This window comes from Rhinoraja longicauda, chromosome 1 (genome assembly GCF_053455715.1).
Source record: "Rhinoraja longicauda isolate Sanriku21f chromosome 1, sRhiLon1.1, whole genome shotgun sequence".
NCBI classification, from domain to species: domain Eukaryota; kingdom Metazoa; phylum Chordata; class Chondrichthyes; order Rajiformes; family Arhynchobatidae; genus Rhinoraja; species Rhinoraja longicauda.
Window position 1 is genome coordinate 80,102,373 of NC_135953.1, and position 488,365 is coordinate 80,590,737.

Here is a 488,365-nt window from a genome sequence, read left to right on the forward strand (position 1 = left end):
ACAAAATGGCCGGCGATACAGCGTCAAAGCTCCCTCAAGACGTGCATACAGTTCGTCAGACTCATCCGCAACGCCAGAAACCATTTGATCGACCCAGAGCAAATCCGGAGAAGAAGGGACAGTTTCAGAAGAGCCGTCCCCCTGTGGGGGGAGAATCGAAACCCTGCTACTGGTGCGGCTCGACTGCTCATCATCACCGTGAGTGCCCGTATATCAACTCCGTTTGTTATGCCTATTACCGAAAAGGTCATCTCCAGGCAGTGTGTCAATGCATAAGAAAGCTGAGAAAGGGCAAGAAAGCGCAAAACACAGTCGACCAAAGAGACCATTTCTATTGAAGTGCTCGGTGTGTCCACGATCACCGACAAGCCGAGGATTTCCCTGTGGGTCTCGAACGTTGATCTACAGTTCCAGGTGGACACTGGTGCGGCTGTGTCACTAGTGGGTCAGGACATCTGGGAGAGGATCGGGTCGCCGAAACTGAAAGTAGACAACATCCGCCTTTTCGGATAAGGACGACTGGCCATTCCCATGAAAGACAAATGCACTGTTGCCGTTTCCTGTAATGGTATGACACAGATGTTGCCGCTGATCATCGTTGGCAAAGAAGGTACATCCCTGTGCGCCATCGACTGGATCCGTGCTTTCAAGCTTGACAATGCAATACAATACAATATATCTTTATTGTCATTGTACAGAGGTACAACGAGATTGGGAATGCGCCTCCCATATGATGCAATAATTTAATTAGCTAGTCAGTATTAATTTAAACAACCCAATGAAACAAATTGTAACAGTTTTAAAACAGAATAAAGTGCAAGTAGATCTGTGCCGATCACTGTGCGATGTGACCATCCGGCTCAGCAGGACCGGTTCATAGCAACTATGGCCCTGGGGATGAAGCTGTTCCTGAGTCTGGAGGTGCGGGCGTAGAAGGCCTTGTATTGTCTGCCCGATGGAAGGAGTTCGAACAGACTGTTGCAGGGGTGTGAAGAGTCTTTGTGGATGCTGGTGGCTTTTCTGAGGCATCGTGTGTTGTAGATGCCCTCCAAGGCTGGTAGCTGTGTTCCGATGGTCCTCTGAGCTCTATGGATTACCCGCTGAAGTGCTTTCCTCTCTGCCTCTGTGCAGCTGAGGTACCACACAGTGATGCCATGTGTTAGGATGCTCTCCATGGTGCAGCGGTAGAATGTCATCAGCAGCTGTTGGGGTAGACCAGAATTCTTCAATGTTCTTAGGTAGAACAGTCGTTGCTGTGCCTTCTTGACCAGCGCAGCAGTGTTATTGGACCATGTTAGGTCCTCCGAAATGTGAGTGCCCAGAAACTTGAAGCTGGACACTCTCTCCACACTGTCCCCGTTGATAAAGATCGGGGCGTATTCCCCGTTATGTGACCTACGGAAGTTGATGATCAGCTCCTTGGTCTTGGTGGTATTTAGGGACAGGTTGTTATCGGAGCACCAGTCCGCCAGGTTCTGCACCTCCGCTCTGTATTTTGTTTTGTTCACCGTTGGTGATCAGCCCGATCACTGTTGTGTCGTCTGCAAACTTGACAATAGGTTGGTGTCGAATGCAGGAACACAGTCGTGTGTGAAGAGGGAGTAGAGCATGGGGCTCAGAACACAGCCCTATGGTGTGCCGGTACTCAGGGTGATAGTGGAGGACAGGTGCGGGCCCATTCTCACTGCCTGCAGTCGCTCCAGCAGGAAGTCTAGGATCCAGTCGCATAATGACGAGCTGAGGCCTAGCTGGTGGAGTTTGGTGATGAGCTTTTTTTTTTTTTTTTAATTCAAACATATTTATTCAAATATTAAAATAATATATACAATACAATAAAACCAAAACAGAACCCACCACCAGAATATTATACAAACAAATATACCTATTGAAACTATTATACAATTATATTACAATCCCCATCCAGGATACATCCAATCCCCCGCGGTGCCCAGCGGTCCCGGAAATCCTCCAGGGTGCCCGTGGACAGCACGTAGTCCCTCTCCAACACCACCCTGGCACGGACGTAACCCCGGAAAAGGGGCAGGCAGCTGGCTCGGGCAGAGCCCTCTTCCGCCTGGTGCCGTGAGTCGCGGATGGCCAGCTTGGCCTGGCCCAGGAGCAACCCAACAAGGACATCTTCGGCCCTACCCTCTCCCCTACGCACAGGGTGTCCAAAGATGAGGATGGTGGGTGAAAAATGCAGCCAAAAAGCAAGGAGCAGCCCCTTTAGATATTGGAACAGGGGCTGCAACCTCACACACTGCATGTACACGTGGTACACAGACTCTTCCAACCCGCAAAAGTGGCAGGCGGCTGGCGAGTCTGTGAACCGCGCGAGGAACAGGTTGCAGGGGACTCCTCGGTGCAATACCTTCCACCCCAGGTCCCCGATGGAGAGGGGCAGAATTCCTGTGTAGAGGGACCCCCACCGCGGGGTCACCTCGCGACCGGAAGACAACACCGACCGCCACTTAGTGTCCGGACGGTGGACCAGGGCGAGGAAGTGCAGGGTGTGGAGGAGGAGCCCGTACAGGACACGCCTCCCTGCGTCTCGGAGGGAGATGAAGGGTGTCGAGGAAATGCGACTCATGTTGTGTGGGACCGGCTCCCGGGAAGGATTATGGCGCCTCGGTCCGACGAGTACTTCCGGCTGAGCGGGGGTTTGCTCAGCCGCAGGTGCTCCACACATTTGAGCCTCTCCGACACCCAGCAGGGCAGGACAAGGGCTGGCTGCTCTCACGCCTGGGCCGCCGCCCTTTGGTGATGAGCTTGGTGGGGGTGACCGTGTTGAAGGCAGAGCTATAGTCAATGAATAGCATCCTCACGTACGTGCCCTGTCTCTCCAGGTGAGTCAGGACAGTGTGAAGAGCCAGAGAGATGGCGTCCTCTGTGGATCTATTTGCCCTGTATGCAAATTGATGTGGGTCCAGTGAGTCAGGGATGCTGGATTTGATGTGTGAGAGGACCAGCCTTTCAAAGCACTTCATGACTATCGGAGTTAGGGCAATCGGACGGTAGTCGCCTTGATCTACGAAGGATCAACTATGTCATTGTCATCTACCACGGACTGCAACATGATCAGCAAGTGCAAGAACAACCTGCCGAAGGTTCTTGACCTGTTTCTGGCCGTTTTCACATCTGTACGTGGGCACTGCGCAAAGATGAAGGCACGGTTCATACTCAAAGACGATGCCGTCTGTAAGTTCTTCAAACCAAGACCAGTCCCTTTCAGTCGGATGGATGCTGTCGACAAGGAACTCTGCCGTCTTGAAGAAATGGGAATTATCACCCATGTGGACCATTCAGAATGGGCCACACCAATAGTTCTCATTCAGAAACCTTGCAGCAAGGTGCGCATCTGTGGCGACTACAAAGTGACTGTAAACCCTCAATTGCACATTGATCAACACCGCATACCAAGAGTGGACGAGCTGTTCATCAAGCTGCAAGGAGGACAGTACTTCACGAAAGGCAGGAGTTTTTACAATCCATTGAATTCACTAAAACAGTCGATAGCATGTACCAACGCCTTTAATATGTTGTTGTGACTGACACTCAACCCATTTGAATCTATTAATTTACAACATAGAACATGGAAAAGTACAGCACAGGAAGGTTTATGTTTAGGTTTATAATTCTTGTTGCGTACTAAGGTGCACTGGGAAGTTTCTTGTTGCATCCTATTCAAGTAGATCAGATGAACAGATACAATAAGTTTAAACTCAAGTACAATAGATAAAGAGGAAGAAACAGAATGCAGAATATAGTTCTCAGCATTGTAACGCATTGTAGCACATCAGTTCCTTAGCCAAAATCCAATTTCCTCAATGAGGTAGAGGTGAGTCGAACAGTACACCAGCTTGTAGAGGACCATTCAGAAGCCTGATCATAGAAGAAAAGAGGCTATTCCTGAGTCTGGTGGTGCGCACTTTCAAAATTCTTTACCTTCTGCCAGATGGTGCAGAGAGAAGGAATGACCAGGATGAGACAAGTCTTTGATTATGTTGGCTGTTTTTCCGAGACAGCATGAAGTGTAGATGGGAGTCAATGGTGGGAAGTGAGGTCTATGTGATGGATGGGGCTACATCTACATCTCTCTGCAATTTCTTGTTGTCTGGGGCAGAGCTATTCCCAAACCAAACTGTAATGCAACACGACAGTATGCAAGCTGTGATGCATCTGTAGAGGTTTGCAAGAGTCACTGGAGACATGCCGAATTTCCTCAGTCCCCTCAAGTTAGGAAGAGGGGATGTTCAACGAGATCTGGATGTCCTAGTGCTTCAGTCACTGAAAGGAAGCATGCAGGTACAGCAGGCAGTGAAGAAAGCAAATGGAATGTTGGCCTTCATAACAAGAGTTGAGTATAGGAGGAAAGAGGTTGTACCGGGCTACAGTTGTACCGGGCCCTGGTGAGACCGCACCTGGAGTACTGTGTGCAGTTTTGGTCTCCAAATTTGAGGAAGGATATTCTTGCTATTGAGGGCGTGCAGCGTAGGTTCACTAGGTTAATTCCCGGAATGGCGGGACTGTCGTATGTTGAAAGGCTGGAGCAATTAGGCTTGTATACACTGGAATTTAGAAGGATGAGGGGGGATCTTATTGAAACATATAAGATAATTAGGGGATTGGACACATTAGAGGCAGGAAACATGTTCCCAATGTTGGGGGAGTCCAGAACAAGGGGCCACAGTTTAAGAATAAGGGGTAGGCCATTTAGAACGGAGATGAGGAAGAACTTTTTCAGTCAGAGAGTGGTGAAGGTGTGGAATTCTCTGCCTCAGAAGGCAGTGGAGGCCAGTTCGTTGGATGCTTTCAAGAGAGAGCTGGATAGAGCTCTTATGGATAGCGGAGTGAGGGGGTATGGGGAGAAGGCAGGAACGGGGTACTGATTGAGAGTGATCAGCCATGATCGCATTGAATGGCGGTGCCGGCACGAAGGGCTGAATGGCCTACTCCTGCACCTATTGTCTATTGTCTATTGTCTATTGTCTAATTCCCGTGCTTCCTCAGTTCCTCAGGATAGTCTCTTCAGCCCGCAATGTGTGTGCCGAACATGATGAAAAGATAAACTGGTCTTATCTGCCTACATGTGGTCCATGTCCCTCCGTTCCCTGTATATCCATGTGCATATTTAAAAGCCCCCTAGATGCCACTTTGTCATCTGCCTCCACCACCACCCTTGACAGCACGTTCTGGGTATCTACCACCCTCTGTGTAAAATACTTGCCCCGCACATCTCCTTTAAACATTGTCCCTCGCACCTTAAAGTTATGCCCTCTAATCATTGACATTTCCGCCCTGGGAAAAAGATGTTCTGACTGTCTACTCTATCTATGCCTCTCATCATTTGATATACTTTGATCAGGCCTCCCCACAACCTCTGGCATTCCAGAGAAAACAATCCATGTCTATCTAACCTCTCCTTATAGCTAATACTTGTAATACCCTCTAATTTCTAATGTATCAGTAGTGAATGTTAGACTCCTGCTGAGCTCATCAATAAGGGAACAATTACCATGTTACCATATTCCCTCAAAATTCTAATCATGTGAGACCTTGTGGCATTTCCCCAAGTTCTCCCATTATTGTCATGCAGATTTCTATTGGTTGGTAAGATATACTAATTTTTCACAAGATTCTTGACAATGTTGCACTTGTTAAAAATTGTACCTATGACGTAGGTCAGCGGGAACTGCAACAGTATTCCCAAAAAATGTTGCAAGTTTTCAAGTTGGCCTTGTGTGTTCGCTGTTTCAACAGCTTTGAAAGGAAAGCGAAAATAAAATAATTCCACCAAAGTCACTGGTAACTAATGTGTACTTGAAGGCAGTCCCAGAGATCCATCATCATGCTATCGTTAATGTTATTAGTCAGTCTGAATGAGATTGGTGCATTGACCACAAATTTATTTTTCACGTTTTTCTCGGGTATCAGATCTGATCTGAAAGATGATCTACATCCTAAAGTCACAATACATATCCACAAACTGCTCGGATCCACCCATTGCCTGGACTTGGACCAATCTACCTTCCCCATGCTGTGGGTTGTTTTAACAGTGTTTGTGAATATTGGGATCGAATATTCAGAAACCAGAGTTCACATCTATTTGGCGCACTGAATGGGTACTTGCGAAGCACTACTGCCTAATTGGAAGCTGACCTGTCCCTACACCGAAAATAATCTAACACTGGAAAAAATTGTCTTGAGAAAATCACTGGTTGCTGCATAAAACAGGACCTATGTGGTTCCAATAGCAATTTTGTTAAGTTTAGAGATACAGCGCGGAAACAGAAGGTTCGGCCCATCGAGTCCACGCTGACCAGCGATCCCCGTACACTAACACTATCCTACATACTAGGGACAATTTACAATTTTTACCAAAGCCAAATTAACCTACAAACCTGTATGTCTTTGGAATGTGGGAGGAATCTAGAGCACCCAGGGAAAACCCACATGGTCACGGGGAGAACGTACATACTTCGTACAGACAGCACCCATAGTCAGGATCAAACTCCCGTCTCTGGAGCTGTAAGGCAGCAACTCTACCAATTGCACATCAAACATAGCCTTAGCATAAAAGGACACAAAGTGCTGGAGTAACTCAGCAGGGCAGGTAGCATCTCTGGAGAACATGGATAGGTGATGTTTTGGGTTGGGACCCTTCTTCAGACAGGTTATTTGTCTATCAAAAAGTAAAGAGGATATTAGTGAACTCAAGAGAGTCAGCCATCGCAACACTAATTTTGTGTGCCTGAGTTCTCTTTTCTCAGAAGCCTTTAGACCATCCATATGAATTACTTTGAACCAGCAAAGGTATTGGAACATTCAGGGGTGTTTTGTCAGCTACATTGCAAATGTGTAATTCAATGCAACTTTTTGTCAGACTCAAAATATCAAAGTAAACAATATTAATGTAGCTATTGAAAATGTGCTGAATCACCTGCTGTTATCCTTGATCTTAAGAGTATAAAAACTTGATGTACTTTAAGTTTGGGAGATTCTATCAAAAGAATCTCCAGGAGAACATCTGTTTCTCTTGATAAATAATTACTTTTATATCAATCGACTTCAGTGGCTTAGTTCACAAAGTAACAACAGATGTTATGGAAAAATCTCTAGCCTTTCTAAAAAGTGCCAGGGAACTTTAACATGAGAGGTATTTCAATCAAAATGCAACGTATCTGGCACTGCAGGACACTTCAGACAGGTTATACTAAATACTAAAATTCTAAATACTCAATTAGTCAATACTAAAACTCCATTCTGAGGTACACACCTGATTCAAGAAACCACTATCATCTTGGCACCAAAGAAAGGCAAGATCTCATGCCTTAATGATTACCATCCAGTAGCCTTGACATCTACCATCATGAAGTGCTTTGATAGGCTGGTTATAGAACACATTAAATCTAGTCTATCAAGCAACCTTGACCCACTGCAATTCGCCTACCACCACAACAGGTCCACGGATGATGCCTTCTCCCTACACTCATCCCTACACTTCCATTATCCAGATGGAACATCTGGATAAGAGAGACATCTACGTCAGACTTCTATTCATAGACTGCAGCTCTGCTTTTCATACCATTATCCCATCAAGGTTCATAACCAAACACATGGAACTTGAAATCAGTGCTCATCTCCGCCTCAAATTCAGGAAGCACAGTGGTACACATACCCCGGTAGACATTGACAGTGCCGAAATAGAGATGGTTGAATGCTTCAAGTTCTACATAGAAACGTAGAAACATAGAAAATAGGTGCAGGAGGAGGCCATTCGGCCCTTCGAGCCAGCACCGCCATTCATTGTGATCATGGCTGATCGTCCCCAATCAATAACCTATGCCTGCCGTCTCCCCACTAGCCCCTAGAGCTCTATCTAACTCTCTCTTAAATCCATCCAGTCCACAAATTGTTCTGGACTAGCCATATCCCAGCAATGGCTAATAAAGCACACTAACTACTTCTACAGATTCTAAGAAGGGTCTCAACCCAAAACATCACCCATTCCTTCTATCCAGAGCTGCCTCTCCCACTGAGTTACTCCAGCTTTTTGTGTCTATCTTCGGTGTAAACCAGCATCTGCAGTTCCTTCCTACATAAGAACACGTTACAAACGTATGGGGGAGTGTGTGAGTACGTCCTCCTGTTGTCCGGTATCATTCTCTGGGGGGATTCGCTGCCCAAGATATGGATTGGCAATTTGGGAGACTAGCAATATTAACCATGAATTCAGAACTATGATGAATTAAATTTACTCCCCTGTAAGCTTCACCAAGTGTTAAGTGATCTTTAAAGAACTGATGAAAACTCTTTATATAAAGAGCCCAGAGAATCTAAAGGTTTTGCATCAGTGGGCCAAGGAAGAAGACCATGGCAGCTCCTGTTGCCACTAACGGATGCCTTCTTGACACTTACAGTGGCATTAAGCCAAAAGATAAGACCAAACTGGCTCCGTTCTCTGGATGACCCGGATGAGACATAGAGATGTCATACCAATCATTTCACACTAATTTGGTGCATGGTACATTTCTTGCACCTCATATTAATTCTAACGTAAGTAATAGGATTTTCCAAAAATGTTATTTATAAAGAATGAATTCCTGTTGAATAAGCCTATCTCATTGACTCCTGTAATTGCTTGATAGGTGTTTAGGTTTCCTGAAAACTGCGTTATAGAATTAAAGTAGAAAGATGAGTAAAGAAGTCATCACTTATTTTTGTGCGATAGTTAGTTGTAAGAATAATAACCTTGCTAACTACAATTAGGATCAATCTTGATGTCTGATGCATCAGAACATCAGCATATAGAACAGTAGTGAACAAAAACACTTACCATATTAAAGGTCAAGCAATGGAAATTTTGATTTAAACTGTCTGCTGCTATTGTTTGACAGGATAGACAACATGTCCAATCTGAGATATGGAATTATTAAATAAATACTTTAATACACCACAACTTCCACGTACAATTATATACCCATAATAATTGCCCAGAATATTAATGTAATAATATTCCCTCTATTGATTAATATATTAAAATTAATTCTATCTTAAATCAAAGATGGCATAGTAATGAAAAGTGTCTACATCAATTAATACAGGATAGGATGTTATTTTTGAAGAACTGTTAAGCAATTCAACTCAAACATTTCATGAAACCAATCTGGCAAAAGTCAGTGATGTTATAAAGCAAATTGTAGATTTTATTCTACATTATAGATGATATAGAATATGGGAAATACAAAACATTATTTGTAATGATTAAAATCAATTGCTATGGTTGTTTGTAATAAACGCAGGAGAAAAAAAAAAGTACTAGAACATGCCTAAATTAAACTCTGTCAATTACAAGAAATTTAGTTTTTTGTTTCGAGATGGAGTGTGGAAACAGGCCTTTTGGCCCACCGAGTCCATGTCAGACAACTATCACCCATACACTAGTTCTATGTTAGCCCAATTTTGTATCCTACACACAATTTACAGATGCCAATTAACCTACAAACCTGCATGTGTTTGGAATGTGGGAGGAAACCAGAGCACTAAAACTCACACGGTCATAGAGAGAACATACAAACTCCATTCAGTCAGCACCTGAGGTCAGGATCAAACCCTCTCTCTGCCGCTGTAAGGCAGCAATTCTACCGCTGCACCACTGTGCCATCAATTCTTAAAATCCTCACAAAATAAACAAAAATTTTACTCAGCTGTGGTCGACAATATCAAGCAAGCCAAATATTCAAGAGGAAATTTGAAGATAAATATCAGAATAGGTGGAACATTCTAATTCTTCTCACATTCCTTTAACAATTTTTCACAACTGAGAAAACATTGACTTCCAATTCCACAGTCTCTTCAATCCTCAGTAAATATCCCCACCCAGCAATAAAACAAGCAATGCCTTGAAAAGAGTCTGAAGAAGGGTCTCGACCCGAAACGTCACCCATTCCTTCTCTCCAGAGATGCTGCCTGCCCCGCTGAGTTACTCCAGTATTTTGTGTCTACCTTGAAAAGCCTTCTTGCAGAATAATAATAATCCAAAATAACTGGTACATTGCAGTTGAAAACTGGTTAAACCCAGAGTGGAATGTTTTGAATGTTTACAAGTGACTCTTGGCTATTGGGACATTGTAAACCTTTGGTCTCCTCTGGTTCTGTTTGCTCTTGAACTCTTTTCAAGCAATAAACTCCCCCAAATGTTGTCAACCGTAATGCAAAAGGCAAAGTTCATCTCCAATGGGATTTTCAACCTCAGTGATGACAGTTCTTATTTAATGAAAAAACACAGAACTGCAGATGCTGAATTACAAAAAAGACACAAAGTGTTGAAGTAACTCAGCGGGTCAGGCAGCATCTCTGGAGGACATGGATAGGTGACCATTTCAGGTCGGGACTTTTCTTCCAACAGAACATCACTTTCTCCACAGAGCATCACCTCAGATACCAGTACAACAAATTTGAACAGGCTAGGTTAGTGGTCATTGGGTCATGGAGCACAGAAGCAGGCCCTTCAACCCACCAAGTCTGTGCAGACTATCAAATACCCATTTACGCTAATCTAATGTAAATTATACTAATGAAGGCCACACCAGATTAGGATGCAGTTATCCTTTCTAAACACCAATAATGAACCCGCTGGATTGTTAGGGTAATCTGTTGATTTAATCTTATGCTCAGATTATATTTTTCTTAATTACAGTGTAGGTTCAGCGAAAAAATCAAAAGTAATGGTTAGTCCATTTCTGACCATTTGCCTAACCCAGAAAACATTGTTTATGATCCAAAGCCCACAAGCTTTAGCGTTAGGTTTAGAGACACATTATGGAAACAGGCCCTTCAGCCCATCAAGTCCACGCTGACCATTGAACACCCACACACTATTATTATCTTATTCCACTTTCTCATCCACTCCCTGTACACTGGTGGTAATTTACATATGACAATTACCCTACAAACCTGCACGTTTTTGGGATGTGAGAGGAAACCAAAGCTCCCGGAGAAAACCCACATGGTCACAGGGATAATATGAAAACTCCACACAGACACTACCTGGGTCTCTGGTGCTGTGAGATAGCAGGTCTACTAAAAGCACCAATGATTTTTTTTTTTCCGTAGTCAGCAAAGGGCGGCACAGTGGCTCAGTGGTAGAGCTGCTGTCTCACAGTGCCAGAGACCCGGGTTCGATCATGACTACGGGTACTGTCTGTGCGGAGTTTGTACATTCTCCCTGTGACCGCATGGGTTTTCTCCGGATGTTCCGGTCTCACAAAAAAGATTTCAAGCTCTGCTGACCCATAAACCACATAAAGTGGTTCATAAGTGGTTCATAAACCACTCAACATGACCAAACCAGGGTGGAGGCAAGTTAAAGTTCTCACCAGTTTGGTCATAATGCTGACATTGTTGGTTAATCCTTTTGTATTCTTTGCTTCAGACACTTTCTTTCTAAGTGCACCCTCCCCCCACCCATGCGGGTTTATTTTATCCGTGCCCACCCCACACACCCAACCTCACCACTTGGTGACTACATGCAACAGCTGATGGCTCTGAGCTAGGCTGATATTTGGCAGTCAAACATACAAAGCTACCTCAAGTGCAAAATTCATGTCCTCTACACTAATGAAGCCTTGTTATAGGCTTCCATAATAATCTCCAAAAGATTGGTCCATGCTTTCAAGTGGGTTTCCACCCGGAGTTACAATTTACCCATTCATTTCAGCTAGGCTTCTTAATATCACAGATCTGGGGGGGGGGGGAGGGGGAAGCAGTTAAATATTTGCATAATGAACAAAGACACAGTAGGACATTTGTACTAAAAATTCTAATGACATTTTCTGTAAACAATAATTTCTAAATACAAACAAAAAACTCTATGCATGCAAGCAGTCCCTTCCTCCATATTGAAAATAGATTCTAAAATGTAGCTTGTTTCCAATATACTCTCAGTATCCAATTGTGTAGTCATACGTGCTTTTTTTAACAAGTTTATGATTTGCATCATTAATGTTTTTTAGAAAACATAATAATTTCATTATTATTTTAGAAACGCCTCACACAGAGGGTGGTGGGTTTATGGAATGAGCTGCCAGAGGATATAGTTGAGGAAGGTACTATAAAATTTAAAAGGCATTTCAACAGGTACATGGATAACAAAGTACCACCAAAACCTGCAAAATGCAGGAAGGTGGGACTACTGTAAATGGGGCATCTTGGATGGCAGGGCATGTTGAGGCAATGGGCCTGATTCTGTGCTGTATGACTATGACTTTACAACCTCACTTTTTAGAATGTATAATTGGGGCAGCACAGTGTCACAGTGGTGGGGTTGCTGCTTTACAGCGCCAGAGACCTGGGTTCAATCCTAATTAAGGGTGCTGTCCGTATGGAATTGGTACATTCTCCCTGTGACTGGTGCTCTGGTTTTCTCCGGGTGCTCTGGTTGCCTTCCATTTTTCAAAGATGTGCAGGTTTGTAGGTTCATTGGCTTCTGTCCCTAGTGTGTCAGATAGAACCTGTGTATGGATGATCGCCGGTCGGCATGGACTCAATGGGCCAAAGGGCCTGTTACATGCTGTATCTCTAAACTAAACTAAAACTTTAAAATTACCCTGTTTAAAAGGCATTTGAACAGGTTCATGGATAGGAAAGGTTAGTTTAGTTTAATTTATTGTCACGTGTACCGAGATACGGTGAAAAGCTTTTGTTACGTGCTAACCAGTCAGCAGAAAGGTTTTGATAGAGATGGGCGAAACACAGGTTTATGACAGTGGCTTAGAAAGACAATTTGGTCAATGTGGATGAGTTGGCCTGAGTGGTCTGTTTCCATGGTATATTATCTCTATCACTCAATGGGAAAATTAGTCCAATCAAAGAAGTACAGAAATAATAATTCAGAAATCCGGCTGGTACGTATTGTAAATTAGGAAAGTTATTCTGGTGTTGGTAATTGCATAATAATAATTTGAAAAAATTAAACTTAACTAAGGGCACGATGGCATGGCGATAGAGTTGCTGCCTGACAGCGCCACAGACCCGGGTTAGATCTTACCTATGGGTGCTGTCTGTACAGAGTTTGTACATTCTCCCCGTGACCAGGTTTGTACATTCTCCCCGTAGCAGTCATCCAGGTTATCCAGGTTTTCTCCGGGATCTCCGGTTTCCTCCCACACTCCAAAGACGTACAAGTTTGTAGGCTAATTGGCTTGGTAAAATTGTGAATCATCCCTAGTGTGTGTTGGACAGTGTTAGTTTGCAGGGATCACTGGTCGGCTCGGGCTTGGTGGGCCGAGGGGCCTGTTTCCACGCTGTATTTCTATACTAAACTAAACTAAAAGTTGGGTAGGTTGGAATTTGCAATATTTTGTCATTTATGTCAAACAATATTATTGCCCTTACTTCTTTATTGCCTTTACTTTTTTAAATTTTATTTGCAAGCTCTTCTAAAGAACGGTTCAGCAATTGCTCTTTTCTGATATAGCAGCAATTTTTCTAATGATAGTTTTGTAGATCTTTGTTCCTTTGTGAATTAGTTACAATTAGTTGTTGCTTCCTTTGAGGCAATCAAAATGCAACAGAGAAATGATGACAGGAAAATGTTGCAGGAAGTGTTACTGATTTCTGGATGTTGAGATAAATATCTGGCAACTATATTTAGATTGGTTATCTGATGGATACAGATAAATCCAGCAGCAGAATTCTAATGCAGATGAAGCTATTTGGTTTTCATGTGTGACTGAATCAGAAAAGTTAGTAGTTTTGTTTAATTTAGAGATATAGCATGGAATCAGGCCCTTTGGACCGAGTCCACGTCGATCATCGTTTGCATTCGTAATAAGGTGGATGAATTGAAATGTGCAGTTAGTAGTTAAGGGATATGATATAGTTGGAATTACGGAGACCTGGCTCCAGGGTGACCAAGGCTTGGAGCTAAACAGGCAGGGGTATTCGATATTCAGAAAGGATAGACAGAAAGGAAGAGGAGGTGGGGTGGCATTGCTAGTTAAAAAGGAGATTAAGGCAAAGGAGAGACATTAGCTTGGATGCTGTAGAATCGGTATGGGGAGAACTGCAAAATAATCAAGGGCAGAAAACGGTTGTTGGAGTCGTATGCAGACCACCAAGCAACAGTATTGAGGTTGGGGATCGCATCAAGCGGGAAATTAGGTATGCGTGTAGCAAAGCTACAGCATTTATCATGGGTGACTTTAAACTACATATAGATTAAGCCAACCAAATTGTTAGCAGCGCTGTGGACGAGGATTTCCTGGAATGTAACCCCACTTTTTAAGAAAGGAGGGAGAGAGAAAACAGGGAATTTTTGACCAGTTAGCCTTACATCAGTATTGGGGAAGATGCTTGAGTCGATTGTTAAAGATGTTATAGCAGCGCATTTGGAAAGCAGTGACAGGATCGGTCCAAGTCAGCATGGATTTATGAAGGGGAAATCATGTTTGACTAATCTTCTGGAATTTTTTGAGGATGTAACAAGTAGAATGGATAAGGGAGAGCCAGTGGATGTGGTGTATCTGGACTTTCAAAAAGCCTTTGACAAGGTCCCACACAAGAGATTAGTGTGCAAAATTAGAGCACAAGCTATTGGGGGTTGGGTATTGGCATGGATAGAGAACTGGTTGGCAGACAGGAAGCAAAGAGTAGGAATTAACGGGTACTTTTCAGAATTGCAGGCAGTGACGAGAGGGGTGCTGCAAGGGTCGGTGCTGGAATCCCAGTTATTTACAATATATTTTAACGATTTACCATAGATGAGGGAATTAAATGTGACATCTCCAAGTTTGTGGATGACACAAAGCTGAGTGGCAGTGTGAGCTGCGATGAGGATGCTATGAGGTTGCAGGGCGACTTGGATAGGTTGGGTGAGTGGGCAGATGCAAGGCAGATGCAGTATAATGTGGATAAATGTGAGGTCATCCACTTTGGTGGCAAGAACAGGAAGGCAGTTTATTATCTGAATGGTGTTAGATTAGGAAAAGGGGAGGTGCAACGAGACCTGGGTATGCTTGTACATCAGTCACTGAAAGTAAGCATGCAGGTACAGCAGGTAGTGAAGAAAGCTAATCAGATGTTGGCCTTCATTGCGAGAGGATTTGAGTTCAGGAACAAGGAGGTCCTACTGCAGTTGTACAGGGCCCTGGTGAGACCATATCTGGAGTATTGTGTGCAATTTTGGTCTCCTAATTCGAGGAAGGAAATTATTGCTATTGAGGGAGTGCAGCGTAGACTCACAAGGTTAATTCCCGGGATGGCGGGATTGACATATGATGAAAGAATGGGTCGACTGGGTTTGTATTCACTGGAATTTAGAAGGATGAGAAGGGATCTTATAGAAACATATAAAATTCTTAAGGGATTGCTCAGGCTAGATGCAGGTCAAATGTTTCCAATGTTGGGGGAGTCCAGAACCAGGGGTCACAGTTTAAGAATAAGGGGTAGGCCATTTCGGACTGACAGTAGGAGAAACTTCTTCACCCAGAGATTTGTGAATCTGTGGAATTCTCTGCCACAGAAGGCAGTGGAGGCCAATTCACTGGATGTTTGCAAGAGAGAGTTCGATTTAGCTCTTAGCTGGATGATCAGCCATGATCATATGGAATGGATCATGCTTGAAGGGCGAAATGGCCTACTCCTGCACCTATTTTTCTATGTTTCTATTTTTCTATGATCACCCATACACTAGCTCAATGTTATCACACTTTCACATCCTACACACGAGGGGCAAATTACGGAAGCCAATCAATCCACAAACTTGCATGACTTAGGAATGTGGGAGGAAACGAGAGCACCCGGAGAAAACCCATGCAGTCACAGGGAGAACATGCAAACTCCACAGAGATAACAACCGTACACAGGATTGAATACAGGTCTTTGGCACTCTGAGGCAGCAGCTCCACTGCTGTACCACTGTGCCGCCACTTGTTGAATAACAAAAACCTCTATTAGAGCTGATTCTATTTTAGAAAATAAATATTTTAGGAAATAAATAAAAAGTTGCTTTATAGATGCCCTCCTCCCATTCATCTTTTATCCACACAGGTTCAATAAAAAGCTGCAGCCCACAGTAATATGACACCACACCTGGTACTCTCAGTCTGACCTCAAGCTGATTTCCTCTGTTAGCTCCAGAACGATGGGAGCTGGCGAACAAAACACCTTGTTGAGAGTTTCAACTCACTCAATACAGACACACACACTGGTGCAACTTTAAAGGAGTGCTGCACTGTCAGAGGTATCAACTTTCAGCTAAGAGGCACAGAACCTGGATTAGGGGCAATCCAGGACTTCCAACACGTGGACTGGACTTTGCACATTCGAATGTTTGTGCTTTCTGTTTTATTTGTTTTGGGGTTTTTTTGTGCCAACTGTACATTTGTGGTTGTGCAAAATAATTTCACTGTGCTGTGCATACGTGACAGTAAAGATCCATTGAACTCTGAGTCCTTTCTGCCTGCTCACTTGTAAGTGAACCACCCTGTGAGTGGCTCTTTCTGTAAGAGAACAAAATGGATTCCCTGATATGCCAATTAACATGTATCCCTCAGTAAAGCCTGCTTGTGATAGTAATTACAGTTCCAAAATATTTAATTGGCTGTAGTAAATGGGAATATCTATATTTCTTCTTAACCACTCCAAGCAATTTGTTTTGTCTCCTTCTGAGATTTCTTTCAAACCCCTAGGTATGGCAGCCTCTAGGAATTAAGTATAGACCTGCATTTATACAGAGTTTTCATCAGTTTGAGTTGTCGCATCATCTTTTACAGATAATTAAGTATTTATTTGAAGGAGAGCCATTGTTGTAATTAGGAAATACTCCAGGCAATTTGGAAGATCGAACAGTACAGCACAAGAAGAGACCCATTGGCCCAGAATGTCTGTGCTAAACGTGATTTCAAGATAAACTAATCTCATCTGCCTGCATATGATCCATATTCCTCAATTCTCTGCATATCCATGTGCCTATTTGTCATCTGACTATCATGTGGCTATCTATTTATATGCATACTCATCTCCCACTCACAGAATTGAGTCATAGAGTCATACAGCACTGAACCAGGCCTTTCGGTCCAACTTGCCCATGCCCACCAAGATGCCCCTTCCACACTAGTTCCACATGGCCACATTTGGACTAGATCCCTATAAACTTTTCCTATCCATGTACTTGTCAATGTTTTCCAAATGTTGTTATAGTAACTGCCTCAACTACCTCCTCTGGCAGCTCATTCCATATACCCACCACCATCTGTGTGAACAAGTTGCCCCTCAGGTTCATCAAAGAGTCATAAAGTTATGCAGTGTGGAAACAGGCCCCTCGGCCCAGCTTGCCCACACCAACCAACATGTAAAATCTACTCCTGCTGGCATTTGTCCCAAATCTCTCTCAACCTTTCCTATCCATGTACATGTCTAAATATTTCTTAAACGTTGTTATAGTATCTGCCTCAACTTCCTCCTCCAGCAGCTCGTTCCATATTCCCATCACCCTCTGCATGGAAAAGTTACCCCTTAGATTCCTATTAAATCTTTCCCTACTCACTTTAGACCTATGTCTTCTGGTTCTCGATTACCCTACTCTGGGCAAGAGACTCCGTGCACTTACCCGATATATTCCTCTCATGATTTTGTATACCTCTATAAGATCATCCCTCATTCTCCTGTGCTCCAAGGAATAGAGTCCCAGCCCACGCAACCTGTACCTATAGCCCAGACCCTCAAGACCTGGCAACATCCTTGTAAATCTTTTCTGCACTCTGTCCAGTTTGACAACATCATCCCTATAACATGGTGCCCAAAACTGAATACAATACTCTAAATGTGTTCCTATTAAATCTTTCCCCTCTCACCTTAAACCTATGTCCCCTGGTTTTTGATTCCACTACATTGGTGCATTCACCCAATCTATTTGATAAGGCCAGATATTCTATTTTTGTATTATTACATGGGAGAAAGTATTATGTATGTTCCCACAATAACTTTACTTTGGAATTCTCCTATGAAATATTTTGTATCAACCTGAGATATTCATTAAGCAGTTTTACGATTCCTTCCAAAGTCTAGAACTGCTGACCATAAAGCACAACTTCAGTGCAGCATAACCTTAGTATTATTGGTTATTAGTATTGTGACTCATGTGACAACTTTGACAAAGGTGCTCAAGTCCCTGCCTTTGGTCTTGAAACCACATTTTATTAACACAATTAAGCGTGTTGCCAACTAAATCAGAACTGACACATTGGAAACAATGGGTGACATATGATGGAGAGCTGTTTGTTATATTTGTTTCCAAAAGGAACTGTAAAATATAAACATTTATATCATTCAAGGCAATCGGCTATGAGATTTACTTCTAATTCATGACTTGTGAATAAAGAACATGCCAGAGTAGGGGAATCAAGAACCAGGGGACATGGGTTTAAGGTGAGAAGGGAAGGATTTAATTGCAACACGAGGGGCAACTTTTTCACAGAGGGTTGTGGGTACATGGAACAATCTGCTAGAGGAGGTAGATGGGGCAGCTACGATAACAACATTTAAAAGACATTTGGACAATTACTTGGATAGCAGGTTGGCAGGATGGCAGAAGGCAAAGAATGGCAATAAAGTGGGCATTTTTCTGCTTGGCTGCCAGTGACGAGTGGAGTTCTGCAGGGGTCGGTGCTGGGGCCGCTACTTTTCACGTTGTATATTAATGATTTGGATGAGGGGATTGATGGCTTTGTAGCCAAGTTTGCAGATGAAACAAAGATAGATGGAGGGGCAAGTCGTGTAGAGAAAGCAGGGACTCTTCAAAGGATTTGGACAGGTTGGGAGCATGGGCAGAGAAGTGGCAGATGAAATATAGAGTAGCAAAGTGTGGAGTCATGCAAAGGTAGACACAAAATGCTGGAGTAATTCAGCGGGTCAGGCAGCATCTCTGGAGAGAAGGAATGGGTGACGCTTCAGGTCAAGACCCTTCTTCAGCATTTTGGTAGTAGGAATATAGGTGTAGATTATTTTCTAAAAGGGGAAATAATCCAGAAATCAGAGGTGCAAAGGGACTTGGGAGTGCTGGTGCGGGATTCCCAAAAAGGTAATTTGCAGGTCATAAGGAAAGCAAACGCAATGCTAACATTTAGTTCAAGAGGACTAGAATACAAAAACAGGGATGTAATGCTGAGGCTCTAGTATCATTTGGAGTATTTTGTGCAATTTTGGGCCCCATATCTGAGGAAGGATGGAGACACAAAATGCTGGAGTAACGGCAGGTCAGGCAGCATCTCGGGAAAGAAGGAATGGGTAACATTTCGGGTCGAGACCCTTCTTCGGACTGAACTGCTCAATGCCGCTCCTCTGAGGAAGGGTGTGCTGGCTCTGGAGAGGGTCCAGAGGGGGTGTATGAGAATGATCCCAGGAATGAGTGGGTTAACATATGATGAGCATTTGACGGCACTGGGCCTCTACTCGCTGTAGTTTAGAAGGATGAGGGTGGACCTCATAGAAACTTGCTAAATAGTGAAAGGCCTAGATAGAGTGGATGTGGAGAGGATGTTTCCACTAGTGGGAGAGTCTAGCACCAGAGGTCCTAGCCTCAGAATTAAAGGACATTTCTTTAGGAAGGAAATGAGGAAGCATTTCTTTAGTCAGAGGGTGGTGAATCAGTGGAATTCTTTACCACAGAAGACTGTGGCGGCCAAGTCAATGGATATTTTTAAGGCAGAGATAGATAGATTCTTGATTAGTACGAGTGTCAGGGGTTATGGGGAGGAGGCAGGAGAATGGGGTTGGGAGGGAGAGATAGATCAGTCATGATTGAATGACAGAGTTGACTTGATGGGCCAAATGGCCTAATTCTGCTCCTATCGCTTATGAACTTACGAACGTGCATGGGTAGGAAAGGTTTAGAGGGATGTGGGCCAAACACGAGCAGATGGGACGAGTTTCGATGGGGAATCTTGTTTGACCTGGCCAAATTGGGCCGAAGGGCCTGTTTCTGTGCTATGTGACTATGACTATCTCGATTGTGCATCTCCCAGGAACTATGTGGTTCACCTCAAAGTCCTGAACAATTCCACGGGATCCACAAGTTATGAACTTTGAGTCCATTGGCACCCATCTAAATTTCAAACCTTCCGACAGAAAACAGAAGCAAGCTAGTTGAAATATGTCATATTAAAATATTGTTAAGAACACAAACAAGAGTTGGCATCTTTCACTGATAATGTCCATTTCTATTTCAAACTGACAAAGAAATTAAGTGAGATACAATCTGAAAATTGTTATTATTACCATTTTTGATAAACAATGTCAGCATGACTGGGAAATGTATTTTATATTCATGATAAATTGTAAACTAAAGGTAAGATAGGATTGTTTTTTTTATCCCCAACGACCCAACCATCAACTTCCAACTTTGCATTGAATTGAATTGAATTGGAAGATTGAATGAAAATTTGCTGCATGAAAACTGGTCTTTCAGCCCACCGTTCAAGCCAACCATCAGCCATCGAGCATTCACTATTGCTATATGACCCCATTTTCTCATCCACTCCCTACTAGAGTCAATTTACAGAGGCCAATTAACCTACAAGCACATACATTTTTGGGACATGGGACGAAACCAGAGCACCCAGAGAAAGCCCTTGTGGTGACAGGGAGAACATGCAAACTCCACACAGACAACATCCAATCCGGACAGCACTACATTATCTCCAACGACGTAGTTATATTTCTGAAGAATTTGCAGCCTTCTCCTTTAAAACCGTAGAGGATGATTTCATCTGGATACAAAATTATAAAATGATGAAAAGTGTACTTGTTTTATTTCACAGATTTTATCATGCCTGTCCTGTCAATAGGAAAGCCCAATGTTACACTGAGATACTCAGATTATCAGTTGAATGAGTGAACAAAGGGTTTTATTCACAAACATCCTCCAAATCCACAAACCTTGCTCAAGGTCCTTTCTGGTTCATGGGATTAACAGTGTCTTGGTTGTATGGATTCAGAACTGGTTTACTGATAGAAAACAGAGGGTTGTGGTGGAATATATAGGCTACAAGATTATAACCAGTGGAGCTTCGCAGGGATCTGTACAGGGGCCTCTATTGTTTGTGACATGTGTAAATGATTTGGACATGAATGTAAATGGAAGATAGATACAAAAGTGCTGGAGTAACTCAGCGGGCCAGGTAACATCTATGGAGAAAAAAGGATGGGTGGTGTTTTGGGTCAGGACTCTTCAGACCTTCGTCAGGTTGGGTAGTTTAGTTTTGTTTATTATTGTCACGTACTGTGGTACAATGAAAAGCTTTTGTGCACAAGCAATCGAGTAAAAAAAGACTTCTCATGAATACAATTAAGCCATCTGCAGAGCACAGATAAAGGGTAAAGGGTACAACATTTAGTACAAAGATGTAACTTTGAAGTCCGATGATTGAATATATTTCAAAGGTCTCCAATGAAGAAGATGGAAGGTCGGGACTGCACTTTAGCTGATGAAAGGATTGTGATAACAGCTGGGGAAAAAACTGTCCCTGAATTTGGAGGTGAGCATTTTCAAATGTCAGTGCCTCCTGCCTGATGGGAGAAGAGGGAGTGACCGGGATGAGAATGGTCCTTGATCATGCTGATGGACTCGCCGAGGCATTGTGTGATATAAATGGTGTCAATGGAAGGGAGGCTGGTTTGTGTGATGGTCTGGGCTATGTCAACATCCCTCTGCAATTTCTTGCAGTCTTGGATAGAGCTGTTCCCAAACCAGGCAGTGATGCATACCGATAAAAAGTTTTTTGTGGAGCATCTTGGAGAGGGTTGCTGGGGACATGCTGAACTTCGTAAGCCTAAGGAAATAGAGGCGTTGGTGTGCTTTGGAGGCCATAGCTTTGATGTGGCTGGTCCAGGACAAATTGGGGGTGATATTTATTCCCAGGCACTTCAAGCTTTAGACCATCTCTACTTTGCCACCATCAATGTAGATTGGGATCACTCACTATCTCCTTTATCTTGCTGACATTGAAGGAAAGGTTGATATCTCGGCACCAAGTTGCAAGGTTCTCAATCTCTGTTCTGTGCTCCATCTCATCATTATTCAATAACCAACCCACTATGGTGGTGTCAATAGACAATTGACAATAGACAATAGGTGCAGGAGGAGGCCATTCGGCCCTTCGAGCCAGCACCGCCATTCAATGTGATCATGGCTGATCATTCTCAATCAGTACCCCGTTCCTGCCTTCTCCTCATACCCCCTGACTCCGCTATCCTTAAGAGCTCTATTTAGCTCTCTCTTGAATGCATTCAAAGAATTGGCCTCCACTGCCTTCTGAGGCAGAGAATTCCACAGATTCACAACTCTCTGCCTGAAAAAGGTTTTCCTCATCTCAGTTTTCAATGGCCTACCCCTTATTCTTAAACTGTGGCCCCTTGTTCTGGACTCCCCCAACATTGGGAACATGTTTCCTGCCTCTAACGTATCCAACCCCTTAATAATCTTATAAGTTTCGATAAGATCCCCTCTCATCCTTCTAAATTCCAATGTATACAAGCCTAGTCGCTCCAGTCTTTCAACATATGACAGTCCCGCCATTCCGGAAATTAACCTAGTAAACCTACGCTGCACCTATGTGTCATCTGCAAACTTGTGAATTGAGTTGGTTTGGTATTTGGCTGCACATTCGTGAGTGTATGAGTTGTATAGTAGGGGGCTGAGAACGCATCCTTGTCGAGGCTTTGGAAAGGGTGCAGAGGAGATATACTAGAATGATGCCTGGATTAGAGTGTATTATCTGCAGGGAGAGCTTGGAGAAACTTGGATATGCTTTCTCTGGAATGTCAAAGATTGTGGGAAGACCTGATAAAAGTATATAAAATTATGAGAGGTATAGATGGGGTAAACTGTCTGAGTCTATTTCTCAGAATGGAAATATCAAATACTAGAGGGCATAGTTTAAGGTGAGGAGGGAAATGTTTAAAGAAAATGTGTGAGGTAACGTATTTACACAGAGGATGGTGAGTTCATGGAACGCGCTGCTGGGGGTGGTGATGGAAGCAAATAATATGGTGGCATTTGGATAAGCACATGGATATCCAAGGGAATGGAGGGATATGGATCATGTGCAGGCAGATAAGGGTTGGTCTTGGCATCATGTCAGCACTGACATTGTGGACCAAAGAGCCTGTTCCTGTGTGGTACTGTTCTATGTTTGATACCTGGATGAGGCCTACTGCTTTCCTCACTGGGAAGTGTTAATATACCTCATAGCCTCATATGTCTGCATGAGGAGATAAATGCAGTCCATTATTTAGTCTTATTCCCCTTGTGTGGACACTTGTGTTAACATTCTCTCGCTATTAATGAAGCGACTATTGCATCTAACATAACGTCAACATCATAATTCACATCTGTCGATATTCAAGTCTACCATAATTCAAACCTCCCAATATTCACCCAGGTCAAATCATCAAAAACATGACATAAAATACAGCAACTGAAAAATGTACATTTTGGGAGATTGCATTTTCATTCTGTGCTCTTGTTTCTAGATCCACTGTGCAGGAAACAATTTGTTGGATGTGCGGAATGAAAAGCATTTAAATGTGATCATGGAGTTTAAAAAGAATAGCAAATCCAATCCAAATAAATCAAGCCTACTTGTCTGTGCTATACTGAGCCAGGTCATGGGAAGCATTCTATGTGTCCAGTTGGAGTTCCTTCTATGGGTAACAGCCAGCATTATATGGACGATCTTGACTGATGAACTATCCTGGAGTCGAAACTCTCTCCGTTCTCTATCTGATCTTGCTCTGCGCTTGTCGGCTAAACTTTTCCAGCCAGCTGCACAGCGATCCCAGCTGGAGGCTGAAGGGTCTCGACCCGAAACGTCACCCATTCCTTCTCTCCTGAGATGCTGCCTGACCTGCTGAGTTACTCCAGCATTTTGCGAATAAATACCTTCGATTTGTACCAGCATCTGCAATTATTTTCTTATACCAGCTGGAGGCTTGCTCCACTTTAAAGGAATGTCCTCAATAGATTGAACAGACATCAACATGATATTAATTGTGGTCCACAAGAGGAAGGCAAGTGCCCCAGGTGGTTCATCCAGACGGCAGACTACTACAACATGATAGACACAACATGCGGAAGTACCTCAACAGGTCAGGCAGCATCTATCATATCATCATATCATCATATATCATATATCTACAGCCGGAAACAGGCCTTTTCGGCCCTCCAAGTCCGTGTATGGAGAAAAAGGCTGGGTGACGGTTCGGGACAGGACACTCCTTCTCAGGCTCCAGACCCACAAAGTCAGTCTGAAGAAGGGTCCTGAACCAAAAAGATCGCCCATCCTTTTTATCCAGAGATGCTGCCTGACCCGTTGAGTTACTCCAGCACTTTGGGTCCATCTTCGGTATAAACCAGCATCTGCTGTTCCTTTCTACACAATATTACCATTACCAGACTCCTAAGGACCACACAAATATAAATTTGTCTAAATGTAATAAAAAGGAACTGCAGATGCTGTGTAAAATGTTACCTATCCGACCCTAAATGTTACTATTCATAAATGTAAGCCTATTTGCTGAGCTCCTCTGTAGCGGGATTGGACACACAAGTAAAATGGTGCTTATAGGTTACTCCAAAAGAGCTCTAAAAGTTAATACCATGAGAATCAAAAACAGCTTCTTCTCCGCTGTTATTAGACTCTTGAACTCCAATATAATATCCTATTATGCCCATTGCACATATTTTAACTGCACTTTCTCTGTAGATGTAACACTATATTCTGAACTCTTCGTTCTTTCTCTTTTCTCACTGCTAGTGGCATTCATGTGTGGTTTAATTATATTCATGTACGATATGATCTGCCTGGATAGCATGCAAAACAAAGACTTTCACTATACCTCATTACACGTGGCAATAATATACAATAAAAAGGTGATCAGTGCCCTGAATACCAATTTAAATATCATATTACAAGAAGGACACCTGTCAATCAGGCATAAGCCAATGGAAGATAGGATCGGTCACATCTTTGCCTTTGAAAGGCAGTACAAATTGAAAGGACAGTGAAATTTGCTACTGGTCATTCTGAAGCCTTTTCAGAGAATAGGACTGGTAGTCCTGCTGAAAACCATGGGAACAGTATGACTCAGAATGCTAAGATAGTAAACTGGAGCATTATTTATGTGGAAAAGTGTTATGCAGTTTGTTTTATTATTGGATGGAAATTATTTTGTTGCTTACATTATGGAGTGAATATGTGCCCATGGTTTTTGTCTAGTTGAAGAGGGTTTTTTGTTCCCGAAAGTTGATGGATGCTGAACCAATTGAAATATTAATGTCTGAGTTTAATGGATTTGAATTAGGTTATGAGGCTTCTGGGGATTTGGATAAAAGGCAGTAAATAAAGCTGCAAACTTGTTTCAACATAATTTACTGTAATGGTGCAACAATTTAAAGGGGATGTTCCCATATCCTGTTTATATCTTGCTTTTATTGCTTCGGTTTTCATGTTTCTTTATGTCCTGAATTTGGTTGACTTCCGACTTTGAGTTCCTTCCTTCCTATGCACCTTTACATAGCTGAACCAAGGAGTAGATGAGAGATGCAAGGAACTGCATATGCTGGATTTGTGAGCATAACACAAAGTACTGGAGGAACTCAGTGGGCCAGATTGCATTTGTGTAGGGAATAGATTGGGGACGTTTCGGGTTGGGACCCTTCTTCAAATATGAAATATTGCCTATCCATTCCCTCCACACTTGCTGCCTGGCCTGCTGAGTTACTCCAGGAATGTGTTTTGCAAATGAGTAGATAACTTATTTGGTCAGGCAGCATCTCTGGAGAAAAGAAATAGGTGACAATTCGGGTTGTAACCCTTCTTTTCGGACCCGAATCATCACCTATTCCCTTTCTCCAGAGATGCTGCCTGACCCACTGAGTTGTTCCAGCATTTTGTTTCTATCCTCAGTATAAACAGCATCTGCAGTTCCTTCCTACACACTAGTTGACTTATTTCCTGGCCTCGACATGCTGGATGTAATAAGTAACATAATATGCCAGAAGCTGTGTAGTCATGTAATGATGTAATGGCAATGTTGTTAGGCCAGTACTCTAAAGATATCGATAAAATAAAGAACGCAAGTTCAAATCCCATCACAGCAGTCAGAGAATCTGAACGCAATATGGAAATAAATTTTGAATGTAAAAGTTTTGCTGGTGCTAAAGGAAGTCATTGGATTGCAAAAATACAAATTGGAATTCACGTGCCCATTTGCACGGGCTAAGATGCCAACCATGCAGTCACCTTGTGCTTGCAGTCCTGCACTAAACCCAGTGAGCAAGTTACATATCCACATCGAACAGAAAAAGACTAAGCAGTCAATATTTAGCACCCTTATCACTGATGTTCAAACCATGAGAATAATAGATCTGGGTAGATTTGATACCAACATTTCCCCTTCCCTCCTCCTGGAGCTTTTCTTTGAATCATTCGCCCCTCAAGAAATGCCCATACGTCCGCAAATTCACTGGGGAAAGAACCATGGTAACAATCCACCGATTACAATCTATCTTAAATTTTCATGCTCTTAAATTTCAGTTTCAGAGTGTAAATGTAAAGGGGAGATTCTGTTATTTACTGTATGTTGAAAATGCTTGAGTGGACTGTGTGGTACTGCAAATCCAAAAGGATGATTTATTTGACCTTGTTTCCTTGACTACCAGCATTCTGCATCACCTCAAAATCCTCTTTGCATAATTAGTATGAAATTCAAAAAAAACATATATTTCATCTTTTGAAAGAAAACAAAAGGTCAAAAATACCACGACTCTGTGAAACGATGCCCATTACAATAATGGAGGATTCGCATTTTGCTTAATATTATAAAAATAATAGATGTTGCCTTGTTTTAGAGTAATGAGAATGTTTTTAAGACATGGGATACATTGTAGTGTGCAGACATCTGATCTAGATGAAGCAAGATGGGCGTTGTAAAGTTTGGATTATGTAAATGATGCATCTTTAGTCACAGCTGTAATTTGCAGAATGACCCCTATATATGTCAGTCACTCATTAGTTTTCTAAAATAACAAAGAGCATGAAATGCACTGTCAGATGACATTTTCCAGTGTTTTAAATGCCTGCTGTGACATAATTATTCTGACATTTAAGGATCTTTTTAACATCATGAATTAAATATTCTGACATCCCACAGAGTGCAAAAAAGGGAACAGTCAAACTGAATTCAAGTCATTAGTGATCTACAGCTTTCCTGACCTACTGAACTTACTTTCTAAACCACTAGATTTGTAACTTGACATGCGAAAGTACCTATTAGCTGTAAAAACATTTGTTTTACAATGACAGTGGCAGAGATAGATTTTATGATTAAATACGTTTGGATGTTGGGAATAACAATACAATGTTAAAGGTAATGCTTTTTGGCTCCAAGTAAATGAAATACTACAATTCTACGGAAAGAAATATATTTCTGCAAGTACTTTCTGTGACAATGTATTTCTTTTAAATAACAAAATGTTTCCATATGTGATTGTGCAAACAGATTTTGATTATGGTAGGGCCAGAAGAACTCTTACAGCCCATCGTGCTATTCTGACATCCCACAGCGTGCATAAAAGAGAGCAGTCAAACTGAATTCAAGGGTCCCGACTTGAAACGTTACCTATCCATGTTCTCCAGGGATGCTGCCTAACCTACTGAGTTACCCAAGTATATTTTTGTCTTTCCATGCTAGTTACAATCTTTGTGTGGTAACTGCTTTACTTAAAAAAATAAATGCTTTCATTCTCTGATCATAAGACTCAGCTCGTGAAGGGTACTCCTGAAAAGTCTGTTTTAAAGAAAGGCAACATCAAGAGAACAGATATCAACTTCATTTTTATAACAAACAAAAAAGATTACATTGCCATTCTAGTACATTGATAATGAAAGAGCAAATTGTTAAGAAGTGACAATCTCTGCATTGCACACGGATACAAAAAATTGCCAGGTTTGTTGACATGAGTATTAGTGCACATGAAACACACATCTAGTAAACTTAGAATGATCATGGACAATTTAATCAATTCCTCTGTGGTAGTACTACATCATGCAGTGGAAAATTTAAGAAAATAGAAATACAATTGTACCTGAGAACTTGCATTAAAATGGTGCAATAATGGGATCCTACAACAGTTTCTTCTACTGACTCTGGCACAAAATTTTAATTGGGACTTGTCGTTCAAGACTTCATACACCGGTGATACATGAACTGATCTCCCCCACAGATATACATGGGAACAATGTGTGATTTGTGGGCAGCTTATCCACCAGAGCAACTAAATCTGAGTCGACCTCTTAAAGTTGCTGCAATAAAAACTCAAATTATTTTTTTCATTTATTATTGATAAAAACATGTACAGGAAATACAAAACAGTAAATGACTTTCATTACATACATTGTGCAGTTGAGTCAATAAAACTGTAGTCATCAAGTAATCACCAATGTCACTCAAATGGCCTCTTTGGACTATACACCCTCAAGTAATCGTGGGGTGTTACACAGGGCCTTGCCCTTCAATGCCCAGTGCCTGTAGGATTGTAGCCTGCAGTCCTTCCCCACAAAGCATCTGCATTGGCTGCACCAGGTTTCAGTGCATTCTTGCAGCCTAGTGTGCCGGGAGGCTGCCTTCCCTTACAGACATTCTTGCTCAGAATCTCACTCCCAAGAGCTACTCTCAAGATGGCTGCAATGTGCATGAGACAATTATCTACCTCTTTGTACTGGAAGACCAACAGGTTTCAGGCACGCAAAAGTGCATATTTCACTGGGTTGCTGCTCCTCCAGTAGCATTTGATGTTTATCTCAATCTGCATTCATGGAAACAGCCCTTACATCAGAGTGACCTCTGCAAAGCAACTGCTGGGTGTGAATCTCAGCAAAGACCTTTGGATCCTTTCCAAGACCTTCTTTGCAACAGCACATTCCATAAAAAGGATACTGAGAGAGAAATAACGGGAGCTTGTCAGATGTTCTTGCAATAACCATGGAAGGATAAATCTATATACAGGTCGAAAAACAAATAGGTGGGTAAGGGCCCTCAAGTTCATAATGAGTGGTCAGGAGTGATCCTTAGAACAGCATACTGTTGATCCAATCAAAGAATAGGCTAAACTGGACCTAGTATTAGAAATATAATTCATTATTGATTGAGTGAAAGCAGTCCCAGAAGGCAACCACCATAATATTCAGTTTGTGGGAGAGAAAAAGATTCCAAGCCAAATATCACCTGGGATGATATTAGATGCCCTTTTCCCAAGACTCATGAGTGTTTTATTGTCATACCAGACCAAGTGGACCCGTTGGGCCCAAACCTCTCCTGCATTGGTGCAGCACCTTCTCCTCCCCCCCTCTCCCTCCCCTCTCACCCCCCTTCTCCCTCCCCCTCTCCCCCTCCCCTCTCCCCTCTCCCCTCCCTCCTCCCCCTCCCTTCTCCCTCTCCCTCCACCCCACCCCCCTCCCTTCCCCTCCTTCCTCCCCTCTCCCTCTCTCTCCACCCCCTCTCCCTCCCCCTCCCTCCCTTCTCTCCTCCCCTCCCCCAATAATAATTGGTTTTGCACTATTATGGTAACCTCATATTATTATCAATTTATTGTATATTTATGTGCATTTTATTGCATTAGTGATCTGTAAAACTGCTGCAGGTGAATTTAATTGCTCCATGCTGATATACATGACAATTAAACACTCTTGGCTCATGACCATCAACGATCAACCAAAAGAATTAGAGATGGTATCAAACTTGAAGAGAAAGCATATGGATGTACAATAATGGGTGATAAACTAGAAGATTGAGCAGAATAATTTTTAAAAGCAAACAATAGCAATGGATTAATTAGGGAAAAAAATGTGAGATAAAGCAACCTAGAAATGCAAAAAACGATTTTTGTGAAAATTTTAAAAGCAAAGTTGTGTGTGAGTCTTACAGAAAATGTGTCTTGAGAATTAATAATGGAATTAAAGATGGTGGCAGTTGAATCAAACAGGTGTTTTGCATCAGTCTTCACCAAAGAGGAAATGAAGAACATCCCAGAAATAGCTGGAAATCAGGAAACGTGGGGGAGTGGTTCTGAGTAAATAGTTGAATTTGTGGGCTAACCTGTCCCTGGGTCATACTGGACTTCATTCTCGAATCTTAAAAGAGGTAGCAAGTGACAAAGATGATGCATTGGTTTTAATTTTCCAAATTTCCCTGGAGCAGATTACATTCAGGTGGAAAATAGCAAAACTCTTTTATTCCAAAAGGGAGTCAAAAAAGCAGGACACTTCAGGTCAGTTAGCTTAACATCTGTCATTGGTAAATTGTTATAAAGTACTTTTAAAATATATTGAAGTAGGGCTCTTAGGAAAATTCAAAATAATCAGGTGGAGTCAACATGGCTTTATGAAAGGGAAATTACATTTCATTAGTAAGACAAAGAGTTAGTTTCAAGCTGAAAACTTCCCATCATATGTAATGACTTGAGTAAAAGCTCTGATGGTATAGTGACTGAATTTGCTGGAAGTAAATAATGAAGGAGACATAATGAGACTATTGTAGTGGCCTCTGTATATCTATATTCAGTTAGAGAGGGCATTGGGTCAGGTTTGATGAGGCAATTTTGTCAGCATGGTCTAGTTGTGCCAAAGTGCCTGTTTCCTTGCTCTGTAACTCTATGACGCTATGGCATTGGTGAGACGACATCTGGAGTATTGTGAACTGTGTTTAATTCATGTCTTTATTTACACAATGTTTTAAATATGGAAGAATGTTAGTTCATTAAAACCAGTTCAGAGAAGATCTACTAGATGATTAGCTAGAAGGATTTTTCTTCTTAGGAAAGGTTAGACAGGCTAGACGTATATCTGCTGGATCTTAGAACAATGAGAGAGGACTTGATCGAGAGAGATCAGATCATGAGGGGGCCTGACAAGGAGAATGTAGAAAGATGTATTCTCTTGTTGGAGAACCGAGAACTAGAAGACACTGTTTAAAGATAAACAGGTGACCATTTATTTGACATTTACACCCTGAAAAAATGACTGACTATCTATCCTTTCTATACATCTCATAATATAATATACTTCTCTCAGGTTGGCCCTGCAGCCTCTGATGCTCCAGAGAAAACCATCCAAGTTTGTCCAACCTTTCCTTTTAGTATATATAGTCCAATCCAGGCAATATCCTGGTGAACCTCTTCTCCACCCTCTACAAAGCATTCACATTCTTCCTATAGCATGACAATAAGAACTGCACATAATCATTTAAATGTTTAGTTTAGTTTAGCAAATGTGACATAACCAATGTTTTATACAGCTGTAGCATAACTTGCCGACTATTATTCCTAATGCTCTGCCAATATCTGCATTTATTTTTACCTTGGTACATTGAAAATCACTATTTGTTCTATTTTGCTGCAGATTTTGGTATTTCTAACCTTGGATATATGAGTAAAAATGGTCAAATGTTTGTAATGATTAAAAGGAATTATATTTTGTAGGTGGAATGCTCAATCTATTCTTACTAACATTAAGTAAAGTCTATTAGTAGTACATTTAACAATATTAAATATTCAAACTAAGAAATATAAAATTAGTGGGTAATCATGTATTTTTATTATAATAATAAGCTCCTTTCAAGAAATTTTAGGTATATAATTTCACGTGCACCTCTTCTAATCTCATCTATTGCATCCATTGTTCCTGATGTGTCCTCCTTCAATTGGCGAACCCAGGCGTAGGCTCGGCAACCATTACGCTGAATACTTGCACTTGGTCGCCAAGACTTCTATATCTCTCGCTGCTATCATTTTAACTCTCCTTCCCATTCCCATTCTGACCTTACTGCCATGGGCCTCCACTTTGCCGGAATGAGGCCACACACAAACTGGGGGAACAGCACCTCATATTCTGCTTGGGTAGCTAACAACCTTAAATAGGAACATTGATTCCTCCAGTTTTAAATAACTAACCTACAAACAACCCCTCCCATTCTATCAGCAAAAAGATATAAAAATGAAAAGGGCGGCACGGTGGCACAGCAGTAGAGTTCCCGCCTTACAGTGTCAGAGACCTGGGTTCGATCCCGCTTATGAGGCCAATGTAGGATCTGCAGATTCTACTACAGATGGGACAGAAGGTGCTCAAGGACAAGGAAGTGATATGGGAGTTGATGTTTTCCTTCTGCTGTTCCAGATGGGCTTCTATGAAGGTTCTATCAAGGTTCTCAGTGTCTCTACAGATATCCCTTTTCCACATTGAGCAGTCACAAAACAGAAGGGCAGCACAGTGGCACAGCAGTAGAGTTGCTGCCTTAGAGCGCTAGAGACTCGGGTTCGATCTTGACTATGGGTGCTGTCTGTACAGAGTTTGTAATTTCTCCCTGTGACCCTGTAGGTTTTCATCTGGTGCTCCAGTTTCCTCCCACACTCCAAAGATGTAGAAGTTTGTTGGTTAATTGGCTTCTGTACATTGTAAATTGTCCCTAGTGTGTAGGATAGTGCTAGTGTTTGGGGTGATTGCTGGTCAGCGTGGACTTTGTGGGCCGAGGGGCACTGTATCTCTAAAGTCTAAAGTATAATCTAAAGTTTCCAACAAACACTGAAGTTGCATTTTTTCTTAGAGGCTTTAGAATTGTCCTTGAAGTGTTCTTACTGCCTCCCAGTAATCTCTCAGTGTGACAGTGTGGACGAGTGTGCCTGTTTTGGAACATATTAGGTGATGTGGCCTGGCCATTGGAGCCAGCTGGGTGTGGTTAGAATCCGGGTGGGAGTGCCGATTTTGGGTTGTTTATACTGCTGGCAGATGTGTTGAAATTTGTGCAAACATCTTTGGTGGTACTTCTCCACAGCTTTGAGGTGAAGAAACATTTAGGTGGGAGGTAATCACCACTGCCATTAGACCAACAAATAAGACAACACAGGACCTAAATTACTAGTGATTAAGAACTTCTTCCTTATCCATCAGAAGAGACTTCAGACTCTCCTGCAAATGCAATAGGTTTTTGTTAGCAACTGCCGACTGACTAACAATGAACGAAAAAAAGAAACATTCATAACTGTAGACATCAGATCCAGATTTTGCAGGGCCTAAAAACAAGTATGCAGGGCCTAAAAAACAATTAAATACAAAGCAAGGCCTTGGGTATCACAGCAACCTCCAAGAGCAGCAACAGGAGCAGCAGAGGACATTGCCGTGTTTTTTTTAATATCAGCTGGGAGAGTGTTTCAGTTTTACAATTAAGACATTGATGCAGTATAAACAAGTATTTTAGCCATTCTAAAAAATGTTGACTTTAGACAAATATTCATTTCAAAAATCCAATTGATATGTAATAAATGTAAAATAATTACAACTTCTAAAATGGTGACCAATATGTAGATATGTTAATTACATTGTGAATGAATAAGCTTTCATCAAAGTCCTGTAGAATGTAATTTGCATTATTTGAGAAGATAATTCCGTCCCTGTAATGGAAATGGACAATGATTCTCAGCCCATTTTAATATATAGACTCGAAGAAGCAGCATTAAAAAAGTCTTTGTGCTTAATTTTTTTTTGTGGTAACTTCAAATTATCAGATTTCATTAAGAAAAGATATGAGATTTTGTTTAAGAACCATGGGACATAGAACATAATGTTGAAAGCGTGTCATTTTACACCAGAGAAAACTGTTGTAAAAAAAAAATAAGCTTTCTTATTCATCTGTAAAATCAAAACAATATTCCTAAATGGATAACACAGAAATTGTTTGCTGCTTGCATCAAAACAATATTCATTTTCAATAGAAATTCAGCATAATATATTTTCTAAGAAATACAAGTATCAGTCATATGCAATTGCTTACAAAATGCATGATTGCACCTTGTATGATAAAAACCATTAACGCATTGTCTCCTGTTCAGTTTTATAAACACTGTTGTGAGTGTCATACAAAATAGTATCTTTAAATAACTAACAATTAATATGTCAAAAACATTTGAAAATTGTAATTCACTGTCAGTTTTTTCTTACATTGATATTTTGATACATATCAAGACCGACATGCGTGAAGTACTATTGCTTCCATAAAGGTTATATCAATTTACTTCTGCCTCGTTGAGCTACCTTTGAAAAAATAAATTATACTACACCTAGCAATGATAGTGGCAAAAGCTGAAATTGTTTGCCATTAAATAACTGGCTTACGATAAAATAAAAATAGATAATGGTCCACTGCCTTTGATCATTGATGTAATACTCACATTTCAGGTTGCTTGCTATGTCTGTGTGCTGACAACAACAAAAAAATGCACGTTTAAAGATTTAAAAGGTATTGATCAATGATATTCGGTTTAACCTGAGAAACATGTAAAACTGGTGGAACAGTTCCTTGATATTGATTGAAAGTGACAGGTTTCCTCAGAGCATCACTGCAGCATGAAAATACAAAAAAGCATTACAAATAAGAATGCCGTTTATTATAATTTCACTAGTCGTATCATTTTTATGTTAGAATATTGAAAATATATTGTGTATTGCCTTCTGGTGCAGTGCATTGAAAGCATAAAATAAAACAGGAAGCAAGTTCTACATTACATGTTGCAAATATTAAAAAATCAATTAATCCTCAGAAGGCTGTTGTAATGTATCAGTTCAGATGGTAAGCTAAGAATTTTACTGAGATTTTAGTTTGGTAGCTGTGTTGTCTTAATAAACATTTTAGACTTGTTGACTGTCAAAAGCATGGATAAATGTTCTGACATTAAGAAACCCAATTAATTCATATCCATATCCGAGGGTTTGCATGGATTTCAACTTTGGCTTTCATACTGCTTCAGCATCCTACTCTTGGCTTTGTCATCTCTCCTCAATAACAGAAATGATTTGATGCAGATTAAGCTCATGCCATACTACGTAGCTGTCATTCAGGTCATGCGTCAGAACCAGTAGAAATGCATAATGTTCCCAAATCGTTCACAAGCCATACCAAGGCCAAGCATTAAGTGAAGTATGGTAAAGTGAGAAGCTGTTCAGTGATGGGCTTGAACCTTCACCCACCTGTTGCTCAATATCTGAGGAGAAGGCAGTGAAAGCAACATAGTGGATTTAAAAATAACACAAACTGTTGGAGTAACAGCGCATCAGGCAGCATCGCTGAAGAACATAGATAGGTGACATTTCGGGTTGGGACCCTTCTTCAGACTGATTGTGGGAGGAGGGGGGAAGAAAGCTGGAAGGGAGAAAGGGCAGGATGGAGCAGGCAGGTAATAGGTTGATACAGCTAAGAGGGGATTTGATAGGCAGATGGTTGGACAAAGGCCAGAGATGAAAAAATAGGTATGAGACAAAAAGTAGAAGAGGTAGCATGGTTGGAATAGGGGGAAGGACAGCAGTACCCTGTGGTGTCAGTATTGAGGTTCCCTGTTGGAGGGGGAAACAGTAGGACCCAGGAGAGCCAGTCCACATAACGCAGTTGGAGCCGGCAGCTTGGAGGCACCCAGATTGAAATTGGGTCTGGTACCCAGTTAAAATAATGGCTCCGATCTGCCAGATTGGCGGAGTCAGGTAAGGGTTGGCGTGGTGTCGGTCTGTACCACCCTGTGCATGGTCAGGGAGGTTGTGAAGTTCGGAGTCGCTGGGCTGGGGCTGGGACCAGCAGGGGATGTGGTGAACATCAATGTGGCCTCTCGGGCGGCCATGGCATTGTAGGTCTCGGCCTCATGGTGGTCAGGAGGGCGGCGCAATCCTGAGGAAAAGCCACTGGCCTGCAGGCGTTCTGGAGCATGGCTGAGTCGAGGAGAGCCAGGGGAGGCACTGGGCTGCAGGCGTTCTGGAGCATGGCTGAGTCGAGGAGAGCCAGGGGAGGCACTGGGCTGGAGGCGGGGAAGTTTATGATTCTTATTGGAGGTCAGATAAATGAGGAAGCAGATCAATGGACAAAAGTCAAGAGTGGTTAAATGTCATATGCAATCATAGTTCTTCCTTGCTGACAGGCACATTAAAATAAACAAAATAATAGTCAATAAACAATAATGCAATAAATTATCAGTGATACCCAGTAATCAGAGTATAAAAATGGAAAACCGAAATACCTGGTGCAACCTATACAAAGTCCATAATAGTTTGGTGCTGAGATAGGATTATGCAGTGTGGTTCAAAGAGCCTGGTGGTTAATGTGAAGAATCTGTTCTTGGAGAGTAATGGCTCTCAGGTTTCTGTCCCTGGTTCTCAATGGTAGCAGTGAAATGAAATTGTTACCAGAGTGATGTGGGTCTTTGATGAAATTGGCTGCCTTCTTGATGTAGCAATTCCTGCAGATTCTTTCAATGGTGGGGATGTCAATACCTGTGATGGGCCAGGAAATGTTTACAACTTTCTGCAGCCTCCTTCATTCCTAGGCAGTTGAAGTTTCCAAACCAGCATGTACACTTGCTCACACTTCCAAGCACAAATGATAACATAAACTGTATTGCAGCAAGGCAGGAAGTCACTGCTGAAGCTCTACAAGATTAATTAATTAATGCACTGTGTGTCCATAGTGTTGTGAGGAAAATACTAGTAATGTAGCCACAAATTTTATGGTAAATTGTACTTCTCACCATGCCACCTCAGGGATTACTGTCTTTGATAAAATTGAACCCACACTTGTCAGTCGCCTGACAAGCAATTGTTATCCTCTTTGAGAGTACAATAAGTGGGATCCCTTTGGGACCAAGTTATCTACAATGCAGAAATGATTCAAACTTCTGTGGCAGGCTTGATAATCAAATATCAGAACCAAATAGATTAACATGACTCCAGAGAGATGTGATCATCAACTTTATTCTTTGATTATATCTGGGGATGTGGACACGTATGTGGAGGCTGGAACGCACTCCCGTCAATTCCAAATCATCTACAAGCACGAGAATGTGTAGCTTTAATTGAACAAACTGTTGTAAGAATGTCCATGCTCCATACTGTTAAACTGGTCAAATAAAGCAATGTTTTTACGTGTAGCATAGATTGCCCAAAATTTCTGCTTTTCCCGACCTTGGGTTGAAATTCTTGTGGTAGATACAGTATGCAGGTGTCTTAAAGGAAGGAAATGGTCCATTCTTAATAGCTAAAAAGATCTTCAATACGCTTTAAATTGATTCTCAATATGTGTAGGGAGGAACTCAGTAAATGAGAAAAATATTATTTTACATGAAAGTGCTTCCTAAGAACATCATAGCCAATGATGTATTTTTGACAGGTAGTCGCCATCATAATTTAGGTAACCTTGCAGCCCATTTCCACACAGCGGGCTACCATGAAGAGCATCCAATAATGTGCTAAAGAGTCAGCATACATGTATGCTCAACCTCTGCATGGAGCTCTAACCCACAAACATCTGACTCAGCAGAGAGCGTGCTACTTTTGGGGCAAGCTTGACAAGTGAGAGAATAATTTCTAGCTTCTCAGCTAGATTTTAAAGATAGAATACCTATGTCTGAATAAGTTCTTCAGATATTTTATCAAAGTTTAGCATGGTGAGGGTGTTTAATATTCTGCAGTTTGGTTCAGAATATAATATATTGGCCTGATAGTCAATTGTTCACCAAATAGATGCAAAATCAGCACCTTTCTATCACTTTTCTGCAAGTTGTTACCACTCATACACGTCTAGAGTAAATCATAAACTTGTCTTCAAGATTTCACAGCAAAGATCTATAATGGTTGGGGCTGCCTGGTCATGAGTACCATCTCCCTTTGGAGAATCCTTCCCGTTCCATCCTCTTTCTGACTTCAGCAGCCAAAATAAATTGTAAATCTGAATGCAAAGCAATGCAGAACAGTAAAAATATGCTAAAACATGAATATGTTGAAAAGTATTGCAGTTACTTAATTTTTGATGATGGCACATGCTTAATGTAATGAGTAAGATTTGTGTGACATTACCATCACCAAAGTAATTAGTCATATAGTTTAATCTATTCATTTGCAATTATTACAGGTTATGATGAAAATATACATACACATGGTTACATTCTGATATTTATCTGTAATATGTAAAGTGGTGTATTTGAATACGTGAAGTATAAAAAATAAAGTGGATGAGCTTGAGGCTCAGTTAGACATTGGCAAGTATGATGTTGTGGGAATTACAGAGACATGGCTACAAGAGGACCAGGGCTGGGAACTGAATATTCAGGGGTATACGACCTATCGAAAAGACAGACAGGTGGGCAGAGGGGGTGGGGTCGCTCTGTTGGTAAGGAATGATATTCAGTCCCTTGCAAGGGGTGACATAGAATCAGGAGATGTAGAATCAGTATGGATAGAAATGAGGAATTGTAAGGGTAAAAAGACCCTAATGGGAGTTATCTACAGGCCCCCAAACAGTAGCCCCAACATAGGGTGCAAGTTGAATCAAGAGCTAAAATTGGCATGTCGCAAATGTAATGCTACGGTGGTTATGGGAGATTTCAACATGCAGGTAGACTGGGAAAATCAGGTTGGTAATGGACCCCAGGAAAGGGAGTTTGTGTAGTGCCTCCAAGATGGATTCTCAGAACAGCTTGTACTGGAAGCCTACCAGGGAGAAGGCAATTCTGGATTTAGTGTTGTGTAATGAACCTGATTTGATAAGGGAACTCAAGGTAAAAGAGCCATTAGGAGGCAGTGATCATAATACGATGTTTTAATCTACAAATTGAGAGGGAGAAGGGAAAATCGGAAGTATCAGTATTACAGTATAGCAAAGGGGATTACAGAGGCATGAGGCAGGAGCTGGCCAGATTTGACTGGAAGGAGACCCGAGCAGGGAAGGCGGTGGAACAGCAATGGCAGGTATTCCTGGGAATAATGCAGAATGTGCAGGGTCAATTCATCCCAAAGAGGAGGAATGATTTTAAGGGGAGTAAGAGGCACCCGTGGCTGACAAGGGAAGTCAAGGACAGCATAAAAATAAAAGAGAAGAAGTATAACATAGCAAAGAAGAGCGGGAAGTCAGACGATTGGGACTCTTTTAAAGAGCAACAGAAGATAACGAAAAAGCAATAAGAGTAGAAAAGATGAGGAACGAAGGTAAACTAGCCAATAATATAAAGGAGGATAGTAAAAGCTTCTTTAGGTAAGTGAAGCGGAAAAAAATAGTTAAGGCAAATGTGGGTCCCTTGAAGACAGAAGCAGGGGAATTTATTACAGGGAACAAGGAAATGACAGATGAGTTGAACTGGTACTTTGGATCTGTCTTCACTAAGGAAGACACAAACAATCTCCCAGGTGTTCTAGTGGCCAGAGATCCTAGGGTGAGGGAGGAACTGAAGGAAATTCACATTAGGCAGGAAATGGTGTTGGGTAGACTGATGGGACTGAAGGCTGATAAATCCCCAGGGCCTGATGGTCTGCATCCCAGGGTACTTAAGGAGATGGCTCTAGAAATTGTGGACGCATTGGTGATCATTTTCCAATGTTCTATAGATTTAGGATCAGTTCCTGTGGATTGGAGGGTAGCTAATGTTATCCCACTTTTTAAGAAAGGAGGGAGAGAGAAAACAGGAAATTATAGACCAGTTAGTCTGATATCGGTGGTGGGAAAGATGCTGGAGTCAATTATAAAAGACAAAATTGCATTGCATTTCGATAGCAGTAACATGATCATTCCGAGTCAGCTTACGAAGGGGAAATCATGCTTGACTAATCTTCTGGAATTTTTTGAGGATGTAACTAAGAAAATGGACAGGGGAGAGCCGGTGGATGTAGTGTACCTTGACTTTCAGAAAGCCTTCGACAAGGTCCCACATAGGAGATTAGTGGGCACAATTAGAGCACATGGTATTGGGGGTAGGGTACTGACATGGATAGAAAATTGGTTAGCAGACAGAAAGCAAAGTGTGGGGATAAATGGGTCCCTTTCAGAATGGGATACAGTGACTAGTGGGGTACCACAAGGCTCGGTTCTGGGACCACAGCTATTTACAATATACATTAATGACTTGGATGAAGGGATTAAAAGTAACATTAGCAAATTTGCAGATGACACAAAGCTGGGTGTCAGTGTGAACTGTGAGGAAGATGCTATGAGGTTGCAGGGTGACTTGGACAGGTTGTGTGAGTGGGCGGATGCATGGCAGATGCAGTTTAATGTGGATAAATGTGAGGTTATCCACTTTGGTGGTAAGAACAGGAAGGCAGATTATTATCTGGATGGTGTCAAGTTAGGAAAAGGGGAAGTACAATGAGATCTGGGTGTCCTAGTGCATCAGTCACTGAATGGAAGCATGCAGGTACAGCAGGCAGTGAAGAAAGCCAATGGAATGATGGCCTTCATAACAAGGGGAGTTGAGTATAGGAGCAAAGAGGTCCTTCTGCTGTTGTACAGGACCCTAATGAGACCACACCTGGAGTATTGTGTGCAGTTTTGGTCTCCAAACTTGAGGAAGGACATTCTTTCTATTGAGGGAGTGCAGCGTAGGTTCACGAGGTTAATTCCCAGAATGGCGGGACTGTCGTATGTTGAAAGACTGGAGCGACTGGGCTTGTATACTCTGGAATTTAGAAAGATGAGAGGGGATCTTATTAAAACATATAAGATCATTAAGGGATTGGACTCGCCTCAGAAGGCAGTGGAGGCCAATTCTCTGGATGCATTCAAGAGAGAGTTAGATGGAGCTCTTGATGATAACGGAGTCAGGGGGTATAGGGAGAAGGCAGGATCGGGGTACTGATTGTGCATGATCAGCCATAGTCACGGTGAATGGCGGTGCTGGCTCAAAGGGCCGGATGGCGCCTATTGTCTATTGTCTATTGTCTATGTAGGAAGGATGCTGGTTTAAACAGAAGATAGACACAAAAAGCTGGAACAGCATCTCATATTTCGCTTGGGCAGCTTTCAGCCCAGTGGTATGATGTTTCTAACTTTACAGATATTGATTTCTCTAACTTCAAGTAACCCCGGCATTCCCTCTCTCTCTATCCCACCCCACCCAAGTCACACCGGCATCTCGTTTTCACCCAACAAACAGCTAATAATGGCCTGTTTCCTTTATCCTCATTACTTTTTTGCATATCTTTCATTCATTGTTCTTTTTCTCTCTACATCATCGTCTATATCTCTTGTTTCCCTTTTCCGTAACTAATCTGAAGATGGGTCTCAACCCGAAACGTTACCCATTCCTTCTTTCCAGTGATGCTGCCTGACTCACTGAGTTACTCCAGCATTTTGTGTCTATCTGTAACATGTTCTCTATTAACTTTTGTTTATTTTCTCATGTCTATTTCCTTTAATTCTTGTGACTGTTTTTGACATGCAGATAAAGTTTTTTTTTAAACTACAATTTGTCTAATTAAAATAGTAGATGAGATTGATTTCTTGATGGAGTCCAGAGTGTATCGAAGGAGAAGGCTTGATTGGCTAAATAATGTACTTTATTACCTGTGTTTAAATAGTCTTGAGATATTATTGATACAATAGAATAGAGTAACCCTCTTGAAACTGAATGCCACTTGTAAAGGGATGTGAACAGAGCACTGCAGAACAGGTCAATAAACATTTATACATTTTACAGCACACCACGACCCATGGCCCAAGGTGTCTTGTGTGCAGAAAAGGCCATATACTCTTAAAAGTCTTTGCATGCTTCACCATTGCCACATGGCTGGAGCAACCCCTGCGGTTGCAGGGGAAAGTACCTGGGGAGTTTTATCTCTGTTTGCTTTGTTGCTACATTTTTCTTGATCTCCATCTCTTTTGACACCGCATTTTCACACCTTACCCTTCCTTATCTCTGTGTCTCGCTCTCCCCTGACTCTCAGTCTGAAGAAGGGTCTCAACCCAAAACGTCACCCATTCCTTCTATCCGGAGATAGTGCCTGTCCCGCTGAGTTACTCCAGCTTTTTGTGTCTATCTTTGGTGTAAACCAGCATCTGCAGTTCCTTTTTACACATGGTACAGAGTAGGTTTGTTTCATTTGGAATAATTAACTGAATGGGAGAAAAAAAACATCCTTAATTGCTTAAGCTAACTACCAACCAGAGTATCAATTATCATTTGTACTCCTGCACAATCTCCTGCACATTAACATCCATTGAAGTCATCAGAACATAACATGGAGGCTGTGTGTAACCAGGCTAACAAAGGTAATTAAAGATAAAATTCTCCCCAACCCTTGCGTGTGCTATTTCCACATCTATCAGTATTACATGTGCACATTTACTAACTATCACATTTCCAAATTATGTTTTAAAACATTTAAATTGTATTGAATAATATGTGCAGATTTAGGACGCCCAAACGTGTAATGATTTGGTAAATTGCTGAAGTTACTTTAATTCACACTAACCAGGGTGAACATGACAGATAATCGTCTATCTGATTTCTGCAGCAATAAAATTCCACTCAAACTGTTCCTTCTTTAAAAATAAACTATTCTAATACAAAAGAACATGCAAAACTCTAAGTGAATCTCTTTTCATTTACTATCCAAGGTGAATTCGCCCCCACTAGTGAAAATGATTGAAATTCTTCACTGCGGCACTTCATGAAGATTTTAACTGCTTCTAAAATCACATGGGATGAAAGAAAAATATAATCCTTGAGGACAAATTTTCCCTCTGAAAATGTGTCTCTTTTCAGTAAACATTATAAAGTAATTCAAAATATTTCCTTCTTCACAATAAATGTTTCCCATGTTGCTACCAGCAAAGGATAACTTGAACGCTTGGAGGTATTGACCATAATATGATCAGTTTTAATCTGCAATTTGAGAGGGAGAAGGTTAAACCAGGAATGTCAGTGTTGCAGTTGAACAAAAGGGACTATGAAGGCATGAGAGTGGAGCTGGCCAAGATCGAATGGAAAAGGATCCTAGCAGGAATGACAGTGGAACAGCAATGGCAGGAATTTCTGGGCATAATCCAGAAGATGCAGGATCATTTCATTCCAAGGAGGAATAAAGATTCTAATGGGAGTAAGGCAACAACGGCCGACAAGGGAAGTTAGAGATGGAATAAAACGAAAAGAAAAGATGTATAAGATAGCAAAGAGTAGCGGGAAGCCAGAGGATTGGGCAACTTTCAAAGGACAACAGAAGATAGCAAAAAGGGCAATATGGGTTGAAAAGATGAGGTATGAAGCGAAGCTGGCCAAGAATATAAAGAAGGACAGTAAAAGCTTCTTCAGGTATGTTAAGAAAAAAAGATTAGTGAAAACAAATGTGTGTCCCTTGAAGGCAGAAGCAGGTGAAATTATTATGGGTAACAAGGAAATGGCGGAAGAGTTGAACAGGTACTTCGGATCTGTCTTCACTAAGGAAGACACAAACAATCTCCCAGATGTACTAGCAGACAGAGGTTCAAGGGAGACAGAGGAACTGAAAGAAATTTGCATTAGGCGAGAAATAGTATTGGGTAGACTATGGGACTGAAGGCTGATAAATCCCCAGGGCCTGATGGTCTGCATCCCTGGGTATTCAAGGAGGTGGCTCAAGAAATCGTGGACACATTGGGGATCATTTTCCAATGTTCAATAGATTCATGATCTGTTCCTGTGGATTGGAGGGTAGCTAATGTTATCCCACCTTTCAAGAAAGGAACGAGAGAGAGAAAACGGGGAATTATAGACCAGTTAGCCTGACATCAGTGATGGGGAAGAGGCTGGAGTCAATTATTAAAGAGGTAATAACAGCGCATTTGGATAGCAGTAAAAGGATTGGTCCAAGTTAGCATGGATTATGAAGGGGAAATCATGCTTGACTAATCTTCTGGAAAATGTTGAGGATATGGCAAGTAAAATGGATGAAGGAGAGCCAGTGGATGTAGGGTATCTGGACTTTCAGAAAGCCTTTGATAAGGTCCCACATGGGAGGTTGGTGAGCAAATTTAGAGCACATGGTATTGGGATTGGGTATTGACATGGATAGAGAATTGGTTGGCAGGCAGGAAGCAAAGGGTAGGAATAAACGGGTCCTTTTCAGAATGGCAGGCATTGACGAGTGGAGTGCTGCAAGGCTCAGTGCTGGGGCCGCAACTATTGACAATATATATTAATGATTTGGATAATGGAATTAGAAGTACCACTAGCAAGTTTACAGATCACACAAAGCTGGGTGGCAGTGTGAACTGCAAAGAGGATGTTAGGAGGTTGCAGGGTGACTTGGACAGGTTGAGTGAGTGGGCAGATCTATGGCAGATGCAGTATAATGTAGACAAATGTGAGGTTATCCACTTTGGCGGCAATAACAAGGAAGCAGATTATTATCTCAATGGTGTCACATTAGATAAAGGGGAAGTGCAACGAGACCTTGGTGTCCTTGTACACCAGTCACTGAAAGTAAGCGTCAAGGAAATACATTTTTAAAAGTTCCCCCAAACCCCACCCCCCACATAATACAAAGCTAAAGGTACACTAAAAAACATACATTTAACAACATACAAAAAACAACAAAGAAGGAAAAGGAAAAGACAGACTGTTGGCGAGGCTGCCACAGTTTTAATGGTACAGAGTGGATAGTACCCAAAGTGATTGGTCGACAATGGTAATAGAGTGAGGCTAGAGTTGCTGTGGTGATATGTTGTTTTTGTGGCAGTCTGGTTGATAAATTAATGAGGCCAGATAAAAAAATATATAAAAATACAGAACATATAAACACTGTGAATTGTAGATCAGAGCTTTTGCAGACAATAAACCAATTTGAAAATGTTGAAAATGCCCATCAGATCAAGCAGAGTAGATGGCAACAGAAAAGCTGAGTTAATATTGAAGACAGATAACTTTACACAGAACTTTATTGACTGCACATAATATCAGAACCAATTGCAATCCTGTTTTAACTGATAAATTTACTACAGTTTTGAATTTTGTACCCAATGACATAACAAAAGCATTCGATATTTAATTTGAATCTTAAATTGGTCCAAAAATGCTTTCAGGGAATAAAAATCCATCTTGTATTGCCTTTGATTCTTTGCTGCAGATACTTGGCATTTAATCTTCAAGCTTTCTAAAAGTGACATCAATTGTTTTTCAAGCAACCAAAATTCTATTTTTTTCTGCCCAAAGCTGTTATTTGCTTTTTACAAAATAACTAACTGGATTATTTATTCATATTGCCAGCTAAATATGAATTGTTAATCCACAAAATTAATATAGTGCAAAGATGCCTTAATATAAGAACAGGAAAGATGAAAGTGGAACTGCACTAGAAACTGCACTGCTCTGTTATTCAATGCATTATAGTTGACCCTATACTTCAAGAACAAAGTCCCATTTGTTGCCTGACCTGACAATGTGTATCTTATAAAATCCAGAAAATAGTGGCCAGAAATTGTACCGCGCCAGCACAGATGTACAGTATGATTGATGAAGTGATGTAATTTGATTGCTGCAAAATTTAGTGGTTTTTAAGTGCTGCATGTTTTCCTTTGCCCAACATAGAACTTGCAAAGGTCAGTAAGAGGCTCAGGACTAAGGCCAGGTTCAGTGAGTCAAGAAGGTTTATGGTCAGTGTCTGATCAGGTGCTAAGGATTATCAGAGATTGGGTCAGCAATCAAGTTCAGTAGAAGGTAGGGGGCCGGGGGGGGGGTCATAATCAGGAAAGCAACCACGCACATCAATCAGAATCAATGCTGGGGTGTGTTGGGAGAGGAGTTATAGCATAATGCCAGGTGTTACAGTGCAGACTGGGGCTTCCACTGGTGTTCTTGAGTGATTAGATGGTTGAGTTTCGTGAAGGATAAAAGGATTGGAGGCTTTGGTAGGTTAAAAGGCTGGGAACCCAAGTAACTGGAAGACATTTGAATGAATTTTCCTGGCACTAAAGTCCAAAAGACACGTGCTTCACATGAAGAATTGCATGGTTAACTTTCCAAAGTGACACAAAACAACCCAAAATAGTTGTTATCATATTTCACTCTCTCTAAAGTGCATCTTCAATCACTAAAATATTAGTACTACAAGGTCTAATTTACAAGTCATTATCCCTTCTTAAATTAAATGAATAATTTGGAGTTAATTATTTTTCTTCAACTTTAAATTCTGAATTTACAATTATAATCAATTAAAAAAGCTAATTAATTCTTAGAGTCATGGATCATGGATCCAAGTCTTGACTCTTCTGTCTGAACTTCAGGAGGTGGTAATTGGAAGACCATAAAGTATATGACCAAAATATTTGGTCATACAATGTTCTATTTTCCAGGATTATGTAATCAAAAATCAATTTTTCCCACAATGAAATATAATAATGACCGATCATGCCACTCCAGAATGCAACCAGACATTTCTCATTTTCTGCTATTCAAGAGTCAAGAATGTTTTATTGTAATATGTCATAGAAACAGAAAATAGGTGCAGGAGTAGGCCATTCGGCCCTTCGAGCCAGCACTGCCATTCAATATGATCATGGCTGATCATCCAAAATCAGTGCCCCATTCCTGCTTTCTCCCCATACACCTTGATTCCTTTAGCCCTAAGAGCTATATCTAATTATCTCTTGAAAACATCCAGTGAATTGGCCCCTACTGACTTCTGCGGCAGAAAATTCCACAGATTCACAACTCTCTGGGTGGAAAAGTTTTTCCGCATCTCAGTCCTAAATGGCCTACCCCTTATTCTGACACAATGACCCCTGGTTCTGGACTCCCCCAATATCGTGAACATTTTTCCTGCATCTAGCCTGTCCACTCCCTGAAGAATTTTATACGTTTCTATATGATCCCCTCTCATCCTTCTAAATTCCAGTGAATATAAGCCCAGTCGATCCATTCTTTCATCATATGTCAGTCCTGCCATCCCGGGAATTAATTTGGTGAACCTACGCTGCACTCCCTCAATAGCAAGAATATCCTTCCTCAAATTAGGAGACCAAAATTGCACACAATACTCCAGGTGTGGTCTCACCAGGGCCCTGTACAACTGCAATAGGACCTCCTTGCTTCTATACTCAAATCCTCTTGCTATGAAGGCCAACATGCCATTTAATTTCTTCACTGACTGCCTGCTGTACCTGCATGCTTACTTTCAATGATTGATGTACAAGGGCACCCAAGTCTCGTTGCACCTCCCCTTTTTCTAATCTGACACCATTCAGATAATAATCTGCCTTCTTGTTCTTGCCACCAAAGTGGATAACCTCACATTTATCCACATTGTACTGCATCTGCCCACTCACCCAACATATCTAAGTTACCCTGCAACCTTATAGCATCCTCCTCACAGCTCACCCTGCCACTCAGCTTTGTGTCATCCACAAACTTGAAGATGTTACATTTAATTCCTTTGTCTAAATTGTTAATGTCCCGAAACAGAACAATTAAATTCTTATTTGTAGCAGCACAACCGATATATAAATGTGGTACACACATGAGACCACACTGTGCAATGCTCCTTTTGGAGTATTTGGGGATATATTAAGCCAAGTTATCCTGGAACAGTTTGTTGTGTGGTGCTCCTCGGACAAGTAGTTTTAACAACACCGGAGCTTGCAAACCAACAATATGAACATTGAATTCTCCAATTTCATGTGACTGCTAACAAACCTCCCCCCTCCATTCCCCTCTCCCCTGTGCCCCACCTTGACTAGAATCTATTTCTCCCTTCGCCCTTCACCCATATTCCTTTCTCTGGCTTCACAATTGGCAACTCTTCAAGCCTTTTGTTTCACACCTTCTGTTTTAGTCCCTGGCCTTCATTCCAACCATCTACCTATCAACCGCACCCCCCCCCCCCCCCCCACCTTACTTTTGTTAACCTATTGTCTACCACATTTCGTCCTCTCTCCCAGCTTTTTACCCATCCCCCTCTGCAAGCAGTCTGAAGAAGAGGCCCAACCCAAAACATCACCTATCCATGGCCTCCAAAGGTGCTGCCTGAACTGCTGAGATACTTCAGCACTTGTGTTCTTTTTTGTGATAACACCGTGTTAGATTGGCACCTTACAAAAGTAAGTCCCTTTCATTCCTTTGATAATTTTAAGCTCTCACAACTCCAGTCTCACTCCTGATCCACTGACGTATTGGGGTCCCAAGAAATTATGACCCTCATTCTCTCTTCCCTACCTCCTCCATCCATCAATTCATGATCTTATCCGTCAACTATCTAGCCTTAGACATCCTTGGCTTCTACTTGTTTAATCTTAACAAAAATTATTCTTTTTTTTCAATTAAACACAATCTGAAAGTCCAAGTAAGCCACTTCAAAAGATATTTTCACAATTTATAAATATTAGGATGCATTTACTTGCATCTTCCCAGAAGAACACTGGTATCAATGAAGAACATCAGAAGGAAATTAATGCACATATTAGTGTGCCTCGACGTAAAGTAGCTGATGATCGTAACTGTAAATTGGATACAGCATAGATAAATTACAGTGCTTCTCTTTGCTGTCTTGGCACTCTGCTTTAAATTAATATTTTTGGTGCATTATTTCCAATTATGGTATTTCTAAGATCTACTTGTTCTTTCTACCATAACTGGACTATAATGCTGATCTACTGCACTCCAGTCATATTCTAGTTATTTCTGCATTAGTTGGAATGTACCTAATCTTCATGGAAGTATGTTGAGTACTTAGTAATCATGTTGGCACATTAAAAAAGGGCAGAGAATAAATGTAATTTAGTGTAAATTAAATCCTTTTCACGAATCAATGGTACAGAACATAATAATTGAACAGGAAACGCTGTGAATTGTATTCTTCCTAGAGTCAATCGGATGGAAGTTCCCCCTCACCTTCCATTGAAGACAGCAATAAATTAAGGGTCAAAGTTGGGTGTAAGGCCTAGCACTTCGGTCTCATCCAGAACTAAATTTATGTACTCCTGCCCCCCATTGGGACTGCTGATGGGAGTCCCTTCCCAACCTATCATATTTAAAAGCTGATGAAGAACTGTGCTCAGGTTCCTAATGCATTTTCCTTCCATTCACCCCTTTTAACATTGCTCCCCTGGGAACAACTGGAATCAGATAGCAGTCATCCTGTAATAGTGATAAAAATGACTCCAATTTCTGCAACAGGGGAAGTGGATTTTAACAGGCCAAACTCACATTATCTAGCCGTCAAATACAGGACACTTTACCTCTAATTAGTCTGGCAGAATTTAAACACAGGCGTGAAAGGACTGCAGTGAAACTCCTGTACTACCTGAGGAACACACTTACCAAAAAGAGAATCTTAGCTTTCTACATATTAAATATAAAAGAACTGCAAAAACATTTAAATTAGCAAATGCCATCATTGATATTGTTGTAGGAAAATATGTCTTTGTGTCAAATCCTTCCCTTTTTTACCAGAAGTGGTTGAAGCAGAAGGCATAAAATCTGTGTTAGGAAAGTTACTGGAGAACATTCTGACGGATGTGATATATATGAATTTGGATGGACAGGGTTTGATTAGGGAAAGTCAGCATGGTTTTTGTATATGGGAGATTATGTCTCAAAATTTTGATTGAGTGTTTTGAAGAAGTAATCGAGAAGGTTGACAAGGGCAGAGCCATAGACATAGTTTATGTGGACTTCAGCAATTTTTTTCAAATGTTCTGCATGGTAAACTTTTCTGGAAAGTTTGATTACAGGGGTCCAGGGGGAGCTAGTCCACTGGTTACAGAATTGTCTTCATGCTCGGAAGTAGAAGGTGGTGCTGCATGGTTGATTCTTAGACTAGACACTTCTGACATGTGATGTACCTCAAGGATCAGTTCTGGGCCCATTGCTATATGTCAAATATATATGAATGATTTGGAAGAGAATGTACAAGGCATTATTAGTAAATTTGCAGATGTCACTAAAGTAGGTGGTATCACTGACAGTGTAGACAGTTATCAAGAATCACAGCGGTATCTTAATCAATTAGGCAAATGGGCCAAGGAAAGGCTAATGGTTTGATTCGGATGAGTGTCAGATGTTGCAATTTGCACGGTGGTGCAGCGGTAGAGTTGCTGCCTTACAGCGAATGCAGCGCCGGAGACTCAGGTTCAATCCTGACTGCGGGCGCCATCTGTACGGAGTTTGTACATTCTCCCCGTGGCCTGCATGGGTTTTCTCCGAGATCTTTGGTTTCCTCCCACACTCCAAAGACGTACAGGTACATGGGTTAATTGGCTTGGTAAATGTATAAATTGTCCGTAGTGGGTATAGGATAGTGTTAATGTGTGGGGATCGCTGGGCGGCACAGACCCGGTGGGCCGAAGGGCCTGTTTCTGCACTGTATTTCTAAATCTAAAAAAAAAAATTGGGACATCAAAACAGGCCAGGACCACAGTGAATGGTGAAGCCTTGGGGTGTGTTGTAGAGCAGAGAAATCTTGGAGTACAAATACATAGTTTTTCTGAAAGTGGCGTTGCAGGTTGATAGGGTGATGAAGAAGGCTTTAGCATGTTAGCCTTCATCAATGAGGGAACTGACTATAAAAGTTGGGACATTATGTTACAGTTATGCAAGACCTTGGTGAGGCCACACTTGGAGTATTGTATTCAGTTTTGGACAACCAGTTTTAGGAAAGATGCCATTAAGCTGGAAAGAGTGAAGAAAAGATTTATGAAGATGTTGCCAGAACTCGAAGGAAAGGTTTGGCAGGCTAGGGCTTTATTCCTTTGAGCGCAGGAGGCGGAGAGGTGACCTTATGGTGAGGCATGTGAAATCATGAGGGGAACAGATACGATAAAAATACAGAGTCATTTTCCCAGGGTAGTGGAATCAAAACTAAAGGGCAAAGGTGAGAGAGGAAAGACTCAATAAGAATCTTAGGGGCATTTTTTTTTTTACACAGAGGGTGATGTGTATACAAAACAAGCCGCCAAAGGAAGTAGTTGAGGCGGGTACAATAACAACATTTGAAAGACATTTGGGCACGTATATGGATACAAAAGGTTCAGAGAGTCATAGGCGAAACACGGGTAAATAGGAACAACTTAGATGGGGTTCCTTGGTCAGCATGGACGAGTTGGTCTGAAGGGCCTACTTCTGTGCTGTATGACTCAATAATTCATGATACCATAACCTTTTAAAATACAGTAAATAGATTTATGCCTTTATTAAAAGAAATTCAGGATAACACACAAGTCATCTCCACAACATTTATGCCCTGATTTTACTTGTGAATGATTAGAATCACACTGATGTAATGATATAATACTAAGTACCAGTTATTGTTAATTTACGGATCACATGGGTGGAGTTTGATGTAGTGAGTGGGGCCATAATAACAGCAGGGTTGATTTTAAAAGTGCTTTAACAGTTTCATGTGTTGTATTTTATTCAGTGGTTTATCATTCCTTTCATAATCTACATCTGATGTGAAGAATCTCAAATTTTGAAAATGTCTGAACAGCAAATATAACTAAGTACCACCATATTTCTTATTCCATCAATAAATTATTTATCTAAGTCTCCCACAATAATGTTCATGGGTATTTGCACATTATTTAAAATAACAACATCACCTAGTTAGTGGCAATGCAAAATATAAAAGTCATTAAAATGAACTATGGTTTGTGTTGGGGATTTTAATTAAATTTAGGTAAAACAGGTTCATCTATTACAGTAATAGTCAGGACATTCTGTTTCCTTACTATAATTCCAGCAAATGAAAAGAGAAAATTACTTTGGAGCCTTTCTTCTAGCTACCAGCAATCCCCATAACTTCCTTTTGAAAATAATGAAAACACAAAATGTGTTTCCCCAAAATAATCAAAGCTAGATATTTAGATGAATAGCTCTTAGTTTTTCAATGCTATTGCCTCTGAACCATCCCACCGCAATTAGAGAGGAGTCCTGAATTACTATCTACCTCATTGGTGACCCTCGGACTATCTTTGTGTAGGAAAATAACTGCAGATGCTGGTACAAATCGAAGGTATCACAACTTCTGGAGTAACTCAGCGGGTCAGGCAGCATCTCAGGAGAGAAGGAATGGGTGACTTTTCGGGTCGTCACCCATTCCCTCTCTCCTGAGATGCTGCCTGACCCACTGAGTTACTCTAGCATTTTGTGATAACTCGGACTATCTTTGATCAGACCTTACAGCCTTTATCTTGCACTAAATGGCATTTCTTTATCATGTATCTGTACACTATGAATGGCTCAAATGTAATTGCACATTGTCTTTCTGCTGACTGGTTAGCATGCAACAAAAGCTTTTTCACTGTACCTTGGTACAAGTGACAAAAACAAATGGAACGAAACTGAACTGAAAAAAAAGATCACTTCCATTGAAAATGGAAAATAAAAATCAGACTATTTCTCAGTCAAATTGAAACACTTAGGAAATTCAACTGGGAAATTCCTGTCAGGAATCATCTTTGTACAATTTTCATGTTAAACACCTATCAAATGACACAATTCCCACATTAGACTGGGATAATACACCAAACAGGTAATTCCCATTACTTACCCACTCTGCTTTGCAAACTCATTGCATATTAACCTTCCTCTCACCACCACTACCATAATGGCACATCCTACTTCCACCACCTCCAAAAACCCCCATCCCATCCTTTTATGTATTTCCAAATTCTTTAATCGGCCCCATCTCCATACAGCCTTCCTGGTTGACCATACAGCCTTACTGGTTCCCCAATCTTCCCAATTTCAATTATTCCATGACATCTCAATGCTCCAACACCCTGAACTGCTAAACCGCCTATTCAAGGCCCCACCAACGCCACTATGATCAGCCATCTAGTCAGCAGTTAGCATCACCACCATCACCAATCTCAGTTGTGGGCATTAACTGGACCTGAGTCCAACCATCCAACCTGCATGTCTTTCCCCAGGTCCCACTCAGGTACTCAGCCTCGAGCCACGCTTTGTCCTGAGCAGCTACATCTGTACTCAGCACCAGGAATGATGCAACTTTATCCTGAGACACAAGGATACATTATCCTGAGACATGAATACAAATAAAACACTGGGAAAATACTCTGACTTTCCACCCCATCTACGCCTCTCATCATTTTACACACTTCAGGTTACCTACACTTCAGAGAAAACGATCTTAGTTTGTCTAACCTTTCCTTATAGCTAATATTGTCCAATGCAGGAAACATCCTGGTGAATCTTTTCTGAACCCTCTCCAAACCATCCGCATATGTAATGTGTTGTGATGACAAGATCAGCAGAAAAATGTGACATAACTGCAGTTTTATACAGATGCAACATCACTTCCTGAGTTTTATATTCAATGTTCCTAACCGATGAAAGCAAGCATAGAAGGAAAGTTTCGGAATGCTTTTGCTTTGCAAAAATTGGACTGCTTTGCATACTTACCACATACACCTTCCTTGAAATTTCCTCTCCTTCCACCTCCCTAGGAGATGTCTTCTTCAATTAGATTTCTGTTTTTCTTGACATACTTTGACTGATTGACATGAATGCACACTTCAGAATGTGAAATCTACTGATCATCAACGTATAGTACGAAATATGAGTTTTAGGTGATTTTTTTCCCCGGTCAATACAATACTACAGATTGACCATACAGTTGTAAATTGTAAAAAAAAACCTTTATTGTCACTACACAAAGTACAGCGAAATTAAAGCAGTCCAGATGATGCAATCACACACAGCAGATAGTACAAAGGATAAACCTTTATCCATAACAAGCTAAACCTAATCTATTGAATTAAACAAACTGACCTCTAATACAATATAGACAAAACAATTACAATACGGTCGAGGCAGTGTACAGTGCAATCAAGACAGCAAGTTATTGCACAGCAATGAGAGCTAACATATTGCAAGTGCCATTTAAAAAAATAAATAAATAAAAGAAATAATGTAATTAAATATAAGGTGCGGTCGGTTGTAACATGTAATAAGTTTAGCAAATGTTAACAATATAAGTGCAGTAGAATGTAAACTTGTATTAAATTGAGGCTTATGTTTTCTGACAAATAACTGACAGTGTTCCGATCAGTTCCGTTCCTTCCCTTCAGTTTTATGTGAGTGTCTGGCAGTGTTCAGCTCACGTATGACACTGGGGTAGAAACTGTTCTTGAGTCTATTAGTCCGTGATGTAATGGACCTGAACCGTCTACCAGAGGGCAGCAGTTGGAGCAGCTGATGACCAGGGTGGGAAGGATCCCTCAGGATGTTGGCTGCTCTGCTGAGGCAGCAGAGGGAGTAAAGTTCCTCTAGAGAGGGCAGTGGGCAACCAATGATTTTCTTTGCAGAGTTGATGACCCTCTGAAGGGCTTTCTTGTTTGCCTCTGAGCTGCTGGTGTACCACATAGAAATACAGTACGTCAGCACACTCTCGATGGTGCAACGGTAGAAAGTCACTAGCAGCTGCTCTTGCAGGTTGTTCTTCCTGAGGATCCTCAGAAAGTAGAGCCGCTGCTGTGCCTTTTTGACTGCCGCTATGGTGTTTGTGGTCCAGGAGAGATCCTCAGCAATATGCGTGCCCAGGAATTTGAAGGCAGGGACCCTTTCCACACAAACCCCGCTGATATGCAGTGGTGTGTAGCCCGTATTGTGTCTTCGGAAGTCTATTATGAGTTCTTTTGTCTTGGAAGGATTCAGAGCCAGATTGTTTTCCGCACACCATCCTATCAGTTTTTGGACTTCATCTCTGTAGGCTGTCTCGTCATCTCCTGAGACGAGTCCAACCACAGTCGTGTCATCCGCAAACTTGATGATGGCGTTGGTAGGATGAGTGGGGGTGCAGTCATGGGTGTAAAGGGCGTAGAGAAGAGGGCTCAACACGCATCCTTGTGCGCAGCCGGTGCTGATTGTGAGAGTGGAGGATGTGTGAGGGCCTAATCTGACCATCTGGGGCCGATTGGTCAGGAAGTCCTTAATCCAGTTACAGATAGATTGGGAGAGTCCTAAATCAGTTAGTTTAGAAACCAGTCTGTCCGTGATGACCGTGTTAAATGCTGAACTATAATCTATGAAGAGCATCCTCACGTAACTGCCCTGCCGCTCAAGATGGGTCAGTGCGGTGTGTAGGGCAGTAGTAATGGCGTCCTCTGTAGACCTGTTTGATCTGTAAGCGAATTGGTGTGGGTCGATAGTGGCTGAGAGGCTGGCTTTGATGTGCTGCTGGACCAGCTTCTCAAAGCACTTCATAATGACTGGGGTTAGTGCAACAGGACGGTAGTCGTTGAGATCACGGATGACTGGTTTCTTTGGCAGTGGGATTATTGTTGCGGATTTCAGGCAGGATGGGATGATGGCTTTGGACAGGGACAGGTTGAAGATCTTCGTGAAGACCACTGAGAGCTGGTCTGCACATTCTTTCAACACCCTTCCCGTCACTCCAGTGAAAGTTAAATAGTACGAAATCATTATATAAAAAATAAAACAATATAATCACACATGATATTCTCTGACCGAAAACAAAAAAGGTGTAGGCAGAAGCCAAAGCTTATTGTGCCTACCCTTAATACTTAACAAAGCATTACCCTAACTAGCCAAAATAGCAGTGAATGAATCTCAGCATCTGCTCAAATTTGAATCAGGTGTCCGTGCTCCTTAACAATCAATATTTTTGTAGTCTTTATTGCTAACATTGTGTCAGATATAAGAACAAACTGCAAATTAAAATGGTGAATAAGCTGTACAGTATAAATTAATGTATGTTATTCAAACAAGTTGATATTCTAATATTAAACTTTAATTCTGATATTAAACTTTTGTTAAAATTGACAGTCAAGTCCTTTAACAGCGTAGTATATTGCTAATCTCATTAATTTTACCATGTTTCGTTGAATTGATTAAAGTATGAATTTAAGCCGACATTTATTTTACACTAGTTCAGCTTAGTTTAATTTAGAGTTACAGCGTGAAAACAGACCCTTTGACCCACCGAATCTTCCATCGATCACCCGTACATTAGTTCTATCCAACACACTAGGGTCAATTAATTACAGAAGCCGATTAATCTACAAACTTGCATATCTTTGGAATGTGGGAGGAAACCTGAGCACCCAGAGAAAACCCACACAATCAAAGGAAGAGTGTACAAATGCCACACAGACAGCACCCGTAGTTGGGATCGAACACCTTCTGTGGAGCTTTAAGGCAGCACCTACAACACTGTGCCAATATGCTGCCTTAAAACAGCATATGCGGTTCCTTGTGTTTCCATCTGTACATCTTTGTGTTACACATCTTTAAATTTTTTTCTTTCAAGCATTCAATTTTCTTTTTGTTCATTTGCAGAACATTAGCCATTGGCAAATGCAGTATTATTGCCCTTTCCTATTTGTCTCAAGTAGTCAATTCTTGGGCATCAAAAGACGTGAAATTAATGCATATTGTTCCAAGAAGCACCTGTCATTCATTGATCACTACTTGAACAACCAGATTTTAATAAACCTTTTCTGGGTTGAGATATACTCAGTTATTCACCATTCCATTCAATGTTCAACAGCATGCCACGAAAAATGTGCAACATTGTCTCATCTATACAGTGGTTTTCACCGATACCCACCATTCAATTCCCCGGTTCTTGAGGTGTATTAACTCCTCCATCCCCATTCATAAACCCTGAACCCCAGTAGGCCCAAATTCTCACTCCCAACTCCCTCATTAACTCACTGATTTCCACTCTACCACCCTGCATGTAATTGATCTCATGTCAGCGAGCACAACTCCAATCCTGCCAGACACCAGTAAGACCACTTTGGCAGTCAACCCCTACTATTACCCTCTCATACCCAGTCTTGTCACTGCATCACTGCCCCTCATCCTTTGCTAAGCTCCCATTATTTCCCCACTGTACAAACCAAATAACAATCTGGCCTTTGCCTTGCCTCGAGGTCCCCTTGCCTTGCCTCCATTCACCATGTTCAACATTCAACACCAAGCCATGGAAAATATGCATCATTGTCTCATCAACTACAGTGGCTTTCAGCAGTAAGGTTACAACTGAAATGGTTGTTGTAATGCTGGCCGAAGAGCCATAATATCCCGAGGAAAGCCAATATGTTTACAATCAATTAACTTTAATCATTCATTTCAAAAGTTCATTTCTGTGTGCTGATGAATGCCAAAGGTACATCTTCCTGCCATTTTGCAATTTCATTGACACCAAACAATAATGGGGTTAGCATCAGGCAATGGCTCACAATTTGGCCATAAGCATTAGGATCACAATCAGCAGATATTAATTTTAGGTTGTATTTGCAAATTGTTAACTGCTCTGATTTTTAAGATATCCTTGTACACAAATAGAACAGTTGATTATGCTTCTGCCGTTGAGGGTACGAGTGCAGATTAGGACTAGTTAAGAGATTTCATTCTCTAGAATTCTGTGACTTGACAAGGCCCCAGAAAAAGTTTGGATAAGCGAGAGTAAATGTTATAGCTTATGGTGTTTACCAACACAATGGCGGCATGGTAGCGCAGCGGTAGAGTTGCTGCTTTACAGCGAATGCAGCGCCGGAGACTCAGGTTCGATCCTGACTACGGGTGCTGCACTGTAAGGAGTTTGTACATTCTCCCCGTGACCTGCGTGGGTTTTCTCCGAGATCTTCGGTTTCCTCCCACACTCCAAAGACGTACAGGTATGTAGGGTAAAATGTAAAAATTGTCCCTAGTGGGTGTAGGATAGTGTTAATGTACGGGAATCACTGGGCGGCACGGACTTGGAGGGCCGAAAAGGCCTGTTTCCGGCTGTATATATATGATATGATATGATATGATAATATTGTGCAAAGAAATGCAAAAAAAAGAAATCCAAGCCTTGTTTATCAGTTTACCGATAATGAATGTTTATATCCTTGGTTTAAATAAGCATTAGGTTTGGGTTGACATTTCTGAAAGCATTACTTGCTGTGCTGAACTGGCCTGTGTTGGTGACATCTGCGCTCTCACATAGTTACCATAGGAAGTAAAGTGACTGTAGTTTAAATAAAGCTACTGATGGGTTCTAATTTTCTCACGTGGGGGTATTTCTTTCCTGCATGTATTGATTTTAAGCAACAAAGTTGTCATTAATAAATAAGGAGCCAACCTGCTAGAGAACAATAAAAACTATTTTGTCTTTTTATATCTCAACTAGTCAGAAATAGTCAGAATTCTCTGCTCCACTGTGGCCAGGCGTAATAAGGACACAATTCAGCGATCAACTATGTCACATGTTGACTTTAACTACGATCAATGAGCGCTTCCAGTTAGTGTTGTCACTGGAGCAGAAAGTTCTTTAATTTCACAACAAAGAGAAACTATCTTTAATATTTTCTTGGTGGACTCAAGTATTATTGTAGTAGTAGTAGTAGTAGTAGTAGTAGTAGTAGTATAAGTATTATATACCTCAATAGGTATGTGTCTTATTGCAGACTTCCTGCATCGAGTTCTGCAGATGGTCACTTCAGCTAAATAATGAACATATCTGAAATATTAGTGCACTTCATTTCATTACTTGTTTACTGCCTTGCTAGGAATTAAATATATTTAAATAGCTTTATTCTTCAGCAATCAACAAGTTAAGAATAATTTTCCAATTTTTTCTTGCATATGTTCAGAGATTTAACATATTTTGAACTGATGCAGTGTAATTAGGAGAGCCTTTCCTCCACTTACTTAGAAAGTTTGTATCAGTTCTTTTCAGAGAAGGACAATATGGGGAAACTAGTGATGACGACGCCGGAGGCATAAAAGATAGACATGTTACAGAGTCATAGAGTCATAGAGTGATAAAGCGTGGAAACAGGCCCTTCGGCCCAACTTGTGCACACCGACCAACATGTCCCAGCAACTCTACAACTCCTTCCCCTCCTCTTGTGTCGTAGGGTAAACTGAGACTGACTCCCCTCCCCCTCTCCCCCCTCCCCAATCTTTGCACATCCCCAATCCTTTCCACTCATCACTTTAATTTCATGCTTCATGTATTTTGTGTTTTTATGACTGTTGGCAGATCAATTTCCCTCCTGCAATAAATAAAGTTCCATTGTATTGTATCATATCGTATCGTACACTAAACCCACCTCAACTACCTCCTCTGGCAACTTGTTCCATGCACCCACCACCTTATGTGTGGTGTCCATTCACCTAACAAGCTGTCGGAGGTCTAGACGTTCCACTTCCTGCACTTGTATCATCTCTCTTATACTTGAGTCAGCACCAGCACTCTAATTTTGACACATAATGAGGGTCACTGCTTTCAGAGGCTCACCCACCCTCACTTGACCAGTAATACCTGATGGTATCGAGCAATCGTGACACGTGTGGTAACCAACTGTTATTGTGCTTCTCCATACATGCCACTGGAGGGCAGATCCACACCATTCCCATTCCCACTCTGAGCAGTGAGGAGGTTGAATGTTTCTTTCTCATGGTAATTTGTAAACAATTACCAAATGGTGGAAGCTGAACATGACACCTAGATTAATCTCATTCATTAACGCCTTCTTCTGTTGAGTGTATTGAATATATTGTGAACTAACTGCCCAGATTGTTTGTGCATTATAATGTCTTCAGTTAAGGAATGGGCCCAACAAGGTAACAAGGTACCTAAGTTTAACTAAAGTAAGATATGCAATATGTAAGATCCAAGTCTTGCAACTGTTTATCTCTCCTCAACTCTTCTTTGTGCCAGTGCAGCGTTGTATTTGCCTGTATTTGTGCAGCTGCTTGCTTCAGGTGGGGATGGCAATGCTGGTTGTTATGGTACCCAGTGCTGTTCAGGAGGAAACTGTTGGTTCCCTTAGCTCTATGGTGAGAGTGAATAGGGTAGTTTTATGTATATCAATTGGATATTACATTGGTGTCACAATCAGTAAGGGCAGATACAACACAAATATATTTTGAAAACCACAAAGTATATTGACTATCTACCAAGCTTCTATCTATCATGCACAATTATTAAGATTTCTCTATTAATTTCATAACTATAAGTTGCTTTTAGCTGAAAAGAAACTCCTGATTGAACCCACTAATTGTTAAATAGAATGGCATTTTATTTTGAACTAGTCTATGAAAGTAAATACAGTTTAGATTAACACCTGGTAAATCATTAATTTCACTGTTTGCATTCTAAGTGGGTTTTTTTACATTTTAAAACATATTCATTTTACTGAGTTGGATCTGCTTTTCATTTTTTATATCTATACTTATAATTATAATTTACAATCAAATGTTTTCCTAATAATTATGCTGCTTTATTTCTTTGCTGGTTGTGTAACTTCTACCGCACATCTTAATTTCTCACATAAGTAATTCTGAGTGAATACAATGTGACATATTGATGAGCTCCTTGACTGCTTTACCAATCAGAGAGAAGTAGCCCTGTTTCCCATTAAATAATCAGAGAAAACACACATTGGCACAATCTCTAGAGTGGAGTATTCCCAAATATGATTGTGAAATTAGTATACACTAATTGTGAAATTAGTGTACACTTCAAATTGTGTCAACAAACTGAATAAGGCCAGATGAGTGGAAGAATGGCACTTTGATTGATTGAAAGATACAGCATGGAAGCTGGCCATGCGGCCCATCGAATCCAGACCTGTTCAAACTAGTTCCATCTTATCCCACTTTCGCATCCACTCCCACTAGTGGCAATTTACAGAAGCCAATTAACCTACATGCCCATCTTTGGGATGTTGGGGGAAACTCACGCTGTCACGGGGAGAACGTGCAACCTCCGCACAGACAGCACACGAGGTCAGGATTGAACCCAGGTCTCTGGCACTGTGAGGCAGCATCTCTGTTAGCTGCTCCATAATGCTGCCCGGAGGGAATGGTCTGAGAGCCATCATAGACAAATGGACTGAATTATCTCCTTTTACATTATGGAAAATATAAGAATAATGTATTATTAAATGAATATTCAAATTGATTCTATGTTGTTCCCACAAATGAAAATGAATTGCACGTCGCAATCAAATAATGTTTCATTCACCATTTTAACTGACAGACAAAAAAACACACACAAAAAAAGCTTCATTCATTTAGAAAAAAATAATGAAAAGAAACAAACCGCTGGAAACCAGGAAACCAATGGCTAAAATATCACCAATAAAGTTGTCATTCTATGTCAATATCTTTAACCACAGAAAATCGCATTGTTCAAATTGAAAAATTCTATTATGTCACATACTTTAAAAAATAATAATACACTGACATCTCGACTTAAAGGTGTCACATTTTTTTCGCTATTAGCAGCATATAAACTGTTTATTTTATGTTTTCTCTTCCACTAGACCGTTTCGCACACTGGTTATGTCTTTTAATATATGTTCTCTTCGGTATAAACCAGCATCTGCAGTTCCTTTCTGTACACCAAATAGAGACGGTTTAGAAAAGGTTGGCAATTCAGGAACAGAAGTTTTGTGATGATTTGCTGAACTTGAACACGACTGGATGTAGATCTCAGACACGGGGAAGATGGTTGGAAAGATTGTTTGCGGGTTTAAGTTTCCTTACTTAACTTTGGGGTTTTAACCAGTCCTCAACGTGTTGACAAGATTGCAGGAATATCCTCAATGTGAAGTTTAAGGGTCTGTCACTGTTTTCACATTGCTATCCACTGTGTTAAGGAGCTTAATCAAATTATGACTGCTGAGGGCGGCCATGTACTTATTGCATGCCCCAGATACAGTCACTCACTCACTCAATTGGTTCCGGTTTCTCTGTGCGTGGAGTCCGGCACTTGGCTCTCTGCCAGATAGGTCCATACATTGTTATTTACCCCTTGGTCCTAATGCACACATGCTTCATACAGGTGCTCCTTCCTCCCACTTCCTCCCACCTCAGTCTGTCACCAGCTGGACTCAAGCTGATGGGTTGCCCGATCTTTTGAACCAAGCTCCTCGATTCGTCCATCTAACAGTTTTCCCCATCCCTCTGCCTTCGTCTTTGCCAATTTGCGGGAGTAAAGCGAATTCCCTTGCATGCAATGCCCGTACAGTAGAAATTGCTCCAGGGAGACCCTGTACAAAGCACGCACTCACCCCACAAGTATCAATGTGGGGAGCTGTTTGAGATACCAAATACCGTTAGGCTTTATGAAGCAAACTGAAAAGACTCTTCGCAATCACGTATTTTCATCCGTGTTTTCATCACTCTCCCACGCTTTGGGAGGGAGAAACCTCCATCAAATATCGCAAAAACTGCTTGGATGAATGTTTTTAGAATGACTTATAAACTGAAGTTAAAAAAAAATATTTTAAGATTTCAGATCAAATCATATAGACACAATGAACCACAGATGCTAGTTCACAAAAAAGACAAAAAGTGCTGGAGTAACCTACTGGACAGACTGGTGAGTGTGTGTGTGTGGTGGGGGGGGGGTGTAGCGGAAAGGGAGAAATAGGTATGTTTCCAGTTGGTCACAGGGAAGAGAGGGGGGGGAGTGGAAAAAAGAGAGCTACTTGTAGGTTACTTATCTAAAATTCACCCAAGCTAAACAGCGTCTTACACTCCGTCCTATTGAATGCACACCCTTTTCTTCATTTTCTCTTCCACCCCACGTTCCCCTTTTGCCTATATTCCTTCTTCGGCCTTCACATTTCATGCCTCTTCTATCCATATCTCCTTATCTCACACTCATGGTCTTTTCATCGCTGGCCTTTGTCCAACTATCTGCCAATCAACCTTTCCCCCTTCGTCGTCTGAATCACTTGCCAGAATTTGTTCTGCCCCACCTCTCTTGCAGCTCCCCCTCCCCCCAATCAGTCTGAAGAAGAATCCCCCTTCCAAACCAACGCATATCTAAGTTCTCCAGAGATGCTGCCTTACCCGCTGTGTTACTCCAATAATTTTTTTAATAGCCATGGCACTGTGGATGGCTCAATTGTAATCATGTATTGTCTTTCCGCTTACTGGTTAGCATGCAACAAAAGCGTTTCACTGAACCTCGGTACACGTGACAATAAACTAATAAACTAAAATGTTGGTTTGTAATTACAATCAACCAATCAAATAAATTACCCCAAAGCCAACTTGCCAGTGTCAGGCTCTGCAAATAGTTTAGGCCTGGAGAACAAATATTCTCTTAGGTTCAGCTTTAGATTTATTTTTGTGATGTGTACTGAGTGAAAAACTTTGTTTTGCATGCTATCCAATCAAATCAAATCAGATAATTCTGTTCATAACGACAAGCAAGTCAAATTCAAGTGCCATAGGTAGAGCAAAGGGAAAGATACAGCTCATTAAAGTTTTTTAGAATCTCACAATATATTTTAAATGTGAGTCAAAATGTAAGTTTGTAATTGAATGGAAAAATCCTCTAAAATTGTAATATTTTGTATTCTTGGCATATCATATGACATTTAGGATATCTTCATGAGAAGATTCAGATCATAAAAAAATAATTGCAAGTAATGTCAATTTGTAATATTATCTGAAAAGATGTTAACACAGTGGATTATTTTACAAAGTATTCTGCAAAGTTTTGTACACACAATTGTTCTTTATCAGGGAGGTTCATGGGAAAATACAATGTATTGAAATATGTTTCATATCTTTAGGAAAGCAATCCATAACTTGATCAGGCATAATTGACAAAGGAAAGATATGAAAGATGACATGAAGGTTAATGGTATTGAGGATAGTGAGACGATTGTCTAAATCTACAGTAGGATATGCCTCAGACAGAAAGCTGGACAAGCATTGGCAAATGGAATTTAATCCCAAAAAGTCCAAGTTGATGCATTTGCGAACAAAGATGTGCTGGAGCGTGCTGAGGAAATTAATCAGGATATAGCCTGGATTGGAAGATTTAATTAAGGGGAGAGATTGGATAGGCTATGTTTGTTTTCCTTGCAGCAAAGGAGGTGAAGGGTGACCTAACTGAGGGATATAAAATTATGAGAGGAACAGATATAGTATATAGTCAGAATCATTTACCCTTGATAGGGGTATCAAAAACAAGACAACATAGGTTTAAGGTGGGAGTAAGGAGTTTTAAAGGGGATTTGAAGGGATTTTTATTTCAGAGCAATTGACATATGGAGCTTGCTACCAGAGGAGATGGTGATGTCAGATATAATCACAACATTTAAAATTTCCTTAGACAGGCACTTAAAATAGGCAAGATATGGAAGGATATGAACCTAATGTGGGCAAATGTGATTTCAGTAATTGAGCAAAAGGGTCAGTATGGATGTGGAGGGTGGGGGAGGCAAAGGGCCCATTTCTGTGTTATACAACTATACTACTAGAAAAGGACAATTTCTTCACTATAGTAATATATATATATATATATATAAATCAGAATGAAGAAGGGTCTCGACCTGAAACGTCACTCATTCCTTCTCTCCTGAGATGCTGCCTGACCTGCTGAGTTACTCCAGCATTTTGTACCAGCATCTGCAGTTATTTTCTTACCCTATATATATATATATATATATACTTGGCTTCTAATGAACAAGGTTACCAATTAAAGTCTTACAGAAATTATTATGTAACTTTTGCCTTTGGAGTGATTTAAAGATCAGAATAGTATATATATACTATTCTGATCTTTAAATCACTCCAAAGGCAAAAGTTACATAATAATTTCTGTAAGACTTTAATTGGTAACCTTGTTCATTAGAAGCCAAGTGTAAGTTCTGACTTTCATAATTTGAAAGCTTGGAAAATACAAGTAAACCTGCTAATAATATGAAGACAATCGCTGATACATAGCAATCATATTCATGTAAGGATCGCTCAAATATTTAAATAATCAATTCTGATTTTATATAGGTGAAATATAGGTTTTATAGATTATATAGATTTTATATAGGGAACAATAATAGTGAAGGGGAATTAATTGTTAATTAATTCCATACAAATCTAATACAGTGATGAGGATTCAAAAGTGTCAGGGAGCAGAAGCAAACTCAAAAATGCAAAAATATTTTTTATACACTATAGTTGATGTTGCTTGCTATTGCTCATGAACAAAATTGTCACTCTTAAGTTACTACCTCAGTAATTATCTCATCTCATGCTTTTAAATATCTACCACATCCCCCTTTTTTTCAATTTGTCTTCACTCCCAAACTCTCTTTGTTAGTGTTTGTGTCGGTCTGTGCATCTTGATCATCCATTCTGGCAGCTCCAAATAAAGTGCTGGGGAACACTGGACACTGTGGGATATTGGATTAGTTTCCTCAATATAAAGTTCCCCCATACTTAAGTAATACTGATTGTAATTGAGAAATGGAACAGTAACCTATTGACCCAAACATGACTGAGTACATTGTAAAGTGTGCACAGCTGAGGTCAATTCAGCACCTGTGGGGAAACTGGGTCTGGGCTGAACACTGCAGTCAATATTGGTTTTATTACACCACCAGACAAAATCAATTTTATAAAAATGGAATCAGTCACCTTTCTTCCCTGTAGAACAAAATATTATATTTTCAGATATCAGTTAGTAATAGTTAAAACTATCTTCTCACATAGGATTATTTTAAATCAAATCATGATTGTTTCTTCATGTCAAAGAACTAATAAAATCATAAAGGATAAACAATTGTTAAAAAACGATAAATGCGTATGAAACCGCATCTGCAATTTTAAATTTGGGAATACTTATTATTAGTTTTCTTTCTTTTTCAACTGTTTCTTTCCAGCTGCATTCATGAGGGCAAAAAAAGTTAATTTAAAATTCTGTTTTCTCAACATGCATAAATGAAAAAAACTCATCACAGCCTTGATCTAAACACGAAACAGGATTTCACGGGTAAAGATATGACTAACAGTCCTCGATTTCAAGGCAGCATTTAACTTGGTTTGGTGTCAAGTAGCCATTGTAACATGAATTTTTAGGGTCATCGCGGCAATATTTGGAGCTACCCCTCTGACAAAGGAATGCATTGGCGGTTGTTAGAGGAAGTCAGGACACTATCCTGGGCCCAATGGTTGTCAGCTGCTTCATCAATGACATTCAGAAGTGGGTAATGTTTGCTGAAGATTGCTCAGTGTTCAACTTTGGGCCACCTAGTCCACGCTGAATATCGATCACATTGTGCTATTCCACTTTCGCATCCACTCCCTACACACTAGGGGAATTTTACAAGGGACCAATTAAAACTAAACTTGTTTTGCAATTCCTCAGAAAATAAAGTATCTTTGGCTGAATGTAGCAAGTATTAGACAGCGTTTAGGTATTAGCTGTTCGGCAGGTAATAACGATCACGTCTCAAAAGTGCTAGGAAAACCATTTTATCTTTAGCGCAACGATCAATGAGTCCCAGTCATCAATATCATTTTAATTTCAACTGTTAATCATGGTTGAATTGCGAAAATGGATAAATAATTTTATAATATCAACAAGAAGCACGGTTGCGGTAAAGATTAATGTGTACTATTTCCACTGTCTGCGTGAAACCCATATTTGTGCAAACTAAACGGGAAATATGAAAGGTTCTAAACATAAATAAAAACGGAATAAATTGAAATTACGCGGCAGGGTCACTAGGATTATTTCGCCACTCTTGGGATGCGCTTTCGTCTGCAAACATATGTATGTGGAGCCATACATCCATTGTCAGTTGGTTAACTGCAGGCTGGCGATACCGACTAATGCGAGGGAAAATCATCCAATTATGTGAATGCAGGAGAATCCGCTTTCTTTTTTTATCGGGATTATAATAGTCTTGGTCTTTTGTTACACTTGCAGCCATTGACAACTGGGAATGTATTCACATCTACTACGTCATTCTAATATGTGTTTGCTTTGTTTTCACTCCGCTTTTCTACCCTTAACAAGTCAATAAAACGAAATTGCAGAAGTAATTTTTAATCATAACGCGGAAATATAACATTTTTCTTTGCTTTCAGTAAAACATGATATGTGGTTTCAGTCAGATGCTGATTGCAACTCTGTTAGCATGGGTTAATCCATTGCCTTTCATTCAGGGAAACAAATTATTTCATAATGCTCAGATTATGATCTCTAATAATCACGACACACAGCTTTCCAGAAAAAAGCAAACTAAATGAGAATCACTATCACGCAGAATTATTTAGTGATTTATTGCTGTAAGACCTTGCGATACCCACAAGTGACTTGTTTCTAGTACTGTATTTGCTCATTCTTAAAATTGGGGTATGCTTTTTATAACGTTATTTACCGACATTCGCAAATACAGCTGGTGAGAAAATCCTCGTGTTCAAGTTACGTGCTCTTGCCATCAAAATAAAATTGCAATGAGCCCACCCGTTGCAGCTTTTCTTCTGAAATATTTATCACTTACTTAGCCTTAACGTAAATTGATCAAACAACCGTGTCAAGAGAGGGAGAAAAAAAAGGTTAGAACCACATTGTTCTCTGCAACAAAAAAAGTGCTATGGTAGGTGTGCATTGCTTTTTTTAATAATGTAAACTACAACGATAAAGTCAAATATAGATTAAAACGATCAGGTCAAAGCTGATGGACACAAAATGTTGGGAGTAACTCGGCCAGTCTGAAGAAGGGTCTCGACCCGAAACGTCACCCGTTCCTACTCTCCAGAGGTGCTGCCTGCTCCGCGGAGTTACTCCAGCATGTTGATGTCTATCTTAGGTCAAAGCTACTAACTCTTTTGTCCACCCTACCCAGCCAGTGCCATGCCTGTCCCTGGGACAGCGGGCTGCAGTTGCAGCGGCGGCCACTGACACGCGCCAATCACGGCAACGTCAGACGCAGGGCGGAGAGACGCCAAACGCAGGGCGAGCCGCGGCGCGGTGACGCCGGACGCAGGGCGGGTCGGGGCCGGCCGGCCACAGCGCGGCGCGGTGACGCCAAACGCAGGGCGGGTCAGGGCCGGCCGCGGCGCGTTGACGCCAGACGCAGGGCGGGCCGGGCCGGCCGGGCCAGGGCGGAATGGCGAGTCAGTGCGGCAGCCCCAGGTGCACGGCGGAGAGGAGAGGATTTCGGCGGGAACTCGATTCCTGGCGCTATAAACTCATACACTGTGTAGGTAAGGCTGACCTCTCAGCCCCGGCGTTTGCCCGGTCGCTGGGCGACTCCGCTGGAGCGGCGGTCGGTCGGCGATGGCAGGCGGGGCGGCGAGTGTGAGGAGCGGCTGCTGGCGGAGCGGCCCTGAAGTGAAGTTGCTCCTCCGGAGGTACCTGGCTCCATTTTCTTTTGTTTGACTTGCGAGAGCCCTCGCCATTACTGTCGGCTGTCCGTCCGAAACACTCTGAGGAGTTCGGACTCCATGGACGGGCGGGGTAGTGGTGGCGGGCTGAGCGGGACGGGGACGGGGAGAGAGGGAGACGGCTACTGCTGGTGCCGCCTGGCGCTGCTGCTGATGGGGATGCGGGATGTTGTTCTCCGTTCCCACCGCTCTCCCCGGTGCGGGTCGAGGTCACGGGGCGGGCGGCAGCCGCCGGAGTTTGTGCCGAGTGACGGTTGGCGGCCGGAGCTGCGGGGGGCGGGAGGGAGTTTGCGGCGCCGGCCTTTGTGGGGGGACGAACGGACGGCGCCGGTCGGCGGCTCGACTGGGACGTTGGATCGGGAGTGAGGGCGGGTCGGGGGTCGGGTCCAGGAGGGGAGCGGCGGAGGGACGGGCTGGGCTGCGGTCGGGTTTGTGGGGAGGGTCGGGGCTAGCCTGTGGTCGGGGTTGGGTTTGTGGGGAGGGTCGGGGCTAGCCTGTGGTCGGGGTCGGGTTTGTGGGAAGCGGCGGCCCCAGACCCAACGGCCGAACCGACAAAAACAGTCACATGATGGCGCGGAGGTTTGAATTAGCCCCCCCCCCCCCTCCCCGGGCAGTGACCGAGCCCTGGCTTCCGCCTCCCTCGGCGGCAGCAGCCCAGCGTTCGCTGCAACGCTCCCGCACCCCTCTTCCCACCCGTCAACCTGCAGCTCTCCACAGCGCCTCAACTTGAAGATTCTGCAAACTTTCTCGCAAAGTTTTCTTGTTTTTTTTAATTCCACTTCATGAGATTTCCCCATCTGCGCGAAACGTGATGTCGTCCTGTTTCTACTCCCGTGTGTGTTTTGTTTGTATCCGGCGGTGGGTTGTGCTGGGTCCACACACCCAAGCTCCGCTGTCGTTTTTACCCCGCACGCCATTTCTATGCGCGCTTTGTCTTAGCTCTTAACTAAGTCTTGGCTCTCGACATTCACCGGATCATAAGGGTAGTTTGACTCACGCACAAAGCTCTCACAATTTGCACAACCCTTGCGCTCTAGTAGCATTCACTATTTCACCGAGGTTTTATTTCACTAGAAGATTTCTTTAAAACGTTGTCGTTTTCAGTGTTGTGGTTTTTCAATTTATGTAGACTAGCTTTTGGTTCCATCATGAAGGCTGGTGGACGAGCGCTGTCTGTGTCTTGAGTAGATTTACTGCTTTTTATGACGGCCTTTTTAAAAAACGTTATTGTGAAGAGAACGTCAAATCCTGATGTACGCAGGAAAGCACCACCGCATTTCTCAGTGGAGCTAAAGCAAAATCCAGTCGCACCTGTTGGTTTCTTGAAAGAGAAACGTTTAATGTAAGCAATGTTTCGATTCTTGAGGAAATCCAGAATCGGGTTGCTGATTTTCAGTGCAGGGTTACCCATTTAGGATGGGATCAGGGTTTTTTTTAAATTGATGTTATAACCGTAGATTACCCCGTACGTGATTGGGATGTGTTAGTTTGTCATATGTACTGGATATGAACCGGAACAATTAGTCTTTCATGCTTACAGGCACATGAGATACAGCAAGAAAAACAACAAAAAATCACGCAGCAAATTATCAGTCACACTGTAAACTGGTCCATGAGGATGCAAAACCAAAACATATAGAACTGGGTCTGCAGTGGCTTGATGTTGCTGTTCAGGGTGTTTGAAGAGCCTGATGTTAATTGGGAGAAGCTATTCTTGAACCTGAAGGTGAAGGTTCTTGGGCTCCTATACTTTCTTCCAGATGGTAGCAATAAAATTTGGATGAATTCTGATTAGGGGAATTGAGGATAATGGGGAACAGACAGAAGTGGCAGAGCCAAGAATGTCTCATTTGTAATCTTATTGGATTGGAGTTTAGGACATGAGTAGCTGTGTATAGACAAAATGCTGGAGTAACTCAGCAAGTCTGGCCACTACATGAGACAGTAGCTACGTGATTCACACTTGCTCTATTTTGTATAATGTTAAAATTTAAATTCTCGTAGATCTTAAACATTAACCCATTCTCTTTTTTTAAAGCTAGGGTGTTTGAGCAACTAGCAGGAGTATTATTTTTCTTTAGCATTTAATGCAGTACCTTGTGTTGTCATTGGGTATCTGAAATTCTTCAAGATTGGTATAACACAGTTTTGGAAATTAGTCTTTAACCAGATCACGTCTATAGTATTGTTAACATTTAACCCATCAACCCATGTTAAATTTCAGAAGGACACTTGCAGGATGTTGTTTGATTTTAAAGATACCAAGTTTGTTATTTTTTTCGGTGTGATTGCACAGTGTTCATTGCTGTGATGTATCCTATTTGTGCCCTTGTAATTTCATTGTTACCACACGTGCTTTATTGATTTAGAAAGTTGTGTATTACAGATATTTGAGGGCGAACATCTTGGATGATATTCAAGAACACTTCTGGGGTGGATTTTTTTAATCAAGCATGCTGTCTGTCTTTTATTAAACTGAAAGCCAATCTATCTGGAAGTAAAATTTTGCAAATGTTGGTAACTTGAGAGGAAAGAGAATACTGAGAATAGTTGGTCATTCTGTGGGTAGAAATACATAGTTAATTTTTCAGATCCTTGATCTTTGTGTGGGACTTTGGAGAGGGGGTAGGTGGGGGGGGGGGGGGGGGAGATTGGCAATTCTGTTCTATCAGGCATTTATTATAGTGTTTGAAGAAGTGTGTTCCCCTCTAAGCCAGACAGCATCAATCTGGTTTAATTTCAGAAGTTGACTACTTGAATATTGAATCCAGCAGCTATCTATGTGCAAAAAATCATAGGTTACTGTGCGACAACTTGGTGTCATGGCAGGTATTGTATCCAAGCATGACGATTTGGTGAAAGCTTAAAATGTTTATAGTAAATGAGCGAGTAGATTGCCAACTACATCGTGCTGCTTTCCTGGATTGGGCAGAAAATTATTTGTCAGTCTCTTTGAATATATTTCACCATTCTCGGAAACTGCTAGCACCCGAGACTAAAATTTGTTGAGAGTACTATTGTCTTCACTGCCTCTTAATCGCTCACTACCATAATCCCCTGTTTATTGTTGGTCCATCTTGCTCTAATTAGGGATTTGTCTGTCCATATGTTGAATCTTCCTCATATTATGGACATCATCAGTTTCTCTATTCCTGTCAACTTAGTATTCCTTTGAATATTAAAGTTGTAATTCTAATGTGTCTTCAACATAGCAAAATATTCAATTTGTTGCATTATCATGTATATTTTGGCACCAAAGGAACATTTAAAAGTTAACCAAGGCATGACTGAAGAATGGAGCAGTGCAATTAATTTTATAATTATGGAATACTTGTGAACAGTATTGTGTACAGTTTTGGTCTCCTAATTTGTAATTTAGGCAGTGCAGCGTAGGTTCACGAGATTGATCCCTGGGATGGTGGGACTTGGCTTGTATTCACTGGAATTTAGAAGGATGAGAGGGGATCTTATAGAAACACGTAAAATTATGCATCATGCAGATTTCTGGGAATGCTGACTCTTCTTCAGACTGAGACTACCTGAACCTTTACTTTTCCTTTTCTTCAGAGATACTACCTGACCTGAGTTACTCCAGCGTTTTGTGTCTATCTTTTGGGAAAGCTGGAGTTCTGCAGGACTCTCCTGTTATTCTGAACCAACTAGAGGGCAGGCCATCCTAGACTTGGTATAGTGTGATGAGAAAGGATAAATTGGCAGTCTTGTTGTGAAAACCCCTTTGGCAACAGTGATCATACATTGTGGAATTCTGCATTAAGATGGAGAGTGACACGGTTAATTCAGAGACGAGGGTCCTGAACTTAAAGAAAGATGGTATGAGACGGGAATTAGCTAGGGTAGACTGGCAAATGATACGTAAAGGGTTGATGGTGGAGATCCAATGGCAAAGATTTAAAGATCGCATGAATGAACTACAATTATTTGTCCCTGCCTGGTGTAAAAATAAAATGGGGAATGCGGCTCAACTGCGGCTAACGAGGGAAATTAGGGATAGTGTTAAATCCAAGGAAGAGGCATATAAATTGGCCAGAGGAAGCAGCAAACTAGGAGAAATTCAGCAGTGGGCAAAAGGGTTAAATAAGAGAGGGGAATAGAGCATGAAAGAAAGCTTGTGGGAAATATAAAAACTGACTCTAAAAGCTTCTTTAGATATGATAAGGAAAAGATCAGTGAAGACAAATGTAGGTCCCTTGCAGTCAGAAACAGGTGAATTAATAATGGGAAACAAGGTAGTGGCAGACCAGTTAAACAAGTACTTTGGTTCTGTCTTCCTGAGTGAAGACAGAACCAATCTCCCAGAAATACATGGGGACCAAGGATCTACTGAAGGGAATCCACATTAGTCAGGAAATTGTGTTAGGTAAACTGTTGGGACTGAAGGCAGATAAAGCCCCCAGGCCTGATGATCTGCATCCCAGAGTACTCAAGGAGGTGGCCCTAGAAATTGTGGATGCATTGGTGATGCATCTATGTTTCTATTTGTTATGTTGAACTGCAGATGCTGGTTTATACCGAAGATAGACACAAAGTGCTGGAGTAACTCAGCTGGTCAGCATCTCTGGAGAAAAAAGGTGGGTGACATTTCAGAGTGGAATCCTTCTTCAGGCTGCTTCTATATTGGACTGACTGCTACCAAAATCAAGGGACATGGGGAGAAAGCAGGAACAGGGTACTGATTTTGGATGATCAGCCATGATCATATTGAATGGCGGTGCTGGCTCGTAGGGCCAAATGGCCTACTCCTGCACCTATTTTCTATGTTTCTATGATCATTTTCCAATGTTCTATAGACTCTGGATCCGTTTCTGTGGACTAGAAGGTAGCTAACATAACCCCACATTTTAAGAAAGGCAGAGAGATAACAGGGAATTATAGACAAGTTAGCCTGACATCGGTAGTGGGGAAGATACTTGAGTTGATTATTAAAGATGTAACAGCAGCGCATTTGGAAAGCAGCGATGGGATCGGTCAAATTTAGCATGGATTTATGAAGGTGAAGTCATGCTTGACTAATGGAATTCTGGAATTTTTTGAGGATGTAATAAGTAGAATGGATAAGGGAGAGCCAGTGGATGTGGTGTGTCTGGACTTTCAAAAAGCCATTGACAAGGTCCCACATAAGAGATTAGTTTGCAAAATTAGAGCACATTGTATTGGGGGTAGGGTATTGACATGGATAGCTAACTGGTTGGCAGACAGGAAGCAAAGAGTAGGGATTAATGGGTCTTTTTCAGAATGACAGGCAGTGATTAGTGGGGTGTTGCAAGGCTCAGTGCTGGGACCCCAGTTATTTACACTATATATTAACGATTTAGAAGAGGAAATTAAATGTGACATCTCCAAGTTTGCGGATGACACAAAGCTGGGTGTTAGTGTGATCTGCGTGCTTAATGCTGTGAGGCTGCAGGGTGACTTGGGTGAGTGGGCAGATGCAGTATACTGTGGGAAAATGTGAGGTTATTCACTTTGGTGGCAAGACGAAGAAGGCAGTTTATCATCTGAACATCTTGTACATCAGTCACTGAAAGTAAGCGTGCAGGTACAGCAGGCAGTGAAGAAAGCTAATGGCATGTTAGCCTTCATTTGAGTTTAGGAGCAAGGCGGTCCTACTACATTCGTACAGGGCCCTGTTGAGACCACACCTGGAGTATTGTGTGCATTTTTGGTCTCCTAATTTTAGGAAGGACATTTTTGCTATTGAGGGAGTGCAGCGTAGGATCACCAGGTTAATTCCCAGGATGGCAGGACTGACATATGATGAAAGAATGGGTCGACTGGGCTTGTATTCATTGGAATTTTGAAGGAGGAATGGGGATTTTGTTTTGTGTCTTAGTTTTAATGTAAAATCATAAACAGTGGGGCCTCAGGGATTTCCATTCAATATTTGACTTCATATTGATATCACTCCAACTGGTAAAGTAAGCATGCAGGTACAGCAGGCAGTGAGGTATGGTAATGGCATGTTGGCCTTATTGCGAGAGGATTTGAGTTTAGGAGCAAGGAGGTCCTACTGCAGTTGTACAGGGCCCTGGAGAGACTTCACCTGGAGTATTGTGTGCAATTTTGGTCTCCTAATTTGAGGAAGGACATTCTTGCTATTGAGGAATTGCTGCGTAGGTTCACCAGGTTAATTCCCGGGATGATGGGAATGAAATATGATGAAAGAATGGATCGACTGGGCTTGTATTCACTGGCATTTAGAAGGATGAGAGGGGATCTTGTGGAAACATTAAATTCTTAAAGGATTGGACAGGCTAGATGCAGGCTGGTTCCCGATGCTGGGGGAGACAAGAACCAGGGGTCACAGTTTAAGAATAAGGGGTAGGCCATTTAGGACTGAGATGAGGAAAAACCTTTTTACCCAGAGAGTTGTGAATCTGTGGAATTCTCTGCATCAGAAGGCAGTGGAGGCCAATTCATTGGATGTTTTCAAGAGAGTGAGATTTTGCTCTTGCGGCTAAAGGAATCAAGGGATATGGGGAAAAAAGCAGGAACAGGCTACTGATTTTGGATGATCAGCCATGATCATATTGAATGACTGTGCTGGCTCGAAGGGCTGAATGGCCTACTCCTGTACCTATTTTCTGTGTTTCTATTTGTTGGTTTACATATTGAGCGAAGCACGAAGCCTTGCACTAAAGCGAAGCATAGTTGTGTGTCAAAACCACCAATCTGATATTGGGTGTAAAACCAGTCAGTTTTTAAAAGGGATTACTTTAAAATGTATTATATTTTGTAAACTATTCCTACGTGTACATATAGAATGCTGAAAACAATCAGTTGCAGGACCTGTAATGAGTATTGTTCTAGTTTAACTGTTTCCAGAACTACGGACTAGGGTGGAAAATGTCATTTAATTAATTAACAGTTTTTTTAGCATTGAGTGAAAAAAGAATGATGACATGGCAATTAAAACATTCAAGATGGGGAATTGATGTTGATGGAAGCTTAAAATGCTTTATGGAAAGATAAAAGGTGTTTTGTTGGAGTAATATGACACCGAGGTTATTTCGGCAATTTAAGTTGAAATATTTCTCTAGATTTGATTCAGTCTAATTTCAGCCCCATGCTTATGATAAGTTTTCACTTGAACTGCACTCTGTTACAAATAGCCTTGAAACAAAGCACCCCAAGGCTTTGTTCATAATACAAGCAGCCAGCCTAAATGTGTACATCACTGGCTTCATTAGTAAGCATGTAGAGGAATGCATGTAGAGTGTGTTTCTCAGCCAGAAACCACAGTTAACTATGCGGTCCACTCCCAGGTCTAGTTCAGGTCTGTAGTGACCCCAAGCGGTATAAGAAATCTATTATATGACCTTCGCAAAGCCATGAATGATGCTAAGGTGGAATTTTGGGCCAAACTCGAATTCTGAGGCAGCAGCAGACATTTGCTGATTGCAGCAAGGCTTGCATGCTAGAATAGGCTACAGAGTGAAGTTGGGCAATTTCCTGACTACAATGTGTATGTCTGATGAGATCAATGTATTCTACACTAGCTTTCAATTGAAGGATGTCGCCCAGCCTCAGGTGTGGTCCAACAGTCACAGCAGCAGGTGTAGATTAGCCTGCCTGAGAGTGAATCTGTGGAAAGCAACTGGCCCAAAAGGAGTCACCGGCTGCACCCTTAGGACTTGCATGGACCAGCTGGCAAGAATATTTGCAGACACCTTTAACCTCTCACTTTTCTGTTCTGAGGTTCCATCTGCTTTAAGACCATTATCCCAGTGTTGATTAAAAGCAAGGTAGAGTGACTTAAAAACTACTTACTGTCCAATGATTCTGACATCCACCCTCAAAGTGCTGGTACACATTAACTTCAGCCTTGCATCCACTGCAGACACCCTGGCCCTACACTCACTTCTGGAACACCAAGATAGAAAGGACACCTTCAACACCAAAATCCCATACAAACTCATCTCCATTCTTCTGGACTTTGGAATTAGCAACTAGATCCTCTGCTTTCTGACCTGTAGTCCGCAATCAGTGTGGGTAGTGCAGTGGTTAAGCTGCTGCCTTGCAGTGCCAGAGACCCATGTTTGACCCTGACTACCGCTGCTATTTGTAAGGAGTTTGTCTGCTCTTGCGTATGGCGTGCACAGCCTAAAGTTGTAGGTCAAGGGTAGACATCCAGGCCAGGGCAGCATCAGTTGCCGGATGGATAGCCTTGATGACACCAGGGAAAAGCCTCAGTGAGCAGTCATTCACGATGTGTGGGATGGTCTGGTCTGGATATCCGCAGTCGCAAGCAGGGCTGTCTCATCCGCCACTTGTGCAGGTGATGGGCTGTTCTTGCATGGAGGGTGCGGATCCTGTTCAGGGTTAGCCATTGCTTGCAATGGTCAAATCCCGGTGGTTTCACTGTGGGGTCTGTGATCTCTCCGTTGTTGGTGTTGGCATCTTTCCAGGCTAGGCGCCACTCAGTCTTGGGGTCAAACTCTTCCAGGGATTTGGCTGAAGACCAGAAGGGTTTGCGGGACTTCAGGCGCATGTTGGGAAGATTGTTCGTCAGCCATGGATGGGAAGGTCAGGGTTAGCCTCGATCGTGCACCAATCTTTCAACATCTTCTCTCTTCTGCATATGCTGGGAGGGGTTCTCCCTGTGATTGCATGTGTTTTCTCCAGATGCTCCGGTTTCCTCCTACATTCCAAACACATGCAGCATTGTAGGTTAATTGGCTTCTGTAAATTGCACAGTGTGTAGGATAGAATTAGTGTATAGATGGTTGATAGTTGGCGTACTTGGTGGGTGGCACTGTATTGCTACACTGTATTTCTAGAATACATCGTCCTCAGTAATTCTCAAATCTGGTGCCCTGTAAATTTGCATCCTTGGTCCTCTGCACTCACGACTGTGTGGCCAAATTCTGCTCTAACTCCATCTAGTTTGTGTGCAGTTCTCCCAGAACTCTTAACGCCGCAAAGCTGAAAACTAATTCTGGCAGCCAGAATATCTTTATGGGAGGAATCACCCAGAGGAAATCCACGCAGTCGTGGGGAGAGTATGCAAAGTCCATCCAAATGGCTCTGGGTATCAGGACTGAATGCAGGTTCTTGGAATTGGCATTTTGTTCAGAGTAGTATCTCGTCACTCCCTACTCCAGGTTGTTCTAGAAATAGGATAGAACAATTGTGGCGTGATCTAAATGGCTGATTTCATTTAACTGTGGTACCTAAAGAGCTTGGATTGAGTAGATGGGATGGGAAGGAGTGTGGGCCAGACGATGTCCCCGGGAGTATAGAGCAGAGGTAGTGTAGTGTACTGCAGCGGCCAATATCAGGCGGGTGGACGATGATTCTCCTGGAGTTTTCTCGGGGTAAATCTGGTTGCATTTTAAGGTGGTGCACAGAGTGGCTGTGCAATTGCAAATACAATGACCCCAGAAAAGGCTGAGCCATAGCAATCAATGATCTTCACCCCAAGTGAAAGTGAACACCCAGCACCTGGAAGCTGGAGAGTAGTGTGGGCATAGCCGCAGTGAGACGTATAAATGAGTGAACCAGGAAGGAGGTCTGAGAAGCAGTAGTAGGGAGCTGAGAAGAATGAGCATCAAGGGAATGGGTAGACTGTGAGAGGGTTAGAAAAGCAACAAAGGGAGAGAATGGCGTTTGGAGAAGGAAATGAGAGGAGGGAGTTGAGGAAAACCGTTCAGGATTTTCTGTGTTCATGGTGAGTGTATGCATTTGTGTGCACTCAGCACATGTAGGTGCAATGTCTATGCGACAGAGTTTAGTCTCTAATTGTCTTTGACCTCTTTACCTTTGAGTCAAGACCTTGTGTGGTAGCTAATGTGTGATGCATATACCCTGTCACCTTGAGTTAGGTTCCATTACTCAGTGGAAGCACGTCATCCTCTAACCTAGGGACTGTCCAGGGTGAAGATTATTTTGGCAATTGGTATACATTTGTTGGTACAGTTTGTTTCAAAACAGTCTATTTGTGCAGGATATATTTTTAAATGGGGCAAAAATAGATTAATAGCTTTGCTTGATCAATTGCTATATTGATGTTTAAAACTTTGCACTCCGTGAATCGTATTAACGTAGAGCAGAAAACTTGATGTATACAGAAGTCACTTAAATAATGGATTGGGACACATTCTTGTTGCTGCCATAGTCTGTAGAAATCAATTTTTATTCTTGTTCTAAAAATCACTATTCTGGCTAGGTGAGCACCTGTCGCCTGTCTGTTTACAATTGTCCTTAATGGTGATAGTTCTTCAACTGGTGTTCTTATGAATCCAGTTCTCATGCAGTTTGGTTGAAGATGCCTTGTTTTGGCTTTGCAGTGATGGAAGCAAATATTTTTCAGTCAACTTAGAAGTTGCAATGTTCTTGTTTACCTAATGTTTCTTTTTGACTTGTGCTGTGTGTTTTGGTTAGGGGATCATTGAAGCTTGTTTGTTCCAGTGTATTTTATAGATATGCAGCGTAGCCACATTATGTTTGTGGATGAGGCAGGTAATGTTAAATATGTCTGGAGTTTGTGCACCAATTGGGATGTCTTGGCTTGTATTTTGACTGGCTTATTGAATGTGTCTATTTAGACAAGTCTATCGCATAACTTTTTTGATGGCTCGGAAGTGTCACTTGCACAGAATAACCAACCTCTGGACACTTTTTGTAGCCATCGATATTTACTGCTGCTTCTCGAGTTTCTAGTTAATGGAGATCCTCTCTCCTCTGCCAGGATCTTTTGGGGTATTTGATTGTTATGTAACATGAATGCTATGAGATGATGCTTCAACTTATTGAACAAATAAACTGCAAGCAGTATGCAGTGGGAGCCCTGGTTTGTGTTGAATGGTACACAAATGGGAACGGCTGTGGTTGATAGTCCCAGTTATCCAATCCCCAAAATACTGCTGCAACGTTCTTGGGGCTTATGTTGTAGCACTAATCGCCTTCACCTCCTTTGTCAGCAATGAGCTTCCTTCTATCAAGAGATTAGAAGTGAGTTGATTTGCTGACAATTACACTATGTTCAATTTCACTTATTAAACATTAGTTTATGAAATGCATGCAGCAAGGCCTAGACAAGGTTCAAACATGGGCTGTCAAGTGGCAAATAGCATTTGTATCTTGCAAGTTTCAGGAAATGACAATTTCCAACAAGATAGAGCGTAAACAATATTTAGTGGCATTGCCATCTCTGATCCATTGCCCAAGCACGCAGACTTTAGCTGTGGGATTTGCCTATGGCCTTGCCATCATATCTGCAAAGCACAAGTGATGTGCAGAATATAATGCTGTTCTCTTATCTGGATGAATACAGCTTCAATAATAGAGAAGCGATGACTTGCAGGTGAATTCATTCACAAAATGCTGGAGTAACTCAGAAGGTCAGGCAGCATCTCGGGAGAGAAGGAATGGGTGACGTTTCGGGTCGAGACCCTTCAGACTTGCAGGTGAAAGCAGGCTGCTTAACTGGGTCCTCATCCATCATCTTTAGTGTTTATTTCTTTCACTCTCTGTAAGAATGCCCCATCTACAAAGTGAACTGTAATTTATCTCCTGGGCCACTCTGTCAGCACCTCGTACTCATGGTCTCTATGACCTGGAGTACTAGTACACATAGGCATTATTATACAGGGATCCTTTCTGGTTGCATGCCAGTCTGTATCAATTTCCTTGTCCCAGCCTGTATCATTCTCCTTGCTGTTGGGAAGTTTAAATCCTGGAAGTCCCTCTTCGACTTGCAGGGTTACCAGCCAGTCAGTCAGATGGTTTGTCCCCACCCTTGCCAATTGTGCGAACACCCTGTATTGTGTTTGCAGGTACAAGTGGTTTGCATCCGGATAGTGAAATTGAATAACCAATTATTTTGTATCACAGTGCAAGTGATGAAGAACGTGTGCTCACAGTGGTTGGGACTGACCCAGAAGAGTTGGAATTAAGTTCATTTCTGTAATTGAAATTGATATATTCTTAGAATGCACCCAGAACTGTTTCTTAGAGATCTGTGTTGCTACTCGAGCAAAGTATGCTGTGAAATAATATGGCACTGCTTTTCATCATGATATGCCAATTTGCAATGCAGCAAGGTTTTTTTTTGGTAAAGGATACATTGAAATGTCTTAGTGATTTTCATAACTCTGCTCAGTTTAAGAGTGTTTAAAACTGGTGTTGCAACCATTCATTATGATGTGTTCCTGGCAGATTTAATGTTTAAAACAAAATTTAATAAATCAAAGACTGAGCAAAATGCATTAAGTGAAATTCTCAGAAATTTCCGCCACCTCCAAGATCCCACCACTACCCACATTTTCCCATCTCCACCCCTTTCTGCCTTCCGCAGAGACCGTTCCCTCTGCAACTGCCTGGTTAACTCGTCATTCCCACCCAAACCACCCCCTCCCCAGGTACCTTCCCCTGCAACTGCAGAAGATGCAACACCCGTCGCTATACCTCCTCCCTCTACTCTGTCCAGGAACCCTGCAATCCTTCATAGTTTGGCAGAGGTTCACTGGCACCTCCTCCAACCTCGTCTACCGTTCAAGATGTGGACTTTTAAACATCGATGAGACCAAACGCAGTCTGGGCGATCATTTCGCAGACACCTTTGCTCAGCCCGCTTGAACCTACCTGATCTCCCGGTTGCTGGACACTTTAATTCTCCTTCCCATTCCTACACAGACCTTTCTGTCCTGCGTTTCCTCCATTGTCAGAGTGAGGCTAAACGCAAATTGGTGTGATATATACATGTGCTTTTTATGGTATTTGGCAAAACCATAAAAGCAATAAATCATAAAATATAACATCATGGATGACAAAAGTGCTATTTCAGATGATTTAAAAAATATTTTGGTTAATCTCACTCACTCATTCATGGCCTTTGCTGGTTTTCTTGTACATTGAAAGAATGTTTAAAAACTTCCTTCCATCATAGGCCTTCATTTATGCTTATCTTGCCTTCATAACTGGTGTTGCTTAGTGGATAAGGGAGAATACTGATGAATTGTGAAACAATGGTCTGGACTGTAACTGTCCATTTTTTGATATTGATAGGTTTTGCCATTGATTTGCATGATAAGATTTTTGGTTCTTTCTCACACCCCCCCCAACTCTTCAAGCAAAATGTTTATAGCAATGCTGCTGTTCAGTGCCTTATACTGTTTTCTGTTTTGTTTTAACATTCTTGTGACTACGTGGGTTTCCTCTGGTTGCTCTGGTTTTCTCCCACATCCCAAAGATGAGTGGCTTGGTAATGCTGAGGAACTATAAGGTGCTGGTCAGAACACATTTTGAGTATTGTGAGCAATTTTGGGGCCCCATAATCTGAGGAAGGATCTGAAGAGGGTCCAGAGGGAGTTTACAAAAATGATCCCAGGAATGAGCGGGTTAACATATGAGCGTTTGACAGCACTGAGCCTTGACTTGATGGAGTGTAAAAGGACTAGGGAGGACCTCATTGAAACTTACAATGGTTAAAGGTCTGGACAGAGTGGATTTGTGAGGATGTTTCCACTAGTGGGAGAGTCTAGGGCCAGTGGTCATAGCCTCAGAATTAAAGGACATTCCTTTAGGAATTAGATTATAAGGAATTTATAGTCGGAGGGTGGTGAATCTGTGGAATTCATTGCCACAGAAGGATGTGGAGGCCGTCAATGGATATTTTTATGGCAGAGATAGATAGATTCTTGATTAGTTCCAGTGTCGGGGGTTGTGGGGAGAAGGCAGTAGAATGGGGTTGAGAGGGGAAAGATAGATCAGCCACGATTGGCGGCGTAGACTTAATGGGCCGAATAGCCTAATTCTGATCATTTTGTCTTTTGGCAATATCCAGATGGCTTTGAGACTCAATTCTTATTGTAAAACTACCACTTTTCTCCAGTGATGGCAATTAAATTAAGTTGTGCAGTAATTTCATTCTATTCTTTCAAACTCTTTAATTTTGGAAGCAATGCATGAAAGAGTAACTCGGTGAAAAAGACAATGAAATTAATTACCCCATTGACAATTGATGCTTATTTGAAGTGAAGAATAATACTTGCATTTCAGGTTCAATCAAAATCCCAATTTTGCTGCATATCCTGAATTACAAATATGTAGGAGGAAGTATGTTTTGTCAGTAGTTTGTAACTATTCCATTTCAATCTTTTGGTCAGGTAAATTAAAACATGAATTGCATATGTTGCACCTGTACAAATTTGTCATCGGGAGAAACTACTTTGAGGAAAGACGTATGGCTCCAGTTCTTTACAGATTCTTAAGTATTTGTCTAAAACATTCACATGAAATGCTAATGCAGTGAAGTTGTTTACTTTATCTAGCCAAATAGATCTAGAAAATAATTTGGTTAAAGAATTGGGAGGTTTGAATTGCATTTGTAGCAGTGTACAGTTTATGGCACTTTTCTTACTTGATGAGTGGAAATGGAATGGAACTGTTTGCAAATTAATATGATCTGTAGACTTTGCACACTTACTTAAATACCAGCATCTGTAATTTGAGTCAAGAGTGTTTAACTTGTCATATGTACAGACAACAGAACTATGAAATTTTGACTTCCAGCAGTGTGACAGGCCTGTAAATGCAACGAACATAGATAATACAATAAACCACAAAAAAAAATCAACAAATTAACAACCTCAATACTAGTGCAAAATCCTGAAGTCCTGAATGTAATGAAGTTCACAGTCCATAGAAGTTCACAGTTGGGGTTAGTGTTGTGCAGTGTTTGGGCTCCCTCCTATCCGCTGCTTCATCATTGGCCATTATTTGTCCAATGAAGGTGGTATCACTGTGTCATTAGTAAAGACTGCATTGGCACGGTCTGGCTACACAGTTATGAGTATAGAGTGGGGGACTGAGCGCACAGCCTTGAGATGCTCCTGTGCTAATGGTTATCAAGGACAAAATGTTTTTGCCATTTTGTATTGATTGTGGTCTACTGATGTGGAAGTAAGGGATCCAGTTGCATAGTGGTGAGCAGAGACCCAATTCTCTGAGTTTGATAAGTTTTCTGGGGGTGATGGTGTTGAATGCTGAGCTGTAATCGATGAGCAACAGACTGATCATTCTTGTTGGTCAAGTAGTCTAATGCAGAGTGGAGAGCCAGCAAGATCAAATAACCAATTGATCTATTGTGGCAATAGGCAAACTGTAGTGATTCCAGGTTCTTAAGGTAGGAGTTCATATGCATCACAACCAACTTCTCAAAACACTTAACTGCCATGAACATTAGTGCCATCAGTCGGTAGTCATTGAGACATGTCACCTTGCAACTCTTGGGCACTGGTATTATTGATGCGCTTTTAAAATAGGTGCGAACCTTGGACTGTAGTAATGAGAGGTTAAAGATGTCTGCACTAACACCATCCAGTTGGTCCACATAGATTTTAAGAATGCTGCTATGGACACCATCAGGGCAGGATACTTTGTGGATTTGTCCTCGTGAAGGACCTTTTGATGTCAGCCTCGCTGACTGAGATTACAATGCCATCAGGGGGTGATAGGGGCCTGAGAACGCATACTAGTGTTCCCCCTTTTTGAATCAATCTTAGAACACATTGAGCTCATCTGGGAATGATGCCTATTAATTGTTTGAGCTTCCACTGCTTTTGTGAATGCCCAAGATCTCTCCTTCTGTAGATTGTGGGCATCCTGATTAATCCATGGCTTCTGATTAGGGAATATTCAGATGGTTTTGGTGGGGGCATGCACCTCCACTTCCTTATAAAGCTTGTTACAATGGTGGCATATTCATTCAGCTCTGTTGCTGGAAACTTAAACATCACCCAGTTTACCAATGCCAAGCAGTCGTGGTTTTATTCCTCTAACTCCCCAACCAACTCTATGCAGTCTTCTGTTGGGAGTGCATTATTCAGTCAAAGCCAATACATGGTCAGAAGGAACACAGCTAGGTGGTCAGATTTCTCAAAGTGAGGGCAAGAGTGTTGAAGGCGAGTGAGTACTGGTGATAGTTGGGACAACTTCAAACTGACCCTGTTTGTAAAAAAAAAAAGGAAAATACAGAACAAAGTAAATTGATCATCAAAATACTTATTTTAAGATAGTGGAAGAGAATATCTAATATTTGAATTTTTAGAAGAGGCCTACAATTGAATACCACTAACATATTGAATTAATTAAAATAGTAAAGAGAAATATTCAGGCATTTGAATCTTCTGAGTTTCCACGGATTTCCGCATTTTTAAAATCCATTTTCCGTGCTTTTTGCATGATTTCTGCGTTTTTCACGTTGCCAAAACCAGGTTTACCAACGGAGAAATCGGATCGGAAAAAAAAAAGAAACGATGTATAGACTTGTAATGAACACTAGGGTTCCGCTAGAGGTTCCACGAGAAATTCCCCGGCGCCCTGGAAGTCTCCCCGGAAATGTGGCACCTAGGCTGGGCAAGGTAGCCAATCTCGACTTCATTGGGACTTCCACAGCCGATCGGTGGGTTGAATTTGCAACCTGCGGCCGGGACTTTGGAACTCCAGCCCAGCTGGAGCCTGCAAATCTATCCCCATAGCCGGCTTCCTTGGCTGGCTCGATAAATCAGCAAAGCTCTGGAACTAAGAATGCCAGAAAATCAGTGATGGAACTGTAATGTGTACATATTAAATTTAAGTGCAAGATTATATAACTAAATTAATTAAGACTGGGTTAAAATATAAAACACAGCAGAAAAGCCAAATTACCACCCTTTTGGGCTGATTATCAATTAATGTGCGAATTAAATGTAATTATTGTACTGACATATTCACATTATTTTGTAATGTCCGTTTTTACTTTGAAATGCACTAAAAGAGGCTTGAAACTGGTAATTTTGTGCGTAAATTTCCCTTTTTTTTAACCCCCGCTATACGCCTCGTGCGAGCGCGCGACTCTTCCTCTTTTTTTACCTTACTCGCATGCCTGAATATTGCAAGAAATTTTGAGCTGAAATTGTTTTTTTCCACCTATTTGGCAATTAATTTAATGGGATCAATCACCAGTTGTACACCTCACGATTTCCTTCACATTGATGTGAAACTTGAACGGTTGAGCCTGAATGAAGGCATTAAATATACTAACATCTATTTTGTGTCCTTTGACTTGAATGTGGATTTCATCCTTGAAAATAATGGCATGGTGGTAGGGCTGTGATTTGTTTCCTATTTTCTTTTATGATTAGTTATGTACGTGGTTTTAAAACTAAACTGCTTGTCATTCTTTCTAGATGGCAGCATGGGTTGCAAAATCCTTTCCACAAAGTTTCTCGATGCTTTTTGTGGGTGGGTGGGAAGCGGTGGCTCATTTATTTATTGTGTGTTTGATAATGATCAAATTAAGGCTTTCAACAAGTGTAAGGTTGTCATTGTGAAAATCTAAATGGGGATTATTTTTAAAAGTTGAATTTTGAAAAGAACGAAGACCTCTGAAGAAAAAGATTAGAAGCAGGGTAATGGTCTGCCACCTGCTGGTGATTATTAGCAAAATATTGTGTGAATAACAGCAGGATAAACTGACATACTCAGTTGACACGTGGAGTGTTGACATAATTGAAATATTTAGGTGGGGTGCAGAGGATTCAATGGATGTGCATTTGGTGAAAAATGATAGGTTTGGGTCTCTATCCAGCTTTAGACTCCAGGGTACTACTGTTAGTCGGCAGAGGTATGTCACTATACTATTCACATGAATGTGTGGTCACAGTTCTCTTGCGCCAGCTGCAATTTTGAAGAGCTATGATGCTGCAAATACTGTTTGGTGTGTTTTTTGGGTGAATTTGGGGATTCACAGTTAAAGCTGATGCAAATTGCAGTGGTCAATGTAGATGGACTGAAGAGAATTTGCTCGTGTGTCTGAATTGGAGGTATGGAGAGGAGAAATGTTTATCTGAGAAACTGGTGTGAATGCCCCCTTTAAATGCTCTTCTGTTTTCTCTGCATCATTTGGATTTTTTTAGCTAAAAAAAGCAATTGCCACTAGCAAAAGTCCATTGTTCCCAAAATAGTTACTATTCAGCCGTGGGTAACTGACAGGTTCTGTATTTGGCATGATAAATATAATCATATAATCCAATCCCTTAAGAAATTTGTATGTTTCGATAAGATTCCCTCTCATCTGTCTAAATTCCAGTGAATACAAGCCAGTCGACCCATTCTTTCATCATGTGGCAGTCCCGCCATCCCAGGAATTAACCAGGTGCACCTACGCTGCACTCCCTCAATAGCAAGAATGTCCTTCCTCAAATTAGTAGACCGAATCTGCACACAATGCTCTAGGTGCGGTCTCACCAGGCCCTGTGCAACTGCAGTTGGACCTCCTTGCTCCTATACTCCAATCCTCTCTCTATGAAGACCAACACCCCATTTGCTTTCTTCATTGCCTGCTGTATCTGCATGCTTACTTACAGTGACTGAACATCTCAGTAGACTACTGAAAACAAAAGCAAATCAAATATATTATACTAGATTTGTTGATTTATCAAACAAATTTTAAAAGAATTTGTCGGAAACTGATCGTCACTTATATAATGTAGCTAGGCCATTCTTTATTTTTGTATTCTATGTTTTCCACTGCAACTAGCTTTTAATTTGAGTTCAAATTATTTGCAAGACAATACATGTAACAAATCCAGCAATTTGTCCACTGGAGCAAAAACTGCAGGGCAGCACTAGAGCTGCTGCCTTGCAGCGCCAGAGACCTGGGTTCGATCTTGACTTGTCTGTACGGAGCTTGCATGTTCTCCTCGTGATCTGCATGGGTTTTCTTCAGGATCTCCGGTTTCCTCCCACACTCAAGACGTACAGGTTTGTAGGTTAATTGGCTTGATATAATTGTAAATTGTCCCTACTTTGTGTAGGATAGTGTAAGTGTGCGGGGATCACTGGTCGGCATGGACTCGGTGGGCCGATGGGCCTGTTTCTGCACTGTCCCTCTGAACTAAACTAAACTGCAGGTGTGATAAATCGGGGGAGGGAGGGAATCCTGAAAATAGGGAGGCTCAGCAGAACACCCATCGAAATGAACAAGGACTCTTCATCTGTGCTGAAAATATGGAAGACAAATATAAGCTGTGGAGAGCTGGATGTAACGGGATATCTGATAGGGTGTAGATCAAGGTTGCCCAAAGTTAACATTTGCTATAAAAATTTGCAGACCTTTTTGTGAGCCCCAAATAGGAAATTAAACAATGCAGCACAGGAACTGACTCTGGTCCATTGTGCTGGTGCCAAGCATGATACCAGGTTAATCTCTGCCTGCATGTGACCCATTCCCGACATTACCATGTGCCTATCAAAACATTTCTTAAACACCATTATCATTTCTGCATCTATCACCACTCCTGCCAGGCACTTGGGTCACAAATCTCTTTGAAACATTGTCCCTCTCACAATATTTCCACTTTGGGAAGACTGCGCTATCTTTTCCTCCATAGTCTAATGTACTCCTATGAGCTCTCCCCTCAACTTCCTAATGCACCACAGAAAACAATCCAAGTTTGAAGAAGGGCCTCGACCCGAAACGTCACCATTCCTTCTCGCCAGAGATGCTGCCTGTCCCGCTGAGTTACTCCAGCATTTTGTGTCTACCCAAGTTTGACCAACCTCTCCTTGTACTTGGGCAGCATTCTGGTAAACTGTTTCTTCATTCTCCACAACCTTCCTTTAATGGAGTGCAGACTGCACACAATACTCAATGCGACCTAACCAAAGTTGCAGCATGACTTCCTGACTCTTGTACTCAATGCCTTGACTGATGAAGACAAGCGTGCCATCTGCCTCTTTTACCACTCTACCTACTTGTGTTGTCAGCTTCAGGGAGTTATGGAGTTGGACTTCAAGGTCCCTCTACATATCAATATGCTCTACACTTTACCCGTGCATTCATACTACCAAAGTGCAACACCTCACAGATTGCACAGATTCAAAACGTTGCTCAGATTAAACTCCGTCTGCCATTTTCCTCCCATATCTGTAACTGATCTAAATCCTGTTGTATCCTTTGATAGCCTTCCTCACTGTTTGTAACTCCAATAAGTTTGGTGTCTTCAAACTTGCTCACCAATCTATCTACATTATGTACAAGTTGCTAATACATATCGGAAACAACGTCCTAGTACAGATCCTCGCATGACACCACTGGTCCTGAGTTCCAGGTAGAACGCCATTCTTTCACCCCAACCACCTGTAGGTTAAGCCAGTTCTGAACTACCAAGACGTCCTGAATCCCATGCATCTTAATCTTCTGGATCAGCCTACCATGAAGGACTTTCCCAAATACTATACCAATATTCATCATATCATATAGATAGATAGATAGATAGATAGATAGATAGATAGCTTTATTTGTCATCCAATATTGGACGAAATTCGGTCACCCACAGTCCAACAATAAAAGCATTAAATATGCATTCAAATTACACAACCCCAAAACCCCCAAAACACAGTCCAACAATAAAAGCATTAAATAGGCATTAAAATTACCCAACCCCAAAAACACACAAAAAAAGAAACATCCATCAAAGAAACATCCATCACAGTGAGTCTCCTCCAGTCCTCTCTCTCCTCACTGTGATGGAAGGCCACAATGTCTTTCCCTTCTCCTGCTGTCCTCGCCCGCAGTCAGGTTGTTGTGGTTGCAGGCCGCACCGGACGGTCCACAGCGGGCCAAGCCCAAGGCGCGTCGCGTCGCAGCCGCTCCCGCAGCCTCCGAAGACGGCCGGCTCCGCCGATGATAAGTCCGATCCGGGGCGGGCGAACACGCTGCTGCCGCTGTTGCTGTTGCTGCACGTCGGGGCGGTCGTGGCTCCCGACATTGAAGCCCCCGCCCAGCAGAGAAATATCCCGCGGCATATCTTAGGCCGCGCCGGACGGTGAAATGTCCGCGACCCAAGCCCCGCGATCCGGGGCGGGCGAACCCGCTGCCGCTGCCGGAGCTCCCGATGTCGGCATCCACGCGGCCCGAGCCTAAGGCGAGTCGCAGCCGCTCCCGCAGCCTCCGAAGACGGCCGGCTCCGGTGGTGGTCAGTCCGATCCGCGGGCTCTGCGAACCAGAGCCCTGGAGGCCGCCAGCTCCAGGAGTTGGGCCGATGGTAGGCCGCAGCAGGAACGGAGACACGGCCCAGAAAACAAAGGTCGGGTCTCCGTTCGGAAGGGACACATATTTACAATGTTACAGTTTCCCCCTCCCCCCCACATACACACAAAGTAAACAAACACAAAAACACCACATCACAACTACAATTAAGACAAACAAAACCAACAAAAACACAAGACAAATGGACCGCAGGTGTAGCCGCAGCTGCTAGGGCAGCGCCGCCATTTTGCAGTCATATATATACAGCCGGAAACAGGCCTTTTCGGCCCTCCAAGTCCGTGCCGCCCAGCGATCCCCGTACATTAACACTATCCTACACCCACTAGGGACAATTTTTACATTTACCCAGCCCAACCCTCATCAATCACTATCACCTCTTCAAACCTCAATCAAATTAGTAAGATGTGACAGCATGATTGAGTTGCTGCTTCACCTACGACTGCTTTGTTTCACATTAATTCTCTGTCCAACTTCCTCTTTCATCTGTCTTTAGCCTCCATGTTAGCTAACAATGTCCAGTGTAAGGTTGAGTGAGGTACAACACCTCATCTTCCATTTGAGTAGTTGAAACCCTCAAAATCTTGATATTGAAGTTAATAGTTCCATTTAGCCACTTTATTTGTCCAGAAATATGGGTGTTTTGTTTCAAATTGATACATTTTTTCTCTTTTGTTTCGAATTACAGTTTAAAAAAAATATTGGTAACCTTTAAAAATCTGCAACTTGCTCTGCACCCTATTGCAGATATTATCACTTCTCCACTTCTTTGCCTTTCTGCCACTTGACATGTTTGGTTCCTTACTTTCCTGTTTGGAATGGTCCTTGACTCAGTGTCAACTCCTTCACACCAAATTGATGCTTTAGAAACAAAGATTGATCCTGAACCTGTGACTCCCACAACTGAGCACAATATGCATAAATAGTTGCAGAAATGGATGAAATTACTTGGATAATGGAGAGCCTAAAAGAGTTTTCTGTATTAACAGTTTTAGTACTTTTTTTGTTTGAATGCTTGACATCTGAACTAATGTATTGATATTTTATTTACAGGGTTCGAAAGCATCTTAGAAGGGCTTTATGGACCAAGGTTACTCAGAGACCTCAGTTTATTTGATGGTAAAATGTTTTTTGTTTTCTGAATATTAATATTGAGTATTGTGAAAATTGTGATTAATCTGTGTTCAGTTTTTCTTGGAATGGATTTTATTAACTATATATTCCAATTGAATTAAAATCTCTACAATGTTTTAAGCATGTGCAATTAAGTTGTTCTTGAATATTTTCTTGAATTTGTGCAATACCTCTGACTAGACTACTTCAATAAACACTTATCTAATTAGGCATATCACTAGTGAGGCCCACTGGAAATTGGAGGAACAGCACCTCATATTTCACTTGGGCAGCTTGCAGCCCAGCGGTATGAAGCAACCGCAGGAGATGCAACACTTGTCCCTTTACCTCCCCCCTCAACTCTATCCAAGGACCCAAACAGTCTTTCCAGGTGAGACAGGTTCACCTGCGCCTTCTCCAACCTCATCTATTGCATCCGCTGCTCTAGATGTCAACTTCTTTACATCGGCAAAACCAAACGCAGGCTCGGCGATCGTTTCGCTCAACACCTTTGCTCAGTCCGCCTTAACCAACCTGATCTCCCGGTGGCTGAGCACTTCAACTCCCACTCCCAGTCTGACCTTTCTGTCATGGGCCTCCTCCAGTGCCATAGTGAGGCCCACCGGAAATTGGAGGAACAGCACCTCATATTTCGCTTGGGCAGCTTACAGCCCAGCGGTATGAACATTGTCTTCTCCAACTTTAGATAGTTCCTCTGTCCCTCTCTTCCCCTCCCCATTCCCAGTTCTCCCTCTATCTTCCTGTCTCCACCTATATCCTTCCTTTGTCCCGCCCCCCGACATCAGCCTGAAGAAGGGTCTCGACCCGAAACGTCACCCATTCCTTCTCTCCCGAGATGCTGCCTGACCTGCTGAGTTACACCAGCATTTTGTGAATAAATACCTTCGATTTGTAGCAGCATCTGCAGTTATTTTCTTTCACTAATAATTGATGTCATTTTGAAAAATCCCTGTTATTACTTAACTATCCTTAAATGTTCAATGCTGAAATCTGTAATTTTCTTATTCCTTTAGTGTCCTGCAATTTACATTACTAAAGTATTTCACACCATTAAAAACAGCCTCGCCTTGTGTATAATTACTTCCTTACATCGTTATTTAACATTTTCCGCCCATATGTTTCTGTACCTTATTAATGGGAGCATTTATACATGGAATAAAACATTTCCCCAAATTACTTTTACATTTCTGCAAAAAACGTGCATTGTTCTTTTTCCATGGTTCAAACAAAGCCCATCTTTTGAGACCCGAGTCGTATAAAGCTCTGAGTAATGCCTGTCTTAAAGTTTTAAATGTTCGGCAAATAAAAATTTCTTGATGCAATATTCAGTCATCTTAACCCCAAAACAGCCAAGGTTTGTCTTGCCTCTGCACAACTGAGAACCTTGTTGAAACCCTATGGTTTGGTTATCAGATTTGAAGGGAGGGAAGAAACATGAGAAATATTGACGGCCCTTGAATAAGCCATGGATATCAGTAATCAACTTTAATGTTGCCATCGGCCTTTGAGAACATGGGGAAACAATGCGACCTTGTGCAAGTTCCAAAACAATTTTAATCCAAGTTGATTAATAATGTTTTCTCACTGTCACAGCAATAATAAACAATTTGCAGAAAAAAAGCTTATGTGGTGCTGTTAGGGTTCATGGCAAAAATTGTATTTTTGAGTTCATGGTTTATAGAACTGTGATCCTTAAGGTCTTACAGTGCAATGTCTTACATTTTTTCATAATGCATTAGTAATCAATGTGATGCTGTTGAAGCAAATATGACATGGGTGCAGTAAAATTAGGTTGGTTTATTGCCACTTTTGATCCCCTGCATGTTCTGGGCATACAAAACAACATGATTGCTCTTGAACAGAATATTAGTTCAGTATCTCGCATAGTTACACAGTATGGAAATGGGTCATTTGGTCCATATCCCTCTGAACCTCTTTTATCCATGTGCCTGTCCGAAAGTCTTCCATCTGCCTCAACCATTTCTGGCAGTTCTCGTTCCACGTATGCACCACCCTTTGTGGTAGGGGGGAGGGAGAAGACTTGCCCCTTAAGTTTGAGTTTAGATCTTGGCTCTCCCCCAAAAGCCTATGCTCTCCAGTTTTAGATTTACCTACCCCTGGAAAAAGACTGTCTCCACCTTAACATCATACCACTCATGATGTTACAACACCGCTAAGGCTGCCCTTTGGCATCCTTCAATCCAGGAAAAACAGACCTGACCCATCCAGACTCTCCTTGGCTGGTCCTTGAAGGTGACCAGTTTCTTCTATAACTGACAAGTTCTTTCTGGGGCTTATAATTTCGATTAGATCTCTTGAAATGACCATGGGTCACTATGGGTAGAACAGAGATTAATTTTCTATTGCTTTCCTTAAAGCTGAGTCGGCTGTAGTTAAAATGAATAATCTCCTGAAAGTCTCTGCAGATTGGATTTGTTCTCGTGCATAATGCAGTCCTAATGTTTTGAGCAGTCACTGAGTTTAGATTGCCAACATTGCTGTGAGCGTGGTAGCCCCTGCTATTATTACTGGGCAGTAATACTACCATTACCAGTATGTACCCAGTCCTGATATTTATTCTATTCCCTTTCCATGGTGCTGAGCTGGAAATCGTTTTTTAAAACCCTTAACCTGGTTTTCACTGATTGGATGCTACCACTAGACCAAGTATTCCATTCAAATTTAGCTTTATGAATTCTTGAAGAAATTTTGAATTCTTGAAGAAAATTTGGAATAAAAGATGCTGTAAGCAGGCATTCATTCATCAATAGATGTTAAAATAGACCAAGTTAAAGTAGACCATTTGGGGTGATGAAGTTTAAAATCATTATTCTTTTTTTGTGTTTTTTACTTGAACCCAGCTTATGGCGACGTTAATACAGGTGATCCATGCATTACAGCAATTTGGGTAAATTTACCATGGACAAATGTAAATTTGTCTTTACAGAATTCTCAACATGACACAAAACTCTGAGATTCAGAATGAAAATTCGCTCGTGCAGTTTGAATGGTGTGCTGGAGTTGTTGCCTTGCAGCCCCAGAGATCCGGGCTCCATCCTGACTATGGGTGCTATCTGTACAGAGTTAGTATATTCTCCCTATGACTGCGGGTTTTTTCTGAGTGCTCTAGTTTCCTCTACATTTCAACGATGCAGGTTTGTAGGTTAATTTGGCTTTTGTAAAAATTGTCCCTAGTGTGTAGGATTGGTCGGCGTGGACTCAGCTGGCCAAAGGGCCTGTTTCCACACTATCTCTAAACTAAACTTTTTAATTTTCGGCTCTCAATTCTTGGTGCATGCTCACATAATGTGGTTTCTGCGTAACGAAAAGTCATGACACAGTTTGTTTTCAAGGAATATAATTTTCAGCCAAGCTCCCGGTGTGGGAGTCATGTGTAATCACATTTGTAACATCTGTAATAACAAATGAGACTGCAAGGATGTGCTCTACATCTTTCAATCATCGACTATTTGCATGTATAGAACAAATGAAATTTGCTTTGTGATATGGAGAATGGTAAATCAGCCACATCGAGAGCTATTGTAGTTAATCTGAAAGTTTGGGTTAGAGTTTAGAGAAGAAACTAAGAGGAGAGGAAAGCCCCTTTGAATTAAGAAATCCATAGCTGGCATGGGGAATATGATTAGAAGAGTCATTGCTGTTGTATATCTCAGACTCGTAACATTGAAAACTAATGGAAAAATGTGTTTGTGGGTGTTTTGTTGATCCATGTGAGGCCTTTCGTCATCACACCATTATGATTTATGCTCATTTATGAATCTGGTGGGGGGGAGGGGGCGGGAGGGGAGTGATAGCATAACATCTTTGAGATGCATAAGTTTCTAGCTTACTACTCTGATGTAATTGAATAGACACGGGTCATGGGTGATGGACAAGTATGATGATTTTAAAATCTGTCTTTAATCTAGTTTCTAGTAGGTGTTGCAAGGCCTGATGAAATTTGTATAAATCAGTCTTGGGTCAAATTGATAAGGCAAAAGTGATGGATAGACTGAGGACTCAATTCAGAACTAAATAGGATATGTAGAATGCAGTTAATCTCGTTTACCATTTGACTGGGACAGCAATGGTATTATTGGGGATTTAGTATTTTATGAATGTCACATTCAAGGCTTGAGAGTACATGATCCAGTCTTGCACAACAGAAATTGACATTAACGGAGAAAATTTCTGTTTTCAAATAGTTAATTCCTTCCACTGGATTGGTGTCTGCTTTTCATAATTTATTTTAAATTGCTTTTCAAGTTTTGCATGTAAACCAAGAACAAATTAATGATAGGCATGACTAAATTATGATATCAAGCTCTTGTACTTTAGATATGTAGAACCTTTCATAGGCACGTTGATAATTGCTTCCATGCTTCTCTCTGAAGTGATCATAAAAGACCAGAAACAATAGATTCCATTTTTGAATTAAAGAGTGCGCTGCTACCAATTTACATTTTGGTTCTCCCTTGTACTTCCATTTCCTGAGACAGGTTTTGAGGTCTATTTTGGAGGAATGCAGAGATGTCAGGTTGGGAGGAGTTTGTGATGGTGAGCAAGGATGAAGCCTTCTTGGAACTTAATGAATGTACTTAAATTTAAAAACATTCACTTGCTGTTTTAAGTGTTGCATGACCATGAGCAAGAGATTGAATAGGATTGTATTTGAAAAGCTAAATTCCAATGATTGGAAGTTTTGAATGGCAAAGATGAGGTGGAACTGGTAATAGCAGCTGTTTATAATACCTGGTGTTCGTACTGTGGATATTAATGTATTAAGTATTAAAAAAAACAGGATGGGGGTGGGTGGGCTAGGCTAGAAATTCACAAAGAATGCTCGTGGTGTGAGTACGAGAAGTGTAACCATCTGTGATTCTTTGGTTTTAGTTGGATGCTATTTATTTAATTGTACTTGGATCGACAGTAGGGCAGAAAAGGCTGTCAATGGGTGTAAACCAGTTGAGAAGTATTTTATGAAAGGTCATGTAGGATGTTAATTTGTGACTTTACAAGGGGCAACTTCAATACTGTACTGGGCTAGCAATTGTATGTAGAAAAGTAGACTATTAATTTTCAAGGGCTTGGAGATGGAGGATCTGGGGATGGTAATAGCAGAAGGGTCTGTCAATGGATTTTGTTGCCGTTTTGTGAAGGCAAGTGGGGAAATGTCTACCTGTTAGTATTAGTTAACAGAAGTTGGATAGTCAGCTGGATTAAATTAATGTTCGAGTCACTGGCTGAAAATGTCCATGGAGCCATTCTGCTGTAATTTGCAAAAGTGTTGCCATTCTAATGAAGGTACGCCAGTGGAACTTGAGCAACACATTCATAGTTGCATTATACATTTCTAAAATTATTTTGAAAGTGTTTTTGAAAAGAGGTGTATGCTGCAGAATCTTTTTTTCTCAACACCCTTTGTCATCATTGCCATTGGGTTGAGGCACCCAGAGGGCAATTGAAACTCAGTTTTTGGTTTTGTTGAGAACTGCAATGAAATTTGGATATTAATCATGAAAGATATGAGGATGGGGTAGGAAAATGATCAGCCATAATCAATTTAATGAGAGAACATGCTTGAGGGGCAAAGTGGCCTATTAGTGCTCATATTTATTAGGTTCTTATTAATCCTCAACTCAAATCTGAGATCCATGCATCTATCCACAGTATTTGCACATTTTATAAACACTTCAATTCTTATTTTCTAATTGTTCATGTTTAAGGAACTCCTGTCCATACAAGAAGTTGAGTGGTCAGCCGTTTGGTTTGTGTAGGGTTCAATGAGTGTTTAAGCCATTGACTGCAACTAAGAATATTGAAGCTTGGAAGCCATAGCAATGTAATGAATCTATAGCAAACAAGTTTTGCTGTATACCTGAAATGTTTTAATTGTTGCCAGCGACTTCCCATTCGTTTGAGTTTGTCTATTAATATAAATGGTTAGCAAAATATGGATTGATCTTAAGTGTCTCTTATCCCCAGCCTTCTCTACTACCATAGATTAAAGATACTTTATAGAAGATAACTTAATATGTTTCTAATAGAATCCTCCAATTATTGCAACAGAATATTCAGATTCTCTGAATAATTTCTGATTTAATCTTTTCATTTTCATAATTAACCAAACATTAGCACGTCGCTTGAGGATTAGTAAGGTACTCAGTAACTCCAGTTGCTTGTACAATGACGAATCGTTCACCATGTCGTGGTGAAGAGGCTTGCGTGCCCCATGATCCCGAGAGCGATGCTTCTGGTAGGGCTACCTACGGTCAGGCAAACGCCTCCGCTGTCATGCAGCTGGAACAGTCCATTGCTGGGGTGGTAGGGGTCCCCCATGATCTTGCTTGCTCTCGATCTACACCTCCTGATGTATAGGTCCGGCAAGGGGGCGAGTGTAGCTCCCATGGTGCGTTCTGCCGAACGCACTACTCTCTGCAGGGCCTTCCTGTCCTGGCCAGAGCTGTTCCCAAACCAGACTGTGATGTTGCAGGACAGGATGCTCTCTACAGCCCAAGAGTAGCAGCTTTGAAGGTTCCTCAGAGACACTGAATTTCCTCGGCTGTCTGAGGTGGTAAAGGCGAGGAAGGAGTTGGCAAGGTCAATGCCAATGGAACAGTCCTCACCAAATCAAAAGTCAAAAAAAGTCGAAAGTCAACTTTATTGTCAATTTTCAGTTAGTTTACACAGACAGAAGATCGAAATACCGTTTCCCACAATCCCGAGGAATAAAGTGCATTAAATTAAGTTAAAATTAAAAAGGCACAGCAAACAACAGTCAGTATATACAGTTTAATAAAATATAGTCACTTCAATGAAAAAAAGATGAAGATGAATATATTACAATCAAAAATAATGAACAGTAGAACAAAGCCTGTCCATAGCAGCATTAAAAAAAAAGTGTCTGGTGCTGGATGTGCGTGTGTGTGGGGTGTTAAAGTCCAGGTCCAATGGGGGCAGGGGAGAGAGGAGGGAGGGAGGGGAGAGAGTTCAGCATCCTGACAGCCTGGTGGAAAAAAACTTCTTTAGTCGGGTGGTGCTCGACCTCAGGCTGCGAAACCTTCTCCCTGAAGGCAGGAGGGTGAAGAGGCTGTTGGAGGGGTGGGAGGGGTCACCCACAATGCTCAGTGCTTTGCGGGTGGTGTAAAGGACCAGGAGTGTTGGGAGTGAGGCGCCAGTGATCCTCTCAGCAGTGTTCACTATGCGCTGCAGGGTCTTGCAGCTGGAGGCTGTGCCGCTTCCGAACCACACAGTGATGCAGCTGCTGAGGATGCTCTCGATGGCGCATCGGTAAAAAGTGTACATGATGGGTGTGGGGGCTCCCGCTCTCTTCAGTTTGCGGAGGAAGTAGAGGCGCTGCTGGGCTTTCTTGGCGATGGACGTGGTGTTGTTGCTCCAGGAGAGATCCTCAGTGATGAATGTCTGAAATGTGCTGAACACAACCTGGTGATTACAAACACCTTATTGCGTCGTGAAAAACAGGCACAAAGTCTCCTGGCAGCATCCACGTTCTAAACACTGGCACCTCATCGACTACATCACCCTACGATCCCGTGACCAACAAGATGTACTGAAAATAAGAGCCGTTACTGGTGCAGACGAGTGCTGGACAGATCGTCTCATCTCGTCCACCATGAGAATGAAGATTCGGCCCAACTGTCCCAACAAATCCCGCCATCTGTCGACGAACACTGGAATCTATTGAAGAACGCTATCATCGCCTCCTGCAAGGAAACAATTGGGTTCAAGTAAAAAAACATCAGGATTGGTTCGATGGTAATGACAAACAACTCCAACAACTCATCGATGAAAAGAGAAAAACTTTCATCACCTTACAAAATGACCAACAGTTGGCTACCAAAAGGAGGTACTATCAGGAATGCAAGGCTGCAGTCCAGAAGAGCACCCAAAACCTGAAAAAACAATGGTAGAGGGAAAAAGCTCAGGAAATCCAACAATTAGCAGATGCCAATGACACTCGAGTCTTTTTCAATGCAACTAATGCAATTTTTGACCCATCCACTCAGTCAAGCCCCTCTCAAAAGCAAAGATGGGTCCACCACCTTTCATCTAGAATGCTGACATCAATTCTAGATGGAGCACTTTGAAGATCCTCTAAATCAAACCTCCTCATTTGACAGGAATGTGATCAACAACATTCCAAAGCAGTCCGCTGACAACTCCCTAAGCAGAATACCAACTCAAGCCTTTAGCCGAGAAGATCCTTCCGGAGACACGAGCCGGTTTTAGACCATCACATGGAACTGCCGACATGATCTTCACAATGCGTCAACTTCAAGAAAAATGTCGTGAACAACTTCAACCTTTGTACATGGCATTCATCGACCTCACTAAGGCCTTTGACTCGGTATCAAGGGAACTCTTATGGGACGTCCTATCCACCTATGGATGTCCTGAAAAGTACATTTGAATCCTGAGACTCCTCCACGATGACATGCTTGCCACAGTCATGGTCCGCAACAGCTACTGTGAGCCGTTTCAAGTCAAATCAGGAGTGAAACGAGGATGCGTGATTGCCCCAACACTATTCACCATCTTCATTGCGTCAACCATCCACATTTTCAAGGATGATCTACCCCCAGGAATTGAAATTGTCTACAGAACATATGGCAGACTTTTTAATCTTGCCCATCTCAAGTCCAAGACTAAGACACCTACGAGCTCCCTCATCGAGTTCCAATACGCAGACGACAACTGTGTTGCAGCTCTCTAAGAAAATCATCTGCAACAGATCCTGACTGCCCTCAATAGTACATACACGGAACCTGGACTTACCATCAACTCCAAGAAGACTCGGGTTATCTACCAATCGTCACTAACTGAGACAAATTGGAAAGAACCGTCAATTCAACTTGGTGAAACAACCCTGGAAAACGTGGAATAAGAAAATAACTGCAGATGCTGGTACAAATCGAAGGTATTTATTCACAAAATGCTGGAGTAACTCAGCAGGTCAGGCAGCATCTCAGGAGAGAAGGAATGGGTGACATTTTGGGTCGAGACCCTTCTTCAGACTGAAGACTGAAGAAGGGCCTCGACCCGAAACATCACCCATTCCTTCTCTCCCGAGATGCTGCCTGACCTGCTGAGTTACTCCAGCATTTTGTGAATAAATACCTGGAAAATGTGGATCACTTTCTGTACCTTGGAAGTCACCTCTCCATTGTCGACCTTGATGACGAGATCCAACATCATCTTAAGTGTGCTGGAACAGCTTTTGGACGTCTTCGAGCGAGAGTCTTTCACAATCGTGACATTTTATCCTGTATGCTCCTGTATGCATCAGAAACGTGGACAACATACCGACGCCATCCGAAAACACTTGAAAAGTTCCATCAACGATGTCTTCGAAGCAACTTAAATCAACTGGGAAGACAGAAGAGCCAACGTCAGCGTGCTGAATGAAGCAAAAACATCAAGCATCGTAGCCTTCTTCATCAAGAACCAACTAAGATGGAGCGATCATGTTGTTCGGATGGAAGACGAGCCTATACCAAAGCAACTCTTCTCCTCCCAGCTTAAAGAAGGCAAACGTAAAAGAGGCGGACAAAAGAAGAAATTCAAAGACACCTTAAAAGCCAGCATGAAGAAATGTGAAATCAACAGCAACAATTAGGAAATCATTGCCAAGGACAGGAAACTCTGGCGAACCATCATCCAAAAAGAAACAGTGACCTTTGAAGCCAACAGATGCGCAGAATTAGAAGAAAAGAGAAGTAAATGGAAAGAGAGGAAGCAACAACCAAAGCCTGATCTGACATCTGGAATTACCTGCCGTGAATGCCAAAGAACTTTCAAAGCCAGGATTGGACTCGTAAACCACCTGAGAGTTCATAAAAACAACAAAACGTAGACCATCATCCTCACCCTTGAGGGATAGTCACAACGACAATGACTGAAACGGATTGCATTAAATCGATTAGTAGCTTGTCCTGATATCATGTGCAGAATACATCTTGCCTGAGTGATTTGTCTTGCCCTTGTTATCAATAATTGTAAAATCAAGTTTGAATGGTGAAAGTTTTGTTACTCTAGGGGATCAAACTAAAGCAATCATATTATATACACTATTATGCCTTTTAACTATAAAATATCTCTATATGGTATTATAGATCACTAGAACCTTTTAAGGCTTAAGAGATGTCTTGGATATGTAAAGGAAGTTCCAATAGTTTTACAGTTATTCAAGATGATTTCTGGCATTAATCTCCTGAATAGTCTCTCCGTTATCTCCAAACTTGTAATTTTGTGGTTTGTAATTTGTTGCAATTGCTTTGACTGTTTTTCTTAGAAAGCTCTCATTTAGTGACTGAATGGTTTATTCCTATGGTATGATTTAATAAACAAGATGACTTTACTTCATACTGCTTCTCTGAAGTTGAAGGTGGACACAAAATGCTGGAGTAACTCAGCGGGACAGGCAGCATCTCTGGAAGAAGGAATGGGTGACGTTTCGGGTCGACACCCTTCCTCAGACTGGTTCAGACTCTGAAGTTGATGTTTTTCATGTGTATCTGGCATTTGAAGAAGCTATTGGGCAAAAGGTTCCTGGAAACTCTTGCCATAATTCAGCCAAAAGTTAATTTGTACCTCCTTGGTAATCCTGACTCTCTTGAATGTAACATTGTTCAGTTGGCTATAAGCACATCGATTTGTAAAAACGCCACTGGTCGTCTCTTATAGGATTGCCAACAATCCTATGTATGCAACATCCTGTATCTGAAAGAAAAGGGGTTTTTTTCTGACCCATATGACAATGTAGAACACCAGTTTTCCTGTGAAAAATCTGCAGAGGTTGTGGGGGTGGGATCGGGGAAACCTCATTACTGTTGTAGTTCATTAAAATGAGCTGCTTATAGTTTACCTGGATGACTTATTGGATTGGTGTGGATGTTGCAGTTGAAGGGTTCAGGTGAGGAAGCCAGTCACCGTAAAACTGTGAAACTTAGATATAGCTCTTAGGGATATGGGGAGAAAGCAAGAATGGGGTACTGATTTTGGATGATCAGCCGTGGTCATATTGAATGGCGGTGCTGGCTCGAATGGCCTACTCGTGCACCTATTTTCTATGTATCTAGTGGGCAAGAGGCAAGACCTTTGAGGGTAAAATATTTTGGATTTCAGTGTAGCCCAACTTGGTATCAGTCACTTGCTTCTCCAGCATCAAGGGTTCTCTTAATGAGTTCTTGCTGGCATAGTGGACTGTAAAATTTTCAGAGCTGCTGTCTTTATTCTGGCTTCCCACTCAAATTTATCTCAATGTGAATGGTGGACCTTGGGGGTGGTCAAAACCTGTTTCAAGGAATTTGATAGTGCCAAAGAATTACTGTACGTTACATTTCTTCACCCTGTGGAAAAGGCTCCGCCTAGGCTTCCTAGAATAGGCCTTTGTACTGCTTGTTGGGAGCCTGCAGGTTATATGCCAAAACTCCATGTCAACCTAACCAGTGAACAATCGGTCATGCCATTGTCAACTAGTCAAATGAGACTGCAAAGGAAGTCTTCGGCATTTAGGCTATCAATCCCTGTGGGGTTGTGTGCATAGTAGTCAAAAGTTGATACTGTGGAAACACAATTGAATATTTGTCAAAGGAAATTGCTTGTAACTTTATTTAATCCATTAAAAATGCAGCAGTTAACCTTTTTGTCTGGGCTATTAAATTGGGTGCCAGACCATAATTTAACCATTAAGTGGATTGTTACAAAAGGCAGCTATAATTTAAAATCATAGTAGTGACAGGATAATTTGTGCTATGCTGAAAGTTTCCAATGATAGTTCTTCACTCACTGGATGTGTCTGTTCAAAAAGATAATTTGGGTTAAGTAATTCTGTTCTTTGTGATGTGTGTATGCCACTTCTAAGCCTTATGCTCTTTACCATGTTGAGTATGATTTGTTGACCGGCATCTGACAACGTAGGGGAACTCTTGGTAACATCTTTGGCTGTTAATGAGTATAGTGGTTGGGGATGGACCACTTGTGATTAAGACAGATCTAGGGACAGGCATTTGGAGCATCGGCCATGTGTCCCCTTTAGCACTGCATGTTCCCATACCCACTGCATACCTGGTAAGATCATGGTTATGACAATGACCATTAGAACATGGTTTATTTTTATTTCTACGTATAGTGTGGTGCACATGTACAGAAAAGAATATACAAGTATTCTAATCCTTATTAGTCAAGAATGTTTTATTGTCATATGTCCAGATAGAACAATGGAATTCTAAACTGCAGCCATTGAATCAACTAGGTCATTAGTTTTCTGTCTAATCTCAATATTTTGTATCAATCCAAAACGTATTGCATGATGAGTAAAGAAAGCTGATGGCACTTTATCTTGCTGTTGTGATGAAAGGCAGTTCTCATAGAAAAGGAGTATTAGCATGCTCTAGTGCAACATCTGACCCACAGTTCCCAAACATTGCAAATAAACCCTTGCATTTACTTGGATAATTTTGCTGATTTCTGGAACTGTGTGTTAGTTATGAGACATTATGTGGTACCCAAATTGGATTTTGGTGACCAGTGTCTCCAACAACATTGTAACTCTTTGTTCATTTGTTTAAGATTTGTTTAATTTTAGATCTAATATTAGCATAATTGCAGATACAACATTTACTGCAGGACTGTTATCATATCTAAATTTTGATTAAATGGCCTTTGTGTAGTTGGAACAATGAATTTGATTTGTGCTGTATAATACATTAAAATATATATTTATTTTAATTGAAGACTGTGAACCCGAAGAAGTGACCGACTGGTCTATGAATGAGAATTGTTCATTTTGTTGCATAAGGAGGGAGAAAGTAAAGGTAAGTGGAACCCTGTATGATAAATTAAATTTGCCTTGTGAACTATAGTTTTTTTCAAAGATGAATACAAAAGTAATCTAGATAAAACAACATCTACATTCAATTATAATTTAGGGGATATGTTGATTCTGGGAACGACTTGTTTCTCAGTTACCACTGCATAATTTGGGTGAAAATCTGAGTAAACTGAGAAGAAAGGTGAAAAACAAAATGGATGGACATAAATGTGCAAATACAATGACATTAGGAAAAAAATAGGTCAGTCTCACAGTGTGGAAACAGCCGCCACAACCCAACGCCGACCAACATTCCCCATCTGCGCGAGTCCCTGTCTGCATTTAGTCCATATCCTTCTACGGGTATCCTAACAATGTACCTCTCCAAATGTATTTTAAATGGTGTGATTGTACCTGCCTCAACTTCCTTTTCTGGCCACTCATTCAATTTACCTGCCTCCCTTGTGTAAAACAAGAAGTTGTACCTATATTATTTACCATCTGTCTATCTATATAGCTTTCAAAGGGGGTGGTCCAATAACAATTTACAAAGGTAATCAGTAGATAAAGGCAGAAGACATGGCTGGATTTCTTAAATTAGTTGTTTTTAAACCAATGAGAGTGCTGTCCAAATCTTACTGATAAAGAGGGTAGCAAAGCAAATGAATAGGGTGTAAATTGAGATGACAGTGCAGCATTTTCCAAAGTAAGTACATCATCACTCAGGATCCATCCTAACATTGTAGGAAGCTAGGATAAAGAAACAATATTTGGAAATGATAATAAAGGTGCACACACGTAGTTGCTAATATTGCAGTGCATCAGTGAAGGAATGTTACATTATCGGAAGTTTTAATCTTAAATCCGTACAGGTGTTAGTCTGTCATTTTATGCTCACAATAACCATTTACTTAGCCAATATTGCACCAACAAATGTCAAATGTTGATCAAGACTTGCTGTTTTCTAAATAGATGCTGCAATAGCTTGCCTAAATTAGTGCTACATTATTTGAGCTTCAACTAAAAAACGTTACCTGGAATCCAGCTGTTCAAGGTGGCTAGTCACCAGCACCACCACTGATAATAGTGGATAATAAATGTTTGCAATTTGTCCAGAAAATGAATGTTGTTTTTTTCACCTGTTGCTCCTGTAATGCTGCTGAACATTTTTGGGTGAGATTGAAAGCAGGGTTCTTGTACTTTAGCTATGCTCTTGCATAAAGCCTGCTGTTATGACATTTTTTTGTTGGGGGAGGGGAGGAATTGCCATGGTGGAATGGAATGAATTAAGGAGGGAACGTATAAGTAAGAGTAATTGTGATTACTCTGTGCTTACAGCACATGGCATTTGCTGGTGCCTGATCTGTTCACCACCACATTACCATCTTGCTATTTCCAATCTGAATTTGTACGATCATTTTCTCTGGAAATATTGTACATGAAAGAAAGAAATACCAACTGCTCAATTAGTAATTTTGCTGCATGGATGACAAGGCCTGAGAGCAATATTTGTCAGGTACTTTCCAGTGGCTCAATGATAAATTCTACACATCGCTCTCTTTCATGCAACCGTAATACTTGGAGACCTTTTCATCCTTTATTGTGATTATTTCAGAATGCCATTAACCCAATTTAAAAGTGCAAAATTTGAATTGTTAGCCTACTTTTTTGAGAATCATTGTCTTTGGAGAACATGCTCTCAAGCCTTCACACTGGAGTAAGCAACACAAAATTCAGCCAACATTTGCGAATGCTCTGTGCTTAATGATTTTTAATACATTTGTGTCTGATCTTAATGTGACCTCTAATTTGCATTCCCATTGACCTATATTAATCATTCACTCTTAATTTCCAACCTTGTTTACCTGCTTAGAGTCATACAGCGTGGAAATGGGCCCACACTGGCCAACATATTCCAACTACACTAGTAGATTTCTCACCGGCCTGCGTTCGGCCCATATCCCTGCAAAACTGTTCTATACATGTACAAGCTATGAAAGAATGATGTGGATGCTAGTAATCTGAAGTGTAATGTTAATTTCAGATTTCCAGCATCTACATTTTGTGGCACTAGTAAATTTCAAGTCTGGTTTCTGAAGAAAATTGCCCTGCTTTTACTGGGCAAAACTTGCACTGTATACTATTTACAAAATAAATGATTTTGCTTGCTGTGTATTAGACTTTCTTGTCCTATAAGCTCTGCTATGAGTTATAGATTATCATCAATACATCAGCTGACTTATCAATACATTAGCTGACATAACTGCTCTACCAATTTGTTTTCCACTCCCTCTACCTTTTTTCTGTCCATCTGAAAACCTGTTGTATGTCTCCAGCCACTTCAATTTAAAGGTTTGCAAACTCTACAAATGCTGACTGTTCTGAGGATCTACAGCACGTTGTTTTTATTTCCAATTTCTGCTTGTTATTTAAGAGCTTGAATGTTAACTGTTTCCTCCTCCACAGATGCTTCCTGACCAGCTTAGTTTTACCTACATTTCCTGTTTTTTAGTCCAAACAACAGAATTTTTTGGAAAAAATGTCTGGCATTTTCTTGCTTCAGTGTGGCTGCCTGTATAGAACATTGTCAACTTCAGAGGAAACAAAACAATGGTTTCTGCTTTTATTCACAGACACTTGAATTCCATAAATACCAACTATTGAGTTCACCTACATATTATTGTTAATTATACTTGCTCTGCAGAGACTGATAACAGATTCCGTGTTTAGACTTATGCCACTTGGATTGGCTCTATCAATAGAATTAGACACTTCCCAGAATTTCTGACAAGATTTAAAAAATAGTATTTAGTAAAACAACAAGTTTGAAGGTAAAATGGACCTAAACTGTAAGTTTATAAAGGTTCAATTGGCCTAACAATTAAGATTTTTATATTAGGGAAAAGGCATTGTGCCAGGATATTTTACTGTTGAAAATTAGTTTGGAGACTCCAGGAAATATTTGTATGTGATCGGGTGATACAATTTCTATTCATAAGCCCAATCAGGTAGGCAGTTTGAAATCTCTTCACGCATAACTGAAAAATTCCTACTCTGACTGCAGAAATGTTTTGGAATTTCCAATACAAGGCAACTTTTTGTTGTCTAGGTTAAATAAACCAAGGGAATAATTCACTGGTTTGCTCCACTTCCACTTCAACAAAATTTTTAGCTTGTATTTAGCTTGGGAAATTCTTTCCTTAAACATTCATTGATAGCCCTTGTATCAAAGTAAAATTTTCAGAGATTTCATTGCACCTACTTTTTAAATAACTCATCCAAGGCAACCCAGATGCTTAACCATGCGAGTTCCATTTAAGAACAGTCCAGGTGTGGGTAGAAGAGTGGTGCAGCTGGTAGAAGAAATGCTGCCTCGGTGTGCCAGATACCTAGTTTCAATCTTGACCTTGGGTGCTGTCTATGTAGTTTTTTGAAGTCCGATGGAAGATGTAAAGGTTACAAAATAAATCTCTGCTGCTCCAAGCTCGGAAACTTTAGTTCTCCAGAAAACTGGGGTTACAAATAAAACGGGTTTATTCAAAAAGCAATAAATCGCAACATTATAAACCAGCATGACCAAGCACCTGGATAGAGATAAAAAATAAAACAATAACAAGAATGGGGCACGCAGTCTCTTGAGCCTACCCTAGGGTTCGGAAAGAGGTGGCTTTAGAGATTGTGGAGGTATTGATAGTGATATTTCACGAGGCACTAGTCAGGAGTCGTTCCAGATGATTGGAAAATTGCACAAGAAGGGAGCAGAGCCGAATAGTGGGAGCTATAGGCCGGTTAGTTTGACTTCGGTGGTTGGCAAGGATTTGGAGTCCATTAAAAAGGATGAGGTTACGGAGTGCTTAGAGGTTCGCGATAAAATAGGCTGAAGTCAGCGTGCCTTTGTGAAGGAGAGGTCTTGCCTGCCAAATTTGCTGGAATTCTTTGAAGTAAATAGCTGGACAGACAAAGGAGAGGCAGTAAATGTTGTTTGCCTAGAGTTTCAGAAGGCCTTTAAGGTGCCACGTGGGAGGCTGCTAAGGAAGATGAGAGCCCATGGTATCAAAGGGCAGATACTAGCATGGATATCAGGATGGCTAGGTGGCAGAAAGTAAAGTGTGGCAATAAAGGGGGCTTTTTCTGGTTAGCTGCCAGTGACGAGCACTAGGGAGTCTGTGCTGGAGCCGCAACTTTTCACGTTGTATATTAATGATTTGCATGAGGGATTGAAGGCTTTGTGGCCAAGTTTGTGGATGATACGAAAATAGGTGGAGGGGGAGGGTGTGTAGAGAAAGCGGGGACTGCAGAAGGACTTGGACAGGTTGGGAGAGTGGGCAGAGAAGTGGCAGATGGAATATAGTGTAGCAAAATGTGGAATCATGCATTTTGGTTGTAGGAATAAAGGAGTAGATTATTTTCTAAATGGGGAGAGAATCCAGAAATCAGAAGTGCAAAGGGATTTGGGAGTGCTGGTGCACAATTCCCAAGAAGTTAATCTGCAAGTCGAATCTGTAGTAAAGAAAGCAAACTCAATGCTCGCAATTATTGCCAGAGGGCTTGTATACAAAAACAGAGATGTAATGCTGAGGCTCTATATGACGTTGGTCAGGCCCCATTTGGAATATTGTGAGCAGTTTTGGGCACCATATCTGAGGAAGGATGTGCTGGCTCTGGAGAGGGTCCAGACAAGGTTGAGATGATCCCAGGAATGAGTAGGTTAACATATAATGAGTGTTTGACGGTGCTGGGCCTATACTCGCTGGAATTTAGAAGAATGAGGGGGGGACCTCATTGAAACGTACAGAATAGTGAAAGGCTTGGATAGAGTGGGTGTGGAGTGGATGTTTCCACTAGTGGGAAGAGTCTAGGACTAGAGGTCATAGCCTCTAGAAGAGGTTTACAAGAATGATCTCGGGAATGAGTAGGTTAACATATGATGCGTGTTTGACGGCACTGTGCCTGCGTTTAAAAGAATGAGGGGCGACCTAATTGAAACATACTAGGATTTGTGGTCATAGCCTCAGAATTAAAGGAAGTTCTTTTAGGAAGGAGATGAGGAGGAATTTCTTTTGTCAGAGGGGTTTTGAATCTGGAATTCGTTGCCACAGAAGGCTGTGGAGGCCAAGTCAGTGGATATATTTAAGGCAGTGGTAGATAGATTCTTGATTAGTACAGGTGTCTAGAGGTTATGGGGAGAAGGCTGGAGAATGGGGTTAGGACGGAGAGATAGATCAGCCATGATTGAATGGCGGAGTGGACTTGATGGGCCAAATGGTCTAATTCTGCTGCTATCACTTATGATCATTCATTAAACTTGTGAACTTGTAAAAAGTTAATGCTGTGATAAAATTTTAGTTATGTGATTCATAAGTGTAAATTCAGTCTGTATAATGGACGAGTTAGGTTCATTTATTATAAACTATAAAGAAACTAGTGATTAAATATAGCATGTTTTCAATGTGAAATCAAATCTTTTTCATTGTTGTTTCACTTATTTTTAAGAAATTTCTGAGCATAATTCATTACTGTTTCTAGGAGCATATCTCATCTGTGAATGCACCTCCAACACTGACATCTACTGAGGAAACTCTATCTCAGGGGCAGTCCCACACTGAACAGCTTGAATGCCAAGCAGACAAATTTCTTAATGCTATCTTTCATAAAAAAGGTATAATATTTATGCTTTGATTATTAAGACTACTTGAATCTTCAGCTTTGTTGACTGGAAATTATTCTAATTTGCAATGTTTGAACTCTGTTCAGTTTTTATTGCAGTTTTTAATCTATGTATATACAAACAACTATGTAACATGAGAAGGATGCACGAGAAACATCCACCTTTAACATTGAGTCTTGTACTATTCAAGGAATAAATCGGCAAATCACTGAGTCGACGGTTTGCATATTCCATATGGTGCTTTACATTCCCAGTCAAGTTTAATTTTTTTTATTAAAGATACACGGACACCATCTACTGGTTGTTTGCAAAATGACTTCACTTTCATTGATTGTTATTTTTAATGGCTTAATAGGCCTTAAAATTCCTGGATTGGCATAAGGCAAGTGAGGCCAAAATTTAACAAGTCTCCACACTAATCTTACAGACGGCAACTTGTGCTACAATTTCCAGAGAATCTTATTAGCATATGCCGGAACACATAAGCTGGTATAAACAAGAAGTTCAGAAGAGGCGTAAGTTATTACAGACTCTGGGACAAAAGAAGCAATATTTTAAAAAATAGACTAACAACCAATCGCATGCCGATTATGGTGAGTGGACAGTAATTTTTCACCATCCAATCTTTCCTTGATATAAATTACTGTTAAAGTTGTTTCCTGTGCCCCAAATTTGTTTTTTGTTTTCCAGGGGTGTGCAGTGAGAAGAGATCAGTAGCTGCTGCTAGTTGGCAGGTGTGCTGCAGGCTACCTTTGGCAGAAATCAAGCTGTAGAAAGATGAGTTGCTTGATGACAAGGATGCAGCCTCCTTATAGTTAGCCAGTGTGTCTGAAGCAGGTATCACTGGCTCTATGTAGAAATTCTTGGGACCTCACAAAAACTGTGCTATAAGAATTTCAACAATTTCATCAAGGTGATCAGGTAAGACATTCACCCTGCTCTCCCTTTCAGAGATCAAAGTTGAACCTAAATTATTTTTGAGCAATATCCACAACATAGTACCTGCAAAACATGTAATGGTTCTTTTAAAAAGGCAGATTTCATTGTCTCTGCGCCTACTACCTTCCCTGGCAGGGTGTTCCAGTCACTTGTTGGAACACTGAAGCTGGACACAAAAAGCTGGCATAACTCAGCAGGTCCGGCAGCATCTCTGGAGAAATGGAATAGGTAACATTTCAGTTCGAGAACCTTCTTCAAACTGTCAGTCTGAAGAAGGGACTCAACGTGAAATATCACCTATTCCTTTTCTTCAGAGATGCTGCCTGACCCGCTGAGTTACTTCAGCTTTTTGTCTATCTTTGGTGTAAACCAGCATCTGCTGTTCTTTCATACACTTACTCGAACACTGTTTGAAAATAAACGTGCTGCACAGATCTCCTTTCCCAATCCCTCTCACGTCTTTACACCTATGCCATCATGTATTTGACCTCCAGCCGGGGGGAGGAACTTTCTAACCATCTGTGCTCCCTCTTAATTTTGTATATGTCAATTAGACAATAGACAATAGGTGCAGGATGGGGCCATTCGGCCCTTCGAGCCAGCACCGCCATTCAATGTGATCATGGCTGATCATTCTCAATCAGTACCCCGTTCCTGCCTTCTCCCCATACCCCCTGACTCCACTATCCTTAAGAGCTCTATCTAGCTCTCTCTTGAATGCATTCAGAGAATTGGCCTCCACTGCCTTCTGAGGCCGAGAATTCCACACATTCACAACTCTCTGACTGAAAAAGTTTTTCCTCATCTAAATGGCCTACCCCTTATTCTTAAACTGTGACCCCTTGTTCTGGACTCCCCCAACATTGGGAACATGTTTCCTGCCTCTAACGTGTCCAAACCCTTAATAATCTTATACGTGTTTGATAAGATCGCCTCTCATCCTTCTAAATTCCAGGTGGGGAAATTAGGTTTCCCCACAGTATCGCTCTAGAGCAAGCAATCCAAATTTGTCCAACCTTTTGTAGCTAATCCACTCCAATCCAGGCACCATCCTTCTGCACTCTTCATAACCAGCTCTGATTATCAGAACTGTGCACAATACTGCATGTGGCCTAACCTGCAATGTGACTACCAGATATTTATACCCAGTGCCCCAACTAATGAAAATAAGCATGTCATGCTGCCTCCTTTACAGAGATACAGCGTAGAAACTGGCCTGCCGACCAGCGATCCCCGCACACTAACCCAGTCCTACATACACACGCGGGACAATTTCCATTTTACCAAAGCCAGTTAACCTACAAGTCTGTCTTTGGAGTGCGGGAGGAAACCAGAGAAAACCCACGCAGGTCACGAAGAGAAAGTACAAACACCGTAAAGACAAGCACTTGGTCAGAATCGAGCCAGGGTCTCTGGCGCTGTGAGGCAGCAACTCTATCGCTGTGTCACTATGTCATCCCCAATGACTTGCCCCCCAAGATCCCTCTGCATATCATTGCTCTCAAGGATTCTCCCGTTACTGTACACTTTCCTCTTGCATTTGATGTCCCAATATGCATCACCTCGTACAATCAGATTAAATTCCATCAACCATTTCTCTGCCCAAATTTCCACCTGATTGAAATCCTCCTCTTTTTGACAACCTTCCTCACTATTCACATGTCTACCAAACTTTGTGTTGTCTACAAACTTACCTAGGATGACGGGTGTGTCAGCAGCACTAATTGTTTAGCTGAATTTTATTTTGTCATGCCTTAAAATGTAGCAGTAGTTAACCTTGTTGTCAAAGAACCCACTCTAGCCCTATTCTTACCCATGCTTTTATCCTTGCAGGCCCAGAAAAGCTAAAGCATTCTGTCAAAGAAGGGAAGGATTACAAGAAATTCAGGAGGAATGTGAGCATCTCCAAGCAAAATGGTGAAAAGGGCTCTAGCTTCTCAACCCTACACATCACCATTTGGGTTCTGATATGGCAGGAAAGAGAATGCAACCCCTTGCTTGTAGGAGTGCTGTTTTTATGCCTTGTCCTGGCATGGAGCAGCTGTAATAGCGAGGTCCAGTAAGCATCCTGGGTGGCTAGAATGTGGTCAGATTACATTCTGGGATGAATATTGCCACTGTTCCTCTGGCAAAGGCTTAAAAGCCAAGCAATAATGAAGAATGTTGCTCAGATTTAACATGTTTGCATTTGGAAAGGCAAATACCCCAGGAGCATGCCAAGTAAATGCACAATTTGGGCTGCATCACTGATCATTTTGAGCTATTTGTAATGTGGTCATATGGCATGACTGTAACTTCCAAAAATTTGAGTCGCGGTCAATGAATTCATTGACCATAGCCGTAAAGGAGTTTGTGACAGGTTAGAGGATATGGAAAATTGTGACATTGGTGGCTCAGCTAACAACTGCAGCTGCACATCTTGTGTTGATGGGCAGCAACAGCACTTAAAGTTTCCGACACTTCTCATTCCAACCCAGAACTGGCATAAAGCAGTTTTCTCCAGAGGTGCAGTTGGCACCATCTCCATTCCAGATGCCAGGTGCTATACATTGAATGGCAGTTCATCCAGTCAGACGCCATATTCTTGATTTAAAAAATTTGTAGACAAGCTATTCTACCAATGTAAAAAATGAAATTTTTGCACCAAACAGAAGACCAGGATTAGTGAATGTGTAATTGCTAAGCATCTCTGCTGTGATTTGTAGTATGATGTAGCACAACAGTGTGACCAGTTTATGGTTAACTGTTAGTTGCTGATTGCCTTTACATATTATAAGTTACAAGAAAATGTTATTCATCTCTGTTGAATTTCTGCAGCCAAATGTTTACACTTAAAGATTGAATAAACATTTTATTGTTGTAGAAAAGTACCTTTTAAAGATGCAATACTTTTACAATTTGATATATTTAACCAACAGAGCTCTCCTTGCTGCCATTTTGGCACAGTCACAGCTTTAAGGTTCACATTGAAATGATCTGTGTATAATATATTTTTGCTGAGCTATTATGGGAGGATCTGAACTTGTCACTATTTTCAGTTTGTTCACTTTTTGAAGTTCAAAGCTTGTTTTTTTTGTGTACTGTTGAATAAACGTTGATTTGGCTTTTGCATTGCCTCATCTTGTCTTTGTGGCTAACTTCATAGAGGAAACGGTCCATATAAATGGTTATGTTGCTGATGGGAGTTCTGAAATGTGGCAATTAGTTGCTGAATTCCATGGATATGGGCCATACATGTTGAGATCTTATAATTCCTTGGGTTTCTGCATGCCTGAGCTAAGTTATTATGCAAGGCCAAATTATTCAGAGCCCAGCACACAGATATCATTCATGGCATATACTTCTGGCCAGCTGACTGCTTGGGAAACTTGGTTCTGGTTCCTACCACAGTCTAGCAGCTCCCTGCTAATCTGAAATAGGACCCCCAAGTGTTTGGAGACATTAAAACTAACCAAACAATCTAATGGTCATATCCATTGAAAATATTTGAATACTCTGGAGTCTTGGGTTTACATACATAAATTTGCACATGACCATATTTTTTTACTTTTGTGTTGTAGACTACATATGTTTCAACATTACCTTGCATCCTCTAGGTACAGTGCACTAATACTTGGGACACTAATCTTTCGTAGGTGTTTCATTAGTTCCTATTGCTCATCTTTGTATATTTCAAAATCTTGCTACTGTTTTATATTTAAATAACTCGAGAGGAATGTCATTGGTACAGTTGTTGATGCTCTAGACAGCAGTAAACCAGTTAAATGCAATGGAACAGTTAACTTAGAAGGGAACTAAAATGGAAAAGAAGGCGTAGCCAAGATAAAGGATGGGATAAAGGCAGCAGAGGAGCAGTTTGAGCATGCAAAATTGACCTCTAGAATCGGTTTTGGTGGCACCAAGGAGGATACAAAATACTAAAGGTAATACAGGGCCTACTACAAAGCAGAAAATTAGAGATGTGGGTAATGAGAGCAAGATGACAATAATGGGGAAGTTTAATTTTTTACCAAATCTATGTAAGCTAGTCTGCAGGAGAAATTAATCGATTTTTTGTAAAGATTATATTGTATATTAATTTGTTGGTTTAAATGGAGTATTGTACAATGAAGAATAATTTATAATCTTATTGTTTTTGGGCAAAATGATAAAATCTTGTATTGAATTGAAAACTCTTTAGTTCAATTCAAGACCAGAGGCATGCATCCAAACTAAAACTATTTTCTGATGGAGACTGCAAATGCTTGAATCCTGAGCAGAAAAGAAGCTAGAGGAACTCAGCTGGTCAAATATACTGAGGCAAAGGGATGGTCGACAATTTGGATCAAGCCAAATGTCAACCATCCCTTTTTGCCCTGTCAGATGCTCTATGACCTGCCACATTCCTCCAGCAGCTCATGTTTTTTTTGTCTGTGTTTGTTATTGTAGATTAGGAAACTACAATTTAAAAGTGTAACATAATAGATCAATACATAGTTTGCATCATATTCATTGCTTTTTAGGTTATAAAAATCCAACAGGAAGAGTGGTCCATCCTTGAATAAAAAGGAAAGTTATGGATTGTTAATAGATCAAAGGGAAAGTCTCATGTTGCCAATTAGAGCAATAAGTTGGAGGAATGGACACATTTCAGAATTCAGCAATTCTGAACCAAGGCATTGGAAGACTGGTAAAATGGAAAAGTTATTAAAAAAAAATTAGAAGCAATTAGAGGAATAAAGAAATAAAAGTTAAAGAAACATTTTGCCTGCCTTCGCAAAAGGTGCAAAATACTTTCCAGATATGTGTTCAAGCGGATGTGAAGCTGAAAGAAATTGGCATTAATAGGGGTGTGGTTTAAAGCTTTGAGACAAAAGATAATAAATCTCCCAGGCCAGAACTTGCAAGGCCTTGAAACAGGTGGTAGATGTATTGGTTGAGGTCCATAAATTTAATAGCATTTCCCCCTGATTGGAATAGATGAATTTCATCCTGCTAGTTAGAGAGCGAGGAAAAAAATGAGAACTTTATTTCTCAATGTAGTTGAGAAGTCAAGTAGAGTATGTCATGTGCACCTAGAAAAATGAAGTACAAGTACAATAAAATTCTTGTTAACAGCATGAATCCAAACATGCAAGAGTTTTACCAGAGAGAGTTAGATTTAGCTCTTTGGGCTAAAGGAATCAAGGGATATGGGGAAAAAGCTGGAAAGGGGTACTGATTTTGGATGATCATCCATGATCGTATTGAATGGTGATGCAGGTCGAATGGCCTACTCCTGCACCTATTTTCTATGTTCAAATTAAATAAAAATTACCCAATTCTGAAAAAAAACTACAAAAAACAAAACAGTGCAGCACATTGTTTTCCAAAAACAAGACCATTGTGGTACATCAATATAAACATTGGCAGGAAGTGGACACAGTGCAAGAAAAAGATTGGATTTGGTTATAGTTCTGAAAGGTGAATTATTTTGGATCTTTTATTTTGAGGTACCTAAGGGGGGCCCAATTAATTTGGTATCTATGACTTTTAAAAGGTCTTGTTAAAGAACTATACAAGGTCACTAAACAAAATTGGAACACAAAGGATTGGAGATGATATCTTGGTGAATATGAATTGGTTAACAGACTAAACAGCAAGATAGAATGCTATTTTCTGCTTTGGAGCATGTGACTGAGGGATGGCATCAAGATCTGTGCTGATAATGTCACTGATCTGTATGAGGTTTGGTGATGGTGCAAAGCTAGGTGGCATTGTTGAGAGTGAAACAATGCTTCTGGAGGATAACAAAAGGATAAATGGGACATGAGAGCAGATTGAATATGATATGAAAATAGTTTGGTAGAAAAATGGAAAGATACAATGATTATCAAATGGAGCTATATTAAAATGTAATGATATTAATGAACATGTGCGTTCTTGCAAATGAATAACAACAAACTTAATGTGCAAGGTAGAGAGAAATAAAAAGACAAACAGGCAGTTGGTCTTTACCATTTGAGTTTGAGGGTAAAAATTGGGACATTGTTCAGGAATTATGCAGGGCTCTGGTGAGATCACATTTGGACAATTGTGCACAGGTGGGGTCTTCCTACTTAAGAATGCATGCACATGAGAGAGGGGTACAATGATGGTTCACCAAAATGACACCGAGGATGGGGGATTGTGAGGAGATTAAACTAAATTGAACCTTTATTTCCCCCTATTTAAAAGAATGAAAATTGAGCTTACTGAAACATACACAACTCTTATTGGTCTTAATAAGGTAAATACCATAATGGTTTACCTTGGATGGGTATCTAGTACCAGGGGTCATAGACTGAAATTGAGGGATCAGCTGATTAAGGACCAAGTGTAAATCAAGTGAAAAGCATCAGATGGCAAATTTAAATAGCTATTTTATGCCAATCTGTTGTCCTAAGTTTCCAGAAATGTTTTGTCATTGTGTTTATTGTATTTATGAATATAATTGTATAATTTGATATTGTATACTTTTAATTGAAAATAAATATTTGTTAAACTTCTATTTTTATGTGTTTTTTTAGACCTTCCTCAGAACTGTGATCGCAACATTCCTTTAGTTGCTCAGGAAATAATGAAAAGAATGATTCGTCAGTTTGCAATTGAATATATATCCCGAAGTAATCGTGTTCATGAAACTCAAACTGGATCAGCCGATGAATCTGTTTCTGTCCCAGACGATCCTCCCGCCAACCAAACCCAGAACTCCTTTCACCAGGAGCAGGAGGGACCGTTAGACCTCACTGTGCATAAAAATCAACAAAAATGTTTCGAACAAGGTAATTACATTAATTGGGGGGCAGATGTTTTTTTTAAATTTGTGTGTGAGAGAACTTGCACAAGTGTTTCAGATGCTCAATATGGAAATCGTTTAATAGAAAGTTGCCTTTAAGTTACTGTCTTGCCATTTGCAGTTTGATCTCAAAGCTCAGTCATAATTGATGTAATGGAAGTCACTGTCTCAATCTTGTTCTGAGTAAATGCACAGTCAAATTCTAGACGTTATATTGACCGTTTGCTCATATATTGACCGTTTGACCTGGATGTAGTTTTGGAAAGTGGTCAAGTAACAAAGTCTTTAATAACAAAATCCTGTCACTTCTGGTCCCTCATTCTTAGCTCAAACAAGCCCTTTGGCCCACCAATTTCATACCAACTTCAAGCAATATCTATACTAAGCAAATTTGCCAACACATGGTCCGCAGCCTTCTCGGCCATAGTGATTCAAGTCCTCACTTAGGTGAGCATTGGTTTGCTATTGGGGTTAAAATGTGGCAAGTGAAATGAGATTTACCATGTCTTGTTTAAAACTAGAGTGCATTTGAAAATAGAGGCATGATAAAAATATGAATAATTTTATTTCTCAAACTTATTTTGCACTTTAAATATAAAGGAAAATGTTTTTTCATGTCGTAGGACAGTGATGGCGGAGTCCATGAATGCATGAGGTATACAAAAACTACAAGGGACATAGGTTAGACAAAAGGAGCCTGTGAGTTTTTGGGTCAGGGATAAGTGGGAATCTGAAGACATGTTTTACCCAGATAGTGGTTGGGATCTGGAATGCACCAAATGACTATGTGGGCCGAAAGTTCTGTTTCTATGCTCTGTGACTTGGTATAAGTTAAGAACAAAAGCTCAGAAACAACATTTTTTTAAAAATTATAATTTCCCTGTTAAATTATCTTGACCACAAAATGGTCAACACATACATCATAAAGGAGATAGAAAGATTTAGAGAGTTGAAATAGATAAAAGGGGTAAAAGTAGTGGTACGTATTTGCAGGCAGTGGGGACTTTGTGCAGGAAAGTTGCAGGAACGTAACTGAAGTTGTACATCACAGATATAATCTAAAGTAGGAAACAGTGAGCTATTTGATTCAATTAAACCTGCTAAGATTATTGGTTAAAGGGGGCATTGTCATTATTGGTCAAATGTCAGTGGTTTACATGAATAAATCCAGAGAATGAAGTTTGAATATCACCATGGCAGGTGTGGAATTTGAATAATTATATCTGGAATTAAGAAGGTATTATTATTAACGACCCTAAAACTGTTCGATTGTTATACAAACCTATTAGTTTCAGTTATATCCTACAGGAAAATAACTATGTACTTTCTGTGGTCACTGTGCATCTCCAGATCCATTTTTAAAATGTCCTTAGGCAGTTTGGGTGGATGAATAATAAGTTCTAAGTGCTGGTGGCATGTATAAGTTTTCAAAGAAACCCATGGCAGTGGATCAACAGGGATCAAGAGTCAAGGTTGTAGACATTTTGAGGTATGGGGATAAGGACTTAGTGTGGTGCAGCGGTAGGGTAGCTGCCTTGCAGTGCCAGAGACCCGAGTTTGATCTTGACTATGGGTGCTGTCTGTATAGGATTTGTAGGTTCTCCCTATGACCATATGGGTTTTCTCCGGGTGCCCCAGTTTCCTCCCACACTCCAAAGATGTACAGATTTGTAGGTTAATTGGCTTCTGTAAAAAAAATTGTAAATTATCCCTAGTGTGTAGGGTAGTCCTAGTGGATGGGGTGATTGCTTGTTGGCACGGATTCGGTGGACCAATGGGCCTGTTTCCACATTGTATCTCTAAAGTAAAGACTCCAGCACCTTGATTGTGGGGATAATCACAGGGCAGATAGCGTTACGGATTAGATTGTGCTCAATTAGAAATATCTTGTCAGGCAGGTTGTAGGTGTAGTGCTGGAGGAGTCATTATTTTCAAATTAAAATTAAGCTATTAAAATTAAGCTATTATTCATCAGCTTGAAGATTTTTACTGTCTGTGTGCATGAAGGACTAAGATTGAAATGAAAATACAGAATCTTGCAGTGGTAATCTCTAGATTGTTCTCGTACACTTTTCTGTTCTTGTGAAGGACAAGGCCAATAGTAGATGCATGGGAATGGCCAATCTAAAGGTACCCCTCCAAGTCACAAATCCTTCTCACTTGAGAATATATTGCTGCTCTTTCATCATCACAAAGTCTAAACAATATAAACTATTTACATGATGCTTACCCAGGACCTTTACACCCATTCTTAAGATTTAGTAAATTGGACAAAGTTTGGAGACACACTTAGCACTTGAAGCAAAAAGTTATGAACCTGCTTCCATAGATGGAAGCCTAAGTCAGGCCTGATTTAGGTGTGTTGTTAGTGTATGAGCCATTCTGTTTCGGTTAACCTTAAACCTTTGCCGAGGATGCCAGTGATGAGGTTTAATTGGTGCTTATTTGTATGTGGATCAATGTAATAAATTGTGCAATAGTAAGGTTTGGACAAGTCCTTCTTAAAAGTTGAAGATCCGTCTTGATGGGTCCCATCTGTTGAGCCCAGAGTATGAGAATCATTTTTCCAGGATTAATAGAAAGTTCCATGCAGTGATTTGGTATAGTTGGAAGATGTGTTTATGGGGAGAGCTTATGAGGAGAGTGGAGTTGATTAGTTTGCATAGTTTTCATAGCTTCAAGTGTGTTTTGGAAATAATCAGAAATATTGGAGAGCAGTGTCTAGAGATGACACATTCTTGATGACAGTCAAGAACAACAGGATTTGCCACGTGAGTGATTTATTGTAATGATTCTTTTTCCTGCCAAGCGTTGAAGCCTCTTACAAAATAATGCAACCAGGCCCTCAGATGTAGGATGATGAGTCCTGGGGCCTCTGGTGCACGTCTCACTCTAAGCTGTAAAACTTAATACATTGTGATGTAATACATTGTAATGTAATACATTTAGCAAGTACAGTGTTCTAGTTGGACATTCCTTGTCTTGAAAAAAGGGATATACAGTGGATTAATCAGGCATCTCCATACCCTTGAATATGTAAAGGGAATCCCATTATTCGTTTGGTGTTCTCCATTAAATACTTTTTACAATATAGCAGTTGTGTAGAAGTCCTGGTGATATAGTAGCTGTTAAGAAAGATAGCAACACTGCCGTGCACAAGTAGTAATGATTTAGAAATTCTGTATATTCATCTGTATATCATTTACCTTTCCGAGATAGGAAACTGGTTTTCATAGAACTTCCATACAATTTTTCTTCAAAACGGATTGAAACTTCTTAATGCTATTTTAATGTCAGGCATTTCACATTTTCACCAATATCATGAATGATTTGAGGTATTATGGTTGAAGTGTAATGAATAACCCATATTAAGTAATCTGTTACTATGGAATAAGACATAGCAAAAGATTTTCCTGGATGTGATGGAGGAGAATATTTTCAGTCGGATGGATGATTCCTTTCTTGATCTGCACTTACACCATCCTTACTCTCTACATATTATTTAGTAATGTTGAATTTGAAATTCACTCTGCTTTAAAAAGTGTTCAGTTTAAAAAAATGGCCGTAATCAGAAAAGGAACCTCCTTTTGCCATCCAGAGATGCTGCCTAACCTGCTGAGTTACTGCAGATTCTGCAGTTCCTTGTCCCCCCCCCCCCCTCCCCCCCCCACCTTTCTATCAGGTAAAAAGTGAAACCCAAAGTTCAGTTTCTTCCATTTCATTTAGGGAGGCTGTTCCTGTTTAAGATCCTCAGCTTTTAAGTGATGTTTTGTGTCCTCATCTTCATTTTAATACACATTCTATTTTATTTATCATTCAATTTTTTTTAAACTATTTAAAAATATTTCATGAAATTGACAGTTGGAAGCCATAAAGATTATGGCTTTTCAGTATTTTACTGGAATTTCATCAGAAGATCTGAGTTGACAGGTTTTGGAATTTAGTGGAAAGCAAAATGTAAATATTAGTGAAGGTTAAACACCTTAGTAGGCTTTTACTAAAGAAAAATTGAACCAACTTTCTGTTAGCAGATGGAGTTCTTGATCTGTCAACAAAGAAGAATAGTTTAGATTCCACACTTTCAACTGGATCTTGTCCGACATCAACCACTACCAAATTATCAGGGTAAGTATTATTGAAGAAATAGATTCAAAGGATTTACATTTAAACCATGAAAACACTACCTGTTTTTTTCTGGGTTTTTCTCTGGCTTAAACATCATTTTGCACCATTCACACAATACAATGTTTCTTCATCCTGCAGTTTTCAGAGTATTACCATTGGGATTTGTTTTTACAGCTGTTGTATTAAAGGAAAATTAGTCATTTTCACAGATTCTTAAAACCAATTGTTTAAAATATATTTACTTGGATAAATAACCTATGTGGTCAATTATTTACATGACTCAGTGGTTCTGGATTGTATTTGCATATTTAATTTGTTTCTGAAATAGGATTTTATATATTGAGAGTGAAAAAGCTCAATTTATGGAGGTGTGTACATTTTCTATTACTTTGAGTTTCATAATTGCATAAAACCTCTGGGGGTGTTGGAGTTCAGTGGTTGAAAGTATCTTCCTAATGAAAAAGTTTTGACTTGGTGTGTGATCAGTACCATGTTTGGTAGTCTTTATCCAGGCATCTCTGATTGTCTGCATGATTTAGAAAGTGTTTGGGACATTTATGATTTCAGCATTTGCAAAGCAATTGTTTGTTGTACTGAAAATCTTCATATTTATGAAAGCATTTACGGGAATACTTGTCATTAAGAAATTTAAAAAAGATTTGTCAAAAACTTCAAACCAGATTGGCAAGTCAACAAAATTATGACTGAAGTTAACAGTTTACACATCTATTTTTCATGCCTATGGATTTGATTATAAAAGAAACAATAAGTCTCAATGAAAACCACGTGCCTCCTCTCCCTGTGTAACACTATGTTTAGAGGTTTAATATTATTTGCCAAGGCTTCTTGGCCTTTTAATAGCTGCAGCATTACATCCTCTGAATAATATACAATGGTTAATATTTATAACATCTAGAACTGTAAAACCTTCGTTCAGGAATGATGGCAAGACAGTATGTGATGTAGTTTTCGGTGTAGAATTAGAGCAAAAATATATGACAATACTAATTAAATATCATGTTATTTAGGTAGAAACCATCCCTCCTGCTCATTTTCCCCAGTTGTGACATTCCCAACCGAGCAGTAAAAACTGAGCTGTAGTTTGCTTATTAGCATATCAACCGAGTTTTGCTGGTGAAATCATCTGATTATTTCATTCATTATTACAAAATGAAATTTCCAGTGACATGATAGATTGGTTTGAGTTAGTTTTCATTTTGTTTAAAAGCATATTTTGTCTTTAGATTGTTTGCTGATATATTTCTAACTGACAAGTAAACATAAATGCTATTATGTTTCATCTTCCTTTGTTGCGTAGATGCTTATGTTTTGACCCAGGGACAAATATATTGCCAGTGGATTTGATTGCCATGAACATTAAAACACAATTTCTAACTGTTTACTGACCCCAATTGTATTACATGTTTGAGAATTTTTTGAAAGAAACTTGTATGTTAGATCATTTGCACAGTTTGTACTCCACTATGTTGGTGGTTTCTTGTGTGCATAAGGAATGCACAAAAATATTATTTATGGTTCTTCCACATTTACAAAATTATTTGTGGACATTTTACTAATGCAGCATCTGAAAACTTTTAAAGTGCCAGAAGTGTCAAATTTCAGTGCTAATATGTTTAGCCAGTTTCTTGTTTCCATTTCTGATGTTTTAAAATAATATTATTATAGATTTATTTCTTGTGAGGTATATTGAAATAAAAGGTACCAATACATATATCCCATATATCTTGTTTTCCTTTCAGACTCTCTTGACTTGAATTTTATTTGATCATTAAACACTTTAGCTTTGTTTCTTTCTTCGTTCTTAAATATTCTGTCCCAGGCACCCATATATTACAATTCACATTACTGACATAGGTTGAGACTATATCAAAATCAATACAATAATAGAATTTGCCTAAACTCAAATATGGGTGTAATCGTTGTGCTCATGATCACTGCCGGTCATAGAATGGTGTAGCAAATTGAGAGATACAGTGCCCTCCATAATGTTTGGGACAAAGACCCATCATTTATTTATTTGCCTCTACTCCACAATTTGAGATTTGTAATAGAAATAAATCACGTGGTTAAAGTGCACATTGTCAGATTTTATTAGGTGAGCTTACTAATTGCACTGGTGAGCTTACTAATCGCAAAGGGTCTGGCAGACCAAGAGAAGACCTCCACCGCTGATGACAGAAGAATTATTTTGAAAATAAAGAAAAATCCCCAAGAACCTGTCCGACAGATCAGAAACACTCTTCAGGAGTCAGGTGTGGATTTGTCAATGACCACTATCCGCAGAAGACTTCATGAACAGAAATACAGAGGCTACACTGCAAGTTACAAACCACTGGTTAGCCGTAAAAATAGACGGTCAGGTTTCAGTTTGCCAGGAAGTACTTAAAAGAGCAACCATAGTTCTGGAAAAAGGTCTTGTTGACAGATGAAATGAAGATTATCTTATATCAGAGTGATGGCAAGAGCAAAGTATGGAGGAGAGAAGGAACTGACCAAGATCCAAAGCATACCACCTCATCTGTGAAACACAGTGGTGGGGGTGTTATGGCCTAGGCATGTATGGCTGCTGAAGGTACTGGGTCACTTATCTTCATTGATGATACAACTGCTGATGGCAGTAGCATAATGAATTCTGAGGTGTATAGGCACATCCTATCTGCTCAAGTTGAAACAAATGCTTCAAAACACATTGGCCGGCGGTGCATTCTGCAGCAAGACAATGATCCCAAACATACTGTTAAAGCAACAAAGGAGTTTTACAGAGCTAAAAAATGGTTAATTCTTGAGTGGCCAAGTCAATTTACCCGATCTGAACCCAAATGAGCATGTCTTTTGTATGCTGGAGAGAAAACTGAAGGGGACTAGCCCTCAAAACAAGCATAAGCTAAAGATGGCTGCCATACAGGCCTGGCAGAGCATCACCAGAGAAGACACCCAGCAACTGGTGATGTCCGTGAATCGCAGACTTCAAGTATGCAAAGGGTATGCAACAAAATACTAAACATGACTTTCATTTACATGACATTGCTGTGTCCTAAACATGGGGCCCTGAAATGGGGGGGACTATGTATAAACACTACTGTAATTTCTACATGGTAAAACCAAAGTGTCCTAAAATGGCCTTTATTAAAATCTGACAATGCACACTTTAACCACATGTGATTATTTTCTATTACAAATCTCAAATTGTGGAGTACAGAGGCAAATAAATAAATGACAGGTCTTTGTCCCAAACATTATGGAGGGCACTGTCGATTCAGCTGTTCTCACAAAAATCATTTAAATTTGACAAGGCATATAATGCTCCCATATTTTAGAAATTATAAAAGTTGGTGAGTTAAGGTGTGAACTGGAACGATTTATTCACCTTCAAGGATTTGTATATTTGCATCAAATGCACCACTCTTCAGAGTCAATTGAGAAGGCATTTATTTCACGTAAGGGTGCTTCATGAGAGTTTCAAAGGAAAAATCTGAGATCTGAACGGGAGCATTTCACCAGCAACTTTGTAATTTTCTATTATTGAAAAGCAAGTTATCTTGTTGTCTCCAGAATCACTGATTGTTTTGTCTTTTAGACTTCCTGCCCCTATTTTCTTTGTCTCCTTGTTCTCACTCGCCTGATCTGTGGTTAAACACACCTACCTACCAGCCATGCTTCACTCTGCCTGATTATTGTTCCTTTACCAGTCCCTCCACTTTCACCATCTTTTTCTTTACCCCAATCCTTACTACATTTTCATTTTAATTGATATGGGGATCACAATTGGACTTTAGGGCTCTGTGTAATTGTATAATGGTAATTTTTAAATCTTAATCTCAGCTCGAGTGAAAATGCTACAGCTTCTCTAGGCACAATTTTGGGTAAGATACTATTTTTAAAAAACTGTTTCAATTTGATGCTGTGCGACTCTTGCTTGTTAATCTGAGGAGCAAGTTTGATTTTTGGGCATGTTTTATTGATCGTTAGGAATTTCAAAGATTGTAAAGAATTTCAGATGAGGCATCAAATAAAAGCTCATTTGCATTTTGGGGAAGGGAGAAACTCTGGCACAAGAAAAAGAGGATTAGAATTACTCGGCATCATTCAATCCTCAACCGGGATTCTCAAAAGAAAATAGTCATGTGTCATGGATATAGACCTTTGCTGTGTGAAATGTTTCTACCATGCCTACCTAGATAGCCAATAGGCTGAATTGTGCAGATGCCTGTCGTTGGGCATTGTATTAAAATAAATCCAAAACTTGCATGGACTACTAAGTCCAAGATTTATCGAATGATAGATGCTTCTACAACCCATACTCCATTTCTTTGCTGGACTCCATCATTAAGTCCAATGGTATAGAATATCTAGCTAAGCATTTTTAGCATTACATTTGGGAATCAGCTTCCTTGACCCCGTAGCAGTTAGGCCTTGCACAAGATCAGAGATGCCATTCATTTCACTGGAGAAGTCTCGGCTTAGAAAGCGGAAAGATCATTTAAAAATTATTTTACTTGTATTTAACATTTATTGATTAGTTTTTGTCATTATTTTCTATTTATTTAAATTTTTCATTATTTCCAGCAATCAATAGCCTTTAGTTGGTCTATCAGAGGCACTTAATTATTTTTTAATAAAGACCTGAGATGTTTCAAATGATGACACAGCTTTAGCCAGCTTTCTGGAGCAGGACCTCAGTACAATGCCAATGATGACCTATTTGTTGCTGACGTTGCACTATGCCAATGTGGAACATTAACAAGGTTGACCCCTGCATCTGGGGAAAGTAAAAGGAGGTAGGTGGGAACAGTAGGAGCATAAAAGTAACTCACCATCAAACACATTTTGTTTGTTTAAGAACAAAAATGATATTCAAACCGTTCATGTAATGGCCCTTACAGCCCCAATATTGATGTATCGATGTCTAGACCCATTCAAAAAGCTGAAATAATCGATTCTCATATTCCTGTAGTTTTAGTGTACTTATGTTTGATCTAGAATTATATTTCCTTAGATATAAACACCATCACTATGTATTCCTGATAACAGCATTTTAAAAGAAAATAGTTGCTTTTAGGAAAGACAGTAACTGGAATGCTTTGAAAAGTAAACCCACACTACATTCTGAGCTTGAATTTAAATCTGAGCTGTTGTCTTGTCAATAATGGAAAATAACCTATATTCATTCATACTATCGGTTTGGTAAAAGTCATATTGAGAATTATTGCATACTTTCTCAATGGTACTTTACATGGATTTTATTTCTGTGTGTACAGGACACTTGCCATGGACTGAGGGGTACTTTGCACCCTTGTCTTCTACTCTGGCCATTAGTTTATATTGCATTCATAATGTTGTGCTTGGTTACATCCCTTTCTCATTTTGTCTCTGGTAATTAAAAATTGAATTTTCGAGTCTTTGCCTTCATTCATTATGTTTGCCTTTAGCCAAGAAAAATTAGATAGGTTTGCTTACTCTGGAGCAGATATTTAAATAATTTACTGTTTACTGCCTTTAGTTTTGATAATTTTATAACAGATTTACACAAAGGGCGGTTGATCAGAATACTTTTGCTTATTCATTTTAGATCCATTTTTGGGTTTAAAATATAAATTAAATGGAGCGGACAAGAACAATGAGGCTCTGCCCCCAGGTTGCCAGCTGTCAAATCTGCTATTCATAGAAAATGTTAATGTTTTTGATGTTCACAAACTTTCACCCTTACCCAGGATTCTGCAAAAGTTAAGCAAATGGTATATTTTTCTAATTATTTAAAAGAAAACTGAGAATAAAGTTACAATCAAATGCATATAAACACCCTTGATTTCAAAGGACTCTCTCCATTATCGCACAATATTGCCATAATGCCGATTTAACAGGTACAAACTCGGGTAAAGAAATTGAAAATCCATGGAAGGTCATGCTGCCTTGTTCTCTCCCGAGATCTCAGCATAAGATTTGCCCCTGTATTTCATATCTGTTTCATAAATCATTGACAAACCTGCTTAACATTGTGGTTCCTTTAATTTAAAAAGTGAATGTGTTTTGAGGAGAATAAAACAAAGGCATTAACATCTCTGAATTATTTTTAAATCCAACTTCAAGATATAGGACTAATTACGACTTGCTGTATTAACTACAAGTATTCTATATGAAATGAACGGTGGCAAGTGATGCATGTCAGCAGCAGCACAGGGTTGCATGCAGGTCATCATTATAGGGCAAATATTTAAATTCCAAGTTCTTATGAGGAAGTTGAATTCTGAAAGGATTGGGCAAAAATGTGATGCTTGTCTTTGTTTCCCTTCACAAATTCTGTCCTGTTGGGAACTAGATTAATGATTTTTCCCCCTTTATTTTAACTGTTAATTTTACTTGGGACGTTTTAAAGGCATGGGCAAGATATATAATTTAATTAACCAACAAGGTTTCTGAGGTGGCAATTACTAAGACATAGTAGTGCAACATTTCGGGCAATATTTATGGAGAGTTAATGCTGGGACTGATGTCAAAATTGGAAGATCTGGGACAGCTCTTAAGCAAATAGAGCCATGGAAACTAGTTGAATTGGGGGCGAGGGAGGGGGGGGGGGTTATGAGTTGTTGCATTAATAGTTAAAGGAGACATTTTGTTGTACAGTGGAGAATAGTCAAAGGAATGGGAACATGGACGGGCGGCACGGTAGCGCAGCGGTAGAGTTGCTGCTTTACAGCGAATGCAGCGCCGGAGACTCAGGTTCGATCCTGACTACGGGTGCTGTACTGTAAGGAGTTTGTACGTTCTCCCCGTGACCTGCGTGGGTTTACTCCGAGATCTTCGGTTTCCTCCCACACTCCAAAGACGTACAGGTATGTAGGTTAATTGGCTGGGTAAATGTAAAAAATTGTCCCTAGTGGGTGTAGGATAGTGTTAATGTACGGGGATCACTGGGCGGCACGGACTTGGAGGGCCGAAAAGGCCTGTTTCCGGCTGTATATATATGATATGATATGATATGATGGAAAAAATAGCAGAGCAGAGTCACTGTAAACCATGGATATTGAGGAGGAATGGTGAGTAGGCTTTATGTGTGGACCCACCTACATACTGCATATCAAAATGGGCCCCGTTCCAGGCACTTGCCCTTCAGTGGCTGGTGCAATTATCTTCCTCAACCAGCAGCTACCGCTGGGAGATGCCAGCATGATTAGATCGGAAACTATTAAACTCACTGTTAAGCCAGTATGCTCTAGAAAGAGCTCCTGTTTCCTGAACTTCACTGAAACAGTACACATGAAGATAATGACAGAGAGATTAGAGTGGGAGAATCAAAGTGGAGGATAACTAGAGGTGCATAGTAACACAGTGAACGCATTAGTAACATTCAGCAAAGAGATCACTTAATCTACATTTGCAATGCTAGGCAGACTATCTTAAGCAGTGAATAATAGTAAATTAGTGAAAGATGTACATGTCGCTATATTTGTTAGACAACTTAAATTAACTGGCTAGTTACTATGTCTAGTTACAATAATTGTAATGTACTCCAGTTTTTGCACACTAATGTAACTAATTTATATTGACACTTCTGGCACCTAAGGTATTTCTAAGCAACCTCTGAGAATGTTGTACTTCTAGGACAATTGTATTAATACTTAAACACTTGTAAAGACTTTCTTTAAAAAAAACAAAATGATTAATGTTGTTTTACTGCAATGGCATATGGCCAGAACCAAAATTGGCTTTGTTATCTGTTAACTTGGATGTGTTTAAAATTATTAGTTCTAAAATGTCACATTTGGATTGTCACTGTGAATTGTTATTGTGCAGTGTTAATGTGGCTTGTGCTTTATGTTTTGTGCAATACTTTGGAAAAAAGTTCTTAGCATGTTGTGATTGCAATATCCTGCCTGGAAACAAGAGGGTTGACTCTTTTATTACTTGTTTAGCGGTAACGTCACATTTCTACTAACACATTGCTTTAGGACTTAATTGAAAAGGACATTAATTGAAGCTTTAAAACTGTGAAAGTTGTATTTTTGTTTTGCAAGCAACTATCACAAGATAACAACTTCAAGAAACATTAACACAAATATTGAACTGTAACACAAAGCTCTTGCTGAGACTGCTTTAGAAGTGCAATCAAACATTTGCACTGCCCACCAGAACTGTAACCTTTTGCAACTTTGAGCAATATCAGCCAGAACTCAAAGCCTTAAACAGTGAGAGAAGCAGTGATGTTACCCAAGCAAGCCTGTAATAAAGGAGTGGACCCTACCCTTCCATAGCTGTGTGCCAGTCTCATGCGTCAGCTTACCATCGTTTCATTCCATCCACCCTAGGAGACTACAGAAAAACACTGAAGAGCACGTGAAACGAAGTGCTGAATTTGCAGATGGTTTGCTTTCAAAGGCCTTGAAAGACATTCAGTCAGGGGCATTGGACATGAACAAAGCAGCCATACTTTATGGAATACCTCACCAGACTTTACTTTTTCATTTGGAAGCCTTATCAGGAGGAGCAGCACCATTGAAAAGTAAAACAAGAGACACCAGAGAAGGTTGTTTCTCGAAAACCTTTGGGGAACCTAATGCTCTTCTACAAAAAGTTGCATTGTGGGCTAGAGCTCAGGCAGAACGTAGTCCTGATCAGTGCAGCACATACCGAAAACTCTCACATCTAGAAACCTCAGAGTTGAAATTCCCCACTGCTTCCAGTTACCTCCATCAGTTAACCCTGCAAAGAATGGTTACGCAGCTAAAAGAAAAAGATGACAACCTTCGTAATGAAAGTGTTAGTAGCTCTCTTGTTCAGTTAAAAATCCCTCAGGTACGAGCAAATGCTGTGCCCAAATCCCAGTCTGACAGCTGTGGCCTCCTCGATGTTATGTACCAGGTATCAAAAACCTCCTCGCTGCTGGAAGGATCAGCTCTTCAAAAACTCAAAACGATCCTGCCCAAGCAGAGTAAAATTGAATGTTCTTTACCTTTGACTCATTCTAGTGTTGATTCCTACCTACTGCATGGAGACCTTTCTCCGCTATGTCTTAATGTAAAAAATGGCACAATTGATGTGCCATCTGAAAACGATAGCCAGGATCATATTAGCCTAAAAGACAGTAAACAACCAAGAAAAAAGCGTGGCCGCTATCGGCAATATGATCATGACATTTTGGAAGAAGCTATTACCATGGTAATGAGTGGAAAAATGAGTGTCTCTAAAGCACAAGGGATTTATGGTGTACCTCACAGCACTTTAGAATACAAAGTAAAAGAACGATCTGGGACATTGAAGATACCACCGAAGAAGAAGCTCAGATTAGCAGACACTGGGTTGTTCAGTATGACAAATTCAGGGACAAGCAGCTCCAAAAGTAGCAACAAGTCTACATAAATCCTTAAGGGATGTAACTCAGATGGACTTCACCATACAGTAAATGCTATTTAACTAGTATTGTAAAACCACCCTTTGGCCTTCAGGCAAAGCATAGTTTCAAGCAGGGATCTGACTGCACTTCAAAAGGAATATACTTGGGTGCAGTCATATTTGCTAGTTCTCATCTTAATGCTCTTGTAGAATAATACTAATTGATTGTGTTTAGAAATGTTGTAGTAAGAAAATTGCCACATAAGTGTTTTCAGTAATTCGGTTGAAAAATGCAAATAGCAGTCAAACACGGCATTATTTTATAGGATTGGCTCATTGAGCCCAAGTCAGGAATAGAAATGAACTGACTAGTCTTACTACCTAAAATGGGTAAGGAAATTCAAGTGTTCAGTACAAAATCAACCTGCCAATTGAAAGGCACAGTAAATTCATAAACCTAAAGATAAATGTAAACATGTTTTAATCAATGAAGATGAAGGAGCACATTGTGTGCCATGTTTAACTCCAGGCTATTGTGTACAAGTTACGCAATTCCAATTATTTCAAATTGTGTAGTAATACAGACATTTATTTCACTAATTTTAAAGTGCGGTGTTTTGAGAGTGCCAACAGTGCATAGGCTGATTAAAACATATTATAATTTTTAAGAGCTGTAAAGTTCTGTACTAGGTAATCGGCCCTGCTGGCAAGATATTTATTTATTTATTTCAATTGTGAGGATATGGTTTCCTCCTTTTGCCACGTGATTTCCCCAGTCCACTTAACTATGTGCTACTTTGCAGGCAACAATCCGCTCTCAAGTTTCGTGCCTTCCACTGGCTGACTTCACCACAATCATGAGAAGACTTCTTCCTTACCCCACTCCCCACTCTCTATCCGTTCCCTATCAGTCTTGCATGGAAACACAGTGGATGAAATTGGCATTTTGGTAAAATGGGAAATTAGAGTTTCTATATCCATGCTTTAAGCCTTGATGCTTCAGTGCCCAATATTAGCAAATAATGTTTAAAATTTCCATTTTTAGACAGCTTTTGGAAACCCACGATAATTAATTACAAGAGGAAACAGTTTTTAAAATCACATGTCTCAAATAAGGGAAGTAATTCTTAAATGAATTCTCCAATTTTATGGGATTTATAAAAATGAAAATTTGAAATATTAATAATTTTGTTAAGACGGTTTAGCTATAGGTGCGAACATAATGACTAACAGATTGATAGCACTGTACAGAGCATGATGCATAAGATGCACTGAAGAGAATAGTATGTTTTATTGCTCTTGTTAGTCAGTATTTAATGAAAAAACGTAGGAATAGTATGTGATAACAAGGTTGCATTTTTCACACTCCTATGGCAAAATTTTGCTAACTGTAAACTTACCTGCTGCTAAGTTAAGTGTGTCCTTGTCAGAGACTTTGAAAATGCTTCAAGTTTTACAAATATAATCCAACCATTTCAGTTCTGTGTCCACACATCATTTTCAGTACAAAATCAACAACTTTTTCTAGCTTTGCAAAGCAAATCAATTCATTCAACTTTTGTTTATCATATACATTATGATTTAAAGTACCAAATTCAACTGTTACATGTGATTTAACAGAAACGTTTTTGAATGCCGGGTGTCTATGATTAGATATGAAAAGCTTTGAACAGTTTTAAGTTTTGAACAGTTTTAATGATCGAGTTTTCTAATTTTGTGACTTAGAATAGGGTTTTTTTTTAAAAAAGCTTTTGTGTGGATTTGGGTTTAAGGTCTTGCCTTTGTAGTTCATACTGAAGCTTTTGGAACAGTTAATTTAGCCATTCAGAATTTTAACAATTAGATGATGTTACCTTTCCTCATTAAAATCTCGTGAATAGTATGAAAGATTGGGCTAACTTTGCTTTGGTCGTATGAACATCTCAGCATTCAGCTAACTTGCCATAAAAACAAAAGTGACATTGTTCAGTTTAGTAATTTTTAGAATTTGGTCCCAATTTAAGTGCAGGTATTACAGTATCCCTTTATGTTATGGCTCCGGCTTTGTACTAGGGATGTCACGATGTTATGTTGCCTTGTAACATGGATAGTTATTCTCTTATTCCTTTAAATCATTTCATGCTATTTTACATTGTATGTCTCTTGGTAAGTCCAACCCAAAATGTCATTTTTTCATTTCTGTCTGCAAATGCTGCCTGATCCGCTGACTCCCTCTAGCGTTTTTTCCCTTCATTTGTCTATTTGTAACTTGAATTAAATAACTGGAAATGTCTCTCATTTGTGGTCAAACATTTCAATGGCATTTCAAATTTTAGTTTGAAAGCAAAAAAATTAAAATAACCATGAAACTAAAGAGTTTTAGGTTAAAAAGATTACCGGCATTGTTAATTGAAATAAGTTATCGAAATTGAATAAAACAAATGTCGTGGTTTTACATTTTTCTTAACTTTATGAGAGCTTAGCCTTTTGTAATGTGTAAAACACAGGTTTTTGATTATCTTTAGTGGTAGGAAAATAGATTTTTTAAACACTACATGTTTGACTACTGTGCCACTATCTGTTTTTAATTAAATTTCCCCATAATGTTAATATCGTGACAACCAACTTTAGTACTTAAGAATGTTTCTGAAAAAAATTTTGTATTGCAAAACAGTGCCTCTGTTTTTAGAACTACTGCTCAGTAATGTTCAAAACCATTTTCTGGTAGATAATGGGGAAATTTTATATTGTATATTATGTTTATTAAAACAAATTTTTAGTTTACAGTAAATACAGATTTATCACCTGTTTATTTTCAAATTGCAGTGCAGTATTTCCATTATCACAGTAATATAGCTAAACTCTGTGGCTGCCTTGATTTTAAAAATTGGTTAATGTAAAACTGATTTTAGATGATTAGTTATATTTATGCATAAATCAATTGCACTATATTCATGAATTATTTATTACAATATTTTCTAATGAAAACAATGTTATCTGGACAATGTGTCTTGTGGTGTTATACATTTACTGTGATTCTGTTTTCTTATGATGTGTTTAATAATCCTCAATCTGTACAGATTTCAGCTGTTTTAATTGTGTTTATAGGTTGTAATTTGTAGTAAAGCACTTTGATGCTTTTGCACATAAAATTGAAAACGAGTAAAATGTGGTTGTTGTCTTTTTTATGTACAGTAAATTGTGAAGTTTGGTCCTCCATGTTCTTAATTTTGCATCCAAGTATGCAGAAGAGAAATTAAGTGTTGAAACTATTTAACATGACTAATACAAAAGTTTCCTTTTTCTTCTGTTGTCCAGTTGCACTAACCAAAGTACTTCGATAACAATAGAATTTCATTGCACCGTGAACTTTGTTGACAGAATGCATGCAAAAGCCCAAGTATTTCATTAATTTTTGAAACATTATAATTTTACAAGGGTTATAGAGACATTCATGTAAGAACACCTACAAAAGTTTTTTTTTTTTTTAACCCATCACGTCTGTGTTTATAGTTAAAATTGAACTAATTGATTTGCTGTTGTGGATAGTTAGGGAGCGGAGGCAGTTCACACTGGTCCAAATAATGCCCATCCTTTAACTATTCTGTGATCTTAAAATGAATAATGGTAGGAGGTATTGAATCAGTGTCATGGTTTTATTTTGAAGTGTAAATCCCAGAAATGGTCCACTATTCATTTCTGTGAATGTCCATAATTTCTTCTCATGTAAATATTATTTCACTGAGAAGTCAAATATTTATATTTTACAATTAATTTCATGTTTGTATTGGAAACTGTTAATTCGTTTCAAATTGGATTGTGAAAAAGCATGTACATATATAGAGATGCTAATCTACAGCCTTGATTATTAAACTAAATACTGAGAAGGTAGAAGAAGAATGTATAAACCGACATATTGTTAAATGTGGATTATATTTATATTAGGGGCAGGAACAGACTTTTCCACCTATTGAATCTGATCTACTATTTAATTATGTCATGACTAACAAGTAACTTGATTTCTCTTTATTCCATAATCCTCAGATATCCATATCTAGCAGAATCTGCCCAACTCGCTTAAAACTTGCATTGTCTCTACATCTGCATTTCCTCTATGCGAGAACATGCTTTCTTACATTGTGCCTGTCTCTAAGTGTATGTGCCCTTGTTCTGAATTTCCCATCTGAAGAACATGGTTTGTCCATATCTTCTTACCTGAAGAAAAGTTCAACTAATTCAAGGTTATCTCTCTATCTTCAAAATTTAAGGGTTTATAAAGACTTCGTTAATCCTTAAATCGTTTTGAATTTTCAATGTAAGTCTTGTTGGTAGAATTGTGAATGTTGCTGACAGAAGAGATTAATAGCTTTGCAGAAGTTCAAAGCACCTATGAATTTAAGAGTGTGGTCTGTCTGGGCAGTAGTAGTGACATGCATTTATAGTATAACTTGACAGGAGGCATTTATTCCATTTTGTCCATGTAGGCCAATAATGGAGCTGCTTGCATTACTCCTATTTCCAATTTCTTTTTTATAACCTTTATGTGCACAAATGCTTTTTGCATGTGATGAATGTTTCTTCCACCATCATCCCTTCAGCAGTGAATTCTAGATCTACAGTATTTCACACTCCAGCTGTTCTCGGAGTAATGCAAATATGCAAATTCTTTCCAATCCTACCAATTAATTTAATGGTACACACCGTAATAACAAGGGAAGTAAGTCATTTTCACACTCTTACGTATTTCATAATTACAGGCATGTGAATTTTCCAACTTCCCACGGATTTCCAGTTTTTTAAAACCCATCGCGCTTTTTGCATGATTTCCGCTTTTCTCACTTTGCCAAATAAACGGAGAAATTGAATCGGAAAAAAGAAAAGAAACGATGTATAGACTTGTAATGAACACTAGGGCTCCGCTAGAGGTCGCTGGGGGTTCCGTGTGAAATTCCCCGTGCCCTGGAAGTCTCCCCGAAAATGTGGCACCTAGGGTGGGCAAGGCAGCCAATCTCTACCTCATCGGGACTTCCACGGCCGATCAGTGGGTTCAATTTGCAACCAGCTCTGGAACTCCAGCCCAACTGGAGCCAGCACATCTATTCCCATAGCCGACTTCCTTGGCCAGCTGGATAAACCAGCAAAGCTCGAAGCAAGAGTGCCAGGAAATCAGTGGTGGAACTGTAATGAGTAAATATTAAATTTAAGTGCAAGATTATATAACTAAATTAATTAAGACAGGGTTAAGATATAAAACAGCAGAAAAGCCAATTATCACTTTTTTGGGCTGATTATCAATTAATGTGCGAATTTACTTCAAAATGTTATTAGTATACAGTGACATTCACATTATTTTGTAATGTTCGTTTTTACTTTAAAATGCATTAAAAAAGGTTTGAAACGGGTACTTTTGTGTGTAAATTTCCCCCAAAAAATCTGATTTTTTGACCCCCGCTGTACGCCTTGCGCAAGCGCTCGGCTCTTTTACTCTTTTTGTTACCTCACTCACATGCCTGTAATTACATATCACTTAAATCTTCTGTCAGTTTCCTTTGATCCAAAAAAAGTCCACTCTGGCCCTGGCTGCATCCTTGTAACTTTTCGCTAACCCACTAATGTGATCACATTCTTCCAAATTGATGACAAGAACTCCACTCATGCTGTATGTAGCCTAATTCTAATTCTCCTTAGACACGAGAGTGGTATCAGAGGATTACAAAGATTGAAATCCCATTGTAAAAAAAAATTTGAACTTAGCAATTAATAGTCAATCCGAATAATATTCATTGTTGTGAAGTTAAAACCGGCAGGCCTGATTATCAATTAGAATGTGCTTTATGGTGAATGTATTGTGATTCATATGTATACGGAATTTCAGAAAATTGACACCTATAGCATTTAAGGGGCAACTATTGCACAGATAACAGCTGAAGGGCATAAAGTAGATTAGATAAGCAGGGACAGTATTGGGACCATTGCTCTGTCTGCTGCATTTGGCTTTGGTCCACATCATTTTAAAGTTTGCAGGTGTTCTGAAACCTGTAAAAGTACTAAACTATAAATGTGATTTTAACAGATCTGGTGAATATAGCAGGAATTATGAAATTTAATGCAGAGAAGTGTGAAGTGGTTCATTTTGATAAAAAGAATAAGGGTCATTATGAAGTAAGTGGAACTATTTTAAAGAGGCTGCAGGAGCTGTGGTTCTCTGAAGATGGGACCATTAAAAAAATATACAGGATCTTGATTTTATGAATAGAGGAAAGGAGAATAAAAAGGAAGCATAGTTAAATTCATATATGCCCTGGTTAGAATATTATGTCAACCTCAGGGTATTACACTTCAAGAAGGATGTTATGGACATAGAAGTGTAGAGTAGATTTGCAATGATTGCATCGAGCATGAGGAACTAAGGTTACATGGAAGATTCATGTAAGCTGAGTTTTTTTCTCCTTACAGTGAGAAGTTTTAGAGGGTATTTGAGTGGTCAAAATCACCAGAAGATTCATGTTTAAGGTAATTGACAAACAAATCAGATGCTACATGAGGAAAAATTATTTACTGGACAATCTGTCATCTGCAATGCCTTATCTAAAAGAATGCTGTAAATAAATACAGTAATAAAATCAGATAAATACTTGAAAGGGACACATTTTAATGTCATGGAGAAAGAACAGGGACATGGGACTAATTGGATAGTTCATTCAAGATCCAGCACAGATACAATAGCTCAAATGGTATCCTATGTCATGTCATTCCATGATTCTGTTTTCTAGTTACTCAATAAGACCCTGTAAGTGTGTGTCAGACCTATTTTCTTTTGCATGTGCTTATCTGTATTTTTGTTATTCCAGATATTTTTTGAGAATAGCTAGAATCTTCCTTTTTTCTTAAATGTAACTGGACTATAGAATTTCCGGTGCAAAATGAAAAAAAATGTACTTCCTAACAGTACCTCGTCTCCTGATCAAGAAAACATAATTTAGTCTGAGATTGGGTGGCAAAACAAAATTGTCATTCACCTTTGTTCCTGATATTCTTCTCTTTTCCCCTGTTCTTGCTCCTTTCCCTTCCTTATTCCACCACTACCCTTTCCCCACCCCTGCATTGTTTCATTGCTTTCAGCAGCGGGGTGGCAAGGGAATTGCTGAGAAGATGCATCCCTGATTAGGAGACAGACACTTTGCGGTAAGAACTGAAGACAGCTTTGCTTTCAGATACATCTTTATATTTTCTCAAGTTGGAGTAGCATGCATGCTGAAGGATAAATTGTAAATTGTCTTGGAATATATTCATGCAGAGGCATAATCACTCTTGTGATCACTTTATTTCATTAGGTTGGCCTGAATATTCAGATTAAAATATCCTCAGTTTCAATTTTTTTGTGATGGCATAAATTTTAATGATTTAATAACGAAGAAAATAATGAAATAAAAATTTGGGACTATCAAATCGAACATCAAAAAAATAAAAGTATACATCAGCCATTCAGCTCCTTGTACCTGCTCTGCTATTCAATCAGATCAAGGCTGGCCTTTTCCTCTGCACAATTTTTCTTCACTTATCCTTTACCCTTTGATTCCCTTAATATCTAAAATTGTATTAATCTCTGTCTGTATACACTCAGTCATTGAACCTCCCCTGCCCTCTTTAGTAGACAATTCTAAAGATTCACTAATTTCAGGGTGAAGGAGCCTTTTTTCGATTCTGTCATGAATGGTAACCCTGACCTATTGATAGATCAGCCACGGGTCAACGAGTTTTGGTATTGAAAAACCAGCTTTGTGTTTAAAATGTATATTGAATTTAATTTAATTGAATTGAATAAATTTTATTAGCCAAGTATGTATACATACGAGGAATTTGCCTTGGTGCTTTGCTCGCAAGTAACAACACAACATACAGTAAACAATTAAGATACATCTTTATATTTTCGCAAGTTGGAGTAGCATGCATGCTGAAGGATAAATTGTAAATTGTCTTGGAATATATTCATGCAGAGGCATAATCACTCATGCAGTGGAAACTGAAAATAATTTGCTGCTTAATAGGACTGAAATGAACAAAGGGGTGGGAAGTAAGTAGAAAATGAACTGACAAATGCAGTGACAAATGGATAGAAGGTAAGAACTAAAAAGCAAACTAATGGAAAATGAAAGAGGTGAGAGAAATGTAAATAATGGGAAATGGGCCTGTTTCCGCACTGTCTCTAAACTAAACCAAACTAAATGAAACTAAACCTTGCGAATAAAATATGGTTCTCTGGAACATATTTTTAGATGAGATATGGTTAAAGAAGGAAATCACCAGGCCTCTGGGGTACTTGTGAATCTAGTTCTTGATACATGAAAGCAGGAAGAAGTTATTTTCATTAATAGGGAATAGGTGAAGATGCTCATAATTGAGTTAATGTTCAAACAACATGATGCATTATATAGAATGTTCAAAGTGATTAGAATTGATCTGTAATCTTAACTGGATCCAAAGTAGTAAGGTGAAATTTAATGAACTTATTTGGATGTTGGTTAACATAAGTTCTTGGCAAAAGGGTTTCCTCCATATTTACATCTGCCTCAAATGCCCAACATATAACACAGCTGCAGTACACCCAAATCACCTTGATCCTTTACATCAGTTCAATTATTTGAATGAACCTCTGTTCATAAGAAATGCAGTATCCCCCTTTCTCAAAATTGAGTGTCCTCTAAAAATGTATTTTTGTTGCATGTCCTACTAAAATTGAAAAATTAAACTGATTCATCTGATAACAATGATTAAATGAGTGGAAACCTCAACTTTTTAATATGTTTTGGAATTTGTAAACTTGGCGTAATCCCTCGGCAGCAACTAAGAAGTGATTCAGAAATATACTACGGCATTTTGGGTATTTCCTTGGGTGCTAGTTGCTTGTACTGATTAACGCACATTTTAAGTTCAAGGCTATTCTAATGACTTACGGTGTGATGGCATCATCAAATTAAGTGCAGGATAATGTTGCGCTTTTGTCAAGATTCCCACTTGAAATCGGCACATACTTATCAGTTATTTTCAGGTTACACTTAATAAAATTAGCTATGTTCCATCTATCCTTCCAGTATTAGAACATTTATATATTACCCATCAAAACTATTTCCTCACAGACAATCCTGACTTTTGTATGGAGCTTACACCATTCTCCCTGTGACCGTGTAAGTTTCCTTGAGGTGCCTTGATTTTTCCCACATCCGAAGGATATGGTTTGTTTTTGGAATGATTGGAAATAGTTATTTGACGACTGGATATTGTCCCGTGTATAGGTGAATGGTAGTATCTGGGGAGAGCTGATGAAAATGTGGGGAGGAGAACAAGGTAGGATTTATGTATGATTGCCACTCTTGAACAAATTCTTAATTGAAAATACCAATTGTGTTAACAATCACATCCCTTCGGCATGAATTTGTAAAGTTGATGTGATGAATTAAGTCAAATGGTAGCAACTAAAGAAAAATATAGTGAATTGTAGTTGCTAAAATGTAGGATATGTCCAGCATTACTGGCATTATGAGTGCAGGAAGGTAATAAAGTTATAATTTTAAGATGAAATATCAGCTTTGCCTTCCAATTGCAATGCAAATAAATTGAGTTCAATGCGCTTTGATTTTAATTAATAAAGAAAAACAGAACAATTTTTAATCATTGCTTACAGCTTGTTGTTTTACGTGAATCGACGCACACCTTGTGCATAAAAGACAATGTGTTGGAGTAAATCAGTGGGTCGGGTAACATCTCTGGAGAACATGGATAGGCAGTTTTTCAGATTGGGATCCGTTTTCAGTCTCTGAAGCGTTGAGTTACTCCTATACTTTGTATCTTTTGGTGAACCAGCACCCCTGCAGTTCCTTGTGTCAACACCTTGTGCATACTGGTTATCAGAAGGAACAATTAATCAATCTAATCTGATGCACTTTATAGGCTGTTGAGTTACAACTCCTACGATAAAATGCTATGAGCTAAACTGTAAATGTTCAATTGAGTTTTGGTGAGGTCAAGAGCAATCGGAAAAGTTTCATCTTCACCTTGAAGTCGACCTTGAACTAATTAATTTTGGATGTCTTACAGCAATTTCAACATCTCAAACCGTGAAAGTGCATAAAATCAGCCATGTTCTTTCATCTAAATCCATAAATCCACTAATCAGGTTGAAAAAAATGTTTTAATTATATGTTTTCACATTTGTTCTACTGGTAAAATAAGCTAACTTAATCATTGTTTTCAAATGTACCACACCAATGAATCATGAGAGGCTATTTTTGTTATGTGACGCCTGAGGCGAGCTGTTATGATAGTGGGTAGTATGATACCGATATTAACACAATAAAAAAGGAAATCACAGGTAATGTAAGGTTTTAGAAGTGTTATGTTCAGTTTAGTTTATTGTCAGGTGTACCAAGGTACAGTGAAAAGCTTTTGCGTGCTAACCAGTCAGCAGAAAGACAATACATGATTACAGTCGACCCATTTACAGTGTATAGATAGATGGTAAGGGAATAACATTTAGTGCAAGGTAAAGCCAGCAAAGTTCAATTAAGGATAGTCCGAGGGTCATCAAAGAGGTAGATCATAGTTCAGCGCTGCGCTCTGGTTGTGGTAGGATGATTCAGTTGCCGGATAACAGCTGGGGGAAAAACAGTCCCCGAATCTGGTGGTGTGCGTTTTCACACTTTTATACCTATTGCCTGATGGGAAAATTGCTGATTAACTTGCATCTGTATATCTTAGAAACAAGGAACTGCAGATGCTAATTTGCACAAAAGGACTCAGTGGGTTAGTTAGCATCTTTGAGAACATGGATAGGTGATGATTCGGGTCAGGACCTTTCTTCAGACTGATTGTAGGGGGGGGAAAGAGAGCTGGGAGAGAGGAGAGGATCTCTCTCCCAGTTTTCTTCTCCTCCACCCCTCCCTACAATCAGTGCTAAGAAAGGGCCCCTGACCCAAAACGTCACCTATCCATGTTCTCAAAGATGCTGTCTGACCCGCTGTTATTCCAGCACTTTGTGCCTTATCTATATATACTAGTTCAATGGATTTAGATTTTCATTCCACCATGAAATGGTTACTGTACAACACAATATAATATACATGTTGATTTTACTAATTGATTAATAAATTTAGTGAATTGCAGAGGTGTACTGTTCATGTTTTAGTGTGTGGGTCAGGTGTACTTAAATAAGTCCCACATCAATTCTAAATTCTGGACAGACGAGTGATTCTGCTGCATTTTTCTAGGATGCCATTGAAGTAGGATACAATAGAATACAATACAATATACAATACAATATATCTCTATTGTCATTGTACAGGGGTACAACGAGATTGGGAATGTGCCTCCCATACGATGCAATAAATTAATTAGCTAGTCAGTATTAATTTAAACAACCCAATGAAACAAATTGGAACAGTTTTAAAACAGAATAAAGTGCAAGTAGATCTGTGCCGGTTCACTGTGCGATGTGACCATCCGGCACAGCAGGACCGGTTCATAGCAGCTGTGGCCCTGGGGATGAAGCTGTTCCTCTGTCTGGAGGTGCGGGTATAGAAGGCCTTGTATCGTCTGCCCGATGGTAGAAGCTCGAACAGACTGTTGCAGTTGTGTGAAGAGTCTTTGTGGATGCTGGTGGCTTTTCTGAGGCATCGTGTGTTGTAGATGCCCTCCAAGGCTGGTAGCTGTGTTCCGATGGTCCTCTGAGCTCTATGGACTACCCGCTGAAGAGCTTTCCTCTCTGCCTCCGTGCAGCTGAGATACCACACAGGGATGCCATGTGTTAGGATGCTCTCTATGGTGCAGCGGTAGAATGTTGTCAGCAGCTGTTGGGGTAGACCAGATTTTTTCAGTCTTCTTAGGTAGAACAGTTGTTGCTGTGCCTTCTTGACCAGCGCAGCAGTGTTATTGGACCATGTGAGGCCCTCCGAAATGTGAGTGCCCAGAAACTTGAAGCTGGACACTCTCTCCACACTGACCCCGTTGATAAAGATCGGGGCGTATTCCCCGTTGTGTGACCTACGGAAGTTGATGATCAGCTCCTTGGTCTTGGTGGTATTTAGGGACAGGTTGTTATCAGTGCACCAGTCCGCCAGGTTCTGCACCTCCGCTCTGTATTTTGTTTCATCACTGTTGGTGATCAGCCCGATCCCCGTTGTGTCGTCTGCAAACTTGACAATGGTGTTGGTGTCGAATGCAGGAACACAGTCGTGTGTGAAGAGGGAGTAGAGCATGGGGCTCAGAACACAGCCCTGTGGTGTGCCCGTACTCAGGGTGATAGTGGAGGACAGGTGCAGGCCCATTCTCACTGCCTACGGTCGCTCCAGCAGGAAGTCCAGGATTCAGTCGCATAACGACGAGCTGAGGCCTAGCTGGTGGAGTTTGGTGATGAGCTTGGAGGGGATGACCATGTTGAAGGCAGGGCTATAGTCAATGAATAGCATCCTCACTTGCGTGCCCTGTCTCTCCAGGTGAGTCAGGACAGTGTGAAGAGCCAGAGAGATGGCGTCCTCTGTGGATCTATTTGCCCTGTATGCAAATTGATGTGGGTCCAGTGAGTCAGGGATGCTGGATTTGATGTGTGAGAGGACCAGCCTTTCAAAGCACTTCATGACTATAGGAGTTAGGGCAACAGGACGGTAGTCGTTCAGGTTTTTTCGGCACTGGCTCTATGGTAGCCGACGTCAGGTACTTGGGGACCTTAGCTAGAGATAATGACAGGTTAAAGATCCTGGTGAATACCTCAGCCAACTGTTCAGCACAGTCCCTAAGTACCCTTCCTTGAATGATGTGTATGTGGTGAGATAAACATAATTAAAAAATGCCACGCCACACTTCTAATCGTATATCAGTTGTTAATACAGTTAAAAATGTTTACAGGGACTAAATTAGTATATTTGCTCTTCTGACATTCACTGTAGAAATATATCTTAATACAGAAGAAGTTTGGTGGCATTGATTATGTCTGTCTCAATGCCGTCTGGTTGTGAAAAATTATGGAAGTATCTGACTTTATCAAAGGACTTTGACATTGTATAGTATAAAAATAAGTATTCTGTGTACATTTTCCTAAGAATTGTGTCATAAAAAATGCATGCCATTAACCAGTCTAGCTTTTATAACACTGAAGATGTAAACTAATTTTTTTTTTTAAATCAAGATAATGTTAAATAGCTTTTAAATGCCTTTTTTTCGGTAAATTTTACGGCAAAAATATTTCCCCTAGGTTTTTTTGTGAAGGTTCATACCTATTAGTCTAATCCCTGTATTCAGAAAATATCTACACACAAGATATAATGAAGAACACCAAGGAGTATGAATTTGTAATTGAAGTGATTTATTTTTAGATTTTCCAGCCATGCGTTACAGCAAATTCAAGAAGTATTTTTGATTTCATTATCTTATTCGCAGGCATCTACACTACCACAGCTTCAACTTAGTAACAAGCCTTGCCATAGCTCCACTCTAGATCAACTTGTCTCTATTTTTGGCCAAGTTCTTGGAAGATTAGGTTAGTGAATTGTTGCAATCCTTTGGCACAGACAGTTGTTCTAACCTATTTTTCAATGAACTACCACCAATAGATTTTATTCAATTCAGAATTCAGCACAAATATTCCTCTGTTTGCATGTAGGTGCATTAAGTAATGACATTTTATACAGTAATAGACAGACAGTGGGTGATATAAGAAAGATTTTTTTAGCAAATTAAACTGTTATACACTTGGAATTAGGTGGTGCAACATTGTAGATTCTGCTTTGAAAATGTTTAAAGGGTCAAGATCGATGAAATTTCAATTACTATCCTTTTCTGAGGAAGGACACTAATTGAAACTTAATTTTATTTATAATGGCTTTATTATTCATCACTGCTCATGAGTTCATAATACATTAGTATACAATCCCCATGTGAAACAAAATTATAGAATATAATATAAGTGACAGGATGGGAAGGCAATACTAGTTTAAGTGTCAGAGGTTTTGAGGAGAAGGGCTTTAGGAGGGAGAGATAAATCAGCCAAGATTGAACGATGGAGTAGACTTGATGGGCCGAAGGGCCTAATTCTGCTCCTATCACTTATGATCTTATGAAGTGTTGAGGTACATTTTCAGTATCTCATTCATTTTATTTTACACGTTACACCAAAACGAGTTCGCTTTTGATGCTGAGTAGTTATTTTAAAACGTATTCAGTTGCCCAGCAAATGAAACTGATCATCTTAAAAGCATAATTTAAAAATAAGGTATCTTAAAACTAATATGTTAACCATTAGAGCAATATTGCTTCTGGGGATAAAAAATAAATAAAATATTAACTGTTTGAAACAATTACCACCTATCCTGAATGTAAAATTTAATTGTTACTAGTCCCAGACATTGTTATATAACTGTTTAGTATGGGCGGTTTTCACACAATAAGTGTTTCTCATCACATTCAGATACTGCTTTCCAATGTCTGCATAAAGAACATTTCTAAGGCTGGATATTTAATTTTGTTTATTTAAAATGAAGTCAAAGAAGAAAATTGAGATCTGTTTTGATTAATAAATGAATAAAAGTTCAATTTGTAAATCCATTTTTCATATATGTCATTTTTACAATAATCTCAATTAAATTGAAAAACAGCTTGGTTAAGAGTCCCTCATAGTGTAATCAACTTGAGTGGAAATAATTTAATTAAGTAGATTTATTTTGTTCAGTGTAAACTAATGATGATAACTTAATTTCACATATAGTAATTGTGCTTGATGCTAATATGCCAGAAATCACATCGGGCTACTGTTTATTCCTCCAAAGCAGACTATTTAAATGTACAAAAGATATATGACCATTCAACATAGAATGAAAATCTTGAAGATAATGTTTATAGATCTTTCTAAATAACTCAGCCTAACAACATTGACATCTTCTGATGTTTATTTTCAGTTTCATTTTCTTCTCTTCTATTTACCTGCGCATGACAAAGTTCTTGCATCTAATTATAAATAGAAATTGTCATTAAAAAAGAAATATAGCCTTTATTTTGGTTTTATCATTTTTGCAATGTTTGCATGTGAAGGTCTAAATATGCTGGCATAATATTCTATGTCAAAAAATATCCAGCTTTATAAATAAATATCTACTTCAAGGAAATGTCGAACAGTTGAATCTTCAAACACCAATTTTAGGGTGATACATATAAACAATAAAGTATTAGCAATTAACTTACTCTTTTATTGCTTTTTAGAAAAATATGTAATGCTGTTTTATTTATATTCATCATTTTATTTTTACAGTAATTGCCTGAAGGCTGATGCGGGAAGAATATTCGACTCTACCACCAAAACTGGTTGTATAAGCTACAAAGTAACAACATTGAATGAAATTTTGTCTACTTTATGCCATGTTCATCAGAAACTTCTTACATCAATGCTGAAGTGTTTAATGCACGAAAAAGATGCTTTCAATGTACAACGCCAAGAACAAACACAGTCGCAGCATCAAAATTCCCCAATTAATTTCAGTGAAAATAAACACAATGATTGTAATAGATTCCATTGGTGTGAAAATTGCTCCGTGCGAACTGTAAGATCAGTTCCATGGGTTCCTCACCAGAGTTGTCTGAAAGATATACATTGTTCATCATGCAAAAATGGCAGACTTGAGTGCTTTACAATAATAAGTAATGGAGTTTGTAAAGAGTGTAATAAGATCAATCTATACCAAGTTTGCAGATCTTATAAACATTTTACTGGAGGCATTTGTGGCAGAGGAGCTACTGTGCAAGCTTGCAGTGAATTTTCAGTCGAAGAGATTTCCAAGACAACAGCAGCAGAATCTCCTATCCTGACAAATGGCATCAAAGATTACAGTCGACCACGAAGTCCTTCCCCTCCACCTTTATCACCAGTAGGAACTGACGGTTTTGAAGTTGATGGAATGAACAAAGCCATTTCCACCTTAGATGCCAATAATATTGAACTTATCATCACTCAGCCTCCCTCTCTATCACCAGAAAAGGAAGAATGCTGTAGCCCAGGGGCCTCAAACCAAACTCACACAAGACCAAAGTCTTCAAATAAACTTCAACCAACACTGTATGAATTTGAAGTAGTTAGTAATGAAAATAGTAGGTCATCAGATTCTGAGAATGATTTGGGAAAAGGTGAACACTCTGCTTCATTTCAGGAGGTAATGGAGCGGATAAATGAAAAATTAAAATCAATCGAAACATCAGTTGAAGGCCAGGTTTTGCCAAACCTTTCCAATAATGATTCTTGTCAAGAAAATAATGACAGTCTTAAATTGAGAGAAATCACATCAACCTTATCACACAAAGCAAAAGTCAGTGATTGTAGCCTTATGGAATTACTTAAGCAACATGAGAAAAATTGGGAAAACCGAATCATTCAAACACGTTTTCGGAAGCGGCAGGAGACCTTAATTGCCCTGCACAATTCTCCAGATTCACTGTCATTTCGACGTCAGACGGTACAAATAAAAAGGGAACTTGCAAATTTTGATCAGCTATTTTTAAATACAGAATCAACTTTTGAAAAATTTGGAAGGAAGTTGGCAAAGAGCAGTAATAAAGATAAAAGTTCACCGGAGAAGGAACCTACACTTATGGAGCATTACATTCAAGAAACTTCACAGGAAAAAGAATCTTTACGATTCAGTAAAGATTTGAAGAAAGTTGAAAACATTGTTTTGCATCCTACTAGCTTGCCTGACCAGTGTGAAGATGAATTAAGTGATTTAACTCCACCTTTACAATTTGTTGTTCATGAAACCCAAGATGTGACCGAGTGTGCTAATTTCAAAATAAGTTCAAACTCAGATCTGTTATACGTTCCTGGGCTGGATGAAATGAGAATGGAGATTCCAAGTGTGAATACCAAAATGCCTGATTATGACGCTAATGAATTTCCTTTGTGTTTACAAGATTCTGACACAATGGATTATAGATCTAACATTGGAAGGGCCAAACGAAAAATTCTGCCTCCAGAAAGATACTCTATATATATTACTGAACCTAGGAAAATGTTTTATGCTGCCTGTTTTCCAGAAAATTTCCAACGAAAACCTATTAAGGCAAAAAAAATTGCACCGGCTTGTGAGAGTAATGCTTGTGAAATGCCTGACCATGACAATCCCGTGGGGTTAAAACTCCATAGTGAAGAAAAGGAGAATGTAATTGTGTATGAAGTTGCTGACGGTTTAGAGCCAACCACATCTGCTCCGTGTGAGCACCTGAATGGCATAAATAGTAACAGTGAAAGCACTGATGACTTATTAAGCATTGAAGAACATGCAAGACGGCATAATTCACCTGACATAATCGTTCATGTGTCACAAAAAACAAATGAACTTGTGGATCAATACAATAACAGAAACAAAATGACACCTACAGAGTTAAATGCTGACTCGTTGCAAGGTGCTTGTTCCATGGAACATAATGACTCTGATATTTGTAACAATGAAAACTCAAAACTTGTTGCCAAATGGGAAACATTGGAGAATGCAGTAAATAACTACTTTTCTAGTGGCCCTGATTCTGGTACCATACTTGATTCCAGTTCATTCTTGGCAAGTGGCTGTCTGGGTGTAAATCCTCAGCTGCAGCAAAGGTGTCTACATCATGCAATTTGTGATTGCTTGGTTCATGAAAATACTGATTCCATAAATCAGGCAGACACGAGTAAACATTGTTCTGTTTATTACAACAGTCCCATAAAGCTTATGTTCCTGTCTGAGATAAGCAGTGATAAAGGAATTAAATATACACTGACGTCTGTGACCTCTTCTAAGCTTGACACAAATAATCCTATTTCACAAGTTCATCCTGAAGAAATTTACCTTAAAGAACAGGAGGTAAGCAATTCAACTGGTTTTGAAAATGACAATGTAATAGAGTATTTCCAAAATCCATCTGCTTGTGAAAGTGATAAAACAATGGAATATTTCCAAAATCCACCTGCTTTTGAAAATGTTAATACAACAGAACATTTTGAAAATCTGTCTGCTTCTAACAATGGTAATGCAACAGAATGTATGGACAGTTGTTCAGGAAGTTCTGCTAAAATCTGTGAGGATGGAAATTGCAATGTAGATACATCCAAGTGTAATAGTTCTCTGTGTTATGCAGATAGTGAAACTAATCAGATGGTAGAAATAACTTTGGCTTCAGAAGAAGTGACTGAATCCATTCTAAAAAGAAAACCTGGTCGACCTAAAAAATTAGGCCCACCAGTAGAAAAGCAAGTTAAGAGGCCCAAGGGCAGACCACCCAAGCCTAAAGTGGAATTACCAGAACCTGTTGAGAATAAGCCTGATGGTGCACATACGATGAAACTCAATCCTCCTGCCGCAGATAGTAACCGTAATATTAAAATTACTGTTGTCTATGGAAGATCAAGAAGAGTCAAAAGATTTGTATCTGAGAATGATAAAGCTTTAACTAATAATCACCTCAGAAATGTTAATGAAAGTAACTTAAAGCAAAATTGTGATAAGCAAATAATGCAGAGTAATGGAATTGTGCAGAATTCCACTGCAGAGAAATTTGAAGGCAAAGCTGATATTTCTGCATCATCAGTGATGGAATGTGAATACAGATACGATTTAGTGAGGCCCATAAAGGATAAACCTGTTTCATTTCATACCACTGGCAATGCCGGTTGTCCAAATAGCAAGCCTCCACCAGTTAAAACATGCAATGGTGGGCAGCGAAAACCCGGACGTCCTGCTAAAGTGAAGATTTCAGGCATATCTGTTACTGTCAATGCAGTATCACCACGAGAAAGAAAAGTCTGTATTAATAGAATATTGCCTCCATTAGAACAGGAGTCCCCACCTTCATACAAACAAACTGAAGATACATCTATCAAATACGGAAACTTAAATAAAGAGATGTCTTTGAGCATTCAAAATAATTGTGACGTCAAATCAAAGGTAAACCCGGTTGAAAATAAAGTAAAACGTATGCTGCTCCTCGGGCATTCGGGTAGTATTAAAAAAAAATCTCTGTACTTCTTACATTCCTTTGCAAAATCGTCTTCATTTTCTCAAAGCTGTGCCCTAGTACGTAAATATCGAAAACTGCTGTTAAATAAAGCAGGAAATGAACTTGCTAAAAGCAGGAAGCTGGGTCCGAAAATGGCAGCTGAAAATATCGCCTCAAACGTTACATTGGAAAGTAAAGAGGAGAAAACCAAGAATGAACAAAGTGAATTTGACTCTGGTTTCGAAATGTCAGCAGATCCAGTTTTTATGTCTGGCTCTCCACTCAGATGGTGGCACACCTCCACTTCAAAACAAACTTTGCAGGAGGAAATTGATCTGCGATTTGAACAAATCAACAGTGGTTGGTGTCCTGTTGATGCCACAGAATGGACGATTTCTTCTGACAAAAGAAAATATCCAACTCATTTTAAAGGAGTCACTAAATCAGCGATGATTGCAGATAACAAGAATCAGGTTCAAATTTCGCCTATACAAATGTTGTTTCAGGGGCATTGCAACATGGATAAAATCCGTGCCTGGTTCATGCAAACAACAGAAACTCATTCATTGGCCATTGTGAGAAAAGAAAATGCCCGTGATCCTATTGAGGTTCTGAATGCTAAAGGAATTACTGCATCAGGAAATCAAGCTGATTCTGCCTCCAGCCCTCAGGCAGAACATTTGAAAAAGCACCTTAAAAAATTTGCACTAGAATCCCCTGTAAAGCCAAGAGGGCATTTCCATCTGTCAAACAGGAGGTCAAAGTTTAAAGTTTATAAACCTAAACGACTATTGGTAGAACATAACAAAGGGGTTTGCCGTAAATCACACCATCGGAAATTGTTGCACCACCACAGAATTCAGTATAAGCAATGGAAATCTGTTTGGAAGCATTTGAATGAAACTCCACAGTGCCAACAAGACGTGGAAAACATTGTAGAAAGCAAAAATTGTCCAAAAAATGATTTTGAAATAAATAACTTTTCATCTGCAAAAGAATCCCCGTTAGTGACCAATGGAAAGGAAAATGAAAACCAAGATAAAATGATAGCACTAAATAACATGAGTGCTGGTTTATCTGGTTGTGCGCATGAACTGAATTTAAATTCATTGAACAACTCAGAATGTAAAAGAATTGAAAGTATAACAAAAGATTCAGAAGAAGACGAATCTGTTGTGGGCGGGCAACAAGAAAATATTGTCAGAAATATGAACTGGAAACGGGCAAACTTTAAAGAATGCAGGGTATTTTTAAGGAAGATGAACTCCCTCGATCAGAGCCATTTAAGAAATTGTGGTGCATGGAAACTATCGAAAAATAGCTCAACCAATAATAAAGGCACATGTAACCTGCAGAGGTGCAGTGAAGAAAATACTGATCCTTGTACTGAAATAAATATCCCTGCTGTTAATTGTTTTGAAACACAAAGCTTAAATCTTGCATGCCATGATTCATGTGAACCAAAAGTAAAGAGAAAGTACACAGAAAGGACACATAGTGAGAATGGGCTAAGTTGTTCACCATCTAAAAAAGTGAAGTATTTTGCAAGCAATCAGTCAATGATTTGCCACGTTTGCAGCAATTGCCTTCCTTCATTGGACACTCACAGTAACCCTGTAAATGAAAAGAATTCACAAAAGGAAAATGCCGAAATAGTGAAAGCCAATGCAGGAAACGTAAAAAGACAAACCGATATCAACACAGATTCAACATCACTGAAGAGGATGAGACAATCATCAGTTGAACAAAGGTTATCGTGTAATCAATTACAGTTCCAAATAGGTAAGATTGAATTATTGAAGAAGTTTTATTACAATAGGAAACTGGATTCCTCTGCCTTTCTCTCATACTTTTATTCATTGTGAAGACTGTTTTATTACTTTGGAGTTCTATTACGTTACTTAAATAAATGCTAGTTTAAAAAAAAACTGAATTTAAAAATACGAGTGGTTATCACTTTACTATTGTATTGCATCATCATAGTGTTCTATCCTGTAATGGCAAATGAGGCCAATTAAAAACTGGGTTGTCTTGTTACCACACTGCTCATGGAAAGTGTCCGTGCAAAATGTGCAAATAAATTTAAATTGTTTATGGAGATGAGGAGTGCTACTGTATAGTACAGGGAACATTCATTTCCATCCTACAATCCAGGTGGACACAGCTTTACAGTCTCACCACATACTTGCATGGCTCCCTCTTTGGTCTCATGATTTGTGCACAAGTTGTTTACTAAGATTTGCTTTGACAGCATTGACAGTAATACAGCAATAAGTGTCACAAAATGGTTTATTAAACTATAGCTGCACAGATGGTGGGTGATTTGAATACAAAGCCAGGTTGGATGCCTAATGTATTGTGCCTGTGTGGCATTCTGTGGATAGGAGGGGCATGGTCAGACAAAGTATAAATTACAGGTGGAAAAAGTTAAACCTTTGAAGAGTTTTGTAGTGTTTATAAGCTGTTCTGCAGCCTAGGTTGCTTGTACACAATTTCATGCTATGTTAATGCTGCACTGAATATTTGTAAGAATAATTCACAAATAGAGATTTTACTAACAGTTTTTGCTTTGTTGTGATTTTTATTGAGGTCTGTTTAAAGTTAAATATGATTCATACGATTCATTCTCTCTTAGTCATGTGTGTTTTGCCTTATTGGGAAAAAAACATCTAGTGTTCCCTTTCCTGAATGGATGTTTAATTGGAACATTTCATAGACAATGAGAAAAGAGCAAGAGAGTGGTTGCAACTAAAATCTTGAACTCAACGAAATACATAGTCTTTTGTGGGGTAAAATTTCATACTCACCTCCATTAACAAAATAAAATGTAATTTATCCATTATGACTATAAATCTTCATCTCACTCTGCCCTCTCTCTACACCCTCCACCCAAGAACACCACAACCAATAATAAATGAGGTACAGCTCTCCCTTACTTTATTGAAATTATATCTTTGTAGAACTCAGCCTAGAGCAAGACGGGCCATGTTAAGAGAGACAGGTTAGAGTTCCGCAGGGCTGGAATCAACATTCACTTAAAAGATGAGCAGGTGCTGAAGCTAACTTGTCAAAGCTAACTTAAACGGACAAAAACATGGACGCACACATCCCCAGATGACTGGGAGAAGCAAATTGTATTAACCATTTGTTTAGATGCGATAGAACAGATAGAAGGGAATTGTAATGCACCACTCCTTGGGATTTTGAAATTGTGCCAATTAGAGAAACTTGGCTTAAAAGGAAAGGGAAATATAGACTTCAGAGTTGAAATGTCAAAGATCAGAGGGCATAGCTTTGAGATCAGAGGGAGAAAGTTTAAAAGAGATGTGCGGGTAATTTTTTTACATAGAGAATGATGCGCTGCACTGTTTGTTGGTTGATGCAGACATGATGGTGACGTTGAAGAAGCATTTGAATAGGAATGCATAGAACAAAGTGAAAGAAAGAAACATAACGATGAATATTATGTTTATGATTTAGTAGCAAATCAAGCTGCACAGAAAAAGTACAGGGAAAATATTTTGAAGATATGTGTAAAGCAGGGAATAAGCAAAATTAGATGGTATGTATAAAGTTCTCAAATAATGAATAAAAAATCAATGGATAAGCATAGTGATGGTACCAAGCGAGGGATTTTCTTGAACAATTTAATATACACAGTACATAATATAGGAATAGAGATGATTCTACATCCCTGTGACAGTAGAAGTCTAATATACAGAGGGGCACTAAATGTACTAATGGCTATGATTGAGCTCAGTTTCCAAAATCCTTTGAGAAGAAATACAAAATAAGGTACTCACTATTATAACGAGGACGCAGCTCAGGATGAAACTTCACAATATCATTTTTGTGCTCAAAAACTTCTTAGATCAAGAATAGCTAGATCAAGAATAAGAATGCATCTGCCTTCACAATAGAAAAATTACACAATGATGAAATAAATGTTGAGAATATACCAATATCTTGCAATTGATTTTTAACAAAGATATATGTGAAGATATTACATTTGGTGAACTAGTTATATGTTACTGAGAGTGTAAGATTTTAGGGTAGGAGAACAATGGGTTCCAGTAGTACCAATAAACACATCATTAAAAGTAACTGGTTGATAAGGCAGGACACTAATCGAGCACTGTTTGTTTCAAAAATTGAATTGAAAAGTAACAAAATTATGCTAAACATCTGAAACTTGGCTGGGCAAATGTAAAAATTGTCCCTAGTGGGTGTAGGATAGTGTTAATGTGTTCGGGGATCGCTGGGCGGCGCGGACTTGGTGGGCCGAAAAGGCCTGTTTCCGCGCTGTATATATATGATATGATATGATATGTACAATTCTGGTTGCCATTTTATCAAAAAATAATATAAAGGCACTGCAGATTATGGCAGAAAGGTTTTTTTTAAGAAAATCTCATAATTGTTGCTCTTATCTGGACAGGAATAGGCTAGGACTCTCTCAGAAAGCCGACACCAAAGTATAACAGCAGCGATCGTGAAAATTATGAAAGGTTTTAATTGTGTTTTTACTTATAGGACTAGAGAACATCTAAGTAAGATGGTCATCAGCATATCAAGTAGTAAATTTAGAAGAACCTTCACCCAGTGAATATTGAGTATGTGGAACTTGCTGCCAAAGGAGTTGTTGAGACAAATATTGTGAAAGGAGTTTGGGGAAAGCTAGTTATATGAAGGTAAATGGAAATGCTGATAACAAGTTGAGGAAGAACATACTGCTAGTACTGGCCAACCTCTTCCATATTCAACATGAAGAAGATATTGTCAATATCACCATTTCAGAGAAGCTGGCAGATTTTAAAATCTTACGAAAGACACAAAATAGTAATGGCTTATATTTCACACTGTAAGGAAGTACAGTGTGATATTCCATCGAGGTTGATGTTGAGGTCCCCATTCTTTCTGATAATAACATGTTATTATCAGAAACAGATTCCAGACTGATGAAATGGGCAGACACATGACATATAAAAATTCAGCATAGAATGTGAAATGATTCATTGTGATAGAGAGGCAGTAAAAAAAAAATGATAACATGTTAACAGGATGAATAGTGCCTCCTGAAGGTGTATGCACAAAAGGCTTTGAAGGATTCAGCACACGTTGAAAAAGATGTTTAAAAAGGCTACCAGGGTTCTTATCTTGAAAAACAAAGGCATTATGTTAAATCCTTATACAACTCGGGTTATAAACTAGCTGGAAAACAGTGCCTGACTCTTGAATGATGTTGAGCTAAGATGAACTAGGATGGTAATGTGGTTAAAGCTTTAGTAACATAGAAATACAAAAGAAAACTGAGATACAAGGATACAAGGAACTAGTTGCTGGTTTACAAAAAATGAGACAAGGTGCTGGAGTAACTCGGTAGAACAGGCAGCATGTCTGGAAAAGATCAATAGAGCGATGCTTTGATTAGGGTTTGGATAAGCACAACAAATAAATATACAATAATCAATAGCGCAATGGGCGGCACGGTAGCGCAGCGGTAGAGTTGCTGCTTTACAGCGAATGCAGCGCCGGAGACTCAGGTTCGATCCTGACTACGGGTGCTGCACTGTAAGGAGTTTGTACGTTCTCCCCGTGACCTGCGTGGGTTTTCTCCGAGATCTTCGGTTTCCTCCCACACTCCAAAGACGTACAGGTATGTAGGTTAATTGGCTGGGTAAATGTAAAAATTGTCCCTAGTGGGTGTAGGATAGTGTTAATGTGCGGGGATCGCTGGGCGGCACGGACTTGGAGGGCCGAAAAGGCCTGTTTCCGGCTGTATATATATATGATATATATATATATATGAATAGCACAATAAATTAATAATCAGCAGTATAAGGTGACCATACCATAATAGTGCAAAACTAAAGTACATAGTGCAACCAAAAAGTCAATTGTAGATCATTTCTGAGGTAGGGTTGTGCCTTGCATCCAAAAGCCTGATAGGTGCTGAGAAGAAGCTGTTCTTGAACCTGGAGGTCATGGTTCCTGTATGTTCTTCCCATTTGTAGCAACGAGAAGGGAGCGAGGCCAGGAAAGTGTAGGTCTCTGATGATATTAGCTTCCTTTTTCAGGTATCCCCTCCTGTAGATCCCTAGGATGATGGGGCGGTCAGTACCTGTGATGGACCTGGCAATGTCTACCACTATTAATAGTCATCATTATTCTTGGACTTTTGAGTTACCGATGCAACCAGTCAATATTCTCTACTGGACATGGAAACAATATCACAAACAATTAACAGAAAACAAGCATTTTGTAACCATTTTTGCAGGAAACCAGTAAATTAGGAAAAGTTGATTCGGGTGATGTGGTTATTGCCAACCGATGTACTTTTTCAAAAGACATTTGATAACGCACTACACAAAACTAAGGCTGTGGAATTAAACTTACCACAAAGAATGAGAGCAATAAATAAGTTTTGTGTTCTTGTTCTATGTCTGTATAAACTTGAGAATCTTCGAGGTATAACAGAAATCTTTATTACATTAACTCAATGCTGGCAGCAAGACAACTAAAATGGCTGCAACCACACGATCTGAGTGCACACTCATACACTGTGTACAGCCAAGATATCTATGTACAAAACATCCCCCTTTGTCCTGTGCAGCGCCACCTTCTGCACGGGAGGAGCAAGGGGTCCTCCCACCCCACACGGTCCACCAAACATCACATTCCCCCTTTCTAGTTTGAACGAGTCGTCTTGGGGGAATACCATGATTGCAATGTGTCGATTGACGAGGGACCACAGGCAGATCGGCGGGGAGTTCGTCTGGTGGAACTTCGTCAAGCCAGCGGAGAGGCAAATCTGGCACTCCAGTGTCCACACGATTCGGCACCGGGGTGTCCGACTGCTTGGTTCTGGTCAGGCTCTGCGCAGTCTTCGCTGGAGGAATGCGGCTTCTTAACTGGTCATCATGCCATTAACTTGGCACTGTCCTTCTTGTCCTTGGACGGTGTACATTTTGGTTCCAATGTGAGCCATGATCCTGCCAGCGCACCATTTGTTTCGCTTGGTCGTATAATTGCGGTAATATACGTAGTCGCCAATGTCAAATTTGGACTTGTTCGACTTCGTTGGCTGAGTGCGCGCCGTGTAAGAGTTACGGGTCGGGTTCAAAACTGATGGGGAGAGCGCACTTGACGTCCGAGCATCATCTCCGCTGGAGTTCGACTGGTAGTGCAGTTTGGAACAGTTCGATACTGCTGGAAGAAATCGCGCAATGCCAATTGTTTTGATTTCTTTTCAATTCCTACAGCACGTTTCATGGCTTGCTTGAAAACGCCGACGAGCCAGTCTGCCTCACCATTTGAGGGTGGATGAAAAGGTGCTGATGTCAGATGCACGATTGAGTGATGTTTGCACCAGTCACTGAACATTTGCGAGGCAAATTGGGGTCCATTGTTGCTTACGATTGTTAAGGACAATCCCCAAATGGCGAACAAATCGTCGAGCGCAGAAGTGGTTGTTTCGGTGGTTGGATCTTTATTCATTTGTATAACGTGGCCATTTCGAATGGGCGTCCATGATGACCAGCCACATTCCTCCAGGAACGATCCGGCAAAATCTATGTGGATTCGCTGCCACGGTTGGTCGGGGACGGGCCATGCGGAAGTCTTTTCCGGCGGATTTGGCGTTGTTTCGGCACATGGTGTGCAGTCCTTGCAGTGGTCGGCTATATCGGCCTCGATATTCGGCCACCACACATGCATGCGGGCGAGAGCCTTCATTCGCACAATTCCAATGTGTGTCTTGTGCAACATTTTCAGAATTGGCGATCGCAGTTCCGTCCGAATGATCACTCGACAGTCACGGAGCAGAATGTCATCCTTTGAGGAGATTTCCATTTGCGCATTCTGGAATTAGCAGAATTCCTTGTCCAGCTTGGGACTGTTCGGCCACCCCTAAGTGACAAAATGTCGTACCTTCGACAAAATGGGGTATGTGCTCGTATAGTTGGCGACCGTCCTTGCGGAGACTTGGAAATCGGCGATGACCCGCGTGTTGAGCAAGTTCACATCCGTCTCAATTTCCATAATTGTCTCCTCTTTATCGAACGTCAGGTCGGGTCCAATTGGTAGACGAGACAGTGCATCGGCATTGGCATGCTCGGCAGACTGTCGGTAAATGATGCCGTAATCATATCCCATCATGATCAGGGCCCAACGTCGTAGACGCTGCAACGTCATGATAGGCAAACTTTTCTCCGGGCTGAAAATAGTCAGCAGTGGCTTGTGGTCGGTGATGAACAGGAAATATCACCCACTCAAATATTGGTGGAACCTCTGGACACTAAACACGATCACCAGTGCTTCTTTTTCCACTTGGCTGTAGTTTTTCTCGGTCGTAAGTATTTTGGATGCAAACTCGATTGGTTCTTCCTTGCCGTTCAGCGCCGTTTGTGAGATTACAGCTCCAAGACCATACGGCGATGCATCGGCGGCAAGCGAGATCGGCTTTGATGGGTCATAGTGGACCAAATGCGTCTTCTGGGCGAGCATCTCCTTCAACCTGGTGAATGCATGGTCACACTCTTTGGACCAGTGCCATTCGACGTCCTGTTTTCGCAAGTTGTTCAAAGGTGTGCACAAAGTCGAAAGTGCCGGTATGAATTTGCCATAGTAGTTCACCTTGCCAATGAAGCTTTCAAGCTGCTTCACATTTTCGAGCGTTGGCAAATTCACAATGGCGTCCACCTTTTCTTCCGATGGCTTCAGACCACATGCCGAGATCACATGTCCGAGATATGAGACCTGTTTTCGGAAGAATGCGCACTTGTCCATGCGCAGCTTCATGCCGTAGTTGTTCAGTGCCGTGAGGACCTGTTTTAGGTTCTGCAGTTGTTCTTTTTCTGTCCGGCTGGGTAGGCGGCTACATACGGAATCCCGACAACCAGATTGTCGACCAGTTTCTGGAAGAGTGCCGGTGCTGGTCCAAATGACAATCGGTTGCATCTGAACAGTCCCTTGTGCGTGGTGATGACGAGCAGGTTTTTTATCTTGTCGTCCAGTTCCACTTGGAGATATGTGTCGGACATGTCCAATTTCGAAAAGTACTGTCGTCCTCACAGCTTGACAAACAGCTCGTCCACTCTTAGCATGCGCCGTTGATCAATGTGCAATTGAGGGTTTACAGTCACTTTGTAGTCGCCACAGATGAGCACCTTGCCGCAAGGTTTCTGAACGACAACTATGGGTGTGGCCCATTCTGAATGGTCCACATGGGTGATATTTCCCATTTCTTCAAGACGGCAGAGTTCCTTGTCGACGGCGTCCATCCGACTGAACGGAATTGGTCTTGGTTTGAAGAACTTAGGGAAGGCATCGTCTTTGAGTATGAGCCGTGCCTTCATCTTTGTGCAATGCACGAGTCCAGGTGCGAAAATGGCCGGAAACTGGTCAAGAACCTTTGCAGGTTGTTCTTGCACTTGCTGACCATGTTGCACTCCGTGGAAGATGACAATGCCATAGTTGATCCATCGTAGATTAAGACGTTCATGTCAAGCTTGAAAGCACGGATCCAGTCGATGGCGCACAGGGATGTGCCTTCTTTGCCAACGACGATCAGCAGCAACATCTGTGTCATACCATTACAGGAAACGGCGACAGTGCATTTGCCTTTCATGGGAATGGCCGGTCTTCCTTATCCGAAAAGGCGGATGTTGTCCGGTTTCAGTTTCGGCAATCCGATCCTCTCCCAGATGTCCTGGTCCACTAGTGGCACAGCCGCACCAGTGTCCACCTGGAACTGTAGATCAACGTTCGAGACCCACAGGGAAATCCTCGGCTTGTCGGTGATCGTGGACACACCGAGCACTTCAATAGAAATGGTCTCCGCGATTTGATCGAATGTGTTTTGCGCTTTCTTGCCCTTTCTCAGCTTTCCTATGCATTGACACACTGCCTGGAGATGACCTTTCCGGTGATAGGCATAACAAACGGAGTTGATATACGGGCACTCACGTTGATGATGAGCAGTCGAGCCGCACCAGTAGCAGGGTTTCGATTCTCCCCCCACAGGGGGACGGCTCTTCTGAAACTGTCCCTTCTTCTCCGGATTTACTCTGGGTCGATCAAATGGTTTCTGGCGTTGCGGATGAGTCTGACGAACTGTATGCACGTCTTGAGGCAGCTTTGATGCCGTATTGCCGGCCATTTTGTGCAGTTCTTTACTTAGCAGCTCAGCCATCTTAGCACACTGCAGCACATTCTTCAATGAGGCGGCCGATTCCTTGAGAATTGCCTGCTGGATAAATGCGTGCCTGCAGCCCATGACTAGTCTATCTCGCAACGCATTGTCTTGGCACTTTTCGCAGCATTGAGCTTTAAAATCACATGCCTTTGCCTTGGTGCGAAGCTGGGCAAGAAATTTGGTGATAGATCGCCCTTCCTGTTGCACCATGCAGCTGCAAAGCTGTTGTGATTTCAGCATATGAAATTTCAGTTACTTCTTCTGTAAGTAAATTTTGAAGTAATGCAAAAGTTTCTGGAGACATTGATGAACACAAGACAGCCTTCTTCCTCAGGTCAGTCGTAATTACCATACTTTCAAAATAAAACCGCGCATTAAATACGACGACCACCTTTCTCGCTCAGGATCGAAACGATCGAATTGCCGAGACATGTTTAAAAAAAATCGAAAAATAGGCTCGTATCTGGGTCTTTGGATACAATCCGAAGTCTCCCACTCCTGACACCACTTTCGTGTTCTTTGTCTATGTCTGTATAAAACTTGAGAATCTTCAAGGTACAACAGAAATCTTTATTACATTAACTCAATGCTGGCAGCAAGACAACTAAAATGACTGCAACCACACAATCTGACTGCACACTCCACACTGTGTACAGCCAAGATAACTATGTACAAAGCATCTCCCTTTGTCCTGTGCAACGCCACCTGCTGCACGGGAGGAGCAACGTGTCCTTCCACCCCACACGGTCCACCAAGCATCACAATAAGAAAATGGTATAGAACTTAAGAGTATACAGAAACAGGAAGTTGGGTGCATTTAAAGTGATAGAGGATATTTATAGTGGTTCCTAAAGTATTTGAAACAAAATAAAGAAAATTACTGAAAATGTGTAAAACTCTGGATGAACAGTTATTGGAGTATTCCATCTAATTCTGGTAACATCATTTAAGAAAGAATATGATGGTCCTGGATAAGATGTAGAAACAAATTACGAGAATGGCTCCAGGGCATAAGTAAACTGGATAAGCTGGGTTTTTGGAACAAAGAAGGTGAAGATATTTTATAAATGTATGTAAGATCATGACTGGTTTACATTAGATAAATGTGAGGAGCTGTTCCCCTGGCCAGATGATTCCAGAATCAGATGAAATAGATTTGAAAACTTGGTACAAATAAATATAAGCAGGATGCGAGGAAACACTTTATTTAAAGAGAGTAGTTATATTCACTGCCTTTGAAAACATTATTCATTGATGTCTTTAAAGAGAAACCAGAAAGGCTAATGAGAATAATTTATAGGAATTGGGGAAAGAATGAGAATGGAGTCTGATGAAATGGCTGCACAATAATTTACGATAGACAGTGGATCTTGTGCACCAAAACAATTCCATGGTATCACAAAATGCTGGAGTAGCTCAGCAGGTCAGGCAGCATCTAGGAGAGAAGGAATGGGTGACTTTTTGGGTCGAGACCCTTCTTCAGACCACCTCATATTTCGCTTGGGCAGCTTACAGCCCAGCGGTATGAACATTGACTTCTCTAACTTTAGTTCCTCTTTCCCACTCTTCCCCTTCCCAGTTCTCCCACTGCCTTCCTGTCTCCATCTATATCCTTTCTTTGTCCCGCCCCCCCCCCGACATCAGTCTGTAGAAGGGTCTCGACCCAAAATGTCACCCATTCCTTCTCTCCTAGATGCTGCCTGACCTGCTGAGTTACTCCAGCATTTTGTGATACCTTTGATTGGTGGAGCGGGAACAGGTGGCCGCTGGCTGGGTGAGGTCACGTGGGGCGCAGGATGGTATCGTCTAAACTCCTACTCCACAAAACAATTCCATGCTTCCGTTCTACAGATGGTCAACCGAGAAAACTTCATTGTTTGGGTCTCTTGATCATGTTAAGTAAAATTGAGCATTTTCCAGAAAAAAAGAGTTGCTAGAGTGCACAGTAATATAATGAAGAAAAAGATATTGGTTTTCCCTTTGTTTCTTGGACCTATATTAAACAATAAGTTTCTTTTGAAGAAGAAAATCAGTGAATAGATAAAGCCCCTTTCCTTGAATAGAAATGCCATTGAATGATACTGGAAAGTTTATACATATATTTTGGCATGTTTTAATTTGTTAAATTTTTACATATAGGCAACTCAACTTGATGCGGAATTGTACCTTAAATCGATGGCTGGAATTACACATCATTGCTACCAAGACTTGGCACATCTTACTATAAATTGGAATTTTAAGAAGAAGTTATCTTATCTCATTCAGAATCTATTTAATTAGTGCCTTAAGATTCAGCCTACTGATTCAGGTTGAATGTATTTAGCAGTATCTTTTTGTGTTTGCTGCTTTGTAGCCAAAACCTGAAGCTGTCTGAACAATGTTGTAAATATCAGAGTTGCACTAATTCTTTTTATACAAAAAAATCTCATGCTTGTTGCCTTGCAAGAATCCTTTAGAGAATCTACATACGTATTAATGTTCCTTTAGATTACTACTAGTCCTCATACATGTATATAATAACAATAGCATCTGCTGATTAATGAATAATTGTTTTAAGCTTTTATGTGCAAAGTTTGTTTTTTTATCAAATCATATATAGTTGTAAATTATAATTCATTAGAAGTTTGTATTACTTATTTGGAAAGGGAAATGAAGGAAAATGATTTATCTTCATTATCCATATTTTTGGAAAGCAAGGCACTTCAATTATTGTACTCAATTTACATTACACTTTACTCATTTTCTGTGTATAATGTGTTGTAAATATTTTTATAAATTTGTATCAATGTTGTTTGATAAGTTTTCAAAGTTTTAAATAGTTCAAATTGTCCTTTGATGAAAACAGTACTTTTTGCAGGAGTAAAACTACCTCAAACGAGTGAGCATTGGTATATTCTAAAAAATTTCTTTATTGGGGAGTGGGGTTCATAGATATATATGTCGACACTGGTATCTGCTTCATTGAATTGCAAGTCTCAACAACAATGAATTGGTTGCAGGCCTGAAAAAAATTGCCATTGTAATACAAGGCCCAGGTACACAATCTTTTGTCAGTGCTCTTTCTCAGTCACATTCAACTCAGGGATAATAATACTTGTGCTTTGTTTCCAGATTATTTTGGTAGAAGTTCCCTGTGGTAAAATGTTACTATAACCTGTAGAACACAATATACTTGCAGGATCTTTTCTTTGAATATTTACAGCTCTTGCCCAATAAGCTGTAACATTTTTTGTCCTAATTTGTTCTATCGTATTGTTGACTCTCCCTCAACTTGAATGAGCTTTTTTTTAGCTTATAAAATAAAAAAATGTCTTTCATCATTTCCTTAGTGAATACTATTCTTTATAATTTCCTACATTCCTCAGTGAAATTAAATTGACAGCTTTTCATTTTTCTCTCTGGGCTCCATTACATCGTCTTTTTCTTAGCTTATATCTATTTAAATTGTTCCAAATATGCGTTATGTATTTGTTTTTGAAACCATATATTCATGATTAAACACGCAAAGGACCAACCCCTAAAAAAACAGCTGGTTAATATTATCTGCTTAAATCCATCATTATTTAGGTCCTTGTAGGTTTCCTCCTGCCTCAGTGTAAAGTCATCCTAGTACATTAAAGGAATATAAATATATATATTTCTATTACTCAGAAATTTATATGTAGTTTCTACTTTTTAACTGCCCTACTGAAGCCGTCACTTTTTATTGTCTTGCTGTCAGTGACTTTTTTGCTATCTCTGGGAGCACAACACCTGCTGTCTTTAATTGTAACAGTGGCCTTTTTATCTCTCTTTAACTAACCACCCAATCCTAAATGAAAGCAAGTGGAGCGCACTAAATTGCGATAGATTATTGATAGGAAAGCTGGAGTTATCTGTGTTGGTCTTTCTAAAGTCTAAGAATCTCAATAAAATCAGTGACCCAAAATTGTACACAATTCTCTGGATATAATCTCAATGGCATTTCCCGCTGTTATATATAGCCTTATCTTTGTACTCCACTCTTTTGTAAAAGAGGTCAAAATCACATTTGCTTTCCTAACTGCTTGCTGGAAAGATTGTCTTGGAAGGGATCATAAATCTGCCCTAGAAATCGAACACACCATCTACCACCTAATTCTGAATGTATGATTATTGTATCTAAGTTTACTGTTCCACTACACTTTTTCTTGCACTGGTGTGTATTACCTTACACAACATTTGTAAATGCTGTTTGCCTAACATTTAATTGCTTGATCCAGTAAATATCTTTGAACAAAATAACTTTCTGCAAAATATCTTGGTTTAGAACATCATGCATTTCACTTCACTTTCTGTACACTAATTGAGCACTTAATTGATTCTGAGCAGTGAAAAACTCAACAAGGGGAGCGCAACTGCTCTCCATTGCCCAGTTAAATATCCATCAATAACAAATCACTGTTCCTTTCTATTTAATATTTCATTAACTTAAACATCCACATGCCATCAGTTTTGTCTTTCATGTTTGTAGTCTTCTTTTGTATCCATCATCTATGTTTCAAATGTTACATTACTGTCATCGTTCAGTAAGTTGCTTCTAAGGGATCTCAACAAATACTTCTTGCCTTCACCAATTATCCCTGTTCGACCCTTGTTGTTGTAGAGTTCATGTTCTTCTTGTTGCTTTCCCAAGAGCCTGTTCTCCATATCTGTCTTTATCTTGAGTGATGAAGGCCACTTACAATGAAAGGAAGATGCTGGAGGCAGCAAAGCTGAATTATTTCCTAGTGGACACTAAGATCACTGGAGAATAATTGTGTCATCTATTGAGCCCTCTCTACATTGCCTCCAAGGCAAGCCTACCTCTCCTTAAATATGGAGACCAAAACTGTATGTTGTACCACAAGTGTAATTTGTTCTGTACAGCTGTTGCAAGATGCCCCTCTGTTCTCCACTCTCTTGCAAAATAGGTCAGCATTAATTTGCATTCTTAATTGCTTGCTGACAGAATATTAGAAAGAATCTGCAAGATATTTAGTTTCATATGAAGGTGTCAATTAGCTGCATGGGTGGGCTGCTCATTATCAATAACATAAATTCCAATCTGAGAGTAACTCAATTCCACACACCCACTATTTAATAACTGTTCACCTTCTTGCTTATTAATATGAAAAAGATTTTTCAAATACTATTTCCCATCACACATTGAGGAAGAGAGTACCAAAGACTCTCATCACAGAGAGGAAAAAGAAAATTGCTACATCTCTGCCTTAAATGGATGATACCTAATTTTTAAAAGTGACCTCTAATTCTAGATTCTCCACAAAAGAAACATTTTCTCCATATCACTCTACCAAGAGATCTCAAGATCTATGTTTCAATTAAATCACCTCTTACTCTTCTCATCTCCAGCAGATATAAATCTGGCCCGTCCAACCTTTCCTCATAGGACACTCTGCCCATTCTATGATCTAGTAAACTGCAGAATTGCATCCAACTGATTAATATTGTTCCTTAAACAAGGAAACCAATACCTTTATAACAGAAATATCACCTTCATACCATTGCATTAAATGCTCTTGGTGATAAAATTACATTACAGCAGTTAGTGCCTCAGAGACCCGAGCTGCATCCTGACCTTAGTTGCTATCTCTCCTGAGCATTCGTATTCTTCGAACAACCACCTAGATTTTTGTTGGGTCCGCCATCCCCCTCCCATGTCCCAGGTGTGTATGCAGGGTTATTATCTAATGTAAATTATCCCCAGTATGGATAAGTGACAAAAGAATCAAAGGAAAGTTGATGAGCACATAAGAGAAAGAGAGGGTAGAGGGAAATAAAGAGGGGAATGGGATGGCTCTGGTGGCAAATAGGGGCAGGAGTAGGTCATTTGGTTGTTTGTCTCTGCTCTGATAGTCAATATAATCATGGCAGATCATCTATTTCAATACTGTATTCGTGCCCTGACCTCTTGCTCTATGCACCCCAGCCAGGAAAATCTAGATAAATATAAAACGGTAAAGCAAAAAGAACAGGCCCTTCGACCCACAATGTCCATGCTGAACATGTTGCCAAGACCAACTTTTATCTGCCTGTACATAATCCATATCCCTTCATTCCCTGCATAGCCAAGTGCCTATCTAAATGCCTCTAATTGCAAATTGGTCACACCAAGGCTCTGTAAAATGGTAGCAAGGCATCCAGACACCTTTATTTAAAACTGCTTGTGATGAGGGCTAACACACCATTCTTACTGTCTGCTGGACCTGCACCAATGTACAAGTCTATTCAAGTCTCTCTGTACATCAACAGTTCCAATCTATCCATGTCAATATATTATCTGCAAAGTGAGCTATTTTCCACAGAAATTATCAAATGTCTTCTGGAAACCATTTCCAGTACTTTTTACATAATGTTACCGTTTTCTTGTAAAAGGGACTATTCCACATCTAACCATATTATTCTGCATCTTGCATATTTCTGTCCAATTTTCAAACTTGATATGCCTTGCTTATAACATTTTTATAATAGTTTCTAACATTGAAACATTTAGTTTGACAGATGTTAAATTAACTGCTAGTAGTTTGCAAACGTTACATTTGTTATCTAATAAAATGGAACTTTCCCTGAATCTAGGGAATTTTTGGAAAATTTAAATGAACACATCACCTATCTCGAGAGCCACTTCTTTTAAGATCCTAGAATGAAATCTATCAGAACTGGACAACCTACAGTTGCAACAATTTGCTCACTCCCTGCTGCCTTGGTAATTATCCTGATTATCCTCAGTACAACCTTCCCTTCAATTCCAGCAATTTGTGATATGCAACTCGTATCTTCTCCTTCATCTTTCTCTCCTTGTTTCCCACTATTTCTGGATTCACTTTCAATTGGGCTAATGTGCAGTTTGTTAACTTATTATTTTTTAATATCTTATCTTATAAGCAAATAAAACTTGTTTGATCATCTGATCTATCCGCGCCCCCTCCCCTTTAGTCAGTTAAACAATTTTTCTTTAAATTTGACATTATAAGGTGGGTCCTCCCCTTAGAATTTTCTTTCCTTTTGGAATATATCCTGCGTGATTCTGAAATAACTTAAATGTCTGAAATTGCATCTCAATTGATGGTCCGCTTAACCTAATTTATCTGTTCATTTGACATTTCTGTTTTCATGCCCTCGTAGTTGTCTAATTAGATTTTAAATACCCATCTTACTCATACTTCTCCCCTTCAATCTGAATACATATATAATTATTAGTAATTATAATTGGGCACCTTTCTACCTCGTTGCACAACACGAGGTCCACTGCTGCTTGCTGTCCTCTGGTGGGTTGCAGAATGTGCGATTCAAAGAAACTTTGTCAAACCTACTCAGGGCTATTTTAGCCTGTCTGATTTTTCCAGAGTACACAGGAACTAAAATCCTCTGATAATCCCTGCATCTTCCTGATGAGCTCCTTTATTTCTTATTCTACACTCCATCCTACCACATGATTACCTCTGGAGGACTAACCCATACCTCTTATTCCACCAGATGACTTTCCTTTATTATTTTTTTTACCTCCCCTCAAACCGCTACAAAATACATTCTAATCTGGTGAATTTAGGTAATTCCTCGCTGTTGTTCCAGGACTATCTTTAATTAACAGTTTTTAGTGCACGTTGTATTCTACACAAAATTCCAGCACATATAATTCCTTGTATGTATAATTCTTATGTATTTCTATCATGCCAGACTTTTAGCCACACATTCATTTGTCTAATCTTATGCCCCCCCATGCCAAATTACATGTGGCTCGGTAACTACCTAGCTCCATATATTGACTTTGCGGAGCTCTTTGTTTATTCCCCCCCCCCCTCCCCCCGTGCCAACTGAACATCATCTCCCTCCATAGTAAGTTCCTCTCCTGCTCTGAGCAGATGTCATAAACCCTGATACCAGGTAGATAACATAACCTTTCTGTATTTTTTGTCTACAGGGAAGGAGTCAATTCTCAATATACTACTCCCTTCTACCTCTACTTTCTTGGAGACACACGAGATTGCAGGTGCTGGAATTTTGAGCAAAAACAATATGCGAGAGGAACTTAGCAGGTCAGGTAGCATCTGTGGAGGGACATGGACAGGTGATGTTTGGAGCCTGAACCCTGCTTCAAGACTGAAGCTCCTGCAATCCTGCCCTGCTCACATACACACTTGCTAATCTCTCATCACTGACAAAATCAACAGATTCTCTAAGGTCTTTACTGTCCCCCATCTTGTTGTGTCTGAGTGTCTAGCTTGACCTCTTGATCATTGACTCAGCTGATATTCCATAAGTAATAGCCACTTAACTGAAATTGTATTTGCCCTGGATCACACCAGTGTTCAGGAGCTCCCGCATTGCCCGACACATCACCTATCCTGCCAGCTTCAATGGGGATTAATTTGCCACTGAATTATACCAAAGCTATTTTTATTTCCTATATATATTTTCATGTTCTGTACTATTTCTAACCTTAAGCATAGAATACACCTGAACCCCTCAACAGATACCAAAAAGTTAGTTTATTTTCGAAGCATTCTGTTGACAGCTGCACTTACCTTCAACTCACCAAGCCCATGTTCTCATGCTGTCTTTAAAGTCACAGTGTCTGCTCCAGTGCTGTTTTTAAACAAGGTTCTTCCTGCATTGTTCCAAATTTTGAGGACAGATTGTTAAAGCAGGACTGTTCTTGGCAGAGAAAAAAATAAGTTTTCAAGGTGACAATTTTTGATGGTGTATTTACAGAGGGAAAACCAATCCAGCTATGAACATTTTTAATAACCAGAGGTGATGAATTTTAGAACCGCTATCAAAAGATACGAATGGTTTGTTTTACTGTCGTCACAATCTAAGACAACCGCTTGAAATGGTGACGGAAGCTAATTCCACACTTAAATTTAGGAAGATATTGGCCAGTGTATGAGGGGAAGTTGTTACAAAGTACTCTGGAACAATTCTAAGACCTTTGCATCTTTTCTGAAGCTCAATGCCCAGGATTCTGCAGTTTTCCACCTGTGGCCTAACTAGTGAGATATCAGGGGCTGGTTTGGCCTCTTTGCCACTATTTATAAATCCAACTACTCCTGTACCAAGCACAACTGCACTTTCAAGGAGTAGAACCGAAATTCCAGAGTTGCTGCCTGACTCACTGACGCACTTTGCGTCTTTTTTGCACTTTCAAAAAGCCAGCAAAGGGCACAACTGATTAGTGCTGACAAACTCTGCGGAGATACATTCCTATATTTCCATTTTATTGTATCTATGACTCCACACACACTAACCTTTCTCATAAGTTAATTGTGTTGTGCCTTATTGAAAGTTATTTTGAAAATCCAGTTGACAACATCAGATGATGAATATGCAGCCTTCAATCTTAGTTTATATACTGCATTTCTGTTGATGATTAAATTCATTGCAGAGCTGTTGAAACTACAACACATCATGGTGCCCCATCCCTCCCCTCAGCCTATGTCGCCATTCACTTCTATCGTGAATCAGCTATCGTTTCCACATCAGTGTTAGTCATTCATTTTCCCATTAATAGCAGCTCAGGCCACCTTGTAAAATGTGCACTTCAGGCATCCAAAATCCCGTCACGAATGCAAACCAGTAACCTCTCAGTTACTTGATGAATGCTATCATGTATGGCATCCTTTTTCTTGAGAGGGCTATCATCATGGATTTTTTTTTCTTCCAGGACTTACCATGAATACAGAGCAGACATCAAAAATGGAAGAGCTTGAATCTTTTCTTGCAGCTCTTTTATATAGCACTGCCTTACAGCAATATGCTGAAAATATAGGCCCTATGAAACAAAATTGTAAATACAAGGGTGAGTTTTGTTATTCATCCATGTCCATTTTGTCATTTAGACAATATTGGTGGCTGCCTTTCAACGTTGAAGCCTTCAGTAGGAAAATGTATTGGCTGTCTAAGAGTGCTGTTGAGTCTGATTATGGACAGAGTCCCAACACCTTTACCATGTTCTTGACACGAGAAGAAAAAGGAATGGCAATCCATGAGCTACTTAAGCTGATCTATCTCCAGGCAGCTGGTGCTGCAGCATCTGCATAGGGGGTTCTCTAATTAAGACCTTGTGCACCTTTGTCTTGCCTTTCAGTGTGAACATTTTGGAAAACTGTCGAAAATGATTGTGTCAGGATCACTGTGAGAAAGGCATCGAGTAGGGATCAAAACACACCCAGCTCCACCCATTTTATGGAAATCTCAGTGTTATATTTGTTGGTATTGAAAGCTCATTTGGTCCCATCAACACTTGCCCCATGAAATATACAGATGATGAAATAAATACAGAAAGAACACGCAAATGGTTTACTAGGTAGAGCATGATTCTGATCGACAGATTCTTGATTAGTTATGAGGAGAATGGGGTTGAGCGGGAAGGATAGTTCAGCCATGATTGAATGGTGGTGTAGGCTCGATGGGCAGAATAGCCTACTTCTGCTCCCATGGCTAATGAACATAATTTGGAGGTGTACTCCTGCAATACAACCATTTCCCTGACTTGTTGGGCCTGCAATGAATACGTTTGAAATGGTACTTCCATTGCTTTGCTTGGAAAGGCTTTTGATTCCTTTGGAGGTAGGAAAGCACAAGACAAGGATGAACTTTCAGCTAAATTTATCAAGTGTAAAAAATAGCCACCACCTTTGTGGGAGAGGTAGCTCTGTCCTTTTGCATCTGTGCAATACAACATCAGCACATTTTAAAAGTAATGGTGATTGGACCATCTCACTACTTTGTGCCATTGAGAAGATCTTTGCCTGAATCATCCTAAAGACTAGCAATCAGCTGACAGAGGCACAAATGGGTTTTTGATAAGGGAGATCCATGGTAGACATGATCCCCTCCCTATATCAACTCCAAGAGCAATGAAGGGAGCAGCAAACACATCTTGTTGATCTCACTAAAGCATTTGTACCATGAACACTATGGGTCAGTAACCAAGTTTTAGCTATTACCCCAGAATGTTTTGTACAATGTGATGAGTTCTGCATTATTCTGACCCTGTGGGAGAAAACTACCTTCAGCTGAGGTGCCGGTGGCCACAATTGTACAGCAAAAGATGAGGCTTTTCATATTTTTAATATTCTTGAAATAACTTCATTTAGATTCCTTAGCCTTTCACAATGCATAGTGAGTTTTCAAATCATATTTTTGTTGTATTTTTTTCCGTAGATGCGCCTCTATAATCAAATAAAGATCCTGCCATGGATGACATCAACTTGACATCGTTTTTCTTTTGCCTCGGGACGTTTACAAATAGACCTCCCCATCCTTCTTGTAATGGGGCGACCAGAACTGCATGCAATATTCCACATGTAGCCATATTTTGTTGCAATTTCTTTCCAACATATTAAATGTTTCAATTCTCTCCATTTCTCTGTTAACCTCAAAATGCTCTTGTACATCTTTCATGAATGCAATTTCTCTTTTGTCCATTGTACCCAACTGATAGCTTGCTTTATTTAGGTTTTCAGAGGAATACATTTCTCAGATTCTAATGCTGGCCACTTTATAAAATGTACTCTTTTCTATTATCTTAATTTTTCATCATTTTGAACTTTACAGTATGTGATCACTAAAGAATAAGTGCTATGAATGCAGGACAAAAATCCAAGGGACTTCAGAAAAGTACAATCAGATAAATATCATCCTGGGACAAAGAAAGGCAATTGATTAAGGCTCAAACCTTAGGAAAAAGGATGAGTTTGAAGGAGGATTAGAGAAAATCCAAGGTTAGGAAAGATATCAAGAGATTTGTTCTCGTGCAACCGAAGGCGTGGCTATTCACGGAGGGTGATATGAAAGGGGTCGGATACAGTGTTTTATCAGGGATTTAGGTTTATGAGGTCGCAAGGAAAACGAATGTGAATAAGCACACTCTGCCTTTATTACTTTGGCGACAATCAGCTGTTCTAAATTTTTTAAGCTGCAGAAAACTTCCCAACAATTGTCAATTTAACTGCCATATAAATCCTGCGGTCAAATTGGAATTGCACTAAATGTTTCTTCTTACTTCAGTCCAAATAGTTACATTTGTTTAAAAACTAGTATTCTTAATACTCTAAATTATTGAAGTTTGCTTTATATAGATTACTCTAGTAACTAATACAAAGATAAACATTGTAGATGCTTTATTATTGAAACTAAAATTAAAAATGTAGAAAAATACTCAGATTAGGAAGCATCCGTGAAGAACGAGTTTTGTGGTCAGCAAGAAACCAACATCATTCGCTATTGACTTTAATAAAATATAACCTGACCCTTAGTGATTCAATGAAAATAAATAAGGACGATCCTCCATGGCAAAGCCTTGTGTTCCGTAGGGGTTTGACAGTGTTACCATGCCGCATGCAGCAGCTAAAACTAGTTCCACTCTTAGGAAGGAATTGACACCAGAGCCACACTCCCTACATCTAAAATTGTCAAACTCTAAACTCTTTAGTTTATTATTGTCATGTGAACCGAGGTACAGTGAAAAGCTTTTGTTTGCATGCTATCCAGTCAAAGAAAAGACTACATGAATACAACCAAGCTGCCTGTAGTGCAGATACCTGCACGAGATAACCACTTACGAGGTGTTTGCGCAGTAATCAACCAGAAAAAAGATAAAGGGATACAACATTTAGTGCAAAATATAACATTGAAAGTGCAGGATAACTTGTAAAAGTTTAAAATATTCAGGACTTTAAAAAATATCTTCATTGAGTTACCCAGAAACAAAAATTCTAAAGAACCGTAAACACTTCTAAGACATCTAACATGGCAGAAAAGACCAAAAAGGATTATTTGGAAGATTTAAATGAATGCTTTTAAACTAATAATCAATCTGAGTCTTTTAAAATCAACATTTACCCAAGAATCTCAGAGCCACTCCCTTTAAAATTAGTGGAAGAATGTCCCTTGCACTGGGACAGAATATTCTGCATAGGTCAGATTGCCCGTGTTGAGCATGCAGCCAACTTGCTGTTCCGTCACTGCACTCCACATCAGGAACTGGAGCCCAGCCTATTGGCTTACCACAAATTACCGAGATACCTTTGGATGGTGGCATTCATCAAAATCCCAAAGTTACTATTAGTTCCACAGGGTAATGATGATAAATATTGACACTTTCACTCTGCAAAATATGGGTCAGTTTCTCATCATAGTTCATCTTGGAATGTGAAAATTAAATGGTCAATTAACTTCTAATTGGCTTGAGGTTAAAACATCCATTTGAACAGGTTGCTTTAGTAATGAGTTTGTAAAGGAACAAAGCACATGGTGACAGAAGGGGAACTGAAGTGAAGTGATCCTTTAGTTCACTTGTGTTTGCAAGGGGTATGTTATTTAGATTAAAGTTTCTTAAAGAAACCTTTCTATGGAATCTTTGTCCTGTGTTTTATTCTACATTGATACATTCTGGGTCACTTGGGTACATTTTTAAACTGTGAAAGATTCTGAGGAAAATTTGCTGTCTGTCTCAGTACTACTTTCAGTATGTTTTTTACCAAAAATAATTATAAAATCAACTATTTCAGGAACATGTATGTGTGTGCACTGCAAAATATTTTCTTATATTTTAGTGTACATCATTTTAATGTCATTTTCAAAGATCTTTGACTATGTAATACTTGATAAAATAAAACATCTGAAATTTGTGTTTGTTTTTTCTAAATAACTTGTATTCAAATTCATATGATTGCATGGAAGCTATTCTCAAACAGGATGTTTCCACGTTACAGGTACCTCTGCTACAGTGCAATAGTTGCATTCCCAAGAAATCTTTCTTGTAGAAAATTGTATTATAAAAGCCATCGTGTCAATGGGGGAAAATGGCTAGAGAGTTTAGCACTCACTATAACAGTTTCTTTCCCCCGCAGGATTTTCAAAATGTCTGTAATAGCTGTAAGTTTACTTTGGGTGCAGCAAGATAAAAATACTAAAAGTTGTATATTACATTGTTTAATAGAGTATCATTGCTCAAGTGTCAATAGAAGTGACTGCTTGTCAATTTCTAGTCACCAGCATTGAAATTGACATTATTTTTAAGAGACAATGGTGCCTGATTACTGTGGAGAGGTTATCTGGCAACATGTTTTTCCCCTAGACTGTTTCTCCCCCCCCCCCCCCCCCCAACTTTTCTGCTTGACAATTTCCAAAGTAACTCCTAAGTGGTTCTCAAGCTCCCAATTAAAATCACATTATAACCAATTCAGCCTGCATAATACAACTGCCCTAATTCATCAATCATCTTATGTCCAATTCACATTATGGAAACTGCATTATAGCAGAACTAGCTGACCTGTCATAATTAACGATGTTAAGGTTTTCTTCAGTACTTATCATGGCTCATGAAACCAGGCTTATTGTTCAGAGCAATCCTAGATGACTGACGTTTCAGATCAGGACCCGTTTTCCCAATTCAGTTGCAGAAAAAGTTAATACAACAAATCACTCCTTAATGCAGTTTTACTGCTGATTAAGGCGATGGTTTAGTTCAAAGCTATAGAATACCATTTGATCAACAGTAATAGCCCAGGACAATAAAACCTAAACCTACCTGTTTTGAAAACATGTCACTGAAGACATTTAGTTTTAAATAAAAAGATTAACTACAAACAATGTAATGCTTCAATTTTGAAAGCAACGTTTAATTTGCAGTAACATTGAAGCGACTTCAGCTACAGGCAATAAAATGTTACCACATAACAGCGGGGAAAAGAAACTCAGTCAAGGCCATTTTTCACTGAAATAATAATTAAATCATATTAATATTTTCTGCTGGTAATATACTAATAATTTTATACTACTTGTACAGCATAATATTGGTTTATATGCGAGTGGCATGAAATGAGAGTCAGATCACACTAGGCCAGAGATGCTGGCCTTCTCAAATAATTCTTAGATATTTCATTAGCCATTTAATTTTTAAAACAGTTGAAATGCTAGGTCTCTTTTTTGAATCAATTAATAATTTTGCCATTATTTGTAACATAGATTAATAACGCACCTACATTAAATAAGAGCCTGGTAGAAAGATATTTATCTGGAAAAAAAACATTTTAAAACATCTGACGCTAGATCTATTACTCATATCATCACAACCTTTAGCTCAAGATATCAGGGAGCATCTTCAATAAAATATTAGTAGAGGTATGACATGGTATTTCAAAATGCTAAATATAGCAGCATTTCAATTTAACGTTATTGAATAAATGCACCATCTGATTTATTTGGCTATTAAAAAAAATCACAACATAATAGATTGAGATATTGCCATGAGACTAATCATTTTCTTTGTTCAGTAAGTGAGAAAGGTTCATTTTTGTTTTTTCTAGTGCTGCAGTCTTTGCTCTTCTTGAAGGTCTTGTGGATACTGAAGGGGCCGGAGTTGCAAAATCGTGGCTGTCACTAAAATAAAATTATACCATTAACAGTCAAATCAACTTTGAAAGACAATAAACTCAATAGCTTCAGCAAAACATTATAAAGTTCAAGAAGGGAGATTGTGCACAAAACCCACGATTTTCAGATTTCCTTTATCTAAAAGCATAGCCCAGCAAGTGTTCACAAAATTCTCAGAGAACTCAAGTTGAAAAACTGTTCTGGCCTCAGTTATGTGATGTTTTCTCACCTATTCATCCCATCATGTAAATAAAACAATAAATTACAATGCATCTCAGAAATAAATTGTAATTGCCCAAAATGTTCTACTTCCTGAGAAGATTACGGAGATTCGGTATGTTAGAGAGGATTCTCTTGAACTTCTACAGGTATACAGTAGAGATGACTGGTTACATCATGGCCTGGTTCAGCAACTTGAATGCGCAGGAACGAAAAAGACTGCAAAAAGGTGTGAACACTGCCCAGTCCATCACCGGCTCTGACCTCCCCACCATCAAAGGGATTTATCAGAGTCACTGCCTCAAAAAGGCAGCCAGCATAATCGGTGACCCACACAATCCTGGCCATACACTCATTTCACCCCTGCCATCGGGAAGAAGGTACAGGAGCCTGAAAACTATAACATCCAGGTTCAGGAACAGCTTCTTCCCTGCAACCATCAGGCTATTAAACACTACAACCTCAAATAAGCTCTGAACTACAATAGACTATTATCATTACTGTACTACTATTGTTAGTTTTTTTGTGTGTGTGATATATATCTATACATGTGTGTACTTGCGAGTGTATATATACACACAACTTTTTTTTTCTCTTATGTTTACATATTCTGTTCTGCAGCAAGTAAGTATTTCATTGTTCTATATGGGACATATGACAATAAAACACTCTTGACTTAATATATTGGTATAATTCCCAGTATTTTCCTGCACTCCAACGAATAAAGTCCCAGCCTACTCAACCTTTCCCTACAGCTCAGACCCTCGAGTCCTGGCAACATCCTCGTAAATCTTCTCTGTACCTTTCCAGTTTGACAACATCTTTCCTGTAACATAGTGCCCAGAATTGAACACAAAACTCTAAATGTGGCCTCACCAACATCTTATATAACTGCAACATGACTTCCCAACTTCTGTACAATACTCTAACTGATGTAGGTTGATGTGCCAAAAGCCTTTTTGACCACCCTATCTACCTGCGGCTCCACCTTCAATGAACTATGCCCCTGCATCCCTAGATCCCTTTGCTCCACAACAATCCCCCGAGATTGTTCCTATTCACCGTGGAGGTCATGCCCATGTTAAATTTCCCAAAATGCAACACCTCACATATCTCTGCATTAAATTCCATCAACCATTCCTCAGTTCACCTGGCCAACCAATCAAGATCCTCCTGCTAATTTTTCACAACCATCTGCAGACTTACATTTGCCATGTACGTTCTCATCCAAATATTGATATAGATGACAAATATTAATGGAGTAACTCAGCGGGACAAGCAGCATCTCTGGAGAGAAGGAATGGGTGACGTTTCAGGTCGAGACACTTCTTCAGACCGAAGAAGGGTCTCGACCCAAAACGTCACCCGTTCCGTCTCTCCAGAGATGCTGCTTGTCCCACTGAGTTACTCCAGCATTTTGTGTCTATCTTCAATTTAAACCAGCATCTGCCGTTCTTTCCTACACGAACATTAATGGGCTCAGCACCGAACCCTAAGGCACACCATTATTCAAAGGCCTCTATCTGATAAGCAACCTTCCCCATCACCCTATGAATCCTTCCATGAAGCAAATGTTCTATCCATTCAGCTATCTCTCCTTGGATCCCATGTGATCTAACCTTCCAGAGCAGCCTACCATGTGCTAGAGCAAGGAATTAGGAAAGTCCTGCATTAATTATTCTCCATCATTTTCTATTTAAAATATGTCTGTTAATTCACATCAATGCAGTTGTCCATCCAGCTCAAGGGATCTCTCACTTTGCAGTATCACACTGACACATTACATATTCCATGCAACGTTTACATATTATTAACACAGATATTGCTACTTCTCATCTGGTACTGTGCAACTTTATTTATTTCCACACACTCTCTGCCACCCAGACACAAGGGAATAATACTTAGATATCAAATTCACAAATCCAAAATGATCCAGTGTATATAGTTAATTATTTCCAAAGTGATGATAATTCACAACCTGACCTAACCATGTCCTCAAACAAAAGTGCTGGCAGGCCAACTCTTCCAGCTTTTAATTTTTGAGTTTTTCAAAAATAAATGTAACATATTTTCCACAAAAAATACAAGGTTAATTTTAATACACAGCATTTTGTAAAATCCTTGTGATTTACAGGGAGGTTGTTTTTTAAAATTATAATTTTCGCTTCCAAAGAGCTTTGTACAATGTATAATATTTAAATGTAAAATGGCAATACAAATACTCTACATTTCGAAGAGATTTGGAAAGGTGTACAGATTCGAAAGATTTAGAAGGATCCGAGTCAAACACAGGAAAATGGGACTAGATTAGATAGGAAATTTGATCAGCATAGACAAGGTGGCCTATTTCCATGCTGTAGGACTGACTTGTTTGATTACCCTTATAAAAGATTTTTTTTAAACTGGAGGCAACTCTTATCCAAACAGTGGGTTATGCACAGTAGAGAATCTGGTCTCAATTAAAGTTTTGGATGGCACAGGGAAAGGGAGAGCATGGCGGCATCATTATTTAAAATCTATTTGTGCTTCATATTAGTATAAAAATATTGGCCAAAGTAACAAAAAATGTTTCAGAAATTGCAAAGTATGGCAACTATCTGGTAAATAGAAAATTAATTAAATCAGAGGAAAATTTGTATTTTACCAAAACTAGTCAAGTTAGCTTTGAAATTACAACGGGCATGTGATAAATAATAAATTTCATAATTTTGGCATTATCTCCAAATATTTGAATGCAATTGAATGAATATGCCATTTCAGGAAGGCTTCCAATAGGTTCAGTTCATTTAATTAATACACTACGTTTTATCAGCTAATAACATGAGTGTTTGCAACATATCCCCTGAAGTGCAACTTAATTTGTAATAACTTGCTTCATTAAATTTCAGCTCATAATCACTGCATTTATGGAAACTTTAAATCTCATCCAACCAATGATTATCCATTGATAATGTACTTGCCTTTCAGAGGAATCTGGCACTCTCTTAGTCCTTCTGCTTCCGGTTGTAGACTTGGCAGTTGACAAACCTTTACGTTGTTCTAAAACAAAGCATAAACATCTCAGTTCAGGTGGTTGGTTACAAGATATCCTCTAGTTAAAATCCACACCACATCAACTGTGTGGAAAGTCTAATTTGGGTAAAAATTAGTTTTTAATCATTGAAAATCTAAACAAATTTTGCTGGAAACAATCTAAAAAATCAAACACAATTTATGTTTGGGGACAGTTCAGTTCACAATCAATGACCTCCCATCAGTAGAAAGTAATTTCATATTTTCCTTTTCTCCTTCAGATTTTCCACTTGCACATATGTATTTATTAACATGCACAGTGAGATATCATTTTATAACCCTATAATGGGTGTGGATAAGAAAGAAATATTATCTTTTTTATCAATTTTCTTCATCTCTTTTCCATCTTTACCATTTCCTGTTTCAGCATTTTGATCTGAAACTTCTTCACTCTTCATTACTTTGGATTTATCTTTGTTTGTAAAAAAAGAAAAGGATCAAACCGTCCGTTCAATCCTTTCACTATGTAAAGTAAAAGTTCACAAAACAGCAGCCAATCTTGCACATACTTTCAACTGTAATGATTTACTGGAAGTAGAGATAGTGGATTAGTGTTCCCAATTCTGCATGAAATATATCACTGCATACTTCTCAAAATGTAGAACATTGCTTTCAGAATTTAGACATTAGGCAGAAATATAGGAATTGGGCAATTAAAATGGTCAAACAAAATTCCACATATCAATCTCTTCCTTCATATGAAAATGACAATGCATGTCCCAGTACCATTTACAAATACTGAGTCATACAGGATTGTTTCTTGAAACCCAAGATAGCCTCTTCCTGCTTGGAACCCTGTGCCCAGCTATACCTCCTGCATGGTTAAGCAGAAGTTTCAGAGGTTACTGAGCTCAATGCAAAAGGTCCAGATAACTTGCCATTTGCCTCAACCCCTGCATACTCAATGCACAACTTGGGCCCTGTTAAAAATGTTCCCACGTAAAAAAAACCAACGTACAACAAAAAAGAAAAGAATTATATTAACTTGTCAATCAATGATTATTAATTTTTTTTAAATGTTAGTTGCAAGATAAATTGGATAGTACTGGAGCCAGATGCGGTTTTCTGTAGGTAAGTAAGAAAATTGATGAAGGCGAGTGGTAGACATTTTTTACACTGGCTTTATTAAGGCTTTCGACAAGGTCCTGCACGGTGGCTTAGTCCAGAAGGTTAAGGCGCATGGGATCAGAGACATTTTGGCAAACTGGATCCATAGTGGCTTGGTGATGCGATAGTAGTTTTAGATACAATAGTGGCATTTAAGATGCTTTTAGAGAGACACATTGAAGTGCGGGTATTGGAGGGATATCGGTCATGTACAGGCAGATAAGATCAGTTTAACTTGGCATTATGTTTGGCACATTCCTGTGCCGTACTGTTCTATGATAGGAGGCAGAGGGTAATTTGGATGTGCATTTTTTTCTGACTGGAAATCTGTAACAACTGGTGTACCACAAGGAGCGGTGCTGGGACATTTGTTGTTTGTAATACATAAGTGACTTGAATTAGAATGTAAGTGGTATGATTAGTACGTTTGCAAATGACACATGTATTGATGGGAGTTTTAAATAGCACAGGAGGTAGAACAGCTGGAAAGTTGGGCGGAACAATGGCAGATGGACTTTAATCCAGACAAATGTGAGGTAATGCACTTCTGGAGAAAAATTCTGTTTGGTTAAATAGGCTGGGAAACTTTGGGGTGCAAATCCATAGTTCCATGCAAGTGGCAACACAGGTTGATAGTGCAGTGAAAAGGGCATTTGATATGCTTATCTTTGTAGGCTAAGACATTTCTATTAATAGTTGGGATGTTATATTGCAGCTGTACCAAACACTGTTAAGATTGCACTTGAGAGCAAGGGTGTGGTAGCAATAGAGTATAGAAGAGATTCACCAGGACGTTGCCAGGAATAGAGAGCAGTTGTAATAAAGAGAAATTAGATAAGTTTTGGTTTATTATTGTCACATGTACCGATGTAGAGTGCTAAGTTTATTTTGCATGCTACCCAATCAGATCAGACTATACTATACATACAATCAGGTCAAACTTAAGTACAGGAAGTAGAGCAAAGGGGACGATATAGAGTGGTGCACATAGTTCTCAGCATTGTAATGCATCAGTTCCATAGACAATCCCCAATGTTTGCAATGGGGTAGAGTTGAATCAGATAGTACCCTAACTTTTGGAAGGACTATTCACAAGCCTGATAACAGCGGGGGGAAAAGCTGTTCCTGAGTTTGGTGGTGTGCCCTTTCAGGGAGATGTCCCACCCAGGTCATAAATTGAGGTTTATTCTCCCTGGATTGTAAATAGCTGAAGGGTGATCATATAGAGCTTCATAAAATTTGAGGGGCATAGATAGGATAGAGAGTTAGAATTTTCTCCCCCCAGGGCAGTAAAATCTAGAACTAGAGGGCACAGGTTTGAGATGAGAAGGGAAAAAATATATCTAGAACAAGCTGCCAGAGGAGGTAGTGGAGTCAGACACAAATACGATGTTTAAAAGCCATTTGGACAGGTACTTGGCTAGGAAAGGTGGAGAGAAAAATGGATCTAATGCGAGTAAATGGAATCAGCGTAGACATGCATCATGGTTGGCATGGATGTGGTTGCCCAAAAGACCCAACTCTGTACTGAACGTTTCTATAATTCTACATGCATCCACACATCATTATTAATATTTCAGTGATCGGCCAATACTAATTAATATTATTATCTTACCACACACAAGCAGAACAGTTTTGAAGGACTGACTAGCTTATTCCTATGTCTTATAATTTCATATGTAGTCAAACAACAGTGGGAAGAGAGAGCAAGACAAGAACCACTAAGGATATTGGCACAATGGCTTAACATGTCTGATCAAGGGTTTTTGAACAGTTTAAGGTAGGGTATATAGGTACTTAGTAAGCTAGTGGGTGACAGGTTTCCATGAGTAGAAAGAATGCAAAGTTTAAGTTAGTTAGTTCAGCTGTGATTTTATGAAATGGCATAGCAAGGTTAAGGGGCTATGAGTGGCCTCCTCCTGCTCCTAATTCACATGTTTTTAAAGATCGGATTTAATAATGATGGAGCAGCCCATACCATTGTCAATTTCTGTTTTGTCCATTGTGTTGTCATCGTTACACTTCTCACTCTCTTGTAATCCTCCATTTAGGCGACTCATAATTTTCTCAATGACGCGCTGATTTACTTTGTTTTTCATTTCCTACAGGAATATCAGCATAGAAGTATTTAATTCCAAATTTGTATCTGAAAAAGTAATTCCTGTACTTTCATATTCAAAATTATATCATTAAAATACATTAAAATTACTTCTAGCATATTCATCAAATTTTAATAATGCAAAATGTAGTTTTAAACAAACCCAGCTTTAACAACATTTGTGCTGGACTTTAGTTCATAAAACATCTCTATAAGTGTCATGGGAGGCACAACTTCTGATAGATAATTTTACCATATTATCTTAAAATATTCTGGGCCAAATATTGACATTAGATGGTAGTGGTTTGCAGTTGCAGGCAAAAACATTCAAAGAATCAAACTGATGTGCATCTGTGAAAGAAAACTAGAGATAATGAAGAAAATATGACTAATAGTATTGCTCCACTAGAAGCTGGCATGGGCCAGAAGGAGCTGAACGACTGTCTACAATGCTGTTGCAGGGATAACCCATGTTACTTTATTAAATAACTTGACTATTTCTTTACCTTGCAAAACAAAGAACCTTACTTTACTTTCAATGTTCAAATTAAAGTCAACAAATTCAAATTCTAATAAACACAAAGCAATCTATTTCTTTCCAATAAAAACATGCAAAAAGTCACAAACATAACCTTAATGTCAGCCAGGAGAACATGCAGATGCTCTGCCGATGGTGACGGCCCTGGAGAGAGTTCAAGCAACCCCAGAATTTTGACCAATATCCGAATATCAGGAGAATCTGGATCCTTCAATATTTCATTGCAGATCTTCACAGCCAAGTTGTCGTGAATTGTAAGTTCCTACATAAATAGGACATGTTTAGGTCGTAATGCAAGATACATCAATGAAGATTTCACAGAGCTCTCATTTAGATTCCCAGACTAATGCTTATTACATGCAAAAGAATAATGGAAGTAACTTTAAGTTTATTTTAAATCGCAATTTAACAATCCTTGTTCTATCTGTGATTCCCTCCAGAACATTTGTAGACACACAAGAAAGATCTTGTCAGATCGTTTTGACATACATTTCCAGGTGCATCACTTGTCAGGTGATCTCAACGGTTAAAGCCATTTCTAACCTCTTCATACCAATATGCTATGAGGTTGCAGGGTGACTTGGACAGGTTGTGTGAGTGGGCGGATGCATGGCAGATGCAGTTTAATGTGGATAAGTGTGAGGTTATCCACTTTGGTGGTAAGAATAGGAAGGCAGAGTATTATCTGAATGGTGTCAAGTTAGGAACAGGGGACATACAACGAGATCTGGGTGTCCTAGAGCATCAGTCACTGAAAGGAAGCATGCGGGTACAGCAGGCAGAAAAGAAAGCCAATGGAATGTTGGCCTTCATAACAAGAGGCGTTGAGTATAGGAGCAAAGAGGTCCTTCTGCAGTTGTACAGGGCCCTAGTGAGACCGCACCTGGAGTACTGTGTGCAGTTTTGGTCTCCAAATTTGAGGAAGGATATTCTTGCTATTGAGGGCGTGCAGCGTAGGTTTACTGGGTTAATTCCCGGAATCATATGTTGAAAGACTGGAGCGACTAGGCTTGTATACACTGGAATTTAGAAGGATGAGAGGAGATCTTATCGAAACGTATAAGATTATTAAGGGGTTGGACACGTTAGAGGCAGGAAACATGTTCCCAATGTTGGGGGAGTCCAGAACAAGGGGCCACAGTTTAAGAATAAGGGGTAGGCCATTTAGAACTGAGATGAGGAAAAACTTTTTCAGTCAGAGAGTTGTGAATCTGTGGAATTCTCTGCCTCAGAAGGCAGTGAAGGCCAATTCTCTGAATACATTCAAGAGAGAGCTGGATAGAGCTCTTAAGGATAGCGGAGTCAGGGGGTATAGGGAGAAGGCAGGAACGGGGTACTGATTGAGAATGATCAGCCATGATCACATTGAATGGCAGTGCTGGCTCGAAGGGCCGAATGGCCTCCTCCTGCACCTATTGTCTATTGTCAATATCCATATAGACAATTTTTTTCTGCATTTCCCAATTTAAAAATCCTCCTTCCTAAGTCACTTGCACCACACTTTTAATCCTCAAAATACCAAACATTAGGCTCGCCAGCTGTTATATTACACATGCAGACTTCACTTTGCCAAGTATCTGTTTCCTTAAATCCAAAGCAACTATGTCAATGAAAGATATTGCCTATTTATGTAAAGTTATTAGTGCTGCATACCTGAGAGTCCTCATTTTTTTTGTTCAGCGAATTAGTTGCACTGACATGGGACATATCCACAAAAAGCTCTGCCACATTAAGGGGATTAATTTCAGCTAAAGGAGAAGAAGCTGGTGCATAGAACAGGGTCCTCAAAGTAGGTAAGAAAGCTTCCTGATAACATTCTTGATTTTTCCTAAGAGAAAATTTTTTGCAAAATATTAAATATAAACTTTATTTATTTTATGGATCAATATTTGCTTCAAGATTTCACTTTAAAAGTAGTTGCTACAGCAAAGTAATTTAATAAAGAGCAATTTCAAAATGGACTCTGGAAATCCAAAATAAAAACAGTGCCATAAACCCTCAACATAACAAGCAGTATCTGTGGAGATTAAAACAGTTAATGATTCATATCATATAATTTTGAAGATTAACATTCACTGAAGTTAACCATATATGAAAACAACTTCCACAGTAAGTGTAGAGTCAAACGCAGAAATCCAAAAGTTTCTACCTATCATTTTCCCTTTCAACCTTTTCCTTGTCCAACTCCAAAAATCAGTGAATTAACAAAAGACCTAATCACAAATTAATCTCACCATGAAAGAACCATGAAAAAAGACATGTAATATTGGGTAAGAGCCATTAATTCTTAATGACGTTTAAGTCATTAGTACTGCTACACTCAAATCATTGTTGAAGAATAATACTGCATAGCTTGTGGATGACAGGCTTCTATAAACGTCAATGTAATGATGAGGTTTTCAATCACATGTTTTGTGAGGCTGATGATGGCTAAATATCAGATACCAGATATCAATCAAAACTGATATTTTGTATCCACCAGTATAGTAGACATACTCCAACGTCACTTCTCACAGGTGACAAAAGGGTCTCAATTCGAAACATCATTTATTCCTTTTCTCCAGAGATGCTGCCTGACCCGCTGAATTACTCCAGCGTGTGTCTATCTCATAGATGACATCTCTGACAGTAAAAAAGCGAGCTAGCCTCAATGTTAGCTCTTTGCTGGTGTTTGTCGTGGGGATTGAATCCACAGCCTTCTGACTCAGATGTCTAGTGCTGTACACATGGGTGCCAGTTAAGGCAGGAAATGGTAAAACATAAAGGATATGCCATTCTGCCCTTTGAGACTGTTCTCCAATGCAATGTGATCATGACTGACCATCTGTCTCGGTACTCTGTTCCCATTTTCTCCCCCAAACACCCTGATGCCTTTTATACTTATTAATTTATCCTTATTAAAAATATTCAGCAACTTTGCCTCTATAGACTTGTGTGATGGTGAATTAGATTCATCAACGTGTGCAGTAATTTCTCATTTCTGTCCTGAATCTTTTGCCCAGAGATCATGACCTTTCAATCCAGATAACCAGGCTGGAAAAATATCCTGTCCGTATTCTGTAGCCCTGTGAGGACTTTCCAAGTTTCAATTTGGTCTCCTCTCTTCCAAGTTGTACTGAATACAAATCCTGTCAACTTATTCGCTCTTTATCTGTAAGTCCCACCATTGCTTGTGAATTTTCACTGGACTCACTATGGAAAGTATATCCCTTTTTTAGTAAGGAGACCAAAACTTCACACTATACTCTAGGTGAAGTCTCATCAAAGCCCTGTATGATTGTAGCCATGAGTCCTTGCCTCATTACTCATGTCCTCTTGCTATGAAGGCCAATGCATCATTTGCCCCCTGTGATGGAAGCTGTTGTCTACCACTCTAATTTGAGCATGTTACCATGAAACAAATCTCTTAGCTGGGCAGGGCATTTTTAGCTTAAACAAAAAAAAAGAGGGGGCAGCAAATGATAGAGACGACCTCTGAACATAGAAACGGCGTTGTTAATCCCCAAGAATGGCCACACTCACTACACTGATCAGAGTGCAATCAAGCCCTACATCTCAGCATTGAGTGTCCATACCCCACCCAAGACCAGTCCTCACACACTGCTTCACACCGAGCTGTGGTGTAATTCAATGCTTGATTCGGATCAGGTTCCTGGCATACCCAGTGCCGTCAGTAATACACCTTTCTTTATATAATGCAATAATAACCACTTTTAAGGCTGATTCTATTAATGCTCTGGTTCCTTGTACTAATATACAATGTTTTACATTTAATTTTCAGTATAACTTCAGTTTTCAATTTTACTGAAATTCTAAAATTTTCAATTCCAAATTTTTCACCTGAAAACATGTTTGAAGCAGCAAATAAATTACAAACCTGTTGGTAAATGCATACAAAGGAAAGAAAACTCCTAGGCAATGTCGAAGGAAGGTGTCATCTTCAGTCACAGGGTTATACCACAACAAAATAAGCCGGGTAAGGAGCTTGGGACTGGAAAGTCTTCCAGAAAAAAGCAGTTTAGCAAATCCTTCAGCAGCTACAGTCTTCAGTTCTGTTATCTAAATAAAAACAAGTAATTCTGTCACCTGGAACATTAAGGAAAAGAAAGTAGGGAAGAGTATGGAGAGATGAAAGAGAGGATACTTAACATTTAGAAAGGATTGACAAAATGCTTTAAAAATGGGGGCAGATATGATAATGAAGGACAGATGTAAGGAATGATATAAATTATTGAAGTATAAACAAGAGAATTGGGGGGAAAAGACAACAGGGTGCAAACAAAAACCGGTGGGAGTTGTTCATTGATCCCGGTGGCAGCGATTATGATGAGAACATATTTGTTTAACAAGTTGAAATAATTTGTATCATTAAACAAGACAGAACTGAAGTAGAGAGACTAAAAATCTGTTAATCCCCAAGATAGTTTATACCCAAGAATTGGAAAAGTAGTTAGTTGCAGACTCAGTGAATAATTAAAAGAAATTCCTTAGATTATGGACCAATCCAAGCAAATTGGAAGATAGCAAATGTAATGTCATTATTCAAGAGATTGGAAGGGAGGGGGGGAGGGGAAGGATAAAAAGAAAACAAGAAACTATATCAATGAATCCAAAAGCAAAATGTTGCAGATGATAGAAATCTTAAAAACAGAAAATGCCAGAAACAGCAAGTTCAGGGAGCAGTTAAAGTGAAAAACAGGTTTCAGATCAATGATCTTTTGTCAAAACTGGGAAGGTTAGAATCAAACAATTTTCATAGAAAAAAGTGTGTGGCAGAGAGAACAAAGAGTAAGTTTTGTGATGGGGTGGAAATTAGGAGAGTCAGTGATACACATGGTGATGGCGCTAGCTCAAAAAGGATGGTGAAAATATGCCTGAAAGGAGGAAAACTGAGTGCCGAAAAGATGAGGGACAAGATAAGAATAGCTGTTTATCCAAAAGTGCCAAATTCATTTGTTGAGTCCTGAAGGTTGTATTGTGTCAAGTTGCAACACAAAATACTTTTCCTCAAATTTACATTGAGCTTTACCGGAAGCGTCGAAGCCCAAAAGCAGAAGTGGGAGCAGAATGGAGAAAAGTGAAAGGCGACAGAAAAATCATGGTCACTCTATGACTCTGAATGGAGGTGTTCTGTCAAGTGAGCATATCATTTCACATGTGTAGGAAAATAACTGCAGATGCTGGTTCAAATTGAAGGTACACACTTTTACATTGTGAGAAATGAATGCAATGTGAATTTGTAGCTGTACAAGTTAAATCAATATTTCATCTGAAAGGAGTGTTCATATCCTTGGATGACAGGCAGGATTTGCTTGAGATAACATCCCAAGAAGGGGAGTGAAGATTGAGAAGTGGATTAAATAACGGCAAGGTGAATCCCGTATGAAATGCTGAAAGAGGGTAGGGAAATATACTTCTGGCAATGGTATCGGTGGAGAGGTTGGAAATTACAGAGGATGATTCATTAAATGCAGAATCTGGTAAGGAGGAAGAGGAGGGCAAGATGAAGCATCCTTATTCTGGGAGGGAGAAGAAAAGATGAGTTTAGTTTAGAGATACAGCATGGAAGGCACATGGACATTTCTTTTTAAAAAAGAGGATTGTAAATATTTTGAATTCAATAACCGATTTAGCTCTGCATATCAATCAGAAACTGTAATAGATTATGAGATTAGGTTTACACACAGGAAAGTGAATTTCAGGTCGGAAAAGTTAGCCACATCTTACTGAATGGTAAAGAAGCCTTCTTATTCTTATTTCTCATTTCTTATTCTTAAAAATATTATGGTAGAAATGGTGCACATCAAATTACCTTACATGTGCATATTTTAAAATGTACTTTCCCATGATCTTTGTCCTTTACCATCACAAGTTCCCAAATGCAATTTCAAAAGTCGCTGGTAATCCTTACCTCGCTGTTTAAGTATCCTAGGAGCAGTTTAAGGATACTGTTAACGGTGTCTGTTTCAACAGCAGATTCTGTTAGTTCTTCAGCCGTTGATTTATCAGTTTCATTACCAATGTCCTCATTTTGCATATCTTGCGATTTGTCATGACCGGGTTTGAAAACCTCAATTCCAAATACTTGCAGAATGTCAAAAACTGCTTGCAATGCACTGATTTTCACCCTGGCCTCATCAAGTTGAGAAATCTATGATATACAAGGAAACTATATGGGTTTAATCAAACAGGAGTAGATCACTATAGCAAACTGAGTAGTTACCCAGGAACAATCACAAGGGCAGAATGCACAATTAATCTGTTCCGATTATTTCTTTTGCAAATAGCACACCAATTTCATGTTACCTGTCGAACTATATGATTGCTCCTTTCAATCTATGCTCCTGCACTTGTTAATAGCTTAGTAGCTCAGCAGCAGCTCAATGTTTCGACTGGCAATGACCAGTTAAAGTTAACGCTAATTTCCACTGCTTAAAGTCAGATTGCATCTTTTAAACGGAAAGTTGCACCATGGCTACATTGAATTCTGACAGGTATTCTGAATTCATTCTGTTCTGAGGATACAACAATGAGAACAAGGGCTTGGTAGTTTTCCAGTATTGCAACAGAACTGTGGCAAAAGGGGGGCAAGTTGTTCTGTATTAGCTGAAGTTCACAGAGCCCTCCACATGTGCACAAACGTTAGTTGTATCACAATTAGTCCCTTGGAGAGGTCATCGCTCAGCATATGCATTAAGGTGAGTTGGGGGAGTTTGTGGAATGAGAGGGAGATGCTGAAAATCTTGACAATGTCTGTATCCTTATACCAAGTCTTTCTTATATCCTATAACTTTTTATGATTTACAATCCTTCACTGTACACTAAATTAGTTACTAACAAACTTAATTAAGAATTTTAGCATAGAGGCAAAATCAGTATGTAATGAGTCTCTGGAGGAATGGCTACACCAAAGGAAAGGAAAACCATAGTCGAGGCAGCCCACAAAGCATGCATAAATTGAATCAAAATGCTTGTTTTTTTGTTAACATACGTAGCAAAAAGCCCACACGCAAAGTCAAGGATCATTTGGAATTCTCAACCTTTCAGCTTGAGAGAGGCAAACAATTCTAGCAGACATGAAAACCATGTCACAATGTAGCAGTTGAAAGTGAATATATCAGCTTTTCTGTACAAGCTGTCCATGTTTAATCTTATCAAGCAAACTCAGGATCTTGCTAATACTGCTGTGAATTCCAGTTTTCATTCAGACTTTTCCAGCTGATTTCTTGGATTGCTGAAGCCAGTGGCTCCTTGGATTTCGCATTTACTGGCCTCTCAGGATTACAACATTTGTGTTCAATAAACTTATATTTCATCAATGTAAATTAAATTCAAAAGTTTTAAAATATGTAAACTCTGCAGTCATCTGCTATGCTCTTTTCTACTTAATCTATAATAAATGTCGGAAACAAATTATGTTTTGCAAAGATGCCTGGCTGTTCCCAATAAAAATGATGGAAAGAGTAATAAAGAAATGCAAAGGATAGGAAAGTAGAGATCAAAGAAGAGTAAAATAAAAACAAAAAGACTCAGAGCCAATCACATGATTAAGAACATTTAAGGAAATGACCGGAACAAGACATTCTGCCCATCCTTTTATGGTTTTGCCCTCAACATTTCCCTCCCACAATTTTCATCTAGACGACACCATCCTGGTAATCTATACAAAACAATAAATTCAGGAATTCACAATCAAGTACTGAAATGAAAGATTTACTCAAATATAGACCAGTCCATAAATTACCTGCAATAACAGTGGCAGATGTTGAATTGCTAAATCTTTGTTGTGCAATGCTGATGAACCCAAACATAAGACTGCCAAATTTCTTACAGCAGGATTAACATTTGCAATACTTGGTAGTATCTAAAAGTAAAGAAGCATATTGGAGGGTAGAAAAAAAGTTGTGAAATAGTTTTACTAAATAATATTACAACAATGCAACTTGTCTGCAAGTATTTAGTTAGCTGGCATTTAAATTACTGATACAGCAAAAATAGCAGAATTGGCACAATCACATACAATCTACCATCCACCTATACACTGGGGTCAATGTACAATGGCCAATCAACTTACCAGTGTGCACATCTCTTAAATATTTCCGAAAATTGAGAGCCACAGCAAATTTAAGCTATTTGTCAGCAACAATTGTTCTGTGCCTGTGCCGCCACCCACACCCTCCCCACTTCCAAAGACCCAACGCAATTATAATTACAATATGGAGTGGTATTCCCCTATTAATGTGCCGTGCCACACCGCAGACACAGCTGCTTCTCATTGCAAATTTAGTCAAATTTGGGAGGTTTTGCTATGGTTTTGGATTAAATTCCTTAGGTTAACATTAATAACTCTCTCCATCCCTCCCCCACCCTAGTTCTCCTACTAGTTTCACTGTTGTCCTGATTAATTTAACTGATTGTATGCCTCGTTGTCTCCTTCCCTTCATCCAACAATGAACCATTGTACATTTCCTTGAGCATAGTCTGCTTTGATCTGTTCTTGTCACACCTTACATGTTCTTTGTATCCTTCCATATCTTGTTTCCCTCTCCCCTGACCCAGTTTGAAGAAGGGTCTCGACCCAAAAAGTCACCCATTCCTTCTCTCCGGAGAAGCTGCCTGTCCCGCTGAGTTACTCCAGTATTTTGTGTCTATCTTTGGTATAAACCAGCTTCTGCTGTTCTTTCCTACACATTAATAACAGTCGTCCTGTCTGTTAGATTTATCTTAGATAAAGTGACTTATCTAAATAAACAATAATTTGTGTATTTTTCTTTCATTGTGTTAGCTATGCAACAAATATTTATCAGAAGAGAATACAGAACTCTTCAAAAAAAAACTTTGCCTGTTCCTTTACCACAATGTCAATTGTTTTGCGTCTATGATTTCTAGGGCCACCTCCTCGAGTACTCTGGGATGCAGACCATCAGGCAATGGGGATTTATCTGCCTTCAGTCCCAAGTTTACCAAACACCATTTCATGACTAATGTGGACTCCCTTCAGCTCCTCCCTCCCACAAGATCCTCGGTCCCCTAGTATTTCAGGGAGATTGGTTCTGTCTTCACTGAGGAAGACAGAACCAAAGTACTTGTTTAACTGTTTGCCATTTCTGTGTTCCATTATAAATTCACCTGTCTTTGAATGTAAGGGACCTACATTTGTCTTCACCAATCTTTTCCTTATTACATATCAAAAGAAGCTTTTAGTCAGTTTTTATATTGCCCGCAGGCATTCTTTCATGCGCATTTCTCCTCCCTCTTAATTAACCCCTTTGTCCTCCTCTGTTGAGTTCTAAATTTCTCCCAGTCCTCTGGCTAATATTTTCCTTGGATTTAACACTATCCTTGATTTTCCTCATTAGCCACAGTTGAGCCGCCTTCGCCAGACAGGGATGAACAATTTTTGGAGTTCATCCATGCGGTCTTTAAATCTCTGCCATTGCATCTCCACCGTCAACCATTTATGTGTAATATGCCCGTCTATCCTAGCCAATTCCCATTTCATATCTTCAAAGTCTCCTTTCTTTAAGTTCAGGACCCTAGTTTCTGAATTAACTGTGTCACTTTCCATCCTAATGCAGAATTCCACCATATTATGGTCACTGTTGCCCAAGAGGCTTTGCACAACAAGATCGCTAACTAATCCTTCCTCATTACACAATACCCAGTCTAGGATGGCCGGTCCTCTAGTCGGTTCTTCTACATATTGGTTTAAAAAACCATCTCATATCCATTCCAGGAAATCCTCCTCCTCAGTGCTGCTACCAATTTGGTTGGCACAATCTATATGTAGATTAAAGTCACCCATGATAACTGCTCAGAACTTAAACTGGTATGTAATATTAACTCATTAACACCACCTTCATCATCTTCCATCATTTAAATAACAGAGCAAACTGAGATGGCAGTCATTGGCTACTCTGCATTAGTCTTGCATTTTGTGAACACAACACAAGTTAACAAATTTTTCTTTTTGGAATATTGATGTCAATGTTGTAGTTACAACAGAATACTGTAGAGTGGATGTGCTAATTAAGGGTCTTCGATCCTGATGGTGCCAGACCTGCTGAATGTTTCCAGTATTTGTTCCTATTTTAGTTTGTAGATAGATACCAAATTTATAAAACACTGTTCTCCAGAACCACAACTAGGGGGTTTAATGACCTGAGTCTTTGTTGTTTCTCGTGCACTCATCTATTCAAATTGGATGCAAATCAGCTTCTGAGATGGAGATGACTTTGAGAGGTCATGGTAGTCCATTCACTCAGAACTGTTGAGTAAAACTCTTGTATTTCCATCCCCTACCCTATTCGTGTTGGGTTCTGACATCACTGAATCTAGTGGTCCTGCACTATTTACAACAGATTAGATCCATTGTTTGTGGAAGAACCTCGGGAACCACTCTGGTGTAAAGCAGATTGATGAGAACATGGCTAAATAGCACCATTATTTTGGTGCTCAATTAATCTGCATCAAATTCATTCTGATAGTCCATTAATTTATTTCCACTATTTATGGATTTATGTTAGAAGCTTGGTTGAATAAGCATCCAAAAACATCTAGGATAAAGAGAGCCACTTCCCTCTCAGCTCGTGATCACTTTCTTGATAGTATAAGGAATAAGTATTAAATGTTGAACTTGCTAGCAATACCCAAATTTCAAGAGATGCAAAAGAAACTTAATTAGTCCTAACTGAATTGTAAGTTTTTGGGATAGAACTGATTTAAGCATATATATATGATCTAATACAGATGCTACCCGACTTACGATGCTTTGACTCACGATATTTCAACTGTGCGATGGTGCAAACAACATCTTGCGTCACAATCGGAACCCAACAGGATCGCGCCTACGCACTTGGGGCCTGTTGATCTAATACTTATGTAAGGTGACCGCCGGATCCGCCAGTGCGCTCAAAGCGCGCTGGTTGTCCGCTGGGGTTTCTTCCCGCTCAAAGCAACTGCTGTCACCCTTGAGCTGCCACTGCAGGAGAGATTTGCACCCAACGGGTCCATGGGTCGCTCTGGACGCCATGGCTCCCGCTCCCGTTTCCTCTCCCCCCTCGCCCACCCCTGGCCCTAGGGGAGATTCCCCGGCCAGCAGCGGGTCCGTGGGTTGTCAGTTGGAGGAGGGTTGCCGGGCCCGCAGGAGAAGTTTGGACCCAGCAGGCATTTGTGCCCAATGGATCCACGCCCGGCTCGTACTTAACTAAATCCCAAATTAGAAAACAAGTTTGAAGCCTATCAGAAATTCAAAGTTTAAATTAATGTGAATATGGATGTGAGCATTTGTTTTACTACCCACAATCTCCATGAAAATTCTTCTTGGCATTGAGATCAAATTACACTTCCTAAACTCTTGTTTCAATCTAAACTATTTGATTTACTCAGGCAAATACGATACAGCAAAGAAACCAGGTAGTAAATATGAAAGCCATACCAAAGCTTCTGTGATTCCATCGAGAGTCGAACCCAAACCCTTTGTAACAGCCATTTGTTTGAGAAGCTCATTGCACATGATCAGGCATTTTAACATTGTTTCAGGGTCATCCTTTTTTAAATTAAAAAAAGAGAAAATGTGAAAATGTGGCACAATTTAGAATTCCATGAAAGGTCAAAAGATAAGCAACAAGTAGATAATAAACACGCTTTAAGGTTGATGTGAGGCGATTACAAGACACGAGATATTAAAAAACTTATTTGCCTCCACTGACACTTTGTTGGTTCCAGAGCTTGGTTTACCAAATAAACAAAATTACATTTTTAAATCAGATTATAAATTATTTTATGGTGCTCTTGAGCGAAAAATACAAATATTCTTTCAATCATTGTGAAGTAGGTCTTTGCAAAACTTAATGTAGTCATTCAGAAGATTTTCAATTGTACAATTTAAAGCCAATCTTGTTATATCTGCTAACAATGAGTGGGAATGACTTGAGATTCACAAGACAGAAATTCAATCCCAGAATTAACTGAGACTCCCTACAAAGAAACTATTAAAAAAATAGCTGGTGCAGTAATTGGGAGATTCTATGTTAATACAATGACAAGGCAGAAGGGCAGTCGAGGGTCCCCTTCAACAATTGATAGAATCGCAACTTTATACTCAGTCATCTGACTCAAAAATGCGTAATATAAAGAATCAACGCACTAAGTATTCCATTCTGAGCAATAACTCAATTGCAAACTTGATGAGCAATAGTTTGGAGTTTCTTAGGATAGTAACTCAATGCAAAAACAAATGTGAAATTTAACCCCCGAGAAAAAGAGTACAGTTAAGGGCTAGGTACATACCTAAAGGGGCTATTGTTATGTTAATTAATGGCATGAAAATGGCAATACTCCATAAATTGTACACATCGATTCATATCGGCTTAGCTTGTAAAGATGGCATAAGTTAAGCTTTCTGTAAAAAAAAGTACCTTTTCAATGAAATTTTCTTTAACTTCGGGTTGTTCAGTTGCTTTAATCATTTCAGTTTTTAAGTTTTCCAATTCCTCAATTTTCTGCTTCAGTTTTGAGGCAGTAATGAAATCCTGGCTCACTATACTCTCCTCCAGTGCTTGTTTTGCTTCTATCAGTTGAACTTTAATACTGGCAAGCTGCAGAAGTAGAAATAGAATATGGTCTTATTAACATAGTAATGCCCAAACAGTGGGCTAATATTCACAGTTGGGATGAGCCATCGCTCTTGTTCTTGTGTATTAAAATCTATGCAAATATTTTATGACGATCAAACGGGGTAGCCTTAACAGCAGAGCCAAAAAGTTAGATTTGCCTTCTGGAAAATGCTTAGAATTCTTCCAAGTGTTCCAATATTCAGAAACATTCAAAAACTATTAAACAACAAATAAAAAGTTTTAAATATAAAAAATTTAAATCAATTAAATACTCTTAAACAATTAAAAATATTAAGCAATCACTGAATTTTTAAAACAATCATTGCCTTCATTGCCCTTTCCCTGTTATTCCTTTCATTGAAATGATAGGCTTGGATTCAGCATGCAGATTTCTTCACATAACTGCTGTGAATTTCACAACGTTTGGGTTCCACCACTCGATTCCCACCTTAAGTGCAGCCAGGAAAATGAGAGTGGAACTTGGCCAATAAGTTCAGAACTTGTGCACCTGCAATTTTGGAGAGTGAACACTGGAAGTGTGAAGGAAGAACTGCCTGCATTTCCGAGCAAGTTGCATGCCTTTCTACAGTTGTGACTGCTTAGGACCTTTTGTTACAAAACAAATCAGAAGTATAATTTTTTTAACACTTTGAATTGGCATCTCAAAAGCAACCTTCCAAAACAATCACTTAGATATAAAAGTCTTTATCCAGTTTTCCAATTTTACAAATTATTATTTCACTTTTAATTTATTCAGTGCTGTGTACAATAAAAATACTCTTCATGTGCATCAAATCTCCAAAATATTAATGTTGTTTTTAAATGGTACCTCGTTACAAATTATGCCTAGCCAAAATAATCACTAGCCTAGTTCTACCTTGACTTGTCTCCTCCTTTCTTCATCAGCATTCTCTGGCACATCAACCTGAACAGATGGCTCGCGGATATCTGATATTATTTCTGCAACCTGCAAAATTAAATTAAATAATAACAATAATTGAAGAGTCTCATTTTGGCTAGAAGAACAAGGAGGTGCAATGTAAACCAAAGGGAAAATTCCAGGAGTACTTGTGCTTAATTTGTTGAATGGGCTAAGAACAGCAAAGAAAGTGGTTTAAAAAGCATACAGGATTGACGTGCTTTATTATGTTGAAGTGAAAAGTATAAGAGCAGAAACTGAACAACTTTTTAAAACACTAGTTTAGTACCAATTGAACTATTTCTGGACATCACACTTTACAAAAGGTTCACTAAAATTATTCCAGATATGAGAGACATTAATACGTGGATGGGCTAGAAAAGCCGAGGTTATGATGAGAATACACAGAATATAAAACTGATTCTGTTGGAGTTTTCAAAAACTAGGGGGCATAGAATAAGGGTGCAAGAAAAGCAAGCTGCTGATGGTCATTCAGCAAAGGGATAGTCAATGTTGCAGGTTGAGACCCTGTATCCATAGATACTGACTGGCCTGTCGAGTTCCACCAGCAATTTGGTTTTTGCTCCAGTTCCAGCACTGCAGTTTCTTGAATTAAGAATCTAGAATTAAGAAGATTGCCCAAAAATGACATGAGGATTTTTTTAAAGTTAGCAGTCTGAGGCAATAATAAACTGATGGGAATTGTAATGGAGGCAGATTTGACTGCAGCAATCAAAAGTAAGTATTGGCAAAGAAAGAATTGGCAGAGTTATGGGGAGAGGACAAAAAAGTTGAACTAGCTGAGCAAGTACAGACTTCATCAACAAAATTCATCAATCCCCAATCTCTCTCCACTGATCCTGCATAACCCACTCACCAAGTGTTCTGGAATTAGTTTCAAAATATTTGTTTATTTCAAGTGGATTTCAGTGCAAGATTAAAGATAGCTTGCTCCAAATACATAGAACCACAGTGAAGCTGAATTTGGATTTTGTTTACGTGTGGTCTCCCTACCTAAAGGATATTCTTGAAATAGAGGGAATGCAGTGACGATATCCCAGATTGATTCCTGGGATGGAGAGTTTGTTGCATAAGCAGAGTTTGATCAGAAAAGTTTGGTATTCTCTTGCTTTAAGAGGAATTACTTATGATATCAGCAAAAAGTACAACATTCTTCCGAAACTTAACAAGGTATAAGCTGATGCCTCCCTTGGTTGGTGTCTGCACAGCTAGGAATCAGAGACCCCAAAGTATATTCAAAAATGAGAAATTTGTTCACTCAAGAGGATGGAATTCACTGCCCATGGTGGTCATGGAGCTTCAGACATTAAGCATATCTATAATAGATGCATTTTATGGATTCTGACAGAATCAAGATAAATGTTAGCCAGGCACAAGGGATCTTGATTTTATTTTTTATTATGTTCTTGCATTTATATGTATGCAATGGAATTTAATGTGCTATGCTGACAAAGTCAAGCTAACTTCAGTTGGACATTAATTATTAATAATATTTTGGGTTCATTACAGTATCTGTGAAATCAGTTTAACACTTATCAGAGAGTAAAGGAGATCTTTAACGCCCGACATAGACACCACTACATATGAATGAGTCTGCATGACACTATTAAAGTCTAAAATCCAACGTACATATAACCCTTCATTCTTATAAACTGCAGAAATGGTTTGCTCTCTTCCCTTTCTTCTCAGTCTTATGTGCTCTTGGTATCACTCAATACAATACATGGGAGGAATGATTATAATATTAAATGATTTCTGTGTATTTTCCGATCTATGGACAAATCCAACTCATAGATGTCTGTAAAAACGAAAGTCATTTGTTAACCAGGAGACAGCTTGTAATGACTTGAAACCAGACCTGTATTTTTAGACATGATGAATTCTAGAAGACAATTTCCGAACATGGTTAATTGTTAAAAGTCAGATTTTACCAGGCACTGTGAGGTTTTTAAGAAGTAGTATACCTGGGGAAGGAAGTGTCTACACTAAATGACTTGAAAATTATTTATTAAAATTTACATTTAGTTTAATGATAACCACATCACATGGCAACCGGGAGAAGTACAGTCCACCCTTGCAACTGCCTTCTCTCAGCCTTATAAACCAAGTATAGCAATCCTCCAATAGATCACTGATGCACCAATAATAGAGCATTCTGAATTTCACTTCACAATAACATTACAGGTGCTAGAATCTAGTGGTTTGAAATTATGATGATAAACAAGATCAAAGCCAAATGCAAGATTCATTGCTCAGGACCAAAACCTGCAGCAACTATTTTACCAATAGAATGACCAAATTCTCGAATTAATAGTTAAATAAAGCATACATTTTAACACCATGAAATCTTCATAGCAGAACTGCACTCTTACCAGCCGAATCCTTCTATCATTTTCTTTCACGATGCTGAGCAATTGCTTCATCAGTTTTTCTACAAGAGTACTTGGTGTATTAGGCAAGAGTAGAATTTCCTTCAACACTGCCAACATACATTTCCTGTCAAAACAGACCACAAAATCTGAATCAAGGAGCATCCAGAGACTTCAACTACATCAAAAATTAAATCAAAATGAAAATCCACGAGTTGTAACTGCTGGTTACACCCATTTCTTAAAATACCACTAATTTATTAGAAAAACTGAAGTCTATGGGATTAAAATCAGGTGGTTTTGATCGGTCAAATAACAGTAAATTGTTGATTTTCAGTGTTTTCGGACAACTAATCTCTCCTGTATGTTAAGTATACCAGACATCAATATTAAAATTTGAAGAGGACACAAGACTCAAAAATAAAGTTAACAGAGGAAAGTAGTAGACATTAAGAGGATATAATGAGAACTGAAGAAATGGGCATACACCAAACAGAAACGTAACTCAAAAACATAAAATGATTCAATTTTGAAACAAATGAAGAGTGGAACTGAAAACTAAATGCTACAATTTTAAAAATAATGCGGGGACAGATGTAAACATATGAAAAACACTTGCAGGTATCAAGGTTTAGGTAGACTTCAAAAGATTCACAGGACATTTGGTTTTATAAATAAAAGAATAACACACGAAAGCAAGGAAGCAATCTTTATAAAATGCTGGTTATACCATTAGTTGAAGTATTGTGATAATATATGAACAGATCTCTTTTGGAGGGATGTTGAGACAATGGAGAAGGCTTGGAGGAAATTTACTTGAACAGTACCAAAGAAATGGAACTTTAGATATAGATAGAGAATGTAGGAATGTTCTTGTGGCAAAGAAACAAAGAGATTCAATAGAATAATTCGAATATCAGAAAGGAATTTATTTTGCCAGGTAAATAAAATAGCAATCACAGATACACAAATGAATCAAATAACATAACAACATGATTTTTAAATAAAATTAGAACAGGTTATTGTGATCTCGAATTTACAGCCTGAAAAGATTAAACAAACTTTCAAAGGGGAATTTGGACTGATGTTTGAAGAGAAAAATAAATACTAAGGGACTCAAGAGTTAAGGAGAAAGGGAAAGAAAGTGTTTTTGAAGAAGGTCAAAGCAGCCGTGATCGTATTGAATAGCAGAGCAATGAATGACCTATTTCTGTTCCTGCATCTTTGTCCAGCCTGAGGCATAAATAGTTCCACATTATTAAAGTTGCACATTATTGATAAGAAGGAAAACTTGGTAAGGGGTGCAATGGATGGCTACTTTGGAGAAACAAGTTTTACCACCATGTCTCAATATTTCCAAAAATCTGAATGGTATGACTACAATCATTTGCACTTTGATGTAACATTATCCAATTCCAAAATTTAATCAAGCTGCTATTGGACATAAAAATAATTCACTGGTTCATATCCAACATCAATTGATTGTTGACTTCTTCAAACTATTTGAAAATACAGGATATATTTAACAAAATATACCTGCCACCCTCTTCTGATGTATCCAGGCAACCAACGAGACTAAGCAACTCTTGACTTATGAATTCTTTTTTCATTACGTCTTCAACTTGGGTAAAGTCAGCTCTCAGCGATTCTTTCAGAACAGGAAGGTTTTTCAAGAAACTAATAACAGAAGAAATCAATAGTAATTTGTAAACTAAAGATTTTAGCTGCATTTTCCTATCCCTCCCAAAAATTGGTTAAAAGAGGTTCATTTCATTCACTTGGTATTTATCCAGTAAGTAGAGATAAAGTCTATAAAAATACAAACTTGGACAAATAAAATCCGCACAGGAGAAAAGCTCTGCAGTCTTTTGACACAAAGTCTCCACTTTCACACAGGATGCCACATCTAGCACACGGCACATGACAAATAGCTCATTGGAATATTTTCCAAGAGTAAATTTGCCAACTTTTGAAGACACTCTAGTGGTGCTTTTCTACAACTATAACTCCCACAGTTCAACAGATGCCCAGCCGGTCAGAGGACACAACAAATGGTAGAGTCAGAGCAAGTACATTTGTCTGTGCTGGCGGAATGTAACAGACAATCTTCACTTCAGCAGCCAATCTAAATGTACGTTCCTTACACCTCTATGATAACCAAATTCCTGTTGTGCTCACTATGCACAGGTTTGGTGTCCAAAATCTAGCTATCTGAAAACCAAATACTCTGTGGTACGGATAGCCAGTAGTTCCCCATTTCCTTTACAATTGTGCACCTGTCCAGTTTATTTGTTCCAAGTGGACCTGACCTAATCAAAGGTGCAAGGCCATACTTTGGTAAAGTGTTAACAATTACACGTCAGACCAATCTTCTCAATAAGAAGCAACAGAAGAATGACTCAACTCCAATTGGACTCAGGAGACAGAGATTGCGGATATTGGAATTTTAAGCAAGGAACAAAGTGCTGAAGGAACTAAGCGGTTTGTTTTTGTTTTGCTCCATTTGGAGTGTGTTACATATTGGACATGCCCAATTAATGAATTGTTTGGATTGATTGCTTAACATTCAAATAAATGTTGAATTTTTAACTACTCAATCATGTCCAAGAAAATCCAGCTCACAGAACAATCCAATTCCTCCATGAATTTTCCGTACTCCCACCAACTTCCCCCAGATTTTACCACCTTCCCGCACGCTAACTGCAAGTTAGAGTGACCAATTAATCTTCCAAAATTTGGAATGCACATGTATCCCAGAACACCCAGAGGAAATGGGGGAGATCACAGGAAGAACATACAAATTCCACAGACCGTGCTGTGCTGGAGATCAAGATGGAAACTGGATTCTGGCACTGCCAGTCATGTGACTACACCTCCCTTTGATATACTCTCATTTTACTATTTTGACAAGCTGCAACAATTTCTCATGCCCTACATCATCTAGTCACTTTTAGCAATCTTTTCTTTTCCTTTTGTAGTAATAACTGGTCCAATTTTAAAAGATTCTGAAAATTCAATTCATCGTCAAGAGTCATACAGCATGGAAACAGGCCGTTTGGCCCAACTTGCCCATGTTGACCATCTTGCCCCAGCTACACATCCCACCTCCCTGCATTTAGCCCATATCCTTCTAAACCTATCCCATCCATGTACCCGTCCAAATGTTTTTTAAATATTGTGATAGTGTGTGACTCAACTATTTCCTGACAGCTCGTTCCATATACCCCTATCCTTTGTGTAAAAAAAGTTGCCCCTCAGGCTTCTATTAATTCCACCATCCTCACAATCATTCTAATTGCTCTCTTCTTAATTGTTCCATTAGCTACAATATTATTTTGTTTTGTTTTATACAATGACGAGAACTGTACCAAATATTAATTGCAGTCTTATCGAGAATCAAAGTGACATGTTACATCTGAACAGTGATTAGCAACATATCACAATTAGCAACATATCACAATATCAAGCATGATATACTTGCTTCAATTTCTTTGTAAGGACCTAGAAAGAGGGGGAGGGGGAGGAGCGCGTGTTGGACCAATGCAGGAGAGGTTTCGGGCCAATGAGGGGGGCCACTCCCCGCCTGGCAACAGGCTTCGTCAGTTGGAGAGGGTTGCCGTCAGTTGCGGGGAGAGTTGCCCCAGGAGAGGCCCACAGGAGCGTTTGGACCCAACAGGTCCACCTCAGACTGGTAATACACCAAAAACCAACCATAAATGAAAAACAGTGCTTATCAAATTAGACATGGGAAAGATCAATAACTGTACTAAGACATACCATCTTGTCACAGCATTAATAATGTTTAATTTCTAGAAGAACAGAACCAACATTTTAACTATTTAACAATTTAACGAGTATACCTCAAGAGATATGATGCATAAATAGCTGCTTCAGGCAAAAGTTTTTCTAAGGCTTCTTCCCCTTTATCTCCCATTGATTTCACATAGTTGCAGAGACATTTCCAATACAGAGCATTTTCACAAGTTAAATTTTCTGCTGGTATCACTTTTCTGAAAGGCAGAAAACATTTTGAAAGTCAGATCAATATTTTGAAATTTAAAAAATGTTGCAACATTTTCTTTTGCTAAAAAATTAATTAAAAAATGTCAAAACTACTTTTTACATATTCAGTGTGTTTGTGCAATTCACCACCTTTTGGTTTGGGAGTAGGCGCTATCATTTAGATAAATTCAGTAGCCAATCTTTGCAAAGAAATAACCCACAAACTGCAAATGGACAAGTGACATTGTAAATCAGTTTCTGTGGTTTGGTTTTGGAAGAAATGCTGGGAAGGCCATTGGGAAAATTCTTAGATGTTTTAATCTACCTGAACAAATTCAGTTTGGGGCTTATCTAAAAGACGATGCTCTCTGTCAGAAATGAAGTATTCAGTCTTAATTGAGAGATGTCCAGGAGATTGAACCCTCAGGTTTATAACATATGAAGAATCTCCTAATGATTAGACCTGCTTCCCCTTTCATCTTTGGGCACTCATTTTTTCTTATTGAATATCTGCACCTCATTCCCTATTCAGAAAACACAGCTTTGATAAAGCAGCATAATGTAAAACCATAACATCAATTGTCACAAAGAAATAAAAATACAAGTCTAGAGATGTAATAATATGCTGGCAAGAACAAAATTATTCAAATTAATATTCAATTGCACAGAATTTCTCCAGGGCAGTGATGTAGAATGAGAAAATATGATTCTTTAACTGCACAGTTAGATGTCAAGACTCCCACAAGACAATCAATATAATTGATCAATTTGAATTAGGAGCTTCCGATAAGTTGGCAACAGTTTCTAATCACATTATAAGAAGCGTATGTTGGACACGAGATGATACATAGATTAGTGAGGGTGTTAACAAGACAACATTTTAACAATGAAGGGTCAGTGTCTAGGCTGGGTCAAATAGATAGACTTTGGGTGCATAAAATTATTAGGGAGCTAAGTAAGAGCAGACAGGAGGCGGCCACAGTGACGTAGCGGTAGAGCTGCTGCCTACAGCACCAGAGACCTCGGGTTCAATCCTGACTACGGGTGTTCTCTGTATGGAGTTTGTACGTTTTCCCTATGACCGTGTGGGTCTTCTCCAGGTGCTCTGGTTTCCACCCACACTCCAAATAACCCACAAACTGCAAATAGACAAGTGACATTGTAAATCAGTTTCTGTGGTTTGGTTTTGGAAGAAATTGGAAGGTTAATTGGCTTTGTTAAAATTGTACGTTGTCCCTAGTGTGTAGGATAGTGTTAGTGCATGGGGAGATCGCTGATCAGAGTGGGTTCGGTGAGCCGAAGGGCCTGTTTCCGATCTATATCTCTAAAGTTTAAAAAAAAGAGGGATGATTTTCCTTTAGCAAATATTCATAGCAACGACCAAATATTGGAGTAATTTCTAGAAGGAATAAAGTTGAGGTAAAAAGTAATTTCAAGGGTGGCAAAATGGCAATCTCCCATGCTGTAAAATTCTAAAATTATCCTTATATCAGGGTGCTTTTATGTAGAAAAAAGAGCAAGAAAGGAGGCCATTTAGCTGAGAGGGTACATGACACAGTTGTGCTTCTCTCTAGGTTTCTTCACCCTTCCTTATCTAACCCTAGAGTTACCTAAACCTTTATTTCGATTTTCCGACAACTGATGGTCCAGCACCCCTTTTAATCAGGAAAAAATTACGACAGCACAATTGAAATCCCCCTGAGAAGTCCCCCTGAAAATATGGAGCCTAGGCTGGGAGAGGCAGCTGATTTCGAGCTCATCGGGACCTCCGCGCCGATCGGTGGGTTAAATTTGTCCCCTTCGGCTGGGGCTCAGGAACTCCAGCCCGGCTGGAGCAGGCAAATCTGTTCCCATAGCTGACTACCATGGATGATTAGCGGGTCGAATTTGCCATCTATGACCGGGGCTAAGGAACTTTGGCACAGCCAGAGCCGGCAGATCTATTCCCATAGCTGTCTTTGCGGGTCCATATCTCCCCTTCGCCCCCCCCCCCCCCCACCCCCCACCCACAAGTTAGTAAGTTCGACGTTCCAAACGTTATGGTAAAGAAGTTGGTTCTGAACTCCTCATTTGATTTCTTGATGAGTAACCACGGTAGGACATTGATGACCTCATGTACATCCCCAGAATGTTTTGCATTAGAGAAAAATCTTTGTAATTTAAGACAATAGTCATATTAAACTATTTCAACAATTAGAACAAATCATTTTTGTCGTACCCATTATTTAGATTTTGACAATTGTCAACCAATTCCTCAAGATGGCTTTGAGCAAACATAGCATTGAGTGCAGACTCAGCCACATCAACACAATTTTCCACATCTAGACAATGGAGCAAGTCCAAAATATTGCCGTCCAATATACAAAGCCAAGCCTGCAAGAGCTTTTTCTGTACCACTTCTTTGACAGCATCTACAAAAAAAATAAAATTATATTACATGAAAATACAAAGCACATACTAAAAAGACCATATGCACAATAGCCCCTCCACATTGCCATAAATTAAATTTAGAGGTAGACAAGCAAAATATTGTTCATTCCAAAGGATCAAAATAACTAAAACTTTTTTTTTAAAGAAAGAGCAAGATGATTATAAATAGTTCAATGTTAACAACTAAGCCACATTGTAACACAAAGAGGCAGGTTAGAGGCATCTTAAAGGCAAATGGTAGGGAAGCCTAGTTTACTGTGTGCTTAAGGGGTCATCAGATACTAAAATTGGGACTGAGTAAGCAATCAGAATTGGAAAAGGAAAGCGGTATAGGTAGGTTGCAGACAAGTAGGACACATATCTGAAGAACTTATACACCAGACTCAAAATGTTTGAATGCTATCTTGAGCCAACCTAGCCCAACAAGCTGAATGCTGAACAGCAAAAAAGACATGGTGGATTGAGGCAAAGTTAAGATCAAGTCCATCAAATGTGGCAAATTAAAAACCAGGATAGCACTCAATTATTACTCATGGGGAACAAGATACTTTTCAGACTTCTTTGGACATTGGGTGACAAGTTTCTTTCAGTACAACAGAAAAAGTCAATTGTCTAAATTTCAGATACATACACATCTACACAGTTGCACAGCAGTAGAGTTGCTGCCTCACAGCTCCAGAAACGCAGGTTTCCTGACTACGGGTGTTGGCTGTATGGAGTTTGTACATTCTCCCTGTGACCATGTCGTTTTTTTTCTGGGTGCTCCGGTTTCCTCCCACGCTCCAAAGATGTACAGGTTTGTTAATTGGCTTTGGTAAAACATTGTAAATTGTCCCTAGTGTGCAGGATAGTGTTAGTGCACGGGGTAACTGTTGGTTGGTGCAGACTCAGTGGGCCGAAGGGCTTGTTTCCGTCCTGTACCTCTGAAGTACAGCTGTCATTATGTAAATTTGTTTAGTGCTATTGACCAACAATGAATTTCAAGGCACAAATGCATTTGGCAAGGACTATATTGCTTAATCTTTAAAATTCCATAGATTTTATGAGAATAGTTATTATGTGGATAACTTACCTGAACGGTCAGCCATGCCTTGCTTCAGAAGTTTTACTCTTTGGGCAATGGAAAATGCTTTTATATGTATTTTCTCTGCTAATACCTAAAAGACACATAATTGATGATGTAGCAGAATCTGTTCAGTGTTTATGTTAAGCACTGAAAAGTCAATACATGATCATTGTCAAAATACACAAAAATCTGTTTAGCTGCTGATTGTAATTTATATTAACAAAAATTGCATCATTGACTAGACAAGCATCCCAAAATGTTTGAGGATATAAAAGGACTCTAATGGATGATCAAATGTTTGTGAAATAAATCAGTTTCAAGGAGGATCTTAGGAATAGAATTGCAGAACTTGGGGTCAATGTACCCGCTAAGAAAGAGGGAATGGTGTATTATTTAATGCATCAGTAGAAAATCTCTGCATCTTCCACGCAGGTTCTCCATATCAAGAACATAGGTTTAAACTGAGAAGGGAACGATTTAATAGGAACCTTTTTCACTCAGGTGGTGGTGTCTATATGGAATGAATTGCCAGAGGGGGTAGTTGACACCAGTACCATAACAACATTTAAACAGGTACATGAATAGGAAAGGTTTAGAGGGAAATGGGCCCAGCGTGGGCAGGTGGGTTAAGTGTAGATGGGGCATCTTGGTCGCCATGGGCTAGTTGGGCTGAAGGGCCTATTTCCATGCTGCATTACTCTATCTGCTCTCCTAACGACAGATGCCCTCAGTCTCCCAATTCTTTCCAAGGCAGATCAAATCTCCAGCTTTCACCTACACAATAAACCCAAGATCATCCTTAAGCCACCACCTACCTGATGAAACCCCAGATCAATAATCCCCAATTATTTTCCTGCACTCCCACAATTTTCTGGAATTCTCCCCCACTTCATGACCTGCCTCCTAATAAATATTCACTTTAAAGACTGAATTTCATAGAACAAAGTGAAGGAACAAGACACAGGGAGCAACATGCATCAATATTCATGTACACTCTTTAAAATAACCCACCTCGTAGGCTAATTTTCTGACATTATCTTTAACATCCATTGTACGCCCAATGATTTTAGCAAGAGTTCTCGCTGATGGTGCTATGCAGGACAATACGGCTCGTCTCACCTCTGGATTGATGTCACATTCAATCAAATACAAGAATGCTAAAATAAATTACACGTGATTAGTACATTATAAGTAAAAGAGAAATTTATATTTTAACTAAATTACAAATCAACGAAACTAAAGACGTTCAATGACAGTTTATCTGCTTCAGCGCCTGTACAAAGCACCAATTTTTGTAAGAAAGTTGTTTCAAAATTGTTAAGACTGCGTAAAACAGCAGTGAAGCAGGACTGGACAGGGCACCCAAAACTGGTTTGTTTCAATCATCATTGCTGGAAATCTTAAGCAAAGTTTCTAACCATTATCTAAACTACTGAAGAATATTCAGGATGTACATGAACATCAGTCATTAGAAGGCAACTCTAATTGCATGCAGTTTAATGAGTTAAAAATTAGTTTACACAAGCAAACATTTATGTAGATTGGATAGTTGAATTCTTACCATTAATTACTGGACAGTTTTCATCATTGGGATCCTGAAGTCTGGCCAGGGCAAGCACAGCCTGTATTCGCACATTTGGAAACTTATCTTTTAACCTCACCAGCATAGCATCGTATATACAATCATACAGTTCATCATCAATCTGTGCATTTTCTGACATGCCACCAAGAAGTCTATTGATAAGCTGACAGGCACGGAATCGAACAGAGTGGCTGGACGCACTGTGAGACTGTTGGGAAAAAGTTAACTAACATGAACTCCAGTCAAACATTAGTAAAAATTTTAACAAAAATACAAAATGATGGAATCATTAGCAGGTCAGGCAGCATCAGAGAGGAGAGAAACGGTGAACATTATAGGTCAAGGATCCTTCATCAGAACTAGAAGTGTGAACAAATTAGCAAGTTTCAAAGAGGAGGAAGGGTAGGGAGAACAGGAAATGTCAATGATAGGATGCAAAACACAGCTACCAAAGTAACAATCCTTTTAAATCTGTATTTGAAGGGAAAAAAGCAGTTGAAACAGATACTGCCATCTTTATGAAGTCAAAATAAAGATTGTTAACATGAAAGGGGGATGGGAGGGGAGGGTGCTGCACCAATGCAGGAGAGGTTTGGGCCCAACGGGTCCACTTGGTTATAATGTGAATAATTTAAAATATATAACACCAATTTCAATGAAACTTCTTCCAATAGCACCGAAGGGACGACGGTGAGTAAAGTGGGCCTAAAATTGTCATGTTATCATGTACCGTTTTGGCTGTAGTTCAGGAACAAACAAGAGTTTTAGTATATAGATGACTAAAACTGTGGGGGTGGGGACCAATGCAGGAGAGGTTTTGGGGAGTTTTAATGGGGCTTGAGGGGTGTATGGAGTGGGGATGGGGGGGGATGGAGTGGGTGAGGACAGGGGATAAGGGGGGATTGAGTGGGTGAGTGGGGGGAGGGGAGGGGAGGGTGCTAGACCAATGCAGAAGAGGCTTTGGGTCCACGTCTCGCTCTGCCTGCAGCAATGGCGGAACGGGACCGAGGTGAGTGGCACCCTCTGCCCTTCCCTGTCCCCCTTCGCCCGCCCACAACCCCAGGGGACACTCCCCGCCCGCCAACGGGCTTCGTCAGTTGGAGAGGGTTGCCTCGCCCACAGGATCACCAGTTGGGGGAGGGTTGCCCCACGAGAGGCCCGCAGGTGAGATTTGGACCCAATGAGTCCACCTCAGTCTTTTACACTAATTCTCATCTTATCCCAGCTTCCTAACTACTCCTACAAACAAGGGGCAATCTAGGGGCCACTTAATCTACAGGCTCACATGTTTTTGGGATGTGGAAAGAAACCGGAGAACCCAGAGGAAATCCACACAATCACAGGGAGAATGGCCAAACGCCACATGGACAGTATCCAAGGTCAGGATACTTAACTGTTTCTTTGCTCGTTTCGAGGTGAAAGCTACAGTGGCAGACATAACACCCTCTCCAGCACCTGACAGCAACACCTTCACTGTGCAGGAGTATGATGTTAAGCGCGTGCTCAGAGCAGTGAATCCCAGGAAAGCTGCAGGCCCCGATGGTGTGACGGGCAGAGTGCTGAGGGAACGTGCAGACCAATTATCTGAGGTCTTCACAAAAATCTTCAACCTGTCCCTTTTAAAATCCACCATCCCTCCCTGCCTGAAGTCCGCCACAATCATCCCACTGCCGAAAAAGTCTGTCATCAGCGGCCTTAACGACTACCGTCCGGTAGCACTCACACCGGTCATCACAAAGTGCTTCGAGAGACTGGTCCTGCAGCACATCAAAGCCAGCCTCCCACCCACCTTCGACCCACACCAGTTTGCCTACAGAGCAAATAGGTCTACAGGGGATGCCATCGACACTGCTCTTCACACTGCACTGACCCACCTTGAACACCAGGGGAGCTATGTGAGGATGCCCTTCCTCGACTTCAGCTCTGCCTTTAACACGGTCATCCCGAGCAGACTGGTCACCAAACTTTCCGACCTTGGATTTTCCCAAACCATCTGCCAATGGATCAAGGACTTCCTGACCAACCGCCCCCAGACCGTCAAAATAGGCCCTCACCTCTCCTCCACCATTACACTGAGCACCGGCTCACCACAGGGCTGTGTGTTGAGCCCCATCCTTTACTCCCTCTACACTCACGACTGCGCCCCCACCCATCCCACCAACACCATCATCAAGTTCGCGGATGACACGACTGTGGTTGGACTCATCTCAGGAGGAGATGAGACAGCCTATAGGGATGAAATCCAAAGGCTGGCAGCATGGTGTTCAGTGAACAATCTGGTCCTGAACTCCTCCAAAACAAAGGAACTTATAATTGACTTTAGAAAAACCAGTGTAGAATACGACCCACTCTACATCAATGGGGTCTGTGTGGAAAGGGTACCCGCTTTCAGGTTCCTGGGTACGCACATCGCAGAGGATCTTACCTGGTCTACCAACACCATCACCACAGTAAAGAAGGCACAGCAGAGACTCCACTTCCTGAGGATCCTCAGGAAAACCAACCTGCAGGAGCTCATGTTGTCCTTCTATCGCTGCTCCATCGAGAGTGTGCTGGCACACTGTATAACCACATGGTATGCCAGCTGCTCAGAAAAGGACAGGAAGGCCCTTCAGAGGGTCATCACGACGGCCCAGAAGATCATTGGCTGCTCACTGCCCTCCCTGGAGCACGTGTTCAGCCTACGCTGCCTCAGTAGAGCAGGCAAAATAATAAAAGATCCATCCCACCCCGGCCACCGTCTGTTTGTTCATCTGCCCTCTGGTCGACGTTTCAGGTCGATCAAATCCCGAACAAACAGACTTAAGAACAGTTTTTAACCCCAGGGCCATACGAGAACTGAACACTACCTTTGCACTAGGCAACACCGTTAAAAAATCTTGTATTTAATATAATTGTATTTATGTATTTATTTGTTTTTGCATTTATTGCATATATGTTTGTACGCACCGTCAGGATTGGCTATTTTTTAATTTCGTTGTACTCGTTGCAATGACAATAAATGAATATTATTATTATTATTATTATTAAACCCAGGTCTCTGGCACTTGAAGGCAGCAGGTCTACCAGCCGCACCACTTTTCCACCGTGATAGATAGATGATGATATAGAGAAAGGGAATTAGAAATGGACCGTGTGAAAGTGAGAATAAGTTAGTTATTAGCAGCAAAAGAAATAGTTCAAGAATCTCAGCTACAGCCCTTACCCACCAAGTTTGTTTTTCGATCTCCATCATTCCTACATAACCGCAGGGAATACATTTGACTTTTTCCCTTTCCACCATCCAAGGACACAAAAAGAAACTCCCCCATGGAAAGCAGCATTTGACTTATGCTTGTTTCATCTCAGCATGATGCATTCAATCCTCACGTGATCTCCTTTACATTGGAGAAACCCAACATAGATTACAGAACATGTTCGTATAGCCTGAAAGGTGACCGCAAGCCAGTCTAATTCTCTATCGCCGCCCCACCAAACAGGACCTCTTTCTACTGCCTCCTACACTATTCAAAGAACAGCATCACATCTTCTTTCCATGTGTGTGGAAATGTTGTAACTTAATACTGAATTTGACTATTTCAGTTAAACCACTTATTTACTCCCTACTGACTTGCTTACTTCGACACAGAAGGCCACCTGGCCAATTTCATTTATTCTACTGCTGCTTAGTTCTCTGGAGCTCTGCAATACATTTTCCCAACTTACATTTCAGCTCCAGCAACAGTAAATTATAATTTATAGTCACTAATTAACAATCTTTGAGATGTGAATGGGGAAATCATAAAAACTCTACACAGAATCTAGAGGTGCTTTCGCAGATTTGGTGTCTGAGAGCATCCAAGGTCAGGAGCAAACCTGGATCCTTGGAGCTGTGACATACCTTTCTATTTGGTTTTATTTCCTCTGTACTGTGTTTTTTAAAATTCTACCTTAAACACTTTGGTCTGCATACCATTGAATATTCCCAGTTCCCTCCACCTCTCAACCTGCTTTATTTCTCACTTCTCATGCTCCTTGACCAGTTGTGCATTTCCAGTATTTTCTGATTTTGGTTCAAATTTCCAGTATCCATGATTTTTAATTTCAACCAGTAAAATGTATGACAAATTTGTTTCCTTAGAAAGCTACATTTCTTACAAAATAGAATCAGTTCATAACATACTTTTTCAGCTTCTGTATGAACTAAATCATCACAAACTACAGGTATTGCTCTGTTGTTGAATAAATTGAAGTAATACTTTAGGTAATATATGAAAAAGAAGAACACATTTCCATTTACATTATGGAAATTACTAGATCTGTTAACAGTCTTCACTAAATAAATAAAACAAAATCAAGAATTCATGACCTGTTTCATTTTGAACATAATTTAAATAATACTGCACCTTCAGCAGAAATTGAAAGAGGAACTGTAAGAAAGAGTTTTCATCCTCATCACTTTCTTCCTCATCAACTGGTTGTTTAAATGAAATAGCAAATTTTGCAACAAACTCGATCACTCTTTCTACTGCAGGCTCCCGCTTATAAATGGTCATGGGATACTTCAACAAATTGATAAAATCTTCATGAAAAGAAGTCTTGGCATCATCCTGCAACTTTAATAAAATTTGCATGATTAATAATTGAAACAATATAAAAAGACTTCCCAGGTAAGTGCAAATAAACAGTGGTGCCAGTCAACCCAGTGAAATTCAATGTTGTAATCATCTGGTTTCCAGAAATGGGTGGACATGTATTGTTTGGGAGTAGAGACCATGATTGCCGTGTTCTCCATATGCATTCTCCACTTTAAATTTAACAAATGCAGATTTAACTTTTTAAGAACATTGGGTTCACTTGATAACTAGGTTATCTTGGCTAGGTTTCATTTAATTCACAGACTGCAAATTGTGCAAGGTCAGATTCTTGGTAGAGAATATCTTGCTTTAATGCTATTTCATAATAAAACATCCCGCCATCTTTCATCATAGAAATTTACGGCAAACTAGAAGGCCACTTAATCCATTTTAATCCATGCAGGAATACATGATCAGGAAAAACAAATGTTTTGGAAACAATTGTATCCATCAAAAAGTGAACAAAAACTTTAGTATTAAATAAGATAATAAATAAATTATATAAATCTTTTAAGGAGAGAAAGCACAAAGAGACAAAGAGGTGCCTCCAAAATTACTAGAAAGAAAACTCAATTATTAGCAAAAGGCAACAAGAAAAATTAAATTCAAACATGTAATGCCTAAGAAGAAAGGAAAACATTTCAGCCTAAGGACAGTAACAAGTAGCAAGAGAATAAGGAATAAAAAAATAATTGCTGATAAGCCTATCCTAAACTTAAAAACTATATTTGATAGTTTGTTGTTCTGGCAAAAAATATCAATGATTGGAGGTAAAATCAGGAGGATGAGTTTAAAACAATATGTGAAGGGTGGAAAATCTCAGGTAGACATAGAAACATAGAAAATAGGTGCATTAGGCCATTCGGCCCTTCGAACCAGTCCACCATTCAATATGACCATGGCTGATCATTCAAAATCAGTACCCCGTTCCTGCTTTTTTCCCCATATCCCTTGAATCCTTTAGCCCCAAGAACTAAATCTAACTCTCTCTTGAAAACATCCAGTGAATTGGCCTCCACTGCCTTCTGTGGCAAAGAATTCCACAGATTCACAACTCTCTGGGTAAAAACGTTTTTCCTCATTTCAGTCCTAAATGGCCTACCCCTTATTCTTAAACTGTGACCCTTGATTCTGGACTCCCCCAGCATCGGGAACCAGCCTGCATCTAGCCTGTCTCATCCTTTAAGAATTTTATGTTTCTACAAGATCCCCTAAATTCCAGTGAATACAAGCCCAGTCAACCCATTCTTTCATCATATGTCAGTCCCATCATCCCGGGAATTAACCTGGTGAACCTAAGCTGCACTTCCTCAATAGCAAGAATGTCCTTCCTCAGATTAGGAGACCAAAATTGCACATAATACTCCAGGTGCTGTCTCTCCAGGGCCTTGTACAACTGCAGTAGGACCTCCTTGCTCCTAAACTCAAATCCTCTCGCAATGAAGGCCAACATGCCATTACCTTACTTCACTGCCTGCTGTACCTGCATGCTTACTTTACCAGTTGGAGTGATATCAATATGAAGTCAAATATTGAATAGAAATCCCTGAGGCCCCACTGCTTATGATTTTACATTAAAACTAAGACACAAAAATTTAAAATAATGAAGCACAAAATACATAAAAAATGCTTTAAGAGTTCAACCCAAACTCAAAATACAATAAAAACAAGAATCCATACTCTAATTTAAAGCAGCATCCTTCAGAATATGTTGCACTCCAATTTACCTGATTATACATTTGCTTAAGACCTGCCACCAGCTTTGCCTGGTTTTGATGTCCTTTCTGGGCCTTTTCAAAGAACGGGCGAATTTGAAGCAGCTGATTTTTCTGTGACCCCATTTTTAGAAAAATCTTAAAAAAACAAGATGCATTAATTAATTATAACTTTTTGTTTGTGACAGTTCTTAAAAAGAGCTAAAATAGCACATAAAAAATAATGCATTAAACTATTTAAAAAGATATAAGTAAAAAAGTCACATCCACTTCCTACTTCAAGATTCTAAGGATTAGAAACAAATATTAGCATGGAAAAAATATTAACTGAAACTGTACATCTCCTGGATAATGGTGAATTTACATACAGGGGATCAATTAGTCCAGATTGCCTGTGGCCAATATTTCCCCAGGTTAAATAAGATCTGAATTAAATTTGAAATGGAACCACAGTGGTAAAGTACTCAGGAAGCTCTTGCAAACAATAGATTCATAACCAGATAATATTTTTTAAGTATTCAATGCTTGATAAATTTTAACCAGGGTAACAAAGCGCATTTAAAGTAAAGTGCCATACAACCTTTTGCATCCATCCAAGCAGCAAAATAAGACCTTTCTTTAATATCATATAAAAAACAGCATATCTCACAGTGCAGCACGCCTTCAGTAATACAATGGAAGGTCAATCTAGATTTCTGGAAAGCCTAAATTCACCCACATATATATTTAATTACACATCTGGGTGAAAAGAAGCTTTCACCCATACATAAATTAATGAAGGGGACTGCCTCCTAAAGAACCCACCATTATGCAAAGATTTGTACAGGGGGAGGAGATACAGTAAATTCTTGAGGATAGGATTTGCCATGGATGGCAAGAAAAGTTCATCAATCTCCTGCATGTATCATTTTTTTAACAAACTAAAACAAATATTTTATCAACTGATCATTACATAAGAGCTCAGGTGCTTTAGAAAGTTTTTTTCAAAAACACACATCTGCATTGATATAAATGCTTGCTTACTTAACAGAAAATGGGGGGGCAATGAACTTTTCCTCTCAGTCACATTTACTGCATGCCTGTTCTCAAGCTTTTTCTCAACAGACAGAGCAGCAATAGAGTTCCCATGGTCCTCGACTATCACCCCACCCCCCTCTCCTTCCAAACTATCATCCTTCACTAATTCTACCAGCTTCAAACTGGTCCCACAAGTCGCATCTTCCCCAATCTTGGATAGAGTGCATGTGGAGATGATGTTTCCACTCGTGGGAGAGTCTAGGATTAGAGGTCATAGCCTCAGAATTAAAGGACATTCTTTTAGGAAGGAGATAAGGAGAAATTTCTTTAGTCAGAAGGTTGTGGAGGTCAAGTCAATGGATTTTTTTTGAGGCAGAGATAGATAGATTCTTGATGGGTACAGGTGTCAGGGGTTATGGGAAGAAGACAGGAGAATGGGATTAGGAGGAAGAGATAAATTAGCTATGATTGAATGGCGGAGTAGACTTGATGGGCTGAATGGTCTAATTCTGCTCCTATCACTTATGACTTTATGACCTATCCTCCTCCTCCAACTTTCTGCAGGAATCATTGTTTGTGACTGCCTGGGGTCTGCTCATCCCAACCAACTGACACATCCCCATCCCCTGGCACTTTCTCTACAACATAGGTGGTGTACAACCTGTTCTTTCACCCCAGTCACCACCATTTTTGGGGACAAAAATAGCCCCCCGATGCACCTCTTACAATCTAGTTGTTGTGGGACAAATGAAAATTCCAATTTACTTAAACTTTATTTAAGCTTTAAGCAACTCATTTCCGTAATACATATCTTCAAAGCGTCTAGAAATTATCGCTGATTCCGCAGGCCTCGCCCGCCCGAGAGTCCCGCACATGCGCACACTTCATTCTCCCCTCCTATTTATAAGTTGAGACGGTCAGGGGGTTTAGTATGTCTTGATGACCGTCGCAGCACTGGAGCATCAGGAGATAATGGTGTTTCAATAGCTGGTGGTACATATATTGCTTGGTCATCAACTTCACTCATATTGTTATTTACATTTTCAATTTTAGAATTACTTATAGAAGTTTTCATAGGGGATGATGGAAGTGTTGAAGGAAGTTCTCGATTAATATTATCAAGGAGTGATGGAACTGATAGAGAAGATGGACATGGTGCAAGGTCACGAAGTGAGACAGTTGACTGACGTCCATCCTGATACTTGATAGTTGCATAAGAAGGGTTGACATCAGTCAGTTCAACTTGGCTCATTCTTATTTGATCGGACATATCGACGAAGCAACACAGGCCCAGGGCTAGTCAACCATGATGGCAGAGAAGTACCACTAGAAGAACGCCGTTTGAAGTTAAAGAACCGCCCATGTGGAGTAGTATTGGTAGCAGTTGACAGTAGAGATCTGATGGAGTGTAATGCATCTGGTAGAACACATTCCCACTGCCGATCTGGTATGTCATTTGACTTTAAAGCCAGTTTCACTGCTTTCCAAATGATTCCGTTATACCTCTCAACCTACAGTTTAAGTAAATTGGAATTTTCATTTGCCTCACAACAATTTAAGCAACTCAATCTCAGAAGTTACGCAGTGTGACGTCGAGATGGAGAAACTATTGAAACCACAACGCTTGGATCTGGATCCCAACTCACCTACTGCAGCAAAGGAATGGAAGCACTGGCTTTGTACACTAAATAACTTCTTTGATGAGTGTGGCGACAATGCACCAGACAAATTCAGGACATTAATAAGCTCTGACTCTTATGATGTATATGATTACATATAGGAATGTACAACTTATGATTCTGCTATTGATGTACTAAGCTGACTCTTCGTTAAGACACCCAATGTAATATTTGCTCGACACCTCCTTGCTACTCGTAAACAAAAACCTGGTGAGTCACTTGATGAGTTGCTTAAATTGTTGTGAGGCAAATGAAAATTCCAATTTACTTAAACTTTATTTAAGCTTTAAGCAACTAATTTCCGTAATACATATCTTCAAAGCGTCTGGAAATTATCGCTGATTCCGCAGGCCTCGCCCGCCCGAGAGTCCCGCACATGCGCACACTTCACTAGTCTACTCTTGCAATCTAATCTACTGCTTTAGGTGCTCACAATGTAGCCTCCTATACACTTATAGCATCTTGCAGAACATCTGTGCTCAGTCCACAGCTATCTCAACCTTGCAACAGCATGTCATTACCATACCGACTCATCCCTCCTCAGTTTTCTGCGTTGCTACATTGAGCAAATTGGAAGAATATAATTCATGTATTTCATTTGGAGTAGTTACAACCCAATGGTATGAACTTTGAATTTTCTAACTTCCAAAAAGACTGTGAAACACAATGTTTCCCCACCCCCCCCAACACCAGAGAGCTGCAACAGAAAAAGTCTCCAAATGTGTTTCATTCCCTTTGTTTAAATAAAACATCTGTTAAATGAAAACTTAATTTAAATGACAGTTCATATTGGTGAAGATTTATTAAATTAACATTTGCTCATCAGGGAGTGGGGAGTGCACAGAGATGTATTTTGTTGTTCCCCATTCACTTGTTACCAGTGGCTGCACATATTACCTTTCTTGGGAGTCCAGATTACCCTTATTTTCTCCACCGTTACAATACACCCATTCCCCTTTGAACTGGGGTACTCAGCTCTCGGTCCCCATTACTGCAGACCAGCTCCCCGGCTTGCCTCACTCCTCCCCCACTCTCCATCATCAGAGGCCAGGTTACCCTTCTTCCCCCAACCCATACATTCCCTGGGTTACTCCAGATTCGCCCCAATCTCCCCTGCAGCCAGGGCTACGCATCCCATACTCCCACGGTTATCCTTCTCCTCTGTTCTCAGAGGTACCCACCTACCTCTTTCCACACCCCCATTCCATGCCTGTTATGCCAAATCCATTTTTCCTCCCCACTGCGAAGGGTTATCCCTCTCTCCAGTTGTGACAACTACCGACCTCCCTCTTTGCCAGCCCCTGAAAGACTTGCTTATACTGTACCTGCCCCCTCAATTCCCCACTCCTGCTCCTTCTCTCCCCGCTGTCCTGATGTCATGTCACCAGCCCCCTCACCCCCATTGCCACACTCTGACTCCTTCACCTCTTGGCAGCGTTAGCCTGCTCCCTTGTCCTGTTGCCAGGATTACCCTTACCCTCATCCCTGTTGTATTAGCACTCTTCCACGCCCTCATCCCCTTTGCCAAAGTTACTCCTCTCCCACAACTCTGTACCAAGGTTGTCACTGGCCCATTCCCCCCCCCCCAATACGTATCTTCCTCCTCCCACAGCCACTTTGAAGTTCTCCTCTTCTCTGTGAGACCATATCTCACCGCCCCACCCGCGCCCCATCTTTTCCAGCTTTCTTCTCACCCCCCACCACCATAATCAATCTAAACCCACCCAAAACACCTTCTATCCAAGTTCTCCAGAGATGCTGTCTGACCCACTGAATTACTCCAGAATTTGCAGTTTCTTGTTTCTACGTTTTCCTCCAACGCTTTTGTGATCTGTGCAAAAGTCCAGCTTCTGCAGCTCCTTGTACCCACCCCCCCCCCATCTCTCGCTCGCTCTCCCTCCTCCCCTCTCTCTCTCTCTCCTCCCCTCCCCTCTCTCTCTCCCTCCTCCCCTCTCTCTCTCCCCTCTCTCTCTCCCCTCTCTCTCCCCCCTCCCCCTCCCCCTCCCCTCTCTCTCTCTCTCCTCCCCTCCCCTCTCTCTCTCCCTCCTCCCCTCTCTCTCTCCCCTCTCTCTCCCCCCTCCCCCTCCCCCTCCCCTCTCTCTCTCTCTCCTCCCCTCCCCTCTCTCTCTCCCTCCTCCCCTCTCTCTCTCTCCCTCCTCCCCTCTCTCTCCCTCCTCCCCTCTCTCTCCCCCCCTCCCCCTCCCCCTCCCCTCTCTCTCTCCCTCCTCCCCTCTCTCTCTCTCTCCCTCCTCCCCTCTCTCTCTCCCTTCTCTTCCCCCCCTCTCTCCTCCCTTCTCTTCCCCCCCTCTCATATCCCCATCTCTCTTCCCCTCCCCCTCTCTCTTCCCCCCATCTCCCTCTCCCTCCCTTCCCATCTCTCTCTCTCTCTTCCCATCTCTCTCTCTCTCTCCCCCCTCTCTCTCTCTCCCTCTCTCTTCACCCCCTCTCTCTCCCCCCTCTCTCTCTCTCTCTCCCTTCACCCCCTCTCTCTTCCCCCATCTCTTCACCCCCCTCTCTCCCTTCTCCCCCTCCTCCCCCTCTCACCGTTGGACACTGGAACGCGTTGTCGTTTTAAACTGTGCCGCCACCTTCAACCGCCCGAAATTTCAAACCTGATCTCCCGCGGTCCGACGCCGGAAGTGCAGCGCGCGGCCGCGTCCTGCTGGCGAGGCGAGGCGATGCGATGCTGCTTCTGCTGGTGCTGGTATCTGGCTGCGGCCGCGCCTCCACCTCAAGGTCTCCTGTGAAAATCCTGCAAAATAAACCAGGGAAGTGCTGGAAAGTTGAATCCCGACCCGTCCATTCCCTCCACGGACGTTGCACGACCCGCTGCGTTCCTCCAAAGCTCTGTTGACAAACCACCCATTTGGCTGCCGAATGACTGCAGGCTGCATTGAGAAAGACTGATAAATGCAACATTTTGCACTTGATTTCAAACCAGGAAATCGAATTGGACAAAGGCAACAGAGAAAAAATAGAGGAAGAAAGAGAGTCAAGAGTGTTTTATTGTCATATGTCCCGAAACTGTATTGTCATCTGTTCCACACTATCACTCTATGAAACGGAACTATGAAATTCATAGTTGCAGCAGCACAACGGAAAGCAGAAAATATATACTGAGCGTATGCTCAATGTGGTCGAACCTCCTTTGAAACAACACGATTCACCATTCAAATTGCGATGAAGTACGGTTATTGTAACATCTAGAGAAACTGGCGGCTACTTTGTAGACCACCCCCACCCCTCCCCGGGTGAGTTTCTACGCGCAGTAATTGATTGAGATACAAATCCAGAGACCAGGATAATTGACATTTTTCCTTTTACAAATAGTGCCAAAATAGTTTGTTTTTCACTGGAGGAGAAAGACACAATCAGTGAGTTCTGATGGTTTTACATTTATTTCCTCTGCACTGGATTGTCACTGTCAGTGGAATTTAAACCAGCAATTGTGTTGCAAGTGTAATCACCTGAGCAAAAGATGGTACACGGCAAATAAATGAAGGAAGCTTACAAATTGTGTGTGGTTACCATTGGAGATAGAATAGAGCTTTATCTTTCCACATTTTATGCTTCCGTTCCTCTAATGGTGACACAAGAAACTGCAGATGAGCATAAAAATAAAGTGCTGAGGAACTCAGTGGGTCAGGCAGCATCAGTGGAGGAAATGGACTGACCACATTCAGGTCAGAGTCTGAAGAAAGGTCCTCTTGACATTGTCCATCCTCTCCACAAATGCTGCCTGGCCTGCCAAACTCCTTCAGCATTTTGTTTGATGGAAAATACATCTATCCTCTTCTTACTCCATGAATTAATTGCTCCTTTATTAGTGCACTTAGACATTCTCAGCCCCAGGGCCGGATTAACATAGTAGCAAAAGTAGCATTTGCGACGGGCCCTGCACTTTCGAGGGCCCAGCGCTAAGTGCTTGAAATCGGCATCCCACTGAGAGATACTGTGTTGCGTGCGCCGCACCCCAACCGCCGTGGTTAGAGTGTGTTGCCAACAAGTCAAGTTTATTTGTCACATACACATACATACACGATGTGCAGTGAAATGAAAGTGGCAATGCCTGCGGATTGTGCAAAAAAAATACAGTTACAGCATATAATTACTGCATATAAATTAAAATTAATACAGAATAAAAAAATAGTCCCTGGAGTTATAATAGTTAACAGTCCTGATGGCCTGTGGGAAGAAACTCTGTCTCATCCTTTCCATTTTCACAGCATGACAGCGGAGGCGTTTGCCTGACCGTAGCAGCTGGAACAGTCCGTTACTGGGGTGGTAGGAGTCCCCCATGATCTTGCTTGCTCTTGATCTGCACCTCCTGATCTATAGGTCCTGCAGGGGGGGCGAGTGTAGTTCCCATGGTGCTTTCTGCCGAACGCACTACTCTCTGCAGGGCTTTCCTGTCCTGGGTAGAGCTCTTCCCAAACCAGACTGTGATGTTGCCGGACAGGATGCTCTCTACAGCCCCAGAGTAGAAGCATTGAAGGATCCTCAGAGACACTGAATTTCCTCAGCTGTCTGAGGTGGTAAAGGCGCTGCCTTGCCTTACCCACCAGTGCGGCAATGTGTGTTACCCAGTCTCCGGCCCTCTTATTCCACACACTTCTGGCCTCATCCAAACACTTCTCTCCTCCGGACTTCTCTGGTCGAATATTGGCCTTGTCTCCCCACACATCCCGGCCCTCTCACTCCTCGCTCCGGCTCTTTTCTCTCAAGTCCCTGGGCCACTTTCACCACCTCATCACCCCCCCCCCCACCCCCCCATCTCTCCCACTCCTCTGGCCCTCCTCCCTACTCCGGCGCCTTCTCCCCACTCCTCTGGCATTTGCTTGCTCCCCGAATCCTCCGCTACTCACTCTTCCGCATACCTCCCGCCTGTTCTTTCCCTACCCCTCCGCCCCTCCCTAGGGCCTTCTCTCTCTCTTTACTCCTGCGGTCTTCTCTCTCTCCCCACTCCTCCGGCTCTCTCCTCCCCACTCCACTGGGCATCTCTCTCCCCAATCCACCTTCCCTCTCGCCTTCCAGACTTTTGTCACCAAATAGCTACTGTTCCAGTCCTCTCTTCTGCCAATCTACCTCCCCCCTTTATTCCCAGTCTTCTGTCCCACTCTCCCTCCTCTTCTCCATCCCACTCTCCCCCCTGCGCATCTCCAATATGCTCTCCCCGTTTCCTCTGAGCCTCTTTCCCCCACACCTCCCTCCATGCCCTCCCCACCTTCCTCCTCCGGCCTCTACTTTCCATTTCTACAGGCACTTTCCCTCACACTTTTGGCCTTTTCTCAGCCCCTACTCTCTCTCTCTCTCGACTCTTCTGGCCCATACTCCCAAAATCCTGCGACTTACTCTCACCCATCCCAAAAGCTCGGGCCCTCTTTCTCACCAACCCCCGGCCTTCTCTCCTCACTTCCCGTGCCCTGTCTACTCCTCCACTCTTCTACCACCTCTTCTACCCACACCTTGCACACCTCTCAGCATCCACTGCTCCAGCACTCCCTACCCCTACTCCGTCCCTCTCACCATATACCTCCAGTCCCACCTCGATTCACTCCTCCAGCCCTACCTTTTCCACATTCTTCCGGCCCTCCCTGTCTCTACTTCTCTGGCACCCTCGGCACCCACTCCTCCGGCCCTCTTTTCGCAATCCTCCGTCATTCTCCCCACGGTGTCGCAGCAGTAGAGTTTCTGCCTTACTGCGCTTGCAGCACCGGAGACCCGGGTTCAGTCCCAACCACGGGTGCTGTCTGTACGGAGTTTGTAAGTCCCCCCCCCCCCCCCCCCCCCGTGACCACGTGAGTTTTCTCCGAGATCGTCGGTTTCCTCCCACACTCCAAAGATGTACAGGTTTGTAGGTTAATTGGCTTGGTGCATGTGTAAAATTGTCCCTAATGTGTGCGGGGATCACTGGTCAGTACGGACGGTGGGCCAAAGGCCCCGTTTTCGCGCTGCATCTCTAAACTGAACCCCTCCATCACACACTCTCTGAGAGTGCCGTATTAGGCCCGCGGGCCACTGAAGGAGGACCAGCGCCCATCCTGGCGTGCTCCGTGCCTGACCTTCCTCCCGTGGTGTAGCGCGGCGGCAGAGAGAAGGTCAAAGAAGATGGCCGCCGGCTAGACGAACATGGCGCAGTGCCTTGTGGCCACTCTCCTACTGCTGGCCACCTGGGGCTAGGGTAATAGACAATAGGTGCAGGAGTAGGCCATTCGGCCCTTCGAGCCAGCACCGCCATTCAATGTGATCATGGCTGATCATTTGGCTCCCTCTCCCCCCTCGCCCACCCTGGCCCCACAACAAGGACACAACTGGTCCACGGGTCATCTAGTATCTATTGAGTTTGCTTCTAAGGTTTAAATGCTGTAAATCAAACAGCATGAAACAGATCTTTTGGTTCATCAAGTCGACACCACCCACCTGTTTTTCACGCAGTCTTGAGTGGAAAAGAGAGTATAGTAAGAGGCTGAGAATACTTTCTTGCAGGCACTGTTTGGAGAATTATTGGGAAGGACGTTTTGTCACCTATCCTCACTGATTGTACTCTAGGGGTCAGGAAGTCAAGGATCCAATGACAGAGAACGTCCTGACACCTAGTTTGGAAATTTGGTTGGAATTACGGTGTTGAAGGCAGAGCTATCGTTAATAAATCGGAGTTTACGAAGGAGCCCTTGTTGTCTAGGTGTTCCAGCAAAGAGTGTAGGGTCAGGGAAATGGCATGAGCTACGGACCAGTTGGAACAGTAGGCAAACTATTGGATCAATGCTGTCTGGGAGACTGGAGTTAATGTGTGTGTGATGACCAGCCTCTCAAAGCACATCATGATGTTGGGTGTCAGAGCCACTGGACGGTAGTCATTAAGGCATGCTATCTTGTTTATCCTTGGCACGGGGATGATAGAGGTCTTCTTAAATTTGCTGGTCACCTCAAAATGGAGTAGGGAGAACTTAAAGATGTCCGTAAATACTAATGTCAGCTGGTCCAAACAGATTCTGAAGATGCAGCTGGAGACTCCATTGGGAGCAGGTGCTTTCCAAGGGTTCACTCTCAGAAAGGCTGATGTCTGTCACAGTAACCATGAGTACAGGTGCACCTGAGGTTGTTGAGGTGGAGGACATAGAAGGGTCTCGATCGGAAACGTCACCCATTCCTTCTCTCCTGAGATGCTGCCTGACCCGCTGAGTTACTCCAGCATTTTGTGTCTACCTTTGATTCCACCAACCCTCTGTTCAAGGCAAGGTCGTTGGGGTGGGACATGTTGCCAGTATTACCACCTGACTTCACTTGTAGGCCGTTATAGCATGCAAGTCTTGCAACAATCTATGGGTGTCTGTGTGGTTATCCTGTGACCCCAGCTTGATCTGGAATTCCCTTTTGGCATCCTTAATGACTTTGCGAAGGTTGTACATAGAGTGTACCACTCGGGATAGTTTGACTTGAATGCTGCAGAGTTGGACTTCACCTGGGTGTAGACCTCATGGTTCATCCATGATTTCTGGTTATTGGGCACTAACATTGTCTGCTTTGGTATGCATTCCTCCTCACCCTTACTGATGAAGCCTGTGATGGCATTTTCATTTAGGTTGGAAACAGAGTTCATGAATATAGATTGTTTCTCAAATGATTGCAATTTTGATTTAGTATTTGGTGCATTTGGTATACCGAGTTTGTATTTCCTTTTTTTATTTGCTTTTTCATTTCTCAAAGTCATTCTGGAGTCTGATGCTTCATGGTATTCCTCTGGCCATCAAAAAATCAGAGGTCAATAAATGGCAGAAGAATGGTCACAGAGAGGTCTAGCTGTATTTAAGGATGTCCATGTGGACCTATGTTGCCTGTGTCTGGACTCTTCAGGTTACCTGAACACATGAGAGGAGATTGTCGCCATTTTATCTTTTCTAATAAACCACACTTCAAAAGGTAGATTTTACAAATCATACAAATTTCACGAACAAATTCAGACCATTTGTGATTTTCTGATCATTGTAATCAGTGGAGAAAAAGTTCTCCAGAGACAGTCAACATCCCAACATGAACCTCTTCCCCAATGGAAATTGTCTAGAGGTGTATCCCTGTGTTCATAATGCAAAAAGAATTTTGATGAATGCTGAGCTCACATCAAATGAATTGCTTAGTTTCCTCTGAATTGAATAGCGATCTTTGCATTTATCTGCTTTCACTTAATCTCCTTAGAAACATGTGTTATCTCTCTCACCATTCCTATCAGTTATTTTCTCTTTTATTTTGTCTTTGCCTTTTGGTTGAACATTAATGTGTCCCAAAGAAATATGATTTATCAGAATTTTATCAGGTTTTGTGTTTTATCTAATTTGTAAAAAAAGACTGTCAATATGTTCTTGATGTTTTCTGTTTGAAGCATTTTGTCTCGAAGCTGCAGATTTCCTTCCCTAACATCCAATCCCCCCTCCCCTCCATTCCACTGTTTAGTTTTAGTTTAGAGATACAGCGCAGAAACAGGCCCTTCGGCCTACTGAGGCCGCACTGACCAGCAATCCCTGCACACATTAACACTAACCTACACACACTAGGGACATTTGTTTTTACATTTATAGCAAGCAAAATAATCTACAAACCTGTATGTCTTTGTGGTAGGAAACTGCAGATCTCAGAAAAAACCCACTCGGTCATGGGGAGAACATACAAACTCCATACAGACAGCACCAGTAATAAGGATCGAATCCAGGTCTCTGGTGCCATAAGGCAGTAGCTCGACCACTACAACACCAATGGTGTTGCAACCTAACATCCAGCTCTAGGTCTCCTACCCTAAAATCCTTTTTTGTGATGTGGAATACATATTGTATGAATGGTCATGTTCCTGTGAAGTGTATATTACTACACTAATTGTGCTAAAGTAAGTTGGTGTTCCTAGATATCTTTGGATAGTTCCCTGGGACCAAGATTGACTTTTTTCCAGACTGGTTGTATGGATTTCAAGGTCAATGGAGATTCCACAGACTCTGCCACAGGCAGACACAGAAATAGGTAAAGGAGCGGGTGGGTGAGTAGTTTTGGGAGGTATCGCACTCCTTTCAACATTTATGTTGGACTTCTGTGTACTTTTGATGAACAGACTTAGCTTCTCAATGTCTTTTCCAATGCTCTTTCCGCACTTTAAGTGGACATGGCCAAAGATTCCCAAAAGTCAGTGGGGATATTGTACTTTTTCAATGAAGCTTTGAGACATTCTTGAATCCCTTTCTCTGTTCACCCAATAACAACTTGCCTTTACAGGAATAATTTTGTAATAGTCTGTTGAGCATGCAAACTCAATAATATGCCCAATCAGTTTTCAATTGAAAACTTGACCATATATCTCAAGGGAAAATTAAATAAACAGGTTTCTAGGCATTTTCTGTCCAAGAAGAGGTCAAACCGAAAAAAAATGCCCTAAAGAACTGATAAAGGGTGGAAATAGTACAGAAGGTCCAACAAATTACTAATAACTATGATGGGCATGGATTTTACATCACTGTCGAGGTTATCTTCAGTATAAATGGCTAAGAAGGTTAACATAAAGAATTGAGATGCAGTCAACGTCCACTGGAGGGACTTTTCAAAGAATCCCTCAACCATAACTATGGAATTAAGACTCGTATATTTACCACCAGAGGGCAGCAAGGGACAATAGAAATGGAAACAAGTCAGTTTACAACTGACCAACAATTACATTCATATTACAAAAAAACATTCTGAGATAGAAAATCGTATAACAACTCAGTGGGCTGCATTCATTTTGCATAGTTATTTACTATATTGAATTGTTGGGCTCTTCAACAACATAAATAATGTTCCTTTTATATGTGCTTTAATGACCCATTCTGCACTCAGAGTATTCAAGATACCTTATTTGTTTTTTTCCCCTCTGAATGTGGTAAGGACTATAGCCAAAGGAGCACATTAATGACCTGATTTCTGGAAATGCAGATGTGATTTTGAAGAAGGGTCTCAACCCAAAATGTCACCTATGCTTTTTCTCCAGATATGCTGCCTGACCCACTAGGTTACTTTGTGTCCTAGTTGTTCACTTGGAAATGACAGGCAGCTGACAAATAATGTCATAGTTGATTTAGTCATAATCTGAATTGGGTGATAGATCAAGGGACCGGGAGTCCTTCTCCTACTTACAATTCATAAATTCATTTGAATGTTCATTGATCAATGGTACTTTATTGTCATTGTACCGAGGTACAGAGAAATTCCTTTATTTGCATACAGTTCAGTAAAAATCTTACTATACAGAAGCAGAATCGCATGGGATCCAAGGAGAAATAGCTGAATGGATAGAAAATTGGCTCCATGGAAGGAAGCAGAAGGTGATGGTGGAAGGTTGCTTCTCGGACTGGAGGCCTGTGACTAGTTGTGTGCCTCAGGGTTCAGTGCTAGGCCCATTACTGTTTGATTTGGATAAGTATATGTTTGTTTTTTGACTATGTGTGTGTATGTATAGAAGGTAGACACAAAATGCTGGAGTAACTCAGCAGGTCAGGCAGCTTCTCTGGAGAGAAGGAATGGGTGACGTTTCGGGTCGAGACCCTTTTTTCAGACTGATGTCAGGGGAGGGGGCAGGACAAAGATAGGATGTAGTCGGAGACAGGAAAACTCGTGGGAGAATTGGGAAGGGGGAGGGAAGAGAGAGGGAAAGCAGGGTCTATCTGAAGTTAGAGAAGTCAATATTCATACCGCTGGGGTGTAAACTACCCAAGCGAAATATGAGGTATCACAAAATGCTGGAGTAACTCAGCAGGTCGGGCAGCATCTTGGAGAGAAGGAATGGGTGATGTTTTGGGTCGAGACCCTTCTTCAGACTGATGTCAGGGAGACCAAACGTAGGCTCGGCGATCATTTCAATCAACACCTTCGCTCAGTCCGCCGTAACCAACCTGATCTCTCGGTGGCTCAGCACTTCAACTCCCACTCCCAGTCTGACCTTTCCGTCATGGGCCTCCTCCAGTGTCATAGTGAGTCCCACCGGAAATTGGAGGAACAGCACCTCATATTTCGCTTGGGCAGCTTACAGCCCAGCGGTATGAACATTGACTTCTCTAACTTTAGATAGTTCCTCTGTCCCTCTCTTCCCCTCTCCCTTCCCAGTTCTCCCACTGTCTTCCTGTCTCCACCTATACCCTTTCTTTGTCACTCTCCCCCCGACATCAGTCTGAAGAAGGGTCTCGACGCGAAACGTCACCCATTCCTTCTCTCCAAGATGCTGCCTGACCTGCTGAGTTACTCCAGCATTTTGAGATACCTTCGATTTGTACCAGCATCTGCAGTTATTTTCCTACATAAAAAACTAAATATGAGGTGCTGTTCCTCCAATTTACACTGGGCCTCACTCTGACAATGGAGGAGGCCCAGGACAGAAAGGTCAGATTGGGAATGGGAGGGGGAGTTGAAGTGCTGAGCCACGGGGAGATCAGGTTAGTTAAGATGGACTGAGCGGAGGTGTTCAGCAAAACAATCGGCAAGCCTGCGCTTGATCTCACCATTGTAGAGAAGTTGACATCTAGAACAATGGATATAGTAGATGAGGTTGGAGGAGGTGCAGTAGGAGGTGCTGCCTCACCTGGAAAGACTGTTTGGGTCCTTGGATGGAGTCGAGGGAGGAGGGAAAGGGACACGTATTGCAACTCCTGCGGTTGCAGGGGAAAGTACCTGGGGAGGGGGTTGTTTGGGTGGGAAGGGTCAAATGGACCAGGGAGTTTCAGAGGGAACGGTCTCTGCGGAAAGCAGAAAAGGGTGGAGATGGGAAGAATTGGCCAGTAGTGGGATCCCGTTGGAGGTGGCGGAAATGTTGGAGGATAATATGTTGTATGCGACGGCTGATGGGGTGGAAAGTGAGGATGAGGGGGACATTATCCTCGTTACGAATAGGGGGAGGGGGAGCAAGAGCAGAACTGCGGGATATTGAGGAGACCCTTGTGAGAGCCTCATCTATAATGGAAGAGGGAAACCCCCATTTCCTAAAGAATTAGAACATCTCTGATGCCCTTGTATGGAGCACATCCTGGGCGCAGATGCGGCGTAGACGGAGGAATTGGGAGTAGGGTGTAGGGGTTTTACAGGAAACAGGGTGGGAAGAAGTGTAGTCAAGATAGATATGGGAATCAGTAGGTTTGTAATAGATGTTGAGCACTAGTCTGTCTCCTGTGATGGAGATGGTGAGATCCAGAAACGGTAGGGAGATGTCGGAGATGGTCCAAGTATATTTAAGAGCAGGATGGAAATTAGTGGTGAAATTGATGAAGTCAGTGAGTTCTGCATGGGTACAAGAGGCAGCACCAATGTAGTCATCAATGAAGCGGAGGTAGAGTTCGGGGATAGGGCCAGTGTATGCCTGGAACAGGGATTGTTCAACGTACCCTTCAAAGATGCAGGCATAGCTACGGCCCATGTGAGCCCATAGCTACGCCTTGGATTTGGAGGAAGTGGGAGGAATCGAAGAAGTTGTTGAGGGTAAGGGCCAGCTCTGCTAGGCGGAGGAGAGTATTGGTAGATGGAAATTGGCTGGTTCTGCGGTCGAGGAAGAAACGGAGGGCTTTAAGACCCTCCTGGTGGGGGATGGAGCTGTAGAATGACTGTTCATCCATGGTAAAGATGAGGGTGTTGGGGCCTGGAAAACGGAAGTTATTGAGGAGACAGAGAGCATGTTTGGTGTCTTGGACATAGGTAGGGATATAGGTAGGGAGGCATTGGACCGGGGAGATAGGATGGAGTCGAGGTAGGTGGAAATTAATCCAGTGAATTAATTCGGTGAATATATACACACATACACACACACACACATATATATATATATTATATACACATACTTGTGGGTATGTGTATTTTTACACACTGAACTTTTTTCTCTCGTTTATCATATTGTTTACAGTGTACTGTTTACATATTCTGTTGTGCTGCAGCAAGTAAGAATTTAATTATTCTATCTGGGACACATGACAATAAAACGCTCTTGACTCTTGACTCATCAACTCCTTTGTAAACTCTTACTAAGGCTCCCCCACCTGCACACACATACACATGCACACACACAATTGTATACATGCAGAAAATTGTGGGAGATGGCATAGATCAAAGGCATGGCCGGGAATCTTCAGGTTAGTAAATTAAGGGTGAGTGTGACCTTGATTCTAAGAGCTATACAAGCCTGTGAATCCGCACTTGAGGTTGCAGAAAGATCTCAGCAAGGACAGTCTTGTTTAAAGAAAGACTTCATTAACATTGCTTTGCAGGGAACTGCAGATAAGAGCACGTGACTCAGTAAACTTAGATGGGGACAGGATATGGCGATGAGGTTTTCTATGCATCTTCCTCCTTGTTTAGATCATCCAGCAAGGGAAGTGTTAGATGCAGACGTATACAGTACCTGTTGAAAGTATTGCTTGAGTGTAGAAATGTAATTGAAGGTGCAAAGAAGTTTTAGGTCTGAGTGTGAACAGTCTGCAATGTAAACAGTCAGCAAAGCAGTGGAGAAGCCTAGAAAAAAAGTGTTTAGTTTTTTAAATAGAATGGTTTCTGGGGAAACAGTGTTCGTTAAAGCCTGATAGTTCTGTGAATAAGTAGATCAGTAAGGTTGACAATGACGATGGAAGATTAAAACTGAGCTTTGCACTATTACAGGTGACTTTGTGGCAAATTTAACACTGGAATAACATTTTAATGCAAAGAAACATCCTGATGTAAAAAGTCAAATTTCTTAGGTGGCCTAAGAGTCCTGGCAATTGCGTTCTATTCTGCATTAAACCAGTTATTAACTGCACAACACAATGAGAATATATGTTTGATCCAAGCATTTTATCAGTATTCCTTGGTTCCAACAAATTTTTGGATAAAAATATTCAGCCGACAAAAAAGTAGGATTGCTAAACTAATTTCATTTTGATAATTTAAAATAACACTTTTAAAATCTGTCTCAGCTAAAATCACCACTTCTACTCTGAGAAACTGACATTAAACATGAGAATGTGTATTTGTTCATTATACTTAACGGCTTCTAGTCAAGAGTTAATGTTGATAGATATTTTTCTCTAAAATTATTTATAGTTTTGTTTTACAAATACACACCATCAAAATTATTATACTGAGGTATCAACAATTTATCTTTTGAAAGGCAAGGCGTTTTTGGAGAAATATTTTGCCATGATGACAAAATTATTGTTAATTTAATTAATTAAATAATTTAGGTGAATAATTTAGCCTCCCAACACTTGAAAGAAATATATTCACGTAAATGCAAATTGCTTAATATGCATAACATTAGAAAACCCAGGCAGCTTCCAGACCACCTTGGGGCAGAAAAACAAGTATCCCTGAGATGCATTTGCAAAACAAATTATTCTGACAATAATTGCTGGGCCATGTGACAGGTCAATAAGCCATTAACCTCTGAATATAGGTGAAATGTAAGCCCCGCAACCATTTAAGGTGATTCAGACTGTGATTAGAACTGATTGAAGGTGACCCCACACATGGAGCAAATGCTAATACTGGTTGTCACATTTCCAATGGCCAACACATTTAAATTGAAATCATCTTTCACAAACCCTTATAAATCATTGAGTGGGGGACTACTTCTCAATAAGCAATTAATGTATTAACGTCATTTCTTTGGGCTAACACCAGCTTTACTACTTAATGGCCAGATAATTGCCAAAATAACCAGCCTGCTGTAGCTGTTGTAATTAACATCAATGGGAATGGAAAATGGTCAGGCAGTAAGTACCATTTGTCCAATATAAGCAGCTGACCAAGATGAACAGAGATAGTATGAGTGATCAGGATGGTAAATTGAAGCATACTTGTGTCCTTCAATGAGATTGCTCTTCTAAAAAGAAGCTTAGGGCAAAAATGCAACATTCTGTTGCCAGGGTGGGATAGATTAGTTGTGATCAGAATTGTCTTGACATGGTTGCAATACCACTTGTTGGAGAAATTTTTCAAATTGAAAGATGATAAAAATGAAAAATATTAATTTGAAATAGTTTCCTTTTTAAAATATATTTTGAAGTTTGAAAAGCTATTAAGGCCTTAGATTGCATTGTTTATTTTGGCGTTGCCTAAAAGCCACAGACCCAGTATTCTGTGGTTAGTAGAGCTCTGCCGGCTCACCATTAATCTCTGATTCAACTAAAACTGACAAGGCAGAATAACACAACCCCCAACACCATCCCCTGTTCCCCCCCCCCCCCCCCCCCCACTCTCTGACATAACAACATGAACCATGTACAGTAGCACTCCATCTAATGCTAGTAAATACAGTTTTGAAAATGGGCATTTGCAATGCTAAAATATGTTACTGCCTTTATTAAAATGACAAACATATACGTGGTATGTGTGTCATATTAACTTGGACACGTGAGTTTTTGAGAACGATAGTAATTTGATTAATCTCATTCCCCTAAGTATCTCACTTGTCATTTCTGAATCTGGCGAGCTGTCTAGACAGCTGGCGTGAAGTGCTGAAAAGAGTCAGGGAGCAATTCGCAGTGGAAAGAAATTCAAATAAAGACTCAAAGCATAATGCGTGCTACAAGACAGAAAATCAAAAGGGAAGGTAACACTGGCGAAATTGTGTTATATTTCATTATACAGGTTTGTCACAGCATTGCTGATCAGTGCAGGTATTAGCAGTCCAGAACCTGTAATGGGAATAACTGTGAGGTTAGCAATAGACAAAATCAGGCAGAAATTTTGATGTAGGCATAAGTGAAGTTCAATGCAAAAATCGAAATGATGCCTCTCTACAGCACCTTTGCTACCTTCTCTTGGGTAACTGTAGAAATCCATTAATTGATCAGAACTTCAATTACGTAGGAACAATTCTAACCATAAAATCTGAGACAATTTTATTTCTTGTTGATTAAGATGTAACCTAAGATTTTATTGAATTCCTGAGAAACATAATTACTGTGCAACAAACTCTCTAGCACTAAGATACTAATTACGTCTGCAACACAAATCCCTCAGATAATCCTTCTAAATTTCAAGGTTTTCTGAATTTGTTAAAAAGTTTATAATATTCCATTTTATACTTTAATCTTGTGAGTTTTTCCCAATATTTAGTTCACTTCCTATAAATAGGGTGACCATTTTGCAGAGCACCTGCATTCATTTGTCAAGGCTGGTTCTGAGCCTCCAGTTACTTGTCATCTTTATTCCTCCACTCTGGCTTATTTGTCTGTGCCTTCCTTCACTGTTGTATGGAGGCCAATGAAGGCTTGGGTAACAGCACCTTTACCTTATATCTGAGCATGCTACATCTTCCGATCCAGTACTGAATTCAACAACTTAAGTTAACATGCTTTTTTCTGTTTGTTTCAGAATTACCCAGTTTTTCTGCAAGTCATCCATCTGCAATATTGTAGACATAAGGAACTGTAGATGCTGGAATTGTGCGTAGAATATGATGTTGGAGTAACTCAGTAGGTGAAGCAGCATCTCTGGAGGACCTGTCAAATGGAGTTACTCCACCACTTTCTGTTCTAAATCTGTACTATTGTTTCAGTACTTTTGTCTCCACCACCCTGCGCTGAACTGCTGGGAATTTTCTATAGCTCTGCAATTCTAAACATTTACATTGTGGTGTCTCTCATTCTCTCTCACTAACAGACCTATTTAAATAGCTTTTACGCTCCTTGGAATATGTTTCCTCCCTCTCATTAACCTTTCAACCAGGCGAATCATCAGCTGTATATTCCCTTGGTAACCCTGAACTCATAGTCTCAGGTCTCAAATAGCTAATACAGTCAGTACTAGCCACCCCACACCACCCCACCCCTCTTCACTACACCTTTAAACCAATTTATTTTCTCACTTTCCCAGTTAAGATACAGAATCTTCGACCTGAAACATTAACTGTTTCTCTTGGCAGAGACACTGCCTGATCTGCTGAGCTTTTCAGTATTTTCTGTTTTTAATCTAGATTTTCAGCATCTGCAGTTTATTCAATTTTCATCCATCATTTAGAGGCAACCCTATGTTACGGCTAAGATAGACACAAAATGCTGGAGTAACCCAGTGGGTCAGACAGCATCACTGGCGAAAAGGAGCAGGTTATGTTTCGGATCGGAACCCTTCTTCACATTGGCTGTTCATCTAACGTAAATTCAATTTTACAGAATTCATAAATCACAAATCAAAACTTTTGAGATGCTGAATAAAATTTACTCTTGTGGAATTTATTTGAAAATAAGTAAATAAATAACATTTAAAATTTTCAACTTGCATTTCAGGTTTAGGTTTAGGTTTATTATTGTCACATGTACCGAGGTACAGTGAAAAGCTGTGTTTTGCATGCCATCGAATCAGATCAGATAATACTATACATAAGTCCAATCAAGCCAAACTCAAACACAACAGGAAGAGCAAAGGGAAAGATGCAGAGTGCAGAATATAGTTTTCAGAATTGTAGCACACCAGTTGCAGGGACCTGAAACATGCGCAGATGACGTGCATTTAATTATGAAAAGTCACGATACGGACTATTTTTTAGAAATGAACTCCCTCCCCCCTTAACGTGATAGATCATGGCAGTTCAGATACTCCACTACTACAATTTTGCTTAATATTAGTTTTCAGTATGAACCTGCTATGATGAACTAATTAGTGCTGACTTGATTTGCCTGGTTTATTTAAGATCTTTCTACCACAAATTTTTGAAATGTAATACTTTGTAAACAAAAGGTACTCTTAATAGCCCATAAACTCAACAATCCTGCCACCAATGACATTTTTCTGACATCCTGTCTTTAACTTTAGATTATAAATTGCAAAAAGAATATCTATACTGATCATTGTGATGAATTAACTCTGGCAAAGACCTCCGTTGTGTGTGTAAACATCAGTAGGTGCTGAAATTCAGAAATTACTGAGAAAGATTTCCTGGCTCTCCACAGATTATAAAGTTGCAGGCTTCTACTTAATCGAAAAATGACAAGAATCACCAAAAATGACATGCCTCATAGAATAACATGAAAGTGATTTTTAATAGTGTGCTAACCCATTACGACTGCTTAACGGTTATTTTGATCCTGAACAAATAAGTTCAGGTGTGTGACTGGCCAATTATTTCAAGATTTAAGGATTTTGCACTATTTAAATATTAATTTAAATTTGACTTCCTTTGGTTTGCTTTTCTTCTTTATTTTACTTGCTCATTTCATTTAAAATGTCACCATTTATTGTCTTGAGTTCCAGGGAGAAGTTGGGATGGCTAGGATATTATTGATTGAAGTGTATGTAACAGAGGGGTGATCTTATATAGATGTATAAAATCATAAGGGGAACAGACAGGGTGAATAGGCGCAACATTTTCACAGAGCAGGTGATACGTATATGGAATGAGCGGCCAGAGGAATTGGTTGAGGCAGGTACAATAAACAACATTTAAAAGAGATTTGGACAGGTACATACATAGGAAAGGTTTACAGGGATAAGGGTCCAACGCGGAGAAATGAAACTCGCTTAGGTGGTCATCTTGAGCAGCATGGACATGTTGGGCCAACAGGCCTATTTCCGTGATGTATGACTGTGACTTTATCTCTCAATATTCCTGAATTGAGAAGCAGCTATGAGTCAACTGCATTAGTCTACCTTGATTTTCATCTATTCCAGACCACCAGGATTCATTTGGTGAACTAAATGTATTTTTATGACAATTTGGAGGTTTCATGATCATGCTATGTGGAATAGCTTTAATTTCAGACTTACTTTATTATTGGTGTAGTGCAAATCAAACGTATGTTTCCACATCAGTGGTTCAGAACACTGGCCGCTGGTCCAGTAATCAAAGATCCCCACCATCTGGTCCATACCCTCTTCTCATTGGGCAGGAAGTATAGAAGCCGTGGGTCTGGATTCAGAAAAAGCTACGTTCTAATAACTATCGTTCTTGAACCAACCTGCACAAACTTAATCCTACGTCAACAATGGAACACTGCAGACCACCTCTTGCACTCCCATCTTCTTGTTTTCTAATTGTGCTTTACACTAATGTTTTGTTTATTGCATGTTTTTTTCACCATCTTGTAGAATATATGTGCAATTTTTGTTTTTGCGTGATGTCTGACTTTATGTGCCTGTGATGCTGTGGCAAGATTTTCATAGTTCAGTTTAGTTTATTGTCACGTGTACTGAGGTACAGTGAAAAGCTTTTGTTGCGTGCTCTCCCAGTCAGTAGAAAGACAATACATGATTACAATTGAGCCATAGCACCTGTACCTCACTGTACTTGGACACCACATATGATCATAAACTTGACGTGTCTCATTGTAGAACTGGGAAGAAGTGGTATGCCTTTATGGAAGTAAACCAAGCAAAGACACTGTCCCTTAACTTAAGCTTTCTTTTTGTTGAATAAAATGTTTTGCCACTAATTTGAATCACTGATTATTCTACATAGAGAGAAACTCTGAGACACATTTTGTGCATTTAATTTGGCCCATTTTTATTCTGTAAGTGATTTCCATTTTTGCACTTGTATAAACCTGTAAATCAATTTATCAGTGGCATTATGTTCCTGGTGTTTTTCTCTTGTACCACACAAGGAAACCAGGAATGTAATATGCAGAAGTAGGAATTATAGTTTGTAGGCACAAGGAACTACAAGTGCTGTGACAAAATAAGACAACATGCTAGAGGAACTCAGCGGGTATACCTCTGCCTTCAACACCATAATCCCATCCAAACTCATATCCACACTTGAGGATCTAGGGCAGGGGTCACCAACCTATGGCCAGCGGGCCACATCCAGCCCGCCAAGGGATTTTAACACGTTCCGTGCTGCAGCTCCCCTTCCCCCGTCTACTCCCATCAGCGCGTCTCCGGCTCCCTCCCGGTGCTCCATGTCCCGACACCTCTCCCCGTTCCTGCGCTCCTCGCTCCTCCAGGCTCGGCGCCCCTGCTCCGCGCCTCACTTCCTGAGGCTCGTCGGCCCCTCGCCGCTCTTGCTGGTCCTCCAGCCCTTCTCCCCGATCGCCATCTCCGTCAGCCGGGGTCCACTTCCGCTTGGCCGGTGCTCAACATCTCAAGGCTGGGGCTGCCGAGCAGAGCCGTGGCCTGGTCCTCCACCTCGGCTCCCAACGCCCAGCCCAGCTCTCACTGCTACTCGGCTTCCTCTCCCCGGCGGCTCTTCCTCCTCTTCGGGCTCGACACTCCTCTCCTCGTCTTCCACTGCCTCCTTCTCCAAGACCGTCGAGCACGGCTCCCTGGGCCCTTCGCCCCCAGGCCCCGGTGGGTCGCCGACCTCCAGCGCTTGCTGTTTCTGCCCCTGCAGACCTCGAGGCCCCTTGGCTTGGGATCTTCCCGCTGCTCCTCTCCCAGCTCGCTCAACCCCATCCTTTCCTCCTCCTTCTCCTCTTCTCTCTCCCCCCCCCCCCCCCCCCCCACAGTCGGCGGCCCTCTGCTTCTCAGTCTTGTTCTCCTGGCTCCCTTCCCGGCCACGTTTCCCCTTCTCCCACCGGCTGGCCAGACGTCTTCCCAGCTGCTTCTTGTGTCTGCAGGCTTGGCAGCCCTTCTCCTGGTTCCTCTTCCTCTGCCGGATCCTCCAGCTTCTTCCCCATTTTTTTACAGCACAAAAATTGACCATTTTGACGTTTCATTCAAGATAAGAACGCACCTGTTGCATGTGTTACTTGTGCATGCCAGAAGCTGCCATGTACTCCAGATGGCTTGAATTTCTCCATTTGTTTTACTTAAGTTATTTTTTGAGTTTATTAAATTTATAAAACTGACATTTCTTTATTTTTTCCTATGGCCCGCAAAAATGTGCCAAATATATAATGTGGCCCTCATGCTGAAAAGTTTGGAGGCCCCTGATCTAGGGTACACTTTGTGTATACCTTTGATTTGTACCAGCACCTGCAGTTATTTCCCTACACAACTTGAGGATCCAGGAATTAGCGATGATAAGTGTCAACACCTCCTCTGCGATAACTCTCAACACTGGTGCCTACAAGGATGTGTTTTCTAAGCTCCCTTTACACACACGGCCATGCAGGTAAATTCAGCTCTAATTCCATCTATAGGTTTGCAGAGGACACCACTGTGGTGGGTGATTCATGAACAATAACGACGGAGATAGAGAACTAATTGGCATGGTGTGAGGACAATAACCTCTTTCTCAATTTCAGCAAGACGACTGAGCACACTGCCAGGCTGCATCAAAGCTTGGTTTCAGAACAGCTCTGCCCAAGACCACAAAAATTACACAGTTGTAGATGTAGCTCCATGACACAGACCAGATTTCCCACTATTGACCCCATCTACACTTCACATTGCCTCAGAAAAGCAACCAACATAATAAAAGCCTTTGTCCCACCCCAACCATTTCTTCTCCTTGCCCCAATCTACCAGAAGATACAGACGTTAGTAAGCCCGCACCACTAGACTTCAGAACTGCCCTTTTCCTCTGATACCAGGTTCCTGAATAGTCCTTCCATAAGCTGGGGTACTGTTTGATTCACCTCTGCCCAATTGGCCACATTGGACTTTGCCTGACTGACAAACTGATGCGCTGCAATGCTGCAAAATATATTCTGCACTTTGCATCTTCTCCTTTGCTCCACCATACTTGAGTTTGAACTGATTGTATCTATGGTATGATATATACGATCTGTTTGGGTAGCATGGAAAAACAAAGCTTTTCACTGCACCTCGTGACAATAATAAACCATTTCTGGAGAACATGGACCGGGCAACTTTTCGAGTAGGATCTTCTTCAGGAAGTATAGTTTGCAGGAATAGATTGATGATCTAGAGCACATGTTTCTCGTTACATATAAATTTAATAGGAAATCTATGAACGTATTCAAAGAAACTTTGACTCCGCTTGGAGGCACAGAGATAAAAGTTACCAGTTACGAATCACGTGAACCTCGGCAATCTATAATCTATATTATCAACAGGAATTTTCAATAACTCAGACTTCCAGAGGCGTGAGGGAGAAGGGCACCCACTGTTATTTTTGTTTCAAAATGTTCATTCTTCTATGATTTTAGAGGTCATCACAGTTCAACAATCACTTCGCTTCTCCAAAAACACCTCTGGTCTGAAATGCTGATTATGCCACGGGTTGAATACTTTTTAAATGTACTGCTTCGGAGACCACCTCCCCTTAATGAACCTGTCTCCATCCGTCTCCTCAATATCCAGCCCCTTGGTCAAAGCTATCCCTGGATTGGGAGCGTTTTCTTCCAGATCCGGACGCATGTTGAAACAGCACAAAATGATAGCTAAGTGTGCGAACTGCTTCGTCACTCACATCTTTGAAGGGTCTCGACCCAAAACGTCACCTGTCCAGAGATGCTGCCTGGCCCGCTGAGTTACTCCAGCACGCTGTGTCCCATCCACACAGTGCATCTCTGCTAGATCCCTTCCCCACAGAACACCCACCCACCGCTCTGTGTGTGCATTGCATGACGTTCAAAGCACGGATCTCTCGTTTCATGCAAACTTTGCCCCGTGTTCACAGGCAGCAATGTGCAGCGCCCACCCACTGATGCCTCCCTCCTCAGCCCTGCCCGGTGGCTGGCACTGAACCCACCATTCGCCTGAGCAGTGCCCGCGTTGCCCACGTTGCCCGGCATCTGCCGCTCCCACCGGGGAACCGGACCATCCGGCGGACGGAGCCGGACAAGCGGGCGCTCCTGCAAGCCCTCCTCGGGCACCCGAGCCGCGCTTTCCTCCTCCTCCTCCTCCTCCCCTCCACCCCAACCCCCCGGGGCTCTGCCAGTCTGGGAACCATGGCGACGGGAGTGAGCTGGGCAGATCATGCTGCCAAATGCAACGGCTCGAAAGCAACTCCGGCGGACCCGGCGCTGCACTACGACCACGACATGCATTTGAAAATGAGTAAGAAGATCGCCCAGTTAACCAAGGTATGGTCCGCGGTTGTGCTGGCTGCATGAGTACATTGCAAATTAGGGACGTCCACCAGACTGGAATAATACAAACCCAAATGCCCAATTGTATTCGCCACGACGTTATGTGCACTTAAAACGCTGGCTTCAAAAGCAGCAGTATAAATATACAATATTTTGCAAACGTCGAAGAGTTTGATACGAGGCTCCTGTTCATTCGAGCAATTAACTTCATTCCCTGGTAAACTTTTAGGTGATTAATGTTTGGTTCCCGGTGGACATTTCTTCCTTCAATATCATATCGGCGTGATTAAAGTTAACAGATTGCTAATAGTTGGCAGGTAATAAAAAGCCTCTCAAAACAAAACAACTGAAACTTGGTGACCACCATAAGAATACTGTACAAATGAAACCCCGAAAGTGCTTTCGTTTATGTAAAAAGCGGGTTGGTGAAGAACATTCCTCCTTTCAGCGATCACCTCGAGAATACATTGACTGTTGAATGTTCCCAGGAATATAAACAAGCTTTCATTCGACTGATCTTTAAAGCAAGTACACGGCGAACAGCAAAGCTTCTCAAAGCTATTTATTTGTTGTGGTGGTTATTAGTCTTTACATTTCTAAGGGAGAGTAATAACTACGGAAGGAGCATACATTATTCCATATAGGAATTTCATGGGATTATTTTGGTAAATTGCTTTTACTTATGTAAAACCAGTATGTCGTGCATGAATGCCGCTCGTCTGCTGTTTTCCTATTAGACATAGGAAAATAATGAATAAAACAGTGGCATTTGATAATGTTATTAAAAACACCTCGATATGACATAATGTTGAACTCAATCCCTTTCCAGTTTGAGTATTAAGAAAGAAGTTTACTATCTGCATTTGAGTGCTAAGAGTATTTCATTTTGCATTCAATATGCTCTGGAAAATAGCTGTTGCTTTCATAATAAATAACTGGTTAAATAATACGTGCGATGATTATTGAGGAGTATTTACTGTAACCTTCAAACAAGATTCAAGAAATACTTTTAGCAAAGGTAAATAACATGCTCAAGGTTGTGGCATCCTATATTTTTATTTACAATAACATATTTAAGATGTAGAATATTTTAATTTGCAACAGACTGTAATGTACAACCATAAAATGATTCCATACATCTGTTTTTAAAAAAAAATTGCAATCCTTAAGACTAATTTAACTTTTAGCATCATGTTGACATGATACTCCAAATTAAAATAGATTGTTGCTAGCTGAACATCGGCTGAAGGGAGCAACTTGGAAAACACTTTAGTTGGCAGAGACAGTAAATTTAGAACTGTACAAAATGCTATCTCCACCTCTGAAAATCCCAATGACACAAGCTTTCCAGAGGAATTCCAAGAGAATGTTTTACTTCTTAGTTTTATATTTTCATATTGAAGTGGTATTCCTCTATTAATTTTAAATATACAATTTTAAACATAATAATACCTGAAAAATGTCATTACAACATTTACGTTTGTCCTTTTGTGATGGACAATGCCAATCATCACCTTCCCAAAAACTAAATGAGCACTTTAAATATATCACCTTATCCTTAAGACAGTCTCCTGTATGAGTCCCCATTCATAGAAATAGTATTTCCTTTTTAATTATTCCTACGTTGAGGAAGTTGTCCTTTAAACTCCCTGCAGATCACAGAGCATTCTTTTATCTCCTAATTAAGAAAGGCATTCTCCCTTTTGATGTGCATCTGACTTGTTGGCCGTAGCTCTTGCCTGGCATTGTTTTTTTTTTTTGAGGGGGGCAATCTCTTTATTGTGAGGAAACATTTCTAATATATCTTAAAGGGGATGTACCACTGCAATGAAGAATTGTCATTCACAGCTCCCTGCTCAGAGCTTTCTGACAAAGCCATGCTCAAACTGAAGTTGGGACTGTCATGGAGAAAGTCATCAAACAGTGAAGCGGCAGCAATTTCCAAGTCAGATCCCTTGCAGCAACAAATCAGCAGCTGCATCAGGAACTCATTCAATTGCTGCCTCTGGGATAAAACATATTTAATAGATCTGTGTACGGTGCATATGTTTAAGCAAGATCTGCATTGATTTAACGTAGATGATAAATTCTCTTGTTTCAAAAACGTCATTTTCTGTCATGTAGCTGTCGATGCCAGTAAATTTTAAAACCCAGTAACTATGACAGGTTTGGCTTTTGGACACGCTTTTTTTGTTGTAAATTTGAAAATCGATGATTGAACATGCTCATAGATGTCGAAACAATAATCTCCTGATTTTAAATATTGAAGTTGGACTGCAGAAGAATATACAATAGTTTGGAATGGAAAAGAAGTAAATGAAAGTAAAAAAGAAAATGTTGTTCAGGGTAAGTATGTAATCCAACCTGTTATGGACCTCTCCACATTAATTTAGTTTCCTGACTGATTGCTCTGCACATTGTCCTCACAAGCCCCCCCAAAAAAACCAAAAGAAGCAAAACTCTATCCTTCCATATCCAAACTTCAATGCTATTTATAGACACGTCGTCGCAGTATTTTATGACTACTTTTTCAGTGGCACTGTCGCCATCTTGCAATAATTATTGTGATCTATTGTTAGCTTTATTACCTTCAATCACATTCCCATCTAATTACTAGTTTAAGTGTTTTAGAATAAAGGAAAGGTGTTATTCTAGTATGACCTTGGACTTGCTGATCCTATGATTATATGCTTTTTGTGAATAATATAGCTGTGTTCTGCTTACATATCCATTGTCTTTATAGTTTCATTCAACAAGTAAATCATTTCCGTACACAGGACGTACAGGTTTGTAGGTTAATTGGCTGAGTAAATGTAAAAATTGTCCCTAGTGGGTGTAGGATAGTGTTAATGTACGGGGATCGCTGGGCGGCACGGACTTGGAGGGCCGAAAAGGCCTGTTTCCGGCTGTAGATATATGATATGATATTATATGATTTCAATGTTTTAGATAACAACAGTCAAGGCATTTGAAACATGTACCCAATAGTTTTGACAGCTGAATTGTCATATAAGAGTATTAACTGAATGTGGAAATGGTAATTCTGTTGAATGTCAAGGGTTCATGGTTAGACTCTCTACTATCACATAGAGAGCCACTGTGTGGCACGCATACTACTTGTCACTCAGGCAAAACCTGAAAAATGTCCAGACCTTCAATGGTTCAATGGTTCTTTATTGTCACATGTACCGAGATACATTGAAATTATTTTTTTGCATACAGTTCAGCAAAGTATTACTATACATAAGCTCAATCCTAGTTTAAGTAAAAGTGTATAGAAATACTCCAATGAGACAATCTACAAGAGTCACCAGGTTTGCTGCCATTTTCAAAGTCCATGTTGCTTTAAGTGCAGCTGACCATAAAGGCCTGTTGCGAAGGAAGGAAGACTCTTTTGGGTCGAGACCCTTCTTCAGACCCTTCTCGACCCAAAACGTCACCCATTCCTTCTGTCCAGAGAATTTGCCTGTCCCACTGAGTTACTCCATCATTTTTTGTCTATAATGGCCCGTTGACCAGGTGGTGCAGGTTGCAGATCTTGATGTCACATGCAGTCAATGAAATAACTCAACTAGCTTTTGAGGTGCAGGGATCTCAGGATATGACCAAGATGGATGTTATCCACTGGGCCTCTTTGATAGAAGAAAGCTATAAATGTTTCTGTATTGCCTCTGCACATGATCTGGGCTTTGATATCATCAGGTTCGGAATGTTCATGTAGCTTCATCCCCCTCTTCCCATTTGTTGGTTAATTGTCCACCACTAATGAATGGCTATGGAAAGATGTGCAAGGTCAAAATGCATTGTTTATGGGACTGCTTAGCTCTATGCAGACCATTCTGTTTCTATGGTTTGCCATTTGACGTGGGTTTATCAGGCTGGCATATTCTTCTCCGGTCTTCATTGAACAGGGTTGCTTAGGATAAGGGATGTGCTGTTACATAAACTTGTAATGAAGTATATTTCTGCTGCAGTTGATGCACCAAGTCAGTTCATAGATGTCTAGATGTGCACAGACTCCAGTTTGAGTTTGGTATTGGCATTGGTTTATTATTGTCACATAGACCGAGATACGCAAAAAACTTTGTTTGGCATGCTATCCACACAAATCATACCATACATTAATGCAATCTTAATCATACATGAATACGACAGACAGTGCAAAAATAGGAGGGAAACAGAATGTAGAATATAGTGTTAAATCTACAGAGATAGTGTAGACGTAAAATAAAAACTTCAAGGACTCCAATAAGACGGGTTGGAAGTTGGGAACACATCCTTAAAATATGAGAAATCTGTTCAAGACTGTAATAACAATGGGAAGAAGCTGTTATTTTATCTGCTGGGATGTGCATTCAAGGTTTTGTATTTACTGACTGAAAAGGAGAGGGGAGACAAGAGATTAACCGGGATGTGAGTGGTCCTGCCACTTTCCCAAGGTAGCGTAAAGTGCAGATGGAGTTGATGGGTGAGGGAGAGGGGGTGAGTGGTTACTGGTTTGTGTGATGGGCTGAGCTGAGCCCACATCTCACTGCAATTTCTGGTGGTCTTGGGCAGAGCAGCTGTCATATCAGGCTGTGATGCATCCTGTGATAGGTGAGTTGTCACATCTCTCCTCATTTATCACAAAATGTAAGTGTTTCCTCAGCTTTCAAAGTCATTGTCTACACATAGAATATGCATTGGTCAATTTTACCAATGGTGTAATTGACAGAACAGGTAGATTGTTGAAGACAATTGAAGTTGCATTCTTTGATTTGTATTATAACAGGCAATATGAAATTAGTACTTCAATGTGACTCAGAATTTCAATACTAATGCATATGCCAACTGTGCAAAATCTTGTTCCACTTTACCATTTTGTTGTGTTTTATCAGTATATTTTAAGTGTATGAGCATGAAAACAATATACAACTTAGACACATCAAAATTGACATAACAGAATTTTCATTTACTTACTACATTGTAATCATAATGCTTGGTAAAACAGAGATAAATTGAATGATAATGGAATAAAACCAAGTTAATACCAGAAGCCATTTAATCTCTATTAATCACTTTTGATCCTGTTTTATTACCTTCTTGACCTCTGCCAACTGTTTTATCACTGTTGGAATCTATTTTCCATAAATCATCTGATATCCTGCAGTGAACTTAGAACATAGAAAGGTACACGCCCTTCAGCCCATAATGCCTGTGCCGAACATAATGGCAAGGTCAGGCACTCTCATCAGGCTACACATAATCCATACCCCTCCATTTCCAGCATATCCATGTGCCTATCTAAAAACATCTTAAACTCTGTCAGAGAATGTCTATTTCATTTGTTTTGCTTGTTGTTAATTATTTGATGTAAAGTGTAAGCAATTAAGTTTTAATTTTAAGATATATGATCTCAATGGTAAGATATTTAGGTAAACAATACAGTGGTTGAAAAAAATCCAGGGAAATACATGCAGTTTTTAGAATAAGAATCTAGTCTACAAGTAAGTGTTAAAAAGGCACAAGAATGATGGATAAAACTGGTTATTTTTAAAATGCAAAGAAATGACGCTTCAGGCTTTTAAGCTATTAACAGGATAAGAGATCTTTAAATGACATGCCAGCCCAGAAAAGTGGCAGCTCGGTTGTTCACATGAGATAGTAAACCTAAAAGATGTAAATTTCTTCTCCTACCATAAAGTAATTATGTGTGAATGGTAGTGAGAAAAGGAACAGGAACTTGAGTTTAATCTGGAATATAGACAATAGACAATAGGTGCAGGAGTAGGCCATTCAGCCCTTCGAGCCAGCACCGCCATTCAATGCGATCATGGCTGATCACTCTCAATCAGTACCCCGTTCCTGCCTTCTCCCCATACCCCCTCACTCCGCTATCCTCAAGAGCTCTATCCAGCTCTCTCTTGAAAGCATCCAACGAACTGGCCTCCACTGCCTTCTGAGGCAGAGAATTCCACACCTTCACCACCCTCTGACTGAAAAAGTTCTTCCTCATCTCCGTTCTAAATGGCCTACCCCTTATTCTCAAACTGTGGCCCCTTGTTCTGGACTCCCCTAACATTGGGAACATGTTATCTGCCTCTAATGTGTCCAATCCCCTAATTATCTTATATGTTTCAATAAGATCCCCCCTCATCCTTCTAAATTCCAGTGTATACAAGCCCAATCGCTCCAGCCTTTCAACATACGACAGTCCCGCCATTCCGGGAATTAACCTAGTGAACCTACGCTGCACGCCCTCCATAGCAAGAATATCCTTCCTCAAATTTGGAGACCAAAACTGCACACAGTACTCCAGGTGCGGTCTCACCAGGGCCCGGTACAACTGTAGAAGGACCTCTTTGCTCCTATACTCAACTCCTCTTGTTACGAAGGCCAACATTCCATTGGCTTTCTTCACTGCCTGCTGTACCTGCATGCTTCCTTTCATTGACTGATGCACTAGGACACCCAGATCTCGTTGAACTCCCCCTCCTCCTGACTTGACACCATTCAGATAATAATGTTACAGATTTGAGGGGATCATAATAATAGCACTGGGAAAAGATATTGAGTAAATTTGTTAAGACTTCTCAAGAAATTATTTTCACAAGAAGGATCTGTAAAACTCGCAGGAATTTTATGAAAGCAGTTAAAATGAAATGTAAGCAGGTGCTCAATGCAAATAATATTGATTAACAGCCTACCTTTTGGCCAAATATAAAGTTTAAGACTTTCTATCAAAATTTTATCATCTATAGGTCCACAATTAAAAGGCAGGAACCCGATTAAAATGAGGCAACGTGCCAAAGAACCTAGTTTTAAGGAGCTGAAATATCTCTGTCTAAGATTTTGTCTCTGCTGAACAGTAGAGGATTTCCCCCAAATATGGATCTCCATTAGAAGCATCGAGACAGTCAAGAAGAAGTAATGGAAGACACAGAAGGCACAGCCATTCCCCATTGGTTTTCATCTGTTTGTGCAATCGGGTACTTTCCTGGATTGTAACTCTGCTTTGTTTAATGCATATGTTTTGCAGCCATCAGTTTAATTGAACAAAGTGATTCTAAATTCTTCTAAATAGTTGGTTTGCACTTCAAATTATGTTGAAATTCAACAATCTTTCAGCAGTATTTAAACTGACCCAGAAGGCTGGCTACGTCACAGAGCTACACAGATGGACAGGACTTGCACTCCCACCAGGATGCAGTCAAGTAAATCTTTCTGGTGTATAGGTTCTCTCCTGCCACCTGCCACAGAGCCATGATGGCAGCACTATCATAGAGTCATAGTTTAATTTTTTCATTTGGTTTTTAGTTTAGAAATACAGCGTGGAAATAGGCCCTTCGGCTCAACTTACCCACATCTACTAACATGTCCCAATTATATTCCCACCTGCCTGCATTTGGCCCATATAAGAGTGGACTCTTATAAGTACCTGTTTACCTTAACAATAAACTTGACTGGACCAAAAATATCAATGCACTGTACAGAAAGGGCCAGAGCAGCTTTACCTGCTGAGGAGACTCAGGTCCTTTGGAGTGCAGGAGGCACCCCTAAGCACCTTCTACAACACGGTGGTGGCATCAGCCATCTTCTATGGAGTGGTCTGCTGGAGCAGCAGCATCTCAGCAGCAGAGGGGAAGAGACTTGACAAGCTGATCAGGAAGGCCAGCTCTGTCCTGGGTTGTCCCCTCGACTCAGTACAGGCGGGAGAGAGGAGGATGATAACATCGCTATTGGACAACGACTCCCACCCCATGCAGGGCACTGTCACTGCACTGAGTCGCTCCTTCAGTGACAGACTCCTTCACCCCAAGTGTGTGAAGGAGAGATATCGGAGGTCCTTCCTTCCCTCTGCTGTGAGACTGCACAACCAGCGCTACTCCCAGCAGACCAGTCAACAGACCAGTTAACAGTTACATTTTAAAAAAACACAGTAAATGATAACAATTATCCTTATCTTTATTTTTATTTATAATGAATGTCTCTTGCTATCCACTTTGCTGCTGTAACACTGCAAATTTCCTCGGTGTGGGACAAATAAAGGAATATATTATTATTATTAAACCTATCCTATCCATTTACCTGTTCCTTAAGCATTGCTCTCAGTGCTGTCAGTACTCAGCCAGCTCGGTCAGCAGTGCTTCTAAGCAATGATTGGGCAATGATATTCTGCACTATTCAGTGCCCACCTCCACCATTAGGTTAGGTCTCCAGATTACTGGTCCAGTTATATCACAGCCTGGTTCAGCAACTCGAAAGCACAGGAACTAAGATGATTGGTGCCGAGTCCATCGCGGGTACTAACCTCCCCCACCATCAAAGGGATCTGTAGGAGTCGCTGCCTCAAAAAGGCAGACAGCATCATCAAAGACCCACACCACCCTGGCCATGCTCACATTTCACTCCAGCGATTGGGAAGAAGTATAGGAGCCTGAAAACTGTAACATCCAGGTTCAGGACCAGCTTCTTCCCCACAACCATCAGACTATTAAACACTACAACCTCCAAAAAAGCTCTGAATTATATAGACAGACTTGGAAGGGGGGGGGGGGGAGGGGGCGAGAGGGGGAATGTTTTTGTCTTTGCACTATTACTATTGTTTTTTATATATACTGATTTTTTTGTGTTGTTGATTATCGACTACTATGTTTACATGCCTGTCGTGCTGCTGCAAGTAAAAATGGAATTATTCCCTTTCGGGACATACAATAGTAAAACACTTTTGATTCTTGGCTATAGTTCTCTTTGGACTGGACAGTCAATTGCCATTGCATTATCTGTTATTCCATTGTTAAATGACTATTTACACTGTGAAGTGCTAACTTTCTCCATTGAGTTTAATATGCAAATACAACAATTTACAATAATGGTGAGATATATGAGGAGCTACTGCTTTCATGAAACTAACAAATGGGTGGTACCATGGAGACATAAGGAACTGCAGATACTGGTTTCTAGAGTAAAACACAAAGTATTGGAGTAATCTAGCAGGTCAGGCACTATCTATAGAGGGAATTGTTAGGCAATGTTTTGAGCATGGACCCTTCCTCAGACTGATTGGAGAAGGGACGAGAAACTGGAAATGGAGTGGCAGGTCTGGTGGATGAAGATAAGGCAGATGAATGGACAAAGGCAAGAAATGAAAAGGAGACAAAAGGGTGTCAGGTAAGGAGAGAACATGAGTCAAATATAAAGCCTGAAGGAGGGATAAGCAGTTACTGTACACTTCAGTACAGTTTAGTTTATTGTCACCTGTACCGAGGTACAGTGAAAAGCTTTCATTGCGTGCTATCCAGTCAGCGGAAAGACAATACATGGTTACCATTGAGCCATTTACAGTGTATAGATACATAAGGGAATAAGGTTTAGTCCAAAGTCCGATCAAGGATAGTCCAAGGGTCACCAATGAGGTAGATGGTAGTTCAGGATTGCTCTCTAGTTCTGTTAGGAAGATTCAATTGCCTGATAATTGCTGGAAAGAAACTGACCCTGAATCTGGAGGTGTGCACCTTTCGCCCGATGGGAGCAGGGAGAAGAGGGAGTGGCCAGAGTGTGGCTCGTCCTTGATTATTCTGCTGGCCTTGCCGAGAGAGTGTAAGGTATAAATGGAGTCAATAGGAGGGAGGCTAGTTTGTGTGATGGCCTGGGCAGCATCCGCAATTTGCTGCAATTTCCTCCTGTCTTGGATGGAGCTGTTCCCAAAGCAAGCTGTGATGCATCTTGATAAAGTGCTTTCTGTGGTGCACCTGTAGAAGTTGGTGAGAGTTGTAGGGGACATGCCAATCTTCCTAAGCCTTCTAAGGAAGTAGATGCATTGGTGTGCTTTCTTGGTCGTTGCTCTAATATGGGTGGTCCAGGAGAAGTTGTTGGTGATATTGACTCCTCGGTATCAGTGGAAGGGGACAGAAACAGGGTGGGAAAGAGGGGCACGATTGTGGAAGAAAAGGGTGCTTACCAGTGTCAGGCAGGGAAACCCAGGAAAGGGAGGAGGGGAAGGGGGTTGTTACTTGAAATTGGATCATGCAGTATTCATAACGTTGGGTTGTAAGCTATCCAAGCAGAATGTGAGATGCTATTCCTTTAGTTCGAGTGTGGCCTGACTCTCGAATTGGAGGAGGCAAGGATAGAAAAATGAGTATGGAATGGGAAGAGGAGTTAAAATGGTTGGCAACCGGTAGATCCAGCAACCCTTGGCGGACCAAGCGTAAGTGTTCAACGAAAAGGTCACCTCAGTACACTTGGTCTCGCTGATGCAAAGGAGGCTACTTTGCGAACACCGAATGCAGTAGATGAAGTTTGCATGTGAATCTCTTTCTCACCTGGAAGGCTGCTGGAGTCCCTGGAGGAATATGAGAGAGGAGATGGAGGTCCTGCAGCTGAAGGGGATGGAACCTGGGGAGGGGAAGTTTGGGTGGGAAGGGATGAATGAACCGAGAAATTGCTGAGGGAGTGGTCTCTGGTCCACTGAAAGGGGAGGAGATGGGAAGATGTGACAGATGGTGGGATCACATTGAAGGTGGCAGAAATGTTGGGGAGGAGACGGAGAGATCAAGAAAGTGGAGAGAGGTGTCAGATAGTCTGAGTGAATTTGAGGGCAGGGTGATTTAGTAGTGAAGTTGATGAAATCAACGAGTTCTGCACAGATGCAGGAGGAAGCTCCGATGGAGTTGTCAATGTAACAGAGATAGAGTTGTCAATGTAACAGAGATAGAGTTGGCAGACAGGACCAGTATTTGCCTAGAACAAGGGCTGTTCAATGTAACCAACAATAATGCAGGCATAGGTGGGCCATATGCAAGTGCCAATGTGGTAGTAGTTGTCCTGTAGCTGGTAGCAATTCCCAGTCCATTCTGTACCATTCTTCAGCACTTGACCCTGGAAAAATTGCACATTTAATAACATGAGCATTATTCAACTCAGCATATTCTGGGTTATTGGACACAGAGCTCTCTCCACGTATTTAACTGTGACAATGAAACTTTCTACCTAATACAGTTCTGGAAACACTAGATTTTGGAGAATACATTGCCTTTGCAGTTTTATTGCAATCAGCCTTTATCGTTGACAGGATTAAAAAAAAGAAAATGTTCAATTTTAATGGAGGCGGCACAATAGCACAGTGGTAGAGATGATGCCTCACAGCGCCAAAGACCTGGATTTGATCCTGACTACAAGTGCTGTCTGCACAGAGTTTGCACGTTCTCCCTGTGACCACGTGGGCTTTCTCTGGGTGTTCTGATTTCCTCCCAGATTCCAATGATGTGTGAGTTTGTGGGTTAATTGGCTTCTGTAAATAACCCCTAGTGTGTAGGATAGAACTAGTGTATGGGTGATCGCTGGTCAGCGTGGACTCGGTGGGCCAAAGGGCGTGTTTCCACACTGTATCTCTAAACTAAACTAAACTAAACCTGCCGGATCAGAATCCATTAATATCAACTGCTTTAACATTATTTTCTGCAAAAGATGTTGTCATCTTGTATGTTATGAATGATCTACAATCCACTTTATTCTTCCTTGCACACACAAAACACTTTACTGGAGGAAAGCATAATATATTTCTAGCATTTTATTTTCTTGTGAATTTATTATGGCAAATAAATTTCACTCCAGTGAACCACCCACTGCTTAAAACACCTTCCAACTGTGAACAAAGTTAAACAGCCGGGCAGAGACCTTGACTTCACAACCAGCCCACAGTGCTACACAGGTGAACCCTTAGGCATATCTGCTGTACGGGGAGATGAGCAAACCTCCGAGTTATTTTCAACTTTAGTAGTCTGTAGCTCGGAGATGTGTCATCGATGATCTCGCTCCTTTTACCATAATGGAGAGCATTTGTTACCCCTGCTTCATCTTTGCAAATAAATCAACATTCTACTTTCTCACCACATTCATTTTCTGTTACCTACCACCCCATATCTTCATTCTCTGTTCTTCTTCCAGTTGCATCTGATCCTACCATATAGTCCCTCTACTCCCTCACATTACTTGATCCAAATGCTGCATTTACTTTTGATTCACTGGTGCCATTTCAATACAATATATTTAATTGCACATTTTCACAGAATCATAGAGTGATTTAGAACGAAAGAAGCCCATTCTGTCCAAAATGTCTCTTTGATTTAGGTTGTCTCATTAGTTGCCCTATAAATATATTTCCTTCAAATATTTGTTCAGGTTCAACACCATCATCTCCTCCAAACATGTTACCAAGTTCATGGAACTGGGTCTGCACATTGTTTTGCAATTAGATCCGCAACTTCCTCATCAGCAGACCACAGTCAATACGAATTGGAAACAACACTTCTGCCTCGATAACTATCAGAACAGGTGCACCTCAAGGCTGTGTGCTCAGTCCCCTGCTCAACTCACTCAATACTGTGACTGTGTAGCCAGATACAATTCCATCTTTAAATTCGCTGACCACACCTATGCTGTTGGATGAATTACAGGTGGCGATGAGTCCAAGTATAGGAGGGAGATTGATTGTCTGATTAAATGGTGCCCTAACAACAATCTCGCTTTCAACGTCAGTAAGACCAAGTAGCTGCTTATTGACTTTAGAAGAGGAAGGCGGGCCACGCGGCTGAAAGGAAGGACAGGCGGGGTGTAGCCTGGAGAAGGAAGTTGCTGATCCGGCCCCTGCTCATCCCCTGAGGACCAGAGAACTGGAGAGGAGGATGGAGGTTGCTGGTGATGGCGTACGCAAGAACAAGAACCGATGAGAGAGTGAACCAGGGTCTTACCGTGCCTCATGGTCGGATGTAGTATGGCGACGAATACTAATTTGAACTTCGACAGGTGTTTGCTAGAGAACATATTGATTGATTCCATCACGGTCTGTTTCAGCAACTTGAATGCCCAAGAGATTAGAAAAAATGGTGGAGACTGCCTGGTCCATCTCGGGTACTGATCTCCCACCATGAAAGGGATCTACGGGAGGCACTGCCTTTAAAAGGCAGCCAGCGTCATCAAGGACCCACAACACCTTGGCCGTGCTCTCATTTCACTCCTTCTTCACTCGGGAAGAAGATATAGGAGTCTAAAAAATGTGACCTGGTTCAGGAACAGATTCTTTCCAACAACCATCAGGCTCTTGAGCACTACAAACACCAACTAAACTTTGAGCTCTGAAATGTCTTGTTTGCACTGGGGACTTTGGACTTTTGTTTTGTTTTGTGTTGCACCAATATTATTTTTTCATCCACTGAACTTTTGTGTTTGTTTTTATTATGTTACAGTGAGTATTGTATGTTATTATGAGTACTGTGTGTACACAGACCTGTTATGCTACTGAAAGTAAGAATTTCATTGTTTCATTTTGGTAGGTATAATAATGAAACACTCTTGACTCTTTGAAAATTATTCTTAGAGATTGTTTAGCCTATAAACCAGCAAAACCACATAACTCAATTTGCTCTGAAACCAGTATTTGTTAATGCTCAATCGAGCAACAGTTAATTGGCCTTATGCTATGTAAAGGACTATGTGTGGCGATCACCTAATATATGCGTAGGACATATCCTGATTCTAATCTGAATTATTTAATATTGTTTAAGAAAACACTTATATGGTGCATTGTTATTTGCCACCAGACTTTCTGAATATATAGTTGGCTGACACCTGACAGCATTTCTAATTGTTGCAATCATGAACTCTATGGAGTCTTTTTTTAGTAAGGCTGAAATCCATGAATAGGGAAACACAGAGTCTTGTATTTATTCTCGTAGTGAAGTAATGAATCATTTTCCACCATTGCTTCGATTTTCTTGGCAATGTTGCCATTGGTGATTTCAGCCATTTTGCTTTATTTGTTTGCCATGGTTTACACACAACTGCCCTCCACAATGTATGTTCCCTTAATAGACCCATGGAGTAATGGTATTATTATAAAGACAAGTAGCCCCGAGTGACTGTCCCTCCTTAATTTCAAAGAAACTGATTACATTTTTGTTTCAATTTTGAATCCCAGTGCTTTTTGGCACTATAATTTAAAAAAATATGGTTTGGCAAGAATAGCTGGGCAGAAACGCTCTGATGTATTGTGTTTTGGTTTCTTTGGCATTACTGCAAACACTATCATTCGGACTAGTGAGAGCACACAGCAGTGTCTTCTATTCTCATATTAAACAGCATGGTCCGGTACAACAGTTTATCAAGGTCACATCTCGGTACAGTCAGCTTTCAAAGGTGTACCTACTTAATGGAAAAATAAAATCTATAAAACTGCAGATGCTGGAACTTTGAAATAAAAAAGGTCTTCAAACTGAATCATTAACTCTGTTTCTATTTCCGCAGAGTTGCTGTCCGATCTGCAGAGTGTTTGCAGCATTTTCTGTATTCCATTTTTATAACACTAGCTTGGTATGCTGCCTTCTCTTTGCAGAGAATATCTACAATATATATATATATATAAATATATTTGTTTATATATTTACAATGTGTACAGAATATTTACAGAGAATATATACAATATATATATACAACCCTCTACATACATTAAATTATACCATAAGATAACGATTTATAAATATGAAATTATACTCACTAATTATTTACAGATACAAACGCAGTTCTACATCTAACCAAGCATAAGTTTTATTCATATTCCTTTGCAGTTCTCTTGACTTAGCATCTCTATAATTGCTATATTAACATAATCATTACTATAAATCCGAACACACTGTAAAAAGTACCTAGCTTGCATAAACTCTGACATAAATAGCAACAACTAGTTAATAACTACAGCAAATATAATTATACCATGTGTTTGACATTCTGCAGAATACCATCAGTCTATGGTATTGGCCCCTCATGCGGTTGCCTCCTTTGTCTTCCTGCCTCTGTTCTCATGCTGTCTTGCATCCTAACTTTCCCTCATCTATTCCATTTCCTAAACTGCGTTTATTACTTTTCCTTCACTTTTTTAACCATCGCTCTGGATTCATTCACAGGTTTCCCTTTTGGGGATATTTTGGGCTCTACGTGTATGTTCAGTTTAGTTTAGAGATGCCTACCAAGTACACACCGACCATTGATCACGTGTTCACATTTTGTCTAAATTATCCCATTTGCTCATTTACTCCCTACCCACCGGGGGCAGTCTCACAGAGGCCAATTAACCCACAAACCCGCACGTCCTTGGGACGTGGAAGGAAAATGGAGCACCTGGAGGAAGCCTGGAGGGAGAATGTGCAAACTCCACACAGACATGACCTGAGGTCAGGATCAAACCCAGGTCTCTGGCGCTGTGAGGCAACAGTTCTACCAGCTCGCCACTGTGTTCTACCAGCTCGCCATTTGCCCATAGAATTAGGCCATTCAGTCATTCGAGGCAGTGCTGGCTCACAAATCAATGACATGATCCCCACTAATTTTCCCTGTAATCTACTCTCTGCACATTCTCATCAGCATCTTCAAATTCTACCGCTCACCTGAGGATATTTACCCACCGACCCACGTCTTTGGGACGTAGAGGAAACGGAACACCGGGACGAAACCAATGTAATCACAGAGAGAAGGTACAAACTCCACAGAGACAGCATTGGAGGACAGGGTGAACCGGGGTCACTGAGGCTGTCAGGCAGCAGCTCTACTGATTGTGCCACTGCACCAGAACATTCCTACTGTTCTGCTGTGTCGGATCAAAGAACACAAGAAGACCTGTGTTCCAATGAACCTGATCATTCATTGCTCGAACCATACTCAGCCTTAATATTCCATGTTGCTTCTTTTATGGTGTAGGTGATTTTTAATCGGAAGTTCCCTAAGCAACACAGACATTTGAGACAAAAAATTGAAAGGTGGGAATCTTGGATCATATCATTTTTACATCCTTCGTTTCCTCATCGTCTGCCTTTTGTTTGCATCAGCCTTTGTCATCAGCTGTCTTCATGACATGGCTTCACAGTGTTGATTTGTTTCCAGTCCTGAGTGCATGGTGTAACTCAGCGGGACAGGCAGCATCTCTGGAGAATGGGTGATGTTTTGGGTCGAGACGTCAGCCATTCCTTCTCTCCAGAGATGCTGCCTGTCCCGCTGAGTTTCTCCAGCTTTTTGTGTCTATCTTTGATTTAAACCAGCATCTGCAGTTCCTTCTTACACACCTGAGTGCATGGGACTGTTTTCAGCACAAACCCTTTTGTAGAGTCCATGCTTTTTTTGGACCTGAGACCTTTATTACACTACTGAGAAAAGCTACACTGGTGTGAGAAGAGTCAGACTTGTGTGATAAGAGTCAGACCTTCTCATGCATTGTAAGTTCCCACACATGGGCAGGTGCAGGAAACATCTCCCTCTTGTCTGGGAAACTGTGTATTTGAATCTTGGTTTCAAGGGGCTATGGAAAGTAGTGCTGCTAATGTAGCTGATAACATTTTACATTTTAGCTGAAATTGTCTGTTTAATCCTTACACCGCACATGACTGGCTTCATAACAGACAAACAATGCAGTTTATCTTCATCTAAACAGGCATGAGTTCAGTTTTTAACGCAGCTTATGAGGCCAGCATGAGAATAAACTGGCAACAAAGTAACTGTTAAAAAAAGACACAAATTGCTGGAGTAACTTTGCAGGTCAGGCCACATTTCTGTAGAACGTGGATCGGTGATGTTTTGAATCGGGACCCTTCTTCATGCTGATTGTGGTGGGGGGAAGGGAGAAAACTGGAAGAGGGGCAGGACAAAGATTGGCAGGAAATAGGTTGATGCAGGAATGAGCAGTTTTCACTGGTAAATGGTTGGACAAAAGCCAGAGATGAAAAAAACAGGTGTGAGAAAAAAGGATCGAAGAGTTGCAAATTGTGAACTCCATTTATTGCTGGAAGAAGAAATATAGGTGGAAGGGGAGGGGTAGGGGAGAGAACAGAGGGTAGGGGGGGGAGGGGGTTAGTTACCTAAAATTGGAGAATGCAATGTTCATATCATTGAGTTGTAAGCGGAATGTGAGGTGCTGTTCCTCCAGTTTGCGTGTGGCCTCATTCTGGCAATGGAGGAGGCCCAGGACAGAAAGGTCAGTATGTGAATGGGAAGAGAAGTTAAAATGGTTAGCAACTGGGCGACCCAGTAGGCCTTGGTGGACCGCGCACCAGCGTTTGGCAAAACAGTCCCTATGTACAGGAGGCCACATCAGTAACTCCGGATGCTGTAGATGACATTAGAGGAAATGCACCTAAGCGTCTGTCTCACCTTCCAAGTGCATCACCTATCCATGTTCTCCAGAGATGCTGCTTGATCTGCTGAATTACTCCAGAATTTTCTGTGTTATTTTGTAAACCACCAACTGCAATTCCTTGTTTCAACAAAGTGACCGTTAATAGATTCAACCAAAATTTGTAAGTATTTCAGACCAAACTTTGTGAATTACTGTCTAAATGTTAAGGTTGTGCTAAAATAGGCTGCGGACACATACAAGGAATAAAACTACTTTGAAGCCTCTTTTAAGAAAACTTTTTGAAACACTTAATTTACAGTTTAAGAAAAAAAGTCATGCAGTGAATAGATCATCTTGAAATAAAATTGTCCAGAAATACTGCATTTATTAAAATGTTTTTAATTTTACATTGACAACAGAATTGATGAATGTGCATGTTTGTCTTGTAGTAGGCTTATCAGCCAAACTACTGCAAGCTTTTTCACCATGTAACTTTGAAAGCAGCTTATGTTGTTTCTGAAAGCCTACTTGGATACAGTAAAGCCTACTTGGACAATCAGCCATCTGCAAGGCAAATTCTCAGTGTGCATTCAAATTGCAAGATAAAGTTCTCCAGTATAAAAGGAGAGCTGGAAATGCCACTTTTATCATTCATTAAAAGAGCCACTTGTCAAAGTATGGATGGTAAAGGCAAGAGGCCTAACTTTGCTAACAAAATTATTTTTTAACAGGATTGAGAATAGCATAACTAACGGATGGTGAAGTAAGTGTGGATGTGATAAACAATGTTAGTGGCGCTGTGAAGCAGCAGCTCTATCAGCTATGTCACAGTGCCGCTCGCGATGTTGTCCTCTTCAAACATGGAAGAAGACTCCAGCAGCACCACAGATATTGCAGCGAGCCAGAAAGTGGTGTAATAACTTACATAGTGAATCAAATTCTGTTGCCTGGATTCGGTGATTAATCTAACACAACAGTCATGAAAAGCGTGCATTGACAACATAAGCAGCAGGGGCTTGCTCATTGATGCAGAAAGATTTCGACGGATCTAGTCTTGGCTCCGACCTCTCCCCACGCTGCCTTGTATATAATCAATAACACCAGCTTCACAGCTTTCAATGGCAGAGAATTACAAAGATTCACCACCTTCTGAGAAAAATTCCTTCTTATCTCCATCTCAAGTGGGCAACTAACTCTGAAACCATCCCTGCTAGGTTTAGATACCCCCACTAATGGAATTAGCCCTTCAGCGTCCGCCCCATCAAATCCCTCACACCTTCTGTTTTTTCCTCTGCCCCTTCAGCGTCTTTTATATTGCAATAAGATCACCTCAACTTATTCAGTAAGGGCCTACTCTGCTCAGCCTTTCTTTTTAAGTCAACCCTCTCATCCATGGAATCAAATTGGCGAACCTTCTTCCAGTGTCCACTTTCTTAAACAGCACCCTATGGAGATGCATTAAAAACGTCACTACCTTTATCCACCATGCCCCTCGCAATAAAGGCCTACATTCAAATTGTCTTCCGAGTTATTTATTGTACCTCTGTGACATTCCTCTGTGTTTCATGCACTGGAATCTGCAGATCCTTTTGTACCAAAACATTTTGCAGCCTCACACCATGCAAATAACAATTTGTTTTTTTTCATTTTCCATCAAAAGTGGATAACCTAATTTGTCCCCACACATAATGATCTTTCTATCATCAGCAACTTTGGCCGCAGAACACTCAGTACCTACCTCCAAGCCATTAATATAGTTTGTAAGTAATTGCCACCTCAGTTCTGACCCCTGCTGCATCACGCGTTACTGACTGCCACCCTGAAAAGGAAACATTTATCTCAGCTTTCTGTTTGTTAGTCAAACCCATAACCAAACCAATATATTACCTCCAACCTTGTGCCATCTTCTGCAGTAAATTATGGTGTGGCACCCGAATGAAAGCCTTCTGGAAATCCACATGCACAGTGTCTATTGATTTCCCACTATTCTTCCTATTCTTAATATCCTCAGAGAACACTAGCAAATTTAGACAATAGACAATAGACAATAGGTGCAGGAGGAGGCCATTCGGCCCTTCGAGCCAGCACCACCATTCAATGTGATCATGGCTGATCATTCTCAATCAGTACCCCGTTCCTGCCTTCTCCCCATACGCCCTGACTCCACTATCCTTAAGAGCTCTATCCAGCTCTCGAATGCATTCAGAGAATTGGCCTCCACTGCCTTCTGAGGCAGAGAATTCCACAGATTCACAACTCTCTGACTGAAAAAGTTTTTCCTCATCTCAGTTCTAAATGGCCTACCCCTTATTCTTAAACTGTGGCCCCTTGTTCTGGACTCCCCCAACATTGGGAACATGTTTCCTGCCTCTAACGTGTCCAACCCCTTAATAATCTTATACGTTTCGATAAGATCTCCTCTCATCCTTCTAAATTCCAGTGTATACAAGCCTAGTCGCTCCAGTCTTTCAACATATGAAAGTCCCGCCATTCCGGGAATTAACCTAGTAAACCTATGCTGCACGCGTAAATTTACCTTTCATAAAACTATGTGGACTCTGCTTGTCTTATAATTTTCAAAATCTCCAATTACCATGGATTTTAGATTTTTTTACATGATAGACATTAGGCCAATCAGTCTATAGTTTCCTGTTTTCTCTTCTCCTCTTTCTTGATCAGTGGCCTGCATTCAAAGTTTTCTGACTCCCTGTGACCTCTGCAGGCTGTTGGTGGATCACAACCAACCCATTCACTATCTTTGCAGTTAATTCAGCTGCAGAGATAGTGAATGGGTTGGTTGTGTTCCAACTACCATCCAACAGCTATGCAGCTACCCTCCAATGCATTATATGCAGGGACCTTTTGCACCATGCCCTTATGGGTACTTTTCCATTAATGATGGAGGGTTTTTTCTGTTCCTCACTCCCAACTCTGTTTGCTTGATGCCATATTTCTTGTTCAGAACACGAAGGCAGATTATTAACTGAATGGTGTCAGATTAGGAAAAGGGGAGGTTCAAGATTTCAATGTTCAAGGTCAGTTTATTGTCACATGTACCATTTAAGGAACAGTGAAGTTTGAGTTACCATACAGCCATACTAAGTGAAAAGCAACAAGACACACAGCCACATAAAATAAAAGTTAACATAAACATCCACTACAGCAGCTCCCCACATTCCTCACTGTGATGGAAGATAATAAAGTTTAATCTTCATCCTTTTGAGGTGCAATGAGACCAGGGTATCCTTGTTCATCAGTCACTGAAAGTAAGCATCCAGGTACAGCAGGCAGTGAAGAAAGCAAATGGCATGTTGGCCTTCATAGCGAGAGGATTTGATTATAGGAGCAATGAGGTCGTACTGCAGTTGTACAGGGCCCTGATGAGACCACACCTGGAATATTGTCTCCTAGTTTTGTCTCCTAATTTGAGAAAGGACCTTCTTGCTATTGAGAGTAGGTTCACCAGGTTAATTCCTGGGATGGCAGGGAGTGACATATGATGAAAAAATGGGTCGACAGGGCTTGTATTCACTGCAATTTAGAAGGATGAGAGAGGATCTTATAGAAACATATACAATTCTTAAAGGATTGGAAAGGTCTAGATACAGGAAACTGTTCTCGATGTTGGGGGAGTCCAGAACCAGGGGTCACAGTTTACAAATAAGGGGTGGGCCATTGAGGATTGAGATGAGGAAAAACTTTTTCACCCAGAGAGTTGTGAATCTGTAAAATTCTCTGTCACAGAAGGCAGTGGAGGCCAATTCACTGGATGTTTTCAAGAGGGAGTTAGATTTAGCTCTTAGGGCTAACAAAATCAAGGGATATGGGGAAAAAGCAGGAACAGGGTACTGATTGTGGATGATCAGCCACGATCATATTGAATGACAGTGTTGGCTCGAAGGGCCAAATGGCCTACTCCTACACCTATTTTTTATTTCTAACTGTATGATAATAGATATTCTATATAGTTTATTTACAATACAATTAATATTGTGCAGGATCTAATCTTTTTTTACAAACATATACATCAGAAAGCATCATTTATTAAGTACTATTGGATAAATAACCACCTGAAATCCCCTCTTCTCACATTGTTGACAATATTGAATTCAGAAGGTCCTGTTAGGCAGTCACAGAAGTATGGATTGAAACACCAGATTTACTATTGAGAATCTGTTATTATCTGCTTGCAATGAACTGAATGCATTGGATTAGCAGCAACGCCACAGAAGCCAAGTATGAATAGTAGCTACGCCTGCCTCTTTGTCGGGTACGTCGAACAATCCCTGTTCCAGACGTACACTGGCCCCATCCCCGAACTCTACCTCCGCTACATCGACGACTGCATTGGTGCTACCTCTTGCACCCATGCAGAACTCACTGACTTCATACACTTCACCTCCAATTTCCATCCTGCCCTTAAATATATCTGGACTATCTCTGACATCTCCCTCCCGTTTCTGGACCTCACCATCTCCATCACAGGAGACAGACTAGTGACGGACATTTACTACAAACCCACCGACTCCCACAGCTATCTGGACTACACTTCTTCCCACCCGGTCCCCTGCAAAAAGTCTATCCCCTACTCCCAATTCCTCCGTCTACGCCGCATCTGCGCCCGGGATGAGGTGTTTCACACTAGGGCTTCCGAGATGTCCTCGTTCTTCAGAAAACGGGGCTTCCCCTCCTCCATTATAGATGAGGCTCTCACTAGGGTCTCTTCCACATCCCGCAGCTCCGCTCTTGCTCCCCCTCCCCCCACTCGCAACAAGGACAGGATCCCCCTCGTCCTCACCTTCCACCCCACCAGCCAGCGGATCCAACATATCATCCACCAACATTTCCGTCACCTACAACGGGACCCCACCACTGGCCATATCTTCCCATCCCCTCCCCTCTCTGCGTTCCGCAGAGACCGTTCCCTCCGTAACTCCCTGGTCCACTCGTCCCTTCCTACCCAAACCACCCTAACCCCGGGCACTTTCCCCTGCAACCGCACGAGATGCAACACCTGTCCCTTTACCTCCCCCCTCAACTCCATCAAAGGACCCAAACAGTCTTTCCAGGTGAGACAGAGGTTCACCTGCACCTCCTCCAACCTCATCTATTGCATCCATTGCTTTAGATGTCAACTTATTTATATCGGCGAAACCAAGCGCAGGCTCGGCGATCGCTTCGCTGAACACCTGCGCTCGGTCCGCATTAACAAAACTGATCTCCCGGTGGCCCAGCACTTTAACTCCCCCTCCCATTCCCAGTCTGACCTCTCTGTCATGGGCCTCCTCCAGTGCCATAGTGAGGCCCGCCGGAAATTGGAGGAGCAGCACCTCATATTTCGCCTGGGCAGTTTGCAGTCCAGTGGTATGAACATCGACTTCTCCAACTTCAGATAGCTCCTCTGTCCCTCCCTTCCCCTCCTCCTTCCCAGATCTCCCTCTATCTTCCTGTCTCCACCTATATCCTTCCTTTGTCCCGCCCCCCTGACATCAGTCTGAAGAAGGGTCTCGACCCGAAACGTCACCCATTCCTTCTCTCCCGAGATGCTGCCTGACCTGCTGAGTTACTCCAGCATTTTGTGAATAAATGAATAGTAGCCAAGCCTGACTATAAGCATCCCAGAAAGGAGACAGAATCCTTTATGACCTAAGTGGAAAGGAAAGGACAGTTTCTTTAAGGGGAGAGAGATCAGAGGCTAGAAATTAATGTGAGGGAGCAGGAAGATATGTGTCATTGTGGAAGTAGTGTCAAAAATAGTTTCTGTGAACTCGTAGTGTTGAAGGATTAACTGCAGATCTAATGATTGGAGATTATGGAAGTGCATTTCTAAGAAGGAATTGCCTTTGGGCTGGCTTTGAGGGAAATACTTTTTTTTAGTTTGTTACATAAAACATGCATGAACCCAAACGTTATTTATTTTTTTCTCTGTTTAAATTTGAAAAGAAAAAGTAAATTTAATATGAATTAAAGTACATGTAGGAAGGAATTTACCTTTGGTAAATTTTAATATACTGTATAGTATTTTTTAATATACTGTAACAACATAACATTTTTCAGGAGGGTGGGAGTTTGCTGGGTTATCCTGGTTTAGAGAAGAGCAGGGCGGCACAGTGGCGCAGCGGTAGAGTTGCTTCCTTACAACGAATGCAACGCCGGAGACTCAGGTTCGATCCTGACTACGGGTGCTGTACCGTATGGAGTTTGTACGTTCTCCCCGTGACCTGCGTGGGTTTTCTCCAAGATCTTCGGTTTCCTCCCACACTCCAAAGACGTACAGGTTTGTAGGTTAATTGGCTGGGCAAATGTTTAAAAAATTTGTCCCTAGTGGGTGTAGGATAGTGTTAATGTGCGGGGATCGCTGGGCGGCGCGGACCCGGTGGGCCGAAGGGCCTCTTTCTGCGCTGTATCTCTAAATCTAAATTTTAAAAAATCAAAATATCTAAAAAAAATTGGAAAGTTTGTGCACAATTCCAAAATTGATATGTGTAAACAAACCTGTGTGTATTTGCTGGCATGTTTTCATTAGTATGCCACAAGATATGATGACAGTATATTGTTCAGGTCATTTTGATTGATCTTGGCCAACCCTCCATTCACTTATGGATGCGTCTGTTTTTCATTAATCATGCTTTTACTGTGGCACAAAAGTTCTTGTATGACACTGAGATAGTTAAAAAATGATATTGTGACGTGTAGACATACATAATGCCTTCAAATAAGCCATTATCAGCCAGCTCTTCAAAATAAAACAACCATAAAGTATTGTAGACACAAGAGATGAATGATGTTGGAATTTGTGTTGCTTTATTAATATCAAATGTGCAGTGAAATCCTTTGTTTTGCAGCCAGGCAAATCCTACCCTGCATGAGTACATCATCTAGTGTCAAAGGAAAAAAAATAAACAAAGTGCATAATATATACTGTTACAGCTGCAAATAATCAAAGTGCAAGGGAGCAATGAGATTGATTGGAAGATTGGGAATTCATTGTTAGCTTATGAGAGGTCCAATCAAGAGTCTGAGAGCAGCGGGGAAGAAGCTATTTTTGAATCTGGTGGTAAATGCTTTCAAGCTTTTGTACCTTTGGAAAGAAGGGGAAAGAAGAGAGAGTATCGGGGGAGAAAATGGTCCTTGATTATGGTGGCTGCTTTTCCAAGGCAGTGTGAAGTGTAGATGGCGTCAACTGGGGATGGACTGTGTGATGGACTGGGCTACATTCACAACTTTGATAATTTTTTTGTGATCTGGGACAGAGAAATTGCCATACCAAGCTGTGGTGCATCTCAATAAGATGTGGTATACCTGTAGAAATTGGTAAGAGTCATTCCTGACATTCCGAATTTCGTTAGTCTTCCGAGGAAGTAGAGGCATTGGTGTGCTTTCTTGAATGTGGCGCTGATGTGGTCGGATCAGGAAAGAAAATAGAAGATGATATTTATACCTTGGAATTTGAAGCTCTCATTGTTACGGATTGGGGCTTGTACGCCATCCAACTTCCGGAGGTTGATGACTGGCTCCTTCATTTTGCTGACATTGAGGGGCAGATACCATCTTGACACCATGCAACTGGGCTCTCAATCTCCTTCCTGTGTTCCATCTTGTCCTTGTTTGAGATCTAATCCACTTTGCTGGCATCATCTGCACACGTAAATGGAATAAGAGCAGAATTTGACCACACAGTCTTAAGTGTAAAGGAAATATAGTACGTGTATGGGGAGTACAGTAAGGAGCTGAGAATGTAGCCTTATGGGGTACCAGTATTGAGAATTATCATGGTGGATGCTTTGTCACCTGATTATGATCGCTGAGACAGGAAGTTAAGGCCCCAGTGTCAGAGTGGGGGGGGGGGGGGGGGGGTTGCTGACTCCAGGTCCAGGAGTTTGGAGATGTTTGGTTGGAATTAGGTTGCCGAAGGCAGAGCTATGCAGGCACTTACATAATAGGCCACACGTAAACTTGCACTAACATAAACAATTCACAATAGGTGGTCCTGTTTCCTAAATGACCTGTGTTATTGCAACAGGAGGATGGCGAGGGTTTCCCATCTGCTTCAATGATATAAAAGCATTACCCCGAGCTCGCTGCTCTTCAAGTTTCGGCCACCTGGGAAGGTGAGCGGGAACGAGGGAGGGGGTGGAGAGCTACTGATATCTTTCACAAGGTGCCACAGCGAATCCTGCTGCACCACCTGGATGAGACGGCTGTTATTGCGGCCCACGCCATAGCCCCTGGTCGACAGCGCTTCCTTCAGGCGGCCATGAAAAGACATGCTCGATCACCGTGGGGCTCCCTCCTCTCGCACCAGCTGCTGCTTCCTCCTGTCGGCCATCTGTCTGCTCCTCCCTAAACTGCCACCTCCTCCTTGTTCTCTCCTGGAGTCACCGACATCTTCCATGGTGTGGAAGATCTACCAATTATGTACATTTTGCAAGTCGTGTGCTGTTAGAATATATTTGTGAATGGTAGCACCTCAGCTTGATTCTCACATAGATTTGATTCTAATAGAAATGCAAAATCATTTTCAATCCATGGTGCCTAAGTAGGTGGAGTAATGCTTTTGGTTTCAGATATGCTATTGTCAAAGATTGGGTTGGTGCTATGAAAGTACTTTGCATGATGTAATACATCCATTAGCCTCTCTTTTGCCTACTAAAATTAAGAGCTATCAGCAAGCTTTTCTGACAAGACAGGCATTTTTTGAAAGGACACGAAGTGCTGGAGTATCTCAGCATGTCATGCAGCATCTCTGGGAAACATAGATAGGTGGAATTTCCGGTCGAGACCCTTCTTCAGACCCGAAACAACACCTATCCACGTTCTCCAGATATTCTGCCTGACCTGCTGAGTTATTCTTGCACTTTGTGTCCTTGTGTGTATTAACTAGCATTCGCAGTTCTTTGTTTCAACATTTTAAACATTCTTGGAATCTGATGGAACTGATGGGACTGAAGGCTGATAAATCCCCAGAGCCTGATGGTCTGCACCCCAGGGTACTTAAGGAAGTGGCTCTAGAAATCATGGACGCATTGGTGGTCATTTTCCAATATTCTATAGATTCAGGATCAGTTCCTGTGGATTGGAAAGTAGCTAATGTTATCCCACTTTTTAAGAAAGGAGGAAGAGAGAAAACGGGGAATTATAGACCAGTTAGCCTGACATCAGTGGTGGGGAAGATGCTGGAGTCAATTATAAAAGATGAAATAGCGGAACATTTGGATAGCGGTAACAGGATCGTTCCGAGTCAGCATGGATTTATAAAGGGGAAATCATGCTTGACTAATCTTCTGGAATTTTTTGAGGATGTAACTAGGAAAATGGACAAGGGAGAGCCAGTGGATGTCATGTACGTGAACTTTCAGAAAACCTTTAATAAGGTCCCACAATGGGCAAAATTAGAGCACATGGTATTGGGGGTAGGGTACTGACATGGATAGGAAATTGTTTACCAGACAGGAAACAAAGAGTAGGGATTAACGGGTCCCTTTTGGAATGGCAGGCAGTGACTAGTGGGGTAGCACAAAGCTTGGTGCTGGGACCGCAGCTATTTACAATGTACATTAATGACTTAGATGAAGGGATTAAAAGTAACCTTAGCAAGTTTTCAGATGACACAAAGCTGGGTGGCAGTGTGAACTGTGAGGATGTAAGGTGATTTGGACAGGTTGGGTGAGTGGGCAGATGCCTGGCAGATGCAGATTAATATGGATAAATATGAGGTTATCCACTTTGGTGGCAAGAATACGAAGGCAGATTATTATCTGAATGGTGTCAAGTTAGGAAAAGGGGAAGTACAACGAGATCTGGGTGTCCTTGTTCATCAGTCACTGAAAGTAAGCATACAGGTACAGCAGGCAATGAAGAAAGCTAATGGCATGTTGGTCTTCAAAACAAGAGTAGAGTATAGGAGCAAAGAGGTCCTTCTGCAGTTGTACAGGGCCCTAGTGTAAGGGGTTTCTGCGCCGAGCTTTCGCCCGACCTAAGGTCCCCGTGCCTTGCTCTGATCCCTTGACCAGGCCGTGCACACTGGTTCCCCGTGAGTGGTTCGACCCACTCACCCCTTACGGTTCTAGACACTGGGCTTAGATGCAGGAGCTCTTATAGTGCAGAAAAAATTCAACCAGACCAGATTTTAAAACCAGGGTTTAAATGAAAAAGGCTTTTATTCAGCACTTGGGACTATTGTCCATGAATACTTATACAGTTCTATAATACATGACTATGAAACACATACCGAATCACACGAATACTTATAACTATGAATCATAAAACACACAGTTCTATAAGACATATACACGAATACCTTTTACTTATGAATTCTTAAACACAGTTCTGCAAGACACATACACGACTGTAAGATGGGGAACGCACGACGCATCGCAACCTTGACCAACACATATTTTAGTACACACCCAACGTTTATTCACAACCACCCTCCCCTCTACACTAAACTATGTCCAGGATATGTAGGATTTGGAATGCATGCTCACCATGGGGCTATTACTGGGGTTACTGGCTGTTCGTTTGGCAGTATTTCTCCTCGAGTTGCGTGCCTGTTCCTCTCTCTTGCATCCGTTTTTCTTGCCTGTCTTTTCTTCCTCCTGCATTCGTTTTCTTGCCTGCTTGCGTTTCTTGCAGGTTTTCTTCTAGCTTCAGCTTCTTCTTCCAGTATTTCTTCTTGAGTTTAAAACCCAAAAGTAGTGGCCAGTTATACTGTTTCTGACCCGTCCTATCTCCCGCCAGATCTTGGAATCTCTTTGTTCAAAAAGATATGTATGAGGTTTTCTTCTGATCTGCGCTTATGTTCGGGGATAGCGGGGATGGCCAGAAGGTGTAAATTGGGATTTCATTGTGAGGTGATGGGTGTTAACTGGTTTCCCATCACCTACCAGGTAGTTTTGTATGGGCTATTGTGCCCCCTCACTGAGATGAACTGTTTAGGTCGGCTTGGGGCATTGTGAGTATGCTGATGTCAGCGCCCCAGTGTCTGGACTCCGACCTGGTTTCGTAGGTTTCTGCATGGCCAATACCCATCCTTTGTTCTGGCCATGGCTTTGCAGAAAACCTAGAGACTGGGATGTAAGGTTTTTACCTTTTTTTTGTGGCTGGTCACAAGGTCCTGCAGCCATTTTAGGACCCACAGATTGTGACATCCTTTGGTAAACTGACTGCAGCCTTTCTCCGCTATCAGCCCCAGTCTCCCGTTTAAAATGTCCAAACTGCAGCTCTTTGGTTTTGTGTTGATTTCAGAATGAGGGAAAACTTCTCAAATCTTACAGTCCCTCCTGTTGATTTGCATAACCCCAGCTTATCGAATCAATTAAATAATGTGGTTGAGCAATGTTTTCCCGATTCTCCATATCCAGACCCCTGAGGTTTTAACTAAACTAGTGTTTCATTGCGAACGTACAGTCCCCATCTCTTAGGCTGACCTTTACTGCCCGTGTCCCGGGCAAAACTATATTACAAGTATGTACATTTTCATGTCGGACATATACACCTACACCTTGTCCCAGGCCGATGCCTCCGCCATCCTCCTACTGGTGTCAGCTGTAATGTAGGACACGAAAACAACACAACAGCAAAACGATACATTTTGTACATTTCTTCACAATCACTCTTGATACAAATTTGAAGAAAACAATACAAAAAACACAGTTTATACAAATTTTAAAAGGGACAATATAAAACACAGTCTACTCGGTGTGGAGGGGGGCACGTCCTCCTAGCAGCTTGCGGCTGGGTCCTGCTCGCCCACCCGCACGTAACGGTCTCTCCATTCTCCTTGATATACCCGGTAAGTCTTTCAGTTTCCCTGGGGCACCACTCCGGCAACCGCACCTCGGTGAGGTTTAAAATCACCGAGGCTACCGCGTAGTGCACCCCCTGGTACAATACCTGGTCAGTCAGTATCAGTACCAGGCCATTCCCGGGCCCCTTAGTGGTTTTTGGGCACTCACCCTCCTGTGCTACTGCCAGCGGAACTGTGGAAGGTGTCATGCGTGGTCTGGTGATGAGTTCAGTGGCGTTTACCGGGATCGGGGAAAGGGGGACCCCACAAGCCCGCGAGCTAACATCCCACCTCATCCCCTTACCGTCATCCTGCCACTGTCTCTGAAAAAAAATATGCTGTTGCCCGTGGGGCAACGATACCTTGAACCCCACATACACATATAAATCCCCTCATCCGGTTCCCACCATTTGTCCCAACACACACTCAACTGTTCTTTAGTCCCAGAAATAGTTCTGTGAGTGTAGTTGTTAAGTCTCTCCCACTCAACAGTGGAGTTGGCCATTGTCCTGCTCATTTTCCTCAGCCACCACCGCCTGCTCGCGGGGACCTTCCCCGTACATACCAGGCAGATCCTTTTGCCAACGGTGGCGCTGATCTTTTGGGCGATGATCTTGATTCTCGGGCACAATAATGAAGAGTCCCGATAAGCAAAACCTGGGGCGCTGGAATACTCTGAAGAGTTCGATCCCAGCCACCCCGGCCACCGGCCTTCATGGAAGTAAACTGCGGTCTCCTCCGCTTCTCTCCTTCCAGTCCCATTGGTCGCGATGGGAGCCGTGTCCCCGGAGCAGCCGTAGATGATGATGTCCTTGGTGTGGCCCCGATAGGTCCACCCACATCCGATCGCCGTGGCAAAGATCCACCATACAAGTGCCTCCTTCCACTCCAGAAAACAGATAAAGAAGAATGGTATAGCCAGCCTCTTGGGGAGCGCTTGGCTTTGTTAAACGCCTCTGCGGGCGGGTCTCTTGACCCCCAGCCTGCACCCCACACCCACACATCCTGGACGCATCAACTTTATTTAAACGCTAACTATCCCCACAAAACTTATCTAAAATACTTAAACTTATCTAAAATACCTATCCTTATCTATATTACCTAAAATATCCATATCTATAATAGCTTATCCTTATCTAAATTTACCTAAAATATAATACAGTGCCGCCTTCCCAGGGCGGCTCAGCTAATCCCTGTCAGGGCTGCAGCGGGTCGTCTCCTGCGGCTGCACCACGCTGTCTCCCACCTTTGATCCTCCGCAGCCTGTCGCTGCCTGGCGGGGGCTAGGTCCCCTCCGGGACGTAAGCTCCCTCCTCCCTACTTGGCTCCCGTACCTCGGGGCGTGATTGACCTCTGGCCAAAACTTCCTAAGTTGGGGTTTCCTGCTGGACCTACGGAGGATCACCTTAGACACTGCCCCCTGGACAGCCTGGCTGAGGACCGGTTCCTGCCGTGCCGCAGCTCGGGTACCCCCCGCAGCTGCCGACCCTGGCCCCGTCTCATCCAGCTCTGCCCCCTTGGTGCTGGGTATACCCACGGCATCCGGCCTCACTCTACCTGTATCTACAGGTGGTGAGCCTTCGCTCGCTACCCCCGCCTTCCTGGTGCTTGAGTCGGGGACGTTACTGTCGTCCCCCTCCGACTCCTCTTCCTCCGTAATGGGATCCAGCCCCTGGTCGAGCTGATCAGGCTCTTCCTCACCTGAATCCCACCCAAAACGGGAGACCCTCCATTCCTGGAGAATGTCCTCCCCCCTCACGCAGGCAACCTTGCCTGTCTGCGTGACCTGCCTCATCCTTGGCTGTGAACGCGCGCCAGCCTGTTCCTTCCCTGTGAACCCCGCCAGTGCGAAAGGGACCCCCGTGGACAGGGGAGAGTCAAAGGGTTCCTCTGTGTGGACCACGGTGCATGAAGCCCCCATGTCCAACAGATAACTGCCCCTTTGCCTCTCCACTACCATCTCCACAAGCGGTCTCTTCCACGCATCGTAGCGGAGAGGACACAGATAGGCAGGCTGCGTGGGCTGATGTCATTGGGGAATGTCCAGTGTCCCCCTCGCACCCGGGGAGCCGGTAGCGACTGCCACCTTCCCCTGGGCGGCCATGAGGGACTGCATCACCTCGATCATCGTTTCGATGATCTCGGGCTTAACTGGGACCTCGGCGCGCTGGGTGGTGCCAACCCTATCTTCCTTGGTGTGGGCCCTGCAATCCTTCCGCCAGTGCCCCACCTTACCGCACCTGAAACACTTGGACTGTGCGGTAGGGTTACCCTCCTGTCGCCACTCCTTTTGGGCCAGTGCAGTAGCCTCCGCTACGTACACCTTCCCTTTTTCGAGTCGGGTAGACGTACTCCGGGTGTTTCTATACCCTACCGTGAGATGGTCCAAAACCGCCTCCTCCGTGCTATTTGTGGGATCAAACCAGGCTTTCGCCTGCTCCCTGACGGCTGCCAGGCTGTTTGACACCAAGCAACGGAGCCACTGGGCTCTCCCATTCCCGGCCAGGTCATCCCGCGCGGGGACGTGCGGGCAACTGCTCTGATATACTGACCACAGTCGCGCCGCAAAAACCTTTGGGGGTTCTCCCTCCATCTGGAGGGTCCTCTCCAATCGGGCAAATGGACCCTCATCGCCTACCCCCAAGACTTCCAGGACCTCGTCCCGCAGGAGATCGTAGGTCCTGGTCCCTCTTTTACTCTCGTCTGAGAGGCATTGGAGGATCGAGCTGTCCAGGGAGAACAGCAACAATTTTGCCCGTTCTCCCTCGTCGCAACCGTTGATTGCGGCGGTTTGCTCGATCTCCCTAAAATGCAGTGAAGGGTCCCCTGATTCGGACAATTTAATTACATGTCCGATCATAGCTCTTAACTGCTGGGAGCTGTGGGGCACCACGATCTCACTCTGAATGGGTCCGGCGTCCCCATTCAGCGCGGTGTGTCCCCGTCTGGTTTCCAGGACCGGGCACATGGGCGCCGGTGCCGAGTCCTCGACCGGGAGCTCCTCTCTCTCCCCGACACTACCCCTTTTCCAGGATGCCTCGTAGCTAGGGGAATTGTGGAGTCTGGGGGCTGAAGCCACCACAGTCTTTCTAGGGATCGGAACCGGGACCTTCGCACCCGCTAGTGACTGGCCCGCGGGGGGGTTCATCAAACAGACCAGCCCGCTTGCTTTATTTAAAGCACCCTGCAGACCCTCTATCTCCTGCAGGCAGGCCCCGTGGTCAGCCCCTTCCGACCTGTCCTCCAAAACCATTTTATAGGCTGCCCTAACTCCCTTAAGTTTCTCTTCCTGGGTCTCCAGCTGGTGGCTCAGGGAAGCGCACTGCTCCCTGAGCTTGCCCTTACTGCGCATAGCCTCAGTGATCTGACACTCCATCAGCTCTACCCTGGCCTTGTGGCGGTTGGTCACGACCCGGCGCTCCTTGTTTAAAGAGTCTAGAGCCTCAATCAACTGGTTCCCACCCGCAGCCTTCTCCTCTACCTCCTCCTGAAGGTCCCTGATCTGGGCTGCCTGTGCCACAACCACACGGTCCAAAAGCTGGACCTGCTTTTTATAGCAGATCAGCCAGACCGCCTTCTCTACAGATTTCTTATGGGCTTTACTGGCCGTCCACCGGATTGCTGCATCCAGTGGGCGCTTGTCATCTAGTAACGCACACATCCATTGTTTGGTGATATTCACCTTACTAAACACATAGTCCGCAATGCGCTCGTCCATTATATCCCTAGTTTTAAAATCCTTTTCTGGTCCACTATCATCCTGCTGCCAGTGTCCCTTCGTGGTCGCCATTATCTGTAAGGGGTTTCTGCGCCGAGCTTTCGCCCGACCTAAGGTCCCCGTGCCTTGCTCTGATCCCTTGACCAGGCCGTGCACACTGGTTCCCCGTGAGTGGTTCGACCCACTCACCCCTTACGGTTCTAGACACTGGGCTTAGATGCAGGAGCTCTTATAGTGCAGAAAAAATTCAACCAGACCAGATTTTAAAACCAGGGTTTAAATGAAAAGGGCTTTTATTCAGCACTTGGGACTATTGTCCATGAATACTTATTATACAGTTCGATAAGACATATCTATAATACACATACCGAATACATGAATATCTTTTATTTATTAATCACAAAACGCACAGTTCACAAGACATATACCCGAATACCCTTTTACTTATGAATTCTTAAACACAGTTCTGCAAGACACATACACGACTGTCAGATGGGGAACGCACGACGCATCGCAACCTTGACCAAACCCTATTTTTAATACACACCCAACGTTTATTCACAACCACCCTCCTCTCTACACTAAACTATGTCCAGGATATGTAGGATTTGAAGTGCATGCTCACCATGGGGTTATTACTGGGGTTACTGGCTGTTCGGTTTTTGCAGTATTTCTTTTCGAGTTGCGTGCCTGTTCCTCTCTCTTGCATCCGTTCTTCTTTCCGACTTTCTTCTTGACTTCAGACTTCGAACCCGGTTTTCTCTGCGCTTCTTGCCTCCTGTCCGTCTTCTTGCCTGCTTGCGTTTCCTGCAGGTTTTCTTCTAGCTTCAGCTTCTTCTTCCAGTATTTCTTCTTTAGTTTCAGTTGACTTCGAACCCGGTTTTCTCTGCGCTTCTTGCCTCCTGTCCGTCTTCTTGCCTGCTTGCGTTTCTTGCAGGTTTTCTTCTAACTTCAGCTTCTTCTTCCAGTATTTCTTCTTGAGTTTAAAACCCAAAAGTAGTGGCCAGTTATACTGTTTCTGACCCGTCCTATCTCCCGCCAGATCTTGGAATCTCTTTGTTCAAAAAGATATGTATGAGGTTTTCTTCTGATCTGCCTTATGGTCGGGGATACCGGGGATGGCCAGACGGTGTAAATTGGGATTTCATTGTGAGGTGATGGGTGTTAACTGGTTTCCCATCACCTACCAGGTAGTTTTCTATGGGCTATTGTGCCCCCTCACTGAGATGAACTATTTAGGTCGGCTTGGGGCATTGTGAGTATGCTGATGTCAGCGCCCCAGTGTCTGGACTCCGACCTGGTTTCGTAGGTTTCTGCATGGCCAATACCCATCCTTTGTTCTGGCCGTAGCTTTGCAGAAACCTAGAGACTGGGTTGTAAGGTTTTTACTTTTTGTGGCTGGTCACGAGGTCCTGCGGCCATTTTAGGACCCACGGATTGTGACATCCTTTGTTAATCTGACCGCAGCCTTTCTCCGCTATCAGCCCCAGTCTCTCGTTTAAAATGTCCAAACTGCAGCTCTTTGGTATTGTGTTGCTTTCCAAATGAGGGAAAACTTCTCAAATCTTACACTAGTGAGACCACACCTGGAGTACTGTGTGCAGTTTTGGCCTCAAGATTTGAGAAAGGACATTCTTGCTATTGAGGGAGTGAAGTGTAGGTTCACTAGGTTAATTCCCGGGATGGCGGGACTGTCACATGTTGAAAGAATGGAGTGACTGGGCTTGTATACACTGGAATTTAGAAGGATGAGAAGGGATCTTATTGAAACATGTAAGACTATTAAGGGATTGGACACGTTAGAGGCAGGAAACATGGTCCCAATGTTGGGGGAGTCCAGAACCAGGGGCCACAGTTTAAGAATAAGGGGTAGGCCATTTAGAATGGAGATGAGGAAGAACTTTTTCACCCAGGGAGTTGTGAATCTGTGGAATTCTCTGCCTCAGAAGGTAGTGGAGGACAATTCTCTGGATGCTTTCAAGAGAGTTAGATAGAGCTCTTAAGGATAGCGGAATCAAGGGATATGGGAGAAGTCAGGAACAGGGTACTGATTGTGGATGATCAGCCATGATCATAGTGAATGGCAGTGCTGGCGTGAAGGGCCGAATGGCCTACACCTGCACCTATTGACTATTGTCTATTGTCTATTGTCTATATCGTGTGCATAAATAGAAATTTTATTATTTCTTGCAGCCACTTGGTAACTCAATTATGTTCCTTCCTCACTATTTTGTACATTTTTTAATTAAAAGATTCAGAAATGTTCTAAGTAGACTTACAGCAATCAATTTACATTTCAGGAGGGTACAAAAGAGATTACCGGAATGCTGCCTGGATATTAGGAAAAGGAGAGGTTGAACAAACTTGGATTTTTTTTTCTGGAATGTCAGAGGATGAGGGGAGATCTGATATATAAAATATGAAAAGCAAAGATAGAGCAGACCATTGGAATCTTTGTCCCAGGGTGGAAATGTCAAAGACTAGAGGGTTTATAGTTAAGGTGAGAGAGGCATAATTTTAAGATGTGATAAGAAAGTTTTTTTTACACAGAGAGTGATGGGTGCCTGGAACACGCTGCCAGTGATAGTGGTACAGGCAGATGCGGCAGTAGCACTTAAAAAGTTTTCCAGATAGGCATATGGACATGCAGGGAATGGTGGGAGAAGGATTACGTGCAGGCAGAGGAGATTCATTTAACGGATCAGGAAGGACATTTTGGGCCGAAGGGCCTGTTCCTGTGCTGTACTAGACCATATACATTCAAATCAAATCTCCATTATGATATTTATGTAGTACTGTTGAGATTTATGTTTCTGAGTAGAAGTCTGGAGGAAGTCTGGGTAGAAGTTGTGATTACACATATCTCCACGTTCTCTAGCCGCTGATTCTATCTCGTCAGCTGGTTATCTCACATATTCTGTCTGAAGGCATTCTCCTCATTCCAGGAACCCCATAGGATAATTCTCATGATAATGGAAGGGTTCTTCCAAACTGATCACTGATTTGTAGCTGGCCTCCCACTGTCTAAGACAGGGGGATTTGTGCAGAGACAGGTTCAGTATGTTCATGCATGTGGTCATTCTGGCTTTTAGAGTTAAGTGCATCTTGACCTCTTTTGACACAGGGAAATTAAAAAAATTAATCTCAGGACTTTCTTTGGTTTATCAGGATTCCCTGGAGGTTTGTTTCCCTGGAGATGGACTGCCCAGCAACCAGGATATGGTAGTAGTTGATGTGAATGAAGGAGCTGTCTTTTAGTATGTTGCGACTGCAGCATAAAATCAGCCCAAATAATAGATCAAGCAGTGCTGCACTTTAGGAGCATGCAAAATGAAATACAAGGTCTCGCCATTCCAGGAACTAATCTCCAAAATCTAATAAAAAGAAGGAAGAGAAACCAATCTTTGCATTACGTTGCATCCTACATTAGAATAGGACAACCAAAGAGCTTTATGGCCGATTCAATTTCTTCACTATTGTAATGTGAGGAAGTAGATACCCCCTCCTGGTCACAGAGGGATGTAACCTGGAAGGACATCTTCAGACAATGCAAGACACTAAACATATAACCAACAGATAGTGTAAGAAAATAACTGCAGATGCTGGTACAAATCAAAGGTATTTATTCAAAAAATGCTGGAGTAACTCAGCAGGTCAGGCAGCATCTCAGGAGAGAAGGAATGGGCGACGTTTCGGGTCGAGGAGAAGGGTCTCGACCCGAAACGTCGCCCATTCCTTCTCTCCTGAGATGCTGCCTGACCTGCTGAGTTACTCCGGCATTTTGTGAATATATAATCAACAGAGGTACATGAGGCCAAATATTTAGTGTAATCTCACAGCAATGGCATCAGTGTTGGGGGAAAGCCATTTGAAATGAGGATCCTGCATGCCGCAGTGACAGCCATCAATAATCCAATTTCATAACACAAATAAGGACAAATATTTTATTCCTGTTTGTACTGATTTTTGCAAATTGATCCCATAATGAAGTTTTAATCTACTTGTGTGAAATAGCATGCTTCTTCATCAGTTTTCCTAATACCAAATCAATTTGAAGTTGACAATTATGTAATTGCACGTTATTGTGCAATTAAGAAATTGCAGTAATCAAATTGCACAGAACTCTTGCGAGTAGAACAAAAAATTATAAATGGCTAATTTTGAGCTTCTTTCAACAAAAATGGTGAATATTTCTTTCAGTAATGGAGCTTCAGGTCGCAGAGTGCTTTTCTGTATGGATAAAGTGACATAACATTATGGGATTGCTGTCGTGAAGAGAAGGTTATCTTTTACTTATGGTCAAAGTAATGAGAATTGCATCCTACATATCTAGCATGAGAGACATTATTTTTGCATATGGAACTACAGATTGTAATGTAAATTAATGAAAGTACAGGATAACTCAAGAAACTCATTTATTGTTATCTGCATTAAATTTGCACAAACCCATCTATTTCCAGAAGAATCTTTCCTACCGTCTGTATCCTTGCCTGCTGGCCACTTTATAAAACCTCTGATGGCAGATAATCAGCACAAAGAGCATATTCCAGCATTTTCCAGTTTCTCGGTTGTCATCGTCTTCTTGAGATGAATAGAAAAACACTGAAAATACAAAAGGGTAATAATTTTTACAATGTTTTAAATAATACCTTTTGGAGAATGCAGCGTTCTCAATTTATATCTGTACCAGGCTTAATTGCCACACAAGAAGTGTAAATAATATTAAGGAATATAATTATGTTCATCTTCCTCCTGATGTAATTCCTTCCTCATTTCGAAAGTGCTAACAATTGGCACTTGTTCAGCAATAACCTGCTCACAGAAGCTCAGTTTGGGTTCCAGCATCGCCACTCAGCTCCTGACATTACAGCCTTGGACGGTAATGAGGTCAGGAGCTGACAACGGAGCTGAACTCCAGAGGTGAAGTGAAACATGGACATGGGAGCTAACTCCAGAGGTGAAGTGATAGTATCTGCCTTTGTCATCAAGCCATTATTTGATCAGGCATGGCAGCAAGGAGCCGTGGCTAAACTGGAATCAATGGGAATCTGCAGTTCTAATCCTACCTTGCAGAAGGAAGAGTAAGAATATTAAGATGTTGGTAGTGGTTGGAGCTCGATCATTTCAACCACAGGTCATCTCTGCAGGTGTTACTCAAGGTAGTGCTCTAGGCATAGAGCTGCTTCATTTAGGACCTTCCTTCAATTGTAAGGCCAGAATGTGGATGGTCACTGATGTTTAATACCATATGCAACTCCTCAGAGAATGAAGCAGTTCACATCCAAACACAGCAAGACCTGGATAATATCCAGGCAGGGGATGATTGGTGGCAAGGTACATTTGCGCCACACACGTGCCTGGCAATGACTTATTCAACAGGACAAATTCCAGCTTTTACCACAAAGAGATCTGGGTGTCCTTGTTCATCAGTCTCTTAATGTTAGCATGCAGGTACAGCAGACAGCGAAGAAAGCTAATGGCATGTTGTCCTTTATGACAAGAGGAGTTGAGTATAGGAGCAAAGAAGTCCTGCAGTTGTACAGGGCCCTAGTGGGACCGCACCTGGAGTACTGTGTGCAGTTTTGCTCTCCAAATTTGAGGAAGGACATTCTTGCTATTGAGGGAGTGCAGCGTAGGTTTACTAGGTCAATTCCCAGAATTGGCGGGACTGTCATATGTTGAAAGACTGGAGCGACTAGGCTTGTATACACTGGAATTTAGAAGGATGAGAGGGGATCTTATTGAAACATATAAGATTATTAAGTGATTGGATACGCTAGAGGCAGGAAACATGTTCCCAGTTTTGGGGAGTCCAGAACCAGGGGCCACAGTTTAAGAATAAGGGGTAGGCCATTTAAAATGGAGATGAGGAAAAACTTTTCACTCAGAGAGTTGTAAATCTGTGGAATTCTCTGCCTCAGAAGGCAGTGGAGGCCAATTCTCTGAATGCTTTCAAGAGAGAGCTAGATAGAGCTCAATGATAGCGGAGTCAGGGGAGTATGGGGAGAAGTCAGGAACGGGGTACTGATTGTGAATGATCAGCCATGATCACATTGAATGGCGGTGCTGGCTCGAAGGGCTGAATGGCCTACTCCTGCACCTATTGTCTATTGTCTATTGTCTATTTAATTGCTACCATTAATGAATCCCCCGCTATTATTTTCCCGGGGGATACCATTGACCAGAAATGGAACTGAAGCCGTCATATACAAAATGTACAGGTCAGACTTTATGTTCATCTTGTAGTCCTTGCTGGCCTGATGTACAAGGAATACAGTGAAGCGATGGTCCAGGAACACGGATTTTTAAAGTTCATCATACGCTTGACAGGAAAATAATGAAATTAGTTAAAAAGTGACACTTTCACGATAAATATACTAATATTTATCTGTTCTTGCATTGTTGTTGCAGTGTGATTAGGAGAAGATGTAATCTGAAAAATTATCTGTCTTATTTTAAAAATATCTAGAATTCAACAGAAATAATTGGAGAAAAGAAAATGTTGTTGAATTTAATCATAATACTTTGAAACTCTGTCATAATTTTTGAGTATTAAAATCGTGAGACACTTTTTCTAGAGATAAATCATGAGGAAGATTGAAATTAACTTAAAGGTCTTGTAATTGTTAAAAGGTCAGTAGATTTTATCATTCTGAATAATGACCATATGCCCAAACATAATAACAAAGTGAAAGTGCAAGTGATAGAAATAGCCAATTAACTTACATTACTTGTTCTCAGAGACATCTAACATGATTATGTCAGTTCAGATGAAGGATTAAAACCAAAATACCTTCCTTTCTCAAATACAGACTGATTTGGGGCAAAATCCATTGTGAATTCCATCACCCTATTTTGCTCAGTGAAAGAGAACGAAGTATTTGAAACCCTAGGTGTAATTTTAAACAGATTTCACACATCACGCATTGTCAACCCCATGAGAGTGCAAAACCACTTACTGATAGAATATTTACATATTGCCTGCATATGGATTATCAAATTTTGATTCTAGATTCACTCCACAATTTTAGCGTCACATCGAAGGGAGCTTAAATTCATGGATTTTCAAAGAGCCTGCCTTGATCTCAAGACACCCCAAATTAGTTCACAGCCAAATGGGTACTTGATGAAGGGTTCTAATGTGATTACCACCATAGCAATGCAAATTTATACAAATAGCAATGTGATGTTAACAAAATAATCTGATTTCGTTTTACTAAAGCCAAGTTTCAGTGAAACCAAAGGCACGCTATTAACATGGTCACTATGTTCTCATGCGTCTCATATTTACTTACAACTTTGAAAGAGGCCAGTCAGCCCAAAATGTCTATGCTAGTTCTCAGAGCAACTCCATCAGCCTTGTTTCCAAACTTGTTTCTATGCAACCTATTCTCCTTCTCTTGCCCATTATCCACAGGCCACCCCTCCTGCCACGTGATTATCACACGTGATCATTTACTGTAGCCAATTACCGTGGCATTCAGCATATCTTTAGGATGTGGGAAGTAACCAGAGCATCAGGGAATGCGTGTAAACTTCACATACAGCACTGGTGGTCAGAGTTGAACCAAGCTCACCGGAACTATGTGGCAGCAGCCTCCCACTTAATTTGACATATTACAGTATTTACCATAACATGCAGAGTATCAGAAATTACACTGGATTGTTATTATTGGAATGGTTATTTATTGGATATAAACCAATACCTTATGTTTATATAAGGCCCACCGGAAATTGGAGGAACAGCACCTCATATTTCGCCTGGGCAGTTTGCAGCCCAGTGGTATGAACATCGACCTCCAACTTTAGATAGTTCCTCTGTCCCTCCCGTCCCCTCCTCCTTCCCAGATCTCCCTCTATCTTCCTGTCTCCACCTATATCCTTCCTTTGTCCCGCCCCCCTGACATCAGTCTGAAGAAGGGTCTCGACCCGAAACGTCACCCAATCCTTCTCTCCCGAGATGCTGCCTGACCTGCTGAGTTACTCCAGCATTTTGTGAATAAAAACCTTATGTTGTACTCTGTTGTGTAAATGAAATCATATCTCTGATTTTATATCAGCAGGAGATTCACCATATTAATGATGATCTTATTTTGCATTTGTACATTATATGAAAAGAGTTGATCAAATCTTTGTGCGATATGTATTTAATGCCAAATGCAATGATACTTTCCTTTAAAGTCTGGTATAATGAACCAGCTATTTCTGTGGAGCTGGCTGGTTAGAAATAATTGGATATTAGTAATCATAAGAACAAAAAACTGGGAACAAGCATCGACAATTATTTCACCTTGTCCTAGTGTGCATGAAGACTAAACAACCACTGGTATATTTTAGAGCCTTACTCATATCTGTTTCAGCAGGTGCACAGCAATCCTGAAATTACTCATGTACAAATAAGGAGAACTTCATGATTGGCGTCTCTAACCACTCAGACTTTGAAGAGGGTGAATGCTCAAAAATCATGCACTAACATCATTGGGATAAATCGGCAGCAGTACTTTCATGCATCATCTCTGTACTATTGAATTTCAAGTCCATCAAATTGATGAGAGATTTGCAGAAATAAGCCACATAAATTACCATAAAGAAGGTTAAGGGAAATTTATTAGATTTTCAACATTCTCTAAGCCCTTGAGAGCATAATTATTTCTGTTGGTCAATTAATATCAAATGGCATAAATTTAGAACTGGACCAACAAAAAAGATCATAAGATCATAAGTGATAGTAGAATTAGGCCATTCGGCCCATCAAGTCTACTCCGCCATTCAATCATGGCTGATCTATCTCTCCCTCCTAACCCCATTCCCTGACTTCTCCCCATAACGTCTGATACCTGTACTGATCAAGAATCTATTTACCTCTGTGTTAAATATATCCACTGACCTTGCCTCCACAGCCTTCTGTGGCAAAGAATTCCACAGATTCACCACCCTCTAAAGAAATTCATTTTCATCTCCTTCCTAAAAGAACATCCTTTAATTCTGAGGCTATGACTTCTAGCCCAAGACTCTCCCACTAGTGGAAACATCCTCTCCACATCCACTCTATTCAAGCCTTTCACTATTCTGTACATTTCAATGAGGCCCTCCCCCTCATTCTTCTAAACTCCAACAAATATAGGCCCAGTGCCATCAAATGCTCATCATATGTTAACCTACGCATTCCTGGGATCATTCGTGGAAACCTCCTCTTGACCCTCTCCAGAGCCAGCACATCCTTCCTCGGATATGGTGCCCAAAATTGCTCACAATATTCCAAATGCGGCCTGACCAGCGCCTTAAAGAGCCTCAGCATTACATCCCTGTTTTTGTATACAAGCCCTCTCGAAATAAAAGGAAAGATTAGAAAAAGAAGACACAAGAAGTTGACAGGCCAGAGCACATTATTTGGTCTGTCAATAGAGATATAATTATTATAAAAATATCCTGGGATATAGGTAAAGACCTGGATATTGAGATTGAATTAAATGGCTCTTTTTTAGAACTGGCGTTGGGATAAATGTATTTTTTTGTTCTGTTTCCATTCTCTTGATTTTTAAGTGTTTATGTGTTGCTTTCAGCTACAGTAATATAACTTTTGATCCTTTGTCTGGGTCTGAAGGATCCCGACCTGAAACACCATCTGCCAATTCCCTCCACAGATGTTGCCTGATCTGCTGAGTCCCTCCATCACCTCCTCTGCAGTTTCTTGTGTCTCCCCAGCACTTTCTTTTTTGCTCAAGATATCAACATTTGCAGACTCTGGTGTCTCCATTTTTATCTTTTGTATTAGGGGAAAATGCAGCCACACTTTGAACATAATTCAGCCCCAGACTTTTCTTATGTGTCTGCAGCAACTCCTTAATAGCTGCACTGACTCAATGTTTATAAAACTGCCTGATCTTATCAAATGCAATCTCCAAGCTTAGTTAATTCACTTGATGTCCCTTAAGGGAGAGATGAGCTCCGAATTTAATCATCACTGGAAATGATTGTCCATCCTGGGAACCACTGATAATATCTCTGACAAACAGCACTGCCTTCCACAAACACCAATCTTGAAGTACTGAAGGGGAAACTAAGTGAACGGTCATAAATAATGCATCGGGATTGCAATATGGAAAAATGGGTGACTACCCACTTCATTTGGAAAAAATTGGAAAGGTGTAGTATATTTTAAGCAATGTAAGCAGGGTCGGCACAATGGCACAGCAGTAGAGTTGTTGCCTTACAGTGCCAGAAACCAGAGTTCGATCCTGGCTACTGGTGCTGATTATAGAGATTTCATACATTCTCCCTGTGACAGCATGGGATTTCTCCAGGTGCTCTGATTTCCTCCTGCATTCCAAAGATGTGCAGTTTTTTAGGTTAATTGGCTTCTGTAAATTGTCCCTAGTGCGCAGGATGCGAAACTGGGATAACAAGAACTAGTGTATGGGCAATAGTTGGTCGGCGCAGACTTAGTGGGCCAAAGGGCCTGTTTCCATGCTGTTTCTCTAAACTTAACTAAAGTTGAAATTTGTTGGTGCTCAAAGGGTTCTGGGTGTTATCATACACGGGTCACTGAATCTGTAGGTACCGCAAGGAATTGAGAAGGCAACTAATATGTTGGCCCTGATTGAAAGAGTTAAGAATGTTTTATTGTCATATGTCCCAGATCTCATGTGGATAGGGTGGTGAAGAAGGCGTTTGGTATGCTTGCCTTTATAAATCAGAGAATCGAATATAGAAGTTGGGATGTAATGTTAAAATTGTACAGGGCATTGGTGAGGCCGAATCTGGAGTATGGTGTGCAGTTCTGGTCGCCAAATTATAGGAAGGATGTCGACAAAATGGAGAGGGTACAGAGGAGATTTACTAGAATGTTGCCTGGGTTTCAGCACTTAAGCTACAGAGAGAGGTTGAACAGGTTGGGTCTTTATTCTTTGGAGCGTAGAAGGTTGAGGGGGGACTTGATAGAGGTTTTTTAAATTTTAAGAGGGACGGACAGAGTTGACGTGGGTAGGCTTTTCCCTTTGAGAGTGGGGAATATTCCAACAAGGGGACATAACTTCAGAATTAAGGGACAAAAGTTTAGGGGTAACATGAGGGGTAACATGAGGGGTAACTTCTTTACTCAGAGGGTGGTGGCTGTATGGAATGAGCTTCCGGTGGAAGTGGTGGAGGCAGGCTCGATTTCATTATTTAAGAGTAAATTGGATAGGTATATGGATGGGAGGGGATTGGAGGGTTATGGTCTGAGAGCAGGTAGATGAGACTAGGTCAGAGAAAGTGGTCGGCGTGGACTGGTAGGGCCGAACGGGCCTGTTTCCGTGCTGTAATTGTTATATGGTTATATATGGTTATATATAGACCAATAAAATTCTCACTTGCAGCACAACAGAATATGTAAACATAGTTCATGGTAAACAATATAATAAACGAGAAAAAAAGTTTAGTGTGCGTATATATACGTAACACACATATACATACTTATGTATTTTTTTAGATGCTACACAAAATGATACATTTTTCAGTGAACCAGATAAGTTGCATTAAATTTTGGGATACCCATGACTTGAGAGGGAGCTTGAGAATCCGGACTCCAGTGGATGGAAATGTAGCCCAGAAATTGAAGGCCTGGTGATTAGAAATGGAGTGCAGCACACATTACCTGCTGAGGTAATTACCACACATTACCAAACGATTGGGAATTCTGAAAAGCTGTATAGCAGATATCTAAGTTTTACTATATTTCCAAGAGTAAAAAACTCATGGCATTTACACAGGGTCCTGGTGGATTCAAAGCTGGGATGTTTCAAGGTCACTCTGTCTAAGTGTTGATATATTTGCAATAGAAGGAATGCTGCAAAGGTTCCACAGATTGATGCCTGAAATACCGGGGTGATGGATTATGTTCTGATCGGAGAGAGTAAGCTAATTTGGAACAACACACTACAGAGTTTAGAAGAGGTGATCTAATTGAAACACACAAAATGCTTTTATTGGGCTACTGTGGGCATGGGGTTGAAGTTTCTTCTGGCTGGATGAAGTGTCAACATTGTCTCAACATAAAATGGTCATTCAGGACTGGGATGAAAGGAAATTACTCATCTAGAGATGAGTGAATCTCTGGAATCCTCTGCCCGAGGGCTATGGAGATCCAGTCACTGAATATATTCATGAGAGAGAGAGACACAGGAATTCAGGGTATGAAATTAGTGCAGAAACACGTTTGTGAGATAAAGAGTCAGCCATGATCTTGTTGAATGCAAGTATAAAGGGCTGAGTTGCCTTTTGTTGCTTCCATTCCCTCTAATTCTATTTCTGTTATCCTCTCCTTTACATCGTACACGCTAGAGGCAGGAAGCATGTTCCCGATGTTGGGGGAGTGCAGAACCAGGGGCCACAGTTTAAAAATAAGGGGTAAGCCATTTAGAATGGAGATGAGGAAAAACATTTTCACCCAGAGAGTTATGAATCTGTGGAATTCTCTGCCTCAGAAGGCAGTGGAGGCCGATTCTCTGGATGCTTTCAAGAGAGAGTTAGATAGAGCTCTTAAAGATAGCAGAGTCAAGGGATATGGGGAGAAGGCAGAAACGGGGTACTGATTATGGATGATCAGCCGTGATCACAGTGAATGGTGGTGCTGGCTCGAAGGGCCGAATGGCCTACTCCTGCACCTATTGTCTATTGTTTGCTCTGGATTCTACCATGATCCCTCTTTCGTGATGTTGGATGAGGAGATGATCTCTGATAATTGCACAATGTTAATTTCTTATGTGTCTCATCAGACATGGAAGCAGTCTATGTCTCCAAGGCCAACACGTAGGCATGGGAAGGTAAATGGCATAAGTAGCATTCACACCACAGAATTGCCAGGCCACAGATGCCTAAAAAAAGGGGAGCCTAAATACCCATGTGCGACATTCAATGGCATACAATTGCCAAGATTCAAACCATCAGCGTTCTGAGGGTCATTATTGTGCAGAAACTTAACCGGACCATCAATAAAGATTGTGGCTGCAAGTACAAGTCAACTTTAAGTATCCAACAGTGAGTGACTAACATCCTGCTTTTCAAAGTCTCAGCACCAGCTACAAAGCATAAACCATATTTATATATGTCTTTCTGCTTGACACCATCCAGTACAAAGCAGCTGCTGGATTGATGCCCAGTGCTCCACCATCCACACTCGCTTGCATTGTGTACTGGAGCACCAAGAAGACAACTGCACAATCTTCTCAAGGGGCAGTTAGGGAATGGCAAGAAACGCTGGCCTTGTCACCAATGCTCATGTTTCATAATGAGTAAACGCTGTGTCGAAAAGATCAAATATACTGCAGCCAGGGTCTGACTAGATTCATTAAATCCTCCCTACGGTTAGACTCAAAATCCAGAATCTTGTTTACTTGTTTATATATTTTTACCATTAAGCTTACTTTTTTTTTAAGGATTGGTGTTCCCCTAACTTTACATTTACCTTTTTTCTGGAATATTTTGAAATTTTCTTTTCAGAACCGTGTGTTATTCCCTCAAAAATGTATAGTTTCACTTTTATCTTTTGCTCAGGGGGCAGTAAGTTTGAAGGCCAATCCCAGCATTGTTTTTGAGAATTGCATACGGATTGAACATAAATTTACAGAGACCCTGTGAGATGTTGACTTCAATCATGTGAACCACAGCTGAAACTGAAACAGCTACACTTTCTAACTTTGCTGTCCTTCTTTTTTGTACTGCAGCTCACGAGAAAGAAAGGGAATGCTGCAAAAACACCATTCCCTGACCAAATAAACTGTAAATAGTGGAGCAAAAACATAAAGGCAGTTGTAAGTGTTGAAGCAGAGATCTCTGAGCTGTATCAGTACCACCGGTTCTAGTTGACAAAAATATAATGTGCATAACACTTGCAATAACGAGGGCTAGAGTCGGGGTCCACAAAACCAAACCTGATCTTAGGGCCTTATTATGTCTTGACAAGCTGCTGAAACTGCTCAAACACCCTTTGCTGTGTCAGGGCAATCAGGAAGATTGATCACAGTGAACAAGAGGTTACAGCTGTTTGAGCGCTAGGAATAATAGCAGCAGCACAATGGAACTGGCTGAAGCACTTGTAAACTCTGGAATCTGCATTCAGAAAGTTGGCCATGCCAGTGCAGCAGTTCGTGCCGCTGTCTCACAGCTCCAGAGACTGAATATGGATGCTATCTGGAGTGTTTGCTGGCTCCCTCTGTAACTGCTTGGGTTTCCTTGAGGTGTTCCAGATCTTTCCCACATCCCAAGTATGTGTTGGGAGGTTAAATGGTTACTATAAATAACCTTTTATCTAGGTTAATAGTCAAAAGAGTCAAAAGGGGCACGTAAGAGAGAAAATATGTTGCAGGAGGACAGGAAAATAAGCAGAGAGGGAAGGGACAAGTAGGATTACATCCCTGGGAGTTGCCATGCTTCTGATGTGGAGAATGATGCCTCTCTACATAAGTACAATTAAGTGAAATTCAAGTACAATAAATAGAGCAACAGCGAAGATGCGAAATATAGTTCTCAGTTTTATAGCACAACAGTTCCAGACAGACAGTAATCTTCTTAAAGCAGGATGGTTCTTCTCTAGGACCTCAGAATGGAGTCATGAGAGGTTTGTGAAACCTCTGCCAGCTGGTCCGCACAGGTCCTGAGGACATAGTCAGGGCCTTCTTATGGACCAGTTGCTTTCTGTGGATTCACTCTCAGGAAGGCCAATCTTATGTCTACCACAGTAACTGTTGGTACAGGTGCCCTGAGGCTGGTGAGGTGGGTGACATCCTTTCACTGACCTTCTGTTCAATGCGGGCATAGAATGCATTGAGCTCATTGGGCAGGGATCTGTTGTTGTCATCGATACTGTCCGACTTTGCTTTGAAAACCCATTGTAGCATGCAAGCCTTGCCACAATCTACAGGTATCTATGTCATTGCCTCGGGTCTCCAGCTTGGTCCGGAATTTCATCTTGGTGTCCTTAATGGCTCTGCGAAGATTGTTGATAGATTTCTTGTGCCATGTGGGGTTATTTGATTTGATTTTCATCTTCTTTGGTACTCAGTCCTCTACACACCTGCTGATGAAGTCTGTGACAGCAGTGACATATTCACCTCGGTTAGCCACAGAGTCTTTGAATATGGACCAGTCTGCTGACTCAAAGCCGTCTCAAAGGATCTCATCTGTTTCCTTAGACCAACAGTAATGTACTGTAATGTAATGTACCTCCTAACCAGCAACCCCACCAAGAACGACAAGGACAGCAGGCTTGTGGGACCACCACGACTTGCAGGTCAACCACTCTGTCTTTTGCCATACCAAGTTGGAAACATATCACGACTCCTTCATTGTCACTCACCACCACCTTCTCAAGTGCAGCTAGGGATGAGCAACAACGTTTTGCCCCTGGTAGTGATACAGGCATCCCAAAACATTAATATATGAACACAATAGTTATTAAGTGCCACGGTGGTGCAGCGGTTAGTGCTGCTGCCCCACATGCTCAACCAAGTTCAATCCTGATCTTGGATGTTGTCCGTGTGGAGTTTGCATCTTATCCCAATGATCCCATGCATATCCCCCCAGGTGCTTCTGTTTCCTCCCACATCCCAAACGTGTGCTGATTGCTAAGTTAAATGTTTTGTGTAAAATTGCTCCAAGAGTAGCAGTTGAAGAATCGGGGTGGAGTTGATGAGTGAAAGCAGCTTATTGCAGGAAATGGGTGCGGGAATGGGATTGCTCTGAGAGCTGTGACAGACTAGATAAGCTACTCCAATGTTGCAAGAGACGTATTTGACTGTACACCGGCCATGAATGTTTACTTGTTTGTCTTCATCAATTTTTCAGGTGTGTACTTCCTGCATATGAGGAGTGCACTTGCCCAACTGCACTGAACATTTAAGCACCTGCTTTGTGCCTAAAAAGTGCATATTGGGAATAATATTTCTTTGTCCTGCAGGAAATATCATTCCTTGTCGCAACGGTCAAGTGAAGGGAGAGGCACTTTGCCCTATTTTCTATTGGTCTGTGATTTTTGTGAGTTCCCTGGAGGGTGTGGATCTGGGCTTCACCTGCAATGGATAATGCACATGAAGTCTTCTGATCAGGATTCCATCAAGATCATGGTGAAAGTGCAGCAGAAGAGCTTAAGGCTTTGTAGGGATCATGTCTAAAACATTTGAACGATGGAACATTGATACAAGTAGAATGGATTGAGGCTTGACCAATGGGCCTGATTTGTTGATTTTCTTGCATTCATTATTTTATACAGCTCTATAAAATTATCCCGGGCCGTGAACAATGGAACCTGTTTTTCTTTCAAATGGGCCTTCAGACAAATTAGAGCACTTATAGTCATGTTTGCCTCTAGGTGAGCAAATCCTTATCAATTTTCTGCACCTCTCAGAAAGATTTGACATCAACAGGTCTTAATTGACTTCCTTACAGTATTTTTTCTATGGTATGACAGGAAATTGAACTTTGAGGAGTGCACCATAAAATGTTCATGTCAAGCAAGTAAACAGGTGAAAATGGAGCCCAAAGATTCATGCTTGAGTTGCAGAATGAATACACATGACCCCTACTTCACAGCCATTTGGATACCAACATTTCCCTCATATAGAATTCACAAATCACTACATGAAAATTTTAGATATGGAATAGAATTTGTTCTCACAGTATTTATGTGAAAAGTAAATAAATAACCACATTTGTTTTTTCAACTTATATTTCTTGATGCCTGCACGGATGATGCAGCTTTCCATTGTGGAAAATCACGGTAGGGATAATTTTCTCAGATCCAGCATTAATTCTTAAAGTGGAGGGTCACTGTGCAAATGAGTTCCTATCTGCTGCCTGAGACACTTCACCCAAGACTGAGGTGATGAGTTTAGGTGGAGACATAAGAGTCTGCAGATATTGGAATCTGGAGCAAAAAAACAATCTACTGAAAGAACTCCACATTTCCTGTGCATGTTTTCTTCTGGGTCGCTGAGTTCCTCCAACACTTTGTGTTTTGTTCAAGATTCCAGCATCTGCAGTTCCTTGTGTCTCCATTTTGCGAGAGGAACTCAGCGGGTTGAACAGCATCTGTTGGGGGGGGGGGGGGGGGGTGAGTGGTCCACTGGTCAACTGGCTACCTTCCCTCTCCATTCTCAATCCTGATGCAAGGACTTCACCCAAATCGCGGACAATTTTTTTCTTTCCCACAGATTCAGCTCAACTCTCTGTGTTGCTCCAGCAGATTGTTTTTTTTGATCAAATTGTGTGTTCCTTTGGAATCTGTACAAGTCATGTTTCAGTGACATGGAAGGCTGACAAGTGAAGTATAATTTGAACTCCTACCAGAATTGAAGATCTTTAAATAGATGGCTTCAGTTACTTATGGCAGAATGCTTTTCTAATTATGAGCCAGATGTTCAGGCTAAATGTTTGGCTGCTTTCCAGCTCCATCAGTCTTGTGCTTACATTTCACATGCTGGAGATTTAATCCTCAGAGGTCGATTTATGATCCCTTTGAGTGTGAATGAGTGTCTTGGAGTTCTTTGCTTTAAAAACTGAACATCGGTGCTATATTTGCAATCCATGTCACATTTAATGTGTTAACATGGTCTTTGCTTGATTTTGTGCCAGCAGCCATAAAGATCTTCTGGAGAAAAACCTGATTCTTTGTAGCAGGTGATTGAGATTTTCTTTTTTTTAAACAAAAGCAACTTGAGGCATAATTTCTTCCTGCCAGCTTTCACACATTTCTTCATACATTTTTCTATCTCAATATTCTCTGCAGCTTCTACACTTTTTGGATCTGTGTATTTTTTTGTAACACATACAAAGTACAGATGACCCCCATGTTAAGGGGTAGGAGAGGGGAGTGGGTCACATTCCTAGAAAATAGTCCGTACTGTGACTTTCAGTAACGTTATGCCACATAATCTGTGCATGCATCAAGAAATGTGAGTTAGTAAAATTATTTTTATTTGTTTACATTTTTCACAAATTCCATGAGAGCAAATTTTATTCCGTATCTCACATTACTGGATGGTGATTTATGAATTCTGTAAAGGCCATTTTCCACTATCCGAAGGACCGTAACTTGGGGGGGGGGGGGATGAGTGGCCCATTGGTCAACTGGCTACCTTCCCTCTCCATTCTCAATCCTGATGCAAGGACTTGACCCAAATCACGGACAATTTTTTTCTGTAATAATGATTATAATGTTTAGAATGAGCATAAGAAAATCCAGTGGTTTGCTTTGAGCAATGGAATTAGAATTTGGAAATAAAGCTTAGAGTCAAACAATAATTTTTTTGCCATCTTCAGGGAACAAAGGCAGCAGTTTTTCCTCATGTATTCCTTCGTTTTTTTATTAGGAATACTGTCAACTTTGATGTATAACATGGTTTCCCCTGTTAGCACAGCCTTCTAATTTTTTTTTAAAGCCTTGCAGGCTTCCTTGTCTAACTGATACAGTTACATATGTATTGAGATGCAGCAATACATTTCAACATATTTGGCTGATGTGGCTTCACCAAGATCACAATTATTACCTTAAATACAGGCTTAGATTTACATCCCAACATTTTATTTGTTTTCTTGATTTGCAAATATGGTGAAGCCTGTAACATTTTATCCTCCAAGAAAATTGTATTTTTCTTGCTCTTTAAAGTTAGGTACATTAATATTTAATCCATCTTCTCACTTTGTTGATAAAATGGGGTTTATCCCTGTTCAACTCAACCTGATATCTCCAACTATGGATTGGGTCTGTCCAGATCATTTTTGCAGCTAAGTCATTACGGTCTGAGAACTTGAGATCTTGAGTAATATTTAAGATATTTTATCAAACATTCTCACCCAATGTTTAACTTTACTGCAATCTACTGGCAGTGCATATCGCCACATTCATTGTCACCCTCAGCTATATGATTTTCAGTGATGTACCATTCCTGGTTAACATTTGGCACCTGTATAATCGGTGACCATCTTGTAAAAAATATCAATTTTAAAGGATGGTGCCTGAAATCCATATAAAAACATAGCACAAAAAGTAAGGACATTTGTGTTTGGTAGATTATTTCTTTGTTGTAACAATGCTTCTTGGCAATAAATCTTATACCGTTGGAAAGCCTGTTAATTTCCCTTTTAAATGGTGCCACATTTGTAAGGAACATGCATTTGTGGGATGAGCAGCAGAGCTGAGTATATGGGTTGCGCCCATGAAAAATTTGCCAAATCTTCTCTGCCAATGCCAAACAGCTTATTCTGCTGTTGCTATTGACTCTTGTTTTGAGCTTCTGGTACCCCCAGGTGTTGACAATCAGGTGCCTGATTGGCACCTGATTGGCAGCATCTGTGAGCATGGGCCCTGCTACAGTGGTCAGTAGGTGTCTGCTCCAAGAATCGGCATGCCACGTTTGACTGATCTGGATAGGGCCCGTGCGATAGGGCAACTTCAAGCTGGTGTTCCGCAAAACCAAGTTGCGGCATTATTTGGAGTGAGCCCTAGTACCATCTCCAAAGTGAAGGCCAAGTTCCATATAACAGGGAATGTCAGAGACAGGCCGCGAAGTGGGCGTCCTAAGAAGACGACACCCGAAGAAGACCGTTTCCTCACCCTGTCAGCACTTAGGAACCTTAGGCTGTCTTCTACAGATTTGCAGTCAAGGTTTGCAGGACGATATGGCCGACGGCTCTCTGCCCAGACAATTCGGAACAGACTGCACGCAGCCGATCTCCGGTCTCATAGGGCTGCCAGGAGGCCTGCCATGACTGCCCTTCACCGTCAGGCCCGTTTGCGCTGGTGTCGGCAACACGTGCACTGGAACCTGAACATGTGGAGGAACGTTATGTTCAGCGATGAGTCCAGATTCTGCCTACGGCAATTGGATCACAGGGTCAAAGTGTGGAGAAGACGCGGAGAACGCTATGCTGAATGCTGCACCGATTGAGTAACATCTTTTGGTGGAGGCAGTGTGATGGTGTGGGGCGGCATCTCCGTCACTGGAAAAACGAGGCTTGTCATCATTAGAGGCAATCTCAATGCAGAGAGATATCGAGATGAGATTCTGCAACCAGTGGCAATCCCATATCTCCACAGTCTGGGACCGAACTCTATCCTCCAAGGTGACAATGCTCGCCCCCACAGAGCAGGGTTTCTCAGAGACTACCTCCAGAATTTGGGAGTGGAGAGGATGGAATGGCCTGCCAGCAGTCCTGACCTCAACCCCATTGAACACTTGTGGGATCAGCTTGGGCGTGCTGTTCGTGCCAGAGTGACCAAAACAACCACGTTGGCTGACTTGCGACAAATGCTGGTTGAAGAATGGGATGCCATCCCACAACAGTGTGTGACCAGGCTGGTAACCAGCATGAGGAGGAGGTGCCAGGCTGTTGTGGCTGTGTATGGTTCTTCTACACGCTACTGAGGCTCCTGTTTATTAAATGAATAAATTGTTAAATTGCCAATATGTCTTGTTTCTTCAGACTTCAATCATCCAATCCACCAAACAACACCGAACAAGAGTCAATGGCAGAATAAGCTGTTTGGCATTGGCAGAGAAGATTTGGCAGATTTTTCATGGGCGCAACCCATATACTCAGCTCTGCTGCTCATCCGACAAATGCGTTCCTTACAAATGGCACCATTTAAAAGGGAAATAAACAGGCTTTCCAACGGTATAAGATTTATTGCCAAGAAGCATTGTTACAACAAAGAAATAATCTACCAAACACAAATGTCCTTACTTTTTGTGCTATGTTTTTTATGTAACAGCTATTATTATGACTAGATCCACCAAATCTACAGTCCCTCCAGAATACTCCAGTGAATTAATCAGATGTTATTGTAATTATAACTGTAATTAATGTATTAGCCAAGTATGTAAACATACAAGGAATTTGATTTGCCAACAGTCATACAAAAAAGCAACAAGATACATAACCACATAAAAAATGAACATAGACTTAAACAGTCACCACAGCGGCGCATGAGAATCCCCAGGGCACACAGCATAAGCAGAGACCCACAGCCATCAGTTGAATGTCCGGGCCACACATTCCCCACTGTGATGGAAGGCAAATACTTATACCTTCTTTCCTCCTTTTCTCCCGCAGTCGTGGCAATCGAAACTTCTGCAGTCGGGGCGATCAAAGCTCCCGCAGTCAGCGATCGAAGCTCTCGCATAAGGGTGGTTGAAGCTCCTGCGATTGGAGCTCCCGCAGTCGATCCCTAATAAAGGGACCGCTCCACGATGTTAAAGCCGCAGTGTGGACGGAGATACGATGAAAAAGTCGCATCTCCGTTGAGGAAAGAGATAAAAATAGGTTTCCCCCCATCCCCAAAACTGAAGGTACACTAAAAACATACAAGTAAACACAGACCAAAACAGCAAAAGAAGAAAACGACGAGACAGGCTGTTGGCGCGGCTGCCATGTACGGTGGCACCTAGATGTTATGATCTAATTCATTTACAATGCTCCCTCCCTCTAGCTATGCTGAGTCTCTTATTCTTTCCTTCATCAAAAGCTTAAATTCTTTCCATGCATCTGAGCGTTTGACTCATTGATTTTATTAATTCACAGACTTTGCCATTGCCAACATTATTTGATCCTAATATTCCTTGATTTGTGTGGCTTGGTCAAGCCATAACAGAAGGCATTTCAGAGTCAACCACACATCTATGGGCTTGCAGTCATATAGGACTTACCGCAATGGGATAATACATTTAAGTTCCAAAAGGACAGTGGTGAACCTGATGCAGTTTTAATGACAATTTGATTAATTTGTGTCATCATTACTGACACAAGCTTTTTATTTCCAGACTTATTTATTATTTACATTCATGGCCTTGCTGATGCACTAAGATTTGAACTTGCCTCTCCAGATCATTGCCTCTTTTTAAAGAGAGAGCCACAATCATTACAGTCCAATCTACTGGGATATAATCAAGTTCCAATGAACTTTGAAAATGTCACTGAGATATACATACTGAGCAGGCAATTATAAATAATGTCATTGCATTAAACATTCAAGGGCAGGAGAAAATAGACTGTGTTTTTTGAAATTTCTTTCAGATATTTTAAAGGAGGCAATTTGTTTCCTCCAATCTAAATATAAAGGGTTATTTTATGTGGAACTGATCTACAAGAGCATGATGACAGGATCCATACTTTATCCTGGACCTTCAGGGTCTTATGATGAACCGCAGTCTATTGTGATTCACAACACAAAATAAATTAATGATTGACCAATCTCTGCTTGGGTGAATTGGGTCAGAGAGCACAAGTTGCAGGATTGTAACCCTGATATCTGTGAGGTGTACAACAATTAACATTTATGTGATGGTGTCTGCACTTTAACGTATTCATTGTGGTAAAATTATCACTAGACTAACATAACGAGGATTTATAATGACGCTTAAGCAAGTTGACAAGAAAGCTTATTTTATGAATAATGAAAGGAATTCAATTAGGCTATCAGGTTGTTGGACTCAGCCCAATCAAATTATTGATCTTTTAAAGGACAATAGATGTTTAATTTATAAGTTTTAATCAGGCAGGTTTTTAATGAATAGTTCCATTTCCATTGAACTTGACAAATCACACACTAAGGGGTATGATCATCACCTTTAATGGCTGAGTCATTTGAAATAAGCTTTAATTTTTAAAAAGGAATCTGCTTGTGTGATGTTCTAAACATGTAGAACAAAAATTTAGGGGGAAGGGGGTGTTGCAGATAGGAGACTCTGTGCCAGCAATCAAGACTCCAGGATGGTGTGTTGCCTCCCTGGTGCCAGGGTCCAGGATGTCTCCATGCAACAGCATGACATTCTCAAGGGGGAGGGGGAGCAGCCCGATGTTGTGCATGTTGGCACAAATGACACAGGCAGGAAAAGAGATGAGCTCTCGCAAAATGTGTCTAGGTAGGCAACAGTTAAAAAGCAGCACCTCCAGGGTATGATCTCTGGATTACTCTCGATGCCACGTGCTACTGAGAGTAGGAACAGGAAGTTAGGGCAGATGAATGCGTGACTGAGGGGTTGGGGCAGGGGGGGCAGGGATTCAGATTTTTGGACCATTTGGATCTTTCTCGGCAGAGGTGACCTGTAGAAGAGAGATGGGTTGCACCTGAACTAGAAGGGAAATCAATATACTGGCAACCAGGTTTGCTAATGCTAAATGAGTGTGTTTAAACTAGATTGGTGTGGGGGGGGGGGGGGGGGAGGAGGGGGGAAGGAGGGGGGGGGGAGGGGAGGAGGGGGGGGAAGGAGGGGGGGAAAGGAGGGGGGGAAGGAGGGGGGGGAAGGAGGGGGGGAAGGAGGGGGGGAAGGAGGGGGGGGAAGGAGGGGGGGAAGGAGGGGGGGGAAGGAGGGGGGGAAGGAGGGGGGGGAAGGAGGGGGGGGAAGGAGGGGGGGGAAGGAGGGGGGGGAAGGAGGGGGGGAAGGAGGGGGGGGAAGGGAGGGGGGGAGGGAGGGGGGGAGGGAGGGGGGGAGGGAGGGGGGGAGGGAGGGGGGAGGGAGGGGGGAGGGAGGGGGGGAGGCGGGATCCATGCAGGATTGAGACAGGTGAGAGGCTGGAAGTCAGTACAAAAGGTGATGGAAGTAAGTCCAGTGGACAGAATAAGCAGGAGCATGGCAGGGTGCGAATAAGGACCATTGGATTGAATTGCATTTATTTTAATATGAGAGGCCTGATGGGTAAGGCGGATGAACTCAAGGCATGGATAGGCCCTAGAAATCATGGATACATTGGTGATCATTTTCCAATGTTCTTTAGACTCTGGATCAGTTCCTGTGGATTGGAGGGTAGCTAATGTAACCCCACTTTTTAAGAAAGGAGGGAGAGAGAAAACGGGGAATTATAGACCAGTTAGCCTTACATCGGCAGTGGGGAAGATGCTGGAGTTGATTGTTAAAGATGTAATAGCAGCGCATTTGGAAAGCAGTGACAGGATCGGTTAAAGTCAGGATGGATTTATGAAGGGGAAATTATGCTTCTGCAATTTTTTGAGGATGTAACAAGTAGAATGGATAAGGGAGAGCCAGTGGATGTGGTGTGTCTGGACTTTCAAAAAGCCTTTGACTAGAGATTAGTGTACAAAATTAGAGCATATGGTATTGGGGGAAGGGTATTGACATGGATAGAGAACTGGTTGGCAGGAAGCAAAGAGTAGGAATTAACGGGTTATTTTCAGAATGGCAGGCAGTGACTAGTGGGGTGCCGCAAGGCTCGGTGCTGGGACCCCAGCTATTTACAATATATATTAATGATTTAGACAATAGACAATAGACAATAGACAATAGGTGCAGGAGTAGGCCATTCGGCCCTTCGAGCCAGCACCGCCATTCAATGTGATCATGGCTGATCATTCTCAATCAGTACCCCATTCCTGCCTTCTCCCCTAGACAAAGGAATTAAATGTAACATCTGCGTTTGCGGATGATCCAAAGCTGGGTGGTAGTGTGAGCTGCAAGGAGGGTGACCTGAATAGGTTGGGTGAGTGGGCAGATGCATGGCAGATGCAGTATATTGTGGATAAATGTGAGGTCATCCACTTTGGTGGCAAGAACAAGAAGGCAGATTATTATCTGAATGGTGTCAGATTAGGAAAAGGGGAGGTGCAACGAGACTTGGGTGACATTGTACATCAGTCACTGAAAGTAAGCATGCAGGTACAGCAGGCAGTGAAGAAAGCAAATGACATGTTGGCCTTCATAGCGAGAGGATTTGAGTATAGGAGCTAGGATGTCCTACTGCAGTTGCACAGGGCCCTGGTGAGACTGCATCTGGAGTATTATGTGCAGTTTTGGTCTCCGAATTTGAGGAAAGTCATTCTTGCAATTGAGGGAGTGCAACGTAGGTTCACTAAGTTCATTCCCGGGATGGCAGGACTGACATATGATTAAAGAATGGATCAACTGGGCTTGTATTCACTGGAATTTAGAAGAATGAGAGGGGGTCTTATAGAAACATAAAATTCTTAAGGGATTGGACAGGTTAGATGCAGAAAGAATAATCTTGGTCTTCATGGACCAGTTGGGCCGAAGGGCTTGTTTCCATGCTATGTGATTATGTGACTATTGTCCACAAACATAAATAGATATGCCCAACTCTGCCCCTCCCCCTCCCCTGCCCCCCCCCCCCCCTCCCCACCCTACCCCCACCCCCACCCACCCCATCCCTGCTACTTTCCTTCCTTTGGCTTCACAATTCACAACTATTCAAACCTGTTACATACCTTCCGTTTTCATCTTTGGCCTTTGTTTCAACCATCTGGCTTCAAACCCCTCCCTCACCTGTGTCCTGCCTTTCCTCTTTTCCCACTTTCTTAATCCCCCTACAATCAGTCCAAAGAAGGGTCTCGACCCAAAACATCAATTATTGGTCTCTGGAGATGCTGCCTGACCTGCTGAGTTATCTATGTGAACTAACCAGCATTTGCAGTTGCTTGTTTCTATTGAGAGGAGGGTGGATGTCAGCTGTTCACATTGAATGCAAACATTTCCTACCATAGCTGATAGTTTTCCATTCAGAGGCTTATTGAAGGAGAGAGAATCTTTTGTTAACATAAGTCTTTCATCAGTGCATATTTGGGGTGTTCAAGCTGTATGTGGAAGGTAGGAAGATTCATGTTGCTCAAAAATATCACACTGAAGAATCAGTTATTTTGAAGAAATGAATTTGGAGCTCCTACGGGTTAAAACATTCTTTGATTCTTTGTTATTTGTCGGAAAGGTTCAGTTTGTCATTGTCCTGCTGCATCAACGTCAAGGAAGAATTTATGACTGTTGTGCGCACTGAACACATGGCAGGGTAACATAAGAATATTATAATTCCGCTTCCAAAAACTAGATGTTGAAATCCTTCTACAATGCTCAAACGTTACCCGAGACCGTGCAACTGAGGATGTACATCGACTGGAATTGTAATTCTAACCTAACTGCTTGTAAATAAGTGTGTCATGTAGCTTTAGCCTCACAGCATCTTTTAGTGCTTCTTAGCAAGGGTGGTTGGCAACTCTTTTGAATCATCTGACAAAAAACGCACTGGTGCTCCTGTTCACAGACAAACCAGAGAGTAAGTGTTTCTTTAAATTGCTGCATAGATGAATTAAGAGAGTTCGGAGAGAGTCTGAAATGCAATGTCTGTGCTGCCTTCTTTCAAACTTTCTGACAGACAGGATAATCACAGTTATGTGACTTACTGAGCTATTCCTTTTAAAATAAAATTATTAGCTCATTCACTAATTGCAGAAGATAATGTATTGCTTATTGATTTGTATTTTGTTAACTCTTATTTGATGATGCCTGTGATATAATTGACATGTTGAAGCTGGGCTATTAGCTTAAATGGTCTTGTAATGACCATAGAGCGATCTGCCGAAAGAACTCATCAATTTCCATTGCAGAGCATAGTTAATTTGCATGGTTTCCAGGATTACGGTAAAAAATGCAATACCTGATTATATGAAGAGCTTTTTATCCAAGCAGATCATGTTGACTTTTAAAATGTTCTTACAATTTGAATTTGTCATTAACAAACACATTGAAAAAGCTATTCTTACTTGTGTCCAGGCTTCAGTGTTTACAATCGACTTGCACTTAGTGACAAAGTTAGGAAATTAAACTTTTCTTATTACCATTTGGGGCATTGTAAAGCAGTCTCAATTGGTACTCTGAAAAATATAGTCAAACTCACAGCACTTACTATGAGATGTGGCAGAAATCAGCATCGGCAAACTGGAATAATCCCAAGGCGAGGAAGCTGAGACTGTCCGCGATCTTGGTATCCATGGGCACAATTATCAGGCACCTGTAAGGCAGTAATTGAGGTTCCAGGCGATCATGCTCAGTGAGGGCAAAGAATGCTCTTTTAAACATTGTCCTTTTAAAGAGCAGGCTTTTTAAGGTAAACATTTTTTGTAAACCCAATAGTTTTATGAGTAAATAAAACTGTACTTTTTCAACCCATTGAGGGTACAAGTTTCACGCAGATGTGCTTTGCGTCTTGCATTACTGTCGGTGCTATTTGGGGAGTTTTACTCTGGACAAAAGGTTGCGGGCGCAAATGCAAATCCACTAAAATCCACAAGAGGCACAGGCACACGCAGAAACGAGTTTACAATTGCTTTGACCAGTGAGCCAATTATCAATGGCAAAATCCTATTCTTTTTAGAATTGAGTAACTTTCTAATTCTTTATTATTAAGCCACTCTTTTTTCCTTTGCACCAGATGGCTGATGTGCCATTACTTTCCTGAATGCTTACAGCACCTTCATGCTAACTTTCTGGATTTGTGTAAAAGGGAACTTGGGTTCATCTGAATCTTCATATTTACTTGTCCTTCATCTTTCAAATACAATTGATATTCCATTCTTTTCATGAGAGTGAGTAATTTCATATACCATCACGATACTGTATATCAATTGGTTACATTCCTGCACAACCCTTTGGAGCTGCTATGCAGCCACCCTTGAATTTACTTTTCCCTCTTTAGACTGTGTTATTAGCAACCTTAGATTTCTTTCACTTGCTCAGCTAAGTAATTGTTGTAGATTGTGAAGAGTGGAAGATCCAGCACTGACACATTGAACCCTGAAAATCAAACCATAGTGCATCCACTGTTTATTCTGCTGTGCCTGTCGCATCCTCAAAAAATACTCAAGAATTTGTCAAATATGCCTTCCTATTCCTAATTCCTGTCAGATCTGCCTGATCATTTTGACTTTCCAAGTGCCCTATTACGACTTGCTTAATAATAGATTTCAGCATTTCCACACCATTGATATCAGACTAATTGGCCTATACATTTGCCTCTCCTTCCTGTCTTGAGCAATGCTGCTGCATCCGCTAATTTTCAGAACTTAAACATTGATCCAAGATCAAGAGAACGCGGAAAGATCAAAACGAATACATTCACTATCTCTGCAGCTACTTATTTTAGAACCCTGGAATATAGCCCGTGCTCTGTTCTCTGATGTTTGAAAACAATGTCATCCTTTTCTTTTCATCTATTACTATTCATTTCCTTCAGTACCACATACTTATTACAACACTGAAGGCCTTACAGCCAGTCAAGTCCATTCCAACTCCCAGCAGAACAATCCTATCAGTCCAACTCCCTTTTTTCAATCCCCTATAATCCTGTGCCTTATACTGTTAGACCTTTCCCTCGATCCGAGAATAATAAAAGCGTATTCAACACGACTGAATACAAATGTGCTCCTTTATTCTACCATTTTTGTTATCTCTCCACAACATGTGCCATCTGACCTTTATTGTTACTTTTGTGACCTTTCTGACAGTGTAACATGCAGTACATTTCAATACAATATCAGTTACCATGACCTCCCTCCCTTATCAACCAAAAAAGATTTCCCCATTATCATATTGTGAAATGAACATTCCACCATCATTCAGGATATGTTGGCCATTCCATTGATAATGCATTACTACCACATGTCAACGGATCCTCGTATCTCTTGGGTGGTCTTCTCTGGCCCCTGCCGCTGTTTATGCTGATACTGTATTCAGATCTGTCATGTTCTGATGCACCAGTTCATACTCTTGATCCTGGTTTAGTATAGTTTCCACCTCAAACTGGTGCACTCATAGCTCATCAAGTTCATAGTCTTAGGTCTGCACCATCACAGTCTCAACATCAGGCTGCACAATCTCTGGATTAGCACAACAGTGATACTTTTTCACATCTACTGTGTTTCTGTCATATGTGACTCCTTCTGGCAACTGGACTGTCACCGTATTTCCTTGTGTGGAAACCACTGTGTATAGGTGTGGGGTGTGTTCATTTTGCTTGGACTTTCTCTCATCACCAGCACCTCTTCTCCTGGCATGACATTTGATAGTCTGGCACCTCGTCTCCTGTCTGTATAGGATTCTTTACTGCATCACGATCTCTCATCTCTTGGTCATTCACCATGTCACTGACCAAAGACATCTAGGTTCGGATTTTCCTTCCATCAGCAATTCTGCCGGACTCTTCCCCATTGTGCTGTGTGGAGTAGCTGTATAAGCTGGAACATATGACAAGAAGATCTCCTTCCAATCTTTGCCTTGTGCAATTCTTGTCCTCTTCTCTTGGAATTGGTTCTGATGTTCCATTTCTCCATTGGCTTGAGGCCGCTTTGGTGTCACTTTCTGATGGTACACACCTGTGACCTGCATGTAGTCGACAAACATTTGAGAAATTGTCTGAATATAATGTCACCAGTAGACCGTGTCTTATGAAGATTTTAATCAGAACTGCTGTAGCCTTTTCTGCCATTGAAGACTTCATTATCACATGCTCATAACATTTGCTATAGTAGTTAATGACAACCAGTGTGTAAGAAGGAACTGCAAATGCTGGTTTAAACTGAAGGTAGACACAAAAAGCTGGAGTAACTCATATGGAGCAGCATCTCTGGAGAGAAAGAATTGGTGACGTTTCGGGTCGAGAACTTCTTCAGACTGACAACCAGTATTGACTCCCCTGATGGGACTGGGCCTAAAAAATCTACAGCAAGATATTTCCATGGGCCTGCCAGTAACATTGTGTTTTATATTGGCTCAGGTGGATTGGGTCTGCTTACCATCTGACATCCTTGGCTTGATCTCGCATGTCATTCTCCATCCCAGGCCACCACATATTTGTACGGAGATTTTGTTCAGTTCCAACAACTCCTAAATGTCCTTCAGGCACCAATGCGATCATCCTTGATCTCAGCTATGTTGGCCTTTTCCTTTCTGATTATCTACCACTTATCTACACTAACGGTCATTTTACAGTAACCTCTCAGCACAAATTTGGGATGTGGGAAGAACCCAACCAAACCAGCAACCTACAACAACAACAAATTAAGAAGCTGCAAAGGTTGGAAAATTGAAACAAAAATAAAAAATAATGGAAACAAAACATGTCCGGCAACATCTGTGGAAAGAGAAATGGTTAATGATTCAGGTTAAAGATGCTGCTTGACCTGATGATTGTTTCTAGCATTTTCTCCACTTATTTACAACACAAAATGTCTTAATAAATGTCATTTAGTTTGAGAAAACAAGAGATTGCAGATGCTGGAATCTGGAGCAGCATACAATCTGCTCCAAAGATGCTGCCCGACCCGCTAAATTACTCCAGCTTTTTGTGTCTATATGCTGGAAGAACTCAGCAGGTTGAGCAGCATCTCTGGGGAAAATAAACTCTCCACGTTTCGAGTTGAAACCCTGTAAAAACGTTTACGTATTCTTGTCTAGTGACTCAGATCAAATTACATTTATTTTAAAAGCAAGTTGTTTAGTTTGGCTGCATCTTCAATTTCCAGTCTCTTGGCCCAACTAAATATTGAAGTGAAACAATGAATCACAGCAGTATTTTGCAATCTGTTGCAGAATCAAGCCTTGCATTGATCACAGTTCTCACTGCATTTCTATATGGCTACATAAACTGGATTTTGACAGAGGAAGTAACTCACTAAAGCTACAGAAAGAAAAATGTAGGAACAGTAAGAGTGTTCATCAGGTGTTGTCTTCAAGTACATGGTTTATTTATTGATTAAGGAGGAAGACTGCGATGAACATCAGAAAAAAAGGTGCATTGCTACTATGTTATAAACATGGACCAACATATCATATCATATCATATATATACAGCCGGAAACAGGCCTTTTCGGCCCTCCAAGTCCGTGCCGCCCAGCGATCCCCGTACATTAACACTATCCTACACAATTTAGGGACAATTTTTTACATTCACCCAGCCAATTAACCTACATACCTGTACGTCTTTGGAGTCTAAATACAATCCAGGTTGTAGTTGTGGCTGTGAACCTGTGGGTCATGTATGTTATGTATACCACAGACCACTCACTTTCTAAAGCTCTGTTCAACAGCCAGTTAATAGCAAACAACCATGCTGAGAAGGAGAAATCAGGCAAAATGTTTCAAGAATAGGTTTAAGGTGAGAGGGGGAAAGATTTAATAGGAACCTGAGGGGCAACCTTTTCACATAGAGGGTGATGAGCATATGAAAAAGGAGCTGCCAGAGGAGCTAGTTGAGGCAGGTACTATAACAACATTCAAAAGACATTGGACAGGCAAATGGATAGGAAAGGCTTAGAGGAATATGGGCCAAACACGGGCAAGTGGGACTAGTATTGATGGAGCATTTTGGTCGGCATGGGGAAGTTGGGTAGAAGGGCCTGTTTCCATGCTGCATGATTCTATGGTAACTAGAAAAGACTTAACTGTGCAATATTCATCCAAATCATATAGAATTCAAATGTACTACTAATTGTGATTGTTGTAAGAAGTCCACCACTAACTGGAAAATGAATAATGATACAGATCTGATAGATTGACATGCATTGCTGACAAAACTACAGAACCAACACTGCACACAGTGGGGACTTTAAGTAGATAATTTAAAGTTTAAATTCCATAGGATTTAAAATAATTTCTATGGAGATTTTTTTTTAAATCCAGGAAAAGATTTTAAACAGCAGAAATAGAATAAAACATTTTTCAATAGCATTACTTTAATTTACCAATATTTGGATTGCACATTGGTATAAGAAATAAAGAATCACTGGACTGCAATGTTTTTGGATTAAATTGGACCCAATAGAATTTTGTTTCACTTTAATATTGTTTAATATAACTGAAACGTAACAACGCTGTCATTAAGATGGAAAGAGTACAGAAATTATTTACAAGCATGTTGCCAGGACTCAAGGGTCTGAGCTATATGGAAAATGTATTATTCTGGGAATAATACAGAAGGTGCAGGATCAGTTCATTCCAAAGAGGAAGAAAGATTCTAAGGGGAGTAAGAGGCAGCCATGGCAGACAAGGGAAGTCAAGGACAGTAGAAAAATAAAAGAGAAGAAGTATAACATAGCAAAGATGAGCAGGAAGCCAGAGGATTAGGACTCTTTTAAAGAGCAACAGAAGATGACTAAAAAGGCAATAGGGGGAGAAAAGATGAAGTACGAAGGTAAACTAGCCAAGGATATAAAGGAGGATAGTAAAAGCTTCTTTAGGTATGTGAAGAGGAAAAAAATAGTTAAGACAAATGTGTGTCCCTTGAAGACAGAAGCAGGTGAATTTATTATAGGGAACAAGGAAATGGCAGACGAGTTGAACAGGCACTTTAGATCTGTCTTCACTAAGGAAGACACAAACAATCTCCCAGATGTACTAGTGGACAGAGGTCCTAGGGTGACGGAGGAACTGAAGGAAATTCACATTAGGCAGGAAATGGTGTGGGGTAGACCGATGGGACTGAAGGTTGATAAATCCCCAGGGCCTGATGGTCTGCATCCCAGGGTACTTAAGGAGGTGGCTCTAGAAATCGTGAACGCATTAGTGATCATTTTCCAATGTTCTATAGATTCAGGATCAGTTCCCGTGGATTGGAGGGTAGCTAATGTTATCCCACTTTTAAAGAAAGGAGGGAGAGAGAAAATGGGAAATTATAGACCAGTTAGTCTGACATCAGTGGTGGGGAAGATGCTGGAGTCAATTATAAAATAAGAAATTGCGGAACATTTGGATAGCAGTAACGGGATCGTTCCAAGTCAGCATGGATTTACGAAGGGGAAATCATGCTTGACTAATCTTCTGGAATTTTTTGAGGATGTAACTAGGAAAATGGACAAGGGAGAGCCGGTGGATGTAGTGTACCTGGACGTTCAGAAAGCCTTTGATAAGGTCCCACATAGGAGATTAGTGGGCAAAATTGGAGCACATGGTATTGGGGGTAGGGTACTGACATGGTTAGAAAATTGGTTGGCTGACAGGAAACAAAGAGTAGGGATTAACGGGTCCCTCTCAGAATGGCAGGCAGTGACTAGTGGGGTACCGCAAGGCTCAGTGCTGGGACCGCAGCTGTTTACAATATACATTAATGACTTAGATGAAGGGATTAAAAGTAACATTAGCAAATTTGCAGATGACACAAAGCTGGGTGGCAGTGTGAACTGTGAAGAGGATGCTATGAGGACGCAGGGTGACTTGGACAGGCTTTTTCACTCAGAGTTGTAAATCTGTGGAATTCTCTGCCTCAGAAGGCAGTGGAGGCCAATTCTCTGGATGCTTTCAAGAGAGAGTTAGATAGAGCTCTTAATGATAGCGGAGTCAGGGCGTATGAGGAGAGGGCAGGAACGGGGTACTGATTTTGGATGATCAGCCATGATCACATTGAATGGCGGTGCTGGCTCGAAGGGCTGAATGGCCTCCTTCTGCACCTATTGTCTATTGTCTATTGAAAGGTTGGGCAGGCTAGGACATTATTCCTTGAGACGCAGGAGGCTGTAGGGTGATCTTATAGAGTTGTATAAAATCATGAGGGGAATAGATAGAATAGAATGCAGAGCCTTTTACCTAGGGTGGGAGATACAAAAACTAGTGGACACAGTTTGAAGGTGAGAGTAGCAAGATTTAATAGGAACTGAGAGACAACTTTTTCACTCGGAGGGTGGTGGGTATATGGAATGAGCTGCCAGAGGATGGTACTCTAATGTGAGGAGTCCTCACCGCCCTGTGACGACCCCTTTTCCCATCTCCAACATTCCTCCTCCTCCTGCACTTCCCCAGCCAGTCTTCAACCTTCTCTGGACCTTATTAATTCTATCTGCAGGCATGACATCAACTGTCTTGAAGGTAGACACAAAGTGCTGAGTAACTCAGCGGGTCAGGCAGCATATCTGGAGAGAAGGAAAGGATGACGTTTCGGGTCGAGACCCTTCTTCAGACTGATGTCAGGGGAGGGGGTGGGACAAAGATAGGATGTAGTCGGAGACAGGAAGACTAGGGGGGGAACTGGAAAAGGGGAGGGGATAAAGAGGGAAAGCAGGGACTATCTGAAGTTAGAGAAGTCAATGTTAACTTCCGTACTACCCTTAACCACTCCAATCTCACCCCCGCTGAACATACAGCCCTCCGCTCACTTTGCAACAATCCCGACATTGTCATTAAAGCCGCCAGGGACCGCTTTGACAAACACTTGCGCTTGATCCGCCGATCTCCCGGTTCCTAACCATTTTAACTCCCCTTCCCATTCTCACACTGACCTTTCTGAACTGGGCCTCCTCCTTTGCCAGAGTGAGGCAATGGACAATAGACAATAGGTGCAGGAGTAGGCCATTCGGCCCTTCGAGCCAGCACCACCATTCAATGTGATCATGGCTGATCATTCTCAATCAGTACCCCGTTCCTGCCTTCTCCCCATACCCCCTGACTCCGCTACCCTTAAGAGCTCTATCTAGCTCTCTCTTGAAAGCATTCAGAGAATTGGCCTCCACTGCCTTCTGAGGCAGAGAATTCCACAGATTTACAACTCTCTGACTGAAAAGGTTTTTCCTCATCTCAGTTCTAAATGGCCTACCCTTTATTCTTAAACTGTGGCCCCTGGTTCTGGACTCCCCCAACATTGGGAACATGTTTCCTGCCTCTAACGTGTCCAAACCCCTTAATAATCTTATATGTTTCAATAAGACGTACAGGTATGTCTCCAAAGACGTACAGGTATGTAGGTTAATTGGCTGGGTAAATGTAAAAATTGTCCCTAGTGGGTGTAGGATAGTGTTAATGTACGGGGATCACTGGGCGGCACGGACTTGGAGGGCCGAAAAGGCCTGTTTCCGGCTGTAGATATATGATGATGATGATGAAGATCCCCTCTATCCTTCTAAATTCCAGTGTATATAAGCCTAGTCGTTCCATTCTTGTGTTTTACGTTGTTTTTTTTGTCTTGATTGTATTGTTTAGATGTGATGCAGTTTTTTGTAGTTGTGTACTATGTGGGGGGGAACTGTAAAATTGTCTCTTCCGAATGGAGGCCCAACCTTTTTTTTCTGGGTCATGTTTCCGTTCCCGCTGCGGCCCACCATCGACCAAACACCTGGAGCTGGCGGCCTCCACCTGGGACCACCTGGGGCTCTGGTTCGCAGAGACTTACCGGACTTACCATCTGCGGAGCTGGCTGCCTTTGGAGGCTGTGGTGGCACTACGAGTGCGGCTGCGACTCGCCTTTGGAAGCTCCGGAGGCTTCGGCGTAGGCCGCGTGGATATCGGAAGCCCGCAGGCCCTGCCCTGGGTGGGGGCCGACATCGGGAGCTCTGGCAGCGGCAGTGTCTTCACCCGCCCCGAATCGCGGGGCTTGGGTCGGCCCACCGCGGACCTTTCACCGTCCGGCGCGGCGAGGAACGTGGCAACTTCAACAACCTGACCGCGGGAGAAGACGCCAGGGGAAGAGAAAGGACATTCTGGCCTTCCATCACAGTGAGGAGGAGACTCACTGTGATGGATGTTTCTTTTTTTTGTGTTGGTTGTGATTGTGTGTGAAATTGTTTATTTTTATTGCTCTATTGCTGGATTGTGGGTGACCTTTCATTTCACTGCACATCTTGTATGTGTATGTGACAAATAAACTTGACTTTACTTGACTTGACATACGCCATATGCAAATTAGAGGAACAGCACCACATAATCCGCTTCAGTAGTTTACAACCCAATAATAGGTGCATTGAATTTTTCCAATTTTATGTAACTAACTCACATCAGCCTGCCTCCTACCCCCCCTTTCTCCTACAATAAACCAACCCCCTTTCTTTCCCACCCCCCTCCCATTTCCCTCCCACCCGCTTTGCCCCATCCCCTGAAACCTGGCTGACCTGGCTGTCCTTGTACCTGTTTTCCACACTCCCTTTCCATACACAATTCACAACTTTCTGTCTCTGAATTCGAGAATTGGCACCTCTTTATCCTCTTGGACCCATACCTGTATTTTGATCTCTGGCCATTGTCCAACAGCCTACCTATTAAATAATTCCTTCCCCTGTGTTCACTCATTACCAGCCATCCTGTGCCCTGCCCCTTCTCTATCCTAGCTTTCTTTCCCACCTCCCTACAATCAGTCTGAAGAAGGGTCCAGACCCAAAATGTCACCTATCCATGTTCTCCACGGATGCTGCCTGACCCGTTGAGTTACTCCAGCATTTTGTGTCATTCCAAGCTGCCAGAGAAGGTAATTGAGCCAAGTACAATAACAGCATTTAAAAGACACTTGGACAAGTACATGGTTAGGAAAGGTTTAGAGGGATATGGTCAAATGGAACTAGCTTAGATGGGACATCATGGGCAATTTGGGCCAAATGGTCTGTTTTCATGCTGTATGACTATGACTGCAGGCACAACTTTATAACACCTACTATATAGCTGATGCACAAGGAATTATTTTAATGGGTAAAAAGGTTCCAGTGAATACATCACAGTTTAACACAGTTGGTTTTAATTTGCAGTCCGTTGATTTGGTAGCAAAATCTTTAATTTTAGTTTTTAGTTTTCGTTTTAGAGAAACAGGCCACTTCGGACCACCGAATCTGCGCCGACTAATGATCACCCCGTACACTAGCACTATCCTACACACTGGGGATAATTCACAATTTTACCAAAGCCAATTAACCTACAAAGCTGTACGTCTTTGTAATGTGGGAGGAAACTGGAGCACCTGGAGAAAACCCATGTGGTCACAGATAGAAGGTACAAACTCTGTACAGACAGCACTTGCAGTCAGGATCAAACTGGGTCTCTGGTGCAGTGAGGTAGCAACTTCATCGCTGCTTCACCGTGCCACCCATAATCAGAGTTCTTGAGAGTGACTGATTTCCTTTGCAATGCAGCCCTCATTTTATATTAGTCATCTGACTTCACTGAAATCTGTAAATTATAAAGTATATGTAGAAAACTAGCCATATGTCAGTTCATCATTGTCACTACTCAACCAGACAAGTAGCCTCATCGAATTAGGCTCTGTTTTACTTGTAGAATGAAAATGTAAGCCAGGAAAAATATATAAGTGACCCAAAAACTTAAATGAAACTAGTTGCTAAGTGAGGCAGATGAACATCCAATATGAATTAGCCTAAACTTCTTCCCTGCATATTTTGAATAGTTATTTTGAGGTTAGGATGGATTCGGTGGAAGCTTGCTGTCCACAGTTGATTGCAGAGGTTATTCATGTACAGATCGAGATAGCTGAAGAAAGTGGTGGGAGTAGACAGATGTGTGTGAGTGGAATGTAATCACGTGGTAGTGGAATATAAACCCTGCAGGCCTTGGAAAGCCTCAGGTGGCAGAGCAATCAGCAAGCTTTGACATGGCTAAGGAAGGAAAAGACTACGAACTGACAGACAAAAAGGAAGAGAAAGATAGTGTAGCAAAAAAGGTAGGGCAAGTCGTTCTGTATTTTGCAACTCTCTGCAATCTTTTGTCTAACTTCTTGTCATTCTCTAATTCATTGACTAGATAATCTTGTTTACAACCTATCCCCACGGTCACCTCATTTATACCCAATAAGAAACATCCGCCATTGCAGATTAATGAGCTTCTTTTCTCTCATTCTTGGTACTGATGGTTTTGACGTGAAGTGTTAACTTTGTCTCTATCTCCACAGATGTGATCTGACCTGATAAATATTTCTGCCATTTTCTGGTTTTATATTGAATAGAAAGGTAATTCAGAGTAGAGGCACATGCCCAGCAAGACACCTTATGCATCTTTTATGGGTGGTTGGGTAACACTCTGTATGCTGAGTCAATAACTTGTGGGTTCACATCCCACTTCAGAGACGTGAGCATTATAATAACAGCAACTTCCATTTATATAATTCTTTCTTAACATAACACATACTATAACTAAAGCCTGGTTGAAGAACATGGTTTTAAGAAGCAACTAATAGAGAATAATAATGTGATAAGATTTTCAGGGGAATTCCAAAGCTGGAAATACAGTGGTCATGGTCAACAAGGCTTTTGGCGCTTGGCCTTCACCAGTCAGAGTACTGAGTATAGAAGTGGGGAGGTCATGTTGCAGTTGTACAAGACATTGATGAGGCCCCATTTAGAGTATTGTGTTTAGTTTTGGTCCAGATTTTGTTAAGCTGGAAGGGTTGGAGAGATGATTTACGAGGATGTTACCAGGACTCCATATCTGAGAAAGGATGTGTTGGCTCTGGAGAAGATCCAGATGAGGTTTAAAAGAATGATCCCAGGAATGAGTGGGTTAACATATGATGAGCGTTTGACAGCACTGGGCCTGTACTCGCTGGAGTTTAGAAGGATGAGGGGGGACCTCATTGAAATGTACCGAATAGTAAAAGGCTTGGATAGAGTGGAAGTGGAGAGAATATTTCCACTAGTGGGAGAGTCTAAGACTAGAGGTCATAACCTCTGAATTAAAGGACTTTCCGTTAGGAAGGAGATGAGGAGGAAATTCTTTAGCCAGAGGGTGGTGAATCTGTGGAATTCTTTGCCACAGAAGGCCATGGAGGCCATGTCAATGGATATTTTCAAGGCACAGATAGATTCTTGATTAGTATGGGTATCAGGGGTTATGGAGAGAAGGCAGAAAAATGGGGTTAGGTGGGAGAGATAGACCAGCCATGATTGAATGCAGAACAGACTCGATGGGCCGAATAGCCTAATTCTGCTCCTCACACTTATGACCTTATGAGTGTAGGAGGAAACTGGAGCACCTGGTGAAAACCCACGCAGACTGAAGGAGAACGTACAAACTCCGTACAGATAGCACCCATAGTCAGGATCAAACCTGAGACTCTGGTGTTTTTGTACTGCAAACAACAATATATGGTAGTGTGTAAAAGGAGATAATTTTACTTACATGTTTTTATAAAGTGCTCTTTCCAGACTCCCATTTGAGAAAAAGTTGAACTGCTGATCTGCTGAGCATTTGCAGCATTTTCTGTTTTAGTTAGCAGTTCAAGATTTAGGTTTATAATTTGCCTCGTTGACCAATAAGTAATATATTCTTGCTGCGGCTCTGGATCTGGCACGAGCCAGCTCTTTTAGCTACTGAACGGACGTGGTCATTGTGCTGTCGAAAATCTTGGAGTCAGGGATATTTTCATCAGGTGGTCAGCCCAATATTTAATCTTAACATATAAGTTAATTGGTAATCAAATTTTGATGACATTTGGCAAATTCTACCTTTTTGGAAGCATGCCTTAATTAACTTTTCTTGCAACTAAAAATTGTTTCCTGAGACTTAGATGCACCAAATTAACTTGAAAGAGGAAAAACATAAATCCTTAATAGGGTCAGGAGCCAGGCAGTGCAGTCAAAGCAGCAGGAAGCCTCAAATAGCCAAATTCAATCAAAGCAAGCAACAAAAATGAATGGAGATATGAAGATAAACGCACTATTTAATTTTCAGTTCATTGAATCTAGAAATTAGTTTGCCAAGGGGGCTGACTGTCAACTTGGATTTTTCAGCTTATTTGTGAATATAAAGGTTATAACAATAGATAACTTCATTCTTTATGCTGACCTCTTTGATTTACAAATTGCAAGAGGGAACACATATTTTCTTTTTTATAACATCAAACTGAGATTACCAACAGCTCAACGTGAGGAAATTTAACAGGGACAATCTTCTTTTTAAAATTTTAGCAACAGTAGTGACAGATGGATCACTGTGCTTTTATGAGATTTAATTATATTTTTCTTCACGTGGTGGGCAGAGAATGCCATACAAGCATGTTCACATGTTCACGACTATCACACAATGTAATTTTAAAGCAGCAGACTAAAGATTCATCACACCACACTCATGATTAATCGTCTATTGTTCAGGCCACTATTATTAATTCTGTTAAATTCCTCTCATCCATCTAATAATCACAGTGTATGCTATATAATTTTTATTTGAAAAGACTATAAGTTATCGCTTTCAAAATAACTTTGTGACAATTTCATATCTCAGCAACATAATAATTAGCTCTAGCGAAAAAAAATCATGGGATTAACTGTGGCTAATTAGCACCTAGATGTTTGCATAGGCTTTCAAATAAATCTGAGGGAATAAATAGAATAAAATATTAAAACACTGAAATAACAGAATAAACACATTTTTCACTAACACATTAATAGCTTGGTCTGGCCAATATGTGACTCTGCTCATGCATCAAGATTGCTCTCTAAACCGGTTACCAAGTCACATGGTTGTATCAAATGTTGTTGGCATCCATCCATCTGCAAGAGATGATGGTGCGGCTTTAACGTTGTCCTGCTTGGCGAGGAGAATGTTTCATCTGTGATTGCATTCCATGCTGTGGCTGACTAGGCCTATCCTATCATCTGTTGTTTTCAGACCTTACCCCTCCTCATCTCTAGTTTCCTTCTCCCCTGACTCTCAGTCAGAAGAAGGGGTTCGATCCGAAAAGTCACCCATTCCTTCTCTCCAGAGATGCTGCCAGTCCCGCTGAGTTACTCCAGCATTTTGTGTATATCTGAGGCCTATCCTTGACAAGCAGATCCCCCCACAGCTTCCGCATATGAAGTTGGCTCTGGCCGTTGGATTGGGGAGAGTGTTGCAGTAGCCATTGACCATTTAGTGGCATTGGCACCTGGCCTCCAGGGTCATGCGCCACATGCTTTTATGGTGTTTCATACCTGCCTCGAGGTCCTTCGCATCAAATGACCAAAAAGTTTGCAATTAAAACCAGAAGTCTAACAGCATATTCTCATGGCAACTAGGGATGGATAATAAATATACGCCTGAAAAAGGAATGTATCCAGATCTAGCTTAAGGGTGGCCTAACAACTGCAGTTTACCTACTTCTGAAGGTATCTTCAGATATCTTTAGAAGTAGGTAAATTCAGAAGCAAACATACCATTCCCTCCAGCCCACATTGAAGTTGTATCTCCAGAACATTCTATGTTTAGCTCTCAACTTAACTACTTCTCAAGATATCTGACGAGTGTACTTGCATGTGTGTGAGAGAAAGAGATTAATTTCAGTGGTAGTTCTTCTCGCTGACTCAGAAAATTGCCAATTTAGCTCCACAGACTTAGTCACACAATCGAGGCTGCTTTTTCTCAGGTTACAGGAGAGAGCCATGAGAGGTGCCATCTCTCACTAGAGACCTTGAACCAAGCATTCATTTATCTGTTCATTTGGCCATAACTGTACTTTTTAAATGTCGAACAAGGGCAGTAAATGGTAGGCCTCTGGGTAGCGTTGTGGAGCAGAGGGCTCCAGGAGTAAAGGTGCATGGTTCCTTGAAGGTCGAGTCGCAGGTAGAAAGTTCTTTTGGCATTTTGGCCTTCATCGGTCAGAGTATTGAGTATAGAGGTTGGGAGGTCATGTTGCAGTTGTATTAGACGTTGGTGAGACCGCATTTAGAATATTGTGTTCAGTTCTGGACACCATGTTAAGGAAAGATATTGTCAAGCTTGAAAGGCTTCAGAAAAGATTTACGAGGATGTTTCCAGGACTAGAGGGTGTGAGCTATAGGGAGAGGCTGAGTAGGCTGGGTCTCTATTCCATGGAGCGCAGGAGGGTGAAGGGAGATCTTATAGAGGTATACAAAATCATGAGAGGAATAGATCGGGTAGATGCACAGTCCTTTGCCCAGAGTAGGGGAATTGAGGACCAGAGGACATAGGTTCAAGGTGAAGGGAGAAGATTTAATAGGAATCCTAGGGGTAACTTTTTTCACACAAAGAGTGGTGGGTGTATGGAACAAGCTGCCAGAGGAGGTAGTTGAGGCTGGGACTATCCCATTGTTTAAGAAACAGTTAAACAGGTACACGGATAGGACAGGTTTGGAGGGATATGGACCAAGCGCAGGCAAGTGGGACTAGGGTAGCTGGGACATTGTTGGCCGGTGTGGGCGAGTTGGGCCAAAGGCCCTGTTTCCACACTGCATCACTCTGTGACATTATGATTATATGATATGGATAATATTTGTCCAGTAATTAATGGTATATGGTATGCTTAGAACAACATTTCACATTAATAATGTGAGACATTGGACCAGAACTTGCCCCATTCAAGTGTCAGGAAATTTGGGACTCCTGTAAAATTGTGCTCCAACACTGTAGTCCACAGTGAACCTTGTTGCAATCCTGCAGCACATTACCAGGTTCATTTGCTTGCTGAACCTGTGCAAGATTAGAGATGGCCCAGGAAAAGCAAGCCTATTCACGTCAGTACCAAGGAAATGCTGTGAAGGAAAAGGCAAGTAGCATACATGCTTTTGAATTCATTGTTAGCTTTAATATTTTTTATAACTTACGTGTTTTTAACTGATTTAATTCTCTTGTTTTTAAAGAAAAAGGTCTAATTTTTATGATTGATTATTTGTGGTTTTTGTTATTCAGAAACATTAGTAATATGTTAGTTTTGCCTCTGGCAAAGCAAATGATTTGCATTATATCAGTAATTTTTTAATTACCTTTCTCCCTTGGGCAGTTCATCTGCTTTAAAATGAATCGGCTCACCGTCCCTCTGTCTGGTCCAACCTTGAGCAGTTTCAACAGACAGATTTGCTGACAAAAGTGCTTCAGCAGCAGACAATGTTTTATTTCAGCCTTGCCTTTTTGTGTCAGGACCTTACCAGCAAATTGGCATTGGGGATTCATAAACTAAGTCAGCAATGAGCAGGTTCAAGCCCAGAGAAATATTGAAGAAATATAATCTAGAAAAGATAGTACCTATCATGCGATCTAATGTTCCATGACATAATTGATCACATTAACTGTGACTATAAACTTTATGGCCATCATAAGTTATAGCTATTTCTCACAGGTGCTCTTCCATGCTTTGTCTGATGGAAGGCAGTGCCATTTCCGATTGTCAGCCTAGTATATTGTCAAGCCTTGGGAGAATCACATTGTTAAAATAGATTATCTGGTCAATATTCACACCGTGTCCATCCATTTATATCCCCAAATTCTCATCCACCTTTCGCAAAAAGCCTTCTAGAGTCGGAGCCATACAGCATGGAAGCAGGCCCCTCGGCCCAACTTGCCCATGCCGACCAAGATGCCCCATCTATACTAGTCTCACTAACTTTTCATTGTTAGGATCATCTGTGATGGGTTCTCTTTCCATGCCCACAACACTTGTTTCATTTCTTATTTATATTGTGCCTCTGGTGACAAAGGGTTCCTCACCTCTGTCCTTCTTGACGTCTTATCTGCCACGGTCAAGTGGATGAGCAACCATTTATTTTAATCATGACAAAATCCTGTTCTTGAAACACCGACACCTTCACAGTCATCATTATTTGAAAGTGCTCCAGATTGTTTACAATCGTGCTGTTATCACTGATCTCACATGAGTTTAAGTCAGATTACATTTTCACATCATTAACAAGAGTGCCAGTATCTATTTCTGTACCGTCAACTTCATCTCTTTCTTAGTTCACAAACTTACACCTTAACTATCCCTAATCGTGACTATTCCTGTATTCCTGACTATCCGCCCTTATGCAACACTCTATAAATGTGAGGTCTTCCAGATCTCTGCTTTCCTAACTTTTAGAAATGGTGTTAAATTATCACCTCAGTAATTGTTGCTTCACACCGTCTCCATAATTTAAAAACATTCCCATCATCGCAAATTTTTCCAATAACTTACCCCTTATTGCTGTTATTTCTCAATCTCCACATGAAATATTTTCACTTTATAGTTTGACTTCTCAATTATTCTTCAACTAATTTAACTAGTGAGTGGCACAGTGGTCTAGCTGGTAGAGTTGCTGCCTCACAGCATCAGAGGCCTGGGTTTGATCCTGACCTCAGAGGCTGGCTTGTGTGGAGTTTGCATGTTCTTCCTGTGACCGCCTGGGTTTCCTCTGGATGCTCCGGTTTCCTCCCACATCCCAAGCCATGGGGGTTTGTAGGTGAATTAGCCAGTGTAAAATTGCCCCCAGTGGGTAGGGGATAGGAGAAAGTGAGATAACATGGAATTAGTGTGAACGAGTGATCATTAGTGGACTTGGTGGGCCTGCAGGGCCTGTTTCCATATTGTATCTCTAAACTAAACTAAATTAAGTATATGGAAAGTTAGCTGTCCACAATCTGTCTCTCCTTTATGGTAGCTGAACAGTGAATAAATAGCAGATCTTGAATTTCATCATGTATTATCAGTAGTCAAGTCTCTTCAGTTGGCAACATATCCTTGAAAATTTTGTAGTATTTCTCAGGATTTTCTTTAACGCATTTATTCTGTTCTCCAAGAATCTGCAATGCTGGTAAGTGCCAAAAGTAACACCTAACATGTAGAATTGTCAAATACTACTTCCAAGATGTAAGATATGGTTGATTTTTAAGATTCACACTAATGGATTGGAGTACAGATTTGCAAAATTATAGAATGTGGAACACTACAGCACAGAAACAAGCCCTATGGCCCATGATATCTAAGCCAAATATGATGTCAAGACAAGCTGATCTCATTTACCTGCACATGATCCATACCCCTCCATTCCCTGCAAAACCATGTGCCTATCCAAAGCCACTTAAACACCACTATTGTATCTGCCTCCACCGTCAATTGGAGCAGGGTGTTCCTGGTACCCACTACCCCCCGTGTAAAAAAAACTTGCCTCGCACATCAGCTTTAAACTTTTCTTCCTCTCTTAGGGTTGCCAACTTTCTCACTTCCAAATAAGGGACAACAGGTGACGTCACCACACGCGCCCCACCTGACCTCACCCAGCCAGCGGCCACGTGCTCACGCTCCACCAATGGCGGCCGCTCGGGCCGGGAGGCGGGTTGCTATGCAACCTCCGTTAGTCGGCGCCCGGGCCTCCGGGCCTGCACTGTCCGGGCCTACAGTGTCCGGGCCTACACTATCCAGGCCTACAGTGGCCCCAGGGCCTACAGTGTCCAGGCCTACAGTGTCTGGGCCGACAGTGTCTGGGCCTAGAGCACCCGCCGGACCTAATACGGGACAAGGGCGGTCCCATACGGGCCAAACCAATTTAGCCCAATATACGGGATGTCCCGGTTAATACGGGACAGTTGGCAACCCTACCCTCTCTCCTTAAAGCAATGCCCTCTAGTCTTTGACATTTCAACCTGTGGAAAAAGGATATGACTGTTTAGCCTACTTAACAATCTCATAATTTTATATACTTCCGTCGACTCTCCCCCAACATTTATTGCATTGTTTTAACCTGCTTCCAGGGAGCAATCAGAAGACATGGATTTTAAAGGATGGGCAAAGGAAGCAGAAGTTCTAATGAGTAAAGACTGTCTTATAGAGAATGCGCTTCAGGCCAATAATGCATAGGAATAGGTGGTGGAAGCAGATTCAGTCTTGAATTCATTGAATCAAAAGAGAATTGGATGTATTTGAAGGGATAATGAAGATGGAGGGGAGCTGTAAGAAAATAACTGCAGATGCTGGTACAAATCGAAGGTATTTATTTCACAAAATGCTGGAGTAACTCAGCAGGTCAGGCAGCATCTAGGAGAGAAGGAATGGGTGACGTTTCGGGTCGAGACCCTTTGGGAAGCTGGACAATTTGAACAGTTCTACCAACAAACCAACATAGGTAGATTGGGAAAACTGCCCCCCTTCTGTGCAACATTCTATGATCCTGCCAAGATAGACATAAAATGCTGGAGTAACTCAACGGGTCAGGCAGCATCTCAGCAACAGACTGCTCCAGTCTGAAGGGGGGGTCTCGATCCCGAAAAGTCACCTATTCCTTTTCTCCAGAGATGCTGCCTGACCCACTGAATTACTCCAGCATTTTGTGTCTCTCTTTGATGTAAACCAACCTCTGGTAAACATTCTTACACATTGGACCTACCAAATCTGGGAAGTGCAAGACAGTGCTATATGGGAGAGCTGATTCACTTTGTAAGTTATAGTAGTATATTCTGTCATACAATGATTCTGTATGGTGGATATTCTAAATTAATAATTCTGGCACCTACAGCGTTGTATTGCTCACTCTCCCCCACACATTGATCGTGTGATATTCCACAGATATGTACACCTGCCCAATATTAATAGACTGAAATGACGTACTGAAGTCACAGGACAGTGCAATGCATTCTGTTACTTTCCCTTCCCATGATGTCTGCTTCATCAGTGTAAACGTTCTCTGAACTGCCCCATTGAATTGACATTTCCTTCCCAACATTACAGGTGCAAACTTTGTTGCAGACACAAGTCAGTGATCAGCGGGTGGGGCTTGCAAAAGGGGGATTAAAATCAACCAACAGTGTGTCATGTGGAAGGTAACATGTGCCTGACCTCCAGCAGCAACTGCAAAGCCACACAGGGAACTATGGGGAGTGATTTGTATAGTTTCAGCCTTCAACAGAGAGGTAGGAACCGGAGCAGGAGCAGTGCCTGCTCCTTTCGCCAAGAGCTGTTTGTTCATACAGCAGTCCCAGCAATTTCAAGACCACTGCTTGTACGTTGAATTTGGGGATAGATGGAAGGACAGCTCTTGCTTGTATTGTTGGCTGTTGTACTTCATAACCCCTGTCAGTGGCTCATTATTCTAACATGCAATAGCAGCATGCTGCCTACTGAAAAGTACTGTTCATGGATGGATGACTAGTGCTCCAGTGCTTCCCAAGGGCAGGCTCTTGGTTCCAGGTTCATTGTGAAGGCCATCACTGTGGCCCAGAGGTAGAGTTGCTGCCTCACAGCACCAGAGACCTGGGTTCGATCCTCACTACGGGTGCTGCCTGTACAGAGTATGTACTTTCGCCCTGTAACCTGTGAGCATGGATTTCTTCCAGGTGCTCTGGTTTCCTATCACATCCCAAAGGCGTGTGGGTATGTTGGTTAATTGGCCTCTGTAAACTGCCCCCTAGTGCATAGGTAGTGGATCAGAAAGTGGAATATCATAGAGTTAGTGTGAATGGATGATCACTGGTCAGCATGGACAGGGAGAGTCAAAGGACTTATTTCCATCTCATATCTCGAAACTAGACTATCGCTGTATCTCTAAACTAAACTAAACTAAACATTCGCCAAACATTTAAATCAATGTCTTGCACATGACTAAGTTAATGGCTCCAGCACAGTCAAAGGTTCATAGATTGCAGCAAGTCCATACATCAGTGCCTTGTTTGCAATCAAGCTCACCACTTCAAGGGCATACCCTGAGTCATAGATCAACACATACCTTCATGTACATATAATCCAACTGAAGCTTATTTAATACTGGAACTACCCCTGCACTTTTATTCAGATATTACTTTAGTACAAATATTACAAGGAATATGTAAGGATGCAGTGATAATTACTATTACAGCTGTGCCATAGATTGATGATCAAAGCATGCAATCAGGCTTTTACGGATAATCTTGGATTGTCAAAACTGATTTCAGCCTTCACTGAAAACTCTGAGGTTCAGCAGTGGCAGCTGTTCCAGGGTCATTAGCTTCAGCGTGAGCTTATTCCAATGACACAAAAAACAAATGGTTCTTTCAAATATCAATATGGGAAGACGCAGGCTGCAGGACATTGCAAGTGCTCTCGAGGTAGCCATGAGGCATGTTTGATGATGAGCTAGGATAGTTGTGAGTGAACACTGCTGCAGATCCACCTCATAAGGTCATGTGATAGGAGCAGAATTTGGCCATTTGGCCCATCAAGTCTACTCCGACATTCAATCATGGCTGATCTATCTCCCCCTCCTAACCCCATTCTCCCCATAACTCCGGACACCCATGCTAACGTTTTTTGATTGATTGAAAGATACAGCATGGAAACAGGCCTTCAGCCCACCAAGTCCACGCTGACCATCGATCACCATTCACATTAGTTCTATGTTATTTCACTTTTGCATAAACGCCCTGCACTGCAGGGGCAATTTACAAAGACCAATTAACCTACAAACCCGCATGTCTTTGGGATGTGGGAAGAAATCCATGCAATCACAAAGAGAACATGCAAACTTCACACAGACAGCTGTGAAGGTCAGGATCAAACTAGGGTATCTAGCGCTGTGAGTCATTAGCTCTATTAACTTACACTACTCTGCCGTCCATATTCCTTTTCCTCCCAGGGCCCTCGCTCAGAGGTAGTGAGTGAGCCCTATACCATAGCCTGTTGTCCCAGTGGAGTTGCCAAAGTTATCTCAGAGCAGGAGAAGATGCAGATACTGTCTACTGCAGTGGGGGGAGCATACATTTCACCAGGGAGCCTGTCCTCACAGAGCTCCATCATAGCTCAGAATCAGATTCAGACTGTAAGAAACTGCAGATGCTGGTTTAAACCGAAGATAGACACAAAATGCTGGAGTAACTCAGAACAATTCAGACGTGCTGGAGTAATTCAGTGTCTGAAGAAATGTCTCGATCAGAAACATCACCCATTCCTTCTATCCAGAGATGCTGCCTGTCTCGCTGAGTTACTCCAGCATTTCATGTCTATCTTCATTGTAAACCATCATTTGCAGTTCCTTCCTACACTTTAGGGAGGCATTAAAAAGGGAACAACTAGGCAGGCGCTCTGAGATGCTCGGAGCAGTGTGTCCCACTCTCATTCAGGGAAGTCCACATTCTCTCAGGAGCTGGTGCAGAGATGTAGAGAACCCCTCTTCCATCTTGGAATTGACTCGTTCGTTCTTCTGTGCCAGGAAACGCCAATCCCAGGGTAAGATTTCGGCTGCTGGAGCAGGTTTCTTCCTCCCCTGAAGCAGTGAGCCAGCCCTCCAGAGCGACTCCGACTCTGTCCCCAGCCGGAGGATGCCCAGGGGCAACAGGGGAGCCATGCCCATGCATCTGCTTGCCAGCCTGGGCAGTGCTCTGGAGATCGTGACCACAGTCTTGCAATCTGGGCCACACCTCGAGCTCACATCTCTCTCTGCCTGCTGCTGCAAGGATTTAATTCAAGGACACCAACCTATAGAGGATGTCGTCTCTTTGGAGTTGCTGAAGGCATTGATTAGTGTGGTGGCAGGGATTAGAGAATTTAGTTACGTGGAGCATAGTTATCTGTTTGAAGTATTTGAATCCTTGAAGGTTTTAAAGGGGCTTGAGGGGATGTTGACCAGGAATTTGGATTTAAAAGCGATTGGTAAAGAAACCAGAGTCGACAAGAGGAAACGTGTTTCACACAGTTGAATAGCTGAAGTCTGGAGTGCACAGATGGAAGGGTGGTTGAAGTAAACCCTGCAGCATAGTTGAAAAGAACCTTCAATAAATGCTTGAAGGGAGGAAACTTGCAGAGCGCTGGGGAATGTTCAAAAGTGATATGAGCAGAATTAGGCCATTCAGCCCATCAAGTCTACTTGGACAACATGGACTCCTTCCACCATGTGTCATTTCATGATTCTCTGAAACCAGTGACCAAATGTCAAGAGGACTTCAGTTCTTCATGAGCAAAATACTGAAGGCAGAAATATGGGGTGTACTCAGATCAGCCGGCATCTGTAGAGACGGAAACAAACTAAGATAAGGAATTGAGCACAGGAAGGGGAAACACAGGAATAGCCATGGAGTAATGGAGCTGACAGCACGGAAACAAACCCTTCGGTTCAACCTGTTTGTGCCGACCAAGTTGCCTAACTGAGTTAGTCCCACACGCCTAGCGGTCACAGTGGCGCAGCAGTAGAGTGGCTGCCTCACAGCGAATGCAGCGCCGGAGACCCGGGTTCGATCCTGACTACGGGTGCTGTCTGTATGGAGTTTGTACGTTCTCCCCGTGATCTGCGTGGGTTTTGTCCAAGATCTTCGGTTTCCTCCCACACTCCAAAGACATACAGGTTTGTAGGTTAATTGTCTTGGTAAATGTAAAAATTGTCCCTGGTGTGTGTAGGATAGTGTAAATGTGCAGGGATCGCTGGTTGGCGCAGACCTGGTGGGCCGAAGGGCCTGTGTCCGCGCTGTATCTCTAAACTAAACTAAAATCTAAACTAAGCCTGCACAGGCCCATTACCTTCCAAACATTTCCTCGTCATGATCCTACATGTGATCATGGGACCCTGCTGTTGAAGTTTCAGTTTGAAGATTTTTCATTAGAATTAGTGCTCTGACGAAAGATTTTCAGTCTTTGTTATTAACTCCATTGCTGCTTCCACATTTACTCCTGAATATGTTTGAGTATTTTTAGCACTTTGTTTTGTTTGCTAGCTGTAAATTAGGTTGGCTTGTTCTGTAGTGAAAGGCAGTAAATAAATGAAAGACAGTTTCATCTTTTCCTCTTTTTCTTTCCTCTTTTCATCAAGGAGAGAAAAACAAGTCTAGCCAAGGAAATAATTAGGATTCCAGTTGCTTTAATTTACTATGTAGCGATAGATTTGCCCACAAGCTTTGCATTAGTAAAAATATGCACATATCATTCATTTAGAGTTGGGTAGTCACAGACATCATGCAGATGAGGTGGGTTGAGATCTTTCACAAAGCTGAACAGCTGTTGCTTAATTTTCACCAAATGATCTAGTGTTATGGTCATTCACCTGCAACATTAGGAGCTTTGGTCTGTGATATTTGGAAACTTAAAATGGATAAACAGCAATTATTGCACAGAATGAAAGTATAGTCTGTTTTATTTATTTCCTCTGAAGTTTCCTCACTAAAAAGAGTATGTTTACTCTGCCAACAGTTTTTATGTAAGAATTTTAAATACTAATGATACATCAGCTCTCAGAAATCCCACCATCACAGGACAAGTGAGGCTTTTATGATATGAGACAAAATCTGTATCTGCCTGATTTCTGCTCCTTTGCAGTTTCTTAAGAAAAATCACAGTCTGGAAATGGTTGTCTACCCTGTCAAACCGTGTTATTGGGATTCACGTTGGGACAATTCTGAGGCATTCTCAATGAATTTTGCCTCAAGCCCCCTGATTGTCCCAGCTGAGGCCAATTGTGAACACTGTTCTGGAGCTTATGAATGATCCAGCATTAAAGCAAAGAGTTGCCATTCAATCCCAAAGAGACTGTCAATCCCAAAGAGAGTGGCTGAGTGATGGTAAAAATCTTGCTGCCTTTCACTTGAAGCATTGAACTCTTTTTTTTTAGTGTACCAGAGTGTTACAGTATGATCTTGGTTGAGTTTAGTTTAGAGATACAGCAGGGAAACAGGCCCTTTGGCCCACCGAGTCCAGCCCAACCAGCGATCCCCGCACACTAACACTATCTTACACACACCAGGCACGATTTACAATTTTACCAAAGTCAATTAACGTACAAACCTGTATGTCATTGGAGTGCAGGAGGAAACCAGAGCACCCGGAGAAAACCCATGTGTCACAGGGGGAACATATAGGTCAGGGTCGAACCGGGGTCTCTGACACAGTAAGGCAGCTACTCTACCTCTGCGCTACCCTGCTGCCCTGTTGCAACTGTTGGCAGACGTCAGCTATATTGACACAGATACCTAAATCAGATGTGTGAAATGTTCCGGGGTTTGAAAGTGTAAGAAAATAACTGCAGATGCTGGTACAAATCGAAGGTATTTATTCACAAAATGCTGGAATAACTCAGCAGGTCAGGCAGCATCTCAGGAGAGAAGGAATGGGTAAGAGAGGAGGAGAACTTCTTCAAAGTGAACAAGAGAGGAGGAGAACTTCTTCAAAGTGGACAAGAGAGGAGGATAACTTCTTCAAAGTGGACCAGTCTGAAGAAGGGTCTCGACCCGAAACGTCATCAGTCTGAAGAAGGGTCTCGACCTGAAACGTCACCCATTCCTTCTCTCCTGAGATGCTGCCTGACCTGCTGAGTTACTCCAGCATTTTGTGAATAAATACCTTCGGGGTTTGAAAGTGGTCAGCTGTCCTGCAGAGCAACTGCTGGAAGACTTGAAGACTAAAGGGAACCGGGGTCTGGCCTAATGCGCCTTCACGATTGGCTGTGGGAGCCGGGGCATAAAGCTGGGGCATAAAGGTGCACGGGCGAGGAGAATGATGTTCATTCGCAGGTCGACCCGCATGTCCAGGGGAAGGTGGCGGCCAGAGGCATGCGGCAGCCTGGTGCTTGTCTGGAATGGCACCACTCATAATACCTAGATCATGGACTGGACTTTCTGAAAATGGCACCAACACATGGCACCTCATGCATGCGGGATCAGTAGAATATTTCTGTACTATTTGCTAATCAGGGATTTGCTTGGGTATGGCAATACTCCACTGGACTGTTTGTAAGTAAAGAATTTCACTGTCCATTTGCATTTCGCATATGTGACAATAAATGCACTATTGAACCATCTTTAAATGGATCCCCAAAATGCCAAGCCTACTGTCGGAGAGTTGCATTGAACACAGAACTGTACAGAACAAGATCAGGCCCATTGGCCCACATGATACCAAATTAAACTAAACCCTTCTGCCTGCACATGATCGATATCCCTCCCTTTCCTGCATGTCCATGTGTCTCTCTAAAGTCCTCTTAAATGCCACAGTTGTATCTGCCTCCACCACCACTCTTGGCAGTGGTTCGAGGTGCCCACCACCCTCTGTATAAAAAACGTGTCCCATATATTTTCTTTAAACTTTCTTCGTCTCACCTCAAAACTATGCCCCCTGGTATTAGATATTTCCATCCTGGGGAAAAAGTTCCGGTCATTTACCCTTTCTGTGCTTTCCATAATTTTATATACTTTTATTGGGCTTCCCCTCGGTCTCCAACACTCCAGTGTAAAAAAATCCAAATTTGTCCAACCTCCACTTCTAGCGCCAGCATCCTGGTAAACCACTTCAGCACTCCCTCTAATTGTATCAAGCTGCAATATGACTTTCTGAGTCTTATACTCAATATCCCGACCGACGAAGGCAAGCATTTCATATCCATTCTATTCCACCCTATCTACTTGTGCGGCTACTTTCAGGGAGCTGTGGACTTGGACCCAAGATCACTCTGTACATCAGTGCTGTTAAGATTCCTGCCATTAACTGTATACTTTTCCCTTATATTTGACCTACCGAAGTGCAATATTTCACATTTGCCTGGATTTCTTCGTCTGAATCAATAACCTAAATTAAGTCAAGTCGAGTTTATTGTCAAGAAAAAAATGAATGTCATATTCACAAATACGGTGAGCTACGGTACGTTGACGCAGACAGTGCCCAAAAACATAAATCATCCATAAATCACACATAAACTCTGCAAGGCTGTTTAAAAAACTGCAAAGAAAAGCATGACATTTGTGCAAAAACACAATAAGAGCAAAAAAGATTCAAGGTAGTGCAAATGGTGGTCCATAATATTCCGTTGCTGAAGTCGAAATAAGTTTTGAAAAGGGGTCTGAAGAAGGGTCCTGACCCATAACTTCACATATCCATGTTCTCCAGGGATGTTGCCTGACCCGCTGAGTTACTCCTGCACTTTATGTCTTTTTTTGTAAACTAGCATCTGCAGTTCCTTGTTTCTACACTGGGAAAATGGTTTTGCAGGTGGATTCAAGAACCTGATAGTTGGCGGAAAGAGCTATAATTGAAGCTGGTGGTGTGGGACTTCAGGCTTCTGTACCACCTGCCCAATGGTTGCAGTGAGAATAGGGCATGACCCAGATATTGGAGATCCTGGATCAGAGATCCCACCTTCTTGAGGCACCACCTCATATAATCCAAACTACCAAGTCGTCGTGGATCCTATGCTGATCTTCTGGATCAGCCTACCGTGTGGGACCTTGTCGAATGCCTTACTAACGTCATTCACTGTAGACAACATTCATTGCCTTGCCCTCATCAGTCGCTTTCATCACCACCTCAAAAGATTAATTGAAATATGTAAGACATGACCTGCCGCACAAAGCTGTACTGATTATGCTCCCTGTTTAATCCATGCTCTTCAAAATGGGACTAAATTCTATCCCTAATAATAATCTCCAATAACTTCTCTCCCTATTTCCCTTCTTAATCAAAGAAACAACATTAGCTATTTCCTAGTCCTTTGGAACCTCGCTTGGGGCTAGAGAGGGTGTAAAGATCTTTGTCAGGGCTTCAGCAATCTCCCCTCTTGCCTCTCTCCATAAACTGGAATGCTTTTTTGCTTTTATTCAGAATTACTGATTTTTGTGGGTTTTGTGTTAATATTTCTTTCTGTTGTGATTTTCAAGAATAAAATTAAGGCTCGGCGCATTCTGGATGGAAGATAAGGCTGTTACGAAAATATTCTGGTCTCTATGGATACACTTTACCACTGTCAAGAATAATTTGCAATGAATAATTTCAGCGTATGAGGAATTATAGGAACAAATACAATCACATCACTATACTGATACCATCAATTTAGGCAATGTACAGCTAACTCGATATGGTGCGTCCACGATTTCATTACATTTACTTCAAACCATATTGGTCTTATTTATGCTTTTGAAAGAGATTGATACATAAAAATAAATACATCGTGTTTCAACATGCATCTCAAAAATAACTGGAGCATTGTTAAAAAAAAGACTGAGAATGCATTCCAGCTGAAACATTGGTAATAGTTTATATGGTGTGATTTATAACATGCACATTTATCAGATATGTCACTGTTAATACTGCCTAGTTGTTATACTTAGTTGAGTAACTGACTTATTTTTACATTCCAGCAGTGGGGACAGACCATTCAGCCATTCATGCAGTTAAAACCTGGGGATTTGTTTTTCAATGCCATTTATTGGCTTTTCATCTCTATCCCTTGATGGCCTAATCTATCAACAATTTATTGATCTAGGTCTTGAACATTTCTATTATCCATCAGGAGGAGAGAGTTATATTTTCCACTACACTTTGAGTGCAAACATTTTTGTCTTATTTCTCTCCTTTATGTCCTAGCTTTGAACTTAATTTGAAAATCATATCCTCTTGCTCTTCCCTGGATTCTGCCTCCTCAGGAAGGTATTTCTCTGTAAATACTTTTATCCAATCCATTTTCATTTTAAACATCCCCTCGTTTAACCTATTTGGTGACCAAACTCAAGGGAGTGCAAACAAAGTTTATACTAAATGTCTTTGTATCTTAACCTTTTAAGCCCAGCACCATCCTAATTGATTCATGCTGTACTCCCTCTGATCCACCATATCCTTCCAGGGATCCTTCATGTAGAGGACAAAACGTTAATACATTTTGTCACATTATACCATTGAAATAATAGCATTTATTATTTATCACCTATCTTCCACCTCGCTGTCAGTTACCTGCATCAGAATTCAATTAACTGCACCTTAATTTAAGTTGATAGCCTTTTGCAAATGCTCTTTTTAAATGCTCTGGAAATCCACAAAGACAACAGTCCTCTGACCTGCTCCTGAAATTCAACCTGGTTAGTTAGTCCAGATCCATTCTTCATAAATCATGGGGATGCAAGCTGGTTTATAAAAAAAAGAAACACAAAGTGCTGGATTAACTCAGCAAGCCAGACAATATCCTTGGAGAGAGCATGGATAGTTGATGTTTCGGGTCAGGATTCAAAACGTCACCTTTCCATGTTCTCCAGAGACGCTGCCTGATGTGCTGAGTTAATCCAGCACTTTGTGTCTTTTTATCTTCATAAATCAGACAAGTCTCGGTGGGCCAAGTAGCTACACTCACAAGACCCAATGGACCATGGCCGGTCGCAGGAAGCTACCAAGCCGGCCCCTGCTGGACACCCGAAGAAAATAGACTAGAGAGAAGGGAGCCAGCGAAGATGGACACGGGGAGCTAGTCCGGTAGGAGAGTGAAGCAGCATCTGGCCCTTTGCGCCCTCAAAGTCGGCTGCAGGAGGCACCCTCCCAGGCACAAAGGTGGATGGGTGAGGAGACGGATGCCGGCTCACTGGACGATCCAGACGACAAAGGAAGGCGACGGCTGGAGGCCCTGCAGCAGCCTGGGGCTCGCCTGGATCGGGCACCACTCATAAGATCAAGAGCACGGACTGAACTTTGAAAATGGTGCCAAAACCTGGCGCCTCTTGCATGCAGTCTCACTGTACTATTTCTGTACACTTTGCTTCACTGAACTAACTGTATGCAAAAAAAAAGATTTCCCAGTGAGTTTGCACATGTGACAATAAAGCACCATTGACTTACTTCAGACCTTTGACTTTCACCTTGTGTGGAACCTTGCTTGACGACAAGCAGGTTAATTGGAAATGTTGTTAAAACTTAGCAAAATTAAAATTACCAGTCTGATGTTGATAGATATTCACCGGAACAAGGTATTGTGTTATAGAATGGAACAGGTAAATGGAATTGAGAATTATTGCCGTCACGTTATAATTGAAAAATGACAAAAGATAGCCTGTTGATGGTAGACACAAAATGCTGGAGTAACTCAGCGGGTCAGGCGGCATCTCAGGAGAGATGGGTGACATTTCGGGTCGAGACCCTTGCCGTAGACAACCTATTGCTCTCCTGGGTATGGGGAGAAGGCAGGAACGGGGTACTGATTGAGAATGATCAGCCATGGTCACATTGAATGGTGGTGCTGGCTCGAAGGGCTGAATGGCCTACTCCTGCACCTATTGTCTATTGTCTATCCCAGTGCTCTTTCCCCATTGCTTTCAAGATTAACAAGCCCAATTCCCTTCAACTGAATCTGTATCCTCTGCCCTCTTCGATGGTGCCATCTAGATCACATAATAAAGGTATTGCTTTATTAAAACAATCTGAAGAAGGGTCTCGACCTGAAACGTCACCCATTCCTTCTCTCCCGAGATGCTGCCTGACCTGCTGAGTTACTCCAACATTTTGTGAATAAATACCTTTGATTTGTACCAGCATCTGCAGTTATTTTCTTATACTTGCTTTATTAAAATGTCATCTCCCTTGTTCCTAATTTCACTCCACATTCCATTTTAAATTGAGTGACATTTTTAATTTTTCAATCCATATACAACGTTTCTATATCAAGAAAGCTTCAGAAAGTTGTGACAAAGGTATCTGCTATTCCCTCACTGATTTCCTTTCATACCCTACACTGGAAAAAACATCAAACCCTAGAATTTTTTCACTCATCTCCCTTTGTATTCTCTTAAATATATTAAATCAAATAGATCCTTACTAAGTTTGTACTTCTGGTATTTTGTCTTCGAACAGTAAAAAAATGGAATATATGAATTTACAAATATGTCATTTTCTTATGATCTTTATTTATCCTCATTGATCAGCTCACAATCCTCCTTACCCGTCTCCTTCTCGTCACGCGGTTGTGCATTTTTACTGTGACTTGTTGTGTAAACCTTTTGATCCAGTTTGATGCTGCCTCTTCCCTCTTGTTGTTTAACTGAAAAATTGCAGCTTCCACGTTTAAGCCATTAGATACTGGTTTTGTATTTTAGCTAAAAACTACTTTGAATATTTTCTTTTGTTTGTAGATTTGCCATTAGCATATTTGAATTTGACTGTAATCTTATTCCTTCAACAAAGCAAAGTCTCACAAATAGCAATGAGATAAATGGCCAAAGTAATTGGTTTTAATCAAGTTAGTTGGACTCAACTGTAATCTTATTCCTTTAAAGTGTTGTGACTTCCCTTACTTTCTCAGTCATGATTTCCAACATAATTCTGCACTGTTACCTATCAGTAAATCTCGCGTGATTTATCTCCTTGCCAAATCTAAGATATTCTAGAAAATTATCCAAATTCATTCCAGGAGTTCACTGAATTTTGCTACAATCTCCCATTACAATGACATTTTGTTTCTGGTACATGTTCCTCAATTGTTCTATTCATTCAAAATCCTCCCCGACTCTTATGCCGGCTGTCTTTCTGGAAATAATTCCAATCAGAGTTTTGAATCCTTTATTCTTCCTTAGTTCTTAGTCATTTTTCCTTAATAAGGAATGTAATGTTGTTTGATCACCATTATTGAATTTCATCCTTTTCACTCCTGCAACTGCTTCTTATCTTGAGGCGTTTCCCTGCCCTTTCAGGAGACTCTGTAGCATTGCATTATTATTTTCTAGACATATCAATCTTATAGCCAATCTTATATCACTGCATCTTATTCTTAAGTCAAATTTGTGGTACTTAATCCTTTAAATCATTTCTTATTCTTTGTGCATTTCTTTTCAATTGCCCTCAATTTTGATTATCTTTTATTTTCAACAGGCATATTACTTTAAATTCCTACAAGCCTTTTCTATGCCATGGTGTTTCAAGGAAAGTATTCACACAGTACCTTTCCTAAATTCACCAAAGTGTGATATGAGCACGGATATCTGTTTTGTAGGGAAATGTGACAGCAAAACTTTACAGAGCAAGGTCTCACAATAGCTCTGAGATAAATGTTCAAGTGGACGCAAAGTGCTGGAGTAGCTCGGCGGGTCAGGCAGCATCTTCGGAGAATATGGGTAGGCGACCTTTCGAGTGGGGACTTCTTCAGACTGAAGAACAGGTCCTGACCCAAAATGTCACCTATCCATGTTCTTCTGAGATGCTGCCTGACTCGCTGAGTTACTCCAGCATTTTGTGTCCTTTTTTTTGCGCAATATTCTTCTGACAGGTTGGTTCATTTTCAACCCATGCCTGCATCTGACCTCCTGGTCTGCTGCAGACTTCAGCACTGAGTTACGAGTTGTTGCACATATGTCTGGAAGGTTGGTGGGGCAAGATTTAATAAGAACTTGAGGGATAACTTTTGCACTCAGAGGGTGGTGGATATTTGGAGCCAGCTGCCAGAGGAGGTAGTTGAGGCAAGTAATATAGAAGCATTTAAAAGACATTTAGACAGTAACATGGATGGGAAAGGTTTAGAGAGGTATGGGCCAAACTCGGCAAATGGGACTAACTTAGATGAGCCATTTTGATTAGCATGGATGAGTTAGGCCGAAGGGCCTGTTTCAGTGTTGTATGACTCTATGACTGAAATAAAAACAAGATATGCTGGATACACCCAGCAGAGAAACAAGAGTCAAAACTGATGTAACCATTAACTCTGTTTCTCTTTCCAAAGATCCTTCCTAACCTGCTGAGTGCTTCCAGCATTTTCTGCTTTGATTTCAGATTTTCACCCCTGTGCTCGTTGTTATCCGTGACCTGAGCCAAGCAGCACTTTGCATCTCACACCAACAAGAAGTGCAGCCCACTCAATTCCAATGGAGTCACCAACCTTGAGTAAAAAGCTCAGTTCAACCAAGTAGCTTGTTTGTTTTTCTTTATAGAGTCATAGAGTGATACAGTGTGGAAACAGGCCCTTTAGCCCAACGTGCCCACACTGGCCAACATGTCCCAGCTACAATAATCCCACTTGCCGACGTTTGGTCGATATCCCTCCAATCCTGTCCTTTCCATGTACCAGTCTAACTGTTTATTAAACTTTGGGATAGTCCCTGCCTCAACTACCTCCCCTGGCAGCTTGTACCATACACCCACCACCCTTTGTGTGAGAAAGATACTCCTCAGATTCCTTTTTCATCTTTTCCCCTTCACCTTAAACTATGTCCTCTGGTCCTCGATTCACCTACTCTGGGCAAGAAACTCTGTGCATCTACCCGATCTATTCCTCTCATGTTTTTTACACCTCTCTAAGATCACCCCTCATCCTCCTGCACTCCAAGGAATAGAGTCTTTATGTTTTTAATTATATTTAATTATATTTATGTTTTTATTTAATTTCCAGTAGCTAACAGTTTTAAGTAAATTTTCGTTTGAAAGTTTTTAGTAATTATTTCTCACACATTATGACTCCTTAGCTGTCATTTTGCCAGTTCTGAAATGTAAAACCACATTTGAGAAATCTCTTTTGGCAAATGCCAGTTCCTTGAATGCCTCTGAAGCTCTTTGTCAGAAACCAATGCTGGGCTCTGATGACAATTAAAATTCTTATGGCCAGAATGTTTTCACGTCCAGCTGTAGGATATAATTAATTATTGACAGTTGCTTTGAACATTTATGTCCAGTATCCCTTCTGAAAATACGATATATGTTTTCTTTTAATCGTGTACTGTGATTTTAAACATAATACCAGGGTGGTGGTTGTTTATATCTTGCCTTAAGCTTGGCACATCAGCAACGCTTATCTAATAAAGCACCATCATCTAGATATTACAATGATTTGTACTCTAATGGTTCATTGCAGTTTTTTTGTGCTCTGTTACCACAGCAATGAAGAAACTGTCATTATTTATCAATCTGGCAAAAATAGTCTGACGCTTTAATCGAACGTTTTCTAAAAGAGGCTCAAGGGAGAGCTTTCAGTTGACTTTCTTGGATTACAATTTTGATTCATGAGTCTTTGTGCTGGCTTTTAATATCTTATATGTTGTACCAGTTAGCATCTTGTTTCTTAAATGCAGGTACCCGTACATATGACAAAAAAACAAATATTGAAATCGGGACATCTTCGCAGAGGCTGATATTCATTGCCCATTTTAATTTGAGCCTGTGGTGATAAACCATCTTCTTGACCTTCTGTAATCTACCTGATGCTGGTTCTCCCACAAATCTCTTAGTGTTAGTCCCATGAACAACAAACATGCTGTTAACATAATATTTTTAATCCAATGAGGTAGGTGTTGATTTAAATAACTGCAGAATTAACAATAATGCAAAATCTAGTGAGTTTATATGTTCTTGTATGGTTGGTGTCAAGATTCCATCTCCAGTTGTATGCAAACACAGAAAGGACTGAAGTCATGTGAGCTAAAGGAAACTGGCCGGAGGCAAAGGGTGTGGGCGGCTCCATCTCCAGTTAAGTTTTGATAACAATCCAGTAGTTCTCGTGATCAGTTTTTCTGGCGTTAACCCACAAATTACCAAATTTACTTCATTAAATTTAATATCTTACCTTCATTTGAAATCTGATCTCTAGGTTCCCAACCCAGCACAATAACAACAAGACTACCAGACTTCCCTGATCAGCAGGTCAGGGAACATCAGTGGACAGGCAACATTTTGGGTCAGGACACATCTTCAGACCGATTGGAGTAGAGGGAGAAAGCTGGAAAGAAGGTGATAATGGGACAAAACATGGCAAATGATAGATGGATACAGATGAAGGGGGTTTAACTGGCAGATGGGTGGACAAGTGCTAGGCTAGAGAAGCAAAAGAAACAATGGCTGGCAGATTAGGAGAGGCTTGAAGTGAAATGTAAATCCAGTGGGAAGGGGGAAGGAGGGGTGTGTGGGGGGAAAGAAAGAGTGGAGATGAAAGGGAAAAGAGGGATGAGGATGAAAAGAGGTACACAGGAGGGGAAAGGGGTAGAGTGACTGGATGGGTTGGGAGATAGTGGAAGAAATGGGTGTGCACTGGGATGGATTGAAGGGCACACAAGGAATGGAGACCGTGCAGGAGTATTATATAAAAGTGAAGGCTTCAATTTTCATACCGTTGGGTTGTAAGCTACCCAAGCGGAATTTGAGGTGCTGCCTCAAATTTGAGGTTTGTGTGTGGCCTCAATGTGCAATGGCGGAGGCCAGGGACAATAAAGTTGCCCTGTGAATGGAAAGGGGAGTTAAAGATTAGCATCTGAGAGAACCAGCCGGTCTTGGCGAACAGAGCTCAAGTATTTAGCAAAATACCTAGTCCATGTTTGGTCTTGCCTCTGTAAAGGCCACATCAGGAGCACAAAATTCAATAGATGTGGTTTGAAGAGATGCATGTGAACCTCTGTCTTACCTGGAAGGGCTGCCATGGCCCCTGGATGGATGTGAGGAAGCAGGTGTAGGGACAGGTGTTATATCTGCTGCGGTTGCTGGGGAGGGAGCGGGTTGGGTGGTAAGAGATAAGTGAACCAAGGAGTTGCGGAGGGAGTGGTTTCTGTAGAAAGTGGTAAGAGGTGGGGACGGAAAAGTTTGACAGGTTGTGAGATCATGTTGAAGATGGAAGGAACATCGGAGAATGATGTATTGGATGCAGAGGCTGGTGGGGTGAATGGTGTGGACCAGGGGAATTCTATCCTTGTTCTATCTGGGTGGAGGGGGAGCAAGATCGAAATTGTGGGGCAACAAGGAGACACAGGTGAGGAATCCATCCACGACAGCAAAGGGGGAAAAGCAGATTTATTAAAGAAAGAAGCTAGTGAGACTAAGCGCAAACAGGAGGAACAGCGCTCATATTTTGCTTGGGTAGCTCACAATCCTATGTTGTGAACATTGAATTCTCCAATTTCAAATAATTTCCCCTACCCCCCTCGCTCCTCCCTGTGTGCCCAATGATCATCCACTCTGATCCTTCGCCCCTGTCTGGACACTCATCTCTCATCCTTGAGTCCCTCATTTCTCTTTCACCACCTCTCTTTCCCTTGCCCCTTTCACTTCTATCCCTCTCTCAGGATTAACATTTCATTCCTCCTCTTTGGTCTTTATCTCATATAAGACATAAGAGCAGAATGAGGCTATTTGGCCTATTGATTCTGCTCTGCCACTCAGTCATGGCTGATCTATCTTTCCCTCCCAATCCTATTCTCCTGCCCTCTCCCCATACCTTGGCAATGAATGCCACAGATTTGACACCCTCCCGTCAAAAAAAAGTCCTTCTCCTTTCTAAAGATACGTCACTTTATTCTGAGGCTGTTCCCTCTGGTTTTAGACTCTCCCACGAGTGGGAACTTTCTTTCCACATCCATTCTATCTCGGCTTTTCATTATTCGGTAAGTTTCAATGACATCCCTCTGACACCCTTTGTATTCTTTTCACATCTAGCCTTTGGCACTTACTCCACTCATCTGCCAATCAAACCCCCCTCACCTGTATCCACCTATCACTTACCTGTTCATTCCCTCCACAGATGCTGCCTGAGCTCCTCCAGAACTTTGTGTTTTGCTTAAGGTTCCAACATGTGCAGGTCCTTGGGTTATCACACTATTAATCTACATCCCTGCAGTCACCAGTCTAGTTTTCACAGCAGTCTCTCACAGTATCTCAGCAAATCATTTTTTTGGCAATGCAAAATGCGAAGATGTATTTTGTTATGTAGTGAGGATAATATCACTGAGAATTGCATGAGCTGAAATTATTAAACCGACACAATGCAATCTATGTTAATAATCTTAATTAATCTTATGGAATAATTGATACCAGTTCAGAGAATAATAAATTAAACTGAAGGAAAGATTGCATTACATGTTAATTTATAGGCCTCATTCCAGTACACAGATACAGTAATGCTGCATTGCAGAAGAGTTGGTATATTAACAACAGTCTAGTGGACAGTGCCGTAGACAGTAGCCAGTGATCAGGGATATGATGGCACATCACCTGATGGCAGAGTATGCTCCTCTATATATCTGGCATATAGTTAGACATGAGGATAAAACATTGGTCGAGCAGCTGCTTGATAACTTCAGCTTGCATTTTCTTATTTTTCCGTTCCTTCTCAGGCAGGACCCAAAAATGTCACCCGACATAATCACAAAAATAATTGAGTGAGTGTCACTGATAATTCAGGATGTTATTGAAGTTTTTGTGTGGCGTGAATCGTTTTCCAGACTATATTTATGTTGTCTCGTGGAGGTCTGGATTCTATTAGCTGGTAAAGTGCATTATGCGCATCACTACTTTTATCGCTCTCAGCGAATGATGTTCTTTTTTTAAACCACGTTGAAGCCCAGGAGGCAGATTTCAGAGATCATTTCTCAGAGGGGCCAGTAAACGGAATCCTGTTTGAATCGCACCTCCCGTCAGATGGTTCTGGAACAGTGTCAACAAGCCATTAAAACACCTCCTCCCTGACCATCTGTCAGGAATTAAAATCCAGATGGTGACATGTTGTCTGCAAAGAAAGTATATTTAACAATTGAAAATGTGTTGCACGCTTTAATTATATTATGACCCTCTCTTGGTATCCTAAGACTTTCTAAAATTGCACTCAGCATCAAGATGCAACTGAGTATAACGGTTTCAGGATGGAAAACCAAAATAAATTCTCGAATTTGGGGGAGAGGTAAAAGGAAATTGTATCCTGTCACAAAGTTATTAGGATGACACATTCCCTTCATCTATCACTTTGGTTTTCTGACATTTCACATGTAAGTCACTCTATAATCAGACGGTATTGAAGATAGAAATCTAATGGCTTTATAATCACAATAGACGAAAGAATGAAATTGCACTTTGCGATGAATTACTTATGAAGTCACTGTGCTTTAGATCAACAAACTTGGCAGACAGCTGGTGCTAGTAGAGGAGACTCACCAAGATATTGCCTGAACTGGAGCATTATGGTTACAAGGAGAGGCTCGATAAAATGGGTTGGTTTTCCCTGGAGCACAGGATGCTGAGGGAGTGGGGGGGACCTGATGGAGTCATATAAAATTGGGGGTGGATATGATAGATGGTTAAAATCTTTTCTCCATGTTTGGGATGTCAAAGTCAAGAGGCAACAGGCTTAAAGTGAGAGGTGGGAGGTTTATAGGGGAAATCTTTCAATACAGAGGGTGTTTGTAATCTGGAATTTGCTGCATGAAGGGGTGGTGGAGCCAGATACAAGTACTTGAAACTCCAAGGCATAGAAGGCAAAGGATCTATAGCAGGTAAATAGGATTAGGGTCAATGAGTAGCATGGACATAATCGGTTGAAAGACTTGTTTCTATGCCGTAAGACTCAATGACTCCCACGTCATTGACACTTTGTGCAGACTTACTACAACACCACACAGATAGCACTGAGGCAGATAGCCAAATATTTAGCTTGAATTATATTGGTTGCTGGATGTTTTCAGAAGAATAGTTGGCTCTTCCAGATATGCCTTGCAATCTTTAACGAGTGTCTGTTATCGATTAGGATGGACAGAAATGCACAAATATTCTTCAGGTCAGGCAGCATCTGGGTTAACTTTTCAAGTCTCAGAGTCTTCATCAGAACAGGGAAAGACTAGTTTAAGTTGTTTTCTTTCCTTCATCATTCTGGTGTAATCTCAGACCTGTTTCTCTTGCCACAGATGCCGCCTGACCTGCTGCGTTTTTCAGTATTTTCTGTTTCTAGTACTAAACAGTGATCTGGCATTACCACAGGAAGAACTATGCTTCACCAGGCAGCCAAAGCCAGGGAGGGGCTGTAAAACTGATGCCTCTTGCTTTCAATAAAGCTGAATTCAACAATTTGCTGGAAACGTGGAGAAAATGCCACTGGAATAACAAAGTTAAGAGAGCTAGAATCTAAACTCTTCCCTCCACTTCATAAATAAACATTCAGCAGGGTTTTAAGATGGTGAACGGTAACATTTTTGGATGTCTATGGATAATGCACAAGCTCCTCTTCTTGGTAACGATTGCAGTTGCGTGACACAAACATTACTTGAAGATTGAGGGCTCACAGCTGATTTGTTTTGGTCACCATCTTATAGGAAAGATGTTGTCAAGCTGGAAAGGGTGTAGAGAAGATTTAGGAGGATGTTACCAGGACTCAAGTGCCTGAGCTAGAGGCAGAGGTTGAGCAGGCAAGGGCTTTATTCCTTGAAGCACAGGAGGATGAGGGGTGATCTCATGAAGGTGTCCAAAATCATGAGAGGAATAGGTGGGGTAAATGCACAGTATTTTGCCCAGTCTAGGGAAATCAAGAGTCAGGTAACTTTTTTACACAGAGGGTGGTGGGTGTGCAGAACAAGCTGCTGGAGGAGGTACAGTGCCCTCCATATGTTTGGGACAGAGACCCATCATTTATTTATTTGCCTCTGTACTCCACAATTTGAAATTTGTAATAGAAAAAATCACATGTGGTTAAAGTGCACATTGTCAGAGTTTATTAAAGGCCAGGGTCTCGACCTGAAATGTCACCCATTCCTTCTCTCCGGAGATGCTGCCTGACCCGGTGAGTTACTCCAGCATTTTGTATCTACCATTTTTATACATTTTGGTTTCACGATGTAGAAATTACAGCTGTGTTTATACATAGTCCCCCTATTTCAGGGCACCATAATGTTTGGGACACATGGCTTCACAGGTGTTTGTAACTGCTCAGGTGTGTTTAATTGCTCCTTAATGCAGGTATAAGAGAGCTCTCAGCACCTAGTCTTTCGTCCAGTATTTCCATCACCTTTGGAAACTTTTATTGCTGTTCATCAACATGAGGACCAAAGTTGTGCCAATGAAAGTCAAAGAAGCCATTATGAGACTGAGAAACAAAAATAAAACTGTTGGAGACATCAGCCAAACCTTAGGCTTACCAAAATCAACTGTTTGGAACATCAGGAGTTGAGTATAGGAGCAAAGAGGTCCTTCTGCAGTTGTACAGGGCCCTAGTGAGACCGCACCTGGAATACTGTGTGCAGTTTTGGTCTCCAAATTTGAGGAAGGATATTCTTGCTATTGAGGGCGTGCAGCATAGATTTACTAGGTTAATTCCCGGAATGGCGGGACTGTCGTATGTTGAAAGACTGGATCGACTAGGCTTGTATACACTGGAATTTAGGATGAGAGGAAATCTTATCGAAACGTATAAGAATATTAAGGGGTTGGACACGTTAGAGGCAGGAAGCATGTTCCCAATGTTGGGGGAGTCCAGAACAAGGGGCCACAGTTTAAGAATAAGGGGTAGGCCATTTAGAACTGAGATGAGGAAAAACTTTTTCAGTCAGAGAGTTGTAAATCTGTGGAATTCTCTGCCTCAGAAAGCAGTGGAGGCCAATTCTCTGAATGCATTCAAGAGAGAGCTAGATAGAGCTCTTAAGGATAACGGAGTCAGTGGGTATGTGGAGAAGGCAGGAACAGGGTACTGATTGAGAATGATCAGCCATGATCACATTGAATGGCGGTGCTGGCTCGAAGGGCCAAATGGCCTCCTCCTGCACCTATTGTCTATTGTCTATTGTCTATCATCAAGAAGAAAGAGAGCACTGGTGAGGTTACTATTCGCAAAGGGACTGGCAGGCCAAGGAAGACCTCCACAGCTGATGACAGAAGAATTCTCTCTATAATAAAGAAAAGTCCCCAAACACCTGTCCGACAGATCAGAAACACTCTTCAGGAGTCAGGTGTGGATTTGTCAATGACCACTGTCCGCAGAAGACTTCATGAACAGTAATACAGAGGCTCCACTGCAAGATGCAAATCACTGGTTAACCACAAAAATAGGCTGGCCAGGTTACAGTTTGCCAAGAAGTACTCAAAAGAGTAACCACAGTTCTGGAAAAAGGTCTTGTGGACAGATGAGATGAAGTTTAACTTATATCAGAGTGATGGCAAGAGCAAAGTATGGAGGAGAGAAGGAACTGCCCAAGATCCAAAGCATACCATCTCATCTGTGAAACACGGTGGTGGGAGTGTTATGGCCTAGGCATGTATGGCTGCTGAAGGTACTGGCTCACTTATCTTCATTGATGATACAACTGCTGATGGTAGTAGCATAATGAATTCTGAAGTGTATAGACATATCCTATCTGCTCAAGTTCAAACAAATGCCTCTAAACTCATTGGCCGGTGGTTCATTCCACAATAAGACAATGATCCCAAACATACTGCTAAGACAACAAAGGACTTTTTCAAAGTTAAAAATGGTTAATTCTTGAGCATGTAGGACTAGTGTATATGGGGCATGTTTGTTGGCGTGGGCAAGTTGGGCCAAAGGGCCTGTTTCCACGCTGTATGATGCTGTGACTATGATTGTTGCCCAGGTCTTGTTGTGAAGGTCTTGACTGAATAAATGCAGATAAATATAAACCCAGCAATTATCAGGAGCTCACCTCTCCCATCACCCAAAGACGTACAGGTATGTAGGTTAATTGGCTGGGTAAATGTAAAAATTGTCCCTAGTGGGTGTAGGATAGTGTTAATGTACGGGGATCGCTGGGCGGCACGGACTTGGAGGGCCGAAAAGGCCTGTTTCCGGCTGTATATATATGATATGATATGATGATATTCAGCAGGAAATTCATTGATGAAGCAGCTGAAGACAGTAGCACCAAATGTGTTGCCCCAAGGATCTCTTGCAGCGGTTGCAGATCTATCTGGCTTTCATCAACCATCTTCTATTGTGCCACACATTCCTTCTGTCACTGGCAATTTCCTCTTGGTCTATAATTTGAGTTAGATTGTTTGTCGGTACACTTAGTTGCATGCCAGGCAGTCACGTTTACCTGTTTCTGGAATTTAAGTTAAGGCCGTGTGACCAAGCTATAGTGAGGTCTGGAACTAAGCAGCTTGTGCTACATTACTGATAAAGTTATTGCTGAATAATTACTCGGAAAAAAACCTGCAGATGCCGGTTTAAAGGGTCTCGACCCGAAACGTCACCCATTCCTTCTCTTCTGAGATGCTGCCTGACCCGTTGAGTTACTCCAGCGTTTAGTGTCTACCTTCGGTGAATAATTACTGCTTGGTTGTCCCTTTCCATTAGGATACGAGGATTAAAATTGGCTAGAGTGCATTTTCCCATTAACACCTAGCCAACCTCCTATAATGGAGAGTAGTAAGTGCATGATGAGCTACTTAAACAAAAATGGATCTTTTCCCACAAAACTGTTCTTTATCAACACAACACAACTAGACTGTGGCTGGGAACCCATGGATTTGGTTGAGTCTACTGCATACAATCAATATAACATGAAGTGGATCAAATCAGGTGGCCAAGGATAGCACAACATTAGCAAGAGTCTCTGGGATCTTGGCCCTCTCCTTGATGGAACTGAAAGAAAGGTGTAAGAACCTCGTGTGAAGTACCAGGGGACAAGCAATGAGTGAGCAGCCGTTTATTGACAATACAGACCTTCCCCGGCTTACATAAACTTGCACATAAGTAAGCAAGACTTTAAGCCCTCTGCTTTATTTATGAGTTGGACATCTGGGTGTGCTACAGCTGTTGGATGTGGCTGTTTCCGCAAGCCAGTCAGCTGTTCCCGTGGATACTCTGATATGGTATCCGTGTTGGAGCTCCCACATGGTCTTTGCATCGGAGCTGCCATGTGGTTTAGTTTAGTTTTAGTTCAGAGATACAGTACAGAAACAGGTCATTTAGCCCACCGAGTCCGCAGCAACCAGCGATCCCCACACACTAGCACCATCTTACACACTGGGGACAACTTACAATTTTACCAAAGCCAGTAAACCTACAAACCTGTACGTCTTTGGGATGTGGGAGGAAACCGGAGCACCGGACCCACATGGTCGCAAGGAGAACCTACAAACTCCGTGCAGACAGCACCCGAGGTCAGGATTGAACCCGGGTCTCTGGTGTTGTAACGCAGCAACTCTACCACTGCGCCACTGTGCCGCCCATGTGGTCTCTGCATCAAATAGTAAATTTGAAGTGGCACATCCGTTTCTGAGTTATATGATTTACGCAAAGGTATGCGGGACCCTTACACATGTCCGGAAGCATCAGTATTATGATGCATAGTAAAACAGGTTGTGCTATGCGGTCTGGTCTGTCTTTCTGTTTTCACTGACCTTGGAAAATTCAGAAGGAAAACTACGTTTCTCTGCTTGATCTTAGTCACTCTCTTGAGTTGATTTAGAGGAAGGATCCTTATATTGGCTTGAGGTTTCCAGAAATCTTCACACTGCCTCACTACACATTGACACCCGGTGCTTAGTGCCCTGTTCTCTTCCACAGTTGGAGAGGTTAATTATAATTGTGCTAATTGAAAGGCAAAGAACATATGCCCAAAAGTTAGATTGACCTGGGCTTTTATTACAGCTCTGCTCTATTGATTTAACCCATTGTTAAATAATTTGCAACTATTTCTGAGTCAAATCATGGCAACTGGGAAACATAACCAGGCAATTCTGATCTGTGAGTCACCCTTGGGGTGGCAAGGTCATGAGAAGTTGGGATGTGGCTGGGTGGGTTGGGGTCAATGTTTGTATCAATCTAGGTTTTGCACAAGTGGGTTGAGAAAGATAGTGAATGTCTGATGTTGGTTGATTTGATTCCTTCCTGATTCATGGAGTCTTGCAGTATGGAAACAGGGCCTTTGGCCAACTTGCTGACTAAGATGCCTAATCTACATCAGTGCCAACTGCCTGGATGTGGCCCATATCCCTCTAAACCTTTCCTATCCAGGTACCTGTCCAAATCTATATACTAAAACTCTCATTTATTTGTTTGTTTATTCCTGAACTACAGCCAAAACGGTACACGACAGCACAACAATTTTAGGCCCACCTTACTCACCATCGTCCCTTTGGTGCTAATGGAAGAAATTTCATTGAAATCGGTGTTATTTTTTTTGTTATTCACATTTTAAAGTTTAAATCTATCTCCTAGGGAGGGAGAGAGGGGGGGAGGGAGGGGGTGGAGGAGGGGGAGGAGGGAGGGAGGGGGAAGGAGGGAGGATAAGGGGGGTTGAGGGGGATGGAGTTGGGGGGGAGGGGAAGAGGGAGGGCGGGGGGATGGGGAGGGGAGGGAGGAGCAAGGGTGAAGGGAGGGGCGGAGGGGGGAGAGGGGAGGGGGGGGGAGGAGAGGGTGCTGCACCAATGCAGGGGAAGTTTGGGCCCAACGGGTCCACGTGGTCTCGTGTCTTTTAAATGTTGTAATAGTACTGGCCTCAACCAACCCCTCTGGCAGTTCATTTCATCTACCTACCACCCTCCGTGTGAAAAGATTACCCCTCAGATTCCTACTAAATCATTTCCCACTTACCTTAAACCTATGTCCCCTGATTCTTGATTACCCTGCTCTGGGCGAAAAACTGTGCGTCGATCCGATCTATTCCCTTCATGATCTTATGCACCTCTATAACGTCACTCCTCATCCTCCTGCGCTTTTCTGACACCTCTGCTTCTCCATCTTATTGTCATGAACGCCGGTCAAATGCTGTTGAACTGTTGCTGTTAGTTTCTTGGGTCACCAGGGAGGTCATTTCATCATTGCAAAATTGTGGGGGATGCAATTACTTTAGAATGTTTTGCCCAAACTACCCAGTATTTAGAATTATTTTATTGCACTTCTCAGTCGTAGGGGATCTGGCATGAGCTTCATTAGGATTTTTGATCAGATTGGGGACCCTCTAGAAGGTTGTCTTCCTACTTTTTCTACTCTCATCATTGCTTTGGCCCGCACTACTAGTCTGAAATCTAGGATATAGTGACTTTCACCATGATGAGAAGCCCTGTGCATATTGCAGTGCACATTTGCAAGTTTAGTTTTGATGGGACAGCATTCCTACAAAACGTCTTTGCCAAACCATAGCCACTTGATTGTGAGTTGCACTAATACATCCCTGAAGAATAGCAGCAGATGGATGTCATAGAGTCATTCAGCATGGATAAAGGCCCTTGTCCTAATTTCCCATGCCAACTAAGATGTTCCATCAACACTACCCACACCCGGCTGTTATTGCCACACATCCCTCTAAACCTTTCCTCGTACTTGTCCAAATGTCTTTTAAATGTTGTTATAGTGCCTGCCCCAACTACCTCCTCTGGCAGCTTGTTCCATATACCCACCACCCGCTGTATGAAATAGTTGCTCTCAAGTCCCTGTTAAATCTTCCCACCCTCACCCTCTTGATTCCCCTACTCTGGGTAAAAGACTCTGTACATTCACCCAATCTATTCCCCTCATGATTTTATATCCCTCTATAAGATCACACCTCATCCTCCTGCGCTCCAAGGAATAAAGTCCTAGCCTGCTAAACCTCAGGCCCTCAAGTCCTGGCAACATACTCGTAAATCTTCAACTTAACAACATTCTTCCTATAGCAGGGTGACCGAAACTGAACATGTTTAGGGGAACACGCTTGTGCATAGGTGTCCCTCTGCCCTGTCTGGCCTTTATTTCCTATTTCCTTCAGCTAATTTATCCTAATCCTCTTGTGCTTCCAAAATAAGAAATACAAATAAATAATTGTACATAACTCCTTGGCAAGGGCACAATTAAGGATGGATCAATGGAGTATAATTGTGTATTATTTGGGTATATTTCTGGCCAAATATTCATCAACATTTATTTTATTGTCTTTCAAATGTTGCAATGAGTAAATTGCATACAGCCAATGAATATTAATGCTGTTATGTATGAGATAAAATTTAGTTAATTTTCATATGCATAAGTATGAGGTTTCTGCATGAGTATGGTGATGTCTGTGCACAAGTATGGTGAGATCTATGCACTTATGGTGAGGATCATTGCCACATGCACATGTATGGCAATGAAAGTCCTTCTTGTAGCAGCATCACAAGCACATAGACTCTGATACATAATCTCTATGAGACAGTAAAAAGAAAAAGACTGGAAAACAAGACATTAGCATAAAACACAATTAGAAAAGAAGTCCATGGTAGTGCAAGAGGTGGTCTTAGTGTTTCTTTTCCAATGTGAGATTAGGGTTGTGCAACGGAGATTTGAAGGAAAATAAATATTCCAGAACTATTCGGGTAGTGTGGGATTTCATGCTTCTGTACCTCCTGCCCTGCCCGACAGCAGCAGTGAGAAGAGGTTATCGACGATGTTGGGGTCCTTGATGTTAGATGCTGCCTTGTTGAGGCCGTGCCTTGGTGTGAATGTTTTCGATGGTGGAGAGGTGTGTGTCCATGGTGGACTGAGCTGAGTCCACCTCTCTCTGGAGCCTCTTTGCCAGGGATATGGGAAAGGAATGCATTCTACAGAAATATCTAATTACAATCATGACAAGTGGTGTAGCAAAATTAAAGGAGAAATGTGAATTAATGCTGACGGGAAATAAGATTTATGAATGCCTTAAAAAAATTTGAAGAGTTTCAATTGGTGATGTAATGGTGATAAAGGCACTGTTATTTGAATTATTTAGGTCCCCAAAGCTACTTATATTCAATAATTCCCTCCTGGAAAGTTCATGTGTGGAAATTGACTGAAAGCTGAATCTGAATTTGGTTATGAAGCTCCCGTGATTGTACAACCTGGTCTCACTTTAATCTTGGTTCAAACCAACAATGGCAATGTTGGGAAGGTAGAGAATTGGGCTGTCCATAACACCATAAGACCTTTAGATCTCAGAGCAGAATTAGGCCATTCAGCCCATTGCATCTACTCTGCCATTTAATCATGGCTGTTCTATTTTTCCCTCTCAACCCCAGTCTCCCCTGTCTTCTTCTCCCTGTAATTGTCAACTCCCTTCTTGTAATTGTATCTTAGTATGAGTTAATGACGTCAGATTACCAAGAGAATTGTTGAAAGTTCAAAAAACAGCCATAAATAAAAATTCAAAAATTACATCTGTCTGGTTTTAGGTGGACTGTGTTAGGATTTATTAATAAAATCACCTTTCTTCAGATAGTTTGTGCGTGAAATCAGCCACTGCAAAGTCATGTCGTGCAATGTTTGCCTGATCAAAGGTATGCACATTAACAGGTTAAATCTTTGACAGTGGGAATAACTAAGCAAAGCTAGAAAAATGGTTACGTACGCAGAATGATTAAAGTCGACAGCCGGAGACTGTATATCTGGGCAGGCAGGTCACTCTCTTGATGAATGAGAAGGCTTAGGGTTGTTGAGATATGGTAAAGTTCAAACAGAGTGCAAACCCTGTGTAGGAACTTAGTGTATTCACATGATTTCATTCACATCGGTGAAATTCATCCAATGGTCGCTCTTTTGGAAGAATTTAAAAGAGCAAGTCGCCAAAGGATCCACCTAATCTCAAGATAGAAAATAAGCCGGAATGTCTGTTTCAATCCTCAAATGAAGCATTGGCAAAGTAGATAATACATTTTACACTGATTTCTTTTAAATCTTGTAATCCTCATCTCCCAGGTGTGTTACTGGACAATCACAAAAGGGTCAGGAATTATGTAGGATAGATATCTTGTGAGGGGAACTGGTTATTCCTTTAGTTCCATTACCTATGATCCATTTTATATATACATCACAATTACATTATTTAGAATAACAATTTTCTGCTGAGTGGGAAAATTTGCTGTTAATCCTGATCTCATTAACACTCCACATGGTCATATTAAAACTTTGGGCATTAATCAGATCAGGATTAGAGAGCTAAAACTTGTGGTTAGTAGTTCCCTGTTGATCCACCTAGTACTCACTGTCATAACCCTTCTTGATCCACATGGTATATATTTATTTATTCCTGAACATTTTCCAATGTCTTCGATCTTAAATCCCAGGGGCCTGTGTTGTAACAGGGCCTCGTGTTGATGTAATCCAGTCACAGGACCAAAAATAACTCCAGTGCAATAACAACTTGGAAAGCTTTGACAGCCAGCAAAATGTTGCTGCCATTCAACCAACCTCCACATTGGCCTCCCACACACTGGCCACCCAAACACTGGCCACCCACACACTGGCCACCCACACACTGGCCCCCCACACACTGGCCCCCCACACTGGCCACCCCCACACTGGCCACCCCCACACTGGCCCCCCACACTGGCCACCCCCACACTGGCCCCCTACACTGGCCACCCACACACTGGCCACCCACACACTGGCCACCCCCACACTGGCCACCCACACACTGGCCACCCCCACACTGGCCACCCCCACACACTGGCCACCCCCACACTGGCCACCCCCACACACTGGCCACCCACACACTGGCCACCCCCACACTGGCCACCCCCACACTGGCCACCCCCACACTGGCCACCCACACACTGGCCACCCAAACACTGGCCACCCCCACACTGGCCACCTCCACACTGGCCCCCCACACAGGCCACCCACACACTGGCCACCCAAACACTGGCCACCCACACACTGGCCACCCCCACACTGGCCACCCCCACACTGGCCACCCACACACTGGCCACCCCCACACTGGCCCCCCACCCCCACACTGGCCACCCCCACACTGGCCACCCACACACTGGCCACCCCCACACTGGCCCCCCACCCCCACACTAGCCACCCCCACACTGGCCACCCCCACACTGGCCACCCCCACACTGGCCACCCACACTCTGGCCACCCCCACACTGGCCACCCACACACTGGCCACCTCCACACTGGCCACCCCCACACACTGGCCACCCACACACTGGCCACCCCCACACTGGCCACCCCCACACTAGCCACCCCCACACTGGCCACCCACACACTGGCCACCCCCACACTGGCCACCCACACACTGGCCCCCCACACACTGGCCACCCTCATTCAAAATCTTAAACAAAAACATTCAAACAATGAAACAATTAAGAAAACCGTGGAAATTATGGAGAATCTTTTTTAAAGTTAGAACGATTTTAAGCAATTAAAACATTTAAAGAATTAATTCAAGAAAAAATAAAATGCCTTAAACCTGCACTTTGTTGCAGAGAGTTTTGCCTCTCCATGGAAATAAATGGGCTCACTCTTTTTGCACCAAGCTCAGTGGGTAGATTGTCAGAATATGTCAATCAGTCTAAAGAAGAGTCCCAACCCAAATTCATCGCCTGTCCGTGGTCTCCAGAGTTGTTGCCTGACCTGTTGAGTTACTTTGGCACTTTGCATCTTTTTTTGTAAACCAGCAGCTGCAGTTCCATGTGTCACCATTGTGAGAATGGATGCTGGGAAAAGGTCATGGCTTTGTCCTCTGCAGTGAAGCACAACCAGTAGGTTTTGAACGTTAGCCTTTACACACAAATCCTGAAACCTCCTGACACTTACGTTGGTAAATGTCAGCAGGCATCTTCTGTCAAGTTATGGTCCATAACACATGCTTTAACTAGACTTATAATTTAAGTTCCGCTGATCAGTGTCTCCCTCCTTATGTCAGAGTGAATTAGAAAACATTGCCCTGAAAATTCATCTGCGCCATTTTTGTGGCATTAAATGGAGTTGTCAATCTCCCTAATGGCGTTTAAAAAAGCTTTTAGAAAAAAATAACAAAATGCTTTAGAGACAATTCTAAAACAATTCTAGCAGGCAGGTATTAAGAGTTGTATTTCCATCTTCAGTGGTGCATTTTACGACAAGTCTTTCCTCAGGGAATACCACAATACAACCAGCAGTCTTTTAGCTACTAGGTAGTCATAGAGTCATAGAGTCATACAGCATGGAAATAGGCCTTTCAACCTAACTTGCTCTGCCAACCATCCACACTAGTGCCACCTGGCTGCGTTCAGCTCCTATCCCTCAAAGTCTTTCCTGTCTATGTACTTGTCCAAATGTTCACGTTATAGTAGAAAGTTTTGGCAAGGATTGAGTGCACACAAGCTTTTCACTGTACCTCGGTGCACGTAACAATCAACTATACTAACTAACAAACACTGGGAGGAGACATGGCATGATCCTCCCAGGGGAATCCTCACAGTGCACACAGGAGGCAGCCTCCTTGTGCAGAGGACATTGCGGGTAAGACTTTGCCAGGGAGGTGCCTGTAAGTCTTGAGTGCACTGCAGCCAAATGCTCCTTGCTGATAATGGATACAAAAGACATATCCACCAAGAATCAAAAATCCCTCATTTTGCCAGTTGATTTTTAAAAATTCTGCGAAGCTAGGTGTGGCAGCAGGGAAAGTCTGCAAGGACACTGAGGCAAGGCTTCCAATGGGGAGAGGGATGAATCTGAATTTGACCTGATGCAGTACACATATGAACTGGAACTTAAGGATTTCAAAGGTCACAGACAAAACTTAAATTGCAAACCTCAAATGGTTTGCCCTGGTATCCAAAAACACCAGCTGTTTCAGCAGCCTCCTTTACACAGTTAAACGGCCAGAATGGCAGTGGAAATTCTGCAAAGTGAGAAGTGGTTCTGTGTACATCAGATCAGAAATCTCTGTAAAGGCCACATTTAGAGTATTGTGTTCAGTTCTGGTCATCCTGTTATAGGAACAATGTTGTTAAGATGGAAAGCCTGTAGAGAAGATTTAAGAGGATGTTGCCATGACTCGAGGGCCTGAGCTAGAGGGAGAGGTTGGGCAGGCTAGGATTTTATTCCTTGGAACGCAAGAGGATGAGGGGTGATCTTATCCAGGCCTGCCGTCGCATGTTGGTAGCACGGCCCTCCGGGACCCTCTGGAAGGGGTCAGGGAGGAGAGGAAAGAAGGGATATGGGGCAGGGGTGGGGGATGAGCATATGGAGGATATCACAGGAGCAGGGTGAGTGGGGTGGTGGGAGAAAAGTGTGTGAAAGGGTGGGGGCAGGGGAAAGCGAGAGGAGGTAATCAATGTTCATAGCATTGGTCCTATTTGCTCCAGGATCTTTGTAGGTTGCTCTGCTTCTGTGTGCCACGGATGTCATTTTGTTGTTCACTGCACCGCAGCATATTTTATTTATGCTGAAATAAAATAAAAGCTCAATTTGCACATTTTTCAAAAATGTACATTTTGCATTCCAAGTTGGAAAGAGTGGCTGCCTGCAGTGCATAGGTTGTAGAATCATAGAATTATACAGTGTGGAAACAAGCATTCGGCCCAACCTGCCCACAACGACCAACATGTCCCACCTACATTAGTCCCACCTGCCTGCATGTGGTCCGTATACCTCTAAGCCTCTCCTAACCATGTACCTGTCTAAATCTTTCTTAAATGTTGTGACAGTATCTGCCTCAACTACCTCCTCTGGCAGCTCATTCCATACACCCACCAACCTTTGTGTAAAAATGTTACCCCTCAGTTTCATATTAAATCTTTCCCCCCTCACCTTATACCTTCTCTGGTTCTTGGTCCCCTACTCTGGGCAAGAGACTCTGTGCATTTATCCAATCTATTCCTCTCATGATTTTGTACACCTCTATACAATCACCCCTCATCCTCCTGCACTCCAAGGGATAGAGCCCCAACCTCCTCAACCTCTCCCTATAGCTCAGGCCCTCGAGTCCTGGCAAAATCCTTGTAAACCATCTCTGCACCCTTTCCAACCTGACATCATCTTTCCTGAACATCGTGACCAAAACTGAACACAATACTCCAAATGCGGCCTCACCGATGTCTTCTATAACTGCAACATGACCTCCCAACTTCTATACTCAATAATCTGACTGATGAAGACCAATGTGCCAAAAGCCTTTTTGACCACTTCATCTACATGTGGTACCACTTTCAAGAAACTACAGTGCATTCAGAAAGTATTCAGACCCCTTCACTTTTTCCACGTTTTGCTACGTTACAGCCTTATTTTTAAATGGATTAAATTCATTTTTTTTATCATCAATCTACACACAATACCCCATAATATAAAAGCGAAAACAGATGTTTAGAAATTTTTGCAAAGTAATTAAAAAGAAATAACTGAAATATCACATTTACATAAGTATTCAGACCTTTCATATGACACTCAAAATTGAGCTTATGTTCATCCTGTTTCCATTGATTATCCTTGAGATGTTTCTACAACTTGATTGGAGTCCACCAGTGATAAATTATATTAATCGAACATGATTTGGAAAGGCACTCACCTATCTAATAAAGATCCCACAGTTGATGGGGCATGTCAGAGCAAAAACCAAGCCATGAAGACGAAGGAATTGTCTGTAGACCTTTGAGATAGGATTGTGTCGAGACACAGATCTGGGAAAGGGTATAAAACAATTTCTGCAGCATTGCAGGTCCCAAAGAGCACAGTGGCCTCTATCATTCTTAAAAGGAAGAACCACCAGGACTCTTCATAGAGCTGGCCGCCCGGCCAAACTGAGCAATCGGGGGAGAAGGGCCTTGGTCAGGGAAATGACCAAGGGAGGCTCTGACAGAGCTCCAGAGTTTCTCTGTGAAGATGGGAGAACCTTCCAGAAGGACAACTATATCTGCAGCACTCCACCAATCAGGCCTTTATGGAAGAGTGGCCAGACGGAAGCCACTCCTCAGAAAAGGCACAGGACAGCCTGTTTGGAGTTTGCCAAAAGACACCTCAAGGACTCTCAGACCATGAGAAACAAGATTCCCAGGTCTGATGAAACCAAGATTGAACTCTTTGGCCTGAATGCCAAGTGGCACCACTCATCACCTGGCCAATACCATACCTACAATGAAGCATGGTGGTGGCAGCATCATGCTGTGGGGATGTTCTTCAGCGGCAGGAACTGTGAGACTAGTCAAGATCGAGTGAAAGATGAATGGAGCAAAATACAGAGAGATCCTTGATGAAAACCTGCTCCAGAGCGTTCTGGACCTCAGACTGGGGCAGAGGTTCACCTTCCAACAGGACAATGACCCTAAGCACACAGCCAAGACAACGCAGGAGTGGCTTCGTGACAAGTCTGTGAATGTCCTTGAGTGGCCCAGCCAGAGCCCGGACTTGAACCCGATCAAGCATCCCTGGAGGGACCTGAAAATAGCTGTGCATCGACGCTCCCCAACCTGACAGAGCTTGAGAGGATCTACAGAGAAGAATGGGAGAAATTACCCAAATACAGGTGTGCCAAGCTTGTAGCGTCATACCCAAGAAGACCTGAGGCTGTAATCGCTGCCAAAGGTGCCTCAACAAGGTACTGAGTAAAGGGTCTGAATAATTATGTAAATGTGATATTTCAGTTATTTCTTTTCAATTACTTTGCAAAAATTTCTAAACACCTGTTTTCGCTTTTTTATTATGTGTAGATTGATGATAAAAAAAAGGCTGTAACGTAGCAAAATGTGGAAAAAGTGAAGGGGTCTGAATACTTTCTGAATGCACTGTTTGTACCTGTGCTGATCCCTCTGTTCTGCAACAATCCCCAGAGGCCTACCATTCACTGTGTAGGTCATGCCCATGTTAGACCCAAAATGCAACACCTCACATATCTCTGTATTGAATTCCATCAACCATTCCTCAGCCCACATGACCAACCAATCAAGATGATTCTGCAGTTTTTGACAATCTGCTTCACTATCTACAATACCACCCACTTTTGTGTCATTTGCAGTCTGCAGGGCCTAAAATAGCAGGTTTTCACAGACAATGATGTTGGGTCCCAACCTGAAATATCATATTAACTCACCCAGGAATGTGAACAACATTGATCAATGCAACCATGTATTTTTCATCCACTAATCAAAAGTCCGGGAGCAGAGCAAGGACGCCCGTTGGCTGAGCACTAAAGTAAGAGCCAATCACAGTTGAGCAGGCAGTTTAAAAAGAGCGCCAAAAGGAAGCTAGTAGTCAATTTCAAAAGTCCGGGAGCAGAGCAAGGACGCCCGTTGGCTGAGCACTAAAGTAAGTGCCAATCACAGTTGAGCAGGCAGTTTAAAAAGAGCGCCAAAAGGAAGCTAGTAGTCAATTTCAAAAGTCCGGGAGCAGAGCAAGGACGCCCGTTGGCTGAGCACTAAAGTAAGAGCCAATCACAGTTGAGCAGGCAGTTTAAAAAGAGCGCCAAAAGGAAGCTAGTAGTCAATTTCAAAAGTCCGGGAGCAGAGCAAGGACGCCCGTTGGCTGAGCACTAAAGTAAGTGCCAATCACAGTTGAGCAGGCAGTTTAAAAAGAGCGCCAAAAGGAAGCTAGTAGTCAATTTCAAAAGTCCGGGAGCAGAGCAAGGACGCCCGTTGGCTGAGCACTAAAGTAAGAGCCAATCACAGTTGAGCAGGCAGTTTAAAAAGAGCGCCAAAAGGAAGCTAGTAGTCAATTTCAAAAGTCCGGGAGCAGAGCAAGGACGCCCGTTGGCTGAGCACTAAAGTAAGAGCCAATCACAGTTGAGCAGGCAGTTTAAAAAGAGCGCCAAAAGGAAGCTAGTAGTCAATTTCAAAAGTCCGGGAGCAGAGCAAGGACGCCCGTTGGCTGAGCACTAAAGTAAGTGCCAATCACAGTTGAGCAGGCAGTTTAAAAAGAGCGCCAAAAGGAAGCTAGTAGTCAATTTCAAAAGTCCGGGAGCAGAGCAAGGACGCCCGTTGGCTGAGCACTAAAGTAAGTGCCAATCACAGTTGAGCAGGCAGTTTAAAAAGAGCGCCAAAAGGAAGCTAGTAGTCAATTTCAAAAGTCCGGGAGCAGAGCAAGGACGCCCGTTGGCTGAGCACTAAAGTAAGAGCCAATCACAGTTGAGCAGGCAGTTTAAAAAGAGCGCCAAAAGGAAGCTAGTAGTCAATTTCAAAAGTCCGGGAGCAGAGCAAGGACGCCCGTTGGCTGAGCACTAAAGTAAGTGCCAATCACAGTTGAGCAGGCAGTTTAAAAAGAGTGCCAAAAGGAAGCTAGTAGTCAATTTCAAAAGTCCGGGAGCAGAGCAAGGACGCCCGTTGGCTGAGCATTAAAGTAAGTGCTAGTTTAAGTGAGAAGTCAGGTAAATTGGACAATCAGGCAATTTAATTGGTAATATAAGCAATACTTGCAAAAGGGTGCAGCCCAGTGAGGGAAGTGCCCAGTGAGGGAAGTGCCCAGTGAGGGAAGTGCCCAGTGAGGGAAGTGCCCAGTGAGGGAAGTGCCCAGTGAGGGAAGTGCCCAGTGAGGGAAGTGCCCAGTGAGGGAAGTGCCCAGTGAGGGAAGTGCCCAGTGAGGGAAGTGCCCAGTGAGGGAAGTGCCCAGTGAGGGAAGTGCCCAGTGAGGGAAGTGCGAGTCTTTGGCTGCGAGACTTCGGCAAGGAGGCTGAGGTGAGGAGGATACCATTGTTTTAAGCCAGAGCTGGTTATAGGCACAAGGTGATGGCGGAAAAGTTGGTGCGGTGTGTTTCCTGCAGGATGTGGGAAGACAGGGACGTCGCTGGAGCTTCTGGGAGCTACACCTGCAAGAACTGTGTCCAGGTGCAGCTCCTGAAGGGACATGTGGTGGAGTTGCAGAGGCAGTTGGATGACCTCAGGGCCATCCGAGAATGCGAGAGTTTCCTCGACAGGACCTATTGTGAGGCTGTCACGCCAAGGGTCCAGGTCGAGCGAAGGTGGGAGACTGTTTCCGGGGGGAGTGGACGTGGACTACAGGAGACCCCAGTGGCTGTGCCTATTGCAAATAGGTATACCCTCTTGGGAACTGTCGGGGCAGAAGACGTTTCCAGTCCGAGTGGCGGACCTGTTGGCAAGGATACTCGACAGGGGAGACCGAAGTCTGGAAGAGCCGTAGTGGTCGGTGACTCCATAGTCCGAGGGACGGACAGAAGATTCTGTGGCAGCAGGAGGGACTTGAGGATGGTCTGTTGCCTCCCTGGTGCCAGGGTTCAACACATCACGGACCGGCTTCAGAAAATCCTAGTGAGGGAAGGCGATCAACCTGAAGTCGTTGTGCACGTGGGCACGAATGACGTCGGGCGGAAGAGGAAGGAGGTGCTACAGCGGGAGTTTAGAGAGTTGGGAAAAGCGCTGAGAAGTAGGACGTCGAAGGTGGTTATCTCTGGACTGCTACCGGTACCTCGTGCTGGTGAGGCCAGGAACAGAGAGATAGAGGGTATGAATTTATGGCTGAGGGGCTGGTGCAGAGAGCAGGGATTTAGATTTCTGGACCACTGGGATCTCTTCTGGGCTAGGGGTGACTTGTACAAAAGGGACGGGTTGCATCTTAACAACAGGGGGACAAACATTCTGGCAGGCAGGTTTGCTAGTGTGACACCTGTGGCTTTAAACTAAGTAGTGGGGGGGAGGGGTTAACAAATTGTGAATATGAAGATGAGGTCAAAGGGAATACAGGAGATATTGCAAAAGACTCTCGGAAGAATGGGAACAGAAGTTCTAGAGCGGAAAAGAAATTAAGGGCAGGGCCAATTGTGAACGATGTGAGAGAGGAGGTAAATACAGAAGTTAAAGTGTTGTACTTAAATGCGCGTAGTATAAAAAATAAAGTGGATGAGCTTGAGGCTCAGTTAGTCATGGGCAAGTATGATGTTGTAGGGATCACTGAGACATGGCTACAAGAGGACCAGGGCTGGGAACTGAATATTCAGGGGTACACAACGTATAGAAAAGACAGACAGGTGGGCAGAGGGGGTGGGGTTGCTCTGATGGTAAGGAATGATATTCATTCCCTTGCAAGGGGTGACATAGAATCAGGAGATGTTGAATCAGTATGGATAGAAATGAGAAATTGTAAGGGTAAAAAGACCCTAATGGGAGTTATCTATAGGCCCCCAAACAGTAGCCTCGACATAGGGTGCAAGTTGAATCAGGAGATAAAATTGGCGTGTCAAAAATGTAATGCTACGGTGGTTATGGGAGATTTCAACATGCAGGTAGACTGGGAAAATCAGGTTGGAAATGGACCCCAGGAAAGAGAGTTTGTAGAGTGCCTTCGAGATGGATTCTTAGAACAGCTTGTACTGGAGCCTACCAGGGAGAAGGCAATTCTGGATTTAGTGTTGTGTAATGATCCTGATCTGATAAGGGGACTAGAGGTAAAAGAGCCATTAGGAGGCAGTGATCACAACATGATAAGTTTTACTCTGCAAATGGAAAGGCAGAAGGGAAAATCGGAAGTGTCGGTATTACAGTATAGCAAAGGGGATTACAGAGGCATGAGGCAGGAGCTGGCCAAAATTGATTGGAAGGAGGCCCTAGCAGGGAAGACGGTAGAACAGCAATGGCAGGTATTCCTGGGAATAATGCAGAGGTTGCAGGATCAATTTATTCCAAAGAGGTGGAAAGACTCTAAGGGGAGTAAGAGACACCTGTGGCTGACGAGGGAAGTCAGGGACAGCATAAAAATTAAGGAGAGGAAGTATAACATAGCAAAGAAGAGTGGGAAGACAGAGGATTGGGACTCTTTTAAAGAGCAACAAAAGTTAACTAAAAAGGCAATACGGGGAGAAAAGATGAGGTACGAGGGTAAACTAGCCAATAATATAAAGGAGGATAGCAAAAGTTTTTTTAGGTACGTGAAGAGGAAAAAAATAGTCAAGGCAAATGTGGGTCCCTTGAAGACAGAAGCAGGGGAATTTATTATGGGGAACAAAGAAATGGCAGACGAGTTAAACCGTTACTTTGGATCTGTCTTCACTGAGGAAGATACACACAATCTCCCAAATGTTCTAGGGGCCGGAGAACCTAGGGTGATGGAGGAACTGAAGGAAATCCACATTAGGCAGGAAATGGTTTTGGGTAGACTGATGGGACTGAAGGCTGATAAATCCCCAGGGCCTGATGGTCTGCATCCCAGAGTACTTAAGGAGGTGGCTCTAGAAATAGTGGAAGCATTGGAGATCATTTTTCAATGTTCTATAGATTCAGGATCAGTTCCTGTGGATTGGAGGATAGCAAATGTTATCCCACTTTTTAAGAAAGGAGGGAGAGAGAAAACGGGTAATTATAGACCAGTTAGTCTGACATCAGTGGTGGGGAAGATGCTGGAGTCAATTATAAAAGACGAAATTGCTGAGCATTTGGATAGCAGTAACGGGATCATTCCGAGTCAGCATGGATTTACGAAGGGGAAATCATGCTTGACAAATCTACTGGAATTTTTTGAGGATGTAACTAGGAAAATTGACAAGGGAGAGTCAGTGGATGTGGTGTACCTCGACTTTCAGAAAGCCTTCGACAAGGTCCCACATAGGAGATTAGTGGGCAAAATTAGGGCACATGGTATTGGGGGTAGGGTACTGACATGGATAGAAAATTGGTTGACAGACAGAAAGCAGAGTGGGGATAAATGGGTCCCTTTCGGAATGGCAGGCAGTGACCAGTGGGGTACCGCAAGGTTCGGTGCTGGGACCCCAGCTATTTACAATATACATTAATGACTTAGACGAAGGGATTAAAAGTACCATTAGCAAATTTGCAGATGATACTAAGTTGGGGGGTAGTGTGAATTGTGAGGAAGATGCAATAAGGCTGCAGGGTGACTTGGACAGGTTGTGTGAGTGGGCGGATACATGGCAGATGCAGTTTAATGTAGGTAAGTGTGAGGTTATTCACTTTGGAAGTAAGAATAGAAAGGCAGATTATTATCTGAATGGTGTCAAGTTAGGAGGAGGGGGAGTTCAACGAGATCTGGGTGTCCTAGTGCATCAGTCAATGAAAGGAAGCATGCAGGTTCAGCAGGCAGTGAAGAAAGCCAATGGAATGTTGGCCTTCGTAACAAGAGGAGTTGAGTATAGGAGCAAAGAGGTCCTTCTACAGTTGTACCGGGCCCTGGTGAGACCGCACCTGGAGTACTGTGTGCAGTTTTGGTCTCCAAATTTGAGGAAGGATATTCTTGCTATGGAGGGCGTGCAGCGTAGGTTCACTAGGTTAATTCCCGGAATGGCGGGACTGTCGTATGTTGAAAGGCTGGAGCGATTGGGCTTGTATACACTGGAATTTAGAAGGATGAGGGGGGATCTTATTGAAACATATAAGATAATTGGGGGATTGGACACATTAGAGGCAGATAACATGTTCCCAATGTTGGGGGAGTCCAGAACAAGGGGCCACAGTTTGAGAATAAGGGGTAGGCCATTTAGAACGGAGATGAGGAAGAACTTTTTCAGTCAGAGGGTGGTGAAGGTGTGGAATTCTCTGCCTCAGAAGGCAGTGGAGGCCAGTTCGTTGGATGCTTTCAAGAGAGAGCTGGATAGAGCTCTTAAGGATAGCGGAGTGAGGGGGTATGGGGAGAAGGCAGGAACGGGGTACTGATTGAGAGTGATCAGCCATGATCGCATTGAATGGCGGTGCTGGCTCGAAGGGCTGAATGGCCTACTCCTGCACCTATTGTCTATTGTCTATTGTCTATTGTAAATGACAGTTTTTTCGGCAGTGTAAGTCAGATTTCAAGACCATAGTTTTTTACCCATTGATGCAGTCATTTTTGTTTCCTCTTCAGATTATTACATGTAAGCTTTACTTTTAGAGGTACAGTGTGGAAACAGGCCCTTCGGCACACTGAGTCTGCACTAACCAATGATCATCCGTACTCTAGCACTATCCTACACACTAGGCTCAATTATTGCTATTGAGGGAGTGCAGCATAGGTTCACCAGGTTAATTCCCAGGATGGCGGGACTGACATATGATGAAAGAATGGGTCGACTTGGCTTGTATTCACTGGAATTTAGGATGAGAGGGGATCTTATAGAAACATATAAAATTCTTAAAGGATTAGACAGGCTAAATGCAGGAAAAAATGTTCCTGATGTTAAGTACAGAACCAGGGGTCACAGTTTAAGAATAAGGGATAGGTCATTTAGGACTGAGATGAGGAAATACTTTTTCACCCAGAGAGTTGTGAATCTGTGGAATTCTCTGCCACAGAAAGCAGTGGAGGCCAATTCACAGGATGTTTGCAAGAGAGTTAGATTAAACTCTAAAGACTAAAGGAATCAAGGGATATGGGGAAAAAGCAGGAACGGGGTACTGATTTTAGATGACCAGTCATGAGCATATTGAATGGAGGTGCTGGCTCGAAGAGCAGAATGGCCTACACCTGCACCTATTTTTCTTTGTTTCTCTGTAAGAAACCAATTAACCTACAACCTGCACTTTTTTGTAATGTGGGGGGCAAACCAGAGCACCTGCAGAAAACCCACGCGGTCACAGTGAAAATGTGGAAATTCTGAACAGACAGCACCCATAGTCAGGATCGAACCCAGGTCTCTGACGCTGTAAGGCAGCTGCCCTAGTGCTATGCCACTGTTCTGCTCACCTACCTGTTTGCACCAAAGGAGCATTATTTGCTTTTAAGCCTTGCAATTTACAATTTTTCAAAGGAGTCAAATTTAATTGAAGGAAGAAATTGTCTGGTCCTTGGTCAATCTGTGGTCTTCACTCTGTCTCTCTCCTTTCATTCTCTTTTTTTTAACCCTGTTCTTTGCTATCACCGATGTAACCAGTTAAGTTACCATTTTATTTTTCTGTCAACAAAACATATGAATTAATTATTTGACTTGAAAATTTAATGCCATGGAACTAAATTAATAATAAATGCAGAAAAAAATCCCTCTTTATGTTTCTGAGCCATACCTCCCACACTCTTTCGCTGGCCATTCCTGCTTTTGCATTTCATTTATTTGTGCAATGAAATCTTTTTCCAAAGTCATACCATCCTTGAGTACCTCAAATAATCACTTGTTAGTCCCCTGCATCAAATAAAAATCCCATATTAAGACTGATTCTGATTTTGTATTGTAACTCGATTTGGATCAGAACTTGCAGGCAGTGCCAGTTACAAAATCGCCGGTCTGCAGATTGTAATTTTCCAACCCTAATGGACAAATAATTGAAGGTTCCAGGTCTATGTTTTCTGCAGGCTGCTGATGGATGAGAGTAGTCAGACCCTGTCGCCGTTGCCATTTCTTGTGGTCTGTGGCTCAAGAAGATATTTTCTGACTGGCAGAGAAGGCATAGCCTATTGCAGCTCCACTCAGGATCAGCAATTGTAACTCCTTGCACTCCTCCACGCCTTGAATGACTACGTTGTGCAAAGGACTTGGGTAATCAACTGCCCCGCCACCTCAAACTTTAACTCTTCCTATTTCAGGTCTCTGATAGCACATTATTTTTAGCCACTAAATGTTTTTATTCTATTTTTTTATATAGGTCATATATGCACTAAATACCAAAAGCGATGAACATGAGGCTTCACTGCAAGCTGTTAAGGAATCTCACCAGGAGGAGATCCAACACATCGTGGCTGAGACACGGAGTAAGATCTCACAGTATAAGAGCAAGATGGGGGAGGAGATGGATTGGCGGCAGCAAATTCAGTCCCTCGAGGATACCGTGGAGAAGCACAAGAAATCCAAGGATGAGGTTTTGGCGCAGTTTGAGGTTTACAAACAGCAGGGAGCAGAGCGGGAGAAGAACATGGAGAGAGAGCATGCAGAAAGAATAGTGACACTGTCACGGGAGATGCTCAACATTAAAAAGGAGTTTGAGAGCAATCTGCAACACTTCATGGAAATCCAGCGCAGGCTCGAGCAGGACAAGCAGTTGGCAATAACGGAGGTTGTGAAAGTGAACCAAGAGTCAGAGAACCTTCAGGAAAAATGCAATGTGCTCAGGGGCTGTTTTGATGAAAAGTTCAAGTTGGAAGAGAAGCACAAAATGGACATTCAGTGCTTGAATCAGGAGCTGGAAGTCCTGAAATCAGAGAAAACAAGACTGACCGTAGAGTTTGAGAAAAAAGTAAGCAAGCTGCAAGTCTCGCATCAAAAGGAACTGGAAACTTTGAAAAAGGCTCTGCAGCAGTCAGTGACGGAGACACTGAAACAGTGGCAGACGGGACAGAGGAGGAGCCTGCAAGCTCAGGAGGTGGCCCTGCAGCTCAAACTGAAGAGGCTGGAGAGTGATGTTGAAATCAAAGACCAAATGATGCACGCATCTAAAACCCAGTGTCAGAAATTGCAGGAACTGCTGAATACTGCAGAGTTCAAAGTCAAGGTGAGCAGGCATAACCCTTGAATCAAACTATTCTGGTATAAAATCTCCAGCAGCATTATCATTGATTATCAGCCAACTGCAGGGCGGTTTTTTTTTTACACAGAGGGTAAAGTGCTGCCAGGGGTGGTGATGGAAGCAGGTACGATGGTGGCATTTTAAAGGATTTTGAATAGTCACAAGGAAATGCAGGGTATGATATGAATCATGGGCAGGCAGAGGAGATTAGTTTAAATTGGCATCATGATCAGCACGTACATTGTAGGCCGAAGGGCCTGTTCCTGTGCTGTAATTTGTTCTAGTAATACATTTTGATGTATTTTGGAGATTACTTGCACAGTTGTTGCAGCTTCGACATGTAGCTATAAGTTTATTTTGTGGCTTTTTGTATTCGAGCGATTGGATCCATTAGAAGGAGAACTTTCATACACAAATTACACATGAAAGGGTTGTAGCCAGTTTGCCGCTTCATGCCCCTCCCTCACCCCACAGCTTCCCCTCTTCCCAACCCTCTGCCTTGCCTTCAAACCAGTTATAGCAACAGAATCTTCAACCACACTCTTTGTTGTCCCTTCCCTGTAGGGGTGCCAACTTTCTCACTCCCAAATAAGGGACAAGGTGACGTCACCACTCCTCGCACCATGTGACCTCACCCAGCCAGCAGCCACGTGCTCCCGCTCCACCAATGGCGGCCGCCCGGGCCAGGAGGCAGGTTGCTACACAACCTCCATTAGGCGGCCCCCGGGCTAACACTGTCCGGGCCTACAGTGTCCGAGCCTACAACACTGTCTGGGCCTAATGCAGGACAAGGGTGGTCCTGTATGGGAGAAACCAATTTAGCCCAAAATACAGGATGTCCTGGCTAATATGGGACAGTTGGCAACCCTACTTCCCTGAGACATTTCTGCTGCTCGTAAACATTCCTCATTCTGGAGCTGGTGGGTGCAACTCACTCTTCCTCTCAAATCTCACTTAAAAGTCTGAAAGCACATCCCAGTGAAATCCCCAGTGTGCGGTCCATTAAAGGAACAACTCTGTGACACTGATGTGTTGCACACAGGGCCTGTGGAGATCAGCGTCAGTGGTCAGGATAATGAAAACTACATAACTGGTCTTGCTTCATTGTTCTCATCCTTTTTATACAATTTATATTGGAACCACATGCTGCCTCCCTGCCCCTTAATCACTCTGCTCTTTTCAGTAAGATGGAGTCTTTGACAGTGTGAGGAACAACCAGGGCAGACAAATATGTAGGGAGCACCCATCCAGGGATCAACGAATCCCATGTGTTTTCCTCCACCCACTGGAGCCTTTGTTGTCTTTTGCCCGAATCTGAGTCCTTTTTGTTCAGCAAAATTGCAGCAGTTGGGTGCTTTCATGCTTCTGCATCCCTATGATGTTCTATGGGAACAGCATTGACCCCCTTTAAACACAATTCTGGGCACTGTTTTGAACAGATCATCAATACATTTTATATTGGATTCAATCGTGTGTTAATGTTAAATATAGCAAAAAAAAGGCACAAAGTGCTGGAGTAACTCAGAAGTTCAGGCAGCGTCCCTGGAGTGCTCTGAAGAAGGGCCCCGACCAATAACGCTACCTGTCCATGTTCTCCAGAGGTACTGCCTGACCCGCTGAGTTACTCCAGCACTTTATGTCTTTTTGTTTGTAAACTAGCATTGACGTTTCCTTGTTATTAAATATAATGTGAGTTTAGTGTACCAAAAAGAGGGTGAAATCCAGTTTCGAGACAGGCATATTTACAGCCGCACTCTTCCCACAGCTTCCCCAATTCCCAACCCTCTGCCTTGCCCTCAAACTAATATTAGCAACAGGATCCTCAACCATACTCTTTGAAGTTCCCTCCCAAAAACCTTTTATCTGCACACAAACATATTCCTCATTTTTAATGGCTTCAGCTGCTCACTGACCCTCAAGCGGACAACATATTTTTCCCTGATCTGAGCAAATATTCAGGTTTTAGTGTTATATTTTGAAAAAACAACCACATTATTGGTATTGGTTTATTATCATCAAGTGCACAGAGACAAAGTGAAAAGATTTTTGTTTACATGCCCTTCAATTATCAGAGACAATACTCTACATGAATACAATTAAGCTAAACACAAGTACAACAGGTGGAGCAAAGAGAAGAATATGCAGAATATAGTTCAAGAGAAGAGAGTCAAGTGCCCCAAAATAGAATAATGAAATGCTTACTTATAGCATCAGCACCATAAGCTGTCTTTTGTAAACACAGTACCCAATAGATAACATAATAAGCTACAAAATACATTTTTCAGCATTTTTGGCATTATAGTCCAATGTCCACAATGTCAGTTGGACGATTGGGACTTTCCCCTAGCCTATGGGGTTACTACATTACTACAAGTTGATGTGCCTTTTGTATTATATTAGAATTCAGTGAATATATTATCTTTGCCTTTTTTAATAATTTCAGTTCCACGATCTGAAGAAATATTCCATTGGTGGCACTTCTTGGTGTCTTCTATCCATTGCAATGAAATGTTTCCCCTGACCATTCCTTAATGCTGAGCTTTACTTGGCATTCTGAATACGAGTCAGATAAGGTGTGTGTTTACAACCTGATGTTCACAGAGTAGCATTTTCTAGAAATATCCCTGGATCAAGTCAAGATTGGGAGTGGAAACCATGACAGGCATCTGCTCATTTATCAGCATTGTAGAATGCAATATTTCTACTGCTATCCAAATTAAAGTCCAACACTTCATCGTAGACCAGTGATTGAACCTGGGAACTTCTCAGTTTCTATAAATCCTTACTTTGTCTTGCATTGGACACACGAGCCATTCAGAGACTCAAATTGGACTGTGAATTGTCATCTCACCAATGCTGTTACACCAATAATAGATCCAGTTTAGTAAACAGCAGCATTATTTAATCTGGCCATCCCTGGGGTATGAGTGAGTTCCTTTCTTAGAGCAGAGGAATCTTGGAGTACAAATACATAGTTTCCTGAAAGTGGGGTCACAGATAGATAAGGTGGTCAAGAAAGCTTTTGGCACATTGACCTTCAGTCAGGGTATTGGGTATAGAAGTTGGGACAGTTGTGCAAGATTATGTTACAGTTGTGCAAGATTTTGGTGAAGCCACACTTGGAGTACTGTGTTCAGTTTTAGTCACATTACTATATAAAGGATGTTAAGCTGGAAAGAGCTCAGAGATTTACAAGGATGTTGCCAAGACTTGAGGGGCTGAGCTGTAGGGAGAGGTTGGGCAGGCTTGGGCTTTATTTCTTGGAGGACAGGAGGCTGATGAGTGATCTTACAGAGGTGTATAGAATCATGAGGGCAATAGGTATGGTGAATTTACAGAGTCCTTTACCCAGTGTGGGAGAAGCACAAACAAGATGACATAGGTTTGAGGAGGGAGAGGCAAGATTTAGTACAAACCAGAGGGGCAACTTTTGCACTCAGAGGATGGTGGGTATGTGGAATGAGCTGCCAGAAGAGGTAGTTGTGGCAGATGCTATAACAGCATTTTAAAAACACTTGGACAGGTACATGGATAGGAAAGGTTTAGAAGGATATGGGCGAAACGTGAGCAAATAGGACTAGCGTAGATGAGGCATATTGGTTGGCATGGACAGTTGGGCCAAAGGGCCTGTTTCCATGCTGTTTGACTCTTTCACTCAAAGTCGGATGTTCATAACTCATGGAGGGCCTGTAATCTGTAGCTGTAATTCTTGAGAGGTCTTAACAGGGTGGATAAGAAGTTGTTCATTGCGGAGAACCCAAAACTGGGGGTCACTGTCTAAAAATAAGGGGTTATCCACTTTAGAATGAGTAGATGTGAATGTTTTCCTCTGAGGCTCAAGAGTCAGGAATGTGGAGCTGAATTGTGATCAGATCAGCCCTGGTCTTATTAAATGCCACAGCAGGTTGGTGTGGGTGCATGTGCTCCGAACTCCCGTGTTCTTCGGTAAATAAAGAGGGACAATTATACAAATTTGTTTTCTGATCTTGAAAGGTAATAAAGTGACTCATTAAATGGCAAAGGGGGTAGCAAAGAGGAAAATCAGCAGTGAATATCATCCTTGTAAAAATAATTGAAGACATTTTGATTGATAATCAAAAACCTTTAAGTGTTGGAAATCTGAAATAAAATTTTGATTTTAGAATGCTAAGTTGAGAAAGAAGAGCAATTCGCCCGGTGAAGGAATCTCCATGAAAAGATCATGCCCTCATCTGCTCCTTCATCTCCACCCACCACCTCCCCTCACACAACACTTTTCCAAGCACCACAGTACTTGTAATAGCTGTTCTTTTACCTCGTTCTAACCCGTCTCCACACCCCCAACCTATCCAGCATACTAAACGATTCTTCCAGGTGAAGCAGCAATTCAATTGCTTTGCTTCCAGTTTATGGTATTGCATAATGTGATCTCCTCTACGATGGAGAAACTAAACACAGATTGACAAGATAGACACAAAAAGCTGGTGTATCTCAGCGGGTCAGGCAGCATCTCTGGAGAAAAGGAATAGGTGACTTTTCGGGTTGAGACCCTTCCTCAGATTGACTTACCCTTTGTAGAGTACCTGTAGCCCGTCATTTTCGTTGTCCAGCCCTTTCCCCACTGTGACTTATCTAGCTGTGTCCTTCTTCACTGTTCCAACAAGGCCCAAGGTAACCTTGAGGAATAACATCTCACATCCTCTCTGGGCACATTGCAATTCAACAACTTCAGTTAACTTGCTTTCTCAGTTTGTCAGTCTTTCTCAAGGTGTTGGCCAACCCAGGCGACTATTTGTGTGCTAGCCACAGAAGCAGATCACCAAACTCATATTACAATTGCTTCACACTCTTAAATACACTGTAAATGGATCGTTGTAATCATATATTATCTTTCTGCTGACTGGTTAGCACGCAACAAAAGCTTTTCACTGTACCTCAGTACACATGACAATAAACTGAACTGAACTGTAACAGGATTGGTCAACTGTGATCTGGAATATTTCTTTTCTCTGTACAGACACTGCCCGATTTGCTGGCCAGTTCCAACAATCTTTTCATTTCAGGTTCAGTAATAGCTCCAACCTGTATTTCACAGCCTTTCATGTCTCTTTCTTTGTTTTCACTCTCTCTCACTCACACAAATGCTCACTGCCTTCAGTAATGAGAAAATTCCGTAAACATTAGAATTACATCAGCAACCTTGGTCTCCTCCTATCAAGGTATTTCCTTTGTTCCATCCATCTATGCCTCACCCTCTCTAAAACTTAATGCTCACACTTTCGCAGTTCTAATGAACGGTTTTCATCTGAAAAAATTAACTATACCTCCCTTTCCACAGATAATGCTCAGTGTTTCCAGAATGTTCTGGTTTTATTTCAAGAAGAACCTATGTAGATACACAGAAATTTATTTGGACTCTGTTATGACGCTGTTTAGGATCCGGTGTATATTTTCTTTGCTGTGCTGTGTTCAAGGCAACGATTTATGTAACCTGCCCCAAAGTACACTCATTGTCCACTCTTTCGGCATGATCTGCTGCCTCGACTTTAACCCCCACTGCATTGGACCCAGACCATTATCCAGATAATTTTTTAAATGGTTAATCAACATTGAAGTCAACTCCCCCATTACTCATAATGGGGGAGTCCAGTGGAATTTCGTTCTGCAAAAATAAATACCAAAGCTTAACCTTATCTTATTCATCGTCGTAAACTAAAGGTGAACCTAAAATGTAACCTTAAGGTGTTTAAATATTGACTCAGCCATATTTAAACAAAAAAGCATTTATTAGATGGTAGGGTTACTAGTTAACTCAATCCTAATACAGATTTTGCTAGATATGTAAATTGATATCACACTCCTCCCCCCTACTCTACCTGCCTGAAGAAAGGTCCAGACCAGAAGCGTTGTCTCTTAACTCCCACCATAGATGCTGCCTGACCTTGAGCACTCTGTCTTTTTTGCATTATATTTAAACACATAATCATCATATATTTTTAATACTCATTTTAGGATTTTGAAAACCGACTTCAAAAGGCAGATAATCAATTGGCAGCATCAGATGAGAAACTACGAAAGATGGAAGATGAAGTTCAGCTTTTGAGGGAGAGATTGTTAGAAAAGGAAGCTGAAATACTGCATAAAACAGGTAGGGTGACTTTGTCCACCACCTGTCGAGAAGAAGGCTGTGTGAGCAGATTGCAAGAACAAGATATTAAATCCATTTTGTTTTGTCCACTGAAAGACCCTCTTTTAGCCATCAGCTCCCACATTGAATTGCTGCCTGTGATGCTTCACCGTATCCCCATATTATTTGGTTGAATGGAAAAAATGTGTGAAAAATAGTATATGTTTTCTATAAGACTTACCCTGAGGGATCAATATGGAAACTTGGATGTGTCCTTGAAGAGGCTCTTTGGCCCACTACATCCAGGCTGATCATCGATCACCTGTACACTACTTCTATGTCCGACACATTAGGGGCAATTTACAGAAGCCAATTAAACTACAAACTTGCACATCTTGGAATGTGGGAGGTAACCAGAGCACCCAAAGAAAACTAACATGGTCACAGGGAGAATGTACAAACTCAGCACAGATAGCACCTGTCACCAGGATCTCTACCGCTGTGCCACTCTTTAATAAAAATCACAGGGACTTTTTTTAAACTTATAAAATGGTAACCTGCCTGTCACTTAAATTCTCTCACGTGATGTACTCCCCATGTTATTGCTAGTTATCTTTGAAGGTTGCAAATCACAAACTCTTAATCTAATTTTTGGCAGTAAGTAATCAAAATACAAAGTGCGTGTTGATGATACATGCAAAACATGGCGGACTAAAGATCCATGGGCGGGGGGGAATTGTGACAGGAAGTGCCTGCTGCAGTTACCCAGTGGGTAGCTCATCAACAGGACATGGGTGCCGACACTGAAACAGGCATAAAAAGATTACGATACTTGATTTACACACAAAACCACAAGCGCAGCTGGGTCCAAATTTCTAGACATATATGTCCTGACTTAAGGTTGACGTACAGTTTTAAGCTTCCTGGTTGGGTGCAGGATTCCCCATATCATCATTCTGATACCATTTTTTATGCTTTACCTTTTACCGTTTTTCCGTTTACCATTTACATGCTTTCATCCCCTGTCTATATATATTGTATTGTATTGCACTGTCTAATTGTATTGTACTGTATCGTATTATACTGCCCCTGTCTATGTTTGGCATTTGTATCGCACTATGGTCCCCGAAGCATTCTGTTTCGTCCCATGCATTCCATGATCTGTAAGGAGTGGAATGACAAATAATCTAAATAAATAAATAAATAAATAGACAGACGGGCAGATAAATAACTAAATAGATAAACAGGTTAATTAATTAATTAATCAATTAATGTACGGGTAAATAAATAGATAAATAAATAAATAAATAATAAATAGATAGACAGACAGATAAATAAATAAATGATAAATAAATAGATAAATAAATAAGTAAATAGATAGATAAATAGATATATAAATAGATAAACAGATAAATAAATGGACGAATAAACAAATAAATAAATAAATGGATGAATAAATAAATAAATACATAGATAAATAGATAGATGAATAGATAAATAGATAAATAAATGAACAAATGGATAAATAAATAAATAGATAGATAAATAGGTAAATAAATAGATAGATAAATAAATAAACAGATAAATAAATAAATGAATAGATAAATAAATAAATAAATAAATAAATAGACAGATAGATAAATAAATAAATAGATAAATAAACAGATAAATAAACAAATAAATAAATAGATGAATAAATAAATAAAATGAAATTTTCCTAGGATCTCATGAGAGAGAATTGAGTCAAGGTCTAACCACCCTGTTTGAATGGCAAAGCTTACAAGAGTGGGATTTTAATTTTTTTATCCCTGACCTGAGGTGGCTGCAGAATTCATTGCTTCAGGCTCAAATTCCTGAGATGAGTTGTGTGAAAATAAATATTAAAGTTTGCCAAATCCATTTCTACAAATTGTTCAGCCAAGTGAAACAAATCCACATTTGTCATTGGGCAGTAATCATTTCGGACAGATATCCCTTAATCTAATTTGTGAATTCCACTCAGTTTTAAATAGTGTGACTATCATAGCTGTGCAGAAATAGTTAAGGAATTTGACAAACACAAGAAAACATGTGCAAGAGCAGGCCACCAGTTCCTACCCTGCCATTCAGCATGAGCATGACTGTTCTACATTGGCCTCAACTCTTCTCTGGCTTTAATACTTCAAATGATGTAGCCTCCACCACCTTCTGGACAGAGATTCATCACCTTCTGTGAAAAATAATTTCTTTACATCTCTGTTTTAATGACCAGCTCCTAATCTTGAAACTTTGTTTGCTCGTTTGAGACCTTTCTCCAGTAAAAAGGCTTCTCAATATCTACCAAGTCCATAACTCCCTGAAAGTTGCAACATAAGAAGATAGAGTGGTAAAAAAACGCATATGGTATGCTTGCTTTCATAGGTTGGGGCATTGAGTATAAGAGTCAGGAAGACATAGTGATCAGGACTTCGGTTAGGCCACATTTTGAATATTGCATGCAGGGAGATAAGGCTGTTGGTCTGAAGAAGGGTTGCGACCCGAAACATCACCTATTCCTTTCCTCTAGAGATGCTGCCTGACCAATTGAGGTACTCCAGCACTTTGTGTCTATTCAGGCAGGTAAAAGTTGGTCTTGGCATTATGTTCAGCACAAACATTATGGGCCAAGGGGCCTTTTCTTGTGCTGTAATGTTCTATATTCTCAGGGAGTTATGGACTTGGACCCAATGATCCCTCTACACATGAAGGCCGCCATTTAATATATATTTTCCCCTCCCAAAGTGCAGCACCTCACACTTGTTCATATTAAACTCCATCTGCCAATATCTTCAACATTGCTAGCATTCACACATTCCGCCACTTGTGGGCATTCACTGCAATACAGTAAAACCGGGTTTGAGTGTGGGCTCTGCATGTGTTGAGGCTGTTTCAGCAGCTTGTTGCCAGGGAGGTGGAATGGTAGCAGAGATGCCAAAAAGAGATTGTATGTGAGTTCTGCTGACGATTCGTGGTTGGACATTGAGGGGGCAGTCTGCAGAAGATGGTGGACAGGCTTGCACAACAAACTCTTTGGTGCATATGCCTATAAATATGAAACAACAAGGAGTGTGGATGATACTGGCTTCAACCTTGCACATGTCAGGGCAGGGGCTGGAGCCTACCTTTACAGCATGGAGACAGCAGGGAACACCATTTTAAAAGCTGTGGACCCACCCTACTACAGTATCTGAGAGGCAACATCTCTGCTTCCATCACATCACCTGAGCTTTGCCCATGTTAGTGGGAGCTCAGCTGTCTGCACACCAGTATCCAAGCAGGCCTTGTCTACTGACATCTTCATTTGCCTAATCTGTATATTGACGGCATGTTCACACCCACACACACACACACACACACTACTGCCATCCCAGGTATGATGGGCAGTGCAAGATGTGCCCATTTCCTTCATCCACGACAAAAATCAAAACAAAATAAACTGCAGAAGGTGGAAATCTGAAATAAAGGCAGGAAATGATGGAAATGCTGGACAGGTCAGGCAACTCTGCGGAAAGGGAAACAGAGTTAACATTTGAAGAGCTTTTGTCAGAATTACAACATCCATAAACAGCCAAGGAAATGCCCGCGAGGTCTGGATGGAATTGGTCGCTGTTAATAACTATATGTTTGGTGTAGAGCTTTAATTGAACATTTGATGATCTGCATTAAGTGCACTGAAGCCATTGTTAAACTAATTCTGCGTTTGACCCAGGCATGGGGGTTCATACACTGACAATTACGATATAATTGCCCTGGTGGTTGCTTTGCTCTCAGGTGTTGGCCATTTGTGTACATTATTGCCAAGGAGTTGATGTATTCTGAATTAGATTCTTAAAGCTGAGGTAATGCATTTATAAAAACACTGCCACAATTGTGAAATGTCAAGGATTTGAGTGGAGACAGTTCATTGCATTGACAGATTACTGGATTGTACGGCCCATTGTTTCTCCAGCTGTCACTCATTGATCATACAGTCAGCATTATCACCATTATATCACACACTGAGCAATGTAATTGTGTGCGTATTAATTTGAGCGTGTTTCTTTTACATAAATGATAGGGCTCCTGTGGTTTCCTGTGGGAGGTAAATTGCTATCAATATTTGTTAAGTATAGAGTTGTTATTACAGAAGTCTGAGATGAAGACCTGCATGAATGGACAGGATTCTGTTGCTCCAGTCTGCTTCAATAGAATGTCGGCATGAGGATAAATCTGTAGTCTTTAACTCTCCAGACATCGATGGCCAAGGTTTTAGATGCTGCCCCATCACTGTTAATAGCTTCAGATTATTATTCATTTGTGTTTTTGCAACATTACACTCTTGTGTATATTTTCTTCACTCAAAAGTGCAAGCATAAACGTACACTCCACTCAGTTACATGCAAAAGAAAGACATCTCATGGCTTTATTTGATTGTGCTATTCTGAGACAGATATGCTATTAGTTTCCTTGCTGGCATTGCCTGTGTCACATCATTTCTACATTCCCATCATTCTACTAACAAGGTGGGAAATGTAGCAAAGATTGGAACCCCTGCACTGTTACTAATCAAAGTCGGCTGTTGTACAGAGTTGGATCCATGATTATGGTGCTAATCCTATTTAGTGGTGACAATGTAGAAAACATTTAAGTGGCACAAGACGCTGCCAATACTAGAACCTGGAGCATAAAAGGGAGAGCTGCTAGAGGAACTCAGCAGGTTAGGAAGCATCTGTGGAGGGGAATAGACTGTCTACATTTCAAGTCGAGACCCTAAATAAGGATTGAGAATATATTTATTTCTATATTTCTGAACTACGATTTGGGGGCTTATATGGCTTGCGAAAAATGGTACACATCTTTTTTTATTTTTGGAGTCAGAGGAAGTGAAATTCAGATGAGCAAAACTCAAAAACATTCATGCTAAGACATCTCAAAAGCCACTGCAAAGACAATAGGATGTGAAATGCCATTGCATAATAACAATCACAACTGTAACACAAAATATATTCAGAAGCGTTGGGAGAATCAGTTCCTCCACCACCTCTCCTTTCCCCCCATTCCTAACCTCCCCCTCCCCTCCCCCCTTCCCATCAGCTACTCGGGGAACACCTGAGAAGCAGAAGAAGGCAAGAGAATTCGGCAGAAATGGAGGACCTGACCCGCACAGTGGCATTTCTTTAAGAAGCTACTTCAGGGAAAATTTATTTGAGTATGATTTTATTAACCCTATTCACTATTAACTCAGAACCTGGTCTCCCCCTACTTAACACGTATTCGGCAACATTACAAAAATAATAATTCACAACAAAGTAGAGATTCCAAGCAAATTTTTTAATTAAATCACAGCATCGTTGACAAGTCTCCTGTGATCCTTTGTGCCTACAGCTGTCCCGGTGCTCTTGCAGAGTTGTACCTTGAGGGGCTGCAGCCTGGATCTGGGAGATGCTGACTGTCAGTGGAGGAGAGAGCAAATGTCTTTATAGGGGGGCCTTGAGCAGCACTGAGGACTTCACCATCTTGTCATGAGTATCAATGGTCTGTGATGTCAGGCTGAAAGGCAACAACGAGGTCACAGGCAGAGTTGCAAAGTCGAGCTGTCATCATGAGAGAGAAAGACATAGGTTGGTGGTCCACTGCACTTCCTCAGCGATCCTGGATTTTCTTTTGGAGAACAGATTCCTGGACAGCTGTGAAAGCCCACAAGCCCTCAACGCTGCATCCACTGCTAGCTTACAACCCAACAGTATAAATATTGATTTCTCTAATTTCAAGTAACCCTTGCATTCCCTCTCTCTCCATCCTTCCCCACCCTAGTCATCCTGCCAGTTTCACTGTTTGCATCCTTACGTTATCACCACCTCCACAGCCAACAATGGGCCATTGTGGGCTCCTTGGCCATTGGTGCTAGCTCTGATTTGTTCTGTACCTTTTCATACCTCTAGTTTCCCTCTCCCCTAACTGTTGGTCTGAAGATGGATCTCGACCCTAATCGTCACCTATTCTGTTTCTCCAGAGATGCTGCCTGACCTGCTGAGTGCAGGCAAAGAATTTCACTGCGACTTGTCACATGTGACAATAAAGTATTCAATTCAATTCAATTCAGTTACTCTGTGGATAGCAGGTCATATCTTTCAGTCTCAGTTTGCACCAACTATTCACGGTGCTTACCTGGAGACAGCACTATTAAAAGTAAAATTAAATTGTCTGCTGCCAAACACGTCCACAGTTTTCCCCTCCAGTGAGCTGTGACTTGATTTATCCATTCCCCTCCTGTCTGTGGTAAATATCACACACATGCAGATCCCACTGTAACCCATCCTCCCAATTACAGGCAGTGTCAATTTGGAGCTGTTGATTGCAAGGATGTTTCAACCTGTGCTGTGTTTGGTTAATGTGCTGTTCATGATTATAAATAGTAGTGTATGTGTGTGTTTGTTTCTGATTGTGAGCAGGCACACACATGCGCACGCATGTGTGTGTATGTGCATGTATGTGCATGTGTGCGTGTGTGAGCATGTGTGTGCGTGTGTATGTGTGAGCATGTGTGTGTATGTGTGTGTGCACGCAGACTGTGAGATGTGCGTACGAAGATGCAGTTGTATTTGGACGCTGCGGGAGTATCCTGATTGACAAAGCTTGCTTTACCTGATGGCTGTGTGGTGTTTTGAGCATTGCAGGAGGCTGGTGTAATTTAGCTTTTTGAAGAAGCATTCTCTGATCTTGACTACTCACCTGAGCTCATTAACTCTCCAGCGAGGGCTCCGGTACAGTGTCTGAAAATACTGTTGCACCATTCTGCACTGTATCCCGGGTCAACATAGGTTGTGTGACACCTCTTCAGGCCACAAAGGACCTCAATTTAAGAAGGTGCAAGTTGACTGGAAGCAAAATATAACCTTTACTTCACAGTGACCTAGATTCAATCTTAACATTTGGGTGCCCCTTGTATGGAGTTTACATGTTCTCCCTATGGCTTTGTGATTACGCTCTCAATGCCTCTGGTCCTTTATCGCAAAGAGTTGTAGGTTGGTAGGTTAATTGTCACAATAAATTAAATGTAAAAAGTAAAAAAGATTAATTTTAAGAAACCTCTCCTCCTCTAAATTTTTCTATTGCTTATTTTCACTGTATTTCCTCAGAACTCTTTCCTGATGATTTTTATTTTGTATCGTTTCCCAGGTGTTGAATCAATCTTAACAATTACTTACCTTATTTTTTACTTAAATCTCAGTACAAGGGTTGTCAAATTAATCTTAAACAATAGTGCATGCGCATGTTATCATGACTGCCCTTACTGAATTTATGACCTAGTAAATAGGTTTAGATTATTTGCAGATGCAGCATGGAAACAGACCCTTCAGCTCAGCAAGTCCACACTGACCATTGATCACCTATTCACACTTGGTCTATGTTATCCCACTTTCTCACTCCCTACACACTAGGAACAATGTACAGAGGCCAAGTGTGTAGGTTAGTGAAATAATCTGGAGGACGTTAGTGAGAATACGAGAATTTAAAAATAGGATTAATGTAGTTTTAGTTTATACTAGACTGAGGTGGACCCATTGGGTCCAAATCTCTCCTGCGGGCCTCTCCTGGGGCAACCCTCCCCCAACTAACGATCGTGCGGGCCAATTGTGCGGGCCCAGCAACCTTCTCCAACTGATGAAGCCCTTTGCCGGGCAGGGAGTGTCCCCTGAGGCCGTGGGTGGGTGAGGGGGGATAGGGAAGGGGAGAAGGAGCCACTCACCTCGGCCCCGTGCCGCCAGCGCTGTAGCCAGAGCGAGCCGTAGACCCAAAGCCTCTCCTGCAGCACGGCGGCGATCATCGGCGACGGCCATCTTGTTGGACCCACTGCATATATTGTATATATAAAATATGAGAGTTTTAGTAATATATCTAGATAGATATGAGAGTTGATGGTCAGCAGGGATTCAATGAGCCCAAGGGCCTTTTTCCATGCTGTGTGTCTCTATGTCTCAAAGCAGGCTAACTTTGAATCGAACAAGCCACCCCTGCTGCAGTAGTCAACCAAAGAGCAGTGTCATTAATGGCGGTCGCTCCAATCATGCCAAGCCATGAAGTTGGCAGTCTTCTTCCATTCCACTACACAAACCTACGTTCTTCACACACTCAAATCTCTATCCCATTTTAGAAGGCAACAAACGATGCTTCCACAGAAAAAGAAGAAAGAGGGGGAAAGTCCAGTTGGGGTACAGGAGAGAGAGGAGTGGAAAAATGTGTTTATCAAATCCCCCCTAATCTTTATCCACTCATTACTTGTTCTTACATGGACCACCCCCACCACCCCGCCCCCTTGCTACAATCAGCCTGATGAAGGGTCCCAATCAGAAACATCGCCTGGATGCTACCAGACCTGCTGAGTTACTCCTGCACTGTGTCTTATTTTGTAAACCCGCATCTGCAGTTCCTTGTTTCTACATGTAGCTTCCACCAACCTGAAAAGTAGAAGAAAATCAGTAAGCCAGTGTGACTAGTAACTTTTGAGTAACTCGTGAGAATTCTTTCTTGCTGTTTACTCCTCTATAGATTTATTGATCATTTCACTTGTACTACTGTTTATTTTGCTCGTGCCTAGATGAGAACAAGGATCTGTCCAAGTCCAAGCTCAGTGCTTTGGCTGAGTTGGATGACTTAAAGAGTCACGTGTTGGAGCTGCAGCAACAGATGTCAGTCTGGGACAAGCAGCATCAGGGAAATAAAGATGTTGAGGCTGAACACAGTCAGCAGCTAACACAGGTATGAGTCAGATCAACAAGACTCATTTACACAAAATAAATTAAGGTAATGAGATTATCACCAAAGATTTTCTGCATGCATGCATGTACAAACTTGTTCATAACTCTCATGTCTCCCAGCAATTGGACAACAACCTAATTTACCTTATTCGCAGTGCCATATTACGAGGCTAATAGTGAGATACTGTGAGTATCTTTATTGTTAAAACAAGAGTTTATGAAAGTAAATAATCATAAACTTGTTAATGTGTCATTTTCTTTAAATAACTTTATTTTTCTATTCACTTGTTATTTTCTCTACTTTCCTTCAGAACTCTTATCCTAATAATTATTATTTTATGTAGAACTGAAGAAGGATTTCAACCCAAAAGGTCACCTATCCACGTTCTCTGGAGATGCTGCCTGAATTGTTGTGTTACTCCAGCACTTTGTGGGGGGTTTTTTAACATTATTATTTTATTTAATTTTCCAGCTGTGATTCAATCTTGACAATTATTTACCTTATTCCATACTTAAATTGTAGTACACTGGTTGTCAAATTAATCTTGAAGTGTGATAGGGAATGGCCATATGGAATTCGCAACACATGAGTGCAGCTGCAGGGCCTCTTGCCATTTTTGGGGACACATTCTTGGTGTCAGCTTTCTATTCGTTGGCTAAAACTGAGACTGTCTGACTCCAGCTGGTACCAAGGATTTGTTTCCATAAAAAGCAACAGGTCCCTGCAGATAAATTCAGTGTGTTCTGAATTCCAAGTAGACATTCACTATCACAACGGGACCAGCTAGAGAGCATGGAGATTACAGTAGCTGGCAGATCACAGCAGAGAACTTAATTATGGAGTTGTCTGAGGTCCTGAAGTGATATTCGGAGTGATTTGTCATGTTTACCAAGGTACGGTAAAAAGCTTTTGATGCATGCTAACCAGTCAGTAGAAAGACAATGCATGATTACAATCGAGCCATTCACAGTGTACAGGATACATGATAAAGGGAGTAAGGTGTAGTGCAAGATAAAGTCCAGTCAAGTCCAATCAAAGATGGTTCAAGGATCTCCAGGGAGGTAAAGAGTAGCTCAGGACTGCTCTCTAGTTGATGGTAGGATGGTTCAGTTGCATGATAACAGCTGTAGTGGGTGGCAGAGGTGGGGACAAGCATGGAGAAAATGAGACGGCTAATGCACATCAATAGCAGGGAGGATAATAGATTCTTGGGGTGGTGGGAAGGGTTGATGAAGCAGAGGTTATGTCTCACTTGGCGGTCTGAAGGGCAGCATCCCTGCTCTTCCTGGTCTCCGCCAGTGATGGTCCTTGCTCCCCGCCCTTCCCCTTTGGCTGCCAGATTTCAAGAGGTTAATGTTAAGACTGCAAAAGTGAGGAAGTAGCAGAGGACTGTACAGTGACACATCGGTAGAGTTGCTGCCTTACAGCACCAGCACCTTAAAGCACCAGAGACCCGGTATCGACCCTGACTATCTGTACGTTTGTCTGTACGGTTTGTACATTCTCCTGGGTGCTCCGGTTTCCTCCGCCATTCCAAAGCCGGGCAAGTTTGTAGATGATTGGCTTCTGTAAACTGTCCCTAGTGTGTAGAACTAGAACTAGTGTAAGGGTGATCATTGGTTGGCGTAGACCCGGTGGGCCGAAGGGCCTGTTTCCATGCTGTATATCTAAAGTAAACTAAATTAAGACTGCATCCCCTTAAAACATTTAAATCTATTCACTTCTCGACCCCTCCCATTAATATCTCAAGAAGGTAGGTGTGAGGCAGGTTGGATCCAGATTAGAGCATCGAGTGGTCCAGCCGGAACAGGCCCTTTGGCCCACAGTGTCTGTGCTGACATGATGCCGCCAAGATAAACTAACCTCATCTGGCTGCATGTGATCCATATCCCTCCATTCCCTGCCCTGGAAAACCTTGAATTTAATTTAAAATTCTCACATGATTCATTGGCCAGGGTGGGGGGGGGGGGGGGGGGGGTGAGGTTATAATGACTCTGTAAATTTCTCCTACGGAATGGATTTTACTGGCAGTCAATGGGAAATAATTGTAACTGTGTTTTCAAAGCAGGCGAAGACCTCGCAGTTCACCACCAAGACCACCATTCCCACTGCCCCTCTCCTGCAATTAAACCCAACCAGGTGTTCTGAAAATTATTGCTCTATTTTTAAATGTTACACTCCCAACTCCTCCTCTCCACTCAAAATGGTGTCACCTTTTCATATTCCTTTACACATGCCATTCCCTGCTGAGCTCCAAGCTTCTGGCTGGCAATCGTCCAAAATATCCTCATAAATATCTTGCTTTTACGCATCAAGTACATGTTTCTCTTTGTGCTGCCAGCTGCCAAAAGCTAAACACAGCCACCAAGGTGCTTGTTAACACTTCTATAATTAATCTACTATATTTGTTGTGAAGCATCACATCAAAAAATGACTTGTCTTATGTCAGGGGTCTCAGAAAGTGTTTGATAGCTTCACCAGCCAGTAAATGCCTGTAGTATGCAGAGAAGGAACCAAGCATTGGGAATCTGAAGAAACTAAAAGAACTGCAGATGCTGATATACACAAAGTGCTGGAGTAACTCAGCGGGTCAGGCGGAATCTCTGGTGAAAAAGGATGGGTGACATTTTGGGTCGGGACCCTTCTTCAAACTGTAGAAGGGTCCCGACCTGAAATGTTACCCATCCTTTTACTCCAGAGATGCTGCCTGACCCGCTGAATGACTCCTCCCATTTGTGTCTATCTTTGCGAATCTGGAGTACTGGCCTGCTTTAGGCTACAGGCCCTGCTACGATGTAAATCAGGTTCCCATGACCGCAAACACTCTTACACTCTGTCACTATTCATACCCCGATCAACTCTATGACTAATGGAATGTAGGAGTCTCAGCAAAGGTATCTGAACTTATAGTGATCCTGGAGGAATCCTTCCTCATGTCGGGTCTTCCAATGGCATTGTCTGAAAATCTGGGGGTCTTTGTTTGGCCTCTCTCTTTGGGCAGCAAAGGGGAATCGTTTTCTCAGCTATTGGTGTTGGAGACTCCGGGTAGATGATTGCTTTGCAGTACCCTGTTTCTGTTGCTTGTTATCCAATGACACTGTTTGAACCTTGAATATTTTTGCTCTACATCGAGCGCACTACTTCATTGCCGGGTGTGATGGCTGTGTCTTCAGAGCCTGGGGACTCCATGGGTCTAGTTAAAGCAGAAGATAAAGGGAGAGACGCAGATGGGAACAGTCAGCAATGCCCACGAGGGAGGAGGTGTTTACTTCAGCTTTTTCCAAGGGCTATGTGCTACATATTTGAATGCAGGAGGTGTGCTTACCTCTCCAGAGCTGAAGTTTTTGCTGTCAGTTGTCAGAGCTGATGAATTATGCTTGTTTTTGTTTATTTTTATATTTATGACTTACAGCCTGTTACAAAAATTATTGACATTCATTGAAAATGTAATGTTAGTTACAGTTTTGTCATGTCGGTGATGTTTTGTCAACAGATGGTGAATAATCTAGTTCACAATCAATCGTCTCATTGAAAGACGATTTGGCAGGCGAAATGATCTACACATTCTTGGTGTATTTGTGTTTCTCATTGTGGTTGGGACACAGAATAGTTTCATACATAAATTAATTATCATCAACTCATCTCAATACAGGACAAAATTGTCTTTCTAAAAAAAAAGAGACTTGTTTGTATACTGCGAAGGTAAATGCAAGAATAATTACAAACTGCAGGTAATGATCATGCTATGCACAGTGTCACATAACCCCGTGATCAAAAATTACATGATCAAACATCCAGGAGTTGGCAGTTCAGCTTCCAGTATAAACAAAGATAGCTGCTATCATTGGGGGACCATTGGGAACTAAATAGAAAACATTGTAACTTTGTAGGCACCCTGTATATGGCGACTCTTTACATACTTGTGTATGCAAAGCAAAGAATTTCACTGTGAGATGTCACATGTGATAAAGTATAATTCATTCATTCATTCATTCATTCATTGTCTTCCTATTCCTCACCTACACACCACTCTGTAACTGTGTTGACAAAGTACATGTCCAAATGAATAATGGCAACGATTATCTTTACCTTTCCTTCGCTTCTTATGCCACTCCACTGCCTCTCTGGGTTTGACTAATTCTCTAACTACGTGTAGAAACAAAGAACTTCAGATACTGGTTAAAACACAAAAGGTCACAAAGTGCTGGAGTAACTCAGCAGGTCAGGCAGCATCTCTGGTAAACATGGATAGGTGATTTTTTGGGTTCAGGCCCTTCTTCAGACTGTTGTGGGGGGGGGGAGAAGAAAGCTGGAAAAAGCGAGGCAGGACAAAGCTTGGCAGGCAATAGGTCGACATAGCGAGGTTTTTTTATAAACAGATGGTTTGAACAAAAGTCAGCGATAAGAACAGATTGTGTGAGACAGGTTTAAGTAGTTGTGGATTGTGAAACCAGAGGAAGGAGGAAATGAGCTGGGGCGGAGAGGCATCGTGGAGGGGAAAAATGGTGGGAGTCTAGGTGGAGCACAAGGGAGGGAAGGAGGGGGGAGGCTTGGGGAGGGGGGGCATTAGAGACAACTTAAATTGGAGGTCATGATGGGCTGAACTTCTGCAGTGAAGCATTGACAGGACTAAAGCCTTTTCCTGTGTCCCCAAATGACCCAAATCATCATACATCTCAGATTTCATTCACCTGGTCACAGTTACTTTTTTTCTGCTCAGATACAAACTAAGCCTTTGACATCATAACATGTTTATCAGAAAACCCCCCTAATCTTATCTCTGCTGTGTGACCCTCCTGATGCCCAATCCTTCATCTCTGACTTTGCCGATTGCAGGCCCAACTCATACAATGCTCTCCAGACCACCATCCCATCCTCCACACTCAGCAAACTTCAGCTCAGACAAAATTCTGATGCCCTTTCCTATCTCCCACTTTCCAAGTCACATACGTTCCGTGATCAATAATACATTGACTCCCAGTCTTCCTGTGCCTTCATTTCAAAATGCAATCATCTTTAAACCCTTTCAGATTGAGGTAACAATATAGAGGTCAGCAATCTGAATTTATAAATAAGGATTATGTTTTAAATTAAAGGCACAATAGTTTAAAACCACCCTGAACTCTCAAGTCGTGCTATTTGATCAATCCCTCTTCCTTCTCTCACCTCTTAGCATCCATGATTGTAATAAACCAGCCTCATTACTTTGGAATTATTTCTCAAAACCCCAATGCTGCTCCACCTTGCACTCCACCTTGCACTCCACCTTGCTGCTCCACCTTGCACTCCACCCTGCACTCCACCTTGCTGCTCCACCTTGCTGCTCCACCTTGCACTCCACCTTGCTGCTCCACCTTGCACTCCACCTTGCTGCTCCACCTTGCACTCCACCTTGCTGCTCCACCTTGCACTGCACCTTGCTGCTCCACCTTGCACTCCACCTTGCTGCTCCACCTTGCACTCCACCTTGCTGCTCCACCCTGCACTCCACCCTGCACTCCACCCTGCACTCCACCCTGCACTCCACCTTGCACTCCACCTTGCACTCCTTATTTACAAACCTCATTTAAAAGAAATTGCTTTGACAGAGCTTTCGATCTGTTGACTGTTGTCAATTTCTGGATGATGATGTCCTTGCAACTATTGCAACATCTCTGAACTTAATTCTCCATTGAGGCAGTGCCCACGGATATTTGTCTGCAGAGTCTTTGCCAGGCAGATGTGGCTTTGCCTGTGCGTAGATTTCAAACTATTACTGCTTGAATGCACTCTGCTCTCAGTGTATGTACTCTGGCCACTTCCTATCTCTCCCCAGCTGCCCTTTTTTGCACTTCCTTCACAGAAGTTACTGAAGGAAAGTTACCACTGGGAAATTGATTGTAATAATATTATGCAGCTACCAAAATATATGCAATGTACAAAGCTTTGAAAAGATGAATGAAAATGGAAAGATTTTGTTCTAACAGTTCAAAATACAGTTCAGAAATAACATGTTTTGTTGCAAATGTTACTATAGAACTCTTTAGACCAGTTGCATAAAAAATAAATTTAAATTTGTGAAATTCAGTGAGGCAGAACATGCAATCACTTCCAAATCTATTAGGTCTGTTCACTCCTTTAAAAGATCCACTAAATTAAATAAGCATAGCATCTCAATCACAGAATTGTTCCATTTCAGATCATTAATGTCCCAGAGATAGTTTCTTGTAATATTTTCATGCCAGGCAAAGAATATAGACACAAAACACTGGAGTAAATCAGAGGGTCAGGCAGCATCTCTGGAGATAAGGAATGGGTGACATTTTGTTTCAAGATCCTTCTTCAGACTGAGAGTCGGGGGAGGAGGGAACGAGAGATATGAAAAGGTACATAGAACACATGAATGAAAGGTATGCAAAAGAACAAATCAAAGTCAGCAACGATGATCAAGGAAAGGTGGAACCCACAATGATCCACTGTTGGCTGTGGAGAAGGTGATAAGGAATGATACAAACAGTGAAGCTCCACAGGACGTCTGTGTGTATGACGACTAGGGATGACGAGGGACGGAGTGTATGATGAGGGACGGAGAGAGAGGGGATGCATGGGTTATTTGAAGGTTAGAGAAATCAAAATTCATACCACTGGGATGTAAGTTGCCCAAGTACCCTGGGGATTCATATCTTTATGAACATAGAACATGGAAAGTACAGCACTGGAACAGGCTCTTCAGCCCACAATGTCTGTGCCGAACCTGGCACCAAGATAAACTAATTTCATCTGCCTACACATATCCAGCATATCTACGTGTCTATCTAAAAGCTTCTTTAAAACACCACTATCATATCTGCCCCCACCACTACCCCTGGCAGCCTGTTCCAGGCACTCCCATCACTCTTCATGTCAAAAACCTGCTCCTTGCATCTCCTTTGGTCCACTCACCTCAAAGCTATATCCTCTAGTCTTTGACAAGAAGATGGAACTCATCGTTCCATTTTTCAATCTTCTGGATAGTGTCTGGATTCAGCAGAGTCAGTATACTGTTTCTGTGAGGATTCATAGTCATTGAACCTAATCGTTTAGCACTCCGTGAAAATTTCCAAACAGTAGCTGCTTGTACTTAACAACCTCCCAGATATAACCTCGCTTGTTTGATTTTAAACCATGTTCAAATTACAGCCAATTTTGGAATTTTTTGCCTCCATTTCTTTGTGAACAGCGCTGAAAAATATTTGCTAAATTCTCGATCTTTAGCCATTACTTTGTCGTTGATGTTTTATTGGGCCAGCCTCTCTTTGCCATCTTTCAACTTTGTTCTACATCTGTTCTTTGAAACATCTTTTGTCATTTTCCAATTCCATTCAATCTTTCAAACTCTTAAAATTAGCATTGTTGGATGTGTAGTTTTATATGATGTGGCCTGATATAACCAAAGTGATGACAGTGCTATTATTAAATTGCAGAACATATAATCACTAACTCCTCAAAAGTTCTTCACTACATCTTTGCTTTTTACTTCCACAGCCTTTATTAGAACAAAGTCCAGCATTGCGTTACTCCTTAGGGGTACCAAAAGATGAGGTGTCAGAGACAAATCCTTGGCAATATCAGGAATTTCCATTCATATCCTCTCTGTTCTCAGTTATGCATCCACCCAGCATGTGAACGGTTGGAACTCCCCAAGACTGGTCATTCCCACAAACCTTCCTTCAAATATTTATTTGTTTGTAGCATATTATTACCAAATGTCATTAAATAATGCCTTACTTTCTACTTCTTCCTTAACTACATAACATTTACAAGAAATATTTGATTACAGTCAGGTTTTACTCACTTCTAAAAGAAATTCCTCTTCTCGTGGTCTTTTCAAAAGCAAACCTTTTTGGTGTTTCCATCGAAATGAATATTTCTCTGAACCCTAATTATATGAATGAGAGATGTAGTCTTATATCGACAGTATGTCAATGCATTATTCTCCTGGCTATGGCCTGCATTGAATAGCATTGGGAGGGATTGAAGTCTGAAGCTGCAGCCTTCATCTGACAGTCTGGGGAGAATTTGTACTTGTGACTCAGAAGTGGTTCTGAGGGATTGGATCATTTTTGTCTCAGTAAGTCTTTGCTTTTGATCTTGTCCACCTTCTGTGTGGTTTGTGTGTGAACGGTGATTGTTTAGTATAGTTTAGTTAGTTTAGTTTATTGTCACGTGTACCGAGCGAGGTACAGTGAAAAGCTTTTTGTTGCGTGCTAACCAGACAATGCGTGATTACAATCAATCCATTTACAGTGTATAGATACATGATAAGGGAATAACGTTTAGTGCAAGGTAAAACCAGCAAAGTCCAGTCAAGGATAGTCAGAGGGACATCAAAGAGGTAGATAGTAGTTCAGCACTGCTCTCTGGTTGTGGTAGGATGATTCAGTTGCCTGGTAACAGCCAAGAAGAAACTGTTCCTAATTGTGTCAAGTGTATGTAAAAAAGTAATCTTAGATCGCCTCAGAACACCCTGTTTCCATCAGAAAGACAGTCAGCTTTAACTGTGATTTGGCCCACGTCCATACATCTCTTTGCATTGGTCTGGGGGAAATATATCTTCTGGTTTCTGCGGTGAGAGTTATTGATGTGCATGCTGCAGGTAGCTTTTGGTTTGTTTGGCCAAGTCCAGCAGTTGAGAGTCTGATGGCAGTTGATGGTCTCTTGCGATGTCTATGACAGGACTTCAGAGTATTTCCCAACTGCTCATCTATTGCTGGTCGCCAGACACAGTTCTGGCAGCTGGCTTTATATGATGGATACCTGGCTTTATATGATGTATATCTGGCTTTATAAGATGGATACCTGGCTTTATATGATGTATATCTGGCTTTATATGATGTATATCTGGCTTTATATGATGTATACCTGGCTTTATATAATGTATACCTGGGTGTTGTTCATGCAACTGCTTTAATATAACTATTCTGCCTTGAGGTGGCACAACTCTGAATCCACAAAGAACCACACCTTCCTGTCACATGCTAATCATATATCATTGTAGTTGTAATTGTAATTAATTTATTAGTCATGTATGTAAACATACAGGGACTCATCTTCTCATTCTTCATACTGAACATGCTTGTACATCCAAATGAGGATCGGGTCATGTCTGGTCAGAGCAGCAAACTCTTGTTATGTAAATCGACCTGAGGGTGGTCCATGAGCAGTAACAATGAGGCTATCACAAGGAAGGGGTACAACTGGCACTAATTCGGAGTTCACGCACTGTGAAGCAACTATGAAGTACTGCAGAATGTGGTCATAGGTAGACACAAAATGCTGGAGTAACTCAGTGGGTCAGGCAGCATCTCGGGAGAGAAGGAATGGGTGACGTTTCAGGTCGAGACCAGAAACGTCACTCATTCCTTCTCTCCCGAGATGCTGCCTGACCCACTGAGTTACTCCAGCATTTTGTGTCTACCTTTGATTTAAACCAGCATCTGCAGTTTTTTTCCTACACAGAATGTGGTCATATGCAGGCTGTGTGACAGCCCATCCCTGCACTCCTGGTGATACCACTGGAGGTGCGCCTAAACGCTTCACGAAGACCATCATGTTGGGTCCATACAATTACGTGTGGATCTTCATCACAACAGATGCGATAGTTAAAGAAGATAACTGCAGATGCTGAAGAAGGGTCAGTCGGGTCTCGACCCCAAACGTCACCCATTCCTTCTCTCCCGAGATGCTGCCTGACCCGCTGAGTTACGCCAGCATTTTGTGAATAAATAGATGCGATAGTTAAGCGTTCACGTTGACACCCCCACCCCTCCCCCTCCCCCTCCCCCTCCCCCTCCCCCTCCCCCTCCCCCTCCCCCTCCCCCTCCCCCTCCCCCTCCCCCTCCCCCTCCCCCTCCCCCTCCCCCTCCCCCTCCCCCTCCCCCTCCCCCTCCCCCTCCCCCTCCCCCTCCCCCTCCCCCTCCCCCTCCCCCTCCCCCTCCCCCTCCCCCTCCCCCTCCCCCTCCCCCTCCCCCTCCCCCTCCCCCTCCCCCTCCCCCTCCCCCTCCCCCTCCCCCTCCCCCTCCCCCTCCCCCTCCCCCTCCCCCTCCCCCTCCCCCTCCCCCTCCCCCTCCCCCCTCCCCCCCTCCCCTCCCCCCCTCCCCCCCTCCCCCCTCCCCCCCTCTCCCCCTCTCCCCCTCTCTCTCTCTCTCTCCCCCTCTCTCTCCCCCTCCCTCTCTCTCCCTCTCTCTCTCTCTCTCTCTCGTAAATGCTCTACCCCTCCCTTTTCTTCACTCCTGTCTCTCAGTTCCGTGTCAGCATTCCTGGAATTTACTGGAAAGTCCAGGGAGCTGATCCAATTATCCTTGCAGCACATTTCAAATTGTTAGGAGATCCCATCTAGACTCAGGAATGTGAAAAACCAGAAATAAACCTGCCGATGCTGGAAATCTAAAGTAAAAGTGAGAATGCGGGTCAGGCCGCATCGAGAGGCAAGAGTTCACGTTGCAGGTTGAAAACCCTCTGAAATGTGACTGGGTACCTTTTGTTGCTTGGGGCCAAATTTTGTAGGTCCTTCTCTGCAATGAAGTGTCTTGGGATAGGTTACCATCTTCAGGAGGCTATGTGAGATAAATTGTGTAGGAAAATAATTGACATAAATTCTTCAGTTCAGGACCATTTTTGTCCCATGTTGACACTTTATTTCAATGTTACTTTTATTCAAAAAATGAAAATGAAAAAGCTGCAGATGCTGGAAATCTGAAATAAAATCAGAAGACGCTGAGAAAACTCAGCAGGCTAGGCTGCATCTCACTTTGAAGCAGCTTAACTCAGGATTCTTTTACTTTGTAGGTTATTGAGGCACTTACTCGTGAAAAGGAAGAACATCGTAAAAGGCATGAAGAAGAGCTGAAGAAACTGAAGCGAGTGGCCGAAGAGGAGAAGGTTCGTTTGAAGGAGCAGTTAATGAAAGGATTGGAGGAACTGGTGAAGAAACACACCACTGAGATCAAGGCAGTGCAGACCTCAATGGAACTGGAAAGAAAAAGACTGCAGCAGGTATTTGGAGACACAGGAAACTGCAGGCGCGGAGATCTGGAGCAAAAAATACCTGCTGAAGGAACTCAAGGGGTCAGGCAGCATCTCTGAGGGAAAAGGAACTGTTGCTGTTTTGGGTCAAGGGCCATACACCAGGGGCCATTGTGGCACAACAGTAGAGTCATTGCCTTAAGGTGCCCAAGACCCAGGTTCGATCTTGACTACAGCTGCTGTCTGTATGGAGTCTGTACGTTCACCCCGAGACCACATGGGGTTTTGTTCGAGTGCTCCGGCTTCCTCCCACACTCCAAAGATATACAGGTTTTTAGGTTAATTGGCTTCAGTAAAATTCTAAATTGTCCGTAGTGTGTAGGATAGTGTTAGTGTACACTAACACTGGATCGCTGGTTGATGTAGACTCGTGGGCCAAAGGGCCTGATTCCCTGTTGTATCTCTAAAGTCTGAAGCTCATTTCATGGTAATTATTGACGTGAGGTTCTCAGTGGTACGGCAACAAAAGACACACCAGTTACTGCAGAAGGCGTTGATGCCTGGAAGCTAATACCATGCCTTATTCAGACAGTGCAGCCATTGCTGTGGGTGGGTCCATTGTCGGCTTTAGTTACAGTGACAGAAGATTGCTTTTAGACAGTTAATATAGCAATCCTTTCAAGTAAATTTGATTTTGTATAATGATAACGAAAAGTTTCCTTCTACAATAACTAACATCTGTGTTGCAGGAACTACAGAATCAGTTGGATGAAATTAACATCAGAGTTGAGAATGAAAGGCGTCTGCAGGAGAAGGAGAAGGTGGAACTTTACGACAGACTTCAGGACTCTCTGCAGCAAGTGAGCTTCCTCAGAATTAGAAACTACCCACAGGTATAAAGCAACAAAATCAAATCTTCTGTAGGAAGGAACTGCAGATGCTGGTTTTCACCGAAGATAGACACAAAATGCTGGAGTAACTCTGCGGGACAGGCAGCATCTCTGGAGAGAAGGAATGGGTGATGTTTCGGGTCGAGACCCTTCTTCAGACTGAGAGTCAGGGGAGAGGGAGACATAGGGATATGGAAGGGTAAGATGTGAAAAGGAGAGATCAAAGGGGACAAAGTTCAAGGAAAATGTAGAATGGATTATTGTTAGCTAAGGGGAAGGTGACAATGAGGCATACAATCAGTAAAATATAATCAGGAGGACAGTGAAACTAGTCGGACAACGTGGATTGGGGATAGTTGGAGAGAGAGGGAAAGCAAAAATTAATCTTGCTTATTCTACATGGGTTGACTTTCTAGATTTCCAGGATGGAAAACTTCATGAAGCAAAGAGATAAAGGCACCGAACAAGCTGATTGTACATATCTACAAGCAAGTCATGAGAGCTTACTGAAGGAGCAGGAACAGGCACGGAAACAGATGTCAGAGCTGCAGGTAGGAGACTGTATGAGAGTGGTGATCAGAGATGGTAATTTAACTAAAATTAGGTGTTTATTGTGGTGGGGGTGGATCAACAGTAAGAATTGTTGCAATTCCAAGAGAGATGCTACAAAACTTGTTCATATTTATAATCGAATCAATATTTATAGTTGCTGTGTTGGAATGAGCTGTCTTTAAATCACTGACACTTGTATTGAACTAATGTCAGACGTGGCATTTAGCACAAAGGCAATTATCAACCCACTTCCATATCAAATCAATCTGTTGCAAAAGTCTGAAGGCACTTGTCCACATAAACTTAATTACTTGGATTTGGAGCAGTTTTCCGGGTTTATTTTCAAATGCATGGATGTCATTTTTGAAACGTTTCCATTTTCCTTAGGTTTAGTGTTTACCAATGTGTGAAGATGATTAAAGATTTTTACTTCGACATTCAGCTCTGACAGCAAGTGCCTTTGAATAATCTTCAAAAAACAGAACCCCATCTTAGTCACATATTGGTCCTTGCACCTAGAAGAGCCATAAAGTCACACAAATCGAAAACAGGCCGCCCTATTGTATCCGCACTGACCATCAAGCACCCATTTATACTAATCGTATGCTGATCTTTTTAAAATTCTCTCCACATTCCCATCAAACTCCCCCAGATTTCACTTCTAGTCTGTATACTCGAGATAATTTATAGTAGCCAATTGACAACCAACCTGCATGCCTTTGGGATGTGGGAGAAAATTGGAGCATCCATAAATGTACACAGTCACAGGAAGAATGCGTAAACTCTACACAGACAGCTCCAGGGGTCAGAATCAAACTCAGATCGTTGGAGCTCTGAGGCAGCAGCTCTGCCAGCTGCACCACTGTGCTACTTGATGAAAGGGGAAGTATTTACATCATGGGATCAGTGGATGCTACGCAGGGCAACCTTAGCTGAACTAAAGAGGCACTAATGTCCTCCTGGAGAAGTAAAATATTGCAAAAGGGAGGATTAAAAGCGATGGCCAGATGGAGAAAATAGTAATGTAAAGCAGAATTATCGAGCAAAACATCACAGTGCTGGAGAAACTCAACAGGTCAGGAAATATCCGTGGAGGGAATGGACATGACGTTTCAGGTCAGGAGCCTTCTGCATTCTTCAGAATTATTAAACCTGGAATTAATCATTGAAAATGTCAGATGAGGAAAAGAGAAAGGTGAAGACAGATAGAAGGGAGAGGAAATTAATTAAAAAGATGACAAAAAAGTGCTGGTCAAAATTTGAAAATTCTGAATTTAAAATAAAAATGGTTTGGATGTTTATGTACAAAATATTTAATGAAATAGGAATTAAGTGCAGTAAACTCTCGCTATAACTCTCAGATAACACGGGGGGGTAGATGGTGTCCGTTATTACCAACTGTCCGCTATAAACAAAAAAGGGGGTTAATATCTACATTACCAAGAGAAAAACAGCCAATAAACATACACTACACAATAAGCAGTAAAGGTCACAAAGCAGAATAGTCAAGAGAGAGTCAAGAGTGTTTTATTGTCATATGTCCGAGATAGAACAATGAAAATCTTATTTGCAGCAGCACAACAGAATATGTAAACATAGTACACTGTAAACAATATAATAAATGAGAGAGAAAAAGAAAATAAGAAAAAGAAAAAAAAAACCGTGGCGCCACAGTAGAGCTGCTATCTTTCAGCCACAGTGACCCGAGTTCGATCTTGACCTCGGGTGTTCACTGTGGCTGTGTTGGTGTCAGCTGGGTGTTCTGGTGCACTAGTTCTATCCCACACACTGTGAGTTGACTCTAATGTTTCGGGGTCAGCTGGTGTGCCGGAGCGTGGGGGCAGGGGGGGGGGGGGTGAGGTCAGGGGTCGGGGTCGGCCCGGGTCTCTGGTGCTGTGGGGCGATGGCTCTGCCGATGGGGGGGAGTGGTTCACGGAGGCCAGTTGGGCTACAGGTCCTGCATGTCCTTGCGAGGGTTGTATGGAGGCTGGGGCACATGGGAGAAACCCGTGCTGTCTTTGTCTTTGCAATGTGGGAGGAAAGGTAGAACCACTGTGGTAGTTATATCCTACACACTGTGAATTATCCCCAGTGTGTAGGATAGACCTAGTGCACAGGTGATCGCCGGTCAGCACGGACTCAGTGTTTCTCGCTGCATCTCGAAACTAAGCTGTCAGAAGGGCTAATTCTCCAAAGTATTCAAAGCGCTTTTATTAGTACAGTAGTAAGGACTGTAGAAGAAACAGAGAAACATAAATTAACTCATAAGGCTTAGTTTTCCATAAAGCACTTGTTTGCCAGGTCAAATTTGGCATAGTTTGTTCATGCAAAGTCACCACCATATGTGATGGGGAATTATCAGAGTTTCAGGCACACTCCCTGGATTCCAACATCAATCAGGCTGTTATAAATAAACAGTGATCCCCTCACTGCAGTTGAGGAACTTGCATTTATGTGAAAATTCAAATGTTCACACAGGAAAATTCAGGTCAGTTATAACATTTTCAAGTAAGAAAGGGATGGCGATAAAAGATTCTACCACAGAACCGGAATGCAAGTATCTTCCTGGGGTGTGTGTTAAAATAAAATTCATATGGATAAATTTAAGAGTATATTTATTAAAAGGACAACAACAGCCAATGAAATTAGGTTGAGGGAAGGCATAATAACATTTTTTTAGTAAAGCAAACAAGTCAGTTTAACTGTAAGAAAGAAGAATTTCCAGAATATTGCAGAGTGGAAATGAAGTTACAGAAATATATAATCAATCTCAAACACTTCCAGCAATGAGGCAATTCCTCTGTCAATCTGGATTGACAGAGGAATTGCCTAAACATCTCATATCTGACACATTGCAACTGTCCCACCACAGCCTAAAGACACTGGAAGGGAAATAGGTCAGTTCTGCACATTGCCATGGACCTATGGTGAAGATGAAACGACTGAGTTTTTCAGACAGTTCAGGCATGGGAAAAATGGTGTCTTTATGTTATTGGGCCGAATCGACCTGAATGCTCTTTGTGGATATGAAGGGAGCTGTCGATTATTGGACCAATAACTGGCCAAGATACTCCAACATTTCCATCAACCCAACCCCTATATGGAGACTCTACCAGAGGACAGTCAATAGTGAAAGACCTCTCAACAAAAACTCTGGTCACTCCAATATCTCACAGCCGGCCTGATGACTCCCAACCAACACGAGCCACAGTGTCCATATTACCTGGTTGGCCTACCAAAAAAAATACTGCTCAGAATGCCCAAACAATCCAGGAATTAATAAAGTGAAAGGGGAGTGCATTTTTGAGTTAGAAGCATCATCGCAGCTACTGGGAAATAAACAGCCAGATATGAATACCAAGATCCAAAATGAAGAGTGGAAAGAACACAAGAGATCCAGCAACAAGCTGACATGATAGAGAACTATTTCTGGTGTGATTTCACCATCTTATTTCCCTTATCCTCTGTGCAAGTGATTTCCATTATAACAAGAAACATCCTTGTTACCTCCTCATTGGCTTAAGGGGATCCTTGATCTGACTTGAACCAACGGTGAGAAAGCACCGAAGACTTAAACATTTTCCAGCAGGAATATCTGGAGGCCAAGCACAAGGAGAATGAGTATGCAAGATCCAATGAGTGAGTCTGAAGAAGAGTCCCAACCCAAAACATCACCTATCCATCCCCTCCACATATGCTGCCCCACCCCCACACTTTTAAGCTCCCCCTCCTTCCAACGGCAGAACCTCCATAGGATCCACTAGGCATCTCAGAACATCCAAAATGCAATTCGATATTTACTTGAAGTATCTTGCAATATTATGGTGAAAGTACGGTGTTATCTATGGAATTCATTGCCATAGAAAGGTGTGGAGGTCAAGTCAATGGATATTTTTAAGTCAGAGATAGATAAATTCCCAATTAGTACAGGTGTCAAGGGTTATGGAGAGAAGGCTGGAGAATAGGGTTGAGAAGGAGAGATCAGGCATGATTGAATGACGGAGTAGATTTAATGGGCCTAATTCTGCTCCTATCACTTATGAATGTACGTAATGGAGTTAACTGAATAGCTTACCTGAGATGACACAAGCACAATGGGCTGAATGCCTTCTTTCAGTGTGACAATCCTCAGACAATCCTCAGATGTAATGACATGAGCTGCACCATTGAATGATGTTCAACAATTGCCAGCTGGTTTTAATAAAGCAACTATTGTGAAAAGAACCAGTAATTCAAATGAAAACTGGTAAGTATTTAGAATTGAAAGGCTAATCAAGATCAATCAAAGCTAACACACATTTGTTAAAGACAAATCATATTAAAAAATGTAATAACATTTAATAGCTGGGTGGACAGATAACAGAAATAAAATATATGGATTTTTAAATAATGTTCAATGAGTTGTATCAATGGACTGGAGAAATAAACATAAAGTATGAGGATATTTTAAAATCGTTTTTTTTACCAACAAACAGGAAAGAGATGGCTGAACAAGAATGAAAGGCCTGAGAGTTGGTGAGACTTGCTCAAATTCAAGGAGGGGTTAGGCAATGTATATAAAATATCAATGTTGAGATGGCATTTGTCTCAACATGACAGGATGATTTCAAATATGATTTGGGGAAAATGTCTTGAAATTTCTTGGCAACATCAAATGAGGAGGTTTTAGAAATGGTGCGATGAATTGCAAAGCTCCTTGGTTCCTAACAGGGTGTCTGGACAGTTGGAAAGAGAAGGGATTCATTTTACTTTGCTCTGGCAGAATGCTAGCATCGACATGATGGGCTGAATGTTCCCTTTCTCTTAAGATAACTGAATCGGTTCCTTGAGTGAAATGTATGTGAACACCTATTCCTCAAATAAAATAAAAGATTTTCTTGGAAAAAGCATATTTCTAGGTCTCGTGTTCCCACTATTTTCCCCAATGAAAAAATGAATAGAGAGACTTAAATCTCACATTTGTAATTTGCTGAAAAGGTAAATAACCCCATCTTAAAAAACTTTAAGTGCAAATATGATGAGTAAAATAAAGAGTACTCTGAATATTCAGTTACCAGATGTGTTCATGTCCATTTATCTTTCGAATTTCAACAGCATCTTTCCACTTCTTTCCTTTCCTCTTCAAATGGACAGGGTGGTGATGAAGGTATATGGCATGCTTGCCTTCATAGGGCAGGGCATTGAATTTTAAAGTTGGGACATTGTGTTGCAAACTTACCAAACACTGGTTAGACTGCACTTATAGTTTTGTGTGCAGTTCTGGTCACCATATCACATGAAAGATGTGGTTACACTGGAGAGAGAGTGCAGAGGAGATTCACCAGAATGTTGCCTGGATTGGAGGACTGTCCTTATGGGGGTGGCAGGAGGGAAGAGATTGGAGTGAGGAGGAGATTGGGTAGACTGGGATTGCTGGGTTGTTTTCCCTGAAGTGAAGGAGATTGAAGGGTGACAGGATAGAGGTGTATACAATTGTAAGAAACATAGAAGCAGCAGTTAATCAGAATATTTTTCAGATGATTGGTGTATCAAAAACAAGAGGGCATATATTTAAGTTGAGAATAAGGAATATGAAAGGGAATTTAGAGGGGAATGTTTTTTACACAGTGAGTGGTTGATGCCTGGAACTCGCTGCCAGAGGAGATGGTGGAGTCAGATATCACTAGGTTTAAGAGACATTTAGACAGACACATAAAAAACCAAGGCATAGTGGCATACGGACCTAATGCAGACAAATGGAATTAGTTAAGATGTGCTAAATGGTCAGCACGGTGTAGTGGGCTGAAGGGACTGTGTCCATGCTTTACAATTCATGAATCTATGACTTTAAGTACTCAGGAAAATTCAGCAATACAACTCCAAAAGCATTCCTTAAATGTTTGCAGTCAATAAATAACAATCATGTAATGGTTAATCCCCTCTTTTCATGGACCCGTCAGGAGAAATTGAAAAAGCAGAAAGAACAGCATGAGGCTCTGGTTTCATCCTTGAGAAAAGAGAACCTTCAACTTTCTCAACAGCTAGAGACTAAGTGGAAAGAAAAAGTACGGTACGTTACATTCTACAACATAGCACTTGCAAAACATATAAGTTATTATAGTCAGCTATGAATCTTGTACCTCCTCATCACCTCAAAAGTTTAACCTGAATATAATTGGTTTAATAATGGGTTTTATAACAAGCTTCATTTTTTTAAACAGTTCTGCATATCCAGGGTGGTGTGTTGCTTCCCTGGTGCCACGTTTAGGATTCTCCAAGCAGCTGCAGACTATTCTCAGGGAGGAGGGAGAGCAGCACGAAGATATTGTGCACATTGATACAAATGACATAGGTCAGAAAAGGATTGAGGTCCTGCATAAGGAGTCAGCAAAAGGTTAACAAGCAGGACCTTAAGGATAGTAATCCTCAGATTATTCCCCATGTCACGTGCTAGTTAGAGTATCAATAGGAAGATAAGACCAGATGACTGTTTGGCTAAGGAGTCTGAAGGATGATCTTACAGATGTGTATAAAAAGTATAAAAATCACAAGGGAAATAGAAAAGGTGAAAGCACAGTTGCTTTAATCCCAAGGTAGGGGAATCATGAACTAGAAGGCAAAGGTGGGTATATGGAACGAGCTGCTAGAGGAAATAGTTGAGACAGATAAAATAACAACATCTAACAGATATTTGGGTAGGTACATGGATAGGAAAGGCTTAGAGGGACATGGATCAGACACAGGCAAATGGGACAGTTTAGATGGGGCATATTCGTCAGCATGGATGAATTGGGCTGGATAACCATGCTGTACGACTCTAAAGTTTGAAGAAGGGTTCCAACCCGAAACGTCACCCATTCCTTCTCTCCAGCGATGCTGCCTGTCCTGCTGAGTTACTCCAGCATTTTATGTCTACCTTTGATTTAAACCAGCATCTGCAGTTTTCCTACACGACTCTAGTTTTGTAGGTTATTTGAAGGTTAAAGTGTTGATAACATACATCCTTTGCTGCAAGTTCCAGTGTGATCTACACTGAATATTGCATGGATATTGACTGCTTGGATATTGCGTGCTTTCTCTTTATTTGTTCATCTGTCAAGACTGCACTGCCATTAAATAAGATCATGGTTGATCTCGTTATAACTTTAATTTTGCGCTGCCATCTACCCTTGCCATTTTTTCACCCTTTGCTTATGAAGAATCTTCCTTTGCTTAAAATATTCTTTCACCTTTTGAAAATGAAAGTTCAAAGACAGATCACTCTCAGGGGCAGAATCATTTCACCTTATTTCTGTCTTATGTAGGTGACTCCTTATTTTTCAACAGGATTCCGAGTTCCAGATTCTCCATACCTCCTCCCTACATTCACAGTGTCAAGCCCATTTAGGATCTTGTGTTTCTATCAAGTTCCCTCCTGCTTTTTTTAAACTGCATCAGATACGACACATGCATGTCCAGTCTTTGATCAAGAATCAATCCATCAATTTAAATTATAACTCTTGTAAACTTTCGCTGAACTGTTTTCAAAGCATTAACATCCTTACTTAAGAAATGAGACTTATTATATACATAAAATGCCAGATGTAGTTTCACTCGCCCCCTCCATAACTGAAGCACAACCTCAATTATCAATAGCACCTTAATTATTTGATGTACTTGCATCCTGGTCATTTGCAAATCATGTTGCAGGAAAACCTTCTGCATTTCAGTGTTCTGCAATTTCTCACCACGGAGTTAACCTTCCCCAATTTTGTTTTTTTCCTGCCAAAATGCCACTTTATATTCTCAGGATGTGTACGTCACTGGAACCTTTCCATTAATCTTCATCCCTAAATGCCCTGAGACTGATACTCAGAGGGAAAGGGAGGGTGGCGAGGTGTGACAGGAATACTGGGGTTATGCCTTGGGAGGACTGATGGCAGACCCAAAGGAGAGTTGTCATACTGTGCTTTACTTGGAGAATATCCACAAGAAGGGCTCCCAGCTCTGAGACAACTCTCCTTAAATAATTGCAGTGGTAGACTTACTGCCTTACAGTGCTCGCAGCGCCGCAGACCCGGGTTCGATCCCGACTATGGGTGCCGTCTGTACAGAGTTTGTACATTCTCTCCATGATCGCATGGGTTTTCTCCGAGAGCTACGGTTTTCTCCCACACTCCAAAGATGTAAAGGTTTGTAGTTTAATTGGCTTGGTATAAGTGCAAAATGTTCCTAGTGTGTGTAGGATAGTGTTAATGTGCAGGAATTGCTGGTCGGTGCGTACTCGGTGGGCCGAAGGGCCTGTTTCCTTGCTGAATCTCTAAATTAAACTAAATTGTGCCCACAAGCATTGCTAAAGCCTACTTTGCATGAGTAGCCCCTGCCATCTTTTGCCAAATGCCTGTGATCCAAATTCCTGGAAGTTAAGTTCAGACGTACACTGCATGCATCAAAGCATCACTGAGCATGAGCAAGATCTCCTGAATGTAGCACCTCAAAGAGCCGAGAAGGATGAACAGAAACCTGTGGAACTCGTAATAAGTCCTGGATATTTCTATGGAAATTGCTTTTCAATAAATCAAAAGCTGGAAGAACTGCTGTCTCACCATACCAGAGCCTCTATCATGATCTCAGATGCTTTCTGTATGGGTTCTCCTTGTGACCACGAGGCTTTTCTTCAGGTGCGCCGGTTTCTTCCCACATCCTACAGTTTGTAGGTTAATTCGCTTCTGTAAATTGCCCCTAGTATGTTGGGAGTGGATGTGAAAATGGGACAACATAGAACTAGTGTGATCAATGGTTGATGTGGACTCATTGGCCAAAGGGCCTGTTTCCATGCCGTATCTTTTAATCAATTTCATCAATCAATCAAATTTAAGCACGTTGCCTACAAAATCATTGTCATCCAATTTCAAGTCATCAATCTTACATTGGGAGGACGTCAGAATGATGCACTAATTAATGTATTTGTACTTAAGGCTATAAATCGCTGCAAATGGATCTTTGGGCTCAGCATGCCCTTGTTTCATGCCAGAGATTTAATTAACTCCCAATCACTGCATTAACAATAGCAATCTAGTCTAGATAATCCCAGGAGCCTTTAGTGTGCATCTGCATAACGTCAGTTCAGAAACCAGAAATGGTAATGGCATAAATGAGATCATTACGATTTGTTGTGTTATTCATTTTACTTCCTTGATTAATATGAGTAATATGCAATTTGAAACATTAAAATCCCATTGAAATTTATTTAGTGGCCTGTAATTTATTATAGAACTATAAACAAAATAATTTAGTGGAGTAAAAGGTACAGGGTGACTAATGTAATAATCTTGTAAGACCATATAGTTTCGGCCTGAATGCTGGAAATATGCTATTTTTCAGCACGAAGTATCAGTTAACAGGTAAAGGTACCTGACTGAATTACCACAGAATTTTTATTATTTTAACGGGGATGTTATAATGATGGTTCAATTCTTTTGTTATAATTCTCCTGGATTATAAAGGGCCCGTTTTGCCCAAAATACTTACCTATTCATGTCTCTCATTTCTACAATTTTCCTACGCTCCCCTGACAACTTGCTTGCCTAGAGTAAATATTTTGTGTGAAGGCCCTTGTGAAATAGAGTAGAGAGCAGAGCTATCAGTAATGGTGTCAATGGAAACCAGATTTAAATGGATGAAGCACAAATTGCAGGGAGGGCTGAAGGATTAGAATGAGGATTTAGCTGTAATTTCAAGAGATTTCATTTCTAATTCATTTGGTTTTAGAATCCGTTAAGGGGTTTTCCTACAGCAGTTTGTATATTTTTGTTTCAGTAAGCATGAGAAGTTTTATATTTATGTTGTGTTATTTCTTCCTCCTTGGTAATGTTTGTCATGAAAATATATGTCCACAATGAAGTTTTGGTGCCAATATATATTTTTCTTGGGTGATTTTTATTTCATTGCTACTGTGATGTAACACATGTCTAAATAATAGGAGTAAGAGTAGTATGATAAAAAATTGTATGATAAAATAATATTAGTATAATAAAAATATATGCATTATTGCAATGGCAGCAAATTGTATGAAAAAGTATTATTTGGAAACAAATATATATTGCATTGCAATGTCCAATTCTAACCATATTTAATACACCAAAAGCAGTGAAACAAGCACTTCCAAAGACACCCACCTACTGTATATAAAGCAGATATTTACCTCCCATCCCAGGCAGTTAACATTGTACGGATGTGAACAATCTCTTGAAACCAGATCCAGAGCCAACAGTGGCCTATTGTGGCCATGTTTCCTTGATTTTCTTCGCTTTTTGCATCTATTTATTCTTCCTAAGTACCATCTATATCTCTCGTTTCCCTTTCTCCCGACTCTCAGTCTGAAGAAAGGTCATGACCCGAAACGTCACCAATTCCTTTTCTCCAGAGATGCTGCCTGACCCGCTGAGTTACTCCAGGCTTTTGTGTCCACTTTACCCATCTGTTTCATTCATGTTCAGGAAGGAAGGAAAAGTGTGCCAGGTCTAACACCGTCTGCCTGACATTTGCCTGCCTCCTGAACAACAGGTCACTCAATTCCAGGGGCGAATAGGAGCAATCAATACTTTAGACTTAGAAATACGGTGTGGAAGCATGCCTTTCAGCCTACTGTGTCCATGCTGACACACAATCACCCTGTACGCTAACACTATCCTACACACTAGGGACAATTTACACTTTTTCCAAAACCAATTAACCTACAAACCTGTACGCCATTGGAGTGTGGGAGGAAACCAGAGCACCCGGGGTGAACGTACAAACTCAGTACAGACATTACCCGTAGTCTGAATCAAACCCGGGTCTCTGGTGCTAAGGCAGCAACTCTACCACTGCGCCACTGTGCTGCTCCTATGTCACTGTGTGCCTGCAATAACTGCTGGCCTTGTCAGTAACAATCAAAGTTGAATGAAAAAGATGCTCCCTAGACAACTTTTAGTACACCAAGTCTATAAACTAAACAGGCATGTGTGTACAAAGATGGCAGTGGGGAAATTAAAGTGCTGCGGTGCAAATCTCTTTGCCTGCTATTCAATGCACCAGATGGAGCTATTGATCTGTCTGCTGGAGCACGTTTACAGTTCTCTCATGGGGAGGGAAAGGTTTCTCAGGCACATGGATCTCTGTCAGACAAAAGCTGGGGAGTGTTGGAAGGTTACTAATAACCCACCGTTATGCCCCATTATGCTGGCAGCAGGCGTTGTTGTGAGCAATGTGCTGCACCATACCATTAACATCTAAGGATGATCCCGTCAGTTGGCTTGGCAGTGGCCTTCTGTTGATCATGTGCTTGAGGGCTTAACACTGGTTCTTTGCTATGATTGAGAACTGTTGCCTCCATCATTCATAAGATCAAAGGCTTGACAGAAGGGTCTTTTGATCCCCATCATTTGCATCACTCAATTGGACATTAACAACTGCATAAAATTCCAGAAAGTGGTGGATGCACGTGATGTCCGTACATCAGACCGTACGAGAACTGAAGCCTTTACTTTTCAAATAGCAACACAAGTGGATAGGATGGTACAGAGGAAATACAGTGTGCTTGCCCTCATCGGTTGGGGCATTGAGTTTTAGAAGTCCTGGTGACTCTCTACTTAAGAAGCAGTCATGTTGCAGCCTTATAAAACTTTGGTAAGGCTGCATTTGGAAAATTGTGTGCTATATTGGTTGCCCCATTACAGGAAGAATGTGGAGGCTTTAGAAAAGTACAGAAAAGGGTTACCAGAATGATGCTTGGATTAGCTATAAAGAGAGGTGGGATAGACTTGAATTGTTTTCTCTGGAGCATCCAAATCTGAGGAGAGACCTGATAGTTTATAAAATTATGAGAGACATAGATGTGGTAGACAGTCAGAACCCTTTTCCCCATGGTGGAAATGTCAAATACTTGAGGGCATTGCTTTAAGGTGAGGGGGATAATGCTTAAAGGGGATGCGCAGGCCATGGGTTTTACACAGAGAGTGGAGGGTACTTGAAATGCACTACCAGGGACCGTGGTGGAAGCAGATATGATAGTGGTGGTTAAGATGCTTTAAGCTAGGCACATGAATATGCAGGGATGGAGGGAAGTGGACCATGTGCAGAGAGACCACACTTGGAGAACTTGCTATTCTGCTCTTCCAGCTACAGAAGAATGCCACTAAATTGGAAGGGTAAAGTAGAGAGTCATCAGGATATCACCTAGGCTTGCTGGCTTGCATTGTAGAGAGACGTTGGATAGGATGGGACTTTGAAGTGTGGGAGGATGAACAGCAACCTTTGTGAGATGTACTAGATCATGAGGAGCATGGATAAAGTGAACACACGCATCTTTTTCCCCAAGCTGGGGGATTTTTTAACCCCAGGGTTAAGTTGAGAGGGGAGAGGTTTAAGAATTACTTCGGGGGCATCTTCTTCACTCAAGGTAGTCCCTATCTGGAATGAGCTGCCAGAAGAAGCCACAGAAGCGGATACAATTGCAACTTTTAAAAGACATTTGGACCAAAATATGGGGAATGCTAAGGGCCAAATGCAGGAAACTAGCTCAGTATGCCAATTAGCATGGATGCACGCACACACCATTTTGGAAAAAGAAGGGAACTTGCAAATAAGGAACTGATGCCAATCCCTTTGGAGTCTCACTCTGGTCTCAGCTTGTTTGGATCTTAAAAGACTGTCAGTTTTTCAGAACTTCAGAGCAGTTTGGCTCTGGATTAAAACAACTGAAAGTTGTCCTTTTAATGTCTTCATCAGATGTGAGAGCGAGAAGCTGCAGGAAAGGCTGAAGAGAGAACATGCAAGTGATAAACAGTCAGCTCTGGCTCAGCTGCAGCAGGACAAAGAGCAAGAAATGGAAACCCTGCAGAAAAAGTGGCAAGCCGCAACAGGAACACTTGAAGCAGAGGTGAGCACTTGACCGGACAATGGACAGTGGGGCATTTTACCAGATTGCACTTGCATGAAGGAGTTTTGCCTGCCAAAAGCAATTATCACCTGAATTTTCTTATCATTTAGATTCATGGGTGTAAAAATATTGAATAGGTACAGTGGTGCATTTAGTCCCGAGATGGTTGCCACATGGTTTTGGACTTTGGGCAAATGGAAGACGGAGCAAGGAAGACTGTGTCACTATAAGGTTCAGGCTACTCTCTAAATCCTGGGCCACATGGGGGTCTTCTCGAAGACTGCTCTGAGAGGCAGGTTAGAAGGGGCCTGCTCTGAGAGGCAGGTTAGTTATGAGCCACAGATGAATGTTAATATTTTAATATCATCCCGGGAGTAGTGGGTCAGGGAAGCTCACTGAATAGATGGACATTCCTGCAAGAAGGAATGCTGTGTGTCAAATCACAGCAGGAAATGTAACAATGACGATATCCCCTGGAAATGCACAGCTTCTGCATCTACTGTTCTTGAAAAGATGGGGTACGTTGTCCAAGGCCTGTAGGCTCGGTGGGAGAGGAGGGATCCCTGTGAGCCCACTTTCTTCTGTTAGCTCCCTTTGAAACTGCACCCCACGCACCTTAGATGGCTGCTTCTCCTTCCATTTAGGTAACCAGCAAAGAGAAAAGTTGCTCAAACACTCTTGTCTGGAAAGTTGAGATCGTGCTAAAGATACTTAAGAATTCTCTTAAGTAGATAAAATGTTAGAGACTGGAAAGAAAAACCTCCTAAATCTTTGTAACAGTTGAACTGAGGCAGTTGAGTGCTCCTTTGCATATTAACAGGGAATAGAAACCCTTGCAGGTTCCACTTCAAGAAACACACCATCTTGACCGAGAAGTATATCCACCCTGGGAGTACCTTCAACAAAAGGCCTACACTTGTTCAAGATGGAGCACCATTATTTTTCCTTAGGCAATTGGGAATAGACACTAAATGCTGACATTTAAAAATTGATCCCGAAAAAGACTGTTCGAAAAATGAAATGAGATAAAGTCAAAGTGTTAAAGCTTTGAATTTTAGTCCTCTGTTTATTTCAGCTTGCAGATACAAAGAAGAACTTTGAACAACAGATGACCAATTCCCAAGCTGCAGTCCAGTTACTTCAGTCCCAATTGAATGAAGAAAAGGAAACTCTCCTGCGGAATGTTCAGTATATCACGTCATTAAATCAGGGTCTTGAATCGCAGCTTGACACCCTGAAACAACAGGTCCTCAGTAGTGGGGAGAGAAGTCAACAGCAGGTAATTGTAGTAAGAGAGACACAAGAAACTGCAGATGCTGGAATCTTGAGCAAAACACAGAGTGGGTCAGGCAGTATCTGGGAAAGGAATGGACAGGTGACATTTCAGGTCGGGAACCTTCCTCAGATTGATTGGACGAAGGGGGGGGTGAGCTAGAAAAAATAGGTGGGGTGGGACACTTAGCAAGTGATAGGTAGATGCAGGAGTAGGGAATTTGATGAGGAGATGGGTGGAGTATGTGTCAAAGGCTAGAGTCATGGAGTCAAACAGCGTGAAAATGTGAAAACATACCCGTTGCCCCAATTTGCCCACAGTGACCCAACATGCCTTATCTACACTAGTCGCACTTGGCTGCATTTGGACAAATATCCCTCTAAACCTATCCTATCCGTGTACCTGTCCAAATGTTTTTAGGTGAAAATGAGACAAAAAGGTGTCAGATAAGGAGAGCAGAGGTTGAGTGAATTGTAAAGCCGAAGGGAGGGATGTGAATGGAAGGTGATTATTTGAGTGGAAAAGGGGGGAATAAAATGGGGGACAGGGATGGGAGATGAGTGTACAAAGGAGAGGGATGCAGCAAGGGGGGGGGGAGGATGGTGGGGTAGGCTCTTAAGGATAGCGGAGTCAGGGGGTATGGGGAGAAGGCAGGAACGGGGTACTGATTGAGAATGCTCAGCCATGATCACATTGAATGGTGAAGGACCGAATGGCCTACTCCTGCACCTATTGTCTATTGTAAATGGGAGCAGGAAGGGGTGAGGAGTAGTGGGACTAGGGGGGTTTCTTAAATGGAAATAAATGCTGTGGTTCTGTAAAATTGTGTACTTTTCCAGCCCAGTATCAGTCCAGTAACTGTGCCATTGAGGTCCAAAGGGCTAGGCTATGATTATTATATTCAGACACACAGGCCCCTGCATCAAAGAAGCCATGGTTCCTCTGAGACAATTGGGACTCAATGAGGGTTCTACAGAATGGCCAGGTTACCAGGCTAAAATCTCCCAGCACTGCCTTGCCAGCCTTTGACTACCTGACATCACAAAGGAAAGTTTCATTTCATTTAAATATAACTGATATTCGCTAAAATTCACCACAGGGTAGAGATAAAGACATTGTTTCAATGAAAGAGACCTGGTCATTCTCAGCAATGAGATGAATGCCAGCTGGGAGGCCCCTCGGGCCAGAAATCCTGCTGGGGCCAGCAGAGTAAGAGCCTGGGCGGAGGTGGCCCTCGCGGTCACCGCCAGCAGGGGGAGACACCGCCAGCAGGGGGAGACACCGCCAGCAGGGGGAGACACCGCCAGCAGGGGGAGACACCGCCAGCAGGGGGAGACACCGCCAGCAGGGGGAGACACCGCCAGCAGGGGGAGACACCGCCAGCAGGGGGAGACACCGCCAGCAGGGGGAGACACCGCCAGCAGGGGGAGACACCGCCAGCAGAGGGAGACACCACCCAGTCAAGCAACGCACAGGGAAATTCCATGTCCTCAGAAGCATTGAGGATGCCAGACATTGAAAAATGCTGTCGCAAGGCATCCCAGTAATTGGATCAGAGATTCACTCATTCATTCGTGTCTTATAATCATGAGCCTGGTCTCCAGGGAGGTCCAGTTGCCCAGGATCCATCCCTCAGGGCATTGCTGGCCGTAGAAATTCCTTGGCTATGAAGTCTCCCTCAATGGTTCTTTATTATCACATACACCAAGGTACAGTGAACCTTACAATCAAAGACCTGCAAAACAACATACGAGGGATGAAGTATCAACTCAGCTCCTCTTACTCCTTCAGTGTTGTTGGTAACCATTGGAGTATGAAATAGGGTCACTTAGGTTGCTTTGGAAACCATGATTTCACTGGGTCGAAATAAGAAACATCTCTCTACCAGGGAGCCCTTTATGATCTGTGCAGACAGTTGCCACCTCTGCTGGAGATGAGGTTGCAGATGCTGAACAGGAACATTGTCCTGTAGTCGTCACCTTTCCCCCAGCCTTTTGGTGCTTCTGCTGCTTTTCAGGCTGCACCTCATGAGTTGTTGGACACCAACTCTTTAGTTTAGAGATACAGTCCTTTTTAGTTTAGGAAGCAGGCCCTTCGGCCCACTGAGTCCACACTCAACCACAGTTACTGGAGTAATCCTGACTTGCGTTACAAGTGAGTGTGGAAGCAAAAATCAGCAAAGTGTGATGGCAACTTCAGTCCTTTCCCATAAAGTCCTTTCCGCTTGCCATTACTTCACAGAGAGTGGGAGTGGTCAATCTTGATGCAGAGCCCCAACAGAGAGATCTTCAAGAGTTTCAGTTTAATTAGTCATTTATTGAAGTAGTTGTACAAAACAGGTCTGTAACTCTCCAAGAATTCAACTCTCGTCGCAGGTCTGGTAAGAACTATATCTCGCCATACTCCCTGTGTCTGACCCCTCCCATCTCTGTGTCTCCAGATATAGTACCTAGTTCTGGCTCCTCCCAGTCCATTATGCCCATATATGTATTCATCTCACGACAACCCCCAAGTGTCCAAAAATAATACAGCAAGATACAAAATAATGTAATATGCTAACACAGCTAGCACAAACACAAATGGCTCCTGCACACCAGCCCCCAATTGTTCTACGTATATAACAAAACAATTACTAATAAACATTAACAGGAGCTATAAACTTTACACATAATCAAAATAAACAGGTAACACTATGTGTTGGCATCTAATCTACTTTAGTGATTCTTCAATCTTTAAGGCCACCAGTCTTTGCTGTACTCAGGTATCAGCTTCTAGGAGCAGACATATCTTTGTTATTGTTCTTTCCAAGATGTTGCTCTTAGTCTGAAGTCGAACTGTGCGCACAAGACCTTGTGCATCAGTATGGTCTCCAAGATTCTGCCCATTAGCCAGGAGCTTCGTGGTGCAGTGGAATCAGCCACCACAACAATGTCACCTGGAGCCAAGCTTCTTTTTACCTTTGACCACCATTGTCGTTCTTGGATCAGTGGCAAGTATTCTCGCATCCACCATTTCCAAAAGAGATCTGCCATGTATTGTACCTGTCTCCATCTGCGTCCAATGTATGTCTTCCTTTACAAAGAGCCCAGGTGGTAGTATTGGCTTGGCTTTCATCTGATGGTTTGGTGTGAGTGTTTCCAGGTCCATTGGATCATCAGAATTCTTGGTAATGGGTCGATCATTTAAAATTGCTTCAATTTCACAAATTAAAGTTTGCAATCCTTCATCGTCCAGAACTTGTTGGCTAAGATCAGAGCGCAGCACATTTCGAACCATGTGGATCAATCGTTCCCAAACACCGCCATGATGGGATCCTGCTGGAGGGTTAACATACCACCTTATCCCTTGCTGAAGCACAGCATTCTGGATCTTGGCCTGATTCAAGTCATTGAATGCTTCTCTCAATTCTCTTTCCACTCCGATAAATTTTGTGCCGTTGTCTGATCTTAAAGAGGAAACTTGACCTCGTCGACAAGTGAATCTTCGTAATGCATGGATGCAGGAGTCTGTGTCAAGTGTATATGCAACTTCAAGATGTACTGCCCTGCTCACCATGCAGGTGAAGATTACACCATACCTTTCAACAAAACTTTGTCCCCTTTTGATCTCTATAGGACCGAAGTAGTCTACTACATCTGTAATTGGAGTCTCGTCTGGTCGAACTCTCACCAGGGGAAAATCTGCCATCTTTTGTTCCCCAACTCTGCCCCGCTGTCGTTTACACACAATGCAGTCTGTTATGATTTTTCTTGCAGCGGAGTTAACTTTGATCATCCAGTACCTTTTATGGAGACGAGACAGCATATGATTTATTTCTCCATGTCCAAGCTGTTCATGGATATGTTGTTACAGTAGTGTTGATATGTGAAGGTCCGAGAGAATAATAGGGTGTTTAGCCTCTTCAGGCAGCGCTAGTCTATTCAGAACCTACTCACCGCCTACTCACAGAAGTCCATCATTCAGCACCGGATCCAGTTTGTACAAATGACTGCTTCTTTTGATGGTATTACCACTACCTTCTAGTGCTGATAGTTCTTCCTTGAATCTTTGTCTTTGACTGAAAGAGATGATTGTGCTTTCTGCTTGGGAAAGATCTTCAGGTCATAAACATTGTCCGCGGAGTGTTGCTTTAAAGGCTTGCATCTCCTTCTCAACCTTCTCTTTTAGTTTGCCAGGATCCTTTACAAAGCTACTAACAGCAGTCTGAATCTCCTTTCTCATTCGAGTCAGCTGCAAGAGTGTTGTCTTTACCTTAAGAAGCCGCTACGGCAGTCTTCAGATTCCTCCATGATGAGAAATAGGTGATCAGAGAGTTTGTGGAGTTCAATGGATCTTTGACAACGACGTTCATTGTAATGTCTTGCTTGATTTCTGGATCATTAGCAGAGATTGCAGATTCCAGGTGAGGTTTTCACCATTCTCTGTTTGGCTTACAGAGAAATTCTGGTCCTTTGATCCATCTTTTACAGCTTAAGAAGCGGTCTCCTGTAAGTCCTCTAGATGCTTCATCTGCAGGATTTTCCTTTGTGCTAACATATCTCCATTGTGATACATCAGCAGCATCCCTCACAAAAGAGATTCTGTTTGCGACAAATGTTTGAAAGTATTTAGTTTTGTTGTTGATGTACTTAAGCACCGTTGTGCTATTGGTCCAGAAGATGGATTTGTCCAGTTGAAGCTGTAATTCTTATTGCAGCATTGTGCCAACTCTGACTGCTAGGACTGCAGCTGTAAGTTCCACTCTGGGAATCGTCATCTGTTTTAATGGTGCCACTCTGGATTCTCCCATTATGAATGCAATATTCACTTCTTTGCTATCATTTTCCAGTCTTAGATATGAAACAGTACCGTAGCCACTTTCGCTGACGTCTGTAAAGTGGTGCAACGGTGCATAACTGATTTGATCAAAGTTTGTAGATTTCATGCACCGGTCCACTTTAAACTGTACAATCTAGTTGAGATCTTCTAGCCATCCTGTCCATCGCTGAGAGAAGGTTTGGGGTATATTTTCATCCCACCCAAGTTTCTCCTTGCAGAGCTCCTGCATAATCAGCTTGGCTGGCAGAGTAAATGGTGCCAGAAATCCCAAAGGATCGTATGGAGCCGACTACAGTCAAAATGCCACATCTAGTGTATAGTCGTTCCTGTGCAGCAATTCTGAACTTGAACACATCTGGTTCAACGCACCAGCCCAATCCCAGTGCTCTCTCCATTGGCAGATTGTCTTTGTCCAAGTCCAACTCCTTGATCTCTTTGGTTCTGTTTTCTTGAGTAATGGATGCCAATACAGCACGGCTGTTACTGATCCACTTTGACAACATTTTGCAGATGGCAGTCAGGTCTTTTACCATTTGAACTGCTTGTTGTTCCGAAGGCATGGATTTTAAACAATCATCTACGTAGAAGTTGTTCTTTACCGTGTTTGTCACCTCTGCTGGAAAGTGAGCTTTGTTGTCTTCAGCAGTTTTCCTTAATGCAAAGTTTGCGCAACTTGGTGACAACACGGCTCCAAAAAGCTGTACCTTCAACAAGATCTTGCTGCACATCACCATCCGGCCACCACAGATATCGCAGATAGTCAATATGCCTTTCTGTTACATTGACCTGATGAAACATTGCTTTGATATCAGCCATCAAAAAAACAGGTTCTTGTCTTAATCTGATGAAAACTCCAATGAGTGAGTTGGTTAGGTCTGGACCCTGCAGCAGTTGGCAGTTAAGTGATGTTCCTTTGAAGGCTGCACCACAGTCAAAGACCACCCTTAAAGTTCCTTTCTAAGAGTGATACACCCCGTGATGAGGGATGTACCAGAGTTCTCCGTCACTTCGATTCAGCTGGTCCACTGGTACCCTTTCAGCATGACCATTGTCAATAATTTCTGTGAGGAAAGATGTATATTCACATAAAACTTCTCGTTGCCAAACTTGCATTTAAAGCTCTGGATGCGTTGCTCTGCAATGCAATGGTTATTTGGCATGCTGGAGTTTTCTTGCTTCAAAAGTAAGTCTGGACAATAGTGTCCATCTGTCATCCTTGCTGAGTGATTCATAATGTCCAAGAACTTGACTTCTTCTCTGGACATTTCCTCCGTTTCCTTGCTGGTTCTTTCACTGAAGTCGTGATTGTATTGTTTGACCAGTAGCTCCTCTAAGCTTGCAATGGATATTCGATTGACAGCAGCAGCAGGGCAGCCATTTCCATCCCTGCTGTCATGGTCTCTTCTCAGGGGAACATAGATGACCCATCCCAGTAGGGTTTTCACAACATGTGGTCCATCCCCTTGGCTGTTGACCCGCTCCCGAGGTTCCAATACCTTTGAAGCGTTTGTCCCGATGAGTAGGTCAATGCCAGAGTCTATTTCAGGGATCTTGATATCCTTCAAGTAAGGTCATTGTTTCAGGTCTTCCTGTCTGGGAATGTTTAGCTGAGAAACAGGCATGGTCTTAATGTGTGAACACACCTGATAGTTGAATTAAATCGTCTTTGTCCAGACTAGATTTTTCCAAACCTGAGATAAGACGACTGGTCACAGGCTTCACTTGATTCATGATACGCAGGAGAATTTTGGTCCTTGGTCCTGAAATGTGCAGCCTTCTCATCAAGCTTTCGGTGCAGAAGGCATATGAACTTCCATGACCCAAAAATGCATATGTTTGCAACACTGTGCTCCCCTTGTGGCTCTTTACTTGTACAATGGAGAAGATACAGGTTTCATCACCGGCCCCAATATGCCCACACATTTGAGATGAGAGTACAGTATCATTCGAAATTGGCTTTTCATTCTGTTCTGTATGTTTTGGTTTATTTTCTTTGTCCTTTTGTTCAATGTGAAGTATTTCAGGATGATTTTCTTTGCACCCATCACAAGCCAAACAACTCTTGCAGTCTTTGATCATGTAACCTATTTTCAAACATCCAAAATAGATTCCCTTCTCCTTTAAAAAATCTATCCTTTCTTTATGCTCTTTCTTCTTGATCTGCCAATACCACCCCAATGTTTGTTACAGAACAAACAAGAACCTTGTGGCTTGGCGGTAAGTACGTCGGCTTTCATTCCCTTTGTTGTCAGATTTTCTTGAACCTGTGCTTCCACAGGTTTTGCAGTTGTTGCAAAACTGCAGTCTTAGTCTCCTGATCTTTTTACGGAACAATTCCATGACGTTCAATTGTCCATCTAGTTTCTTCTGTTCTTTCTTTCTTCCCAGTTGTTCTTCTTTTATTTTCAACTGTCTTCTCTTCGGTTCTTCGTCTTCTTCCTCAATTTCAGGGCAGCTACCCATTTCATGACAGCAGAGAACTTTGAAGTTCCACATGATGAAGAAAAAACATTTTCCTTTATGGAATCCTTTCTGATATCACCACCTTGTGGCTGAACATTAGATCTAACCACAGACATACTTGTACGTTGCTATCACTTTAAGACGTGTTGACGTACAATCGTATTTTCACAAGAATTCAAAACAAACTGATATTTTGCGATGCTTAAGGTCACTTCTTTGTTTTCAGCATTCCTGGTTTCCAGCAGCCGTTTCTCAATACAACTTCTGAAATACAGCTTTTCCAATAAAGAATGTTGTACTCACTTTTCCCGCACGTGGCTTTTGACGTTTCCAATCTCCGTTAGTCAGATTAGCGCAGGTAGTGACCCTGTCCAGTCTAATTCGGCTTAAAGGCTTTTGAAATAAAACAATCCTTGTTCCGTCCAGTCGATTCACAAGCTCCAGTCTCACTCATAGAGCTAATTGTTACTTTAAATGGCTCTTTAGAGACAGTTCTTACTTTTAATCACTCTAAGAGGGCAGTTCTTACATTATGGGATGGCAACTTCAGCCCTTTCCCAAAACTCCTTTCTGCTTGCCATTACTTCACAGAGAATGGGAGTCATCGACCCTGACGCAGAGCCCCAACAGAGAGATCTTCAATGTGTTTCAGTTTAATTAGTCATTTATTGAAGTAGTCGTACAAAACAGGTCTGTAACTCCCCAAGAATTCAACTCTCGTCGCAGGTCTGGAAGAACTATATCTCACCATACTCCCTGTGTCTGACCCCTCCTGTCTCTGCATCTCCAGATATAGTACCCAGTTCTGGCTCCTCCCAGTACATTATGCCCACATATATGTATTCATCTCACGACAACCCCCAAGTGTCCAAAAATAATACAGCAAGATACAAAATAATATAATATGCTAAAACATCGAGCACAAACACAAATGACTCCTACACAAAGTGTTGAACATTGTAAACCTTTTTTTTTTGAAGGAGGACAATTACCAGAATCAGCTTAAAGCACTGAGAGAGACTCGATTAGAGTCCCAGAATGAAATGTCTGAGCTGAGGAAAGAAATGGCACTGCTTAACGAACGTGTGAAACTGCTCACCAAGGACCTAGAATTGAAGAATCAGGAAGCCATTCAGCAGAGAATTAACGAGACACATCACAGGTTAGTAGCATTTAGAAAAATAGAAACATAGAAAATAGGTGCAGGTGGAGCCATTTGGCCCTTCAAGCCAGCACCGCCATTCATTGTGATCATGGCTGATCATTCACAATCAGTACCCCGTTCCCGCCTTCTCCCCATATCCGTTGATTTCACTAGCCCCTAGTGTTCTATCGAACTGTCTTTTAAATTCATCCAGTGAATTGGCCTCCACTGCCTTCTGTGGCAGAGAATTCCACAAATTCACAACTCTCTGGGTGAAAACATTTATTCTCACCTCAGTTTTAAATGGCCTCCCCTTAATTCTGAGATTGTGTCCCCTGGTTCTGGACTCCCCCAACATTGGAAACATTTTTCCTGTATCGAGCTTGTCTAGTCCTTTTATAATTTTATATGTCTCTATAAGATCCCCTCTCATCCTTCTGAACTCCAGTGAATACAAGCCCAGTCTTTCCAATCTTTCCTCATATGACAGTCCCTCCATCCCAGGGATTAACCTCGTGAACCTACGCTATACTGCCTCAATAGCAAGGACGTCCTTCCTCAAATTAGGAGAACGAAACTGCACACAATACTCCAGATGTGGTCTCACCAGGGCCCTATGCAATTGCAGAAGGACTTCTTTGCTTCTGTACTCAAATCTACTCGTTATGAAGGCCAAAATGCCATTAGCTTTCTTCACTGCCTGCTGTACCTGCACGCTTACTTTCAGTGACTGGTGTACAAGGACACCAAGGTCTTGTTGCACTTCCCCTTTACCTAATCTGACACCATTGAGATAATAATTGAGCGCTGCTCAATTCCAACAATGTTCGAAGATATGTTTTGTTGGAGAAAGTAAAGGGATTTAATGGTGTGTTTCATACAGGTCTACACTGGGCCTCATTTCTTTCTGATGTCTATGAATGATTTGGACTCAAGGACTGAAGTCAAAGCTTACTGACAGTGCCATGTTGTAAATGTTCACTGATGATCTGTGCGGCTTAAGGGTCCGTCCCATTTAGGCAATTTGTTTAGGCGACTGCCGGCGATTGTCAGAGTCGTAGCAGGTCGCCGAAAAACCGGCGACTGGCCCCAGCCCCCCCACGACAATGTCTACGACAAGCTACAACAACCTACCACCTAGTCGACGTCAAGCTACCGACAACCGGCGACCCAATCGTCGCAAGGACGTCCACCTATGACTGCACCTAAGACAACCTATGACCATGCAGGCAACAAGCTACGACAACTGAAGTCAAACTACGTCTACCCACGACAAGCTACGACAAGCTATAACCCTGTCAGTGACAACTGAAGATAACTGAAGACAATTCACGTCATTTTCGCCTCCGGTTTTGACGCCGGTACCTGTCGCCGGTTGACGTAGATTGCCATAGGTAGTCACCAATGGAATTCACCGAAGTCAGCACCAGCGACAACCTACGTCACCTGGCGACAACCTACGACAGCACCTACATCAGGAGACGTCAAGCTACGATCATTGGCGTCAAACCAATGGTCGGCGAATATTTTAAAATATCTCAAAATCCAGCAGCGACCAGAAAAACGCTAGGACTCTTTGGAGACTACTCACGACCATACAGGCGATACCCTGGCGACCGTGTGGTGACAGCCTAATCGCCTGTAGTCGCCTAGAAAATTGCCTAAGTGGGACAGGGGCTTTATCCAAACCTGCCTTTACCAAGTTCACTGGTAAGAAGTAGCTCATCATAAATGTCGTGCATCAGGGTCTTACCCAAGGTAATGTTTCTTCAATGTTTCAAGGTCAGTTTATTGTCACATGTACCAATTAAGTTACAGTGAAATACAAATTACCATACAGCCATACTAAAAACAAAGCAACATGACACACAACTGTATAAAAGTTAACATAAACATCCACTACAGCAGATTCCCCGCATTCCTCACTGTGATGGATGACAATAAAGTCCAAACTTCTTCCTCTTTATTCTCCCGCGGTCGGGGAAGTCGAACCACCCCTAGTCGGGGCGATCGAAGCTCCCGCAACCGGCGATCGAAGTCCCTGCATCAGGCCGATCAAAGCTCAGGGTGATCGTAGCTCCCACGATTGGGGTGGTCAAAGCGCCTGCGGCTTGGAGTTTCTGAAGTCGGTCTCTGACCAGAGACCTCGAGCTCCACGATGTTAAAATCCGCAGGCAGAGGTCAAACCCTGGAAAAGGGACCACGAGCTCCGTGATGGTATGTCCACAGGCTCCTGCGGTGGAGCTCCCGAAATCGGTATCCAGCAAAGGCCGCCAACTCCTCGATGTTAGGCCACAGTGCGGGCGAAGATACGATACGGAAAGAAATCACATCTCCGTCGAGGTAAGAGATTAGAAAAAGTTTCCCCCAAACCACCCGCCCACCCCCTCCCCCCACATAAAACAAGCTAATGAACACTAAAAACATACATTTGACACATACAAACAAGCAACAAAGAAGGAAGGGACAGACAGACTGTTGGCGAGGCAGCCATTGCTGGCGCCACCCAGTGGACCCGGAGAGCCAGAAAAAGACTGGCCCTCAAAATAGCTGAAAAAACCTTGACATCTGGTTATGTCACAGCCATGGACTTGGCTGGTAACTCCGACAAGAACCGGATGCTTCTGAATGTACAAAAAACACAGGATTTTTTGTACGAATAACCACTTGACAAAAGATCTCCTCATGAAAAGATTAATGTTGTTCTTGCTCAATAGTGCTACAATATTACCCACTTTCTAATTTCAATGATATAGATCACTGGAAGAAGCGCTTAAGGCAGAACATGAGAAGGAAGTCAACTTGCTGAAACAAAATCACTTGAAAGAAATCCAAGGCATTGTGTCTGATTTCAGCAGCTCCCAAACCCGTCTCCAAGCAAAAATAGTTTCCTTGGAAACTGAGTAAGTGTTCTATTTCCTTTTTTTTTTAAAAAGAAAGCTGGAATGAAACAAGAAACTGGGTTTCGTCAAGGTGATGATTCGAAATGCTAAGAGCAACAAAATGAAAAAGTTCACCACCTCAAATTTCCGTTATCAGTCTTATGATGCCAAAATCAGCGCTGCTCGATTCCAACAATGTTTTGTGAATTTCTGGAAACATATGGAACAGCTCTAAAAGAAATTCAATTCCTCTTTCCAAATCAACAGGTGGCGGTGGTTGTAAAGTGCCTAAACCTCACAATCAAACGTCCAGAGTTCATATCCCACCAGGGCAGCCGTGGAATTTATATTCAGTATTTACAAGTCTTAGTTATGATGACCGTACTAGCCCACTTTTGTTTATTCTGGCTTCTGGCCAACCGATACGACTGACTCTTATTTAATTGCTCTCTGAAATGACCGAACAATCCACTCAGATTAGCTCACTGCCAGGGAGAATTAGGGAAGATCAATAAAAGCCAATCTTGCCATTGATGCCCAGATCCTGAAAATTTTCCAAGAAAGTAATGTGGCACAATGGAGCTGCAGAAAGAACAACTGTTTCACAGCTCCAACAGCCTGGGTTTCTTTCAGACCACCAGCCTTCTGTGGTATTTAGTTCACAAAATGCTGGAGTAACTCAGCAGGTCAGGCAGCATCTAGGAGAGAGGGAATGGGTGACGTTTCGGATGGAGACCCTTCTTCTGTGTGGAGTTTACACTTTCTGTGGCCTGTTGTCCCCTCTCTGGTGTTCTGGTTTCTTCCCATAGCCCAAAGACATGCTGGTTAGAACAAAGAACATAGAACAATACAGCACACAAACTGGCACTTCAAACAGAATATCTGTACTGAACATGTTGCCAAAACCAACTCTTATCTGCCTGCACACAATCTATATCCTTCCATTCCCTACATATCCGTGTGCCTCTTCCACCCCCAGCAGCATGTTCCAGGAACTCACCACCCTCATTGTAATAAGAAACTTGCCCCTCTCACCTTAATGCCCTCTAGTATTTGATTTTTCCATCCCGAGAAAAAGATTCTGACTGTCTACCCTATTTATGCCACTCATAATTTTAATATACATATCAGGTCACCATCCAACCATCGCTGCTCCAGAGGAAATAATCCAAATTTGTCCAACCTTGCCCTATAGCTAATACCCCCTAATCCAGGCATTATTCTAGTAAACCTCTTCAGCACCCTTTCCAAGCCCTCCACATGCTTCCCATATTGGGGTGATCAAAACTGCATGCAATATGCTGAATGCCGCCAGACCAGCGTCCTATAGAGCTGCATCATGACATCCTGACTCATTCTCAATGCCCCAATCTATAAAGGCGAGCAGACCATGCGCCTTCTTTATCACTCTTTATACGTGTTGCCATTTTCAATGAGTAATGGACTTAGATCCCAAGATCCCTTTGTACAACAATGCTATTAAGGGTCATGCCATTGTATATTTTCCCCTTACATTCGCGTGTGATGTGCAAACACCTCACACTTGCTTGGATTAAACTCCAAGCGCCATTTCCCCACCCATTTCTGTAGCTGACCTATATTCCACTATATACTTTGACCGCCTTCCGCATAGTCCGCGGCCCCAGCGATCTTGGTGTCACCTGCAAACTTACTACCCAACCTGCCAACATTTGCATCCAAGTCATTTACATTTATCACTAACAGCAGAGGTCCAAACACAGATCCCAGGGAGCTCCACTGGTCTCACACCTCCAGTATCAATATTGTCCTTCCACCAGAACCCTCCGTCTTCTATCAGTAAGCCATACAACTAAATCCTTTGCATCTTAATCTTCTGGATCAGCCTACTATAGGGGACTTTATCAAACTTGTTAAAATCCATGCAGACAACCACCACAGCCATTCCCTCATCGATCACCTTAATCACCTCCTCAAAAAGGTCATACTGATCATCCCAATATTAGATATTCTCCGGTCCTCCGGGATCTCGCCTGTTGCGAGAGATGACACAAAGATTTTCATCAAGGCTCCCACAATTTCCCCTCTTGCCTTTCTCAATAACCTGGGATAGATCCTGTCAGATCCTGTGATTTATTCATCCCAATGTTCTTCAAGAACCCCAAAACTACCTCCTTAATCTCAAACTGCCCTGGTATTTTAGTACTCCACGCTGATCTCACTGTCCTCCATGTCTCCTTCTCATTGGTGAAAACAGATGCAGAGTACTTATTTAGAACCTGACCAACATCTCCAAGCATAAGTTCTTTCCTTTATCCTTGAGTGGTCTTACCTTCTCCCTGGTTACCCTCTCATTCCCAATGTGGTCAGCTTAATAAACAATGTAAATTGGCCTGGGTGTAAATAGAAGGATCAGGGGGTTGCTGATGAGCAAGTGTGAAAGAATAGCTTCAGTGGAAATAAATCAGGAAATGGAATCGGCAGGATTGCTGGAAGCCAGCAGAGACAGGGTGGACTTCCTTTGCTGTTATCTGATATGAGAACTACATTTTTGATAAGATGTTATTAACATGACACCATCATGATTATTGCCTTTTCTTGACTTTGACTCTTATTGTGAAGGATAATTCACCATGTGTGGACCTGAAATCATCTTCTGGCTACGTGGTACATAAAATACAAAATGGCAAGATCTTTTTACCAGAGAGAAAAAATAACTTGAACACCTTTATTTATCTTAACTCTTGTCAAGTTGACACCAATTTATTTATAAAGAACTCAAATTCTTTTAAATTCACAATCGTTTGCAGATTGAAAGCGAATGAAGAAAAGTCAAAAGGGCATGAATGCCGACCAGAAGATTTACACCTCATTAATAAACTTCAAGATAACCTATCAGAACGTGATCAGGTTATTAAAAGACTCCTGGTAAGTATTCACTATGTGGGGTTTTTCCCAATGGGAATCAAACAAAATGTTGACCCAATGTCCTCAAGAGGGAAAATAAACCTCATCTCCCATTCAACCAATTTATTTTGCTTCTTCATAAACTACGTGGATTTCCTCCAGGTGTGCCAGTTTCCTCCCACCTCAAAAGACATATGGATTTGTGTGTTAATCGGTCTCTGTAAATTGTCCCTAGTGTGTCAGGCGTGGAGAGAAAGTGAGATAACATGGAACTAGTGTGATTGACAGTCGCCATGAACTCGGTGAGCCAAAGGGCCAGTTTCTAAATTAAAACAAACATCATTCTTATTGTGTAAAATAAATAAAATCCATTTTGTTTTCAAGCAGATTATCATGAGCACATTGAAATGCTCTACATTTCACTACACCCAAGAATAAGAAAAAAAGAATAAACATGGAAAATTTTCAGGACAAAATAAAGTAACTTTAATCTCACTTTTAAAGCAAATCAAAAACCCAAAGGAATTTCTTGTATCGCATTTGCTAGGTAGAAAACAAAGGAATTTCATATGTCATGCTTGCTGAACAGCTATTCCCTAGAATAAACCTTAACTAGAGCAGAAACAAGTTCAAATATTATACGAGAAAAAGGATTATCTTCCTCAGACAGTTGTTATGCTTTTAAGAAGGAAACCCGTGTCACCAAAACGCTGTTCACTTATCTGTCACTGAAATAAATGTTCTGTTGAGACTGTGCAATTAAGTTGGATTGTGACAGTATCTGTTCTCACCCTTGCTCGGATATGACAATGGATAAAAGGGAGCTTCAGATTACTCAGACTTTCAACTCTTGCATTCATTTGCAAGTTAAAATATATACCAACTTGGGACAAAATGCTCAAACGTTCAAGCAGGTCATCTTCATATCATACTTAAAAATTCTTACAACATTGTCCATCTTCAGGATGTTAATTCTAACACATGATTACTGATATTTTATGACTTGCTTTTTGCTAAACATTACTCAAACACTTAATGTACTTAAAATATTCCAGTTGATGGTCACATTTTTTTTACGAATGCGGCCGCCCAGGATAGAAGTTGACCTGCTGACACTTGGGTCCTGGGAGTACCCAGGAGACAAACAGACTTTTCCACAGATAAGATCGATGGTGACTGACGTGTCAGGATGAGGGGTCGTTTCTGATCTTTTTCTATCAATTATGCTGTTCTCTGTTTTTCAGTAGCATTCTAAATGCCCTTCTGCACTTTGAGTTGTCTTGAGACAGGGAATCCCAGAAGTCATAGGGTGATTGATGTATTTTAAGAAATGTTCTAGTACATTCATGAACCTTGTTGTCTGTCCACTTTGTAATATTTTCCTGGAACAGACTTTGGAGTAGAACAATGGTTTCAGGAGTGTAGTGTTAGGCAGATATTTATATTTGGGAGCCAACTGAACGTAGCCATGGTCTCGAGGCTCGTTGCTCAGGGAAAGGACACTACAGATGCATTTGTGTGTCCATGGATTTGATGGAGAGCAGATTAAGTGGGGATCACTCCAACAGACCTGTATTCGTCATTTGAACATCCTTGCAATCTCTCAATTCAAAGAATAGTATTATCTATATCAGGGGTTTGTCAAATGCTTGTTTCCCTGATGAAGCAGAATGTTTCTTATGACAAGACCGAGAATTATTAGTGCAGAGGCAGACCACACTAGACTTGGTCTTCACTACTCTTTTCTTGTCTGAGAGTTGTCTTTTCCCACCCTGGAATTGAAGTCACCCAGAAGGAACAGTTTGTCTCCGCCACCCCCACTTTATTGCAGACCTTAGTTTTTTTTTCCATGGTCAAAGTCTTCTTTGTTCCCATACATTGCACAAGGGGAGTTGTTGAAGCACACAGCCTGTGAAACGTGTTCACCAAAGTGCCAATATCATTTCCATTTTGTGCAGACCCTGGTAAAGAGACTCCATGCTTTCTTCAAAAGAGCGGTGGTGCACACTGCTTAAAACACCAGGGAAAGGGTATTTTTAAAAATCTGAAAAAAAAGTGACCCAGCCAGTCAGGTGACATTCATGGAGAGAAAAACAGTTAATCTTTCAGGTCATTGATCATTCATTGGAACGATCCAGATCTGATACAAACTGGAAAGGACATTTTGCTTGAATGATTAAATTCATTCTTGATTGCTGAGGACTTTACTATAACCAGTCAGAAGATTAGATGCTATTGATGCAATTTATGTTGAGCATTGTTGGAACAGTAAAAGAAGCCAAAGACAGCAGTCAGAATAAGATTGGGTCAAATTAACTAAACAGGCAACTGGAAAGACACGGTCATTCTTGCAAACTGAGGTGATGCTCTACAAAATATCTTTGGTTTCTGTGTAGATGCATTTCACTTGCTTGAAAGATGTACAACTGAGATGTTTTTCCACCTGGAAGAAATATCTGCGTCGCTGGATGAAGAGAAGGGAGATTACACAAAGTTTAATTAATTTACATTTTGGATGAGGTCTTCGCAATAATGTATTTGCAGTTTCTCAGTAATGCTTGTACAAGCTGCCTACAATGGGGCAAGGTGGAGCATGGACACATCACAGTCCTGTACACCCGTCATCAAGTCCTTGGCTCCATGATGTTGACGCTGAGCATTTGTTATTAATTGCACTATCTTGCAGTTGTGAGAATCAGCTGGAAGTCTCATTTACGCTCTAAACAAGCCAAGTCTATGGTTTATTGTATCAGTAACTCAGAATCACGGTGCTTTTAGAAAACAACCTTGAAATTGTGCATCACAATGTATTGTATAGCAGAATTCCAAGAGAATGCATTCAGAACTCCCTGTACCACAACACAACCCCACCACCATTGTTTTTGTCCATATGCATAAAACTCTGTTCCAGAAGCATTAAAGGTGAAAATTGAATCCATATTTTTTGTTTGACTGACTAAGACAATTTTTAGTTTTTAGATTAAGAGTCACTCATCTTTTATCTGAACATTCGTCCACTGAGCTATATACTGTGAGTCAAACAATTCTTGCTTCGTCCAATGTAGCTAGGCATTTTCAGTATCAGGATTTTTCACAATCCACTTTTAATCCCTGGAACCTCAATGCCACTGACAATTATGCCACTGACAATATCTTGCTTTCAACAACTTGGTTGTAGAAGTTTTAAGTGCGGCACCAAATTCCTTGGATTCACGTGGGCATTGGGAAAATCTTGAGCTTGCTGCATTGAAGTTCTACATATCTTTTTGTATCACCACCTTAAGACCTCACACAGTGTGACTTCCTTTTGGTCCTAAATTAGAATCTGTTATGTGATTTAGACATAAAATAAATACTTTTCCCCAGAGTAAATTAGTTTGTTATTTGAAAATTCGATACGTTCCTATGTCATAACTGTGTTCCATCTAACTCATAGGATGACAGGAGGTTTCAGCAGATAGCCTTGGCAAACAGTGAAAGTAACATCAATAGATGTTTTACCAGAAGTCCTATACCTGGAAGCTTCACTCCGACCATGAAGGTAAATTACTTCAGAATCTATTAAAATATGTGTAAAAAAATTCAATAGTCAATTTATTTGTCACATACACATAAATGTGCAGTGAAATGAAAGATTACCCCCAGTCCAACTATAAGACCAATAAAAATAAGCAATAAAAATATGCAATAACACACAATCATAAACCAACACCAAACAAAAAGAAATATCCATCACAGCGAGTCTCCTCCAGTCACCTCCTCACTGTGATGGAAGGCCAGAATATCTTTTCTCTTCCCCTGCCGTCTTCTCCCGGTCAGGCTGTTGCTGTTGCCACGTCCGAGCGGTCGTGGCTCCCGACATTGAAGCCCCCGCCGGGCAGAGAAAATCCCGCGGCCTATTTCAGGCCGTGCCGGACGGTGAAAGGTCTGCGGTGGGCCGACCCAAGCCCCGCGATTCGGGGCGGGCGAAGATGCTGCCGCTGCCGGAGCTCCCGATGTCGGCCCCGACCCAGGGCAGGGCTTGCTAGCCTCCGTTATCCACGCGGTCCGCGGCTGAAGAAGCCTTCGGAGACGAGTCGCAGCCGCTCCCGCAGACCACCACAGCCTCCGAAGGCAGCCAGCTCCAGGTGTTTGGCCAGATGGTAGGCCGCAGCGGGAACGGAGACACGACCTAGAAACAAGGGTCGCGTCTCCGTTCGGAAGAGACAATTTTACAGTTCCTCCCGCACCCCCCCCCCCCCCCCCCCCCACATAACACACAACCACAAAACACTACATCATACCTAGACACTACAATTAAGACAAAAAACAACAAAAAACACAAAAGACAAACGGACTGCAGGCACGCCACAGCTGCTAGGGCAGCGCAGGCGCATATTAAAGGTGCAAATTACTTGTCTAACCGCGAAATGGGATGAACGATTAAGAGCTATACATAGGTAAATGGAACAAAGGATCTTGCATAGTGCACCATTGCTTTGAGTCATATGTGAGACATTACTTGTCCAACAGAAAACAAAAATGGGTGGCTGGCAGGAGCAGAGCTGATCATGGGTGAAGAACTCAGGAACAGCATCCCATCTTTAGGCCTATTTTCAGTAACTCTGCACTGGAGTGCTATTGAAGAGGCAGTGCAATTTTAAGGCGAGGACAGCGACAGCGAGGAGGAAACTCTGCTGCAGGAAATCAAATGAAGAACATGTGGTCATTTAAATATCCAGAGCTACATTTTGCCCGTCAGTGGCTTGTTAGTTAGGGGAGGGAGCATTCAATGCAATCTAATAAGAGGTTCAACCACCTCAAGGCCAGGGAATGCAGATAAAATACCCATACTAACCCATAGATCTACTCACCATTGCCCCTTTCCATTATATCTTACTATTTTTTAAATACAGATTTGTTGATATCTGGTATGTGCCGCCATACCAGTGAGCACATCCAGCATTTTCAGGCTTCATGGAAGCGCAGATAGGCAGGAGAGATGCACGTGTGATGAGTTGTGTATGATGGTGGGTGGTGAATGATGCAAGAGGGGTCTGTGGTAATGGAGGTAGCTCAGCAGAGTAAATGGTGACAATAATTACAATAACTTCAGTGACATTTAGATAAACACTTAAATAAGCAAAGCATAAAGAATACAGATAAATTCTAATGAGTCGTGCCCCGTTCCCAACACAGCTGAGCTACCTCCATTACCACAGACCCCTCTTGCATCATTCACCACCCACCATCATACACAAATCATCACACGTGCATCTCTGCTGCCTATCTGCGCTTCCATGAAGCCTGAAAATGCTGGATGTGCTCACAGATCTGGCAGTTCCTGAGACAAGTTAATTTTTCATGTCCCATTATTCAAACTATTCTTATCTGACCATCTTTAATGTATGCTTGCTTAAAAAGCACTCTTCCTCAGCATCGTAAAATCATGATGAAAAGCTTGACAATGGCTTTTGTTCCAAATACCCAGAGTGTAGCTGTTGTATTACTTATGCAATCCAGGCATTTGGCAAATAACTGCACATCCTGGTATAACAAAATAAAAACAGAAAACACAGGAAATATTCAGGTCAGTTAGCATCGGGGTGGAAATAATCTCAATTAGAATTAACATTGCGGTCTGTCCTATTCAGTACTTCCAGCAAATGTTTTTACATTTTATTCCTCAAAATCAAATACTTTTGTAGGCAGTTGCTTTCTATTTCTTGCCTGTTAATAGAATATCGCATATGCCAGCATTTTAGGAGAAAATTCTGGGCTAAAATTGCAGGGGTTTAGAAAATGATCCAGAAATTATTTTCAGAAAGCAAAATTTTACCTTTTGATTGACGTTTGGTATTGTTTTTCTATTGGATTTTCAACCTGTGGCTACCTATAAAATATAAATTAGTGTGTATCATTTGACCATGATAGCCACATACAAGTTCATTAATTCGTTTTTTTTATACATGCAAGATGCTATGCAGAAAGCAATCTTGTTCAATATGAAGATTAATAAATGCCACACCTCAATCAAACACATTTTTTTTGCATGTGTGTACTAGTGGCTAGGTGATTTTACATTTACCTTGCCTTAGCTGCTACAGAACTCTCTTGACCTTTTACTCCCAGTAACACTAAATGAGAAAGGTTTTAATGTTGATTGAGCCACGACAATGGGGTGAGTCATTAATCTGCACATGAAAATGTTCTCCTATTTCCCTTTATATCTACCAGGATGTGGCCGTGGTAGTCCTTAGCCAACTGGAAGCACACACAATGTTCATGGTGAAAATGGAAACAAAATGAAGTGAGGCAAAGCTTGTTGATGATTGAGGGGTTTACTTTTTGAGACCAGTCACAGGGGATGTAGAATTTTGTTTTGTCCATTGCTTTTATCAACTTATTCTCAGCTTTTTGACCACAGTGCAGATTTCACTAACTAAGAATACAGGTTTTTAACAATGGTTCTTTAAATTTTTTAAGAATGCAAGCCACAAAAGAGAAAATCTATTTCGCTTGCCTAGCTTTCACACTGCTGAACTACCGCCAGTAGAATTTACATGGTTAATTTTCACTAATCAGGCAAATATCTGTATTATTTCTGGTGCAGATAAAGTGAAAAGAATATTCTTGCAACTATTCAGCAGCATGTCTAATCCACCCCAATTATTTGATGCGCATTTTCACAGTAAATTGACTAAGGCACAGGCAGGTGCTTTATTGTTAAGCAGCCAGCAGTGGTGTCACATTATTATTTGAGATAGTCATTCATATTTAATCATTGCCCCAGATGTTGCTGTGCAGGCTTCATGCATGTTACCATCAGGTGTTTCCAATTATTTCAACTCTAGTTGCAAGAAATGAGTCTATAAACAGTATGGTGAGGGAAATGGGGCATTACAGAATTTAGTGAACAGCAGAAAATCACCAATGAGATTAAGCATCTGAGAAATAAATCGAGGGGTGAGTTAGAGAGAGGAATGGAGACGGATGGAAAGGAAGATAAATTAGAATGCGAATTCAAGGTGTGAATTTACACAGAAGGGTGGAGGAGAATAACCAGGGGGGAATAGGATGGAGTCGAGGTAGGTGGAAATAAGTTTGGTGGGACACGAGCAGGCAGAGACAATGGGCCTGTTCTGTTAAGCAGATGTCTGAAGAAGGGTCTCAACCCGAAACGTCACCCATTCCTTCTCTCCTGAGATGCTGCCTGACCTGCTGAGTTACTCCAGCATTTTGTGCATAAATACACAGAAGGGTGGTCAGTGCCTGCGTCACGCTGCCAGGAGTATGGCTGAGGCAGATATGATAGTGCATTTAAGGGACCTATGGATAGGCGTAAGGATATTGATTATATGTAGGTATATAAGAGGTTATCTTTGCATCATGTTCGGCACAGACATTGTGGGCTGAAGGGCCTTTTCTTCTCCTGTGCTGTTCTCTGTTCTAATGTCAGGCTTGGTACAGAAAAAAGAAATCAGAGATAGCAAATGAAAGAAAGGAAAAGTAGGACTATTTTCTTCAAATATTCAAAGTCTCCAATAACTGAACATTAATGAATGAAATTCCACAATTATACATCTTCAGTTTCTGGGCAAGAGAAGTTGGTTGGCAGTTTTTACCTCATGTTGCCAATAAGCCATTTATGCTCTAATTATTTGACTTAAATCTCTAGGGAGTGATCATTTCGGCAATTAACATTCAAACACAACAATTCATGAAAATCACAAGGAGATTTAAGGGCAAGATAACATTTTATAGTTCACTGTTTATCTGCTCCTATCCACAAATTATTGGGGGCTTTGCATATCAATAATGATGAAAGACATTCAGACCGTACCTTTTCAGTAAAATCTCTTCCATTAAAACAATTACTTTGCAAGCAGTAATTAATAAGATTTAATAGTTTGTTTTTGTTTTGTGAAACTGAATTTTAGAAAAAGAGAACAGAAGATTTACGAGTTCGGGTGGTCAGTGTTCCAAATCTGAGTTCATATGGGAAAAGCTTTCTAAGCTCTGAATCAAGTTCAATCAACACGTTTCCTGCAATGACTAAATCTCCAAGCCTGGACCAAAACCTCAACAGCACATCAAGAATATTTCTTCAGCCTTTACAAGTCCTGCCATCTAAACCAGTCCCAAGGTAATACACTGCACCTTGTATTGATTTTATAAAATAATCTATAATCCAACAATAGGTTTAACAATTTATACAACTCCTTGTGCATTTAAACTTTTAAGGTGTTTCACAGGAATGCATTCAATCAATATTTGACACCGAGCCACGTAAATAGTTCTCAGGCACACTGACAGAATATAGCTATTGCATCGCCATCTTTCAGTCCTGCTGTTGCCACAAAATAGTCGTAGATTATCCACCATCCATTAATGGGTGAACAAACATTATTCAACTAAATGTTGGGCAAACTGAAATCTTCACCTCTGCTCCATGTCATCAGCAGTTTTGCCTCAGCATTGACTCCTCTCTTCCTGCCAGAGGCAGATGATTTGCAAATTCAGTACAATTTCTGAGAAATGAACTTCAGTTCACTTATCTGTGCAATCAGTAACACTGCACTGTATGTGTTGCCTGACTGACTACAGCAGTGCTTAGCTCATTTGGTATTAAAACCCTCATTAATGCCTTTGTCAGCTTGTGTTTTCCAGACTCCTGTGAATTCCAAGCACAATGCGTTCAATGCACCATGACGGTGCCTGCCTACTTAAACCCAGACCCAGTTAATCATTGGCATGATTCCCATTCCTACTTTCAAATCCCTCCCATCCCCTCTCTGTAATCTGTTTGACCTTTTCACTCAGTTATCTGCACCCCTAATTCTGGCCTCTTGAGCACCCTTACGGAAATCACTCCACTGGCTTGAGATTGCAGAAGGGGTGTTGTAACCTTACAAAGGACAGGATATGGATACAGAAGAGCTGATACAGTAGACTTGAGCCCCTTAACAATTACCACAAGGTTGAGCCCCAGGAAGATGTGTTTATGTTAATAGACTGAGCCTCGTTACAATCACTCTAAAGTTGAGCACCAGGAAGATGTGTTTATGTTAATCTACTCAATTGTTAACCTCGGACAATGGCCAGTGATAGTGGGTGATGATTCATTGAACTCCCATCCTCTTGCAAGACCACCTGTGTGGGGTGTCTGGTTCTGTTATCACTTCTAAAAACCCATTGTATTTGGTGCATAAAAAGGTTGCTGAAACACTCTGTAAGTGAGTGGGGTCTTCGAGTGACTGCTAGTATGCGAGCATACTAGTTGCAGCTCTCCCACTCCCGCTGGCGTAATAAAGACTCTAATGCTTTACCACTTTATGGTATTGTTGTCTGTCTATTAGAATCGAACTTTAACAGGTCTCGACCCGAAACATCACCCATTCCTTCTCTCCAGAGATGCTGCCTGTCCCATTGAGTTACTCCAGCTTTTTAATGTCTATCTTTGGTTTAAACCAGCATCTGCACTTCCTTCCAACACGAAACAGATATTATCGCAGGTCAATGTCCCATCATCAGAATTGGTTTGAGCAAGAGAGCCAGAGGGACTACAGGAAAAAGATCTGTGTTGTAAATTTAGCTAGCCCTCTGTCAATTGTTTTAGAACAATGACAATGGCATCAAACTGATGATGTGTATTGATTACTTTGGAATGGTCAAGCCAGCAAAAGCAAGATAAATTTAACTGGCCCCATATCATTAGTAAAGGAAACATCAACAGTGCTTTCAAGTTTCACCTACTGCCAAGCCCAAAACAATTCAGCTGCAAACCTCACTCCAGACTTGATCAGGCAAAAGCAACAGCGGAGAATAGCAGACAAGGCAAAGGTTTTTGAAATCATTAAGTCAACAAAGGCTCCTAGGAGTCAGAGCACTACAGAAAATAATTAGTTTCAAGGGCAAAAATAAAATCAATGGTTAGAAACCCCTTTGGAATGGGGGAAGCTAGTCATTGTTGCAGTTGTTGTGGGAGGCAGTTGTTATATCCCTGGAAATAAACTGCTGGAGCTTCTTGGGGAAGTAGTTTCTGTGCAATCATCATTCATTGATTTGCCATGACTTTCCATTCTTAAAGAGTGCAAATGTCCCATGGTATCCACAACTCCTCTGTTAACACTGCTGCACATAACAATCTAAAATCACAAATGTAATTTGAAGCATAAATGGCTCCTACAATGGATGTCAAAGAATACTCATGTAATGACTACTTCAAATTAAGAAAATAAAAGTCCCAGGGATAAAGAACATCTATCATCACCATTGACTGAAGAAACCATGTCAACACTGGCTACAAGACAAGAACAGATTATTGTTAAATCAAAAAGCTATAATCCACTACTTAGTATCAGAATGGAAGCATTAGCATCACAAAGAGAATAGTAATTTAAGGGTAAGGTCTTAACATTACCAAGTCAAGGTAACTAAACACATTCCGACTCCACTACATATTAAAACTGAAGTTATGAGTTAGTGTGATGCCAAAGAGTGGGCAACAATATACAGTAGTCAGTAATTTTAGATGGCCAATAGAAATAAGTACAATAAAACTAATAAATGAGTTCTTTAAGCCTTTTAGCTGTGTTAATCTACATCAATGCCTCAAAGATCATGAAGCGACAATCATTTGATGTCTGATGAAAATTACATTAATTTATAAATTAATCAAGAAAGGATTATGGAATAGGGTAACTTTTGAAATCAAATGTTGTTTTCCAACTTCAAAGAATATTCTTGAGAAACTGCCAATTCTTCCATCTTTTGGGAATTTATTTGATATATGAAAGACAATCTTAAATCCTTGCAGAGCCGTTGTTCTCCCTGTATAATCATTATCTCATTCCATATGCTGATGAAAGATTAGATCACATGTTATATAACAGACTGCAAGTTAACCTTTTCTCTTCATGTTATAGCATTACAAATGAGGGGATGGAAAATCAAGAAACTACAGGAAAAGATCCTCAGCAACATGAATGGTTCACGAAATATTTTTCATTCTAGAAAAGTCAGATATGCATGTTTTTATAGAATTTCATTTCATAAATTATTTGTGATGTCCTCAATCACCATTTCTAAGATTCCATCCAAAATAGTAATAATATTTTCACCAGGCTATGCAAATATTGTTCTCAGCATAAAGTAGTGGGAATTGTCTGTCACCATTTGAAGTAATTTCTTGTCCCGCTCAGCATATTCCTACATCAACCAAATTGCCACATTTGTTGATTAACCTGTATGTGTGTGTAAGATTCAAGGTTTTAAAACACTGACACAAACATTAACTCTATGGGGACAGCATGCTATTCATTTAAAAACTGTTGCACTTTATATTGTCAATTTTGGTTTTGTTAGATGTTTAATTTAGAAAAAAATAATTCTTTCATTTATTAAATATATTGGTATATGTGGTTTTAGCAACTGTTATTATGAAAATGAATTAGCAGCAAATAGATTTTTTTTTTAAGTATTGTTTTGCATGCCAGATAAAATGCCTCAACTGCAAGACTTTCAGATTAAAAATGAAAGACTACCTCGTATCTTAAGTAATTGAAGAGATAAAGTTACAGAAGTTAAAACAACGCAGCACTGAAACAGGCCCTGATTTAATCATATTGCTTGATATTCAGTTAATCAGTATTGGCACATCAGAACTGCAAGATTGCGCATCCTCATTTTTAGAGCAACTGGTTAGTTAAAGAATTAGCTAAAGGTGTTCAAAGCAGTGGGACACTGTGCAGAGCAAGTGGGAGCCTTTCCAAATAACCATTTATGTTATTTTTGCTATTTGATGTAATCCATTTATTTGAATGTTAGAAATGGCAATTTTTTACTCAATTCTTCTCAAAAATGAGCACAAGATCCCTTATCTTGGCTTTGGATTTCTTCCTTTAACAAAATAAATTCTTAATTGGAAGGACGAGTATTTTTCGAGAGGACGGGTGGGAACCATATTAAGGACATAGAATAGTAAAACACATGAACAAGTCCTTCGGCCCACAAGGTCTGCTCCAAATATGATGATTCCAACTAATCTCCTCCGTCCACACGTGATCAATATCCTCCATTCCCTGCATATCCATATGCCGACTTAAAAGCCTCTCAAACACCACTGTTATATCTGCCTCCACACCACCCCAGACTGCGCATTCAAGGCACCCACCGCTGTGTTCTGGGAACATAAGTTTTAAGTTCTCTTTAAGAGACAATGGAGAAAGTTGAGGCACGGGATTAGTATCCAAGTTGTGTGGATGCCAAAAATTATTGGGCAATTGACACTCACAATATACTGCTAACACCACACTAATCATTAATGCAGAAAGATCAGACTCCTCCTGATGTTTTTTATTTTGTTAGTGGAATATGACCAGAATGTAAACAGAGAACATGGTGCTATTTATACAGTTTTTAAATGTAACAATGTTGTAAATATATATAATGAAATAAATTAAACATTTTTTGAGTATTGTCCACTCAGAGAAGGAATATTACTACACACACCAAACAAACTGCTCACACAGGGCTCAGTATCATCAAATCTTCAAACTGTATCTACAGGTATAATAATCATAAGTTATTCACTTACTGTATGTGAATGTAATCAGATTAATTCTTTCAGAATCACTGCACAAAGTGATACCTATTTGAGATGACTAACCAAATACATTTTGAAGGAGTTGTGGGCCAATAGTTTAATTTAGAGATAGTGTGGAAACAGGCCCTTCGGTCCACCGAGTCTGCGCCAACCAACAATCACCTGTATACTAATTCTATCCCACACACCAAAGCCAATTAAACGACAAACCTGCATATCTTTGGAATGTGGGAGGAAACCGGAGCATCTGGAGAAAACCAAGAGTCACAGGGAGAAAGTACAAATCTGTACAGTCGGCACCAGTAGTCAGGATGAAACCCGGGTCTCTGGTGCTGTAAGGCTACAATACAGCTGCGCCACCCTATTAATTTCATTCTCTGCATTAGATTCAAAATAAAGATTTTTTGTTACCGTTCCCTCACAAATTGCTGCACTAGTATGGGAATTTAATGAGACCCCATCTGAAGGAGCATTCTTGTGTGTCTGAGTATGTATGCACTTGCTTGGGATCGGTCTTGTGTAAATTTGCTATATTGATCCTTGGGGTAAAATGGTTGTCCTGAGAAAATTTGCTATATTGATCCTTGGGGTAAAATGGTTGTCCTTTAAAGGTTGGTCCATTTTCAATGAAATTATGAATGAGAGGTGACCTCGTGCATTATTTTGTGAGGGATTGGTTGATTTGATCGAAAGTTATTGTTAAGCTTGGAATTTAGTGCAGGGACTCAGAATGCATAATTATTTAGAACTCAGCAAAATAAATTTCTTTGGCTGAGCATCACAGCCCTCCAAGATTAATTTTAAAAGTTTACAAACCTTTCAGCAACGTTCATGCCAAAATCAGCAGACCAGAGGATCAGGTAGGGTAGTGATGTCGAGCTGCAGGATTTAATCGATCTTTTTGAATGGCAGAGGAGACCCGAGGGACCCGGTGCCCTACGCCTGTTCATCTCCACAGTTCAGAACATTACTTGTCCATGTTGGGGAGATGGGACAAAGTGCAGGTGCACTGTTGTGAATGGGACAGCAGGAAAGCAACAGACAAAAATCACTGGAATATAAGATGTTGATCAATTATGGTTATACTGGCAACCTCCACGTTACAATATTTCAGGTCATGAAAATTATGCCCCACCGAATTCACAAGTCACCAAATGTAACGTATGCACAGATGACAGTTTTGTGTGATGGAAATTGTTCCAGAAACCCTCCCCAGTACTGCTGAGGCCATCTGTATATGGAGATCTAGCAGAGCTACAGTTCTGGTGTGCTGGAAGATGAGTGGGGAACTCTTTATGGACATGGGCTGAATGGTAGCCCAAACTCAATTTTCTTCAATATTATGAAATGAAACAGCCACAAGAACCATAAACAGATACTAGTTGAAATAATCAACTGTCAAGCTAAAGCACAAAAGGAAACAATGTTCCTCCATGTTCGGCTGGCATGTTGCTCATCTTCATGGTGCTTTTTGCAGACTTATTTGTGCACTCAGGAAACAAAATATTGAAGTCATTTGCAAACCTGGTGTTAAAACGTTATGTTTCATTTGTTATTAATCAACAAAACAATGACTTTGAATGGAATTTCATAAAACTTGGGTCTCTATTCCTTGAAGTGCAGGAGGATGAGGGGTGATCTTATAGAGATGTATAAAATCATGAGAGGAATAAATCAGGTAGATGCACAGAATCTCTTGCCCAGAGTATGGGAATCAAGGACCAGACGACATAGGTTCAAGGTGAAGGGGAAAAGATTTAATACAAATCTGAAGGGTAATGTTTTCACACAAAGGCTGGTGAGTATATGGAACAAGCTGCCAGAGGAGGTAGTTGAGACTGGGACTGTCCCAACGTTTAAGAATCAGTTAGAAAGGTACATGGATAGGACATGTTTGGAGGGATATGGAGCAAACGCAGGCAGATGGGACTAGTGTAGGTGGGGGGACATGTTGGCCGATGTGGGCAAGTTGGGCCGAAGGGCCAGTTTCCACACTGTATCACTCTATGACCCTATGACTTAAAGATTTAAAGATCAGATTTAATCTATGATTGCATGACAGTAATGTTTGCATGAACATGATAAACTGCAGATGAAATCACTAGTGAAAACAGAAGATGCTGGAGACATTTAGTCAGTTGTATATACACAGAACAAGAGAGAGCGAAAGAGAGAGAGAAACGGTTATCAAGTACGAATTATTATTTTCACCAGAACCCAGGGAGACCAATGACCAGAAATGTCACCCCTTTCTCTACAAATATTACCATACCAGTGTATCAACAGCATATTTTGATTTTATTGTACAATGGAACTTTATGTAGCCATACCGACAATCTTTACTTAGAGAATACATGATATTTTACTATCAAAAGTTTTATTATTCATGTTACACATGTTTATTTACATTTCTGCATTTAAAGACAAAATCTTTTAATTTTGTTGAAACAGCTGACTTTTCAGAAGTAAATCTACAGCAGCTTGATTCTCCAAAGAATCCCTCATGAACTCTTCAAAGACTTCTTTAAGCATTTTGAGAGATTTGGTGGTTCTTTTCTTATAACGCATGTTTAACATTTTGTCAGCCAGGTAATGCAACCATAACACATTAGTATGTGGATTGTAGTCTGCCCAATTGTTACTAAGAAACAGAAGAAAATATTCAGCTTTAATAAGAGAAATACACATGGAGACTTTTAAAATATGTTATTTAAGATTTTAAGGACATGGATAATTTCGATTAAACTTGGGAATAAAAGAAAAATCCTTTGTAAGTATTCCACAAAGGTAATGCCAATGTAAAAAAAAACAGCACTTGGAAAATGAACATAAAAAAACTAAAGGCTGCAATTCTACAAAGCAAATGGCTTGTGTGTCAATGCAGAAATGGGACGTTATGTCAGCTGACTCTCTTTTCAAACAATCTCAAAGGAATACTGAAATACAAAAATCATAAAAACTAATGCTGTTGACGAACCAGTTGGAGAATAGCAAATTTGTTGAGGGGACAGAGTGGCGATTCAGTGGCAGCAAACAGGACTCCAGAGTGGTGTGTCGTCCACCTGTGCCATGGTTCTGGATGTGTCCGTGCAGTTGCAGAATATTCTCACGGGCAAGGGGGAGCAGCCAGACGTTGTTGTGCACAGTGGCACAAATGATATAGATAGGAAAAGAGATGAGGTTCTGTAGTGTACATACAGGGAGTTAGGCAGAAGGTTAAAAAGCAAGACCTCAAGGGTAGTGATCTCTGAATTACTCCCAGTGCCACATGCTTATAAGGGTAGGAATAGGAAGATAGGACACGTTAATGTATGGCTGTGTAATTAGTGCAGAGGGCAGGGATCTCTTCTGGGGCTGAAGTGAAATGTACAAGAGGGACAGACTGCACCTGAACTGAGAGGGGACCATTATCCTGGCGGGTAGGTTTCCCAGTGCTTCTCGGGAGGGTTTACAAGATTGGCAGGGGTAGGGATGCAATGCAGGAGTGAGGCTGGAAGTCAGTATGGAAATCGACAAAAACAAATTCAGCAGAAGCAAAGGCAGGACTGTTGAATTAAGTTACATTTATTTCAATGCTGAAGGTCTGGCAAGTAAGGCAGATGAACCCAGTGCATGGATAGGTATGTGCCACTGGGACCTTATGGCAATTCTAGAAACCTGGCTAAGGAAATTTCAGGACTGGCAACTTTATGCTCCAGGGTACGTGAACTGATATCTGATCTGTCTGGTACCATGCAAAACAAAGTTTTTCGCTGTACCTCAGTACATGTGATAATAATAAACCCAAACCCATTTTGTGAAGTGGCTCTGAGCACTGTACCAGTAATAGCCTCTCCTCTAATTATTTTGTCTGCAACAAATAACTAGCAATCCCTTGCCTTTGGGAAGGAAAGCACAGTAAAAAAATACCAGCTGCACCATTGTTGGCTTGATGTTCATTTCTGTAAAGCAATATTTCTCTATAATCAGCAACACTAATTTTTCAAAACCCAATAGTGCAGAGATATAAAATAATTTTTTTAACAGCAAGTAATAAATTGAACATTTTTACACAATGTTAAAAAGATTGGAAAATATATATTGCCAGGAAACCAAAAAGATCCTGCTAAGTTTCCACAGCAGTAATCCAGTTACCAATTTTCAGTGCAAACCTCTTGTGTATTACAACAGATTTTAGTCAGTGATATCATAGCTCAATATATTTCTTACATATTGACTACACACTGCAGATAAATATAGTTATAGGCTAAAAAATACCTTTTTATACATAAAAATGAAAGTCTTTCAATGCTTTCATTACTTACAGGTTTTCCTCCTTCATTTTTCTGTATATATCAAACTGGTAATCTCCTTGACCACGGAAGATATCGTCCTCAGAGGAAAGATCACAAAAGTACACAACATCTGGGAGGACAGATTATTGTACAGCAAAAGAAAAATAAGTATTGGAAATATATAAGAATGAGACATTCAAAACATATTAAAAATCAAAACAAGGAGTGATGTTTGAAACTCTACGATGCCATTACGGGCCAACTTATTCTTTAGACTTTACTTTAATACAGAATTTAGAGATACAGTGCGAAATCAGGCCCTTCAGCCCACCGAGATCATCCCATGCACTTACACTATTCTACATACATGGGACAGTTTACAATTTTACTGAAGCCAATTAGCCTACCAATCTCTATGTCATAGGTGTGGGAGGAAAGCAAAGCACCTGGAGAAAACCCACGGGGTCACAGGGCGAATGTACAAACTTCATACAGACAGCACCCGTAGTCAGGATCGAGCCCAAGTCTCTGGCATTGCAAGGCAGCAACTCCACCATCGCACCACTGTATCGCCCCCGGTTCCTGCAGTAGCTTTTTGATTTGATGATTATACTAAGTCAGGGACTCATTAAAGATTCAAACTATTTAAAGTGATATAATTTACTTCATTGTACTCATCAACATTTATTAAATGAATTAATCCCCCACCCATGAAATTATTTGATCCTTTACTTCATGCTTGAACCTATGGTATCACAGATACACCATTTCCTTTCTATTGTCTACCCTCAAAAGCACTACTAACTGTTAACTGCTTTGGCAGACTCCTGTTGTCATATAGCCTTTTATGATTGAATAAAATAAGGATGATAGTTAGGATGACTTAAATGATGAAATTCTGAAACAAAGTGATTTGCAGGAAAGTGGAGATAATATTTACATAACCAAGTGTTTGTAAATGACAAATGATCTGTGTGGAAGCTGAACAGTAAAATAAATGTGTTGTTGGAGGAACTCATCAGGTCAGGCAGCATCTGCAGAGGGAAATATACAGTTGATATTTTGGATCGAGTGATCATCTGGATATGAAAGTGAAATGTCTCAACAGAAACAATAACTTTCATTTCACTCCACACATGCTGCCTGACCTGCAGAGTTTCTCCAACAGCTTATTTTTTTGCCTCGGATTCCAGGATCTAAAGTCTCTTGTATAAACATACACTCGTGACCTTAATGATTATTGTAATGAGTGGATGAGGGGGTGAGCGGAAAACCTGCAACTCCACTGCCTCTGCATCCCCCTAAAAGTAGAATGATTCAGAAGGCTTTTTATAGTAACTATTGTTATATAAACAGTTTTATTGATTGTGGAATAAAAGTATATTTTTTAATGAAATTATGTTTAACATCGTTTAAACTGCAGTTCACTTTTTAATTCCAGGTCTGGATAGCATAGTTTAGTAAGGATACCAATGCCTTGGAAACGGAGCAGTAGAGTTGATGCACTTTAGTTATGTAATAGGACTAGGAAAGTTGCAATTGATTTCGTCAGAGCAGATAAGAGGCGGCACGGTGGCGCAACGGTAGAGTTGCTGCCTTACAGCAAATGCAGCGCCGGAGACTCAGGTTCGATCCTGACTACGGGTGCTGTACTGTAAGGAGTTTGTACGTTCTCCCCGTGACCTGCGTGGGTTTTCTCACGGTATAGGATTTTCCCCCTTCTGTTGAAACTGAAGAGTGTAATAAATCTTTTACTGAAGATCTGACACAGGCAAAGGGTGTCAAATAACCTGTGTGTGCATCATTCCCTATTACTGTAGTTCCTCAAAAGAACACATCAGAATAAACAGCTCCTGTCCAATTCCGAAACATGTCACCAAAGGAGTGAGACAAGGAAGAAATTCTTAATATTTTCAGCAGTATTGCACAGAGATACAGATAAATGCTGTCAATGTCTCTCGTGGATATGTCCACGATATAGGAAACAGCAGGCCATTCCTAAAGATACGGTGAAGCCAACAGCAATGCAGATAGTGGTTGGGGATTTGGTTGGGAGAGAAGAGGCAAGTTGATGAAAGAGATACATCAACATTTTTACAACTCATTCAAATAATGTATCAAAATTTAAAAACTAGGTACAATCTATACATTGTTAAAACAAATCCAACAACTTTACATCCATTGATCTTAATTTTAATGGTTGGACGGAGATCGATGGATAGTGCGTGTGATTCCCCACCTAAGGCATATTACCTGGAGAAACACCATAAGAAACATATCATCTTGTTACACAAACTAAGCATTTTCTTGACCAGTGATTCACCAACAAATGTTTGATTATAGGTGACTGCCCTTGTTTTATAATTTGAAATTTAGCCTCAAATTCCAAGAACGGAAAAGCCTCAAGGGGAGGAGCTAGGTGGGCAAAGAGTACGTTTAGGTTCATTTTGCAATGGTGCTCCATAGAAGTTTATTTATATTATCAGGACTTACAATTTATCAAATTATGTGAGTAAAGCATAATTTGCTACTTTGTTCTGGTTAAACAATAGATACAAATGTAAGCAATAGTACACAAAAATTCTTGCTCACTGAATTTTGGGAATATCAACTGAAGTGACTGTATGGCTAATAATTCCTGAATTTTGACAGTGTTCATTAATTTTCCATGTCTGTTCTGGCTTTCAGCAAATGAAACTGCCTGCTATCTTGAAAAAAACAACATGCTCATATTTCTGAAGTAGAAAATAGGATCCAGTAATATAATAGAAGTAAAAAAATATTGTTTTCCCTGCAAAGAATGAAAGGAATAAGTTAAATTAAATTAAAAATATTAAAAAGCTTCACATAATAGTGCAAATTGGGGTTAAAACAATGATGATGCATGGGCTTAGATTAAGTTCTCATTCTTGGCTAAGCAAGGTTAACATAAAACTAAAAAATATCTTGAATTTTAATTTATTTCAAATTAATATGTTTCAGTCACATGATGCGTGAAGTGAAAAAACTGCGCTAACATACACAGCATTATTAAAAACAAAATAGTCACAATGCACAAAAGACATAACTTTGTCAGTATACATTTTAATATTACTAACCGTTTCCCATTCTTGATAGGGTAAAATCAATAATATGAGCTAGATATCCATGTGTGTTAATATTATAAGTGTTCCCACACAATCTGTATTGAACTTGTTTGATGGCAGTTTTCTTGACAAGTATATTACCCCAGTGCAAGTCTCTGAAATTGAATTCAAATAATTAATTATATATGACAATTATCAAAAACCATATCGCTTTTAAAAATATACCCAAGGTCCAAATTCCTGAAGTGGGAAGGCAGAATGGCACTTGATCTGAGCAAGGATGCCGTAATATAAAGCAAAATCAGGAATTCTCAGGTTAACACTCAACAATCATTCTCACAAATGGCAAAACAAAAGCACGGGTACTTTTGGATCAGATTTGGAATATCAGGGGCTACCAATCGAATCATGTGTCTCGGCTAAGACTGGAAGATCTTAACTAACCCTACAAGATCCAAAACAAATCTTTAATCAGACACACGTGCACACACTTCATATTTAAACCAATTTTAATAGCAGATACAAGGACAATTTCTTAGTAGAAATAAGGACAGGATACTGGTCTTTGACATGATAATGCAGTGGGACAGACTTCATACTCACTCATCAGAAAAAACAATATTTTGACACATCTCCAGGGATGAAGTGCTTTGCATTGATGTTTTATGCTCAAATGAAGTGAATGACTATAAGCCAAAGTTGTGCAGCAACTCTCTCCCCCCAAAACCATCGGCATAAATGGTTACTATCAAGCCTCCAGAATCTCCTAATCAATCAAACATGAACCAGGGTCCATCTGAAGAAGGGTATCGACCTGAAACGTCACCCATTCCTGCTCTCCAGAGATGCTGCCTGTCCCGCTGAGTTACTCCAGCTTTTTGTGTCTATCTTCAGTTTAAACCAGCATCTGCAGTTCCTTCTGAAACATGAGCCAGTCCTAATTTGCCATGAAAGATTACACACTAATAATACTGCCATCAGCTTATTTAAATACCTGGAAATTGAGGCAGAATGCACTGCAGACATTTAACTCTCAATTTCATATCGAAAACCACAGTGCAAGAGGAAAATTAACATCTAAAGAAATATGCACTCTCTATTAGAGGTCATCAGATCATGAACAAACAACTGGACAATTTTAAACCATTTAACCCACACTGATGCCAATGGACTGTTGAAATTACAGTCATTGCAAAGATCAGCAAAAGTCAGGCAAATGAGTCTTTGATATTTCATCTGCTGCATTTCAGCACCATTACACGTTAATTTTGGCAGAGCTATTGGATCTATCAGATCGAGTTCAGGAATCCTAGTCCAACAATCACTGGAACTTCCAGTATACTCTTTCTGCTTTACAACATTTCCAATTTCCATTTACTTCCCAAATTATTTCAAAGCATTTCCATTTGAAAGCTGTGCTCATCTTTCCGCACAAATCGATGCCCCATTGCTCCAAGCAGGTTTCTGTCACAGTAACACGGTGAAAAATATTTTATCCATGGCACATCTGAAATGATGATTATGACTGAACCTTCTCATCCTGCTTGACCTGTTTGCAGTCTTTTGACACTACCTTCCTCCTTTGCCAATATTTAATCAGGCAATGCCACTATTTTAAAATTCATATTCTCATGCTCAAAACTCTCCATGGCCTTGCCCTTTCTCATCTTTACAGCTGCTTAAAAGATTACAACCCTCAAGATCGATCCTGTCTTAGAGAAGTCCCTTGGTAATCTGTAGAGTTAGATGTTCAACATCTAACCCAATATCTCCCTTTCACCAAGGGAGCTTACTTCAATCTATCCAAGATCACTCACCTCTATCTCAACATTAGCTAAACTAGCAAAGCCTCCCACTCACCACCCCTCGTAAACTTCAGCATCCAAATGTCACAGCTCAGTTTTGAACACACCAAGACCTCTAATACCTACGTCACAATCATGTCCTCTATTTTTTTTTTTAATTCCCTGGTTATCATTCCCTTCCATAGCATCAGTCCTGTACCTCTGTAACAAATGCCAGCTTTACAAATCTCCCACCTCTGCACTTATTCAATTTTAGCTTCCAGAGCACAGACTAATTTTAATGAAGCCATCATGACACCCTCTACCTCACCTGTCTAAGCTCAAAGCCCTGAGATATCTTCAAAGCTCTCATCTTCTGGTGCTCTGATAATACATAGAACATAGAAAAGTACAGCCAACAATGATTGTGCCTAACATGATGCCCAGCTGAACTGATCTCCTGTCTGCACATGATCCATATGTCGTGGGGCAGACTGAGACAGACTCCCCCCCCCCCCCCGCCCCAAATCTTTGCACACCCCCAATCCTTTCCACTCGTCACTTTAATTTCATATTTCATGTATTTTGTGTTTTTATGACTGTTGGCAGATCAATTTCCGTCCTGGGATAAATAAAGTTCTATCGTATCGTATATCCCTCTATTCCCTTTATTACCATGTACCTATCCAAAAGCCTCTTTAATGCCACTGTTGTATCTGCCTCCAGCAGCACCCCTGGAAATATATTACAGGCCCCCACCACCCTCTGTGTAAAATAAATTTGCCACGCACACCCCCATTAAACTTTCCCCCTCTCACCTTATTGCTATGCCCTCTAGTGTTGGACATTTCCACCATGGGAAAAAGTTTCTGACTGTCAACCCTACCTATGCCTCAATCTTGTAAACTCAAGTCTCCCCTCAACCTCCTATGTTCCAGAGGAAAACAAACCAAGTCTATCCAACGTCTCCCTGTTGCTGAAATCCTCCAATTCGGGCAACATTCTGATAAACCACGTCTACACCCTCTCCAAAACTTCCATATCTTTCCTGCAATGGGGCGACCAGAAGTGCACGCGATATTCTAAATGAGGCCTAACCAAGTCCTTTGGTCAGGCTGCAACATGGCTTCCTAACTCTTGTACTCAATGCCCCTAGCAATGAAGGCAAGCATATCATATGCCTTCTTTACCACTCTATTTACTTGTGTTACTACTTTTACTGAGCTACGAACTTGGACTCCAAGTTTATTCAGAAACAACTTCACAGGTCATGAAAAGAGGTGCATGCGATTTAAAAGAACAAACGTTCTAAGCTCTTTTCATGAACCGATCCAGCCATTAGCATAAGGGATGATAATGCACAAAACATTTGGGAAAACAGTAAATATATAGACGATAAACTCCTAACAATATCTGAGGACAGGAAAAAAAATTGCTTGGGCATTGGTTGCTAAATTCACATCCATTATAAATCAGCCATTGGCCGCTTCAGTAAGAAATTTGATTACAAATGGCATTCTTAGTACCAATCATTGTGGTCCTCAATATCCTTCCTCTGAAAACATATTCAAGTCACTAAGCTAAATCCACACGTTCAAGTCGTAAATGTGTCACGTAAGTATTGATGAGGGTTCATTTGTAGACGAGGCTTATTATTTTACAACGGTTAATGAAGAATCCTTCCTCCCTTCCCTACCTGTGCTCAAAATGAAAAGAGATTTCAGCCACCGCCAAGGATGCAGTTACTTGATGCAATATACTTCTTGCTTCTTCAAGAGAAGGTACCTAGAGGAATAGGTTGATGCAATAAATTCAATGGAAGAACAGTCTGAATGTAATAAATTTGTAATGCATTCAAGAGAGAGCTGGATAGAGCTCTTAAGGATAGCAGAGTCAGGGGGTATGGGGAGAAGGCAGGAACGGGGTACTGATTGAAAATGATCAGCCATGATCACATTGAATGGTGGTGTTGGCTCGAAGGGCCGAATGGCCTCCTCCTGCACCTATTGTCTAAATTTGATAGAAGTGCAATTGAAGCAAAGATCAGAAAATATTTTTAAAATTACCTTTGTTGCCATACTTTCTAGATCACAACCACCATAATCAAATTCAAAAATGATGTAAAGTTGTTCATTCTGAAATTCATCTAAAGAGAAAAACATTTCACAAATGTTAAGAAATTTCAAAAATATTGAATCATTGAATGACTATTTTAACTGGAATTTTTAAAATTGGAAATTAACAATTCAGAACGGATTTCAAAAGATTAAATCCTTGCTATTATGAACTAAATTTATTAGAGCAGAAATTGAAAATTCTTCCCTGCTGCATTTCCCTCCATTTTATGTTATTTCAATAAGCTTTTTTAAATTGCTTCTTTCGTTACAATTTTTTTTACAAATACTTTGCTTGGATTGATTTGTAAGACCTCAAGCTGCATTTACTGTAGGGAGCAATTATTTGCCACTTGAACATTCAAAACCAATAGTAGCACACTTGGGGAGTGAATGGTTTTAAATGCAGTTAAACATTTTTTTAAATGGTATTTGGTAATTTATAAGCTATAGAATCAAGCAACAAAGAAAAGATACAGAATACATATGCATTTATTCCCACACATGAAGTAGTAAAAGTGGAACAGAATTCCTGAAAGATAAAAAGCTTAAAGAAAATAAATAGAAATTGCCAGAATTACTCAAGTATTTTATGCTTCGGTATTCATTTAAAAAATCTTGTAAAAAAGTATATTCTGATTTTGCTGAAAAATACCACTATAAAATTAGTTGTATTATCAATGGCATCAAAGCACCTCGAGCGAAATAGCCATTCTATATTCTATTCAGGGTAGATGTGGAGTGGAGAATTACAGGGCTAATTTTACAGGTTAACAGTCAATAAACCTGAAATTAGAGCAAAGTTGATAAATATCCAGACCAGAAGTTGTCTATAAGATGGTTATGATTACAGGAGGTGAATATCTGCAATTTTTCAAGGGCAGTGACCAAGGCCTAAACATTGTCAGCTATTTCTGTCATAACCTTTTTTTCCCATAATGGGGTGAAAGTGGGACATTTGCTGATGATTGTTGTACAGGTTCATTCCACTTGATGCAACATTGAACTTAAGTTAAAAAGATAGTAAAATCACACGCTACATTTCTGGGTTTGACACAATGCAGGCTTGGTTACCACAATACAGGCTTGGTTAGGAAAGATTAGGACAAAAAGACGTGAAAAATTGTGTCTGATGATTTAACAAAAGTATACAAAACGATTAAGGTCCAAAATTGTAACAAATTATAACCAATGGTTTACAGTGACACCTAGATTAACAGTAGATAGATACAAAATGTTGGAGTAACTCAGCGGGACAGGCAGCATCTCTGGAAAGAAGGAATGGGTGATGATTTGGGTTGAGACCCTTCTTCAAACTGGGGAGAGGGAGTCTAGAGCTATGGAAGGGTAAGGTACGAAAAAGACAGATCAAATCAGATGCTGATAAGGAAATGTAGAATGGTTCATTGTTAGCTGAGGGGAAGGTGAAAAGGAGCCATACAACCAGAAAAAATAATCAGAAGCACAGTGAAACTAGAGTTGCAAATCTGTGGAATTCTCTGCCTCAGAACGCAGTGGAGGCCAATGCTTTCAAGGGAGAGCTAGATAGAGCTCTTAAGGATAGCAATGTCAGGGGGTATTGGAAGAAGCTAAGAACGGGGTACTGATTGAGAATGATCAGCCATGATCATATTGAATGGTGGTGCTGGCTCGAAGGGCCGAATGGCCTACTCCTGCACCTATTGTCTATTGAAAGGGGCAAATTAAGAGTTGAGAATTGAGGAAGTATGTGAGATGAAAATCACAATGTGGATAATAAATTGATTAAGCAAGTTTGTGTGCAAGTAAAAAAAGGCTGGCATGATATGATTTTACATCAAAAATGATTAGGCAAAGCTACCCATGGTTTATTTTATTCACTGGATAGTATCAGAGAAAGCCGATTCTTTCATGGTTTCTAAAGCCCAAATAAATGGGAAAAATACACATCAATTTTTTTTAATCTGGAGAAAGTAGAAATTCAAAGGAGTGGCAACTAATTAAAATGAAATTTTAAGATGTGGAATCTATATACTAAAATTCTTGTTTGTTTGTTTGTTTGTTTGTTCCTGAACTACAACCAAAACGGTACACGATAGCGCAACAATTTTAGGGCCACCTTACTCACCGTCGTCCCTTTGGTACTAATGGAAGAAGTTTCATTGAAATCGGTGTTATATTTTAAAAGTTATTCACATTTTAAAGTTTAAATCTGTCTCCTAGGAAGGGAGGGAAGGAGGGAGGGGGGGTGAAGGGAGAGAGGGGGATGGAGTTGGGGGAGGAGGGGAAGAGGGGGAGGGTGGGTGGAGAGGGGGAGTGGAGGGAGGGGAGAGGGGGAAGGGAGTAAGGAAGGGGAGGGGAGGGGTGGAGGGGGGAGAGAGGGAGGAGAGGGTGCTGCACCAATGCAGGAGAGGTTTGGGCCCAACGGGTCCACTTGGTCTAGTTACCACTAAAGTGCGGTCAAAGCCAGCCACAAACCAGTGCTGCACATAAAACACACACATGAAGCAGAAGCCTGAAGAACACCCAAAATGGAGCCTCAGCATTCACTTTAATAGCTGGGACAACTGCTGTCGAGGGCCAATTTACACATTGCTAAATTCCAGGATGGACTATTGCAACACACTGCCAATATCTCAGGCAACAATCATGCCCATCAGCAGCCCTCGGGCATGCAGAGATCCCGAGAGGAGGATTGGACTTTACTGGCTTTACCTTGCACCATTAACATATATCTGTACACTGTGAATGGCTCCATTGTAATCATGTATGGTCCTTCTGCTGGCTGGTTAGCACGCAACAAAAGCTTTTCGCTGTACTTCATGTACAATAAACTAAACTAAATAATATTGTCTGCTTAATGGTTGTGATCTACAATATTAAATCCATATCACCGCCCAGTTCCTACTCATCCCATCCATCTGGTAGTTACTGTGGGGGTCTTGCAATTTATAGGACTGGAACTGGACCTTTACCTAAAATGCTTGTTTCCAGCAGCAATGAGGGTGATCATAGTTTCAGACATTTGAGTGCAGCATAAACACCAGGAACCTGATACACTAGCCAGTTCTGCACACTCTACACCAATTTTCCTGTCAATATTAGACTATTTCATAGTTCCCTGGCTGTGCTGGAGTAGGAAAATAATATTTGCCAAAGCAAGAGATTAACATTAGCATTGATAGGTATCACAGTCGGTATGGATTAGTTGGTCTGGAAGGGCCATTTCTAATGTTGTACTTATCCAAGATTCCGTAATAGTTCACGTGAGAGGTTCAGCTTTAGAAAGAGTGGGTTTCAAATGCTAATTCAACTTTTATTGCTCTGTATTTGTTGGATGCATTAATGGCATTAAAAAAAAAATCAGAATTTTCTTTACACAAAGCTTACAAATGACTTTCAGAAGTAGTTCAAAGTTAAACTGCATCCACCTGTCCCAAGTTTGGAAGTATTCATATTTATTCTCAAAATGTGTCAAACACATTTAAGTGCAAGAGAATCAAGGTTTGCAGCACCACAGGAACACACAACCACTATTCTCACCTGGACGATCATTTTCAGAAGTCTTCATTCGTTTATATTTGTCCCAAGCTTTAAGAAGCTCTGGAGGGTATGAATCTTTGACACAGTGCACACTAGAAAACAAGGACACTTATTTTACTTTATCATATATATACAGCCGGAAACAGGCCTTTTTTTCGGCCCTCCAAGTCCGTGCCGCCCAGTGATCCCCATACATTAACACTATCCTACACCCACTAGGGACAATTTTTTACATCTACCCAGCCAATTAACCTACATACCTGTACGTCTTTATATAATACTTAACACAAAATAAAGATCACTAAAGAGTTTAAGTTTTTTTTAAGTAGGTACAAAATTCAAAGTACCTTTTGGCATTGATAAAATATGCTACAATTGGCAAGGAAGAAGCAGACATTCTTTCCCACGAACTTCAGAAAACATGACTTCTCCTGCATCTGAAGTGTTCTAGGTCTTCTAGAAATACCCAGCCAATCTTAATCTCACTACATTAACCACATCAAAAATAACCACTACCAGAATTCTTAAGAATCCAGGACACTACTTTGGCCAGGATCCAATGAGAGCCGCCTGGCCAAATGTATACTGGCATATCATGAGTTAGTCTGAAGGTCTATAAGTAGAGGTGTGCCTCATGGGCCCATTGTGGTTCATCATTTATATCAATAATTTGGATGAGAATATGATTTGTGAGTTTGCAGATTTTTATTCTTAATTGTTAACTGTATGTTTGTGCGTTATTTGTGAGCGGAGCACCAAGGCACATTCCTTGTATATGTATACTTGGCCAATAAACATATTCATTCATTCATTCATTCAGATGACACTAACAAGTAGGATCGTAGACAGTGGAGAAAGTTATCAAGAATTACGAATTACTGCGGATCTTGATCAGCTGTGCAGATTAGCAAATGGAGATTAATTCAGAAGTGTAAGGTGTAAGTCCATGCTTGGTCTCTCCGATATACAGGAGCCCACACCGGGATCACTGGATACAGTAGATAAGGTATATGAAGACTGAAGAAGGGTTCCAATCCAAAATGTCACTGACATCTTTTCTCCACAGATGCTGCAGATGAATTACTCCAGCACTTTGTATCCTACTCGAGACAACTAACAGCTTCGAATACAGGGTTCGAAGGCCTTGGAGAGTGTTGTGGACACACTGGGACCAAGTATTACTGGTACATACAGTGCCCTCCATAATGTTTGGGACAAAGACCCATCATTTATTTATTTGCCTCTGTACTCCACAATTTGAGATTTGTAATAGAAAAAAAAAAATCACATGTGGTTAAAGTGCACATTGTCAGATTTTATTAAAGGCCATTTTTATATATTTTGGTTTCACCATGTAGAAATTACAGCTGTGTTTATGCATGGTCCCTCCATTTCAGGGCACCATAATGTTTGGGACACATGGTTTCACAGGTGTTTGTAATTGTTCAGATGTGTTTAATTGCCTCCTTAATGCAGGTATAAGAGAGCTCTCAGCACCTAGTCTTTCGTCCAGTCTTTCCTTCAGCTTTGGAAACTCATGTTGCTGTTTATCAACATGAGGACCAAAGTTGTGCCAATGAAAGTCAAAGAAGCCATTATGAGACTGAGAAACAAGAATCAAACATCAGCCAAACCTTTGGCTTACCAAAATCAACTGTTTGGAACATCATTAAGAAGAAAGAGAGCACTGCTGAGCTTACTAATCACAAAGGGACTGGCAGGCCAAGGAAAACCTCCACAGCTAATGACAGAAGAATTCTCTCTATAATACAAAAAAATCCCCAAACACCTGTCCGACAGATCAGAAACACTCTTCAGGAGTCAGGAGTGGATTAGTCAATGACCACTGTCCGCAGAAGACTTCATGAACAGAAATACAGAGGCTACACTGCAAGATGCAAACCACTGGTTAGCTGCAAAAATAGGATGGCCAGGTTACAGTTTGCCAAGAAGTACTTAAAAGAGCAACCACAGTTCTGGAAAAAGGTCTTGTGGACAGATGAGACGAAGATTAACTTATATCAGAGTGATGGCAAGAGCAAAGTATGGAGGAGAGAAGGAACTGTCCAAGATCCAAAGCATACCACCTCATTTGTGAAACACGGTGGTGGGGGTGTTATGGCCTGGGCATGTATGGCTGCTGAAGTTACTGGCTCACTTGCCATCATTGATGATACAACTGCTGAGGGTAGTAGCATAATGAATCCTGAAGTGTATAGATACATCATATCTGCTCAAGTTTAAAGAAATGCCCCAAAACTCATTCCACAGCAAGACAATGATCTCAAACAAACTGCTAAAGCAACAAAGGAGTTTTTCAAAGCTAAAAAATTGTCAATTCTTAAGTGGCCAAGTCAATCACCCGATCTGAACCCAATTGAGCATGCCTTTTATATGCCAAAGAGATAACTGAAGGGGACTAGCCCTAAGCTAAAGATGGCTGCAATACAGGCCTGGCAGAGCATCACCAGAGAAGACACCCAGCAACTGGCGATGTGTATGAATCGCAGACTTCAAGCAGTCATTGCATGCAAAGGATATACAATAAAATACGAAACATGACTACTTTCATTTACATGATATTGCTGTGTCCCAAACATTATGGTGCCCAGAAATGGGGGAAATATGTATAAACACTGCTGTAATTTCTACATGGCGAAACCAAAATGTATAAAAATGGCCTTTATTAAAATCTGACAATGTGCACCACTTTAACCACATGTGATTTTTTCTATTACAAATCTCAAATTGTGGCGTACAGAAGCAAATAAATAAATAATGGGTGTTTGTCCCAAACATTATGGTGGGCATTGTAGTTCCCAGAAAGCGGCACCACAGGTAGACAGACAAGATGACAGGATGGTGAAAGGAGTCTGACGTGCTGGGCTTTATCAGTAAGAGCATTTGGGATGTTATGTTGGAGTTGTACAAAATGTTGGTGAGGTCGCACTCGAGTATTGTGTTTGTTTTTTGTAATCTTGCAGGAGGAAAGATGGCATTAAGCTGGAAAATGTACAGCAATGATTTATAAAGATGTTGCTTGCACTCAAGGACTGAGTTACAAGAAGAATCTGGGCAGACTAGGACTTTATTCTTTGGAGTGTACATAGAAACATAGAAAATAGGTGCAGGAGGAGGCCATTTGGCCCTTCGAGCCAGTACCGCCATTCATTATGATCATGGCTGATTGTCCCCAATCAATACCCCGTGCCTGCCTTCTCCCCATATCCCTTGATTCCACTAGCCCCTAGAGCTCTATCTAACTCTCTCTTAAATCCATCCAGTGATTTGGCTTCCACTGCGCTCCGTGGCAGAGAATTCCACAAATTCACAACTCTCTGGGTGAAAAACATACATTGATGTTTGAAGATGACATCAAATGCAAATGTAGTAAACAGTAAGAACCAGGACAGAATACAAAATGGTTAAATGCATTGCAGATTAAATTTGACTAGGGAAGTGTGAGGTAATATATTTTGGTTGGTAAAGCAAAGAGAAGCAATGTAAAATGTATGGTAGGATTTTAAAAGGAACATGAAATAGAAAGACTTGGGTTTATATGTACACAAATATTTGAAGGCAGAAGAAATCACATGAATTTATTTATCTAAGACATTTCATTATTGGAAAAACTGATTAAATGGCAGTTTCGATGTGCTGAATGCCATTTTCTTTACTCTGAAAAATCCATTTAATATTTCCCTTACTGTTTATGCCAATAACAGTGAAATTAACAGAGCCATTTTTTCAATTGTCATTTTGTTATGGTTATAATGAAGTAGACTCAAATCTATCAGAAAATAAAATATTGTTACGTGACTAGAATCACAATTTCGTTTGAAACAAATTTGAAACAAATGCCATGAAATCGCACCCAGATGAAATAGGCTAGCATTAAAATCACATGCTCCCAATATTCCACCACCCATTAAAAAAGTTGCAAAACTCTAAAGTCAGAGTGGATCCAAAAGTGTGTGCAATAAAAGAAGGTTCTGTCAACTTTTTGAAACAACTATTGCAAAGCAGAATTGCACTAAAATTGAAGCTGCAACACACGTGCACTTACGAATATAGAGAAATGAATCCAAAGGTGAAATTTTCAATTTCTTCATGCAGCTGACTTAGTTTCCTAGGGGTAAGAAAATTATTTACAATTAGCATTTCTATTTGCATACTGTGTTTAACTCCATCAAAACTCCATGAAAAATTGGATTTTTATTGGGTTGTGCATTTGAAATTTTTAAATTAGGCAAATCAGTTTAAGAAATGCAACTTTATACACCTCTATAACACCACCCCTCAGCCTCGTACACTCCAAGGAATAAAGTTCTAGACCTCTCATTCTCTCCCGAAAACTTGGTCCCTCAAGTTCTGGCAACATCCTAATAAATCTGTTCTGCACTCTTTCCAGCTTAATGGCATCTTTCCTGCAGCAAAATGACCAGAACTGAACACAATACTCCCAAGTGGAAACTCATCAACATCTTTAAAAAAAGACACAAAGTGCTGGAGTAACTCAACGGGTTTGGCAGCATCCCTGGAGAACATGGATAGGTGATGTTTCAAGTTGGGACCCTTCAGACCGATTGTGGGAGATTAGATAAGGTGCATGCTGTGAAGAATCAGCCAGCCAGGAAACAAACAAACAGGGAAGATTGATGAAATTGCTGAGTGTATTAAAGGGGTTTCAGTAGCCTGGGAGACTTTCTGCAACTGGGACTTCACCGTCAGATTCACTTGACCATTATTCTATCTCCTTGCATCATTCCATTTCCCATAAAGTGACAACTGAAGTCTACGCCAAGTGCAACCTCATCAACATCTTAAAATAAAAGACACAAAACGCAGGAGTAATTCAGGAGGTCAGGCAGCATTCCTGGATAATGTGGATAGGTGAAGTTTCGTGTCCGGACCCTTCTTCAGACTAACATCTTGTACATGTGCAACATGACATCCCAACTTCTACTCTCAATGCCCTGACTGATGAAGTCCACTGTGCCAAAAGCCCTTTTCACCACGCTATCAACCTGTGATTCCACTTTCAGGAAACCATGTACTTATCCTCCAAGTTCCTTCTGGTCTACAACACTTTCTTGAACCCTACTGTTCACTGTCCAAAATGCAATACCTCATGCATATGAATTCAGACTTCCCAACATTTGATTTTACAAATTCAGACTTTTGATGTCCAAAATTCTGAATTTTACATCAAAATTCATGATATGGCACATAATACAACTTTTAAGCAAAAAAAAGGTATGCACGCCAAATACGCATACGCGTTGCGCTACATTCATGTGTGAAAAACGACTATTATTTCCAACAGTCTGTAGTTCTTAGACTGCATGTACAATGTCAGGCCTATCATGAGTATAGTCTGCTATGTATAGAAAGGTTATTGAACAGAAATGCTTCTTGCAATACAAAGAAAAAATTGTTTTGTTTTGTTTTTTCTATTTTGCTTTTTCTTTACACATCCCAATTCTCTTGGTATTGAATAAAACAATGGTCATAAAATGTATGACTAAGTTATGAAGAAAGAGTTTCATTTAAAACTGCACATACCTAATTTCATTGAAGACATACTTGCTCCAGTGGTCTTCGACAGCAAATCACAAGTCCACTCCCTCCCCTCCTCCCTTCCACCTCCCTTGCTCTGCACCCCCACTCCCCCTCCCCTGCCCCGTACCCCAACCCCCCCCCATTCACCCACCCCATCCCCTCTCAACATCAACGGACCTCATGCTACACGGCAAGGCGAGGCCAGGGGTGAGGCAATAACAGCTGCAAGTATGCAGGAGCATCCAAGCAGAGCCACAAATTAGCAGTTCCAAATGGGGCCCCTCATGATAAAAGACAGACCACTCAATCACCTTTGAATTCCATTATGTCATCATTTTCTGCAATGCTCGTGAATAACCTCGAAGCGATGCAAACACCAAACTATCACATTTTGGTTAAAAGATTTAAAAGTTTAGTTTTGTAAATATAATTGGGTAAAAGTAAATATATTAAGTGCAGAGATACAAGATAATGCAAATGCTAGAAACTTCAGCAAAAAATAAAGTTCTGGAGAAACGTAGTGAGCCAGGCAACATCTGTGGAGGGAAATGGAGAGATGGCGTTTCGGGTCAGGACCTTTCTTCAGAATTTCCTTTTTTCTAAACAGACATGGTCTTTAGGTATTGCAAGGAGGGTATTGATCATTCATTTAAATCCTCAATGGCAACGTCAGTGAAAGCACTCCCATACCACCTAGTGGGGGTTCAGACACAATTTAATGGCTTGATCAGTTGTTTCATAGTGATCTTAGAAGAACAAATCCATTGCTGTTGGTCTACAAATAGGCTAGACTGGGGGAAAAAAATCCTCTCCGAAAGGATTATTGTGAATATGATCATTTAAAAAAATAATTATCTGACTATTACTCCCAAATTCAATTTAAATTCTTCAGCTGTCTCAATGGGAAAGTGAATTCAAGTGTGCAAATCATCATCCCTGACCTCGGGATTACCTGTCCAGTAACATATTTTGTTATAATTGTCAATCATTTGCAGGCAATATATTTTTTACCAACAATAATGCACATTCCAAAAATAATACGCCTGTATCAACAAAATTAGTCAAAGGTTTCTTTAAAATAGTAATGGTAAAATTTATACTCAGCTTTCTGCACAATAACAGGAGAGCGTAATGCAGATAGTCCTGTTTCATAGTCTCAAGAATGGTCTCAACCCAAAATATCAACTATCAATTTCCTCTCCAAATGCTGCCTGGCCTGCTGAGTTCCTCCAGTACTGTATTCTGCAGGATATAGTCCATTTACCAGTAACGTCAGTCAATTAAAAAATATATATATTGCTCACAAAAAACACTTACTTGGAAATGATTATTTCAGGAAGAATCTCTTCAAACTTCTTCTGTGGTTCTCCATTCACATATTTCTCTCCTTCAATTTGGATTATCTGAAAGTCAAATTTTGATTACTTGGGATACGAAAAAAATGCTCTTCTTTCCTTTAGTGTGGATAATTAAACATAAAGGTGGTCCCAAACAGGTGGTAGCCAATCATCTGACAGAAAATAACATGTTTTAAGCAACCACATTTACATGTACAGAACATCTGGTTATCCAAACATGCAATAGTTAAACACAGCAAATCAATTTTTTTGCTTTTAAAAATCATCTCATCAGTTTTGGCATCCACTTGCATGGTTGCAGATCAATACAGCCGAAATTTCATTTCTGCTCCTTTTTAATTCTTTACCTGAATTAATCTATTACTGATGCTTAGACCATGAGACATAGGAGCAGAATTAGGCCATTCAGCCCCTCGAGTCTTCTCCACCATTCAATCATGGCTGATCTATTATTCCCTCTTTACCCCATTTTGCAGCCTTCTCCCAATAGCCTTTGACATCCTTACTAATCAAGAAACTATCAATTTCCTCTTTAAAAATAAACAATAGACAATAGGTGCAGGAGTAGGCCATTCGGCCCTTCGAGCCAGCACCGCCATTCAATGTGATCATGGCTGATCATTCTCAATCAGTACCCCGTTCCTGCTTTCTCCCCATACCCCCTGACTCCGCTATCCTTAAGAGCTCTATCTAGCTCTCTCTTGAATGTATTCAGAGAATTGGCCTCCACTGCCCTCTGAGGCAGAGAATTCCACAGATTCACAACTCTCTGACTAAAAAAGTTTTTCCTCATTTCTGTTCTAAATGGCCTACCCCTTATTCTTAAACTGTGGCCCCTGTTTCTGGACTCCCCCAACATTGGGAATATGTTTCCTGCCTCTAACATGTCCAACCCCTTAATAATCTTATATGTTTCGATAAGATCCCTTATCTAAATTCCAGTGTATACAAACCTAGTCGCTCCAGTCTTTCAACATATGACAGTCCCGCCATTCCGGGAATTAACCTAGTAAACCTACGCTGCACGCCCTCAATAGCAAGAATATCCTTCCTCAAATTTGGAGACCAAAACTGCATACAGTACTCCAGGTGCGGTCTCACTAGGGCCCTGTACAACTGCAGAAGGACCTCTTTGCACCTATACTCAACTCCTCTTGTTATGAAGGCCAACAATCCATTGGCTTTCACTGCCTGCTTTACCTGCATGCTTCCTTTCAGTGACTGATGCACTAAGACACCCAGATCACGTTGTACGTCCCCTTTTCCTAACTTGACACCATTCAAATAATAATCTGCCTTCCTATTCTTACCACCAAAGTGGATAACCTCACACTTATCCACATTAAACTGCATCTGCCATGCATCCGCCCACTCACACAACCTGTCCAAGTCACCCTGCAACCTCATAGCATCTTCCTCACAGTTCACACTGCCACCTAGCTTTGTATCATCGGCAAATTTGCTAATGGTACTTTTAATCCCTTCATCCAAGTCATTGATGTATATTGTAAATAGCTGTGGTCCCAACACCGAGCCTTGCGGCACCCCACTAGTCACTGTCTGCCATTCTGAAAGGGACCCATTTATCCCCACTCTTTGCTTTCTGTCTGTCAACCAACTTTCTATCCATGTCAGTACCCTACCTCCAATACCATGTGCTCTAATTTTGCCCACCAATCTCCTATGTGGGACCTTGTCGAAGGCTTTCTGAAAGTCGAGGTACACCACATCCACCGGCTCTCCCCTGTCAATTTTTCTAGTTACATCCTCAAAAAATTCCAGTAGATTAGTCAAGCACGATTTCCCCTTCGTAAATCCATGCTGACTCGGAACTGCGATCCAAATGCTCTGCAATTTTGTCTTTTATAATTGACTCCAGCATCTTCCCCACCACTGATGTCAGACTAACTGGTCTATAATTTCCCGTTTTCTCTCTCCCTCCTTTCTTGATAAGTGGGATAACATTAGCTACCCTCCAATCCACAGGAACTGACCCGGAATCTATAGAACATTGGAAAATAATCACTAATGTGTCCACAATTTCTAGAGCCACCTCCTTAAGCACCCTGGGATGCAGACCATCCGGCCCTGGGGATTTATCAGCCTCGAGTTCCATTAGTCTACCCAAAACTTTTTCCTGCCTAATGTGGATTTCCTCCAGTTCCTCTGTCACCCAAGGATCTCTGGCCACTAGAACATCTGGGAGATTGTTTGTATCCTCCTCAGTGAAGACAGATCCAAAGTACCGGTTCAACTCGTCTGCCATTTCCTTGTTCCCCATAATAAATTCCCCTGCTTCTGTCTTCAAGGGACCCACATTTGCCTTGACTATTTTTTTCCTCTTCACATACCTAAAAAAGCTTTTACTATCCTCCTTTATATTATTGGCTAGTTTACCCTCGTACCTCATCTTTTCTCCCCGTATTGCCTTTTTAGTTTTCTGTTGCTCTTTAAAAGAGTCCCAATCCTCTGGCTTCCCACTCTTCTTTGCTATGTTATACTTCTTCCCTTTTATTTTTATGTTGTCCTTGACTTCCCTTGTCAGCCACGGGTGCCTCTTACTCCCCTTAGAATCTTTCCTCCTCTTTGGGATAAATTGATCCTGCAACTGCATTATTCCCAGGAATACCTGCCATTGCTGTTCCAGTCATCCCTGCTAGGGCCTCCTTCCAGTCAATTTTGGCCAACTCATGCCTCATGCCTCTGTAATCCCCTTTGCTATACTGTAATACTGACACGTCCGATTTTCCCTTCTCCCTCTCAATTTGTAGAGTAAAACTTATCATATTGTGGTCACTGCCTCCTAATGGCTCATTTACCTCGAGTCCCCTTATCAGGTCAGGTTCATTACACAACACTAAATCCAGAATTGCCTTCTCCCTGGTAGGCTCCAGTACAAGCTGTTCTAAGAATCCATCTCGGAGGCACTCCACAAACTCTCTTTCCTGGGGTCCATTACCAACCTGATTTTCCCAGTCTACCTGCATGTTGAAATCTCCCATGACCACTGTAGCATTACATTTGTGACATGCCAATTTTAGCTCCTGATTCAACTTGCACCCTATGTCGAGGCTACTGTTTGGGGGCCTGTAGATGACTCCCATTAGGGTCTTTTTACACTTACAATTCCTCATCTCTATCCATACTGATTCTACATCTCCTGATTCTATGTCACTCCTTGCAAGGGAGTGAATATCATTCCTTACCAACAAATACCCAGTGCCTTGGCCTCCACAGCTGTCTGTGGCAATAAATTCCACAGGTGCACCAGTCTCTGGCTAAATAAATTCCTCCTCATCTCCATTCCAAAGATACGTCCTTTTACTACGAGGCTGTGTCCTCGGGTTCCAGACTCTCCCATTTTTGTAAACCTCCTTTCCACATCCACTATCAAGGCCTTGCATTATCCGGTAGTTTTCTGCAAATCAAATACAATTATGCTATGGTAACAAAGGATTGGAGTGGTTTTAGTGTTGCATTGACCATCATTTTCCAAAAATCTACAGATTGTGGACAGGTTCCTGCAGATTTGCCAATCTATTTTTTTTAAGAAAGGAGGCAGAAAGAAAACAGAACAATCAACCTGTTAGCCTGACACAGTTGCCACCATTTTCCTAATTTCTGAAAATACAGGATGCAACATCAAGATATGTTGAAGATAATATTCAGCATTGATTTATGAAAGGGAAATCATGTTCAATCTATTGAAGCTATAGAAACATAGAAAATACGTGCAGGAGGAGGTCATTTGGCCCTTCGAGCCAGCAGTGCCATTCATTGTGATCATGGCTGATCATTCACAATCAGTAACCTGTGCCTGCCTTCTCCCCATATCCCTTGATTCCACTAGCCCCGAGAGCTCCATCTAACTCTCTTTTAAATTCATCCAGTGAATTGGCCTCCTTCTGTGGCAGAGAATTCCACAAATTCACAACTCTCTGGGTGAAAAAGTTGCTTCTCGCCTCCCCTTTATTCTTAGACTGTGTCCCTGATTTTGGACTCCAACATTTGGAACATTTTTCCTGCATCTAGCTTGTCCAGTCCTTTTATAATTTTATACATCTCTATAAGATCCTCTCCCATCCTTCTAAACTCCAGTGAATACATGCAGAGTCTTACCAATCTTTCCTCATATGACAGTCCCACCAACCCAGGGATTAACCTCGTGAACCTACGCTGCACTGCCTCAATAGCAAGACAATAGACAATAGGTGCAGGAGTAGGCCATTCAGCCCTTCAAGCCAGCACCGCCATTCACCGCCATTCAAGGACGTCCTTCCTCAAATTAGGAGACCAAAACTGCACACAATACTCCAGATGTTGCCTCACCAGGGCCCTATACAACTGCAGAAGGACCTATTCGCTCCTAGACTCAAATCCTCTCGTTATGAAGGCCAACATGCCATTAGTTTTCTTCACTGCCTGTTGTACCTGCAAGCTTACTTTCAGTGACTGGTGTACAAGAACACCAAGATCTTGTTGCACTTCCCCTTTACCTAATCTGACACCATTGAGATAATAATCTGCCTCCTTGTTTTTGTCGCCAAAGTGGATAACCTCACATTTATCTACATTATACTGCATCTGCCATGCATCTACCCACTCACTCAATCTATCCAAGTCACCCTGCAACCTCCTAACATCCTCTTCTCAGTTCACACTGCCACCTGCAAACTTGCTAGTGGTACTTCTAATCCCATCATCCAAATCATTAATATATATTGTAAATAGTTGCGGCCCCAGCACTGAGCCTTGCGGCACTCCACTCGCCCTGCCTGCCATTCTGAAAAGGACCTGTTTATTCCTACTCTTTGCTTCCTGTCTGCCAACCAATTCTCTATCCATGTCAATACCCTACCCCCAATACCGCGTGCTCTAATTTTGCTCACCAATCTCCTGTGTGAGACCTTATCAAAGGCTTTCTGAAAGTCTAGATACACTACATCCACTGGCTCTCCTTCATCCATTTTACTTGTCACATCCTCAAACAATTCCAGAAGATTAGTCAAGTATGATTTCCCCTTCATAAATCCATGCTGAATTGGACCAATCTTTTTACTGCTATCCAATTGCACCGTTATTACCTCTTTAATAATTTACTCCAGCTTCTTCCCCGCCACCGATGTCAGGCTAAACTGGTCTTTAATTCTCCATTTTCTCTCTCGCTCCTTTCTTGAAAAGTGGGATAACATTAGCTACCCTCCAATCCACAGGAACTGATCCTGAATCTATAGAACATTGGAAAATGATCATCAATGTGTCCACGATTTCTAAGGCCACCTCGTCAAGTACCCTGGGATGCAGACCATCAGGCCCTGCGGATTTATCAGCCTTCAATCCCATCAGTCTACCCAATACTATTTCTTGCTTAATGCAAATTTCTTTCAGTTCCTCACTCTCCCCAGATCCTCTGTCCTCTAGTACACCTGGAAGATTGTTTGTGTCTTCCTTAGTGAAGACAGATTTGAAGTACCTATTCAATTCTTCCGCCATTTCCTTGTTACCCATGATAATTTCACCTGTTTCTGCCTACAAGGGACCCACATTTGTCTTTACAATTTTTTTTGCTCTTCACATACCCTAAGAAGCTTTTACTGTCCTTTATATTCTTGGCCAGCTTCGCTTCGTACTTCATCTTTTCAGCCCGAATTGCCCTTTTTGCTATCTTCTGTTGTCCTTTGAAAGTTGCCCAATCCTCTGGCTTCCTACTACTCTTTGCTATCTTATACATCTTTTCTTTTAGTTTTATTCCATCTTTAACTTCCCTTGTCAGCCACGGTTGCCTCTTACTCCCCTTAGAATCTTTCTTCCTCTTTTGAATGACATGATCCTGCATCTTCTGGATTATGCCCAGAAATTCCTGCCATTGCTGTTCCACTGTCATTCCTGCCTGGATCCTTTTCCATTCGACCTTGGCCAGCTCCTCTCTCATGCCTTCATAGACCCCTTTGTTCAACTGCAACACTGACATTCCTGGTTTAACCTTCTCCCTCTCAAATTACAGATTAAAACTAATCATATAATGGTCACTACTTCCAAGCGGTTCCTTTACCTTGAGGTCCTTTATTAATTCTGGCTCATTGGACAACACTAAATGCAGAATTGCCTTCTCTCTGGTAGGCTCCAGTACAAGCTGCTCTAAGAATCCATCTCGGAGGCATTCTGCAAACTCCCTTTCTTGGGGTCCAGAACCAACCTGATTTTCCCAGTCTACCTGCATATTGAAATACCCCATAACCATATTGGCATTACCTGTTACATGCCAATTTTAACTCCTGCTGCAACTTACACCCAAAATCCAGGCTACTGTTTAGGGGCCTGTAGATAACTCCCATTAGTGTCTTCTTACCTTTACAATACCTCAACTCTATTCACAGTGACTCTACATCGCCAGTCCCAATGTCACCCCTCGCAAGAGACTGAATTTCATCCCTCACCAACAGAGCTACCCCACCTTCTCTGCCCACCTGCCTGTCCTTTTCTGTAGGATGTCTAACCCTGAACATTCAGTTCCCAGTCCTGATCCTTCTGCAGCCACGTCTCTGTAAACCAGACCTCCCAACATTTGATTTTACAAATTCAGAATTTTGATGTCAAAAATTCCCCAAAAAAGTATGCACGCCAAATGCGCGTACACGTTGCGCTACATTCATGTGTGAAAAACGAGTATTATTTCCAACAGTCTGTAGTTCTTGGACTACATGTACAATGTCAGGCCTATCATGAGTATATTCTGCCATTTATAGAAAGGCTATTGAACAGAAATACTTTTTTACAACACAAAGAAAAAAATGTTTTGTTTTGTTTTCCCTATTTTGCTTTTCCTTACACAAAATGTAAGATTAAGTTATGAAGAGTTTCATTTAAAACTTCACATACCAATGAAATTTTCATTGAAGACATACTTGCTCCGATGGTCTTCAACAGCATATCGCAACAGTCCATGTCCCCCCCAATCCTCCCCACTACCCTACCCCCCACCTCCCCCTTCCACTCTACCCCCACTCCCGACTCCCCCCCGAACTCCCGCCCTTCCCCCCACTCCCGACTACAGCCCTCCCCCCCACTCCCGACTCCAGCCCTCCCCCCCACTCCCGACCTCCCCCCTCCCACCCCCATTCCCGCCCTCCCCTCCTTTTCCCCATCTCCACTACCCTTCCCCCCACTCCCCTCCCACCCGCACCCCCCTCCCATCCCCACTCCCCTCCCATCCCCACTCCCCTCCCACCCCCATACCTCCCTTCCTCCAACCCCCCCCCCCCGACCCTTACTCCCCCCTCCCCTGCACCCCATCCCCTCTCAACATCAATGGGCCTCGCGCTATGCAGAGGCGAACCCAGTGGCAAGGCTAGTCGGGGCCAGCGGCGAGGTGAGACCGGGCCAACGGAGAGTCGGGGCCAGTGGCGAGGGGAAGCCAGGCCAGCGGCGAGGGGAAGCCGGGCCAACGGCGAGTCGAGGCCAGCGGCGAGGCAAGTCGGGGCCAGCGGCGAGGGGAAGCCGGGCCAACGGCGAGTCGGGGCCAGCGGCGAGGCGAGGTTGGGCGAGCAGCGAGGCGTGTGCTTTGCGGAAAAATGTGAGGTGAAATCGGAATGGCGGAAATGAAATAAGAAAGCGGAAACTTTCCGCCAAAATTCGGAAGGGTTGGGAGGTCTGGTAATCCCCACAATCTCTAACTGAGCCTCAAGCTCATCCACTTTACTTCTTATACTTTGCACATTCATATATATTACTTTTAATCCATTGCTCATCTCAGCTTTCACATCGATTCCTATTACACTTAGCCATGCTCTCCTATTCCTTTGTGAACTTTCTGTCCCGTTAATTCTGGGGTCTTTCTTAATTTTTCCTATACTCTCTTTCCCTTTAACTCCATCCTTGTCTATCCCTTTGAAACACCCCTCCCCCCCCCCCCCCCCCCCCCACTATTTTATGTTATTCAAAGATATCTAGTACAGCAGATGCGGATGCAATGTAGGATTTTCATAAGGTCCGACACATACGGTCACTGAACAAGGTTAGGGCACAGAATTGGGGTGTAATACTAGCATGAAGAGTTGGGAATATAAGGGGCCTTTTCTGGTTGACAGCAGAGTAACACATGGATAGCTGTCCAAATCCTTTCACATTCGATATTAAGGAAAAAAACCCAAAAAGGATAACTCAGGCAGCATCTCTGGAGGACATGGACAAGTGATACCTTCTTTAGATTCCATCTTAATGATTTAGCCGAGGGAACCAATATAACAATTTCATGTCATCCTCAACGTAGAAATTATTAGGAAGTGAGTAATGATACGAGTAAAAAGAGGATTTAAAGGGATATAAAGAAGTTGACTAAGTGGGGCTTGGATCGAGTGGATGCGGAGAGGATGTTTCCTCTCGTTTGAGAGTCTAGGACTAGAGGCCGAATGGCCTAATTCTGCTCCTATCACTAATGAGTGGACAATATGGCAGATGGAGTACAATGTGGGGAAAAAAGTGGGGTTACACACTACATTAGTAAAAACACAAATACATTTTTAAATATGGTGAAAGATTGGAAAATCTTGCAGTTAAAGGGCTCCAATTGTGTGCGGATTATAAAAATGAACATGCAGGTGCACTAGGAAATTGGGAAAGTAAATGGTATGATGGCATATATCACGAAAATATTTCAATAAAAGTACAGGGATGTCTCACTACAATGAAATAGGACCTTGGGAAGATTACAGCTGGAGAAGTATGTAGAATTTTGGTCTCATTACCTAAAGGGGAGATAATTTAACATGGCATCATATGAGCATTGATATTGTGGGCCAAAGTACCTGTTCCTGACCTACACTGCTTTATGAATGCTCAGGAGATGGCAGGTTAATCATACAAGCACAGATTGCATTGAATAGATCACTTTCTTCGGTTTAGGGGAATGAGAAGTGACGTTATTGAGACTTGGAGGGCTTGACCGGACAGATGTATTCCCTTCGTTGGCTGAAAGAAAGTAAGTGTGAATTACAGGTAAAAGTCCATTTAAAAAAGAGCGCCAAAGGGACGCTAGCAGTCAGTCAGTAAAGATCGCGAGAGCAGCAGCAGGAGCAAGGACGACCGTTGGCTGAAAGAAAGTAAGTGTGAATACAGGTAAAAGTCCGTTTACAAAAGAGCACCAAAGGGACGCTAGCAGGCATTCAGTGAAGCGCATACCTCCAAGCTCGTCAGAGGAAGGCAGGATAGGAGTGAGTGTGGGGATTGGCTGAGCAATTAAATTAGAGGCTTGGTAAATTGGCCAATTAGTCAATTTAGTGACTGATATAAACAAGGCTTGCACAAGGGGTGCGGCCCTGTGAGAAAAGTGCCCTGTGAGAAAAGTGCGAGTCTTTGGCAGCGAGTCTTCGGCAAGGAGGCTGGGATGAGGAACTTACGCTTGTTTTTGTGCCTGATTTGTTTTTTGACACTAAAGTGATGGCAGACAAGTTGGTGCAGTGTGTTTCCTGCAGGATGTGGGAAGGTAGATACACCGCTGGAGCTTCTGGGAGCTACACCTGCAAGAATTGTGTCCAGCTGCAGTTCCTGAATTGACGTGTTGTGGAGTTGGAGAAGCAGCTGGATGATCTCAGAGCCATCCGGGAATACGAGTGTTTCCTGGACAGGACCTACTGTGAAGCTGTCACGCCAAGGGTCCAGGTCGAGTGAAGGTGGGAGACCGTTTCGAAGGGGAGTAAACATGGACTACAGGAGACTGCAGTGGCTGTGCCTATTGCAAACAGGTACACCCTTTTGGGAGCTGTCGGGGCAGAAGACGCTTCCAGTCCGAGCAGCGGACAGGTCGGTGGCTCTAATCCAGGCAAGGAGATCCGACCGGGGAGACTGAAGTCGGGAAGAGCCATAGTAGTGGGTGACTCCATTGTCCGAGGTACGGACAGTAGATTCTGTGGCCGCAGGCGGGACTTGAGGATGGTCTGTTGCCTCCCTGGTGCCAGGGTTCAAGACATCACGGACCGGCTTCAGAACATCCTAGCGAGGGAAGGCGATCAACCGGAAGTAGTTGTACACGTGGGCACGAACGACGTCGGGAGGAACAGAAAGGAGGTACTGCAACACGAGTTTAGAGAGTTGGGAAGAAGACTGAGAAGTAGGAGGTCGAGGGTGGTTATCTCTGAATTGCTTCCTATACCTCGTGTGGGATTGGTACAGGGAGCAGGGATTTAGATTTCTAGACCACTGAGATCTCTTCTGGGGTAGGGGTGACCTGTACAAAAGGGACCGGTTACACCTTAACAGCAGGGGACCAACATTCTGGCAGGCAGGTTTGCTAGTGTTACACGTGTGGGTTTAAACTAAGTAGTGGGGGGGAGGGGTTGACAAAATTGGGAATATGAAGATGGAGTTAAAGGGGAAGCGAATACAGGAGAAATTGCAAAGGACTCTAGAATAAATGGGAAGGAAAGTTCTAGATGGGATAAGAGAGTAAGGTCAGGGGGGAGGTGAATACCGAAGTTAAAGTGTTATATTTAATTGCGCAAAGTATAAAAAATGAAGTGGATGAGCTCGAGGCTCAGTTAGACATTGGCAAGTATGACGTTGTGGGAAACATGGCTACAAGAGGACCAGGGATGGGAACTGAATATTCAGGGGTATATGACCTATTGAAAAGACAGACAGGTGGGCAGAGGGGGTGGGGTTGCTCTGTTGGTAAGGAATGAATACCAGAACAAGGGGCCACAGTTTACGAATAAGGGGTAGGCCATTTAGAACGGAGATGAGGAAGAACATTTTCAGTCAGAGAGTGGTGAAGGTGTGGAATTCTCTGCCTCAGAAGGCAGTGGAGGCCAGTTCGTTGGATGCTTTCAAGAGAGAGCTGGATAGAGCTCTTAAGGATAGCGGAGTGAGAGGGTATGGGGAGAAGGCAGGAACGGGGTACTGATTGAGAGTGATCAGCCATGATCGCATTGAATGGCGGTGCTGGCTCGAAGGGCTGAATGGCCTACTCCTGCGTCTATTGTCTATTGATATTCAGTCCCTTGCAAGGGATGACATAGAATCAGAAGATGTGGAATCAATATGGATAGAAATGAGGAATTGTAAGGGTAAAAAGACCCTAATGGGAATTATCTACAGGCCCCCAAACAGTAGCCTCGACATAGGGTGCAAGTTGAATCAAGAGCTAAAATTGGCATGTCGCAAATGTAATGCTACGGTGGTTATGGGAGATTTCAACATGCAGGTCGACGGGGAAAATCAGGTTGGTACTGGACCCCAGGAAAGGGAGTTTGTGGAGTGCCTCCGAGATGGATTCTTAGAACAGCTTGTACTGGAGCCTACCAGGGAGAAGGCAATTCTGGATTTAGTGTTGTGTAATGAACCTAATTTGATAAGGGAATTCAAGGTAAAAGAGCCATTAGGAGGCAGTGATCATAATATGATGTTTTCATCTACAAATTGAGAGGGAGAAGGGAAAATCGGAAGTGTCAGTATTACAGTGTATCAAAGGAGATTACAGAAGCGTGAGGCAGGAGCTGGCCAGATTTGACTGGAAGGCGACCCGAGCAGGGAAGACGGTGGAACAGCAATGGCAGGTATTCCTGGGAATAATGCAGAAGTTGCAGGATCAATTCATCCCAAAGAGGAGGAAAGATTCTAAGGCCAGTAAGTGGCACCCGTGGCTGACAAGGGAAGTCAAGGACAGCATAAAAATAAAAGAGAATAAGTATAACATAGCAAAGAAGAGCGAGAAGCCAGAGGATTGGGACTCTTTTAAAGAGCAACAGAAGATAACTAAAAAGGCAAACAGGGAGAAAAGATGAGGTACGAAGGTAAGCTGGCCAATAATATGAAGGAGGATAGTAAAAGCTTCTTCAGGTATGAGAAGAGGAAAAAATAGTTAAGGCAAATGTGGGTCCCTTGAAGACAGAAGCAAGGGAATTTATTACAGGGAACAAGGAAATGGCAGTCGAGTTGAACCAGTACTTTGGATCTGTCTTCACTAAGGAAGATACAAACAATCTCCCAGATGTTCTAGTGGCCAGAGATCCTAGGGTGACGGAGGAACTGAAGGATATTCACATTAGGCAGGAAATGGTGTTGGGTAGACTGATGGGACAGAAGGCTGATAAATCCCCAGAGCCTGATGGTCTGCATCCCAGGGTACAAGGAGGTGGCTCTAGAAATCATGGACGCATTGGTGATCATTTTCCAATGTTTTATAGATTCAGGATCAGTTCCTGTGGATTGGAGGGTAGCTAATATTATCCCACTTTTTAAGAAAGGAGGGAGAGAGAAAACAGGAAATTATAGACCAGTTAGTCTGACATCAGAGGTGGGGAAGATGCAGGAGTCAATTATAAAAGACGAAATTACAGAGCATTTGGATAACAGTAACAGGATCGTTCCGAGTCAGCATGGATTTACGAAGGGGAAATCATGCTTGACTAATCTACTGGAATTTTTTGAGGATGTAACTCGGAAAATGGACAGCGGAGAGCCGGTGGATATAGTGTACCTTGACTTTCAGAAAGCCTTCGAGAAGGTCCCACATAGGAGATTAGTGTGCAAAATTAGAGCATATGGTATTGGGGATAGGGTACTGACATGGATAGAAAATTGGTTGGCAGACAGAATGCAAAGAATGGGGATAAATGGGTCCCTTTCAGAATGGCAGGCAGTGACTAGTGGGGTACCGCACGGCTCAGTGCTGGGACCGCAGCTATTTACAATATACATTAATGACTTGGATGAAGGGATTAAAAGTAACTTTAGCAAATTTGCAGATGACACAAAGCTGGGTGGCAGTGTGAACTGCGAGGAAGATGCTATGAGGTTGCAGGGTGACTTGGATAGGCTGTGTGGGTTGGCGGATGCATGGCAGATGCAGTTTAACGTGGATGAGTGTGAGGTTATCCACTTTGGTGGTAAGAATAGGAAGGCAGATTATTATCTGAATGGTGTCAAGTAAGGATAAGGGGACGTACAATGAGATCTGGGTGTCCTAGTGCATCAGTCACTGAAAGGAAGCATGCAGGTACAGCAGGCAGTGAAGAGAGCCAATGGAATGTTGGCCATCATAACAAGAGGAGTTGAGTATAGGAGCAAAGAGGTCCTTCTACAGTTGTACCGGGCCCTAGTGAGACCACACCTGGTGTACTGTGTGCAGTTTTGGTCAAATTTGAGGATGGATATTCTTGCTATTGAGGGCGTGCAGCGTAGGTTTACTAGGTTAATTCCCGGAATGGTGGGACTGTCGTATGTTGAAAGGCTGGAGCGACTAGGCTTGTATACACTGGAATTTAGAAGGATGAGAGGGGATCCTATTGAAACTTAAGATTATTAAGGGGTTGGACACGTTAGAGGCAGGAACCATGTTCCCAATGTTGGGGGAGTCCAGAACCAGGGGCCACAGTTTAAGATTAATGGGTAGGCCATTTAGAACAGAGATGAGGAAAAACCTTTTCAGTCAGATAGTTGTAAATCTGTGGAATTCTCTGCCTCAGAAGGCAGTGGAGGCCAGTTCTCTGAATGCTTTCAAGAGAGAGCTAGATAGAGCTCTTAAGGATAGCGGAGTCAGGGGGTATGGGGAGAAGGCAGGAACGGGGTACTGATTGAGAATGATCAGCTATGATCACATTGAATGGTGGTGCTGACTCGAAGGGCCGAATGGCCTACTCCTGCACCTATTGTCTATCCGGAAGAGTCCAGAAAACAAAAAGGTCATTTGGGAATGAAATGAGAAGAAAATTCATCAATTAAAGTACAGGGAATCTTTGAAAGTCTCCACCTAAGAGTGCTTTGAGACGGTCATTAATTGCGTTCAAAACTGAAATAAATACATTTCTGGATAATTGGGACATCCGAAGTTAGGGTGAGGAGCTGGTACAGTAACTTTATCAACTACGCTATCAGGGTGATTGTGTTAACCGAGTGATCTTTGCCATGAACCCCAGCCACTCAATGAGCCCAACTTCTGCACTCCCTGTCCACACATTAGCACCAGACTCTAGTCGTCTGTTTAAGCCCACCTGGGTGGTTTCCATACTCCCTGTAACCTACTGGGGCTTTATTTCCCATGCTCTCTTCAAACGTAGCAGTTTCATTCAACATTTAATATTCTCCTGCATAACATCTTAAAATAAGAAGGTATGTTGGACTAATATTAGAATAATATCCAATAGTCTTGGACTTTTGTCAGTTAAGCACCAAAATACCAAGCGCACTAGATTAACAGTTTTACTGCACTGTGGTAGATTATCTGTGATTTTATTATATGGTGGAGCAGGCTCAGAGTTAAATGGCTAATATTTCAATTCCTTAGTCTTGAGCTGGAATGAGAGGAAAATTCAAATTAATGCGTCTTTAATGAAAACCTAGATCGCAAATTAAAGCAGTCAGTACAAAATAAACTCTAGTAATTGGTATCCGCCAAAATCAATCTTTCATGGCGAAGAGATGATGCATACAGGTTTGAGCTAATCAAAAGATAGCATGAGTTAAAATAACAAGATTTAAAATAATTCATAGGAGTAAGGTTAGACAAATGGAAAAAATAAAGGATAAAGGAATATTCTTTTCCAATGAAATGAATGTTACTACATGAAGCAATTACTGGCATCACAATATCACTACTTACAAAATTCTTAAGGGGTTGGACAGGCTAGATGCAGGAAGATTGTTCCCGATGTTGGGGAAGTCCAGAACAAGGGGTCACAGTTTAAGGATAAGGGGGAAGTCTTTTAGGACCGAGATGAGAAGGGTTTTTTTTTCGCACAGAGAGTGGTGAATCTGTGGAATTCTCTGCCACAGAGGGTAGTTGAGGCCAGTTCATTGTCTATATTTAAGAGGGAGTTAGATGTGGCCCTTGTGGCTAAAGGGATCAGGGGGTATGGAGAGAAGGCAGGTACAGGATACTGAGTTGGATGATCAGCCATGATCATATTGAATGGCGGTGCAGGCTCGAAGGACCGAATGGCCTACTCCTGCACCTACTTTCTATGTTTCTATGGAGAATCTGGCTCACCAATTTCACAAACTAGAGGATCCCATTGATTTGAAGAATCAATAATTTCTTAGTGCTTATAGCATTTAAATATTTAAAATATAATACTTAATTTTAAGATTTAAAGTAATTTTAATCATTTAAATTTAATCATTTAATTGTTAACTGTATGTTTGTGTTGTCATTTGTGAGCGGACCACCAAGGCACATTCCTTGTATATGCACATACTTGGCCAATAAACTTATTCATTCATGCATTTATACATGAACATTTATAAATTAAAATACCTACTAGCTTTAACAACATCACATCAGCACCCATACTCCAGTCTTTTAGACTCAGAATTACATCAACCTGTTTGGGCCTTTCTACCTACCTGGTATGTCTGGGCAAGTGGAGACCTTTGGCAGAGAAAAAAATTCAGTTGGGTCCAGACCGTTACAGAATCAATATACCAGCTACTTTGAACAAAGTATTTACGCAAAAATGTCAAACAAATGACTAACTAATCTAAATTATTTTGATATTGCTAATTGTTCAATGTTTTGGTTTGATTGTATTCAATGCCATCATATTTTAAAGCACTATATAGGGCATCAATAGGCAGACCAATTTTAAAATCTCAACCAAAGGAAAGCAACTTTGACAATGTTGTCGACTTTTAGTACTGTGGCAGTGGCATCTTTAGATTGGCCAACCTCTTAAAACTAGATCCTGAAATCTCAACCTATAGACTCAAGGGGTGAGTGTGCAAATAAATGAGATAAGCTACATGCATTAGAACCAAAAGGTAAATTTTCCTCCCAAAAAATATACTTTTAAAAATTGAGAACTGAAACTCATTGAGAACATTAAACAAAAGAGTAAGCCTTGAATCTCCTTTTCATTCTGGAATACTTTCCCCCGAGCTCCTCGAATCTGAAAAGCTGTAGAAACGGAGTAATTCAATATTTTTGAATACATGTGTCAAGGGTTATGGGGACCAAGTAAGAAAGTGGAAATGACACAAGATCAACCTCCATGTTATTCTTCCAGTCTGAAGAAGGGTCTCGACCCAAAACGCCACCCATTCCTTCTCTCCAGAGATGCTGCCTGTCCTGTTGAGTTAACCCAGCATTTTTGTTTCTACCTTCATATTATCGAGTTAACTGAATGAGTCATAAAGCTGACAGCACAGAAACAGGTCCTTCGCTCCACCTTCCCATGCAGGCCAAGCTAGCATACTTGGCTAGTCTCATTTGCCTGCCTTTGGTCCATATCCCTCCAAATCCTCCCTATCCATATATTAATTACTTATTCACCTTTCAGAATCCCATTGTTCCTAACAATGCCACCATTCTTGCCCATTCCTGAAATGACTTAAGATGCTTATTCAATCACTGCTGACCTTCTGGTGAACATGCTCTCAGTATCGTCGGACACAGAATCATACGATTAAAACAGTAGTGAAGATGATGCAGTAATAATGCATTTTCAAATCAAAATTCTGGTAACTTTGCACTCTCTATGAAATTATCACTTGAAGTACCTTGAAGGCCACATCATTTCCATCATTGTTTATTGTCTGGAACACTTCCCCAAAGACTCCCTCTCCAATTTTTTTACACTTCCTGAGTATGTCTGACGGTATGCATTCTTTAAAGGAAATGGGTCCATTTTGATGACATTCATGGTATATTTTCTCATCTGTTCGGATCACTGACTGTAATAATTCAGATGAAAATTGTTCCTGTAGGACAATTGAAAAAAGTTATAATGCCTTTTAAATATTTGCAGCTTAATGTTTATCATGAATTAATATAATTAATTCTTGCCATTCATATTACTTGATTTCAAAAGTTAAAATATATTTTGATTTATAATTGCTCCATGGAAAAGGCAAAACTTTCAATCTTAATTAAATGGCGTCAAAGCGAAAATATGTTGACCAATTGATATACAATTTTATTAACAATAACAGGACCAGAAAAACATGTTAAATATCTTCTTGGACAGTGCCAGATTCTTCGCAGGAAAAGTTAAAACAGTGATAATTTTAAAAATATTTTAGGATTCCAAGTGTCATCCTACATGTCAAGTATAAAGTCCCAAAAGGTTGCCGTATGGCTTCAGAGATGTAACAATATTTTTTTTGGCATTACAGGGGAGGGGGGAGGGGAAGGAAGGGGGGTAGGGGAAGGAAGGGGGGAGGGGAAGGAAGGGGGGAGGGGAAGGAAGGGGGGAGGGGAAGGAAGGAGGGGAGGGGAAGGAAGGGGGGGAGGGGAAGGAAGGGGGAGGGGAAGGAAGGGGGAGGGGAAGGAAGGGGGGAGGGGGAGGGGGGAGGGGAAGGGAGGGGGAGGGGAAGGGAGGGGGAGGGGAGGGAGGAGGGGAGAGGGGAAAGGGAAGGGGGCAGGGAAGGGGGCAGAGTGGGTGCTGCGCCAATGCAGGAGAGGTTTGGGCCCAACGGGTCCACTTGGTCTAGTAGAAAATAAATTAGTGCAAATGGCCATCATCAAATTACACCGCATATTCAAAGATAACTATTACATTGGAACTCTTGATTATGTTTCAAAATGGTTAAATTGTTTATCAGCACAGTATATATTTGCAAACTTTAATCAAATCTGTGTATGATATCACAAGCGTCAAACTGGGCTGACGAAGCATGTAATCATGCTGAAAACAGATCGGATCAAAAATTACTGACTTGCTCCAGTATTTTAGTGCATCTTTCAGTAGACAAATGTAAAAATATTATGATTCACTATTTTTTGTCTTTAAAAATTCCAGACAATATTTTCAAATGTTCAAATATAAAATGAATGTTAGTGTGCAATATTTTGACTGTGCGGATCTGTAATTGTTCCTTTGAAAAAGCAAAATGCTTAATTTTAATCCATTGGAGTCAAAGTTTTTATACTTTCTTGCATTTTGTACAAAATTAATATCTGTAAAATCTAGACATATTTGTTGTTAGATCTCGATACCCACCATCAGGGAACATCGCAATGGTTTGGATCTTCGAATGCTTTTGCAAATTGGTGTTGCAGATACATTTTCCATCAAAATCAATCTATCCTGGTGTGCAAGCAAATAGCTTCGATCGCAGCTATTTATTTTTTGCAATGGACTTGCAAGGCCAAGAATGCTTTGGTCCAATTTCAAAGGCGTAATAACTGAAAAAAAAGCAACATTAAAAATCAAACTGTAATTACCAACTTGATCTCAACGTTAATGGCAAGTTTGATGACAAAGTAATGTTTATTTTGTTTGAAAAACTTTTGAATACACTACAGCATCATTAAAGTGATCTACGGTGACAAATTCAAGCCACAACTGCATTATGTTCAATGCTCAAGGGGTTAAAATAAAGGCGACCTTAATTTACAGTATGAAATTAATTGTATTAAGACAAGTGGCAGATGGAATATAGTGTAGCAAACTGGAGTCATACATTTTGTTGTAGGAATAAAGGTGTAGATTATATTCTAAACGAGGAGAGAATCCAGACATCAGAGGTGTCAAGGGACTTGGGAGTTCTTGTACAGGATTCCCAATAAGTTAATCTGCAAGTCGTATTAGTAGTAAAGAAAGCAAACGCAATGCTAGCATTTATTTTGAGAGGGCTTATATATACAAAAGCAGGGATGTAATGCTGAGGCTCTATAACGTGCTGGTCAGGCCACATTTGGAATATTATGAGCAATTCTGGGCACCATATCCGAGGAAGGATGTGTTGGCTCTGGAGAGGGTCCAGAGGAGGTTTACAAGAATGATCCCAGGAATGAGTAGATTAACATATGATGAGCGTTTGACGGCACTGGGCCTATATTTGCTGGAGCTTAGAAGAATGAGGGAGGGGGCCTCATCGAAACTTGCAGAATAGTGACAGGCTTGGATGGAGTGGATGTGGAGAGGATAGTTCCATTAGTGGGAGAGTCTAGGCCTCAGAATTAAAGGATATTCTTTCAGGAAGAAGATGAGGAGGAATTTCTTTACTCAGAGGGTGGTGAATCTGTGGAATTCATTGCCACAGAAGGCTGTGGAGGCCATCAATGGATATTTTTAAGGCAGAGATAGATAGATTCTTGATTATTACAGGTATCAGGGTATAAGGGGCAAAAGCAGAAGAATGGGGTTGAGGGAAAGGTAGATCAGCCATTATTGAATGGTGGATTAGATTGAATGGCATAATTCTACTCCTTTCACTTCTGATCTTATGAAGTGATTTCTCACAACCAGATCAGAAGGTAAAAAAATATTAATTCAACACCTGAGACAACAAGTAGTAGGAAAATAACTGCAGATGCTGGTTCAAATTGAAGGTAGACACAAAATGCTGGAATAACTCAGCGGGTCAGGTAGCATCTCAGGAGAGAAGTGACCCTTCTTCAGAGTGATGTCAGGGGAGGGGGCAGGACAAAGATAGGATGTAGTAGGAGACAGGAAGACAGTGGGAGAACTGGGAAGGGGAGGGGAAAGAGAGGGACAGGGAAACTTGGGCAGTTTACACCCCAGCGGTATGAACATTGACTTCTCCAACTTCAGATAGTTCCTCTGTCCCTCCCTTTCCCCTCCCCCTTCCCAGTTCTCCCACTGTCTTCCTGTCTCCCACTACATCCTATCTTTGTCCTGCCCCCTCCCCTGTCAGACTCCTTCAGTCTGAAGAAGGGTCTCGACCCGAAACATCATCCATTCCTTCTCTCCTGAGATGCTGCCTGACCAGCTGAGTTACTCCAGCATTTTGTGTCCACCTTAGACAACAATGTCATCTATGAGAATGATCCAACATACACAAAAGCAATATTTATTAAATTAGAATCCATATTGAAAGTTGCTTGGAACATATTAAAACCCAAAACCACAACATGAAATCGGCATGGTTGCTATCGACTGTCAAAAATCACAGCTCACATCTGAGCTGACTGCATTATAAATGTCAAATTATTTTATTAATATTAATTGAAGCATATGCAATATCACCAAACCTTTCTTTCTTTTGTGGAGTGAATGAGCTGCCTTGAATCTAGACCAATTACGCAAGCCCAAGGGCGTGAAAACCGGTGATGAGTTCATAAATGTTGATTGCAAGTTCCTTTTCTAGGTAAAAACAATAAAAGAAAAGAGTTATATTGTGCAAAACCTAGGCACACAGTTGCCCAACCTTACTTACATCTGGAAGAGAGGATAGTAGCAGGAATAGTCTTGGCTGCCAGAGGCCCAAACAGAGGGTTGAAGAATACTAATTCTTCATGTTTCCTCTACAAACTCTTCAACCGTACAAGATTATGCCACTTTCACCTGTTCATTTCCCATATGACAAACCTTTGTGCCTTTGTTGTTTGGAATGTGGCCAGGAAATACCATCTGCCCAGGAATAGTGGAAAGAAGTGAACTGTGAGGAAACATGCCGCATAAAACATCTTGGAGGAGGAAATCCAGTTTGAGGAGACCCTGAAATCCAATCTCTTCAGAATGGAACTGGCAGTCAACACAATGTTAACGGTTGCATTCCAGACATGACGAGGCCCCAGATTTTACCGCAGCAAAAGAAGCTACCTCTGAACTACTGCTGTGAGGATTCATCTTCTTCCCATCATGATTATGGATGTTATTGCTGGCAGAGGCTTGAAGAATATAGTAGAACATTAACAATCTACTCTCAAGGTACTGCAAAGGAAAAAAGTGGCTCATTGGGGTACACTTTGGTTGTCCCCTCAACGTGTGTTTTCTCCACAATATCTGCATAACTATCTATCACCTGTTAGTCCAGTCTGCTGCAACTTACAGGAAAGTCAAGTCATTTAGGCCCAGAATGGTCTTGGTTGTCTTGAATGGCCAAATATAATCAGCTCCATTCCAAAAGTATAACCTTCAAGATTTGGCACCGAAGGAGGACTCGGTTGTTGTCTTTGAAGAGGCACAGCAGCAAAGGCACTTGGAAGAGTTACTTAAAAGACAAGCGATAAGCAATTGCGGAAGGCCTGTTAGATAGAATGTTTTAAAAATATTTTCTGTGGTGACTTACTTAATTTTTGTTTCCTTAAATTGGGGTTTAACAAATTGGGTGGGTGTGCGGGGGCAATACTTTTCTACGTATTTGCTGCTTGCCATGGGGGAACTCTGGCAGGTTGTTATAGAGGCAGGTCCAACATGGTGAGGAGCAGGAAAGGAAAGAATTCCAGATGAGCATGTTACATGACTCAATTCCATTTTACAGTTGTTAAGATTTTCTAAGTGTTGGGGAAATGTGCAACAATGGCATCAATGAATGCAAAGTGAACCGACTTTCACTTTCCCCTGGAATTGTTGCAAATTATCTAGTTCAAGTGGTAGCAAAGGTTTATTAAATTCAGTCACGGACCACGTGTATGTGTCCCAAACTGCAGGAATTGCATCAAATAAATCCCAGGGATACAAGGCAGTGTGTATTGGGCATTGTCTGCTTGCATCTGTCTGCTTTTGTGCAGCAGGCACGGGATGTCTTCTGATAATTGTCACATCATTATTTCAACACAGATCAGAAATGGCTGGACTTCTACTTTAAGCATATGATTATTGTAATTTTTTTAATGCAGCATAATGAAATTATGGCAGCAAATTATTTAATTAAAATGATGATTAGACCTTGTTAGATCTTGCTTCAGTAAAGTGTTTGAACACTCCACAGAGAATATGGAATCGTATTGCTCTGGTTGTCTCCACCACTAAGTTTCTCCTGGAATACAACCAGGAACCCATGATGGAACAGGTAGCCAAGGACAGAGAGGAAAACCATTGTTCTCTACGACCCATCCATCTATCTGACTCGGGTGGAAATACGGCAGATGGACTTTATGGAAAGATAGAGCTACGTGTGTTTCCCCAATGCGTCATGGATCATAATCTACATTAGCTTAACATTTGGAAAATTATGGCCTTTACACCTGAAGACAGCAATGGGGGTGCAATCCATCACCCCCAAAACATTCTAGAAACAGCACTCTGAGAGAAGCCAAATCCCTGCTTTGCACTCTTCACAAGCAGATGAATTCTCCAGGACTGCAGCCGACAGTATCAGTGACATCTCATGTTCAGTAATGTGCTGCAAATTGTTAAATAACAACCACCACTGAAGAAGGGTCTGAAGAAGGGCCTCGACCCGAAACGTCACCCATCCCTTCTCTCCAGAGATGCTGCCTGTCCCGCTGAGTTACTCCAGCTTTTTGTGTCTATCTTCGGTTTAATCCAGCATCTGCAGTTCTTTCCTACACATCAGCCACTACTTCCTGAAGTGACACAGAACCCAGAAAGCTTTGGGCAACAGAGTTCCAAGCATGCGTGTGAGCATCTCTGTTGACTGAAAGTAACAAATCTTGTCACAATAAGAGAATTGCTCCCAAAGCCTCTTGAAATATAGGCATCTATCCAGAACCCTCTCTCCTTTCCGCTACTACCAATTCCCTTTAATCTTCCACATTGCCCTCCCCATGCACTGCTTCATTTGGGTCCAGGCTGGACTAGAAACCCATTGAGGTAAAAAGGGTCCCATGTTCGAATCAAAAGGCAATCTTTATTGAGCTCATTATTCAGCAAAATATAATCTCTGAGAGTTCCAGTACTTTTCACCCACTTTCGTCCCTTTGTTCATCTCCAACCAATTCACTAACAAGCTTGTAAATAATTTTTGATCCCTTTAAACAGCACAAATCTAAGCTCCCCCTTTATGTTCACATTCACTTGCCTTCAATGATTAGAACAGCCAGGATGTTATGGTGAGACTCTATGTGACTTTGGTTAGGACGCATTTGGAAGATGTTTGTGTTGAAAGAATTGGGTGGGCAGGACCTGTCACAATACCGAAGCAGCTACTTTCTGGAGAGCTGACTGAAGTAAAAGATGCACATGGTGGACAGAAAAAAATAGATTTAAAGAGTCCCTCAGAACATCCCTGAAGAGATTCAACATTGACAGATATCACAGAGAACAACAAGCACACGGTTGTCCTGTTTGTTCACAGAAAAATAGTCCACAATCATGTAAGCAAGCTCACATGGGAGCAAGCAAAATGAAGAACAACGGATGTTACATCTCTGCACCTCTGTCAACTGTGTGATTGGAATTTTTTGCCCATAGTCTAATGAGTCACTTCTGTACACATCATAACACTAAAAAAACTAGATATCATGGACTTACGAGAACGGGTGACGTCAAACTATATTATGCTCTTCATCTCCTGTATACATCCTAAAACGGTTCACTGGAAATAAAGCACTTTTCTATTTTCAACAGCATCCTGTTAGTATGCAGCAATATTTTGTAACTAATTAAGATAAATGATGATATAATCTATTTAACTGAATATAATTATCTCCTGCTCTATTTTTAATAGTGCCATGGGCACCTGCGTTAATGTATGTCAGCATACAATTTAACGTAAATTCAATCATTTGATCCACAAGATTAAAAAGGTTATCCCATGTTAAGACAAGCCTATATTTACAGAAGATTAGAAGAATGAAAAGGAAATCAGACTAAAATATAAATTCGTATTTAGTCTTGACAGGACATAAAAGACTGTTCCATCAAGTTAGACGGTCAATGAACAAAAACATTGGCCTTAGGCTCTCTTCTGTAAGGCTCAAGACATTTGGATTTCTGCAATAATTTGCCCTGGCAAAAATTGTCATAGAATGGAGGGCTGGATTGAAGGGAAGGAATTCTATGGAAGACATTTTAAGAAGGCATCTGTCTGGAGGGAAATGGATGCCTCCTGGACTCCACAACCGCAGGCCAGATGAAGTCTGAACCTTTAACACTAGCACACAGCTGTGGGGGTTCATAGAGAATGTATGGGGTTTGCAGAGAACAGTTGAAGTGATTTTGTTAGAAACTACTGACTCCTTGATAAGAACAGTCTGAACTTGAGCCTAGAGACAAAGAACTGCTTGTAAACTCACGGTCATCTATATACTAAAACTCTTGTTTGCTATCTTGTTTGTGACTGAACTTCAGCCAAAACGGTACACGATAGCGCGACAATTTTAGGCCCACCTTACTCACCATTATCATTTTAGTGATAATGCAAGTAGTTCTATTGAAATCGGTGTTATATTTTTTAAGTTATTCACATTTTAAAGTTTAAAAGGAGGGGAGGGGGAGGAGGGAGTGGGGGAGAATGGAGAGGGGAGGTGGGGTTGAGGAGAGAGGGGGGGAGGACAGGGTGCTGCACCAATGCAGGAGAGGTTTGGCCCAACGGGTCCACTTGGTCTACTAATTAATAAAATCCTAGGCAGAACTATGAACAACAAGCCCTTATTAGGACAAAGGTTATGAGGTAATGCCTACTAGCCCCTGGGATCAGGCCCAATAAGGACTGGACACAGCATGAGTGATAGGTTTTGAGCCAGTAAAAAGCACCACAGGGGTTGATATCCTAATATATATTTATCCTAATTATCTTATATTGAATAAAGAAGCTGGGGGTTTGCAGTTGTATTCCACAGTCTTTTAGCTGTTCTGCAGGCCTGTCAGCTAGTCTTGTCTTCTCTCTCCTGGATATAATACAATACAATACACAATATATCTTTATTGTCATTGTACCCAGGGGTACAACGAGATTGGGAATGCGCCTCCCATACGATGCAATAATTTAAGTAATTAACAGCAACCCAACAAAACAAAACAGTTGGAACAGTTTTTAGACAGGGTAAAGTGCAAGTTGATCTATGTGTTGTGGCCATCCGGCTCAGCAGGACCGGTTCATAGCAGCTATGGCCCTGGGGATGAAGCTGTTCCTGAGTCTGGAGGTGCGGGCGTAGAAGGCCTTGTATCGTCTGCCCGATGGAAGGAGTTCGAACAGACTGTTGCAGGGGTGTGAAGAGTCTTTGTGGATGCTGGTGGCTTTTCTGAGGCATCGTGTGTTGTAGATGCCCTCCAAGTCTGGTAGCTGTGTTCCGATGGCCCTCTGAGCTCTATGGACTACCCGCTGTAGAACTTTCCTTTCTGCCTCCGTGCAGCTGAGGTACCACACAGGGATGCCATGCGTTAGGATGCTCTCTATGGTGCAGCGGTAGAAGGTCGTCAGCAGCTGTTGGGGTAGACCAGACTTTTTCAGTGTTCTTAAGTAGAACAGTCTTTGTTGTGCCTTCTTGACCAGCGCAGCAGTGTTATTGGACCATGTTAGGTCCTCCGAAATGTGAGTGCCCAGAAACTTGAAGCTGGACACTCTCTCCACACTGTCCCCGTTGATAGAGATCGGGGCATATTCCCCGTTATGTAACCTACGGAAGTTGATGATCAGCTCCTTAATAACTGCAAGCTGTGAATAATGAAACCTTAAACTACCACCGGACTCTAAGCATGATTGAAAAGCATGTTCTAACTGCCTCTCAATGTTCTAATTTAATTATCTTTCAGTGTTTGAGACCTGTGCCATTCATGGACCTGGTACACATAATACAACTTGTGCAAGTGATTTCAAAAATACACACTATACACTTTAATATCATTACAAATGCCCAAAAGAGCTCCTTGCACCGATAGTGTAAGAAAATAACTGCAGATGCTGGTACAAATCGACGGTATTTATTCACAAAATGCTGGAGTAACTCAGCAGGTCAGGCAGCATCTCAGGAGAGAAGGAATGGGCGACGTTTCGGTTCGAGACCCTTCTTCAGTCTGACCTGCTGAGTTACTCCAGCATTTTGTGAAATACCTCCTTGCACTGATACATCACCAACACAGAAATATCAGCAATATCTTCAGCCCACAGACTTCTGCTCCAAACTCAAATTAACTCTTTAAGAACAAAGGTTTGGGCAGACCCTGGGCTTAGAAAATGAGGAAGAGGGCTGGGATAAGGAAAAATAGTGCACAAAATTAAATATCACTGGAAAACTAATTCCTGGAAGATTATGCTGAACCAAGGAGGAAATACAAGACTTTGACAAATAGATTTTTGGACACCAAAGGAATCAAGTAAAAGCAATGTACAAAGGCCAAGGGAGAAAATCAGACAAGAGAATGGCAGAGAAATCTGAAGCACTGAATTACTTATTTCCATATGCACTGCTTTTATGTTGGAGGCATTGAACTTGGATTAAATAGTTTAGAGTTGAACTGTCTTCAGAGTATGAGCCAAGTTATCACAAAATGTGAACAAGTATACAGTACAGATTATATTTCCTTACCTCTGTTGTTTGCAGAAGTGAATGCTCAAGTACATCCGATGTGCATTCCTCTGCACTTTTCACTGTTGCTGAAATAAGTTTTATGTTTTTATTAATTATTGATCGAGTGTGGGTGCTCTGCTCACTCAATATTTTGGAGGCATTTTTGATGTTCATTTGGCCAGATAGCCCATTTGTTTTCATCTGGCAGCCATTTTCCTTTGAAAATGTTTTTAGGTTTTGTTGAGCAATTACATGTTCCAAGTTGTCTGTGTCAATTATAGGCCTTTTCTTTGGCTCATTTGGAACAAATGAATCCCCACTTAATTGGTCCACTTGCAAGTTCAGATCCACTGTTGGTGGAGATGACTTTAAACTCCTATTATTTGTATACTTGCATTTTTTATCCAACAATTGAAATTTGCATTTATAGTCATCTAAAGCGCCATCACATGGACATGCTTTTAAGCCATTTCTAATCAAACTGCCCTTCTGTGGCAAGTGCTGTTGCCGTTCAAGACGACAGAGAAGCATAGGCCTATGAGCAGGCCTAATAGAAGATTTAACCAAACCTTTTGGGGGTATGAATTTTAGTTGCAAATTATTAATAATTTCTTCTTTATTTCCAGCAGTATCTTGGAAAGAACTCGCCTTAGAGGACTCATCTTCCGAAGTCAATGACCTACTTTTATGCAAGTAATTTTGTACTGAAAAATAATCAAGTCGTACCACAGGCTGAAAGTTCAAGTTGGAAGCTCTGTTTTCACATTTATGGCCATCCTTTTTAATTACGGAGTCAAGATTTAAGGTCGAGTCAAATAATCCAGACCTTGTTAAAGGATTTCTGACATGTACTTTTAGATCATTTGTTCCTTGCAATAAACTATCCATGCTAGATATTTGAGATGGTTCAATGTCAGCAGAAAATAATTCATTACTGTTATAAGAGCTCTGTGAAGTTTGATGCCAATCATTCTTCTGAACTTCAAAGAGATGAGAAGCGACAAGAGCTACAGGTTCAAACTTTTTGACTGAAGCCACATGATTATGGTCAGTTTCAAAACCACAGATTCCATCTGATTCTTTTTCCAAAATTCCAACAACCTCTGAACAATCTGAAAATTCTGTGGAGGCAAATTTCTGTGGAGGCAAATTTCTTCTCTGCTGGGAGTAGCAGATATCCATCACACTGGCGTGGTTAGTACTTTCTTTTGCACAAGGCTCAACACTGTTCTTCCACACATTATCCTCCTCAATTTCACCACTGAAAGAAATTATACATCTTGATCGCTCCTTAATTTTCACTCTCCGAGTACACGAGGGTGTGCTGGTCTGCAGTGGTGCCCTATCCAGTTTCTCTACCAACTGGGGACATAGATTAGGGTGTGAAGCGTTGGAGGAATTCCCGAATTCCTTTGACTTATCAAAACAAATAGATGATTCTGAAGATTCAACAGATCGTCCAAGGAATCCCTGGAATAAAGGAAAGAAAGGACAATTATTATAACTTAAACACATATGCTAAATATGTAGCCAAGTACTAAAACAATGTTCAAATTGTATTTCATTACTGCCCATAAATCAGTAAAATTCTGATTTATATTTCCTTTGAAATGCTAAATTGTTACTTTTTTGACCAAATACTTTAATCATTGTTTTAAATACTGTATACTAAATGAATTACAATTGAAATACAGATCAAATGATCTGGTTTAGATTTCATGGATCAAAAATGTGTTCCATATACACAAATCCAGCAGTGACCGACAAAATGTGCAATTACATGTGCAAGGAATATAGTATTCTAAGTTTAGATTTATTCACAAAATGCTGGAGTAACAGCAGGTCAGGCAGCATCTCGGGAGAGAAGGAATGGGTGACGTTTCGGGTCGAGACCCTTCTTCAGACTGATGTCGGGGGTGAGACAAAGGAAGGATATAGGTGGAGACAGGAAGATAGATGGAGGTCTGGGAAGGAGGAGGGGAAGGGAGGGGCAGAGGAGCTATCTGAAGTTGGAGAAGTCGACGTTCATACCACCGGGCTGCAAACTGCCCAGGCGAAATATGAGGTGCTGCTCCTCCAATTTCCGGCAGGTCTCACTATGGCACTGGAGGAGGCCAATGACAGAGAGGTCAGACTGGGAATGGGAGGGGGAGTTAAAGTGCTGGGCCACTGGGAGATCAGTTGCGTTAATGCGGACCAAGCGCAGGTGTTCAGTGAAGCGATCGCCGAGCCTGCGCTTGGTTTCGCCGATATAAATAAGTTGATATCTAGAGCAGCGGATGCAATAGATGAGGTTGGAGGAGGTGCAGGTGAACCTCTGTCTCACCTGGAAAGACTGTTTGGGTCCTTTGATGGAGTTGAGGGGGGAGGTAAAGGGACAGGTGTTGCATCTCGTGCGGTTGCAAGGGAAAGTGCCCGGGGTTGGGGTGGTTTGGGTAGGAAGGGACGAGTGGACCAGGGAGTTACGGAGGGAACGGTCTCTGCGGAACGCAGAGAGGAGAGGGGAGGGGATGGGAAGATATGGCCAGTGGTGGGGTCCCGTTGTAGGTGACGGAAATGTTAGTGGATGATATGTTGGATCCGCTGGCTGGTGGGGTGGAAGGTGAGAACGAGGGGGATCCTGTCCTTGTTGCGAGTGGGGGGAGGGGGAGCAAGAGCGGAGCTGCGGGATGTAGAAGAGACCCTAGTGAGAGCCTCATCTATAATGGAGGAGGGGAAGCCCCGTTTTCTGAAGAACGAGGACATCTCGGAAGCCCTAGTCTGAAACACCTCATCCCGGGCGCAGATGCGGCGTAGACGGAGGAATTGGGAGTAGGGGATAGACTTTTTGCAGGGGACCGGGTGGGAAGAAGTGTAGTCCAGATAGCTGTGCGAGTCGGTGGGCTTGAGTTACTCCAGCATTTTGTGAATAAATTGATTTGTACCAGCATCTGCAGTTATTTTCTTATTCTAAGTTTAGAGGTGGTTGCACTTTATGTCATCACTGGAGAAATACCACGCAACATTCACAACCAAATGTACTACAATGTTAAACGAGCGAACAAGTCTCAAACACGCGAATAGTGCTCAATAAAGAACTTATTTTTAAATTGATTTCTTTGGAACAGCAAGTCACCAGAAACGTTGGCAGTGATTGCTCAAATCAACGTGCACTTGAGAAGGCATGGCCGACCTTCTTGAGCTGCTGCCGTCCTTTTGCCAAAGGTGCACCCAATTTTTTTCTTCCAAGAATCAACCAACTACTCATCCCACCCCCTCCATCAGCCCATCATTCCCTTCATCTTGGTCCAACATCCCCACCCTTTCCTGCCTGTCACCGCATTATTCAAGTCCCAGGCTATGTCCCAGTTCAGTTCACATCGTGATTGTTTAATCTTCTGAATTAATAGATAAACTTGAAATATCTAACTTCAGAACTATTACAGAATTTGGTCAAACGCAAGACATAGAATATTACACCTCAGATTTGCTTGTTATTGTGCAAAGAGCACGGTGGCCAGCGGTAGAGTTGCTACCTCACAGCGCCAGAGACCCAGGTTCGATCCTGACTACGGGTGCTGTCTGTACAGAGTTTGTACGTTCTCCCGTGACCTGCGTGGTTTTTCTCCGGTTTCCTCCCACACTCTAAAGACGTGCAAGTTTGCAAGTTAATTGGCTTGGTAAAATTGTGAATTGTCCCTAGTGTGTAGGATAGCGTTAGTGTACGGGGATCGCTGGTCGGCACGGAATGGGTGGGCCGAAGGGCCTGGTTCCGCGCTGTGTCTCTGAACTAAACTAATTTCCATTTTAAACTACCTTGCATTGAGTTTAAACTGGGTCCACCTATTCCTGATTTATTCACTCTTTAATCAGGTTTCACATCAATCCCAATTGAATTTTTTTACACAACTTGCTCAGATTATCTGCCCAATCTTCTATTACAAAGGAAGCATTAGACAACATCAAAATAATTGTTATTTGACCCTTAAAGCAGATATCATTTTGCTGAATCAAAATTCTCTTTACGCTCAATTTAGGATTAGTGAACCATTTAGCATTGTACCCCTTCTGCCATTTAATGAGATTTCAGCTGAGTTCAAATCTCTTAATATCTTTGGATATCAAAATAATAGCACACCATCTACTATTTGCCAAATAAGTTTTAACACCTTGTGTGCAGAGGTGTCCAAGTTCAGTAATCTTTAGACCTTTTAAAGAGTAATTTTTTGAATGTACCTTTGCATGCTCTCCAGTTCTCTTGGGTCAACATTGCATTAAGCAATATAAACTGTTATGTTTTGTTAGGAATAATAAGAGGCAATATTGAGGTCATAATCCCAGAAGGGTTTCAATAACAGATCTTATGATTAATATATATAGTTTATTTAAAGTTACTAAGCAGATTGCAAAAGTGGTTAAAATCAAAACTGGATCTCGGACTTTATACTTAAAGGCATAGAGTAGAATGCAAGGAAGTCACAATGATCATTTTCTGAAATACAGTTCAGCCGCAAATAGTGTATTTGTTAATTTTTGCAGAAAATTGTCAAGGCTTTAAGAATGGCCTTAATGCAAAACATTTACTAAAATACCACAACTTTAGTTATTTGGCTATTAGATTAGAGAAGTTGAGATTGCTCTCCAAGGAACAATGGGGGCATCAAAGGGATCAGGGAGTATTTAAAATTCTGAAAGACCTCAACAAGGTAGATGCAAATAAACGGTTCCAGACCAAAAGGAGGTGAAAAGAGTCAAGGACCAAGAAGACCAGATGAAGGTAATTGCTATAAGAAGTGAAAAGGACTTTTTTTTTAAATGCAGTGGAGGCAGACTCAAAAGGGACTTGGATATCTGACAAGAATTTGCAGGCAGGTCAGAGGCAGTTCATTATTTTTACCATTCTGTACTTCTGAGAGACTACAGGTTCTGTATGAATAAAGACACCAAAATGTTTAGAGTTAATATAGATCAAGCAATTTATCATATTGTGCTCACTATTGCCTAGGGGTTCCTTTACTTTAAGTTTCCTAATCAAATTTGATTCATTGCACAACAACAAATCCAGAATTGCCTTTTCCCCAGTGGGCTCGACCACTATCTGCTCTGAGAAGCCATCGCGTCGTTGGTACCCACATGGATCATGATGGCTGATCTTTCACCTTCTAGTCCAAATTCCTCTGCAGGTCAGATGAGATGTCCCGAACCCAGGCCCCAGGTGACAATGATACACCCTCCTTCTCCTGACCACAGACTAAATTGGAAGCAGTTAATGAAATGGATGTGAATATTTCCAGATACACAGCATCCAAGTAATTCTCCCTGTCTTTAATGTGCCACAGCTTTTGAAGCTCAGACGCCAAGTCATCAAATTTGCTGCAGATGTGGTCACCAGGAACCACCAAGAGGTCCACCAGCTCCCATATCCTGCTGATATAATACTTTACAGAGAACTAATTTGTTTTTTTTACTAATGGTCACTCACATGTGCATATTGAAACTGTGCCGATGTTATTAATGAGCAGAGGGTAAATCTAAATCCAAAATCTAAATGTTTTCCAAATCTAAAGCCGAGCATCGATCCCTGCCCTTTCACTGGACTACCAAAGTACTGGAAAAATATCACCATTGTTGCTTCTGCAAAACCCTTCAAATCCACTGGAAGGATAATCAGCATGTTTTCCCAGGCCAACATTCCCAACGTTGAGATCTTGCTACATTTAGGCAGGCTTGGTTCTGTACACAACAATAGGCATGCTATCCTAAACTCTTTTACATGAACAGATTAGCCGGTGAACAGAGAAAAAGAGTTCAAGAACATGCTCAAAGTCTGCTAAGTAAGATTTTTGAGAATCTCTGGTTCACAACAACTCAAGGTGTAATAGATACATTCTGGATGGCGTGGAGAGCCTCGTACACCAGAAACATTGAGAAGCACTAAGGAGCACACCATCTCATGAATTACCTATCCATCTACCCTGTCAGTAACGTTCTGCCATTATAGAAGAGCCTGTCGTTCTCACGTTGGCTTCATCAGTCACCACAGAGCCGGAGTGAAAGCAAATCATCCTCCATTCTGTGGGACTGTTGACAACCTTCCACATCCCTGGAGCAAATACATAAAAATTAAAAGCACAATTTTATGTCCTCCTTGTGCGAGAGTAATGAAATCAAACAATGCACTCGCCAAAGCTGCACTAAGGATCACATAACTTGAGACTAAGAATTTAATTTGGAATCTAATGCTGTCTACAATTCCCAATTATGCCAACTGGAGTCCTTAATGACAAAACAGTGAATTGGTGAAAGTTTGAGATGGGAGAAGAAAATATTTTATCACCTTCAATTGCTTATACATCACAACTCTACAATGCTTGAAACACGTTTTTCAAAGTAACAGTTGATCACTTTCTAAATTGTGCAGAATATGTTCCACAATTAACATTCCTTGGCTGTAACTCCCTTGTAGTCACCTTCATAACAATATTTTATTGTTTATTTAAGACGGCTGGACAGTATCAGAGGGCAGCAAAAGAAACGCTAACTTACCATTCCTCTCAGTCGAAGCGGGGTATTTCCAACTTTATGTGACGCAACTTTATGGTGCCGCAGTTTCTGTCGATAAGTGACAAAATTGGATTGTGCAGATGTTGGAATTGGTTCTCTTCTGCGTTTATTTTATGTCCACCTTTCCTCCTCCCCAAAGGAGTGAGAGAAAGGAAAGAAAAATTACTTTAAGTGGCATAGTAACAATATAACAAATTCATCTTGAAGGATTTTTTAAATTTCCAGAATGAATACTGTAAAATATCTTCAAGTTTGTTTATCTGTGAATGCAGTCATTTATTGAATCAAATAAATGTGGTCCATTTGGTCGATCAAATCTACATCTATTTATTTCAAAATCAAACCAGCTAATTCCACATCCCTGAACCCACCCCGCCCCCCAAGTACCCATTCATTTTTGTTCTCCTTTTACTTCTTTATGCTCTTCTCAGGTGTGGTTCACATTTAGAATACACTCTCAACAACCCTAGTGGTCTCAGGAATTGTTGACAACCATCAGCATTTTTTTCTAAAGCTACTGGGGAACTCAAGAATGCCCAGTTATGCCTAGACACCTGCAATGTGTCCAATGCCTTCAATGTTGAATACCTTGTGTTCTTCGTGTGGCCGCTCAGCATTATGCTGGGGAATTTCTGCAGGTTTAGCAATTCATTTTAATGGGGAGAAATGATTGCATGAGGAGCAATTTTCAACATTCTAAAAAAAATTATTTATTGACATGATTCATACAATTTCATTGAACTGAAATTTCCCCAGGGTATAGTGTTACTTCAGTCGAATTGTTCTACCCATGCAGTAATACTAAAATATTCTATTCTGGTGTGGAATTGTGCCCCTCAGGACCATTTAATAGTAATCTGCAAACTTTAAATCTCTAACCTTTTCCTATTACCTAAACTAATAGTTAAGTCATAGATTTTCAATTTTCACAAAATGCTTAAGATGGATGCATAGTCGATCAGAGCAGGAAAACTCTGCACCCATTTTCATGCCAGCTCCCTCATTGTGATCTAGTATTCATAAAATGCTTTCTATATCAAGTTAATTTTTGAAGACACATTCGAAGATATCACCACAATGGGCTAAATAGATTTGTTATCAGAAACTGTTCAAAAATAATTTGCAAATATATATAATCACATACCTAGAAACAGGAGGACGACGTTTTTTTTCCTCTTCCACAAAACGACTATCTTCTTGACTTTCGTCTTCTGTGAAAGTGGAGTCATGATCCTTATAACACAAAGTCTCTCTCCCTCGAAGGAGATAACCCGTCGTTTGGCTTTCCGTATTACTTCGATTTCCAACCTTTCTTTTCCGCACCTTGGCATTTGAAACACTATACAAATTAGCAGTTCTTTTGCGTCGTCTGAAACAACACAGAATATATTTTTATAAAGTGTACAGTGAATTAAAAACAGATTTGTAGAGCACTTTAGATTTCATGTACATTAAAAACAAAAGTGAATATATTAAATGGCAGAGCAAGATGGAAGGGCCATTCGCTTCACTCAGGGCACAAACTTTATAATCAACCTGGGAGTCCATTGATAGACTTAAGACATAAAGATACAAGATTAGATTTAGAGATTGAGAGCAAACTAGGAAGTCTGGAATGTTGGGGTGAGAAAACCCTGTCCCACTCTGAAATTCCCATGCCCACTGGTCATAGAAAAAGGACATCGATCTTAAACGTTAACTCCATTTCTCCTTCCAAAGCTGCTGAGTACACAAAGTTCTTAACAACTAAAAAAATATTGTTGTCACTGCAGGCTAAAAATATTAGTCAGTTTGTTACATTGTTTAATAGAGTTAAGTGCAGATCCAAGAGATTGCTTGCCAATTTCAGTGCCTTGTCCGTTTCAGTGCAACTAGTAGCCTGTGTTCTTAAAGAGACAGCCCAAAAAACAAAATCCGTTATAAAGAGGTCCACAATAACGAAGGTTTACTGTAATTGTAAACTTCAAAGTGTACATTGAGAATTGTGTACACCATGTGATAAGGCTTTCAGTTGCAGTCGTACTACAGTATTTATAAAAGATTTTCTGATGATGACCATTTATTTACTTGTCGAAGCGGCAAGGCAAAGGAACCTGCAGCCAGGAGCCGAGTCCGCTCAGTAACCATCAGGGAGGGAGACGGACCAGACAGGGAGACGCGATGCACGGAGCACTGGTGTAAATGTAAAGGGACTTCACCCTCCTGATACACCGATTGAAGATATGCAGGACGATCCGGCCCTCCAGACCACCCCTGCTCGGTGAAGGAGACGCCCTGGACTGGGGCCCCGACACTCGCGGCCGGCGGAGACGGGCACCTTTTCCTGGCGGTGGCGATGGACTCGCCGCTGGTGTCCGTTCTGGACGAGTGCAGCGCGTTGGCGGAGTCCGACGACGAGAAGAGATGCTCGGGCGCCACGTCCGGGCTCAGCCACTTGTGGGCCTTCACCGCCCGGCTGCCGTATTTGCCGTAGGTCCGCACCACGGCCGAGCAAGAGCGGCCGCCCCGCGCCTGCACCCTGTCCATCATCACCGCGCCGCTGCTGCGGCGGGACGGGGCAGGGCAGGGTCCGCGCCGCTGCCGTGAGCCGGGGACGCGGTGAGCCGGCGGGAGTGGGGGTCGGAGGGAGAGACGGGGCCGGGGGCGAGATAGTGGGGCCGGGTGGGGACAGAGGGGCCGTGGGAGCTGGGTGGGAGCGGGGGCAGGTCGGGTCGGGACAGAGGGGGGCTGGTGGGGTCGGGACAGAGGGGGGCTGGTGGGGTCGGTTGGGGGCTGGTCGGGGGCAAAGGGGTCGGTTGGGGGCTGGGCTGGTGGTGAGGTCGGTTGGGGGCAGAGAGGGGCCGGTGTGGTCGGCTGGTCGGGTCGGTTGGGGGGCAAAGGGGGGGTCGGTTCGGTTCGGTTCGGTTGGGGGGCAGAGGTTTCCGCGATCCAACTACCGTTCGTTGACGCCGCGCTGTTTGAATTTCCTCTCCTCTCATTGGACGGCCGCTGGCTCCGCTCTACGCTCTGATTGGAGCTCAGAACCCGGGCGTGCGAGTGACGTCAGCTACACGTGGTCCCTGCGGCCAGGGCGCCGGCCCCCAACGTCAGGTCCCAACAGCAGAGATGTCATGTGTGGGAAGGAACTGCAGATGCTGGTTCACACCGAAGATAGACACAAAATGCTGGACAGGGCAGTAACTTAACAGGACAGGCAGCATCTCAGGATGGAAGGAATGGGTGACGTTTCAGGTCAAGATTTTTCAATGTTGTGTACAAAGTGTTGGAGAAACTCAGTGGGTTTGGCAGCATCTCTGGAGAATATGGTTTAGTTTAGTATATTGTCACGTGTACCGAGGTACAGTGAACCGAGGGCAGCAGCAGTAGAGTTGCTGCCTGTCGGCACCAGATGCCCAGGTTCTACGGGTACTTGTCTGTACCGAATTTGTATGTTCTCCAGGTGACCACGTGGGTTTTCTCTAAGAGTTTCCTCCCACACTCCAATGATATTAATTACTGATCTGTAGGTTAATTCGTTTGGTGTAAATGTAAAATTGTCATCCGTGTGTGTAGGGGTGTTATTAATCATAAGATCATAACTGATAGGAGCAGAATTAGGCCATTCGGCCCATCGTCTACTCCGCCATGCAATCATGGCTGATCTATTCTCCCTCCTAAGCCCATTTTCCTGCCTTCTGCCCATGACCTCTGACACCCATACTAATCACAAATCTATCTACTCTGCCATAAATATAGTGCATTCAGAAAGTATTCAGACCCCCTTCACTTTTTCCACGTTTTGCTACGTCACAGCCTTATTTTAAAATGGATTAAATTCTTTTTTTTAATCATCAATCTACACACAATGCCTCACAATAAAAAAGCGAAAACAGGTGTTTAGAAATTTTTGCAAAGTAATTAAAAATAAATAACTGAAATCTTACATTTACATAAGTGTTCAGACCCTTTGCTATGACACTCAAAATTGAGCTTATGTTCATACTGTTTCCATTCATTATCCTTGAGATGTTTCTACAACTTGATTGGAGTCCACCAGTGGTAAATTAAATTGACTGGACATGATTTGGAAAGGCATACACCTGTCTACATAAGGTCCCACAATTGACAGTGCATGTCAGAGCAAAAACCAAGCCATGAAGATGAAGGAATTGTCCTTAGACCTCCGAGGCAGGATTGTGTTGAGACACAGATCTGGGGAAGGGTACACATTTTTTGCAGCATTGCAGGTCGAGAAGAGCACAGTGGCCTCCATCATTCTTAAATGGAAGAACTTTGGAACCACCAGGACTCTTCATAGAGCTGGCTGTCTGGCCAAACTGAGCAATCGGGGGAGAAGGGCCTTGGTCAGGGAGGTGACCAAGAACCCGATGGTCACTCTGACAGAGCTCCAGAGTTCCTCTGTAAAGATGGGAGAACCTTCCAGAAGGACAACTATATCTGCAGCACTCCACCAATCAGGCCTTTATGGTAGATAAACGGAAGCCACTCCTCAGTAAAAGGCACATGACTGCCCGTTTGGAGTTTGCCAAAAGGCACCTAAAGGACTCTCAGACCATGAGAAACAAGATTCTCTGGTCCGATGAAACCAAGATTGAACTCTTTGGCCTGAATGCCAAGCGGCACCACTCATCACCTGGCGAATACCATTCCTATGAAGCATGGCGGTGGCAGCATCATGCTGTGGGGATGTTTTTCAGCGGCAGGAACTGGGAGACTAGTCAGGATCGAGGGAACGATGAACAGAGCAAAGTACAGAGAGATCCTTGATGAAAACCTGCTCCAGAGCGTTCTGGACCTCAGATTTGGGCGGAGGTTCATCTTCCAATAGGACAACGACCCAAAGCACACAGCCAAGACAACGCAGGAGTGGCTCCGTGACAAGTCTGTGAATGTCCTTGAGTGGCCCAGCCAGAGACAGGACTTGAATCCGATCGAACATCTCTGGAGGGACCTGAAAATAGCTGTGCATCAACGCTCCCCATCCAACCTGACAGAGCTTGAGAGGATCTGCAGAGAATGGGAGAAATTACCCAAATACAGGTGTGCCAAGCTTGTGGCGTCATACCCAAGAAGACATGAGGCTGTAATCGCTGCCAAAGGTGCCTCAACAAAGTACTGAGTAAAGGGTCTGAATACTTATGTATATGTGATATTTGAGTTATTTATTTTTAATTTCCAAAAATTTCTAAATATCTGTTTTCGCTTTTTTATTATGGGATATTGTGTGTAGATTGATGATTTTTTTTTAAATTAATCCATTTTAAAATAAGGCCATAACGTAGCAAAATGTGGAAAAAGTGAAGGGGTCTGAATACTTTCTGAATGCACTGTATATCCACTGACTTTGCCTCCACAGCCTGTGGCAAAGAATTCCACAGATTCACCATCTTCTGACTAAAGAAATTCCTCCTCATCTCCTTTCTAAAAGAACAACCTTTAATTCTGAGGCAATGACCTCTTGTCCTAGACTTCCCCACGAGTCGAAACATCCTCTCCACATTCACTCTATCCAAGCCTTTCACTATTCTGTACATTTCAATGAGGTCCCCCCTCATTCTTCTAAACTCCAGCGAGTATAGGCTCAGTGCTGTAAAATGCTGTCAATGTGTGTAGGGTTGTGTTAATGTGCATGGATTGCAGGTTGGTGCGGACATAGGGTCCAGAAGGGCTTGTTTCCACGCTCTAACTCGAAACAAAACTCACACTCAAAAACTTCTGTTCTATGCTAACCACTCAGCAGAAAGACTATACATGATTACAATCGAGCCATAGATACATGATAAAGGGAATAACGTGAATAACGTTTAGTGCAAGATAAAGCCAGTAAAGTCCAATCAAAGGGAGTCCGAAGGTCTCCAATGACATAGATAGTATTTCAGGACTGCTCTCTGGTTGTGTAGGATGGTTCAGTTCTCCAGTTCTGGTCTCCAGAGATGTTGCCTAACCCGCTGAGTTACTCCAATACTTTCTTTGTAAACCAGTTCCTTGTTTATACATTCTGTTGGTTTCATTCTAAATTTATTGAATTTAATTTGCTAACATGTTAAATAGAGGGCATTTAATTGCATGTTCAGAATCATTTGTCTCTTTTTTCCCAATCCTGTAACATAATCAGAACGATAGATGGCGCCGGTGACTCATTGTGTACTGCTTCAAAAGAAATCTACAGTATTTTTACAGTACAAACACTGCACACTGGTACTTGGGTATGATTGTGCTTATGTATAGTATGATTTTACTGGATTGTATGCAGGAGCAAGTATTTCACTATCTATGGCCATGGGACAATAAAGTACTATTGGAATTGAAATATTGATACTGAGTCTACATCTTTGGCTGATGAGAGCAGATGAAGGTGTTAACACAAAATGTTGACAGGTCAGTTCCTTCTACTGATGTTGCCTGACCTACAGAGTTCCTCCAGCAGTCTGTATTTTGCTTTGGCTGTGACATTTTATTTCCTCTCCATCTCTTTGCTACAAATTGCCCATAAGAATCCGTCAAAAAAGAGCGAAAATAGACCATTTAGCCCTTCGATACTGCTCCAACATTCAACAGACTGTCACTAATCTTTTACCTCACCTTTTTTTCTGCCCCAGCCTTGTATCCCTTAATTCCTTTAACATCCAGAAATTAACCATTCTGTTTTGAATGCAAACATTGACAGAGCCCTCTTGGGTTTAGACTTCCGAAAATATATCATAAAATATATTCCGAAAAAGTAATTTCTTCTAATTTCATTCACAACTGGCCTAATCTTTGACTTGAGATCTTGACTTCTGATTCTGGAGACAGGATTTGCCCCACTATCAGCTTTCTTTGGCCATATTCAGACGCAAGTATTTTCACAGTTGCTGAACTGCACTGGTTAGCTGCACAGCAACATGTTAGATAATCCGTATTACAATCCAAGCCTGGCCAATAGACAAACTTATAATCAATTGTTTTGTTTTGTGTTATTCCTTTATATATTTTATGACAGAACTGCAATTACATACATATCCCATTTTAAATAACCATGAGCAAACAACTAATTTCTCAAAAGTGAAATGAAATTAGCTCTTCGTCTAT

General features: G+C 41.5%; 4 protein-coding genes across 23 annotated transcripts; 2 read left to right on the top strand and 2 right to left on the bottom strand.

The window, feature by feature from the left end:
• The first annotated feature begins 67,695 nt into the window (after positions 1 to 67,695).
• Positions 67,696 to 172,701, top strand: lcorl (ligand dependent nuclear receptor corepressor-like). Of its 17 annotated transcripts, none has more exons than XM_078400800.1 (8): positions 67,696 to 67,828; positions 90,114 to 90,179; positions 102,951 to 103,030; positions 108,553 to 108,685; positions 116,161 to 116,415; positions 120,461 to 120,554; positions 145,174 to 150,665; positions 170,266 to 172,701. In XM_078400800.1, the coding sequence occupies exons 1-8, from the start codon at positions 67,732 to 67,734 to the stop codon at positions 170,277 to 170,279; spliced, it is 6,231 nt and encodes a 2,076-aa protein (XP_078256926.1). In that variant the 5' UTR covers positions 67,696 to 67,731; the 3' UTR covers positions 170,280 to 172,701. The 17 variants fall into 17 exon arrangements, 14 of the variants coding, with proteins under 14 accessions (XP_078256926.1, XP_078256901.1, XP_078256917.1 ...); XM_078400775.1 differs by lacking the exon at positions 170,266 to 172,701 and adding an exon at positions 165,676 to 166,136; XM_078400791.1 differs by lacking the exon at positions 170,266 to 172,701 and adding an exon at positions 161,218 to 161,597.
• Positions 172,702 to 173,757: 1,056 nt separating this feature from the next.
• Positions 173,758 to 218,248, bottom strand: ncapg (non-SMC condensin I complex, subunit G). The gene is made up of 21 exons (XM_078410854.1): positions 218,092 to 218,248; positions 212,864 to 212,989; positions 210,906 to 211,115; positions 206,500 to 206,728; positions 205,950 to 206,095; positions 204,945 to 205,029; positions 203,661 to 203,853; positions 201,301 to 201,450; positions 198,977 to 199,117; positions 197,444 to 197,567; positions 195,009 to 195,098; positions 193,934 to 194,113; positions 192,952 to 193,062; positions 189,259 to 189,378; positions 187,426 to 187,665; positions 185,392 to 185,573; positions 183,168 to 183,342; positions 181,609 to 181,776; positions 180,857 to 180,980; positions 177,660 to 177,738; positions 173,758 to 174,486 (listed from the first exon to the last, which is right to left on the bottom strand). The coding sequence occupies exons 2-21, from the start codon at positions 212,975 to 212,977 to the stop codon at positions 174,360 to 174,362; spliced, it is 2,988 nt and encodes a 995-aa protein (XP_078266980.1). The 5' UTR covers positions 212,978 to 212,989; positions 218,092 to 218,248; the 3' UTR covers positions 173,758 to 174,359.
• Positions 218,249 to 238,114: 19,866 nt separating this feature from the next.
• On the top strand, positions 238,115 to 425,684 carry LOC144599678 (protein FAM184A-like). 4 transcript variants are annotated; one of them, XM_078410867.1, is made up of 16 exons: positions 238,115 to 238,445; positions 357,882 to 358,724; positions 364,731 to 364,866; positions 373,442 to 373,602; positions 384,409 to 384,615; positions 385,335 to 385,478; positions 385,892 to 386,026; positions 391,967 to 392,076; positions 398,757 to 398,907; positions 399,983 to 400,186; positions 408,442 to 408,623; positions 411,362 to 411,508; positions 414,277 to 414,394; positions 417,810 to 417,914; positions 422,293 to 422,498; positions 425,281 to 425,684. In XM_078410867.1, exons 1-16 carry the CDS (start codon positions 238,311 to 238,313, stop codon positions 425,366 to 425,368), a joined length of 3,072 nt encoding a protein of 1,023 aa, XP_078266993.1. In that variant the 5' UTR covers positions 238,115 to 238,310; the 3' UTR covers positions 425,369 to 425,684. The 4 variants fall into 4 exon arrangements, with proteins under 4 accessions (XP_078266993.1, XP_078267002.1, XP_078267011.1 ...); XM_078410876.1 differs by having other exon boundaries at positions 385,335 to 385,445; XM_078410885.1 differs by lacking the exon at positions 411,362 to 411,508.
• A 2,412-nt stretch (positions 425,685 to 428,096) lies between these two features.
• Positions 428,097 to 483,876, bottom strand: haspin (histone H3 associated protein kinase). The gene is made up of 15 exons (XM_078410910.1): positions 483,612 to 483,876; positions 482,439 to 482,663; positions 481,277 to 481,394; positions 474,770 to 476,221; positions 468,587 to 468,698; positions 466,590 to 466,774; positions 465,148 to 465,348; positions 448,619 to 448,704; positions 445,806 to 445,868; positions 441,740 to 441,831; positions 438,170 to 438,249; positions 437,800 to 437,888; positions 434,332 to 434,474; positions 431,264 to 431,363; positions 428,097 to 429,600 (listed from the first exon to the last, which is right to left on the bottom strand). Exons 1-15 carry the CDS (start codon positions 483,821 to 483,823, stop codon positions 429,393 to 429,395), a joined length of 3,366 nt encoding a protein of 1,121 aa, XP_078267036.1. The 5' UTR covers positions 483,824 to 483,876; the 3' UTR covers positions 428,097 to 429,392.
• Between the last annotated feature and the right edge of the window lie 4,489 nt (positions 483,877 to 488,365).

Bases quoted from the DNA above. Each gene is read 5' to 3' on its own strand.
- LOC144599678 (XM_078410867.1), top strand. From the start codon at position 238,311: ATGGCGACGGGAGTGAGCTGGGCAGATCATGCTGCCAAATGCAACGGC. The intron at 364,867-373,441 runs GTAGGGTGACTT...GCTCGTGCCTAG, and splicing joins TGAAATACTGCATAAAACAG to ATGAGAACAAGGATCTGTCC. The intron at 373,603-384,408 runs GTATGAGTCAGA...TTTACTTTGTAG, and splicing joins ACAGTCAGCAGCTAACACAG to GTTATTGAGGCACTTACTCG.
- lcorl (XM_078400767.1), top strand. From the start codon at position 67,732: ATGGCGAGTCAGTGCGGCAGCCCCAGGTGCACGGCGGAGAGGAGAGGA. The intron at 67,829-90,113 runs GTAAGGCTGACC...TTTTATTTACAG, and splicing joins TAAACTCATACACTGTGTAG to GGTTCGAAAGCATCTTAGAA. The intron at 103,031-108,552 runs GTAAGTGGAACC...TACTGTTTCTAG, and splicing joins TAAGGAGGGAGAAAGTAAAG to GAGCATATCTCATCTGTGAA.
- haspin (XM_078410910.1), bottom strand. From the start codon at position 483,823: ATGATGGACAGGGTGCAGGCGCGGGGCGGCCGCTCTTGCTCGGCCGTG. The intron at 482,664-483,611 runs GTGCCCGTCTCC...GTGTTGTTTCAG, and splicing joins ATCGCCACCGCCAGGAAAAG to ACGACGCAAAAGAACTGCTA. The intron at 431,364-434,331 runs GTTAGTAATATT...CTGTCCTCCCAG, and splicing joins CCTATCAAGAATGGGAAACG to ATGTTGTGTACTTTTGTGAT.
- ncapg (XM_078410854.1), bottom strand. From the start codon at position 212,977: ATGGGGTCACAGAAAAATCAGCTGCTTCAAATTCGCCCGTTCTTTGAA. The intron at 195,099-197,443 runs GTAAGAGTGCAG...TTAATTTTGCAG, and splicing joins ATGATAGAAGGATTCGGCTG to GTTGCAGAAATAATATCAGA. The intron at 194,114-195,008 runs GTAGAACTAGGC...CTACTTCTGCAG, and splicing joins AAAGGAGGAGACAAGTCAAG to CTTGCCAGTATTAAAGTTCA.